Source organism: Myotis yumanensis, unplaced genomic scaffold (genome assembly GCF_028538775.1).
Source record: "Myotis yumanensis isolate MYYU_CA2020_CCGP unplaced genomic scaffold, mMyoYum1.0.hap1 SCAF_4, whole genome shotgun sequence".
Classification (NCBI taxonomy): domain Eukaryota; kingdom Metazoa; phylum Chordata; class Mammalia; order Chiroptera; family Vespertilionidae; genus Myotis; species Myotis yumanensis.
Window position 1 is genome coordinate 40,324,380 of NW_027223755.1, and position 567,180 is coordinate 40,891,559.

General features: G+C 41.8%; 8 protein-coding genes, 2 non-coding genes and 3 pseudogenes across 16 annotated transcripts; 9 read left to right on the top strand and 4 right to left on the bottom strand.

Moving 5' to 3' along the window:
* Positions 1-14,030: 14,030 nt before the first annotated feature.
* Positions 14,031-281,920, top strand: IQGAP2 (IQ motif containing GTPase activating protein 2). Its single transcript, XM_070412211.1, has 36 exons — positions 14,031-14,347; positions 60,743-60,842; positions 149,744-149,900; positions 161,025-161,102; positions 165,674-165,750; positions 176,727-176,794; positions 177,198-177,311; positions 177,962-178,140; positions 180,116-180,203; positions 184,107-184,270; positions 187,970-188,130; positions 195,009-195,133; positions 203,241-203,404; positions 216,398-216,482; positions 221,887-222,054; positions 226,278-226,420; positions 228,233-228,403; positions 234,789-234,872; positions 236,248-236,319; positions 236,987-237,056; positions 240,910-241,118; positions 244,966-245,115; positions 248,653-248,816; positions 250,611-250,835; positions 252,017-252,157; positions 252,512-252,596; positions 252,987-253,219; positions 255,917-256,049; positions 260,892-260,994; positions 262,027-262,168; positions 270,165-270,252; positions 272,312-272,524; positions 273,578-273,738; positions 275,347-275,484; positions 276,983-277,091; positions 280,979-281,920. Exons 1-36 carry the CDS (start codon positions 14,302-14,304, stop codon positions 281,090-281,092), a joined length of 4,722 nt encoding a protein of 1,573 aa, XP_070268312.1. The 5' UTR covers positions 14,031-14,301; the 3' UTR covers positions 281,093-281,920.
* LOC139008371 (UBX domain-containing protein 4 pseudogene) lies at positions 190,000-191,787 on the top strand (annotated as a pseudogene).
* Positions 195,368-195,496, top strand: LOC139009684 (small nucleolar RNA SNORA11). Its single transcript, XR_011471398.1, has one exon. It is a non-coding gene; the product is annotated as a small nucleolar RNA SNORA11 (small nucleolar RNA).
* On the bottom strand, positions 205,679-214,746 carry F2RL2 (coagulation factor II thrombin receptor like 2). Its single transcript, XM_070412212.1, has 2 exons — positions 214,576-214,746; positions 205,679-210,687 (listed from the first exon to the last, which is right to left on the bottom strand). The coding sequence occupies exons 1-2, from the start codon at positions 214,637-214,639 to the stop codon at positions 209,624-209,626; spliced, it is 1,128 nt and encodes a 375-aa protein (XP_070268313.1). The 5' UTR covers positions 214,640-214,746; the 3' UTR covers positions 205,679-209,623.
* An 8,849-nt stretch (positions 281,921-290,769) lies between the features above and the next one.
* Positions 290,770-308,124, top strand: F2R (coagulation factor II thrombin receptor). Its single transcript, XM_070412213.1, has 2 exons — positions 290,770-291,121; positions 304,748-308,124. Exons 1-2 carry the CDS (start codon positions 291,034-291,036, stop codon positions 305,938-305,940), a joined length of 1,281 nt encoding a protein of 426 aa, XP_070268314.1. The 5' UTR covers positions 290,770-291,033; the 3' UTR covers positions 305,941-308,124.
* Positions 308,125-316,865: 8,741 nt separating this feature from the next.
* On the top strand, positions 316,866-317,254 carry LOC139008096 (small ribosomal subunit protein eS12-like; annotated as a pseudogene).
* A 34,378-nt stretch (positions 317,255-351,632) lies between these two features.
* On the top strand, positions 351,633-366,485 carry F2RL1 (F2R like trypsin receptor 1). The gene is made up of 2 exons (XM_070412214.1): positions 351,633-351,837; positions 362,755-366,485. The coding sequence occupies exons 1-2, from the start codon at positions 351,756-351,758 to the stop codon at positions 363,864-363,866; spliced, it is 1,194 nt and encodes a 397-aa protein (XP_070268315.1). The 5' UTR covers positions 351,633-351,755; the 3' UTR covers positions 363,867-366,485.
* A 24,772-nt stretch (positions 366,486-391,257) lies between these two features.
* Positions 391,258-392,706, bottom strand: LOC139008097 (transcription factor AP-2 gamma pseudogene; annotated as a pseudogene).
* Positions 392,707-393,199: 493 nt separating this feature from the next.
* Positions 393,200-395,989, top strand: S100Z (S100 calcium binding protein Z). Its single transcript, XM_070411707.1, is given in 3 exon segments — positions 393,200-393,353; positions 393,356-393,408; positions 395,810-395,989. Coding segments are annotated over 3 exon segments (387 nt in total).
* A 23,694-nt stretch (positions 395,990-419,683) lies between these two features.
* On the top strand, positions 419,684-431,212 carry CRHBP (corticotropin releasing hormone binding protein). 2 transcript variants are annotated; one of them, XM_070411466.1, is made up of 8 exons: positions 419,684-419,988; positions 420,314-420,407; positions 420,740-420,897; positions 422,173-422,383; positions 424,711-424,859; positions 426,891-427,008; positions 429,427-429,619; positions 431,136-431,212. In XM_070411466.1, the coding sequence occupies exons 1-7, from the start codon at positions 419,908-419,910 to the stop codon at positions 429,582-429,584; spliced, it is 969 nt and encodes a 322-aa protein (XP_070267567.1). In that variant the 5' UTR covers positions 419,684-419,907; the 3' UTR covers positions 429,585-429,619; positions 431,136-431,212. The 2 variants fall into 2 exon arrangements, with proteins under 2 accessions (XP_070267567.1, XP_070267566.1); XM_070411465.1 differs by lacking the exon at positions 431,136-431,212 and having other exon boundaries at positions 419,685-419,988; positions 429,427-430,178.
* Positions 431,213-451,960: 20,748 nt separating this feature from the next.
* On the top strand, positions 451,961-489,690 carry AGGF1 (angiogenic factor with G-patch and FHA domains 1). The gene is made up of 14 exons (XM_070412215.1): positions 451,961-452,536; positions 454,978-455,080; positions 456,093-456,295; positions 457,373-457,537; positions 460,005-460,193; positions 465,730-466,060; positions 466,894-467,005; positions 472,424-472,475; positions 477,854-477,955; positions 478,995-479,160; positions 480,930-481,012; positions 485,362-485,489; positions 485,620-485,719; positions 486,954-489,690. The coding sequence occupies exons 1-14, from the start codon at positions 452,327-452,329 to the stop codon at positions 487,152-487,154; spliced, it is 2,145 nt and encodes a 714-aa protein (XP_070268316.1). The 5' UTR covers positions 451,961-452,326; the 3' UTR covers positions 487,155-489,690.
* A 6,239-nt stretch (positions 489,691-495,929) lies between these two features.
* ZBED3 (zinc finger BED-type containing 3) lies at positions 495,930-511,559 on the bottom strand. Of its 6 annotated transcripts, none has more exons than XM_070412219.1 (2): positions 511,367-511,559; positions 495,930-499,654 (listed from the first exon to the last, which is right to left on the bottom strand). In XM_070412219.1, the coding sequence occupies exon 2, from the start codon at positions 499,638-499,640 to the stop codon at positions 498,951-498,953; it is 690 nt and encodes a 229-aa protein (XP_070268320.1). In that variant the 5' UTR covers positions 499,641-499,654; positions 511,367-511,559; the 3' UTR covers positions 495,930-498,950. The 6 variants fall into 6 exon arrangements, 3 of the variants coding, with proteins under 3 accessions (XP_070268320.1, XP_070268317.1, XP_070268319.1); XM_070412216.1 differs by having other exon boundaries at positions 511,069-511,559; XM_070412218.1 differs by lacking the exon at positions 511,367-511,559 and adding an exon at positions 505,532-505,695.
* LOC139009698 (small nucleolar RNA SNORA47) lies at positions 505,556-505,693 on the bottom strand. The gene has a single exon (XR_011471409.1). It is a non-coding gene; the product is annotated as a small nucleolar RNA SNORA47 (small nucleolar RNA).
* Positions 511,560-567,180: the final 55,621 nt, after the last annotated feature.

A 567,180-nucleotide genomic window follows, 5' to 3' on the forward strand; every position in this document is an offset into this window, starting at 1 on the left:
CATTCTTTTTTCTTTTTCCTCTTCTAGCTGAAAAAAAAACAAAAACAAAAACAAAACAACAAAAACAAACAAACAAAAACAACAATAAAAACCTAAACCTGCAAATCTTTCCCCAGAAAGTTTCTCTGGAGAGGCAGCACTTAATTTTAGAGACCTTTGCTTCCAGGTCATTAGTCAGGAATGTTCCAGGTGGATCCCCAAGCCAACATGTTTTGAACTTGGACAAAAGCCCTGAATGACCTTGGGCAAGGTACTTAGCCTATCTGATTTCCTTCTTCTGCTTGCTAAGAAAAACTACTGCAGTGGGGGGAAAGCACAAAACCAAGAGCTCTGATGGTTCATCTTTCAGACCCTTTGGGCCTCAGTGTCCCCTACAAAAATATTCCTGGAACAGGTCTCAGGCCCTTGGGGGCCGAGGGTCTCTACCAGCCCTCTGCTCAGAGCAGGCCCCTCTGGGAACTCAGGAATGCCACCTGGCAAAAGTGTGAAATGGGTGATGTTTGAATTCTTTGAGCTTTATCCCACCTCCTGTTACCTGATGCCCTAGCCTAGCTGAACTCTCCACGCCCCGGGGACACTTCATTGATTCAACAGCCTGGTTATTTTACTAAATGACACAGCAAGGTATATGTATACATACACATAAAGAAAATATTAGGTACATGTGAATATCACTTGTACCAAAAACTACGTAGTGAATTTGTGCCCCCCTTTTGTTCAAGGTTCAGAAGGTACCAATGCCCGCTTTTAGAGATCACATCCAGGACTTTCATGCTGAATGCCACTAAGTGTTTAGTGTTTGGAACTATCTCCTCATCCTGACTTGGAAGCAAGTTTATTTATTCAGCATAAAAGGAAGTATTTGAACTCACAGAGTGTGATTCTCTGCAACTTTTCAAAGCAGCAAGACTGGACAGACAACTTTTAGGACAATAAGACATATTTCCCTGTTCCGAGTACCACCTTGCTATTTGGAGGGCCAAAGTTTTGCCACCCTGAAGCTGCCTTTGGAGATATTGATTCTAAGCTGTTTATTAAGAAACGAACGACTCAGAAAGAACCTTTGACCCCCTCCCCTTTCCTGCCCAATAGATTCAGAGAGAAAACCCTGCTTTGGGAAGGCAATCTTAGGCTGTGCCTAAGCCTACTGTGAATTAAGTATGGTAAATAGGAAGACCTCAGGAAACAGCCTGTCCGTTAAATACCTACCCCCTGTGTGCCATTGCTTCTGAGTTGCCCAAGAATTTGCCTTCCATGTGTGTTCCTTCTTCCTCAACTACCAGTAGATCACCCAGTCTCATTTCTGAAATTTTCTCCTTTGTCCAAAAATGCCAAATATACCCAATGTTGCCTCACCGTCCTTGGGGTTTTCATGCTTGTGTGAATTCCCCGTGCACATGTACTGAAAATTTTAATTTTCTCCTGTTAATCTGTCTCTGTTAATTTGATTATTAGCCCAACTAGAAGAACTTAGAAGGTGGGAGAAAAAGCATTCATTTTTTTTTAAGCCCATACACTATCTTAACTAGACAATTATAGTTATATAGGAGATCAACATTAAAAAGGACATGAATTTTAGTGAATATAGATAATATATATTTAAATGATAAAAATGAGCCTTTCCCCCCTAAAAGTCCCTTCTATTGCGTCTTCATTCAGTTTTGAACCACTCTTTCATGGAACTAAACATGTAAACAAGTTTTTGTGAATTTCACAATATTGCCTAGGTGAATGGAACCCTTTTCCCATCCTACTCTTATTACTTTCTTAGGTTATACGGACCCAGCTGGCATTTTGTAATGACAGATTTGCACACACAAAAAAGAATTTAGTGCAAGAACAACATGGGACTATAAGGTCCTATAGGGCATGCATCGCACATGGTTTATATTCCTTCCTTTCTACCCCTCCTCAACATTTACATGAGACACCACCCCCCACCCCCACCCCCTCCTAAAGAAGGTGTCAGAGAAATTGCTGAATCTGCAGAAGAACTGAACAGAGGGCAGTCCAGCAAATGCTTTAGTACACGATGCATGCGAATTAGAATCAAACAACAGTCAGGTGGAAAGGCTGTCTGCAAGCTGAACCCCAGCTGCTCCAGCTCTGGGCAGAGGGCGCGGCAAGTTCCCTGCACCTCACCCGCGTTCATTTGCTGTATTGGAGCTCCTTTCCGATACTGTTTTCAGGGCACAGTTTCACCATGTTCCCAACTCATCCCCTCTCTAAGAAGTGAGTGATTATCTGAAAGCCCCTCCTGGTTTCTTTTCTCCGAGAAGGTACTCATTGATCACTTCCCTCTGGATTCTCCCCTAATACTTACAGCCTTGCATTACTCACTTAGACGCCGCTCATGGAGGGAGGACATGCAGAGTGAATTCCACTCAAGCTCTCTTCTAAGCCAGTGAATGGAAACCGGCTCCACGCTACCTCAGACAGTGCTTGGTGGATGCTCAAAGCCTCCCATGACCCCTAGACTTTTTGTTTTTCTATTCTTAAGCACAACCCATCATTCACCTACCTTTATTTATGCAGCTTGGGTTTTTTCCTGACCCTTCTTTTTTGCCCTGGTCCCTACCTAGACAGTGGAGCAATTAGAATATGCTAATGTAACTTTTACACCTGTTGTTCCTGGAGCTGGAGCCGGTGTGACCCGCCGTTACTACCGGGTTTTTCTCTAGCTGGATGCATTCTCACCGCGTGGTCCTGTCCACCATGGGCAGCTCCTGGAAAACACAAATCCATACTTGTTTTGTTTCATAGGACTGTTTCTAGGAATTGAACGGGTTGACTGGTTGGAGTGAAGGACCTTGCGTTGAAAGCATGTAAGTGACTTTCCAAGAGACTCCAGTGTCTTCCCTCCTCAGACATGTCACAGTTGCCACTCTCTCTCTCTCTCTGAACTCCATGCCAATATTACACCTATATAAGCCTGCTGTGCTGCTGCTCTGTTCTTTTCTGGGTGGGAGATACTGGGATGCAGGTACTTGTTAATTTACATTTAGGCCATTTGCCAGTGTTTAGCTCCCTACTGTAACCAGATGCTGTTTGCACGTATCTACAAATTAGTGTAGAACTTCTCCTTCACAACGGGGCTTGTTGGAATCAAAGACCCAGGGAGAGACAAAGAATTGATTTTAGGACCCCAGTTTGAGGAAGGCAAGTGATGGAGGATGCACCACAAAATTAATTTTGGAGAGAATTGAGATTGAAGTTAGTAATTCAGTGGTATAACAAATATTCATTGGATATATAAGCAGTGAATAAAACTGGAAAGTGGACAAACTAGAACAGCAGACAATTAAGAACTCTAAGTCATGGAGACCCAAGAACTCTTTGAGGAAGAAATGAAAACTATCTGGAAATAGAAATTTTATATATCAACTCTTCTCTTCCCTTTCTTTTTTATGTTCTAAAATAGGACTCTTTCATCAGAGACATCAGTGAAGCCTGATGGAGGCATCACAGGAGGAGAGTCAATGCTGTAATGCTGTCCAGGTACAAGGTTACAGAGGAGGAGGAGGGGAACGTGTGGCCTCTTCCCTTGTGGCCCTCTCTGCCCACTAGATCCTGGGTTGTGTGTTGTTGTTGTTGTTGTTTTAAGGGACTAAGAAACCATATCAAGGGAAGTCAACAGGAGTGTAACTCCAAAACCTCATTTTCTGACCAAGACCCTGCCACAGAGTAGATACCCTGTGTCAGCTGAATTCTATTAAAATGTGTATTATCTATTATCACGAAGAAGCACTAACTTAAGTAGCGGAATTAGAAGACATTCTAATAATGAATATAATAATAATAGAATGAAGAATGAGCAAGTCACTTAAGATTTAAAGGTGTTATTTATAAATTTGTTTAAAAACGAATTAGTGTAGAAATTTATTTTAAATTTAAAAAATAGTGTAGAAATAAACTAAAAATGAGCTTAGATCTTCTGGTCCCTGGCGGGTGGGGTAGAATCTGAGGTATATCCTTGGAATTTGCCTGCCATGTAATCTTGAAAAGAAATTAGCTGTGAATGGGCCAAATTTTCAAAATTTTGATCAAATGTTTTATGGCTTATTGAAAAGGACTTCCCACTTACTGGACCAAATCCTTTCTATAGCATTTCCAGCTAAATGCTTTCTTCCTTTCTTTAAAAAAAAGCACCACATACAATTTCAAGGAAGCATTATTTTAAGACTCAAGTTTATACCAGTTAACAAATTTTCTGAGAAGATATAAACTCCAGACATTCAAAAGAGTTTAATGTAACCACATTTTATGGGACACTTAAAGTTAACATTATAGTTTGCTAAAGAAATTCCTAATTCTGTCCTATTTTGTTTAACTTTACCTCCTGGGATGTTTTCAATTATTTCAAGAGATTGTAGAATCCACTCTCAAAGTAAAAATAATTTAAATTCGTTTAAAAATAATTTAAATAAACATTACTAGATAACATGTAGCACTTGGAATGGGAAGAAGGGCTGAGGGTTTTGTGAACTCTAACAATAAACACTCAGGGTTTAAGATGACTGAACATTAAGCCGTGTTTTTCTGGTGACTGTCATGCCTCCCCTCCCACGCTCAGCCTTGTCCCTGTCTTACACTTCAACAGCACCGCCCTTACTCTACACGTCTTTGCTCAGAGTAAATTCTCACAAAAATATGGACCGTAATAACCCGGATACTCCAACATGCTTAGAATACAGAAATTTTAGGAAAACGAAAAGAAGCTGCTATGGACCGACTGTGTCCCCCCACCCCCACCTTTCCCCCCTCCCCCCAAATTTATATTTTGAAGCCCAAACCCCAATGTGATGGAATTTGGAGGCAGGGCCTTTGGGAGGAAATTGGGGTCAATTTAGGTTCTGAGAATGGGGCTCTCATGATGGGATGAATGCTTTTATAAAACCCTGGCTGGTGTGGCTCGGTTGATTGAGCTTTGTCCCATGCACTGAGTTGTCCCAATGTCCCAGGTTACTGGTTTGATTCCAGGTCAGGGCACATGCCCAAGTTGTGGGCTCGATCCTCAGTCGGAGGCAGCTGATGGATGTTTGTCTTTCACATGCATGTTTCTCTCCCTCTCTCTCTAAATTCAATAAAAACATATTAAAAAAATTTTTTAAACAAACAAATAAAAATAAACAGAAGACACAGGAGATTCTGTCTTCCGCCCTGTATGCATGCAAGCAGCAAAGGAAGGCATGTGAGGACCTAATGAGATGGCAAACCGGGAAGAGGGCCTCCTCAGGAACTCCATCAGCTGGAACCAGGATCTTGGACTTCCCAGCCTCCAGAATTGTGAGAAACAAGTGTCTGTTGTTTAAGCTGCTCTGTCTGGTCTATGATATTTTGTTATAGGAGCCAGAGCTGACTGAGATAGAGCCCCTCACAAACTAGCTGTTTTTACTGACCTGGCTTAGAAATTGTAGAGAACAAATGGTCATCTTTATATGTAGTAGGCAGACCCTATTTGTTAATGTCATTAGTTGCCCGGACCTAAATAGATCTCTACTATGATTGTCAAATCTTTATTGATCACCTACTTATTCTGGGCAAAGGTCAAATTCCAACTGTATGAAAGCTCTCAATTTTTAAACTCCAAGTCTCTAGAAAAAAAAATCCAAGCTTGGAAGATCAGTAGGCTTTCAACAGCTGTAACTCCCCACACTGCTGTCTTAGACCCTCTGGGTTACTTCTTTTATTTACCAGGTGGGGTGTATACATGAAATCTTGGTACAGTACTCCAAGTGCTAACTTTTTTAAAATAATAGGACAACATAAATATTAAATAAATTAGCATTTGCTAAAGTCTCAAAGGAGGGCACCAATAAAGGTATTTGATACAGAATTTCAGAGGAGGAAATTGCAAAATTGCAAGTTAAATTGCAAAAAGGAAAAAAACAACACAAAAATAGCCATCCAACAGCCCAGGTAAGAGCTTGAACCAAAGTAGTAGTGGCGATGATGAGAGTGTAAAAAATAATATAAACAGACCCAATCCAAGTGGAGTCAGAGCTGCCCCCACCCCAGAGGATCTGCCTTCTACATCTTACTCCTCAAACCTTGGGAATGTTCAAACTGGACAAAATAACTTTAGACTGGGCCTAAAGAAGCATTGTTTGCAAAGATAGCAAGAAAACAAACATTATGACAACCTACTGAAAATAAAGACATTCTTTAGAATTAGCATCACTATGTTAGCTTATTTGCACCTTCAGAAATTTCTTCCTTAGCTTCATACCCATAGAAATTCCTCCTATTCCTGTCATTGTTCTCCTTCCCTTTCTCATAAATACCTCCAGCCTTCACCTATTCAGAACAGCACTCAGATCTATACCTGAATCAGTGCTTCCCAAACTGCTATTTTTTTTTTTAAAAATCTCAAACTCTTGTTGCTTCTCACTTTGGCCTTTTATTTTTAGGTTCACAAGAGCAAAGAAGAAAGAAGAGGCATTAACAAACGATAGAGATAGTCAAAGACCCACCGAGTCTTAGCGACTGCTAAGGAATGGTCCTAGAGCAGTGGTTCTCAACCTTCTGGACCTTTAAATACAGTCCTCATGTTGTGACCCAACCATAAAATTATTTTCGTTGCTACTTCATAACTGTAATGTTGCTACTGTTATGAATCGTAATGTAAATATCTGATATGCAGGATGGTCTTAGGCGACCCCTGTGAAAGGGTCGTTCGACCGCCAAAGGGGTCGCGACCCACAGGCTGAGAACCACTGCCCTAGAGGAATCCACAAAGATTGAGGTTTTGAATCTAAGAGACTGAACTGTATATACTAATAGGGTATGGCAATCGGAGGAAAGAGCCATTGGTAGATCGGGGGGTGATGTGGAAGTGGACGATTCTGACTTTTTTACCTGTTGAGTTTGAGACGACAGTCATGTTTATAGCATGACAAAAGGCAGGCATTGGTGAGACCTGCTTTCCACGCCAACGACGTGGTGTTCCTTGGTTCACTATAGCCTTTTATAGTTGGGCTGAGCAGATCCAGATGTGAAGTTAACTCTTGACTAACTGAGCACCCCAACTTTAACAGCTGGTTAGCGACAGAAAGGGGAAAAAAAAAAGGAGAGGCTTTAAAATAAAACGGGTCCCCACCAAAATGTTTAAGCAGTACATTGTGAAAGTGTGGCAATTTCTGCTTAGAGACTAGACCATCCTGTGGTCAACCTCTACCTATTCCCTACGTGAAGAGCTAGGAGAGCTAGGAGTCACCAGCAAATCCCCAAATGGAGAAGCCAGTTACCAGGAAGTGTGTCCTAGCAGTCCCCGAGGGAGCCGCTGGCTTTTGGAGCAGAAGCCACAATCCCTTTATCATATAAGAAGTACTTTCCTAGAAAGATGTGCATATTTTGGCATCTAAATTGCTAGCCTATTATTTCAATGAGGCTTTGTTTTGAAATAATATAGATTTGCCTTAATCAAGAAAATTAAATGAATCTGAACTAAAAACTGGAAACCAACAACCTAAGACATTACTTCTATTTTGACTATATTAACAGGATGCATGTTTCTTTAAAAAAAATATTTGAGCCCTGGCTGGGTGGCTTAGTTGGTTGGAGAGTCATCCCTTGCACCAAAGAGTGTGGGTTCGATTCACAGTCAGGGCACATACCTGGGTTGCAGTTCAATCCACAGCTGGGGTGCGTATGGGAGGCAATTGATCAATGTTTCTCTCTCACATTGATGTTTCTCTCTCTCTCCCTCTCTCTCTCTTCCTTCCTCTCTCTCTCAAAAATCAATAGAAACATATCCTTGGGTGATGATTAAATATCTATCTATCTATCTATCTATCTATATTTGAAAAGCATTGCAAACACAGAGAAAGTTAGAGAAGATAAAATATCAAATACTTATAGTATATGTACTAGAGGCCCGGTGCACGGCATTTGTGCACTGGGGGGGGGGGGGGGGGGGGAGGGGCGTCCCTCAGCCTGGCCTGTGCCCTCTGGCAGTCTGGGACCCCACGGGGGATGTCCACCTGCCGGCTTAGGCAGGAGAGGAAGTAGAGACTTCCGCCACCACCTCTGCGCTTGCCAGCCATGAGCCCAGCTTCTGGCTGAGAGGCACTCCCCTTGTGGGAGTGCACTGACCACCAGGAGGCAGCTCCTGCATTGAGCACCTGTCCCCTGGTGGTCAGTGCTCATCATAGCGACCGGTCGTTCTGCCATTCGGTCAATTTGCATATTTGCCTTTTATTATATAGGATCACTTGGATGCAACAAATGCCATATTTGCTTTAGTTTTTAAAGGGAAATTAAATGTTATAGTTATATTTGATGTTCCTTGTCTACCTTCTCAGGTTCCATTCCCTTCCCTAGTTTCTCAGGGGTTATTGCTATTCTGAAATTGGTACGTTTTTCCTGTGCATGTTTACTGCATACATATGTCCCAATATGTATCCTGTAATATTATTTTATATGTTTGTAATTGCACATAAATGAACATTACATTGTATTTACCATTCTCTATCTTATTTATATATTTTAATGTGCTTACCCATTCTGCCACTAAAGGACATTTAAATTGTTTCCAGTTTTTCCCTGGAATATCAGAATTCTTTCTTAGCCAAAACTCAAGGACTCAGGTCTAACATCTGGTGCCATTCACCATTAACATCTGTATGAGTTTTCCTCTGTGTGGGGGCTTTTCTAGAGGATCTTAGTAGATGTGGAATTGCTGGGTTTCAGGAAAGGTACATCTGTACCTTAACTATTCCTCAAAATGATTGCTCAAAGTACTCACTTCCCGACATTGTGTAAGAGCTCCTGATAACCCTCACTTGTTGAACATTTAAATTTTTGTCAACATAGGGATGTTTTCAAATTTATTATTCAATAGTGAAGCTTCTTTCAAAATATCCAAGCTTTCCTGGGTCAGTTAGAAGTTTGTTTGCCTCTAGGTAACTAAGACAGAGTGTTCCAGAAGGGCAATATATGAGTCAGGCAGAGCAAATTAAGCTAGGACTAAGAGCTCCTGCCAAAGACAGATCAATCTGAGATTAAGATAAAGCATACTTGAAGTTAAAACCAATGGGAAAGAATGAATGATTTTAAAAAATTGATTCAGAACAGGTTTACAGGTATGTGGTAGAGCTCTTTACTGAGGGCCTTTCAGATCTTATCGCATCAATGCCTATGAGTCCAACAAGAAACTTCCAGGAATAATCAGTGAAACTATCATCAGAGCTAGTGCCTGGACACAAACTGGACCTGTCCCTAAAGCTTTGTGATGGCAAATAGATGGTGATAACTTGGGGCATTTGTAGTGGACCCTTTAGCATTCACCTGGGAGAAGAGAACATATATTTAATAGAAGGTGAACATATTGAAATTTGTAGTTCAGTTTATTAATCTAAAGAATAGGAGACTGGCTTCTGTGCTGGGGAAAAAGTTGGGACTCAGATAAACAACAATTCCTGGTTAGTATCAGGTATATTTAGTATTTAGTAAATTCATAACTGTAACAAACTAGTTGAGCAGCTACTACATTCCAGGCATTGCAGCAAGTCGTAGGCAAACAGCAGTGAAGAATTAGACCAAATCTCAATGGCCAAAAAGCTCACATTCTAGCCCAGGCTGGCGCGGCCTGTGGTTAGAGTGTTGGCCTGAGCACCAAGGGTCTCAGGTTTTGATTCCTGGTCAAGGGCATGTGCCTGGGTTGCAGGTTTATACCTGGCCCCGGTGGGGCGCATTTGGGAGGCAACTGATCGATGCGTCTCTCTCATATCAATGTTTCTCATTCTCTCTTCCCCTCCCCTCCTCCTTTCCATTCTTTCTGAAAATCAATGGGGGAAAAATATCCTTGGGTGAGGATTTAAAAAAATTTTTTTAAAAAAAGCTCACATTCTAGAAGGAGATGACAAACAATAAATAAATAATCCACCATCTGGTATGTCAGGTGATAGATGCAACGGAGAAAAGGCAGGGTAAAAGGGGTAAAATGGGAAGCGGGCCGCCTAGTCAATGCTGCTTCCTCCTGCTCATTTCCAGGCGACCGTGGGGATCATCTTCCGAGTCACTCAACTTCTAACTTTCTTAAGCTGTGAAATGGGAAAAATAATAATGGAATTGTGCATGGTTTGACTTATTTGTGTGCTAGAATGCAGGTTTAAACAGTCTTTCCAAACTTTGATTTGTTTAGAACTTTAAAGCAGAGGAAAAGGCAAGATTGCTGGAAGGCTTGCTGATTTAACATTGACAAAATATTTGGAAGTTGTCCAAAATTATAGGCTTTAGTGAAATGAAAAAGGACTTCATTGGGAAATTACACACACACACACACACACACACACACACACACACACACCAATGTACACTAGAAAAAGCAATGGGCAGAGACCCTCAGGAGGCTCAGAAGGTAGTTTAGGCTCTATTCTTCCATGGCCGTGGAAATCCTGCAATCTCTGTGCCTCTCTGTTTTCTTGTCCATCAAATGATGTTAAGAGGCTATCAGTCCTACCTTTTGTCTCCCCAGACACTGCTACTCCCACTTTTGTTTTTGAGAACCGAAACACTGTTGTGTATATTTCTGTTGTGATTCTTTCCTTTTTAAAAAAATCCTCACCAGAGAATATGTTTTTTATTGGTTTTAGAGAGAGAGAGGAAGGGAAGGAGAGAGAAAAACATGGATGTGTGAGAGAAACATTGATTGGTTGCCTCCCATACGTGCTCCAACTGGAAATTGAACCCACAACCTAGATATATGCCCTTTCTAGGGATTGAACCCACACCTTGGTGTATGGGACGATGCTCCAGCCAACTGAGTTACTGGGCCAGGGCCTGATTTTTTTTAAAATTTATGTTGGACTGTAACAATTTCCTTTTTAGATATAGAAGACTCCTTTGCAATAAAGAGCAGCACTGCTCCTGTTCAGTGTTTCTCTGATCTGGGACAGGGAGAGAAAATCCTGACAACCCAAGGCTCCCAGGACTTTGAAAAAACCCTGATTCATTTCTTTCCTGTGGTTTCTTCATGCCTCACTTCTGGCGATGCTTTGAAAGCACATTGGTCACTATTCTGGTAAATATGTTAAAATGATCAATAACATGATATTATTGGAAAATCACCAAGTCATTTCAAAGGTAAATGGAATGTTAAAGTTGCATGCCAAGATTTTACTCAAGCATACCTTTTTAATCCTGTTTGAACCTCTTGATATAAATAATCTGTTATTGTTATAAAAACAAAGCTGCATTTTTTCAAACACCTTCATGCTTATGTCAACTTATCAAAAGGAGAGAGATGGCCTTAGAAAACAATCCTTTTTTTAAACAATATTTTAAAAAATGTTTTACCATATCTAGTTTTCCAATGTCATCTTTTATTTTACATTAAAGAAAAATCTTTTTACTTTATTAAAAAAACATTTTTTCACTAGATGGCTTCAGTTTTTGTTTTTAATATGATGGCAAGCCCAGAGAGATGGCAAAATAAGCTGGCACATTGCCTCGTATCAACCTCCAATGTCAAACCTTAAGAGAAAATAGCCCAGAATTCTGCAGATGAGTTTCTTTTTTGAGATTCTGTGGAGAAATGATCTGTGAATAGTACCGTTGCCCAGTGAATGCAGACTGGATGGCGAAAGACTAATTTCAGCCCTTGCAAAAACATGGGAACATTTGCTTTTACTTACAATGTCTTCTTAGTGTTAATTTCTCCATAGAAACATTAGTCATGATAGAGTCTTGAAAGCTCCCTAGAGCCTTCAGAGAAGAGCTGACCAACTAGAACATGAACTTAGAACTACCCTCCTGCAGATCACATATATATGCTTCAACCTTCACCTTCTACTATGAACAGGTAGTTACTCTCTTTATTACGATCTGTGATCTCTATCTGTGTTGATGACACCAACTTTGTATTAAAACTCCCCTTCATCACTCTTACTGGTGTCAACCTCATTGAAGCTTCCCTTTACTTTTCTCTTCTACCTCTGCCACAGCCCCTTCACCAGGTGTCTGAACCTCCAAGACGCCTCACTCTAATCCATCCTATAACCTCCTGCAGACTCACCTTCCCTGAACTCCCTTGCATCATGCAGTATCCACGCCGGAACCCTTTAAGAACTCTCAACTGATCCTATGATGATGTCAGTCTTCTTAGCCTGACGTTCAGTGCCCTTCATGGTCTGATACCAGTGTCAAGGCTTCTATACTCTCCCACTCTTACGCCCCACCCCACTGTCCCTTGTCCCTGCTTGTCTTCCAGGAGTGGACATTCTCCATCCAACTCATCCATTTTTCAAGGTCCACCTCAAGCCACACTTTCAAATGCTGTTACCTTCCTTGACCATTCTAATTCACAGTGATTTTTTGCCACCTCTAAAAAACATAGACTACCCATTGATTTGGCCCTAAATCACACACTCGTACTGAAAACTGGTATGTGGAAGTACAGGCTTGTTAGTACTTAATACATGGAATCGAATCATAGAGGTGGGATGAACTTTAGCTATCATTCAAGTCAAGTCAGCATCTCCCGAAATAGAGGAAATTCTCTCCCTCTGGGTCAGCAGTTCTCAACTTGTGGGTCGAGACCCCTTTGGGAGTCGAATGACCCTTTCACAGGGGTCACCTAAGACCATCGGAAAACACATATATAATTACATATTGTTTTTGTGATTAATCACTATGCTTTAATTATGTTCAATTTGTAACAATGAAATTGGGGGTCACCACAACATGAGGAACTGTATTAAAGGGTCTCGGCATTAGGAAGGTTGAGAGCCACTGCTCTGGGTGAACACTGGCTGATGAGATGTTGTGCTTCAAAATGTGGCCTTTTCACCTTTGATTTGCTCTTAAAATGAGTGGCAACTGCTTTTTAAGGAAGAAAACCCCCACTCATCCCATTCCAACCAAGTGAGAATCTAATGCCTGGGAGGTGGAGGTTGGGGAGGGGAGAAAGGAGTGGTAGTGAGAATCCTCCTGCTCTCCCTCTGATTGAGATTTCCCCAAGTCCAACTGAAACGCCTTGTGCCTATTTTTTAATAACCACTCTAAGCACGGTCTGCAGATCTTTGGTGTCAGCATCATCTGACAGCTTGTTAGAAATGTAAATTCATGGTCCCCAAACCAACTGAACTGGAAACTCTGAGGGTGGGGCCCAAGAATCTGAGTTTCAAGTTAGAGAAGGACTACACCTCCCCTATGAAATGGAAAACAGGTGGCCACTTTCTGTGTCTTTGCACACTTAAAAACGGGGCCACTTTGTCACCTTTTCTTCAGCTAAATCCCTTATAACTCTACCTCGGTTATCTTATTTTGCCATCCAGCTGGTCACCCACACATTGCACATTTGACAAGCAGCTGAGGGCACAGGTATAGAAGAGCCCCACATTCCTCCAGACCTTATCCCTCTGAGGCACAAAGAGAAAAACAGCTCCAGTTGACCGCATGAAAACCCCCCTTTTAAAACGGGCCCCATGTGGTTTAATTTCCTTAAAAGCCTCGCCGGAAAAGGTTTCTGTGTGTGCGACCCCAGCTGGGCTGGGCCGTAGTTTTTTACCGCGCGGGAGAGAGGCAGGGCGGGCGGAAGGCGAACAGAGGGTGACTCCCAGTTGTGTTTTGAGTGGTTGCTTGGGTATCTCGCCCCTCCAGCAAACACTCTCAGTTTCTTGTCATGAAAGGGGAACCCTGTATTTTGTAGACAACGAGGCAGAGAAGCAACTTTCGAAGGGGGGGAAAAAGACGAGAGAAAAGGAACCGCGCTGTTTGTCCTGTAAGAGCAACACGCCTGGCGACGGGGGCTGCCTGCGTCTTCTGCGGTTTTCCTTGCTCTGGCCCGCGGGGGTTCACTTCCACCCTCTAACGCTCCAGAAGTGAAGCATCAGCCGGGCGCTGCAGTCCCGGGCCGCCAGCTCTGCCCCGGCCCCAGCTGCAGGGCATCCCGGCCCCGCGACGGCGCAGCCACTTTCTCCCGGGCCGGGCAGGGGCGGGTCCTCGCGGCCCGGGCGCTGCGCCCCACACGCGGTAGGGGTCGCTGCGCCGCGGCGCGCTCGCTGCGCGTTGGATAACGGGGCCGGGCTGGAGGAGAAAGGAAACCTGCCGAGGGAGGCGGCGGCAGCCGAGAGGGAGCGAGGAAGGAGAGTTCACTTTGGCTCCGGTGTCAGCGCGCGGCGGCTGCACGGGCGCTGACGAGGGAGCAGCGAGGGAGCCGGTCGCCCATCCCGGGACGGCTCGGGGAGGGCAGCGAGAAGCCGGATACGAGCGCGCCGGCGGGGCGCGGAGCCGGCGAGCCTGGCGAGCGAGGGAAGCCGCGGGGGGCGCGCCCGAGGCGGGCCCCCGGAGGCGCGCAGGATGCCCCACGAGGAGCTGCCGTCCTTGCAGAGACCCCGCTATGGCTGTAAGTGCGCCGGGCGTGCGGGTTCCCACCGCCGGGGAACCCTCTCCCCGAGGAACGCGTTGGAAAAGCCGAGGGAGCCGGCTGCGCGCCGCGGAGAGAGCGGGAGGGCAGCGGCTGTGTGGCTGCAAAGTTGGGAGGTGGAGTTGCAAAGGGGAGGAAGCGACGCCCTCCCACTCTCCCCACACATTTCAGATCCCCAGCTGGCAACACCTACGCTCTACCCGCAACCCCCCCGGGGCGCGCCGGCAGCGCCGGGTCTGCGCGCTGGGACCGACCAGGTTGGGGGCTTATGGGTATCAGGTGAGGAGCCCGCGGGGCTCCAGGCCGCTGCTCACTTGGGCCAGGGGGTGGCGTAAGGGGCTGGATTCGGCCGACTCGGAAGGAAAGGAAAGTTTGTTTGCTGCGGCTGCAGGTGGGCGCCGAAGTGGTGTGCCTGCGCACTGCGCTCGCGTGGCCAACGCGGCTTTTCTGGAAGGCAGGCATTTCCTCCTATCGCGCTCCCTCGGGCTTCACCTGAGCCGCAGGAGCCAGTGTGGGCCTCACAGATGTGAACCCTTTCGTGCTGCTGCCAAAGGGAACACCTCCGGCCCCGGCGTCTCCTCGCTCCCCTCTAACCCCGCCGGGACAGTGCCGCGCACGCGGGAGGGCTGCCGCGGAGAGAGGAGCGCGCGTGACTAGAACGAGATGGTGTCCATTACCCCAGGGCCTGCCCTCTGAGAGAGGTTGCTTTACAGGCGGGTCGGGGGTGGATGGAGCCAGATTAGCACCAACCACGTGGCTTCGTGTGCAGAGTTCAGAGTCTTTACTAAACATGTGCCAGGAAGTATTTCTTCTAAAACAAACAGAAAGTTGGCTCTCTCTCTCTCTTCTCTCTCTCTCTCTCCAGGGTTGGTCCTATTAGTGAGGCTTGGCCAAGGACCACAGGTTAATCTTTTGTGGAGGCTGGCTTGGTGGCAAAGGTACCAGGTTTTGGTTAAGGTGGTGTCGTAGGGTTGTTTTTTTTGTGGTTTAGCTGTTGGGGAAGCCCACAGACTTGCCTAAGAAAAAAAGGGGAGTAGTCAACTTGTGTAAGTTCCCGCTCCCCTTCCTTGGAATGGAGTGTCAGACATGGCAAGTTCGTTTTCCAGCGTGACCCTGCTGGTGTCAGGCAGTGAGGAGGAGGCCTGAGGAGTCAGCTGAAGCCTCCGTGCTGTAGGGAAATGCATTCAGCAGTTAACCAAGACCCAGTTCTTTGCAGCCTTAGTTTGCACTTTGGTAAACCACACAGACAGCAGAGTTCCTTGGGTGCAAGGAAGCATGCTGGGCTCATCCAAGTTGGGGAAAGCCCTTTATATATGTGACAAGCTCCCAGAACATATAGTAGCACAAGCATGTCATACTCAAAGGCTAACACGGGCCAAATAAGGTTTGTTTATGTGGGCCGCAAAAAAACCAAAAGCTTCAATTTTCTTTTTTCTTTTTTTTTTTTTTAATGTATTTTATTGATTTTTTTCAGAGAGGAAGGGAGAGAGATAGAGAGTTAGAAACATCGATGAGAGAGAAACACCGATCAGCTGCCTCCTGCACACCTCCTACTGGGGATGTGCCTGCAACCCAGGTACATGCCCTTGACCGGAATCGAACCTGGGACCTTTCAGTCCGCAGGCCAATGCTCTATCCACTGAGCCAAACCGGTTTCGGCAAAGCTTCAATTTTCATAGAAACATAGGTTTATTTCGATAGAGACATGCTGAATACGAAGGGCTGAAATAAATGAGTAATTGTTAACATAAAATAATAGAACATTTTAATAAAATTAACATTTTTTCTTGAATATTAACTTACCAGACACTGAATAACTGCACAAATTAATAAGTGTAACGCAAGTAAATCTATTTTTCTTGTTCTCCAAGAGCGCAATATTTCATGTTGCGCACACCAAGCAAGTCAGTCCAAGACTAATGATGTGACAATCGGCTGCTAAAATATTCGCTGCTAGTATTAGTGGAGAGAAACGGTGCGCCTGCATGTAAGGCGTGTAAGGGAAATGGATGCAGCACTATCATAGTAATCAGTCATTAGCGAACGTTGTAGTTCGTTATTCATAATTATGTATAACGATATTGTAAAAATTAAGTTAAGACATTTTTATTAAAACGTTTCTTATATACCGTTATATTGGCTGGGCCGCAAAAATATTCGTGTGGGCCGCATGTGGCCCCCAGGCCGCGAGTTTGACAAGCTCACTGTGCCAAATTATAAGATGACCACAAAGTCTGGAAACTGGGTGAATATATCACATTTTAAACCAGGGGTCCTCAAACTTTTTAAACAGGGGGCCAGTTCACTGTCCCTCAGACCGTTGGAGGGCCGAACTATAGTTTAAAAAAAAGCTATGAACAAATTCCTATGCACGCTGCACATATCTTATTTTCAAGTAAAAAAACAAAAAGGGAACAAATACAATATTTGTATTTGCATGTGGCCCGCGGGCCGTAGTTTGAGGACCCCTGTTTTAAACCATGGTCTGTTCCGTGTGCGGTCCTTCACTAGTTCATCGTGGTGTGAAAAGTTGCAGTGAGTGGATGTGTTCATGCAGCTTTCCATCTGTCTCTGCATGTGCATCTGACATGATGCTTCGTTTTCATTAATTACACCCCTCAGAAGCAGCAGTCGAAGTCAGATCCACCAGCATGAAGGGCACTCCACATGGCCACTGTCTTAGGGAATCATTACCCAGCTTTTCTCCCGATTCTGGTCCCATATGCCACCTTGTCGGAGTCACTCCTATTTACCTTCCCCCGGGTCATGAATAGCTGGCATTCTTTGGTCACTTAATGTAGTAGTAAGTGGAAAATATTTGCCAGTTTCCAGACTTTCGGACCACCCTGAAATGTGAAGGCTTTAATGCAATAGCCTGTTAGGTCCTAAAATGAACATTTCTCTGATTTTGATACCAGTTGTGTGAATGGCACATGTTCATAATCTATTTTTAAAGTATCTGATGGCATATACGTTAGTGTTAATAAGTGCTACCTAACATTGACTATTCATGCAAAAGGGGATGATATGATGTCTTAGGATATATCATTTCTGGTTGTTGTTGGCTTTCTGGGCTTCTGTCAACACGAGGATAATGCAGGCTTGTCCTTGCTGTGTTGCATGATAGGGCTTCACGCTTTACTTTTTGTGGGTTTGGTAAGTACAGGTTCAATAAAACCTCAAACTATACCAAACAGACTTTATCCCAGATATTTTAAAATAAGCAAAGTCCCAATACATTCCCTGTTCATTGTTATCATTTCAGTTCCAGTGTAGTACATTTTGAGTAAAAGGAACTTGAGACAGGGCTTTAAAAACAGCAGTTTGGTAGTTCGAATTAAGTTGTTAGAGTTGTTTCAGGTCTGGTCTTCTGTTTGCCATCTCTCCTTCTCCCCTTGAAATGCCTTTTAATTTAGTAATTCTTGTACAGGGTAAATAAGCTCAGCTCAGGCTGTTCTAGTATCTTTCCTCTCCGCCAGGCTGAGTGTCTGTAAAACACTGTGGAGTGAGCTGTACTTGAGAGATTTCTCAATGAGTTCTCCAGGAAGGCGCCCTTCTCAGATTTCTCTCTTTCCTTCTTCTTTTTTCCTGACATGAGAGATTGCTGAAATCTTCCTGATTACACATTGGTGCACTGAATTAAAACGAAAGAGACCACTTTCTGTTTAATTCCTGCTGCTTTCATGTTGGCCACATCCCCCTGCAACCTGTGAAGTTATTTTTTGTGTGGTATTACTACAGAACAAAATTAAAAAATCAGCTTTTCACTAGATGCAGTTATGCAGGAAAGAACTGAGGGGAAAAAAAGGGAAAGGTGGAAACTGCTGTACTAATTTAGACAAAATTAGAAGAGTATGTATTATAACCAGAATGATTTTTTACACTCAAAACCAAATTTAAATGACACTTTAGGTATATGTTCAGAAATGAGTTTTGTGCTGTTGTAATGAATTATGATGTATTTTCAAAGTAATTCTTAAAATACATTTCTACCATGATCTCTCAAAAGTTTTGTTCTAGTTAAAATTGAGAGTTAAAAAGGCCGGTAAGGGCAAAAGTGGGGCTTTGGGACCAGATTTATCACTAACTCATTCAACATTTAAGTGCCTACTGTGGGTCTGTAATCAACGTTCATGTAGTAGGAGCTGTGGTTATCTACCTTTTGCATTCCTTTCCTCTCATGAGAAACATTGTAAAATTAATAGCAATCAAGGTTTCACTGTTGGTTTCTTTTAAAACGAGCAACATAAACCCTGTGTGTGTGTGTGAGTGTGTGTGTGAGTGAGTGTGTGAGTGTGTGTGTGTGTGTGTGTGTGTGTGTGTGTGTTGCAGAGGAAGGAAGGTTCTGGCTGATGCTGTGAGCTTTTGAATAATGCTCTTGTCTCAATGGTTGGATTTCTAAATCACCTGGTAACTGGAATATTGGAGTGGGCAACATAAGTAAACTTACCTCTTTACCAGCATCAGCCGGAGATGAAAAAATGTCAGTTCTGAACTAGTTAAACTTGGGTGTGTAAAACAGGATTGAATGCATCTGTGTTTAATGCAGCGTGGCTCTAACATTCTGTTAGTGCTTTCATTCGAACTGCAGAAGGTTTGAGACCTGTGCAATGTCCCTGTGATGCTGTCTTTGGGAGACAAAAAGTCAAGTCACTCCTTCATATGCTAATGTTTCGGTTGAGCATTGCACAAGGAGCTTTAAGGTCAACAGCTAAAGTGTTGTTTTAGTATGCTTTTAACTTTAATTACACATGTTGTTAGCCAAATGACTTGTTTGGGAGAATTTAAGCTTGCAATACAGAGTTTGTTTTAGATCTTAGTGTTACTTAGGATGTTAGCTAACCCCTTTGCTGTTACCCTCACCTTTCTACTCCAAAAGCTTTTAACAGCTCATTTTATTTAAAAGGTTAGTATCCACACAAAATAACCAAAAGAGAAACAAAGGACACTCAGCTTCTGATTTGGTAGTCAGATAAGTCGGACAGGGTGGTAGGCAGTTCAGCATGGGTGTGGAATTAAGGTGTGTGAACGTATTCAGAGCTGGCTGCTCTTCCTGTGCTATTGTTATCAGCTGCTCATTACCTTTGAGAGGGCCACTAGCTTCCCCATTTCACAAAGAAGCTGAAATCCAGGATGTTGTCTCCAGGCCACACCATTAGCAGGTTACAGTGGGAACTGGAAAGCCAGCGCTTGTCAGAACCTGAAGCTCATGGGCTATGGCCAGTTCACCTCCCTTGAATGGATTGTAGGTGTTTCACCCCTGTTTCTGTTTAAGGGGTTTGCCATGACTTCATCAAACTTCAGAAACCTGTAGCCATTTGGATAGTATGAGCTTACAAGATGATGCATGGTATTCTCTAAACTTGATCCTCCCAACCCACCTGCTCCAAGGAAAAGCATAGAATACATGGGCTTTTTACAGAGTACATTCAGGCTTCATTAAAGGATTGCATGTCTATGTAGAGCAGCGGTTCTCAACCTGTGGGTCGCGACCCCTTTGGCGTCGAATAACCCTTTCACAGGGGTCGCCTAAGACCATCCTGTATATCAGATATTTACATTACGATTCATAACAGTAGCAACATTACAATTATGAAGTAGCAATGAAAATAATTTTATGGTTGGGTCACAGCATGAGGAACTGCATTTAAAGGGCCAAAAGGTTGAGAACCACTGATGTAGAGACTTCCTATCGCACTGCAAGGAGCTGAAATAAAAGAGAAAGGCTTTTCCATAACATAATGGCATGCTCCAATGACTATAAATATGATAATTTGTAAAACACACTTTATTACATACACTGACCATGCCTTAATGTCTGAGGTTGATGAGAAATCAGGCAGAAGCTTGCAGTGAGCAGACTGATACTTTTTCACCTTCCTGTTCTATTTTAGTTTTCTCCCTTGAAAGGCATGATGGTGTTGATGAAATGCAGAAGCGTTGGAGTTGAGTAGATGTGGGTTCGAATTCAGACTTGGCCATTGACTGCCCTTGTAGCCCTGAGGGTTTCTCCTGTAGTTTGAAAGGTGTTTTATATTCCTGTAACAGTGGCTGTTGTGGGTTCCTGGCACATGTGTGAAACAAATAGCAGCCATTCAATTAATTGAGCACCTAACATGTACAGCATACTATAGTTAAAGGAAAAACGACTAAGATGGTTACAGCTTATAAGAAAACTTGGAAGGTAAAGAATAGCGTTTATACTAGAGGCCTGGTGCATGAATTCATGCATGGGTGGGGTCCAGCTGACCGGCCCCAATGAGGGCCCATCAGGCCAGGCTGGTGGGGAGGGGCCATCATAGCCACTGGTCATTCTGGTTGTTCTAGTTGTTCTGCTGGTCCAGTTGCTGGCCTTTTATAGATATAGATTAGTGCACCTTCAAGATCTGTGGCAGTGAAGACATGAGAGTGACTGACGGATTTAGATGGGGGCAGTGGGGAGTGCCACAAAAGTTTTGAGTTTGAACATGACCTTGAAGGAAGGTCAGAGGAAAACTGAAAGGCATCTCAGTGTATTTGTTGTGTGGGTAGTTTGGTGGGGTTGAAGCTCAGGGTGTATGCATGATGCTGTGGAAGAGAGTTGTAGCTGGAATGGGTTTATCAAGGAATCCTTAATATGTAGGCACTAAGGGCAAGTAGAGTTGTCTTGGGGAGAGTAGCTTGAGCCAGTCTCTCACGGAAGCAAAGGGATCTTTTTTCCTTTTAAACTTTCCATTAGACTTCCATTGAAGTGGGGGATGGTGGGAAGGTTAGGTGTGGTTGGAGTGCATGGTGTTGGGAACTGCGGGAGGGTGGGTGGGGCTTGGGATGGGTGCCTTTGCTGCCCTCTCCTCTCTCTCTGCGGCTCAGAGGCCCCTTAACCATGCTTCTAGGCTTGGGAATTCTTTTGGATGGGCTGGTTTGTCAGGTAGTTCTGCTCAGGGTAGACCAGAAGTTACTGAACAGTGATTATGCTTTTGGAATTGATGCCATTCAATGATACAAAGAGAGGTAGGTGTGGACTCTCTTGCTGGAGCCTAGCAGACTCCAGCCAGGGAGACAGACAACTAACTCTAAACTGTCCCAGAAGGTAAATTCTTTGAGAGCAGGTAAGAAAAAAGGGGGCAGGCAAGGATCTTGGCGAGGATCCTTGTGCAAGGGGGAAAAAACGCCTCTGTGTGGTTACCTCTTCACTGTGCTTGCAGGTTTTTGTCAAGTAAGTGTAAACACACAGCACATGCCTGCATGCTTATTTACTGAATTCACTGTGTTTTTGATTTGAGCATACACATGGACCACATCCAAGCCCAGGCATTGATTTCTATACAGCTTTGTGTTTATTTTGGTATGGCTTTAAGGTTGCTTTTCTCCCTTCTGGGAAACAAATGTGATTTGGAAGATCAAGTCCAACGTCCCCGCTGACTAAGGGCTTAAGTGAGATCAGCTCCTTAAGGATGGAGGTGGAGGTGGTGCTCTTAGGAGCCACTGGACAGCCTGATGAGCTGGAGAGACTTTTTGTATAAAAGGGAGGCTCCAAGCCTGGCAGTTCTAATCCTTGCAGGGGTGTCTGGACAGTAAGGGTTGTATAATGTCCTCTTCCTCCATTTTTTTTCCCTTTAGGACAACTTAAAGTAAGTGTTTCACTCATTCACTTATTCACAGTTTTTGGAACAGTTGAATGTTAGCAGAAATACTATTTGGCAGGCTTACGTGCACCAGGTCATCCCCACATTGCAGGGAAACTACAGATTGTTTATTTTGCTATTGGTTAAAGATAGAAGGATATCCCAATGATACTGCGTGGGATCCCCCCAAAGATGACTTTTAATTATTCTCCTTTTCCATTACTACTAAATCTCTGATGGAAGACATTTCATATCATTAAAAAAAATTAAGGTAGATTAGTTCCTGGTAATTTTGTCTCAATTCTCTTATTTTACTGCCAAAATGAATTCAAACTTAAGCAATGTCAATTAATGCATTTCCTTAGTCATTTCCATATAAAAAAAGACTTGATTTGAATGTGATTGAGTCAACATATATTTCAAATACTTAAGTAATGTTTATGCTCAGTAAGCAGCTGGTAGCCTGGTACCCTGGTACCCTGGCACCCTGGCACCTAGAAGACGCTTAATACTTTTTTAAATATTTGCTGTTATTACAGCTTTTCCTTAAAATGTCTAGACTGTACTGTTTGTGCAAATGAAGAACATGCTTCTATTATCTGTCAAATTAAAGATAATCTCAGTAGCTTTCAAGTGCCAGGCAAATATTTAATGTTGAGCTTAGGTTTACTTTCACTCTCTGTGGAACCTATTCGAGTTATTTTGATTTCTCTGTGCCTCCATTTTTTGTTTGTTTGTTAGTTTTTGTTTACTTTTTACCTGTAAAATGCAGGTGGGAAAGTGCATGCTCAAAGGGTTAAATAACAATGCATGAAAACATTAAGATGTGCGAATTGCCTGTTACAAAGTCAGTCACGGGGATGTAAAATACAGCATAGGGACTATAGTCAATACTATTGTAATAACTCTGTATGGTGTCAGATGGGTACTCTACTTCCATAAGTTGTATAAATGTTTAATCACTGTGTTGTACACCTGAAACTAATATAATATTGTATGTCAACTGTAATTGAAAAAAAATCTTTTTAAAGAAAGAAACTTTATTGTTCAGAATGTGCCTCCACAGAGTCAGCACTTAAACAGTGAGGGTGATGACACCAATACCACCCTTACTGCCATAGTCCCTCACTGTCTCCCATTTCCTTGTCCCTTTCTCACTTTAACAGGAAGGATTTAAAATCTTGGCTCCATACTCTCTTGAAAGCATATATGCATGGGAAAAATCTTCATCTATATGGAAATGGAGCCCATCTCAATTTGGGTGGAGGTCAAATTTATTATTGTTAATATACTTAAAAAAACACCCCAATGTATATATTACAGCATAGGGACTATAGTCATTTGGAAATACCAAATGAACTTGTATGGGAATTGAGTTTCTACACTGCTTTTTGGGTCATTTTTGAAATGATTGTGGTAGGTTGTGGGTTCGATCCTAGGGCTGGGTGTGTGCCTGAGGCAATCGATGTTTCTCTCTCACATTGATGTTTCTCTCTCTCCGCCCCCCTCTCCCTTCCTCTCTCTCTAGAATCAATGAAAACCATATCCTCTGGTGAAGATTTTTTTAAAAAGAAATGGTTGTGGTAGTTGTCACTCCCTCAGTGAGGAATTGTCACTCTGCAGTTACTAGCCATCCTGTTGCCTCCTTCATGGTTACATTGCTCATTGCTGCTGCTGCTGGTTTGAAACCCCAAGGGTTCTTTTTCTTTTTTTTCTTTATTGATCAAGGTATTACATATGTGTCCTTATCCCCCCCCAGTGACCCCCCCCCCCAACTCCCCACTCATACCCTCACCTCCCTGGTGTCTGTGTCCATTGGTTAGGCTTATATGTATGCATACAAGTCCTTTGGTTGATCTCTCCCCCTCTCTCCCACCCTCCCCTACCTTCCCTCTGAGGTTTGACGGTCTGATCGATGCTTCTCTGTCTCTGGATCTGTTTTTGTTCATCAGTTTATGTTGTTCATTATATTCCACAAATGAGTGAGATCATGTGATATTTATTTTTCTCTGACTGGCTTATTTCACTTAGCATAATGCTCTCCAGTTCCATCCATGCTGTTGCAAATGGTAAGAATTCTTTCTTTTTCACAGCAGCGTAGTATTCCATTGTGTAGATGTAACATGGTTTTCTAATCCACTCATCTGCTGATGGGCACTTAGGCTGTTTCCAAATCTTAGCTATGGTGAATTGTGCTGCTATGAACATAGGGGTGCATAATGCTATCAAAATGGGAATGAGCTACTTGAATAAGTTTTCATCTTTGTGCCTGGTTCAGATTGTAGAGCTTGACTTGGCTACCAGGATCAGCCAACCTTCTGGTCAACCTGGTGTTTGAAGGGAGGTGGGGAAGAGGAGGAGGAAGTACACAGTTCTTCAGACACCCCTTAGGATTTACTGCCTCTAGAAAGTTAGTGAAGTTTTACTTCCATGGCCCCAATGAAGCTCAATTTACGGCAGTGGTTCTCCACCTTCCTAATGCGACCCTTTAATACAGTTCCTCATGTTGTGGTGACCCCCAACCATAAAATTATTTTCGTTGCTACTTCATAACTGTAACTTTGCTACTGTTATGAATCGTAATGTAAATATCTGATATGCAGGATGTATTTAGGCAACCCCTGTGAAAGGATCGTTCGACCCCCAAGGGGTCGCAACCCACAGGTTGAGAACCGCTGATTTACAGGAATAACTGGAACGTTGGAACCATTAGAAATAGAGAAACTGGGCTGCTTTTCACTTGCTCTCTTTGATTCCTCATTCATTCTACCTCCCTCCCCTTTCTGCCAGTTTGTTTGTTTAATTCTGGCAAGTTTCATATAAATGTTTCCTATTGACCTGTCTACTCACTTCCCCAAAAAGAGATTATTGGGATCAGCCAGACTTGGCTGGTTCCTACCTGGTTTCTTGAGTACACCCATCACTTTGGAATTCTCTGCCTCAGCTCTGGGCTGACCAGGTAGGCTTCACAGGGTCGCGGTAGGGGGCCTGGCAAGATGTCAGAGTCTGAGTTCTCTCTCCACCCACCCCCTAAGCTTTGTTCCCCCCACATATGATCCATTGTTTTCCCAGAGTCTTGCTCCTCTTAGGAAGTTTTCTGAGAAATGGTCAAATGCAAACGTGTTCTCTGAGTTTTACTTTCCAAAAAAAAGAAAATACTCATTAAAAAATAGGTAATATTAGATAGATACAGTTCTCTCTCCACGAGAAGCAGGGCCACATGCGTCCTCTCCTTGCATAGGCACTGACTGTGTGACGGTCTCAGAGCTTTCTTCCTCAGTTCTCCAATACTATAATGTTTGCTGTTGTCAGTTTGAATTTGCCAACAGTTCAGAGGATTGTGCCTGCATGTTCCTCATTGACTCTGGCTATAACTTTCACATTCAATTAGGTGAACTCTGAGAAAGAAATGAAACTGTTAATGGGCTTCCATGTAGCAGTTTTGAAATCTCTGAAAATCTTTGATCTGTACAGTAGGACAAACAACATTTAGCAACCAAACAGGGAAGGTACACTTAACCTGTGTACCTGTGAATATCTCTAGAAGGTTATGCAAACATCTCTTTAAAGGTTGCCTTTGTGTGGGGGACTGAGGGCAAGGGTGGGAATACTATTTGAAATTGTTTTTTTCCATGTGTTACCTTTCAATAAAAACAAAGCCAGTGTGTTTTCAAAATACTACATTGATTGCCCTGAGAAAAACATGGATAAAATAGAATGGCAATATAATCCCTGAGGGTGGGGACTGTGTCTTTTGGTCACTGCTATATCCCCAATGTCCGGTACATAAGTCAGTCAACATGTCTGCAGTGATTCTTTCTAGATCAGCGACATTCAACCTTTTTCATCTCATGGCACACATAAACTAATTACTAAAATTCTGCAGCACACCAAAAAAACCCATATTTTTTGCTGTTCTAACAAAAATAAGTTATAATTTTGATTCATTCACGCTGGACGGCTATTGTTGTGTTGGATGTTGTTATTTTTTTATTTGACAATCTAAGTGAAAAGAGGTCAGTACCTCTGACTAAATAGCCAGGCATTGCATGTTTCAAAAATTCTTGTGGGCCCTGGCCAGTGTGGTTCAATGGGTTGGAGTGTCATCCTGTATACTGAAAGGTTGAGGGTTCTGTTTCTGGTCAGGGCACATGCCCAGATTGTAGATTCCATCCCCAGTTGGGGTATGTTCAAGAGGCAACAGATCGATGTTTCCTTCTCACATCGGTGTTTCTCTCTCCATTCCTCTCTTTCTAAAAAATAGATAAATAAGTAAAATGTTAAGAATGCTATAAAAAGTTCTTGCAGCGCACCAGTTGAAAATTGCTGTTCGAGATCGTGGGTGAATGAAACACTTTTTTTCTTCTCTAAATTCCCTGCTATAAAAATGTATCTATAGTTAGAAAAGTTACAACAGTTACCTTTTACTGCTCAAGATACAATGTTCTCATTAGCTATAAACTGTGCCTTGGGAAAAATTAATGTCTGAAAACAGGTCTGTTATTATTGGAAGGAGATGTAATTTTCCAGGTGTATATATGTGTGTGTGTGTGTATGTATGTGTGCATTTGTGCGTGTACATGTGCACAGGTGTGCATGAGAGAGAGATTGAGAGACAGAGATGGAAAGACTGAAGTGTTGAAGGTCCAGGACTCTAGCTGTTACACTGTATAGAGACAGTGAGAGGTTCGATTAAAAACATAAGGAATCAACATGGTGACGTTAGCAATGGTGACATACTCAAAAGCCCAGGTGGGCAGTAGCTACTCAAGGTTTTTAAAATTTGTGGAGGGAAAGACTATAGGAAGCTGATCTGTAAAAGGCAATAAGGAATCAAGAATAGTGTCCACATAGAATAAAGGTTTGCTGACATAAAAGGAGGGGATTATTCTCTAGACTCAAAGGAGAGAACCTCAAGAGCCTGGAAGGACATAGAACACCCATGACTTCTCTTTCATGCATCAGGAGGTGCAGGGTGCTTGTGTGCATGATGGGACTTACACGGGGTGCGCAGACCCAGGGCCTTTAGGGGTCAAGTGTGAGCCTTATATAAACATGATAAGGAGCTTTGGAGAGTCCCTCCACTGTAGATGGTCTTTGCTATCTTAGTCCCTCAAATTGGTAGGAAAGTATTTGTGAACAGTGAACAGTCAAAACCAGATCCGTCTATGGACTTCTTGGCCTCTTGGAAGCTGCCATTGTCCCCTGCCATTATGTTGTAAAACTCAGGTAGTTGTGATGAAGTATTGTCACCTTAAATGATGAGAGACATGAAACACCATGATGGCAAGGTCAGCATCTAGCATCCGAAGTCTTAGATTGAGGTGTCACTTTGTGACATTGGGTATGACTTTTCTGAGCTTCCGTCTACATCTGAAAAAAAAAAAAATGAGTTTATTTTTATCTCAAAGGGGTGTGAGGTATGAGAGATTGATTTGAAAACTGGTCAGATGTGTTTGTGTGATGGTGCGGGGGGTGGGGGTGGTGGTAATTTTGCCACCTATTTGCATAACCATTTGATGTAGTCTTAATAGTGTTGGAAAGGGTTCATCACTTAATCATCTGTCTCAAAGCAGTGCCACTTTAGTGTTTGTGACATATGCTGTTTGGAATGGGACTTCTTTCCCCCTCCTCCAGCTTTAAAGGCAAGTTCTTGGCTTTTGGTAACAATTTGTTTGATATATCCATTTTCCAAAATCCTAATATATAATCTTTGGCCAGGTCCTCCCTTGTCCATTGGAGCATTTCTCTTACTAGGAGTGTAAATGTTGAAAACACAGGTGAGTAATAGGACCCTGAAAATTGAAAAGACTTATCAAGAGTTGCATCTTTGAGACTCTGCTAGGAGAATGTTTCGTGCAGCTCACCCCTAAACGCTTCAGCACGTGTCTCACGTGTTGACAAGGATGTTCGCCTTCACAACCACATCCTCAGTACCCTGGGTTCAAGTTCACCATCCAACATAAATTCCACACCAAGATTTTCCCCATCTGTCCTTGGTTTGGATCCAGGGTCCAGTCAAGTTTCTCACATTGCCTTTGGCTGTAATGTCCCTTTGGTCCTCCCCTGGCTGGAACAGTGCTCCTGCGTCCCTCTCCATTCAGTGACATTGACTGTCCTGAGGAACCCAGGTCTACCTCCTGGTATGAGTGCCTCCCGAGTGACACTATTTCCTTTGGCTGCATCACCTCGGGACCACCATGTCCATCCTCCCACTACTGGCAATGAATAAATACTTTAAAAAATTCCCCTAGGATGCCCGGCCGGTGTGGCTCATCTGTTGAGCCTCGACCCAGGAACCAAGAGGTCACCAGTTCGATTCCCAGTCAGGGCACATGCCTGGGTTACAGGCTCGATCCCCAATAGGGAGTGTGCAGGAGGCAGCCGATGGATGATGTTCCTCTCTCATTGGTGTTTCTATCTCCCTATCTCTCTCCCTTCCTCTTTCTATAAAAATCAGTAAATCATATTTTAAAAAATTCCCTAGGAGATTCTAATGTACAGCCAAGGTTTGTAATCCGTTGAATTAGTCAAAATCCCTCACTCTGTATATGCATGTTTATTCTAAAATATGCATTAAATTTACTATTTTAACTATTTTAAGTATACAGTTCTGTGGCATTAAGTACATTCACATTGTTGTGTAGCCATCACCACTTTTTCATCTTTATAACTCATTGAACAATAACTCCCCATTCCCCTTCCCCCCAGGCCCTGGCAACCAAACCACCCTTCTACTTTCTGTTTCTATGCTTTTGATTACTGTAGATATCTTACATAAGTGAAATCATACAATGTTTGTCTTTTAGTGACTGGTTTATTTCACTTAGTATAATGTCCTCAAAGTTTACCCAAGTTGCAGGATGTGTCAAAATTTCCTTCCTTTTCAAGGCTGAATCATGATCCATTGCATATATGTATCACATTTTGTTTATCCATTCATCCCTCAGTGAACATTTGGATTGCTTCTATCTTTTGTCTATTGTGAATAACACTGCTGTGAACATTGGCGTACAGGTATACATTTGAGTCCCTGCTTTCACTTCTTTTGGGTATATACCCAGAAATGGGATTTGCTGGTTCATATGGCAATTCTATGTTTAATTTATGAAAAACGGCCACACCCATCTTGTGTGGGTTGTGTGTGTGTGTGTTGTTTTTTTTTTTAAACCAGTAAAGATGACAACTATAATTCATTCTTATACACAGAGCACTCTAGGGCTAGATGGGTGGAGGTGGCCAGAGGCCAGCATCCTCACTGGTCATGGGGCCTGGCTGGGCGATGAATGGGCCCAGGTGTCACAGCACAGGGTTTGGGGGGCAACAGACATGGGCATTAGGACACACACACCTCTTATATTTCAATCGAGTGAATTGAGGCAGCCTCAGAAGGGTGAAATATCTTTGGGTTCAAGTAATAACGCAGAATGCAGGCCTCCTGGCTCCTGTTCAGATTACCTCCCCAGGGGCATGTGTGGATCCATTCTTCAAAAGGGACAATGGTAAAGGGTATAAAAATCTAGCTGTTGTAAGATTTACTTCTTTGCGACCTTAGGTGGTATGTAGCACAAGGTTTAGCATGTAGTATTTCATTTATATTATGTACAACTTATTTATTTATTTATTTTTGCGTATGTACAACTTTTTAAAGAGTTTAGTTTTGGGTTAGTAATTTAAATAGTATTAGAACATAGGCAATAAGTTGCTTTTGGTCTCTCTATAAACGGTGCTAATGGAGGTAACATGTTGCCTCTCTGGGGTGTATAGGATTTTAGAAACAGAGTATTGTTTTAGTTGTAAACCTGACTCCTCCATATACTAGCTGTGTGACCTTGGGCAAAGTCTTAACTTCCCTGGTTGTCAACTGTAAAATGAGGATACTAATAGTAATCAGAATCAAATGAATTGATCTATATAAAGTCCTTGGTGCCTGGTACAGAGAACCTACTCATTCAGTGCAAGGTCTTAATATATTTCCCATCAATTTCAAAGATATTACTTAGATAATCCCAATTATCCCATAGATAATCCCAATTATCATCAGAAGTATTATTTGAAATGCAGGTACTTTTAAGTGAGTTATTATGGTTTTGCTGGACTTGGCATTTCTATTTGACTGTCTTGTGTCCGACTGGAAGCATGAAAGCTAGCAAAAGCATGAAAGCCAGGCCTCTAGAACATCTGTGGACTGAAAGTAAGGGAAAGGAGGAACTATTTCCTGTGGGTGGGTGTTGGTCATTTTATATACTGCTTAATCCGGGTCCAGATTAAGAAAGTGTGGAGGATCCCAGCTTCATTGTGCCCGGCCAAGGTGGACCCGGACTAGGCAGCCCGCTGTTTTGGAAAGCTGGTCATTCTCCCACTCCGGTTGGAGATGAGCTGAGAATTATAACAGTCTAACTCCATGTAACCAAGTTGTTCTCTCTTAATGATTAGTTTGGAAATGTGCTAAGTATTGTTTATGGAGTTTTAACAAGAGAAAATGTTGGCTCTGGAGAACAGCCTAGGAAGCACTGAAGCTTGGACAGTCCTACCTCAGTGGAAGATCCTGATCTGGGAGAGACATCTTGTAGTGCTTCATGCCTGGGAGGACGGGACAGGACCCCGAGAGGTGGCTGTTGTGTACACAGTTCTAAAAGGAGGGCACTGGTTGCTACCTTTTCTGTTAGTTTAACTCCTAGTGCTGATAATAACAAATTCATATAGTGTTTATATGTGCCCTATATATGTTCTAAGCACTTTACATGAATCACCTGATTTAAATCCTCATAACAACCCTTGAGGTTGGTAATATTGTCCCCATGTTATAGGTGAGAAAACTGAGGTACAGAGATGTAAAGTAACTTGCCCAAGATCCCACAGCCAGTGAGCAGCAGATTTGAACCCAGGCAGTGTGACTCCAGGCTTTGTGCCTACCATTCCTGTTGGGTACAAGTAAAAAGCCAGTTTTGGGTACTTGTACTCTGTCTTCTGGGTAAAGCATTTAGCCATTGTATTAGTTTCCTTCTTGTAGCAAATTGCCACAAACTCTGTGGCTTTCATACAATAGAAATGTATTCTCTCATCATACTGGAGGCTAGAAGTCCAAAATCCAGTTGTTGGCCGGGCCGTGTCCCTCTGAAGGCTCTGCTGGAGGCTCCTCCCTCCCCTCTTCCTGGCTTCTGGTGTTACTGGTGGTAATCCTTAGCATCCTTGGCTTTTAGATGCATCACTCCAGTCTCTTCCTCCATGGTTCCATGGCATTCTCCTGAGATGTATGGTTTTTCTTCTTAAAGAGACACTAGTCATTGGATTAAGAATGCAGTGTGACCTCATTTTAATTTATTGCATCTGTAAAGAACCCATTTCCAAATAAGTTCACATGCTGTGGGTTCTGGGCACACATGAATTTGGGGGGGATACTATTCAACTCAGTATAGCCATTACATTTGGGAAAAGGAAGAATTTTAAACATCCTGATTTTTTAGCCCTATGACGTTGGCTGATCATGAATAGTATAGCCATTGTGTATAGCCATCAGTGAGTTAGTGGGATTGACCGGTGCCTGCCATTAAGTCAAGGGCTCGGCATTGGCAAGGCTGAGACATCATCATGAAAGCAGATGAAAGAAGGGCGAGTGGGGAGAGTGCAGGCAGCAAATATCAAAGAAAGGATTTGGAAGCATCAGAAGGCAGATGCACCGTGGGCACTAACCGAGCGAGAGAGACAGACAGAAAGAGAAAGCGAGCAGTAATAGCATCACTGTGCAGGAGCAGGCCCCTCATAATGATCATTTAAACCCTCTCAGTGACCTCACGGCTATTCAGTGCATTCTGAATAAGAGAACTGGGTACTCTGTGGTTTTTTTTAGAGCAGTTTCTATCAATTTACTTTGCAGTGCCTGTCCTTTAGCCAACAGTTAAGCAGAAAATAGGCTCATTTAGAAGTCCTTTGATCAGGCTAGATGGCTGAGACATACATTGTTTCCAACATAATTTCTATGGTAACAAGACTTTTTGACATAAATCCATAACTCAAGTTTATGAATATCCACTTTCTGTTTTTATGCTTTGGCTGATAGAAAGCACAGAACTAAATTTGGGGCATATATATATATATATATATATATATATATATACACACACACACACACACACACACACACACACACTTACCCATTGTTTTTTTTGTTTTGTTTTTTTAAAATATATATTTTTTATTGATTAAGATATTACATATGTGTCCTTATCCCCACGTTCCCCCCCCCCCCCCCCCCCCGCTCATGCCCTCACCCCCTGTTGTCCATGTTGATTGGTTAGGCCTATATGCTTGCATATAAGTCGTTTGGTTGATCTCTCCCCTTTACCCGCACCCTCCCCTACCATCCCTCCAAGGCCCGACAGTCCAATCAATGCCTCTCCGTCTCTGGATCTGTCCTTGTTCATCAGTTTATGTTGTTCATTATATTCCACAAATGAGTGAGATCATGTGGTATTTATCCTTCTCTGGCTGGCTTATTTCACTTAGCATAATGCTCTCCAGTTCCATCCATGCTGTGGCAAATGGTAAGAATTCCTTCTTTTTTACAGCAGCGTAGTATTCCATCGTGTAGATGTACCACAATTTTCTAATCCATTCATCTGCTGATGGGCACTTAGGCTGTTTCCAAATCTTAGCTATGGTAAATTGTGCTGCTATGAACATAGGGGTGCATATATCCTTTCTGATTGGTGTTTAGGGCTTACCCATTGTTTTGGTATATTTATATCCCTTCTGCCTTCATCTTTCTTCTCTACTTTCATTTTTCCATTTACCCTATTTATTTCTTTATATTTATACATTTTTTTCTAATATATCTATCTTTGTTTACCTGCTCCAACACTTTTAGGAAGGAAGTGAGATATATGTAAAGTTCATTCAACAAAGGAGCACTTTGGGCTGATCTCACTGTCCTCTGAGAGTGGACCTTCTGGGAGGGAGATGGCACAGTGTTGCAAAGCTGGGCTCTGTTGCTTACTACCCGTCAGCTCTCGTTTCCTCTCCTGTGAAATGAAGTAAGGGAACCCATCTGATGACAACATTAGGACAAAGTGGGATAGCAAATGTAAAGCACTTATCACAGCGCCTGGCGTGTAGTGAGTGCTCAGTGGGTGGGGTAAGAAGCGTTCCAGAAGAGCCCGTGTGAGCTGAGGCCCAGGGTTGAGAATGCATGTGGGGTCGGTTAGAGGAGAGGAGGGCAGAGTGCGTGGAGGACCGTGGCTGCTGCCAGGGCATGGATTTTGAGACATTGAGGAGGCCCTGACCATGCCTGCCTGCCGGCCTGGCCGCTTCTCCCCTTGTATGTATTTGCTTGTTCCATCTCACTGTGCAGCCCAGTTAAGGCAGGAGCCTGCCCTCTTCCCTGATTCCAGCAGAATCCAAGGGGAGGTTCGAGACTGGTGACCAAGACTATTTTGGGAGATGGATTCTTCATTAAAATTTTATTGCTGTAGTATTTCTTTTCCCCATCCTCTTTATTTACCACCTTATGTTACACATAAACTTTTGAAGTCTGAATAGCAGACAGCTGTTCATGTTACCATCGGAGAACCACAGACAGCTTAAAATAAACCGATTGGTTTCTAATGATGTGGAGAAACGCTTATATAATAAAGTGGAAAGCAGGAGACCCCGTGGGGAACTTAGAACTTAAATCCTGTGGGGGGAAGGACTGGAAAGACATGCATCAAATTGTTAACAGTTGTTTTAGAGAGAACCATGTTTCCTGTTCTGCAGTCGTCATTTTTCCTGAAGAGCCCTGTAATCATTGTAAGTGGGGTGGGGTGGGGGGGGACAGGGGGACGGGACACTGACCCGCACTGGTTTTCCTATTTTTCCTGCTGATTGTGAGAAATGTCAAGTCTTGCCCCATCTGGACTTGATTGACTCGGGCCAGTATAGTCTCAGGTAGAAATTGCTGGTGTGACAAATAATTGCCAGTGACTCGTCTTGCCGGCCCTGCTGTGCGCTACCCTTCCCCTGAGCCTCTGAGCTCCGTCAAACCTCTTAGGCCTCACAGTCAGTGTGTGTGCCACACGGAAATTGGTGTTTTTCTTATGTGCTGGTGTTCGAAGTTGGAGGATGGACTGAGTTTGAATTGGAACTTGTTGTGTAACTAACTTCATGGGTCAAGTTGAGAGCAGGTTTTCCCAGGATCTGTGCCAATAACCTCTCTCTTGACACCCTCAAGTCCCAAGATTAGAGTGCGTGTGCTCGGTTCTGGGTTTCCCTTTGTGGGTGAGCAGAATTCCGGTCAGCTGGCACGTCACCAGCAGGAGCCAAATGAGACATAATTGCTCATGGGCTTAACTCTCACATCTGCGGCTGACTGCTGGGCAGAGTACGTCAGGCCAGGAGCTGCGTTCTCCTTGGGAATAGCGTGTCCCAGAAGACGGCCTACAGTGTAATCCGTTGTCCAGACCTAGAAACCTGGTGGAAGAAGGGGGGGCGGTCTCTATTCATTATGTCAAAGCAACGGTGTCAGCGGGGCCATTTCTGGACAAACTGGGACGTGCGGTCTCCCTGCCCATCGGGATGAGGCTCTCTCTGTTCTGTGAAATGAGCTTCACTGTCCTAGACAGAACTTCACAGCAACCTTCAGAGGCGAGGGGAAGCCAGAGTGTTGGAGAGGATACTGGGGGACTGGGGGAAAGGGGAAGCAGGGTGCCTTTTCAGGAAAGATGAGCTAAAAATAGAGCACTGCCATTCAACAGTTGCTTGGGCGCTTCAAGCACTGGGGTTTGTGCTATTGTTCCTTTCTCTGCATTCCTGTGAGCCCGGCTCCTTTTCCTCTCTGTTATAAAGGAAGCGGGAGGCGTGCTGAGTCGGCAGGCCAGGACGCAGCCCCTTGAACACGCCTCTGAGGGAGCCGGACCAGAGGATCAGTAGGGCCCCCACCCAGCCCATGATTTTATAATAGGCAACCTAAGGCCTGCACTGCATGAGTAATGAGGAGGGGCCGAGCGGGGCCCTCCCTGCTGAAAGGACAGGGCCCTGGCTCCTCTGTCCCTGCCTGTCACACACTCAGGGACAGGCGCCTTTCTGAGCCAAGGGTGGGAAACCATTGAGCAAGGGGAGTGCGGCTTTTTTACTGGAGGTGGGGGGGGGGGGGGGGGCGTGTCTTGGTACGGGGAGCAGTAGGTTATGGGGGACACTGAGAGGGAAGAGCAAATGACACTATGGTTAAGTCTGAAGGTCAGGGTTTCCCATCCTCAGCACGAGTCACGTTGTAGACTGGACAATTCTTGTCGGGGGCTGTGTGTTGTAGGACATTTGGTAGCTTCCCTGACGCACCGGTTGCCAGTAGTACCCCCCCTCACTTGTGACAACCCAGAACGTGTCTAGACGTTGCCAGACATCCCCGGTTGAGAATCATTACGATGGTAAAGAAACAGAATTGTTTTCTGGATATTTCTTTTTGTGTTGTTGTGTTGTGTTCTGGCCAAGCTCCCACCCTAAGCCTTTATAATACCATTTACTGGACCAATTAGTGTTTGTGACCGTGGGAGGTGATTTAAAATGGAATAGCTTCACTTTCATGCTCTTGGCTTTGGCTCTGAAATAAAGTGAGCTGAGCTCTGCCCCCTCCCCTTTCAAGAGTGCATGAGTAATGAGGTCTTTCTGCTGGGAATGTGATTATGCTGTTTCCCACCACTTAAAACTATTTTCTCAAAATTTCCACCGTTACTAGCGTAATGGGGTTTATACTGACAACACCGTTACATTGTAAATGAGGGTTCTCCCGTGCCGCGCTTCTCACACTTTGACGTGCTGTACGTGGTCTGAGGATCCAGGTTAAGCTGCAGGTTCAGGAGCTGGGCTAGGTTGAAGACTGTGTGCCAGGTGGTGCCCGTGCTGCTGGTCTGTAAACCACACGTCCAGCAGTGAGGCTCTGATAAGGACCCACTCTTGGAGTTAAAGATTGGCAATATGTGCAGGAGGAGGATGGAGCACCCTGAGTGGGGGGCAGCATACGGCGCTTGGCAATCTGTTGTGGAGGGGCTGCCCACAGACCTGTGTGTGGGTGGGACGTGAGCTTGAGCCTTGCAGGCTGTCAGGCAGCAGAAGGACCGATGCTTGCAGCCGCTCACCTGGCGCTGTGAGGAGTTTAGCAGGACGGCCTGAGACAGATGGCTGCACCCCCTGAGTGGGCATCGAAGGGGCAAACCGGCTCCAGAAAGGCAGCAGATTGGACCATTTTAGACTCCGAGCTGTTTGCTCGCTCCCTGGGTTCAGTTTGAGCAGAGGGAGTCGCACAGGAGAACCAGCCCCTCAGAAGGGCTTTGGCACAGCTTTGTAGTCGCTCAGCTCGGCAGGGATGACAGGCAGCCAGGCACTCACTCTCTCAGCCTGGGGCTCTCCCCCGGGTATTGGGCAGCATGGGGAGCAGTGGCTACTCCTCTGGTTGCCCTTTGTGTCTGCAGGGCTGCTGGTGCCAGGGAAGGGCGTGGGAGGTGCTGCTGGGCACTGTGGGGAGTAAGGGAAACATCTCAGACTGGGGGATGCAGAGGAAGGTACAGAGCCCAGGCCTCCCACTGTTCTGTGCCAGGTGTCAGGTCTGCATGTTAATCTGCTGGGATAGCCTTGTCCTTACATTGCTTATTAAACTGACTTAAGAAAAATGTAAAATAATCTTTAATGTCATTATCCCAATACAACCATTGTGAGCATTTAGGCATATTTCTTTCTTGTTTTTATTCCCTCCCATATGTCCTTTTATTTATTTTTTGTCTGTCTGTATTAAAATTAGTTAATATTCCTATCACGTTGATGAGGATGTTAAAGTAAATTTTCACTATTCGTAACTTTTCAAAATTAGAAGAGTGCCCATCTGTGAAAGTCTCTGTGGGAGAATTGAAACAAATAAAGTGCCTACATTCTCCATCCGGAAGTGAGATCCTGACTAAATCTTAAACCCCAAGTTCACTGGAGATTTGCATTTGAATACCTTTGCTCCGGCGAATGAAAAGGAACACACACACACACACACACACACACACACACACAGTTCTGTTTGTTAGAGTTTTCACACATTTTTAGTTCTCACAGCATCATTCTATAAGAGGGAGTAGAGTAGATATCCCCAGTTTATAGGTAAGGCCTATAATGGTAAGTTTATAATGGTTTAAAAACTATAGGTAAGTTTATAATGGTTTAAAAACTAATTTGAGGTCCTAGTCCAGACCTCAAAGTGTTTAGACAGTAATAAGATTTGGGATGAGAGAAATGTCACCCGCTTGAGCTAGGCATGCAGACCCATGTACCACTGATTCTCGTATATAGTGCTCTAGTATAACAAATCACCCAAAACGTGAATAAAACCACCACCATCTTCTTATGCTTACAGATTCTTTGAGCTGGGAATTCAGGCAGGGAAGAGTGGGAATGGCTTGTCTTTTCTCCATTTACTGGACCAATTAATGTGCTGGAAAGACCCAAACTTCTGGGGGAGGTGGAATCATCTGGAAACTTCTTCATTCATATGCTGGGTACCTGGGCTGGAGAGTCAAAGGTTGGACTCAGCTGGGGCTGTTTACCAGAGCACCCTCAGGTAGTCTGTCCACGTGGCCCTCCTAGCATGGGGCTGGCTTCCAAGAGATGCAGAGGGAACTGCATGGACTTCTATAAGCCAGCCTCAGAAGTCAGGTAAAGTCCCTTCTGCCACCCTCTATTGGTTGAAGCTCTTGAGTGTTTGCCCAGATTCATGGGGATGGGGCATAGATCCCACCTCTTTTTATTAATTTTTAGAGAGAGAGAGGAAGGGAGGGAGAGAGGCAGAGAAAGATAGAGAGGAGGGAGAAGAGAGAAACTTTGATTTGTTGTGCCATTTACTTATGTATTCATTGGTTGATTCTTGTACGTGCCATGACTGGAGATCAAACACGCAACCTTGGAGTATCAAGATGGTGCTCTCTAACCAACTGAGCTACCTGGCCAGAGTAGATCCCACCTCTTAATAGACGAAATCAAAGCATTTGTAACCACTTAAAAAAGTCTCATCAACTATTTAGTCCACTCTATACTGTAGCACTGATTCAATAGAAAATTAGTGTGAGTAGAAGTCAGCAAAGCTATATCAAGAATGAGTTCATTATAAATGGGGAAATAAAAGATGAGCTGTGTATATTGTATAGAATTAATGAGCCCTGGCTTGTTTGGCTCAATGGATAGAGCGTCAGCCTGTGGACTGAAGGGTCCTAGGTTCGATTCTGGTCAAGGGCACGTGCCTGGGTTGTGGGCTTGATCCCCAGTAGGGGGCATGCAGGAGGCAGCCAATCAATGATTCTCTCTCATCATTGATGTTTCTATCTCTCTCTCCCTCTCTGAAATTAATTAAAATATATATATAAAAAAAAGAATTAATAAAAAAAACTAAGATGAAGTTAACTTAAGTGCCTGACAATTAGGGAGTGGTTTTAATAAATTGAAATATGTATATTAGGAAAAAAAAGAAATACTATCCAGCCTTTGAAAAGAATGGCATAGCTCTACATGTACTGACATGTATTAAGTGACATTATTTATAGAAAAAATGTATTCAAAAATTCATTAATATTTTAATATAACATAAGCATATATGTAAAAATTTAGTAAACAATTTAAAAGGAATCACATCAAACTGTTAGTGGGGGTTTCTGGTGGGGAAAAGAGTAGGACTTGGGTGGGCATTAGGTATGAAGGAGAATTCACTTGTTACTCTGTAATTCTATGCAGTTTAAATTTTTAAATGAATTACGTATTCCTAAATTGCTCTGATGAGTTGCTGTGGTAGATTTTAACTTTTAAAATATGTTAAAGTTGACTGGGTAAATATCTAAAAATTGGGATGTTGTTATACTTTACCTTCCTTGTATTTTATTATATGACCGTTATGGTAATAATGGTTTAATATTTGCACAAGTAGTCACTAGTCTGCTTAGCATACACTGTAGTCGGCAGAGAGATGTAAGAAAACCAGTCTTTTTGTTGATTTGTTTGGTTTTGTTTCTCTTCTTGCTACTTCGCCTAGAAGTCTCGTTGGTGGCGGGCAGCACGGTTCCTGAAATGCGTGGTGATTCCAAGTGACCTTTGTTAATGGCTTTCATGTTTACGAAGAGTGGGCATCCTCATGTTGGGTTGAAACATTTAAGCTTGTATTATCTCCCAAATGGAATTAACTGTATTCATATAATCAAGTTGGGGAAATTCTGCAGCATTAGAAAAGGTTATGGCTTTAATAAGATTTAACCCAGTCTATTTCTGAGCTAATATTCTGGGGTGGGGTTTTTTGAGCATCACACACCCCTTGAGCTAATAGAACAGGGTAGAAGCATGAATGGAGATCTGGATCTGTGTTTTAAATATATAAGCCCCTTGCTTATTTCCTGTGCTGTATGGCAAACCAATCATGTTTCAAACAATGATATTACTTCAGTAATATCCTAATGAGAGGTAGTGAGAGTGACTTACCCAGTGTCAGTGACTGAGCCATGTCCTGGCTGGGCAGTGCCATAGGTAATACTTCCTGCCCACATCAAATAAGTGGTTATGAGAGGACTGGCTCACAACTTTGTGAAATGCCAGGCAGGATGTCCTCTGCTTGCCCTTTCCAGTCCATCCTGCTCTGTCCCAGGAGGCAGGCTGTTATAGGTATGGGCGCCTTGCCATCCTGTTTTGGAAGGTAAGTCAAGGTATTTATTTTCCTTGCTCCATTCTCCCCCAGGCTGGGGATTGGAGATGATGTGGGTTCCTCTGCTGAAAGTCACAGCTCCTCTCTGGTGGCTCTCCCCTGCTAAATTCTTGCAGCATTTGCTCCCTCTTCTTGTCCCTTCAGATGTGGTGAGGTGAGGGCTCTCTGCTGCTGTAGCTCCTGGGTACCCCACAACCCTTGCTCATTTCCCTGAACTGGTTTATGCCTATATAAATAGTGATTTCCTTAAACTCGTTTCCATTATTCTGTTTGAATACCATTTCTTCCCTGCCTGTACCCTAATTAGATAACATCCCATTTTGCTAATAGAGAAGTTGAGGCTTAGGGATCAGTGAACATCAGAACTGAGATTAGTGTCCAGGCTATTTTATGTCAAGCCTCACCCAAGAATATTTTTCCATTGATTTTTAGGGAGAGTAGAAGAGAAAGGGAAAGAAAGAGAGAAACATCAATGTGAGAAAAACACATGATTGGTTGCCCTCTGCATGAGTTCCAGCCAGGGCCTTTGACTGGAATCGAATCCGGGACCCTTTGATCCGCAGGCTGATGCTCTATCCACTGAGCCAAACCGGCTAGGGCTCAAATGTAATTCTTAAATCCAGTGTTTTACCATTTGCCTATAGTGACTAGGGGTAAGTCCTCATTGTCATCCTCAAATTGAGGAAAGACTCGAGGGAAAAGTTTCTTACCTGTTAGATGGAACTATGAAGTTAGGAGATTGGACAACAAACGAGGTCTTATACATTTAAATAAGCAATATCCTTCAAGTCAGCTTGTACTGTTTAGAGTTTTGCTACTTTCTTTTGGAATTGCTGGCAGAATCATTTTATCAGCCAGGAAGAAGAAAATCATCTACAGTATGAGACCTTCATTTTGCCACCTTGTTTTCCAGACTAGACTCAAGTCGACTGCTGGTTGTTTCCAAACATTTGATTTCATCTCTGAAGACCAAATTTCAGGATATTTGAAAGAAATGCATAATTGAGTTGAATTCCAAAAGAGGCATCTAAGAATGTGCTCAGTCACGGCAGCCAAGTTGGAATGAACATAGAGCTTCTCAGATGGCTGTTTTGAAGGATAGAATACTTACTTCTCTGTGCAGTTTCTTGACTTATAAATACCAGAACTTAATCATGTTACTTGAGTCTCATCGCAACTGCATCCAGACTCTGTATTCATTTCCTTGACCTGCCGAGGAACTCTGGGCTAACTGGGGTGACAGTGAGGACTGCCATATGATTGCTTTATAAGCAGAGCTGTCTTTGAGGCAACATAGCGTAATGGTGAAGAACTGGGCCCTTGAGCCAGACCACTGGTTCCAATCCAGGTTCCACAAGTGACCACTCCTCATTTGATAGGTGGAAATTATAACACCTGTCTCACACAGTTTTTCTGAGGATTAAAATAATTATGTAAAGAACTTAGGATGACTATCACAGTTGTATGTGCTCAATAATGGCTAGCATGTTTTTGGTGTGTTTTTTAATCACTGTTCGTCATCATCACTCATCTTCACAGTCTGAGATGCCCATTGATTTTTCCTCTTCCTGTATAGTCACATCCCTCTGTGGTCTCATCTTTCACATTTCAGTGAACTCTTTTTTTTTTCCTGGATAGAATACAGAAATTAACTCTCTAATGTACTTTTGCAGAGGTGTGTCTCAGTTATGGGATATGAGAAAAAGAACCAAAGAAGCAGGGATTAAGAGCCTGGTGAGAAAGTGAGCTTTTAGGGAAGAGAAGGTACCACTCTAAGAATGCTGTTTCTTACAAAGCCAGTGGTTATGATCTGGTGAGTCTCAGCCACATGTTTGGGCTGGTTTCTAGTCTGCTTCTGCTGTTAGTTTGACAGGTACCCTTTCAGTCACTACCTTTTGTGCCTCTGTGTCTTCAACTTGCAAAGTGTTAATCCTGTTACTTCCCTACCTTCTGTAACTTGGTGGACCAAATTGTTGCAGACAAGCATCCCTCTTACATCAGACCTGTAAAACATATCAAAACGAAAGAAATTTTGCTTTTCTTAAGGAAGCATTTCTGTGTGCCACAAAGAGAGCGTTCAAAGCCTGGGTGAACAGGACTCGCACGCAGCAGGACAGCACATGTGAAATGAAGTCAGGCCTATGAGAAACAGGAATCTGGTACCCAGTTCTCTCTGCATCAACTCCAGGAACCGTAAAGAGCTACTCACAGCATGGGGAGTTGAAAAAAACCTACCTACTGGCTAGGGAATGGCCATGGAAAAAAGAAAGGAACTGGCAATAAATAAATAAATAAATAAATAAATAAATAACAACAAAATAAAACAACCTGGGACCCAAAGTTGGAAGTGAGGTGGTCGACCTCTTCTCCGTATGATCTGAGCCCCTCCAGCTGAGACATTAACACAAAGTTGTCTAAAGCCAGTGGAGAAGGTTAAGGGAGCAATAAAAAGGGATTTGGGTATAAGGCACTCAGTGATTATTTCTCAGATTTTCTGTAGGGGATGTTGTAATTCTCTTCTTCCCACCCTTCCAATTAAAATAAAACGCTATGGTATATTTATTACAAGAAACCTTTCTTAACTCCCAATTGTCCGATCTCATTTCCTTGAATGAAAATGGCACCAAGGTAAACTGGGTTATAACATGTATAGTCTCTCATTATTAGACCAATGGATTGACTTCACCCACTAAGTAGCTCTAGTGATGAATAAGTAAGCTGTGTGCATGGTGTGTGTGTGTGTGTTGGGGAGGGGAAGGAATGTGAGTCCTTTCCCACAAACTAAACTGACCGCAGGCCTGTGAGGAACCATTGTGGAGCCACAGGGCAGATATGAAAACACACCTGGCCACTTATGTTCCCTTCACGTGGGACAGAGAGTTGAACGTTGAGTGTGTGTAAACATCTCACCTTGCCCGAGTCACTAAGTTGGAGCCCCAATTCCTTCTCTTTTCCCTTAAATTGAAAACTGTCTAACAATATAACACCAGAGTAAATACCAAATTCATTCTGCATGAATCTAAAGAGATATACAACAGAAGTTTAAATAACCACATTCTCGCTGAAAATACTTTGCTGGAAGGAGCTGTTCAATGGGACGGCCATAATTTATGGTGAGAAAACATGTACAAATTAGTCACTTCCAGAGTTTTAAATCATCTCATTGTAAAACATTTTAATATAATAGTTATCTGACATATAAAATGGATGGAAGCAAAGGTTATGGTAGTTGTACAAGTTCAACTTGGTACTGATTAATTTATACAAGAGGACAGGGCCGTATATGGAAAGCCTGGGTTCTAGAACCTACACACCTGGATCTCGCCTCCCTAGCTCTCTGAGCCGTGTTTTCCTCCTCCGTGAATTAGGATTGTCTGTCCAGCAGATCAGTAGTTACCTGTCAGGCTGCTAGCACAAAGCCTTGTAAATTAACGAATGGCAGCTGCTGTGGGACGTGGCATTTTATGTCTGAAATACACCCAGGGTTTTAACATAGAGCATGTCTTCAGCTATTGACTTCATGGCTGAAGTTTTAGCACATACATGGGCAAACTCTAGACTCATTTTGCATATCATTTTAACCCTTTCTTGGCATTTTTCTTTTCTATTCCAAAGTCCCTTGGGTGCATTTTTTCTTACATGTCAGTTTTTCAAATATAGGTGTGGGATTGATGACAAAATCTACAAACTGATAATAAAGAAACAAATGAGAAGGGAGGCTCTTACCATAGATGGTCTTCCAATTATAGAAAGAATAATGGGGTTAGAAAATTCTTAATAGATGCTAACATTAGTGGATGAAAGTTTTATTTTATACACACACACACACACACACTCTAGATGCCCAGTGCATGAAATTCGTGCACTGGTAGGGTCCTTAGCGGCTGCCAGCTGCTTGCCAGGGCCTCCCTCTCTTCCCCCGGCCAGCCCGCTCCCTGGTCGAACTCCCAGAACTCTAGTTGAGGGGACAATTTTCATACTATGCTTTTATTATATAGGATATATTCTCAAAGTGTTTCCCTGCAAATTACTTTCTATTACAAAGAGAAAAACAGTAAATGTAGAGTGGAGAAACTTGGCACACATCCCCTTAACCAAGTGATTAAAGTTAACGTTACATAATGTCACATGTTGGTACAAACCAAATTCACATGCTCCTGATTGGAGTTTTGGGTAGTTTTAAGTTCCCAAAGTGCATAAACAGCATAGAATCATGGGGAAAGATCAGACAAATCTAAATTGGTGGACATTCTACATAATTAATGGTCTGTAATCTTCAAAACCATAAGCTCAACAAAGACAAAGGCTGATAACAGTTTGAGATTAAAGGAGGCTAGAAAGACAGCAGCAAAATGCATGGGACAAAAAGAAAGCTGTAAAGGACATGACCAGGACAAGTGGTGTGACTTGAATGTGGACTGTGAATTGGGTAATAGTGTTGTATTAATATTAAATTTCCTGATTTGGTTAATTGTTCTGAGGTCATGCCATAGAATGCCCTTGTTCTTAAGGAAAGCACATAATAAAATAAAATATACTGGGGAGGAGGTGGGGAGGGAAATTGCAGCCTAGGGCTAGGGGGCTGACATTTGTCATTATGTTCTTAGCTATTGGTCTTCTTACCCTTGTCCCAGCATGCCCTTGGGAGAGGCATGGAGAAGGCTAACAGTAGGGACAGGCATTTCCTTTGAGCCGAGGTGGAATGCTGCGTAGAATGAGAATGTCTCATTATTACCTTTAGAATGGATGAGTAAGAATTGTAAAGAACTGATGAGGAGGACCCTAGGAACAATGTTTGAGACCTGAATGTGGTAAGTCTTGACCTCTCTGTGGAGTATTTTATTCAGTTTTATTTTTTTTAACAGCCTCCCAAGTGAATGGAATTATGAGAATAGCATTTTGCCTTTTTGAAAGTATTTTTCTATACTGAAGCTAATCTTAAGCCATTAAATACTGTTAAAGAGGAGGCAGATTTAAAAGTGTTCCCATGTAGGAGATGAGGAAGTAAGACCCAGAGAGGATGAGTGAGTGACTTGCTCTAGGTGGTGCCTCCCAGACTAGACATTTATCCCTTGGCCTTCTGGGACCATTGGTATTATTTTTTTCCCCTAGAAACTTAAGAAAATATAAAAAAGCAAACATACCTTCTCTGGTATAGATTAACAGTACTTCCCATTGTAAAAAGAGGATTAGACCAGAGAGATGCCATTTTTAATTTGAAACTCCTTGGTTCTATGAAATTGGTTAGCAAAGCTAAATTTGATTCCAGACCTATGTGCTGAGCCCTCTGGATATTCCCAAATTCACCACAGTCAGGCCTGGGTAGTCTGGTGTCTTAGGACCCTTCCCATGGTGTGTGAGCAACAGGGTGTGTTGTTCTGTTTCAGAATGAATTGAAGGGTGAGACCCTCAGGCCAGCAGTCTCACTTGCTAGAAGCAGCTGTGCAGAATGGTGAAGGGTGAGGTGATGGAGCTGGAGCGCCAGCCGGTGCATCTTGGCTCTGCCACTTGCGAGCTGTGGACTCTGGGCAAGGATAATAATGAAGACCACGGTAAAGATAATAGAACCTGTCTCATAGGGTTAATATTTGGAATTAAATGAGTTGATATTTGCAACAAAGTTAGGACAGTATCTGGCATATAGAAAGTGCTATGTAAGCATTTTATGAAATTGTGGTAAAATATACATAATTTTACTATTTTAACCATTTTTTAAGTGTACAGTTCCATGGAATTAAGTACCTTCACATTGATGTTCAATCACCACCCATCCATCTCCAGAACTTTTCGTCTTCTCAAACTAACGCTCTGTACCCATTAAATACTTAACTCTCTATTTATACCTCCCAGCAGCACCTGGCAACTACCATTCTACTTAACGTTTGCATGAATTTGAAATACTATTCCAGCCTGAATACCTCATGTTAGTGGAGTCATACAATGTTTGTCCTTTCGTGACTGGCTTATTTCACTTAGTATAGTGTCCTCAAGCTTCATTCATGTTGGAGCATGTGTCAGAAGTTCCTTCCTTTTTAAGGCTGAATAATAATCCATTGTATGTATTGTCCGCTAATGGTCATTGGCATCAATAGGAGCCCCCGATTTGGGTTGCTGTGACAAAGGAAACTTTATTCTGTGCAAACAGTCGAATTGTGATACAGCAGTGCTGCGAGAATAGCACAGCTGTGGAACAGCTCACAGCATGGCAGGGAGGCAGCTCGGGGACAAGGCAACCCTGGGGCCAGGCCCCTCTCCAGCTATACAGCCCTGCTGTGCTCTGGTCTCTCCACCTGCTCTGCACTGGTCTGGTCTGCTCCTGTGAGACATCTTTGGCGCTTCATTCAGCTCCAGCCAGGGAAACAAAGTCTTTATTCTTTGGTGAAGAGGGAAAGTGCACTCTCCAAGCCAGAGGATTTATAGACAGAAATCCTTGCCCCTGGTCCCTGATTGGTCCCTCCTCATGCAAATGAGCATTCCAAATCCTCACACTTTGAATGGTTCAAAAGGCACTGTCCTGACTGGTCAGAATGGAGATGCTCTGATTGGTCATTGAAGAGGGATGGGGATTATAACTGCACAGCTCCAATTGGATGGGGAAAGCCTCAGCCCTATTAATTGAAATACTGTTCTAGGAATTCCTTTACAAGGACGGGCTCAGGTGGCAGGAACACAGTGCAGGCAGGCAGTTCAGAGTCTGAGGCAGGCAGCTTAGTGCAGGCTTTCCTCTGAATTATGGTTGTGTGAGAGGCCCCTATTTAGAAAAGGCTACTAGGCTCTGCTTTTAAATATACATAAGCCCAGTTAGCCTCTAGGAGTCTTCTTGGCACGTGTCTTCTTTCACGGTCTATACCACATTTTATCTGTTTATTTGTTGATGGGCACTTGGGTTACTTCCACCGTTTGGCTATTGGAAATAATGCTTCTGTGAACATGGGTGTACAAATATCTGTTCAAGTCCCTGCTTTTGCTTCTTTTGGATATATACCCAGAGTGGAATTGTTGAGTCATATGGTAATTTTGTGTTTAATTTTTTTGAAGAATCACCATACTGTTTTCCACAGGGTTGCACTATTTTACATTTCTACCAGCAATGTACACAGGTTCCAGTTTTTTCACATTCTCATTAACACTTGTTATTTTATGTCTTTTTTTTTTTAGTATAAGCATTCTTATATATAAAAATATTAGAATTTTTTTAACAACCAGTAGTCTAATATTTAGTGTCTGTTAAGTTGTTGCCTTCGTCTTTTTAAAGAGAGAGAGGCATGAATAAAATATTTTTACTACATAAGATTTGGGAAATCTGGCTAATCAGATACTGGTTCAAATGTTTACCAGCAAAACTTGTACCAGAACCCTTATTTTGTGTTTCCTGCCAACCCCCCACCTCCCGCAGTATATGCATTGCACTCTATTTTTAAGGAGAAAGATTAATTCATAATAAATAAGCTCATGGCAAGAACTTACTTAGAAACAAAGCACTTTTGGGTTTATGTGCTGTAGTCTGTAGAAGGTAGGTTTACGCAGTTTTATCTACCAGATTGGACCAAACCAAGAGTTTTGTACAACCTGAGTGAAGAACAGACTTGGAGCATCCAGCGTAAAACCAGCCCATCCCTGAGAAAAGATGTGGCAAAACAGATGGGGTGAGAAAGTTCTGTTCCTCTTTCCCTCTTGGCATGCTTCCCTCCTGTGTCAGCGGGTGCTGTGGGCACCGCTGCATGGAGAGGAGTACATCCATTCCCGGTTCCAGAGAGCCCTGTGGGTCACAGCGAGGGGTGCTGCAATGGGGCATAGCCAGACCCTCCAGGGCAGCTGGAATAAGTGGGTGGAGTGCATCTAATGAGATGCTTCCCAGAATGACACCTCCCAGCTGGTTCTCTAAGCTGCCTGCACATTTGCAGCCAACTGTGAGCTAAGCTGATGTCAGTGCCTGATACCCCCACACCACTAACTTGGTCACTGGTGGTACGCGGGCTGTGCAGCCTGCAGGGTACCCATGGACATCTGCTTGGAATGCCAATTCTACTAAGTCTGGAGGTGGGAACTCCTTGTATTTTAAATACTGAAACACAGCTCACTTGTGGAGAAGAATGCAAACTGGATGATCTTTTTTTCAAGTATGAGACTGAAATGAGACAATTTATGTTTATTGGGCATTGAGCTGTGCCCCTAGATACTTCTCCTCACCCCCAGTTCTTTCTATGTGTTTACTCTCTTCTGCATAATTTTTCTATGGAAAGGCTCACTGATGTACGGCTTGGGAAGCCTGGAGGTATGTTGAGGTCAAAGAGGGCCCAGAAAGGCTGGTTTGCATCTGCTGAAGGCAGAGTGCTGGTTAGGAGTCCAACTACTGCTAGACTATGCTTTCTTTCTGCATCAATTTGTTATTTCAGTTATCTGATTGTATGTGCTCTGTTTCCTCCCGACATGATTAAGAGGGAGGGAAGGCTGGGTCAGGGGAGGGTTTGGAGTGGCCCAAGACCATTCCTAAGGAATCCACCTAAGCTACACAGTTGATGTGCTGCTCAAGGCTCTCGGGTAAGTGGTAACATCTGATGGCAGTGGATGGAGCACTGGGAGAGGGAATGAGGAATCAAGGATGGTGAGGAGCAGATCGAGGGCTGTTTCTTTAATCTTCATCCCCATTTCCCAGGATGCAACTCTGAAGATGTTCTGAGGCAAAGCAAATCCTTGATGACCCTGAATACTGGTGACCTGGAAAAAGGAGGAACTTGGTCTGGGTATTTAGATTAATAGTTATTACAGTAATTGACGTCACTGATTTAACAACCCATGCCCAATGAACTCTACATCTCCTATAGCAATTATGTGTGTTATTCGATGTAGCAGGTTAACTTTGTTGAATGAGCTTTTAGCAATAAAAGGAACTCTGCCCAGCTTCTTGTTTGTGAGCTATCATCTGGTCTATGCACTGTCATCAAACAACCTGTAGTCTTTTCAACTGCACTGCTGAGAAACAGCTGTGAAATATCCTGGGCAGCCTGTCTGTTCTCAAGAAGTTTAGAGACCTTTGGAAGGGTGGGGAGGGGAGGAGTGGAGACTTTGTGGGCTGAGGGAGGGGACGGGAGACAAAGCACAAAAATGCATCTTGAGGTGAGTGTAGTTTCCACATTCTTGTCTTTACTTCTCTAGGTGTGTTGCCCAACTTTCTCTCACCTTCTTCAACCCCCATTTCAAACTCTTAATCTAGAAAACTGACTCTGATTAATCCCATCATGGAATAATCTTTCTTTCCCTTGGTTTTTCTGTTCTTTGTCCTATAATTAGTTTGTCTTAAAGGGGTTTTCTCCAGTGTTGAATATGTGTTTTGTTAGATGGTAAGCTATTAGGGGCACAGAGTCCTTTCTCCCACCCATCTCATCCCTTCTTTCTACCCCTGACCTGCACTGCAACTATTTAGCCATTAGTTAGAGACTTTGCCACATACCAAAAGAAACACATTCTGTTGTTGTTGTATTCACTGGTTTTAATTATAAGACACTTGGAAGCATTTTAGGACTCTGCATCTCCATAATTCTCTGCCAGCATTTTGCACCTAGTGGATCAATAATAAGAATAAATTTCTTTCCTCATTTGGCTTTATAATCGTGGCCACTTCTGCTGCACAAATGCTAGCAGGGCTCTCATGGCTGGAGTAGAAACAATGACTTAATTCTGAAATTATATTCAAATCCTCTAAGGAACTAGTGGCTGATGCACACATTGGCTACTTCCTCTGACCTGCAGGAGACTTTCGGGCAGCGGATTTACCTACAGAACCATGGGCCATTCCCAGCCAGAAAGAAATGCCTGAAGAAGATCCATCACTCATTTGAATCTGAAGCAGAAGAAAATGAATTGTATTTAAGGTGGTTGCTGTCCTGGCTGTGGTCTAAAGTTTGAGCTTTGGGCTAAAGAAAACCTTGGCATCTTTCATTGTGTTTACAAGGACATCCATTTTTCTAAACTCAGGACAATGTACTTTCTAAGGGCAGTGGTACTTCATGTTAGAACAAAAAGCTCACAACAAACCAAAGCCAAAATGTTTCTGGCTTTTCTGCCCAATGGGATAAATTCTTTTGCACAAGAGAGCTCTTCCCAGGGTATTCTATACACTTTGCAAGCAATTTACAAAATCATGGTTTGTGTACATTCTCCTCAGCCTGCAGGCTTGATGTTAGCTTCACTCACTCTTGCCAACTCAACTCCCTTCCCACATTAGCCATTCCATTTCTTCCTATGGCTCCCTGTACTGTTGACATAAAAGAATAAAAATGTGTTTGCTCTAATATAATAGGGGACCTCCAAAAGTTCAGTAAAAACTAAACAAACACTAAGAGTTGGTTTTAAATACAAACCAGCTCTGTACTCTAGTTCTGGGACCTTGAGCAAAGCACTTACCCCGTCTTAGTCTTAGTCAAGTGGTCGCAATAATGCTTGCCCATTTATCTGATGGGGCTGTTGTAGTCATATGAGATCACTTACATGGTAGCACTTTATAAATGTACATATGATTTGTATGAAACAGGAGAGCCCGGCATTTTTGGTTCAAGTCCTGCTGCTTGATGTTGGCACCATATGTGGTGTTTTATGGTTCCTTACAAGTCCCAATTCTCACAAAACCTAAATGTGTGAGCTGATGCCTGTCCTACTTAAAACCAGAGAAGCTTTTTTGCTCATGAGAATTGACCTATACTGCTTTAGCCCAAAGTCAAGTTGAATTGTATTCTTGATCCATGACTCTGTTGTCAGCATTTCTCCGTTTGCATAGCATGATCCACTTGAGAGCTGAGTTTTTGGCATATTTTAAACATTGACTGCCCTGAATCATGTGTTAATTCACACTCAATAACAAACAGCATATGCCTGCATTAATAGTGTCCTTCTGTTCTACATCACAGTCTTTTAATTGAGTCTGTTATATTAGTTAAACTTCTCTTCTAATAAAAGTTTAGTTTTAAGTCAGCTCCCAAGTATATCCCTAGGACAGTGGGGTGCTTCCATGTTTTTTTTTTTCTCTTTAATTATCTAGACACTTCTCTTTCTGGAAATTGGCAAATTGGGGTGACTTCCTGGTGCTGAGCCATGTGCAGTCGCCACCTCCGCCATCTGAAGTCACAAAATGAGTTGGCTGCAGTTTGTTGACTTCCCTTTTCTTCCCCCGTACCATGCTCTTCATCATCCTGTGCATTCTGTTGCCAAAGTCTGCCTTGCAAAGCATCACCGTGTTTTTCTCTCTTCTTCCTAATTCAGACTTGTAAGGTTTCATGTCATACAGGCTTGTTGCACCTTCTCTTCTTTTTCCAATTCAGGTTCCTACATTCATTCCATCTCACTTATGTCTTACCCTACCTGTTCTCTCTCATCAACTTATCATACCAAGCTCTTTACACTGTTAAGGCCTTTCAACAGAATATCAAGCATTAATCATATTCCCCTCTGCTGTCTTTGAAGTGTTAATTTTTTTTTACACAATCTGACTATATATTCATTGTAAATCTTGAATGAGTGATTTTTTTCTTAAAAGTTCAAATGTATCAATTAGCTGCATGAAAGGCCTTTTTTGCAATGGATATGGCATTAAGGCATACTCGTTATTTATATACCAGAGGCCCGGTGCATGAAAATTCGTGCATTCAGGGGTATCCCTCAACCCAGCCTGCGGCCTCTTGCAGTCCGGGACCTCTCAGGGGATATACGATTGACAGCTTAGGCCCGATCCCCCAGGGACCGGGCCTAAGCTGGAAGTCAGACATCCCTTTGGCAGCCCTGGAGCCCTTGGGGGATGTCCGAGTAAGGGAACAGGCCTAAGCTGTTAGTCGGACATCCTTAGCACTTCATAGAGGCAGGAGAGACTCCTGCCACCACCCCTGCGCTGGCCAGCCATGAGCCGGCTTCTGGCTGAGTGGCGCTCCCCCTGTGGAAGCACACTGACCACCAGGGGGCAGCTCCTGCATTGAGTGTCTGCCCCCTGGTGATCAGTGAGTGTCATAGTGACCGGTCGTTCCCTGTTGTTCCACCTTTAGGGTCAATTTGCATATTACCCTTTTATTATATAGGATATGTAAATGTTAGTTACAGAAAATTAAAATATTTTTCTGTAACTGAACATTAAAGCTAATTTAATCTTTTGTTACTTCTGACATACACATACTATGATATAGAGCAGTGATGGCGAACCTATGACATGCGTCATTTTTTTGGTTGATTTTTCTTTGTTAAATGATATTTAAATATATAAAATAAATATCAAAAATATAAGTCTTTGTTTTACTATGGTTGCAAATATCAAAAAATTTCTATATGTGACATGGCACCAGAATTAAGTTAGGGTTTTTAAAAATGCTGACACGCCGAGCTCAAAAGGTTCGCCATCACTGATATAGAGTATTTAGAAAATGGGTGATAGCCCTGACTGGTTTGGCTCAGTGGATAGTGTGTCGGCCTGCGGACCAAAGGGTCCCGGGTTTGATTCTGGTCAAGGGCATGTACCTTGGTTGCGGGCACATTCCCAGTAGGGGGTGTGCAGGAGGCAGCTGATCGATGTTTCTCGCTCATCGATGTTTCTAACTCTCTATCCCTCTCCCTTCCTCCCTGTAAAAAATCAATAAAATATATTTTTTTTAAAAAAGAAAAGAAAATGGGTGATAATCAATAAGGAAAAAACCCTCAGAGTCCTCCTTTTGGAAATAGGTGCTTTAATATTTTGGTCTTTTCTTTTAGGCTCCCTCTCCCTGAATTATAATGCATATAATAACATACCCTTATATAATTATAATTAAGAATACACACACACACATTCAATGTATGTATATGTGTGTGGAATTAAAATTGTGGTGCTTTTCACAGTTTATTTAACTTCAGATACATTCAGTTTGCAAATTATATGGGAGATAGATGCTAAAGCCTCAAATTGAATGTACTCAATTTTAGCTGATTATTATCTTTATTATATATAAATTTTTATGTTTTATAACATTTAATAGTTGAATTAATTTAACTATTAAGTAATTTATAATATATATTATTTTAAAATAAGATTTTGAAAAATACTCATACAACAGATTACTGGAGTAGGTAGCATTATTCCCATTTTACAGATGAGGAAACTGAATGTCTACTTAACTCATCCATGACTGTGACATTAATTATAGTCACTGCCCTTTCCACTCAGCCAACTCCTTTATATCAGGTATTTTTGTCAGTTTAGGCAGAAATTCACCTTTTTGGAGGAGAGAGGAGGACGGCACAGATAACAAAGGTTAAATTTTCTCAAATGTATTCTCAGCATTTATTGATCATATCACTTTGCTTATGATATTCCATGTAAGTAGCATCATCTTTCTGCTGATTAGTGAGACATCAGTAATAACTTTAATGGTGCCCTCAGAAGAGCCAAATGGTTGCCGGACCGATCATGCATTTACATGCAGGGAGGCTGTGGCACTTCAGTAGAGTAGAAAGATCAGAACCTTGAAATCTGAGTTGTTTCCTATTCCAACTCTGCCATTTAACTGTCTGTATGATCTTAGAATTACCTAAACCTAAGTTAGCTAACCTCTCTAAGACTGTTTCCCATCAGAAAAATGGAGACTGAAATTCCCATCTCAAAAGGGATTGCAGGTTGTTTATAAAATATCTGACACATAGTGAGTGCTTATTAAATGTAAATCCCTTCTGTCTGCTATTTTTCATACATGCATCACACAGAGCTTACATTGACTAGAGAAATATGACATAAGTGCATGAAACATATGCAGAAAAGAGTCCTATTCATAACCAAGAGGTTGTTTTGTTTTCTTGCACCTACCTTTGAACTATTTGTGATTTATCGTGTGTGTCTTTTTTCTCCTAATAGGCAAGGAAAAATTAGGCCAACTATTGTCTTTTATGGCTCCCAGCTTTGTAGATACAACTTCTGATATTCTGGCTTATTTGGGGTAGTTTTTGAGAGAATAGGGACAGTGTTAGCCCTGACTTACTGCTCCGTGGGAATAGCCCTGGGGACTGTCATTGTATAAATACACCTGCTAAGTCTGTTTAACAGCTGCAAAATATCATCATTCCCATGAGGTATTAAAGTTTAGATAAACGTCTGTGTCTTTAGAATATTCATTATCTATAGGGAACAGGGAGAATCATTGTAGGACTGGTTCTAAGTAATTTGAAGTTTTTTGCACTGAGCATCTTAAGCACTAAAATTTCACACCTAAGTAGAGGTGATTTGAATTCCTTTTCCTTTTAAAAATAGTAGGAGCTCATCTAGACTAAAGACATTACAATTGCATTCTGTAGTTTTAACTGTTAGAGTCAAAAATCTTAAAACTGGTCTTAGAAACTTGATACTGTACTCCATTCTTCCTCATCGAGGTCTGTGTGGGATGATGGAGTGTGTAGGAGCGGGCAGTCAGCAAATGGAATTTCCCCATGCCTGCTTAGTAGCAAAAGAGATGAGTTTTATCCCTGAAGTGTTTTCTGAAATTATCATTGTCTAAGAAATCCCAAATCTAGGAATCATTGCCTTTAATTCTTCTCCCAAATTGAGCAAAGTCTTAGACCCCTTCCTCCCATCCTAGTCTGCACTCTGGTCCACCTCTGTATAGGGGCCTTAACATCCTATGGTCTGCTCTGAGTTTCTAGGAAAAAAAAATATATATATATATATATGTAATGTTTTTGCTATGATTAAGACTTTCTCAAACTTACAACCTTGGCCTCCACTTTGACAATAGGTCATGAAAGAAGGAAGGTGAGGCTAATGTGTGTGATTGGAAGGACAGTGGGCCATATATAATATGACAGACATTCTTGTTCAAATATATGTTAGACATTCTTGTCCAAATTTTCACAGTAAACCAAAATTTGTTTTACTGTCATGTGTGTGATTTAGCAATGAGCTCCTGTTCTGAAAAGGTGTCCTGAGGTTTTTTTTACGAGTTTGGTAGAACCAGGTGGCATCTTAGGTGCTCAAGCATGATCACATGATCACATTAAGGGAGATGACCAGCCCCTTACATCTGTGTATAACCTGAAAATCCTCTGAAGTGTGTATTGATTTACAACTTTGGAGAATTAGTAGGAATGTGTGATGGGAGAGAAGTTCAGGAAAGGGGTGAAGGTCGGGCTTTAAATAAAGTTCACCTTCCTCTGGGACCAGGACTGTATGGCTGTGTTACCATCAGGGCATTGGGCTTGGTAGGACTAACTCTGTGAGAGAAACAACATCTCTGCCTTTCAAGCTGAGCACACCACTCAGCAGCCTTTACTGAGCACCTGCTATAACCTGGCGCTTGTTAAGGATGTAGCGATGGATGAGATGTGAGCCCCGGTACTGAATGTCTCATAATTTTGGTGACTTGATGAAGCCTCCTGTGTTTTTAACACGTGAAGGAGCAATCTCTATCGTTTCAGATTTTTTTCAGTGCCTGTGACTATGTATCCGGTTGCTAAAAACTTTTAGGTTTGCCCATTTTTCAAAAGAAATTCAGTTTAGGGAAGTTTGATCATGTGGTTCTTTAAAGTTTAAGATTAAGTGCCTGTGAGATGCTTGGGGAGGCTAGTGTGAAGCCAAAATATATTACAGGGCAAGTTTACTGAGTGTATCAGCTTACTGGAAATTTTGGACTTTGGATTCTCTCATTTTTATATTCCAGTCCCGTCTCCTGCTCCAGTTTTAGGGCCTTGGAATCAGGTTTTTTTCCTTTTAGTGCCTCCTTTGGGATATACATGCCATCTCCGGTAGCCATTTTTTAAGTACTGAGAGGGGAGATTTTCATTTAGATATTTTTTTTCCCAGGTAAAAGCTGTTCCTAACTCTCAAATGGTTCAATACACGTTTGAATTGAATTACATACCCGAGGATATTCAGGGTTCCTTACAGAGATTTTGAGTCACACAAAAGAATAGTGTGTACATAAAATGCTAAATTGTGGCATGTTTCCATAAATTAGTGATTCATATCATATTCCTAATCTGCTTTTCCTTAAAGGGACATGCCTTAAATAATACTGTTTCATGAAACAGAGATTCCCAACCCTAGTTTTTGTGATTCTTGCCGGCTCTCCCTCCATTATATCCCCACCTACCGAAGCCTCCTGTAATTATGCCAAACTCTCCATTGTCTATAATTTTAAAAAACTTCATGAGGGACCTGGTGTGTCATTTCTATCACTTTGTGTTCAGGCCCTAGAACAGATTAGCACAAAGCAGCTACTGAAATATTTGTTGAACAAACAAATGAATTTTAATGCAAAGGCCGTGGTTTCTCTGTGTGTGAAGGGAACAAATAGCTGAAATTAACAAATAACCATGCCAACTCCTTAATGAATGAGGTACACTGGATTTTGTGGGTGTTCTTTGGGAGATGGACTTCTTAATGTTCCTTCGGTCTCTAACTTATATAATTCTATTTCAATACCTTCTCTACCAACTCACTCTCATTCTGCTTCTTAAACTTTGTGTAATCCCTATATTGTGATTTCCATGGAAAGTTATTGTGCCCTGGCTGGTTTGGCTCAGTGGATAGAGTGTCCCAGGTTTGATTCCTGTCAAGGGCACATGCCCGGGTTGTGGGCTCTATCCCTAGTAGGGGGTGTGCAGGAAGCAGCCCATCAGTGATTCTCTCCCATCGTCAATGTTTCTATCTCTCTCTCCCACTTCCTTCCTCTCTGAAATCAATAAAAATACATTTTAAAAAAAGAAAGTTATTGCTTTAAAATACCATCTTTTAGCCAACATTAGCTAACATTACAAATGGTATTTTGTGAGTTGATAATACTTCAGGATTCAGAGCAGCCAATAAACATGAAATTTGAGAGGAAATTGCAGCTAATTAAGTTGCTTTAAAATAAAGCAATTCTGAAGGCACTTAAATGATCTGACCTTAGGTTTGGCCTTGAGGAGCACATTCCCCGGCTCACTCAGATCTGGCAGTAGCATGGCACTGGGCAAAGCCGGGGCAGCGGTGCGGAGGGACTTTCATCCCAGCCGGTGCTCTGCCGTTGACCCAGCAAATGACCACAGGCGGTCCCTTTCCCTTGCATGACCCCAGTTTCCCCATTTGCAAGAAAGAGATAATGCCTATCTCTCAGGGTGATTATGAGAACTACACAATAACATGGAAAAATGCTTTATAGATGGTAAAGTCATGCTTAAGTGAATTCCTTTATCAGCTCCATCATGGCCCTTTAAATGGCAGGGTTATTATCCATGCCTGTGGCTCTTATCAGAAGTTACTGCTTAGTAACTCTTGAGTAATGCAGAAATATTTGCAGGCAACCTCTGTGGCTCAGAAGGAGCTGTTTTTGCTATGATTAAGACTTTCTCAAACTCATAACCTTGGCCTCCACTTTGACAATAGGTCATGCATGAAGGAAGGTGAGGCTAAAGTGTGTGGTTGGAAGGACAGTGGGCCAGGTATGTGATCCAGTGGACCAGATCAGAAGGGAAGGAAGGGGGCGGCGGTGGGTAAAAGGAAGCCCCATGAGGGCAAACATGTTTTGTTTGTTGGTTCACTGGCCTATCCCTCGGCTGTCACTCATGCCTAGTCCATAGAATCTATGAATTAAACATTAGTTAAGTGAAGTCTGTGTAATGGTACTATATTTGCTCCGTCAGTGACCACACCCTTATTTTATTCAGTGTAAATAGGCAATTAAAACTTCCCCACATAGATACTTTAGAGCCCTTTTATTAATCTTTCATAATAAGGCATTGTTTGGTCATTAAATACTTTTATGGAGCATGTAGCCTGTGCTGGACACCATGAGGACACAAATTTGTTTTCTAGGAGTTTACTATTAAACAAGGCAATGCAGGAGGTGCCAGGAGGGAGGACATTTTGAGCAGGAACAATGAGGAAAGACTTTGGGAAGGAAGTGGCCCTTGAGTTGAATGTTAATCATAGGTAGAATTCTGTCAGCTGAATGGTCAGTATGTTGTGATTGCAATTTAAGGTTTTGTGGATGTTTTAATTAAAACATTAAGTCAAATCTTCTCATTGGACAGGGTGATGTCAGAGTTTGAGAGCCCCTCTCAGTGCTCTCCTGGGCTAATAGAATCTTGCACAGGTTTGTGGAATGTTACAGTCAAGAGCAGAGGCCTAGGGACTGAGTGCTGCTAGGGCTTCTGCCTCCTAAGGTGGGTTGGCTAAGGCTGGAAGGAGCAGCAGCTAAGAGGGAAGATGGCAGTGAGACTGCCTCCGTTGGCCCACACTTAACAGTTGGGGAGAATAGACTGAGCACATGGAGTCCCACTAAGAGTTTTTTATTATTTCCAAACTTCGATGTGTCAGAAGGTACTATAAAATGAAAATACCCTGTTAAAAATGAGAGACAGACTTAGACTGAAATTAAAATGAGAAACTGGAAGTCCTGGGGATTAACCCTTAGGAACAATGGAGATGGAGGATTAGGTGATACTATGTGGGCATGCAAGGTGAGGTATCTTCTGAGAAAACACAGGATGAGAAAAATCGTAATTTGCAAAGTATACTCACTAGCAGTAGTTCTCAACCTTCTGGCCCTTTAAATACAGTTCCTCATGTTGTGACCCAACCATAAAATTATTTTCGTTGCTACTTCATAACTGTAATGTTGCTACTGTTATGAATCGTAATGTAAATATCTGATATGCAGGATGGTCTTAGGCGACCCCTGTGAAAGGGTCGTTCGACTGCCAAAGGGGTTGCGACCCACAGGTTGAGAACCGCTGCATTAGAGGGTGACGGTTAACTCATGTAGTGAGGATTCACTGGAACATAATTTTTCAGCAAATATTTGTGTGCTCTGTTTGCAGGGAACCATAATTGATGTGAGAGAGATGTCAAGGTGAATCAGAAAGAATCCTTTCCTCTAAGGATTCCCCACTTTGGACAGGTAGACCTGACAGTTACAGTGGGGGCTTTTGTGATGAGTGATGCTCGGGAGAGTGGATGGATTTTGACTTTGAAATCCTCCAAGATGCTTGAGAAGATGTCGAAGATGTCACGCATAGAAGGTGGGACAGTGGCTTTCCAGGCAGAGACAGGGTGGAGAGCAAGAGCACTCAAACCTGAAAGGTTGTGGTGTGGCCCTGAAACATGGCACTGCTTGGAAGGGGTGGCTGAAATGTCAGCTTTGTGAAGGGGTGGAGAGGGAAAGTGTTCTAGAACTTTGTTCTGTAGGAAATGGGGCTCCATTGAAGGTTCGAGACAGAGAGTAGCATCAGTTGGACTATGTATTAGATGTTTCTGGTGGCCCTGGGGAGAATGGGTAGAGGAGGGGGTGTGCCTGAAAGGCTACCTGAGGGTTGTTGAAATCGAGTTCAGGGGAGAGGAGGCTGGAATTTTGCAGGGGAGGGGCAAAGGAGGGTTGTTTGAGAGCTTTTATACTTTTCCTAAACCTGAGCGCTCTCTTCTAAAATTAAATCAGATTCAGTTTATTAAGAAAAAGAAGTTGCCTTTGACAAATACAAATCTTTGTATTGGTATCATTGGGCTGGGAGGAGGTCTCCCTGTTTAAAGGAATGGAGCCACGTGGGTGGAAATTCCTGCTCTTGTGGGCTGGCTCTGGTTATATACCAGCCTGTCCTGGCGCTCTTCTCACCTCTCGCCTTCCGCTGGTTTCTTTTCCTCCTTATCCATAAACAGAGGCTTTCCCCAAAGTTCTTCCAGGCATTTTTATTTTTTTTATCCCATCCAAGTATTTCTAGCCCTGATGTTTCTGCCTTCCACCTGGGCAAATGATCTCTCAAACCTGTTGGCTCACTGGAGGGTGGGATGAATTATCTGCCTATAAAATCATGAGACTTGACTGAGAAACTGCATAGAAAACATTTTGCCTAAGGCTTTGAAACAAAACACATGCTTAACAAATAAGTATCTACTACATATTTTAGTTCTTTGAGGGTTTGGTATTATTTTTAGTTCTTACATGTTTAGCATTGTATTTGCTCCAGTTTGAGTTCAGAATTCGATCTGAATTTCTTTCGACTGCCAAAATAATATTTTGGACTCCTCATCAGTAGGTCATAGGATTTGTCTTTGTTAGGGATGGATGGGTGACCTTCGCCTTCTTATCTCTTCTGCTTGGGACCAGGAGTTCATTTATGAAAATGGGTGACTGGAGCTAGCAGCTAGGGAACAAAAAAGCAAACACTGACATTCCTGCCCCATATGATCGTCCTGCTATACACACACATTGTCTTCCTCAGATGAGTAATCTGACAAACAAGGAACCAAAATCATTTCATAGCCATCAGAATTAAAGTCGAGGGTTGAAGAGAGAAAGGGGTCCTGTTTATGAGAAAGGAGCGTTGCCATGTAAAGAGGCAGTGGGGCTCACTGATGTGGCCATTGGCTGCGGTGGGTGCTGTTGAGCTCGTGGCCAGAGGAAGTGCAGTCAGGAAATGGGGAGGCTGCCTTCTCTACAGAAAAGCAAAGCTGCAGCATGGACGTTTATATACTAGGCTTGTGTTGGAATAAAGAGGGTAGGATTAAAAATTCTCTTCACTTGCTGTATCCATTGCTTTTTGCTTCTGGATAGCTGTTGACCAGGAAGGTTAGTCTCAGAAAGGCTGAGAAATAAGTGAGGGAGAAATTTTAGAGTCTTTGGCATCTGTAAAATAGGATTTGGGTTGGAGGCAAAGCCTTAATTCCTTCTAGGAGTGAGAAAACACAGGTCTTTGTAGATTCTTTGTTCAATAACAGAATCTTCAGGATGGTCCCAGCTGAGCCACTGGACCAATTCCACAAGCTTGTGAATGGAAGTTGTTTTAAGTAGACCATGGTCTAATTGATTTGAGGTTGTCTAACTCCTATGGCATCATGTTTGTGAAATCTGATAGCTGTTCTCATTCTGTTATTTAGTAGTTTCAACCTGTACTTTAGTATTGCTTTTTGTTGTTGTTGTTGTTGTTGTTGTTGTTAGAGATAATATAATATTGTAAGACTCATAGCAAATTTGTTTCTATGCTTGGCATTACAGTACCCCGTGTCTCACTGTTCAATGTTGAACTGCATGTGAGTTTTCTAGTTGATTGTCTCAGGTGTTTAGCTGATGAACACTGTCCTGACAGTAATGCAATGTTTTCTTCTGTTTCCAGCTATTGTGGATGATGAAAGGCTCTCTGCAGAGGAGATGGATGAGAGGCGGCGGCAGAACATTGCTTATGAATATTTGTGCCACCTAGAGGAAGCCAAAAGGTGAGATCCAGACTTGGCCTATTTGTGTACCTTCTCTTGCAGATAAGCTTTGGGGTACTATACTTTTAGTAACTCATCTGCACTCTTGTTGGTAGGAGGGTAACGGAGAAGAACTACCTATTTTTTGTAAATGATCAAGCAGAATTGAGAAAAAGTTACTACCACAGCCAAGGCCAAGGCACCAGGGAAACAGCTGTTCCTTTTCCTTCTTCAGAGCCTCCCAGGAAATCTCTGGGCAAGTTGCAGATTATTTCAAATTTCTCATCTCACTTGCTTGGATGTGGAGGAGCAGCAAAGACTTACATCAACTCCCTTTCCCCCAGAGCTTCGTCAGGTCTTTTCCCCACCTTTACCCCAATGATTATACTAGTAAATGCCCAATAGGACAATAGCATTTTGGACTAAAGTCCTTTGGTCACTAAGCTAGAGGGTAGGTTTATGACAGCAATCTCCTTTGTAATTCATGGGTGTGTGACTACTTAGGATATGTTCTCTAAACTCACACTGACTCTTAGACTTCTTAGATTATAAGTAAATATTGGGTTCTCCAAGGAGAAAGTGCAGATAAAGAAGGTATTTGCACTTCGGCTTCTGTGCCAGAGGAATCGGAACTTTGTCCTTTGCATACTGCAGTGCTCATAGGCCATGAGTTAGATTCTGGTTAATGGTTTGGTCTGTATTGGAGCAACATTATTGTTCCACAGACAAATGGCATATTCCCAGCTCTCTTATCTATAGAGAAAATAAACATTTAGTTAATGGTCAGTGGTGTTAATTACCTCTGATCACTAATAAATAGCTATCTACAGAGCCAGAAGAATGAGGTTTTTTTAGTCAATGTTGTGTAGACCATTTAGTGACACATGTGCTAATTTGGCTTCAGAGTTATTTAAAAGAGCACTTCCCAGGGTTGTTTCATATTTTAACAGTGTCTTGTAACTCTAAGCTCTAAAGTCTAAGTTTTAAAGGTTATTTAACATGTCTTTGAAATCTACAGTTAGGTTGCAGGTCACTGAAGACTCATTATCATTCTAAGATGGTTAAGAACATGCTTTTAGTCAAGTTGCTAAAAAAGTTAGACAAGGAGAGTGATTCATAGACATTCAAAAATCAATATGCTTTCAATGAAAACGTTTAGGGGAGTTGGTAGAGACTTCCTCCTGACACACACTTTGCAGTCTAAGTTTTTGCCTCCTGTTTTTGGTGAGTGGAAAGCAGTGTCACACAGAGAAGGTGTGTGATTGGGAGTCAGCAGACTGAATTTCCCGGTCCCAGCTTCAACACTTAGGAGCTGTGTGACCTTGGGTGAGTCATCTGTTCTGTGGAAACTTCAGTTTTGTTTGTTCTGTAATGGGATGATAAAGATGTTACACCATCTGACGTACTTACTTCATGGATTTTTCCTCCTAAAAATCAACTAAAATCAAGAAGGTGTAAGTGTGTAAACTATCGTGCCAGTCAGGTGTATAGTTATAACATGAGCACAGTTTACTCCTGAATGTATCAGAGTGGTATCAGTATAACTTGAAAGCTTGTCATATTCTTTATGTAGTTGAATATTGTTTTAGAAAAGTCCACATAACCATTATCCCAGGTTCTTTAAAGAAAGCTTCCTTAGAAATAGTTTCATTGAAAGAAAAGAACTATATATAGTTTTTCCTCTTAGTTTTTATAAATTCATTTTACAAGGAGATTTTGAAAAATGTGTACTTATGAATCTTTTATGGAGATCTGAACACTTTTTGTGACTTTCAGAAAAGCTGGTTTTTGGTCATAGGGTATGTAAAAACTATGTGGCTATTAATAGATGTATTAATATGTGTGCTATGATTTCAGAAAGCATAGTATACAGAATTCTGACAATGTTAATGCCTTAGGAATTTGTCATACTGAGTTTATTATAGTGCATGCTTATGTCTGTGTTCATATGACTATAGTTGGCTTAGAATATTGAGTTTGTGCTAAATGGTACACTTAGAATATGTAAGTTTAGCCAGGAATTCTTTCTTGTTTCTTATTTCAGTTGAACTGACTTTCATGTATTTTAACTAGAAATGTGTTGGTTCTGTCTTTGTGCCTCTTTTCTTTCTTTCCAGAAGTGAGAACGGAAGGATTTCTAGTTTATATGTATTGAAAATTCATAATTGTAATAGTTTACATATCTTTAACTTTGATTTTATTAATTTCAAGATTCTGTGATAATTCCTTCCTCCGGGGGTTATATTGCTACCAACATTAAAGAAATAAAAAGGACAAATACTATGAATAATTATATGCCAACAAATTACAAAATCTAGGTGAAATGGACAAATTCCTGGAAAGACACAAACTACCAAAACCAACTCAAGAAATAAAAAATCTGAATAGACTTATAACAAGTAAAAAGATCCAGTTAGTAATAAAAAAAATTTCCCACTCTTACAAAAAATGTAAGAGAGGAGGCTTTCCAGCTTATTCTGTTGAGACCAGATACCAATATCTTTGTCTAGTTTTGGTATCTGATACTACAATCAAATAAACATACTTCAGGAAAACTATAGATCAATATTCCTTATCAATACAAATACAAAAATTTTCAGTAAAACACTAGCAAACCAAGTCCAGCAGCATATAAAAAGGATTATAAACCACCAAGTGGGATTTTTCCCAGGAATGCAAACTTAGTTGAACCCCAAATCCAATTAAAACAATTCAATGGGGGAAAAAGTCTTTTCATATACAAAAATTGTCTTAAAATGGATTGTTAATCTAAATGTGAGAACAACAACTATACATTTCTTATAAGAAAACATAGGGGTAAATCTTTATGATCGTAGGTTAGGCAATGGTATCTGAGACTGAACACCAGAAGCATGAGCACAAAAAAGAAAATAAATTAGACATTATAAAAAACTAGAGGCCCGGTGCACAAAATTCATGCACTGGTGGGGAGGGAGGTGTCCCTCAGCCCAGCCTGCACCCTCTCCAATCTGGGACATTCCTCTCACAATCCAGGACTACTGGCTCCCAACCACTTGCCTGCCTACTTGCCTGATTGTCCCTAACTGCTTCTGCCTGCCAGCCTGGTCACCCCCTAACCACTCCCCTGCTGGCTTGATTGACGCCTAACTGCTCCCACGCTGGCCCGATCGCCCCCAACTTCCCTCCCCTGCCGGCCATCTTGTGGCGGCCATCTTGTGATCACATGGGCACGGCCATCTTGTGTGAGGGTGTGCGGGCAATTTGCATATTATCTCTTTATTATATAGGATAAGCCTTTTAATTTAAAGAATACTTCAAGACAGTGAAAAAATGCTTAACCATCAGTCATTAGGGAAATGCAAATCAAAACTACAATGAGATACCACTTCAAACTAGGGTAGCTGTAATAAAAAAGGTTGATAATAACAAATGTTTACAAGGATGGAAAGAAATTGGAACTCTCATACATTGCTGGTTGGATTGTAAAATGGTGCAGTTATTTTGTAAACAGTCTAGCAGCTCCTCAAAAAATTAAATATTGAGTTACCAAATGATCCAGCAATTCCATCACTAGGTATATACCCAAGAAAATTGAAAATCTCTGTCTATGTCCGTATAAAAACCTGCACAAATGCTCACTGAAACATTATTCATAAGAGCAAAATTGGAAACAACTCAAATGTTCATCTGATGAATGGATGAACAAAATATGGTATATCCATACAATGAAACATTACTCAGCTATAAAAAATGATATTAGCAAATCAAAACTAGTAATGTATAGAATTATATAAATCACAAGTGAGATTTAGCCCAAGTATGCAAGGCTGGTTCAACATTTGAAAATCAATCAATGTGATCCATCGCATCAACAGGTTAAATAAGAAAAATAACAATTATATCAATAGATGCAGAAACACCATTTGGAAAAAAATACAATAGCTATTTATGATAAAAAAAAATACTTCGTAAACTAGAAATGGAGGGGAACATCCTTAACTGGAGAAAGGCTGTTTTACAACAAACCTACAGCTAACATCATACTTAATGGTGAGAAACTCAAAGCTTTCCCACTAAGATCGGGTACAAGGCAAAGATGCCTCCTCTCACCACTCCTTTCCAGCATTATACTGGAAGATTGAGCTAATGCAATAAAATAAGAACAGGGAACAAAAAGTATGCTTATTGGAAAAGAAGATAAACTGTTTTTGTTCACAGGTGACATGATTATGTGTCTCTCTCACCTCAATGTTCCCCACCCCCCCGTCTCTCTCTGGCTCTTCCCCCTCCCTTCTACTCTCTCTCTAAAAAAAAATCAATGGGAAAAATATCATTGGGTGAGGATTAAAAAAAAAAATCCCAGCAAGTTATTTTGTAGATATTGACAACCTGTTTTAAAAGTTTATATGGAGAAGCAAAAGAACCAGAATAGCCAACACAATATTGAAGGAGAACAGGGTTGGAAGACTCAACTTCAAACTTATTATAAAGCTACAGTAATCAAGAGAGTGAGGCATTGTTGGGAGAATAGACAAATAGATCAATGGAACAGAATACAGAGCCCAGAAATAGACCCCGGTACATATAGTAAATTGATTTTTTTTAAAGGAGCAAAGCAATACAATGGAACAAAGCTGGTCTTTTCAACAAAAGGTGCGGGAACAACTGGACATCCACATGTGAAAAATGAATCTAGACGCTAACCTTAATACCTTCACAAAAATGAACTCCAGTAGATCAGACCTATGTATAAGATACAAAACTATGAAACTCCTTCAAAAAGAAAATCTAGAACTTAACTATGGCAATGGCTTTTAAGATATAGCACCCATGGCATGATTCATGAGAGAGAGAATTGATAAGTCAGGTTTCATTAAAATTAAAATTTCCTTTCTACAAAAGACAAATGTCAAGAGAATGAAAAAAGCTATAGACTGGGAGAAAGGAATGTTACCCAAAATATATAAGAACTCTTAAACCTCACCAAAACCGGTTTGGCTCAGTGGATAGAGCATCAGCCTGCGGACTGAAAGGTCCCGGGTTCGATTCCGGTCAAGGGCATGTACCTGGGTTGCGGGCACATCCCCAGTGGGGGATGTTCAGGAGGCGGCTGATCGATGTTCCTCTCTCATCGATGTTTCTAACTCTCTATCTCTCTCCATTCCTCTCTGTAAAAAATCAATAAAATATATTTTAAAAAAAAAAGAACTCTTAAAACTCAACAATAAGAAAATAACCCAATTAAAAATGGGCCAAAGATTTTACCTGAAACCTCATCAAAGAAGACATACAAATGGCAAATAAGCATAGGAAAGAGTGCTCCATGGTCTATGTCATCAGGGAAATGCAAAATAAAGCAACAATGAGATATCACTAAACACCTGTAAGAATAGGCAAAGTCTAGAGCACTGACAACACCAACTGCTAGCAAGGATGTGGAGCTACAAGAGCTTTCATTCATTGCTTGTGGAAATGCAAAACAGTACATCCACTTTGGAAGACAGTGTGACAATGTCTTACAAAACTAAACATACTCTGACTATATGATCCAGCAATTGTACTGTTTCTCTTTACCCAACAGAGTGAAGGCTTATGTCCACACAAAAAGTTGTACATGGATATTTATAGAAGCTTTTTTTCATAATAGCCACAACTTTAAAGCAACCAAGATGTCCTTCATTAGGTGAATGGATAAATAAACTATGGTACAGGCAGAGAGTGAAATACTATTGATCACTAAAAAAGAAATGAGCTATCAAGCCATGCAAAAAGAAAAGACAAAGAAGAGCCTTAAGTGCATATTATGAAGTGAAAGAATCCCATCTTGAAAGGCTACATATGATATGATGCCAGCTATATGACATTATTGCAAGAGGCAAAACTATGGACACAACACATCAGTGATTGTGGGAAGGAAGTTGAATGGACAGAATCTAGAGGTTTATTAGGGCAGTGAAAATACTCTGTATGATACCACAATAGATAAATATTATTATATATTTGTCCAAACCCATATAATGAATAACACCAAGATGAACTATAGTATAAACTGTGGTCTTTGGGGGATTGGGATGTGTTCATGTAGGTTCATCAGTTATAACAAATGTTCCGCTCTGATGGGGGATATTGATAATGGGAGATACTATGCTTGTGTGGGGGCAGGGACATATGGGAAATCCATTTAAATATATTTATTGATTTCAGAGAGGAAGGGAAAGGGAGAGAGAGATAGAAACATCAATGATGAGAGAGTCATTGATTGGGTACCTCCTGCACGCCCCCTACTGGGGATCAAACCCACAACCCAGGCATGCGCCCTTGGCCAGAATTGAACCTGGGACTCTTAGTCTGCAGGCTGACGCTCTATTCACTGAGCCAAACCGGCTAAGGCAGGAAATCCATGAAATGTCCAGAACAGGCAAATATTTAGATACAAAAAATAGATAGTTGTTGCCTAATATTAAGGGCTAGGGGATAGGTGGATGGGGGAGTGATTGATAATGGGTATGAGTTTCTTGTTGCAGGGACAAAAAGGCTCTAAAAATGACTGTAGGATGGTTTCATGATTCTATAAGAATACTAAAAACTACTGAATTACATACTTTAAAAGGATGAATTGTGTGGTATATAAATTATATCTCATTAAAGCTGTCATTTAAAGTTCCTTTGATCAGACTGACTTGGAGAGGAAAATAGTAAAGCTGTGAAATAAGATTAAGTGGTATTGAGCAATAAAATGCATATAGAAGGTATTCCTAAGATACGTGAGGAATCTAAACACTATTCATTTTACAGATGTTTTGGAGCATCCATTGTAGGGTCATCTTGGAAGCTGAAGATCAAGCAACTAATAATGTTATGCTCAGAAAAGCTCACTATTTGCTTAAAGCTTTTACTCAAAAGTTTCAGATTCTTTCCTTGACCTTTGTTTGTTCTGTTAATCTCTCTGTATGTGCATGTGTGAGCATCTCCCTGTTTCTAGCCCATCTTCATCCTAATATCTCTCAGATGTTCACCTCTCTATCCCACCACCAAATTACTGAAGGCTTTTAACATCTCTTGGTAGATTACTGCAGTGGTCTCTAATTGGTTTCCGTATTTCTCTGATCCCCTTCAGTCTTTTATCTGTATCATAGTCAGATGACTCTTTTCAAAACCTGATCTGTTGTGGCCAATTACTTCTCAATATTCTTAGGATAAAGACCAAGCTCATTATTATGCTAAGTGAAATAAGCCAGGCAGTGAAAGAAAAATACCACATGATCTCACTCATTTATGGATAATAAAGAACGTTATAACCTGATGAACAAAAAGATAGATACAGAGGCAGAGAAGCATCAAACAGACTGTCAAATTACAGAGGGAAGGCTGGGCAGTATTGAGCGGGGTGGCGTAAGAGATCAACTGAAGGACTTGTATGCATGCATGTAAGCATAACCAATGGACACAAGACACTGGAGGGGGCGGGGTAGGGGAGGGAGGAAAGGTCAATGGGGAAAAAAAGGAGACATATGTACTACTATTTTTAATACTTTAAACAATGAAATAAAATTTTTAAAAAAAGACCAAGCTCATTTATAGGTTCCACATAATCCAGTCCTCACAGCCTCTCCAGTTTCATGTCGTGCCCTGTTCTCTGTTCTATATTCCAGCCACACTGACCCCCTTTCATTTCCATGTTCCCTCCCACACAGGACCTTTTCCTATTCTTTATCTAGTCGGACTCTGCTCAGTGTTCCGATCACAGCTCACTTTTGCAGTGAGTCCTTCTCTCCCTGACATCCCCATCTAGGTCAGATACTCCTATTACATAAGGTCTCATGACATCAGATCCTTCACATACTTGAATGAATTACTTAATGCTCAGCCTTGGATTATCATTTGTCACTAATAAGGATTTATTGTACTCCATTTCTCACGTTTTGGTTCTCCCGGAGGTAACAAGTAGAATATGGATTAGATTCATGGTAGACAGGATTCTGGGTGATTTGACTAGACTATCAGTCTAGAGGTAAAATTTAACCATTGTCTCAATGGAAAATTCTATATTGCAGTTAGGTGATACAAGTCCTTCTTGCCTTGTATGTAATGGGTTATGAAGCTGAGAATCCTAGATAATTTAATGATACCGCAGTGAATTAGAATATATCCAGAGAATGGCATAGAATATTTTCCAGTGAATGAATGAATGAATGAAAAGAGGATGAGGTAACCTGTGTATTAATATGATTTATGGCTGAAATTATTGCTCATAGTTTATAAAATTATGAAGCCTGTGCATATAGATTTGTTAAGTATCACAGTACTAATATTAAGGGCAAGGAGGGGCAAATGAAAAAGGCATACTTTTATGGCCAAAAAAGAGAGAAAGTTGTTTTGTAAAGTGACTCTGCACCCTAGGGGTGTGTTCCTCCACAGGCAAAAGGGTTTAGATGATGTCATGAGGAGCTAATCATAATTGCGTTGGAAGGGAGAGCATGTCTGGCATATGTATTAGTTATCCTTGACTGTGTAACAAATTACTCTAAAACTTAGGGGCTTAAAACAACAAACATTTATGTCATGATTTTGGAGGGTCAGGAATCTGGGCTTAGCCGTGGGTCCTCTGGCTCTCAGTCTCACACAAGCATCAGGCAAGGCAGACAGGCTCCAAGCTCACTCATGGAGTTGGCAGGATTCCGTTCCTGTGGGCGTTTGGACTGGGGACTTCATTTCTCGCTGCTGTTGGCCAGAGGCATTCCTCAGTTCCTTGACATATGGGTCTCTCTGTAGGGCAGCTCCCAACATGGTAGCGGCTTCCGTCAGAGGGAGCCAACGAGACCAAGAAAAGGCAAGTGAAATGGAGGCCAGAGTCTTTCTGTAACCTATTCTCAGAAGCGGCATTCCAGAGTCTGGTGAATTTTATTCATTAGAATCAAATTACTAAATACAGCCTATGCTCAAGGGGCAATTACATAAGGGCATGAATTCAAGAAGGCTGGGCCACCTGGAGGCCACCTTAGAAGTTGCCTTTTACATGGTGTGTACATAGCCTTTTGAAATTGACCCAGGAAAGGGTATTTGCTGGGGGGGGGGGGGGGGGGGGGGGGGAGGGGGTGGTGGAAATCCTTTTTGTTACTGTCAGAAACCAAATCAAGTCTAAATGATTAAGGTACTGAGGTTATTAATGCTGTGATGTTTTTGAATTGTGAGCTATTTAAGCTAAGCTTTTCGTTCCTCTACCATTTTAAATAACACTAAGTGGACTTTTAAGTTTTCTTCTTGGGTAGGCCCTCAAAGCTAAGTTGATAGTTTCTTTGCTGTGGTGATTTTGCTGAAATGAGGCTGTGTAGACAAGTCTGCTACTCGTATGGGCTTTGAAAGTTTCTCTCGGATGCCAGAAATTTCACTGTTTAAATTATAGGAGTTAATTTTCTAGAGGAATTAGTACTGCTGAGTAGATTTCATGTTAGCTCTGCAAAATGTATTTGAATAATGAAAATTAATCTATTTTATGAACTTCCTTTGTTTAGACTTTTAGGACAACTGTGCAATTTTAAGATAGAGAGTTCTCTTTGGGAAAACTGAATTGAGGAAGGAAATCCAGCTATTATGAAGGTCAGGGGATGGGAGAGGGATCTTGGCAAGAAATGGAGAGGGAATTTGTAAATCACAGTTGAGCGAATAGTTATGAATGAAGCTGCTATTGTGTTCCCCAAGGAAAGTTCCTGAAATATTATATTCCTCCCCCCCTTTTTTTTAAGGAAAGAGAAAATGCATACAAATCTTTTGCTGTGCTTACTTTTTCTGTCCTACCTCTGAAAATAAACAAAGCAAAAAAGCCTTCCCTTGCTGATGGGCTTGTTTAGAAATATTATCTTCAAAGGGCTTTTTATGTGAGCCAAGCTATTCTCTGTATTAGTGAGTCTGAGACAGTTTTGTATGCACTCTAGAAAGGAAACAAAACACGGGTGTGATTCCTTTTGTTTCAGTGCTTACAACTCAGATACCAAAAGGACACCCCCTTGATTAGATCAGACCTCAAGCTCTGGCCTTACCTGGTACAGTTATGTGCCGCATCACAGCGTTTTCATCAATGGCAGACCACATGTACAATGGTGGTCCCATAAGACTGTACACAGTGGAGCTGAAAAATTCCTCTTGCTGAGTGCCTAGTGGCATCAGAGCCTTGGAAATGTCTTAGAGCAGCGGATTACTGTGTTGTGCAGGTCTCAGTCTAGCAGTAGTAATGCGATGGCTAAAAATGCCTGAGGGCACTTACCTGTGTGGTTTCCACAGACATCTCTCCTTTCTAAACCAGTGTTAACACTGGACCGACCCTTGTGGTTTTTATTATGATTGCAAGATGCCCTTTAGTGATAGCCATTAGGAAGTTCTGAAGAAAAAAAAAGTTTACTACTTACAGGTCCTAGGTACTCCAGGGGGCACATGTCAAGGACGAGGGCAAAGAAATACATAGTGCAGGAGCCTGGGGTTCTGATTTTATTGGGATTGGAGGTAGGAGATGGCTGGGGATTCCTGGGCTCTTATTGATGAATTTAAAACAGAAGAGTGGGAATTTAAAGCATGGGAAAGGGAAAAACCTAGTAGCCCAAATGGTCAGTTATCAACATCAACCAAGATGTTTAAACCAAAGGTGCCCAGTGGGGTGCAGGGGTGCCGCCTGCCTCTTTATCTAGTGTGTGGCTGGCAATGTATTTATTCCAGATAGTCTTCCTTGGAGTGGATGCCTTGCCAATCAAGACTAAAATCGGGCACTTGCATTACAAAAAGAAAAGCCATCTGTCAGGGCTGGTGTAAACAAACCCCCTGACTGCCAGCCTAAGAGAAGTACAGCACATCCAATTACAGCTGTAGGCTATACCTTCTAGGTTTGTGTAAGGGTGCTCATGGTGTTCCCAACAATGAAATTTGCCCACAGCCGAATGAATTTCTCAGGACTTATCCCCATGGTTAAGTGGGTGTGTGACTAGTGACTTCGAGAATTAGATTTGAAAGAAGTGTTTGAAATGTTTCAGCAAGTGAGACCCATTGAGTGTGGATTGGCTTACCACTGAGTATTTGTGATTACTTTAAGAAAAAGAATCTTATGACTGGGAAATTCTTTAGAGAACCCACTGGATTTCCTCTATGCACTGGGACTTCCCTGTCCTTATTTCCAAGTTTGCCGCCCAGGGCTGTGCTCATAAGCAGTGCTGATAGAAACTTGGAATTTGGAGGAAAATGTCTTTCTTAGTAATCAACTCATTAAGTAAGACGTGTCATTGCTCTACACAAAATATTAATGAAATTTTAAGAAATTCTTAACTGCATCTTCTAAGCATAAATAGTTTTGCTGTTTCTAAGGTAACTGCATTTTTCTCCTTGCTCTCTTACTGCTACTGACCTCACTTCTGCTGTCCAAGGAAATCAGATGAAGTGTGGGGTTGTTCTGCACAGCGGCTGGCAGACTGGTGGCATAGGGGGCATAGCTGGGTTGAGAGCAGGGGTCCTTCTCAGGGTTTGGCTCCTGGGCGAGCTTGCCCTGGGAGAACCATATGCCGGACAGGTCTAAGACCTTTTTGGTGGGCCAGGGCTGTCACACCACAGGGACATCCCACCAGAAGGGACAGGGAGTAACCTTCAAGGAGAATGGGGTCATCAGGTGTAGCCTGGGAAAGGATGAGAAGTGATCTTAATGGATGTCTCTATGGTACCCAAGGAGATATGGTACCAGCTAGCCAGACTGTGGTGCTTGCAGCTGGGGCCTTGTGGAAACATTGGTACTAAGGTCCAGCTGGGTGGTGACCAGGAATTGTGCCGTGGAGCCTGGAGTAAAAGGGTCAGATATTATGGATGTAAAGGGAGAAGTCACAGCATTTGGCAAGGGATTGGATATGGAGAACAGGCATTGGGAGGTCAGATGCTTTGGGACAGATCCAGGCACTGCTTATCTGACTCAGTGGGACACACTGTGTGGTCTCCATCAGCTGAGCCTGCCATTGGGAGACTTTTTGATCTTAGTTTCACATTTTTGTATTCTAGCCTTGGGTATGTGTTGGACAGGTACCAATCAGCTGTGATCTGACAGATAAAAGCTTAACTTCTCAGAATGCTGGTATTTTCAAATAGTTGATATTAATCATCTTCAGCCAAAGAGTTCATATTTGTTTCTCAGATTCTTCGAAGTGGGAGAGCTGAGAGAGGTTTGGAATTTTCCATGATTTCAAATGTACTTGACTACAAAGGTTATCACGTGACTGTCCTTTCACCAGCCTTGGTACCCAAGCACTCAACACAGGGTTATCCCCATTTTATAGACGGAGAAACCAAATCCTGGAAAGACTTAAGTAATTTATCCAAGATCACAGCCAACAGATGACTTAATCCAACCCAGGTCTGTCTGACTTCAAAGCCTGTGTACTTCAAAACTGACTCTTCTTGATGTGTTTTGATTATGTCTGTATTGTAAATTCAAAACTTTGGTTTTGGTGGTCTTGGTTTTCAGATTCTATATGGACTAACTTTGTCATGACTCTTGATCAGTTCTCACTACCTGAGTTTTGGGGAAATTAGCACAACTAACTATCCATTGTCATTTTTTTGTTTCCTTTTCCTTTTTTCTCCCCCCATCTCTTTTCTGTTGGTTGCTTGTTTGTTTTTGTTTTAACTGTCACTATAACTGGTAGTTCTGGGAAGAATTTGCCTGTGTTCTCCCTCCCTTCCTTCTGTCTCTTTCTTTCTCTGTCTTTTTTCTATTAGTCTTTTAAAATTTTTAGTAGGAATTTGCCCTTTTCCGTGATGTAGACTTTGTTCTCTTTTCACCCAAGATACTTTTGGTGCTTCTTCTTGGTTAGCTCTGATTTCTACATTCAGTTTATCCATTGTCTTTTTGGTTCTGCCACTATTATGACTGGTTTGGAAGAATGCTTTGCTTTTTTGTTGAGACATCAAAAGGTATGAATAGCAAACACCGCAGAGGTCTCTTCCTTCCTGTATGAACCTCACCACCAGATGCTGCTCCATGCTGAGATGCTTAAAAGTCATAAAAAAGTGTCATTTTTTTTCAAGGCATAGAGGGACTGGAAGGGGGGGACTCTCAGGGGGAAAACATTTGTACAAGTTTTGTCACAGAATGATTTTTTTTCTTCCATTTGTAGAATGAAGAGTGTTCTTCCATTGCTCTTTTGGTCTGAACACTTATTTTCCTCTCACAAAGTGCAAATCCCCATTTTGTGTGTGGGTACGCCAAAGCGCAGAGAAGCTCATCAACTCCTAATCCATGGAGTTAGTGGTAGATCTGGGATTAGAAGACAGGTCTCCTGACTGACAGTTGCTCTTTGCTCTCGTGATTCTCTCTAAATCATGTTGATTAGAAAAAGTATTAGTAAGAAGATCAATGGTGAAATTATAAAAAGAATAAAAATGTTAAACTTATGTTGTTTGATAAATTTAAGTTTACCTTTAGTTACATATTGAATTCATAGTGTGGAGGGAGTTAGCCATTGTCATATATCTTTTATTTTTTTTGCCAAGTAACTTGAATCTGTTTAAGTGCTAGGACAGGAATTCAAGAATGAACAGTTCTAGTCATTTTCTTACTCTCCTCATTCAGTCTTGCTTGACTTAAATGTTTAGGGTTATTTTTGCTTCAATAATTGTGATATACATGTTTCTGCCTCCGATATTTCACAGGGCAAAAGTTGAGGCAGCTACGTCATCTGAGTGAGAGAGTGACTTTGGACAGTGATTCTCAAATTCATTCACCACCTGCATCAGGGTCACAGGGGTGTTTGTGCAAATACAGGCTTCTCATGTTCACTCCAGCCCCTGCAAATCCATCTCTGTGAAGTGGGCTCTGGGGTCTGCATTGCAACAAATCTCTCGGGTAAACATTGATGTGCACTGAAGTTCAAGCATTACACCCTCAAGAGGGAAGGAACAGCATCTATGACTGATGCTGTCTCAGCAGCTCCAGCGTTTCCACCCCAGCGCAGATGAAAAGAACATACGAGGGGGAGAGGAAGGGTACTGAGGACTGTCTTATGCTGAAGAGAGGAGGATGGGAGGATGGCGGAATGAAACAGCTGCTGTAGCGGAAATGATAGTGCATCAGCCAGAGTTGGATAGAAAGCCTGGGCAGTTTTTTTGTTTGTTTTCATTTTTACTTATTTATTTATTTATTTTATTTTTAAGTATAGTTGGTATACAATCTTATAATGGTTATATTATTTTCAGTTGTACAATATATATATATCAATTCAGCATTTTTATACCTGACAATGTGATCACCCCAGTTGTTCTAGTAATCACCTGTCACAGTGTAAACTTACCACAGTCTTGTTGACTATATACCCCTCCCCCTTTTCACCCATGCCTCTACCCACAAGCCTGAGCAATTTTGAAGATTTTTCCTTGTGGAATCAATCAGCATTCTCATGAGTTTTTCCAAAAAGATGAAAAAGGTGAATGGGGTAACTAACTAGGCTCAGCAGTTGGCTATTAGCTCTGACAAAGTCATGGGAACAAGGACCCTGGGGTGTTAATGTGAGCATCGCCTTGAGGTCCCATCTGCATAAGGAGGCTTGTGAAGCCAGATGAAGAAGATGGAGTGGGGCAATGGATGGGGAATCAGGAACCACCTATGATGAGGATGAAGGGCAGGACCAATAAGAATAAGGAAGTAGAGAAGTGGGTAAATAGAAAGCTACAGTCAGAGATTTGGAAGCTTAGATCTCAAAGGTGGAGTATTTCTGGGAAGTGATAAGGTCCAAGGTGTGGTGGGGCTTGAAGTGGTGAAGCCTTCAGATAGAGGAGGAATTATTTAAGCTACAGCTTAGGTGTTCCCAAGGTCATCCACATTCTTGAAGCCTTGGGAGGAGCACAGTGATTGTGGCAAGAAAAGAGCCTGGAGGTCAGGAAAAGAGTGACAAGGTTTGAGTGAGATAGGAGTGAGGTGGGGGGAGAGGACTTGGAACAGAGGTGATAGGACATGGCCTGGAAGAAAGGGAGTCCAACTGGAATGGTTATGACCCTATCTTCTTTGGGCTGTGAGTTAAGGAAATTTGGCGAACGACCATCCCTGGCTTATGAGAGGAAAAGCCAGAGTTCCACTAAGACAAGTAGGTGGGGAAAGTATAAACAAGAAGTTGAGAATATAGAAGAATTACATTTTTACAACAGGTCAAGAGTTTCAGAGGCTCATCAGAAGGAGGTGGTAGATTTGGAGTGTGTCTAGAGAGGAGTGAGATGAATTACTGTATCCAAGAGTGTTTACGGGTCAGCACTTCTATCAGAGTTAGTAGGAGACCGAAACCACTGCAAAAACAAGCTTAGATTTATTTAACAATGTAGGGTGCCCATTAGAGATCTTCTGTTACTAATTTATTACTAACTCATTAGCTGCCCCGTAGACTTTAAGCCCATGTGACCCAGAATAAAAGTTTTATATCATGTTCCCGGCTATCTGTGTGACGAAGTGTGCATGTATGTCTAACTACTATAAACAACAGAGATTCACAAAGCAGCACTTCACGTTACCAGTGCAGCATGCTCTGACAATTACTGCTCTGTTCTAATTTATTTTCTCAGAAAATGCTGGTTGTGATCCATGCAGTTGATTTCATGAAGCACACAGGGTTCCGCCTGCGGCTGGACAAACGTGCTGACACTGTCCTGAGCCTGCCTTGGTAATATACTAGGTGCTGTTTCCTGGTCAACCCTTGGTTGAAGAACATTAATTCTGTCTCCAGAGCATATTTAGGGGTCATTATATGGTCAGGAGAAGCCAGGAAGTCAAATTCGATCAAGTCTTTCCTGCTAAAATCTTTACTGGCTCCACATTGCCAATAGAACGGAATGGCACCTCCTGCCTCGCACAGCAGCCCACCCTTGTCTTACGCTTTTGAAGTCTTCCTGTGGTTAATCATTCCCTTCTCGGTTTTGCCTTAGGTCCTTGTCCTGCTTTCATTGCATGTAATCCCGTTTATGGTCACTTTTACTACATGCTGTCCTTTCCCAGCTGTCTGGGAGCTCTGACTGTACCCCCAGGGCCTGGCACAGAGTGGGTAGGTCGATTTGCCTGAGTGCATGATGTAGTGATCTCAGAAGTTCATTGGAAGCAGAGTAAAGCTCTAAGAGGGTCAAAATGGAGAATTCATCAATGAGGTGAACTTGAGTTTATTCTCCCTTAATTTTCTTCCCATATTCACATTTGGAACAAAAATGAACTTGCTAACAGACTTAAGGGAATACTAAGTGGCATGCAGTGTACTCTCTCTTTCTTCTGTTTTTAATAATTTGTAATTGACTTCTTTTTAGATAGAGGAAGGAAGGGAATGGGGGTGGGGATAGAGAGAGAGAGAGAGAGGTATCAATTTGTTGTTACACTTATTTATGCATTCACTGGCTGCTTTTTTAATGTGCCCTGACCAAGATTGACTCCGCAACCTTGGTTAGTGTATGTGGACAGTGCTCTAATCAATGGAGCTATCTGGCCAGGGCCTCTTCTGTTTTTAGCTGTACATGCACCCTCCTCACCTTTCTCAAGGTGAGTGGATCATACAGCATCTTTGTGGGGAGAGGTTGTGGAGGAGAAATGGTGACACCAGCCACTTCATCCTCTGCCTCTGATCTCTTGCTTTGTCTATGAAGTTAAGTAACCAGAAAGGTTGCTGATAAAGTGGTGATCAGAAAGTCACCTCTGGTCAATAGGCCTTTCTGTGGGCAGCTTTTGTGCTTTTCTCTTACTTAATAAAGGACTTAATGATGGACGGGGACAAAATTGGCTGTCTTATTTTTAGACTCAACAGAGTTAAATGAAGACCTGTCCACAATGCTTAATTTTAAAAGGGTGGAGCTGAAGGGAGGAGGAGGAGGTAGGTGGTACAAACATAGAGAAGATGGAAATGGGCCCGATATCAACATTTTAATACCCGGGACTAAAAACAGTGTCTCTACTGTTACGAAGGCCCGGAAGGATGCTCTCTTTCTACCCTGGCAAGCATCTTCTAAATTTCATTCACAGGAAGATTCATTGTGTACAGCTGCAGAAACAAGAGAACAAGCAGAGCAACATTATGTAATAAAATGAGCAGGCTCAGTGTTTTCATTTGGCCTGGACTCGAAGTTAGGTGTGGAGGTGACATGCTGATTTTGTTAAGTGTGTGAACCTCAGTTGATTCCACCCCCCCATGCCCTGCCCCCTGCCCCAGTTCTGTTAGTACCTGAGTGACCTTGATAAGAGCACAATCCCAGTGTCTCAGCCTCCTTATCCGTGAGCCGGGTCTAGGAATACCTATCACACCTACATCATAGCCTGATGTGAAAAGCTGGCTGAGAGTCGAGCACTATATTGGTGTAAATTATCAAGAGTTGAAACATGGAACAAAATGCCTCTTAAACTCCATTGTTTATTGCAAAAACATTTTCAGTAGGTAGAAACAGCTGTGAGCCAGGCACCCCCAGCTTAATTAGAGTCGAAGAATGTGTGCCCTCAGCAGCCTTTTATTGACACTGTTTGCGCATTTACTTCCGTGTGGCATAAACAGACATGGAGCAGGTCTACGTGGGGAAGAATGAGTACCTGCGAACAAGCGGGGCTGGGCTCTTCTTTCTGTAAACAGTATTTTCAATTCCAAATGCAGGGCCCTCTTTTATAGCATAAGGAGAGTAGGAAATTGCTTTTTAAACCTGGACACACATGTTGATTAGTTATACCCTTTTACAGTAGGGCATCCATCAAGGAAATACTTTGATCACTATTGGCAGAGCAAATCCAGGTTTTAAATATAATTCTTACTGAAAAGTTCATCATCTCCTTCAGGAAGAAAAAATGTGGTTAGAAAGTGTTGACCCTTTGCCCTGCCGCCTTGAGCAGGGCTGGAAGTTGGTCACTGGCTGTTAGAAGTGACTTGGGCAGCAGGTAAACTGGACTCCTTTGAGTCAGGTGCATAAAGCTGCAGGTTTTCTCCTGCCACCTGGAGCACTGAAGCAGGACGGCACCTTTTCTGAAATCAGTCTCATTTAGGCTCATCCCAGTACCCCCTCCTCCACCTCCCCCCAACTGCCCCTTAGGTCAAGTGTAGACGTATGTCTGCTTGCCCCAAGGAGACAAATTGTGCCTCCTTGTCCTAGTCCTGATGGCTCTTCTCTCCCCCACCCACACGTCCATCTCCACCCTATGTCAGTCAGCAGAATCGGGGGTTTGGAAATGACTCCACATAACAACTTTTTAGCCCTCAGGGGCCTGCCAGGAGGAGCTACAGGATGGGCAAAGGGTCAAGGGAATAATAACAACAGCTTTTCCATCCTCCTGTGAATCCTTCTGGAATTAGGAGTCATGATTGTTGTATTGAGGTAACAGGGGGCTGCAGTGTGGGTAGAGGGGAGAAGGCCACCTGACGAAAGGCTGTCGGGAGTGCAAGTTTTTTGAGGGCTGAGACTGTCTCACTGATTACAGTTCCTTTTCCTATTGCTCTACAGGACATGTTTTCCAGCAGGTTCTTGTCAGAGGTGTGGCGGTTAAAATGACTTCCATCTTGGGCCCAGATGTGCCATTGGATGGGCCTTGGCTTTGAAACCTAAGTTGAAGTTCAGCCCCAAAGAAAGCAAAGTCAAACTTCAAAGAATCCAAAATAGAGGATGTGATTTCATGTGCTATAAAGGCTATGGGGGCTGCTTCACCCAGGTGCTAACTTTGACTGTGGTTTATATGAATAATCTAATCCAGCTGTTGTGACAGATGTGGGCAGGGCAGGTTGTGACAGGTGGCTCTGGAAAGCCCCTCAGGTAGTGTGAAATGTCTGGAGCTCTGACTGGTCTCTCTCCACCTGCTTGATGCCCTTCTTCCCACTCTGAGCACCACGTGCGCATTCCTTTCTGGGGTGTTTCTCCATCTCATTGGTCGGCATGAGAATATGGAGTGCGTTTTCTGCTCCACCCCATGAAGCAGTGGCTAAGTGCATCAGGCTTAATTAAAAAAAAAAGTTTTCATCTCTTTAGCTCTCTAAGGTGGGATGCTGATGGGCAAAGAGGCAAGAAAACTAAAGTAATTTTTAGAACCTAGGCTAGAATCCAGTTCTTCCGATGATAATGCTTCTTGTGTAAGTATTTTTTGTGGAATATTTTGAGCCCTTTTGATATGTAAAGATTTATCACACAGCATGCATGCATATACACATGTACAAACAAACACTAGCTGTAATAGCTTTGAAATGTTTTTATATTAGTTGTAGATCCTGATTCCCTAAGGCAGTGATGGCGAACCTATGACACGCGTGTCAGAGGTGACACGAGAACTCATTTTTTTGGTTGATTTTTCTTTGTTAAATGGCATTTAAATATATAAAATAAATATCAAAAATATACATCTTTGTTTTACTATGGTTGCAAATATCAAAAAATTTCTATATGTGACACGGCAGCAGAGTTAACTTAGGGTTTTTCAAAATGCTGACACGCTGAGCTCAAAAGATTCGCCATCACTGCCCTATGGTGTAAGGAAAGAATTTCCAATGGCTACATTTTAATAGTGAATTGCAGTAGTGAATAAACAACTCTTAGAATCTGTGTGTGTGTGTGTGTGTGTGTGTGTGTGTGTGTGTGTGAAAATTCCTAGTATTAACATTTGCAGTGGTTCGTTCTTGAAGTCCTAAGTGTGGGGTCCCAGTGACTGGGGTTTTTATAGTCATGTGTCTGTGTGGTCATAGGAGAAATGGCCAGAGCTGGGTGTCAGAGCAGCTCTGGGCAGATCCCTGAGCACCGTTCTGCCTTGAGCCAGGCGCTCCTTCTCTTCAGTGCCCCGGGGTGACTCCATTCGGGGATCGGATGTGTGCCATCAGGCAAGTCATACTCTCTGTGGCTTCTGGATTCAGAATTGGGGGTATGATCTTTTCCAATTGTTTTTTAGACCTTGAGTCTCAATTTTTAGTTTCTCATAGCCTAGTAGTAGGATTGTCAATGACTTTCTGAGAATATATGGTACACTTTTTCTGGTTTATAACATTTTTGTAAAAACTTGGCCCGGTGCCCTGGCCATTGTGGCTCAGTTGGTTGAGTGTCTTCCCACGCACCAAAAAGTCACTGATTCGATTCTTGGTCAGGGCACATCCCTGGGTTGCAGGCTCAATTCTCGGCAGGAGTCCTGCAGGAAGCAACTGATCGATGTTTCTCTCCCTTTCTCTCTCCCTCCCTCTCTCCTTTTCCTTCTCCCTCTCTCTCAAATCAATAAAAACATATTAAATAAAAAAAGAAAAACTTGGTCCTTAATGTTTAGATTTATCTTTTTCTCCCCTTAAAAATCCAGTCAAGGCCAAATTTGTGGGAGTTGCTATGGTAACTTTGGAGAATTTGAGAGTGGATACTAATTCAAAGACAAAGATGCTTGAATTGCATTTCAATATAGAGGCAGAATTAGCTTTGGTATAAAAACATTCAGCTGAATCTCCATGGAAAATTAACAAGGACGAAAAATACAAAAGGTTTATAGTTTGAACAGCTTATCATGGGAATTTTTAGCCAACTTTTAAGTAAAATAAATCTCATTTGGTTACAAGTTCATCCTATGCAGAAACAGTATCAGTTAGATTCTGCTCAGGTCTACAAAACATGGATTTAAAATTCTGCCCAATTTATCTTCTCCCTCCAATATGATTTTACCCATAGATTAGCTTACAATGTGAGTTGTATTTTAGGATTATGTTAATATACTGCTTTATGTTAAAATAAACTCACATTTTCCCCTGAAACGTAAATTTCATCAATTTCATGCTCTGTGGCACAGTTATCAGCACCTCAGATGCTTCTTTCTGTTTGTCTTTGACTAAGTATTGCTGAATACCTATCAGTTAATTGCGTGGAAGTTTCTTAAATGAATATTTTGCCAATTATCTGAAATCTTATTGATCTTGGCAGCACAGAGGAATGTTCCAATTCAGTGATTAAAAAGAAAAACACAGTTGGCGGTGGGAATGGCCAGGGAGAAGTCAGTGGGGGGAAAAAGGAGACATAGGTAATACTTTAGGCAATAGAGAATTAAACACACACACACACACAAATACACAATAATATTGAATATAAACTATAATTTAAAAATTTTAAAAATTGCCCTAACCGGTTTGGCTCAGTGGATAGAGCGTCAGCCTGCGGACCAAAGGGTCCCAGGTTCAATTCTGGTCAAGGGCATGTACCTTGGTTGTGGGCACATCCCCAGTAGGGAGTGTGCAGGAGGCAGCTGATTGATGTTTCTCTCTCATCAATGTTTCTAACTCTCTATCCCTCTCCCTTCCTCTCTGTAAAAAATCAATAAAATATATTTTAAAAAATTTTTAATTAAAAATACTATTTAAAAAATTAAGGGTCTTGAGAGAGGAGATTTTCCTGGATTATCTGAGTGGTCCTCCCTGTAAAAGGAGGTATCCTGGTAAAAGGAGAAGGCAGCCATGCCCAGAGGAAGGGACTCGAGTGATGTCACAATAATCTTAATTAATCTTAGTTCTCTACTTCTTAGAAATTAAATTTCCTGACTTTCAGTTCTCAGAAAGCTCAGGGTTCATTCTGTATGAGGGCTGGGAATGGGAGCACCTGGGTTGGGGTTGGGGACACATTTGCCAGACACTGTGTATGTTCTCCACTCTGTCCTGGTGAGGAGGCTATGTGGAATGGCCCCTTAGAGAACTGAAAACCCAAAGCTGAACGGAAGCAATGATTTAGAAAACACATCCGAACACTCAGACACATGGAATGTGCCCAGTGATTTCACAATTCAAAATGATGGAACCATATTGGGAAGCCCTACATGAGGAGGGGAGAAGGCTGTAGCAGGCCCAAGAGGAAGGAGGTCAGAGCTCGGTGGAGGTGCAAGCACGTAGGAGTCTGGTCTCACATCTGGGGGTCACCTTTTTCTAGGCACCTGACCTTGAATGATTACCAAACCTCTGGTTTCCTAACAGAAGGGTGGATAATGCCTACATCATAGGACTGCTGTAAGGACTAGAAGTAGCAATTGATATAAAATCTGCTGTAGCAGTTTGCACACGGTTTCTTTAGGGACTTGGTGTCCAATGTTTGTCAGTTCCTAATCCCCCTTTAAATTCTTATAAGTATGAGTTGAAAGGAAGGAGAAATTCCTGCGAGTGGCAATTACTTTACTCTTTAACATCAAACTATCCACGGCATTTGTGTCTTATATCTATTAATCCCAGCTAAGTTCAAACCTTTATTCTTTTAGAGACTATTCTCTTTTTAAGAATTATCAGTTGATACCATCGGGGGAAAGCAATATATCGTGAATTCCTATCTTTTAAGACTGGTGTGGGTAGTAGGGTAGGATCTAACTTAATAATTGCCCTATAAAGGCTTCTCTGGTTCTGGATGACAAGTAAAATTATTCTGGTCTGCAAACATCCCCATTTAGGAAAAGGGAAGAGAAACTGAGGTTCAGTAATTCATGTTTCTGGGCTCTATCCTGTTTGTGTAAAAAACATTTTGGGGAGCAGGTTAGAGTTTTGCTTCAATAAAGGTGGCGTGAAGGTACAAGGTGCATGTTGCCCCAGAGGAAGAGGCAGTCAGCCTGCTCTTTCCCTATCATGCCAGGTGAATCCATCAGCCTGTGTTAGGAGGATTAGCCATCTGTTAGTTTCGAAGCAAGAGGCAAAAGTCTCTGCTTCCAGATTCTCTTGCTGTGTGGGTTTGGGCAGGACGGACAGGAGTTAACAAACATCACATACCTTGAAAGGCAAGCTCCCAGCTACGTTTCATGTTCATTTGTCACATCCAGTCCCACAGCAGTCCTGTGACACAGGTGTTATTGCTGACATCAGTTGGGAAGCCAATGAGAACAGGCTCAGTAATCGTTCAGGGTCACATGACGGGGAAAGAGTGACCTCCAGCTGTGAGGCCAGGCCTCCATCTCCACGCTCTTCTATCATGTTCTAGGCTCCTTTCCAGCTGAGGCCTGATTGAGCTTCATTCCTGCCTCCCTCGTTGCTTCTTGGGGGCAGACTTGCAGGAAACACCCATTTTCACAGTCTGACCTGCGAACACGCTGTTCAGATGGAAGGGCTGGTGGGAGCAGAAAGGGCCCTTCATTTCTAACACCACACAGGGTCCTGCAGGGAGTGGCCCCCATTCTGTGTTTCCTGGTTTAAACTACTTTATAGTTTTGTCTTATAACCCTCACCCCTTGCTTTTCTGCCACTTCTCAGGTCAAGAAGTCACTTTGCAGGGAAACATCTTTTGCCAGTTAAGATGTCCTTTCATCTTTCTCTCCAACCTCTCCTACATACACAGTTTGAAAATAATACTCGATCTTGATAAAATTCAGTTGAGCCCATTAGAGGTTGAATTAAGCTATTGTTTTCGTGAGTATTATTTCTGACTCCTATTCCTCATGTCCCTTATCACCCCCACTCCCTTTCACACACATCCACACCCCACATACACATACTGCACACACACCACCTATGATCAAGACTCGCTTTAAAATGAGACTGTGCTAACTGGGCTGCAGGGAAATTTCTTAGCTCTTCACATACCGTGTGAAGAGAGCTCTGTGGGCAGCCCACCCTGGTATTTCCCGTGTTTGCCTCAGTTTGTGCTGGATGGAAAGAACAGTTCACTCCAAGCAGTATTTTTCATTGAAATGTAAATCGCCTATACCCATTCTCATTCTGGTAGAATTCCCAAGGAGAAAACAGGTTTTGTGTTACAAGCCTTGAAGAGAAAAGGTTTTCTCCTCTAGTCTCTTTCTTTAAACACATAACAAGATCGAAGGCGATTCATTTAGTCAGCTCTGATCCACTGTAGAGGTTTGCATATCTAACAATAGAAAATATTCACAGGATTTTACATAATATTATGGGATTGTTAGTAATTTAAGGAAGGAAAGGTGACTTTGTACCAGGATTTAATTCCTGAATTAACAAGCCACCGTCACCCTAGAATGCCAGTTTTCTTTTCGGTTCCTTTACCCACCTGTAAACTACAGTAAGGCATTTACCAAATACTGGTTTAAATCTAAAAATAAAACAAATGCCGCAGGACTTAATGTCCTGTGTTTGGAGTGCTTTTAGAGAGCATTAGGACTTGTAAGCAGTGAGGTGGGCATGGAGGGAACGAAAGATTCAATAATAATGGCATAAGACCTCAAAGTACAACTCAAGTGGCCAAAAATGTGGCCAAAAGCATAATAGAGGCTGTTTAGAGAAAAGCTATTTGGTTGTCGTCATAATAGCCAGCAGGTGCTGGATATATTATACTAGTAGGTCCTTTTAAAGGTTTCCTACTGAATACTATTTTATTCCTATTCAAACATGACCATTCCATTTTTAAAATACTATGGAATCCATGAAGCAGAATATATTTTAGTTGCACAGATTACATTAAAAGGCTTGGGACCCAAGGATTGAACAGCCTTGAGTATTTTTCTTTAAATACACAAGCTTAAAAGTGCATGCCTTAGCATCCCTGGAGGAAAAGCCCAGGAAAATGAATATGACATTTAGAATACATAGCATTCGACATTTGTATCCCTTATTTTTTAAGACCTGGGGCTTATTAGTTGGAAACTTTCAATGGCATTATCACATATTATGTGGTAGTGAGTGTGGGGTGGTTAATGTGCTTTGAAATGGCCTCACTTCCTCTACTTCTGCCAAGTTTGCTTTCTGCCTCGTGTGCTGTCCTTGCTGTGTTTTATGTTATGCATGTATGGGCAAGAGGAAACCATTCATGTTATTGCTAGTTTCCCCAGTGGTCAGCACTGACTCTTTTTGTGTGTTGTAATTATTTGTTAAACCTTGGAAAGTCTCATTAGGTGGAATAGAATGGAAGAGATTGGGAAGATGCATTTTTTCCCTCATACTTTTTTTATGGAAAAAAAAAAGGAAACAATCTAATGTGATAAGCATTTCTGTGAATTGTTCTAAATTGAGTTAGTTACAGTATTCTAGTTCTACTAGAGGCCCTGTGCATGAAATTCATGCACTGGGGGTGGGGGGGCCTCAGCCTGGCCTACGTCCTCTTGCAGTCTGGGAGCCCTTGGGGGATGTCTAGAGAGCGGGCCTAAGCCATCAGTCAGACATCCTTAGCCTTGCCCTGGAGGTGGGAGAGGCTCCCACCGTGAGCACGGCTTTTGGCTGAGCGGTGCTTCCCTGTGGGAGCGCACTGACCACCAGGGGGCAGCTCCTGTGTTGAGTGTCTGACCCCTGGTGGTCAGTGCATGTCATAGCGACCGGTCGTCCCACCGTTTGGTCGATTTGCATATTAGCCTTTTATTATATAGGATAGGGCTTTTTATCAGTTTGTGAAGATTATTCAAGATTCTATCTTATAAATGTTTCTTATGTTTTTGTAACTTAGTTCTTTGTATCCTGACATGTACTTGAGCCTTGACGGTCCTCAATGAATATCTGGCTCCCATTGATATTCCATCCCCTTTTCTTACTCTCCCACATGCTTCCAGCCTTACGGCAGAGTGAGCTCCTTGTGGTTCCCTGCCTACTTTGTATGTCTCTGACTATCCTGTCCCCTCTGCTTTGAATATCCCTTCTCTTCTTGCATAGCTAACTCTGACATGGCCTTGAGGACGTTTGAGTCGGGCCTCTGCCTCCAGAAATTCACTCTGGTTTTTACTTCCCGCCTCCCATAGCTCCCCACACACTGTGTCTGCTTTGCTTCCTCTTAGATTCCAATGACACCTCATAGAGCTTTCCTGTCCCTTTCTGCACTGGGCAGTCGCTGTTTACTTGCTCACCTGCTAATCTTGCCCATTTCCATGATCCCTCAAACACCCACATAGCAAAGTCTACAGTCAGACACAGCCCTGCTTATTAACTTGAAATAACCTCACAAGAGCAGGTTGTCAGTAAAAACTACCCACTGTGTGACTTATTGAGGCTGTGAAAAGGCATTCAGAGACATCTGAGCTGCATTTGGCCCCAATAGTTCTTACTTGTATTGGGGAATAAGGCAGGGTGGGAACAAGCACCTTGGTGGCAGAGGCAAGAGAGATACAGTACCCTCCCCCCCATCCATGAGGGATACCTTTCAAGACCCCCTGTGGATGCTTGAAATTGAGGATAGTACTAAACTCTATATATACTATGTTTTTTTCCCTATACATATATACCTATGATAAAGTTTAATTTATGAATTAGGCAGTTTCATGGATAGATTTGTTTTTAACTAGCAATATCAGCATATGATTTTTTTTTCTTAGTAAGTCAAGAACTTCCACCTTTTTACTTAAAGGAAGCACTCTTTGGCTTCTCTTTGGCATATCTGAATTGCCAGCATCACTACTCTTACACTTTGGAGCCATTGTTAAGTGAAAGAAGGGTTACTTGAACACAGGCACCATGATATCAAGACAGTTGATCTGCTAACTGAGATGGCTAACTAAGCAACTAATGGGCCAGGAGTGTGTACAGTGTGGAGACACTGGGCAAAGGGATGATCCATGGCTTGGGTGGAATGGAGCAGATGGTGTGAGATCTCATGTTACTGACAATAGCATGCAATTTAAAACTTAATAATTGTTTATTTCTGAAAATTTCCATTTAATAGTGTTGGACTTTAGTTGACCACAGGGAACTGAAACCATGGAAAGAGAAGTTGTGGATAAGGGGGGACTACTGTATTGCCTTGGGATGAATAGGATTTGTATAAGCTGTGGGAGAGGATGGGGTGGAGCACAAGGGAAAGATTTGCATTGAGAAGGGACAAAGTATTTGGTCAAGAGGTTGGAACAGAGATATCCTGTGGGAAGGAAGGTGGCAAGATATTCGAGAAGCTGGTTCTACAAAGCCTTCTTTGCTGGGCTAAGATGTGTGGGTGTTACCCTGAGATGCAGAAGAGAGTTTGAAGGTTTCAGAGCAGCAAAGTGAGGGAAGCAGAGTCTTAGTGATAAGAGGGGTTCCTCTCACTACTAAACCAGTGGGGGTGGGCAGGGAACAAGTTTATTGAATAGTCTAAACAGGAAGCATCCCAACCAAAAAAACATGAGTCCACTATTCACTCAGTCAATAAAACTGAGTCCTGTGTTTCAGGCAATAGGGATTCAAAGGTAGTAAAGGAGGGTCCCTTCACAACAAAGGGCCGTGAAAACAAAGCCACCTCAGTTATGTCAGGACTGAGAAAATTGCAACCTAAAGGAAAAATGCATGGCTAGTGACAGGTCTTAGTTAACTGATATGAGCCGTGGCAAGGTTGCAGGATGCCAAGATCACAAATTGCAGATTTGGCCTTTGTTCACAATGAAAGGAATAGTAGCTTCTGCCAGGAGTCTTCCTGATGCTATCAGCTTCGGTCCCTTTTAACTGGTCTTCCTGCTTCTTCTCTTGTGCCCCACCGTACTCTGTTCTCAACACGGCAGCCAGCATGATCCTTTTCAATCACAAGTTAGATAATGTTACTTCATCTCACGCAGGGTAAAAGCCAGGGTCCTCCCAGTGGTCTAAAGGACTCCCCCCCCCCCCCCCCCCCCCCGCCCCTCCGCCCCTGCCTCATCACCTCTCTGGTCTCATCTTCTCCTGCACTGCTCACGTCACTCTGGACACACTGGCCTCCTTGCTGGCCTCAGATCTTCATAGGATGCTTGCCCTTGAGGCCCCACCCCTGCATATCTCTAAGTCTAACCTCTCACCTTCTCAAAGTCTGCTCAAATGTCACCCACCCCCTATTTAAAGTTGCACCCTGTCCTCAAACTCTACCCTTGGCCCTCCTATCCCTCTGACACTACTCTACCAATTTTGTCCATGAAACTGATTGCCTTCAAACATGATGCATCATTTATTATTATTATTATTATTTTATTATTTTTTTTTTGTCAGAGCCCTCCACTTGCCACCACTCTCCCCCCCCCCCCCCCCCCCCCATTTATAGGCTCTCCAAAGGCAAGAATCTTCATCTGCTTTGTTCACTGATGTATCACAAATACTTAAGTACAGCACCTGGTAGGCCCGGCTGGTATGGCTCAGAGGTTGAGCTTTGACCCAGGAACCAAGAGACCACTTGTTTGATTCCTGGTCAGGGAACATGCCCGGGTTTCGGGCTCCATTCCCAGTGGGGGGTGTGCAGGAGGCAGCAGATCGATGATGTTTCTCTCTCATTGATGTTTCTATCTCTCCCTCTTCCTCTCCCTTCCTCTCTCTCTAAAAATCAATTAAAACAACAACACCAAAAAAACAAAACAAAACAAAAACAAAAAACCCAAAAACAAAATAGAAGCTCAGTAAGTATTTGATTTATGAATTGTGATTTAGCTGCTATTCTTAAGACCTAGTTAACTTTTTTCCCTTCTAAAAAAATGGGTTTTGGCAAATGATAGTTGATCCTGCCATGTCTAAATCCCTTGTATTTTACCCAGGTTTTGTTTGTTTTCTTCAAATGAACTATTTTCCCTCTGAGATTTTTAGAGCAAAGTTTTATGAAATATGTACAATAATTAGAGAAGAAAATTTGAAGGCAGCTTTTCAAATAAAAGAAACTTGGCAAAAGGGCCCAACCACATTATATCATAGAGGATTTATGATCTGCAAGTCTGCAATGGACTTTGCTGTAAAAATCTGGCAATGCTAGAAAATAGTCCTCTGCTTCTCTGGGGTTTTCTCTGAACGCCTCTTAGTTACTCCTGACAGCAGTGATGATTCTCCACCATAACAGTCTTGGGGAATATTTCAGTTCCCCCTGCAATTATATATGCTCCTTACCGTTTCATTACGGCTTAATTCTGGAGTGAAACACACACATACACTCACCCTGCCCCAAACCCCCCAAGTAAATAACAATGTAGAATATAATATGGAGAAAGGATAGTTGCCAAAAAAGGACAAGAGTTTGAAGGTTTGTATGGGGTTTTATTGGTCACCTGACCTATTTTTCTCCCATGCACACAAACACTGACACACTGACTTCCCTTCATCAAAGAAAGCTGTTGAAGCATCCTGAGCTTCACTCCTGCCTGCTGTGAGGCTTAGATGGTGAGTGTGAGTGTGTGACATAGGTGAGCACTGCATCAGTGTTCCCATTAGCATCTACTTAGACAACAAATTTGAAGTGTTGTTCAAGCTTATTAAATTAAAGCTTGTCTAATGCCTTAACATCAGGAAGGGGAAAGGTATGTAGACTTTTTGAGTATCTCCGAGATGGCGCTTACAGCTCAGATGGTCTCTCTGCTGAGATTGTGAGAAGCTTGAGGGGAGAAACTCTGTTATTTTCACCTCTGTTTCTTCAGCACCTAGTACGGTGTCTGACACACAGAAGGAACTGTTTCAGCAATTTTGTGACCTAATAGTGGTCTTGCGCATGGCAGAGAAGATAAGTAGTTCTGATAATTTGAACATTATCACAGGGCGGTTGACACATTTCTAGTCCTTATGTTATACTTTATTTCTGCATCTTAATATTTAGTAGGTTGCTTTTAAAGAAAATTTTCATAAAAAATTTCTGAGCATTAATTATGAAAAAAAGATTGGAGGGGAAAATGAGTTTATGTAACTCATGTAAGACAAAGATGAATCTCCTTAACATATAAAGAGCCTCTTTCAACTAAGTCAATAAGGAAACATCCCTTATTGTGGAGCTTTTTTTGGCCTACTTAATTTATTTTTTTAAAATGTATTTTATTGATTTCTTACAGAGAGGAAGGGAGAGGGATAGAGAGTTAGAAACATTGATGAGAGAGAAACATCAATCAGCTGCCTCCTGCACACCCCTACTGGGGATATGCCCGCAACCGAGGTACATGCCCTTGACCGGAATCGAACCTGGGACCCTTCAGTCCGCAGGCCTACGCTCTATCCACTGAGCCAAACCGGTTAGGGCTTGGCCTACTTTAGTAGATAATTCAGCCCTAGACAGTTTGGCTCAGTGGATAGAGTATTGGCCTTTGGACTGAAGGGTCTCTGGTTCGATTCCGGTCAAGGGCACGTGCCTGAGTTGTAGGTTCGATGCCCAGTAGAGGGCCTGCAAGAGGCAGCAAATCTATGATTCTCTCTCATCATGATGTTTCTCTCTCTCCCTCTCCCTTCCTCTCTGAAATAAATAAAAAAATATTTTTAAAAAAGGATAATTCACATTTAAAAAATAAGCATCTGAAACATGTTCAACTCATTAATCAAAGAAAGGCAAATTCTAAAAGCATCCCATTTTACCTACCAAATTGACAAGGATTAAAATCTGATTGCCACTGTTAGGGTTAAGAGAACAGGCATGCATACCTCTCATGTGGGAGTATAAGTAATATGTAATCTTTTGGGAGGATGATTTGGCAACAGATATTTTTATGACACAGCAAATTCTTCCACAAGGGTATTTATTGCCACATTATTTACAAAAGTGAGAAATTGTAAACAACCTGCATGCTTAGCGATAAATGATTGGTTAATTAAATGTTCTAAATACAAATGATGGATTTTGGACATTAAAAATAAATTTTTGAAGTCTAATGATATTGTGTAACAAACTGAATCATACAAGATAATATCTAAAGTTTATGTTGTATTCATTTAAAAATATATACATTTTCTTGATGTCAGTTTTATTCATTGCTGGAACAAACATTTTAGTTTTTTCTGATACTTTTCAAAATTTCTTGAATTTTTATAATTACTTGCATAATCAGGAAAAATTATTTAATGAAGCAAAGCACAATATATGGGAGTGAGAGCAAGTCTTCACTATGTGTGTTAAGTGCTGTTGAGTTGGCTCTGGTTCCTGGCAGCCCTGTGAATGAGTGATGTCCACAAGGTCTTTTCCTTAAGAGCCCTACTCAGCGTCTGCAGGCTCATGCTTCTTTTATATAGTCCATCCATCTCATAATTAATCTTCCTCTTTTCCTGCTACCTTCTATTTTCCCCAGCATTGTTGTCTTTTCCAAAGAACCCTGCCTTCTCATGATGTGCCCAAAGTGAGACAGCTTTTTTAGTCATTTTTGCCTGCAGCAGTGCTTCAGGCTTCATTTGCTCTAGGACTCACTTGTCTTTCTGGCGGTCCATGGTATCTACAGAGCCCTCCTCCAACACCATATTCCAAACAAATCAATTTCTTTCCTATTAGCCTTTTTCATTGTCCAACTTCCACATCTGTACATAACAGTTGGGAATATGGGGGTGTAGATGACTGTGGTCTCCAATGATGCATCTTTGCTCTTTACTTAATGGAACACACATCACTATAATGCTGTAATGATTACTTTTTTTCCCCCAAGGGTTCTTCCCCAGTGTTTAAACAAGGAAAAGTAGTTTGATAAAATGCTCCAAATGTTAACTATACTGTTCTATGGGTTATTCGAAGAGAGAAACAAGTAGAGGCAGCATGGAATAGCAGGAGTAAGGATTTCTCAATTAGATGATCCTGGGTTGGGACCATGGCTATAGCTGTGAAACCTTGGGCATTGGACCTGTAACAGCTTTCCCATCTATGAAATGGGTATATTAACCATCTCTATCTTCACAGGACTGTTGTGGGGAATAATGAGGTAGTGTGTATGAAGCACTTTGCACAGAGTGTGACTCACTGAACAGGGGGCACTTATGAGGTGAAACCTCTCAGGAGGGGTATAGCATTTCCTTTAAGAGAACCAAACTTGAAAACGATGAATTAAGAAGTGATTGCTCACTTTACAGAGAATCACTGTTGTAATGGTGTAGTCGTTTTCTATTACTTAAACTTAGCAGCTTAAAACAACACACATTTATCATCTGATGGTTTCTGTGGGTCAGCATCCAGCCACAGCCTAATGGGGTCCCCTACTTGGGGTCTCTGGAGGCTGCCCTCAAGATCGTGACTGGGGCTGGGTTCTCACCCAGAGGGTCAACTAGGGAACCACCGACTTCCCTGCTCATCTGGTTGTTGGCATCATTCAGTTTCCTGGGGTTGTAGGACTGGTAGCAGTTTGCTTCTTCAAAGCCAGTAAGTGGGCAGAAAGAGAAAGACAAGTACAAGTTGGCAAGACAGAGTCTTCTAAAACAGCACAATCATGAGGGTGACTGTCACCTTTGCCAACCACAGGTCCTGCTTGCACTCAAGGAGATGATGCAGAGGTGTGGACCCCGTGATGGAGGGTCATGTCAGAGGGCTCTGTTTGCTACAAGTGGTATTCACAATCACAAGTTCCAAACACAGTAGAAGCCAGTGCACTATTTTAGGAAATGATTTGGTTGGGGAAAATTTTGGCTTATATCTGAATAACATTGATTGGAAAGCAAGATGAAGCCACACTGTGCTGTAATACGAACTGTTTAAGGCCAATAATTCTGCCTTCTGCAGTGTGGAGCTTTAGGACATAGCTTTCTTCTTTGAAAACTGTGGTTATCTGAGATCTTCCGACCCAGGAAGTGTTTTGGGATCTCAGGAGTTACTATTTTGTAAGTAATGGGTAATTGAAATATCACTTCAAAGGTGATTTTTTTCATCTCTAAAATGTGGGAGTATTTTCATTATTTGTGAAGTCTTTATAGTAAGTATTGACTTCAGTGAAAACAAACATTGCTTGTCTCACCCAGATCCATTAAGTTTGAAACTTTCATTTGTTCTCTAGATTTTTTTTAAAAAGCCATTTGTTTTGTTTGTTTTTAACTTGGCATTTCTCAAGTAAGAAGGATGGCACTTGGTGTTCTCTGCTGGCTCTCCCTCCTCACACCAGTGGTGTTACAACGCTCCTCTGGATAGGAAAATGATGACTCATGCTAAGAATTTTATGGGTATTATAAAAGCCCAAATGAGATTGCTGTTTGAGACAAGTACACTGAAATGCAAAACAATAATGTTTTAGAGGTACATTTGTAATCCAGAAGACGAGGCAGGATGAGTGATCACACCCTTAAACCAAAGGTTAAGAGGCCCCGATGAATATCGGAACTTTTTTCCTGTTGGGAACAGATGTGTTAGCTACCACATTATGGTGCTTCCATGGCTGCAGGTTGGGGGTGCTGGTGATTCAGCTCTAGGATATTTTATAATTTCCACTCTCGCATCATCTCCTGAAGTCGGGCTGATCGACCAACCTCAACAAGGTAGTGTCAAGTCATCTTACACAGTGAAACTCCTGTACGTGGGAAAACCAAACCTCCCAACTCCCCGAGCAAAGAGCCTCTGACTGTACATGGTGTGCCTATTAGATTTCAGAACGGAGAGATGCTTCAGCTTTCTCTTGGGCCAATTGTTTGCCAGAACACGAGGTTGGATAAACAAATATCTACACATTTCCATTTTTCTTAATGCCACATGTTTGGATAATGCTTAACTTATGGGAGCATTTTTATGTCTCTCTTTTTTTAAAAAACAGCAACTTGATTTTGAGAGAGAGAGAGGACAGAAGAGAGGGAAAGAGAGAAACATTGATGTGAGAAGGAAATATCTATCGGCTACCTCCTGCAGGCCCCCTACTGGGAATTGAACCCTCAACCTTTTGGTGCCTGAAACAAAGCCCAGTCAACTGAGCAACACTGGCCAGGGCAATGTCTCTTCTCAATAGGATGAGTTCATCCAAAGTTTGGAGGAGATGAGGAAACTAAGGCTCAACCACTTGATTTGCTGAGGACCATGTCATACTTTTGCAGCAGAGACAGAAATAGAGCCATAGACTCCTCCTTGTTCCAAACCTCAGGCACCTTATTAATAAATTGTGCTGGATCTCCATTTCTTTTCCTCATTCAAAAATGAAGCATCTCTAAGAGGAGAGATTCCTCCACATTCCTACGTGTGGTTTTTCCAAGCATGTAGTCATCACACACATACACACATGCCACCAGCATTTGATGAAAGGCTACATTTTCAAGGTAAGATAGTATCAAGGTGTCCAAACAAGATAGTCTGCTTTCTTTTTTTTTTATCATCTTCATTTTATTTTTTTAATTAAATCTTTATTGTTCAGATTATTACATTTGTTCCTCTTTTTTCCCCCCATAACTCCCCTCCTTCCAGCTCCCACCCCACCCTCCTCCCTCACTCCCCACCCACTGTCCTCATCCATAGGTGCACGATTTTTGTCCAGTTGCTTCCCGCATCTCCCACACCCCTTCCCCCCGCAAGTATAGTCAGTCCATTCCCTTTCTATGTCCCTGATTCTATTATAATCACCAGTTCATTCTGTTCCTCAGATTATTTATTCACTTGATTCTTAGATTCATTTGTTGATAGATGCATATTTGTTGTTCATAATTTGTATCTTTACCTTTTTCTTCTTCTTCCTCTTCTTAAAGGATACCTTTTAGCATTTCATATAATACTGGTTTGGTGGTGATGAACTCCTTTAGCTTTTCCTTATCTGTGAAGCTCTTTATCTGACCTTCAATTCTGAATGATAGCTTTGCTGGATAAAGTAGTCTTGGTTGTAGGTACTTGGCATTCATCACTTTGAATATTTCTTGCCACTCCCTTCTGGCTTGCAAAGTTTCTGTTGAGAAATCAGCTGACAGTCTTATGGGTACTCCCTTATAGGTAACTGAGTTTTTTTCTCTTGCTGCTTTTAAGATTGTCTCTTTGTCTTTTGCTCTTGGCATTTTAATTATGATGTGTCTTGGTGTGGTCCTCTTTGGATTCCTTTTGTTTGGGGTTCTCTGTGCTTCCTGGACCCGTAAGTCTATTTCTTTCACCAGGTGGGGGAAGTTTTCTGTCATTATTTCTTCAAATAGGTTTTCAATATCTTGCTGTCTCTCATCTTCTGGCACCCCTATAATTCTGATGTTGGTACGTTTGAAGCTGTCCCAGAGGCTCCTTACACTATCTTCGTATTTTCGGGTTCTTTTTTCATTTTGCTTTTCCGGTTGGGTGTTTTTTGCTTCTTCGCATTTCAAATCTTTGACTTGATTCTTGCGCTCCTCTGGTCTGCTGTTGGGAGTCTGTATAATATTCTTTATTTCAGTCAGTGTATGCTTAATTTCTAGTTGGTTCTTTATCACAGCATCGAGGGTCTCATTAGATTTCTTATAGATCTCAATAAGTTTATCGGCGGCTTCTAGACAGTTCTTGAGAGACCTTAAAAGTGTGGTTCTGAACTCAATATCCTCCCTTGATAGTTTTGTCCTGTTTCTTTGTCTCTGAATTTTTTACGCTTTCTTGGTACACCCCCTAGTGGTCTTTGTGCGCAGTCTTGTTGTAGTTAAGCCTTGATTGTTGTAGTTAAGCCTTGATTGTTGTAGTTAATACTAGAGAGATTTGACCTCCAGGCTGACTGGCTGTGAGAATCAGCTGTGTAAGTAGTGGGAAAACTTCTGTCCTCTGGAGAGGTGCTAAATCTAGCCTTTGCCTGAGGCTATCCGGCAAATGGCTCTGCGCAGGGCTTGGGCGGGGCGGGTCGCACGGGATCTACAGGGCGGGCGGAGGGAGCAATTATGGCTGCTCTCAGTCCCGTTCCCAGAGGCTCTGCTTCTCAGAATCCCAGCAACCGCTGCAAACCTCGGAGAGAAAGCTGCCCTCGAGTTCCGACCGATGCCAGACAATCCCGCTTCTCCCGTTTGAGTCTGAGTCCCTGGAGACTCACCCCGATCTGGAGCTCAGAGCCTGGGACTCCCTCCTGATTGAAAACGACAAGAGCGTCCTCAGCCACCAGCCCGCTGCACGTGCACCTCCGTACCTTTGTATTTTCCACACTGCACCTCCTCTGAGCCTCGGTATGCTGTTCTCTTTCCTTCTAGTTGAAGAATCTCTCCTCAGCCAGCCTTCCTGTGGTTCTGGGTGATGTCTGTTCCGTCTTTTAGTTCTATTTTTGAAGTGGTTGTTCGAGGCAGCAAACTCCGGCGTTTACCTATGCCGCCATCTTGGTTTCCTCAGAATCCCTTTTTTCATCCACACTTTTTTCTTCTCAAACCCAGAGCTGGTTCTTAAATAATCGTTACCCTGCTCTCTAGTCTGCTTTCTAACCCAACTTAACTCTTGGGTAAGTTGCTTAAACTTTCTAAGGTACCAGTGAAATGGGAGTAAGAAGAGGTGCCTCACAGAATTGTTACTGAGTAAAAACCCAAATGTTAATCTCCTTTAAAAAAAACACAAACACAACAAAAAAACAGCCCTAGCTGGCATGGCTCAGTGGATAGAGTGTCTGCCTGAGGACTGAAGGGTCCTGGGTTCGATTCTGGTCAAGGGCACATGCCTGGGTTGCAGGCTCGAACCCCAGTAGGGGGTGTGCAGGAGGCCACCGATCAATGATTCTTATCATTGATGTTTCTATCTTTCCCTCTCTGAAATCAATAAAAAAAAATATTTAAAAAAAATAAAACAACAGAAGCACTTGTTTCCCTTGCTTCTGTGGCATGCGCCCCACTTCCTGAGCGTGGACATCTCCTAATTAATGAATGGCAGATGCAGATGCTGGTTAGAGAGTGGTGCCTTCTTCCCATAGCAGGACTTGTCATTGTAGCATTGTCATAACATAATTCGTTTTCTTATTACAGAAAGCTTAGAAAATATAGAAATGCATAAAAATACATTTTATTTACAACCTTACCTTATAGAAATAATAAAACATTTTGGTGTCTTTGCTACTTCTTTTTCTAACCTTAAATATTTTTGCGTGAGAAATATATCATGCTTATAGAAGTATATAGAACATATATGCATAACTTAAGGAATACTACATATGTGGGCACCTGTCACCCAACTGAAGACCTAGAACATTGCCAGTGTCTGTGAGCCCCTGTGTGCCTGACTCTCCATTTATTTCATTTTCCAAAATCAAATTGTTTTACTTAATGTAGTTTCATGTTGTGTTCTTTTTCTTTCTTCCCCCGTTTGTCTACCTTTATTATTTTTTCTTACTTTTTTTAAAATTTAAATTCTTTACTGTTTAAAGTATTACACAAGTCTCCTTTTTCCAACATTGACCTCTCCCCGGCCACCCCCCAGCACATGCCCTCACTCCCCCTACTCTCTGTGTCCATTGGTTATGCTCATATGCATGCATACAAGTCCTTTGGTTGATCTCTTATCCTCTCACACCCCGCCTTCCCTCATAGGTTGGACAGTCTGTTCAATGCTTCTGTGACTTTGGTTCTATTTTTGTTCATCAGTTCATGTTGTTCATTATATTCCACAAATGAGTGAGATCATGTGATATTTACCTTTCTCTGAATGGCTTATTTCACTTAGCCAGTTCCATCTATGCTGTTGCAAATGGTAAGAATTGTTTCTTTTCTATAGCAGCGTAGTATTCCATTGTGTAGATGTACAACAGTTTTCTAATCCGCTTATCTGCTGGTTGGCACTCAGGCTATTGTAAATTGTGCTGCTATGTACATAGGATGCATATATCCTTTCTGATTTCTTGGGATATATTCTTAGAAGTGTGATTATTAGGTCAGATGAAAGTTCCATTTTTAATTTTTTGAGGAAACTCCATACTGTTTTCCACAGTGGCTGCACCAGTCTGCATTCTTTTTCTTACTTTATCATAATCATTTTCTCTACATTGGCATCATCTTAACCTGCTTTTTTATCTTGGGAGCTAAATCACAGACTATGGACTACCAGTGTTCGGCAAACTGCGGCCTGCGAGCCACATGCGGCTCTTTGGCCCCTTGAGTGTGGCTCTTCCACAAAATACCGACTTCTGCGCATGGACCATGAAGTTTTAATCGCACTGTACATGCGCGCCCGCACGTGGTATTTTGTGGAAGAGCCACACTCAAGGGGCCAAAGAGCCGCATGTGGCTCACGAGCCCCAGTTTGCCGACCACTGGACTAGCCTTATCCTAATGATAATTGCTACTGGTAGCCTAATGTATACCAGATACTGTGCCTTGAATATTTGTCTTACTTAAAATTACAGCAAGCTTACTAGTAAATTGAGCTTCAGAAAGCTTAAATTGCCAAGGTGATATAATAAGCAACAGGACTGAGATTGGAGGCCACGTCAGTTTGTTTCCAAATCCCTTGCCATTTCCACCCACAGCAGGTTGCTTTCTGAGCTATGTATTAAAAGCACAACACACACTGGCCATTAAAAGTAGTATTTCTGGCAAATTCTAAGCAAGAATAACATGCATGACAAGGCTCTAGTTTTTAGATGGTGCTGGTGCCACAAAAATGCAAACAAGAAATGTGGGGAGAAATTGGGATAATTTCTTGATAATGAGAAGAGTATTACATGTAAAAGATCTGCTTTTATTTGAAGGGTCTACTTGTTGGGTTGTCTGGTCCTCCCCAGTCCCCACCCCCAAAAGCTGTGGAGTGGAGCCTGAGCTTTTGTGTTCCGAGCAGCCCTCCCGCTGCGTTTTCTACAGTTGTGCATCTGTGATTGTGGTGCAACCTGGGAGGCAGCTGCTTTCCTTTGCTTTTCCCTTGGAGACATTGCCCTGTCGTCTAGAAGAATGAAATGGTTGCTATGGTTGCTGCGGCGGCGACAATGTTGAGCTCTAAGTTGACTGGAGTCTGTGTGGAAAGAGCGGGATTCTATTTGGCACAGATGCAGTTGCTCATTATATTCTGCAGGTAGAGTCACCGTGGCATCCTTGGTTATATTCCATGGACTCTAGGATGTGTATAGAAATAGAATGTGAACACGAGGCTGTTTGTTTAGGTAAAAAGCATCTTTCCTGTAACAACTTTTAGTTCTTGGGTGATGCCAGGTAGCTCTTATTAAACTTAGTGAGGCAGCGTGGGTCAACTCTTCAAAGTTCATTTACATAATCCTCCAGCTTTGCGACAGTTTCTTTTTGAGGTATGGATGGTGAATAGCAAAACATTATTAAGCGTTTTTCAAATGGCCATTAAATGCCAACGGCCGCCACCACTTGGTGAGGACAGTAAGTGGGGAGGAGGGTGGCAGTCGCCACTTGAATATATATGTTTGGATTCTTACACGGTGGGAGTCCAACCTAAGTCATGCTGTAATCAGTTTTAGTTCAGTTAGTCAATCTTGTATTAAAATAGGTGTTTCAAAACTTTGTGGGAATAATGCAACATAAAAATAGTTTGTGTCCTGAAGTATATCATGTCTGAAGTATAAAATAGTTTGTTTTATTTTTAAAAGTTGAACTTCAGAACATCTTCTTATGAGAGGTCGCTCAAATATAATCAACCTAATCTGAAGTTCAGATTGACCTTATTTTTAATTCTATTGTTAAAGTTGTATTTTTCCTTATTTAATTAAAATGTTATATTCATTTTATTGTGGTAGAGATTGAATTTTTTTAGATTTTCACAAAAAAGCCAATATCTTATTTTATTATTATCATCATTATTTTTATCTACAAATACTCCTTTATTCTACCTTAGAGGAAAATTGTTTTTTAAAGATTTATTGGGAGCTGTTAACTCTCTCTCACACACACACACACAGAGACACACACACACACAAAACTGAGATTGAAATGTAACAGTCAACTTATTGAATATTTATTTAAAATACTGTATAAACCAGCTGTGGGCAAACTACAGTCCGTGGGCCGGATCCAGCCCGTTTGAAATGAATAAAACTAAAAAAAAAAAAAAAAAAAAGACCGTACCCTTTTATGTAATGTTGTTTACTTTGAATTTATATTAGTTCACACAAACACTTCATCCATGCTTTTGTTACGGCCCTCCGGTCCAGTTTAAGAACCCATTGTGGCCCTCGAGTCAAAAAGTTTGCCCACCCCTGGTATAGACAGAACTTTCTAATGGGCTATAATTCTTATTACAAACACTCCAGAGCATTTTACCATATCTGGTGTTTGATGTATACAATTGTTTTTATGTCTTTTCCCACTTATGAGGCTGAAAAATCCTGATGAACATGGTTATCTTTGATGTTTTTATAAACCCAATAAAACCTAGAATAGTGTCTTGTATATACTGGCACCTGGAAAGAAGAAGATAATAAACGAGGGCTCTAAAATAAGTATTCATTTAAATGCTTTTTTTGTAATGAATGTTAATGTGAGGTCATATTTTGCTGTTCCAAAGGTTGTAATCACCTCTTGTTTCCTGCCTTTTTAAATTACTGCTACTCAAAGTACCCAAGAACACAAACTATTATCATCAGTGACAAGATAAGGAACTTGCACAAGGATATAAATTAATCTCTTTCTCAAAACATGGCTCCCTTAAGGGCTATACACACACACACACACACACACACACACACACACACACACTTCTACTAGAGAAACGTCAGCTAGACCAAACAGTGTGGTGAATGATAGGTGTTCTAGCACAAGTTCCTTAACCCATTGTTGACCAGCAACAGTTTGCAGATGGCACAGGTCCATGGACCAAGCTTGGAGTACCATTGCCCTTTTTTTAATTTATTAAATTTATTGGGGTGACATTGGTTAACAGGATTATATAGGTTTCAGGTATACATTTCTATAATACATGATCAATATATTGCTTTGTGTGCCTACCACTCAAAGCCAGATCATCTCCCATCACCATATATTTTGGTCCCCTTTATCCTTTTCTACCCCACCACCTCCTTCCCTCTGGTAATCATCATACTGTTGTCTGTGTCTGTGAATTTCAGTTTTCCATCCCACATATGTGTGAAATCATATGGTTCTCAGCTTTTTCTGACTGACTGATTTCACTTAGCATAATATTCTGAGGGTCCCATTTGTTGCAAATAGCAGTACACTTCATCTTTTCTTATGGCTGAGTACTATTCTATTGTGCATATGTACCACATGTTCTATTATATGGCTTTAAAGGGCCAGAGAGACTTTTGATACCAGGCCTTCCTATGTTGGTGTAGGGTGTTAGTAAGAAAGGAAGTCTTACCATTGCTTTTCTCTCAAGCCAGGTATTTTCATGTGGGGCATTCTCCCATTAGTTGGTGCTGTTTGGAGATGTCTGCCTAGAATCTTGCATTTCATAAGACTTTATCCAGTTGCTAGGTTCCTTCCAAATGCTCTGCTAAAGCTGCTGCATCCCTAAATGATCAACGCTGGCACTGACTTCAGCAGTGGCCTTGACTTTTAGAGTATCGTGTGCTGACAGAAGAGCATGCCTCACCAAAAACAGTATCAGGACAGTGTTCAGGCATCAGGCCTATAAGTGTGTTCCTCCCACGCAATCCTCCCCACACTTGCCTTTCATCTTCCTCTGCCTCTGACTTCTGTCTGACACCTCCTGTCCTGGTGAAGGGACTGGCAGAATAGTTGGGTGCAGCTCAGCTGAGTGCCTTCAAAGTGAGTGAGGGCAAGGGAACGCGTTACTGTGTCTCTCCACTGCTTGGGGTGTCTACTGATAAGGTCCCTTTCACCTGTCTGATTCATGTTATTACAACTATTCTCCTGCCACTCTCCCCGCATGTGTGCTACTCTGTGCAATCAACATTTAAGTGGCAGTTCCTCAAGACTCAGTCCCTGGCTTGCTCCTCTCCTCAGTTTGTTCTCCCTGTGCTGCAGATGGATGGAGGTGAGATTTCCTGATGGCTCCCAAATGTGCATCCCCAGCCCAGGCCACTTCTCTGAGCCCAAGATCTGTGTGTGTCATTGCAGATTCAACATTCTCCACATTTGTGTCCGATTTCACACCTTAAATGTTCGATCTAAACTCATGACTTTGTAACACCCTCTCCTCCCTTCTATAACCCTTCCTGCAACAACAAAATCACAGATTTGGTCTCCTCTTAGTCCTCTTCATGTGAAAATCACCATTATCCACTCAATTTCACAGCCTAGGAGTCCACCACCTTCTTTCCCTCACCCTCTATACTTGAGTGCCCACATCATACAGTTCTGACTCTTAAAGGTCTCTCCTTAATAAGGCTTTAAAGGTCCGGCATGATCTGGTTGTGCCTCACTCACCATCTCCAGCCATTGTCACCATCTGCCTAACCCCCAGCCATGTACGGTCACCTCTTTGTCTCTTAGGTGGACCCTTCCCACGTTAAAGCCCTAATCAAAGATCCCAGTTGCTAAAGTGCCCTCTTCCTGGCTACTGCCCTCCATCCTTCTGATTTCATGTTAAGGCTCGTGTCCCTTAGAGGAGCCTTCCCACGATGTTCAGGTGAGGTCAGTCTCCATGGTATAAGCTCTTAAGGGCTACATGGCTCCCTCAGAAGAGCTTTGGTCTCATAAGAATAGGACCATGTTTTTGCTTACAGCCCAAGGCATGCTCTTGACAATTATTCATCTAGTGAATGAATGATAAATAATTACCAGGCACTGTGTCAAGCATTTTACATATATTATCTCACTTAATCCTCAAAGCAGTGCTCAGATAGTCTAAGGAGCTTGCCACTCTGAAGCAAGGCACAGTAGGGGAGTCACCCAACTTCCAAGTCTAGTAGAGTGCCTGCTACATAGAAAGTGCTCAGTTAATGTTTAACTAAACAATAAGGGTCTACTCATTTTGTATAGTCAAGACCTCATTATATAACTAATGATGGTTCCTATTAAAAATGTGGGGGTTGCTGAGAAGAGGGGCAGTGACGGGGAAATGTTGACAAGAGATAGGAAGACAGCTGGGTCCCAGCAAAGGCTATTTCTGCTCCTATCACTGACTTTCTCGAGGAAGAAATGGTTGCTGCTGTGTAGTTTTATTAATAATAAAGTTGTGGTGATAAAAAGAGAAAGGCACAGAGCTTCTTCTCATAAGGGAGATTCATGGAGAGTATGAAGAGACTTGCCTTTTATGGGTGCAAATTTCCTTAAGGTAATTTCTTTTTAAAAAAAAAATTCTCCTAAACTATAAGCTTGGGGAACTGTAGAATTGGATCAGCAGATTTTGCTGCCAAACCCCTTAAGTGACATTCCAAGTCCCTCCCTCCACTGCTTCCTGAGATGGTGTGCCCTCCAGAGCCACACAAGTTTATTCTTGATCTCCAGGGCTTACAGCTTTTAATCAAACTGCTTTCAGCTCCTTTCCTCTCTACCATTTTAGTTCTTTTTAGACCCCGTTTATTCACTCAAGAAATATTTACTGAGCACCCAGTATGTTCCAAGAAAGTTTTCCAATGTAGTGTTGGTAATGGCAATAAAGAAATGTCTTCCTTAAATGAATGTGTAGAGATGGTTGGCCCATGTTCCTTCTACAGAAATCCTTAAGGCGAGAGCATATTACATTTCAGATCATCTCTAGGGGGCTTTGTAGATGGAGTCTTCTCATTCTCTGTCCGAGTTAGAAAGACAAACTATTTGAAGAAAGAAATTTTAGAAGAACTTGACCATTAGCCAAAAGATAGAATTTGCTCTTGCTGGAGAGAATCCTGAATCCTATCCCAATATAGTTGCTGGATATCCAAGCACAGAGAGTGTAAGACAGATTTGAGATGTATAATTCACACTTTGGGCAAGGCTTCTGTATCCTAAGCAACACGGTACTTCATATGTTCCCGATCCCTCCTCCATGCGGAGCTGACTCATGCTAACCTTTCTGCTTTAGTAGCTAACTTTCCGTTCCATGAAATTGAAATCTTTTAATTGCATTCTTTATTGGTAACCTTTAAGAGATAACTAGGGCTTCTTGGTGTCAGTCTCTAAAGAAACCAAACTCTAAGATGTGGTATCATCTGTTGAATTAGGCAAGGAAAAAGCTAATTAGAACTGCAGTGCGACGAATGGTTCTCAAATGTTACCTAACCTTCAGTGAGGGTGTGGATATTCATTACCAGACTCATCAAGAATCTATATCATAATTTTCATTTAAAACATTTTCCTAACAATGGCAGTATTTTGCCTCTAACAAATATTTGCTATGTGTATGAGAGGGTTTTTTTGTTGGCTTTTTTTTTTGGTATATGAGTTTTATAAAATGTTACCTTTAAACTGTCATAGCCTTGGCTAGTTTTTTTCTTCTTGTTGTTTTTTAATATTTTTATTAATTTCAGTGAGGATGGGAGAGGGAGAAAGAGATAGAAACATCAATGATGAGAGAGAAACATTGATTGGCTGCCTCCTGCATGCCCCCCACTGGGGATCAAGCCCCAAATCCCTGGCATGTGCCCTGACCAGGACTTCCTGGTTCATAGGTCAGTGTTCAACCACTGAGCAACATTGGCCAGGTGCCTTGGCTAGTCTTAATGCTTCTTTGTTGGTAGAAAACTCAGTGATCATGAAACAATTAATAGTTACTACTACTGAGTGCTTCCTCTGTACCAGGCACTGTTGAAAATTTTGAGCATATTATCTTGGTTAATTAGTCCTTAAAGCACTCCTTTAAGGAACATGGTATTGTTCCCGAAATAAATTTTTTTTAAAACCTCTGAATTTTGAGAGATTAACTTACTGAGAGTCAGGACAGGAGGGGAAGATTTGGACTTGAACCAGTTCTATCTGCCATCAAAGCATTACTCTTTATAGGATGATGTTCTGGAACAGTGGTAAAAGCTTGCATTTTAAAATGCTTGAATAGGTTTGTGAAGATGTTTAAAATCGCTAAAATTTCTTATAAAAACATATTTGTGACACTGAGGTTCACTAACTTCTCATCTTTCAAATAAGCCACAGAAGTATTGATCTGACATAATGAAAGAGTTAGTGGAAGCTGTTGGGCCAGCTGGCACCTAAAAAAGCTAAGCCCAAAAAGGCTGCATATGACATTCTGGAAAAGGCAAAACTATGGAGACAGCCGAGAGAGCAGTGTGGTTGCCAGGGACTCAGGGGAGGGACAGAGGAATGAATAGGTGGAACACATATTTTTAGGGCAGTGAAACTATTCTGTATAATACCGATGATAGTAGATATTTGACATTATACATATGTCAAAACAAAACCCATACAATGTACAAGAGCAAGAGTGAACCCTAATGTAAACAGTGGATTTCAGTTAATAATAAGGTCTCAATGTTGGCTCATCAGTTGTAACAAATGTACCACCCTAATCTAAGATGTTAATAATAGAGGAAACTGGGGAGTATGTGTGGGGTATTTATGGGGAATATCTGTACTTTTCCCTTAATTTTTTTGTAAATTTACAACTGCTCCAAAAAGTAATTCTCCAGCCTTTCCCTCTAATTTCAGGATTTCCTTCACTTTTAAAATTACTGACCCTAGGTCCTAACATCAATCACATTTAAAATTTCACTGTCCTTCACCCCACACCTGATCTTTTGCTGTCTCTGTGTGTGACCTTTTCCATATTTACTTTCCTTTTCCAGCTGCCAGTAAGCAAGCTGCTGGCATTTGTTCTGCCCACTCCCAGCCTGTCCTACATGTGGCCCTCTGATTGCTCTTCTTAAAATGTGGCCTCGATTATATCACTCCCCTGACCAAAAACCTTTGTCTGCGCCCCTCTCCCACCTCAGTTTCTCTGCCATCTGCATCAGGTGGCCTGTGCTCCATGAAATTTTGTTAGAAGCAGTATTCCTTGAAATCAGAAGTGACCTCTATTGGCACATTGTTTATCACTTTGTTGACATTTGTTCTAATGATCTTGTATTAACACTGTGTTGCACTGTACTGGTCTCTCCTCTCCCCACCCAATAGGTCTATGTTGTTTGATGGCAAAGACTGTATTTTCCCTCCACCATTGTTTTTGAGTCACTGGAGTGCCTTGAATACAGTAGCAGACCCTCCAAGAATGCACTCAGCTGAATTCAATGTGTCTGTGTTCCCAGTCTCTTTATCCAGAGCTCTGCTGTTAGGTGAAGTGAAAGAGAAACCCATTGCCCATGTGACAGGCATTGTGAGACACAGCACAAAAGCTGAGATGTTCCTGACATTAGAGTGTTATAATTTGTTGGTGTTTGTTTGCTGGCACATTTATTTGCTGTGGCCACTACTTTGGCTGCCCTACTGTGTCTTGAATTAAGAGTTTAGATCAGCTTTACCAATTTTAACCAATACATTTTGAGCCAGACAAATATCTTTCCACGTGCCTTTCCAAAAGAAATCCTTATTGCATTATAAATGGGTGCCTTTGCTATCTTTCCTGTTAGAAGATTGGAAATGACATATAAGTGATGCTATTGCATTGATAACTGTTTACATTCTTTGAAGATTGAGGAATCTTGTGACTATTTTATCAAGTAATTCTTCTGAAAAAATTTTTTTTTAATATTTTATGGCTTAATTCCAGTAAAAGATGTTCAACAGAATGAAAATGAATGGCATATATCTCCTAGGTCTTTATCTGAAGTAAAAGGTGTGATGAGAGAAATACTAAGTAGCTCAATTATTGCCTCCAACATTTCAGAATTCAGCTTGAAAAATAGTTGCCTGGAAAGATTATAGCTTGAGGACAGTGGTAAAAAGTATGCATCTATATTTGTTTCTCATTTGCTTTCAAATTGTTTAAGCAAAGCACATTTCACCAAGTTGAATTTCAACTTGAGAGATGTCCAGATGTTAAATGGCAGGACTCCAAATACTGAATGTGCTGTGCTTTCAGAAAAATAGTCATCTTTTTGTTTTGTTTGGTTTTGTTTCTTTAAAAATAAAGGTCGAGAGAGATATCAGCAGGAAAGTTAGAACAGAAGTAGATTTATAGATGTGAATGTTCTCATTGAGGAACAAGGGGGTAATCTTTTAAAAAGGAATAGTTAAGATTGCAGTTGATTATAAACTCAATATAAAGCAATAATGCAATTTGGCTGCCAAAGAAGTTACTAGAACATTAGGTTGTTTTAATATTTTATTGTTTTGAGGAAAGATAAGCATCCTATAACCTTCATATTTCCGGGGCTACATATTTTTAAGCTTTTATATTTGTTTGACTTACAAAAATCAGAACACTGTAACAAGACTTAGGTCATCTCATAATATTTGTCTCGTGAAATTGGATGTCTTCCATCAAATTTCAGGATTATATTTGAATTAAAATTATTTGTAAATTCTCCAGGATGATAGATATGTTATTAATTGGTCAAAAAGCCCAAAATGTAATAGGAATTATGGAAAAGGTGTTGGGGGTGGGGAGGGAGAAGATTTGAGATGGAAAGTTGTCCAAAGCATTCTTAGTGCTTTAAAATAGAGCAGAAAATAGCTATAGAAGATGTCAAGTGACTATTTGATATCTGTAATTAGATCTCAGAACATTACAAATGGATTTCCTTTGCAGGTGGTAGTGCTCTATAGCAGTGGTCGGCAAACTGCGGCTCTCGAGCCACACGCGGCTCTTTGGCCCCTTGAGTGTGGCTCTTCCACAAAATACCACGTGCGGGCACGCATGTACAGTGCGATTGAAACTTCATGGCCCATGCACAGAAGTCGGTATTTTGTGTAAGAGCCACACTCAAGGGGCCAAAGAACCGCATGAGGCTCGTGAGCCGCAGTTTGCCGAGTCGCAGTTTGCCGACCACTGCTCTATAGAGAAGAAAATGATGTGGTCACTTTTGGTTGTCTGGTTGCTTTTCCCAAGAAAAGTTGTCATCTTACCTTGAAATTTTGTTTTCAGGGCCAATTAAAAAAAAAATCCACTTCTGTTCTGACTTTCCAGCTGCTATCTCTCTTGACCTTTGTTTTTAAAGAACAAGATCTTTCCATTTGTAAAGGCTTGTTTAAAAAAACAACATACAGAAGGTAGGATAGTGGGCCCCCTTCTGTGTGAATGGAATTCCTAAGCAGCTGATGAGAGGGAACAGTTGTTAAGAGAGCCGGTAAAGAAAATGGCAGCCACAGACCAAGTCTTGGTGAGCAATAATAATTTCAGTGCTCTCTTTACTCTATCTACCAAGCAAGATAAAATAAGTGTTTTCCCCTAAGGCAGATTAACACTTAAAATGTGAAGGAAATACATTAGGGATCTTATATGCCTTTAGTCCAGAATACCTTATATATCTGGATGCATACACAAATATGCATCCTCTGTGTGATGGGATTCCAGGGAGATGAATACACACTCATATACTCCATTTGAACCTACTCACTGTTATCTCAAATTTTGTTCCCTCTAACTGGAGTCACCTCTTCATTAAATAATTAGAAGATATAATATGCAAATACAAATAACAGTGATGTTTTTACTTGGATTTATATTCTAATCTGTTACAGTTCTGGGACAATTTAAAATATTAGCTATATAAGAAAGACAACTTAAAGGTTTTTCATTTCTTTGTACATTACTGGAGGAGTTGGGGATTGGGGAAAAGGTTGGGTAGCAATAATTAGAAGTTAAATCTATCGCTTACAGAATTGTGTGGTCCCTGAATTGTTTCCTGAACTGGAAAATGAGCTGTTACAGGGTTAAATGAAAAACCTATCTGAAGCACCTACTTTATAGTAGGAGCTCACTAAAATGGTAGTGGCACACTAAGTGGAAGAAAGGATATCAATAGGAAGAATTTGGATTTCAACTTTGACACACATTCACACATGGTGGTTCTGCCTGCTGATGCTTAGTAGTAATTGGACAGACGTTATTTGCCCAAAGTCACTTTGAATTTATCAGCTATCTACTAAAAACTATTGATGGAGTTGGTGGAACCACAGAAAAAATTTCATTTAGAATATTTTCATCTGATTCTCAATTTTTAAGAAAATAACAAACATTATTTGAGAGAGCTTTAAAATTTTACATTTGCATTTAGTTAACCAACACGTCATTTGGGTCCAGTGTTAATTTTTGTAAATTAAAATGATTGAATTTCAAGGTTTTGGTTTATACATGTTGAAAATTTTGTGAGTTAGGAAATTCCTGTTAGAAATATAGCATTTTTAAAACTAAGGTCTACTCACACACAGAGGCTATAAGACAATGACTCTACTATCCCAAGAAACCAATTTTTATTATATTTTAAATTTGTATACACTAGCCGAAACCGGTTTGGCTCAGTGGATAAGAGCATCGGCCTGCGGACTGAAAGGTCCCAGGTTCGATTCCGGTCAAGGGCATGTACCTGGGTTGCGGACACATCCCCAGTGGGAGATGTGCAGAAGGCAGCTGATCGATGTTTCTCTCTCATCGATGTTTCTAACTCTCTATCCCTCTCCCTTCCTCTCTGTAAGAAATCAATAAAATATATTTAAAAAAATTTGTATACACTAAAATTTTTGCTGTAAAGTTTTACAAGTTTTAACAATTGTATATATTGGTGTAACTGTCACCACAATAATGTTACAGAACAATTAATCACCCCAACAATCTCCCTTGTGCTTCTCCTTTATAATCAAATCTTCTCCTTACTCTAACCTTGGCAACCAGCTCCTTGATCTGTAGTTGTGCCTTTTCCAGAATATCATATGAATGGAATCATAAAGTACTAACCTTTGGAGATTGGCTTCTTTTACTGGGCATACTGCATTTGAAAGTCGTTCATGTTGTATATAACAATAGTTCATTCCTTTTTATTCTATTGTAGGGAGCCAGGGCAATTTGCTTGGGAGACATTTGGGATTGGTGATTACAAATAGAGCTGTTATACACAATTATGTAAAGAGTTTTGTGTAAATATAGGTTTTTATGTCTCTAGAATTTGTATCTAGGAGTGGAAATGTTGAGTCATATGGAAAGTGTATAGTTAACTTTATAAGAAGCTGCCAAATAATTGTCCAGAATAGTTGTACCATTTTGCATTTCTGCCTGCAATGTATGAGAATTCTAGCTGTTCTGTATCTTCCTCAGCACTTGATATTGTCAATTTTTTGTTGTTTTGTTATGCTTTTTGTTTTAGCCATTGTAATAGTGTGTGGTAGTATATCAGCGTGATTTCTTATTTTGCATTTCTTAATGGCTAATCCTGTAATGTACTTATTTGGAAAAGTATCTGCTCAAACATTTTGCCCATTTCTAAAATTAAACTTCTTACTGTTGAGTCGAAGCATTGTCCTTTACACCAAAAGGTGTCCAGGTTCGATTGCCAGTCAAGGCATATACCCAGGTTGTAGGTTTGATCCTGGACGGTTCATGTGCAGGAGGCAGCCAATCAATGTCTCTCTCTTACATCAATGCTTTTATCTCTCTCTTTCTCTCTCTTTCTCTACCTCTCTCTCTCTCTCTCTCTCTCTTTCTCTCTCTCCCTCTCCCTTCTCTCTAAAAGCAATTTTAAAAATGTTTTTTTTTAATCTGATTTAATTTTCCTTTATTGCATTAGGAACACCAGGAAACTCAATCATTTGTCCAGATTTCCATCTTATTTAGTGCTTGACCCAGGCCCCTAATTACAGAATGTCCCCCTTCATAGGGCAGTGACCACGTGTACCAATTCCACCGATCAAGCCAACTTCTCATAAGTTACAACAGAGCAGAGTGTGTCCTCTTGTCACTATTTCCTATTTCTCTCCTGTTTTTTAAGTTAAAGTTTCTGTCTTTGGGGGAAAGCAGGCAAAATCTAATTTGTAATGGAGAACCAGTTGTCCATTAAACAATAGAAAACTGAGTCATAAAATCTGTCTTCATAAAACTCCTCCATACTTTTGGAAAATGACTCATTTTTAGGCAGCGTCTGCCATAGGAAGTTGCCAGAAAGTGATGTAACTTGGATAAGCTTGACGCTTTGTACAAGTTTCAAGGCCCCTGTAGAGAAAGCATTAAGAACCAGAGACCATTGTACACATGTCTGTGTGCCAGGTTATCAGTCCATCAGCACACGTCAGTGTAGCACTTGGAATGTTCTAGTTCAGCTTTTCTCAAACCTTAGCTGACTTCAGAATCACCTGGAGAGCTTGTTAAAACACAGGTTGCTGTGTCCCATCCCCAGAGTTTCCATCCAGTGAGTCTTCATGGGCCCAGGTTTTTACATTTCTCCCAAGTTCCACGACTTGTTAAGGCTGCTGGTTTGGACACAACTCTGAGATCCATTCCTCTGGTTTACCTGTCTGAGTCACTAAAAAGAATTGATAATTTTTAAAAATGCAGCCAACTGAATCTCCCTAAGATCTTACATGTTAACAATGAAATCATTCTCACAAGTGATGGCATGGATTGTTTCTCAGTCATCTTGGGTTACTGAATGAAGACAGGAGCTCCTGCACTCAGGAGCCCTGTGTATTGCAAACGGGGGGCCAAGGTAAGAAAAGCTATGTCATGTTGTCTGCCCTCGCCTTTTGTCAAACCAGGATGTGCGAGATCCCTAGAAATTTAACAGATTATTATTTTAAGATTGGATCACAGGTGCTCTTGCCTGTAGAAGCTCTAAGCTGTTTCAATTTATTTCTTTCATTTGATCAAAGAATTTCATGCTAAAATTTATAGGTTTGAATGTAAACTTAACTTGGATGCAGGCAGAAGAATTCAGTAGTATTCAATAAGAATTTGCAAGGTGACTCAGCACTGAATGAAAGGTTGACTCCATTGTGTCTTGATAGAACATAGATAGTATGGTAGAGTGGAAAGATTGATCATTAGGACAGGTAGCATAGATAATTAGCCAGGGAAATCTGTGTTCTTGTGTTCCTTAGACATCAATGCAGTGGGCTTGGGTAAGTCATTTATTTGAGCCTTAGTTTGGTCAGGAAATAAGAATTTTTGGAATAATTGATCTTAAAAGTTCCTTTCTGGCCTTGGGATTTTATGTTTTCATTTACTTCCAACTAAGTAAATGATGCCTTTTTTCCCACTTCACCACCATCCATACCCATTCTAAATTGAATGCCTGATAACTGTATAATATCCTGATATCAGAAGGAGAGAAAATATAATTAGCAAACTCACAAATTTCCTTTCAGTGTTATTTTTTCAAAAGAAGAGAGATTTCAACCACGCTGTGTCCTGTTCATTAAAGATCTTTCCATATCAAATTCTTGCTACCTGTGTTGAAATAGGGAATTTGTGCATCTTCCTAAAAAGCACACACTTACTTTTGTCTGCAGATGTGTAGCAGCTGAGTAACATATGAAAATGTAGCTTGTTGCAAGTATAATATGGGGTTGGGGGTGTTTCTAATCACTTTCTGTGCAATCAGCTATGCAGTAATAGCTGTTTTCATCATCTAGCTCTGAACAGAATGGGAGAATCATCAGCAGTCTATTCTGGAGCCTACTTTTCTAAAGTACTAGGAAGAGAAATTTTTTTATCTAGTAAGTAGTGAAGAGTTCCTGATTAATAATCGCATTTATTTTTACTGGCTTAAATCGAGATGATTAGGAGAGAATAAAGGTGGAGTGAAGATTCAAGATTTCAAAGACTGTGACGTCCTGATTGAGGTGGTTATTCACACCTTGGGCTTTATTTGCCTGCTCTTTGAGGCAGACACAATTAGATCCCAAATGCCCTTTACCCAGTGATCTCTTACCTATAGATTTAAGAAATCGTGTACTCAAGCAGGAACCTGCACACTGTAAGATCTCTTTAGGAATCTGTCAATCTCAGGCATCTGCTCTGAGATGGGTCACTGTGAGGAGGCCCCCCTGTAAGAGATCGGACAGCCCGCTCTCAAATTCACCTTGAAGCCCAGCGGAATTCTGGTCTTGATCATGTAGGGAATCAAACAGCCGTTGGAACTGAATGAAATGCAGTCCCTTGTCTAAAAACCTGACTCCCCACCTGCATCTGACTATGGTTTTATTATCTATGCTACCTGTCCTAAACATTTGACTTTTCAAAACTCATGACAGCTGGACTAAGTGATGTACCTGGTAAAGCGATTTGAGAGTCTTTTAATAACAAAGCTAGAGACCCAGCGAGGGCCTTCTGTTACTGCTGTTCTCCAAAGGCACCTTGTATTCGAGAATCAGCTGGTGCTAATCAAGTGACGTGCAAACTGAACGTCTGTGATTATGAGAAAAGAGTTGAAGGCAGTGTTGACCAGTCAAGCCTTGTCTGGCATAATGGAAGCCACAATTTCTCACTTTGCCTTTAACATGGAACCACAAAGAATTTCTTTGTTAAGAATCAGAAAACATAGAACTGAACAAGCCAGAGGAAGAAATGATATCATGGCCCAGTTGAATCCACTAAAAGATATTTTTATATTGAAGAAATTCTTTAACCTTATAACCGCAGCATTCACATTCTTGAGTGTATTGAATGGAAGATTCATTTGATAAAGAAAGTTAACATAAATGTCCTCATTGAAGATTTAGAGAATATTTTTAATGTAAGACTATTAAAAATCTGAAATATGTCACTAATCTACACATCAGTGGTAACATCAGGATGATGACATCCCTGCAGCTGTACTATAACCTGTCACAAAGGTGTGCCTTGTGCCAATGCATTCAGCAAAGAAGCTCTCTTTTTCTGTATTTTCTTTGAGGAAGCTCACGCCTGTCCATTATGCAAGTGCGTCTGGCATGTTGTTTAAGTACACTCCCATGAGACTGCCCTTAAGTCTGGATTGGGGAGAGCTGTGTCTTTGCATTTTCAAATATAAGAGAGAGATGTTGTTACCTGATACTCAGAGAGCCTTGGCTGCAGTTGAGCATCCGTCTCTGGATTAGTTTACTGTTGTTTTATAATGCTACTTTTTTGTTTTAACCAATTGTGCCATTGTTTGCTGATGGAAATTGTTTCATGCTGGCAGGAAATTGTTAGGCAGTTCTAGAATTTCCAATAAATGGAGTACCCATGTTATTCTTTGCATCAGCAAAATGATAAGTTGTTGGGTTTTTTTTTTAATTCCCATCTCCCACCCCTCCCCTTTGGCAACCATCAGCTTGTTCTCTATATCTGTGGTCTGTAACTGTTTTGTTTTGTTGATTCATTTAGGTTGTTTTTTAGATTACACGTGTAAATTAGATCATATAGTATTTGTCTTTCCCTGTCTTGACTTATTTCACTTAGCAAAATCCTTCTAGGTTCATTCATGTTGTCACAAATGGCAATATTTCATTCTTTTTAGAGTTGTGTAATATTCTGTTGCACATATATACATCACATCTTATTTATCTAGGCATCTATTGATAGACATGTAGGTTACTTCCATGTCTTGGCTGTTACTAGGATTGCTGCAATGAACATAAGGTTACATATATCTTTTCAAATTAGTGTTTGATAATTACTAGTAGGTTTTTGACCATCATATTTAAAGCTAATTTGAGACTAAAAATCTAGAGGCATGCAAATTTACAAATAGAAGTGTTACTTAACAGCAAATAGTGCATTTATTGATTCAACTGTTGAATTTTCAGGGATTGCTACTTTTTTAAAAATTTTATGTGAGGAACTATTTTTTTAATAGTATTTTTATTGATTTCAGAGAGGAAGGAAGAGGGAGAGAGAAAGAGAAACATCAACGATGAGAGAGGATCATTGATTGGCTGTCTCCTGCATGTCCTCCAATGGGGATTGAGCCCACAACCCGGGCATGTGCCCTGACTGGGAATGGAACCATTACTTCCAGGTTCATAAGTCAAATTGCTGATTCAGTCCTTTGCTTTATCTGATCTACTGTTGAGTCCTTCTAATGTATTTTTCATTTCAGTTATTGTATTTTTCATTTCTGCCTGGTCCTTTTTATGTTTTCTAACTCCATTTTTATGTTTCTATCTCTTTGTTAAAGTTCTCACTGAGTTTATCTACTTATCCCCTATGTTCAGTGAGCATCCTTATAACTAGTGTTTTGAACTCTGCATCTGGTAGATTGTTTAGTTCTTTTGCTGGAGTTTTGTTCTGCTTTTTTTTTTTTTTTTTTTTTTTCATTTGGGACAAACTTCTTTGTCTCCTCATTTTGGCTGCCTCCCTATGTTTGTTTCTATGTATTAGGTAGAGCTGTTACATCTCCCGGTCTTGGTAGAATGGCCTTATGTAGTAGATGTCCTATAGGGTCCAGTGGCACAATCTTCCTGGTCACCAGAGTCAGGTGCTCCAGATGTGTTTTTTGCATGGGTTGTGTGTGCTCTCTTGTAGTTGAACCTTGATTGCTGTTGGCATGTCAATGGGAGGGATTGACCTTCAGATCTGATTGGCTGGGAGGACTGACTGTGACTACAGTGGAGGAGCTATTGTGCAGGGGTGACCCCCTGGAGCAGGATTCACTTTAGCGGGCCTCTGGTGCCTGCCAAGTCCACCCTTTGGGTAAGTTGTTTGTGGAGGTGCTCTGGTGTGATCTGAAGCTGGCCACCTGGTGTGTTGGTTCTGGGGCATCTTGGGAAATGGTGCAAGCCCAGGTCAGTCACTGCCTGTGCCCAGCTCGGGCTGCCTGGTATGAGCTACAGGGTGATCTGTTGATGGTTGCCACTGTACTGGGCTTGGAGGCACCTGGGAGATGTTAAGGTGCGAACCAAGGCCAGCTGCCACTACTGCCAGTTTTGGGGCCACTTAGAAAGAGGTACAGGGAATGCTGAGGACAGATGCTCTTATTTGGGATTGCGAACCTTTGAGATATTTTAGTAAAGTCTGCAGCCCAAGCCAAGAGAGGCCATTTGTGTGGAAAAACTGTTGTAAGCAGCTTGGGTGGCCTACAAATTGAGTGGAGTGGGATTTCAGGGAATCACCAGGGCAAGGCGAATTGTGTTCAGTTGATGGAGACTCAGACTTGACGCCCGCCTGCCAACTCTGTGGGAACATGGTTCATCTAAGTAGCAAAATGACAGAGAGAACCTCCCCTCCAGCGCCGAAGCCAGACGATTTAGTTCCTCCCCATCTGTCTCTGGCACTTTTCAAGCTGCTGCCTCAGTGCTGGAGTTTGGACTGAGTGAACTTGTCAGCAAGGAAATCCATGTGCAGTCCTTTGGAAGGAACGCCGGGGACTCCAACAGCCCTCCGTGTCACTCGCCCACAATCTCCACTGGTTTTCACAGCCAGAAGTTATGGGGACTTTTCTTTCCGGCCCTGGAACCCTGGCCTTGGGATCCTGGTGTGGGTCTGGGACCCCTCACTTCTCAAGGGGATCTCCACAGCCAAGATATCTCTCCCAGTTTTTAACTGCCACATGTGGGTGTGGGGCTTGCCCGTTCCATGTCACCACCCCTCCTACCAGTCTTGACGTGGTTTTTGTTTAGCTAGTCTTCATGCAGTTCTCAATGATGGTTGTTCTGTAGTTTAATTGTAATTTTGATGTGGTTTGGGCTGAGGTGAGCACAGCGTTCACCTACTCTGCCATCTTGACCAGAAGCTCCAAAGCCTTTACTTGCAAAGAAATAGCCTCTTGGTCATTATAAAGATTTTAACAGTAAATAAGAGTGGCATTGTCACCCAGTCCATTTGGGCATGAGCTTTTTCACTAGTCCAGGTCTCCTGATGACTTATTTGCCTGCAGGGTGTACACATATTTTGGCTGCTTCTAGAAGGGTCAGGGACACCAGCTTCTCAGGTGACACTTCCTGTACCTGCAATCATACCTTCTACACCTGTAGTGTGATTCAAAGTCAGGTTACTCTCTTAGTTTCCAGTTTAACATGTGAATTGTAGTCTAATGTTATTACTTGATTTAAGGGAAACTCAGAAGGGTGGATATTCTGGTTTTCTATGCATAGTTTTTAAAGCAAATGTACCTATAGCGCACAAGGGTTTGTCCTTTTTCTGGCTGGTCACATAAGTAGGTCTGTGGACAGTCCTGGGCAATCCTTTTTTCTCTCCTGGCTTTTAAAGGCCCGATACTGTAGGGTTTGATCCTTCCCTTTGGCAGGGTGTAAAATCTGTGAGGCAATGGAGTTTCAGAGTTTCGGTGTCCCCTGGGTAATACTAACACCCCATTTAATGTCTCCTTTTCATCAAAACCAGATTTGTGTCTCACTTATTTCCCAATGTCTGGCCAAGATAGTGATCTTTATGAAAACAAACTGGCAGTAACTCAAGCCAGATAATATGGGAGCCCTCTGCCTCGGCAGAGGGAAGCTGTTAAGGGGAACAGATGGAGACAGTGTCTAAACGTCTTGAAGAAGGTGTGTGCTTGCTAGTTTGGAGGTGCTTCCTGTCTCGCAAGGACTGTTTGCATCAGGAGAGCTGGTGGGGACCTGAAGGCCTTCCCAGCCCGCCAGGGACCCTCCCATAGCCCCACACTTCTGACCACACTTGATGCCACATCAGATGCCACTTCTGATATAGAAGCAGAAGTGGGATGTAAAGAGCAAATAAAGTGAACTCTTACCTGGTATGATTAGAAAAACTAGTATCGACAGAAGAACGTCCAAACCTGTGAAGAACTTTTATGAGAGTTTGAGCCCAAACTCTGACGACATATGCCAGGGAGCAAGATCTCAAATACTCCAGAGAATGACGGCTTTGCAGTTTCTTTTATGCATTTGAAATTAGTGAGGGGACGTAAAGAAGATTACATGCAGGTGGGAGAAAGTAAGGTGGCAATTGGGTTATAGGATGGTTAACAAAATTATGTGCTCTTTAGGTGGTTATGCTTTTTTTTCAAAGATGTGTTAACTTGGATGTACAGAAACAATGGACAGGACTTGGTTAAGGCCAAGATAAACCTTTTACTAAAAAAGTTACATGCTTTGGACGTGACTACCCATTATGACCTGCCCAGTTAAGAATTTATGATCAGATCACCCTCTGAGGTTCATTTCCATAGAGCCCCTTTTTTATCCACAGAAGGTATTGTACTTTCTAGAGAATTGCCAAATATACTGTGTACAGATTACTAATATTCTGTGTGTAATAATTTATTTAACCATCAAGCATGAAGACTGTAATTGTCATATTAATCTCTGAAAGTATAAACAGGACTTTAGGAGATTCCTGTGCATTGGCCATCATTGTGATTATTTATTGTTACTAACCAGTTTCCTGGCTATGTGTGGATGGTAAGCATTCGGTGCAAGGGAAGGGAAGAAATCACTGATCTGCATTCACCAGAACTCATGTCCTGGATGTTGGCAATTTTTTCCTCTTCTTTTTCTTTACTATAAACTTCAGTGTATCTAAACTCATGGCTTATCATGTATTAACTTGCTGACTCACCTCCTTGTCTCATGGTTTTCTTTCTTCTGATTCAACTTGTGCCATTAGAAGAAAGATCGTATATTCTGCAAGTGTTACTTTCTTCATGTCTTCCTCTTCAGAGTCTTCCTTTTGCATCCCTCTCCAGTCTCAACTCTCTGGCCACCAAGCCCTCAGGGGATGTCCTTGTATCTTAGTCAGGAGTCAGCTCTCTGATCACCAGTGTGGATCTTTGGCTCCTTAAGGTGGCTTGTTTATTGTCAGATACCCCTTGTTCCTTTATGTCTTCGCATTTGTGGGATTTTCTCTCAGCCAAATTCTGTTCATTCTTCCAGGCTCAGCTCTGATTTTTTCTTACATCCTGAAGCTGTTATATCTTGGCCCACACTGCCCACATCATCCTTGCGTTTTTCTCTCACTGTGTCTCACACACATTTTGGTCATTTGGTAGTTTATGTTTGTTTTATTTTTAATTTAATTTACTTTTTTATGGGTTTTGTTTGTTTGTTTTTGGTAGATATAGTTTTATATTGGTCTTTTGTTATTTCATATATAACTTGTTTATCTAGCAAGTTAATGCTCCTCAATAGAGTAGACTCTGCTCTGTTTATTTTATATATATTACAGTTGCTAGCAAGTCACCAGCACACAATGAGTGTTCAATAAATACTTAGAGGAAGCAGGTAAAATGTGCCATGAGTTAGATATGTTATAGGAGGAGATGGAGCCTTTGTGTAGTCACCAGCATTAAGTGTGTCTGTTTTACAAAACCAGAATCTCTATTTTCTCCTATTTTATTCATAGTTAATCCCGGCTGAGGGAACTGATTCATAAAAACAGGTCCAGTTAGTGATTGCCTATTTGTTCACAATGAGAAATCTAACTTCTGGACAACTGGAAGGTCTGTGTCAGCTGCTCAGTGCAAACTTGTCCTTTGGCAGAGTTTCCAGAAGGTTGCTCTAGGGCCATGGACAGCCAAGATGACTCATTTGAAGCAGCTCCGAAATCCTCGTGTGTGATCTCTAGACTCCAGGACACAGTGCCAGTTCTTGCTCTTCAGTTTCCTATCTTCCTTATATAGTAGATGACTCTGCTTTTTATGAATTAAAGGGCTGATCTCTGGACTTGGGAATGAAACCTGTTCAATGATGTTCTAAAGGCCAGATTTGATTTGCTTGAGAAGCAAAGGGAAAGCCATTTAGATAGGAGCAAAACCACAATCACAAGGCTTTCAAACAGAATTGCCCGAGATATAATTGGGCATGTGACTAGTTGAGTTTCATGGACCCAATAAATAGTGTTAGTGAGCTGAGAGAATGGTTCTTCTGAGTACAGGCATACCTCATTTTTGTACTTTGGTTTATTGTGCTGCACAGATATTGCGTTTTTTACAAATTGAAGGCAAGACCTTCCACCAGCAAAAAGATTAGGACTCACTTTATTGCGGTGGTCTCGAACCAAACCCACAATATCTATCTCTGAGGTATGCCTGTACACCTGTACAAGGACAGGACAGTTTTGAAAGGGCAGGTGGGAGTGCCGAGTGATGCTGAGGGAAGGTCAGAACTTTGAAAGAGAAGTATGACTGATGTCTGGTTAGTTTCTTTATTTTGTTTTTCCTAAAGCTGATTTGTGTGTAATTTACATGTGAATAAGGGATGCTATTACTAAGTTATCTTCAAACTAAATTGACTCAGTAATTTTGTATGGAACTTCAGAGTATACAGAATAATAATACACAGTAGTTCCCTCTTCCCCATCCTCAGTTTCACTTTCCACAGTTTCAGTTACTTACCAACCATGGTCTAAAAATATTAAATGGAAAATTTCAGGATAAACAGTAAGTTTAAATGGCACATGATTCTGAGTAGGATGATGAAATCTCACACTTTGCCGTTCTCTCCTGCCTGGGACATGAATCATTCTTTTGTCCAGGTATCCACACGCTCCTCACCTATTAATCACTTAGTAGGCATCTTGGTTACAGATCAGCTGTTGAGATGTCGCAGTGCCTGCATTCAAGTAACCCTAATTTTACTTAATACTGACCCAGAACTCAAGAGTAGTGATGCTGGCAATTCAGATATGCTAAAGAAAAGCTGTGATGTGCTTCCTTTAAGTGAAAAGTATGTATGCATGGGGAAAAAACATAGTATATATAGGGTACCATAGTATCCACAAGTTCAGGCATCCCTGGGGGTCTTCGAACGTATCCCCCACAGATAAGGGGGTATCCTATATACAGGCATAAAAGTGATTATTTTAAAGAACGGCTTAATGTGAATCCTAATGAGATTTCTTATACTAACAGGATAAAAGCTGTGAGGGTGTGGGGCATAATTCCTGGGCTACTTTGTTATATTGTCCTTTTACCACTGATGAGTATTTTTACAATCTTATAGCTGCGTATTTATTAAGACCTTCTTTGGCCCATGGATAATGTCAAGGGTAGTTTTGAAGTGGTTTGATCCCAGGAAATCTGGTTGAATAAACACTGATCGATGGCCTGATATAGGAGTTTATCATCTCTGTGCTACTGATAACCACTCAAACGTGAATAATAAGCTGAATGGCAGCTTTTTGCCGCTATCAGTAATGATGTTCACATAGTGCCAATGGGGGTAAAGAGGGTTCAGTTGGTCTGGAACCCGGGTTGGCTCATTTTATTTCTGTAAAGGGTCAGATGGTTTTTGAGGTCCATGGGGTCTCTATTGCACTTACTTATTTAACTCTGCCTATATAGCAGGAAAGCAGCCGTAGACAATACAAAAACAAATTCATGTGGCAGAGTTCCAATATGATTTTATTTATGGACTTGACATTTTTTTTCATGAAATGCTGTGCTTTCAAATTTTTCCAACTATTTGAAAATATAAAGAATATCCTTGACTCACAGGCTGTAATGCACCAATTCCTGGTTATAACATAGAAGTAGGATGGATTTAAGGGCAAAATGGTACAACATGCAGGCTGCTATACCTTTGCAATAGTGTGAAAGGGAATGTCACCATTTTCTTAGCAACTGGTAGTTTTTATACCGTTCAATTTCAAAACCCATTATTTTCTTAGCTTTTTTCCCCCCAAAAACTAATTATTAGCTCTTCTAAGATAATTGGTCTATAACCAAAGTACTGTTTTTCGTCTCTGGATTTTAGAAGCTGTGGTTAATTACTAGGTTTCCTGCTGTTTTAAAACGAATTGTGTACATACACAAATGTGCGTGCATATGTACACACACACACACACACACACACACACAGGCTCTTTACCTTAACTTCAAGTTCTCCTAATCTCCTTTTTCATTCACCACAGTGGTTCTTCGTTCTCCATGTTTCAGTTTATTTCTGGATGTCTTGGTTTTCTTTTGATAAAGTCCTGTTTCTTCCTACTCTCTCTGATAGAGGAAACCACGAGAAGGACTTCTTAAAATTAAGAACACAATGTAACTTCAGCTGTGAATCTTGTCTACTTTGAGGAGAACCAGTCTGAGATCCATGGTTGACATCCTAGCCCCAGAGGCGGGATTTACGTCCATGGGAGCGTGGTGTAGGGAAAGCCAGACATTGTCAGATGGACATTATAAAACAGCCCCAAGGTGTGCTCTCCTGAGGTGAGAACCTTTGCTGATCTGTGATTAGTAGATTAAGGCTGACAGATGGAATCTGTTCCTGGGAACAGTGTCTCCTCCTCCTCCTCCTCCTCCTCCTCCTCCTCCTCCCCCTCCTCCTCCTCCTCCTCCTCCTCCCCCTTCTCTTTTTCTTCTTCTTTTTAATGTATTTAATTATTCAAGAAATACATGAATGTGTTCTTGTCTTTTCAAATAATATGGATGAATTGAATTCCTATTTGACACTGGCCACCCTCAATACTATTCCCCTTTATAGAGGTAATCATTCTTATAAGTTCTTGTCTTTCTCATCTTTTAGTGTGTGTTTATGTACATAAATGTCCATGAAATGTATTTCTTAATATAAACTAGTTGTACCATCTAGATTGTAACGAAAGTTGTGTTCTCTTTAGTTAATTCATCTTGGAAAACACAGGTTGGCATCATTCTTTTGCCATGCTTTCCTGAGGATGGGGTGGGAAGATGGCAGAGGGGACAGGGAAATGTCTGTGGCTGATACTATGGTAAGACGGCCTTTGTTCTCTAGACCTGGTGGAGTGTTAAAGCTGACTCCCTCCTGGGGTGCTCTTCAAAGGCCCTCATCCCTTGCTCCCCCTCACCCCTGGGAGCCCAGTGGTCCACCTCCAGTTCTGCCTGCTCAGGTCATGTTGCCCCCTCCGGTCAGCACCAGAAGCCTAGACATAAGACAAGCCCTGCACTGGCTCATTCTTGCCTGCGGACCACCCCCAGCCCATGGAGGCATCTCCCACTCTTTTCTCCACAGATGCTGCAAAGATGAGCCAGTCCCAGTGCAGCCACAACGAACCTCCACTCCCTGCTCCCCAGGGCAGCTTGCCTCTGTGTTCTGGATTCTCCGGGCAGGAGTCCGACACCTGCTCTCAAGGACTCCTGTGAAACTCCCCAACTGGTCTCACCAAAAACCCTGTGAGGCAAGAAGGTGATATTCCTACCCATCACCCAAAGAGGAGAGGGGGCTGTGTGGGGGTCTCACAGCAGCTCTTTCCAAAAATCCCTCCTCAGAGCTTTCTCGCGACTCACTGTGGGAGAGAGACACAAATCCAGGTTTTTATCTCCCTTTGGCAGGTTTTCCCCAGTGGACTGTTTTATAACTCACTTTGATACCTGATATGGCTAGTGTTATAACAAGACTGTGATAGCCAGAACTTCCAGGGTAGCAGCATCCTGAATACAGGAGAGGGCAGGTTTTTCTCTTCACTAGAGACAATCAGAATGGCTAGACCGTAGGGGTTGTCATAGAGTGATGGCGAACCTATGACACGCGTGTCAGAGGTGACATGCGAACTCATTTTTTTGGTTGATTTTTCTTTGTTAAATGGCATTTAAATACATAAAATAAATATCAAAAATATAAGTCTTTGTTTTACTGTGGTTGCAAATATCAAAAAATTTCTATATGTGACAGGGCACCAGAGTTAAGTTAGGATTTTTCAAAATGCTGACACGCCGAGCTCAAAAGGTTCGCCACCACTGTCATAGACAGAAGACTGTCGAATTGTTCGCCAGCAGGGTGTCTGGTACATGCCACACACTTGCAACACTTTATAAAATTGATCTTTAAACGTGTTGCCAATCTATTAAAGAAAAAGTCTTACTACTTTGATTGTTTTTCTTTACTAGGCAGCTCTGTGTATATGTTTGAGGCATTTTTATTCTTTTCTATGAATTGCCTCTTAATATCCTTTGCTCAGTTTTTTTTAAATGTCTTTTCTTTATTGATTTATAGTTTTTTGGTTTTTTGTTTTTTTTTTTCAGAATACTAATCCTTTGTTCTGTGGCAAATATTTTCTCTAAGCCTGGCCTTGTCTTTTAACTTTGGGCAATTGGACTACATCAAAGGCATCATAAATAATTTCCCTCTGCAGGACTGTTTTGTAGTGTCTGATTTAAGAAGGCCTTCTTTCTCCAAGGTTATAAACATAGTCCCCTATATATTTTTCTAATGTGTTCATAATTGACATTTTTAAATGTTTTAGAGCCTTAATCCATCTGGAATATTTTTGTGAACAGTAGGACTCTAACTTAATTTCTTCCCAAGTAGAGAGCCAGTTCTCTCAACACTCTTTTGTGAAAAGCCAGCAGCATGTTCTGTGGCCATTGTCATGAAATTAATCAGTCCGTTAAGGGGATGGTGGGGAGAAAGACAGATCCTTGGTAAGCATCCTAAATGTCAAGATGAGGTGACCACTCAGAGCAGAGGATGCTGCTGATCTGGAAGAGCTCCTGGCGATGAGTATTGCCAGAGCGTTTCAGTAGAGACAGAACCAAGGCCGCGAGTCTCTGCACATTGAGAGCTCATGAGCAAACAGTTGCAGGTAACTTGTTTATAATTGTCATTTGTTTCCAAGCAAAAACTTTCTTTTTACTTGAACTTTCTCGTATGAACTTCTTATAGTTCATTGTCACCATTGGGAACACATCCCAAAGCAGGGTGTGAGTGAAAAACGTGTACTTAGAAGTGCAAGCCTTTGTAAACCCCTCTGTGCTTCTTTCATGATATTAAAGCCAGTAATGCAGCGGTTCTCAACCTGTGGGTCGAGACCCCTTTGGGGGTCAAACGACCCTTTCACAGGGGTCGCCTAAGACCATCGGAAAACACATATATAATTATACTAGAGGCCCGGTGCAGAAAAATTTGTGCACTCGGGAGGGGAGGGGGGTCCCCCAGCCTGGCCTGTGCCCTCTCGCAGTCTGGGACCCCTTGGGAGATAACGACCTGCTGGCTTAGGGCTGCTCCCGGGTGGCAGAGGGCAGGCCCAATCCCTAGGTGCAGCCCCTGGTCAGGCTCAGCGCAGGGCCGATTGGGGAGTTGGGGCGCCGCCCAGTCATGCACAGAGCAGGGCGGATCGGGAGGTTGCGATGCCACCCTCAGTCATGCTCAGGGTACAGCCAATTGGGGGGTTGGGGCACCGCCCCCTGTCACACTCAAGGCAGGGTCGATGGGGAGGTTGCGGCGCCACCCCCTGTCACGCACAGAGCAGGGCCGATCAGGGGGTTTGGGCGCTGCCCCCTGTCACGCTGATCCCGGTGCCAGGAGGCATATTACCCTTTTACTATATAGAATAGAGGCCTGGTGCACGGGTGGGGGCCGGCTGGTTTGCCCTGAAGGGTGTCCTGGATCAGGGTGGGGGTCCCCACTGGGGTGCCTGGCCAGTCTGGGTGAGGGGCTGAGGGCTGTTTTCCGGAAGCGGGTGACTGAAGCTCCCAACCGCTCCTTTTTTTCTTTTTTTATTCTGGGCCAGCTTTAGCTCTGAGGCCTCGCTGCTGAAAACATGGATACAATGTTGCGGTCTGGCTGGCTGAAGCCCGGCTGAATGAAAGCCAGTTTCTGGGGTTTTGTTTAGCTTCTTATTTGCAACATAGTACATAGTTGCTTAGAGTTGCAGCTGAGAGGCCGGCAGCGGCAGGTGGGGAACGTTGGAGTTCACCGTCACTGGAGCAAGCAAGCCTCCCTGTTCGCTTCAGTGCATGGCTGCCGGCCACCATCTTGGCTGACAGTTAATTTGCATAAGGATATGCTGATTAGCCAATGAGAAGGGTAGCGGTCGTACGCTAATTACCATGTTTCTCTTTTATTAGTGTAGATATTGTTTTTGTGATTAATCACTATGCTTTAATTATGTTCAATTTGTAACAATGAAATCCTGCATATCAGATATTTACATTACTATTCATAACAGTAGCAAATTTACAGTTATGAAGTAGCAACGAAAATAATTTTATGGTTGGGGCTCACCACAGCATGAGGAACTGTATTAAAGGGTCACGGCATTAAGAAAGTTGAGAACCACTGCAGTAATGATTGTTGGTTTGGATCCAGGATTTTTGCTTGATTTTCTTTACATCCTTGGACAGGCATAGATTGAAGTATTTGTCTCTAGGGCAGAGAGGACAGTAGGTGCAAAGGCTCTGAGAAGGAAGGCGAGTGGCACATTCTAGAAACTGAGGGAGAGCCCAGGAGGCAGGGACACAGGAGGCCAGGAAGGGGTGAGGCCAAGCAGCGGGCAGGCTGGAACTCAGGGCCTGTGGCCAGGCGTGGGCTTTGGGCCTATGGATGCCACTGAAGGATTTTAAGCCGAATGACAGCATCAGTTTTGTTTGAGACAAAACTTGTATGAAGACAGATTGTCAGTAGGCAAAAGTGGATCCCAAAAAAGAAGTTTAGAAACCTTCTGCAGTGATCCAGGGGGAGGATGCTATGTTACCTTGATTTGAAACTATAAAAATATTGGCATCTATGTTGTGAAATAAAATCCCTGTAAGTTACAACTCTGGTATAAAATAAAACTTTTTTTTAAAAAAACCTCATGCTGGGCAGACCCGAATCAGGAAATAAAACCCGAACAGACTTCCCATTTGGTGTGCTTTGCCCATGTGCCCATGATTTCCAGCTGGCAACAGCACCCTTCTGCGCAGGAGTAAATTTGCCTTGCCGATCCAAAAAAACAGCAACCAAAAAACAAACAAAAAGACCCTCAATGCCATTTTTTAGAAACTAGATCTGCAACTATTGATAAGATCATGTGATTTTTATCCTTTGTTTTGTTAACGTGTTGTATTGCATTGATTGATTTGCATATATTGAGCCATCCTTGTGCCCCTGTAATGACCCCCACTGGATCATGATGTATTATTTTTTTAATATACTGTTGTATTCGATTTGCTAGTATTTTGTTTAGAATTTTTGCATCTGTATTCATCAGATCAGCTGTCTCCTGCATGCCCCCTACTGGGGATTGAGCCCACAACCTGAGCATGTGCCCTGACCGGGAATAGACCTATGACCTCCTGGTTCATAGGTCGATGCTCAACCACTGAGCCACACCGGCCGGGGCTTCTTTTTCTAGTTCTTTAAGATGTAATGTTAGGTTGTTTCCTTTTGTTTCTTGAGATAGGCCTGTAATGATATAACTTCCCTTCTGTTACTGTTTCTTGCTGCATCTCAGAAGTTTTGATATGTCTCTGTGTGTCTTTTGATCTCACCTTTTATTTCTTCTTTGACCCAGTCATTTTTCAGTAGTATGTTGTTTAATCTCCACATATTTGTGGGTTTCTTTACTTCCTTTTTGCAGTTGATTTCTAATTTCAAAGCATTGTGGTCAGAGAATTTGTTTGGTATAATTTCAATTTTCTTGAATTTGTTGAGGCTAGTTTTATGGTTTGACATATGGTCAGTCCTTGAGGATGTTCCATGTGCGCTGGAGAAGAATATATAATCTGATGTCTGGGGTGAAAGGCTCTGTAAATGTCAATTATGTTCGTTTGGTCTAATGTGTCATTCAAGGTTGGTATTTTCTTATTGATTTTCTGTTTGGATGATCTATCTAGAGCTATCAATGGAGTATTAAGTTCCCCAACTATGATTGTCTTTTTGTCTCTTTCTCCCTTTAGTTCTGTTAGTGGTTGCTTAATACAGTGGGGCCTTGACTTACGAGTGTCCCGACTAACGAGTTTTTTTGAGATACAAGCTGTCTCTCGGCCGATTTTTTGCTTTGAGTTGCAAGCTCAAAAAAATTTGGGTTACAACCCAGCTTCAGATACCCCACCACTAGTTGGCGCAGCGAACGTCACAGTGATTTGACATACGAGTAATTTGAGTTATGAGCCCCGTCACGGAACGAATTAAACTCATAAGTCAAGGCCCCACTGTATACGTTGATGCTCCCTGATTGGGTGCATATATATTAAGAAGTATTGCGCTAGCTGGTTTGGCTCAGTGGGTAGAGTTTCAGCCCATGTACTGAAAGGTCCTAGGTTGGATTCTGGTCAAGGTCATATACCTGGGTTGCAGGCCCTGGTCAAGGTGCCTGCAGGAGGCAACCAACCCATGTGTCTCTCTCACATCGATGTTTCTCTCTCTCTGTCTCTTCTACTCTCTCTAAAAACCAATGGAAAAATATCCTTGGGTGAGGATTAACAACAACAAAAAGAAGTGTTAGGTCTTTTTCATGTAGTGTCCCCTTTATCATAATAAAATGTCAATTAAAGGGTAAAGGGGGCCAAATATATGGTGACAGAAGATTATTTGACTTTGGATTGTAGGCATAATGCACTGGACTAGATCATGTATTATGAAGATGTATACCTGAAACCTAAATGATCCTATTAACCAATGTCACTTCAATAAATTTAGTTTTTAGAAAAAGAAAAAAAGAAATCGGTCTGTGCAGAACCATTTACAAAATTTGCAGGGCCTACTGCAAAATGAAAATGTGGTACCTCTTGTTCAAAAATTAAGAATTTCAAGATGGCAACAGCAGAGCATTAAACCAAGTATAGGGTCCATGTGACTGCCATAGCTCACCCTGGGTCTCTGTGATAGAATGACTTGAGTCCGTCTAAAAGGAGTGTATCTCTGCCTATTCCAGAAAAGGTCGGTGACCCCTTTGAGGTGGGCAGGGAGGCAAAGACTGAAGCAAGCTCACGCTACTCTTTAGCTCAAAGCCCTTATTAACCTAACCAGTGGTGATTGATAAATTTCAGAAATGTTCAGAAGTCAAATTGAAAACAAGTATTATGAGTAGGTGAGATAAATAAGGATGAAGGGGGAAATTAAGAGAGAATCTTTGTTTTATTATTTCTTGTTTTTATTGGCTGTAGTTGATGAAAACATAACTAAGAGAAGGGAATACTGTTAACTTTAAATCTGTTCCTTAGAACTATTCTTTACCAATATGTGTTCATTTAACTACCTTTCTAAGAGCAGATCCTTGAAGAGTTTTGGGAGAACACTGGTTTAGGCAAAAAGTTTTCTGTCAAATTCTGTGCTATTTATTTATTTTTTAAGGAATTGGTCATCTCAATATATTGATTTTTTGCAGAGAGGAAGGGAGAGGGATAGAGAGCTAGAAACATCAATGAGAGAAACATTGACCAGCTGCCTCCTGCACACCTCCCACTGGGGATGTGCCCGCAACCAAGGCACATGCCCTTGACCGGAATCGAACCTGGGACCCCTCAGTCTGCAGGCAGATGCTCTATCCACTGAGTCAAACCGGTCAGGGTTGGTCATCTCAATTTTAAATGTTAGGACCTGTCTCCTTTTATTTTGAACCTCTAGAAAAATGGCTCCAAATGGAGGTATAAAAAGTTTAAAGGTCTTTAACTCTGAAAATTGAAAGCATAGTGTGTGTGTGTGTGTGTGTGTGTGTGTATGTGTATGTGGTGTGTGTGTGTGTGTGTGTGTGTGTGTGTGTGTTTACCTGCTACTATCATAGAGGGAAGAATAGTGACTGTGGAGTTTGACAGTTTGAGAGATTCTGAAATTGGATCCTGTCATTTTTATTTGTAGTAAGTTTACTTGCTGAGCTCTGTACTGGAGATACCTTGAGGGCAAAGTTTGAGAGCGCCTTTTAAAGCAGCGGTCGCCAACGGGTGGTCCGTGGACCACTGGTGGTCCGTGAGGTCCAAAAGGTTGGCTACCGCTGTTTTAAAGGGTAGCTTACATTTCTAGGAAAAAGTCTTGTGCTTACTAAACCAGATCTCTTTCAATTTCCAGTGACTCAGAGCTCCGATATTTGCATAGTGATTCAACCAGCAAGGGACTGGCTGCGGAGATAATTTGGTTAAGATAAGTCTTCTGGTTAAAACGTTTGAAAGGTTAATAAAGACCTTTCCTGAGCAGTGTCCTGTGCAGTGGCTTTCAGGAACTTTTGACTACCTACCATGCTACCTATCAAGCTGGGTGCGATGGTGGGATGAAAGTCTTTTTTTTTTTTCTCAGAGAGACCCACAGGCCAGTTCTGGACAGTTGACATTAAACACTGCAAAATTCCAAAGTGCAGACAGCTTGGCAAGTTTGAGTTCTGTTTAGAACTAGTGCATTCTGTTCAGAACTAGCTTTTTTTTTTTTTTTTTTTTCAATAGTGCTTTTGTCTTCCTGATAAAGGTCACTCTGCTGTTGTCCAGGACTGGTGTTGTCCCTTCATGAGAGTTGCTAGGGAAGAGGGTGGACATATTATTGACATAGTTTTTATATTTATAATAACTTAACACAACATCAGGTTTTACAGATTTGAGAATATAAATAAAACGGTGTGCCTTTTTAAGCTGCTAGTGAGCGGCCGTCGTTCTAAAATTGTTTTGGACACGTGAGCTCCCCTTTGGGCTCCTTTCAGCCCCCACCCCACCTTCGCTCTTCAGCTTAGTGGGATGGAACCAGCATGGATTCGGTTCAGATTCAGGCTTCATTGGAATGTCATTTGGACCATGAATGTAACTTAGATGAGGTAATCTCTGTAATATAGAGGTTCCACCGTTACCTACCAGAACTGTCAGGTAAAATAACCAGTGTATTGCCTGCTACAGAGTGGGGGTTCCATCCACGTTAATTTACCTGACGCAGCACCTAGGAGAAGGGATGAAGTTCAAGTGCAGACCTCTGCCCTTCACTTCCCAGGAGCATGAGGTTGGCAGAGGCCTTAAGCTGAAGCCTGCTCCTTGGAGAGTGACAGGAGGGGCCTACAACTGACCCTGGCCTGCCTCAAGCTAGAGTACAACTTTGCTGAACTATTTTCAACTGCACCGTTTATTTAGGGGAAGTTTGCAACTTATGTGTACCTAGCCCCACGGTTAGTGTGGCTGATTTCTTGAGGAGCCTCACTCAGTTCATTGGGGGTAACAGCATGAAGTGACTTTAATTTTCTCCAGGCACTGCTTACAATTGTGCTCTGTCAAATCCCCCGTGCCAGCCGCTGGGCATTGGGTATGTTCTAGAATTCCTTTCCAAAACTCCTAATCTCATATCCAAGTCAAGCACCTCCCCTGTCTCTTTCTGGGCTCCAGCTCCTCCCAGTGTGACAGGAAATAGAAAGCACAGTTCCAGGAGTTACTGAATTTGGCAAGTCGTAGTCGGTGGTGAGAAGGTACGTCCACCTGGTTTACTCTGATGCGGGTGATCACTTCACAGAGTTTGTGGTTCTCTGGGGCCATGTTAGCTTCTTCATAGGGCGCAGTGTCTCCCTTTGGCATTGCTAGGTGTTCATTCCCCATTCACACTCCTGACTCCTCCTCAGAGTCGAGAGTGTCCTGCTGCCTGGCCCAGCAGCTGCCTGGCAATCCTAGGGCTCCTTGCCCCATTAACCTCAACACTCCTTCAAAAGGTACTACTTAAGTACTGGGATCCCGTCACACTCTGTCCAGGTTGTAAAGAACCGGCATGGAGCAGGAGTACTCCCATCTTGTTTTCCAGGGGTACTGCACCTGGGTCACTTTAAGGTCTGCTTGCAGAGGGCTCCTCCAGGGGGCTTCCCACCTTCCAAATCTCTAGCTCAGAAATGGTGTCAGCATCTGTGTTTATGAGTGTCCAGCTGATGGATGCCACCTTCTCTCAGCTCCCTAAGGTGCTCCATTCTGCTACAGTGTCAGCCCAGGGTGGCCTGTGGGGTTTACAGCTCGGCCAGCAGGCAGATAAGGAACAGGATGCCCCCCTCCACTTCTTGCAGGTACTTTAGTCTCTCCTTGAGATTCTCTTAGAAACCCTCCCATGCTCTTAATTTTGGGGGAAGCAGGTAGTAACTTGCATAGACACTCACCCTCCCCGAAAAGCCAGCATCGACCATTCTTCCTTTCCTTGGGGGCTGGGTGGAGGGAGGGGCTGCAGTCAGGTAGTTGGACGGTCCTGTGATCTCTTGGTAGACGTAGGGGCGGTGTCAGCCTTACGTGTGTATGGCTTTCTAAGAAGGGTTCTTGGTCCCATTGTCCTCATTGTTGGGTCTTGGCTGTAATTCTAAGAATAATACAAAAAATCCCATTCAAAACTGTGTTTTCTGTATATTAATAATATTCTTTTTCTTTAAATCCTTACCTTGCACTACCTCGGATGTTGTTTTTCCCATGTATCCTTTCCTGCAGAACCAGAGGGCAGGGCCAGGTGAATGCTTATTGGTACTTCTGTAGGATTTGAGTTGTGGCTTAAAATAGATCTCACTTTAGGAAGGTAGGGGGCTTCCTGGCCAGTGCTGAATGTTTGTGTCCCCTAAGAATGCATATGCTGAAGTCCTAATGCCTGATGTGATGGTATGAGGAGATGGGTTTGGGAGATAATTAATTCACGAGGGTGGAGCCCTCATGAATGGGGTTAGTGTCCTTAGAGAAGAGGCCCCAGAGAGATCACTAGCCCCTTCCACCATATGAGGACACAGCGAGAAGGTGCCAGCTATGAAGCAGAAAGAGTGCTCACCTCTGACCAACCCTGTTTTTGGACTTGACAGCCTCCAGAACTATGAGATACCATTTTAGTTAGCTATAGGGATAGGAAGCCCAAGGTCCTCTAAGTTTTCTTCAGTTTCCATCTACTAACTCCTTGCCAGCAATGTGGAAATATAAAGGTGTGTTCTGCTGGAAAGAGGGTTTGAATTGCTGTTGTTTCTTCATACTCACCTGAGGAAGGGACATTGAAAATAAGCCGAGGGTCTCGAGTTAGCTAGTAGAGTTGATTAGGTGTGAGTGAGCTACTTCATTATACATTTTCTTTAACATACGAGAGAGGAAAGAGAAACCACTGAAGGTGTGTGAGTGAAATGGTGAGATTGATGTGGGGAAAATTAGTCTGGCAGCAGTCTGTAAACTGGATCATGTAGGAGGGGTATTAGATCAGAGGTAAAAGTTCAGACCAGAGGTCAAAGAGTCTCAGTGGGGTAAGTGGCAGTGGGAGTGGACAGGGGGGATGAAGGGGAACAGAAGCAGAGTTGATAGAAACCAGTAGCTGATTGGAATAACACTGTCGTTTCAATCTGGGATCAGTGAAAAGAGAGGGTACCATGAACAGAAACAGAGAGTTAGAAGGGAAGACCACTGTGAGGGGAGGGAAGATCAGGGCCACTACTAGTCTGTAGGGCCTTTGTGAGAAGGGGAAGGCGTCCCCTCAAGATACAAGGCCTGGCCAGTGGAGCACAGGCTGGTCTCCTGGGCCTGGATGCTGTGCTCTGTGCCACCTGTACAGCCATGCACCATGGCCCTGTGGGAGATTTCTATGGGGAAACAAGATTGCTATAGTCACAACAGCCCATTTGGGCCATAGCCAGGCTGTAATAGCTAAGGGGTTGGGGTGGGAGCTGGAGGTCCGTGTCCCTGAATTGGCTCCTGAGAAAACCAGCAAGTAGCAAGGCACCTCCCTTTGATAAGCTTCTCCATCTATATCCATATTATTATTTCCTTTATTGTTTGTGGTATATGTGACAGAAATTTACTATTTCGGTCATTTTTAATATGCAATTTCTTGGCATTAAATATATTTACAATATTATACAACTATCACCGCTGTCCATCTCCAGAACATTTTTTCTTACAAAACTGAAACTACACCCATTATTAAACACTAAACGCGCCTCATTCCTGTTCCCCTACCCGCTGGCAATCACCATTCTACTTCCTGTTTCTATGAACCTGACTATTGTAAGGACCTCCTGTAAGTGGAAGCATACAGAGTTTGTCCTTTTAGTCTGGTTTATTTCACTTGGCATAATGACTTCAAGGTTCATCCATGTTGTGGCATCTATAAGAATTTTATTTTTAAGGCTGAATAGTAATCTATTGTACAGATAATGCCACTCTTTGTTTTTCTGTTTATCTTGAGTTGTTTCTGTCTGGCTATTGTGAATAATGCTGCTATGAACATTGGTATACAATTATCTGAGTCCCAGCTTTAAATTCTTTTGGGTATTTAACCAGAAGTGAAATTGTTGGATCATATGTAATTTCATGTTTAACTTTTGGGGAACCACCGAACTCTTTTTCACAGTGGCTGCACCATTTTACATTCCTAGCAGTAATGCATGAGGGTTTCAGTTTATCTATATCTTCCCCAACATTTGTTATTTTCTGTGTCTGTTGTTTTTTAAACAGCCACTCTAAAAGCAGTAACGTTTCTTTTTTTTTTTTTGCCCTTCCTATTTTATGCTGCTTCTTCTCATGTATTTGTTATCATACATTTAGTAATTATGTAAATATAGTGCCTTGCTATTTTTTTAAGCTCTATTTTTTTTAAAATGTGCCGAGAAAGACAGCTGCTAACCCTGTAAATTCATGGCCAGCCTTTTACCCATCTGAAAACATATTCACGAGGCATATTTTCACTTCCCTTTCAAATGTTATAAAAGTTTAAGATGTGTTTCATTCAACATGCCGAGTGTTTAACTATTTTTAAATTAGTTCTGAGCATTAAAAATCACAAGTGCTCATAAAAATACCTGGATTTCTCACTTCTAAGGAAATGGTGAAGGCAGGACCCCAATGTTCCATGTTCCCACAAGACGGCAGTGGGGCTGGAGCCGGACAGTTTAGCCCTTTGCCAGCGTCTGCTTCGCCCTTGCAGGCATCTGTTTGCAAGCCCTGCTAGAGCTAGTCTGGATTTATTCCAATTCATATTAATAATTTAGGTATTTAGAAGTGACTAATACTTCTGCTCTACCTAGCTACTTAATACCCTCACTGACATTTTCTCTGCCGATAAAATCTGAAATCTCCTTGTTATCTATCCTTGCATGCCTCAGGCCCCTTGGGGACAGGTCTTGCCAACAGATTGGTCTCTACTGGTTAAAAGTCCCTTTAAATTTGGATTTCCCCTTAGCTGGAACATTTTAAACTCCAGTTTCTCTAGGTGCATAAGGCACCCTCGCTCTCTTGCAGCTCCGCCATAGCTGACTCAGTGGCGCTCAGGGTGTTGCCACCCAGTTCCGAGTCCTGCATGTTTTTCCCGTCCACCAGGGATCGTATCAGTCCATCTGCTTTTCACATATGCTCGCTGTATGTTTATGTAAGGGACGGTGTGCCCATACATTTCATATTCTGGGTATGTGCTAGAATTAAGCTCTGTTTCTGTGGTCTGGAAATACAGTTAGTGATGCCTGTAGATAGATTTTAGAGATGATAATTGGTCGGCTTCAGATCCTGTGTCTTACAGATAGGCAGTCCTGGAAGGTGTTAGGTGAGGCTCTGGCAGCCCCGAAACGGAGGCCTGTGAAACCCAAGCCAGCCCAGCACGCCCTCGCTCTATGATTTGTTATTGCACCGAGCTGGCTGCACTGTCGGTCAAGCCACATTTCCTGAAACCTAAGAAGACCGGGGAGTAATAGTGTTCTCTTATAACAGCTCCTGTTCCCTAAAACCTTCGCGTGACTCTCCTTGCGGTTGGCAGCCTGTCTCTCTCTGTGTGGTCGCTAATGACTTCACTGAAGGTGAAACATTTGCATGAGCGCGATGGTGGTCATAGAGGACGTGAGGGTGCACGTGGGTGCTTTCGGCAGCTCGCCTCCTGCCTCACCGCCCCTCCAGCAGGTTCCATCTCCGAAGCTGTCCTGGTGGTTTGTCCAGGCAGCCAAGCTGGAAACCTTGCTGTCAGTCACTAAGTCCGGATGATTTGTGCTTCCTGTCAGAGGGGGAAACTGTGGGAGTGGGGGGTGGGGGGGCGGGTCTCAGCGGTGTAGTGTTTTTTTGTCTCCTGCTTTCCAGCCAGTTTCTTTTTGTGTCCATCACTCTTTTCCTGTCTTCTCTTTCCTAACCGGACATAATATTCAGCTCTGGAGTTTGAATTCTGATGCTCTTATTACATAGAAGTTTAGTTTCTGGCTTCTCCTTGCCCTTCCCCCTAAAGGCCCCACTTGTCCGTTGCTTTTTCCCCAAGGTGGGTGGGACGAGATTGCTTTTTATTCCTGTGGTCTTTCACTTCCCCCCTCTCTGTAAGGGTTTGTCACAGGAAAAGGGTTTTCTCTATTTCTGATGTCTATTTCAGTACAGAACAATGATGAAGTTGTTAGACAAGTGAAATGGTACTTAGTTATCTGTCTGGAAATTCTTCCTCATCTCCAAGTCTCTCTGAGTGAGAAATCACTGTGGATGGCAGTGAGGGTCCCCAATTCCCAAACATGCTGTAGGGTGGCTCCCTCCCACAGGCACCGATTTCCAGCCGATCTGGTGGCCCCCTCTTTTCTTCTTGCTTCGATGGCCACTCCACCCCTGGTAGCTGCTGTTCTGACCCAAGAGCTAGCAGATGGTGAAGAAAAGGACCTTAGTTTTAAAAGGTCTTAACTTGCCTTCTTTGGTGAGGTGTAAGGACTCTGGAGCACCCAGGGGTTCCTGTGTTCAGCTAGATCACAGGGGCGTCTGTGCTTCTCAGAGCTAAGAAACGTGGAGACTCAAGTGTGGGGCCATTCAGCAGAAGCAGCAGTCCCCGGTGGCCTTTGGTGCTGGGAAGATATTCTGAGTGGCGGGGCTCTAATTAATTATTAACCTACATATAAAGCCAGGGAAGCCCAGGCCAGCACCGCTGCAGATACTGCCCCCTGGTGGGATGCTTCTGGTTGAGCAGGGAGAAAGGTATCAGCCAAGGGAACCCCGGATATAGCTTTGAGGGAAGGGCTCCTTGGACTCCTACTGGTTCTGGTATAATTGGGACATTTTGCTTTGTAAGCTTATTTTGTAATATTTTGTGTACAGAGTGGGTGGTTGCTTAATTAAGTGCTTTAAAACTTGTATTTGGTCATATATGCACATGGTACAAAATTTAAAAGAAGAGTACACAGTGGCAATTGTCTTCTTTCTATCCACTCCTCCTCCCCAGAGATAACCACTTTTGCAGATTTCTTTTGTAGCTTCCAAAGGATAATTTCTGAATAGTTATATTTCTGTAGCTATATATATAACTATACACACAAATATATACACGTATTACTATACAATTATTGTTTCATTGTGTAACACAGTGGTGTACATGATTGGCAACGTGATGAAATATTTTTCAGAAGAGATCATTTCCTGCAGTGTTTTCATCTTGTTTTAAAACAGAGGAAAAGTAGAACCTGGGACTAAACAGAAGTGGTTCTTGTATGAAGCAACTACTGTTTGGGAGCATGGCGTATATGATGGAGAGGAAATATCTGGCTGTCGGAAATGGTAGCAGTTCACTTCAAAATCTTAAAACCACGATTTGCCCTTCTTGTACAAAGGTTGAGTGCAAATGTTGAGCCAATCACACTCCCAGGGTATGACACATGGTCTCACTAGTCACATGGTGGTTACTGGTTGGAGCTGGGTCCCCTAAAAGTTACCTCCTTTTATCCCTAGTTCACTTCCTCCCATAGGCATCCATTCAGATATGTATAAAGTGTTTCATTTAGGTTTGTATGTATTCTTGCAGTGTAACCCGTCTTGTTAGTATTTTCAATTTATGCAAATGGTATGGCTATCTCATTCTGTGCCTTAGCTTTTCCCCAGGCTCTGAGTGTTCTGTCTTTGGTGTTAGGTGTGCAGCTAATCTAGTTTGTTGCAACCTATACCTGTTTGGCAGAACTGAGACTTTGAAAATAGTTGAAGCATTGCAGTAACCTTTACTCCTATTTTTCTTTTATCTTAATTTTTGTTATCACAAACAACACTTCAACACAAATTTAGGAAACCCTAGAATTCCACCAACCTAATATATCAATTTTCATATGTGGGCACACCTGACATGGCTATAACAAAAAGTCCGTGTATTATTGTATTATTCACCTTATTACATCACATTTCTCCATTTTGCTAAGTTGTCCTTATACATTTTAGTAATCGCATATTTCATCTATATTATGCATCCAGCTTCACAATCTTTTCTGTGAAACAACTTTAAGTCGTTCATTTTTAATATCACTGTGATTTAATACCCTCATGCATGTAGGTTTTTTTTGTATTTGTTGTATGTGTTTTCCTCTTACATTATTTAGCCAGAATAGATGTGCACTAGGGGATTATGGAGTTAAACAGAGAATTTATTCAATGGCTTATGATACAAGTTGCCCCTCACTATATTCCCAGAAACGAATGCAAGTGTCTTTCACTTAAAACCGCCTTCTTTTATTTTTAGAGTGTTATTCTTAGAGCTGTTGCCATAGGAATCGATTTACCAATTGTCAGTGGTCAGGAGAGAAACAAGGAACTCCTGTTTGCTGTCCCCAGAACAAGTGGCAGAGTGTACCATCTGCTACCTATGTTGTGCATCCTTTCTAGTCCGCATCCCTCCTGACATGGGTGCAGCGCTGGTTTACTCATCTGTCCTTCCACTCACTGTGGTCTGGGTTGGCAGGAGCCGGTTGGTGTGCAGCCCTGCTCCGATCTGACCCGGGTCATGTGTGAACTGTGAACTGTAAATATGGACACACATATGGAAAAGAATGGTGCTTGGGCTGCTTCTACTATCTGCTCGTCATCCATTTCCACTGAAGGGCTATTAAAACGTGGCTTGCTGCTTGTAAAGATTGTGTACCGGTGGAGGGGAGGAGGAGTGGGAGTGGAGAGTGGGAGGCATTTTCGAGAACATATGTTGAGTTCTTTTCATTTCCTCTTAGTGACAATGACTGATGGCATCCAGTGAGTCCTCGTTTGTCACTTTCTCGGTACAGCTGGTAGTGGGGGTGGGGGAGCCAATAAGGGCCGGGCAAAAGATGGAGGTAGAGAGGAAGGGGCTCTTGATATGGTACTGAAATGACATTTTTCACAGTTAAACTTTTCAGTAGTGTCTTCTCCTGATGTTACTTCACTACTACCTGCTGAGAGCTCTTTTGATCTTTTAGACTCTAGAAAAATCAGTCTTCCTATCTCTTTCTAATTCCCCATCTTCAGGAAAAGATTGCCTTTCAGCACAAGATACCTATAGTTTAAGGGGTGGAAAAGAAGGAAGGAAATCCATGCTGGATACAGCTTGTGCCCGATTGGGTTGCTTATATTTTGAAATATGCCCTGGCTTTAGCTATGGCATTCTCCTGGTGTTCCAGAATGTTCATTATTTACCTATTCCATATTGAATATTGGGTTAGGGCTAGGAAGGAGTCGTGGCAAATTAGTAACTTTACCGTGGTCTTAGTAAGCTTGCTGCTTTCATTTTCTTGCCTCTGTTGGGCAAATAAATGTGTAAAAGTGCAAGAACAGTGATTACTCTGTGGTTAGATCATGTGCACAAACCCAGGAAGGAGAATCTGCCTCATCAAGCCCTCCGTTGTTATTTAGGTCAGAATTCATGCAGAAGCCTCAGATGAGGGTTGGTTTGCCAGGAAACTGCTGCCAATGACTTTCGGTTCATTCTTCTTCACTTTTTTCCTGCACCCCAGCTCGTGGTTACTGTGTAAAACAGAAAGTGCTTTGCACTGCAATTGAACGTTACTGTCTTGTGTCTCCCCCCACCCCCCGCCTCCACCCACCACCTCCTTAGTAAGTTCTAGGGAAGCCAGGTGGACAGAGCCCACTCCAAGGCACTGTGGCCTGCTGGCTGTCCCACACAGTGTCCTATGCCCTACAGTCTCCACCCTGAGGACTTTGGACCTGACACGTTCATGTCAGTGTGACCGTGCCCATGCTGCTGTGGAGCCTTACTCTTTAAACTGATGCTCTCCTGCCCAGTTCATTTTCTTCCTATTTGTGAACAGTTGTTTCTTGAACACCTGCAACCAGGTGACTCCACACATGGTATCTGTTTTCACTCTCAGGACATCCCTGTGGGGTAGCTGTGTTGTACCCAATTTCCAAAAGGGCGAGATTGCGGCCCAGGTTGATGGTTGCATGCCACGGTCGTCACAACTTAAAAGTTGCAGAACCAAGTTTGAAGCCAGGGTTTTTGGGACCTGAAGTCCAGTGCTCAGCTGCACCCCACAGACAGCTCTGAAAGGGACAGCAGCCCCTTCAGCCAGTCCCAAAGAGGATGTTCACCTCATCCTGTATGAAGGCACAGGCACGGCTCCCTTGGGAAAAGCATCATCTGTGAAGATCAGCCTGGCTTATTCTGCTTTGAGAAAGGGCTTCACTGTGAGTTTCTGCTTAAGAAGTGAACGTTCCTAGGAAGTGAGCTTATGCCCGTTCATCACATTCATCTTGAAGAATTTGTCCTAGCAGAATGGCATGTGGAGGACAGGTGTGCTATGAGGGGGCAACCTGCATTGAAACCTCAGCTTACCTGCTGGTCTTGTATTTCATTAATTTCTATTATTAAAAATGACACTTGCTTATGATAAAAAAAATTAAGAAACAGGACCAGATGAAGAGTTTCACCAATACAGTGAAGAACTTCACCAGGAAAACCACTGTTAACATTCTTGCTACATGTTTTTCACTCTGTGTACATTGATTTAAATACATATAATTTTAAAAATAAAATTATCTTCTTCTATAATTTTGTATCCCATTCTTTTCTCTTAATTTACCACAAGTATATTTTCCATCTTCTTGAGTATTCTATGAAAATAGCTCAAGTGACTGTATGACATTCTATCCAATAGATAAACATGATTTTCTTAGACACTTAGGTGGTTTCTAATTTTTCTTTAACACAAAAATCTTCAGCCATAGCTGTGTTTATTAAGTTATATTCACAAAGGAAATTATCTAGCTTGTATTTTAAGTTTCCTAATGTGTTCTTTCAAGAAGCAGTAGAGTATGGTGGTTAATGGGCAGAGTTAAGAGTGCTATTTGGGTTCAAATCATGCTTTTCTCACTTATACATGAGCTTGGACAAGATATTTCATCTTTCTTGGTATCTGGCTCCTTATTTTTTTAAAGGGAGATGCTAACTCATAGGGTTATGAGAAGAGTAACTAGAACTTTATATAATACCATGCCCTAAACTTAATAGGTGTACAGTGATTTTTTTTACTGTTACATCATCAGAGTGTTTTCCAGAAAGTTTGTACCAACAGTTTATAACTGTTCAAATATATTGGGGATGCTGTGTTGCTGAGAACTACAGGCACATATATAGGCGCATATATAATACACCATCAGAGGGCGGAATACAGAGGATTCTCATCCTCACCTGGATCCCTGGACACTCCAAGACTGTTTTCCTATGTAAGCATTTCCCTTCAGACGTGTGTATTTCTTCAATCATCACTTAGGTGTCGACTATCCTGTATACTCTTAGCTTTTTGGTTTTTTTCCAGTGTATGAGTGTAATTTCAGAAAAAGACTTTAAGTGTTATTAAAGCACTATTAAATATTTAACACTTAAACCAAGTCATCTAAGATATCCATCAAAAACCATGATAAGGGCTGAAACCGGTTTGGCTCAGTGGATAGAGCGTCGGCCTGCGGACTGAAGGGTCCCGGGTTCGATTCCGGTCAAGGGCATGTACCTGGGTTGCGGGCACATCCCCAGTGGGAGATGTGCAGGAGGCAGCTGATCGATGTTTCTCTCCCATCGATGTTTCTAACTCTCTATCTCTCTCCCTTCTTCTCTGTAAAAAATCAATAAAATATATTAAAAAAAAACACCATGATATGGAACACATTAAATATTGTCTCTCCCATTTTTTCCTCTCCCAAGCAAATGTTGAAGCTTAAGACCAGCTTTTGCTTAACATTAAAAATAAGTACATGTTTGGTGTTTTTTTAAAAAAATTGTTTTATTCTCTAGGCTCGTTGCTTTATGCAATGTCTGCCTATCTAGAAATTTTAGCACATGCAAATGTCTTCTTTTGTGGTTTGTATATGTTAAGCCAGTTGTCTCCCCAGGTATGTTGTAATAATATAATACATCCCAGGTAGATGATTCGTTCGGCCAAACCTAATTAGAAGTACAGTAAGTATCTAATTGGCTCCTGGAGTTAGGAAGAATTATGAATAGAGCATGTATTTGAGCAACAGTGTATACTGTGAAACATTTTCAATGTTTTTCAAAATTTATTTCAAAATTTTCAAGAATTACTTAGACCTATTACTAATTGTGCTACAAAGTTTGCAGGCTTTCTTATATTTCAAGTGCCTCCGGCCATTCAGCTTATTTCTCTTTTTTCCTCATCCCATGGCTAAGGATGCTTTACAAATCCATCTTTAAAAAGTTTCTCACCCAAAAAGATTCTTTGAAAAATTTGTTCCTTTAAAGAGAAGGGAACCATATGAGTTATATCAGGGGGCCAGCTGTCTGCTGGGTCCTGCACTGGTTCTGGGTCATTTAATTACCAGAAGCACTTTGAACTAGTGGCACCCTAACATTGATGAGAATCTGAGACTTGCTGCTCAGTAAACTTAGGGGTGCTGCCTGGTGCACCACTCACAACAGTGTCTGGGAAGTACTAGATGCTCAAAGGTATTAACTGGAATAACTGGTTAATATGTCACGGTGACACATCTGGTGAGGGGCTAGGCCAGGTTCAAACTCGGGAGGCATGCTAAACTTCGCGGTTGCTGGGTTCTTAGTGCCGGGCACAGTGCTAAACATTTTACACAGATTCTCATTTACTCCTTCCAACAGCCCTCTAAGGGCGCATACTTAAAATATCCTTATTTTGCAGAGGAATCACTAGTATTGTGCTAGAACTACACTTTGAATCCAGAAAGAATAACCCCAGATGCTGTGGTTTCTATCACCAAATTGTATTGCCTCTGTCAGTTGCCTGCCATTTGATTATACGAAATGTTACCAACCAGGTATTCTGGAGGAATGAAGTTCTGTGGTCAAAACATTGGGGAAACTTTGGGTTAAGAGAAATTAAACGTGGTTCCCTACTTCAGGAACTCTCTGAGCTTTTAGGATGCTAATACAACTTATGAGTCCTCAAGAGGGGATATAGAAGGTAGTATTTTCTAAACTTATTTGGCCTTCTTCTCCCCACCCTTCCCCAGGACACTGTTAGCATCTCACTGAGCCAGCATTCTGTGGACACAGGTTGGGAAATGCTTGCCAAACTCAACATATTCTGCTCTATCATCACCTCCTAAAGAGAAATAAGTCCTCAGTATGCTCCATTCCTGTTAGGTCTTGGAGTCATATATTGATTCTTTTCGTGGTATTATGTGTCTGTATTTTAAGTAAAATAATTAGCATCATTTTCATATTTCATGCCATTTTCTTTTACTGAACCAAATAAGTTTTGTACGAGAGAAGGATGGGGACCTGAGGATGTCCACTCAGTGGTGGGATGTGTGTTCTCCTGCATCTCTGCTCCCCTGAGCTAATATGGTGACATTTTTGCAGCAGCCTCTGGGAATGAAAAACGTTTACTGTGAGAACTTAATGTAGTCCTCCTGACATTTTACCATCTAGTGACACAAAGGGTGACCAATTACACTGTATGTATAAAAATATCTGGTCTTTTTTTTTTTCTTTTGTAACATATTGCATATGCTGATTTTCAAAACATTTAGGGAGAGAAATTAACTTGTAACACTTGAAAGTTCATGGAACAGGGCACTGCATTAAAACAGGGTTTTGTGCAGAAAAAAACACACTTTCTGGGTTCTGGCCAACAGTTCTACTTTCGGGACATTTATTCCATACGGCGCTGTATGATAGAGACCAAGATTTATAGTTGGTGATTTCCTGAATAACAACTGAGATAGCAAATGTCTCCGTGAAACAACTTTCATATGCTCTGCAAGGCACAAAGTAGCATACTAGCATGGATCGTTTGCCTTGGGATTTTCATGAGTTTGGTTTTGTTATCTCTTGTGAGACAAAATGACATTAATTATTTTTCTTTTGGGCCTAAAGCTAAAATTGGAAAAATTTCACCTTTTTCTCCCCTTCATCCTTCTCCCAGCATCCTCGCCCTCCTCCTTCTTCTCCCAGTCTCACTTGGATCAGGCCTTGTACTTTCACACATAGAGCTACTTATGGAAACTACCTCAACTCAAAAAAAGGGGGAGGGAGGGCGATGATTGAAGACAGACTGCTTGAATGGTAAAAAGGAAATTTCTTTTACCTCCATTTTGTTTCTCTGTGCCTGGAAAGTGATCCAGATTTTCCCCGCGGAGAGAAGAGAAAACTTGCAATACTAATAGGAAAGTAGCCCCAGGACAGGGGAAGGAAGGTGTTCTGCAATGACCATTAAGATGCTCATATGAAATGACTTTGACTTTTGTTTGGGGTTAGACATTACATATCGGTGCTGTGGTTCAGTAGGAGTGATCAATAGAAAGAATAGAGAAGAAGCAGTAAATGCAAGGTCAACAGGAGGACACACACAGCAAATTCTGGTTTTCATTCCTGTGGATTTTTGGGTCAAATCTGAAGATGGGCTTTTGATGACATATGAAGTCTTTCCAGCGTGATTTTTTGTATTCATACTTTATGTACTATCATACATAATTCATAGACATATAGATCATTGGGATAGAATTGAGAGTCTAGAAATAGCTTTTCACATTTGCAGTCCATTGATTTTCAACAAGGGTGCCAAGACAATTCAGTGGGATGAAGTATTCTTAACAAGTGGTGCTATGCTGGGACAACTGGATATCCACATGCAAAAGAGTGAATTTGGACTCTTACCTCTCACCATATACAAAAAATAACTCAAATTGGATAAAGGGCTTAAGTATAACAGTTAACAGTATAACAGTAAAGCTCTTAGAAGAAAGCATAGGTAAATATCTGTGAACTTTAGTTATGCAATGGTTTCTAACTTTGACACCAAAAGTACAAACAACAAAAGAATAGATAAGTGGGACTTTGTCAAATTAAGACTTTGTTGTACCTCAAAAGATACCATCAAGAAAGTGATAAGCCAACACACATAATGGAGAAATTTTCAAATCATATATCTGATATACTTAGAGTATATAAAAACCTCTTATAATCGATTGTAAAAATACAACCCAACTAAAATGTGAGCAATGGATTTGAATAGACATTTGTCTATAGAAGATATGCAAAAGGACCACAGCACATACAAAGATACTCAGTATCTTTAGCCATTAGGGAAATGAAAATCAAAACATCTACTAGAACAGCTATAATAAAAAAAAAGACAGCTAATTGTTGGCAAGGAGGTAGGGAGATTGGAATCCTCATACACTACTGGTGGGAATACAAAATATTGAAGCTGCTTTGGGAAACAGTATGGATGTTCCTAAAAAGATTAAACATCCTACTTCTAAGTATATACCCAAGAGAAATGAGCACATATGTCCATGCAAAAACTTCTATAATAATGTTTAAGCAATATTATACTAGCTAAAAAGCGGGAAAAACCCATATATTGATAAAATAACTGATAAATGGATAAATAAAATGGAATATGCCTATGTAGTGGAATATTATTCAGCAATAAAAAGGAATGCAGTACTAATACATCCTATACCATAGATGGACCTTGAAAACATTGTGGTAAAAAGCTAGTCACAAAAGGCCACCCGAGTTAGCAAATGTCTATTTGTGTGATTCCATTTATATGAAATATCCAAAAGGCAATTCATAGAAAGAAAGATTTAGTGGATTGGGAACCTGTGGGTGAATGGGATGTGACTGCGAATGAGTAACGGGTTTCCTTTTGGAGTGATGAAAATGTTCTAAAACTGGGAATAGTGATGGTCTCACAACCCTGTGACTGTGCTAAGAAATCATTGCATTGTACAGCTTAAATGGGTGAGTGTATGGTGTGTGGATTATTTCTTTATAAAATTGTTAAAAAACAAAACAAAATCATGTTACATAATTACGCTGTCATTGAATTCCATTATAATTTTAGACTCACGGACTGAACTAAATGCCCAGGGTTTCAAGTGACCCGTCCCAGTACAGTAAGCTGGGGACCACAGAGCCAGACTTCCAGAACATCAGGCCAGGTGTCTCTACACTGTGACTGTTGTAGGAAGTTTGACCCCCACCGACCATAAAAACCACACTTGGAGTTTTTATTGGTTTGTGTTAACAGATGAGCTACTGAGGTTGATGTTGGTAGGAGTTTAATTCTTTCTCATGTAACCTTATTGAGAAGACTCTTTGCAATCCTGTCTCGGTTTGCAGGAGTTCTTGAGGAGGTGCCTATATCTGGATCAGCTCTAAGCTTCCCATATCTAACTACTGCTTGCAACAGCACCCACTGAAGCAGTGCAGGCCATTTACTATTGCAGGGTAGATGGCAAAGAAGTGACAAGGAAGAACTTCTAAAAAAAGAAAATAAGAAACCCCAGGAAATTTACTCAACTCTGAGAGTGACTATACTACCCTCTGACCTTACATTAGAAGAGTGACATCTCCAAACCATGGAACTCCTACTGCTGCTCCGGGAGTAGACTAGAGTGTTTGTTATCACTTTTGTTTTACATGGGGCTGTAGGACTGGACTGGAGGATTCGTTCTTCTGTTTCTTGAGTTGTGAGAAGTTAAAAGTTGAAATTGGAGCCCAGCCAGTATGGCTGGTTGAGTGTTGACCCATGAACCAGGAGGTCACTGGTTCAATTCCTGGTCAGGGCATATGCCTGGGTTGCAGGCTCCATCTCCAGTAGGGGGCATACAGGAGGCAGCTGACGATGATTCTCTCTCACTATTAATGTTTCTATCTATCTCTTCCTCCCCCTTCCTCTCTCTGAAATATATATATATATATATTTTTTTTTTTTCTTAAGTTAAAATAGGAGGAGCAGAAGCCCCTGGCAGTTTTTTTATATTTGTCAATTACTCGATGTGTGGCCTTGGGCTTTTCTGAGCCTCAGATTATCTATAAATGGTGACCCTAACAATACTTTTTCCTTTTGGGGTGCTCTTAAGGATTAATCCCCGTAAAATATTAAATCCCAGTCCTAGCACAGAATAGTACTTAATAAATACTAGTTATCATTGATGATAATAACATCATGTTTTGACTTTCAAGGCAGTGAAAAGGTATCTCCATTGGTGCCTAAAGTTGAAAAATGCTGCATTTACAAATCCTTGGCCACATCTAAAAGATTTTAACTATGATGCTTGAAACATTTCTCTTAAGTAGGCAGAATCCTTTATTTAATAACAATTTATTAGGTACCTGCTATATGTAACCATGTTGGCAGGCACAAGGGTTTATAAAGAAAAAGATGCTTTTTGTCTTGGAGCAGTTCGTACTGTCATAAGCATTAGCAATGGCTATATTCTAAACTAGAGGTGCCGTGCACAACATTCGTACACTGGGGGGGAGGAGGGGAGCCTCAGCCTGGCCTGTGCCCTTTCACAGTCGGAGAGCCCTCAGGGGATGTCCATCAATCGGACATCCTTAGCGCTGCTGCGTAGGCGGGAGTGGCTCCTGCCACTGCCGCTGTCCTTGCCAGCTGTGAGCCCAGCTTCTGGATGAGCAGTGCTCCTCCTGTGGGAGCGCACTGACCACCAGGGGGTAGCACCTGCGTTGAGCATCTGCCCCTGGTGGTCAGTGCACATCATAGCGACCAGTCATTCTGCTGTTCGGTCGATATGCATATTACCCTTTTATTATATAGGATATAAGATAGGCTGTAGCTAACCTACGTTTTTTGGTGACATTGGTATTTGAAGCCAACTGCACGTGTATTCTAATATAAACAAAAATAAATGTGATTGTCTTTTTTTTTTAACAAGTCAACGTCTAAATCATCATACTTCCGTGTTGTTGGTATTTTAGTTTCCAGCCCCTGGCTTCTAATTAATAACTTATCTCCCCCGAATGCTGCTACCAAGTGTCCGTTCACCTGTCCCCCACTCCTCATGCTTGTACCCCAATTACAGGATTGTTATAAAGCTATTATGTATTGCTGTGTAAAAAAACAATTTCCTAAAATTTTTAAGATAATTGTTTGAAAATACATTGTTAATGCTATATTTTGTAGTGGAGTTAGATTAGAAACTCAGTCTAGTGCAGTGGCTTTTAACTTGGCCAGATTTTTATTTAAAAAGCAACATTATTGATTTCTTAATTGTTTTTAAAATTTTCAAGTCTATGGCAGTCTTACTTCAGTTTATTTGAAACAAGGCTCATATACACCAAACATCCCTTATTTACCTTGTGTGTGATACACAAAAGCCAAGTTCGTCCTCTCCTTTTACCTGTTCTGCTCTTCCAGTCTCATAGTCTTGCTAGAGTGTTAGAGCTGGGGCACCATCCCAGCCTTCTCACTCTCCCGCTTTAGCAGAGGAGAAAACTGGACCAGAGCAGTTAGGGAATGCTCGGGGAATCACGGTGGACTGAACCCTGGTGCAGAGAGCTCCCTTCACACCAGGCCCCTTTCCCTGGCTGGTAATGTTTCTCTTCCTTCTACCCCTTTTTCTGAGCTGTCACCAAGTCCTGTTACTGTTTCCTTGAAGTGTTTCTTGGTCTCTTCCCTCCCCTTTTCTTCCTGTCTAATCTCGTCCCCCAGTTTCTCACAGTGGGGAAAGCCTGACAGAGCGCTTTGTCTCTGGGACATCCAGCGCACAAGATTAATTTTCTCTAATTACCCCTGTCAGCATGTCGCCCCTCTGTTCCCAAGCTGCAGGAGCTCTGCTTCCTGTGGCAGCAAATATCAACACTTCTCTTATGGTGCTCCCTCCTCCAGGCCCAACTTCCCTGTGTGTGCCCAGCCTCATTTCCTTTCTCCTCTTGAACCCCAAAGGCCCCAAGTCTTCTCTGGGTTCTCTCCATGAGGCAGCCATGTGTCCTTTATGCCCTTAGTCTGTCTGCTCCCTGGCTCTGCTGTTCCTCCTGCCTTTCCAAATACTCATTTTTCTAGACCGAATTGAGATTCTACCACCTTTGTGATGTTTTCCCTACTACTCCAGTGATAACCCCCCACACCCTGTTCCCCAACTTTTTCCTCTTATGAACCAACACGTAGCATTGAGCATAATTGCCTCTTGTATATGATTCTCGGGTTTTTCCTTGCAATATTTGGTGCTTTTTGAAAGCAAGGCTTACGTTTATGTTTTTCTCATATATTCCATGTTTTACAGTGCCTAATAAGTGGTTAGTAAATACTCCTTGCTTATTAGGGGCTCTTTGAGCTTTTAAAAGATGCTGTCCAGAGCTACAGGCAGTTCAGACATTGTACAGGGTCTGCTGCTTGGATTTGGGATCACTTGTTAATATTGCAGAACAGTGCTCCCGTGTCCGCCAAAGTTGATAGGATTGGCTGCTGTTGTGTTAATGATCCTCTGGGGGACTGGCTATATGGTATGGTGCTCACACTAGGAGTTTATGATTTGTTGGTGGATCGGTTGCAGGGAAGTGGGGGGCTCCCCCACTGAGAGCCTGTACACCTGCCTCTTGGATAGTGTAGTAGGGAATATAGTTCCTTGAGCATGGGTAGGAATTGCATTATCCTCATAACTGGCAGATTCTCGGCACACCAGTGTGCAATGGGAACTGGCCTGGGTCCCTCCCACTGTGTGTCCTTGAGCCAGTAATGACCTTGATGCTCTCTTCTCTGCAATACTGGCTCAGTGTCCTAAGATTTAATCTGATCTTGTTCTGAAATATTTTTTTCAGAGCCCGGTAAATACTGTACCTTTCCAAAAAGGTTATGTAGTAGGTTCCTGGTATTAGAAAAAGGAATGTGTATGTTTTAAAGAAGACCAAGTTCGCTTTCTGAATTTTAGTGTTCCTTTCCATGCCTTCCTATCTGTCCTGGTAGTCATTTCTGGACTGAGGCAATTGCAGGTTTAGCAGCACCTTGAATTATGCTCTCCCAGAGGCATAACCCCTCTAAGAATCTCGTCCACAAAAGGCTCATTAACTGGAATTATTTTTTTCTGTAATGTCAGCAGGACTAATTCCACCCATACAAAATGGTTTGGCCTTTTTCCCCTTTGGTACAAATGAGAATTAGTAAAAACGCAGACCAAAGTGAAGTTGACAAGCTCTGGCATGGCTGTGAGCTCAGAGCCTCTGGGCTTGGACCCCTTGTTCACTTTGTGCTCTGAGACCCTGCCCCACCCAGGAAGTCCTCTCTTTCCATCTGTGATTCCTACAGCTGTTCCCGTTGTTACTGCCTCCATCACACCCGGGGAGACGCTGCAGCTCTTCACTTTGGAAAGTCACCCAACTGGAGTCACTGTAACGTTTTGTTGTGTTTTTTAATCCCTGTAGGTGGATGGAAGTCTGTTTAGTTGAAGAATTGCCACCAACCACTGAGCTGGAGGAAGGGCTCCGGAACGGAGTTTACCTGGCAAAGTTAGCCAAGTTCTTTGCCCCCAAAATGGTATCGGAGAAAAAGATCTATGATGTGGAACAAACACGCTATAAGGTAACTGACATCTAATTGGTTTTGGTTTCCATCTAAAAGTGAAAGTCCAGTATTTCATTTCCTTTCCCTTCTTTTAGTGTTTTCTACAAGGATTTTGAGGGAGGCGTCCCGTCCTTGGTCTTTGAAGCCTGTTAATAATCATTCCTGAGGCAGCAGCAATTTTAAAAGTGAAGCGTTTCTATTTCTGGGCTGAGGCTGAGAGACCTCTGATTTGTGGGACTCCCCCCATCATTCCTTCACGGAGGTCATTTTTATTAGCGCCAGTAAATGTAAAAGTGGGGGCACTCTACCCCTCCTTTGTTTCACTACCACACAGTTTTATTACTCCCCTTATTCTTATCAAGGAATAGAGTCCTCAGCTGGGACTTGAACTTGTGGCCTCAAAGAGTTAGGGCCAGTGTGATAAAATGAGTAGTAATGTTAAATACTCAGGTAGGAATTCCTTTCCATTTGGCATGTAAAACAAAATAAGACTAACCTTTTTGTATGCAACTAGTTTTCAGAATTATTTCATCGCTAATTAGAGACAGCGTGTGGGGGAGAATACAAAACCAAAATAAACACCAATCTTGTATCAATAAAAAAAATTCTGATATTTTAGAGAACATGTCTAAGTATTTACAGATAAAGTAATATATCTAGGATTTGTTTCAAAATAATTGGAAGGAACTTGGATACATGATTTAAGACTGGCCATGAGTTCATAATTGTTAAGGTTGGATGATGGGTGCACAGGGATTCATTACACTATTCTGTCTACATTTTTAAAAATTTCTTTATTGATAAAGGTATTACCTATGTGTCCTTATTACCCCCCTCACTCATGCCCTCACCCCGCTGTTGTCTATGTCTATTGGTTAGGCTTATATGCATACATACAAGTCCTTTGGTTGATCTCTCCCCTTACCCCCACCCTCCCCTACCTTCCCTCTGAGGTTTGACGGTCTGATCGGTCTGATCAATGCTTCTCTGTCTCTGAATCTGTTTTTGTTCGTCAGTTTATGTTGTGTATTATATTCCATAAATGAGTGAGATCATGTGATATTTATCTTTCTCTGACTGGCTTATTTCACTTAGCATAATGCTCTCTAGTTCTATCCATGCTGTTGGAAATGGTAAGAATTTCTTCTTTTTTACCACAGCATAGTATTCCATTGTGTAGATGTACCACAGTTTTTTAATTCACTCATCTGCTGGTGGGCACTTAGGCTGATTCCAAATCTTAGCTATGGTGAATTGTGCCGCTATGAACATAGGGGTGCATATATCCTTTCTGATTGTTGTTTCTAGTTACTTGGCATATATATTCCTAGAAGTAGGATTACTGGGTCAAATGGGAGTTCCCTTTTTAGTTTCTGAGGAAACTCCATACTGTTCTCCACAGTGGCTGCACCAGTTTGCATTCCCACCAGCAGTGCACAAGGGTTCCTTTTTCTCCGCATCCTCACTGGCACTTGTCATTTGTTGATTTGTTGATGATAGCCATTCTGACAGGTGTGAGATGGTACTGCATTGTCATTTTGATTTGCATCTCTCGGATAATTAGTGACTTTGAGCATGTTTTCATACATCTCTTGACCTTCCTTGTGTCTTCTTTTGAAAAGTATCTATTTAGGCCCGTTGCCCATTTTTTGATTGGGTTGTTTATCTTCCTTTTGTTAAATTGTAGGAGTTCCCTGTAAATGTTGGAGATTAAACCCTTATCAGTGATAACATTTACAAATATGTTCTCTCATGCAGTGGGCTTTCTTGTCGTTTTGTTGATGCTTTCTTTTGCTGTGCAAAAGCTTTTTATTTTGATGTAGTCCCATTTGTTTATTTTCTCTTTAGTTTCCATTGCCTTAGGAGCAGTATCAGTGAAGAAATTGCTTCGGCATAAGTCTGAGATTTTGCTGCCTGTGGATTCTTCTAGTATTTTTATGGTTTCCCGTCTTGTGTTTAAGTCCTTTATCCATTTTGAGTTTATTTTTGTGTATGGTGTAAGTTGGTGGTCTAGTTTCATTTTTTTGCATATATCTGTCCAGTTTCCCCAACACCATTTATTGAAGAGACTGTCTTGACTCCATTGTATGTTCATGCCTCCTTTGTCAAATATTAATTGAACATAGTGGTTTGGGTCAATTTCTGGGTTCTCTATTCTATTCCATTGGTCTATATGTCTGTTCTGGTGCCAGTACCAGGGTGTTTTGCAAACAGTGGCTTTGTAATACAGCTTGATATCTGGTATTGAGATCCCACCTACTTTGTTCTTCTTTCTCAGGATTGCTGCATCTATTCGAGGTCTCTTTTTATTCCAGATGAATTTTTGGAAATTTTGTTCTAGGTCTGTGAAATATGCCATTGGTATTTTAATGGGGAGTTCATTGAATCTATAGATTGCTTTGGGTAGTATGGACATTTTAATGATGTTGATTCTACCAATTCATAAACACGGTATGTTCTTCCATCTGTTTATGTCTTACTCTATCTCTTTTTTCAGTGTCCTGTAGTTTTCCGCGTACAGGTCTTTTACCTCCTTAGTTAAGTTTATTCCTAGATATCTTTTCTTTTTTTTTTTTTGGTGCAATGGTAAATGGGATTGCTTTTTTAGTCTCTCTTTCTGTAAGTTCACTATTGGTGTATAGAAATGCCATAGATTTCTTGGCGTTAATTTTGTATCCTGCTACATTGCTGAATTCATTTATTAAATCTGATAATTTTTTGATGGAGTCTTTAGGGTTTTCTATGTACAGTATCATGTCATCTGCGAATAAGGACAGTTTTACTTCTTCTTTTCCAGTTTGGATGCCTTTTATTTTTTCTTGTCGAATCACAATGGCTAGTACTTCCAGTACTATGTCGAACAGGAGTGGTGAGAGTGGGCATCCCTGTCTTGTTCCTATTCTTAGGAGAAATGGTTTTAGTTTTTGCCCATTGAGTATGATGTTGGCTGTGGGTTTGTCATATATGGCTTTTATTATGTTGAGGTATGATCCTTCTCTTCCCACCTTGCTGAGAGTTTTTATCAAGAAAGGGTGTTGGATTTTGTCAAATGCTTTTTCTGCATCAATTGATATGACTTTTATATGTGATTTTTATCTCTCAATTTGTTTATGTGATATATCACATTTATTGATTTGCGGATATTGTACCAGCCTTGCATCCCTGGGATAAATCCTACTTGGTCATGGTGTATGATCTTTCTGATGTACTACTGGATCCGATTTGCTAGAATTTTGTAGAGGATTTTGGCATCTGTGTTCATGAGGGATATTGGCCTGTAATTCTCTTTCATTGTGTTGTCTTTATCTGGTTTAGGTATTAGGGTGATGCTGGCTTCATAGAATGAGCTTGGAAGTGTTCCTTCCTCTTGAATTTTTTGGAATAGTCCAAGGAGGATAGGTTTTAGTTCTTCCTTGAATGTTTGGTAAAACTCCCCTGTGAAGCTGTCTGGCCCCGGGCTTTTGTTTGCCGGAAGCTTTTTGATGACTGCTTCAATTTCTTCCATGGTTATCAGCTTATTGAGATTTTTAGATTCTTCCTGATTGAGTTTTGGAAGGTTGTATTTTTCTTATGCTTGAAATTTTCCATTATAACGTGGAGGAAAAAGTAAACGCCGCCCTAAAAGACCCCTTCATGAGATGTGTCTTCAAAAGGTGTGATGTTTCTCTTGGAATATGTGGTTTCTTGTCCACTTCAGATCAGGGTTTCTAAACTGTCTTTGAAATTTGATTCTTTATTTTCTTAATGAGTCCTTTCTGTCAGTATTATTTATTTGAAGGTTTTCAGGTATCCTTAAAAGTTATTTCTCTTACAGTTGCAAGGACAACATTAAATATAGTTGAAAATGGAATGAGTTCCCATTTATTGCATGATTCACAGTACCCTTCAGTTGTCATTGAGACAAAATTTATTTTTAAAATATGTACAGTGTATTGAATTCAGAGGAAATGTTTGAATAACCATGTAGACTAACAGTAGACAAGATGAATTGACAGTTTTTTTGGACAAGTCTGTTTTCATGGTCTAGTCTAAAAGATAAGTCTTAGTTTATTAAGTCATGTGTCTCACTCCAGAGTTTTCAGCCCCTTATAGCCTTCACAAGATTTTAATGAAATGACTTAGCCAGCCAAAATTAAAGTTGTTTTTTTTTTAATTTTGAAAAATATTTTTAGAAGTTCATAAAAGCACAGAAAAAATTATTCGTATAACCCCATCACAAAATAAATTAATATTTGTCCACATTTTAGAGCATGATTTTTCTTTTTTCTCTTGCTTCTACAATGGTTATTACCAAGATCCAGGCCTATTAGTACTAACAGCCATGTAGAGTTGATGACAGAGTTAAGGTGTAGTTGGGCTGGTCTCCGGCCCTCCCTGAAATGGGATGGTGGGTATTTTGTTTTGACATTATGGATGGTGAGAGTCAGGGAAGAAAGACAGACCTTCACTGGAGGTGAGCCCCAGAGCAGGGAGTAGGCTAGTTCTTCCTCCTCCTGTCACATCAAACATCGTTAGTATAGGTGTCTCTTTTCAGTTCAGTTGTGGATACCTTCCTGGCAACTTAAACAGGTCCTGTGTCCTGCTATCCTTAGAGATCCTACTATTCGAATAAGTAGCTACTTGTCTCTGGGATGGAGATGAGAAATATTTCCAATCTTTTGTTACAAAAGAAAATACCTGTGGAGCCTAGGCAGGTGAGTCATCCCTAAGTTGAACATGGTAAGAGAGGAAAGTGCTGGGTTTTGCCATCCTCCACCCAACCCGGCCCCTAAAAGGCTGGGGTGCCCAGAAGAAGAGAAGCTAGGAGAGGGGTGGGAGGAAAGGAAGAAGCAGAAAGGGGGTTGATGCCAGCTGTGATGTGGGAGAAAGCACAGGGACAGATGGAAACTACTCCTCTGTTAAGTCGCAGGAGAAAAGAGGTGTTTCTCTTTTTCCTTTCATTAAGTTCCTGAAAGTGCCTAATGTCCCGGAATGGAAATGTTTCATGATTTGCCATGCAATCATAAAATTTTATTTTTAAGCCCATTTCATTTCTCTTACAAAAAATGAAAGGAGGCAAATATTAGTGAAGAGGAGATTTAATTAACTTCCTGCTCTTGTGTTCTTCAGGACTAAAGCCCTTCATGTGCGCCTTTCCCAAACACTAAATCATGGGACTGTGGCAAAGATGTTGAAACCCAAGGGAGTGCTCAGTAATCCGGGCCCAGTCCTTGATGTGCCATCTGGAAACCATGAGTTCAGTGAGCATGGGCTCTCCCTGCAGGATCTGCCTAGACTGCAGCTATAAAATATGGCCCCCTGTCAGACAGTGTGTCCCGAAGCACAAGCTTCGCCCCGAGCTCTAATTCTTCAGCTGGGGCACTGGCGCCTTTGAGTGAAGCTGATGAGAGCTTTCATGCTGCGCCACCTCTTTGCCAGCTTATATGCAATGTTGGCTCCTTTTAATTTAGGGTTAGAAAGATGTACTAGATCTTAGCGTTAAACCTTCCAATGATGAGTTTTCTTTCTCTGGCCACCTCCACCCCTCACTCCAGGTCTGAGTTCTGTGACCACGCCAAGTTCACAGTAGCGCCTGGCCCTGTCCCTCTTGATGATATGCTGTAACGTATATCATGGTATACTGTAACGATTGTCTTGTCACGAAGGCAAAAACCATGTGTCATCTCTGCCATATCCTTGGTGAATGGTGCAGGATCTGGCCATGGTCATTGCTAGAGAAACAAGTGCTGGGTGAAGAAATGAATGACAGTCCTTTCAAGGAACCAAAGGACTCCATTTCTTTTCTTGTCTTCTATGCTTTATTCGAAACTTAATCAAGGTGCTTCGAGTTTGACACCCTTCCTTAAGTGTGATGCTCACACCTCCTGCAGAACCACCTGGTGGTCATATATAAAAAGTGGAACCTGGATCCCAACCCAGGCTTCTGCGTCAGGCAGAATCTCTTGAGTAGAGACTCAGGAAGCACTCTTTTTTTTTTTTTTTTTTTTCACCATGTTTTTCTTTTATTAGATAGGATAAGGGCCTAATCTCCAAAATTTATAGGGAACTCATACATCTTAACAAAAAGAAGATAATCCAATCAAAACTGGGCAAAGGACTTACATAGACACTTTTCGAAAGTGAACATACAGAAGGCCAAGAGACATCTGAAAACATGCTCAAACTCACTAATCATCCAAATCAAAATGACAATGAGATATCATCTCACACCTGTCAGAATGGCTATCATCAACAAATCGACAAACGACAAGCGCTGAAGAGGATGTGTGCTGGGGTGCAGCCCCAGCAGGTCCAGGGATCCCCAAAGGTGTGGACAGAGTCGGCGAAGAAGGAATGACACGGAGGCTGCATTCAGTTGATCATCATAGTCGGGTTCTCTTGTCAGGGTCTCCTGCCATGTTCTGTAGCCATGTTCTCTTGCTAGGTTCTCCAGCTCAGGGTTCTCCAGATTCTCCAGCCAGGTTCAGTCGCCAGGTTCTGTAGCAAGTTTCTCCGGCCAGGTTCTATCCAGGTTCTCCTGCCATGTTCTGTCTAGGTTCTCCAGTGAAGTTCTGTAGCCAGGTTCTGTCCAGGATCTTTTGCCATGTTCTCTGGCTAGGTTCTGGTTAGGATCTGACCTCAGGAAGCACTCTTAATAATCACTCCATGTAGTTCTTTTCTTATGTGCTATTAAGGTTTAAGAACCACTGCTCTAATGGTAGATAAGATGGATATAATATATTTTAATAAAGTTATAGAGAAAGACTGTAAAGTTGTAACTAGGGTCAGACTCACTCATCCATGCAATACATATCAACACCTACTATGTGCTAGGCACTCAAGACAGAGTGGTGAGCAAGGGGGACATGGTTTCATGGTGCTCACAGTTAGACAGACTGCAGGTGAATATACATTGTGAATTGTGGTAAGTGTATGAAGGAAGAAATTGACAGCAACATACAGAAGATGAGAAGCCATTTACTCAGGCTGGAAGAATGAGAAGAAAATCATCATGGGCAGAGTTCGGGGTAGAGAATGAGGAGAACAGTACAGAGAGAGGGGCCCCATTTGTGATCGGCTCCTCAAGGAAGAATAGAGCTTGGCCAAACTGAGTGGCTAAGAGGCTGCAGTGAGGGGTCATGATGAGAACTGGACCAGGAGGGAAGCAGACACAGATCAGGAAGTCACACGTGGAGGATCTATGATTTCTAAGTATAGAGATTGGGGGTGCAAGGAAGCCTTTGAAATGTGAAACAGGCATCACAGTGCAGTGTGCTTTAGAAGATCTGTCTGCTGCTCTGTGTGGTTCAGAATAAATTGGAAGGAGGACGAGGGTGGAGGCAGAGTGTGGTAAGGGGGTTATTCAATCCAGGTGACAGCGGCCTGCACAGCCAAGAAGTCAGTGGATTCAAGAGGGGAAAAAAGGGTGAATCCTGGCAAGAAATTGGAAGTGAGAGGAGGGCAGTGAAGAGAAGACAGCTGGGTAGACAGTTGGAGACAACCAAAAAGAGAGAGTGTTGCTTTCTAAAGGGGGTGGGGTGCTGAAGAAGCCAGAGGTTTCTGTGGTGAAGGCTTGAAAGATGAGTGTTCCCAAGCAGACTAGAATGGCAAGGGGAAGAGAAGGAGAAGGAAGGCATTCCTTGTAGAGGACTCAGCCTAACAAGGCTCAAAGACAAAAAAAAAAAAAAAAAGGTGTTGTTCCAATACTGCACAGATCATTGTAGACTTATTATAAATGATTGGTGAACATTTAGTGAGCCTTAGGGGAAGGATATGCACTGTGGTTATATACACAGTAATATGAGTTGTGAATCAAAATGTTTGAGTTGGGCCTCACCACTAAGTTTGCCGCTGTGAGCCTCAGTTTCCTTACCTGTAAAGTGAGAAGAATAATCATATTATCAACCTTTGTGGAGATACTGTGAGTAACAAATGTGATCATCCATGCAAAGCATTTGGCACAGCGGCTGATAGCAGTAAGCGCATATGAATGTTTGAGGTGGTGGTTCTGAGGCTCTATGTGCAGTTAATTGAACAGAATATTTGGATTTGGAATCATAATTCTTGCAAATTATTCTAATTTGCTCATTTTATAGATGAGCAAACTGAGGGCTCAAGTATTCAAGACACATTCAACTTAAATGTGTCAACTTGAATGTGTCTTGAATACTTGAGCCCTCAGTTTGCTCATCTATAAAGTGAGCAAATTAGAATAATTACTGGCTTCTAAGCTACCTCATAGTTCTAAAATGCTTTGATTCTACTATGTAAGTAGTTACCATCCAAAGAAGACTTACACAATTTCTTATCTACTCAGTTTAAGCAGGAATGACTTTGCCCTTTCACCCCGAATGAAATCTCTACTAATTATGTAATGAATATTTATGACTTCAGATGTAATACAACCTATTATTTTTAAAAGATTAAAAAAAATAACTTTGCTTCCTGGTGTTGTAATAGCTCAGCAGTAGAAAATCAGCATACACTTCTAGTCTAATACCTGAAAAAAATTAGGTCAGTGGACAATAACCATTGGCTAAGTATGACCACAGACATGCCTCCTAGTCTAGTATCCATATGTAGGATGTGTGTGTGCGGGTGGGGGGGGGGGCGGGGGAGGGAGAATGACAAGCTAAAAATGGTTATAATGGACTGAGATAATTTGGAGCCTGTTGAGGAGACCATTTTTGTTCTAATTAAAGTAGATTAAAGATGTTTGATACAGTTTGTCCTCTGAAGCTTCTTAAATATGCAGCCGTAGATCAAAGGCCTCAGGTATTTAAAGTGGATGAAGGAAAACATCTAACCATTGATTGTGCTGTACACCTGAGACTAATATAATATTGAATGTCAGCTACAATGGAAAAAAATTTAAATAAGGTAAAATGGGTGAAGGATTTGAAATCTGTCCTTTTATTTGCTGCAGGAATATAACCAAGATAACCACTCTTTCTTTCAGTGCCTCTTACATGAAGGGCTAAACTTTTTTTCTGATGTTAAAGGTGAATGAGAGTTCCAAGCCCAGTGTTGTAGCGTAATAACTATAATAGCTAACATTCATTGTATTCTTTAGTGCACTTTGCAACGAAGTGCTCTGTGAACATTCTCATTTAATCTCTCCAACTCAAAGAAGCAATCCTACTTTTATTTTATGGCTAAGGAACCAAGGTTCAAAGAAATGTATAACTTTCTTGAGGTTACCTTGCTAATAAAACCACTAAATGGATGGAATACGCTTATTACATGGTTTGAAATTATTGAAGCCCACCAGCCAAAGACTCTCCAGAAACACACCTGGGATCAAACAAAATTAGTTTTATTTCACTCATTGTAGTAAGAAAAAAATGCATACCCTTGGAGTCAAGAGGAGGAGAAACGAGGGGCTTAGTGTGGCTCTGGGCTTGTGCTGGGTGGTCTAATAAGGACTTAGAGAAGCGAGGACTGTCCCGTTCTCGTTGAGTGTCCTCAGGAAGCGGATTGATTTGGTAGCTTGGTAATTTTTATCAAGGACGTGAGAAGACTGAATAGAGACTAGATGGACATGAGTCAAGAAGCAAATTGTTCATCTTAGTTGGAAGGGAGGTTTTTTAGTTATTTTTGTGGTGCCAAAGGGCCTTTTCTCTGTCTTGACGCGATTGCGGATTGTTTCCAAATTGCTCCTCCATGGCCACAGAGTGACCATGTCTGAGAATTGTCTGCGTTCTGCCAAAGTTGTTTATGCTGAGTTACAAACCCTCAGACGCTGCAGCCTGGCTGGTAACTGTCTGGCTGCTCTTGCTCTTTCTTTCCTCTCACCCCTACCCGCTTGTTATTTCATAGCAACTAGCTAATTTCTTCCCTCTGAAGAATAATCCAACTACCATTGGGAACCTGTGCTCCCTGGGGGTTTAGCAAAGGGAAGGTTTACAGATCTGGGGAGACCTCATCTTGAATCCTAGACCAGCCACTTCACTGCCTTTTGACTTTGAGCAAATCACTTCTTTTTTTTCCGGGGGTGGGGGGGTTGGGGGGGGCTGCCTTTCTTCATCTCTAAAGTATGGGGATGATAATCACCTTGCTGGGTGTTTTGAAAATTAGAGATAATTTACATAAAGTGAATTTATCTTGTCACTTTAGTGACTATTTGAACTATTTGACACGCATAGTTCATTCTCAGTAGATAGTGACCAGTATTAAAAAGGCATAAATATTTGTCAAATGTTAATTTGCTTATATTTCTTAATTTCTAACAGCAACAAATATACTTTTGTTAAATAAGCTATTAAATTGTAGGTCACAGAAGATAGAAAGAACCAGACTTTCTGAATATAATTATTGTATGTTAGTCATATGATGACACTATACTCTCTTTACTTTTTTGTTTTCAAATAGATAACATTGTGCTATTCATTTAACTAATTAAAAATACCAGACCATTTTAAGTTCTCAGTGGTTCATTACCTGATACATCTTCATGAGATAGAGGCAAGTATGCTGTATTTATAGAATATGCAGAAAAAATGGTTGGCCGAATAGGACTGTAAATAACAATAGAAGATATAGAAAGACTATTTTTATTACATGGGTAGAAAAGGTCTTGTAAGACATTTCCACTGAAGGTTTACTTTTTACACAAGGCCAAGATTAGGGTTAAATTACAGAAGGAATAGTGACTAAAATTAGCTCCATGTTGTGGGTAGGTTTTTTATCTTTGTATATTTCTACATTTTCCACAGAATATTACATTAACGATCAGAAAAAAATGATTTGGCAGAATCAGAAACCACACACACACACACCATTCTATTTAGTCTTCTAAAACCCTGTCTGTTTTCCCTGAAGTTACTAGGCTTCTCAGCTGTCAAAATCTTAACACTGTATATGTGTGTATATGCACACACACGTGTACATGTTTCATAAAATATCCATGTGCTAGACATTAAGTAGTCTTTCAGATTCTACTTCAGAGTTACCTCAAATGTGTGACTAATGGAAACTAGTAGAATGGTCTATTACAGATGGTCGGGGTGTTGTTGAATAGTGTAGTCTCCTTTACTGTGTCTTTAGTTTTTTATGTGGGCTCTAATAATTTTATTCTCGGAGAAATACAATTGAAAAACATTCTACTAATGACAAAATTATTACAAATGACTCACTTTTTTGTGTTTCCTTCCCCCCCATTAGAAGTCCGGTCTTCATTTTCGACACACAGATAATACTGTCCAGTGGTTAAGAGCCATGGAGTCTATTGGTCTACCCAAGGTAAGCCTTCAGATACTGGATCCTGAACCAGAAAGCCAAAGGGGGAAATGTACGAATTTCTTGTTATAAAAAACTAGAGGCCTGGTGCACGAAATTCATGCACTCGGCGGCGGGGATTGGGGAGTAGGGGGGGGGAGGGGGTTAGGGGGATCCCTCAGCCTGGCCTGTGCCCTCTCACAGTCCAGGAGCTGTCATCCTTAGCGCTGCTGCAGAGGCGGGAGAGCCTCCTGCCACCACTGCTGTGCTCACCTGCCGTGAGCCCGGCTTCTGGCTGAGCGGCACTCGCCTGTGAAAGTGCACTGATCATCAGGGGGTAGCTCCTGCATTGAGTGTCTGCCCCCTGGTGGTCAGTGTGCGTCATAGTGACCGGTCGTTCTGCCATTCAGTCAATTTGCATATTAGCCTTTATTATATAGGATGATTGGCAGACTGGGTATGTTAATGCAATAGATTGCCTTATTGCCTCAGGAAGGGCTTATACAAAGTAATAAATGGCAACTCAGAATGAAGTATGTGTACAGGTCAAGAGCAGCATGCAGAAGTGAATATAAATTAAACAAGGTCAGAACAAACTTTAACTGGTAGATAGTTGATTTAAAATAGCCACCTCCCTTTTTTGTTTGCTATTTATACTTATGATTCCTAATCTCATTGCATCACTACAAATTATTATTAAAAATAGATTTTTATAAATTATTGCTACAAATCATTGTATCACTATACATTTTAAAGGCCAGGGGGTTATAGCTCTTACTCCTGAAATAGATCTTTTCAGTAAAACTCATTCAGCAAATATTCAGAGCTTGTTAAATTCAAAGACCAGGCACCCATCAGCCTGTGCGACAGACAGGCAAGTCGGGGAAATGAAGAAATAATTACATTTGATAGAAATTGTAGAGCTATTTCTTAAACATCTTATTTTGAAATAATTATAGAATCACAGGAAGTTGCAAAAATAGTACATCTGCGTGTACTCTTTATTCAGCTTCCTCCAGCAGTGACATCTCATAACTGTAGTAAATCATAAATTGGCATTGGTGTATTAATGTTAACTAGACTACAGACTTTATTCCGTTTTCACCATTTTATGTGCATTCATGTGTATGTATGTGGGGGGTTCCATTCAGTCCATGAACAGGTTTGTGTGACCATCACCACAATCAAGGTGCAGACCCCACAGAGGAGTGCCCTTTATATTGTGTCCCTCTCCCAGCCCTGTCCCCAGGCCACCGCTGATCCGTTCTGTCATTTTGACAATGTTATAAAAATGGAATCATACAGCCCTAACCGGTTTGGCTCAGTGGATAGAGCATCGGCCTGTGGACTCAAGGGTCCCAGGTTCGCTTCTGGTCAAGGGCATGTACCTTGGTTGCGGGCACATCCCCAGTAGGAGGGGGTGTGCAGGAGGTAGCTGATCGATGTTTTTCTCTCATCGATGTTTCTAACTCTCTATCCCTCTCCCTTCCTCTCTGTAAAACATCAATAAAATATATATTTTTTAAATGGAATAATATAGTAGATTACCTGCAGCAATTGCCTTTTTTCATTAAGCATAACGCCCTCGCTGCCCTCGAGATCCATCAAGGTTTTTTTTTTTTAATATATTTTATTGATTTTTTACAGAGAGGAAAGGAGAGAGATAGAGAGTTAGAAACATCGATGAGAGAGAAACATCGATCAGCTGCGCCTCCTGCACACCTCCTACTGGGGATGTGCCCACAACCCAGGTACATGCCCTTGACTGGAATCGAACCTGGGACCTTTCAGTCCGCAGGCCGACGCTCTATCCACTGAGCCAAACCGGTTTCGGCGCATCAAGGTTTTTTTTTTGTATTTTTTTAAAATACATTTGTATTGATTTCAGAGAGGAAGGGAGAGGGAGAGAGAGAGAGAAACATAAATGTTGAGAGAGAATCATTGATCGGCTGCTTCCTGCACATCCCATACTGGGGATCGAGCCCACAACCTGGGCATGTGCCCTGATGTGGAATCGAACTGTGACATCCTGGTTCATAGATCAATGCTCAACCACTGAGCCATGCTAGCTGGGCCATCAGGTTTTTGTATGTCTCAATAGTTCATTCCTTTTGTATTGCTTAGTATGGACAGCTATTTCAAAGAAGCTAATTAGGAGTGGTTTAGCTTGAAGACAAATCAGTAGCTACTGAATAATTAAGACCTGTGTTGTTATTATTAATCCAGGTTTGCAATTTTAAAACAAATCAACAACAACAACAAAACAAGATTCCTTAATGTAAATTATGCTTGGCTATTTTTAATATATTTTTTGCTGATATCTATTTTAGTTCAGCTTATTTCATCTCAAAATAGTCAATAGGGATTTATTTTATTCTGCCATTTTCATTCTTTTCCCTTCTCCTAAAATGCCCAGAACATTAAATGCCATTCCCTTCTGGGCACTAGTTATAATACAGAATTCATATTTCTAGATTGTGATTTAGCAAGTACTAACTAGGGATTAGGTGTAGACAGATTAATAAAGCAAGAAATTCCAATAGGATTTTTTTCTATGTAAGGCAACATACTTTAGATTAGGGTAATTTCATTATGTTTGATAGATTCGATTTAAACCTTTTTCAATTGTGTATATGTAGGGCCAGGCTTCCCTTGATTTTAAATGGAGCAAGTAATCCACATAGCAGATTCTATTTTTATTTTAGAAGGTTCTATTTTAACACCAATTTTTGTTGTGAAGTCATTGATTCACTACATTGCAAGATGAGAAACCAACAGTGTACTGAATGGACTGATGTATTTGCTATTCAATCTTCATATATCAGAATTAAGTGCTTACCCTGTGCTCAGCATCATGCCAGGTGCTGGGGACACAGTGCTGAATAAAACATTGTGAACCATGAACTGATCCCATCTCCTTGCTTTATAATGACTTTCCAGGAGAAATAAGTAGAAAAGTAATTGTTTAAAGAAATGGGAGGGACAGTTGTTGTCCTCTGCTTACATATAGAACTTTAAACCTGGTCACATTCTCCGGAATCGAGAGTCCTCCTCCTCTCATTGACACTTTGTTAGCAAATGTGTTAAAAGATAGTTGGAAAGACTTTTGAAATTGCCCAGGCTATAGGCATTTCTTTAAGTGCTCAGTGACTATACATTTGTATCTCAAGAAACTTTGCTTTCTTTCTTTTCTCAGCTTTTTCCAATGTCCAACAGAACATTTCACTTGAGTATCAAATACCACCTATGGTACATGACTTAATTTTTATTCCAAATTTTGTAAAATGTTTACTGAAAGCAAGTAATACCAATATGCTTATCTTAATCTTAGAAGCTTCGAGCCTCGTTATTCATTTTGTAGTGCTTAGGAACAGGTAAGTTTGGTGCCCTATTCTAAAATGTTTCTTATTAGGCTTTTAATTTCCAGCTTAAGAATATTGTAAACAGCCCAGCTGGTATGCTTCAGTGGATTGAGCATCGTCCCATGCATACCTGGGTTGCAGGCTCAATCCCCGGGGGGTGGGAGGGAGCATGCAGGTGGCAGCCAATCAGTGTTTCTCTCTCATGGATGTTTCTATCTCTCTCTCCCTTTTCTTTCCCCTCTCTCTAAAAATCAACTTAAAAAAATTTTTTTAAAAGAATAGTGTAAATTGGTTTTAAAAGCCTTAATGTTCTAACCTTTCAATCTAGTAACTTTATATTTAGATGTTTATCCAGAAGAGCTAATTAGGTGTTCAGAAAATGCAGGGATGTTCATTGCAGTGACTTATAATAGGGGAAAAATTGGGGACAAAAAAAAAAGGTGCAACCATGGGGAACTGGTTAAATAACGGTTAAAATATGAAAGAATCATGCATCCATTAGAAATAATATTCTTACAGAATAAAAAAGGGGCCATGTTCTATTAAGTGTTTTAAACAGACTATGATATGTGCAGTTTTATTTTGAAATGCATCCATGCAAGTATAAAAATATCAGAGACATATATAGAAAAAGGACTGGAAGGAAGTATCCCCAAATGCTAATAGTGACAGTCTGGAGGTGGGATTACAGGTATTTTTCCTTCATATTTTACCTATTTTCCAGAGTGTACTCAGTGAATATATTACTTTAAGCAGAAAAAAGTATCCATGTATCTATATGCATGTTTATAAAACTGGGTAGCTAAGTTCTTAACAATGTAATAAAATGCTGAAGAAGAACATCCTTCTCAAGCCAGCGGACCTCTGGGCAGTCACAGGAGTGACTCCATTGTAGAAAGCAGAGTCCAGATGGGCTCAAGCCTTGTGACATGAAACTGCCACGTAACTAACCATGTGGACACAGCCTTCTTGGAGTGGCCGGCTGGGAACCGCCCACTCCTATCACCCCTACGAACACTCTCCTGAACCACTAGGTGGCGCGCTGTCAGGCAGGGGACCAGATGTAGTGATTGGTCCTCCTGTAGAAGAAGATGAAGCAGTAACTAAGAGATTCTTCTGCTTTTAAATAAATACAGAACAGCAAGGACAATCAACGTAGGATCGTTTGGGAGAAGTACAATAATTTTGTGAAAAGCAAAACATAATACAGTCATTGTTTCTTTTGTTTTCCAGATATTTTATCCAGAAACAACAGATGTCTATGACCGGAAAAACATACCAAGAATGATCTATTGTATTCACGCACTAAGGTGGGAAAATACAACTAAAAGTCTAGAAAGTAAATTTAAGTAAAACTAACATTTTAATTTTGAAAGATCTTAAATTATTTTAATGACTCAAGAACTTTTATTAGATTGAGTTATTTTAAATTTGCCAGAACAAAATTAAAATAATTGTCATGTAAAAACAGTCTTTGAACTTGAAAAATATTTTGATGATTTTAAATCTACATCAAAATAGAAAACTAGAAAATGAGTGAAAGATGTCTAAGTATAATAAGAAAATTTAAGTAGAAACTTCTAGGAAATCTAATAGAATGCTACAATATTCTTCAGATATGATGAAGTTTATATAGCAAAAATATATCAAATGAGCAGCTATAGTGGTCATAATTTTGGTTTTGATACTCTTAAAATTATTAGTTTGGTTAAATTCTTACCACAGATTAATAAAATTCCATATGATTTTTGTTTGCTTTGTTCAATACCTCTTGTAAGGGTAAAGAAGACACTTAGAAGTTGCTTTAAATTAGTCAAAGGAAGATACATTCATTGTGGGGTTTTTTTGTGTCCATCTTTGTCTTTTGTTATCTTTGTTATCTTGAAATCTATTTTGTCAGCTGTAAGTATGGCTACACCTGCTTTTCTGTGGATGTTATTTGCTTGGAGAATAATTTTCTACTCTTTTACTTTGAATCTACCGTTGTCTTTCCAGTTTAGATGTGTCTCTTGTAGGAAGCATATGGTTGGGTTTTGTTTTTTGATCCACCCTGCTACTCTGTGCCACTTTATTGGTGAATTCAGACCATTTTAGGGTAGTTATTGACGTATGAGGATTTCCTATAGCCATTTCATCTTTTGTTTTCTGGTAGCTCTGTGCCTCCATTGGTTTTCCTTTGTGTTTCTGGCTGTTGTTCTTGTTTGGTGGCTTTTATACTTCTTTCCTCTGTTTCCTCTTTTTTTAAAATATGTATCCTGGTTTGGGGATTTTTGTGTGTGGTTACCATTAGGTTTATAAAAAGTAAACTTGCATATATATCATAGCTTTTTTTTCTTTTGAGTGTATCTGGTCTTCGTCTTCCTTTGCCAGTTCAGACCTTTACCCCTTCCCTTTTCATGTTTTGTTGTCACAAATTATTCCTGTTTATGCTGTAAGTTTTAGTGATCTTACTCATAGTGTTGTGATCTTGTATTCTTTGTTTCAGGTATAATAACTCCCTTGAGTATTTTCTACAATGAAGGTTTTCTGATGATAAAAATCCCTCTGTATATCTGGGAATGTATTTATTTCTCCTTCATATTTAAAGGATAATTTTGCTGGGTATATTATTCGTGGCCGGTAATTTCTCTCTTTCAGATGTTTGAATAATTGGTCCCACTCTCTTCTGGCTTGTAGAGTTTCTGCTGAGAAGTCATATGATATTGTGGTGGGTTTTCCTTTGTAGGTCACTTTTTCCCCCCCTGGCTACTTTGAAATTTTTTTCTTTGTCATTAATTTTTAACAGCTTTAATTACAAGTGCCTTGGAGATAGTCTCTTTGAATTGAGGTAACTAGGTGTTCTGTTTGTTTTTTGGATTTGAGGATCTAGTTCTTCGCAAAGGTTTGGGAAGTTCTCATCTACTATGTGTTTGAGTAGACTCTCTGTTCCATGCTCCCTCTCCTTCTCCTCCAGAATCCCTATAATTCTAATATTGCTTTTTCTGATGGAGTCAGTTAATTCTCATAGAGCAGTGGTTCTCAACCTTCTGGCCCTTTAAATACAGTTCCTCATGCAACCATAACATTATTTTCGTTGCTACTTCATAACTGTAATGTTGCTACTGCTATGAATCCTAATGTAAATATCTGATATGCGGGATGGTCTTAGGCGACCCCTGTGAAAGGGTCGTTCAACCGCCAAAGGGGTCTCGACCCACAGGTTGAGAACCGTTGTCATAGAGCTCTTTCATTTTTTCTTTTATTTTTATGCTCAGGTCTCTCTCTTCTTCCCTCTGCATAATTTCAGAATCCTATCTTCAATATCACTCATTCTTTCCTCCAACTAGTTGACTCTGTTTTCTGTGCTCAGTAGTTCACTCTTAGTCTCCTTAATTGCATGCTTCATTTCTAGGATTTCTGATTGTTTCTTTTTTAAAGTTTCAATCTCTTTGGTAAAGTACTCGTTTTGTTCATTGATCTGTTTTCTGAGTGTATTGAATTGCTTGTCTGTATTATCTTGCATCTTGTTGAGTATTTTCAGAGCTACAATCTTGAAATCTCTGTCATTAATATCACATATGTTCCAGCTTGCTTTCTGGAGATTTTTCACTTTCTTTCTGGTCATCCATGTTACTATGGTTATTCATATTATTTGCTGTCCTCCTTTGCTTATGCATTTATTTCTGAAGAGGTCTTTCTACTCATTTCCAGTAGCTGGTGCTGAATCACAAGATTTTTTTCTCTGTGATCTTCCAGTCTCGAATCTGTGGAGCTTCGGGGGTGGGGTTTCTTTTGCCCTCACCATAATGGCATCCCACCCCAAGCACCCATCCTGGGGATCAGTCACAGAGTTAACAGCTATTCTATTGCAGCAGCTCTTGGTTTACAGATAATATGCTCCTGGACCCAACTCCAAGAGCAACGGGAGGTAAGTTTTGGAGTCCACATGGAGGCAGGGCTCCATGGTTTCGTTTCTTTCTCTGAAACATCACTGCCTGGATCAACAGTGGAGAGTTGCATGGCAGAACCGTGTGCTCTGTCAAGCATCTGCTGACTTAGACACTGTTCTCTCCCTTGCCACTTGCCCTGCTGGGCTGCCCCACCCCTGCAGCTCTCTGTTCCTCCTGGCCAAAGGAAGTGCCTGTGACAGCGGCTTTCTCCCCTCTTCCGGCTAAGCCATGACTCCCAGCTGCAGGGCTGCAGCCCATCTGCGCTTTGCTCCCTTCTCATCTCCCCCTTTATTCCCAATTGCTCACCTTTAGATGTTTCAATGCACAGGTCTCGCAGGCTTGCATCTGTGTTGAGCAGGGATTTCTTTGTTGGATGATAGTTGGTTAACTTGTTGACATTTCAGGGGGAGAGGACAAGGGGCTCTCTCATGCCACCATTCCTGTGACACCACTCTTCCCCATTCATTGTTTAAAAGCAGTTGTTTGAGAAGTTAATTTTTGAAATGTTGACATTTCTGCTAGGTCACAGATCACTTTTTTATCTTAATGGCCTGGAAGAAATGTGATTTTTACATGGTAGCAAAAATGATTTTAAAAATGCATTTTGTGACTGTTGTCTTGTGTGTACACAGGTAAAGGCTGGAAGGCTTCATGTCTAATTAAGTTTTAAATTTCTTTTAGAACATCTGCCTTATGTTTATATCACTAGAAGTCATTTTCCTGGCAGAATCTTCTGCCTAGAGGTTTATATTAACTTCTTCCTGGCTCTTTCCTCTCCAAAGGAAAAGGTTTCTATAATAATTCATTGCAATTCTGGCCTACTAGAGAAGAATTTTAATTATGTCCTATAATTTGACTTTTCCCTGATCAGTACTTATGAGATTTCTTTGGAAGATGGCAGTTGCTAGAAATATAGACCAAATGCAGGTGCCTTTTCTATGATTTCTTTTCCTAATAGTTTAGAACTGGGGGGGGGGGGGGGGGGGGGTGAGGGGGGGACTTCTGTGCCTGCTTCCTCATCGGTGGCCAGTGTATCATTATGCCAGCAAGTTTTCTAAAAGCTTTTTTTTTGCAAAAGTGCTTATTTTGAGGAATATTTTCCAAAGTGTTGTCAACATTTTTTGTCACATATTTTTCAGCACTTAGTATGATCACTTACCACTATGGTTAGTACTGTGTTTGTGGCCTGCTAAGCCAGCCACCGTTGGTTAATGTCATTATCATATCCACGCATCATTGTGCTGATGTCCAAGTCTGCGGCATGTTCCTGGGGTGTCTTGTAGAAGCTTACATTGATGTCCTGAAGTGGACCCCTGGGGCATTACTGTTAAGCAGCTTGTAAAGAACTGGTGTACTAAGCTCCTTTCTGGTGTTGTCGGTGTTCTACAGAAGCTGTGTAGAGCCGCACTGTGGCTGGCAGTGTGTTTGCCATCGTTTTAACGATGGCGCGAACAGTTTGGTAAACAAAGACAGAAGAGCAGCTCCTTCCTTATCATTGCCAGTGGTCTGCTGATGTTGGTGTCCTATGTCCTAGGACTGTTGTTCTCAGTTATTCAGTTACTGATCGTGGAGTTTCCGTTACTGTTACTTATTCTGGGGCAGATGCCTGTTGAGCCTGTCATTCACCAGGTCTGACGTCCCATAGGATCTCTTAAAGCAGTATTTACTTGATAAACAGCATTCCCTGGGGGAATCTCCTTTACTTTTCTCAGCTGTAACCTTAATGTCTGGCTGCTTCTTGATATGGCATGCGGAAGTCTCAATTGTATCTGAATTGTTTTTAATCAAACCTTTTTCCTGTGATGGTTGAGAATGCAGTCAATTACCCAAATGAGGCTGATATTCTGCTCTGTTGGGCAAGACACACTTGGAGGCTGGGCAGCAGAGCCCTTTAATAAGCACCGTGGATTTGCCCTTGCTGCATAATTAGAAGCAATGCTGGGAATGAACATTTATGCCTTCAGCCTTTATGTTCTGGTTACAGATATAACAATATTGCTGGTATAAAGCATTGTTATCTGATAAAAAATTAAACAAGTCAGAAGTTCTGATTATAGATCAGGAGCCAGGCAAGCCGGGCCCCCCAGTACCCAGGCACTGCCTTCCTCTTACCCCAGCCTGTGGGCCTTACTTGATCTCCAAAGTTAGCTCTTGGCCCTGCAAACGTGTCTCTGTCCCTGACTTTTAGATTAGGATCTAACTGCTCATCACGACCCCTTGGCTTCCTGTTTGTATCTGCCTGCCCCTTCCTTACCTTTCTACTTTACTTCTGACCCCAGGCTCCTTGCCTGCCACTCATTGTACCTTTTGTCAGTTCAGCTGGGTGAGCTGAGTCCCGACACCAGTGAATGTTAGCACAGCAGCCTCAGAGGAAATCCTCAATCTTTGCCTAATGTAGAGACCTCAGGGATGGGTGGCCTCGTTCTTTTTTCAAAGAAATGCTTTTTTATTTTCTTATTTAAAATATGCTCATTGGGGAAATATTAGAAAATTTTAAAAGAATATTAAAGGAAAAGCCAAAGTACCCATTGTTTCAACACCAGTTGAGAACCACTATGTGTGATGGGGTATCTTTGGACTTAGAATGTGTATATGGCATGTTTTCCATTTGTGGCTTCATTTGGAATGTTTTAAAGTCTGTGCCATGAAAAGGAGCCAGTTCAAGAAGTGAGAACCTTGCTAATACTATGGATTTTTAACTGTCTAGAGGCTGTTTATACCTGTGGAAGAACACTTTTGCATGCTGTTTATTTATCAGTATGTCAGTAAACTATTAAATGTTGAAACATGCGTTGTAAAATTTAATTCCTTTAAACAATTAAATTTAGTAGACCTGATTTTTTTGAACACTTCACATACCTGAAAGTACAGGTGAAATGCCCAGATACGTTATTACAGACTTACCACACTTCAACCTATTCTAAAAGATCCACTCTACAACTTTCACTCATTTCATTATCCACTAATTTTGACTCGTCCGAGGACTATAACATTTTGATACCTACCAAGAGTTGAATGCTCTTACGGGCACCAGACCTATGAACTTGCCCAGGTTACAGAACATGGTGCCAGATTGAGTTCCCAGGTGAGTCAGACCCTGGCTACAGTCATCAGGCTGAACTTGACTTGTGAAATCAATCAGACCTTTTTTTCTTTACTTTTCAGTATATGGCTTTCAGGTAGGTTCTTACCCTCCCCCACCCCCAACCCCCGTCACCCAGAAATGATTTACTTCCATGCCTTGTTTGGCCAGTGTTACAGAACCCATTGTCCTGTCATAATGATGCATTGGCCTGATCTGTTAACGTTATTAAAAGCTTATGTATGCCTTTTGAATATTTTCTCAAAATTAGCTGGGCTTTCTAGAGGTTTCTCCCTGAGGAGATGAGGGATGGACTCTACCTGATGCAGTTTGGATCATTTGGCTGATCTCAGGTCATGTTTCTGGATCCTTTCTTTGCTTGACCATCAGTGCCAAGCCCTCTTTCCACCTGGCTATTTTTGTCACCACCTGTGCTCCTTAGTCCTTATTTGGGACACTTCCATGGTTTTTTAGGACTTTTTGGCTTACTCAGAGCTCCCGGGACTTACTCTTTTTGTAGCATATATGTAGTGTATACCGTATAGAAACAAGTATATATCTATACTCTGTAGACAGAAAGAAGCACCCATATTTTAATAACACTTTACAACTTGTTAAAATCAATGTAAGTGATCATGTGTGTCTTATTTTATCTATTACAACTTCCTTTTTGTATACTTCATGCCATTCTCTTTTGATTGTTTTTGAACTGGCCTTTCATAGACTTCACCAACATGCATGTTTTCTTTTCCGATGGACCGCACAGGTCCAGCCTGGTCACCCTTTGTCCTTGGAGCACTGTCCCTGACATTCCTTGCAATATCCTTGCTTTGTGCTCACAACAGGCTGTTCCTGTCCTGTCCTGATTATTCCTGCTTTATGACATGGAATCAACTACCCTCCGAGGAATCCTTTGCAAGTTGTGTATCCAAAATGATTTTTCTGGTGTAATTGATTAGGGTTCTGGATTCTGCTCTTTTTACTGCATAAAGTTTATTTGACCATTAAGAGTCTACTCCACGGACGACAACAAGCTGAAGATGTGTGTCTCCCCTCTGTGTAAGGACACTGCTCCTGCTGCAGACTTGGGAGCTGCTGTCCCCGCAGTGTTATCAAATGGCACATTCGGGGCTTGCATATCTGAAAATGGCTGTGGCCGACTCACTTCTGGTTGGCCAGTTCTTAAATACCCGACTGCTCTGTGAAGAAGGGCTCCTCTACCCGCTCTCACAATGCCAAGTGGCTGCCTTGATTAGCAGGTGGCCTTTGAACCCGTTCCTCAGGCTAATGCTATTGCATAACTCCCCTGCCTTATATCCCCTTCCCTTAAGACCCTTTCCTAATAAGAAACTGACGGTTACCTTTTGCCAGATTGATTGCATCTCTGGCAGGGGACATATTTGCATGTATAAATAAGCTTCCTAAAGATAGTGCCTTAACCCAAAGGATAAACTGCTCTCAGGAGGGATATCTGCAGGCGGCAGTGTTTGGGATTAGGGTGTGGAGGGCAGTTGCACCTTCCATATCTTTCAGGTCACTTCCTGTTCATACTTCTCTTCATGCTTTGCACCATCTCTTCTCTTTCTGTCTCGCGTTAGTACGGTGGCTGTCTGTCCTGCTAAATGCCAAGCTCGGTGAGGCTGTGAAGCATGTCTCTACCCAACACAGCACATACACCACTGACTCCCTCTGAAGCCTCTGCATCTGTATCTTTAATTTTCCTATTGGTTTAGCTGATTTCCCAATGATGAGTCTGCCTCAGGATTTCTTTGATTTTTTTTTTTACTGAACATTGGATTTTGACAAGATACTGGCAGGGATGTATATGACTAAGATGGGAAAATAATTTGGTTCAGTAGATAAAGCCATTTCAAACATGGAGTCAGTGAGGGGAAATAGTCCAAGGTTCTTAGTGTTGAGAGTGGGGAGACCACTGTGGTGGGTTATTAAGTGTACAGGAAGGACATTTATTTAATGGGATAATAGTAATAATAAAGACAAAGGCTAACGGTTACTGAGCTTTTCATTATATGCCTGCCCATGTTCAAGGTGCTTTACAGGTGTAATCTCATTTAATCCTTCTCACATACCTATGAGTACATACTGTTATTAATCCCATTTATAACCCAGACAACTAAATGGTCACACAGCTAGTAACTGGCATAGTCCACACTGCAAGCCAGGCTGTGACACCAGAACCTGCACTGTTGCTGACTCAGCCTGTCATTGGCTTCAGAGGGGAGTCAAGTGTTTCCTACTGCGAAAAAAATAAAAAGAGCAGTGGCATCAGACTGGAACTTCAGCAAGGGTCTTTAAACTGTTATATTTAGGATTAGAGGCCCAGTGCACAACATCCATGCACTGGTGGGGGGTCCCTCAGCCTGTCCTGCGCCCTCTCACAGTCTGGGACCCCTGGGGGACCCCTTAGCACTGCTGAGGAGGCAGGAGAGGCTCCCACCACCTCCGCTGTGCTCACCAGCATGAGCCTTATCCTGTAGGAGCACACTGACCACCAGGGGGCAGCACCTGCATTGAGCATCTGCCCACTGGTGGTCAGTGCGTGTCATAGCGACCGGTCGTTCTACTGTTCAGTCGATTTGCATATTAGGGTTTTATTATATAGGATAGTTTTTAATGAAGACTCACTCATGGAACTTAGAACTGGGAGGACCTTGGGAAGTTATTTTAGTCCAGATCCTTCACTTCCTAAATGAGGGGCTGAAAGCTTGGGCTCTGTGATTTGCTGAGAGTCGCACATCTAGATATTGCCAGTCTTGGGGCCAGGATCCCGGGCTTCTGATCCCAGTCCTGTGCTCTTTCAAGTCAGCCATGAGGCTTTCATTTACAAACATCTCACATATTATAGCATAAAATGAAGTGAACTTGATGTGATCCAGAAAAGCTGAAATAAATTCAGCCCTTGCCTTTTAAGTTTGCATTTCATTACTATAAACCTTTTAATGTATACATTGAAGTACTAGAAAAAACCCTAATAGAACTTTTTAAAAAAACTTTCCTGCTTCCTGGATTTAAACTGATATTATTTGTACCAAAAGGAGCACATGGGCCGGTGAGGCTTAGCTACCTTGGGAGCACTCCTCGGTTGCTGCCTCACTCAGCACACAAGTGCACTGTACCTTGTCATAGGATAGGAGGATCGCTGTTTCACACCAAGTGTTTTCTTATACGTGGGAAGGGATGCTGACATTAATTCCACAGCTTTCTTTGGAATGCTCTCAACCTTTTGTGTTGGCTGTTAGGCACTAAAGGTACTTAATGAGTTCAGTGTTGAAGAGCTACAAGAAGTTGGTGCTTTTATATTGGATGGTGTGTGTGTGTGTGTGTGTGTGTGTGTGTGTGTGTTTTTAAGATTAAGACTGAATTTCCTATATGCTTCAGGTAATGAATGGCTCATCTGAATGTGAATGCTTGGGAAGGGGCCAGCTGCTATTGCTGATTCTTTTCAGCCTGGGAACAGTGTCTAAGTACAAGTTTCCTAGTAAATGTTGCCCCTTTGAGTAATCTGCTTGAAAACACCTCCCATACAGAGATTTGGTATAAAACCTTCACACTGTGAAAAGCAATCTTTTTAAAGAATAGTTTAGACCTCAACATTAGAGACAGTGTTGAAAACTGAAGCCAAATAAAATATATACATTAACATTTTTAATAACTTTCTTTGGTGAAAGTATGTATATGCAAGTGAGATTTCTACCTAATCCATACTAGTTTAAGAAAATCTGATTTTAAATTTAAAAGCGAAGATTCTTCCATCTGAAAGTTGTAATTTCTCAGCACCACCTAGTGGTAATTTTTAACTAAACCAGAATATTTGCTGATTGTGAGATTTATATTAGTATTACAGTGAGGCCCTGGCTGGGTAGCTCAGTTGGTTAGAGTGTCATGCTGATAGGCCAAAGTTGTGGGTTCAATCCCAGGTCAGGGCACATACAAGAATGAACCAATGGATGTATGAATGGGTGGAACCAACAAATCTATGTTTTTTTCTCTCTTTGTCTCTCTATCTCAAATCAATAATTTTTAAAAATAACACATTACTTGAAATAATTTGTGTTAAAAGACATTTTATAAGTGTCTCCTACTTGAATTTTACTGTCACATTTTCAGCATTTTCTCCCATTGAATTATTTTTATAGTTTTCTTTGTAGATGAGTTCAGGTATATTTTGTAATATAGTTATAAAAAGGGAAGAGGAAAAATCAAGTACTGTGAAAGGAATTGTAGTGATACAATAATACATTTTTATTGTTTATGGAAAATATTCATAAGGTCTGTATGGCTTGATTTTATTTTCTTCAGATTCTTTTGCAGCTTTACCATACCTACCTGTTTAATTCTGTTGATTTTTTATTTTATTTCCTGTTACTAGAAAGGAACAAATGAAGAGGTTAACATTTCATTTGTTCCACATGATATGAGTTTCCTTTTAACTGGAATATTTTCCCCATGTAATAATGAGTTGAGAAGTTCATAAAACATTATGGTTTTGAAACTTTCAGCATACAAGTTTTAATTATAGTGACTTGTTTAGCATCAACCTTGGGTTGTAAAGTCTTTCGAGGCTGTGCAAATAGCTTCATATCCCTGATAATCTCTAAAGATCTAGAATTTAATAGGAATGTATCCTGTCTTTCTATGAATTATGAATACATAATGCCTATTTTACATTGAAGATTGTTCAGAGTCTAATATGTTTTTCCTTTATTGATAAGATACGAATATCATGTTGGAATTTAATATTCACGTTTCCATATGGTTAAGATGTCATTTGTTCTTTGTATTTTGGTTGTGGTTTTGAAGGAAAAGTGGGGAAACCAGAGAAAAGTAAATGCCCCAAAAACAACCCTAAAAATTCATTAATTGGTATTTCCTAAAGAAATAGAAATGGCCAATACATATGTGCATGAAAAAATGTTTACACTCACAACTAATAAAAGGAAATGGAGACTTGAATAATGGTTTATTACTTGTGTTTCTTATTCTGCCTATACGTGGATGATAGTCAGTTTAGCCTATGGAAGTGCCGTGTACTACGGAAGACCAGTTTTGGGGACTTAAACTGGGTTCTGATTCCAGTCCCACCAGGGACTTTGTGACCTTGGGGCTCAGTTTCCTCATCTATAAAATGAATGGATTAGATGAGACCATCTCTTAGGTCTTTCTCAACTATAAAAGCCTTTCAGACTTAAGCAATTTCTAACTCTTAAGATTTATAATAATAAAGTTTCTGATAATTTTATGTTTTCTCTTTCAGTTTATATCTGTTCAAACTAGGAATAGCACCCCAGATCCAGGATTTGTTGGGCAAAGTGGACTTCACAGGTACTACTGTGTATCTTCATTATTTTTTACAATGTCTAAGAAAATGGACCGTACTTTTTTTTTCATTGTGATAGTATTGACTTCCTTTACTCCTCTATGTGGGGCAAGGGAAGAAACATTATTTTGTACGCAACCAGTTCCTTTCCCCCATGTTTGGCAAGTGAGAAGCTAAGGCTGGCTTCATCCTGAGGTTCTTATTTAGAAATGGCCCCACCTTCTTGATAAAGACATTTCTTTCTTTTTTTAATAATGACATGCACTTTTTTTATTTTCTTTAATCAGAAGAATAAGCTCCACGTATCTGGGAAGGGGTCCCTAGGATGAAAGCATTTCTTGATATGAATATACTCCTTCCTGCCTCCATCTCTGTGACTCTCTCTAATTTGTTGTTCTTCTTTTTCAGAGGAGGAAATCAGTAATATGAGAAAGGAACTGGAGAAATATGGAATACAGATGCCATCTTTCAGCAAAATAGGGGGTATTCTGGCTAACGAACTGTCTGTGGATGAAGCTGCACGTAAGACTTTAAAATCTGGACCTGCCATTCACATCAGACTGACCTATACTCTGTTGGTTTTGGTTACAAGAAACAGAATTTTTAGACGATACTTTAAACCTCTCTGAAAGCTTTTATTATATGTATTGTAGATGGTTAATTTGAGCATATCAGAATATAGGTAATTAATTGATTTGGGACTTTAAACAGCCGCTTGTGCAATGTGGGTTAAGAGGTTCTGGAGATATCTTCGTTCTTCAAAATATTTCTTTACTCTCTTTGTCCTTAGATTTTAGTGGCAGGGCACATTGTCTTTTAGTGTTGCAAGTTAAGTTGCAGGCATCTCTTGGAATCAACCTGCTACTTTAAAAGTGTCCATGTTACCCTTCGAACCCCCAGGTGGTTGTCACAGCACTTGGTTCACATGAGTCATTCAGTGCAGGTTGAATAAATGAATGGGGATTATGTAACAGAGGCTGAGGCATGACCGGAGACAGATAGGCAGGTGGAGAGGCTTTCAGAGGGGCGCTCTGTGATGTGTCTGAGGCCTCTTTTTTGGTATGTTTACTGGGAGCCAACGAAGAAAGTAAACCAACTTAAGTGTATGCAGTGTCAGTGCAACTGTCCATGTTATCTTTTGCTGGTAAAAATCTTTTTTTTTCTCTCCTCAGTGCATGCTGCTGTTATAGCCATTAATGAAGCTATTGAAAAAGGAATAGCAGAGCAGACCATTATAACACTAAGAAACCCAAATGCAGTTTTAACTTTAGTGGATGAGAACCTTGCACAAGAATATCAGAAGGAACTCTGGGCAGCCAAAAAGGGAAAAGAAGAAAATGCAAAACTGAAGGTATTTAATTAAATTCTCAGTAATAAATATTACAGAATTTTTAGATGATACTTTAAACCCCTCTGAAAGCTTTTATTATTTGTATTGTAGATGGTTTAACTTTGGCATATCAGAATATAGGTAATTAATTGATTTGGGACTTTAAACAGCCACTTGTGCAATGTGGGTAAAGAGGTTCTGGAGATATCTTCATTCTTCAAAATATTGAAAAATGAGTAGCTAGTTTGAAAAAAGGGGTTATTTTTAATTCAACTGGCTGTGGTCTCTGTAGCCACAGGCAACTGGTTTGTGAGAAGAGTAAGGGTGAAAGAAGATCTTGCACTATGGATAGAAATTGGGTTTCCTTTTGTGATGAATATTGTAAGTTGCAAGGTTTTTAAGGTTATGCCATAAACTTCCTACCTCTCTGAAAAGTGTGAAAGCAGCAGCTAAAGCTCTTTCCTTGTTAGCACCACCTGCAGACCTTGTGTTGGCTGAATTACCTGTAGGTTTATTAGTACTAGTAGAGGTTAATAATTCAGTGTGGTGAAGTTTAGAGAGGATGTTTTGAGTCCACTCTCTTTCTATTTTCCCGATATCCACCCTCATACTGGAGGAAGATGTTTTCCTCCTTAGCAAGGCAGCCTGCTCCTGTTCCGAACTCCACACCCCACTTCCTGCCTGGCATGTGTTACTGAAGACTGTCTGCACTCAGCTTCCACTTGCTCCCAACTCTCCTCCCCTTAGGCTCTTGCCATGTCAGCTTCAGCTCCATTACCAAAACTGTGGCTGTGGTTCTCTGCATCAGTGAGTGTCTCTTCCTCCTCCCGCTAAGTGTGGGGATTGACATTGACATTGAGTCACTCCTGTCTCTGTTCTTCCTCAAGTAAGCTCATCCACTTGTTGAAGAAATCGCTCTCAGCTTCATAACAGGCCCTCTACCGCCCCTCCCGATAACTTCATCTCGGTCCCACCAGCCTTGCCATTCACCGTATCAGAAGGGTGTTCATCTCTACCCTGCCCTTCTCCACATGTGCCCTTGCTGACTTCCCTTTGGAAGGACTTCCACACTGCTTCGGAATGCTTTCCGTGTCCCCTGTGTCCTGTCCATCACTGCATTCTGTGGCCTTTTCTTGCCAGGCTTACATCCACCCACCCACTTCTATTCTCGTCACTCTTGCCTCAGCCCTGCCCCGCCTGACCTGGCCTCAGGACTCCTGCAGCACCTTCCTCAGGGGTCTCCATGCTTCCTGTCACTCTCCAAGCCAACCCTTCTCAAAGCTAGAGGTTGCAAAATTAATCTTTAGCTATAGATCTGGTGTCATTTCACTGGAAACCTCCTCTGAGTCCCTACTGCCTACTGGGTTAAGTACAGGTCCTTTTCTTGTCCTTAAAAGGCCTCTAGGATACGCACTCTACCTCACCGTGTTTTGGGCTGGCCCTGGACACACACACCCCATGCTGTATGCAGCCCAACGTGCCAGGCTTTCCCCACGTTTTTCACCAAATCCTGCTGACTACATCCTGCTCCCCATTCTGCCTTTAACATGACTCTCTCCCTGTAGCACTTCCTCATTTGCTGTCTCTTTTTAAAATTTTCTTTCCAACTAAGCATGTACCTCTCCTATAGAATGTATTCCATTGTACTATGTATATTCATTATTTGTGTTCTTGATTTTATTAGACTGACTCAAATGAAATTGCCTATATTTAACTGGTTTTGATATTCAAAAATGGCAATATCAAGGGATCCAACATAATGTTTACATTAGAAAATTGGACCTTTGCAGAAACTCACAGGGTCTGTTCATCTTTGCAGTCCTTGCTGGGCATATCTAACCATAGTGCCCTGCACAAAGCAGGCGCTCTGAAATGTTTCTATTGCATTCACATGGATGTTAGTGAATGGTTTTTAACGCTCCTTGCATTTTTGCTTTTAAATATTGAGCTTTGGAAACATTTAGCCTCAGGAATCAGTGAAGACTTTGTTTTGCAGAATAACTGTATTTCAGAAGAAGAAAGAGATGCGTATGAAGAACTGCTGACACAAGCAGAAATCCAAGGCAATATCAATAAAGTCAACAGTAAGTAATGGATTCTACGAAAGAAATGGATACTTCTATAAGATATGAATATTCCTTGTCAGAGTCTCAGCAAAACTCTCAATTTGTACCCTTGTAAAACTGCCCTTGCATGATGAAAAATCCGCTAAATGTCAATGTTGCTCTTAATTAAGGTGTATCATCTGACAGTTTCCTATGGAGCATTTTTTGGTGATCTTGTCCCCAGTCCATGCAGAGTAGCTCAAGGTGTTTCATTGTAGGTACAGTGTATGTCATATTTTGAACCTTTCCCTGATTGGTATAATACTGGAGGTTATTTAGTAAAATAGTATGACTTAAAGACTGTCATTCCTTGCCCATGATTATGTGATGGCATTCGATTGGAACTATAAAAAGGTATTATTAACAGCTCTACTCTTTATTACTTCCCAGTTATTAGTCTACAGTTTGTAAGAATTCTTTTCTTACATCTTGTGTAGCTTTTATCCAAGTGAGTGAACTTGACAGACCAGTGAAATTGCATAGTGACAGGTTTACATCCATGTCCCTGAGACTCTGTGGAGTTGTACAGTTCGTTCTTCTTGTTACTTGGTTCAGTTGTATGACCAGAAAACGCAGGTAATTAAAATAAGCATATGCAAGTTTAGATACATTAATCTCTTTATTAGTCTTTTCCCCCTTCTAATAAAATTTACTTTTACTTGAAGCAGTAAGGAATTGTATTTGACATTTATTTCCCGTAGGTTAACCTAAATAATCCATATACATTACAAAATGAATACATGAAAGACCATTTATCCCATTTAGTAAATCATGTGAAATGTCTGCCAAACCTAAATGTGGAGTATTTCCTAATCACAACAGTCCTAAACCTTTTCCTTGATTTAACATCCTCTATGAGCTTTGGAGGTTCTTTATCGCTCTTAACACCTTCAAAACAATGCAGACCTACCTGTAAGTGTAACCCAGACGTTTGCTCCTGAGTTGCTGGTAGAGACTTCAAACAGTAGTCAAAGAGGCCCAAAGAACCCTGATGTAAATATGTAGGAGTTAACAACTGCGTAGGTTTGAGTGTATCTCACACATACACGGCTAAGAGCTCTAGGGTAACTTTTTTTAAGGGAATATCTTAACCTTGTGGGATGTGTATTTCTATTCTTTTATTCTTATTAAATATTGAGCATGTTGGTGATAATACATGAAGCACAATTTTAAGTTTCTCTTTCTGCTCTGTTTAAAAGCTGACAATTTCATTATGCTTGACATGAATGAATTACAGGAAGAAATTAATATTGCCAGTAAGACATCTGAGGTCCATAAGCTTAGTTCCCATAACCGTTTGCCATCCTTTATTTTGAGATGTTTATATCCACTAACATTGATTTATTTTTCATGTTAAATAAAATGCCTTATGTAAATGTTTTGATACTTTACTCCATGACAAATTTATACTTATTTTTCCCCATTTTTAAATAAAAAGCCCAAAGCTGATTTATACTGATATGATTTATAACCAGCTGAAATTATGAAGGGCATTGCAATGTTTGGTGGTTTTAAAGGTGCAGAACATGATTATTCTGAAGTTTTTATCTCTTCCCACCTGAAAATGTATAGTCCAGTAGAACTAAACGTAGTCTTGGAAAAACACTCAAAAGCATGTTTCAGTCCGTGACATGACAATGAGACAATTGTATGCTTTAAAATATGTATGTTTACAGCTACTTGACAAGTTTTTCCCCAACCATTGAGGTTATGATATTAAAATGTTAAGGTGGTCCACATTCGTAGCAGCCATGTTATGGCATAAGTGACCGCTTTGACGGTAATGCCACCAGCCCTGTCGTCAGTTTTGTTTGAACTACAATTATTTAACTTTTGGGTTTGGCACGTGCATTCCATTCATTACATGACCTATTTTGTTAATGTCAGAACTGGAAATTTTGTTAAATGCACAGTGTAGAAGAGTGGTTAAGCTTACTTTATTTTCTTTTTAGAAGTACTGATGCATTAAGAGTGCTTTAAGGGTGTGATTTTTCTGGTAATATTTTACCCTCCAGTTGTGTAAATTCATCTAATAGAGTTTTCAAAGGTGATGCATGATCCCATCCAAAGTAATCAGAGACACAGTGGAAAGGTCTCAGATGACTTTAACGGAACAGCAGACATCACAACCAAACCCCGACCTTCCTTTCTGGAGTTCTTTCATTTGTCATATTAATTCTAACAATAGAAACAAGTGTTTGGGTTCTTAGGATCCTTTAGAATAAGTGTATGTTTTCTGGGATTGTGGCATGAAAGATTGCATTCGTTGTATTTCCTGCTTTTGAATGATGTCTCTTAGTTGAAAGGTTATTAAGGATAGCTCCTTGAAAATTTAATTAGAGAAGATAAATGGTTATCTGTTGGAAAGGGTTAGAATAATCTTAGTTGTGTATTAGGGAGACAGACGAACCCTTGAAAAGCTCTAGAAATGTATGGGGTCTGTGTTTTTTCTACTACCCTGATGTCTTCTTTACGGGGCAAAATCCTGCCTGTTCTGTCTGCTCTGCTGTTGCCTGGTGGCTGAGTTCACTACTCATCCTTCCATTTGGTCAGCAATTCCTTTCTGTTTTCTGAAAACGATGCTGAATCTACTGTTTCAAGCACCCTCAGTTTGGTCACTAAAATTCAGATCTTGTAATCTGAACATATTGCATCTGGTAGAGACATCACAGAGCTTACAATTCAGGCAGCTCATGGCCACCAAGGCATTTCTGTGACCAGGGCCTTTTTATTTAGATTAACTGATACTAGCATAGACTTATTCAATCATACGGATTTTGATTATAATATTTTTTTAAAAAAATACCTGAATTATTTTTTCTTAAGAATCACAATTCAGCTCGGCCAGAGTGGCTCAGCTGGTTGAGTGTCATCCTGTGCACCGAAAGGTTGTTGGTTTGATTTCTGGTCAAGGCCCATACCTGGTTATGGGTTGGGACATGTACAGAAGGCAACTGACAGATGATTTTCTCTCTCTCTCTCTCCATCTCCCTCTCTCGCCCTCCCTCCCTCTTTTCCTCCCTCTAAACCTTGGGTGAGGCTTAAAAAAACAAAGAACCATAATTCATAGAACATGCAGTTGAGAGAGAAGCGGCTGACCTGAGAACTAATACCATCAGTCTCAAGCAGCAGCGTGTCCGAGTGCTGGCTGCGGGTTTTCCATGGTTCTGACTCAGAGGAAGGATACAGCAGTAGGGCAAGCTTCCCATAGCTTCAGTCTCCCCAAGGAGGCTGAACACATAAGGAGCATTAAAGAGCAATGCCTGCAGGATCTGTATGGCCCAGCTCCAAATACTGTGTGGATTCCCAAGGTCCAAAATCCTCGGGACTAGAACCATGTGAAGGCTTCATGGAAGAGCTGCACCCACAGAAGAATTTTGTAAGGAAGTCATGCTAGGCAGGAATGCCCTCTAACTCCAGCTCCGTCCGTGCTGACGTTCTCTTAGGTCCTGCCTCCAAGCATTGGACCAACTTCCAGTCACTCAGCTACCATTTCCAAGGTTATGCCTGTCCTCCAACTGCAGCTTCTCCGAGTTCATGGACAGTGACTCCTTAGGTCAGTGATGGCGAACCTTTTGAGCTCGGCGTGTCAGCATTTTGAAAAACCCTAACTTAACTCTGGTGCCGTGTCACATATAGAAATTTTTTGATATTTGCAACCATAGTAAAACAAAGATTTATATTTTTGATATTTATTTTATATATTTAAATGCCATTTAACAAAGAAAAATCAACCAAAAAATGAGTTTGCGTGTCACCTCTGACACGCGTGTCATAGGTTCGCCATCACTGCCTTAGGTTCTAATCCTTGGACAGCTGGGCTGGATGGGTCAGGCCACAGTGGGAAAGTGGACATTCTGACGGTGTGACTCCCACCCTCAGGGCTGGCTGCAGTGGACCACATCAATGCTGTCATCCAGGAAGGCGACCCCGAGAGCACGCTGCTCGCACTGGAGAGACCAGAGGCCCAGCTGCCTGCTGTTTATCCCTTTGCAGCTGCGATGTATCAGAATGAACTTTTCAACCTGCAGAAACAGAACGCCATGGTGAGTCAGAGGAGACTGCAGTTGTGGAGATGTTCAGTATGAGTCCAAGCCATGAGGAAGGCTGTTTAGGAGGTGAATAGGGGTGTAGAGTCTTTAACTTGTTCCAATCCCCGTCTTGTAGGCCTCCCAGTACCAATTTCATGGCTGCCTTCTCCTTTAACCTGCTTTTCATCCACGTAACGAATCTAAGAGCATAGTTAGGAAGTGCAGACAGAGCTCTACACAAATACCCACTGGAAACGGGTGTTTCTTGTTTGCTGTGATTTTTTAAAGTTTTTTGGATCATTTTTAAACTTTACTGAATGTGTAAATGTGTGTTTTTTTTTAATTTACCTTTATTGTTTAAAGTATTACAGATGTCCCCTAGGTTTCGTTGGTGGTGGTGTTGTTTTTCCCATTGACCCCTCTACCCTGCACCTGCCCCTCCCAGGCCTTCACCACATTATTGTCTGTGTCCATGGGCTGTGCATATCTATAATAATAAAAGCATAACATGCAAATCGACTGAACGACCAAACAGCAGAATGACTGTCCGGACAACCTTCCAGACAACCACGCTATGACACAAACCGGTGCCAGGCCAGCCAAAGTGGGTGCCATGCGATTGGTCGGGAGTCGAGGAGGCCTCGCCATCGCCCCACAATTGCCCCACAGAGGGAGGCCCAGGCCACCCTCTGCCCTGTGATCGATTCGAGCCCTGGCCAGGTGGGCAGGGCCACCCGCTGCGTGGTGATGGATTGCAGAGCCTTGCCCCCCCCGCCCCCCCCCCCATGGGCAAGGACTCCCTGTGTGGGGCAATCGATCACAGAGTCTTGAAATGTTATGTTTTTTTAATAGAAAAATAAGCTCAAAATCAGCATTTATAGAAATCTACAATTAGAACATTAGCACCATGGCTTTAATTTTTGTAAATTTATGCTCCTTAATATGTGAATAGTATTAAACAGTAATATTCACATAAGGTTAGAGTAATTAAGAGCATGTGTACTACAAATTCAGCTAAACAATGGAACAGAATGAGAAGTACTGGAACAGAGCCAAGAATTTAATATATGAGAGAGCTAGTATTTTAAAAGGTGGGGAAAGGAATGAAACCCTTAACAAGTATTTCACCATTTGGAAAAGAAAACATTACCTCACTACACATATCAGAATAAATTTTCAATATAAAAGGTTAAATGTGAAAAAAAATTATCTTAAAATTTTAAGGAAACATGAAAGGACATTGGCTCTTAAAAATTAGAAACAGTACTGATCCACCAAAAAAATGTGGGAGGAGAGCAAAAGCATAAAAAGGCAATTCACAAAATATCTAATATTCATGATGACAAACACCAAAAAAAATGTTCAAACTCAACCAAAAGTAACTAAATGTAAATTAAATCAAAATACAGTTATTTTTAGAAATCAGATTGGTAGAGAGTGGAGAGATCTAACCTAGTGTAGGCACAGATTTGGGGCAGCAGGCACCTTCTACACAGTTGACAGGAGCATGAGTGGTGCAGCCTTTCTTCAGGGTGATCTGAATGGTGTGTATCGAAGGCTCTTACCCATTTTTCTGACAGTCACATTCCTAGGAAAAGAATGTGAATCAAAAGTTTGTAGCCACAAGGCTGTTTCATAGCATTGTCTCTAATACTGAAAAGCAGGAAACAAATGACATGTTTAATATTAAGTGGAAAAATTAGATTAAAATATATAGCATTATCTTGGTTTTTTTTGTAATTAGAAAAATAATAAGTTGGTTTTAAAACACTTCTGTAGTCCTGGCTGGTGTCACTCAATGGTTAGAGTATTGGCCTGTGCACTGAAGGGTCAAGGGTTCAATTCCTGGTCAAGGGCACGTAACTGGGTTGCAGGTTTGATTCCCGGCCCCAGTCAGGGTATGTGCGGGAGACAACCAATTGGCTCTCACATTGATGTTTCTCTCTCTCTCTCTCTCTCCCTCTCTCCCCCCAATATCACCTCCCTCCCTCCCTTTCCCTCTCTCTTAAAAAAATAAAATCAATGGAAAAAATATCCTCGCGTGAGGATTAACAAAACAACAACAAAAACACCTCTGTAAATGTTTGCATAAATTAAAAATAAATAGAAGAACATATACTAAAGGACTGGGGTGGTAGGACTTGCTTATTAAGACTTTCTATGTTTTCTAAATAGATTCTACTTTTTTAAATATACATTTTTTAAAATATATTTTTTATTGATTTCAGAGAGAGGAAGGGAAAGGGAGAGAGATAGAAACATCAGTGATGAGAGAGAATCATTGATCAGATGCCTCCTGCACGCCCCCTAACTAAGGATTAAGCCCGAAACCTAGGCACAACCACAACCTGGGCATGTGCCCCGACCAGAATCGGACCATAACCTCCTGGTTCATAGGTCAATGTTCAACCACTGAGCCACACCAGCTGAGCAACAGATGCTATTTTAAAATAAAAGAAAAATAGGTTATTCCCTCAAATTGCATTAATATTTCCTGCTACTTCTCTAGCTTTGAAGCCCAAGGCTACTGGAACTCTACCACAGTCATTTATCCCCATTTGGTCAATAGTCAACTAATGACTATTTCTTTATCTTTCCTTATCATTTTTGTTGTGTACCACTTTAAATATTTGTGGGTAGTTCACTTGAAAGGGTAAAAGAGGTGAATCTCAAATGATTCCATTCTACCCTTTACTTGTAATGTTATACTTTCCCTATGTGTTAAACTTATAGTTAATATAAGATATTTAGATAAAATTTAGTTACATGTGCCCTATAATAACCTCTTCTTCCCATTTGCTTTGGAAGGAAAAATTACGCTTTGTTACTCTAAAATCATTTTGTTGCAAGATTTCTGTGGATATTCAGAAATCTATAATATAAATATTATATACATATAAAATACATATAATATCCTAGATGTAAAGATATATATCAGATTTTTTTATTAATTCATTTTTATGCTCCCTTTGTGTTCCTTCAATATATGGAAGAAATAACCTTTTGGAAGTTAGGCCAAGTTAGTATAAAATGGTTAAATGGAAGATAAAATTGAAGAGGAAAAGTGTTCTAAAATCTACGATGTACTTTTTAAATAAGCCAAATTCAGATTTGTAAATCTGGAGATTCTTATTTATTTTGCCAAAAGATAAACCTCACATTTCTTTAAACATCTAGATGTCATAGTACATTTTAAAATGTTTACGTAATTATAAATAGGTGACTAACTTTTTGGAGCTAGAATCAATATTCTTACCTTAAATATTTTTATTTAGTTTTCTGGGGCTATAACTTTTAGGTGAAATTCTATCCTCTTTTCCTTACCCTTCATTCAAATTGAAAGTCATTAGTTATCCTAAAATCTTACCTCACACTCTCAGACAGTGACGGCATTCTCTAATGCATGGCTTAATTATTTGGTGAGTGAGCCTGTGAGCAGCCAGTACAGCTGGGAGTAGGAATCAGCTGTGGGAATGCAGTTGTTTTCTGAATCATAAATGTTGGTTGTAATGAACTCAGTTGCCAAAACCACCGAAGAAAATCCCGGAAGCCAATTTACTTCTTCTTTAAAGTCGGTGAAGAATAGGTGACCAGTGAGCTCTTTTTCTCCTGGGTTGTCAAAATCTTTGACTTTTCATCATTTTTTGAAATGTGCATTCTAAACCCCCATCACACCCACAAGGTGTGTGAACTTACTGCCATGTTTCCCGACAGAACTACTTGGCCCACGAGGAGCTCTTGATTGCGGTGGAAATGCTGTCTGCTGTTGCTTTACTAAACCAGGCCTTGGACAGCAAGGACCTGGTATCTGTGCAGAATCAAATTAGAAGCCCAGCAATAGGCTTCAACAATCTGGACGAGACGTATGTTGAACGGTAAGATGTTTCCCAAAACTCTTCTCAACGCAGAAATGTATGTTTGGCAGGTCTCACAAATGAAGGATATGTTACTTATTGAAGAAGTCCATATAGCCATGCTCATTTTCTTGAAAGTTAGTCTACTTTGTTTTAAGAGTGTAATATTATAGTTCCTCCTGTACATTCTTCCTTTTAGTGAAGCAGAGGTCTGAAAATGATCATCCTATGGCAATTGCTGACTGACTTTGTCATTAGCAAAGATTATTTGATAGGCTAAAAATGCAAGAAATGTTGAAAACATACCTTCTCCATACCTTCTTTTGGGCTTCTTTGGGAGACGACGATGTGTAGAAAAGTGGAAAGGAACCTTAATAACCATCTGGTTCAATTCTCTTTATGTTACTGATGAGGAAACTGAATCTAGATTTATCAACCCCAAATTTGGCAACTGGGCCTCCAACCTCATTTTTCTGGTGGTTAAACCTAAGGAATGCTGAGACCACAGTGGACCATGGCAGTGGGTAACAATCTCAGTTTAGTATATTTCATTTCATGTTCCTTAAATATGGTACGAGATAATGCAGTCGACAGTCTTATAAAACACTAGCGCAAATCCAGAGAGAAAATTAAGGGGCTGGAATTGGGAGTCCAATGAAAGATGCAGGCAGACAAAAGCCCAAATAAAACACCAAGTGATTTTCCATCCTTGTGACCACCAGGGGGAGAGGTCTGCTTAGATCTTGACAAAACTCTTCCACTATTGTTTCTGAAACTGCTCAAATAGAAAGGTTGAGTAATTCTCCTGAGTCAATATAGTTGTACAGGAAGAAAAAAAAATATTTTAACTTGGTGTTTGACCACTTGTCCATGTAGAGAATGGCCCAAAAGTAGGAGGACACTGGATTTTCCTTGTTTTTAGTCTTTTTGGAGAAACTGATGCTCTTACACTGCATACATTTGGCCACCTGGTTCATTATGCCTCAGAGTCTCTTTCCAAGGTAATTTATTTCTACTATTTCTACTGTTTCTGTTCATGACACCACCCTCTGCTCCATGCTTAGAGACCTCAAGTTCAGCTTGAGTTTTCCCCTGCCCTCTGCCAGGCAGCCTCCTGCTGTAAACAGCCCACTCACTTCTCTCCCTGTCAGTATCCAATCTGTGTGCAATACCTCTGCAAAGTGTCTCCGTTTCCCAGCGACCACCTCGTTTTCACTTTTGCTTCTATATATAATAACCTCCAGATTGGTCTTCCTAGCTCTTACCTGTCCCTGTTCTTACCTAACCAGGCTTTGCTCTGCTCTCTCTTAGTGTTGGAGTAGAAGACAGAGCTGGTCACTCCCTCATGAAGCCTAACAGCCTACTGGGGCACTCATGGGGAATCTGGCTGAGACAGTTGTCAAGGCTGTCCCACAGATTTAGCATCCCTGGCCATGCCCTCTAAAGGACAGTCCCCCCTCCCTCCAATCACCCATTTTGATTTTCAAAAATCTTCTCTTTCCCTATTCCAATTGACAAATAACCCATTGAGGAAGGAGTCCCACATTCCATTTGAGAACCACTTTTACACCTGTGGTTTTCAACTAGGGCTTATAGATACAGCCTCAGCCTCAGAGTTCAAGTATTCTGTATGTTTTAATAATATTTTTAAAAATTTTTGAGGGAGCTCGCTGCCAACCCTGGTGTGTGGCGTCACATGACTAGGCGCACTCCTAGCTCTCCCACTTGCACGTGTCCCAGGAGGCCACTGACGGGTTTGCGTTCGTGCCAAGTGAGGTGGAGAGATGGGATGGAGAGCTGCGGGGTTCCATGAAGGGGAAAAGGGGAGGGAGGGCCAACTCCGGGACCACGGGGACAGCACATGCAGTGAGCACCTAGGACCAGTGGAGGATGCTGTGGTTCCAGGGCGCCATCCTGGCCGCCATCCTGTTGGCCAAGAGGAGCGCGCAATCTTCGTGGTGGTCATGGGAAGTGATGGCTGCAAGTTGGGACGATGAGAAAGTGACAAAAGCATCTTCAAACAGTTTTTTGCTATTAAAGTCAGTACCAAAAGTAAAGCCTACCTACAATTTTCACAAATCTATCCTCTAGTATGTATTCCACCCAGTTTCTTTATTTTAAAAAAAGTGTTTTTAACTGATTTTTAGAGAGAGGAAGGGAGAGGATTAGAGAGAAACATTGAGGAGAGAGAAGTATCATCTCATCAGCTGCCTCCTGCATGTCCCCCTCACTGGGAATCAAGCCGGGAACTGGGCATGTGCCCTGACCCGGAATCGAACCAGTGACTTCATGGTTCATGGATTGGTGTTCAGCCACTGAGCCACACGGGCTGGTTCACCTAGTGTCTTTATTGGAGACAGTAGAATTCCCTTGGCAGTAATAGAAGGAAGTGTTTCTGCAGATGAACTTTTTACCAAAATTCAAAGTCCGGCAGATGCATTCATTAAAAGGAGAAACTTCAGTGGCAGATGGCAGCCAGTCAACAAGTTCGGTTTCTACTCCCTCCACCTCATTCAAACCTAACAACACTTCTGAAAACTCTCAGTCCGGAAATGGGGAGCTTTGTGGGACACCACCCGCTTCTGCTACAAAGTCAGATTCTGCAACAGGAAGAGAAAGATCCAGACATGCCCTTCCGTCTCAGGACCTAGTGGGTGTTCACATCAGAGACCAGCGGAGGACCTCACTGCCAGAGCAAAGACCAACCCAGACACTTGAAGAAAGGAAGAGAAGAGAGAAGGAAAGAGGAAGAACACAGAGAGAGGTTAAGAAGGAAATTGAGGGGAGAAAAACTGGAAAAGAAATGTTGGAGTATAAAAGAAAGCAAGAAGAGGAATTAGCAAAAAGAATGTTCGAGGAAAGAAATGGAAAAGTCAGAAAGAAAATAGGGCAGTTTGAGAGCGTACAAAACATCAGATTGCATTGGACCGTGCAGAGAGCTACTCATTTTCCAAATACACAGGAAGAAGTAGAAGCTGTTAAAGCTGCTGTCTTGCTGGCTACACAGGCTGAAATGGAAGTTAAGAGGGACACTTCTGCAAGAGAAGGAAGCAAAGTTGCAAGAATTCAATTCCATCTTTCTGGTGGTTCTCTCTTTACAAATCAGTTCCCTTCTGAGGGTCATCTAGAAGAGGAAAGGCAGTTTGCTGCACAGGCTGTTGGCAACATTTATTGTAATTTTTCATTAGCAACCATTTTCCCAGGAAAGAATTTACCAAAGAAGTGTATAAAAAGAATTTATTGGATGTGAAACTTGCCCCGCAGTGCTTCAGTGGTACTGTTGCCCAGTAAGAAGGCCAGCTACATCCCTGGTACATTTTCCAGTGCAGACTTTTGGACACTGTTGAGAGAGTATTTTGCCATTCCTTGCCGTCTGGGGATTGATTAGCAACTTCTTGTTCAGTAACCCTTCCTCTGAATGGATCTCAGTGAGAACAGCATCTTGGGAACCTTCAACCCTTGCATTGGCTAGCAATTCAGGGAAAAGAGGGAAACCATCAAAAGGAGAGTGCTTGAAAAATGGGAGGAAGATTTTTTAAAAGGAGGGGAAGATACATAGATTGAGGGACTCAAGATGAGGGTGAAGATGAAAACATTTGGGATGGAAATTCTACTCTCAACAGGTGTGGTGTGACAAGTACATTAGGTGCAATGATCATTGTTTCTTATATGGCTTAATTAAACTAAAATTCTACTGGAGAAGTGGGACTGCTGTATGTCTTCTAACCAACCTATAAAATGTCTCTTTATTCCTGCTTAGTGGGTTAACGTTGTTTAACTCAGACAAGTCAAGAGATAAAGTAACTCACTGCTATAGTAACTCAGTTGCATATAGTAACCAACTGCTAGAAACCTAAAAGAATCAAAAGAGCTGCCACAACCTCCCTTTATCAGGTTTCTTATTCAGTATTTCATATATCCATTGGCCCTGTGCTCTCAGATAATACGTTTTGTTTAGAGCTATTTTGCCCCAGAACTCCTAAGTCCACACGAGGTAACTGGTATGGCACGGAGTAATTTGACTCTGAGAGCGTTTTAACTAGCCAGTCAGGTGATTTATGGTTTATTTTTCTCTTTCCGCTCATCAGCTGCAAGCAAAATCTTATAGTTTTTCATCTTAAACACTGAATAAAAATTCTTTTTTATTTAAGCATTTTCTGGATCACCTGGACGACCCAATACCGATTGCGTTTCAGGGCCCACTTTGGTTCTTGTGTTGACGGTTGCATTGGCCTCCGTGAACTGCCATAGCCTCAGCAGTTCACTTTTAGTGTCAGCTTCTCACCCAAGTTCTTGGAAGCCTGGTTTACAGGTTTTCACGTTTAAGAAACGTTGCTGGGTCTGGGCCACTCCCTCTGGCTGTGCAAGTTCATAGCACAAGAGTATGGGCATGGCCGCCTGGATGAATTCTTACAGAGTCTGTAGCTATTTATTGTGGCTCTCCATCCACCCCCCCCCCCCCCCCCCCTGGTACTGTGTTTTCCCAGAAAGATTCTTTTGTCTAACTCCCAAAAAAGTGATGTAGGATTGGCATGGCTCGAGGCATGTGCTGTTCCCAGACTAAATGCCCTAAAATGTATCTGGGTTTACAATGCTGCTATGTTTAAGTGTTCCCAGTTCTCGTCTGAATTAAGAACAGACTCACACTAAACGTGTTCTGCCCTTAGCTGCAGCTGCATCTTTCCTTGCATTTTGCCCATCGGCCAAGCTGGGTCCAAACACTCTGTACTTTCTGGCTGTCTCCCCCTCTGTGTGCTCCTCTCACCACCAGGAACATACCTGTCTGCTGACACGGTATTGGAGCTTACAGGCCCTGCCTACTATACGTCCATGAATATTTCCATGCTTCTCCCCACCCCCGCGAATGTCATATCATATCTCCTGAGAATTAGCATCATGTGGTGAGGAACACAATCTTGGAACCAAAAATAAAATTTGTATTCTTCCTAGTGAAAAACTTCCTTGGAGTTTTTGTTGTCTTATCCACTAGACTGGAAGCTCCTTGAAGGATAAAGGCTGCATCTTGTTCATTTTCATATCCCTGTGATGCCTGCAACATATTTTATGTATAGTATGTGCTTAATAAACATTTGCTGAACTCAATTGGAATTTTAATCTCAAAACTTCCCAAGTCTGTTAGAAATGTAAGGTTACTGGTTGGCTCATGGAAGATGGTGAGGAGAGCTCTGAGAGGTGGGGTAAGCAGCAGAGCACTTTCCAGAGTTCATGCCTTTAACTCTCAGATGGAAAAGCCTGAGGAGCTATGTCTTACCCCTAAAATCGGTTCCCTTTGACTAGTGTTGGTTCATTGCTAAAGAAATGATGGGTGATTGCTGTTTTTTTTCTGTGTTTTTCCTCATTTTATTCCCACTGGACTATCATTTAGATATTAAGCATGTGAGATACCCACAAGGATTCTGCACTCTTTTTTAGAAGGGATGCTAACTAGTGAGAGTTGCCATTTAATCCATATTTTTACTATGCTCAGTCAGTATTATATGTTACTAGTAACGCAGAGTATCTTCGTAGGCTTATAATTCTTGTTAAGGGGAAAATCTCACACGTGACAGTTAACCAGTTTCAGGCCTGCATCTGGTGATGTCTCATTCGGCGACAGATAATGCGTCATCACCACTGCTTCCTATTTTGAATAATGTTTTTCTCTCTCAAGCTACTCCGTGGAAGACACCTCAGTGTCATCTAGAGCAGTGGTCGCCAACCGGTGGTCCACGGTTAAGGGGCTGGAATAAGGAGCCCAATGAAAGATTCAGGCAGAGGCATGCAAAACTTTAAGAAAATTTGTCACAACAAGAAAACAGTTTTAGGCTTAATGCAATGTTCATTCTTTAACCTGTGTTAGGAAATTTGCAGGTGCTATTCAGAAGTCAAACTGCATAGTAAATCAATAGGCACATAGAGGATTGGTCTTTATTTCCCTGGAGTAATGCAAAAGCCAGCAAAACTATTGAATGTCATTACTTTGGGCTAGACTGGCTCTTGTTAGCTTATGGATCTAACACTGGTTCTATAAATTTTAAATAGGAAAATTGATTATTGAGAAATGAGAGTTCCTTAGTAATATATCAAGATGGGTGTCTTTTCCTCTAAAATTTCTCTAGATAAGAAAATAACTGGAGTGATTGGCCAAATTCTATTTTCCAGAGGACTCTGCTGAGTGAGGAGGGTCAGGGGCCAGGACTGAGGTGTGAGAGTGCTGTGGCAGGGAGGGGACACGAGGGTTTTGAGTAGTTGCTCTGAAGCCTTAGGAGCAATGGCAGGTGAGGAGAAACTTTAAGATATTCTGATTCAACTCATGCACCACCTCTTCAAGAAAACATATAGTGAAGATGTGTGTCATTTAGCAGGGTTTTCTGGAACTACATTTGCATTTTATTTGATTCCTCAATAGGCATATTAAATCTCAGGGTAACCCAGCTATGTTAGGGTTACAGTAGAAAGGACTCTTACAGCTCACATTGCGGGAGGAACAAGAGTAATAAAAAGAACGCTTAATGGAAGGGTTGAGGGCCATGGTCATTTAGAGCCAAGATGTGCAAAAGGGAAGAAAATTAGTAATTAGACAAAAAGCAAAATCACAGGCTTGAGGACATCGAAGTTATCTTTGTTTTGTTTTGCTTGAGTTAGGTACGAAGCTGGGTTTTGAGGAACTTTCATTAAACAGCGTTTGTACATAAAGTATTTCTAAGAAAAAGAACACCATTAGTATACGTGAGCTTGTATGTTGACAAAGCTGCACGCCACAGTTTTAGTTGTCTTTCTACTCTTTGTCTCACCTAACAAACACTTTTGGCCCCTCGTGTCAAATATAAGAGGCATAACTTGAACAAAGAATGAATGTCTCTTTATTATTAGTGTCATGATCCTTCTCTCTTCCACAGTTATGCAGAGGAACTACTCTCCATTAAACTGGACGTTTTGTCCCAAGGGCAAGAGACCTTAAGCTGGAATGAAATTCAGAATTGTATTGATATGGTTAATATTCAAATTCAAGAAGAAAATGACAGTAAGTATGGAATACTTTTTTTCTCTAAGTTAGTAGGAGAATAAGGTGTCTTGACAACTTCTCTAGATTAGGGCTACAAATTTTGTTCATGGAGCCCTATGAAAGCACACTCCTCTAACATGTATGTATGTATTTATATGTAAATTGTATGCTTATACTACTGTACCAACATATTATAACATTATAAAAATATATAAAAAGACATGAAAGGACAGACTAAAAATACATGTAAGTGGGGTGTGAAGAGAGCAGAGCGCCTGAAGGATGGCTCCTCTGTGTATAACACATCCAACAGCAACCTGGGCTTACTCCTCACGGGTGGCAGGATGCTATGACCTTCCTGTGACATTATGCCCTATACATGAAAAAAATACAACAACAACCATACATAGAGGTTCTAATAATTTTTATTTATTGGTACTTCACAGTTGACTGCTCTGCATAACTCAGTTGTTTAGGCACTCAACTTTAGTTTGACTTGCATTTGGACATTTTCCTGAAATATGACACATGTTCCTGCCCTTGGAAGAAATTGGAACATAATCTAACTGTTTCCTTATAATCAGAAGTCATGGTGATTTGTTGTGTTTCTAGAAATTATGAACTAAGAGCATGAAAAGTGGGCAGTCCCAAGAGGATATGCCCTGAAACATGCTTTCTTGAGTGTCAGCTGCTTCCTTATCATTTTCCGTTTGCATATAAAAACAGTGGGGAATAAGGAGCTGTGTAACTTTAGCAATCAGTTATTCACTAATTTCTGTAGCATGAATTACCAAATTCAAGCTATAAACAGTTTTTCCCATCATAAAAACCAGCAGCCCTGGCTGAGGTGGCTCAGTTGATTGAGCATCGTCCTGTGCACCAAAAGGTTGCTGGTTCAATTCCCCATCCGGGCACATGCCCCAGTTTGGGGCTTGATCCCTGGTAGGGGGTGTACAGGAAGCAGCCAATCCATGTTTCACTCTCACATTTGATGTTTCTCTCTCTCCCTCCCTCTCCATTCCTCTGCAAAATTAATAAAAAAATATTTTTAAAACAAACAAACAAAACAAAACCCTGGTGTTTGTGTCCTGTTACAAAGCTCAGTGCCCCAGCCCGCTGCCTTTCAGCCTTCCTCCTTGATCCCCAGCTACAGCACTTGGCGTCTCCTGCTCCAATGGTTTGAGTGCTTTGGCTAATGCCACCCAAGGATGGACTCTTTGGGTAGGCAAAATAAACAATCATGTCTCATCTTTGTTTTCTAGCTTTTTCCCAATTCTTTATTTTTTTCACTCTTAAAATTTTTTTAATTGAATTTATTAGGATAACTGGTTATTAAAATTATAAAGATTTCAAGTGTACAATTCTGTAATACATTATCTGCATATTGTATTATATATTCACCAGAGGCCCGGTGCACGAATTTGTGCATGTGTGGGGTACCTCGGGATGGCCTGTGGGGATCAAGCCGAAACCCACAGTTCAATGCTGCCTGCAGCTCCTACCTGCCGCTCCCACTCATTCCCGCCCCGCTGCTCCTGCCGCGGCCTTGCACCCAATCAGCCCCGATCAGGAGAGGCTTGCACCGCCTGCAGCAGAGCTCGCCAGTTGTAGCCCTGTGTCTGGCACCCTCCCCTGGGGAGTGGCCTGCGGGATTAGGCCGAAACCAGTTGTCTGACATCCCTCGAGGGGCCCCGGATTGTGAGAGGGAACAGGCCAGGCCGAGGGACCCCACCAGTGCAGGATCAGGGCCAGGGAGGGACCGCAGGAGGACTCCAGGGCGTGTCTGGCCCATCTCGCTCAGTCCTGATAGGCTAGACCCCAGCAGCAAGCTAACCTACCGGTTGGAGCATCTACCCCCTGATGGTCAGTGCACATCATAGCAAGTGGTTGAGCGACCTTAGTATATCATTAGCATATTACGCTTTGGTTGGTTGAACAGTCAACCAGTCACTGGATGACCAGACACTTAGCATATTAGGCTTTTATTAGATAGGATTACCCAAAATCAAGGCTCCTCCCCTTACCATTTATCCTCCTTTACCCTCGTCAACTTCTCCTCACCCCCCCTTTCCCTCTGGTAATCACCACACTGTTGCCTGTGTCTTTGAGGTATCTTGGGAGTTTTTTTGCTTATTCCCTTCACCTTTTCACCCAGTCCCCGAACTCCTCTCCCCTCTGACAGCTGTCAGTAGTTCTCTGTATCTATGAGTCTGTTTCTGTTTTGTTCATTTATTTTTGTTTATTAAATTGCACATATAATTGAGATCATATGGTATTTGTCTTTCTCTGACCTATTTCACTTAATGTAATACTCTTCAGGTCCATCGATGCTGTCATAAAAGGTAAGATTTCCTTTTTTACAGCTGAATAGTATTCCATAACTTTTCCCCAATTCTTTCTGACAATACCTGAAGTCCAGTTCTGCTTTGGTGATTCTAGTGTGTGTTGCTTATGCAATGAAGGTGTATGAGTTCTCAGTGATGAACAATTGTAGTTTTACTCTCATTCTTGACTTTGATTTTACAAAGGGGAGGGAACGCCATTTTTGTCCCAGAATATCTTAAGAGCCTTTACTTTTATCAGGAAAGGGGGGGAAAAGTAACATGTGTATAACTTCAAAAGAGAGAGGTCTTTTGTAGGTGGTTATCATTTTTAAAGAAAAATCTCTTTGGGTTGGTATAACATTTATCTAGTTAAACTGGAATACTGTCATTCTCGAGATATGTCACATGGCCACTATCATATTTCTTTTAAACATCTTGTCATGAAGGGCATATGCAATAACCAGCAGAGTTATTTTAGATATTCTATATCATATTTCCTTTCTAGTATTTGGGGAGTTTAATACAGAACATTTAATTTCTTTCTTTTGGCTTGTTCTGTTATTCTGTCAAAATGAGGTATTTTTAAAGTTAAGTATTGAGCTTGATAGCATATATTTAGGTGATTGCTTAAAAAGCTAAAGTTTAAAAATACACTATTGTGTATTCCATGGCAGGAATGATACACTATAGTAATTAAATCACCTGAAAACGCTGAGAATTTTTCATGGACATCTTGAAAGTGCTTTATTCTCCCCAGCCCACCCTGCCACGTGCTCTCAGGTCTCATCCTTTGACTGATTTGTGATGTGGATAAGGTATGCAGCTAATGGGAAGTGATAAATGTAGAAGGCGAATTTAATGGAGAAGCTGCTAAATGCATTTTCTTAGACTTGGATACTCTCTTGGTTTCTCACTAGAAATTTCACTGTTCCCCGTAGAGCCCCAGAGGAGCATTTATGTAGCGGAGACAAGGAAGTTTTCTTCTTTGAATTGCTTTTTACATTTGGTAGGTACCATTCTTTGTAGGGTACCTCCTCTGCTGTCTCAAATACACAACCTCTAAGAGAATTTCTGCCCACTCCCTCATTCTGCCCACATTCTCGTGCGAGATGTTATGGTCTCACACGATGACTTAAGGAAGTGGGCCATGAACTGAGTGAGGCTCAGCAATCTTTGTTAAAGTGGGATTTCCCCTGGATTTATAAACAGAGGCAGTGATACAGATGCACTGGCGGGGGGGGGGGGGGGGGGGGGGGCTGCTGCGTAGGTCTTTCAGCTCCTATGAGGTCATTTACTATGACCTCAGCAGCTTGAGTCTTAGAAACATGCCAAACAAAACTTAAGCAGGTGATTTCAATCAAGTCAGCTGGCATGCACTCATCCTCAGGTGAGCAGCCAATGGGAACACACATTCTTACAGTGTCATTCCGATTCTTTTTGGATGGGGTGTTTAAAAGTATTTAGAACGGTCTACCCAAGGTAGGTGTCTAGAGAATGAAATGAAGTAGTCTGTGCTCTCCAGTTTGTAACTGCAACAGGGTAAATGATAATACCTTGCCCTGGCCAGGTGGCTTGGTTGGATGGTGTGTTGTTCCATACACCAAAAGGTTGTGAGTTTGATCCCCAGTCGGACACATACAGAAGGCAACCTACTGGTCTCTCTCTCTCTGTCTCTCTCTCTCCCTCTCTAAAATATATTTAAAAACATATCCTCAGGTGAGGATCTTTTTTAAATGATGATACCTTGTATATAGATAGTGCTTAGACTTTCCTGAGTTCTTCCAACGTTTTGAGATAATGTAACTTGCATGTTAGGAAAGTACTTTTACTTTTTCTTCAAACATATTTAAGTATGTACTATAATCAGGAATAATTTCTAATCATTTTAGATTGTCCCTTCCATCCTCCAGATAATTGTTTCCGTTCTTAGCAAGGTGGTATTTATGGAGTCATCTATTTGGGGGATACTTAGCTGAGTATTTTACTTTAATTTCAAATATCTCAAGATGCAGATACTCATTAAAAATTAATAGTACGTATTCTGTTTCATAGCATATCACATTTTTAAAGTGAATTGTGATTGTTTTGGATGAAAGATATGTAACTGACAAAATAAGAAGTAATAAGTTTGGCTTTAAGAATGTTTATTTTCTAAGCTTGCTGCTTGTTTATGTTTAAGTTTTGTCGTAGTTCTTGTCCATCAGCACTAAGCTGGGAAGCAAACGCCCCCTGTTAGTATATATGTACGTGTGTACAATGTTTATATACACATATATACACATGTACATACACTATAGTTTTATAAGACTGGTTGATAGTTTATTTTTAATAACAAGGCAGTATTGAGAAATGACCTCCAAATGGATCCCTTTTGCTAGTTTCAAAAACTCTCCAGATTCCATAGCTGGGTTTCTGTGCTTTCCATTCCTGGACCTTATAGTCTATGTCCTAAGATCCTATGCTAAGGTAGAGATAGTGGAAGGTTAAACTGGTGGAATGCTTATTCTTCCCTTAGTACCTCCAAGACTTAGGGCTCCAGGTGTTATCTTACCAGGTGGGATTACTGAAACAATGGCATTCAATAGCCATCCTTGAACCTTAACAATATCCCCAAACATGCATGACTATGGAGCTTTCCTATACTTCCAAGAAAGTATGGGTATCTTAACTGAAATTAAATAAAATTTCAAATTATGTTTTTCGCTTACACTAGCCACATTTTAATGGCCTAAAAGTTACATGTGGGTGATGGCTTCTGTATTGGAAAGCCCAGATACAGAGCATTTCCATCGTCACAGAACATTCCATTGAACATCGTTGGGACTATATTGACCTGGAAATTCACTTTAACACTATAGGGAATTGTTTGCTTTTGGAACTCTCTGTTTTGGCATTTTTTACAGAGTGGTGAAGTAGAATAATCCAAAGAATAGAATATATATCCAAATGTTTTTGCATTTCAGTTTTTTTTTTCCTTGTATATCTCTACATTAAATTCTTCCAGCACTGGTATTCTATGATTCCATCATCCACTGTCTAAGTGAGGGTTGCCTTAGAAATTAGCATTCCTGCTGCTACTTGTATGTAAAGCTGACCCCCTTTTTATAGCAGCTTCATTGAGACATAATTCATATACCATAAGATTTACCTTTTTATTGTTTTTATGTATTTAAAAGTTGTATAATAGTTATAAGACTCCTGTTCAGCTAGTCTTCAGATGGTTATTCCGGTTGATTTTTCTGTACTTTAGCTGCAATCTGATATGGTTCTGGGAGGAGGTGAGTTTGAACCTCCACCTACTTCACCACCATCTTGTTGTCTCACCACTATCTAAATTCATAGCATTTCATCACCCCAAAAAGAAGCTTCATACCATTAATATCCCTACCTCCCATCCCTTAATCCACTAATCTACTTTGTTTCTCTGGATTTTCCTGATCTTGACATTTCATATAAATAAAATCATGTAATATGTGGCCTTTTGTGTCTATTTTTTTTTTTCCACTTAGCCTAAAGTTTTCATGGTTCATCTATGTTGTATCACATTTCAGTGTACTTCATATTCCTTCCTAGGTTAAATAATATTTTGTTCTATGGGTAGACACTTTGTTTATTCATTTGTCAGTTGATGGACATTTGGGTTGTTTCTACTTTTAGCTATTATGGATACTCATTCTGTAAATATTCATGTTAAGCTTTTGTGTGAACATATGGTTTCCGTTCCCTTGAGTACATACCAAGAAGTGGAACTGCTGGATCATATGGTGGTCTGTGTTTATTATTTTAAGGAACTGACTGTATCATTTTCCATTTCCACCAGCAATGTATGTCCAGTTTCACCACATCCTCACACCACCTGTTATGGTTTGTGGGTATGAAGTGGTATCTCATTGGGATTGGGTTTTGCTTTTTGCTAATAACTAATGATATTGAGCATCTTTTCATGTGCTTATTAGCCATTTGTGCACCATCTTTAAAGAAATGTCTATTCAAGTCCTTTACCCACTTTAAATTGGATTTTCTTTTTTCCTTTGAATAGTAAGAGTTACTTATATATGTGGCCTACCTGTGTAGAAGGTATACAAGTCCTTAATCAGATACAGGACTTGTAAGTATTTTCTCACATTCTGTAGGTTGTCTTCATTTTCTTTGATGGTGTCCTTTAAAGCACAAAAGTTTTAAGTTTTATAACATCCCATGCATTTCAATTTTTCTTTTGTTGTTTGTGGTTTTGGTGTCATAGCTAAGAAGTAGTGCCTACTTCAAGGCCACAAAGATTTATTCCTATGTTTCCTTCCAAGAATTTTATAGTTCACTAGAGGCCTGGTGCATGAAATTCATGCACAGGGGCGGGTGTCCCTCAGCCCGGCCTGCACCCTCTCGCAATATGGGATCCCTTGGACATCCCTCTCACAATCCGGAACTGCTGGCTCCTAACCGCTCATCTGCTTGTCTTCCTGATCACCCCTAACCACTCTGCCTGCCTGCCTGATAGCCCCTAACTGCTCACCTGCCTGCCTGATCACCCCTAACTGCCTCTGCCTCAGCCACCGCTGCGGCAGCGAAGGATGTCCGGAATGACATCTGGAAGGTTGTTCAGCTATCTGGTCTAATTAGCATATTATGCTTTTATTGTTAGAGATGCTTTTACTTCTAGGTCTATGATCCATTTGAGTTATTTTTGTGCATGGAATAATATAGGAAATTTAATTTCATTCTAATTCATGTGGTTATCCAGTTGTTATAAAAAATATTATTTACCTGTTGAATTGTCTTGTCATCCTTGTCAAAAATCACCTGACCATAACTGTAAAGGTTTATTTCTGAATTTTAAATTCTATTCCATTGATCTGTATATCCTTACCCTAGTACAATGCAGTATTAACTGTAGCTTTAGTAGTAAATTTCAAAATTGAGAAGAGTCCTTCAACTTTTTCTTTTTTTTCCTTTTTAAAAATTTTTTTATAGTTTAGATGCACTAATCTTCAGATAGATAGATAGATAGATAGATAGATAGATAGATAGATTTTAAAGAGGAAGGGAGAAGGGGGAGAGAGAGATAGAAATATCAGTGATGAGAGAGGATCACTGATCGGCAGCCTCCTGCATACCCCACCCTGGGGATCGAGCCCACAACCCTGGCATGTACCCTTGACCAGAATCGAACCTGGGACCCTTTAGTCCACAGGCTGATGCTCTATCCACTGAGCCAAACCAGCTAGGGCAACTTTGTTCTTTTTTCAACATTGCATTATTTTATTCTTGGTCTATTACATTTCCATATGAGTTTTAGAATCAGCTTGGCAATGTCTGTTAAAAAAAAATAGGCAGGTGGGATTTTGTTAGGTGTTGCATTGAATCTGTAAATTCATTTGAGTAGTAGTTCCATCTGAACAATATTAAGTCTTTAGAGCCATGAACGTGAGATGATTTTTCCATTTACTTAAGTCATTTTTAATTTTTTTTCAATGATCTTTCATACCTTATGCTTTTTTTGTTAAATTTATTCTTATTTATTCTTTCTGTAATTATGCTGTATTTGTAATTAGAATCTATTATACATGGATTTTCCCCTTACTGTCGTTTCAGATTGCACGTTGCAAATATATAGGGATACAATAGATTTTTGTACACTGATCTTATCTCTCACAGCCTTAGCTGTACTTGTTTATTAACTCTTACAGGTTTTTTTGTGTGTGTGGATTTCCCACCCCACTTCCTAACTCCATCTTTGCAATTGCTGATTCTAGAGAACTTACAAAGTACTGTGGTTTAAAAGGAAAACTTTCTTCATTTTCCAGGAGTTGTGGCTGTAGGGTGTATCAATGAAGCTATAGATGCAAGAGATCCTTTAAAGACACTAGAAAGTCTGCAGTTTCCTTCAGTTAAGATTAGAGATTTGGACCCAGAGCATGCCCAGCACTACCAGGATGTTTTATACCACGCCAAATCACAGAAACTGAAGGTAAGTCTCAGCAAGTTCATTTCCTTCACATTTACAGACTAGATAAGGGAAAAGGTAGAAGGGAGGATTTTTTTTTTTTTTTACCCATCTTTTCCTAAAGCTTATGAGCCTCTTGTTCCAGCAGTTGCCTATGAATCAGAATGGAAGTAATAGCACTGTCATTTCCAGGCGTCAAACAAGCCAGCTCCAGAGCTGATGACTGCTTCCACTCTTTTCCTAAAAACTCAGTTGTGAGAGAGCTTTTGTTCAGAGTCCAAGTTCTTGGATGTTTTCTGAGCACATACTGTGTGCATAGTGCTGTATGTAGCATCTAGTACGGGAAAGGGGATCCAAGGAACACGTGACACCATTTGAATGTTCTGTGTCCTTATCCTCAATGCTGAAAAAATGATTGAGGCAGTGCGCATTCTCTGATAGAATAGTTAAATAATAGTAGAGATAGGCATGTGGCCAAGCGCCAAAATGAGGAGTGCACAGGGTGACTCAGAGGTGGTTGGGGTTGTTGCGGATTAGAATCCTAAGAACAGTTGCAGTGGAGATAGAATAGAAGCTGTGCCTGAAGGGTAAGGAAGGACTCTGAAAGGTAAGGAAGAATTGGTTAGCCGAACCGGTTTGGCTCAGTGGATAGAGCCTTGGCCTGTGGACTGAAGGGTCCCAGGTTCGATTCCAGTCAAGGGCATGTACCTTGGTTGCGGGCACATCCCCAGTGGGGGGCGTGCAGGAGGCAGCTGATCGATGTTTCTCTCTCATCGATGTTTCTAACTCTCTATCCCTCTCCCTTCTTCTCTGTAAAAAATCAATAAAATTCATTTTTTTTTAAAAAGAGTTGGTTAGGTGGGTGGAAAGCAGCATGATTTAGGGAGGAACCAGCATGCTTTGTTCTGGACATAGGACACTGACTGGCCATAGTCCCCATAAAGAGCAGACGGTTTATCTGGCTGTGGAGCTGGTACTGATATTATAAGGAGTCAAACAGACACTGGCCACTATTAGAAGGGTACTGGGCTGAGTGTTGAACCTGTCACCTGAGAGTGGGAGTGATGCTACCTGGGTGCTAGCCATTCATACCTTTCATGTCCCCATGTACTAGCCAACCCAAAAGAGGTGAGCATCTCCTCTGTATGAGACTTTGGAACCAGGAACTGCCTTAAATGAGATGGGAAATACATCCTTGGTTAGAGCAAACATTTATTTATCACCTGATATTTGCTGGGCACGATATTAGTATCTAATATTCTCACATAATCCTCATAACAGCTCTCTGAACTATCGTTATCATCATCTTATAGATAATGAAGCTAAGACCAAGTTGTCCAATGTTACCCCCAAAAAGTAATTATTTCTGTAACTATGCCCCAGTCTGTGTGGCTCAGAAACATATATTAAGGCAGATAGAAAAGGATGTTTATTGCAGCATTGTTTGTAATAGCAAAAGACAAAAAAAAAACCTAAAATGTCCATCAGGAGGGGCTGGTTAAATTGCAGAGTATCCATACAGTGAAATACACAGAAAAGAATGAATGGTTCTATATTGGACAATATTTAATATGTGTGCTAAGTGTTTGTATGCTTCCACATACACACACAAATGGCATACACACACCCATATATATGTGGGCTTATATGTGCGTAGAATATTTCTGAAAGAAGACACCATCTGGAAGGTGAACCAGATAGAAAGTTGGGTACTTCCTTTTCTCTGTTCTTGTACTATTTGGACTTTTAAGTTTTTTGCAGAGTGCATGTATTACTCAATGTTTCTAAACTTTCAAAATACAACATAAACAACTCACGAAGGGCCAGTTCCCCCAGGAACTTAGTCTAGTTTCTAGAACAGGACTGCTCCAGTTCAGGTGTTCCCTTCAGAGTAACTAACTTTGCCTCAAAGCATTAGAAACCTTTTGGCATCATGTGGTCTCCAGCAGCATACAGAAGTGGTTGCCTCTGGAAGAGCATTGGGAAGAGGAGAAATATAATCTTTTAAACTTCGTACTGTTTATTGCCTGTGCCAAATAAATCTTTCATAAATAAAAGTTCACTGAAAGTAGAAAAGATAAAACAGTGTAAATCCTGTTCACTCCTCATTAAAAGTGAAGAAAACTGTTCCCTAGGGTGGGGGCCTTCTGTGCTGTTTGCCCTCTGATTGGCACGGCACGGTGGCAGGGCTTACCCCACCTACGCTGTACAGGTGCCCTTACGCGGATCTTCATTTGAGCCTCACAGCAACTGTGAGGATGGGTGCTCTCTCACTTGTGAGGATGGGTGCTCTCTCACCTGATGTGAATGAACCTGAGGCTTGGGTTGAATGCCAGGCCAGGGAGTGAGAGAATGAAACTCAGATCCAAGCCTTGTGTTCCCACATCTCAGGGGAGGAGAATAGACCCGTCAACCAGGAAGGGGAGCTGCCATCTGCTGTTGCCACTGATGTAGCTGTGGCCCTGGCACAGGGCACACTTACCGGCATTTTAAGATAAAAGTTGTTTGCTTTGGACACAGGCACCATTCAAATCTTGGTTTTGCCAAAAATTAGGGATTTTAGTCAAGTCACCAAAATTCTCTATGCTTCAGTCTACACATGTAGTACCTATCTTACAGGGTTATAAGGTAATGCCCTGCCCGCAGCCACTTGGGGGTTTGTCCTTGAGGTGAACCTGACTCCACAAACGTTTCATAGCGTTTCATAGGCAGGCGGTGGAGGTCCCCGCCAGAGCATCCCATTGTGAAGGTTCTGAATCAAGGCAGGACCACATAGCACCCTCCAGAGCATCCCAAAGCCTTCCCTGAGTGATCATGAGGTGCCAGCTCTCTGTTGGGCATCCTTCCTCAGTGTGAAAGCAGTGGCTATAATAGTGTGATTAGAGCATTACATATGAGCCTACAGAGCTGGGTTCTAGCTCAGGCATTAAAGTACTCTGGCCAATAAAATTAGGGGCTTGAACTGTATTGGAACAGCTAACCGGCTTAAAACAATTCTACGCAATGAATCCGATTTTGTTAAATTCCTATTCTTTTCAACATTTTTCTTTCTCTGCCCATTAGTTTTGAAACTTTCTTTTCTCAGCCTGATTTCTTCCCCTGGGGTGTGTGGGGGGGGTTGGAATCTGGTTCTGTTTATTTGGTGGGGTGTCTGCATTTCTTTTTTCTTCTTTTTTTTAAATATATATCTTTATTGATTTCAGAGAGGAAGGGAGAGGGAGATAGAGATAGAAGCATCAATGATGAGAGAGAATCATTGCTCGGCTGCCTCCTGCACACCCCCTACTGAGGACCGAGTCTGCAACCCAGGCATGTGCCCTTGGCTAGAATCGAACCCAGGACCCTTTAGTCTGCAGGCCAATGCTCTATCTATTGAGCCAAGCCAGCTGGACCTGCATTTCTCTTTTAAAACCTCTGTTGTTTTGATAGCTAGAAGTTTCCACTTGTGTTTTATGGTGATATTTCTGTGTCTTGCCTTCCCAAGGTCCAAACATGGAAAATAATAGAAGAAAATATATTACTTGTATTTTCACTATAAAATAAAGCTTGTAAAATATATAGTGTTAAAGGCCTCAATGATAACATCTTCAAAGAATGGATGCTGAGTTTTATCAAAGATAAGGGACAGTGATGTAAGTTGATGAGGATTACTTGGCCATATAAAATATCCTTATATGGTAAACATTACTTGGTCCTTGGTAATAGTATTTCAAGTATAACGTTGAGTAGGCACCAAATTCCTTTTGTCTCTTGGGGAAAGTCTGGGTAAAGGGATGTTGGCATACACTTAGCAGAGAACACACTTTGTTCACCAGAGGCGGTGAATTTTGAGCTATTTTTAAATTGAAGGCTTTGCTTGAGAACATATGAATTATATCCCCACCAAAAGTTCTGTTTTGCTACGTGTAATTTATTGCATAAAAATTAAGTGTGCTTCTAACAAGTGAATATTGTTTCATGTTTTCCATAGATAAAACTGTATTGCATTTGATGACTTTATTTGCAAAAACTAGTTCCATACATTTACCTTTTTGTCATCTTGAGACTTATTTTAGATTTGTGTTTCTTGCTTGCTTTATTATTTACCTGATTTTTGTTCTTCACACAACTGCACACATGCTGTAAAGGGCCTTTATGGGCGTGTGTGTGTGTGTGTGTTTTAACTTAAGTCCAATGAAATAGGAAACTCTTCACATTAAAAAGTATGCATTTTAAGTTTTTTATTGTTTTGATGGTCACTACAAGTATATTGGTCAATGCACATTCTTACAGACTTGAAAACTCAAGTCAGCAATCTTTCATGCCCTTAACTACTGATATCCTACCTCCTGTCTAATCCCTAAACTAAGGGAAATATAGTCATTTACCTACAGGAAGATGCTGGGCGTCTATAACAAAATATCCTTTTTCCCATTAAAAACTATATTTAAGCCACAAAAGTAATGGAGGCATTTTAAACTTCTATATGACTTTGAGTATATTCGTAGCTTAGCTCCCTGATTTTTTTTAATTGTCCAACTAAAAGTGGTGTTGTCCCTTGTCACACAGAATACCTTGCTTTCTCTGTTGGAATTTAATGGACTTTGATGCTGCTAAGATGCTTTAGGATTTTGTTCTTTCATCCAGCCACATGACAATGTACTAGTAAAGTATGTAGCTGGGCCCCACAGACCCTGAAAAAACTTGAGCCTGGGGTTGCCATAAAAAGCATAAAGAAGGGACAAAACAAGCCCCTTCTCTCCTATACATGGTTCTTAAGTGTCTATGGAACTAATATTTGTATATAAATGAACTATATGTAAGTACTATAATAAAAATACAATAAAATGCTTTGAAAGTTCAGATTAGAAAAATGAACTTCTAGCTTGAGAATCAGGGAAGAATGGTCCTTTGAGGGCTTTAACAGATGGAAAGAATTAAGGCAAATATGTTATAAATAGCTTTCCAGTTAGAGACAAAGGCAAAAAGAGGAGAAATCACATCACAGCAAAGTAAGAAGCTTCGCTAGTGTCTACATCACAGGCAAGGTTTATTGGGAAGTAAAATTAGAAAGTTAGCCCTGAATGCCAAACTAAAGATTAATCATTTATTTTAAAACAGTAGAGAGTCCATGGAGGTTTTTGAGCTGTTTCATGTGTGTGTGTGTGTGTGTGTGTGTGTGTGTGTGTGTGTGTGTTGGTTAGACAATCATATTTTATGTAGTGCTCCCCATGATATTTCCAAGTACCCCAACTGGCACCATACATAGTTACTGCAATATTATTGTCTATATTTCCTATGCTGTAGTTTACATCCCTGTGACCATTCTGTAACTACCAACTTGTGGTTCTTAGTCCCTTCACCTCTTTCTTCCTGTGTCCCACGGCCCCCTTGCTTCTGGCAACCACCAATTCTCTCTCCGTATCTATGAGTCCATTTCAATTCTGTTCGTTTGCTTATTTTGTTCTTTAGATTCCACATGTAAGTGAAATCATATGGTATTTGTCTTTCTCTGGCTTATTTCTCTGAGCATAATTCCCTCTAGGTCCATGCTGGCCCACATGGTATGATTTCATTATTTTATATGGCCAAGTAATACTCCATTGTATATATGTATCACAGCTTTTTTATCTGCTCATCTATTGAGGGGTACGTGGGTTGCTTTCATAGGTTGTTTGTCATAAATAATGCTGCAGTGAGCTTGGAGTGGGGGGAGGGTTGAGTGAGGTATTCAAACTGATATTTGAGGAAGAAAAATCTGGCAGTGGCCTGGTGAAGTGGAGGATAGGCTGGACAGGAAGAGAATGGTTGGAAGGCAAAGATGGGACTAAGATAATGGATCCTAGTAAGAGATATTACAAAGGTAGAATCAGCTAATGAGGCGGCCCCCAGCATGCAAGTGGAAGAAGGCAGAGGAATAAAAAATGACACCAGGTACCAAAACCTGAGATATTAGCTTCTCTCCATGCTGTACCATTGTCCCTTGTCCCATTCTCCTTCAATTCATCTAGAGTAGAAAGCTCATAGAAGTAGGGAAGATAGAGCTAAAGAGCTTAAAGTACCAGTCAGGTAAATGTACCCACTGCCATAAAGAGAGTGGTGATACCTTTTCTCCTACATTGATGTTCTTAAAATACTGGTAGTGTTGTTTTTGAAGCACTATCTCTTAGGAGCTTCAAAAGGGAGCTAGAGAATGGAGTTCCTTGTACTTACGCACATGTGGTCCCAAGCATGTGTGTTTTCACAGATAGCTTCCATTGTTCTCTAAGGTGATTTCACTATTGTAAGATAAGCTGTGGAGTTATCTGTGATTTTTGACATGAGAAAATAAAGGAATGGATCTAAGCAACTATTCAGACTACCAAGGCACAAAGCTATGAGATAGATAAAGTATAAGCTGTCGGTGTTGTAGTAGTTGGCATGGTGAATAATAAGTATAATATTGCTGGGAGCAAAGCAAATGGTAAAAATCACAAGAATGAGGAGACTCGTCTTAACATACCACAACCACCTATGGTCATATGCATTAAGCGTCCGAATGATGACTGTGTAGCAGTAGATAATGACCACAAATGGAATTAAGAATCCAAAGAATGCCAAGGAGATGAAGTAGTAGAGTTGGAAGAGAGATGAAGACTCGCATGCGTTGTGGACATCATGGCAGGTGGTGATGTCCCTGTGGACAAGATAATACTCTTGCTTCAGAATGAAAAATGGCAGCATGTACAAGAACACTGTTGCCCACACCAGTCCACATGTGATCAAGGCATAGGTGCGCCTGGGCAGCCCCCGGTAAGTAAAAGGATGGACAATGGCTAGGTAGCGGCTGATGCTGATGCAGGCGAGGATCAGAATGGAGCAGTACATGTTGCCATAAAAGATGACTGTGGTGGCCCGGCACATGACCTCTCCAAAGACCCAGTTGTTTCCATTGAGATGGTAAGCTATTTTAAAGGGCAGTGTGGCACAGAAAAGGAAGTCTGCAGTGGCCAGGTTGATGTAGAAGATGGTCGTACAGATGGATCTGGTCCTGAAGAAGAGCATCCACAAGGTCACAGCGTTGGCCGGCACACCCACTGCAAACACCAGGATGTAGATGGCAGGTATCAGTTTGGTACTTAGGGAGCTGCTCAGATACCCCATGGTAGCATTATTCACATGGAGATTTGAAACACTTTCTTCAGGGCACTTTCTTTTTACAGTTGTGCTTCCTGTCCAGCCGTCTATAGCAGAAAGGGGGATCTCTTCAAAAAAACTTGTGGGAGCTCCACGAAAGGTCCTAATGGATAATGTTGGCTCTGCCAAGTTGTCTGCATCATTTTCCATACCTGTAATTGAAAAGAAGTATTAACTTATGATATTTTGCTGAGCCATATCTGTGGTTCAGAAGACATAAAATACAATGTGTGTAGGGTCATTTATATTTTTTATTTAAATATATTTTTATTGATTTCAGAGAGGAAGGGGGCGATAGAGACAGAAACATCAACGATGAGAGAGAATCATTGATTAGCTGCCTCCTGCACACCCCAAAAGGGGACCAAGCCCGCAACCCGGGCATGTGCCCTGACTGGGAATTGAACTGTGATCTCCTGATTCATAGGCCGACACTCAAACACTGAGCCAGACGGGTCATTTTTATTTTTTAAAAATCACTGTAGATCAGGCAATCAAAGGTTTATCATATGCCTAGCACCATGCTAGCCAATGCGGGAGCAAAAAGTAGATGTAAGGAATTTATAATATTCTTAGAGGAAACAAAATAGCACATCAGACCATTATAGAGCAATGTCATATAATTATAAACTGTATAAGCATTTAGACAGTAGTTGACAGTTGTTTGAGTAAAATGTCAATGAAAAGATGAATGTAAACAAAGATAAGCAAGGTTCATAAAGAGATGGAATTTAATAGAGGCATAAGCTTCTATAGATTATGAATGGGCAGAGGCATAGTATGGGCTGTCATGGGATCTAGGAATGTCAGATAAGTTAATTCAGCAAATGTTTATTGCCTATTTTACTGCATAAAGTTTTAAATAAACTCTCTCCCTGTCTTCAACTCTCAGATAAGTGAGAAAGGTTATACAAAAATGCACTGTCTTATACTAATAAAGTTCATCTGAGAGATGAAGTTGAAAGATTAGGTTACAGCCAGATCTCTGAAGGGCCCCTAAACTGTCCTAAGGAATCGTGTGCCCATTGATAGATGCTGGAATTGTACACATAAAAAAATTATGAACAGAGGGCTGACCATTGTAGTAGATAGTATAGTGGCACCCCAAAGATTCCACCTGCTGATGCCTGGAGCCTGTGAATGTGTTACCTCACATGGCAAAAGGGACTGCAGGTGTGATTAAGGATCTTGAGATGGGGAGGTATCCTGAATTGTCCGGGTGGCCCAATCTATACTAATAAAAGGGTAATATGCTAATTGGACCTGGTTGACCGGCCATCTTCTGGACATCCGACTTCCTTCTGAACAAAGCCATGGTGGTGGGGGTTGAGGCAGAGGCAGTTAGGGGCAATCAGGTCAGCAGGGGAGGGCAGTTGGGGGCGAGATCAGGTCGGCAGGGGGTTAGGGGCAATCAGGTTGGCAGGGGAGGGCAGTTGGGGGTGAGATCAGGCCGGCAGGGGAGAGCAGTTAGGGGTGAGATCAGGCCAGCAGGGGAGGACAGTTAGGGGCAATCAGGCAGGCAGGCAGAGGCAGTTAGGGGCGATCAGGTAAGCAGGCAGGCAGGTGAGCGGTTAGGAGCCAGCGGTCCCAGATTACGAGAGGGATGTCCAACTGCCAGTTTAGGCCCGAACAGGGATCAGGCCTAACCCGGCAGTCAGACATCCCCCAAGGAGTCCCTTATTGGAGAGGGTGCAGGCTGAGCTGAGGGACCCCCCCACTCCGTGCACGAATTTCGTGCACCGGGCCACTAGTGTAATCATAAGAGTTCTTAAAATAAGGAGGCAAGAGGGTCAAAGTCAGAGCGAGATATTTGAAGACACTATGCTTCTGGCTTTGAAGATGGAAGGAATCATGAACCAAGGAATGCAAGCAGCTTCTAGAAAAAGGCAAGAAAACAGATTCTCTTCTAGAGCATTCAGAATGAACAACTTGACTTTAGGACTTGTGACCTCCAGAAATATAAGATAATAAATGTTTTATTTAAACCACTGATTTATGATGATTTGTTATAGAAGCAATAGGAAACTAACATAACCATGATTTTACTTGTGTTTGAGATGACCTTGGTGACCGTGTAGAGAAGAACTGAAAATGAAAAGATAAGAAATTGGAAGCAAGGGGGGCAGTTTGTTACCCGAGGCAAACTTTTATGCTGAATTTAACCTTCATACTTGCCAATTTTAAAATGCTATTTCTCTGCCAGTTCCTTTTCACATGACCTCTGAATTCCTATGTGTTGAATACTTGAGGTTAGTGTTCAGTAACCTGGTTCTCATCCTGCTTTCACCTCTACCATTCGCCCCAGGTGAAATTGAAGCCTTCCTCATAATCTTGAGATTGCACAAACAGAATTAATTCAGTGTGGCACAAAAAGGGAGAATTTTTTTCTGAACATACAGGGGCAGGGAGGTGCTCTGGTGCTATTTAGGGGAGAGTAGATTAAAGAAAAGAAAGAAAAATCTGAGAAGTGGCAGAGATTTGTGCCTGTTGAGAGGTGAACTGTGAGGCAGGTTGAGGCACGTGGTGTGACACTTGAGTTTAGTCACACAAACCCTTTTGCTCAGCTTGCATTTCAGAAAATTTCTGTGCCTGACAATCCCCCAAATAGAAGTGCCTTCCCAGATAAGCATGAAGCTGGTAAATAGTGGCTGAAGAATATGTCCTACGGGTTGTTTGCCTTCGGGATCTGATAAGAGAGCTTTTGGAACCAAGTGTTTGTCAGTTTTCAGAAAATTCCTGTGATTGAGCAAGACATCACGCCAAAAACATGCTCAACACTGACTCTGAAAGTCTGGATTCCATTTTCACGAGAATGTCAGCTGATCTGATTCAGCTTGAACAAGTCTTACGTGGTTTTCCTTAAGAACGGTACTCACTGTAAAAACAAATTTTAATTGATTTTAGAGAGAAAGAGGGAAAGAGATTGATCTGTTTATTCCACTTGTTGATGTATTCATTGGTTGATGCTTGCACGTGCCCCGACTGGGGATCGAACCCGCAACCTTGACATATTGGGAGGACATTCTAATCAACTGAGCTACTCAGCCAGGGCCAAATTTTATTTTTTTAATTTGCTGAATTCTTTATACAGGTTTCCATTTAAACAAAATGATTCTAAAATGTTTGCCAACCCGGGAAAAGGCCTGAAAGAGGCACTGGTCCAAAGGGAGTGGACTTGAGTCACGTCTCGTTTCTCACCCACCCGACTGAAGAAAGTCAACTCACTGCCTTTTACTTTGTCACATTTGAATTCTTCCCCCCTTTTCACTTCCTCCAAACCCCACCAGCATCTTGAAGGAACCTCCACAAGCCTCATTTCTTTTATGATTCCGCTGCATTTTGGTTCATCCACTCCTAGAAAGAGCATTCACTTAATCCTATTCATAAACCCCACATGTGCTACCATCCACTAATTCTCTTAGGATTCTCCTACAACCACTTCAGTGATTCCAGCTGTGAATGTTAGCAACATTCCTTAATAGAGGTCTGGAGTTTTTATTTAATTTTGGGGTTTCCCCCTCTCGTTGTTTCTCTGTCCAGCTCTCCTGTTCCTAACAATGTTGACTATATTGTGACCTAATGGTAAGAGTTGTAGATGCAGATGTACCCTGAACTGGTGTTGAATAAAATAGAAAAACATTAAGAGTTAAGTAATAGTATTCGGGAAATTTCATTTCTAAAATTTAAAAATCATATATGAGGGGAGGGAAAACTATAACTCTCTGATACCACTGAAAGTAAAAAATGGTATATTATTAAGAAACAGTAATTTATTAGCCTTGTTGATTATTGAAAGCAGACCACTTGATCTCTGAGAATATTCTTTTTCCCCCTTTATGCCTCACCAGAAAGTAGAAACATAGGATTTTTTTTAAAGTGCTATCTTTGCTGAATCAGAGGAAATGCTTAGAAAATCAAAAACTTCTCACAAAGAAAATTCACTATTGAATTAATTGTAGAGACCAGGACACCCCTCACCCCACCCCTCACCCCCCAACCCCCCGCCACACACACACACACACCATAAGAAAAGGGCTTACCGCTTTGACAGAATGTGGGTGACAGAAGCATGGCTCCAGCAGCTACAAAGATGAGAGCTTTCATTTTGACCACCTGCGTCCTGTTTCCCAAATGTTATCAAATGTATAAAGTTAGGGAGCACGGTTTCACCCCAATTCCATGTGGTAATAGCAAACGGGAGCTGTGCTCTGTGAAGCTGCTTCTGTGCTCTGCAGGCAGGAAACGCCAGTCCCAGGACCTCTTCAGGGAAGGGGTGTGACAGCACTCAGGTTTCAGTGCCTATGACTCAGAGGGAGCCTTAGGGCACGTGACACTTAACTCTCACCCACCCCTAGTAGTCCATTCTGCATGGGTGCTGTAAATCCCTCCCGCATGCTTATGTGCACTGAAAGAATGCAGAGCGTGTACAGTCCTTTACAGAAGTAAGCGGAAAATACAGCCGACCAGCAGTTAGTTCTCACGCTGTCCCCTGTCTCCTTTTATCCATTTTAAAAATGGGCTTCCAGAGTGCGATTTCTACTTAATGATTAGCTTTCAGAAATCATCCTTTTCTTTATCCTCCCAGCTATTTCAAATCTTAATTCTGAAACTCATTATGTAATTACAAATTAAATACATTATGGAGAGCAAACATTTTTTTATGAAGTTAAAATTGACGAAGCGCCAATTACTCTGAAAATTCTTCATCAATGTCACAATGACCCGAATGTGTCATCAGTGGTTGGCCAGAACTTTTGCCATAGCTCATCATATTCTGAGCCATTCAGTAAGGTCAGATAATGTGTGTGTGTGGGCGGGGGGCGGGGGGGGTGGCAAAGTAAGGGAGTAAAACCACACTATTTGATTAAACACAAATCATAATACATTGAAATGCAGAGGACTCCCTTTATTCCATGGGTGTTGGTGAGCAGGTCTACAATAGGCTTTGATTTTTTTTTTTTAATTGTCATGAAAAATACATAATATAAAATTTACCATCTTAACTATTATTTGTGTTATCACATTAAATTTAACACCACTCAGTAGTCACATTGTTGTGTAACATAGAAGCTTTTATGAGTAGTTATATTCTGAAGGATATGACTTAATATTTAGAAAAAATACTGCCTTATAACAGATTTTTTCTATAATTAACAAAAGGTTAAATGCTAAGCCAGGCAACCCAACAGCCGATTGCCTATAAAATGCAGCAAGAATCAGAAAAATGCAAATTTCACATGAAACATAAAGGCTTGAAGGATAAGCTAAGAAGGAATTGATCTGCACAAACTTTTCACACCTTGATAAATTTCACCCCACCAAGTTTTGCAATCAAAAATCAGTCTTTACATAACTCTATATGATTTCAGAAGTATATACGCATTTCGTAGTAGAAATCCCCAAAGTGTGCTTTGTACAATTTTGCGTTCTCTATATATGTTACATAAAAGATCTTTTAACAAATAATAAATATTACCTCTGTGGAGGAGAAAAAAAAGTCTTTAAGATTGCTGGTGTGGCTCAGTGTTGTCATGAGATGTCCATTTTGAAGAGATTATCTGGTTCTCTATAGAAGACCGCTGTGGTGGAGGGCAAACTTGAAAGCAGCAAAGCAAATAGGAGACCAGTGCAGATGCTCAGTTTTGAGATGCTGGTGGGCTGAACTAAAGGGGTGGCAGGGGAAGAGAGAAGTGGTTGTGTTGGGGTCTACTTCATTAGTAGCTTGTAGAGTGTATTGGCAGAGCTTGGTAGCTGCTGAATAAGAGCTTATGGAAATTTTAATAAACTGGTTCCTTAAAAGCAGTTACTCTGTTTCATCATTATTCACTATGTTTTTCTTTTATTCTATGTCAATATTCCCAGGACCCTGCTTCTAAAATTCTTTGGCTGGATGAGATACAACACGCAGTCTATGAGGCCAACAGGGACAAGGACAAAGCAAAACAATGTAAGCCCTCACCTCCTTTTGCTGGCCTATCTTGCCTTGCTTGTATCTGCTTATTCTTCTGAATTTTTATTTTTATTCATGATTTTTTAATGCATAAGTTTTAATTTCTGAAAAGGTTGAACTTCTACCAGTTTGAGTTCTTGAATACATATGTATACAACAATAGGATTCATTAGTTGCACTGTTTTCAATGACTTAGGTGCTCTTTCCAGCAAAATCTGAGAATGTAACCAAACAAAACCCAGAAAGCAAAAAATGGTTTCTAAATTTTCAAATTTATAGTTCAGTCAAGTCCTTTTTTATCTTAATCTTAAAAAACTAGCCCATTTTTGCTCAATAAATGTTCGTCCTCCCTTTCAGGCCTTTCATTGTAGTAGTCAGGGTTTTCCAGAGAAAGAACTACATAAATATTTTTCTCTGGAATAAACCAACTACAAAGATAGATAGATAGATAGATAGATAGATAGATAGATAGATAGATAGATGGCTCTGTTTCTCTGAAAAGTGTATTGTATGTACCATCTGTCTATACTGCACATACATATATGGAGAGAGAAAGGGAGATTTCTTTTTAGGAATTGGCTCATGCAATTATGGAGAGGCCGGCAGAAGCTGGGTGGCAGCACTTAACCACCCAAAGACAAATGGATGTAATTTATAATGAACAGCAGAGTGAACGCAGTAATCAGAACAGTCTAACTCACAGAGACCTGTGGAATTGGCTGATTGAACATGGTGCTCCTAGAATGAAATAGACAGCCTACTAAATTCTTACTTGTCTAAGCGGAAAAAGAGTTCTAGGTCAAGTGAATAGAAGTATAACTTGGATTATAAAAACAGGAAGTCATGGCCCCTTAATCGGTTTATAGACCCAGAACTCCCTGAGGAAAGGGAAGGCGGGGTCCTCTTGAGAAAGAACTCTGTTACACTAACACATTTTTATCCTGTTCGTCTTTCTCCCAGGCTTTCCCCAAAGAGATCTATGGCCTTTTATCATGTGATTGTGCTGGGAGAAAGAGCATAATCAGACTTTTCAGGGGATTACTGAATCCTGAAGTGACACTAATTCCAGGGGACCTAAAATGTCATTGTGATCAGAGTAGTGGCTTTTGGAGGCCAGCTGATCAATGGAGTTTCAGCTCAGGTCCGTCTCTCAGGGCCCAGTGGGTCCTCAAACCCATCCTGGGATTTCTTCCCCAAGTCCAGATGCATAACTGGAATGGACATACTCAGCAACTGGCAGAATCCCCACATTGGCTCAAATGAGAACAATTTTTTTTATGCTATGCCTCTGTTTCATGGAGGAATAGGATGAAAATTCACATGGCAATCTAAAATAGCTTCAAGATTGATATACTAACACTCTACATATATGAACAGCCTACATAAAATAAGATTCCTAAAAGGCTCATTCATTGAGCTGTCCATTCATGGCATAGCTAGAATGTATCCTGAGTTATCAGGTCATAGATTGCTATTGAGATGCCTTACTCTTGCTCCAGAGATAGGCTTTTAAACTTTGGAAGCATCAGTGAGGAACATCTGGTTTTTATTTCCTTAGCCAGGAAAAATATGTGTATTTCTCCAACCTGAACTTTTATAGCCTTAGGATCTTTGAAGTCTTTTTATTCAAGCACTGTTAATTGTTAAGAAAAAGAAAACAAAATTGAGATGTGTACATAAATGATTTAAATATAAAACTGAAAGCAATGTAGTTTGAAGAAAGACTTTCAAGAAATTGGATTATAATACAGGTACTCAAGTAGCCTAGAATTTTTCTCTTTTATTCCTTTTATTCTGTGTTCTTCTTACATTTGGCCTGCAAATGTTGATTCTGTTTTTCACATGAGACTCAAGTTTCTATTTATTGACTATGAAAGTAAGAGGTTCCCTCAGATGTATAGTTTTGTACTCTGCACTTGCACATTTAAAATCCTACCTTCTACCTCGGTCCCATCCCTCAAAGTAGTTGATATAGTTTCTTCTGTGTTATATGACAACAAAGAGATGTTCTGAAGATAAAACCGCTGTCTATTCTGACACTGAGATGAGAATTTTCCAGTTTCTTAACAGTAATTTAACCTTACTTTTAAAAGCATTTTTTCAGCCTTTATATGAAGACTTGAAACAGATTCTGGTCACATGTTATAAGCATCAACCCCACTCCCAGATAATTTGATCAAAGAAAATGTGTTGGCTCAAATACTTTACCACAGGCAAGATCTAAAAGGGCAGAGGAACTCAAGTCTCCTTCATTTTGGCCCAGTGTTCATGTTCACTGAGCACCTTGCTTTCTTAAAGTAGGTTTCTCTACTTTTGACTACCTTTCCCATTATTGCACCCTAAGGAATCTTAATCTAGACATTGGTTTCTCTAATTGGACCTCACCATGACATTTTTTTTCTCACCATGAAATGGTAATACCACAGATACATTGTATATATGTTTATATGCCATATGTAGATCTGTGCTTTATACATAAAAATACTTTTTTTTAACCTTCTTCCCCTAAGAACCAATATTTGTTCTACTGGGTGTTATATCACTTCTCTTTTGAGAAAGGCTGCTGGTATATGGCATAAGATGTAAAGCAAACATGTTTTTGGATTTCTTACATGATTCGTGGGAGGTTTCCGAATTGTTTCTTGGTAGAAATATGCCTGACGTAATGGAGATCCTTTACCTGACATCCTCAGCTATCTGGAATTTAACCACAACCCACAGATTAAGCCAAAAGGCAATCAGAATAGATATCAAGAAGCCTGTGTCCTGGAACTGATTTACTCTACTCATTGGGACCTCTTGGACACACACTTTGAGCCTGTTTATTCTTATCTCAGGCATAATGCTGATATGCTTGGTTGTTTCTCTTCCCACCTCCAAGCACATCAGAAGCCATGAATTAATTACCAAACAGTTAAGTATTGGAGCTGCCCTCTGCAGGCACACAGCAGCGAGAAGTGATAGCTGACAGTGACGATAAGGGAAAAACTAAAAAGCATGGGAATTTGAGGCCATTTGGTGCAGAAGCAAAGAAGCCCAGATACCTCTGTAGTGCTTGAAAGTATCCCTCCCTGTATTATAGTACCATACAATTGTCATGACATGAGGGACTCTTCTGGCAGCTCTCAGCAAACATTAAGCACCTTTTGTGTACCAGAGACTGGGTAAAATGATGAGCCGTGTAGAGACTGTTCTGTTAGGGTTTTCTCCAGGGCTTTAGATTTTCATGGAAAATGGTTCTGTTAAGATTAAAAGTAAGCTTCAGTTAGCTGGACAGTTAAACTATGGACCTACTCCTTGAACATAAATACTCAATAATAAAGCACATTACTATATGCAAGAAATGTATGACTTTAACACCCATCTTTCAAGGAAAACAGCATTTTACTGGGTTGGATGAAACTATCAGATCTAATTCAGTTAACAATTCTTTGACGTTTACTTGTTCCTTCTGCTGCTCTCAGACCACAAACTTCTCAGACACTAGTACTGCATTTTTCTCATCCTACAAAGACTTGCTGGAGGAGAGGAGAGGGGGGCAGCTCCCCCATTCCTGTTAACTCCAGCACAGGAACATACTGCTATACCTTTTGTTTGGCAACAGTTGGAGTCTGCCACAGAAGTTCTCCTTAATTTTTTCCATGCTCCTCCAGATTTGCATGATTTTGACTCCAGGCTGCTACAAGTGAAACTCTGTTTTTCTTGCCCTGTCAGCCTTTTTAGTTCTATGCACATGTGTACATAATTTGATAACAATATACCATTTAGCATTTGTATGGTAGAGTTTGATGTGCATGTGTTTTAAAAAGTAAAAGAAAACATCTCTCTCTCCTCTTTTCATCAAGATCATTTTCCACCTAAACAGTATTTTAAATTAGTTTCTTCCATTTTTTTGTTCTACATTTCTAATTCACTGCATTTACAGGTTGTGAAAATAATAGTCCATTTGGTTCGGCCAGAATATTTTTTTTTAATCTTTATTGTTGAAAGTATTACAGATGTCTCCTTTGTTTCTTTGTTTTTCTCATTGATCCCCTCCACTCCACATCTGCCCCTCCCAAGCCTTCACCACTCTATTGTCTGTGTTCATGGCTTATACATATATGCATATAAGTTCCCTGGTTAATTAGTTCCCACCCTACCTTCCCTCTGAAACTTATCAGTCTGTTCCATGCTTCTACGTCTCTGGATCTATTTTGTTCATCAGTTTATTTTGTTCATTAGATCCCACATATGAGTAAGAGCATGTGATATTTATCTTTCTCTTATTGGCTTATTTGGCTTAGCATACAGAATATTCTTACCTGGAACTAAAGTGGGTAATAAAGAATCTACCATGTTGCTCTGACCAGATAGGTCAATAACTATCCAGTCAGAGCAACATGGTAAATTCTTGGTCCTAGTACACCAAGGTTGTGGGTTTGATCTCTGGTCAGGGCACATATAAGAAGCAACCAATGAATTCATTAGTAAGTTTCTCTCTCCCTTCTCTCTCTCTCTCCATTTCTCTCTATATAAAATCAATACACTTTTTTTAAAAATTTAAGAATTCACCATGCTAACTTTCTTCAGACAACCCAGAGTTCAGTGTGGTTTTATTTAAGGAAGAGGCAGAAATTTAAAATGTGATTAAATGCTTTATAGGTCTAAATTGATTTCAGAATTACGTTTCTGGACTCCATTGCGTATATTGACTAGCTGTGCCTGTTGCCTCTCTAGAACATTTTTTTTTTGGTTGCTAATGACAATCTTGGATGTATACTTGCACTATACAGAAGAATATCAGTATTTCCAAAGCTTAAATAGAATTTTACTTACTCTGAAATAAGTAAATGTCTTCATAAAGCAAGTTCTCAAATACCAATTAATGACATGTGTCTAATGGTGTGCATTAACCCAATTTCAAAGATTATCACAGTGAACAAAATGAGGACCACACACAAGTAACCAGGAGATGCTGTGATTTTTAATAAACCATGCTCCTATGGGATCTTTTTTTTTTTAATCTTCACCTAGGACATGTTCATTGATTTTCAGAGAGAAGGAGAGGGAGAGAGAGAAATAATTGATATGAGGGAGAAACATTGATCAGTTGCATCCCACACGGGGATCAAACCCGAAACCCAGGTATGTGCCCTGACAGGGAATTGAACCGTGACCTCCTGGTTCATAGGTTGACGCTCAACCACTGAGCCACGCCAGCCAGGCTGGGATCTTACTCTCACAGCCTAGACTGTTGGGTGAATTGATGACTGTCTCTTGGGCATATGTGGTTCATACTCTCAAAGGGTAATAAGGTTTGATACCAGTGTATTCCAAAAAGGTGGAATTATAGCTTTACATGCCTGCAGGGTAAATAGAAGATAAACTTTAACAGAAATACTTTTTTATTATTATCCAGGGGTTACACTGGTCGTTGATGTTAATCAGTGTTTGGAGAAAGAAAAGAAAAGTGATATTTTGTCTGTTTTGAAATCTTCTGTTGGTAATACAAATGATATAATCCCCGAATGTGCTGACAACTACTATGATGCCCTTACGAAGGCAAAAGAGCAAAAATCGAGAAGTGGTAAGCATTTTTGTCATTTAGCACAAGCTGAATATCATCTTGATTATGACAGTTTCTGTGGTATTGTATTTTCTTAATTTTAAGACAAATATTGCTTCCAAATTGACATTTCTAAAATGATTTTTATCATCTATGGCAAAGGGAATTATTTAGATGTTTCTTTTCCTTTTTGTGTTTTAGAAAGCTGTAATTAACTTGGTGGCTATACATGGTGGCATCATAGACTTGAGAAAGTACAGTATTTAAGAAGACTTTATATAGGTCTCGCTTGTTGATTCATTCCTCCAGTGGTAAAAACTGATGTTTTGCACTAATGTTTCTCTCTATCCTTTTTGACACAAGTGATAGATGATTGTACAATATTTAGTAGGGGTAAAGAGTAATTTTGAAAATATGGAATAAAGCGCAGTGAATTGGTCTCTAAGGGATTAGATCAATAACCTTGGCAGATATTTATGCCTGTTCAAGCCAGTGGCAGATCATGAAATGTTAGCTCTGGAAAGTATTTTTGAGAGCATGAGTTTAATATTCATTTTTCAGATTTAGGAACTCATATTCATGACATCTTGGACAGAAGGAGAAAATGACAAAACCAAGGAGAGAAATTTTGGAGAGTTAATCTGTCATTTCTTTAGTAGCTTTTTACTGAGCACCTCTATATCCAGGATCCAGGTAACTCCTGGCTGTAGCTGGTGTTTATTTGCACCACAGCTTATAGGTCAGCTACATAGTACTTTTCACCTTTAGGAAACCACTGTGGAACTTGAGGGGAAAACATGTTTTGTTTTGTTTTTAATATATTTTACAGAGAGGAAGGGAGAGGAATGGAGAGTTAGAAACATGGATGAGAGAGAAACATTGATCAGCTGCCTCCTGCACACCCCCAACTGGGGATGTGCCCGCAACCAAGGTACATGCCCTTGACCAGAATCGAACCTGGGACCTTTCAGTCCGCAGGCCGACGCTCTATCCACTGAGCCAAACCGGTTAGGGCGGGAAAACATGTTTTTAGTTCAAGTGAAAGTCTGTTCAGTAGTATCCTATGTACTTACTTTATTATTTTAAGGTTCAAGACTGAAGACTTTAATTTTATTTTTTTCTATCATACATGTTTTCTCTCTCCTTTTTTAATTAATTTTTTTAAAATATCTCTTTATTGTTGAAAGTATTACAAATATCCTCCTTTTTTTATCCATTGACCTCCCCTTCACCCCACACCCACCTCAGGCCTACCACACTATTGTCTGTGTCCATGGGTTATGCTTATATTCATACTAGAGGCCCAGTGCACAAAAATTTGTGCAATTGGGGGTATCCCTCAGCCCAGCCTGTGCCCTCTCACAGTCTGGGACCTCTTGGGGGATGCCCATCTGCTGGCTGAGGCCCGCTCCCCGGGGGATCGGGTCTAAGCTGACAGTCAGACATCCGTCTGGCAGCCCAGGAGCCCTCAGGGGATGTCCACTTGCCAGCGGGGAGCAGGCCTAAGCTGCAGTCGGACATCCTTAGCACTGCTGAGGAGGTGAAAGAGGCTCCCGCCACCACAGTTGTGCTGGCAGCCGTCAGCGTGGCTTGTAGCTGAACAGAGCTCATCCTGTGGGAGCACACTGACCACCAGGGGAGAGCTCCTGCATTGTCCATCCCTATATATTTAATTATGTTGATGCTATTATAAATGTTTTTCTTAATTTCATTTTGGAGTTGCTTATTACTACTATATAGAAATACAATGATTTTTTTATTGCTATATAATTTACATACTATAAAATTCAGCTTTAAGGTGTGCACTTCAGAGGCTTTTATATTCATAAACTTGTATAGCCAACACCACTAGTTAATTCCAGAACATTTTCATTACAGTAAACAACGCCCCCCTCATGGCTATTAGCCATTGATCCCCACCCCTCAGCCCCAGACAATCACTAGTCTACTTTTTATCTCTATGGTTTTGCTTGTTCTGGACATTTTATATAAATGGAATCATACTGTGTCTGGTTTCTTTCACTTAACATACTGTTTTCAAAGCTTAGCCATGTTTTAACATATATCAGTTCTTCGTTCCTTTTTGTGGCTGATAATATTCCATTGTCTAGGATATGCAACATTTTGTTTATCCATTCATCGATGAATGGAATTTGGATTTTTCACCTCCCACTTTTGGCTATTCTGAAGAATGCTTCTGAGAACATTGGTGTACACAGTTTTACATGGACACATTTTCATACAGTTGATTTTTGTATTTTGATCTTACACAACCTTGCTGAACTCATTTATTCTAATAATTTTTTAGTGGATTCCTTGGCCACCACCTGTCTGTAAATCAAGTTTTCCCAGAACCCGGCCACACTCATTGCTTTCTGTATTTTCTATGGCAGCTCTTATGCTGCAGTGGCAGGGTTGGCCAGTATCAGAGACCTAGAAGCCACAAAGCTGAAAATATTTACTCTCTGGCCCTGTATAGGAAAAGTTTTCCAACTCCTGTTCTAGAAGGACGAGAAGACACTTTCTAGGCAATTGAAGACTGACTTTCAACACCAGATAAACTATGAACATTGTTTGGATCGGGGGTGATCAGGGTGATTCTTAATCTCTTTCACCTCTGGTTCTAGGATGTGTGTTCTTTCCCAAACTGAAGTGACCACTCCTAAGTGGATCACCGAGCCTTATAACTCAGTTTAGCTCTTAAATAGAAGTATAATTTTGGTCTAGAAGGCATCTAGAAAGTATATTTCCTTCTAGATTGCTACCACCTCTTAACTAACTGGAATCTTTCTTTTTTATGGTTTTCTCCAAGGTTCATAATTAGTCTTTTCTCTTAGTAACAAGCCAACTATATTTCTTAGGAAAAATACTTGGACCATGGACTAGAGACACCCTCTTCTGCCTCTTCTCTGACTGTAAATTTAAACTTAATTTGAAAATGATAACAATTCTCTTTTCCTATTATCCACTGAGACCATCCCAACCCAAATCAAGTCTTCTAATGCCAACTAAGGCCTTTTTACTTCTCACTTCTTATGCAAATAAGAGAATATATCTGGGTGTGTTCATTTGTTTTTACCACTTTCACTCCTTCTTTCCTTCTCAATGAGAGAGTTGCCTTCTTTCCTTCTCAATGAGAGAGTTGCATTTGTGGATCTGACAGCTACTGGTAATTGAAAAAATAATTACTTGTGATCATCATAATTTGACTGTACAATATGTTTTTGAGGACACCAGTACTTCTAAACAGACAACAGCTGTCTGACTGTTCATTGAAAAGAGACACGTCTCTCTTGCTGAGTATTGACACATAGAACAGTTAAGGGTCACTTAGAACAGTTGAGGGCCACTTAAAGCCAAATTAAGAATCAACACATAATAAAGGGCCTTAACGTTACCTCTGCTTAGTCTAATGTTCACTTGGCAGCAGTTGGTTTAGCTTGGTCTAGGTCAGAGATTTTTTATTTTTATTGTTGTTTTTAGCTCTCTGGTCTGGGACAGGAAGCATGACCTTTCATTAAAATACACAGATTTCTAAATAGAAAGGGTAGCCCATGGATTGGGGAAGAGGAGATATCCTTCTTGACCAAGTTAAGCCATGACTGCCATAGCTTTTTTCCTAGTACACTCCTACCCCCAAGTTAAGTTCTTCCAACGTTTTTTCCCTTGTTTTGTGTGGTTGTATAGAGCAAAGTGAGTCAGAGGAACCAGAATTTTCCTTCTCCCTGCTTAGTGACTTTCCATATACCGTTGTGTACCTTGGATGAGTTGTCAGCAAAGATGAGTCACTGCTGCTTTGGTTTAATGCAGATCACTGGCCTTCTCTAAATAATGGGCTACAGTCCTTGCAGGTCACTTCTCATAAAAGTTGTGGGAGGCTTTCTTGCTCATGGGCCTCCTCTGTCTGCTGTGATGCTGTTCACATTTACCTGAGATGCATTCCTGGTTCGCTTATCCTTCTTGTTGGCCATTTGTGACTCCCACCATCCTCATGAAGAGCTTGGGATCCAAATCTGGCATTAGACATCAGTCTTTCCTTCATCTTGGCTTAGCAGAGAGCTGCTACTAAAGTACATAACGACTCATCGTCTTAGTGAGTCGTTTCTAATGATTTTAACTTTGACTCTCTGAATGCTTGCTGAAAAGCATCTTCATTAGGTTACATTACACATTGAAGAAACAACATTAAAAAGCTGACGGTGTTCAGTGTTCCTCTCTAGAATGTAACACACTTTTTCCTTTAGTGTCTACTGAAGGTCCATGGCTCAAACTTACCCTGCAGGAGAAATATGATTACTACTACAATGTCGACTCAAAAGAGAGTTCCTGGGTCACTCCGAAACCTTGCTTGTGTAAAGAATCATGGCTCATGGAAAAAGAAATTAAGGTAGGATGTTATTGTTTGATGTAAAACTAGACTGTATAAAGATAAGTGTGATTGTTTTTCTATTTTTTAATCATGGACATGGTGGGAGGAACTAATTGATTTATTGGAAGGCTGGATGTAGAGCAAAGTCTTTGTGAACTACAGGTGGAAGTGGAAGTGTAGTTAATAACTTTAAGAATTTTTTCCATGTTGGCATAATACCATCAAGCAAAGCATTCGTGGCTTATAATAAATCAATCTTCAGGTGCTCCTTGACATGAACGTTCAATTAGGGATAATTCCTTGGTTGTCAGTATTCAAATGTCATTTCTTTCCCCCTCTCAGCCTACAACACAGCTATGTAAGATCCTTTAAAAAGTGAGTGATGGTTCCTGGAGGGAAATACTCTTGAAGGAATGTTCACCAAGATTACTTTGGACTTGAGAACAAAAGCTGGACCTAAAAGATGTGAAAATTGCTGTTTGAGCCAGGCATTGTAGTATATTTAAAGAGAAAAATACTGAGAATAATTGAGCTCCATTTTGAAAACATAAGTAGATCTCACAAATGTAGAGCTTACAGAATTGTTCAAAGTCACAGCACCAAAGATATAGCAGTACTATGGACAGAATCACCAGTACTGTATTTACTAAAACTCAGAGAAGACTGTGGCCTGGAACTACAAGGCCACCAGAAATCCTGACTGACAAGAAGATAGTGAAGAACATAGTTTATTAACTGATTTCAAATGTTCAAAGTTCCCCACAATTTACAGGAAAATGCCATTGTGGGAATGAATTACTAGTGCTACTTTGTCGGGGGGAAAAATAAATTGTGGGCAATATTTAAAATCCATATGCTATAAATGAGAAGATGTATCAAACTGTGAAGAAGCAGCATCAAAGGGTTAAAATTCAGAGCTGAAAACTGGACATGTGGCATCCAGAGACACCCTGGGCTTACCTTTGTGAAATTGAGCATCAGTCTGTTAGGATTATTAAAAAAGTGTACACCATACACTTTATTTCTTCTACACAATCTAGAATTACTAATTTTATTCAATCAGTGTGCATATATGTCTTCCCTTAAAGGTATTTATGCATCTTTCATATGATTTCACTTTCAATTATTTTAAATATTGATTTCAATCACACTGAATAAGAGGCATCAGCCATAGAAGTGAGTCCAGTCTCTGCTTGCGTCTCTCAGAGAACATAAAAGTACAGCCAGTCACAGTCCACATAAAGACTTCTCATCTTCCTCCTTCTTCCTTTTTTCTCATTCATCTAGGTTTTTCCTATCTGCCCATAACGGGGCTTATCTTTCCTTCTGACACCCAGTCTTTTATTTTCCCTCAAATTTGAGATTTCCTCAAGTCATTGCAAGGGTCTGTCTTCTCTGTCCTGGTGGAGAAAGGCAGCAGAGAAGCCTAAGGACCTCGTGGGCCCTGCAGTCCTTTCCTTGGCAGCTTGAGGGAGAGAGGAGAGGTGCATGTGCTTCCTGTAACCTTCCTTGTCCCTTTTCTACTCTGTGGAGCTCAGGCCTCACACCTAGCAAGGGCCAGCGTCATCGGTACATCTCCACCTCCGAATCCTGCGATCATTCAACCACGTTCTCATGCCAACTCAACACAACGTTTAGAGGATTCCAAAATCATGTTGCTAGAAGGAAGCTAAGCCAGCTCATCCCTCGGCTCTGGTCTGATCTGTTTGTAAACCAAGCCAGAAAGAGCTATCCATATCATTTTCTGAAACATAAAATTTCCAGCAGCTGTTCTGTCTGCTTCTTTCACTTGATGTGTGAGGAGTAACCATAAGAAATGTCTCTTGCCAGGACATTGTTGAGGAAGTCACAACAGGTTACATTCGTGAGAAGATGTGGTCTGCTCCTGAGGATTTCCTCCTTCGCCTTCAACACACACGCTCAGGAGCCCTCCTTAGGAAAGAGTTTGAAGCTAGGAAATCATTTTTGTATGAACAAGAAGAGCATGTGGTCAAAATACAGGTATGTGACTCACCTGCCACTAGTTACAGCAAACTGTTCTGTCCCCTGAGAAATGTTTTCTTTGATAATAGGACAATCGACTGCCAGCATTCTAATAAACAAATCTGACTTCAGATTTTTTTCCTTAATCAGTGCCCCCGAGGCTGCTTTCTGAAGGCTCCAGGATGGGAAGGATGTTGAATAACTTCTCACCTGTGGTTTTCGAGAGAGTATTGGGGGGCACAGTGGATCCCACAGGTCCACCTGCCACCAGCCTAGTCAGAGCCAGAGCAAACCTCAGATCAGATTTGAAATCCTGTTTCTCTTAACAGCTGGATCTCCTTGTGTCACCTACTTTGCTGTCTCGGTTTCCTGATGAATTGGGGTTTTTTTAGTGGTTAGTGGATGTTGAGTGGCATCTGAAAAAAACAGAAGAACTAGTGAAATAGATTTAGCATCTCCAAGTGTACCCTCTCCCTTATATAATCTGTCATTCTTCCTGTAGGTCTGCAGGAAAATCCTTAGTCCAACCTGTTTGTTATGAGTTGTTCTTACCCTTGCATGACTTGTCGGGACTTGCTGGTTGGCCAGAGAGGACCTTGCAGATGTAGATGTTTCTCCTCTGTATTCCCCTACACCTACTACCAGCCACCATGCTGGCTTCCAAAAGGCTGTGTGCTTGTCCTTTTTGTTGCATCCAAAGTGATACTGTTATTGATGGGCAGAGTTTGATGAATTTTTGCTTTGGCCAATAACTATGACATTTCCTAACTTGAAAGTTTTTCAGTTGAGCTTCTTTTGTGTCACCATTGGTGTACTTATCTGCTTTCCCCACCTAACTATAATATCGTTCAGGACAGAAAATGAGTCTTTAAAACTTGTGTTCTAGTGTCTTACATATGATAGGTGCTCGGATGTGTGAATTTGTCAGAGCATAAGATATCAGAAGGCAGAAATGATTAATTTTTTAAAAGCAATTTCTCCTATAAACCTGATACTCCAAAGGAGTTTTCTTATTTTTCAATACGTTTTCCAGTTTTTCCTTCTTTAAACAAATGGCAGGCAAAACACATAGGAAGTGAACAAAAACATAAGAAGAGAATCATCTACACTGATGCTAAGGCTCTACTTTCATACAAAATTCAGAGTGTCGGCTGATGTGACACAATTTGGACCAGCCCTAAGCTCTCCGGTCTTGGGGCATGAAGCAGTGTTGCAGTTGGAAGAGATTCTGAGGAGCCCGCCATATAAAATCCATCTGATATTAGGACTCAGGGCTAAAGTCATGAGAGGGCTGGGGAAGGACAGAAACTATTATTTGGAGCCTTTTTCCTCCACCTCAGCTGAGGCAGCAGAATTGAAGAAGCCAGCGAACTATGCCCTGCCATGCCCTTTCTTCACTCCTCTGACAGTTTTCTAACAAGGAAGGGATGAGGTCTAAAGGCAAGCTATAGACTGGAGATGAATGTGTAGTCAACAGAAACCTGCTAACCCACAAAACCAAAGGACCATGAACCACAGGGGATCATGCTAATCTCATTTCTTGCCAAAGTGGCTGATTGACCCTGAATTAGGGGAAATGATCTGAATGAAATCTAAAGATTTCCCTCCACAGAGCAGCTCAACATTGCTAGCTGGCTGAATCAGCCCCAGATGCAGTAGTCTTAACAAATTCAGAGAGGAAGCTCCCAGGCTGAGGAAAGGACACTCCAGCTCCACCACCCTCCCACCTTCAGTCTCCTCCCAAGAAACTGAATAGTGGTACAGAGAATACATATCATCAGTAGCTAATCTTTATCTCAAGTGCTTATGGAACACATCAAAAGGTGTCCAAGTAAACATGGAAAGTCAAGAAGAATCTATATAGCCATTTGGGGGGTTTTTTCTTCTTTTGTTTTTTAAATAATGGACATTTTTGTCTCATTCTGATTTTAAAGGGAATAGCTCTTTCATTTCACCATTAAAGATAATATTATAATTTTTGTGAGATAGTATTTTTCTGAAGATTAAGTTAAGGTTAAGAGTATCCATTTATTTTTAGTTTGTTTAATTTCTATTTAAATTGAAAAGGGGATATGAATTGTATCAAAAGTGTTTTACACCTATTGAGATTATTTTTTTTAATTTTAATTGATTAATTCATGGCTAGGCTTTTTATTTATAAATCTTTGTGCAAACACAGCTTTGTGTATGTGTTTTCAAACACATTCCTACTTGCATTATATGTGTGTGTAGATAAAAGTACATAGAATTTATATAATACTTTACTAATGTTTTATTTTAAGATTTTTGTTTCCATATTCATTGGGAAGATTGCTTATGATTTTACTCTCGTGTCTTCTTTTTGTCTTTGTCATTCTTACAAGAGGTTTGTCGATTTTATAGGTCTTTTTAAAAAAAACTAGATCTTTGTTTCATTGACATTCCTTATTTAGCTGATTTCAATGTCATTGGTTTCTGCTATTGTTTTTATTCTATTTTCCATCTGTTTGCTTTGGGTTTATTTTACTCTGTTTTTCTAGTTCTTGAGATTAGTGATTTCAAAATTTCCCGCTGTTCTAATGAATGCATTATTGCTCTGGCTTTTTTTTTTTCTGTTTTCTTTTTCCTGCTTACCTGTGGATTACTACATTTATATTTTTAAATTCCATTCTAATTTAGCTATAATGTTATTGATTGTAGTTTTTGTATAGCTTTTTAAAAATGTGTTTTTGTTATTTTAGAGAGAGAGGAAGGGAGAAGGATAGAGAGAAACATCCAATCAGCTGCCTCCTGCATGCCCCCTACTGGGAATCAGCCCATGCATGTGCCTGACCGAGGATTAAACCTGAGACCCCTAGTGTGCAGGTGGACACTCTAACCACTGAGCCATGACGGCCAGGGCGTGGCAGATTTTTTTATAGCAACCTAAACGCACCAGGAGAAAGAATCACAACATATATTTCAAGTGCTGAAAGGAAAGAGCTATCACAAGAGAATGTGTTATCCAGCAAAAATATCCCTTAGGAATGAAGGGGAAATCAAGGTGTTCTCAGATGAAGGAAAACTAAAAGAACTTGTTACCAGCATACCTGCTCTATGAGAATGGCTAAGAAAGTTCTTTAGACAAACAAGGAAATGATAAGCAATGAAATTTTGGAACACCAGAAAAGAAAAAAGAACAACCAAAAGAGTAAAAATATGGGAAATATATTTTCCTTTTCTTATTGAATTTTTAAAATTATGTTGAGCAGTTAAAGCAGAAATTATAGCACTGTCGAATATGATTCTAAATATGTGGAGGAAATATTTTTAAATATATCTTTATTGATTTCAGCGAGGAAGGGAGAGGGAGAGAGAGATAGAAACATCAATGATGAGAGAGAATCATTGATCGGCTGCCTCCTGCACACCCCCCACTGGGGATCAATCCCACAACCTGGGCTTGTGCCCTGACCGGGAATCAAACAGTAACCTCCTGGTTCATAGGTCCATGCTCAACCACTGAGCCACACTCAGCCAGGCTGGAGGAATTATTTAAGACAATTGTATTATAAATGGGGGAAAGTAAATGTATGTGAAGTCAGGTAAGTTTTCCACACTTTGTCAGAGGCCAAGATATAAATACAAATGAGGCAGCAGTTTTCATCCATCAGTTTGGATATCATCAATCTTTTTTTTTTCTTATATATATATACCTGTTCAGTGAGACCTTTGAGAAAGAGGTCTCTAACATACACTCTTTGTAAGGCAACCTGACAGTAACTATCAGTTTTAAGTTATCAACTATTGGCACAGTAATCCTCTATGTCAGCGGTTCTCAACCTGTGGGTCGAGATCCCTTTGGGGATCGAATGACCCTTTCACAGGGGTCGCCTAAGACCATCCTGCATATCAGATATTTACATTACGATTTATAACAGTAGCAAAATTACAGTTATGAAGTAGCAACGAAAATAATTTTATGGTTGGGGGTCACAATATGAGGAACTGTATTTAAAGGGCCAGAAGGTTGAGAACCACTGCTCTATGTATTAATCTCTTGATGGAGACATTTATAAAAATGCACAATAATGTGTGTACTAGGTTATTTATTGGAAAAAAAAAAAGGATAACTTAATGCCTACCAACAGAGGTATTATTAAGTCATAGTAAAACTATACTACGGAGTACTGTGTGGTCATTAAAAAATAATGAGGGGGGGGGGGGGGAAGGACACTTATGTAATACCCTTTGTAATACTTTAAGCGAAAAATAAAAATAAATAAAAATAAATAAAAAAAAATAATGGGGAGGGTCTGTGTTTTTATATGAAATAATATAAATGCTATATATAATTTAGAGGGAAAATAAAGCAAACCTTGGCATAAGATTGGATCCCATGTTGTCAGAAATAAAGGATACATAAACATATATACATACTTATATGTTTATAGTTTTGTGTACAACAATAGAGTGTGTATGTATGCATATATGCTTTACCTATTTCAAAGGGTACATAAAAATTGGGAATTCCTTTAGAAAATGGCCGGGTCGAAGTAAGGCTAGGTACATAGGCACGTTTTACTTCATGCCCTTTCTCTGTGCTTGTTGTTTATCCTAATAGATCTTCTAGGCATTGAGTACAGATTGTTTGCATAGAAATATGTACTATTGCTTTATGTTTTCCTTTTTTGTCACATATCGTATCATAGTGTGTATGGTGAGGTACAATTTCCTCTTTGCCTTATGTTGGAGATTTTGCTATTCCTCATGATACAGAACATTTTCACAGTCAATATATAAGACTCTCCCTCATTCTTAACTGTCATGTAACATCCCTGAGTATGAGTGCAATCACAGTGTATCTAATTGTTCCTCTACTTGTAAGCAGTCTGCTTTATTCATATATCTGTTTTAACAAACAGTGCAACAAAAATTCTTATATTTATTCTACACAGGTGCTTGTATTTCCTTAGGCTAGATAAATTGAAAATTAGAAACACTAGATAGAAAGCTAAATAACTTTAAATTTTTATTGCTCAATTCACTCGAAAAAGGCTCTACACTCTTGTGCTTTTCCTAATTCCCCTCTCCCACCTACGCTTTTGTGTTCACTGCTTAGCAAGTAGATAAGGTGATAACTTCCCCAAAATTATTCTGACTGTAGTCCAAGGCTTTTTCGAGCTTAGTACCATCCAACATTTTTTGTAGATGTTCCCACATTTTCGTAGAATTTTGTTCTGTGGTTCCTCCTTTCAGTCCAATGCCAGCTGCCTTTTCTCTTCCAGGATCCCTCTTGGTTTCGGATCCATGTGCCTTCTCATTTTTTAGCATTATAGTAGATGTCCTGAAAAGATGTTGCCATTGAGGGAAACTGGGTGAAGGGACTCACATAAGACATAGAACTCAATGTATGATTTTTGCAGCTTCCTATGAGTCTATAATTATTTCAGAATTAGGGGTTTTTTTAAGGCACATGTGTCATTTCTAGGGATTTGCATTGGGAGGGGAAGTCAGGAGCTGGTACTCAGTTAATCATTTTTATTCCATCCTGACTGTTTTGTTTTGAATTATTACAAAAACGTATATTATTTTTTAAGTGATAATAAATTCCACATATATTTTTAGAAGAATGAGATAGATTGATATATGCAACCTATTTTTTATAAAAATCGTATAATGTTTCTATTTGTCCTTTTTAACAAGAAACTTGTATTTCATTTCTAATTTGAAAAACCAGAGAATTGGAGTGAGTTACAAGGATATGCATCAATAAAAAGAAACTCATAAATGGCCTGGAATAAACTTGGAATTGAACAGCTGTGGATTTGATCCTTCTGCAGATCTCAGTTTCTGTCCAGCTTTTTTAAATGTTTCCTATAAAAATTATCTTTAATGCTGATAACCTAGTAAAGCTCTGTTGCTGGAGCACCAGTACACTTGGTGCAGGAATAGATGAAATAATGCCTGTCCCATCTCAGCCCTCCTGTTTTCAGGGATCCAGAGTCTCAAGTTAGGAGAGCATCTTCCTGTCCAGTGTGGGCCACAGTGGTCCACTTGTTGGATTCAGATATTTATTAGTCATTATTTTGAAGCATCTATATTGTTACCAAAAAAAAAAATACCAGCACGCAGTTAATCTCTTTGTATGTTTTGGGGTAACTCCGATTTTTTACTACTTCTTGTCACCCAGGGCCTTGGTAAAATTAAGCTTTTGGATGGGACACTGGGCTTCTCAAGCTTGGGACAAGCCTCAATTGTGAGCTGGTGCTCTCTGCTCAGTTTAATGTCCACCCGAGAGATAGTGTTCAGATGTGTTTTGGGGGGAAGGGTCCCGACAGCATTCTCACCCAGTGTCTTGAGAATTCCTCTACTCTTGTGCTTTCTGAAATAAACTGGAAAAGTGTTGCACATAATTAATTCTGTAGCTCACTCTCTTCTACAGGCTTTTTGGAGGGGACATAAACAACGGATGTCATATGTCAGCAGGCGGCAGACATTCGCTGATCAGCTTCCCTCTATTGTGAAGGTAAACATCCTTTCTTACCTTACCAAGTGCTTGACCTAAACGTTTCCCTTCTGTCAAGTTTGCTTGTGGAAGACAGACTATGGAAGGAGGAGGTGTGAGCCTTGAAGCCAGAAGCAAGTCCTGGGTTTGAGTCCCATCTCCACTACTCACTTAGCTGATCATCTACAAGCAAGCCCATTAAACACAATAGCTGGCTCGGGTCCTTTATGTGGTTATGAGAGTCAGATGTGCAAATGCTTTGTAACCGGGAAATGCTCTTTCTCCAGAAACTCCAAATTGATTATTTAAAGTCTGGCAGACACCCAACTTTATTTCATGTTCCTCTTATCATATTTGCTAATGGTATTTAGAATGCTCAAACTTAACAATACGAAACCTTTGTGGGAAGGTAAAGGCAAAAGGTAGGATCTGAATCTGGGTGGTGAGCCAGTCCCACCCAGCTTTGCACCAGGGTGATTGCTCTGACCTCAGAGAAGGAAAGGGCACTGTGATGGCCACTGTCTCGGAGCTGGAAACCAGGGGACCATGCAGAAGTGGACGGATAGACAACTTGGGACTCCTAGTGAAAGTCAGAATGGGGGCTGGAGAGAGACTGGGATCAGATGAGGTTAGTTTAAAATACTTTTTAAACTGTCAAGACACAGGATGACATTTTCTAGATCCATGGTGCTGCAGCTCCTTCATGTCCTGTACTTTCCATGGAGCATAGGCCTGCTCGCTCAGAAAACTCTTGTTCACAGTTGGTCCCTCATGAGAACGCGTTAAATGTTACTCTGTAAAGACCTCAAGTATACTGGATATATTTAAGAAATGTTGGAAGAAACCCTGGACTTAGTTTCATTTGATTCCCTGACCACTACAACTTTCAGCAACATGCTTTTCATTTATGGGGATGAAAGCAAAATAGCACAAGGCTACCTTACCTTCCGTACCATAAAGTGTAAAATGTTTTCAGCCCTTAAGAGAAGAAGCAGTGGCCGAAACCGGTTTGGCTCAGTGGATTGAGCGTCGGCCTGTGGACTGAAAGGTCCCAGGTTCGATTCCGGTCAAGGGCATGTACCTGGGTTGCGGGCACATCCCCAGTAGGAGATGTGCAGGAGGCAGCTGATCGATGTTTCTCTCTCATCGATGTTTCTAACTCTCTATCTCTCTCCCTTCCTCTCTGTAAAAAATCAATAAAATATATATTTAAAAAAAAGAGAGAGAGGAAGCAGTGAAAGAAGTAGGAGATGAAGATCAGGCTTTAGGTGTTTATTATGTGGCAGGCTGCTAATTTTTACTTTTTTATCAAATAAAGTATAAATATTATTTTTTTAGAAAGACTGCATAAAAAGACATTAAAGTTCTTTGGTTTCTCTGTTTAATGTATTTTTAGATTCAGTCCTGGTTCCGGATGACCAGAGCACGGAGGAATTACCTTTCACGGCTGCAGTATTTCAGAGATCATGTAAGAGATGTGCATGTGCATTTTTATCCCGGCTGAGCATGAACTGAACGAAGCTTTGTTTCATGTTAGCCTTGAATGATTTTTGTTAAATGGTGGGAATGAATACTAGGGCAAAAAAAATAGGTCTTAGAACACAATGTGGTAATATTTGGAGTCGTAACAATTTTTATTCAGAACTCAAGTTCAGAATGAGTCTTCACCCACCTGACTGGTTAGGAAAAACAGAAGAGAGCAAACTGGTGTGGGCTAGTTGCCCTAAGAGAAAAGATCCTAAGGGAACCTTTTCCAACATCACTAGAACAGTTTTTCTAACTGGTAACTGATTAAATTAGAGAGAAGCCCACAGGAGGAATTCTTTCAGGATCTTAACAGAAGAGCCATTGAACATGCATTGGATCAACTAGGTTTGGTGGTAAAATTCTTTTCCCTTTTTAGAGCTCTTTAAACAGTCCCCGTACAATCTTGTTTATACATTTAGCTGACTTTATCTGACCCTTCATTCAAAAAAAAGTGGAAAAATAAACATTGAATCCACCACATCAAAATACTATCATTTCTAAATAGTGTCTATTCTTAAATACCATCAGTTCTTAAATAGTTCTGAATCCTAAAATAGTGGAGTAGATGGGACTCTGGAAGGCCATGACTGGTCTTTTTTCATTTGCAGAAAAATGAAATCGTGAAAATACAGTCACTACTGAGAGCAAGCAAGGCGAGAGATGACTACAAAACATTGGGTAAGTGGGAGTATCCAGAAACGAAGTATGGATCCCTTATAAGCCAGGGGAGGACAAATTATTTCCAACTTAGTCACTTCAGAGCCTGCTCCAAGAACAGAGATCCCCATTGTGTCCAGAGGATTTGGGTCACCTTCAGCCCCAGACTCTGAACTGGTATACAAGGGAACGTGGGATGACATGTTTCCTATTATAAATGGAAGGGGTAAGTGGAGTGGATGTCATTTCTTCTTCATAAAGAATGGGGTTGGCATAAATGCTGATATTTTTATATTAAATTTGAGCTGGAATCCAGAATACAATGCAAAAGAGCCAGAAGATAAGCTTACATTTCAGCTGTTTAATTTATTTGCTGGCCTATGATTTTCCCTCCTCACTATAAGAGTAAAACATATTCCTATAAGAAATTTTTGAAATCATATAAAAAGGAAAAAGACATGTACTCACCTCCCAAAGATAACCACAGTCATCTTCCTGTAACTTTGTTCTGGACTTTTCACAGTAGCTATGGTTTTTAAAATAGCTTTTCTTATCTATATATATAAAAAAGGCTAATATGCTAAGTGTCCCTTCCACCATCCGGCCGGTCGCTATGACACACACACAGACCACCAGGGAGCCGACACCCAATGCAGTAGCTACCGAGCTTCAGTGACTTGGCAACAGCGGTTCTTGGGTGACGCACCGCACCCGAAACCAGAGAGGAGGGAGCCCGATTCCTCATGGGGCCACGCGATTCCACCTTGGCCGTAGGTTATGTTGTTGCTGGGGCACTGTTGGCTCCAAATCTGGTTTACTGCACACTTGCATTTGGGTTCCACACCCTGTATGACAGCAACTTTGCAGAGTGCCCTCTCGAACTCCAGGATTTCTGTCGGAGAGCCGGTTTCAGCCCGATCCCCCGAGGCCAGGCCGAGGGACCCCACCTGCCAGAGGGACCCCAGTCACTCCTCAAAAGCCCTTTGGGCCACGGTGCCGTCCCAGGTACCGCTGGCAGGGAAAGGGCCACCGGAGGTTGGCTTCAGGGCGTGTCCAGCCTGTCTCACCCAGTGCCACCCCACCGGCCACCTTCTAATTAATTTCCTTTCAATATGCATGAATCCGTGCACCGGGTCACTAGTAATAGTATAAGGTATTTGTAGAAAGTTTGAAAAAGCAAAATAAAATAAAAAATCACCCAAGAGTAGCAATCACATTTTGTGCTATCTCTTTACAGTTCCAACTCTACATGTTTCTCATTGATTTTTACATAGTGAACATTATTCTTCACATGCTGAACTTTCAACATTCTAATTATCGCAAGAACATGCGATAAATTAAGAACATGTCCTAGATTAAGTCGAAAATAGTTTGCTAATAAATTTATGAGGACTGTCCACATTTTTAAAATATTTCACTTAGGCCCCGCCAGTGTGGCTCAGTGGTTGAGCATCAACCTATGAACCAGGAAGTCATGATTCAATTCCTAGTCAGGGCACGTGCCCAGGTTTCGGGCTCATTCCCCAGTGTGGGGCATGCAGGAGGCAGCTGATCAATGATTTTTCTCTCTCATCATTGATGTTTCTCTCTCTGTCTCCCTCTCCATTCCTCTCTAAAATCAATAAAAAATATTTTTTAAATAAATAAATATTTTATTTAGGTCATTCAAAAATAGTTTTGAGAGAGCAAAAAAAAAAAAAATCATTGTTTGAGTATCTTAGTAATGAAACTGGCCATTGTATTTTCTCTAACTCTGCCTTGTTTTTAAATTTGATTTTTGGAGAAAGTAAAAAGCTGTTTAGAAATTTTCCTAGCACAATGCCTAGTAAGTAGTTTAGCCAACACCCTTTATTGTCTAAAGCAGCGGTTCTCAACCTGTGGGTCGAGACCCCTTTTGGGGGTCAAACGACCCTTTCACAGGGGTCGCCTAAGACCATCGGAAAACACATATATAATTACATATTGTTTTTGTGATTAATCACTATGCTTTAATTATGTTCAATTTGTAACAATGAAATTGGGGGTCACCACAACATGAGGAACTGTATTAAAGGGTCACGGCATTAGGGAGGTTGAGAACCACTGGTCTAAAGTCTATCTGAATTATGAGGGGAAGTGCATGGCTCCATAAAGATCTTCCCTGGTCCTTGTTAAGGAAAAGCCTTGGGAAGCTTTAGAGGCCAGGCTCCGCCCCCGGCATGCCAAATCTACTGGATAATGCCTATTTAACCACACTGTAGAGGTGGATGAAAACTATGTTAGTGAATAAGTTAGATCTGAGCTTCTCTGGCCTTTGGCAAATAAGGTGGTTTCATGGTAACTGAAATGTAAATTGTCATTTCTTTCTCAATTATCTTTACAAAGCTAAGGCATTTTTTTCTGTTCTGAAAAAGACCACTTTTCTTAGTCATCCTCCATTTTCACCCATTCCCTCTGGAGAGATATTGAATGAATTTAAGCTTGGAAGTTGCTAGAACTGCAGTGAAGCCAGTAAGTGCTGACCATGAAAGTGTTTGATTTTCTAACATTAAACTACCACAGGGTGGTATGAAGACGACAAAAAAGCCTACTGTTGATTGGAGAAATATTAAATTTGAACCAAAATAATTGGTAATGCTAAAATATTTGTTTCTAACTGGCCTATTAGAATATGAAAAGATACACAGTCCTTAGGGGCAGGGATAGAGACTTTAGACACAAATGAGATGGCCCAGTTCTCTCAGTTTCTCCACATGAATGAGTTCTGGTGCATCGCTCAGGCTTTCTCGGGAATGGTCCTGTCATCAGCAACATCTTTGGTAGAAATGAGAGGAAAGTAAATTCACAAAGGTCCTCATGATCCAAGGTAATGTCTCCAAAAAAGGTCATCCAATGTGGCAAAATAGTAACCCAGATGTCTCTAGATTTGGTTGTTCGTGCCGAGTTCATGCTGTTAATTGTTTGTGGTGTTGGTTGAGCGCTTTTTATTTTTTGAGTGTCAGAACACCACACAACCATGCTGGGCATTAAAAAAAAAAAATGGGCTAGGGCCTTTCATGTAAAGGAGAGGATGGCTGTTGAGGACTGGGCTGGACTAGCAATCATCATTGAAGGTTCAGAGTTTATTCTCACAGTTTACCAAGATCTCACTAAACACCTTAAAAAATACGCTTTTAAAAAAGTCTGTGCCAGCATAATTAACGTTCAAGGCATGAAGGGAAAGGCCCTTTAGAATTTACATAGATGCCTCTGTCAGCGAGAGAGAAGCTGGTCTCCTAGGCGCTGAGCGTCTTCCCTTGGTCCATGCAGAAAGAACAAGGACCAAATTTCAATTATTAAAATCTTGTTATTTCTGCCAAGTAGAACCTGTATCCTACTTGTCATTCCAGTGGCTTCTGTTTGGCCTTATAGTTAGTTCTCCTTCATCGGCCTTTCCTAATTTGCCTATCACCTAGTTCTTGCTCCTTCCCAGAGGTCTTTTGGGCCGAGAGAAACCACATTCTGCTTCCTGCAGCAAAAGCACAAATCTCTTATCTGGCTGAGCCACAGGCCCTCAGAACCGAGGTAACTTAAACACTGACATTCTTTCCCAGGCTCCTCATCAGTAAGGCACTATCTTCTCAGTGCATGAGTCCTGGAAACAGTGTAAGAGGTGGCTGATAAGTGTTAGTAACTGGAAAGTAATGAGGCCAGATATTACCAGTGCTTTGCTTTTATTTACATGATCGGTTTTCTTGTCCAGATTTAACATGGGACAGAACAATTCGTTCCAAAGCCCAAGTCATTCCATTGCTGTATTTTTCTGGTAATGCTTTATTTAAAGACCTGGTTTCTTTCCTATTGGTAGTAATTCCAAGCATGCCCAAATGAAACATGCCTGTTCCTTTCCCTGCAGTTGGCTCCGAAAACCCACCGTTACCGGTAATCCGCAAATTTGTACACCTATTGGACCAAAGTGACTTGGATTTCCAGGAGGAGCTGGAGGTCGCACGATTAAGGGGAGAAGTGGTGACCAAGATCAGGGGCAATCAGCAGCTGGAGAAAGACCTGAACCTGATGGACATCAAGATTGGGCTCCTGGTGAAGAACAGGATCACCCTGGAGGTCGGTAGGGGCTGTGGGGCTGCTGGCTCCCAGAAGAGGGGAGATGCCTGTGTGCTGGTCCCCAGCACTCTGGTCCAGATGAGCTCATTTGGAATCCAGAATGAGTAGTTCCAAGTTCAGTCACCACTTGCATTACAAAGTAGTGGTTCTCAGACTGCGAAAGTCTCCTCCCTCCTTTATAACATTTCGTCAGGCTCCTTTACCAGTCGGAAATGAAAATTCTATGAAATTAAACCTACTTACATGTGTACCTTCATAACAAGACTAAGGCCTTTATATAAGTAAAAGAGATAAATAAGAAGAAAGTAATTTACAATTAACACACATATTTCCAAACGAAAGCACACAGGCCCGATGCCATTAGGAGATGTGATGAAGTGGCTGGAGGCTGGGGCCTCTTCCCAGAATAACCGCAGAGGGAGCTGCAGATGAGCCTGGCCCATAGGGTGGTGGGGCTTTCGTTTTCCAAAACGGACATCAACTCTGCAAAGTTCAGAATAGGCAGAGTGTTTACGTAGAATTATGGTCCTAGAAAATTAAGTGTATGTTAAAATTGTGGAGGATGTTTATTGTGCTTATATGTCAGACAGTTAGGTTCTAGGCTCCAATAATTACCCGGAGAATGTTTGCCTATGAATGACTGGCCAGCAGCACATTCAAACTCCAGCCATGCCGGATGTGGGTCAGTTATCTACGCAGGACAGCAGGGCACCTGTCATCCCTCACCCACACCTGCTAGAAGCCTATCGTGATTTCCAGTCGTTAGATATTAAAACATTTTTTTTTACACATTTCCAGAATGGTCCCTACAGAGTGGAACTGCCCAGTCATAGACTCTAACTAAAGAATGCTGTGCTTTCGGGTCTGTGTGAAATAGGACCATGTCAGAGCTCCTGGAAACAGTGAAAAGCTGTGTCCCTGCTTCTGTGCCGCATCCGTTTCCAGAGAACTGACAGGACCTTCCTGAAGCTCTGAGCAGGCTGCCCTGGGGCAGGTGGGGAGCCGGCTGCAGGGGCCGAATATGTGCTTCTGGAAGAGTGGGAGGCAAGCAGCCATGGGAGCTACAGGCTCACGGAGATAACAGTGAAATAAATAGTTGAAGAGGAAATAAGGAAACTAGATTTAATGTTCTTCATTTAACTCTATTTTCATTATTTTATCCAGAAAATCAGCAATACTGTTTTTCTTATGAAATGTTTATATTGTCTGACGTAAATGAGAACTTTTAAAGTGTCATATAATCCAGAAGGTCTGTCGGAGAATGCCTTTTTAAGCCATGAAGTTGTAAACAGGAAGTGCCTTCCCAAAGAAAGGCTTACTTACAAAACAGAAAACAGTAGGGATAATATGTAGTTGTGGAAATACAATCATAGCAGATTGTCAGATCTTCGTGAATGTTTTAAGTTTTTTTAAGTATTTCTAATTGATAAAGTTAAGTTTTCAGCTTGCGTTTTCAAACACTTAGTATTTATCAAACACTTATTAGAAGTTAAACTAATGATTATTGAATATGTAGTCATTAGCCTTATCACTGTGATAGCAAGTTTAGTGTTGATGACATTCAGAATAGTGCAGTTGAAGCGTGATTATAGTGGGGAAGCAATGAGGAAACAACCTAACACAAACAGAATTCGTTTAACATGCAGGTTATGCAGTCCCTAAAAATAATTTTTTTGAAGAACATTTAAGGGCAGGGGAAACAGTTCACAATATAATGGGGGGGAAATAGTACCCAGAACAGGACAATTTCATTTATTGTACTATATTTTATATTTCAGAAAAGCTTAAAGAACAAAAGTTAAGTGATTTTTCTTTGGATGATAGAACTAAACTTATCTTCTTTATCTTTTTTTTTTTTTTAACACTGAGCATGTGTTTAGTGAGAAGAAAAGATTGTAAAGGGAAGGAGATTAGTTCTTATAGAGCAACTCCAGCTCTCTTAGTCACAATGTGTCTTACAATACTTTAAAAATTTGCATTCCTCCTATAAATCTGAAAAAGTCAGTCATATTTAGTATTATAACAAAATTGTGCAACTATCTAATGCTAGAACATTTTTATCACCCCATAAAGAAGCCCCAAAGAAAATGTTCTGGAATTAGATAGTGTTGATGGTTGCACAACGTTGTGAATGTACGAAACACCACTGAATTGTACACTTGAAAAGGATGAATTTATAAAGCATGTGAATAATATTTCAATTCAAAAAACAAAAGAAAGAATACCCATATTCATTCACTGTCACTACCTATTATTCCCTTCCCCAGCCACACAACCATTGATCTGCTTTTTGTCTCTATAAATGTGCCTGTTCTGGATATTTCATATTAATGGAATCACACAATATGTGGTCCATTGTGACCGGCTCTTTCACTTAGCATAGTGTTTTTGAAGTTCACCTATGTTGTAGCATGAGTCAATATTTCATTCCTCTTTCTTTATGAATAACATTTCATTGTTATATACCACATTTTATTTATCCATCCATCAATTGATGGGCATTTGAGTTGTTTCTTCTTTTTCACTGTTATGAATAATTCTGCCATAAGCTTTCATGTACACGTTTTGTGTGGACATATGTTTTCAGTTCTCGGGTATATACAGTGATTTTCAACCTTTTTCATCTCATGGCACACATAATTACTGAAAGTCTGTAGCACACCAAAAAACATCTTTTTTGCCCATCTAACCAAAATATAGGTATAATTTTTATTCATTCACACTGGAATAGCTATAGTTGTGTTGGCTATTGTCATTTTTTTATTTGACAGTCTAAGGGGGAAAAGGTCAGTGCCTCTGGCTAAATAGTCAGGTATTGCATGTTTTAGAAATTCTTGCTGCACATCAGTTGAAAATCACTGGTATATACCTAGAGTGAAATTAGTGGGTCATATAATAACTCTGTGTTTAACTTTTGAGGAATGGCCAACATGTTTTTCTAAGTGGCTGTACCATTTTACAATTTTACCAGCACGGTATGAAGTTTTCAATTTATCCATATATCAACATTTGTTACTGTCTTTTCCATTATAGCCATTCTAATTAGTATGAAGTGATATCACATTATAGTATTGATTTGCATTAATTTCCCTGATAACCATTAATATTGAACATCTCTTCTTGTGTAGATCTTTGTGAAAATGTCTGTTGTCATCCTTCATCCACTTTTGATTGGGGTTTTTGGTCTTTTGCTTTTTTTGAGATGTAAGAGTTCTTTATATATTGTGGATCAAGTCTCTTATTTGATATATGATTTGCACATATTTTCTCCCATTCTGTGGGTTGTCTTTTTACTTTATTGATAGTGTCCTTTGAAGCACAAAGGTTTTAGTTTGTATGAAGTCCAATTTATTTGTTTTGTCACTAGTGCTTTTGGTGTCATACCTAAGAAACCATGGCCTAATCCAGGGTAACAAAGACTTATACCTAGGTTTTCTTTCAAGAGTTTTATAGTTTTAGCTCTTACATTTAGTTGCTTGATCTCTTTTGAGTTAGTTTTTGCTTATGGTATGAAGTAGGGGTCTGACTTCTTTCTTTTGAACATGCCCATCCAGTTGTCCCACCATCATTTGTTGAAAAGACAATTTTTTCCTTATTGAATTGTCTTGGTGCCTACCTTAACGCTTAAGAGCAAATAAGTGAAACTTTGGAGAATAAATATTACAAAAGCCAAATTTACCTGCAAACTGGATTTCCTTAATTTGTTTAACATTCTCTATTCCCTTGTTTCTTCATGAGGGAAACATGGAAAATTAATCTTTTCAACTATGGGTGTGTCTGGTGTATGTGATGGAAAGAGGTAAAGAGTATCAAAGTATAAAAATATTTTTATAAAAATTTTTTCCAGGATGTGATTTCACACAGAACGAAGCTGAATAAGAAAAAAGGTGGAGAAATGCAAATACTGAATAACACTGACAACCAAGGAATCAAAAGTTTGAGTAAGGAGCGGAGAAAAACACTAGAAACATATCAGCAGCTGTTTTATCTTTTACAGGTGAGAACACTTTATTTCACTACTAGAGGCCCGGTACACAAATTCATGCACCGGTGGGGTCCCCGGCCTGCCTGAGGGATCGGGCTGAAACTGGCTCTCCAACATCCCCCGAGGGGTCCCGGATTGCGAGAGGGCGCAGGCCAGGCTGAGGGACCCCACTGATGCACTATTAGGACCGGGGAGGGACGCGAGGTTGGCCAGCCATGGAGGGGACCGTGGGAGGGTTCCAGGGTGTGCTGGCCCATCTCGCTCAGTCCCAATTGGCCGGACCCCAGCAGCAAGCTAACCTACCGGTCAGAGCGTTTGCCCCCTGGTGGTCAGTGCACGTCATAGCAACTGGTCGACCAGTTAACTGGCTGCCCTCTGGTGGTCAGTGCACGTCATAGCAAGCGATTGACCAGCCTTAGCATATCATTAGCATATTACGCTTTGGTTGAACGGCCAACTGGATGGCCAGACACTTAGCATATTAGGCTTTTATTATATAGGATGAGTTTTGGGTAGATACTGTGTTCCATGTTTGTGGTTTACAGTGGATCTTTCCTCATGCTAAAACTGGAATAGAGTTTAATCTTACATGCTTTGAAAACCTAAGTACCAAGTACTATTCTAGGTTCTTTACATACATTATCTCATTCAATTCTTACTGCAACCCTAGAAACCATTAGGAAGTAATTGCTGTTGTTTTTCCTAGATTACATATGAGAAAACTGAGAGAGCCAGTAAATGGTAAAACAAGGGCTTTGGGACCCAAGTAGTTTGTTTTCAGAGCCCATTAGCTTCATGACTATCTTATACTACAGTTATCTGCAGAAACGGGATAAATCTGATAATAGTATAAGCAGATGCTGTTAACCATGAAAAAATTAACTATCTGAAAAACAGGTGTTTACCAGAATCAGTCTGCCCTTCTTCTGAGCAAAGAGCCAAAGAGTTTGGATTAGGGAAATAGTGTATCTTTTTATTTCATTGATTTCATGGCATTCCTCTGATCTGAATGAACAGTAATTCTCCATTGCTTCCAGAGTGCGGGTGTGAGCTGATAAGCTGAACTGGTTATGGTTGGACTCTGGTGGACCAGTTGCTGTTTTATTTGACCATTGATTCAGCTTATCTGCCCGACCACAAGGTGCTAAAGGAAACTGAGTAAGCGACAGTGATAGATGTAAACAAAGCTTCCCCTTCAGCAGGAAAACTTTCCCACAAGACTTGCACCAGCAGTTCTTCCTGGATGTCAGGTGTTCCTCTGTGTGGGCAGCTGCTGTCGGTGGTGATGCCTGAATCTGTGTGTGAGGATGCCACTGACATGAGGTGTACACAGAAAATGTTAGCCAAACCATAAATAGGGGTGACTAGACCCACTGAGAGAAGAGATGTTAATTTTGATAATTCTCTATTTCGAATAATAGCTTGGAAAAAGAGATGTAGTGCCACAGAGGGCCACAGTGTGGCAGCATAGAAGGGGAAAACAAAAAAGCACACACGTTAAAAAAGAATTGTCCATGGAATCCGGGGCTTAATGCCAGCAGCCTTTCCAGAAAGAAAGGGGGCTCACACTCGACAGGGAAGGGTTTCTGGCTGCCTAAATCAGGTTAGTAGTTATCCACCAGTTGGAAATTTAATCTTAGATATTTGTCATTTTTCACATCCACAAACTTCTAAGTGTATGAAGCCGCTTTGATAGAATTTGTGTCACAGGGAAAGTCATAATTTAGTCATTAGCCTAAGGCTTGTATTGTTTACCCTGTTACATAAGTGGAGGCAGATGAATGGAAAAGGGAAAAGACACAGGAGCATGTTTAGATTAATTCTACCAAATTTTATTTCCCCCAAAATAAAAAAAAAAACTGATAGTCCCAGGACACGACCATTTGGTTGAACCCAGTGAATTGTCTCTTCTAATCATGTATTTTCCTTCACCTTTTCTTTCTCTCCTTCGGAGACCTTAGCCCAAGATCAATGAAGAAACCATAGAATAGCAAATGGCCTGGATTCCTTTGGCCTTTGGATTATGCCTTGGCAAGAATTATTAGCCACAGTACCCAATCAGCTAATATAGGTTGGGTTAGTCTCTGCAGTGTGAGCCTAAATTTAAAGGTTTTAGGGCATCTGAGAGCAATGAGGAGTGGGCTTCTTTAGCTTTAGAGTAACTTTCTCAATCTCATATGCCTTGCGTGGGAAAAGAATCTCTACAGAGCTATAAAGAAACAGTTGTCCTGAGTTGCTTATTCATAACATTTCAGCCAATTTTTTATAGGCTTGAAAGTAAATCTAGGTAGTAAAGTAAGCTAGAATTTGGATTTTCTTTAAAACACTAAAGCCAAACTGCTTGAGTAGAGTTGTCTCTTGATGTCCACCAGGGATTGATTCCAGGACCCCCAAGGTTACCAAAATTCACAAATGCTCAAGTCCCTTATATAAAATGGGGTAGTACTTGCATATCACCTAGGCTTATCCTCCCATATACCTTAGTCATCTCTATATTACTTATAATACCTAATGTAAATAGTTGTTATACTATAGTATATGGGGAATGATAACAAGACAAAAGTCTGTACATGTTCAGACTGTATATGGCCATCATAGACCTAATTATAGAGTTACACGTCAGCAACAAAGTAACGTTTTCCCAAGTATTTATCATCTGTGGTTGGTTGGATCCACCTATGCGGACCCTATGGATATGGAGGGCTGACTCTATTCCAGAGGAAAATTAGTTTCTGTGTATGGAAATTTTCCTTTCTCATCAGAAGGAAGATGAAAAGGAGGAGGATTTCTCTGTAACCTAAGAATTATTTTTTTCTCTGCTAATAACCTCCATCTGGTTGGTGTAGCTACTGGAGAAAAACCATATGACTGGTGCTACATCTCACAGACTCCAGCTGAGCACTCAGGGCTCCATTTCAGTGTTTTTTAAATTCTTGTCAACATTTAAGTTGTCTTTTTTTTCTTTGTCGATTTCTTCTGGCATTTCCCCCATCAACTATCCTGACCTTCACCTCTTTCTTTAGCCTACCTGCTTCACGCCTAAGTTCTAATTCCTTGTAAAACATTATGGCCATCCCACTGTCTTCACATTCAAACGTACCCTTTTCTTTTTTATTTTTAGTCTCAAAATAGGGGATGTTTCCTTTTATTCATTCATCACTTCTTCTAGGACAGTCTATTTAGCTGGGCCTTTTCATATACCAGATTCTATTTGCCACCCCTCTCTCTTCAGTGTTTCGAAAATAAACATACATGTGTGGCTCAAAATGGGTAACAGCGTAAAGTATATATGTTTCATTAAATATATCACATAGCATATACAATTTAAATTCTCTCATAACTTTCTAATGTAACTTCCTATAGTATTACTATGATTACTATTAAGATTAGCTGACAACTTTTAAAGTCTTATTTTGTGCCAGATACTCTTCTTTTTGCTGTATACACATTAAGTCATTGACTGGGAACTGGGTATTCTTCTCTGTTTTAATAATATATCAACATATAGATTTCAGGTGGGTTTTTTTCTTCCTCCCTCTTTTGTTTTAGACCAACCCTTTATACCTGGCTAAGCTGATTTTCCAGATGCCACAGAACAAGTCCACTAAATTTATGGATACTGTTATTTTCACACTATACAACTATGCTTCCAATCAGCGAGAAGAATATCTACTTCTCAAGCTTTTTAAAACTGCTCTGGAAGAAGAAGTAAAGTATGTATATAAATAATTCTTATAAGTTAATTTATACCTATTAAATATATCAAGTTTCTTAAGAAATTTCTACATCATTATAGGTTATGCAGGTACAACTTGCCCCCACCAGTGATACCTTTTCTAATGCTAAACTAACTTTCGATTTTATACAACAACTGAAAATCAAAAGCTTTTTTGAAAGTCAGTAAGAAAATTTAACTTAATTAAAATTATGTAAGTAATAAAGCCACAAGATAAGGATCTCTGCTAAATAGTGTTCCCTTCTTATAAGCTTATTTTTGCTAATTTGCTGATTTGTTTTCTCAGTAAATGTAAAAAAATAAAGTGTAGGTAACTATAATGAATGGACAAAAAATAATAATAATAACACACACACAAAAAAAAATCAACACATGAGGAATGCCCTTAGCCAACTAGATGGACCTTAACTTTCTTCCTGACTTCTTGACACCTGAAACATATTAGCTAGGCCCTCTGCCCTCGGGGTGTGTATAAACCAGCATGAGAAATAGAATTCATGAGAAATAGTAATGCTGTGCCGAAGAATAAGGTAAGAACTAATGAATGAAGCACACAGTGTAACATCAGAGGGATGGTAAGAAGTTTCAATTAGGTCAGTTGATAAAGATATTATGGAAGAGGAGGTAGTTGGCCCAAAGCCTTGAAGAATATCTATAGTTTTATAAGAAGAAATGGAAAAAGGAAATAAGGCACAGTGATGATAGAAGCAGCATGGGCCGAGGTACAAGAAAAAGAAGATTAGTCTCTCCAAGATGTGACTTAATTAGTGACTATTAGTGGTTGAGCCAGATCATGGAAGATAGTGAGGACAGGACCACCTGATGAGCCTCTTCCTCCCTGGAAAGCTATAAGGTTTTGGAGAAGGGATGTGGACATGACCACATTGGGTTTAGAAGATTGACCAGCTGGCCATGTATGAACAGGATGAATTGGAGCTACACAGATCAGAGAATGAGAAGGAGAAAGATAGTTTGTGCTTTTAATATACTCAGTAGGACGTGGATGAAAATATCCAGCAGAAAACTGGAAATTCAAGACTAACTCCCAGGAAAGAGATGGGGAATAGATATCAGGTCAAAGGATAGGCTGCAGAGATATGGTCATTGCAGTTGTGCCTGAGCGAGATCTGAGGAGAGAACATGTAGAAGGTGAAGGAAAACAAGTCAAAGGTGAGAAGAGGAGACAGCAAAAGAAACAAAAGGAATGACTGGGTAAGACCCTGGCACTCTGAGACCCTAAAGGGAAAGCCAGTGGGAAAGGGAGACAGTGGTCCAGTGGGAGGAGGGGGAGAGGTTGCTCAGAGATGGAAGGTTGGAGAGAGGGAAGGTCAGAGAGTTGGCAATCAGAAATAAAGAAGATTTCTCTCAGCCCTCTGATGGAGCCAGAAGCCACATAGCCTAGAATTTGAGTGGGACTTAAAGAAGTGGAGATAGTCCAGTCAGTCAAGAAAGTTATTTTTGAAATTTGGTAACTAGAGAGGGCACAGTACTTGTACAGTGTCCCCCAGTGTCATTAGTCCTGGTCCATTTTCAGTTCCTTCCTGCCTCCTAGATTGAGATGACGGCGGAGAACCTATTTTTAAACCCTTAAATTTATCAAATCAGAAACATTTATCTTACAAATGATAGCTTCCTTTTAAGTCATACTGTCTTTGATCGTCAATGGAGAAAAATATAGCCCCAGGAAGCCCTCGCCTGCCAGAGAGAATATACATTGTTTAAAACTATCCACAGAGGCAAACCATTTTGTTTTGGGTTGGGCTTTTTTTAGATCAAAGGTGGACCAGGTACAGGACATCGTTACTGGGAACCCTACGGTCATCAAGATGGTCGTCAGCTTCAACAGAGGCGCCCGTGGGCAGAACACGCTGCGCCAGCTCCTGGCTCCAGTGGTGAAGGAGATCCTGGATGACAGCTCCCTGGTCATCAACACGAACCCTGTGGAGGTGTACAAGTCTTGGGTGAACCAACTAGAAACACAGACTGGAGAAGCCAGGTAACAAAGCCAGGAAGATGTTGTTTTCCAGTCATGCTTCGTGATCATTTTTACATGTGTATTCTGTATATTCTTAAACTCTGTCAAGCTCTGTTAAAAGAACAAAACATACTGTGCAAATTCCATTCAATCCAAGATGTTACCTCCCTTTAACTTACGGTGCAGGTCATATTCTTAGAGTACTGCTCATCTTGATAGTACACGATGTTGTAACATTTCAGTACCAGTTGATCCCCAAAGCCACAACTTCCATAGTTCTCTCCCTTGGTTATTCTTTGTGTGTTTCTAAACTAGATCTAGAAATGGTACACCTGATAATACATACTTCTTTAGACTTAGCAAGTGAGTAACTTTAACGTGTAAGCATCAACAAGCCAGGTGGGATTGGCTTGTTCTAGGCAGTGGTTTTTTAGATCTAAGCAATCCCAGTTTTTCATTGCCTGCAAAAGGATGCCTTGTGAAATCATGAAGATATGCACAGAGAAGTCTGGTTGTCATAGCAGCATTTGTAATAGCAAAAGTTGGGCAAAGTCAAAATATTTAGCTTTGGGGAATTTGTTAAATAAATGTTTGTGTGACATAATGGAGTAGTCAGTAACTATTTGGAATCATGGTATAGAAATCTATTTATTGGCATGGAAAAATGTTCACAATTTAGTTTTCAGTTGCAGTTAAGTACAGTGACTCATTTTCTTTAAAAGGAAATACTTGTACGCACACACAAATACACGAGTACACACAGAATCTGTATGGGGAGTGAACTGCATTGTATCCATGAGTGTATAAGGCCCATATACACACATGCATAGATGGAGGACCCAGAAACTGTGGACTAAGATATGAAAAGTGGTTTTCTGTAAATTCGTATTTTTTTTCTTGTTGGCTTATATGCAGTTCTTTTCTGTAAAAGAATTTTTAAAAAGAGGAAGAAAGTTAGCTCGTTCGGCCAGTTACTTTGCCAGAAGAGCTCAGAGGGAGAGCCCGGAATGCCCTGCTCCCCTACTGGCAGAGGACCATCTGGGCATGTGACACTTCCCCTCACTTAGCAAACCTTTTGTCCCTGGAGACAGTAGGCAAAGTCCAGTTCACTATACAAAGCTTAACTATAGGATCAACTTGGCAAGGATACAAATGCTTGTACCTACGCACTATAAAATTGCAAGCCCTTGTTGTGTTTTCAGCAACCTGCCTTACGATGTGACCGCAGAACAGGCTCTGACATACCCTGAAGTGAAAAGTAAACTGGATGCATCCAATGAGAGCCTGCGCAGGGTCACCGACAGAGTCCTGAATTCCATCATTTCCTCCCTTGATCTACTGCCGTAAGTTCTGTTATTAGCAACTTTAGCATTCTTTGCTGAAAGTTCTTGAAATAATACGTAAAATAAGCCCCAGTAGTGAAGATAGGAATTTTCTCTCATATTATATTTACCGTTTTAAACATTTGCCTACATTTGCATTTTAAATTCATAACTATTCTCCACCAAAGAGGAAAGTATACAAACCCGTATTCAGTTACTGTCATCCATGGAAGTCCTTTGCTTCCATTACCATCTCATGTTATGTTTAATTTTAGGAAAATGCTCAGCTTTCATTGACTAGAACAGTTGCTGTGTATTCCTTTCTCACTTAGGTTTTTTTCCATTACTTTCTTTTGTCATCTGTTTTACATGTAGTTATGGATTGAGGTATATAGCCAAAGTACTGAAGAATTCAATCCATGAGAAATTTCCCGATGCAACAGAAGATGAGCTATTAAAGGTAGATGTTCAAGGGTAATCTCACCGTAGCTTCTCTTGGGGGTGTGAGCCAAAATTACCAACACACCATTTTGTAAGATTTCTTTCACCTTCTATGACTATTTATAATAAGCTGCAGGTCTATTTCTAAGTTATTGTAATTGTTGATTATGGAGATCTTACACATGATTGAGATTCTTTATATTAGATCATTTGGGGGGCAGTAGCATATTTTTCACCAAAAATAATTTTGTTAACTGTAATAATGAGTTGATTATATTCACTACCTTTATTTAACTCCTTGTATTAGAAAATAATCTGATTTCTTGGGAAATGTCAATCAATATTTACTTTAGAAAAAACCCAAAGCCTTGAGTTTTCTCTCTTAAAATAGTCTTCTCCATCACTCCAGATTGTTGGAAACCTCCTGTACTATCGGTACATGAACCCAGCTATCGTAGCTCCGGACGGCTTTGATATCATCGACATGACGGCCGGTGGTCAGATCAATTCTGACCAGAGGAGAAACTTGGGAACGGTGGCCAAGGTCCTTCAGCATGCGGCCTCCAACAAGCTGTTTGAAGGAGAAAATGAGCATCTCGCATCTACAAACAATTATTTATCAGAGACGTATCAGAAGTTCAGGTGAGAGGGATCATTTTGGAGAAACTTGCAAAGTGGTGCAAAAGAATAATGTACGTTCTGTGTTCAGAGCTAGAGTTGGGGGCAGGAACCTCGGGTGGCCACGTGCACTTCTACAAGTGAGCACTGAGGGGAAGAGGAAGAGGGACAAGCAGGCTGGGTCACTCTGTCTGGTGCTCCCCATCCCACCTCCAGAGCCCTGTTACATTGAATTATCCCCCTGTGTATGATTTTTACTCATTGACAAAATGAAATATTTACTCTTGGTGGCATGCTATAGGCCAGTGATGGCGAACCTTTTGAGCTCGGTGTGTCAGCGTTTTGAAAAACCCTAACTTAACTCTGATGCCATGTCATATATAGAAATTTTTTGATATTTGCAACCATAGTAAAACAAAGACTTATATTTTTGATATTTATTTTATATATTTAAATGCCATTTAACAAAGAAAAATCAACCAAAAAAATGAGTTCGAGTGTCACCTCTGACACCCATGTCATAGGTTCGCCATCACTGCTATAGGCTTATAGTAGTTAGAATTAAAACAACTGATTTTTGCTTTTTTGAACTTGAGGATTTTGTTTGTTTTTAAGAACTTGTTCTATCAGGAGAAACTTGCCTTATCTGCATCAAACAATAAGTAGGAAACTGAGTAGTTGGTTTGAATGGTTGGGGAGGTCCAGCTTTTGTGCTTGTGAGGGTCACGTGTGTGGATGTGTTCTGTTCTAGTCTCGAACCTTTCCTGATTATTCACGTAAGACTGAAGCCTATTGACCTTCAAAGCAGCTCCAGAGCCCATCACTGGTTATTCCACAGGGACATGAAAGGAGTGAGAATAGCAGGAGGAGCCCCTCACGTGCTGCTCTCTGAGGAAGCTGGTCATCTTGGCCTTCAGTTTTCTCTTGTCTGCCATTCAGTCAGAGAAGCATGACATAACTGTGGCCTCTTCCACTCCTCACTTGGAAAATGATAACTTCCCATTCCTCACTTGTGTTCTGGGTAGTGATTTATCTCCTGACAAAGATCTGATTATTGATCTCTATTTGGAATTTGTGGCCTCCTATTAAAAACATCCCCCAAATCCTCCCACTATAGGAAGTTTCGATTTCTCAAGCTGACTGAAAAAATAATATCCATTTCCCTGCAAACCCTTACTTGCTGTGGCAGCTTCCCTCTACTTTTTTTCTCAGATTATACCTGTTAACCCTCTATGTTCCCAACTCTTCAAAACCCTCCCCTCAACACTTAAATTCCTCTGTTTTTCCCTCTTCCTCTAATGCTTATTCTTTATATATTTCAGCAACTAGTGATAAACTAGTGATAAATTACAGACAAAAAAAGTGCAAAAGACCAGTTGTCAGATGGGAACATGTCCTGCCCATCCCAGCATGGCTGCCTGCCATTCACTTCCCCCAGCCTTGGGGTGGGAAGGCAGAGGTCAGTTCTTGTGCACAAAAGCCTCGGGTACCCTTAGGATATACACCAGGGATCCTTTGAGGCATCTGAAATATTTACAACTTTATGGAATGGAACACCTACTCTCCCTGTGCAGAGGATCACTTCAAAACTGTGATGCCAGCACACCTGGCTTTCTTGCTCTCTCTGTCTAAACTTCCCATAGCTTAAAATAGATGAGGTTTTAGAGTCTGGGTTCTGGAGGAATGGGGCACTGTACGCAGTTGTGTGTCTATCCTTAATAGTATTTCCATCAGCCACACTGTTGTTTGGGTCAACTGAGTAGAGAAGACGTAACTCAAACTTTTGTCAAATTGATAACAGAAGCTCTGAAGGGTTGTTAGAGTATTGAAGGTCTAGGATAGTGATGGTGAACCTATGACATGGGTGTCAGAGGTGACACTCGAACTCATTTTTTTGGTTGATTTTTCTTTGTTAAATGGCATTTAAATGTATAAAATAAATATCAAAAATATAAGTCTTTGTTTTACTATGGTTGCAAATATCAAAAAATTTCTATACGTGACACGGCACCAGAGATAAGTTAGGGTTTTTCAAAATGCTGACACGCCGAGCTCAAAAGGTTCACCATCACTGGTCTAGGAGCTTGTGACATTTAAAGTAGCAAATTTGACCTGGCCGGCATGGGTCAGTGGTTGAGTGTTGACCTATGAACCAGGAGGTCACGGTTCGATTCCCAGTCAAGGCACAAGCCTGGTTACAGGCTTGATCCCCAGTGTGGGGCATGCAGGAGGTAGCCAATCAATGATCTCATCATTAATGTTTCTCTCTCTCTCTCCCTCTCCCTTCCTCTCTGAAATCAATAAAAATATATTTAAAAAATAATAAAGTAGCAAATTTGGTTGTTTTTTTAATTGTTTTCTGTAGGGAGTCTTGATTCTTAGATCAAGGATTAATAGTCTTGATATTTTTGTTTAAATTTTAGGGCCATTTTTAAAATAATATATATTAAATGACCTGCCCATAATTTGATTATATTGAGTCACTAACAGGGCCCGTCTGAGGAGTTGGGTTAAACATCCAGAAACATGGACTCGGCTTCCACAGTCAGGAGCCAGCCTGGAAGATGCTGTAACAATTCCCCCCGCCCCCCCTCCTCCCCTCACCACCACCACCACCACCAAGAGAACAAAGAATTAGTCATCATTCAAGATTTTCTCACTATTTATGAGGCTGTTTAACTCACCGATTTGACTATCTTAAGACTTTTTTTTCTTTATTAGGAAATATTTCAAAGAAGCATGTGATGTCCCCGAGCCAGAAGAAAAGTTTAATATGGATAAATACACAGATGTGGTGACAGTCAGCAAACCTGTCATTTATATTTCAATTGAAGAAATCATCAACACACATTCAGTAAGTGGGGTTAGAAAAGGCTCTGCGTTCTGACATCTGTGTCTTGAAAATGCTTAGTCTTTCTACGGGGCTTATGTAAGCATGTGCGAATGCTCATGTTCTTAATTCTACGAAACATTTGATCATTTATTCCCTGACTCTTAGGCATTCGTAAAACTCCTTCTTCCAAGAAAAGTTTACTTTTTCCATGCTCTATTTGCAAAGGCAGATTGTGAATGTGCCGTTTAAGCCCTGAGCAGGGGCAGGGCCTGGTATTTTCCCCACCCACTAAGGCCACACTGCCTGCACCACCATATACTGTCTCTCTCCCTTTCAGGAATCCTCTCAGCTTTTCCAGTAATTCCGTGGGAAAATGAAAATGTTTTCTCTATTCTAATTTTGGACATAAAGAAAGAGGAAACAGACAGACTGCTCAAAGTTAGGGAAAAGAAGACACCCCACCCCCACCCCCCCACCCACAATAGCCACCTACCAAGAATCACTTCTATTCTGGAAACCCTCATTTCTTAGAAATGGCAGTTTTAGTCTGTGCTGTGTCATAATGTCTCCATCTGGTTCTGCAAACAGCAGCACCAACGCCTGTGTATTAAGTGCCTGTTGAGGGCAGGGCAGTAAAGAGAGGTTAAGCACTGAGAGAGTTTGGTGGGGGGCTTCGTGTTTTCTTTTGCCTTTTTAAAGACAAGTTTGAACTTATTTCCTGAAAATTCTAGGTTCTTAAAAGGTAACCTTTTCGAGATTAGTTTTGCACCTTGCCACTCCAAGCCAAGTTGTGGAGATGAGTTCCAGATGTGCCCCAGACCTTCCAAGTCAGAACCTGCATTCTAACAAGATCCCAGGTGGTCCAGATACACACTAAAGGTCAAGAAGCCATGGTTGAGGATACACCCAACTTGGGATGCTACACACAACTAGGAGGAAAACATAACAAATACACACTTCTTAGAGGTCCTACTCCTGCCCCCATCAAACAAGCTATGCTAACAAGTGGCAACATTGGCTACTCAAAATTCAGTCTTTATTATTAAGCTCTTCTAAGAAACTAAAGCTTGAGGTTTGGAAGAAAGATTGGATCTACTTTTGATTTCTCTTTTTCAGAGTTAGAGCAGGGAACCTCCTCAACATTTCAACAAGCTCCCCAGAAAAACTGTGAGGGACCCCAAACAAAGGCAGGTCTGAATGGCCAGCTGCAGGAGTGAGTTGGTTGATTAAATGAAGAGGCTGTGCTTCTTATCTCTATATACAAACACCCAAAATCACGAAGGAAACATGTCCACGTCCAGCAATGTATCATTTGCAAAAGTGACTTTCTAAGGAGCAGGTAGACTCATTCATAATTGAGCAACATCCCATGTGTCTATTTCTACGGTAGATCACCCACCTCAAAGAAAATGTCCACATGGTGGCGCACTTTTCTGAGGGCATCGCCCTCCTGCAGAAAGTGTTGGGAGTCCTCTTTTAGAAGGAGGGATTCTTCCCCAAGGACAGCAGAGAGAACACTGTTACTGTATTCATTTGGGCTGTTCCTTTTTAAGGAGAATTAGTCTGTTCCTTTTGTGATCGAAAATTGAAAACAGAATCCAATCCTGGGAAACACAGCGCGTGACTGGAGTCCCTCCATGTGTTAGGCAGGAAGCAGACATAATAACGTGGGAGTAATGTCCTTTCAGAGAAAGTCTGTCCTGTTTACTCTCTGTCTCAAGTGAGGAGGTGCCCACATGCAGACACAAGCACGCAGCAGCGTGACGTGCCAAGCCTGTGGCCACATGCCTGCCCCTTGTTCTCTAAGGAACATGTACACAACCTCAAAATAAGCTCTTTAATAAGACATTTTTAGGCAATTCTTGTGTTCTGTAAATATCAGAATAGAAGGTAGCAGCTGGCCCCCCCTTCCAGGGACAGTAGCCAGATCACCTGTCCTGTCTCGTCAGAAGACAAGAACACAGATTTCTCCAAATTGCTTATTGTGTTCCTGTCTCTAACTTGTCTTCCCCCAAAACATATCCTATATGTGGTCCTTCCACATTTCACTATGTCTTTATATTGCTTCTATTATTTATATAATGTCTTTCTTTAAATCAACTCACTTTTTTTTTTAACATAAAACATATATCTTTGCGTTAATACAAAATACCTCTAACTATAGCGGGAAAACTATCATGCCTTACAATAAACAGAAACTTTAAAAGTAAATAAATGCAATGAAAACTGAGAGGTTGGATATAGTTGCTTCCTTTAAGCTATGCACCTTGAGTCCTCCTCTCCCTTTCTTAAAAATCCACTTAGCAAGTGTCACGAAATGTTAAGGAAAGCTCGGCATTAAACAGACACTGTCTGCCCCACTGATCCTGCAGACTAAAAGAGAATGAAAAAGGAAGTAAGCAAGGCAGTCTGGAACTGGCATAAGGATAGACATACCAGTCAATGGGGTGGAACTGAGTCTAGCAATAAACCTTCAAATTTATGGTCCATTCTGTTTTCAACAAGGGACTAAAACAGTTCAGTAGGAAAATAATGCTCTTCAACATATGGTGCTGGGGCAACTGGAAATCTATATGCCAAGAATGAAGTTGGACCCCTCCCTTCAAATCTACTCAAAAATGAACTCAAAATGGATCAGAGCCCGGCCAGTATGGCTCAGTGGTTGAGCATTGACCTATGAACGAGGAGGTCACAATTTGATCCCCAGTCAGGGCATATGCCCAGGTTGTGGGCTCAATCCCTAGTAGAGGGCCTGCAGGAGGCAGCCAATCAATAGATGTTTCTATCTCTCCCTTCTCCCTCTTCCCTTCCTATCTCTCTAAAGATCAATAAAAACATTTTTTTTAATTTAATGGGCAAATAATCTGAATAGAGATTTTTCCAAGGAAGATATATAGGCATACCTTGCATTATTGCACATTTTTTACAAATTGAAGGCAAGACCCTCCACCTGTGAAAAGATTGCAACTCACTTTACTGTAATACTCTTTATTGCGGTTGTCTGGAACTGAACTACAGTCTCTGAGGTTTGCCCGTAGTCATGGTCAATAAGCCCATGAAAAGATGCTCAAATTCACATCAGATAATGTGAATCAAAACCACAGTGAGATATCAACTTCACACCCACTGGGATGGCTAGAGTAAAATCAAGTAATAATAAGGATGTGGAAGGATGTGGAATAATTGAAACTCTCATATACTGCTGGTAGAAGTGTAAAATGGTACGGCCACTTTGGGAATCAGTTTGGCAATTCCAAATATTAAACATGGAGTTACTGTATGATGCAGCAATTCCACTCGTAGGTATGAACTCAAGAAAAATGAAAACATGTTCACACAAAAACTTATACATGAATGTTCACAGTATCGTTATTCATAATAGACAAAAAGTGGAAACAAATGACAATCAACAGATGAATGGTGTGTGATATCTCTATATAATGGAACACTGATTATTCAGCCATAAAGAGGAATGAAGTACTGATCTATGCTACAACATGGATGAACCTTGAAGTCATCTTGCTCAGTGAAAGAAGCCAGTACAAAAGGCCACAGATTGTATGATTTCATTCACATGAAGCAACCAGAACAGTCAAATCTAGAGAGATAGATAGTAAATTAATGGTTCCCAGGGACTACGAGGATGGGGTAATGGAGAGTGACTACTAATGGGTAGTTTCTTTTTGAGTGATGAAAATGTTCTGAAATTAGATAGTGGTGATGGTTGCACAATTTTTTGAATATACTAGCAATCATCACATCATACATTTTAAATGAGTAGATTTGATGATATGCTAATGATATCTAAATAAAGCTTTTAAAAACAGGTTGAAAATGGAAAAGATGAATTTTATCCTTCTGATCCAGTTTTGTAAGATAGTTATGCAAAACAACTAAAATTATTTTCTATCACCAGGTGTGGGGTACAAGTCCCATACTTTGGAAACATTGCTTTAATTTAATTATAAATACAAACAAAAACAGCTGTGCTGTTCTTCAGTTTTCCCCTCCAATGCTGCTGCTCCTCCAAGTTAAGAATGTTTCTTCTAAGACTTGGCAAAACACCCCAGCAGTGTTACTCACCTTTGATCTTTTTGGAGGGGGATGGTGAAAGGGAGAACCAGCTGGTATGTCTAGGTCTCAGGCCAAAGAACCATATGGGTATTTCTGCCATCCCTACCCGTGAAGGATCTTCAGGGCCATTCAGATTAAAATAGCTAATAGTGGTTATTTTTTTTCCATGTTTTTATTTATTTCAGAAAGGGGGAGAGAGAGATAGAAACAGTAATGATGAGAGAGAATCATCAAGCAGCTGCCCCCTACTGGGGGTTAAGCCGGCCACCTGGGCATGTGTCCTGACCGGAATCAAACTGTGACCTCCTGGTTCATGGATCTAGGTCAACCACTGAGCCACACCAGCTGGACAGTAGTGGTGATTTTTTCAAAGTAGCTGTAGTGTTTAATTACTGCATAATTCTTCTCTGAAAACATACGGAAATGTCCTTCCAGTTGGCTACCAGTGTTAATCACCTTGACTCATTTTAGAATGTTTCCCCCAACTTTGACTTTTTCTATAAAGGAGTAGAGCACCAGGATCAGGTGGAAGAAGGCTGCCGCTCAGCAAACCTTGCTGAAAGGGGGTTGATGAGCACCTTTCACAAAGCTACAATTTTTTGACAAGAAGTAGACACGTCCCTCTAAGATAAAATAAAAACTGTACCTCTGTGGTCTCTAATTTTAATAAATGTCAGACTTGTAATTAAGATTCAAACAATATCAATAAAATTACCATGAAAAACTGGAAACTGTATCAATATGGTATCAGCTAAGAATTTACTTGTGTGTGTTGCTCTCTCTATACAGCTCCTGTTGGAACACCAGGATGCGATAGCACCTGAAAAAAATGACTTACTGAATGAACTGTTGGAATTGCTGGGAGAAGTACCTACTGTGGAATCTTTTCTTGGTAAGAGCGTATCCCTTCTACTTACTCTCTGGCTTGTCTGTAGTAGTTTGGTTGGTTGGTTGGCTCATTGTCTTTCCGATCCTAGATCAAAAGTTTTTTGGAATTTATCACCTAAGCTTATTTAAAGAATATTAAGTACACTAGCTACTTCCTACATTAAAGGTTCTATAACTTGTAGTGTCCTATAGTATAAAACACTTTGATATTCTTGAAGGTAAGTTCTAAATACATCATAAATAATATCTGTCAGCCTATTTCATAAAGAAAGAAAAGCGTCAAGTTTATTAGAAATTTCTTGCTGTGTTCTCAAAATCTCTAAGGATTTTGTTAACAATTCTCCCTTTTAGTAATTTTTCATATTTTGAATATCTGTGTCCCATGTTGTTTTAACTTAAAATCTAAGTATTTTAATCCTTACCCAAGAATATATTTAGAGAGAGGAAGGGAGAGAGAAGGAGAGAGATAGACATCCACATGAGAAACATCAATTGGTAATTGGTTGCCTCCGGTATTCGCCCCAGCCGGGGATCAAACCTGCAACCTAGGAATGTGCCCTGACCTGGACGAACCGGCAACCTTTTGGTGCATGGAATGATGCTCCAACCAACTGAGCCACCTGGATAGGGCAAAATCAAAGACTTTTTTAAAATGTATTTTTATTGATTTCAGAGAGGAAGGGAGAGGTAGAGAAAGATAGAAACATCAGTGATGAGAGAGAATCATTGATTGCCTGCCTCCTGCACACCCCACACTGGGGATCGAGCCCGCAACCCAGGCATGTGCCCCAACCAGGAATCGAATTGGGACCTCTTGGTTCATAGGTCAGCTCAACCAGTGAGCCATGTCAGCCAGGCAAAAATCAAAGACTTTTAAAAGCCACTTTAAGTGTATTGGGATGAGGGGTTTTTTTATGAAGACTGTGATCTCCTGTCTAACTACTGAGCCTACCTTTCCCATGGAACCTTTATCTTACATTGTTGATGCACCATCACAATGAGTGAATTGGGAATAACAATTTTTTTTTTTCTACAGGGGAAGGAGCCATTGATCCCAATGACCCTAACAAGGCGAATACACTAAATCAGCTCTCAAAGACTGAGATTTCCCTTTCATTGACAAGCAAGTACAACTTAGGGGATGGTGAAGGTATAGATGGCCAAAGCCTCATGATAAAGTAAGTTTGGGGCTTAAAGGGCACATGTTCCCAATTATGCATCTTAAACCATGCAAATTCAAACAAGGCTAAATCCCCAGATAATTCATTTCAAAATGTCTACATATTGAAATGCATTATGGTTACCCATCAAACAATTAACCAAACAAATGACAATAGACTCTTTATAATTTAAGAGGGAACTAAATATTATAATAGTGTATAAAGCCTGTCTTTTTTTTTTCTTATTGTAATGTGATTATTTTCCTTTAAGAAATGAAGTTATTAACTCAGCCTGTAAAAGTCTTTAGCTGACCCAAGGGAAATATCTGTTTCAGAGTGGTCAGAAGATTAGTGAGGAAATACCGTGAACCAAATTTGATTTGTGGTATAAAATAGTTATGTAAAAGGCACACACATGATATGACATAATGCCATCATCTAATTTATTAGCCTTCTTTTCTATTAAACCAAGCCTGGATACACTTATCAGCTTTAACTTTTTACGTTACTTCCCACTCCCAAAGATTTCAAATGAAGCATTCAATTTTTAAATAATAGGGTATTCTTTCCCTGAAGGCCTCCTGGATATTCCATACCAGTTCTTTACCACAGAGTAAGAAAGAATGAGATCCCTGATGGCAGCATAAATTCAAACATCGTAAACCAGGAATACTTGCTCACCAAACAATACAGTTTTTAAGAACTCACATAAACCAAAGGATATGTGTTTGCACATTAGAACAGTTGCATATTGGGGTGAGATGGAGAATGGACATGAGAATAGAGACAAAAGAAATAAATGTGTCTTTAAATAATACTTCACACAGACTTTCAAGCTGCATGCCCTGAGTTCTGAGGTTGCTTTCATTTGTGACAGGAGTTTCTATTCTGCCCCTGACATGCTTCAGACAGCACTCATTTCCAGTTGATGTTTTTCCAGATATTCAGACCATGGCCATAAAAGTTTGTTCAGTGTGCTGTGTTGTGATGTGTGCTGCTTCCATTATGCTTACTTATTTTATCCTCCTATCACTTAAGGCTCTATTCGTTCATGTAGCAAATATCTGAGTACTGATGCTGTGTCCACAGCACTGGGCTTGATGCTGGGATACAGCAGCGAGCAAGCCAGGACAGGTCCCTGCCTGTCTGAAGAGTCTGAATCTTCAGAGGACAAGATGCAGGACTCATACATAACCTTGGCCTCAGCGAACTGAGTGCAGTTCCTTTAGACTACTGATGACCCAGGCAGATTAAAGTTGTGCAGCCAGGCCCTGACTGGTTGGCTCAGTGGATGGAGCGTCGGCCTGCGGACTCAAGGGTCCTGGGTTCAATTCCGGTCAAGGGCATGTACCTTGGTTGCAGGCACATCCCCAGTGAGGGGGTGTGCAGGAGGCAGCTGATCGATGTTTCTGGCTCTCTGTCCCTCTTCCTTCCTCTCTGTAAAAAATCAATAAAATATTTTTTTTTTAAAAAAAGTTGTGCAGCCAGAACACAGGGCAAAGCAACAGAGCAAAGGGGGGAAATGGTGCAGTCTATTTCCTGGGTTCCTCTGAGCAAGTGCCAATGATAAAGGGAACTGGAAATACAGATTGTGTGTTCCCGCCATGCAAATTAAATTAGGTCAAGTATCCTATGATCTCATAAGCTTTGAGCTTAGAAATAATGCAAAGACTTTTTTTTCATAATTGGTTTTGTCTGCTATTTGAACATCATTTTCTAAATGCGCTCAGTGAAATGCCTGCATTCATGAATGTAAATCACAATTTCGATAGTCTAAAATATTAAATAATTTAAATATCATATGTACTTATGCTTATTTCTGAATGTGAGTCCCATGGTTCTGCCAGTTTTGGGAATTCACGTTTTTAAAAGCAAAACTAAAAAAGTCAGGCCCATCTGTCTTAGTCAGGGAAACCTGGGCCTTGTCCTGCTTGCCCCAGCCCTAGAGGGGTTCCCTCCCAGCTGCCCACTGTGAGCTGAAAACAGATAGTCTGCCTCTTTAATATCCATGCTAAATAGAGCCAGCCAGTGGTTTTATTTCAAGATTCTTTTGGCTACTTGGGTTCTTTGCAATTCCATGTGAATTATAGAATCTTTTCCATTTATACAGAAAAGGCTGTTGGGCCAGTGTCTTAATAGACTTGATAATTCACTGCTTTCATAGACCTCTGGGGTCTAGAGAGCCTTTCCGTGGGCACGCTTCAAGATCCTGTTGTTGGCATACCTCACTAAATAGCCCAGTGATCAATGAGAATATTGACTTGAAGATTGGCCAATTAGCTGTCCCTGAAAGTGGAATTTGGGTATTGCCCAAAGATTCAATAGAGTTAGCTCCAGAGGTTAGGCAAGCCTTACTTCCAAATACATTATACTTAAAATATATATTTTTAAATCTTGCTACTAATAGATAATTATAAAATGTGTCATGACAGAGAGCTTGGAGACCATCTAGTCTAAGTCTTTATCTTTGAGGTGAGGAAATTAAAGTCTAAAAATCTAAAAAGCAAGTAGCTAGTCACTGACATGCTTTAAATTCATATCAGATCATTGAAGTTCTATTAACATACACTTTGAAATGCTGGTTTATGGGGATGATTTTTCCAAGCTAATAAGCCAAATTCCTAACTCAAACATACAATGTAGTTTTTGAGACTCTTCATTAGAGAACCAAATTTAACTAAAATCTGACAATGCCTTCAGGAATTACTATGAAGTTTATAATCATGGAATGTAAATAGTTGGAACATGAAAATACCTGGCTTTTTTCTGTCAAAAATTATTTTGCTTCCTTGTTAAATGAGTTGTGTTTTCACTTTTAGAAATGCCCTCTTATGGTTAATTACAAAATCACTAGCTTTCCAGTAATGAGAAACTTGTATTCTTGGGGGTATCTACAGTAGCAGAATTTGAGGCATTGTTCATCCTTATGCCTGTAAATTTAATTCCATGCTAGTTTCATAATTCTTACTAATTAAATAAGGATGAAAATGACAATGATAGCAAATAACATGTATAGGGACTGTCCTATATGTCGAGTAACACTCCCTTCACGTTCTGCGTGGAGTAGGGTTCGGTATCTGAAAGTGGAGCCGCACAACAAATGAGAGAAAAAGACACAAGATAATTTTGCAATATTGGGGGACCAGGTGGGCAAGTCCCGAAGGACTTCCACCCATGCTCAGGCTGCTCCAATCTTTTATTGATCTGGAGTAGCCCTTAAGAAAAGGAAGTTTCAATGACACACAGATCAGCAATTTCCAGGAGTAGACAAAAGTATCTGATTAACTCATCAATAGATTTCCAAGTGTAGGCAGAGTAACTGATTAGCTTATCAATAGATTTCCGAGTGTAGGCAGAGTAACTGATTAACAATAATCAACAAGGATCTACATAACTATCTAAGGAATTAAGGGAACTAAGGTGGGGATGCTTCAACTATTATTACCTAAATTAACTGAATGGTTCCTAGATTAACTGGGTGGTGCACAGCCCTGACCTTTACTAGGACTTTCAATGGCTACTAGCTTTTGTGGGGAGGGTTTCTGTCTAAACTCAGCTAGTGAAGACAATGAATGGACTCCGGCACCTATAGATATATAGAGATATAGATAGATAATAGCATACATAATAACATATAATGACATTTATGTCATGTAATACTCTCAACAACTCCAAGAAGTAGAGGTTATTAACTATATTTTACAGATGAGGAAACTAGGCTCAGAACAAACAAAAAAACCCTTTTCTAGGGAGTGTGGCTAGTCAGTGGATCATAGATTCAGACTTAAAAGATCTTAAATCTTCCAGGGACCATTTTCTTGGTCACCAAGTTTTACATTCTTTGTACTCTCAAGAATCTTAGCGTAAATATTGAGAGCAATAGCGGAGTAGTTATTGCATACCTGATGCTGGGGCATCTTTCCAGGCCAAAGAGAAGAGAGAATTTTAAACTGGAAATACTCCTGACAGATGTGAGGGACATGAAGGCATGTAATTGGAGCAGGAAGAAACATTTTATTGTCTCCTTTCTGTGTGTCTATGGAATAGGGAGCCTCCGTTTGGGTGATTGCCATTTTGTCAGTGCTACCAAGCATGGTGATAGTAAAAGAATCAGCAACAAAAAAAAAAAAAAAAAAAAAAAAGAAAGGCCTGGTTGAGGAATCCTAGGAAAACCTGGGATTACAGCCTCAATCTGTCACTTATTAGCCATGGGACTCAGAGCAAGTCACCTGACCCTCAGTGTCCTCAGCCATCAATCAGAGAAGAGGGGGAGGGGGAGGAAGAGCTATGATGAGCAAATGAAGTCATGCATTAACACCTCGTAAATTAGAAAAAAACTACCCAATTGTAAATCTCATTATAATTTATAATTCATCTTAAAATATGTGATCTGTATGGCCTTTGTTATTAAGCTTCTTTTTCTACAAAAGTATGTGTATAAGTAGAAGGAAATATTTGTGGTTTTTTAATCATACTTAGCTGTATGAGTGCTTAAGTTGTCATCTCTTAAGAATTTTTTCCTATCACATGATTTCGTTTAGGCATCCATCATCCCAACTGAGAGCTTTCCTTGCTTTTTGTCCAAACTAGTATGAGAGCTTAAATAGCTAAGGTGATATTTGAAGTTGGGTGATCAAATGTGTAATCTTATTATTAGAATTTTAAACTGGAAATACTCCTGAGCTTCCACAACACAAATTTCTTTTCAACCTTGGGTACACTGTAAGGCAGATGGCAGAAGGGGAGGCTCAATAATGCTACTGGTCAGAGTGTAATAGCAGATGCTGTATGAGTGGAATGGCCAAACCTAAGGGACCACGCCAGTTTACAAGCATCATGTAGTCTCATTTACCGACAGTGGAATGTGAGCACAGCTACAATGATGAATAAGCAGCCTGGGGTGTGTGTGTGTGTGTGTGTGTGTGTGTGTGTGTGTGTGTGTGTGTGTGTCTGTCTCTCTCCTTCCCCTCTCTCTCTTCCTCTCTCTCCCTTCCTCTCCCCCTCCCCCCTCTCTCTCTTTCTCTTTCCCTAATTCTTCCTCAGAGTTAATACCTCCCCATTCAGATAGGGCGCCAGAGCCCTTGGTTTTGTCAGCCTGTCTTACATATTGTTTGAAGTCATGGGGCCAATACTCTAACCAGATGATTTATGTGGTCAGACCATATCGAGAATATTGTGTTTGCATTGGGATGGGGAGCAGGACCCGTCTTTGGCTCACTGGCAAACTGAAATGTGAGCAGAACTATGAACTCTCTTTAAATTCAGTTGTGAGGGGCTTAAGGAACTGAGGGATTTCACTTGGGAAAAGAAAAGTGTGGAAAGGGGATGGGGCGACAGTCCTGGCACCCCCCTGAGGGTCGAGGAGGGGTGAAGAAAGGGAGCTCAGCTTGTTTCCCCGCAACTCTCGGAAGCAGAGTGACCTTTGTAACCACTGGCCCTCTTAGGTCTTAGTCACCTTATTTGTCAAACCAGGGATTAGACTCTTTCCTAAAGGTGCCCCCTTGTGCTGAAGTCCTGAGACTGACCAGGTCCAGGGAGTGGACATCACGGGAAGGCAGGCCTCAGAGAGCTTCGCATTTAAGAAGGGAGCGTTCCAACGCTGCACTCACCAAAGAAATTGAATGTGAGCCACGCAACTAACTTTAAATTTTCCAGAAGCTACATTTTTTAAAAAAACAGATGAAATTAATTCTGCTTTAACCCAGTATGTACAAAAGTGTTGTTTCAATATGTAATCAGTGTAAAAAAATGTTAATACATTCTTTTCTCATACGAAGCCCCGAGAACCCGGTGTATGTCTCACACTGGCAGCACACGCCTCCGTTTGGACCTGCCACGGGTCAGGGGCTCGGGTGCCCCGGTGGCCAGTGGCGGCCGTGTTGGGCAGCACAGCTTTCGTACTTATGACATGTCAGACCCCAGTGAACGAAGGGCTTTACATAAGCTCTTCATTTACTCCTTGCATCAGTTCTCAGGGAGGTTCCATTATATCAGGGGTTTTTTTAAGTATAGGGATAATATAATTCGCACAAGTGCACAAGAGCCACGGGAGCCCCAATTTGACACCAAATCTGTCTGATCCCCATGTTCTTAACCAGTAGGCATATGGGGGGTGGGGGATAGTGAGTCCCCATCATGAAGCTGGATGGCTACTTCCATGTAAGATGTCAGGGTTAGAACTTGGCAGTGGATTCCACAGGCCTGACATACAGCAGGCGTCCAACGAAAGGGAGGTTGTATGGGCAGCTTATCTTCCAGCATCTCCTGGACAAATAAACATTTGTTAGCCCTGGCGGGCACACTTGAGCGGCCCCAGTCATTTCGGTCATAGATAGCTTCTCTGCAGAGATGAGCTGGGAGTTTCCTGGAAGCATATATCATAAGTAGTTCCTAGAATATTACTTTAAATAAGAAATGTCACTGTGCGTGTTTTTAAAATCATCCAAAGCTTTTATTTTTAACCCGATGTTCCTGTTTCAGACATTTATAATGATGACTGGGGGAGGGGTTGTGTGGGGAGCCACAGCGGCCTCGGGAACAGCGCCATCTCCCACGTGGCTATAATTAGCTGGGTGCCCACCTTTGACTCCTGGCAGCGTGTTTATCTGCGCACTCCCAGACAGCCCATAAATCCCCAGCAGGGAAGGGTCATGGGCCAGAGGAAATGGCTGTGATCATTCTTCTCGTACAGACTTGCAATCAGTCAGAAATGAGAAAAATGATGTTTACAGATGGCTTATTGGATTTTACCCTATTTTCAAAAATAACATGTTTGGAATTAACTTGGAGGATTTCCTCTCTCGTTTGCGAGCAGTTGCCCGATGCTTCGGAAGGTGAACGTGGTTTTGTTTTCGTTTCCATTGTCCATGCTGTGTGAACATTTCCTGCTACAGTTGAGAAGTTCAGCGTCCAGTGAGACCATGTAATGCCTTTGAAAGAACTGAGGTCCAATGCAACCGCAGGACCGCACGAAAAGTGAAATTTCAGACAGTGACTAGACCTGTTTGTAACGTCAGGCAACTTGCTTCCTTTGTTTGGAAGGGACGCTGTATCCACTAGCACTGTCCCCACTTAGGGAAAAGTGAGCCAACTTGACCATTTGCCTTTTATGTTAAAACTAGAGGCCCAGTGCACGAAATTCGTGCAAGGGGCTTGGCCCCCACCCGCCACGGTGGCTTCATCTGGAAGGTCGTCCAGAAGGACGTAGATCTAATTAGCATATTACACTTTTATTATTATAGATTTGTGTACATAACTACATAACCCGATCTTTAATTAGGACAGGGTGGCCGAATAGCATAAAGAAGGCACTTCCAGAGGAGTTTTCTAGCTCTTAACTCTTTACTGAGCAGCTCTTCCATTCTCCACCACCTGAAGACAAGGACCCAAGCCAGTCTGTTAGCTCCTCCACCAGATGAGAGGTTCTTCAACACCCGGCTGCTGTGTCGGCCAACAGACAAACCGTGCCTTCCCCTTACTCCCCCCACAGCCCACACAGGGCGCCTGCTCACACTGGCCTTCGAACCGTTTCAGAACTTTATCAGAGCAGGAGAGGTAGCCCTTGGTCTGGCTTCTAAAGTCCTGCAATGTATTCAACAGGCTCCGAAGTTTTAAAGTTATTAAAGTCAGGAAAGGAGGATATTAGGTATCATTCCCTCACCCTCCGTGGTAGCAGCCAGATCAGCAGCACTTTTTCCTCCTCCTCCACAAAAAGTAGCCTCGGTCCAAAAAGAAGGAAAAATATTTAGATAAGGAATCGTTCGGCATACTTGTCCCCATGTTACAGTGTAATCCTACTATATCAGGCATAGGAAACCCAGGCTTCAATTATCAGGCGCTCACAAACTTTCCGGAGCCTTAGAGCCGATGTGGTGAATTTCTGGGAGACGGTGTTATTTAAGGGATTATCTTCGAAGCTTTATTTCTGTATGTGTTGTGCACTCCCTCGGAGAAGCAGATTTCTGTACCTTAGGGCTGCTGCCTGAGTCTGTCTCTCCTCTCTCTGTTTTGAAAGGACCAAAAAACTGATCATTGATGTGATCCGGAACCAACCAGGAAACACATTGACAGAAATCTTAGAGACACCCGCAACTACACAACAGGTAATTGGTCTTCGAGTGTAAAATAATAAGTACCATAGATATGAGTTCATTTTATTAATCTTCATGCCAAGTGTTTACAACTATCTCAGAGCAACTATATCTAAAATGATTTGGAAGTAAGGAATTTTTGTCTATTACTCTGGCCAACTGAGTTCAGCTATATAGGAAATCCATATGGAGAATCAAGGAAGTAGAAAATGCAGCGCTGAATTTAGGCTGAAAGTAATTTTGTCCTGGACTAGGAAGATAGTTCTGGGTTTTTCAAAGCTTCTGAATATTCATCATAAACTTTTATCAGTCAGTAGCTAGGCAGATAAGTCAGTTATGAGATAGTTCTGGTTGACAGGATGTAGACAAATACCTTTCATATTTTATGTTTGCTAACTTGAAGAAACGAAGTGTCTCACATTAAAACTTTTCGAATTCTTCAGAAGCAAATGTCTTGAGCCTGTTGGGTCATGGTACCATTATCCTGGTGTAAGTAACTGAAGTGTCATAACAATCTTGCATTAAAATCTTTATCAGCATCTTTTAAAATGCATCAGTGCCCTGGCCAGGTGGCTGAGTTGGTTCCAACATCATCCCACGCAACAAAAAGGTTTCGGGTTCCATCCCCAGTTGGGACACCTATGGGAGCCGACCTACCTATGTTTCTCTGTCTCTCACTCTCTCCCTGCCAATAAACATATCCTCAGGTGAGGCTTAAAAAGGAAAAACATAAAATGCATGTTGTTTAGTTAGTTCTGAATTAATTTCAGTGTTGCTTTAGTATCAATAATTGCCACTCCCTAAACTAACCTTGACAAAATTATTTAATTAGTTCTTTCATAGAAGAACTACACATAGTCTTCCTGAATCATTCCTAATTAAATTGGTTGCCAAGAAATCATTCTGTCACAGTTTTAAAAAATATAAAATAAAATTAAGTTATCTGATGTTGGTTAATGTATGGATATTTTTAAAGCAATGGAGGTAGAACATCCTACTAATTTAGTATGAGAATTTTAGTCCTTATTCATATTTCATTTTTTCCCAAATGTAACATAGTCACTAAGAACACAGACTCCCAAGGTGAGGTGTAGCTCTGTACCTCCTAGCTGTGTAACCCTAGGCTCCTAGAAATATTTCTGTGCCTCACTTTCCTCAATTGTAAAATGGGAAGAATAATAATAGTACCAATTCACAGACAGGAATAAATGAGTAAAAACATGTTAAGAGGGTAGAATAATATCTGGCACATATTAAGTGCTCAATAACGTTGGCTGCTACAGCTACTACTGCTGTTTACTGCTGGCCTGGTAAATTGTTCCTGTGCCCATAATGGTGACCTGTGCACTGTGTGTCTAATAACATTTGTGTCCTTAGACTTTATCTACTATGTCAATCAATTGTCTAGTACAATGAAATAGAAAGATCGCCAGTCCCTTTTATTACTGTTTTTTAAAACTATCCAAATTACATTCATTCATTTACTTACCATTTATTTAGGAACTTACCACTTGCTAGAATATTTTCATTCCCTTTGGTTCAAAGAAAGCCTGTAACTTTTTCAGAGATGGAAGTTTGAGAATGATTCTCTCAGTCTCTGACTGCCTTCTTGGCTTATGAATCTCCATAAGTAGGGCTGATGCGTGAGGGTTTAGCTGAGTTCTGCATGTTCAGAGTTCTCACAGCCGTGTGTTGTTGTTTTTTCATGGGTAATTTATTTTTAATTTCTTCAACTGGACTATCCAGGAATTCAAATCCTTCCATCCAGGGAATTGCAAATATCAGTTATCCATTGTTTTATGTCCATGACGTGAGTGATTTGTCACCTTAGCAGGAAAGTATTTGGACTTTTGTCCCTTAAAGGCCTGACACCACTGCTATGTTTCTCAAAAAGGTGAAGTAATTCCTTCCCAAAGACCTACCTCAAGACCCATGAAGAACACATCTGGTCTCTGGACTTTGGTTTGAGGACTTCTTTCATTTTGACATTCGCTTGCCTTGTGCAGGTTCTAAATCTGTGGGATTAGGGAGTCAGAGAAAAAGCAACATCTTGATATTTTTCACTTTTCAGGAAACGGCTCATGCCACGGACATGGAGAGCCGTGCAATTAAAGATTCCAAGGCTCCAGAAGAAATGAAGGATGGACAGTCTATGGTGGAAGATGCACAGCTGCCCCTTGAGCAGAAGAAGAGGAAAATCCAGAGGAATCTTCGGACATTGGAACAGATGGGACACATGTCATCCACAAATAAATACCAGGACATTCTCAATGAGATTGCCAAGGTTTTTGGAAATAATATTCTTTCTTAGCAGACATTTGCTAACCATGGGTCACATTCTGAGCGATCTGGGAGGTGACACGAGGGATTCATACTTGTATACACCATGGTCAATATTACAGATGGTTAAAGGTTTCAAAGCAGTTGATGACTTTTAATAATGATCATAATTCCCCCAAGTCAGTATAAGAGTTGACACATACCGGAAATAAATGCTCTGGAAAAGTAATAGACACGTTTCATCTTCTAAGCAATACCTACTGGTCTCAAAGTGACACTTTTAGGAGAGTTCTCTCTGGAGTTATTAGTTGTCTTATTGCCCAATTGCTCTTAGGACCTGCTACTGAGGTGGTAAATTTACGTCCCTGAAAATTTGCCTCTAAATGCAGTTCTGACTTAAAGGTTAGCTTCTGTTTTCTCATCCCGTATTTTTACAGTTGAGAAACTTCCTGAGCAGAGGCTCTCAAATTAGTGCAAGGAAACATCACAGGAACTGGCTGAGATCTGTTTGCCGAGGATAAGAAAATATATGGTTTCAAAGGATATTTGGGTTCAAAGGACATTTCATTCTTTTTATCCACACACGCTCTTTAAAATGGGTCTAGAGGTTAAGAGCAGTTACATGATCAGAGAAAAACATTTCTTGCTTCTGGGAAGGAAGTGCTCTCAGCTTCTTGCTTCCGTGGAACATCATGGTCAGTTCTAGCAACGGCTGTTTTCTCCCAGCAGATGACTCGAGGGAAGCAGTGCTTCTTTCTGTAGCTCTGGGTGGGAAATATTTCTCTTTGAGAATGTGTAGTAGAGAAACCAATGCTTCTTTGCTTTTCCATCAAGAAAAAAATAAACCTTAGCAACTCTCTTAAAGTGAAACATGGGCACTTGCCAGTTCAGAAGTGAAGAGGGAAGGGTGTGAGAGATTACAATAAAGTGACTGAGATAAACAACAAGTTAACAGTCACAAATTCCGGTTTGATACTTGATACTCATCTTGTCTCAAATTGGCAAGATTGTAAAGCTCACTTCTGCTTAAATCTCACATAGCTTTTACTTGTTTTAGGATATTCGAAATCAAAGAATCTATCGTAAGCTTCGAAAAGCTGAATTGGCCAAACTTCAGCAGACCTTGAAAGCACTTAACGAGAAGGCAGCATTTTATGAAGAGCAAGTTAATTATTATGACACCTACATAAAGACTTGCTTAGACAACTTAAAAATAAAGTAAGTTAAAATCATATATTCACTTGCAATGTCATAAGTTATATGGGATGTCAGTTCTTTTATAGTCTTGGGCTGTTGGGTTGGGTTTGGAAGCATCTTTTTGCTTTATTTTATAACCAAAAACTAGAATCTCAATTTTATGAATTGGCACTGTGAACTAAGAAGTCAGGACTGAATTTAGAAACGTTGTAATTCCCCATCAGCGTAATTTTATACCTGAAATTAAAGTAGCTTAGCTTTAACACTTGGGGAAGAACTTTCATTATTTCTTTTGTCTTTTTAGTCAAAAATGTCTTTTAAGCACTATTATAAAAAATAAAGCCTACTCTTGTTTTTTGGAATGTTTACAATAAACAATAATTTATACTCTTGGTAATGTTAGATAACACCAGATATTTGCTAATTGCATAGCAGCCTAATGATTTTAAATTGCTTAGAGGTTTTAAAAAATCATTATTGATACAAAAGACAAAACTTGGCCGTTCTCTGTTACCCATTAGCATACATAGCATAGATTTTCGATATGCATTATAGCTACTTTTAATGAGTATTATTTGTTCATAATTATTCTTATCGTTAGACTAAGGTCAGTACTTAATAAAATTTTAATTACCCTTTTAAAAAGATAATACAGTATTTTTGTGTAATGCTTGTTGTCAACCTGACGGTAGGAAATGGTTCTGTAGGGAAAAATATATTCCATTAGTCTTAGAAGCTTGATTAAGGGAAATAACCAAATGTCAGCCACACTCGTGTGGGCCCCACTAGTTCTGAGTTTTAATTCATTTGCTTGTGGCCTGTAAATTACTTTTACTCTATCCCTGGGAGGAAAAAGTTGGTCAAGTTAATATTCAGTAGAAATATTAGAAGTTTTAGAAACTTAAGAAATGTTAGAGGTTTTCTTTACGTATTTATTGCAGACTATGTCAGACTTTAGTTTGAATTACAGACTAAACTACTTGAAGGCATTTTACAAGCTCTGCAGCCAGGTGAGCTGGATTTGGGTTCTGATTCTCTCTCACACTGTGTGATCTTGAACCTGTCCGATGAGCTTCTCTGGAGCCCCAGGTGTCTCATGTAAAGGTGAATGAGGAGTACCAGCCTCAGAGCTAAGTGGAATAGCATATAAGAAAGGAATTTTATTTCAAATCATTATGGAAATGTTAATCTTGTAAATGTGCGGCAATATCTACAAAGCTCTTAGAACAGTGCTGGCTACAGAATATTTGTTGAAGGAATTAAAGCAGCCCTAGGGGTACATTTACTCAGGAGTACACAGTTCATGTGATTGCACCGACGCTGCTTGCAAAATGATTTAATAGGGCCGCTTCGAGATGTCTGAAAAATAGAGTGCAAGTTTTATGAAAAATATTAGTCTGTAATTCAAACTCCGTCACTTTGAAAATAGTTTCCCCTTAAGCAGTGCATAGTGAGGTTTTACTGCACGGGGAGAATTGTTGCCTTCTATCACAAAATAGAAAGTTGCGTATCCGGGGCCATGGGGGCCAGGTCTGCACAGTGGTGTACACCTGGGGCATGGTTATTGCATTGCCAGAAACATCCGAGTTTGCCATCATGATGACAGACGGCTTGTTCTTCTTTTGCTAGAAATTCTCGGCGGTCAATTAAAGTGGACGGGAAAGGAGAGTCCAAGGGGATGAAGAGGGCGAAGCCAGTGAGGTACACGGCTGCGAAGCTGCATGAGAAGGGTGTGCTGCTGGGCATCGACGACCTACAGACCAACCAGTGAGTGTGACCTGGGATCCGCACAGAACACGCACCCTCTAACCGCCCCTAACATCTCACTCACATTCCTCTGGGTCCTGTGGCCTTTGAGGAGAGCTTCATTTGGTCTGTCAAGGCTTACCCTTGATGACAGGTGATGGGGAGATACGTGTATTGTCATCTCGAGTCTTCCCAGCCGGCCTTGAGCATCTGGTGGGTTGTATGAAGGGCTTATCAGATTGTGTTTCCCATGGCCTGGCCAGTGTGTCTGGATTTGCCAGCCTCCCTGATCCCTCCGAAAGAACGGAGTCATAGCAGTGAGAATGAAGGCTGCCTTCTGGTCTCAATAAATTAGATGATTTACCATTGGAAAATAGTGCCTTTCTAATTTCAAAGCCACGGGCTGTGTGCCAACGCCTGGGTCTGACACGCCAGCCCCATGCTATTAGGAGGTGCCTTTGGCGTGGAGGAGAAAACCACACCCTCTGCATCCCCACCCCAGGTGCCATCAGGTTTTCCGTTTTAAAGGGACCTGGAAAGCACCAAATGAACAAACAAGACAAACACAAAAAGTCATGGACACAGATGACAGTATGGCGGTTATCAGAGGGAAAGAGGGATCCCGGAGGTAGTAAAGGGTAAAGAGGGTCAAACATATGTTAACAGAAGGAGATTTGACTTTGAGTGGTAGGCACAGTGCAATATACAGGTCATGTACACTTGAAACCTACATAATTTTATTAACCAATGTCACCCCAATAAATTTAATTAAAAATAAAAATTTAAAGGGACCATGAACCTGATGCCCCATCACTCCCTTGTCCTTTGTCTGAGGGAAGCCAGATTCACTGCTCCTAACTCCTCACCTTCCTTCAGGGCCTGGCTTCTATTCCGTTTCTCCCATCAAACCTCCTGACTTGCACTGACTCTGAGAAAATGCTTCTTCCTATAAAATTTACCCCCTGAAATACTTAACTAGCCTGTCGGTGCTATAAGTCAATATTCAGCTCTCATATTCTGTGAATCCCCTGTATTTCCAACTATATTGTATGCTCTTTAAGAGCAAGGACCATATTTTGCATTTCTTTTGTCATAAAACACCTACTCCAGTGCTCTGTGAGTTACCTCAACAAGAGCCATGAAGCTTCATTTTAGTGAGCAGAATCGGGGAAAGGATGGGAGGTTTGGGATGACTTAGACCAGCCGTGGGCAAACTACGGCCTGCGGGCCGGATCCGGCCCGTTTGAAATGAATAAAACTAAAAAATAAAAGACCATACCCTTTTATGTAATGATGTTTACTTTGAATTTATATTAGTTCACACAAACACTCCATCCATGCTTTTGTTCCGGCCCTCCGGGCCAGTTTAAGAACCCATTGTGGCCCTCGAGTCAAAAAGTTTGCCCACCCCTGACTTAGACCATTCAGTGAGAATGATAACTGAGGAATCCGTTAATGTGTTTCAGCTGTAAGCGTGTATTTGTAGTTCCACATATGTGACTGTCCCTTTCTTCATTAGGTTTAAAAACGTTACATTTGATATCTTATCCACTGAAGACGTGGGCATCTTCGATGTCAAATCCAAATTCCTGGGCGTGGAGATGGAAAAGGTGCAGCTCAATATTCAGGTAAGCTGGGATTTCTGAGAACGGAGGGTGAGCCCTGAAATTGCCTCTTCACGATGACAATGAACTTCAGCAGAGAAGGCCAGTGTAAGCCTGATTAGCCAATATTAGCTTTGGATGCATTGATTAGTTTTTAAAGGCTGTGATTTTTCAAATTATTGGAACTTAAAATGCTTTTAGGTGGTAAAACCATGTTTCTGTTTTGAAGCGTAGAGAATAGTAGGAAAGCATTCAGAGCTGTTAGGTGGAGGCTGGACAGTTTCCTTTTATTAGGAACTTGCACTTCTTTCTAAGACTGAGTGTGCCCAGGATTGGAGCTTTCCCATTTGCATTTCTCCTCCCTCCTCCTTCTTTCTTCCTCCCTCCTCCTCCCTGGAGTGTTTTTTACATGTTTCTTAAATCTATTCATTTGTTTGGGATCATATGAATGAACGACTTTGTGCAAAACAGGTCACTATAAATAGAAAAATGATATTTGCAGTCCGAGTTCTTGTTATTTTCTCGTAAGAACTACATTTAAGCCAAATATACTTGAACAGAAACTGAGACACCCAGTCTGTGTGTCACCGTCCTCCAAAAATGAAGGGAGGGTACAACCCAACATTTAAGTTCATCTGCTCCCAACTTTTTAATTCTTAGCACAGAATCAATTTAGAGAAGTAAGTGAGTTTTCTTTTTTGTATAAGAATTTTTAAATGGCAATGATGCCTATTTACCTGGGTCCCAAACTACTTGTATGAAATGGCTTTCAGGTGTTCTACATGAATCATCTTGACAAGCCCCTGGGCATGATGTATGTCCCAGCCTCACTGCCCGCCCAGCCCAGCCCTGAGAGCCCTGACATTACCTCCCTCCAGGGAGCAGATACCAGAGCCCTCTTTTCTGTCTAGCCTTCTTGTAACTTAAAACGAAAATGGGAGCTAAATGGGCATGATAAGAACAGTGAGATAATGGAGTAAATTAGAGTATAGAGAGAGAAATAAAAGACACTATGTAATTATGAAAAGTATACTTAAATAAACAGTATTGTTTTCTAACTGAATTTAAACATCACTAACTGTATCCATCCAACAATTTAACTGGAAGTCTTGAGTTACTTCATGTAACACTTTGACAAATATGGGAAGAGAAAAGAATGCTCTTTGGTTACTGATTCTTCTCCAGAGATGGCAGACATACCATGCGATTGCCAGGCAGGCAAGGACCCGAGACCAATCAATATCAACTGGACGGATGAATGCCAAGTGACCAAGAGACCCCTGTTTAGAAGGGCCTCAGAAATTCCATGCCATTTCCTTTGAACACGGATGCAAATACCAAATTTTGTTAAGGATTTAGTATGCAGTGGGATCAGCTATTCATACCATCCATTTATCCACATAATTGTGAAATGTTACTCCTTAGCTAATAAGCCCGAGATTTTTAAAGTCATTACCATATCTTCAAGACCACCTATAAGATTTGCAAGGCTCGATGTAAACTGAAAATAATATTCGTTTTTATAATTATTGAGAATTTCAAGATGATGACAGCAGCACATTAAAGTACAAGGCCCTTCTGATGATGAAACCCTGCACAGGATGACTGTCCAAGGAGCTGGCCCTACATACATTAGCTGTCAGACATAAAGTCAGCTTTATACGTATAGCTTTCAGACAATTACATTATCAAGTGAATTACCAAGAGAAACATGATGGCCAGATCTTTACTCTGAGTCAAGAAGTTTCTAACAGCCCTAGCTGGTTTGGCTCAGTGGGTAGAGCGTCGATCCAAAGGCTGAAGGGTCTCGGGTTCAATTCCAGTCAAGGGTGCTTACCTCAGTTGCAGGCTCAACCCCCAGGTCTAGTCAGGGTGCATGCAGGAGGCAACCAGTTGATGTGTCTCTCTCACATCATGTTTCTCTCTCTCTGTGTCTCCCTCTCCCTTCCACAAATCAATGGAAAAATATCCTCAGGTGAGGATTAACAAAAAAAGAAGTTTCTAACAGGTCCAAGGAAGATGCCTTGTAGCATTGTGTCTAGGTTTACTTCAGCCCACTCTTCCCTTAGTTCCTAAAGGTTATATCCTATAGCTATAGGCTATATACATAACAGGAGGGTGAGATTTACATGAAGATGTTCTGCTTATACAAATAATGGCCTGTGCTTACTGAGGCTGCAGGGTTGGGATTCTCCCTTTCCCAGTTGAAGAACGGGAGGTGCAGAGAGCTGATTAGGGAAGAGGCAGCTGGAGTCCACGGTCTTCATTGCTCTGCTCCACTGCCTCTCTCACAGGTTCCAGCCGATCCTGACAAGAAAAGGGTTTGCAGATACCTTGATCTCATATGCCCAGTAACTCTCCTGTGAGGTTAAGAGTGTTACCCTCAGTTTACACACAAGGAAACAGGGGTTATGTGACACTGCAAGATCACAGGATAGCAAATGGTGGAGCTAAGACTAAAATCTGGTCTTCCAATGGCAAGTGTAATGATTATATGTTCTCTGCTCCCCACCTGGGGGGCCCAGCTAATTCCCCTGCATTGGCCATTCCTTCTCAACTTAATTCTATTGATTTCTTTTCTAAGAGATTTGGATGAACAGACTTTGCCTTTCCCAAAGGAAAAGTGAACCACCAGTACACTTTAGTAGGTAAAAGCATTCTTGATGAAAGAACTTCAGTTCCCTATGGAATTTCCGGCTCAGACGCATATTTAAATAATGTAAGGGTTTAGTTGAGTGCATTTGGAGGTAATTGAAGAAGTAGAGGAGGAAGCTAACAAGAGCCAAGTTCTCTCAAAAATTATTTCAACTTCTTCAGGTGGCCTTCCTTAAGACATTTTCATTAAGAACCAAGAAATTTCCAGAGCTAGACATAGGACATTATCACTAAGAAAGAAATTTCCAGCACTAGACATAAGACATTATCATTAAGAACCAAGAAATTTCCAAAGCTAGACATAAGAAAACGAGACCTGGGTATTAGCCTGGGGCAGTTCTCTTTGGCAAAGGTCTCCTGTCCTGTGTATTTTGAAATGTTACTACTTAGTCTCAAGCATATGGCTGGTGGGACCCAGTTATGAATTTTAGCAGGTGAGTTTATTTTCTTTGTTATATGGTGGCAGGGGAACACAGAATGATAGACTGACTTGGGAATGAGGGCTTGTTCTCAGTATAGGAACAGAAGTAGTCCGGGTCAGAAGGAGTTAACTTTGTACAGCAGGTCTCCAAATTTCAATCATACAGCTTCAAAAATAAATAGCATGATCATCTCACCCCATTTGTACATATTTATTTATAAAATATACTTGCATCTATCACTATACTAAAAATATACTTTATAATTATACAAAATTTAAATGTTTAAAAAGTGAACAAAATAAATAGTTCTCTAATATTCTTTTTACTCCTTAATGAATTGTGTTGCTCAGTTCACTTTAGAAAACACTGTTGTTCTAAAGGATATACCCCATCTTGCTGGAACATTTGTTTCGAATTTTTCAATTAAAAATTAAAATTATATATCTGAATTAACTTAATCATAATGGTTTTCTTCCAGTGGTCTTTATCAGTTCTAAAAATCTATTTCCTTTCATTTAGGTAAGTGATTCTCAAAGTATGGTACCCGGTACGCAGGCCAAAAATATAATCATCATGAATAGGCACTTGTTAAAATACAAATATTGGGGCCCCACCCCAGAGCTACAGAATCAGGAATTCCTTGGTGTGGGGCCCAGCATGTTTTAACTAGCCTCTGTTTTAACCAGATGATTCCGACACATGTTAAAGTGGAAGAACCCCTACCTAGGTCATTAGGTCACTCGAATCTTATTTTTGTCAACAAGTTGTTCTGGAATGTTTTTCAAATGTGCTAAACGTCAAGTTTGAGATTTAATGATGTTCCTTAAATTTCAGGATTTACTTGAGATGCAATATGAAGGAGTAGCTGTAATGAAAATGTTTGATAAGGTTAAAGTGAATGTCAACCTTCTCATATACCTGCTGAACAAGAAATTCTATGGAAAGTGAAGTGCCTGCAGAAATGTCGTTGATTCGGTATCACCTGGATCGGGAAATGAATCTGTTTCATATTTTTGTTTTTAAACATGATTGGAATCACTGCTCATAAACGTGTGATTTTTTTTTTTTAAAGACCAAAACTGTTCCGAAGAATGTACCCATTGTGCCTTTTTGATAATTTGATACTATACTCGAACGACACACAAAGCGAATTAATATAAACACTTCCACATTATACTGTGGAATAGGTACTCTGATTTAAAACTTTGGACATTCTGTGATTTGTGTTAAAGTAGGGAGAAATGAATTTAGCTGACGAGGGACAAATGTGTAAACCTATTTTCCTATGAAAAAAATTTAAGTGTCCCATTTGAATAATGTAATTCTTCATAGATTTTTTTTTAATCTCTGAAGAAATGGAAACCTAATTATTTGTAATGAATTATTTAGACAGATACTTAGTTCTAAGCCCTGTCTTCTGGGAGTTATCAATTTTAAAGAGAACTTTTGTGCAATTTTAAATGAAGTTTTTATAAGTAATTGAAGGTGACAATAACACTTTCTGTATAAAAGTATATATTTTATGTGATTTATTCCTACTAAATGACGTGCACTAGTGCCTCATGGTAAAGACTCTTGTACCCAGAGCCTGTAAGTGACTAAAGAACATCGTGAATAGCGATTCTTAGGCCCCCACCTCTACCCTTCACAATTTATTTGAATACTTCAATTGTGCCTCTCAATTTTTGTAATGCAATAAAATCAGTATTTAGATGGTTTTTAAATGTATTCTTTGAAAATTGTTTCATGTAAAATAAATGTTACTGAATTCATTAATTTGGCTTTTTAATTGTTTCAATAAATCCAAACAATTTAGTGGAGAAGTTTGGTGGTGGGGCTTATCAGGGAAAGAAGGAATACACCTACAGTTGTATGCATTAGGGTACAGAGTAAGCTGCTGTGACCAAGAGATCCAAAACCCTGTGGTTGAAACAAGATAGATGTTTTTCTCAAATTCAGTACCTCCAAGGTTTTCCGGGGATCCGGCTCTGTCCTTGTCACTGATTCCTGGCCAGCAGGAAGAGGGAAAGCAGTCCAGGGCGAGCATTGTAAGTTACACATGTCACTTCTGCCTATATCCATTGACCAAACAAAACTTTAGTCATGTGGCCAGAGCTAGCTGCAAGAGAGGCTGGGAAATATGGTCCCTAACTAGGCAGCCAGGTCCCCAATTAGAACCTGGGGTAGAGAGGGCAGTGGTTCTATTTTAAAAGGGAGAGTGATTCCTGGGGACAGTTTAGCAGTCTCCACCACAGAACTAATTCAGACTTTCGGGTTGGAACCTCCCTGACACTTCGTATTCTGTTCATTCACTCAACAGGCTTTATTTTCAACAGAGATTACCAAATATTGAGAAAGTGGACTAGCTTTTGCACACTTGGCACAAGTGAACTTTCAGTATTAAACCAATAGAATTTGGAAAATCGAAACTTTAAAAAAGTAGGATCTGCTACTTTAGTGATTGTTTCAGGCTATACATATTTTTGACAAAAATATAAACACTTCAAAACAATGCTCATTGTCTCATCGATTTGTGGGTGTGTTTCGTTGTTATTGTTCCATTAACCTTAATACAGACTTCTGTAAAAGGAATCAAATGAACAGTTAAGTTTCACCTTGAGAATAAACCTCCCTTTCCCCTACAGCCAGTATTAGAGGGACAGGAGCCGAGGGATAGTAGGAGGTAGGTTAGGCTTCCTTGTTCATGCTGCAGAAAGGACTTTTTGTGGATAAATGGTAAAAGCCAAAATTAGGGAAAGATATCTGGAGACAAAAGCTAACCTTTTGTAGCCTCCTAAAAGGTGCTTGTTGCCTGGCTGGTGTGGCCCAGTGGTTGAGTGTAGACCCATGCACCCAGAGATTGCTGGTTTGATTCCTGGTCAGGGCACATGCCCAGGTTGCGGGCTCGATTCCCAGTAGGGGGTGGTGCAGGAGGCAGCAGATTGATGTTTCTCTCTCATCGATGTTTCTATCTCTCCCTCTCCCTTCCTCTCCTTGAAAACAATTACAAATATACAATAATAATAATAATAATAATAATAGGGGCTTGTTAATTTATTCTAACAGTGAGTGACCTGCTTGAGTGTTATTTGTATGAATAAAGATCTTTGTGTATTGCCAAGCCCTACAAGGAAAGCTGTGACTGTTTTTCTCTGTTGGCCCACAGATGAGGTTATTTTTCAAGATGTTACCAATGGCTGCTGAATGGGTGACCCAGAGGAGAAAGCATTCGAAGAGGAGGAGCGCGAACAAGAAGCCAGTGGAGGCGTGGAGACTGTGCCTCTTCTAGGAGGGTGGAGCCGTTTCCCAAACCAGGGACAGTTGTTCCTTATAACCCTGAGCTAGGGCTCCTGATCGAAGCAGGGAGGAGAAACAATTGTCCTTCTACCCTTCTGAGTTCTAGGCTGAGATCCCCTACAAAAACAAAAACACATTAGCAGCAGAAAACACATAGAAGTTTATTAACCTGTATGCTGCATGTACATGGGAGCTACCCAGGAAAACAGAGAAACTGCCAAGTTGCCACCTTCAGCACTATCTTCTACTAGACAAAAAAGCTACTTGGGGACAGCGGGAGGGGCAGTTGGTGGGAGGTAAGGAGAGGAAACCAAGGCTGCCCTGCCATGTGGATGTCTCCCGGTTGAAACCGTGGTCTCATAATAGCTCTCTTCCTGGAAGAGGCACCCTTTCTAAGGTAAGTTCCCTTACAAAAGGGTGACTTCTACTCTGTCCTCCGAGCTTCTCCTGTATGTGTAGTTTCAGAATAATCAGCTAAAGGTAAGACTTGGCCAAGAGGCATATTTTGGGGTGATACATTTTGCTATCCTTGTCCAGCTTCCTCCACTTCCCAACTGAAACAATAACTTGATCTTTACATAGCTTACTCCTGTTTTGATAAATGTTTCTCATGTTTCCACTGTTACAAAAATGGCCTTTGGTCTGAAGGTACAGAGGGTCCATGCTCCCCTGAACTCTACTTTTTTAGCCCCTTGGATGTAAAAAGGCCAAACAGATTTTAGGAGAACTCTAGCTACTATGAGGGAAGAAAAATAATTTTCCTTTGGAGGTTCCCTAAGAATAGGGGACACCAAGGCAAATTGGGCAGTTGAAGCTAATACACTGTTCTGGACTAAGGAGAGGAAGGCAGCAGTCTGGGACTTCAAAGGGAAAGTAGATGGTTTACAGAGAGAGAAAGAGCAAATGTTTGGTAAACAAACTCTTGCTGGGGCCACTGGGAAACAATGGGACAAGAGGCGGAGTCTATCAAACAGCTGCTGGATTCCTTCCTGTCTGCACCACTTGTTCAGGTTAAGCTGAGATGTTCCTTTGAGGTGGGTTTCTATCTGTATTCCTTTAGGCAGGTAAGGGGGAAGGTTCTTTTAGGTTTTTGTTTCTTAAAAATAACCAACTTAAAATAATCAATATCCCAAAAGGCATATTGTGGGGTGGCAAACTCAACTTCCCTTTGTTGGCAAAAAAACGACACCATTGTCAGACAAGTGAGTCAGACCAGACCTTGGTCCAGCAACCTCGGCACTTAAGTTCTGGCTAAGAAATAATTCAGGTGGGGCGGGGAGAGGGGGTAATGGGGGGATATGGACACATATGTAATACCTTAATCAATTTTTTAAAAATTGAAAATAAAGAATTCAGAGCCAAGACTCAAACTACAAGAGAAAATTATTTTAGAAAGTCACAGAGGTAGAAGAAGTGAGCAGAAGTAAGCTATAGAAGAAATGGGCTCAGGAAACCCGTTACAAAAGCGGAAAAAAAAAAAAAGGTCCTTGGAGCTTAGGAGAAACCAGGAAAACACCTGGGGGATGGGGCGGGGACAGGCACAGGTGCGCTCCATAGAAGGAGCTGACCTGGGTCCTCTGGCTTGAGGGTATTTATCCGGGAGGTCTCGGGAGAGGATTCCAATAGAATATTCATCAGCTTTCCAGGCGTGTCCTTCAAGGTCATGATCTCTACTGATGGGTCAGCACCAGGGCTGGGGATCATTAGTCAATGCAGCTGGTCCTGACGTCAGCCATGGCTTCCCTCGTTTGGTTTTGCTGCTTTTCTGGACCTGGAGCTGAGACACAGCTGAGGCCTCGCTGTACTTGATGCAGGTCAGAACCTCATTTCTGTGGGGGCTTAATGCTTGCGGGCTATTTTCAGGCCCCTTTGTCAGTTGCCCCTCTAAGGGGACTAACCCGCATGCCAGTGGAGGACGGGTCAGGGGAGGTCCTAAACGCATGAAACCAGCAAAATGCTGGGGTGAGAAAGGTTACCCTGGGGGAGAGGGCCTTGTTTTCCAGTTTTGCCTGTTGCTAGGCACCTGGGGCTTTCCGTCCTGGTGCCCTTCTGTGCTTGGCCCATCATTCTTGCTCTGCTTACGTCTAACTGCCTCCCACACCCTCTCAAAGGATATGCCCTAGTGATCTCGGAGAGAGGGCAAACCAGCGCACACTGGAATAAAGAGAACAACTCAGTTTTCTGACATGCACCACTCCCTTATGTCACTGAAAAACCAGAACCATAATGTGTGTGCGGTTGGGTAGTAATTAGAGGTGCTATTCATGATGTACGTTTTATGTCTTGGACTGTGGTTTAGTAGAGATTTGTGGTACTCCTCTAACATCCCAAGAGGCAAACCACAGAACTCTAAATGGTGAAAGCTGTCTATATTTTGAGAGATTCTAGTGACATTGGATGGTCTTACTGCTGATCGGTGCTTTGAAAAATATATTGCCTCTGTTACTGAAACCAGGACTTAGCAAGAGGTTAAGATAGACTCTTCTTAACTAGTCTGTAAGCCCCAGAGGACAGAAACGGTTTCAGTCCCTCTGTGAGTCCAGAGCAGAGGTGGAGTCCGGAAGGCAAGCTGAGGAGGAGACAGGTGGTCTCACTGTCATTTTCCTTAGGGCACAAAATCTCTTTAATCCATTGGAAGGTGTGATGGTTCATTTTTCTGTGTCGACTTGGGCAGGCTAAGGGATGCCCAGACAGCTGGTAAAACATTATTTCAGATCTGTGAGGGTGTTTCCAGAATAGATTAGCATTTGAAGACTGAGTAGAGAGATCGCCCTTCCAATGTGGGCAGGCATCATCCAATCTACTGAGGGCCAGTTCTCTCTCCTCTTGACCTGGAACATCCATCTTTTCCCGCCCTGGACGTCGGAGCCCCTGGTTCTCAGGCCTCCGGGCTCTGGCAGTTCCACTGTCACTGTTTTGGTTTTCAGGGCTTTAAACTCACACAGAATTATGCCACCAGCTTCTCCAGCTTGCAGACAGCAGATTGTGGGGCCTCGCATCCTCCACAACCACATGAGCCAATTCCTATCATCTCCTCATATGTATCTACATATTGGTTCTGTTTCTCTGGAGAACCCTCACTAATGCAGAAGGAACATGAACAGATACTGGAAGCAAAAGATATCAAGTTCACTTTATATAACTCAAAAGTTTTTTCACTTGACCTTTACCTAGCACCCCAAGTGCAGGGATAGTCTAGCACCCTATCCATAGTACGTAATTAGTGGAAATACTGTCGTTGACCCATTATGAGATTAACTGCTAAGCCCAAAATACCAGTGCAGGTTTATAACAGCAAAAGGCAGGCACAGGTCTCCTGCTGGTTAGCTTGTAACTTCATTACAGACCTACTGTTTACTTGCAAAATGAACGTGACGATAGCTGCACTGAATCTGGAGTATCACACAGCTGCTTTGAATACAACTTGATTTCATTTTATTTGAGTCCTGGTATCATTGCCATCAGCTTCCACAGGAAATGACCAGGCAGGTTCTTGGGAGAGATACACTGTTGTGCTTGCAGGGCTTGGAATAGAGGGGTGGTGGTGAGAATACCTGAAGCAGGTAGATCATCTGTGGGTTTAAAAGAAACTGCTTGCATGTCATCTTGGGATTAAAACTCTCACAATTGTGATGTCATGTTCATTCATAAACACTATTAAACACCACAAACACTATGAGAGGGTAGTTAATGACTCATATTATTTAATGCCAGGCAAGTTCAAACAGAGAAAACGTAAACTGACATCAAGTGGTTCCAATACAAATGAGAGTTCCTTTCTGAGGAGTATCATCAATGTGAGGCGACCCGCTCTGGTTGGGCAGACTGCCTGTCCTGGGTAAACTACCCAGGCTTGCTCTAAAACTGGCAGCGAGGAGGTTTTTGTGTGGGTGACATGGAACAAATGAAGTAGAGATCGATAGCTTTTTCAAGAAGCTCTAAAGAGCTTACAAATATTGTAAGAACTTTGTAGAATCTGAGGGAAAAAAAACAAACAGAAAATAGAAGGTCACCAACAGACCATAGCAAGAAATTAGAAATCAATCACAAAAAAGCCAGTCAAAACTTCCAATAATTTATGAGTTGAAGAACATATAATGAAATTGACAAAATATTTAGACCTGAATATGCACATCAAAACTTGCAAAATGCAGCTGAAGTGGTCATTGAAGGAGTGAAGATTAATAAGCTAACCTGTCAGTTCAAAACGTTAGGAGAATAAAGGATAAATCCTAAGGAAATAGAAAGAAAAATAATAATACAAAGCCTGTGTGACATTGAAAAGAATAAAAACAATAAAACAAAAAGATGAGCATTGGAAATGGCCCATTTTCAACTGCTGGCCAGATTAATCAAGGAAAACAAGCAAATGTGTTATGTTAGGTACAAAAGTGGGGGCTACACTGCAGATAAAACAGATAGCTTTCGAAAAATAAAATGTGGTATATAATTCAAGTGAATACTATAAAGAGTTAGTTTAAAAAAATGAATATACATGTATCAAACAGGTAAATCTAGAAAATGGACGCTGCAGAAATATTCCTAGAGTATGTTACTCTGTATGTAAATATTTAAAATGTACTAAGCAATAGTGTTTTTTTAAACAAATGTACTAAGAGTGCAAAAACATGGGGAGAAAGTTAGTCTCCTGGGCAAGAAAAAGAATGGAATTTAAAAAGTGTACAAAAAAGCTTAATTGGCATAAGATGTATATGTTATATTTACATATATATGTTAACGCTGGGTTAGGCTGTGTGAAATACTGGGCTCTGTACTTTTCTGTGCTTGAAATATTGTGTCATTTACTGTATGAAATCCTGTTCAGTTCTTTTACCTCTCAAGGCAGTAGTTTTCAAAGTGTGTCCCTTCCACTTGTCACCACCAGCACCACCATCCCCTCAGCTTCAGGAATCTGCATTTGTGCATGAGAAAGTTAAAACCACTGATTTTGAAGGTGGCCATTCAGTGAGGTAACCACACCCTTTTAGAAACCCTACAGCAGTGGTTCTCAACCTTCTGGCCCTTTCAATACAGTTCCTCATGTTGTGACCCAACCATAAATTTATTTTCGTTGCTACTTCATAACTGTAATATTGCTACTGTTATGAATCGTAATGTAAATATCTGATATGCAGGATGGTCTTAGGCGACCCCTGTGGAAGGGTCGTTCGACCGCCAAAGGGGTCAGGACCCACAGGTTGAGAACCGCTGCCCTATAGTGAGGAAGGCATACCTCATTCTGTACCACTCACCCACCTTGCTCATTGTGCTTCAGCCCCAGTCTAAAGAAGCCAACTCAAGATAACATAGGCTGTGTGATTCAGTTTACATTGCTAATGGGTCATTCATGAAGGCTCTATTTTAGAGAAATAACTATACTCGGCATTCTCTGTAGTTAATATGCAAAAAGAAGTTAAGCATTTCATTGTTTCAGCAACCCTCTTTTATGTCAGTAGAGGTACATTCTGTTCTGATAACTAAACCAAAAAATTCCTTTTAAACTTTACAGTTTTGTAAAATGGTTAAAAACATTTTCCACCAATGAAACATAAAATTTTAAAGTGGTGTAGCCAGAGTATTATTCCATTCTTATTTTAAGGATTTACATGCTTAGATACCTATACCTGTATGTGGTTACAATATCTTAAATGATGGACAGAAACTTTTAACAGTGGCCGTCATGGAGACATATGTGGTTCTTAGAAGAGCAGGTGGAGATACTTTATATCCTTGATCTGTTACAATCTCTTGCCAAGTGTATTGATTATGTTTATATTTTACACTGTAAAGCTCTTTTTGATGTTTAAACAATCCTGAAATTGAGTTGTTACTTACAATCAATGTCAGTTTAATTGACAGCGTATTTTCTTACTTGTGGTACATAAATGAAAAGGATGAGTCTTGAAATCAATGGCATCTTTTTTTAAAATCAGTAGCGTCTTATGATTGATGACAATAGTATCCCTTAATAGGGAGTGGAGAAATGCACCGTTTTAATGGTTGACATCTACTGGGAGAAGTGAATGAGGGAACTTGTGAAGCAGCATTCTATCATTGGGTTACCGTTATGCAGTCACCTATCGAGCTGCTTCTATACACAAGGCGCTGTGCTCTGAGGAAGATGGGGACATGGGGAAGAATGAGCATCTTTACTGTATTTTCTTCACTGGTTTCCGTGTCAGGGCTCGTGGGGAATGACCCTCTCCATGCGCAATTCCCTTTATAAAACGCTCAGAAATCTGATCAGTGACTCAGTGCAGTTTATCGGCCACGGGGTGCAGCACACACTCGCACATCTGCGAGGAGAAGGGCTGTGGTGAACTTTCCCAGAAGCGACGGGTGGAGGGGACCCACTTCCCGCTGCGGTCGGAGACGCGCTCTAAGCAAAATAAGCGGCGTGCTCCTCCCCGCGGGCCGGCCCGGCGTCCTCCTGGGGCCCCTGGAGGGCAACGGGAGAGTCCCCTGCCCTGTAACCTGAACTGGCCCAACTCTATGAAATCCATGACAGATGGTCCAAGAAAATGGGAGCACCCCTTCATCAGGGCACGTCGTCCTCTGGGCATCCGCCTCGCAGGCGGCGCCAGGGACTGTCCCGGGCTCAGGGGGTGCCCAGCCGCTCTTCTCCCGGGAAAGGCTGCGCAGGTGGTCCTAACGGGCCGGGGTGGGGGACAAAGGGCTATCCGAGCGGGCGGGCCGGGGCAGAGGCTGCCCTCGCGGCCACGGAGCCCGTGAAACAGGTGCTCTACGTGCGGAACGTCTACCTTCACCGAATAAGCATCCCGGGGGCAACCTTGTCACTCCAGTCTAAACCTTTAAATCCGCTATTCCTAAATTACAATAGTATGAGTCACTTGCAGATTTTCAACTGAGTCGCGAATTTTCCAACGGGCCGCAGCGCTCAGCCTGAGGTCCGAGGCTGTGCACGGGGCTAAGGGGCGGCGCCCTCGGGCGCATTCCTGACCTGGGGGTTGGGGCGGGGGTGGCCTGCACGCAGCTCTGCTCCCCGGAGGATCAGGAGAGACCGAGGCAGCCGCCCAGGCCGCGGGGCCCACTTCCAAGGCCCCCGCCAGACTGAGTCACTGAGTGTTCGCGAGTCAAAGGCTCCCAAAGGAAACAATGTCTCGTCTGGTTTCCCCCGTCGGTCAGTGGCCGGCAGCCCGGGGCGGGGAGGGCGGGGAAGACCCGGCTCGCTGCGCCGCTGGGCGGGACCTGGGGGAGCGGGGCAGGCGCCCTAGGGTCGGGGTCGCCCAGCCCCACGGGCACCTCGGCAGCTGTGCAGCGACCCGTGAGAAGCGGGGCCCGACGACCGCGTCGAGGCGCACGCTCGGCGCCGGGGGGCGCCCTTCCCTCTCGCGCAGCGCGGCGCCCGGCCCCGCCCCTCCGCGCCCCGCGCCCTCTTAGTCCCACCGACCCGCCGAGCGAGCCGCGGGCGACGCCGAGCCTCCGCTTCTCACCCGCCGCGAGCGCTCTGCCGGCCGCCCGCACCTCCCGCGGCGGGACCGGGCGGGAGCGGGGAGAGTGCGGAGCTCGAGCCTCCCGCCGGCGGGACCGTCTCCGGAGCGCGCCGCGCGCTGCGCGCCCAGCCGCGGACAATGGGGCTGCGGCGGCTGCTGCTCGTGGCTGCGGGGCTGAGTCTGTGCGGCCCCCTGCTGTCGGCCCGCGCTCCAGGCCGCAAGCCAGGTGAGCGCTGCCCGGGGGTCTCCTCCGGCCACGAGCCCGGGACCCCCTCGGGCATGGGGAGGGCGGGCGGCGGGGCGCTGCCGGGAGACCCAGTGGGTACAGGTGGCGCCTTCTCCTAGAGGGGGGTGTCCCCGACTGGCCCTCCGCCTCAGTTTCCTTCAGAAGCCGAGCAGGCGCTGGGGCTGAGGTCCACATTCTCCCCGTCTTATCCAGGCCGGGCGTGCGCATCACCCACCCCGCTCCGGGGCTCAGCTGAGCCCCTTTGCCCTGGGTTTTGGAGGGTGCCCCGGCCTGCGAGCTGGGTGCTGGATATGGAGGAGTAGGGGCCGGGTGCTCCTGGGGAAGCGTGCGCTGCTTCATTGCATTTGTCGTCAGTGTGCCTCCCAGGACCACACCCAAAGGAAAGTCTCACGTTGCCCCAGTAAACTTTCTGGCCTTTTCAGTATCAAGTGGAGACCCGCTCCCGCCGAAGTTTAGTTTTGCTGGAATTGTGTTTCTTGAACATTTTACAGGCGAGAAAAATGGTGTAGAGAAAAGCTCAGTCGCTTGGCACGTTTAGTAGAAAGTCAGTACCAGCAGCCCCTGGCTCGGGGCCTTGAGTGCTGGAGGGGCTCGCGCCCAGGTGGGGTGGTTTGTTACGTAGAACCCAGTCCCCGGGAGAGTTGAGGAAAGAGATCAAAACTCAGCTCCATCAGACACCGTGGAATTTCGGTATTTCAGTGTCTGGTCTGCTGCAAGGTGGAGGTTGTGCACTAGAATACATTTACCAGGAGGAGTGTGTTTTTAAGTATCTGGCCACTTGACCAAATAGATGTATTTTCCAACCTCTGCCCCTTAAAAAAAAAAAGCAGGGCAGAGAGGTTGTTTGTAGCCTGTAAAGACAGTAGTTACAAAGTGAGGGGAAAAAAGATGTTGCAATGTCTTTATAGTAACAGTGCTTTATAAGTTTTCAGCCACTTTTCTTCACGCAGAAACAAATCCCAGCTGGTTTGCTTCTGATCTGTGAGAGTGTACACCCATTGTTTCCACACTAGAAACAGTGCAGAGGCATCAAGATTAAGACGTGACAGCATTTTCTCTGCTGTCTTTGCTCAGAGTAATATTGAGGTGATGCTTTTAGGAAAAGTAAAAGTCCCAGACAGGAGCCCAAAGTTTTGCAGCAACTGGCGGGCCTGCCTGTGGCTAGCATGAGCATGATCTCTTGGAGTGTTTGGGGAAACAGGGAGAGCTGAAACATTGTGTATGCTGATGTGTGATGCCAGACAGCACTTTGTAATTGTATTTTGGGACAGGCTCTTAAGAAGACACATTTTTGTTGGAGATTGGGATGGTGCATCCACCTTAGTCTCCTTTCCTTAGTCAGTGGTTCTCAACCTTCTGGCCCTTTCAATACAGTTCCTCATGTTGTGACCCAACCATAAAATTATTTTCGTTGCTACTTCATAACTATAATGTTGCTACTGTTATGAATCGTCCTGTAAATATCTGATATGCAGGATGGTCTTAGGTGAGCCCTGTGAAAGGGTCGTTCGACTGCCAAAGGGGTCTCGACCCACAGGTTGAGAACCGCTGCTTTAGGTGGAAGATGTTTGGCCTGTTAGGGAGTGAAAGTAAGGCTGCTGTTTCTGCTATGCCTCTTGTTTTTTCATCAACTGAGATGGTGCGTGCTAATAAGATGCACAGTGCTGATGTAGACAGAAAGACAACTGAACAAACAGTGGCTGAGTTACCTACACTGGATCTGGAACTGTTTGGGGAGGAGAACAAGAAAGGAGGGTGACAGGAGACAAGGAACACATGTCAAGTGCCATATTCTGTGTCAAACTTTGGGCCAGGAGGCATTTTTACTTCAAATGATCTCATTTCACACTGTTACAAAGTGGAGGGGGGGGGGGGTGTTTTAATGTCTTTATAGTAATAGTGCTTATAAGCTTTCACCCACTTTTCTTCATGCAGAAACAAATGCTAGCTGGTTTGCTTGTGATCTGTGAAAGAGTGTGCACTCATCGTTCTCAGAACACACTGTTAGGTGGGAGTTTATCCCCATTTGCCAATTCTGAAACTAAGGCTCAGAGGCAGTGTACGAAAATTCCAAATGGAAGACGGGGCCCTGGGCGCAGGCAATAAGTGGGGCCTTGACTTTAGAGGGTTTGAAATCACTAAAGGTCTGCTTTTTATCCTCTCTGTACATTGGCAGTTCTAAACAATGCCTGTGACAAGCAGCTCTGTGAGACCCCAGCCATAGGAAACCCCCCCAGGGCTGGCTCTGCTCACCAGTCTGAGCCTTGCCAAACCACTGTCCCACTTTTTATCCCCACTCCTTGTGGCATTTCCTGCACAGTCACTCTGTGGGTCCGTCATCTCCCTGGCTAAGATCATAAACTGCCATTTATCCCCATGGAGCCTGGAACAAAAGTTCACCCAGCAGATATTTACTGAGAAATACTTAAGTTGATAACCAACCAGTTCACAGTCCTCTGTCCAGACAATTTAAGTGAGATGACTTGCCTTCATCCAAGAGGACCTGTGTCCAAGAGGTGATGTTTGTCAATTTTATAAGGACCTGGAGGGTGAAAACATTCAAGAATGACTGATGGTGACTGTAGCAGAGGGGATTGGGTGGGAGACTCCACTTGCTGCCCTCCTGCCCACGGGGTCAAACCCAATTTCTTAGCCCAGAGTGAGGCCCCCTCCCATTACAGGATGGGTCCCAGCCCAGCCTTATTACCGATCCTCTCCTATTACATACCTGTTATATTACCTGCACTTCATCCAGCCCCCTCTTTAGTTCCTTCCCCAAGAGCTATGCTTTCTATGGCTTCTGCCCTCCTGCCACTCCCTCTGGCCAGAATGCCCTCCCCACACCCCACATGTTCACATTTAATTTAAAACAGCCACCTTATATCAAGAACCCATTACAGCCAACCCTTGCTTAGGTACATTACATATTCTACCTTATTTATTCCTCATAACAACCCTTTGAGTTAGTGTCATCCCATTCTACAGGTAAAGAAACTGAGACCCAGAATGGTTAAGTCACAAGTCTAGTTAGAAGTGGAACTGGGATTTAACCACAGGCCTCTCTTAAAGGCAGCTTTCTCTACCACCCCCTAGAGAGAGGAAGCTTTTCAGACCAGAAGCTCCTCTTGCAGTAGAGAAGTAACTCCACTGTGCTCCCCAGTCCCCCTAGAAGGCAAAGACTGTGCCCCATTGACTTGGTAGCCCAGGCCTAGCACATGGAGGAGTTTAGTGAACATTTATGCTCAGACTGTGGCATCCTGCCATTTGCCTTAAAAAACAGATGATAAAACAGGCTATAAATAGATCCCTAGCAGGAATATACTAATTAATTGACTGTTACTGAGAGGTTGTGGTCTTAAGCCCAAACAAAAGACACAAAACTGGCTCTGGCCAGTGCCGCTCAGTTGGTTCTGATTGTCCCATGCACCAAAGGGTCACTGGTTTGCAACAGTTTGACTCCTGGTCAGGGCACATGCTGGGGTTTTTTTGCTTGTTTTTTGTTTTGTTTTCTCTCTCTCTCTCTCTCTCTCTCTCTCTCAAAAAAAAAAAAAAAAAAAAGAAAGACACAGAACTCAATAGCGATTCTGCTTAAAGTAGACCAAAAACCTTGAAAGTCAAATTTCTCATTAACCAGCAAGCAATTCTCTAATATTTATCTAAATTCTTCCTTCCCTCTCTCCCTTTTTTCCTTCTCCCTCAAATTCATTCATTCACTCCTTGGTGGTTTTGGCTTTGTTTTTATAGGACATATTAAAATAGTAGGTTCACTCTTCTTTGGTGTGAGGGCATTTTTGAGGCATTCCTATCCCTTTGTCAGGAATATTCTCATGTTTTTTCTGCTGGTCACCTTTCTACCCCTCCATCCTTCTAATTCAGCATTTCTCAGTTTCTTACATCTAAAAGGAGCAGTGTGGCCCTAGCCGGTTTTGTTCTATGGATAGAGTGTAGGCCTCTGGACTGAAGGGTCCCAGATTCAATTCTGGTCGAGGGCACATGCCCAGGCTGTGGGCTCGATCCCCAGTAGGGGGTGTGCAGGAGGCAGCCAGTCAGTGATTCTCTCTCATCATTGATGTTTCTAACTCTCTCTCCCTCTCCCTTCCTCTCTGAAATCAGTAAATATATGTGTATATTAAAAAATAAATAAATAAAAGGAGCAGCGTGCTGTGACCCTAACCTACAGCTTTTCAGCAGCTCTGAAGCCGCTCCTTTTCCGAAGTGCTTCTGTCCAGTCTCCTTCCGTGTGCCCTTCTCCTCCTCCCGCAGTCCGCTCACCTCTGTCCTTGTCACCCTCACAGACGGGAACTCAGGGGAGCCTGGAGCTGGAGCTCCACAGAGACAGTGGAGCCACCAGCACCCTGGGTTCCTAATCTTCCTACTCCTCATGTTGGACACACATCCCTTTTCCCCCTTGAAATTCTCTCTTTCTTTCTCTCTTTCGCTTTTTCTTTCTTTTTTAAATTGAGGTAAAATTTACATAGCATAAAATTAACCACTTTGAAGTATGCAATTTTGTGGTGTTTATATATTTGCAATGTTATGCAACTATCACCTCTGTCTAGTTCCAAGCCACTTCATCACCCCAAAAGGAAACCCTGTATTCATCAAGCACTCGGCCCTCATTTTCCCTCTCCCTCAAAACCACCTATTTGCTTTTTATCTCTGTGGGTTTTCCCTCTGCTCCATGTTTCGTATAAATGGATTCATACAGTGCGTGGCCTTTTGTGTCTGGGGAACTACCCTTTAGTTTTCCTGAGAGCCTGGGCTCCCTTAGCTCCTGGGTACACACAAAAACTCCTAGAAGAGTCATTAGGAACCACGGCCTTAGTTTATTTTTGACCATGATGCTAGGCCACAGTTTTAACATTCAGAGTTTTCTGGGTTTTGTTTTGTTTTTCCTATTTTGTGGTTTCTTTCGTTTTGCTTTTTGCCCTGTCTTGCTTAGTCCTACCAGGGCTGGGGAACCTTTTTTCTGCCAATTGCCATTTGAATATATATAACATCATTCCTGGGCCCTACAAAATTACCAACTGAAAAATTAACCCTCTATTTTGGTCAGACATTTAATTAACTCACCTCTAATGCCTTAGCAGGGCCAGGCCACATGATTTCTTGGGCCTTATACGGCCCGTGGGCCGGACATTCCCTACGCCTGGTCTCAGACCAGCAGAGTAAATGGCTGTCTCTGTAGGCTCAGGTTGTTATTTCTGGATTTGAGCTTCTACTTCCCCCAAATACCCTCTCCCATTGACCTTGTGATGTGGGTGGAGAAACCCACTGTAGTTACCTCCTTCCCCTCCATCCCAAGGTACCCAATGAAGTTTACCACAAAAGGTCATCACAGGCCTTTGCACATTCTTTATTTGCTTTCAAAAGAACCTGCCTTTTTAAATAACAGGAATAATCTGCATTTGCACTTGAAAACAAACTTATTTAGCTTTAGGAAATTTATTTAGACACTGCATAATCTGTATTTCAAGTTTGTGATGAATTAGAAGGCAGATATTAAATTATTATAGAAGAGTGTTTTCCAGTATTTCCTTTTATTTCTAAACACCATTAAGAACTGTAAGAAATACACTTTTTCTTGTGACACAATAGCTGTGTGTGTGTGTTCAATAAATATGCATGGACAATCATAGTAATATACAGATATACTCAATTTTACCACATACTGTGCAACCTAATATTTCCTACACTATTCTGCTTTTTAAAATGTTTGTTACAACTCTGTAAATTGATTTCATAACCACTGTGAAGTTTTTACCATCTTTTTTTTTTCTTACTTTTATTAATTCTCACCCAAGGATATTTTTCCATTGATTTTTAGAGAGAGTGGAAGGGAGGGAGAGAGACAGAGAAAGAGAAACATCAATATGAGATACATCAATTGGTTGCCTCCCACTTGCTCCCCAACCAGGGCCTGGGATTGAGCCTGCAACTGAGCCTACAACCGAGGTACGAGCCCTGGACCGAATCCAAGACCCTGAAGCTCTATCCACTGAGCCAAACTGGCTAGGACTCTACCATTTTTTAAAACCTAGCACAGCATGTACAATGAATTGTCCCCGATTAGCAGAATGGAAGGCCTTATTTGCTTTGAGAGAAAAATTCTCTCTTCCAGGAAGTGTTGTTAATGGTTGTTTCTCTCATATCTGGAACCTAATTTGCTTGAGTTCAGGTTTACAAAGTGCAGTAGCACTTGGGTGGGGTTGGAGCTGGAGACAGCTTGATATCAGGAGAAAATGATGATTATGACCAACTTTTACTGTAAATTCGTTTTCATTTTAACTGAGGTTTTGGAAAGCAGAGAGCAACACTCCCAGGACACTGAGCTCAGGACCTGTAACTTTGGGTGAGCGCTGGCCTAGGGAAATGGGGACCACGGGGGAATCTGAGTAGTTCCCAGAGAGGCCAGGTAGTGTCTTGGCCCCTGTGTCAGGCCCTGGCCTCCCGGAGGCTCCAGGCAAGGGCCCCCCACACTTCCCTTCTGTCATCTTTGCACCCCCCTCAGGTCTTGGGTACAGTGGCATTTACATTTCCCTTTGTCTTTACTTTGCACTTCCCTGTCACTCCTCTCCCAGCTGAGTGGGATGTGGGATGGGAAGGATGCAACCTCTGATACTGGTGACCTCTTACCTGCACGGCAGTGTTTACCCACTTCTTCCTTCAGTTCTGCCTTTTCCACAGCCAGGATTTTTGTTCCCTTTCTGCTCTTGCTTTTACTCCATCTTGAGCAATATCTTAAAGATTTGTTTTTCTGTTTTGTTCTTGAATGTCTCTCTACGACATCTGTCCTGTCTGTGAGGGCTGGGCTGTTGGTATGTGGTCGGTGGGCAGCAAGGGTCAACAGGACTCCTGAGTTCTCCAGCAACAGCTGTGGGCATCATTGACTTAAGTTACACGTTCACATGGCCATGTACTCCCTGCTATTGTTAAAAGGATGGACAGGTTCATTCGTTGGGTGAAATTCTTAAAAAAAATGTACTCTTTTAGGAGGAGGTCCTGAATTCACAAGTTGTTTTTTGTTTGTTTGTTTGTTTTAAAGAGACTGGGTAGTGTGGTGTGGTTCAAAGGGATGAGCTTTGGAGCCAGGCAGATCTACATTAAAATCCTGGCTCCTCCACTTACTAGCTGTGACTTTGGATGAGATACTCAGCCTTTCTGTGCCTCCGTGTTGTCCATAAAGTGAGAGTTATAATGCTTATGTAAGAATGTTAGCATTACATGAGGTGAGGTAAGTGAAGTGCCAGACACACAGTTGGTGCTCAACAAATGTGAAGTGTTTTTCAGACACCAGTTCCTCCATATTCCAAGAAAAGCCTTAGGAGTTGCTATCAAATTCTCTAAATGTAAAACTGTGTTCACACAAATGTTCAAAACCTCTCCCCCTTCAAAACAAAAGAAAAATGAAAGCAAAAACCCTTGTCCTTAGATTCCAGTGGCAAGTAAATATGCAAAAAAAAAAAAAAAAAAAAAAAGTTTGGGTTTTACATGTACTTTTTATTATGAAATTTTCAAAGATACCAAAAAATAAACAGTATAATTACCGTTCATATCTTGTTTGTCTATACTCTTTCTCCACAAACTGGACAAATTTTAAAGCAAATGCCAGACATATCCTTTCATCTACAAATATATCAGTATATATTCTTAGAGATATTACCTCCTTTTTTTCACATCACCACAGTACTATTATAACACCTACAAAACTGAACAATTTCTTAACATCATGTACTGTTCAGTCAATGTTCAAATTTCACTGATTGTCTCATAAGTACCTTCTTTACAGTTGGTTTATTTGAATCAGGATCCAACAAGGCCTTCTACTGCACTTGGTTGACAAGTCTCTGAAATCTCTTTTAATCTGTAACTGTTTCCCCTCTCCTCCTTTTTTATTTCTATTTATTTGTCAAATAACTGGGTCATGTCTTATAGACTCTCCTACATGCTGGATCTGGCCAGCTGCGTCTTGTAGGATTGCTTCATAGGCTCATATGTCCCCTGCACTTTTTTAAAATATGGTCGGTACATTTAGAAACTAACCAAATTCAGGTCTGGTTTATGCAAGCGTACCTCACCAGTGGTGCTCTGTACTTCCTATTACATCACCTCCAGGTTATCTATCTCTCTCTCTCTCTCTCTCTCTCTCTCTCTCTCTCTCTCTTTAGATCTTAACATTGCCCAGTGGATTCAGTATTGTCGGCTTGATCCAGCCAAAAGTTCTTCACCCTTTCACCTAACGGTTTGAGCAAGCACTGGTGATCACTGAGCTAAATTCATTATTACACCAAGAGCTTCAACATGAGGCTTTTCTAAACCTGTTCTGGCGTCTGTGTTTATGAACTACAATTATTTTATAAAGAAGAACTTTTACTGACTATTTGGTTTCCCTGAGATATTGTTTAGATAGAAAAGGCAGGATAAATGCTTGAAACTGGTCTTACTTACCAGTTTTCAGGCCTGGTCCTCTAATTTCCCCCAAAGGTGACCAAAAGGGCTTCATTTTCCTTTGAGTATCATTATGAACGCATGGATCGCAACGCATTTGTCATGTTTCAGTTGTTTCGATGCATTTCCGCTATTATTCTTTTGATGGTTGTCGCACTTTGGCCAGTGAGAGTCCAGTCAGATTGACTCCAGAGTCTTTCTGACCTGATCCTAATATTTGTTGAGGATGCTCAAGGCTCATCTTGGATATTTCCTACTCCAGACCTGGGACCAACCATTTCTTTAAGGAGCACTGGTCCTTCTCATTGGAAAATGGCATGTGTTTGCAGTTGAGGCTGTGTGGCATTCCAGTAACGCCACTGTTTTCCCTCAGTGGAGCTATAGTGGGAACCTAGCCAGATTGAGGACTCTGTCATGTGTGCAGGGACCTTCCCCCAATGGAGCTGCTTTTCTTTTTTCCCATCATCCTCTGTTTTATTTCTCTGTAGCTTGTAGTGTTGATTCACTTGTGGAGAAGCGCAGGGTACAACTGTCCTGCTCTGTGTGGGCAAGGTCCTGGAAATTCTGCTTTAATTCCCAAAAAGCCCTCCTGGCAGAGCTCTGCGTCAGAACCGAGGCTGGCGTGTCCCTGGAGGCTGGCCTGGGGACCTTGAAAGAGCATCTCGTTACCACTCTGCTGCGAGGCCAGATCTCGTCCAAGTCAGAAAAAGCATTGCCTGGTTTGCTAATGTGTTCAAATCTCCGGCGCTAGAGAGACCATCTTTAAGCTATTTAGCAATATGCTACATTCAATAACAGAACGACTCTAGAGTCATTTAGAGAAAGCTAAATGAAGTGCAGTTTAACAAGAAGTGTGAGAATTGATTTAGGACATGGCTGCTTTTTGTGTGAAACCATAACTTAACAAGAAAAGCACCAATGAGTTACAAGCGCCTCTGGCGTGCTGACAGGCACTTTCTTCCTGACCTGTTAGCTGTGCTGGGACCGGAGGAAAAGCGAGATACCCAAACCTCAATTTCAGCCTAAGGGCCGTGAGCTGGCTGAATATATCTAGTCACCTGGAATTGGTTTTGTTCTTCTTTTGTTTTTTTAAAGAAAAAGTTTATTTGGAAAGTCACAGAGGTAGGGAAAGTGAGCCAGTTGGGTATGGGCTTAGGAATCAAGTTACTGAACCAAAAGTAGGGCCCTGGGAGCTTAGGAAGAGAAAGGAAAAGGTAACACCCTGTGGGGGGAGAGGGCGGGAGGGAGAGCTGGCTTTTTTTTTTTTTTTAATGCTGGTACGCACTTAAACAAGCAAAAAAGTTTGCTGACATTCTTTAATTCTACAAAAGCCTTCAAAATATCAAACCTATAATGTCAAGAAAAGGTGTCATCTTGGGCAGTAATATTTAATCAACAGATTCTGCATTCTGAATGGGCTCCATCCCAGCAATATCATGTTTCAGTGGGTATTAGTGATTTGTCATAAACACCATAGAGCTCAAGATGGCCTAGCCAGGGGAGGAGTTTTTTTTAAAACAAATACTTATTACCAAAGTACTAAATATAGAGTAAATACTAATAGTTTTATTTTCAGATCAAGTGATAGTATCCAAGAAGCTTAGTTATGAGCATCTACTAGTTTTCAAATTTATCACTCCTCTAGGTAGTGTCTTGATTCGTGTGTGTGTGTGTGTGTGTGTATGCACATGCATGCACTTTTTTACCCTGCACACATGACAAAAGTCCTTAATCTGGCCAGGTTCCCAAAACTGCAGAGGAGATCTGTGTTATTTTACAGTTCCTCTGGGTCAGCATTTTTAAGGACACATGTCTTAGTGGTACTAAAATGCCAGCACCCATTCATTCTTTTCTTTCAGTTCCCACACATTTGTTTTGACCTTGAGGGTAGCCTTCCGTTCCCCAGGGGCTGTCAGTACCAGTGTCAGACCTCCGTGTGACTGGGTCAGGATGCACACAGAATAAGTTAGGTGCATCACAGAGGGAAGAAAGTGATACCTCTAGAAAAGGCTATGAATTTGAAATTTGATTTGCAGCTCTGAATGCTGGGACTACGCACTTTACAACCTGTCCATGTCCCTTATCATACGGGAAAAAAAACTAAGCATTGCTAAATAGGAGAGAATAGCAACCTAGATTCCATTTTAATTTAAAATAATTGAGAGCGAGTCTAAAAGCAAGCTACATTGAAGTGAGTGGGGCAAGATAATAATTTCTTACATTGATTAATTTTTATAGTTTGCAAAGTGAATGCATGTCCTGTTTCATATTTGTAGACCAGACAGGTATTAGAATCATTTAATGGTTCTGAGACTGAGTTCAGAAGGGGCAAGTGCCTCCTGAAAGAGCCAACATGAGAATGCAAATCTGTAATTAAAAACCAATTTAAGGAACACTTACCATGTACCCGGTGCTGGAGATTCAGAGATGGCTAGGACCAGTTTCTTACCCTTGAGGGTTAATCTAGACATACGTGTACTCAGAGGCTCATCATTAGAGACATTTGTCCCCTCCCAGTGACAGATCTCCTACAACGCTACCCCTTCACCCTCGGGCCCACTCATGACCTTGCTTAGGTAGTTTGACCTCAACCCCTTACTGCCAGGCCCTGCCCTGCTGCTATCTCTCAGTTGGTATTACTCTAGCTTTACTCTTTATTTTGGAAATATATGCCAATTTATTGTATTTTATTTTCTGGTTCTAGAATTTTCATTAATTTCTTTCTTGGTATTTTCTACTTTTTCATTTATTTCAATGAAATATTTTTCTTTACTTCGTTGAGCATCGTTGCAATACATCCTTTAAAATCCTTACCTGCCAATTTTAACATTTGGTTCATCTTGGGATTGGTTTGCATTAGTTATCTTTTTTCTTAAGACTGGGTCACGCTTTCTGATTTTTTTTTAATATCAAGTGATTCTGGATTGTGTGCTAGACATTGTCATACTTTAAAGACTCTGAATTTTGTTTTATTCTCACAAAGAATTTTGGTGTTTAACTTTTACAGACAATTAATATCTTTGGGCTCAAACTGCAGATGCTTCCTCATGAACAAAAAGCTCTAATAGCACCTAAGTTGTCTTATCTTTCCAACACGTGCACGGTTCATTCAAGAGTCATCCAAAGCCCGAGGCAGAAATTACATTGGAATTTAGGGCTGCCCCTCTCTGGGAATCTCATCTCACTTTTCAGTTCCCATGGTTGCCCTGAACTCTGTCCTTTGGTTCATCAGGGTAGAAGGGCTGTGGGCTTCCTATCTGAGTCTTAGCCATCCTTTATGTCACTGACGTTGACCTTCTCTCAAGCTAAACACCAGTAAAAACAAGAAACCTAGTGGTGTCATCCTTTCAATATCATTCATTCCTCCCCTCCCAACACCACCCTGGGAATCTCAGTGCCTTTAGGTCATTGATTTCAGGAAGGAAGGGGTTTGTAATTTTATTCTAAGGGATGGTTGAGCCTGGTAGGACCTCACAGAGCCATAGCAGAAGCAGAACTATCTTTTTCTTTTCTTTTCTTTTTTCAAAGAGGAAGGGAAATAGAGAGAGAGAGAGCTAGAAACATCAATGATGAGTGAGAATCATTGATTGGCTGCCTCCTGCATGCCCCCTAGTGGGGATCAAGCCCACAACCTGGTCTTGTAACCTGACCTGGAATTAAACTGTGACCTCCTGGTTCATAGGTCGACGCTCAACCACTGAGGCACACTGGCCGGGCCAGAACTATTTTTTATAGCATTATGCCTTTGTGTAAGCTTCTGTCTGCAGGAAGGTTCCACCCTGAAAAACAAAACCAAAAGTTTGAAAATCCACTATATTTATCCCATTTCAAGCCAGTTTTTAAATTTTCTAACATCAGTAATAGGTGACCTGCAAGGCCAGTCTTTGTTGTGAACACTGGCAATGTCGGAGACCCTGCCCTTTTCCCTCTAGGTATCTCACCCCACTCCTCAGCTTCCCAAGACCAACAAAGGCTCTCTGTCTGACTCTCCTTAATGGCAGAATTTTAGCAAAGCTTCTTGGAAAGAAAAGCTGGTTGAATGCCAGCAGCTAAGTGTTGCATTTCTTTGATGAACATTTAAAATGGATGATTTTGGTGGGAGAAAGTTATAAAAGGAGGAAGCATGCAACTGAGCCTTTATTTTGACTTCTGGCTGAGACTCAAAGAGCCTGGCTGGCCTGGCATCTGCCACAATGCATGTAGCATTCTGGAACTAAGCCAAGGAAGGCCATCTGCCTGGACCATCTGTTACTCCACTGACCTGCTGAGGAAGGAGACAAGGAGATAACTGGGGTTTCTTGTGGTTATATTAGAAGATAACCCAAGGGACAGTGGTTTGGGCCCAGATAGGATGAAAGATTTGGGACTTTCTGTTGTGTAAACAAGCTAAAGATAGTAGAGGAAAACTACAGTCACATGGATAATGGTCATGGCAATTGGAGCCCTTGGTCCTACACTGAATTTGCCTGTCACTCCATAACCTTTAAGAAGTCTCCTTGCCCTTACTGGTTTGGCTCAGTGGATAGAGCGTCGGCCTGAGGACTGAAGGGTCCCAGGTTCGATTCTGGCCAAGGGCATGTACCTTGGTTGTGGGCACATCCCCAGTGGGGGGTGTGCAGGAGGCAGTTGATCGATGTTTCTAACTCTCTATCCCTCTCCCTTCCTCTCTGTAAACAAAATCAATAAAATATATATTTTTTAAAAAAAGTATCCTCAGTGTTTGATGTAATTTCCCATTGAGTGGGATAGGTTTCAAGGAGAAACTAAATGGAGAAAACGTAGACATGAAGGCATGTGGAGGTAGGAGAAGTCATACAGCCTGGAAATGATTCGTTTATGTAGATGGTGGCTACTATAGTATAGAAATCACTTTTTCCCTTCATGTCAGGTTCTCAGGCCAGATCTTGAACAGTGTATCATTCACCTCTGTTCCTCTGAGGAGCAGAGTTTTGAAAGTGTTCGCTTGTGTTAAAACATAATGTTTTTTGAGTTAGCTAATTCTCTGATAAAGTCTGCAATCCATCTGTGCATCACCTGCTGTTTCCCACCCACTCTCCTCATAAGAAAACAAAAAGCAACAGTAAATGCACTCTCTATTTGTCTCGAGCCTTTTTAATTCATTCTCTTTTAAATTTTATTTAAAAAAATATTTTTCAGATTTAAAAGCAACAAATGCTACTGTGGTTCCCCGGTCATTTTTTCTCAGGAATTCTGAGGATAAATTTGAGCCTTTCCCATTGGATGATGACGATGAGGACAAAAATGGAAGTGGGTTAATTGACGACAGATTAAGCTCCATCAATCACAGCAGGCCTCTTCAAAAACCACCCCCTGCGTGCATCTCAAAAGATGCCTTGGGATATCTGACCAGCGCCTGGTTGACTCTCTTTATCCCCTCCGTCTACACTGGCGTGTGTATAATCAGCCTTCCTCTAAACATCATGGCCATCGTTGTGTTCATCGTGAAAATGAAGGTCAAGAAGCCTGCCGTGGTGTACATGCTGCACCTGGCCACGGCAGATGTGCTCTTCGTGTCTGTGCTCCCGTTTAAGATCAGCTATTACTTTTCCGGAAGCGATTGGAAATTTGGGTCTGAAATGTGTCGCTTCGTCACCGCAGCATTTTACTGTAACATGTATGCTTCCATCATGCTCATGACAGTCATCAGCATTGACCGGTTTCTGGCCGTGGTGTATCCCATGCAGTCCCTCTCCTGGCGTACCATGGGGAGGGCGTCCTTCACCTGTATGGTCATCTGGGCTATGGCCATCGCGGGGGTGGTGCCACTTCTCCTCAAGGAGCAAACCACCCAGGTGCCTGGGCTCAACATAACCACCTGCCATGACGTGCTCAATGAAACCCTGCTCGAAGGCTTTTACGCGTATTACTTCTCGGCCTTCTCTGCTGTCTTCTTTTTTGTGCCGTTGATCATTTCCACGGTCTGTTACGTGTCTATCATCCAGTGTCTGAGCTCTTCCACGGTCGCCACCCAGAGCAAGAAGACCCGGGCTTTGTTCTTGTCCGCGGCTGTTTTCTGCATCTTCATCGTTTGCTTTGGACCCACAAACGTCCTCCTGATTCTGCATTACGCGTTCCTCCCTCAGAATCCCAGCACAGAGGCTGCCTACTTTGCCTACCTCCTCTGTGTCTGTGTCAGCAGCATAAGCTGTTGCATCGATCCCTTGGTTTACTATTACGCTTCCTCTGAGTGCCAGAGGTACCTCTACAGTATCTTCTGCTGCAAAGAAAGTTCTGATCCCAGTAGCAGCAGCGGTCAGCTGATGGCAAGTAAAGTGGACACCTGCTCTACTAACCTGAATAACAGCATATACAAGAAACTGCTAACTTAGGGAAGGGGCTGCTGGAAGATTACAAAGAAATATTTGAAAAAACAAAGAACCTGAGGATTCTATTAGTCCCTGCCAAAAAATAGTATTTACTCTTTTAAACAATAAATGTGTGATTTGCATGCCTCCTTCTTGAGAGGGCCATTAAGGGCATATATTTATTAGTAACAGAAAAGGATAACATGAATAGAAAACAATGTTATTCCAAGACAATATTGCAGTGCTACAATAATAACTGAATATTACTTTTTGATATATTTAGGTGACTTACATATATGTGTGTGTATATATGTATAGTACACAGGCTTGCAATGCATTATAGAACAGACACTTTGAAACCCTCTTTTTTCCCCCAAGAGAGTATGAAAATAAACTCCGATTTAATATGCAAGGTCTAGGTTGGCGGAGGTTAGCCCCAGAGCATCTGAAGATGTCCATCAATAGTGAAGGATTCTGTAGTTTGGACTTACACGGTTTTTGCAAATAAGTTTATTTTGAAATTGGTCAACAGCTTTAAGTTATTAAGAGAGAAGAGTGCTATCTATGTGTAGAAAAAATTCTACTGTTTTTCATTTTAAACATATCAAAGTTTGAATTCTTTAAATTATGGAAACATGATATGGGTAGCATTTTTTTAAAAATATGTTTTTATTGATTTCAGAGAGGAAGGAAGAGGGAGATAGAAATATCAATGATGAGAGAGAATCATTGATTGGCTGCCTCCTGCACGCCCCCTACTGGGGATCAAGCCGGCAACCCGGGCATGTGCCCTTGACCAGAATCGAACCTGGGACCCTTCAGTCCACAGGCTGACGCTCTATCGACTGAGCCAAACTGGCTAGGGCTGGGTAGCATTTTTGATGTTTTACACATTGTATCCATAAACCAAGAATGAGCATAGGCCCCACTAGTGACCTGAGGTTGGCCCCGGATAGAGGGCTCCAAGCAGTACATACTAGGCAGGGTCGCTCCAGACCCTGCAGCTGAGCCTCCCAGAGAGCGAGGGATCCAGGACCACCACATTCACTCTCCTGGTGTCCCCTCAGGGGTTGGCTATGAATGACTGAGTTTAGTAGAAATTGGCAGAATAAGATGTGCTATCCCAGGAGATAATGAATATGAAACACTTCTCTGCCCAGTCCTTTTAAGAACAGAAAGAAGGCACGTTCACTTCTGGCAGTTACCCTGCAAGGTCCATTCTCAGATGGAGGCACCCATGCAGCAAACATGACCACCCATTATGTGCTCCGGGCACTCTGATGGGCGCTGGGCAATAGAGGTGAATAAGACTAGGTCCTCCCCTCAAGAACAAAGCAGACCAGACACAGAGTGTGATGTGTATATAATAAGTATGTCGTTATATAAAGAAGTGTTTTTAGCCAGATGTCATCCAACCAGTTCCACACAGCCTGTCAGTTGAAAAACTTTGAACATTTGGATTACTTGTTCAAAGTTTTGGATTACTGCTACAAGTGGTCATAACTTGAGATTAAAACACAATACAAAACAGGAAGTGTATTTTTGTAAATAAGTCCTTCAGTCTATATACATGGACACTGTTTATTTACAAATGTTTTTAATAAATTACCCAAACCAGGTTTTAAAAAAGAATTATGTCAGTCTGATTAGAAATAACTGAAGAAAATTAAATTGACTTTCAGTTCTAGCAAAATTATTCTATATTTTCTATTCACTTTTCTTAATAGTTAGTGAGATTATTTTAAAAGCATTTTTTAGCCCCATATTGAGTATCAAGTATAGAAAATCCTCATGGGTTTGATAAAATAATTTGAAAATTAAGTTGAAATGTATCTTTTTTTTCCATATAAAAAAAAAATGTTGGCATCTTAAATCAAAAAATGGAAAGTTCCAAGGCAAATGCTTATTTAAAAGAACAAACTATTTCCAACTGCCATAGAATAATTTACATTAAAGTGTATTGTAAGTAGAAGCTAACATTGATTTTATTAATTTTGTTGCTATATTCATTTTATCTAACTCAGTGGAGATTTACTGTCATTGTTTATTCAGTCTGTATATACATATTAAAATTCCTCTGACTTAATGTGACCATCACTACTTTATTATCAGTCTGTACTTATAAAATATTATGTCACTGTTTTTATGTTCTCTCTTTTTAAAAAATATGTGTAACCTGTATTAATAAACACAAAAGTTTGCTTGGTACCTGTTTGGAACAAATTTTTATTGGTATCTTTCAGGGCCCTGACAGGAAGACCAGTGTAAAGGTTTAGCTGAAGAGCGTTTAACGAAGAGGTGATTTGCAGAGGTATGGACTGGGCTAAGTCACCAACAGGGGTTAGTGAAGCTCCTCAGGGACTAGCAGTTGGGGAAGCTGTTAACCAGCCCAGGACCACAGGTGGAGGATGGAGTACCCTGACCCCCATTCTCTGATTTTTCACTGGTGCCTCCTATTGCTCCTGATCTTAACCCAAACCCAGAGGTCAAGAGAACCTGGGTGACGTAGTCCATAAAGGACCATGGAGAAGGGATGGGGGTGGGGGAGCACAATTTCTACCGAAGGCATTGGGTGGTTCGGTTTCTGGGTCTTTTTTTTAATCCCTTCTTGGGAAAATTCAAGGTTATATCATTGATAATATGTCCAGGTTCTTAGGGTACAGGGACAGAGGATAGAGTCTACAGTTCCTTCTTAGAGAGAAACAAATATTAGAGCAGGATGATATATTGAGACCCAAAAAAGGGATGTCCTTGAGTCACGATCCTTTGCCATCAACACTCTCTGGGGTACAGGGAAGGAGGGGAAACCTTAAGCAAAATGAGAGTTGAAAATCAATAAAACTTCTGATAATGTATTTCTAGATGCATCATAGTCAACAGGAAAATTATTTCAACTAAATAAGAGTTCTGGGAACACAGAAATTTTAAGTTAACACACACTCGTAGGTTTCTGGGGCCTGGGCCCCACACATGCTTCAGGAGTAGATATATTGAAGGAAGTCGCCCAGCTTCACTGAAACAGAATCCCCACTCTAAGCAGAAAGGGACCTTTAAACTCTTCTATTGTTAGTTTTCAAAATATGTTTGAATTCAAAAAAACACACTTGGATTTTGTTAACACAAAAATGTTTTGTTTTTCCCACCAAGTCAAAAATAGGACTTTTAAGGAAATGGAATATTTGGTTGTTGACTATATAAAGTGGAAAATTTTAGGTTATACTTCTGAATTTAAGAAATTAAGAAAAATGTTGGCATGTCCTTCAGGAAGTCTGAGTTCCAGAAACAAGTGGAAAAAGTTAAGCAGTGTGTGTGACCAAGCTTTTTAATTTTCTGAGGCCTGCACCCTCCACTAGTAGCTTATCTCCACCTAGATGTCAGAGTAAAAATGAAGGGGGAACACAGCCACCAACAGTTAGTTCCTGGCAGATTGGCATAGCTGTGTGGCTGTTCCTTTCAAAATTATGGGGCCTAGGAATCAACCTAATTGTGTTTTATGAAGGAGTTGCAATTAAGTAAGCTGCAGTCTGAGCTGCGTGGAGCAGTGTTCCAATGCAGTGGTTTTTGGAGTCCTGGAGACCCTTTCAGGACACATACAAGGTCAAAACTACATTAAAACAGTGAGACATTATCTGTCCTTTCTCGGTCTGATTCTCTCGCGAGTATACTGTTGAGTTTTCCAGAGACTACAAGATACCTGATAGTGTGACAGATTGAATAATGAAGCAGATATGAAAATCTGACTGACTCCTATTCAGCTAGCCATTAAAGAGATTTGCAGAAATATAAAACAGAGCAGCTCTTCTCATTAAGTTATTGCTTGGGGGAGAAAATACTTTTGCAGAAAATATTTTTGTTAACATGTAATGGGTTTATTGTTATTTTTAAGTAAAAGAAATCTTTTCCCAGGTTATTTTAATGTGGTAACTATTGGTAGATATAATCAGTGGTTTGCTGTTAAATCTGATCTCCCAAAAAAGCCCCTAATTTTTAGCGTTTGCCAGTTTCCGTGATGTATATATATTCTCTCTAGTGCCAATTTTAAGCTTCCAGTGGTTTAACAGTTGGCCTGAAAATTCCTTTAATTCTCATGAGCTGGTACAGCCCCTCGATATAATCTACACACACGAAAACGTTTGGGGGTTTTAAATAATTATTTTTAATATTAAGGTGACCTGAGCTAAAAATGTTTTAGAACCCTGCTCTTATGCGAGATTTCCCGATGACATCACTTTCAAGAAGACATGGAAACTGGCCACAATTATAAAGCACAGAAGGGGTGGCCAGTTGGCTCACTGCTGCAGGCCCCCACATTGGGTTCTGTCAGCCCCACAGCTGAGGGGTCAGTAACTTGCAGCAACAGAAACTGATTCAAGGCCGTGGGGCCTGTGTGGCTGGTGTGGCCCGAGGTTGGAAAGCTGTGTGTGAGGCCTGGTCTCCATCCAGCTGCTGTGCACCACCATGGTGCCATCACTATAAGGTGAGCATCAGGCTCCACGCTTCTTGCCCTGAGGACTGTGGTGACTGCCCGCTGCTCTTCTGGGGACACAGAAAACCAGAGGTCAGAGTCAGCAACATCTTAGAATTCAGATAGCACAGTACTTTCTACCCAGCTCTCTGTGTGTTCATCACTTCAGGAAATGACTCATAAGCCCCAAGGAGATGAGCTTTGAAAGCTGCATTTATAGTAGCTGGAGACACTGGGCGGTGGCAGGGCCTGTTGGCCGTTTTTGTCCCTCTTAATAACCACAAAATTGGGCACTTTAGTGTCCTGCTGTGTGACCCACCCAGGGGAATGAGAACATGACCAGAGGTGGGGTTACCAATAACAAGATGCATGTAAGGGCAGGTTCTCAATCGTTTTTGCGTTGTGTTTTTCTTATCCCGAGGTACTTAGCTGCTCTTGAAACTGACCAACATGATGTCAAAACAAACAAACATTTTTTTAAAATAGATCCCTGTCCTCCAGGAGCTAACTAGTTTTTTTTCATTTAATTATACAATAGTTAAGAAGCGTGGAATTTGAAGACCTCCAATTTTAGAGTTTTATCAACTCTGCCTTGTTGGAAGTTTTAGAAGCTTTGTATGTCACTGCTCATGCCTTTCTGCGCGTAGAGCTTCTAAACAATTCCAGTGCCCAGTCCTTCTGACCAATAGGAATCGGAGTCTTTGGGGGCAGAGCCTGGGGGTGTTGTTTACAAGCTCCTCCAGCGATGTGTAAGCCAGAGTACATACCTACCACTGCTTCAGGAGAGTGCTTCTCAAATGTAACATGCATTCGTATTATCTGGGGATCTTGTTCAACTGCAGACTAACGTAGCAGTGTCTGGGGTGGGGTCTGCATGTCTAACAAATTCCCAGACGATGTTGACATAGCGATTCCTTGGGTCACAATTTGGTGTAGGAGGGCCCTAAGATATAGCCCTGAGGCAAAATATAGCCCTCGCCAGGTTGGAGGTCTAAGCACTGAGAAAATTCATCTTTCCTATCTTTAAAGTCATCTTCTGAGGCAATTTTTACAATTATGATAAAATTGGGGCAATTTTAATGTAGCAGTAATATAGGTGCTTATTCAAAGTTTGTTTTAGGTGATATATACTTTGCTCTATATTTTCTCCCCTCTTGGGTTCTTTTCTAGGGGGAAAGATAGCTTAAAAGGTTCTAATCTCATACATAAAACCATTGCCGAAGAGGCTGGGGGTTTACAGTGGCGACTCTGCTCCAGTTTGTAGAGATAGTGCCTGGCAGATAGCAGCAGTGCCTGGTTACCAGAAAACACACATGGATATAGTCTCGTCTCTGGGTTTAGCTGAAAAACCATGACTTCAGGAACATGCAGGGGGTGGAAGTCCAGTCTGCCTGTTGCTGGAATGATTGGCTTCTATTTTTAAGTTGTGTGTTTGACTTTTAAAAACTTCAGTTGACATAGAGATATCAGTCAGGTATTGCTAAACAACAAACCACACAAAGCCCAGAGGCATGTAATAATGAGCACTATTGCTTGTGCTCTGGGGTTCTGCTGGCGTATCTGGGAAGCTCATCACTGATTTAGGAAGGCCTCCACTTGGCTGTGCCCTGTAGGTCTCTCATCTTCAAGCACGCTAACCCTGGCACATTCTCCAGGCAATGGCAGAGGAGCAAGAGGGGAAGGAAAACAAGCAGGACGTCCTGAGGTCTAGGATTAGAAGTGGCACATCCTCACTGTGGTCACATCCCATTGGCCAAAGCAAGGCCCAAGGCCATCCCAGATTCAAGGGGATGGAGAAGTAGACACTGCCTCTTTAGTGAAAGGAATTTTGAAGTCACATGGCAAAGGCGTGGCTACAGGGAATGAAGAACAATCGAGGCCATCACTGAACTCTACTGAACATAATGTCTGTAAACGTTATCATAATGATCCTTAAAGGAATGCCTTAGCATCCAAGCATTGCACTTGTTTAACACACAGCCGTGATTTCTGAAGCTCTTGCAGTTGTTTAGTTTTTAATATCAACGGAAGGATTTTTAAGAACATCTCAAGACCTGGGTCCTAGATCACGTCAGGCAGCACATGCCTTAACACTGTCATATGTGAAAAGAGGGAAAGATGAGAACTGACCCGAGGGCAATATTTGAATAAACATGATGAGGCCTCCAGCCAAAGAAGAGGGGCATTTTAATTAAAGATTTGCTTAGCCCATGCCGGTGTGGCTCGGTTGGTTGGGCATCATATTGTATACACCAAAACGTTGCCAGTTTGATTCCTGGTCAGGACTCCAGTTGCGGGCTCGATCCCCAGTAGGGGGCATGCAGGAGGCAGCTGATTGATGATGTTCCTCTCTCATCATTGATGTTTCTATATCTCTCTCTTTCCTTCCCTTCCTCTCTCTGTCTAAAAGAAAAAAAAAAAATCAGTTAAAAAAATATTTTAAAAAATGGACTTAGACCCTGTCCGGGTACCTGTTAGTTAGAGCATCATCCCGTTATGCCAAGGTTGCAGGTTTGATCCCTGGTCAGGGCACATAAAAAGAATCAACCAGTGAATGTACAAATATGTGGAACAATTGATGTTTCTCTCTCATCCTCTCTCTAAAATAAATACATTTTTTTAACTTAAAAAAAATATTTGCTCTTAAATATCTGATTTCCTCTGACAAGGGTGCTGATGTACTTACGAGCCACTTGGGGAAAGTCGTTTGATCCAGTCCAGTTTTCACCCTTCTGTGTCAACATGTCTTTTTGAGATTTAGTGTTTCAGCCCTGGCCGGTGCCGCTTGGTTGGTTGGGCGTTTCCTGTGCCTTGAAAGGTTGCCAGGTTGATTTCCTGTCAGGGCACGTGCCCAGGTGGGGGGCATGCAGGAGGTAGCGGATCATTGTTTCTCTCTCTCCCTCTCCCTTTCTCTCTCTCTAAAAATCAAATCTTAAAATCTTTTTTTAAAAGAGAAAGAAGAGAGATTTAGTGTTTCAGTACTGATTCAAATCTTGGGATTTTTTAAAATAAAAATAGTCATGCTCCCAAAGTAACCCTAAAGAAAGGCTTATGAAACAAATGTCAGGGGTGATGTTAGCTTCTGCTTCCGATTTAACTTACTTTCTATTGCTATTTTCCTTATTTTAATGGATAAACTTTGTTTCTTAAGATAACACTGCCTCAGATGCTATCAGTAGCCTCATCCAGATTTTTTTAAAATAACCTTTTTAAATAGAATTTTCAAATGCTTTCATATGCCTGTGGAATTATTTCAACATTTAACATTTCTTGACCCAACCACATGTACTCCTACTGATTGGTATGAAGTAACTAGAGTAACTAAGAACCCTCAGAAGGAGGTGAGAGGTTGGAATTTGACACTGAGTAATCAGGTCATAGTGTGATGAGGCTAGAGATGAACTTACAGGTTGAAAACTGTTGTGTAGGTTTGGAGGTGGGATTTGGACCTGTGCTAGCACTTGATGGAACAGGTATTTCCTTTGTAAACTGCTGTCGGTCGACATCAGATTGGGGCGACCAGCATGCTCCGGGTTCTTAGACACAAAGAGACTTTCTCCAGCATCATCTGTGTACGGTCATGCTGATCATTTTGTTTCTTCTCCACTCTGTCCTTTCCCTTTATATTGGCCACTGGTGCCCAGAGGCATAGTTTAGAACCCCTCGCTGGTGTCCCTCTGGGCTCCAGAGGAAGTCAGAGAGGTTTCCAGATGGGAGGATGCCGGACAAGGATGTGAAGCAACTGGGACTTTCCTACGTTGCTGGCAGCAGGTATATGTAAAGTGATGCAGCTTCTCTGGAAAATAGTTTGGCAGTTTATTCTTATCAAGTTAAGCGTACACTTACCTTATGACCTTGCCATTCTACTCCTACTTGTCTTCCACACAAAGACTCATTAAAGAACATTTATTATCGCTTGTATTCCTAACAGCCTTAATAATGGAAACAACCGGATGGTCTATCAAAAGATAAGTGGATAAACAAACTGTGAGGTATCCATACAATAGACGACTACCTGGCAATAAAAAGGAAAAGGAACGACTTGGCTGGATCTCAGACATATTACGCTTAGTGAACTGGTGAGGGGAGACGGGCTGGAGGTGGAGCCTGAGGCAGGGCCAGGGCTGGTGAGCTTCAGGGCGTCCTTGCTCTTCCAGAGCTGCCCCAGCCCCTCTGACCAGTAGTTCTCAGTTTTTCCCAGTCAACCCACAAACATTTTACACTTACATTCCATTTTCAGAAACATTAAAACCTCACATCCTTTTAACACTTCAGAAATTTCAAAATAAATTACCGATAACTAAAAACAAATCAAGGCATTCCTATTGAAGAACATTTTTTTCAACCCCGCCCTCTCAGGTCTCTGAGACCCCGGCTCTCTCTCTCCTGTCTCCTCCCTAATCGGCTGGGATCCTGTGCTACAGCAAGCATAAGAAGTGCCACATATGAGGTCAGCCTGGGCTATGAAGGACGCATGAAACAAATCTCATTTGGACTAGAGCTTCCTTGGGTCCTCAGAACCGTCAGAGGCCCTGGCAGGCCCCCATGCCAGCAAGGACTTCCCTCCCATTCCTTCTGGGTGAGGACTATCCGCAGGAGGGAGCACACCTGGCCAGCGGAGTTCTGTCTGCTGTAAGATCCTTCGGCCTCTTCCTCCTTTCATCCTTCCCCTGGCGAGCCAGCTCAGGGGAGTCCCCTGGGAGCTTGTGAAACAGATCCCGGCCCCTCCCTGGAGGCGCTGACTCCGGAGTGCACCAGGTGATTCTTAACAACCAGGCAGGCTGGAGAGACCCATGGAGACAGCTGCTCTGCTGGGAGCTGTGGCTGCCACCCTGAGAGGGAGAAGGTGTTCACGGCACGGCAGATGCCGAGCCTCTGTCAGGGACAGGGATGATGGTTTTCACTCGGCCACGCATCCCAAGACAGGACAGGCGGGCCCATCGAGGCTTCTGCAGGCCAAGAGGAATGAACGCAAAAGCCACCCAAGCAGCCTCCTGTGGCCCAAGTTCCCCAAGAGGACGGGGAGCCGGCAGCTCAGCCACCAGAATCATAGGGGACACCCGAAAACCAGCATCCAGCAGACACCCGAAAACCAAGATCCAAACAGCCAAGAGGGGAAAAGCCCGAATATTCGGACCTGGCTGTTTTTTAAGACGGTTCAGTTCTGGGGCCTGGGAGAATGCAAAGGAAAATGCCTGGTTGTCCCTAAGTAACCTGTGAGCTGACTTGCTGGGAGATGGAGGGAAGGAAGGAAGGAGGGAGACAGGAGGGCAGGGGAATTTGTACTTATATATATTTACATATAAATGTAATTACATTTATAAATATATAAATATTTATATATAAATTTAATTTCATGTAGAACTATAACTATTTACATAAATAAATGTATGTACATAAATCTACATATTTACATAATTTATATGTCTGAGAGAGAGAGAGAAACCCCCGCCCAGGGAAAAGGTGGGTGGTAGGAAAAGCATTTTGTTTTTTCCTGAACACCTCATTTGTGTGCAACAATGGAGAAAAAGTCTTGTTTCAGATATATGACTGCTTCCATAACTGAAGCTAACGTTGCTACATTAGTGTAGACTTTTCCAGAGGCGGATTCTGAGACAGGATGTGAGTACAAATAGTTTATCTGGGAGGCACAGGGAAATGATACCGGCTGGGACCTCAGCCACCAAAGGGCACTATTAACCGGTTCCCGCAGAGGGAAACCGGAGCTGCCCCAGGCAGAAACTCTGGGGGGGGGGGGGGGGGGACGGCGCCCCTGCAGTGGCAAGGAGCCGGTGGGTTTCTACACCAACATCTGAGGGTTCCCAGTGGGCTGCTGCTCCCGGGTGGGGGTCTTACTTCCGGGCACTCCTGTACCTCTGAGCGGGAGCGCATTCAGGAAGGCCGCCTCTGGTTTCAGAAAACCCCTCAGTGCTGATATGGACAGTTGGACGTCAGCCAGAGAAAGGAGGATCGATCAGTGAGTCCAAGCAATGTGAGCAGGCAACGGCAGCGTCTGTGGCATTTTATTAATCCCAAAACGCCCTTTAGCCCTCCCAAAATTTTTCAACGCAGTGCACGGAACCTAACTTAATCCTTGCTTCATGGTTAAGCAGCATCGTAAAGAGCATTCGTTACTTTAGCTTCTCTGTTATAGCTGCTATGGAGGTGGTAGAATGGTTTGCATTCAACAATAGGGTTGGGAGCCTCTGGAAACCTCTGAACTCAGTGTCTGTGCTTAGAGGGCTTCTGTCTCTTCCTCTTACCTGTGGTTGTGAGCAGAGTGCCTGCTCCTACAGCTGCCTTCCTCTCCCCCCGGGGCTCGGGTCTTCTGGGAGCAGGAGCATAGACAGAGAATTGAGCTCGTTGGAACTGTGAACAAAACAGGAAAAGATGGCAATACAGCTCTTTCCCTGCCGCCTCGGAGTTGAGTAGAGGCCGAGGCTTGGGTGCATTCAAGATGCGGCTCTACCCATATCCCACCGCCATGGCCGAGGAAGGCCTTGCTGCTGGAGGTGTAATGGGTGTAACACTGCTTTACAAGAGGAGCTGCAGGCCGCCCTCCCTCACCACGGCCTAGCACGCGGAATGCGCAAAGCTGCCAGGCCTCAGACCAGCGCCAAGCCCACCTTTGTGTAGTTGCATCCACCTGTGATGAGCCTCTGTCCGTCACATTGGGGGAGGCTCTTTGTGCTGAACCCTGAATCTCCCTAATTAAGGTTGACGACAAGAAACTAGGGGAATGGTGGCCTCTGTAAAGTCGACAGGGCGGGAAACCCCGTAAAGTGGCTGGTTGCAGCTGTGTGGTGGTTACGGACTATGACAGAGTCTCAGACAAAGGATGTCACGGAGGAGAACTTCAGATGCAAGAAATGAACAAATAAACTTGGCTTTTGTTTTGTTTTGTTTTGTTTTTTTAAAAAAGATGGCAAAACAACCAAGAGAGCTCCTGTGGGCTTGCTGGAAAGGTTCGGTGTCATCCGGCTCCTCAGGAGCCATTTCTGCCTCTTCTTTGAAAGTTGGCCGTTCTTTGTGTTGAAGAGGTGACTTTGAGACAAGTGTGGAGTCTGAACAGGTTTGTGAAGAGAGAAAGAATGAAGAGCAAGGAAGAGAGGGGGCACTGAAAGCAGGAGAAAGTCAGGAGGAAAGAGAAACACGGAGGAAAATCCAGAGTGGACCCGAGGTCAAGGTCTGCCTGTATGGGGGCCCTGCCCTTGAATGAACCTGCCGTGCGAGCTGGGCCCTGGGATTCGCACTGTGCTTTCCGAGTTTCTTTGGCCTCCACCGCTCTCCCCTTCCTGTGCTCTTCCTCCTCGGCTGTTCTGGTGTCGTGGCCTCTCCCAGCGCCCCATTGTAGTTCCAGGCCTCAGCCTTCAGCACCAGCCCAGCCACAGGTGTTAGTGACCTAATGTAGGAGTTGCTCTTCCGGGTTTTACTTTTGTCATTTCTCCTGGAAATTCCACCCTCATTTGGAATCTATTCACCACCTTCCTAAGTGGGTAATACCCCATCATCATGTCCTCAGGTCTCTCCTCAGTCAAGTCTGGCTCCTGCCTGGTAAGACTCGGGTGGGAGAAGGGCATTGGCTCAGTGGTGAATTCACCCGGAGGGACCCAGGTGTCATCTCTCTGCTGGGAGGGACAGTAGCAGGGGCGGGGTTTGTGGAGAGCCTCCCAACTGGGGGTCATAGACAAAGAGTCCCAAGAACCAAGCTGGGGCTGAAAACAGTAAGGATGCCTTTTCTCTCAATGCATTAAGAAATTCCAGCCCAGCTGGTGGGGCTCAGTGGTTGAGCATCGACCCATGAACCAAGAGGTCACAGGTTCGATTCCCGGTTACAGTATGCCTGGGTTACAGGCTCAATCCCCAGTAGGGGTTGTGTAGAAGGCAGCCAATCAATGTTTCTCTCTCATCTGTTTCTATCTCTCTATAACTCTCCCTTCCTCTTTCTCTAAAATCAATAAAAAAAAAAAAAAAAAAAAAGAAACTCCAGTTCAGGAATCTGGGGTAGGATGGATTCCTGGGTAGGAATCAGCAAGGCCAGAATCCTGCCTACAGGACCAGCGTGAGGAAATGGAGGGGCCAATGAGAACATAAGTGAAGCATTGCCAAGGGGTCCAAGCAAGTGAGAGAAGGAAAAGAAGCAGGAGGGGCTCAGAGGTTAGGATGATGGGCAGGAGACAAGGGATACAGGGTCAAGAAGAGCCTTGATGGGAAAGCAGGAAAAAAAAAAAAGCAAAAATACCCGAAGGTGTGAACAAAGGAAGCAAGAGTCCCAAGTTTCAGAGGTGGAGCTGTTTGAGGACATGACAAGGTGGCAGGTGGCCACAGAAGCGGGTCATGAGGTAAAGTCCAGTAGCAGGGAAAAACCAATGAGCTATGAGGCTCAGTATAGGTGCTAGGTGCATGCGTGCAGCAGACTGGGTAGTGGCTACACATTCTTCACACCACAGAGACCACACTTTGAGTTTCACTTTCATCTTGACTAGTCATTGAGCACTGGATTTCTAATTTATAAAATGGGGATCATAATACCTGCACTCACCACACTGCTTTAAGGATTTAAATGGAAAGATATCTGTAAAACACAGCATTTTGCAGACATCAAGATACAACAAATAATGTTATTAGCACTGTTCATGCCCAATAGAAAAAAAAACATCAGATAAAACTTTCTGACCCCCAGAGCCAGGAACGGGTCTAACAAGTGTAATCATCCAATCCCCTGGACCCAGCGGTTATTTAAGAATGGATGCGTGCCCTGATTAGGACCAATGATCTACAAGGGGAGGGATCCTAGAAACTTCTGGGAAAGACGTTTCCTGGATTTGAAAAGGACGAAATGTCCTCTCTTGCTCCAGATGTTGCATCATGTGGATGTAAAGGCTTTACTTTCATAGCTTTCTTCCAGTTCCACCTTTCAAAGACCGAATCCCGCTTCAGTCATGTTTGTCTTCAAGCTTCATAGCTCTAAGTAAGCACAAGACCCAGGATGTCCAGATCTGGATGCCCCACAAGCCCAGGGATAGAGACAGGAGCTATGTTGAATGAATACATAGGCAAGTATTTTCATTCATTTCGAGCAAAGAGAGAAGGTGAAGGGTGAGGGCCGGTGTTGGGTTGGGTTTCAGCTTCGTGGGTGTCTAAAGGGGAGCACCACCACCACACCCGCCTCCTCTCTGGTCTGCCTTCTCCAGCCGCAGCCCCGAGCAGTAGTGATATGAAGGAGTCTCCACCAGATGGCAGCCGCTCAGCCTCTCCCAGAATCCTGCCACCAGAGAGAGGACTGACCTCAGCCATTGTTTTGGGCAGAGTCCTCCTTTACTGGGAGGTTTGATAACTCAGAGCTACACTTAACAGCGGGGGCAGGCCTGCTGGCTCTCAGTCTAGCGTTGCACCGCCTCTCCCACATTTGTCCTGTAAACAAAACTGGGCCACTGTCAAAGCAGCTCACCCTCCTTCCCACTCACAGCAGAAGCTCCCCCGGAATTGCTTTGTCAAAGCCTTTTTTTAAAATGATATTTTAAAACTACACTTTCAACTTTTTAAAAAGGTGAAAAGTAAAAATTCAAGCAAATAGAACCATTCCGAAGTTACATGTTTTTATATTTTCAGAGTACTTCTGAGTTATTTGATTTGGGCGGGGGGGCACCTCATTAATAAGAGGACTATCACTCTGCCTTATAGAACCAGAGACCTTGCAGTGGGCACGTATGTACACGTGTGTTATCTGCCTGGGGATCTCTGCAAAGGCCCACGATTAGACTGAGGTGACTGGTGTCAGAATGACCTAGAACTCAGCGGCATCTCACTCCAGTTCAGAGGCAACAGGTTCAGAGTCAGATCAAGAACCACACGCTAAAGAATGTTAATTTTTGCCCTAACCGGTTTGGCTCAGTGGATAGAGCGTCAGCCTGCGGACTCAAGGGTCCCAGGTTCGATTCCAGTCAAGGGCACGTACCTTGGTTGCAGGCACATCCCCAGTAGGGGGTGTACAGGAGGCAGCTGATTGATGTTTCTAACTCTCTACTCTACCCCTCTTCCTTCCTCTCTGCAAAAAATCAATAAAATATATGTATTTTTTAAAAGAATGTTAACTTTTTAAAAAAATCCTTCCTGCTTCCACTAAGACTTCCACAGAGAGGAAGGAAGAAAGGGAGAGAGGGAAGGAAGGAGAGACAGAGGATAGCAGCTTTTGATAGCTGAGACTGTAAACTCCTACCAGGTTAAGACCTGGGTGTGTGGGTTTAGTTTCCTGTAACACACACTTCAGAGTTGGGAAACTCTCTAGGTGTCAGTTCCTCTGCAAAATAAATGACAAAGCATCCAAAGAACCTAAGCTCAGATCTACGTTGTGCCATCCACAAAGACCCACATCCAGCTATTGTTGAGCTGTTACTGAAACTGCTCGCCTGCGTTCTTAGTCACTCTGCACCTGATTTGCGGGAGGATAAGGACAGTGTTTCAAGCTGCGCATCTGACAGACACAGGCCAAAGCAAGACGGTGCAAACAGAAGGTTCGGCCAAGATTTGTTTTTAAAGCAGAATTTCTACCCCACAAACTGCCTGTTGTTCGGAAGGTCATCCATTCAAGGCAGTGCATTTGACTTTCTCTAAACCACTTTGCAGATGGCCTAACTTAGGAAGGAATCTCGTCTGGGGTCAGTTTCTTTCAGGGAACGTTTGCTTAGCGTTTGAAGGAGCTGGCCTCCCTGGAGAGCCAGCGGTTTGGCCTTGGCCCCTGGGCTGGCAAGGACTTTTGGGTTGTTCAGGGTGTCAGTCTGAGCTTTGCAGCCCTCTGTCATGTTCTCAGGAGAGGTGGACAGAGCCCAGGGTCTGCCTGCCTGCACGCTCCGGCTGTTGAAAGCTCCTCGGTGCAGGCACACCTTGCACCCCACCATCACCCCCACCACCAGGTGAAATGACAGGAAACAAAACTCATGGTGAAAGGTTCTGGACTGTGGAATTTGCAACCAGTGGCAACTAGCCAGACCCCGGGTCTGGGCTGAGGGAGAGGTTTATGTTCCTTCACTTACTTAGTTTTCATTCTACATACAAAGCCCCTTCCCAGAGTTGGCCTGGAGCCAAACTGGGTGTTTGTGGAGGGGTGATTCTTGTTGGAGGACTGCTGTGGGGAACATGGGCTTTAAAAATTCCAGTATGAAGACCTGAGCAGTACCCCAAACACCACACAAGTGATAAAACAGAAGAGTGACTGACTATCCAAGGCACAGCCCTCCCGCTCCAGCGGAGCAGGATTCTCACGCGGAAGCATCCGAGCTACAACCTGAGAGGCGGCAGGCCATCCGCAGTTTGGGGGTTTTCCAGTCTGAGAGAGCCCAGTGGGGTTTCCCGAAGCTGGTAGTTGTCATCCTTGACCAGTATCCGACGGGGCATGTACCTTCCGCCCATAAAGAGGAGTCTTCCTACAGGCAATTCAAAGAATTTCCTCATTCTGTAACCCTGTTTTCCTCTCCTCTCTGGACACGGCATTGTTTGCATTCCGAAAGAGGTGACATACTTTTCCACTCCCGCCATCAACTCCCTGTGGGTGCCAGTCCCAATTGCTCCTTTTTAAAAAAAATTTTTTTTTTATAACCCAGGGAATGTGCCCTGACTGGGAGTCGAACTGTGACCTCCTGGTTCATAGGTCAAAGCTCAAGCACTGAGCCAGGCCTCCATTGCTTCATAGTTTACAGGTGAGCTAACTAAAGGTTAGAAGGGTCTAACAAGAATAACAGGGTGGGATTCCCTCGTGGCTCCCGGGCTGGGTCGGGCAGGACTGAGTCTGCGTAGACGCCACTGGACCCAGCCCAGGCGGCCAGCACCATGAGCAGGGTCCCTGCCGCTGCTGTGGTCGCCCAGGTAAGACTCCACTGAGCTTCCCTTCCTTTGTCCCGCTCAACTTTCTAAGGAAGGGAAGAAATCAACAGAAAATGTAGTGGCTGCATAATTTATGTCCACTTCACTCTGTTTAATGTTTAAATCAATATGACCTGGTGACCCATCCTAATTGGAGTGAGAAAGTCTGTCTTTCCTCCCCTGGTCTCTTTTCTGGCTCAGTCCCGGAATCCCAGGGGTGCCCACTCAGTCTAAAGGGGTCAGCCCCAGTCACTGTCGATGCAAACTCTGGTTTTCTACCAAGGGTCCCATTCTCCCTGCTCCTCCAGGCCCCCCCCCGCCCCCCCGCCCCCCCCCCCCCCACACACATAATGGCTAATTCCTTGCTAAAACATTTTTAAAGGAAAAGCATAACAAAGTCTCTTCTCCTACAAAGCACATGCCATAGATTGAGACCAGGGTTTCCAGAAAATCTTGAGGAAGGCATGGACCTAAAATATTGACTGGAATTATCTTTATTGTAATGATCCTCTCACAAAAGTAAGTTTAAATACCTTATGCTTGTCCAAATATAAAAATAAATTAAATACAAACAAAACTAAATGATCAAAGTAATTTAACAATGTTGATGTACCACATCAGATGATATTGAACTGAAACTAATTTCCAACTTGAATAATAATTATAATAATAGCTAACATTTTTTGAGCAAGAACTATGTTTCTGGCCAAAGTACTGTAAATAGCTGTATTTATTCAGCTCACACAGCTACAGAATATGACATTGTGTCTAAGGAGAAGAAAACAGTAATTGCTCAAAGCAAAGAAGCTAGGCTTTTCTGTGAACAATATTTACATTGTCATAATGACATAATCATGCTTTACTGAACCTCAACTTTTAGATCCTACCCAACAGGGAGAACTTGATGACTATAGAACAGAAGGGAAATGTCAGCTTTGATCATTTAAGGCGAAGTACATCTGCAGAGGTTGGAGATGGAAGGAGGGAGAGGAAAGATGGAGATGCCAATATCCTCATTCTACATTGTGGGGAGTCTGGGGATTGTGTCTAAAGCGGATGGAATAACATTTGGACATTAAAGCATATTAATTAGATTTATGAAAATAGCCAGTTGCAATAATGTAAAACAATCATATAGCTATCAACAAAATTGAGGCAAGGGAGGGGAAAGGTAGATTTTAGTGTAAGTAAATATAATTTTAATCTTATTGGTAGAAGTCAATACATACTTTTAAAATTAAGAATAAAAAAATAGAAATAGAAGCTTTATGGTGGTGACATCTAGAAACACTAAGACCAAATGTTGTTAAAAAGTGATTGTGTCTGACAAGTAGGAAGAAATGGAAAAGAGAAAACAATTGTTTTTTCTTAAAAATCTAACTTGGTGGGTTATTTTTTTTAACCATGTCCATTGTGTACTTTGATATTTTAAAAGTTTGCATGTAATGTTTGAATTATGGCTACCTACTGGCAATTTGACTTGTAAATCCATCTTTGATGGATTGTACTTGCCTTTACGTAGTTAGCTCAATGAATTATAGCTTTTGGCTTACTTGGTTTCACAGCACAATTTGGAAAATGAACCAGAAAAAGTGATGCATGGCTTGAACTGGCTTTTTAGTGAAAGAAAATTAAATTTTGCTTTGAAGCTTTTATAACTTCCCATAAAGAAACCGTTAACGTTGCGGGGTCCTGAGTGCACCCTGAAATCACAGGTGCACGTGTGACACAGTGGGAATTACCCTAGCACCTGGACACCCATTTCAGAGCCAGGGAATCACCAGCTCTGGGAAATAGCAGAATGGGCTTGTGAGGACCCCTACTGTCCTGCTGACAAACTACATCTTCTTGGCCAGCATTGGGGGGGGGGGGGGGGGGGGGGGGGTGTACTTAAAAACAAGTGAGGGTGTAGGGAGGATCCTTTGAGCTTAGAGAGAGACCTATGAAGGTAGTGGCAGGAAAAATGGAATTCAACTTGGACCACCATGTGCATTTACTTACATCATTCATTAAATATTATTTCCAAGATTAGTTACATAACAATTTAGGAAACTTGAACATGACTGGATATTAAATTATATTTGGGCTAGCATTAATGCTCTAATACTGACATTCTGGTTATATAGAGTCCTTATTTTAGGAGATGCATGCTGAAGTATTTAGGGGTAAAATATAATGTCTGCAACCAACTCTCAATATCTGCTCCTCTTATTCAGAGTTAAAGCCAAAGCCCTACAAGACCATTTCCCCATCAAAATCCATTCTCACCTTCCATGACAACTGATTTGTAGTTGGGAAGCGGCTGCTCAGCCCAGGACTACATTTCCCAGACTCCTTGCAGTTAAATGGCCCAAAGTTACCACCTCTCTCCAATGAAATGTATGTGTCACATCCACGGCAGGGCCTTTAAGAAGCAGGTGTACACTCAACACATCCTTACCCCCTCTGCAGGCTGGATGCCCTCTTAATAGGTGTATAAACCGGTACAGCGTTCTGGGAAGCAACCTGGTTATACTTAGTGCAGTTAGCGATATGCACGCCCCATGACCCAGAGGCCTACTTCTCAGTAATATAAATCCTAGAGAATTGGTCACACAAAACTATAAAGACAGAAAAACAGGAATGTTTGTTCATCATTCCTGGTGGTCGTGAGAGTCAGAAGTAACCTAAGTGACCATCACTGTGGGAACAGTGAGTAAATTGTGGAGCCCACACTATGAAACACTATGCAGGTCTTAGAAGCCCCAAACTACGTGTATGCAGAACAATATGGAGAAAACTTAAAAACGTGGTGATGAGTGGGTGCCTATAAAAGGGAGAAAACAACAGACCTGAGCAGGAGCTGTAACTGATTCCTTCTCCCACAGCAAACCAGGTCAGGCACCACCTTTGGAAATTTCCTCTGGCTCTCCCACAAGTCTGCGCTGGGTGTGTCCTCCCATCCCCCACCCCGCCGGCCCCCCAGAGTTCTCACAGCGTCCTTGATGTGAATCGCTCCCAGCATTTAGTCTTCTGGACTCCAAGGGTTTACTTGCCTGTGTCCTCCTCTTTGGACGGTGAGCTTCTTGAGTTTGCTTCATGTCATTAACCTTTATGTCTGGCCTAGTATTTGGCAAACAGTGAGTTCTTAATGTTAAAATGAAAAGAAAAAAAAAAACAACTTTCTTAGGTACCTTTCCTATGATCAGGATACTTACAGACTGGGCTTCAGAAAAGTCTGGCTTCATATTTGGGAGAATCTTGTCACCATTCTGCTACCTATCTGGGCAAAACTATCTGAAGACTGAGCAGCAGATGGGTATTTGCTAAGCAATACTGATAACAAATTTAACCTGAAAATCAGATGAGATGGGCAATATTTAGTGTGCTACCTAGTGCTTAGGCATGATAATAAGACAAGAGGCACCAGAGCCGAGCTCCACCCACTTCATAGTTTTAATAAGTTTGTTTGTTTGTTTTGTCAATCTAGCCTCTAATATTGTATCCCAGAGTCACTGTAAGTTCATCTCAGGCTCTGACTTAGAGAGTGCCGTTTTAAAAGTATTACTTTCTTTTTGTTACCTTTATCAGTTTTTTTTCCTGACTTTAAAACTTCAGAGAATTCTAAAAAAGAAAATAAAAATTACTCATAATTCCATAAACCTCATAAAACATTAACATTTATATCCTTCCAGATCTTTTATTTTTATATATCTATAAAAATATGTATTACAAAACTGCTGCATTCAATATAGTTTTGTACTTTGAATTTAATGTCTTGTGAGCACATATACATATTCATAGCTGCACATCTTAATTCTTTGTCTGACTATTGAAAACTCGGGTTCCTAAGGGACAGCAGCATCTGGATGCCGCCTCCCCTGTCCTAACCATATTAATATTACTGATTGCACACTGGCGGGTGCAATAGGAAACCAAACTAAAATGACAAAGGCATGGAAGAGTTTAGTAACATTTCAACCAGAAAGAAACTATCCCAAATGCAAGGAATCACAAAAGTAAAGCAACCAGCATCATGTTGCAAAATAACCATGAAGCAGTAATGTGATAGCAGCACGTGGCCTGGTAAAGCAAACAAACAAACAATCCCCCCCCCCCCCCCCCCTGCAAAGGAACAGCTGGCTCTAGGACCTAGAGTCTCCAGCTCAACCTTGACCCCAGGTGTGATCCCAAGCCCGTCAGCTGTCTGGTTCTCGGCTTCGCCAGCTACAAGCTGAGGAGCTGGACTCCATGCACCCTTAGGTCCCTCCAGCGCAAACTTTTTCTGATCCTCTGGGACCAGGTCTTGTCTGACCCATGAAGCAAAGGTCAGAACACTGGACATTGGACTGGCTGACCACCCACCCCTCTGGTAATCTGTTGGCCAAATAACAATGAATCCATCACAGAGCCCCCTAAGTGGGTCAATGTGGATGCCCAGCAGGTGCTTCGAAAAGCTACTGATTTTGGCAAATTAGCAGGATGGGCAAGGCGTTACCTTGGAGATGCAAGTGGTGGCAGGCAGGACTGTAGATCACTGCCTGCTCTGGACTCCCTTTCCTTTTCCCTCCCTCCTCTCATGGCTTCCAACCCGGGAGCCATTTTCAGGCTGAGCAGAGGAATCTGGAGAATGTTTATGTGTTTCTATTATTTGCCACCGCAATCTTTCTTTTCATTATTAACTTGAATATCTAACACTCCCTCTTAAAACCAGGACTCAGGATGAAAACTGTTTCACACTATTTGCATTATCCCCAAACTAGAAACTCAAATGCCCATTAAAAATTGGGTGGATAGGCCCTGGCTGGGTGGCTCAGTTGGTGGAAGCATCATCCATACACCAAAAGGCTGTGGTTTCGATTCCTGTTCAGGGCACATACCCAGTGTAATCGGTGGATGTTTCTCACATCAATCTCTCTCTCTCTCTCTCTCTCTCTCTCTCTCTCTCTCTCTCCCCTCCTCTCTCTCTAAAAAATCAATAAAAACAGCCCTAACTGGTTTGGCTCAGCGGATAGAGCATCGGCCTGCGGACTCAAGGGTCCCAGGTTCGATTCCAGTCAAGGGCATGTACCTGGGTTGTGGGCACATCCCCAGTAGGGGGCGTGCAAGAGGCAGCTGAATCGATGTTTCTAACTCTATCCCTCTCCTTCTCCCTTCCTCTCTGTAAAAAATCAATAAAATATATATTTTAAAAAATCAATAAAAACATATCCTCGGGCGAGGGCTTTAAAAAGTGGATGGATAAATAAGTGGTGGTATAGCCACATAATGGAATGGTACTCAGCAATGAGGACAAGAGAAACCACAACTGCAAGCGAGCACGTGCTGAGTCTCACAGACATACGGGAGGAGCAGAAGAAGCCAGAGAATATGATTCCACTTTTTAAATTCCAATTTAAAAAAACAGGGAAACCTAATTTATTCTTCTGGAAGTGAGAGCAGGTGTCACCCTCGTGGGAACTAGTGACTGGAAGAGAATGAGGGTCGGCTAGTGTGCGTGTGGCCCTCTGCTTCCTAATGTGGGCGCTGGCTCACTTTGTAGAAATGCATGAGCTGCACACTTATGTGCACTTTTTGTAGGTATGTAATATTTTTCATACATTTAAAAAATTAACTTTGTGTATTTTAAAGCTGGAATTCACTGGGAGGGGGAGGGCGGTTATTGCAAACTTCATAAAAGCTTTCCAATGTTCAGGAACACACACACACACACACACACACACACACACACAGGTGGGGGTAGGAGATCTTGGTATTACATTTGAAAAAAGGATCCCATTTATGGAGTATGATTCTTTTTTTTTTCAAAGGGAAATAACATTTTTTTAATTGATTAAGTTATTACATATGTGTCCTTATCCCCACGTTACCCCCTCTTCCCCCCCCCCCCCCACTCATGCCCTCACCCCACTGTTGTCTGTGTCCATTGGTTAGGCCTATATGCTAGCATATAAGTGCTTTGGTTGATCTCTCCCCCTTACCCCACCCTCCCCTACCTTCCCTCTGAGGTTTGACGGTCTGATTGATGCTTCTCTGTCTCTGGATCTGTTTTTGTTCATCAGTTTGTGTTGTTCATTATATTCCACAAATGAGTGAGATCATGGAGTATGATTCTTAAAACAACAAAAAACACCCTCAGGAGATAGGAAGGAAGCAGGTCTGAGGAGGAAGAGGAATTATTCAGCAATGAAGTCTGACTCACACAAGAGCCCTGATAATCCGGCTCTGTGCTATATCATTTGGACTCTGAACAAAAGTTTGTGAAGTTTTATGAGGTGGAGGTGAGAGAGGGGTGTGCCCTGGGGCATTATTCACTCAGACTGGTTTCTGCTCTGTGGGAGAGCAACACTTATATCTCACATAAACTCCTCCCTTCCTACTTGGAAATGGCCCATATGCCATCCGAAGAAAGACCTCGGCCATCTCCAAGATTATTATTGTGATTCTAATATCCTTCAGAAAGGCTGAAGTCCATATTGCCAAATTTTGTCAGAATCTAAAGCAGCAATACTTTGGCTATAAAGTAAACAAGAAGACTTTGGGGAACTTTTTCAAACACAGATTTCTCTGAGCAACTGCTCTCATTCAGGAGGTTATGGATGGAGCCCACGAATCCTCACTTTCGTAAACTTTCCCCACCTTCCCCATCTGCTATTAAGATTCCGGATTTTCTCAGAGGGAAGACGAGGGTGGGTGGATGGATGGGGAAGAGACCCAGCAAAGTACTTGTATGCATATATGCATAACCCATGGACACAGACAATAGGGTGGTAGAGGCCTGGAGTGGGGGGTGGGAGTGGGCTAGAAGGGGTCAATGGAGGGGAAAGGGGACATACGTAATACCTTCAACAATGAAGATCTTTTTTAAATAAGATTCTGGGTTTTATCGAGGACATTGTCGTGATGGTTGATTTTATATGTCAGCTTGACTGGGTCACAGGGTGCCCAGATATTTGCTTAGACATTATTCTGACTGTGTCTGTGTTTCTGGAAGAGAGGAAGATCTGAATCTGCAGACTGAGCAAACGGATTGTTCTCTCCAGTGTAGGTGGGTCTCCTCTCATCTGCCGAAGCCCGAATACAACACAAAGAGCAAGACGGTTTCAGTCTTTTTCTGCTTTGGACTCTGACTCAGACTAGAATTGACACCATCTGTTCTTCGGGTCCTCAGGTCCTCAGACTCAGACGTGAACTCCACACCGGGTCCCTGGAGTCTCCCCTGGCTGACAGCAGAGTGTGGAACTTCTCAGCCTCCGTAGCTGTGTGAGTCATCTCCTTGTTGTATATCCCATTGGTCTGTCTCTCTGGAGAACCCAGGCTAATGCAATTGTAGTTGTAAGGGTTATGAATCTCTGTTACATTCCTCTGGAGATACCTGATTTTTGGTGTAGCAGGCAGCTAATTTGGCTAAACTTAAACTCCAAATTGTGGCTTCCTCATGGTGGGAAGGGGCTGAAATCTCTGTTCAGGTTTTTAAATGAGTGCTTGACATACATTATCATATTTGTTACTCCTAATAAATGCCATGGGGTAAATAAATATTATCCTCATTTTACAGATAAGAAGAGGAAAGCTCATGGAATAGTTATTAATTTGTAGAGCACACCTTTGTCTCATCCTCCTCTCCCCACACAGCCCAGCCCTCCGGGCCCTAATGAGGACTGAGGATTTCCTGGGCTCTAAGGACAGTCTGCCTCACCTCTCAGGTCCCGTCCTCCCTTGGCCTTTGCCAATATTGACCCATGTTCCAGTGCCCAGGTGGGGGCGACCTCAAGCACCTAACACCTGCTTCAGCCTTCCCAGACCCCGGGGTTTTCAGTGATTCCGGTGACCTGCTCCTCACCTACCTCAAAACCACCTGGCTAGGTGTTTAAAACGCAATATCAAGGGCTCCATCCCCGATTCTCCGGAGGTCAGCTTGGAACTCACCCACTAGGTGGGGACCAGATCCCCCAGACCAGGCTCAGCTGACCCCAGTTCTGTGCCCTCAAAGCAATTACAGCCTTCACCCTCTTCACCAGCACCCCCCATGCTGGGCCATCTCTGAGCTCTTCTACTGAGAGGCTGAGCTCCTTGTCCCTTAATCATACCCCTAATCCTAACCCTAACCCTAGCCCTAGCCCTAACCCTGTGCATTTCCAGTGAGGCCCTTCACCAGGAGGAAGGCTGCTGCTAAGGCTGCTGCTAAGCTTTTAAAAGAGAGCTTTGGAGCTGGCGATTTCTAGGTCAGGGAAGGTTCTTAGTTGCAAACAACAGAGACCGACTCGGGCTAATGTCAACAACAGAGTTATGTCCTGGCAGGTGCTCAGGAGCTCATGGAGTGGATAGAAATGTTGGAGAACCAGAGTGGAGACGTGGGCAGGAACCTGGGGAGATGAGAAAGCAGAGCAAGAATTTAGCCTGAACCTATTACAGCAGGAGTCCAGGGGGAGCCGCTGCCAGGGGCCTGGCTTGTGCTGCTCCTGACCCTGGACACTGCTGCCCTGGAAATAATCTATTTCCCAGACATCAGGGTACCACATCCTTGAGTCAAAACTCCTGGGTGAGAGCATCTGATTGGTTGAACCTGTGTCATATATCAGGCCCTGTGGCTTGCAGAGTGGGGTACCTCCCACCACCCCATATTTCCTCTGGAAGCAGGGACTGGTGCCAGGAGGGCCACTGCACTGTCAGAAGGAATTAATAAGCAAGGGAGGACTTCTTAACTATCTTCTGCTTCCTATAGATTTGCTTTCTTTTCTTAACATCCTTACCACCAACCTTTTCATGTAGATACCAACTATTCTGTGCATTGCAGTGAGCTGGGAATGGAAAGTATAGTTGGCTGAAACCTGTAAATGTTACCTTACAAGGAAAAAGAGTCTTTGCAGATGTGATTAAGTGAAGGATCTTGCCATGGAGAAATTATCCTGGGTTATCCAGGTGGGCCCTAAATGCCATCACGAGTGTCCTTCCACAAGAGAGGCAAAGGGAAGTTAGACTCAGACCGAGGGGGAGGAGTCAATGTGACCACAGAGGCAGAGACGGGTGACAAGGCCGAAAACCCAGGAAGGCCAGCAGGCACCAGAGGCTGGAGGAAGCCAGGAACAGATTCTCCCTAGAGCCTCCTAAGGGACCTCTTCTCTGCTGACACCCCTATTTCCACCAAGCGACACTGATTTCAGACTTCTGCCCTCCAGACTCTGAGAGAATATATTTCTGTGGTGTTATGCCACCAAGTTTATGGACATTTGTTAGAGCAGCCACAGAAAACTCAAACAGAACATGAAGAAGATATGAAAGGATTTGCATCTTTAAAACAAGATGGAAGGAAGGAAAGGGGGGGGGGGCAGGGGAAGAGAAAAAAGAAAAAAGAAAGAAAGCAAGCCATGCAGTTGGTGAGCTAATGAATGCATTATTAGTCATCTGCTACACAAAGGAGTGGAAGGCAAAGAAATTAATTCTGAAAACGTTTGTCTTTTGAAAATAAATCCAGGATTAGAATAGGACAGACTGAGTAACACAGACAAAAGTAATAACTCTGTTAATCCCTCTAAATCAGATATATAATCTCCTGACAAATATCACAGGAGGTCCTATAGGAAGTTTGGCTTTCTTTCCTGTTGAGATGATTTTCAAAAAGAGAAAGAGAGGGACTCAGGCTATGGGTGACTCAGGAAATGAATTTGTTTTCAGATAATTGCTTCCTAATGTGGCGATGATGTGAAAGCATTAGTCACCCCAATAGCATTTTCACGTAGAGAACAAATAAGCAAGAACATGAAGTCAGCCCAACCACAGCAATAACTCAGTGGGAAAAGTTCCCAGTGTAGTGCACATAATTGACTTGGAGCCGCTCTTGTGTCAAAGGGTGATGCGATGAGAAACCCTGAACCTGCAGTGGAGGGAACAGCGCTAGACATTTGCTTCCTGTTGTGTCTTGTTGCCGTTGGGAAGTCAGGCACTAAGACAAACAGAGCAGACACATCTGGGGAGGAACTTTCCCAGAACTGTGACGTCACTGGCAGCAAATCAGAACCTCTTCTTTCAGCCTCCTTAAAGGGCTGTGTCCCAGAGACAGTGGGTCTCCAGCTCAGCATGGCCTTTATCTTTCATCAGAGTTGAAAGGCCACTGGCAGGCCCGCTGAACTTCTCCTGAGAGATAAGGGTCATGCAGACAGAGCTTGCCTCCTAGGTGGTCCTGGTTGACCACTGAAGGGTGGACAGTGAACAGAAAGAATGTATCCACCAGATGCCGGCGGAGTCAAACACTAAACACTGAGAATTGCAGTGGACAAATTTTCTTTTACTGATGAATGGTGCCAACCAGGAGAACAGAAAACTAATGCTCAAAAACTCAAACTCTCTGATGGCCTGTAGGTTACAGATTATATAGGGCAAAATCACAAGACACCTGTAGGTTAGGGGTTTGGGATTATGCTGGGAGCTCATTGGTCAGAGATGAGGTAAGGGTCATAAATCATTGCTTTGGGTCTTGAGGACAGCTCTGAGGTCTGTTCCTGTATCTCTCTGGTTTCATGGGAAAGTAACCAGGGGGTTGTCCCAGTTTAGGGCTCAGGACTTAGGTCAAGATGTTATCTTTAGCCTGCAGAGGTCGGGGGCTTGTGATCTTTGCTTTGGTCAGGTCTTGGCTACTATCTTCTGGTGCCTCATGGGGGCAGGGTCTGATTATGGGGGAAAGCCTAGTCTCTGAGGGTATATATAGAGAGATAATTTCTAAAGCTGGGACTTAAAGCTAAATTTAATCACTCATTAAGACCCTCAGTTTCAAAAGAAGGAGAGTAAGATTCAGATCCTGCTCACAACCCAGATCTGTAGCTAAGACGTACCCCGTTAAAGACTGATGAGAATGAAACACATGAAAAGTATAACACTGGCATGATACAGGACTCAAGCTGCAGTAGTTAGGATTGTGGATAGGAATGGATTTTTTTTCTTCTTGAGTTAGCATGTGGTTCCTAGGATTTGAGAGAGTGGCTTTAGCCTGGGCTTATTCTGCTGTGGGACATGGCTGTTTAATCAGGGAATAAGTTACCTGTGGGCACAGGTTTGTGCTAAAACCCCAGAGGAATATTAAAGCATAGGATCTCTGGTCCTACATGATTTTTGTAGTCCAGCCAGGAAAAGTAGATGGCCAAGAAACATCAGTATGCAATGCAATAAAAGCAAATTGTGTTCCTGCCTGTCACTGCCCATTCATTCATTGAACTAATAGTCATTAGGTGCCTGCTTGGTACTAAACACTCTCCTGGGCACTGGGATATAGCAGTGAACAAACCAAACCCAATCCCCTGCCTCGTAGAGCTTATATCCTAATGTGTGGTTTGGAAAACTCAGATACATGAGAGATACTACTAGACACTGATGGGGAGATCTGATTTATGAGTCTGGAGCTCAGGGAAGAGACCAGAGCTCAGGGTTCAGAGAAGGGTGACATCCGTGTGGGCTGGGAGTGCTTCAGGGAGCAGCAGAGGCTTGCATGGTCCTTGAAGGATGGTCAGAATTTGGAAGGAACAAGAGGAACTGGAGAGATTGTGGAAGGAAAGGCAGACAGAGTGACTGAGTTGGGATCAGGGAAGCGAAGGTGGGAGAGGTGGGTTCACGGAGGACAGAGGGGTGGGTCAGGCTGTGGAGACCTGAAAAGTCAGGGAGAACTTGACTAATCTGCACTGGCTTAGTACAGGTGTGGACCGTGAGTGCAGATGTGGGCAGTGAGGAACCAAGCAACACAAAGTATCTGGAGCCACTTTGGCTAGTCCTGCCTACAGCCCCAGCCCTTCCCACTTTACCCACTGCCTCTTCCCCCACTTCTCCCTCCTCATCCATTTCGTCTTTCTGGTTTGTTTTCTTCATTCTTATCTGTCTTCTTTCTCTTCCTATCTGCCTCCTTCATCCCTTCCTTTGATGGTTCCTCTCCTGCCCCCTTCATGTTATTCTCATCCCCCTATGTCCCATAATGAATGCAAAAAATCAAGAAAGCAAAAAATTATTCTGACCAATGATGACTGGAAGGAAGGGGTTCTTAGAGCACCAATCCTTGACAGAGAACTGGCTTTGTGTTAATTCTCTCAGACCGGATAAGTTCTCCCAGGCCCCTGAGCTTGCCCTTGTATGTCACCTGATCATATCCTATAACAACCAGAAATAGCTGCTCTTTCAAAACACGTACATGATAAGGCAATGGAGTTGTAAGCCTCATTGTGAGCTGTGCAGAGAGAGCAGTATGAGAAACAGTGCATGTGAATGAGCATACTTGTGGTTTTAAAGTTGCCTTTTAACAGTCATAAATTGTATGCTTTGTGTGTACAGTTCAGATAGGTTTGATCTTGTATCATAATAGTGAAGAATCTAGTAGAAAAATGCATGGTTCCTCGTGTTTTATATGTTCTTTTCCCCTAAAAGTAAAGCAAGCTCATATAAATGCACTTGAAAATACAGAAAATAATAAGAAAGAAAATAAAAATCCTAACTATTTCATCATTCAAAGATGATCACAGGGAATCAATTTTTACTACATAACAACCAACTTCACAATCTCAACAGCTTATGACAGCAAACATCTCTTTTTCTCTTCCCTGGGTCTGCTGAGGCTCCAAGTCATCAGCCGGACTGGCTGGGCTTGGGTTCAGGCTGAGTTGTATTGGGTCTGCTGCACCTGCATGTGTTTTTTCATTTGCCTCAGACCAGAAGCTACTGGGAGATATTTTTTTCTCATTAAAATCACAAAAATGCAAAAGGGTGAGCAGAACAACATGATGTCTCTTAAGGTCGCTGTTCTACAAAGACAGACCTGAGGGTAAATGGATAGTAATCATCTAAAGATAAATTAGGAGAAAGCAATGATAGCAGCTTAGCAAAGCTGAGTGAACAGACCAGATATTCAGCTGTTTTAGAAACAACAATGGTAGAAATGCTGTTCCACTAGACAAAATATATACACATAAAATAAATACGTAGGCAGCACTAATAAAATCCCTCATATGACCATGGAAAGCAACCCATCTGGCAAATGGATTGGTTCTAATATGTTAGTTCTAAAAAATGAAGGCAGTGCCTCCACCTCCAAACCAGGACAGTCTTCTGGATGGCTGTTATGCATACAAGATGCTAAAAATAAAGATGTAATCAGAGGAGAGGGCACTGCTAGTGCCCAGAGGTGGGTAACATACAGATGTGGGCACCTTCAGCAAGGAACTACTTTGAGCATCAATTTCTTCATCTATAAAATGAGGAGGTTGGATAAAGTCACTGGTTATAGTCATTGAGCATATAGTGTAACGCAGTGTACCCATCCTGTGTGTGCCACAGAGAATCTGTAGGAAATAGTCCTGGACCTCGTTCATTTATCCATTCAGTTAGTCGGTCCCTTACTATGTGGCTCCTAATAGCAGTCATTGAATATAAAACAGTGAACATAAATATTGTCTCTGATCTCAATTCCCATTCTGATGAGGGTCATAGACAGCTAACCAGGCAATTATAAAACACGAAGATGTATGTTAGTATAAAAGGGAAATTGAAGGGTGTTATGGAAAAAAGAGATAGCTAATAGCTCTTGAACAGGCTCTGTGCTAAGGTACTCATTTCTCATTTCGCTGTTTACCCAGTCTTACTGATGGGAAGAGTGAGGGGTCAGATGATAGCTTTGTAAACTTTAAAGTGCTATGAACCACCTATGGATCTTACTAAAATTCAGATCCTGGTTCAGTAGGTCTGGGGATGAACGGCTGAATACCTGGTCTGAGGGCCTGAGATTCTGCACGTCTCACAAGCTCCCATTCTGAGCAGCAAGGGCCAGAATGCTTGAGTCATTGCCCCCAGGTCACCCTGCTATAAGGGTCAGCTCCAGGCTCCAACTTAGCTTCAGTCTGACCCCAAAGTCTGTGCCATATTAGGTCTCAGAGATACTGCCTCGAGAGCTCTTGCTGCGCTAAAATTCCAATTTCACCCTAGCTGGTTTGGCTCAGCAGATAGAGCGTTGGCCTGTGGACTCGGGGATAGAATGTGGAGACTGGACGGATGGACAGAGGGAAACCATTAGGCAGCTATTGTGAGATATAATCTTATTTGGAGATATTTTGAAATCCCAAAGGATTTGCTGATAGATTGGATATGAGAGAAAGTGAACAATTGTGGGTGATTCAGATTTTAAGGTTTTTGGCCAAAATAACTGGAAAAACTGCAATTTCTTAAGATAGGGAAGACTTCCTGGGATTGGAATTCAAAAGTTCGGTTTGGTACATATTAATTTGAGATGCCTATCAGATAGACAAGCCCTGCATTCTGGGGAGAGGCCAGAGTGGGGACAGTGGTTATTAAAGTAAATACAGTAATTAAAGCCACAGGACTGGTGAGGTCATCTGGGAGGGCAGGCAGAGAAGAGGTCTGGTCCTTGGGTCACACTAGTGTGTGGAGGGGCTGCCAGGGAGGGAGCAGGAGAACCAGGAGACCCAGGAGAGAGTGGCATCTTGGAAGCCAGTTGCTGTTGAGAGGGGAGGAAGCTGAAGGACTAGGATTAATCATGGGATTTGGCAATGAAAAGGTCATAGGGGTCCTTGACAGAGACGTGTTTAGATGTAATGGTGGGTACAGGAGGGAGAACATGGGACGACAAGATAAGAAGATAACAGGGGCAGACATCTCTTTTAAGAAATTTTGTGTAAAAATGAAATCGAAAGGGATCAACAAGGAAGACATTATTTCATAGTGTTAGGCAATGGAAATGAATCAGTACAGAGGGAAAGATTGACCATGCAGAGGAGAAGAGAATTGCTGGTCGTTCAGTTGTTGAGAGGATGGGACCCATTGCGCGTGTGTAGAGACTGAGGTAGATAGGAGCCTGGGCAGTTAGTTCACCCATTGCCCGAAGAGGGAGGGCAGAGATGTGGTGGGTGGATTTGTTGGTGGAATATGTGAACATTCTCTTCTGATTGCTTCTAGATTCTTCCTGCTGTTTGTATGTAGTAATGGTGCTCAATTTTTACCAATTCTAAGATGTATCTTCATATTTCAGCATCTATGAAATTGGAGTAAATCTTAAAATCAGTGCAGTGTTTGTTAGTATTTATTCTTCTCTGTGCTACGTACAAGATCATACTGCATACAATCACATCAAAGGTGACTTGGACTCAGTAAACTATGGGATGTCACTTTACTTGGATCCCAACTAGAGTTTTCCATTGGAGAGAGCCAAGCAGGACCTGAAAACACTGTTTGCCTTATGAGCTGAGGGAGTGATGTCAACATTTTCCGTCAGAAATGGTAGGCTGGAGCTATCTCTGTTACAGATGCATCCAGCCTAAACCTCTACAGAAGGATCGAGGTGACCAGAAAGCAGGGGAAGGAGGCTGGCTCTCTGCCACAAACCTGGTAGACCAACGACAAGGCAACAAACACTTGGCCTACACCTGACCTGGGCAGACATCCCTGACTCAGAGACCGAGCACTTCTTGTGTGGTAAAGACAAGGAGAAGTCAGAGGGTCTGGGAATAGGGAACTGTGTCATGACATAGCTCTCGGGGTTCCTTCTTTAGCTTTGTGGACTGCTAGCCGCCAGCGTGCCTTTTATCTTTTGGGCGGGTAGAGCTGGAGTTCCAGTCCTCCTTTTCTGGAGACAAGTCTAGGAATGGTTTGGGAGATTCCCTTTGTCCAAGCAAAGAGTTGAGTTCTTATCAAATGCTGTGCTAAGCACCGGAAGTACAATTATAAGCAAACCCAGATAGGGCTCCTGCTCTTAGTCAAGAGGTGCATTATTAAAATTATACACACACACACACACACACACTATAAAGAAACTATGTGCCAGGACCTATTCTAAGCACTACAAAGATTAGCACCTGTCCTTTGTACAATAATCTAAGAACCACGTGTTATTACTGTTACTTCTGTTTTACAGATAAGAAAAATTCAGGCAGAGAGATTAATTATCTTGCCCAAGGTCACACAGTTCATAAGTGGTAAAGTCAGGATGTTACTGTCATGATGAGCTAGTTATTAATATTAGTAATAGGAAAGGAGCAAAGGGAAGGCCAGGCATTATAAGCAAGGTCATCTGGGCAGCTTCACCAGGAAGCTGCAACTTCACACTCCACAGGAAACTACTGGTCCATACCCTTCAAAACACTGGGGAAGGGTCCAACAAAGAGGTATATAGACCATGGCAGTAAAGTCGAGGTGATGTAGAGAAAATACTTGCATGTCACTCTAACCTGGGGAAAAGATAATTGGCTAGAGGGGGTGGAGCCACTGCAAGTGCACGAAATCTTAGAAGTTTAAAATTCACAGACAAAGGAACTCTCTCTTGTTCCTGCTTCCTTGTACTAATCCATGTCCCTCTATAGCAGTGGTTCTCAACCTTCCTAATGCTGCGACCCTTTAATACAGTTCCTCATGTTGTGGTGACCCCCAACCATAAAATTATTTTTGTTGCTACTTCATAACTGTAATTTTGCTACTGTTATGAATCGTAATGTAAATATCTGATATGCAGGATGTATTTTCATTGTTACAAATTGAACATAATTAAAGCATAATGATTAATCACAAAAACAATATGTAATTATATATGTGTTTTCCGATGGTCTTAGGCGACCCCTGTGAAAGGGTCATTCAACCCCCAAAGGGGTTGCGACCCACAGGTTGAGAACCGCTGCCCTAGACAAAGGGAGGTAGAAGCAACTAGAGAAGGCCACAGCCCATTTTTTAAACAACCCAATGGGAGACAGCAAGACCTAGGTGACCTATTAGGAAATAGGTGACCAAATAGTCCTCAGCCAATGAGGAACCACAGGAGGGACTAAATAAATAGGCTATGTTCCCTGCCCCACGTGTGTTCCTGTACAATGGGCACCTGCTCTCGAGAGTGTTACTAAAAGTCTCATTTTCGCCAGGCTTCTGTTTCCTAGTTCATCTTTTGAAATTTGGATAGGTGAGCCATTTCTCACAATCTGAACTGGACTGTGCTTCAATATGGAACGGAGGCTCTGGGCAGTGGCTTTAATCCTAGCTCGGCTGAAGACAAAGTGGATGATGGGACCTTGGAAATTCAGGGGTTTCATTCCACAGAAATAAAGCTTTCCGTGATACCTCATCCTCCCATGGGGGCCTCAGGAAATTCTTGTTCCTGCAGCACCCCAAGAAGCCCACTTCCACCAGCAACAGGTGGGGGACAGAGAGTACCCACTGATAGCAAAGACTTAAACCCAAGCGGTTTTGCCCTGGAGTCCTAGTTCTTAACCAATGATGACAGTTATTCAGAAATAAAACTCCCTTTGGAAATGGAAATGACTTGCCGTAGAAAGAGGGATTTTAGCATCTGATAAGCCAGTGGTGGTTTTGAGGATTACTTGACGAGCCTGCTGGGCACTGAGCAGTGAATAATTCGCATGGGCACGTCTGTGACTTCTTGAACCTTGGGCTTCTCTTCCTATCCTGCTCTTTTCAACTCCCTCCTTTGTCGGCTCTTCCACCTCACCCTCACTCATGTTTTTAAATGTTTTTATCTGGGCATCTCAGGCTTTGCTGTAATCTATTTTCTCTGACAGTGCTGTGGCCGTATCCTTGGCCAAACTCAACCCAGCACAGAACCACACCCAAGAAAGGGCCCAGTCAATGTGGTGGAGGAGAAGGGGCAGGATCGTAGAGAGAGATTGAAAGTCAGATTTTAAGAACAGAGGCAGCTCCAGACCAAGACTGTCTACCCGGGCTGATGGAATAGAGTCTTTGAAAAATCGTGTCTTATCCATTGGCTTAGTTCAATGGGCTGCGAGTTATTCTGAACTGAACACGCTTGTTCTAAACTGAATGTTCCTTTATTACTTCACACGTTACCAAGCCTGTTAGGAGTCTGGATCACCTTTGGCTCCAACAGCAACCCCGGGAGGTTTTCCTGGCTGAATACAGCTGGCTCCCAAATGGCCTTCAAAGCCCCACTTCACTTGCCGGAGTAAGAGTCCCTCAGTCCTCGGTGAGTCATTTGCATTTCTAAAGTGAGTTTCATTTCAGAATGAGTGGGCTGAGCCTTGGGTGTGTGTAGCTGGGCTGTACAGCTGGCAAGACAGAGCTGGGTTCTTTGTGTTTTAAACACCACACTCTTCCACTACGTCTTTTTTCCTCTCTGAGGAGGAGGGCAAGACTGTTTTCTATGCAGTGCCTGGCTGCTATTCTTCAAGAACCCAAACCTGAATCCCTGGACATACTAGTACATATTGCCTTCCCCAGGCTCCAAAGCCAAAATTGGCTTGCTATTTTTTCCCTAAGAAATAAACCCCTAATTTCTAATTAGAGTGCAAAAAATTCAGGGAAGCGTCTGATAACACAAGCATTTAGTGCTATTAGGAATGCCTCCACTGTAAGGTTATGAGTCTGGCATCTGTTTCTGAAACTGCTTCTGAGACATGTTACTTCTAACATGACAATGTTGGTCTATTTCATAAGATATAATGAAGGTTAAATGAGTTTCTAATTCAACGAGTTACCTATTCCTATTACAATCACTGTTTTTCTTTCCAAATTTGCTATGCTTTCTACTTTGGTCCAATGATAGAGGTAGCTGAGAACTTGGGAAGTTTTGTAAATACAATGAATTTTGGCTTTAGGTAGGGTGGAAACAGATTTAGCCCCTTCTTATGGAGTCCCTTCTTATGGTAGATCTGAATTTGGGAAATCAGGCTGACGTAAGAGCCATGACATCCCCTGGCCCCCTTTCCCCACCTCCCTCCGCAGCCCAGCCCAGCTAGCCCGCCTCCTCTTGGCTCTAAAGGCTCTGTGGGTGTTCTGCAGGCACTTCCTTCAAATGCTAATGAGAAACTCACAAAAGCCAACTAGCAGGCCAAAACTAGTTTCTGCTGCCCGGAGCAGCTGGGAATTATTTTTATTTTTTTTTTTTAAATATATTTTATTGATTTTTTTACAGAGAGGAAGGGAGAGAGACAGAGAGTCAGAAACATCGATGAGAGAGAAACATCGACCAGCTGCCTCCTGCACATCTGGAGATGTGCCCGGAACCCAGGCACATGCCCCCGACGCGGAATCGAACCTGGGACCCCTCAGTCCGCAGGCCAACGCTCTATCCACTGAGCCAAACCGGCCTCGGCCAGCTGGAATTATTGCCCTATTCTTCCTCCCTGAGAGCCCCCCCGCCCCGCCCCCGCCCAACACACACACACACACACACACACTCCCACCAGCTGTACTTAAATGGCCAAGAACCAGGCCCACAGCTGTAACTTCTCTCTGGCCTGTGTTAGCTCCCAATTGCCTTTCACCTTAAACACATACACACCACCACCACCCCCCACCCCCCAACCCCTCACCCCACCCTCCACCCCCCTCCTCTCCCAAGCCACTTCTTGCCAGCTTCTCACAGTCCTTTGTCATTCTCTGTAGTTTCACCAGGCGTTTCAGGAAAACAGCAGCTTCCCACCAGCCCCCACAAGTACAGAGCACTCTTGAGGGGGTCCCATTGGCAACACCCTTTAATGCTTTGAACACTCACAACGTCTTTGTGAGGTAAATAGCACTGTCCCATTTTATAGATTAGAAAACAGAGACCCAGGGCGAACAATGACAGAGCCAAGGTTGAACCCAGCCTGTTGGACTCTCTGACCTTCAGGCTAATAGCTTCTGCTTAGTCTTGCATACAGACATGCTAATCATTAGAGAAATTCTGCTTGTGGCTTGAGGAGATGAGGAAAGTGTGCATTCTTTTTAAAAAATATATATATATTTTTATTGATTTCAGAGAGAAAGGGAGAGGGAGAGAAAGAGAGAAACACTGGGCATGTGCCCTGACCAGGAATGGAACTGTGACCTCCAGGTTCATAGGCCTATGCTCAACCACTGAGCGTCACCCACCAGGCATATTTGTAGGAACCTTCTGACAGGACTAAACAACTAGTGTTATGTGGGGGGGGGGGGGGGGGGGGGGGGGGGGGGGGGAGGGGGGGGGTGGCTCTCCCTGTCACCTGTTGCAAGTGGAAGTGGGCTTCTTTGATGTCAGAAGAAAATGAATTTTCTGAGACTCAAATGGGAGGATGAGATATTGTAGAAAGCTTTATTTCTGTGGAACTAAATCCCTGAGTTTTCCAAGGTCCCTTCTCCCTCCATCCCGCCAAGGGAAAAGTCCCATCTTGTTTTCAGCAGAGCTAGGGGGATAGCCAGAGCCCAACCACAGTTCCAGCCCAGTTGAACTCTAGAGAGTTCCATTCCGTGTTGGAGCCCAGTCCAGTCCAGCGTCAGGCTAGCTTAGCTCGTGTTCCCCGCTGTAGTCCCTCCGTCCATTGCGAGAAGCAAGGGCAAAACCAGAGGAACAAGGGAGCCAAGAGAGCGACAATTCCTTTGTCCGCAGATTTTAGCCTCTAAGGTTTGGGGACCTTGCAGTGGCCCCTATGGCCAATGATCTCTGTTCCAAGTTACACTGACAGGCTCCTTCCCTTGTCACCCCAACTTTACTGTGCATGCGTCCATCTCCCCTTTGTTGGATCCCCAGTGATTTGCAGGAAATGGACTGGTGGTTTCCTAAAGAAATAGTTTGAGACTACAGAAAGAAATGTGTGCACAGGATATGTTTATTTCTGTTACCTAAAACAACACCAAAAAAAACCTTAAATAATCTGGATATTCTATAACAGGTTAAAGAAATTAAGAACTACCCAGAAGATGAAATATTCTTCAGTACTTAAAAATTGAACTATGGAAGAATATTTAAGAATTTGAGGAAATGTTCACTATGCTGTTGATATGGGGGAAATAAGTAGCAAAACAGTTATGCTCGATCTTATTTTAAAAACTAGAAAGATGTATATTAAATTGTTAAAAGCAGTTATCTCTGGATTCTTCCTTCCTTCTTCCCCTTCCCTCCCTTCCTCCCTCCCTCCCTTTATTCCTTCCTTCTTTTCACTTTCCAGTCTTTTTTACAATAAACGTAATCATCATGTGTTGGATTTGCAATAAGAAAGGAAAATATTTATTTATTCATTTTTATTTTATTTATTGATTTATAGAGAGATTTGTTGTTCCCCTTATTTATGCATTCATTGGTTGATTCCTGCTGTGACCAGGGATCAAACCCATAACTTTGGCAGATTGGGATGACTCTCTAACCAACTGAGCTACCCGGCCAGGGTGCAGATATATTTCTCTAGATGAGACTCTAAGACTGCACCACTCAGGAGCTATTGCAAGTGGCCATGGTAGAGACTGTAGGCAACTAGTCTATAAGCTCCCAAATTGGAAAATAACTATATTCTAGGATCAAAATGTCTTTTATTTATTTATTTATTTATTTATTTATTTATTTATTTTTACCATTATCTAAAGAGGATGTTGTGAATGATTTTACAAGAAAAGTTAGCAATTAGTCTTCTTTGACATGGGCTGGTGGTTAGACTAGGTGAGATCTGACTTTGAAAGCTCTGGAGAGGAGGGAGGTGGCAAAGTCTGTCTTTGGCACCCCCTCCTGTTCCACAGGAAGCCTGGGGGCCCTCATCCTGCTGGACCCTCTCCCAGAAGGCCTCGTTACCTCCCCAAGCTCTCAACTCAACTATCTGAGGTGTTAGTTTACTGCACTGACATATATTAGATCTGGTGGGGAGGGGGATCTTAGAAGCCCGCTGGTGTGAGAAAGGGGAGCCCTGGGGAGTGCCTCATTCCCCTGCGTCTCTCACTTGTCAGCAGGGGAGAAGAGCTGGATGATAATCAAAGACTGGACCAGGAATGAAAGTCTCCCAAAGAAATAATTTTGAATGACAATAACTTCAGGCATTTGTGACTACTGTCTAGGCTTGTGATTCTTGGTTCATTTGTGTGTGTGTGTTTTTTTTTGTTTTACTTTTTAGGTGTTTTGTTTCTGCCATTCAAATGATTGAGGAAATTTTTTAAGGAAAAGAGTTATGAAAACTTTCAAATTGGGGCTGGAACTGTGGTTGGGCACTGCATCACTGAGAGGAATATAGAGTTGGTCACGATGTCATGGGAAATGCAGCCACAATCTCACCTTCCTGAAAAAGGATAATGCTGAGGGGAGCAGAAGTGACACCCCACCCTTCATGAAAGGTCAGGTGATGGCATCTGTGCCAGTGATTACTTAATGAAATGAGCACATGATGGGAGCGAGGTGTGGAGAACAGTCATTATGCCATAGGGTAATTTAAAAAGGTGGGGGTCCAGCCAGTGTGGCTCAGTGGTTGATCATCTACCCATGAACCAGGAAGTCACCGGTTCCGTCACATGCCTGGGTTGCAGGCTCGATCCCCAGTAGGGGGTTGTGCAGGAGCAGCCTATGGATGTTTCTCTCTCACCAATGTTTCTATTTTCCTATCCCTCTCCCTTCTTCTCTCTCTAAAATCAATTTTTTTTTAAAAGTGGGAATGGTTAATTGGTGGGGCTGATACACTCACTCAGGCAGCACATGTAGGAGTCTATCCCTCTTCTCTTCCCATTTCCTCTCCCTATATCTTCCACCTATGACTCCTACCTAATTTACTCTTTTTTTTTTTTTTTTTTTTTTTGTCCCAGAAAGACCATCCTGCCAATATCAGTGCTGTAAAGATAGGGTCCCGAATTGTTGGTTCAACCTTCAATGCCCTCAGGATGAAAGTTCAAGTGTCTTTCATGATAAACACAAGCCCTTCATGGATAAGTGCTGCCTATCTTTCTAGCTTTTTCCCTAGACACTCTCCTTCATCTAGTGTGGATTTCCACCACAGTGCTCCCCAAACACGCCACTTTCCTACTGTTCTTTCTCTTGGGGAGTCTTTACCTACCCCCTTATACCTGGAATAACAGAGACTGGTTAGCTGTCCACTGAACTCCTTTCCTCTTCCTTCTGGGTGCACAGCCTCCCTTGCAGTGAGCTTGGCCATGTGACTGAGTTCTGATCAATGGAATGTGGAAATGATTGTGCGCCACTTTCAGGTCAGGGCTGTGAAACATACACACAATCCTTCCTGCTCTTCTACTTCTGGTGTGAGTGGAAGATAGCAGAGTCCCAAGGGAGGAGGAGCCTGGCTCATTTATCCCCACGTAGAGAAGAGCTTCCCATCAAACATAACCTTGGTTTTTGGCTTTAAGTGAGTAAGAAATAAACATTTATTTTAGTAAACCATTAAGATTTGGAGATTTATCTGTTATGGCAGCTAGCCTCACCTTAAATAATATACCTGGTGAACTATTCATCTTTTAAGGCCCACTTCAGATGCCCCCTGCTTTAGGAAGCCATTTCTCTCTCTCTCTCTCTCTCTCTCTCTCTCTCTCTCTCTCTCTCTCTCTCCTTCCTTCCTTCCTTCCTTCCTTCCTTCCTTCCTTCCTTCCTTCCTTCCTTCTTTCCTTCCTTCCTTCCTTCCTTCCTTTTTTTCTAAATATATTTTTATTTTATTATATTTTAAATATATTTTTATTGATTTCAGTGGGGAAGGGAGAGGGAGAGAGAGATAGAAACATCAATGATGACAGAGAATCATCCATCAATTGCCTCCTGCATACCCCTACTGGGGATCAAGCCTGCAACCTGGCCATGTGCCTTTGACCAAAATTGAGCCCAGGACCCTTCAGTCCGCAGGCTGACGCTCTATCCACTGAGCCAAACCAGCCAGGGCAGGAAGCCATTTCTGACTTCTCAAGGCAGGAGTGATATTTTTCTCTGTGTGTCCAAAACCTTCAAAGATTCATCACTTACTGACCCCCTCCATTCCTACCCTCCTCCCCCCCACCCCCCCCCCCCCCCCCCGCCCCCCTGCCGCCCCCATCCAGTGCTTGACTCCTTTACTCACCTCTCTTCACATTCAGCCATTAACGCAGTGGAGGCAGAAATACTGATCTTTGCAATTCTAGAGTCTAGCAGAATAAGTGAAAAATGGTAGATGTACAATATATGAAAATTCACTCATTCACAAGTATTTGTGAGCTCATTGTATGTGCTAGACACTGTTCTAGAATTGGGAATACAGCAGTGAGCAAAAGAGTCCTCTGCATTTTAAAGGTTGACTTTTGCAGTGTCTTAGACATTTGCCTTCCTGTATCTTAACAAAAGTGATTTAAACTGGGATTTAAATAATAACTTGACATTACAGAGGTGGGCAAAAGTAGGTTTACAGTTGTTTATATGGAAAATAATTAATAAATAATAACACAAGAATAAACCCTGTGTTTTACATACTCACAACTGTAAACCTACTTTGCCCCATCCTTGGATCGGGGTGTGTGTGTAAGAAGCAGTTGCCAGCTTCAGATGGTGTTAGGTCATCAATCCTTTTGAAAATGCTACAAACTAAAACAAATAAACAAACAAATTAAAAAAAACCCCTCTGTTCTCCTGGAGCTCACATTGCAGTGGGGGAACTAGATAATAAATAAATAATAAATAAATAAATAAATACATGTAGGATATTAATTTTGGTGACACATGCCATAGAGGAAAATAAAGCATGGAGGGAGGATGGGAGTATGATTTTAAATCATAATCAGGAGGCCCCACTGAGGAGATAGCATTTTAGCAAATACTTGAAGGAAATGAGGACTGAAGCTTTGCAGGAGTTTGAGGGAAAAACAGTCCAGGCAAAGGAGATCAAGGGCAAAGAAATGGCAAGGGGGTGTGTATGGCTGGAGCAGAATGAGTGAGGGTAATAGGGGAGATGAGTCAAGGAGGTGTGTGTCTGTATGTGTGTGTGTGTATAGGGAAGAAGTACAGGCTGTATAAACCTTTGACAGAATTTGGTTTGAACTGAGAGGGAAGTGGGGAACTACTTCAGCATTTTAAAGAAGGAAGTGATCTAATGCACAGGTTCACTCTGACCTCTATGTTGAGAGAAGACTGTCTAAGGGTTCTGGCCAAAATGAGGATGACAAGTTACAAGCCTAAATAATCTAGGCATAAGATGATAGTAACTTGGACCAAGGTAGTATTTGGGATATATTTTTAAAGTAGGATTTGCTGACAAATCAGATGTGGAATATAAGTCAAGGATAATTCCATGATTTTTTTTAAAGTCATATTTTATTGATTTTTTTAATCTTTAATTTCTTTATTGGTTAAGGTATTACAAATGTGTCCTCATCCTATTTTATTGATTTTTTTACAGAGAAGAAGGGAGAAGGATAGAGAGTTAGAAACATTGATGTTAGAAACATCAATGATGGAGAAACATCGATCAGCTGCCTCCTGCACACCCCCTACTGGGGATGTGCCCGCAACCAAGGTACATGCCCTTGACCGGAATTGAACCTGGGACCCTTCAGTCTGCAGGCTAATTGCTCTGCTCTATCCACTGAGCCAAACCGGTTAGGGCAACTCCATGATTTTTTATTTGAGTAACTGAAAGGATTAAGTTGCAATTAAGGGGATGAGAAGGCTATGAGAGGAGTGGTGTGGATCAGAAATTTAGTTTTGAACTTATGCTTGATATGCTTATGGTCATGGCCAAGTAGAGAGGTTGAGTAGTAGATGGATATGTTATATGTCTGGAATGGAGAAATATGGGCTAAAAATACAAATTTGGGAGTTGTCAGCATACAGATTTATTTAAAATCACAGGAGATGAATGTACTTTAAAAAGAAAAGAGGTTCAAGGACAAACCCAGGGACACTCCAGAGTGTAGAATTCAGGAAGGTGAGTAAGAATCAGAAAAGAACCCCTTCTGAGTTGCCAGTGAGGTTAGAAGGAGAATCAAGAATGGCCCAGAAAGCCATGTGAACATGGCATTCAAGGAGAGTTCAGTTGTGTCAAATTCTACCATCTATTTTAGTAACATGAAGACTGAGAATGGACCAAGGTATTTACCATGTAAAGGTCATCGCTAACCTTGTCCAGAGTGTTGTCCAATGAATGGATGAGTGAACAAATGTAACTTTTTCTCCGTCTATATTTGACGAGGACTCAAGAGTGCACAGACCATATCTTTGTTTCTCCAAAACAGTTTGCGAAATGATTGCAGAATTGATGGAGTGAAATGACTTTTCCCTCAGTGTCTGACCTACCCCAGGTCCTACTTTATTTTCCTTAGAATTGTGGAGTGTGGGAACTGCACAAAGTTCCCAGTCCTGGAAGTGGGCTATCTGGAATTGCCTGTGGTTATTTTGCTGTGCAGTTCAACAGAGGCATACAAAATCCCAAGCCCATCAGGGCAAAGGAGTCATCAACATCTAAAGAATAAATCTGTAGTCCCAAAGTCACAGGAGAACATCTGCAAACTAACTCAAATGGATGTAGTTCATCTGGTCAGGCTGCTGGATTATATCATTCTTGAGATAATTAACTCATAGCATTGCTCAAAAAAAAGTATTTTCTTGGGAACTTTTTTTTTTAATATATATATTTTATTGATTTTTTTTTTACAGAGAGGAAGGGAGAGGGATAGAGAGCTAGAAACATCAATGAGAGAGAAACATCAGCTGCCTCCTGCACACCCCCTACTGGGGATGTGCCCCAAACCAAGGTACATGCCCTTGACCGGAATCGAACCTGGGACCCTTGAGTCTGCAGGTCGACGCTCTATCCACTGAGCCAAACCAGCTAGGGCTCTTGGGAACTTTGATGATTCAGAGCATATAAGATACTAGTGAAAATGTCAGTCCAAAACAGCTGGGTCTTGATGCATTGCTTTCTGAAAAGAGGGAGATTCTCCTTTGAAGGAGTCATTTTATAGTTGGTACCCTTTTTTTCCTTTTTTAAACCTGAACCTGAGGATATGTTTTTATTGATGAGAGAGAGAGAGAGAGAGAGAGAGAAGCATTGATGTGAGAAACATCTATTAGTTGCCTCCCTTAGTGCCACTAAAGGAATCAAACTCATAACATTTTGGTGTACTGAACAATGCTCCAACGAACTGAACCACCCAGCCAGGGTTATAGTAGGTACCAGTTCCCTTGAGTATCTACTTATATACCAAGAATAATGCTAAGAAGCACTTTATGGACATTTAGAAAACATGAATCCTTATAACCACCTTACAGGAAAAGTACTGTGATTACCCCTTGATTTTATTTATTTATTTTTCTTTATTGATTAAGGTATTACATATGTGTCCTTATCCCCTCATTGCCACCACCACCCCCACTACCCCCACTCATGCCCTCACCCTCCTGGTGTCTGTGTCCATTGGTTATGCTTACTAGTATATGCAGCATACAAGTCCTTTGGTTCTCTTCCCCTTACCCCCACCATCCCCTACCTTCCCTCTGAGGTTTGACGGTCTGATCAACGCTTCTCTGTCTCTAGACCTGTTTTTGTTCATCAGTTTATGTTGTTCATTATATTCCACAAATGAGTGAGATCATGTGATATTTATCTTTCTCGATTTTAGATGTAATAGTAATAGATTACAGATGATGAAATGGAGGCTTGGAAAGATTGAGGGGACATCACAGGGATTATCTGGCCTAGTTTGGGACCCTCAGGAGTAAACTGATCCCCACCAGAACTGTCTCCTGGACAGGATGAGGAAGTCTCGGTGCTGCTTCTAGAAATTAACTTTTCCTAGGAGGAAGAGAGCGTAGGCTGATGCAAAACCCCAATGTGTAGGTAAGAGATCTAAAGCATAGAGAGGTTAAGAAATTTCTCCAATGCCCTAACCGGTTTGGCTCAGTGGATGGAGCGTCAGCCTACGAACTGAAGGGTCGTGGGTTCGATTCCGGTCAAGGGCATGTACCTTGGTTGCGGGCACATCCCCAGGAGGGGGTGTGCAAGAGGCGGCTGATCGATGTTTCACTCTCATCGATGTTTCTAACTCTCTATCCCTCTCCCTTCCTCTCTGTAAAAAATCAATAAAATATATTTTTAAAAAAAAGAAATTCCTCCAAGGTCACACAGATGTTAATAAGGGGAGAAGCCAGAATTTGTCCACAGGGTAACATGATTTCAAAGGCTAAGCTATTACCACATTCCCAAAAGAACTCACTTGAGATAAAGCAACGAGAGATTCCTAAGATATGGGACTAGTGAAAGGCAGCCACTAGCTGTCTCACTCACTGGACAGCTTTCCCTGGCCATTCTGGTCTGTGTGAGTTGGGAGACAGCCCATTGCTGTTATTCAGGGAGCAATTATACTCTCATGGCAAGATCAAGGCCAGTTGCTTTTCTTCCTTTTCAACTATTTATTTCCCTCCTCTCATGAGCTCCTATTTCCAGGTAATGGGAAGAGGTAGAATGTGAGTGAAGAGTGAGATGTTACCAATACAATGAAGGCCCTGTACATCCATCACCAATCTCACACTCCTTCCCTCCTCACCTCCTCTATCTGCTTATATGCTTGTTTGGACTATGGGATCCCCGTGTGAAAGAGACTCTGGTGGAAGCATTTATAGTGCAGTGATTCACAGAATCAAGTGGCAGGCAGAGACTAGAGTTTCAGAGTGATGGACATTTACAACCTGTGTCTATAACCTGTGTAACGGTGGGCAACCTTACCCAACCTTTCTAAACTCCATTCTCCTTGCCTGTAACATTGGGATGGTAATCATGTTTATTTTATTGGTTGTTGGGGTTAAACTAGACAGTGCAGTGAGATCACTAGCACTCGGCATTTAGAGTGGCTGACCCTCCACTCTGAATGGATGCTTTCTTCCTCCGAGGCTCCTGTGGAGAATTCACCTGCCACTGGGACAAGAGTTGCCCTCATCCTGTGTCCTCGCCATTGCTATGCAAAGGGATTCTTGTTGTACATAAGTTTAAATAATGCGCCTATTTAAGAAATGTTGACAAATGGCAAAAAAATAAATAAAAATAAAGTAGTTCTTCCAAGTGTTTTCTCTTCCTCCACCTCATGGGTGAGAAAACCTCCTTGACGAAGGTGAAGAGGTTTGTTGGGGGTCACAGCTGAGAACAGCAGAGCGGAAACCTCACCCCAGATCTCTGACCCCTCCTGCTGGGAGCTCTTCCTGCTCCCTCCCGGGGCCCTTCCATGCCACACGGAATGTATACTGGGTGTCCACAGCGCTCGATCTTGCCTCCACAGATTGAAACTCACTCCTCATCCAAAGGGACCGCTCCCCTGGGGAGCCTCTACCAGTGACCGACGATCCGTGCAGTGAGCTCGGGTCTAGGCTTCTAGCCACTAGGAAAGTGGAGGGAGGGAAACGGAAGACGCGGGTGTAATTAAAGGTTAAAGGTAGTCTTAGGCGTCGCCCAGGCCCGGAGGAACCCTCGTCCCAGCGTTCCTGTCATTTGCATTCCTGTGAGGCTACTTCACTCGGCCATCCCGGCCCGCGGGCGCCCCTGGCAGTCCCTGCAGCTGCGGCTCCGCACCTGGAGCTGGGAGCGCGGGCGCGTGGAGGCGGGGGCGGGCGGAGGGAGGGGGCGGCAGGTGGCTGGGAGCCAGGCCCGGGCGCCAAGACCCAAGGGGCGGGACCCGGGGGCGTGGCCTCCCGCAGGTGCAGCGAGAGGCTCAGGTTTCACTGAAACTTACCGCCCCGGGAGGAAGGAGCGCAGAGGCTCCGGGTAGGGGCAGGTGAGAGCGGCTTTTTCTTCCAGCGGCGAGTGGAGGTCTGAGTTTCGAATCCGTGGTGGCGAGTTCCCGTCCGCCCGGCGCCGGGCCTGCCCGAAGGATGCGGAGCCGGAGCGCAGCGTGGCTGCTGGGGAGCACCCTCCTGCTGGCGGCCTCTGCCTCCTGCAATTACACCAGCCGAGGTGAGAAACGGGGCGGAGGACGGCTCGCGCCGCCAAGGAGCCGGGTCCGGGCAGATGGTGCAAGTGGGGCCGGTGCGCGAAGGCTGTTCTGCTGCCTCCAGCCGCCTCCCCTGCACCTCGAGACTCCGCTCGGCCGCTTTGGGGGGAATCCCAGCGCCCGGAGAGGCTGGAGTGGGCGGGGGAGCAGGGAGGGAACCCAGAGGGCGCAGCCTCCCTTCCCACGGGCTGGCTTCTTTGCAAACACCAAGTCACTAGGAGCTTTCCGCACACCCTGGCGACTTCCTCCGGGCGGTCCCAGGGGACCCCTGGAGGTAGCAAGCTGGTGGCTCGGGGTGGGGTGGAGTGCGTGGGAGCCCGCGGCCTGGGACCTTCCACTTGTCTTGTTTTGCAACCCCTTCTGCCTTTGGAGCTCCCTCTTTGGGATCGGCCCGTGGCGTTCCGCCCCAGCGGGGCCCGCAGCTGCTCTGGCCCGACGGCTGGCCGGGATATGCCGGACTCCGCTGGGTTCCCGGGGTAACCAGCCTCAGCTTCAAGGTTGTTAGGCCAGTTGGCCGACGGGGCTGGTGTTCAGGTGCCAAATTGTTCACGGCTGCCTGGTCCCGCGATTGTGCTGCCCGGGTGCGCTGCGGTGATCCTGCGCGGGGGTGGGGAGTGGGGGGTGGGGGTGGGCGGAAGCTCCCGGGCTGAGGCTGAGCCAGCCTCGGAGCGCACGGGGGGTGGGGGGATGGGGGGGGGGGTGCTTGGCCTGAGGTCCGCCGCTGTGATGCTAACCGACCCCCCGCAGTTGGAGGCTGCCAGGGTAGCCTTCCATGGGAGGTATTTCCCTGGGAAATTTGTAGCCCTGCTGTAAAAGGCAGTTTCTCACCTGTATCCTTTTTATAAAGACATTGTAAAAGAGCAGTCACTGTGAATTTGAATTAGATTGAAGACCGGGATTATTTTACCTCTGGAGTTACAGAAAAGCATATTATGGTGTATTCTTGAAAACTGCATCTCTGTATATATTTTATTGTCAGCATTTGTTCATTTCCAGAAAGTAATGAAAGTGGGCGAACATTTTGGAAGCAATGTGGTGCAGGTGATTCAGTGCTTTTATGATTCACACAGTTGCTATAGGAAGCTTGCTCTGAGTATTGGTTTGTTCTTGTTGACAAAGTGACTGGGCTGGGACTGGGGGATTCCTGGTGTATAAGATGAACTTAATGTAACAGCAATAAAATCAAGTTACTTGTTAATCGGAACTACTTAATATTGCACCTTTTTCAGATGCATACTTTTATTCCATTGTAGGGTAACTTTCCTCCCAACTTGAGACCAATTTTATTTTAAGAAATAGAGCATCACTCATGTTTTTCTGGCCCTCAGCCCACGCTTTTGCTCATCCCCTTTTATTATTATTGTTATTTTTTTAGAAAAATACATCTCCATTGACTTCAGAGAGGACGGGAGAGGGAAAGAGAAACATCAATGATGAGAGATTTATTCATTGGCTGCCACCTGCATGTCCCCCACTGGGGCATGCGCCCTTGACCAGAATGGAACCTGGAACCCTTCAGTCCGCAGCCTGACGCTCTATACACTGAACCAAACCAGCCAGGGCTTGCTCATCTCCTTTTAGTTGACCCTTATGTTTGCTCCTCAGTTTGCTATAGGACATAACAGCTTTGATTTTCTTCCCAAAGGCCTTACCCCAAAAGACTGTCTCATTGAAGGAAACTCCGCCTAGAGTACAACCTTCTCATTTTACAGATGTGGCCCATGGGGGTGGTGGTGGGGGATGCGCACAAGGAAAATACTCCATCAGGCTTCCCTTTTTCCCTGTCACAAGAGTAATTGATAATTGCTTGTGTAAATATATTTAATCTGTCTCCCCACTGGATTGTGAACTCTTGGGGGCCAGGGGCCCTCTCGTCCTCTTCATTGCCATGGTCCAGCACAGTCATTACCTGAAGGACCTCGTAAGTAGTAAATGAGGAATGAAGCGAGGGGACCTGCCCAGAGTGGCCTGGTGGGTTGATGGCAGTTGGACATGTAAATTGGTTTCTTTCAGGCACTTAGAACTTTCTATATCACAAGCCTGGGAGGTCCCCTATGGTATAGTCATTCTGTTTTTCTTTTGGAGACTGAAACTTCTGTTCTCTTTGCCATTGGTTCTTAATGATACAAATAATATGGGATCACTGTAGACCAGTGGTCGGCAAACTGCGGCTCACGAGCCACATGCGGCTCTTTGGCCTCTCGAGTGTGGCTCTTCCACAAAATACCACGTGCGGGCGTGCACGTACAGTGCGATAGAAACTTCGTGGCCCATGCACAGAAGTCGGTATTTTGTGGAAGAGCCACACTCAAGGGGCCAAAGAGCCGCATGTGGCTCGCGAGCCGCAGTTTGCCAACCACTGCTGTAGACCAAAAACCAAGACAGATAAAAGGGAAAAGTTCAATTAAGTCACCCAAGTAACCGCTGCTCATATTTTGGCATATGTCTTTTCCCATGCTTTCATGCATCCATGCATAAAATATGTGTTCATACACATAGAAAATCTTTTCACACAAATCTGGGATTATGTAAGTATCAGTAGCATGTCAATGATATAAAACATTTTCAATGACTCTAAAATATGTTGTTGGAGAATGTATCGTACTTTTAAAATTGGTCCTCTGTTGCTAGACACGTGGGGTATTTCCAAGGTGTTGTGATAAGAGAGAACACTGTAATGAACGTGAAGATGGGATTTTAAATTTGTGTTGGTTTCCTAGCTTGCCTTGTGGTTACTAATTAACCTTGATAGGGGCTGTTTTAGTGAAGTCTGTGTTTGCCTTTCTTACGGTTTTATTAGCTGGGCAAGTGTGGAGAGGAAAACCGTTTATCCTGAAAGAACACATAGGAATTTACTAACGTGTACCTAGGAAGAGGTCCTCAGCAACTGAAGCTTTTCATTTTTCAGTTTCTGCTCTTAAAGGGTGGGAACAAAAGAAGATTTGGAGGTAGGAGATAGTAGGAAAGGGATACAAGAGAAGAGTTAACACTAACAAAGTAATAGTTTTATACTTGGTTTAGTGGGGAGTGCATAAAGTAAAAAAAAGTCTAAAGTTTTATATGCATTTCCCCTCACAATTGTACAAATCAGAAGTGTTTTTTAAAAGTGAAAATCTCCCATTACTCCCCTTTCCACAGACTATGCACAAATATATATTGTCATCCTATACATGTCATCCTATAATTTGTTTATTTAACCCAATACATCTATTCATGGTCAGTGTGTACAAATTTGTTATACTTTTTTTTTAAATCAAGTTTTTAATGAGTAAATCTGAATTCTGTCAGTGATATATACATACCTAGATCGTTTTCTTAGGTCAAAGTTGAAGCTAAATTCACTTTTAAATTCAATTTTCCAAGCAGCTGAGCCAGCTAGCTCTCTGTATCTTGACAGCCTTTCCTCCCAATGAGATGAGTCTGTACTATAATGAAACGTGGGGTTTGGGGTGCAGACTTCTTCTTGTGGGCTCTTGTCCATGAAGATAAAGAATAAATTTGTAAAAGTTTTCCTTAATAAAAATGTAGAAGTTTATTGGAAGCATATATAAACTCCATCTGGGCAGGGGTGTCCCCAAAGGGGATCCCTGGGAAGGGGCCCCCAAATAGGAAAAAGCTGTTTTCTCTTTAATGGGAAAATAAATCTGTCTTGTGCTCCTTTGTCTCCAGTTTATATACAGTGGGGCCTTGACTTACGAGTTTAATTCGTTCGAGACCGAGCTCGTTAACTCAAATTACTCTACCAACTCAATGCAAAAAAGTTGGCGGAGAGACAGCTGGTATCTCAAAACACTCGTTAGTCGGGACACTCATAAGTCAAGGCCCCACTGTATATGCTGCAGCTCTTTGTTTGAACCTGACCCTTTCTAATTGGACTTGTCATTAATTTAGGACCCCTGTGCTTTCCTCATTGGTTATTTTATTACATAGTATCAGTTTCAAAGGCCAAAGCCCACGTGGTACCCCCTCTTTCTCTCCCCTTATCTTGCAACAATAACAACCTTTGCTAATTCCATCATAATATTTATCACATTGTATTTTTAGTTACCAGTTTATCAGTCTCCCATTAGATTGGGGTTCCTTCACAGCAGTGATTATCATGTTCGTTTTGCCTTGTAGTAAGTTCCAAATTATTTGTTAAAAGAACAATGAACAATATTTCTATTCAAGTGGTATGTATTTATTCATGATTACAGTATTGAGCATTAATCCCCAAATATTCTATAATCTGATTTATTTTTAATTTTTAAAAAAATTAAATTTATTGGGATGACATTGGTTAACGTGAACATACAGGTTTCAGGTGTGGGTTTCTATGTTACAAGGTCTGTATATTGCACCATGTGCAATAAAGTCAAATCTTCTCCTGCCCCGGTATTTTAGGGCCCCCTCATCCCCCACCCCTTCCCCCTGGCAACCACCACACTGCTGTTTGTGTTCACGAGTTTTAGTTTTATATCCCACATATAAGTGAAATCATCTTAGCTTTTTCCGACTGACGTATTTCACTTAGCATAATGTTCTCAAGGTCCATCCATGTTGTTGCAAATGGTGCTATTTCATCCTTTCTTATGGCTGAGTAGTATTCCGTTGTGTGTATGTACCACATCTTCTTTATCCAGTCTTCTATCTCAGGACACTTTGGTTGTTTCCTGTCTTGGCCACTGTGAATAATGTTGTATTGAACATAGGGGTGCATATATCTTTGCGGATAAATGATTTTGAGATCTTTGGGTATATACCCAGGAGAGGACTTGCTGGGTCATATGGTAGCTCTATTCGCAATTTTTTGAGGAATTGCCATAGTGGTTGTACCAGTCTACATTCCCACCAGCAGTGGATGAGGGTTCCCTGTTTTCCACAACCTCTCTAACACTTATTATTGCTTGTCTTGTTGATAATGACCACTCTAACAGGTGTGAGGTGGTGTCTCATTGTATTTTTGATTTGCATTTCCCTAATTGCCAGTGAGGTTGAACATCTTTTCATATATCTGTTGGCTGTCTTCTTGGGAGAGGTGTATTTTCAGGTCCTCTGCCCACTTTTTGATTGGGTTGTTTGTTTTGTTTAGTGTTGAGTTTTACAAGTTCTTTATATATTTGTAAATTAAACCTTTGTGGGAGCTACTGTTTGCAAATATCATCTCCCACCTGGTGTCCTGTCTCTTTGTGTTGTTGGCAGTTTCTTTTGCTGTGCGGAAGCTTTTTAGCTTGGTATAGTCCCATTCACTGATTTTTGCCTTTACTTCCCTTACCTTTGGGGTCAAGTTCATAAAATATTCTCTACAACCAAGGTCCATAAGTTTGGTACCTATATTTTCTTCTATGTAACTTACTGTTTTGGGTCTTTATTTAGGTTTTGATCCATTTTGAATTAATTTTTGTACATAGGGACAAACTGTAATCCAGTTTCATTCGTTTGCATGTGGCTTTCCAGTTTTCCAAGCACCATCTATTGAAGAGACTATCTTTAGTCCATTGTGTGTTTCTGGCTCCTTTGTAAAAAAATTATCTGTCCATATACATGTGGTTTTATAGCTGGGCTCTCTATTTCTATAATCTGATTTAAAATCCTCAAATTAAACAAGAAACTAATCCAAGGCTTTGATTTAGTTTGTGCTAAATTATTTTTTAAATTTATAGCTCTGAGGCATTTTATTGTAAAAAGCTGGTCCTCATTCATAAACTAAGTTAAAATTCATCATACATTTACTTCAATTATTATTATTATTTTTTGCTTGACTTTCCATAAATCTTTAGCTTCATTGATTTTTGGCTGCTATATTAGGAGATCTTCCCTTGTCTTGGTGATTTGAAAGCATAATTCATAGTTGGCCCTGGCCCAGTAGCTAAGTTGGTTAGAGCTTCATCCCAGTATGCCAAGGCTGCTGGTTCCATCTCAGGGCACATACAAGAAGCAACCAATGAATGCATAAATAAGTGGAACAACAACTAACACTCTCTCTCTCTCTCTCTCTCAAATAAATAAATGCATAATATGTCCATGAGCATCTCTTATTTTTCCTTTATTAACAGTAGGGCTTACACCTAGCATTAATTCTGCTTCCCGTTTTGTCATTGTGGCTCAAACCCACCACTGTAACAGCCCCCACTGAAGGCAGACTTTGGTAGACTTTGAAAACATTGTTTGACTTGAGGCTCCATATGCTTCCTGGCTTGCAAAACAAAGTGGCTTGCAAATCCTGCACCAGCAATGGTCAGTGCAACAGCTACCCTTGTACTGGCCATGGTTCCAGCTCCACTGGGCTCCTACCTCCACTGAGAGCATGTTTCATCCAGCTCAGAGGCTGCAGCCACCAACACCACACCTCTACCAGAAAGCAGCGTGGCCACCACCAGCTGGGACAAACGAACAGACACAGGTGCCCAGGAAACACAGCAGTGGTGGCCTATCCACCCTTTGTAGGGAGAATATTATTCATTGTATAAATGTCGTAAGTTATTGAACCGCAGTCATGCTCCACTTAATGATGGGGATACTTTCTGAGAAATGTAATGGTCACCAGGCCATTATGTTGTTGTTTGAACATCATAGAGGGCACTTACACAAACCTGATTGCATAGCCTACTACACACCTAGGCTATCTGATATAGACTGTTGCTCCTAGACTAAAGGCCTATGCAGCGTGTCACTGTACAAAACAACATGAGATTAAATCAACCACAAGAGAAAATGATGCAACCAAGGGACACAGTAAATAGGAGATATATAAGGCTGCCGTTGGTGTGAAGCAATGTACTGTTTTACGCAGCAAAATAACAAAAAGTGTAGTATAGTAAATACACAAACTAGTAACATATTTGTTCATTATCAAGTATTATGTTCTGTACGTAATTGTATGTGCTGTACTTTTATACGACTGGCAGTGCAGTAGGTTTTTTATACCAGCATCACCACAAATGTGAGCAATGCATTGCACTATGACGTCATTAGGTGTTCGGAATCTTTCAGCCTTATTACAACCTATGGGACCACCGTCTTTCATGTGGTTCATCTTTGACTGAACTGCTGCTATAGCGTAGTCCCTTTTTTGATGGATGTCAGGACTAACATTTTTGTTTTACCATGATAAACAAGATTCCAGTAAATAGTCTCGTATACACAGCATTTTTGTGCACTTTAGCTAGTATATGTGCAGGACGAATTCCTAGGAATAAACTGATAGGTCATAGGGCAAGCACATTTTAAATTTTGACATGTTTTGCCAAATTGCCCTCCAAAAAGATTTCACCAGTTTGCACTCCTTTGAAAAAGAAACCCAACAATATGGAGAGGTGTGGAGTAAAAAAAGGAAAATTGTGCCTTCCCCAGCCATTTTATCCACAGACATAGAGTTCGGGTATCCTTCTCAACTTCAGATTTTGCAAATAGATTATAATTTTGTTACACAGATGGCAGTATGTTCTGCCAGTGCTTTTTTCAATCGACAGTATATGGTGGCTCTGTTTTCAATATTTACTGAATGGTATAGTGTCTGCTGTTAAAGCCGAGGATTGCTGGGGATATGGTAAGTCAGGACGGGGGGCTGGTGAGCCTTGCGTGTTTCCTGCTTGTTTGTCAGTGAGGTGGAGGCGCTGCCCTGGGCCCCAGTGGGAGTGTGTCCTTGCATACTTGGGCAGGCACTGTTGATTACAGCTCCCAAACGAGGGTGCTTTTGTAGCCAGCTACTTTAAACGTGTTTAAACTTCATGTGTGCATTTACTTAATTTCTTCTCCACTCTCTGACTTGAAGTGATTTTATCTGGTTTACAGGTGGGTCGTATGGTCGGGAGCTGGGATAGCCTCAGTTCTAGACAAGAGTTTGGTGAATGGGATAGGACAGCGATTTTCAACCTTTTTCATCTCATGGCACACATAAACTAAAATTACTGAAATTCTGTGGAACACCAAAAAATACATATTTTGTCAATCTGACAAAAAAAAGGTGTAATTTTGATTCATTCACCCCAGATGCCTATTGTAGTATTGGTGGTTGTCATTTTTTTAGATTTGACAATCTAAGGGAAAAGAGGTCAGTGCTCCAGACTACAGAGTCAGGTATTGTATGTTTTAAAAATTCTTGCTGCACACCGGTTGAAAATCGGCTGGTATAGGACACTGTGCAGGGTAAAATCCTGCACACTTTGCTGAGAGGGCTTCAGCGACATTTGAGCTGCCTCTCAACATTTACTAGTGTTATCGCTTCAAACATATGCCCAACCAACTAAGCCACTTCAGCCAATGCCTGAGTCTTCTTGTTTCCACTTTCTTCTCTCTCTCAAAATCTTTTAAAAAAAGAATCTGAGGAGTCTGATGGTGACATAGGCTTTGGCCATTTAAAAAAACTTATTATTATTTATTGATTTGAGAGAGAGAGGAAGAAACATCAATTTGTTGTTCCACTTAATTTGCATTCATTGGTTGCTTCTTGTATGTGCACTGACCAGGATTGAACCCACAACCTTGGCGTGTTGGGATGATGCTCTAATCAACTGAATTACCGGGCTAGGGCTGGTCTTTTGACTAAAGCTCTTTTGTAACACGTTCAATAAAAAGCTGAAGTCTGAAAAGAAGAAGAAGAAAGAAGAAAGAGAAGAAGAAGAAAGGAGAAAGAAGGAGAAGAGTTAGCCTTTACTGGTAGTAGGTAGTTTATTTTGTGGAGCTGCAATCCTGTAACCCCCTGCTGCTCTCACAATTGGTCATTCTGTTAACTGGTTTTGAAAAACACGTATGTGGTTCATGAAATTAATGTAGAGGGTGGTGACTGGCTTTTTATAAGGATGGAATAGAACACAATAAAAAGTATGAGTGTTCCCTGCGTAATGAGGGTAATAATTATTTTGTGAAACTTTCCTTTCTATTAGAGATATTTATATTGGAAGTAGGTTACCATACAGAGTATGTTTCTTGCTATGGGCAATAGTCAAGTATATAAAGAACACTGTAATATGTAGGATTATTATTTTTATTTAAAAATCATGTTCTTTTAAAAAATTATAAAAGAAATTGGAACAAGAGGTAGGTCTATCCTAAGTGTATTAGTTTCCTGTGCCAAAAAAATGGTGGCTTCACCAAGAGAAATTTATTCTCTCACCGTTGTGGCGGCCAGAAGTCTGAAATCAAGGCCTTGTCTCTCTGAAGGTCCCAAGGAGAGAATCCGGTCCTTGCCTCCTCTAACTTCTGGTGGCTATTGGTGTTCCTTGGCTTGTTTCTTGGCATTACTACGATCTCTGCCTCCCTTTTCACACCTCTTTCCTCTCTTCTCTATTTTCTCTCTCAAATCTCCCATTGCCTTTCTCTTATAAAGACACTTGCCATTGGATTTGGGGCCCACCTGGATAATCCAGGATGATCTCATGTTAAGATCCTTCATTACATCTACACAGACCCTTTTTCTCAGTGAGGTAGTGATCACAGAGTCTAGGGATTAGGACATGGACATACCTTTTGAGGGCCACCTTTCAACCTGCTATACTAAGTGAAAAGTGAAGTATTGATCTCTGCACCTTCTAACCCTCCACCTAGGCCAGTGGTCAGCAAACCACGGCTCGAGAGCCACATGCAGCTCTTTGGCCCCTTGAGTGTGGCTCTTCCACAAAATACCACGTACGTGCACGCACATGTACAGTGTGATTGAAACTTCTTGGCCCATGCGCAGAAGTCGGTTTTCAGAAAGGAGATAGACAAAACAAGTATACAAGACGTGTGTGGATGGGAGAGTTGGAAGGGGTTGACCTCAGCGAACGTACCTCAATTAGATTGAGGACGTTTTTAGCAAAGGCCAGCTTAGGAGTACCCTAATTAAGTTAATAACAATGTACCTACCTATATAGTTTAAGTTTAAAAAATTTGGCTCTCAAAAGAAATTCCAATCGTTGTACTGTTGATATTTGGCTCTGTTGACTAATGAGTTTGCCGACCACTGATCCTAGGCCAAACACTCATCCTGCTGAACCTGGGTGCAGAGCTAGGAGAAAAAGTGATGACTAAGCGTGAAAATTATCAGCTAAACTTGAGAGTAGGCTTAACGTTCTCCCTGGTGTACGGTGGTGTACTTTGCCCTGTTTCCTCTGCAGAGTGGAAGGCCTGCCCCCCCTCAGAATTAAAACAAGGTTGTGCAGTGTCCTCAAACTGGCCTTCATTTTCTTCTGCAGGTCCCTGAACACTTAGTTGAGGCAGGTTGTAGGCTGAATATGTCATTCATTTGTTTGTGGTTTCTAACATTTAACTCATAATATGGGGAGGAGTAAGTTGTTAAAGCTCGCCATGTTACTTGCTTGAAAGTCAGAACACATATTTGTCTTTGGTGCACCCACCTGTCCAGTCACCTTGACGCCAGAAAGCTGGCCTGCCCGCTGACCTCCTGGTGAAGGTTTCCAGGAGGCCCACACGGAAGGAGGCGGGGGAACCCCTGCCTTGCCAGAGGCTGTCCTTGTGGGTGGAGCGGGAATGTCCCTTGCGCTCCTGGGAATCTCCCTGTGTGATGCTTTGGGATAACGAATGATTGATAGGCCAGGCTGGATCCTGTCTCAGCCAGCGTGAGATGGCCTTTATATGAACAGTTAGGAACTAATGAGTGTGGACAGTTTGTAAACATAAATTGAATACTGTCAGTTTTATCAAGATTCATAGAAATCAATGTTATATTCCACACACACTCCACAACCCTCTCTCTGATTGAGAAAATTTCACTGTAAACAAAAAACCAGGCAACAGAAATCCCACTAATCCAATCATCCAGAGACAGCCCCGTAAGCATTCTGTGTGCATTCTGTGCACTCCTGTCTTTATCTACAGTTCTTTTGCTTGTGCATACCAGCATTACTGCTGAAACGTTGATTTCTGGAATGACCCTTGTCTGCCTTGCCTTTCTTGTACAGGAGTCAATAAACCCTCTAAAGGAAGAAGTATAATTGGTAGAGTCGATGACTCAACTCGAATCCCTGGGAAAGGCGTTCCAGTGCAGCCAGGCCTTTCTGTGGATGAGATTTCTGCCTCCCTCCTGACTGGAAAGCTGACTACTGTCTTTCTTCCGATCGTCTACACGGTTGTATTTGTGGTTGGTTTGCCCAGTAATGGCATAGCCCTGTGGATCTTCCTTTTTCGAACGAAGAAGAAGCACCCTGCAGTGGTTTACATGGCCAACCTGGCCTTGGCAGACCTCCTCTCTATCATCTGGTTCCCCATGAAGATTGCCTATCATATACATGGCAACAACTGGATTTACGGGGAATCTCTTTGCAAGGTACTCATTGGTTTTTTCTATGGCAACATGTACTGCTCCATTCTCTTCATAACCTGCCTCAGCGTGCAAAGGTATTGGGTGATTGTGAACCCCATGGGGCACACCAGGAAGAACGCAAACTTCGCCATCGGTATTTCCCTTGGAATATGGCTGCTGATTCTGCTGGTGACCATCCCCTTGTATCTCGTGAAGCAGACCAGTTACATCCCAGCCCTCAACATCACAACCTGCCATGATGTCTTACCGGAGGAGGTGTTGGTGGAGGACATGTTCAAGTATTTCCTCTCTCTGGCCATCGGAGTCTTCCTGTTCCCAGCCATCCTCATGGCTTCTGCCTATGTGCTGATGATCAGAACACTGAAATCTTCTGCCATCGATGAAAACTCAGGAAAGAGGAGGAAGAGAGCCATCAAACTGATGGTTACTGTCCTGGTCATGTACCTGGTCTGCTTCACTCCTAGTAACATTCTGCTCGTGGTGCACTATTTCACGATTAAACACTGGGGCCAGAGCTACGTCTACACCCTGTACATCGTAGCCCTCTGTCTCGCCACCCTCAACAGCTGCATCGACCCCTTTGTCTATTACTTTGTTTCAGAAGACTTTAGGAATCATGCAAAGAACGCTCTTCTTTGTCGCAGTGTCCGTAAGGCAAAGCGGATGCAAATATCCCTCACATCAAAGAAGTCCTCCAGGAAATCCAGCTCTTACTCTTCAAGTTCAACCACCATTAAGACCTCCTATTGAGTATTCCAGCTCCGCGGATGGAAGTTTTACGGGAGGCTTTGGAGCTTGCTTAATGTTATGGGGACGTTTCTGTTGTTTCCTAACCAAGAGGGTCTTACCACGTACCATGTATATGCAGTACCTTTCAGGATTGCTGGAAGCTTCCCTGTTTGCATGAAGAAAATCCACTAAGTTAACATAAATGCCAGTTTCAGAATTTCTCTACTCATGCTCCCAGAATGGAACTTACAGAAGCAGACTTTAGAAGGTGGCTCCCCCCAAAACACTCACGAAACAGAAACCCAGTGACTTGCAAAAACTGGTTTTGGCATAAAGACTAAGTTCTTAGTGGAAACTACATTTCTTACACATCTGGGGTCAACCACAGTCTTGTTAGGGCTTAAGAACCCTCAGGGATGATCTGTCCAATTGATTGAGTTGATGGAGGAAGGAACTTTTAAAGAGGCGAAGGAGCTGCCCAGAGTCAGGCTTCTAACTAGGGTTGGGCAGCAGCATTTGAATGGTCAGTGGGGTTCTTGCACCACTTCATCGAAGTCAGCGAGCTTTTTGTTTAAAAAGGCAGGCTCATCAGACTCAGGAATGAGAACTCAGAATCTGGGAACAGACCCCCAGGAACCTGCATGCTGACAAGCTTCTGTGCAAAGCTTAGGCACACGAGGTCCGAGACCCACTGGTCTGGCTGCTGCTGCTACTGGACAAAGGGTCCTGGTAGTTTTTAAAAAGAGAAGCAGACAAAATGCTTTGTGTCTGCTTGGAATGAAATTGGTTTGTTGACTTACTGGATCTTTCAGTTTCTTTATTAGTCTTGAGCTTTTATATGTATCATTATCATTTCGAGGAAAATGCAACAGGATTTTAAACTTGAAAATACAAATGTTGTGTAACTTTTTACTGACTTCAGCGAAATCTTCAGGTAGCCTGAGTTTCGCAACAAGGATCAGAATTGACCACTTAGTATTTTAAGAAATTATTGTTGGACTATTTATTGTCAGTTTTGGTCCTTTGTTATCAAATATGAAATTATAAAGCCTTCGCCGGGTTTGAACCGCATCTGTTTGGGGAAAAAAAACTAAAATAGATGTGATTTGCAGTAATATATCTAAGGGATACTTGGCTCCAGACTGCCTTTATATGACTTGTATTTGTGACTTTTTGAAATAATTATTTTATTGTATGATTTATAGATGACTATTTTTTAAAAATATTTTTATTGATTTCAGAGAGGAAGGGAGAGGGAGAGAGAGATAGAAACATCAATGATGAGAGAGAATCACTGTTCGGCTGCCTCCTGCCCAGCCCCTACTGGGGATCAAGCCCACAACCCCGGGCATGTGCCCTTGACCAGAATCGAATCCGGGACCATTCAGTCCGCAGGCCAGTGCTCTACCCACTGAGCAAAACCAGCGAGCGCTCACATGACTATTTTTTACAACTTCTTTCTGAAGTGTGTGTGTGTGTGTGTGTGTGTTTGAGGGAAGGAATGTAAAAGGTCAAGCAACATCTTTCTACTAAGAAGAAATTATGCGAGGCTCACACCTTATTTTTACATAAAAAGGGCCATACTGTACATATTGCTCTAAGGGAGTTGTTTTTCATTTACTTACAGTTCAGAATTCTTTCCATGTCTGCACCCACAGGTTGACCTTCATTTTTAAAGGATACAGACTACTAAATGTTTGACTATATTGTGATGTATTTAGTCATTTCCCTATCTATGGCTTCTGTGTCCACCCCCCCACCCCCAATTAAAATGGTGCTGCATTGAACATCTGTGTGCAGATGTTTTTTGATGTGTTCCTAGAAGTATATGGCCAGGTAAAACGTTAGACACCTATTTAAATTTTAAATTTTGGTAACTCTTGCCAGATTGCCTTCAGTAATTTATACTTCTACCAAAAAGTGCATTTGTACCTGTTTCCTGAAATGCTCATTCACACTTGATTCATGAATCTTGGGAAATTTTACCAATCTGTTTTGAAGCAGCATAGCCTACTGGCTGAGAGTGCCAATCCTGAGCTGCCAGGCAGGGCTGAATTCTGACTCTAGCATTTCTTTATTTTTTTTTTGTTACCTTAGGGGAGATACTTCTGTGTCTCAGTTTCCTCATTTGTAAAGTGAGGATAATGTCTTTCTCACTGAATTATTAGGATTAAACATTTGGCACATTTATGCAGTCATACACATTAGGTAGCATTATTACTGTTATTCCTCTGTCTGATAACGAGATCTCATTTCCGGTCTGCCCCTTTTCACGTCAGTGCCAGTTGTATCTGCCTGCCTTCTTGCTTTCTCCGCTTTGAGTCTCCTAGCAGGCTTGTGTGTTGTCTCCATTTTACAGGTAAGAAAGCAAAAGATGGTGGCCACCGAACACAAGGGAGCAGAAACAATTGGCTCACAGGCCCTGCAGGTGCTCTATGGAGGGATTCCGTGGAAAAAATGTTTGGTATTTGCCATTTATTTATTAGTCATTTTCATAACACATGCTAAAAAACCCAACTGAACAAAAATGCATAGCTGAAACATTTTCTTCTTTGCTACCCATGCTCATTCTTACCTCCCAGCAGGTTAATTTTTATAATTTGTTTGTACACAATATATATGTATATTAACCCTTCAAATAAAAATGAATATGTTACAATAAGAATATGTATGTGTATATAAATGTGTATATGTGCACATATATGTATGTGTGTGTGTGTGTATATATATATATATATATATATATATATATACCAAGTTCTTAATCAGTACAAATGGATCTTCCTCATTTTTAATGACTAGGTAGTATTGCATGTATGGATAATCATAAATTAATCATTTCCCCATTGAAGATGAAGTATTTTTCTTGGTTCATTTTAACCAAGTCTTTGAATCTACATTAAGAAGTATAAAGGAAATAATTTGAGAAATACAGTCATAAGAATGTGTTTTGCTAAAGCAAAAGCTTTTCAAGTTATATTTGTTTCTTGTGCCTTTGGGAAATGGTTCATGAAGCCCTGGCCCACCTGAATGACACTCCGTAGGGCGTATGAGAACTCTGGTTCTGAGCACAGAAGTGCTGGATGCGGTGTCTTTGCTCTGGTGTTAGCGGTCTTCCTGTGGTCTGATTTTTCTGAACCACCTCAAAGTTTGAATATTTAGCATTCCACAGGCTCCATTTACCAAGAGGTTCTCTCAGTTTTAAAGTAATGTGGATTTGCCTTCACGGTGCAGGACACATTAACTAAACTGACTTAATTGGAATTGGTTTACTGGGCATTTCCTTGAATGTTACGATTGTTTGCAGCAGGAGTTTCAGACGTAATTAATTTCCAGGTTATCTCAATCTCATAAATCCTGAGGCTATAATCTCATCAGTATGCATAGTTCAGTGATTACATCTTTGTTCCTGAAACTTTAAGCTTTAGGAGGCTCATGAGGGGAGTGGAATGAATGTATCACCAAATCAAAGGTACATTTTGTCACTGCAGCCCCGGTCTCATTGACTAAAATTACCGCTTTGTGCTGCAGAGTTTGGATGTCTTAAAAGAGAACTCTCTGACTCCACTGTAGTTCGAAGCATGCCTCTAGTCCACCCCTCACCCCCAATTCTGAAATGAAAAGAGAAAACAAAGCCCTCAGGCATGGAGTTCTCCATTGTATTCAAGGCATGGGATTTCACTGAATTCTATTTAAATGTAAATACTGTCATTGGAGTCACTCTTTGGAAATGTCTTTGTTGAGGGGTGTGAAGAATTCTGTGATTTGGGTATGAGCTGCCCTGGTCTCTACCACTTGGTCAGTCTGTGAATATTTCCCAGGATCTGTCTTTACTGGTGAGAAATCAGACACAACTGGACTTCTGGGTCACCTCCTCCTGCAGAAACCACAGCCCTAGCATGTGGGCTCCATCATGAACGCAAAGCAAACCATCGGCACCTAACATGGTGTGAGTGGTTCATTCCTTCATCCCGCAAAGAGTTATTGCAACATTACTGCCTTATTAAATGCAAATAATTAAATCGGGATTCCTGCCTTAGCAGCAGTCCAGTCACGGGGCTGATGTTCTCAGTGAAATGTATCAATATTAAAAACAAAAACAACCAACCCTCCAATATTTGGTTTATTCAAAGGCCTTTAAAGAATACCCTATTTCAAAGGTAGGTCTTCGGAGTGGGACAAAATCTAGTAAAATGAAGGACAAGAATATGAGCAAATAGTAAAAAGTGAACATCTCCCCTCCTGACCCACCATGTCAGAACCCAGTTACTCCCTTTGTGTTTCCTGTGAGATATTTCTATGCATGTATACGCCTGTGTACTTGTATGCTCTTTTTTAGCAAAAGAGGAGTTATACTATGTATTAGTTATATTTATACATAATCAATTACCTCTAAATGTAGTCGCTTAAAACAATAAACATCTACTAACTTGCACAGTTTCTATGGGCATGAATTCAGGAGCAGTTTAGCCAGATGGTTCTGGCTTGGGGATTTTGTGAGGTTGCAGTCAACCATGTCCAGTGTGGCTCCCTCACAGGGCTGGCAAGTTGGTGCTGGCTGTTGGCAGAAGACAGTCTCTCTTCACGTGGGCCTCCCCACAAGGCTGTTCAAGTGACCTCATAACACAAAGGCTGCTTCCCTCAAAAAAAGTGAGCCAAGGGGATATGGGGGAAGCCGCAATGCCTTTTAGAGCCTCACCGCAGGAGTCCTACAACATCATTTTCACGATACTCTTGATTACACAGTCTGGCTTCAATTCAGTTTGGGAGAAGACTACCAAAGAGCATTAGGAGGCAAGGATCACTAGGGGTCATTTTGGAAGCTGGCTACCACAATATGTGTATTGTCAAAACAAAAACAAATACATGGATCCACTTTAAATTGGAGCCATGCTGGAGGAACTGCCTGGCACCTCTTATGCCTAAAGTACTTGGAATGTTAAAACAGGGCAAAATAACCTTTGACGGCCTAAAGCAACCTTGTGTGCCAGAGAATATTTTGCAAAGATAGTAAAGCGGAGATGACCACCCCACGGAGATGACCAGACTGACAATTAAAATCATTATTTAGAATTAATACCACTATGTTATGCTATCTGTACCAGTAGAAAAGCCTTTCTTCTATTGATGTGGTTTCCTTTTCTCAGAAATACCATTGCCTTTGTCTCCTGATCTGAGCACTATTTGAGCTACCATCTGAATCAGTGTGCCCTAATAGCTAGCTGTGCTTTTGATCTCAAATTAAGGCTTGTGTCTCTCACTTTGAAAGTTTCTTTCATGTTTAGGTTAATATGAATACAATTTGGATATTATTTCTGTTTCAGCATTTATAGATTGACCTTGTTATTTTAAATAAATACATTCATTGTATAGATGTACTATAATATAAACTCCTAGCTTTTAGGTAGTTTCTATTTTTGTTATTGTTTTGGTGGAGTTGTTTTTGTTTTGTTTTTTGCTACACCTGTATTCGTACACAAGCAATACTTGAGTGAATATTTCTGTATCTTTTCATGCTTGTTCATTCACTATGCACTATGTGCCAAGTCACATTCAACAAAATAAACAAGAACCCTGTTCTCATGGAGTTTACTTTCTACTTGGAAAGAGACTGAAAAGAAGAAAAATATCCAGTAGTAATAAATTATAAGGAAGAGTAAAGCTTAAGAGTAGTTTCTATTAGGGGATCAGAAAAGGTTTCTGAGAAAGTGAAATTTAAGTTGCAATGTAAAGGCTAAGAAAAAGGCAGCCATGGGCGGATCCCAAGCAAGGGCTTTATGGGAATGAGGGGAGAGAGGCAGGTACTAGGTAACTGAAGGGAGTAAGGAGCTGGGCTTTCATTCAGATGAGATGCCATAGGGTTGTTTTACTGGTAATTTAAAAAGACACTGGAGCCCTAGCTGGTTTGGCTCAGTGGATAGAGTGTCAGCCTGTGGACTGAAGGGTCCCGGGTTCGATTGTGGTCAAGGGCACATGCCTGGGGTTTCAGGCTCGATCCCCAGTAGGGGGCGTGCAGGAGGCAGCGATCAATGATTCTCATCATGGATGTTTCTATCTCCCTCTCTCTTACTCTCTGAAATAAAAAACATTTTAAAAAAACTAAAAAGTATATCTAATATCACTAAAAAAAAAAGACACTGGCTACTATCAAGTATGGATGGATTATAGAAGGACAAGAGGAGAAGCAAGAACAGGAGGAAATTCCACCAACCCAAGCGAGAGATGAGGTTGACTTGAATTAGGGTGATGATAGAGATGAAGAGAAGGGAACTAATTTGAGCAATGTTTTGGAAGTAAAGTTTGCAGGAATGAGGAAAAGAGGAATCAGATCATTCATAGATTTTTTTTGTTTGATGGATGATTGTGAAATGACGAGTGGGCATGTTTTGGGGTTGAAAGTCAAGAGTTCAATTTTGGCCATAGCATCTAAAGTGTGAGATGCCTGTTAGACATCCAAGTAGAACTGTTGAGTAGGGCACTTGGATGTCTGAATCTAGATTTTTAAATAGAGCTGGAAATAACACTTTTTGCCATATTACTAGTGCTTTTAAAGCAAAGGACTTGTGAGATGCCATAGGGGAGCGAATATAGATGAGGAGAAGGAGGCCTAGGTCAGAGGCCTTGGGCACTTAGCACCCTCTGAGAAGAAAAGGAGCCAGAAAGAGACTGAGGAGGACTGTCCGCTGGGGCAGGAAGGAAGTACAGAGGATATGCCGCCAAGGGTGTAAAGGAGAGGCTGGTCAGTCGTGTGGAATATTAGTGAGAGGTCAAGTGAGGTAGAACAGAGATGTGACCATTGGATCTTACTACATGGAGAGCATTGGTGACTTTGACCAGACCACCCGTCTCAGTGGTGGTGGGGATAGGAAGCCAAAATGGGGTGTGTTCAAGAAAGAATGAGAAAGAAGGACACATCAAGGTGGATGATCTCATATAGTGTAATTGTGCAAGGGAGCAGAGGATTGTGGGGCAAGAGAGGCAAAGAGTGATTGTTATCCTAGGAATATGGAAATGAGAGTGATTCATTAGAGAGAGATATTGATGGTGTGAGTGTCTGGATATACTGTGTTTCTAGAAGTAGAATTTCTGGGTTAAAGGGTGTGTATAATTTTGATCATTGCCCTATTGATGACACACCAATTTACACACCTGTCAACAATGTGTCTGTTTATCCACACCACTGTAAACACTGAGTTTTCATGGTCATAAATACATGCCCATCTGAACTTCGCCAATTCTGAGTGTAATGATCATGCATCGCTATGAGCATCGTGGAAGAACTGAAGCTATGTCTTTCCTCCTTCATTTGCTTTTGTATTTGGGGCATATTTTTCTCCTGCAACTGCTCACCGCTCAGGCAGTGACATTTGAAAGGTGCTGGTCTTGGAGAAATCCAGTCCTGTTTCTCTTTGTCTGAAAGGAAACCTGTTATTCTGGGTGGGCTGTAGAAAATTTCTGTACCATTTGGGACATCCTTTGTTCTAGAAAGTTTTCTATCATTCTTTTGTGGAGAATTTGAGGGCAGGGTGTTAACTACTACAGCTGGTTCCTAGGAGCTTGGAATCTGAGCAGGTGAGAAATTAATTCTCAGCATGGCCAAGTCTTAGCTCGGGTCTGAGTTCCTCACACCAGCTTTGTTAGGTAGCCTGGAGTGAATGTTAAGTCCATACAAGGATTTATTATAGCTTCCAGGTAGCAGTGAGTAGATTTAATTACTTAATCCTGAGAAAGCAGTTTTAGCCAAGCCTTGTGTTCTGAGCTCTTTCAGAAGCCACCTGGGATCTCAGAGGGGACTGTCTAGTTCCTATTGGTGACAGATTTTCCTTCAAACCAAAGATTTTTGTAAAATGGAGACTTTGTTCAAAATTTAACTGATTTATCAGAATTTATGGTTTAAAATTACAGAGCAAGGAAGGAAATGATGGTATTTATTCCAATGACAGTTTCTGTTAATTACAACTATACTTTTTAAAAACATTATGGAGAACTTTGTGCCCACACAGAAGTCAACAGAATCATAGAAGGAAGCTTTTGTACCTATCACTCAGTCCCACACCATCAACCCTTGTTCAGTTCCAATCCACCCACCTTCCCATCCTTTTATTCTAAAGCAAATCCCAGAAGTCATACTATTTCACTTGTAAATGTTTCAGCAATTCTAAAAGATAAGGCATTTAAAAATCATACCTTTAAAAAAAGCAATTCTTTAATAACAAATATCCTGACAGTGTTCAAATTTCCACTTATCTCAAATGTCGTAATTGGTTTTTTTAGTTAAAAAAAAATCAGAATCCAAATAAAACTCACACATTGCCATTGGTGAATGATTTTATGTCTCCTAATTTGTGTTTGTTTTTTCTTTTTAAATATATTTTATTGATTTTTTACAGAGAGTAAGGGAGAGGGATAGAGAGTTAGAAACATTAATGAGAGAGAAACATCGATCAGCTGCCTCCTGCACACCCCCTACTGGATATGTGCCCACAACCAAGGTACATGCCCTTGATCGGAATCGAACCTGGAACCCTTGAGTCCGCAGGCTGATGCTCTATCCACTGAACCAAACCGGTTAGGGCTGTTTGTTTTTTCTTGCAATTTATTTGTTGAAGAAACTAGGTTGTTTGTAGATTTTCCTACATATTGGATTTTGCTAATTGCACTCCACTGGCAACTTAAAAACCATTTTAAGGAGGAAACTGGTCTTGCAAGGCGTGTCAGGCCATAAAAATTGAACAATGCACTGCCCTTGGGGGGGGGGGGGGCGGAGAAGGTAGTTATCGGAGAAGGTAGTTATCGCTGGCCCCAGGAAGATCATCTGATATGACCTGGGAACCCCAACACCTGGGGGCCTTCCTGTAAGCCCACAAGGGGGGCGGAACCATATCTGCAAGACAAAGACCCCAGAAGATTATAAAAAGCAAAGCCTCTGTATGTTACTCTGATTTGGAAATTACTTCCGGGAGTCCACTAGTCACTAGTGTTAATAAATGGGTCCCTCCCTTTCTCTAGGAAGTGTGCTTGGTTTTTCTTTGCTCTTCTGTAACAATATTACAGGTATTAAAAGATAACCAAAAACTCTGATGATCACCTGTTCATTTTGCACTTATGGAAAGCAACTAGGAACACTAACATTCTTTTGCTCTGCTATGTGGTGGTTGCCTCACAGTGATCTTAAAAAGAGCTGAAAGAACAGGACCCAGGCCACCTGGATCTGGCTGGCTGTGCCTGGGGACTCCACGCTGACAGGATCTGTCATTAGCCAGCCATGCAGACATTTCCTCATTGCCTCTGCTTCTGCAGATTCATTCTGATGTTTCTAGAATCTCCATCATTTTATCATGTGAAGTTTGGCTCCTCTTAATTTTCATTTTTAGAGGATAAAATATGTTGGTGCTCTTGTCCAGCATCAAGAAGGGTTCAGCAATCTGGAGAAGGCTGTGCGTAGATTAAATAGGAATCCAGAGACGAAGCATAATTTTAAAAGGCATTGGGGGTCAGAGGAGCTTAGCTACAGGAGCTAAGTTCTAAGGTTTTAGGTTCTCAGGTTTAAGGTGTTAAGATCTCCTTGTCTCAGGACCCCATGCTTTTTGTTAACACAATTTGTCCTGAGGCGAGGTGGAGATATACACTTCAAAGGGTCAGGGTTTCCTACAGAGTCCATTGTCAGAATGGGGGACTTAGCCTACGGCTATTCAGGTGTTTGGCCAGTAGGAGGCCATAACATGTAGATTAAGATGCCCTTTTAGCTGTCTGGCAGCCAAGAAATCAATTTAATGTATCCTATTCAGGTTTGGGGAAATGCCTTCAGCCATTCCCAGATGCAGCCCTGCTGTCATGCTGGAATTGGTCTCCGGCAAAAATAGTTATTTTAGAAAGAGATGTTTCAGTCTTCAGCATCTGTCCTAGAGTTCCTTCTTTCAAGATACTGTTATGTGTATTGGACATTTCATGACCTGCATCTGTCCATCCCATTTGAATGGAAGTTCTCAGGCCAAGAGTGATCTGATGGTCCAGGCCTACCCTGTGCTGGCCGCTCTGAGGGAGGATATGAATGGCTGCTGTGTCTTCTTAGGAGTGGCCTTCACTTGTTATCTGGGACAACATGAGCTGTCTAAGTTAAAGCTCCTGAGACATCTAGAGACAACAAGCCACACCTTGAAGGTTCTTCTGGATCCTTTGCCTGGACAGGAACTTGAACCTGAATTTTTCATGGTGAAATCAGACAGGAGGCCAAGATGGTCACAGAAGCCAGCAGAAAATGAACCGTGTAGGGCAAAGGGCTATTAGAACCCTGGGGCTCTGAGCCAACATCACACTGTTGGCACTCTCTCTCTCTTTCTCTCTCCTTTGTGGCCAAGGCAAGGGCACCTTTCAGAGAGGCAACCACCTCTGCCCTGCTGGCCCTCCCCAGCCCCTGCCCTGTGGCCGAGAGCCCTCCCACCTCCAACTTGGACCACTGCACTAGATGTAGGAACAGTCTACCCGCTTTGTTGTTTGTAAACCTTACTGGGGCCTTCTGGGGAGATAAAGAGAATGCTTTTATCTTGGTTTCAGGGTGATAAGCAATCTTCCCTGAGAGCCAGGGCAGTGAGGAGCCCAGGATGGGAACCGCACAGGCCTTAGGAAGGAGCCTTTGTGGCTGTGCGAGTCCAGACTCGGGGCTGGCGGGCACGGTGGTGGTTTTCCGGAGAGAAAGCAGGAGGAGCTGTAACTTATGACTTAGAGCCCATAAATCACTGAGTAAACAGAAAGGTAAGGCTGCAAGTTTCTCAACAAACCGCTTGAGATACACACTCCCAGCAGCGCCCCCTAGTGGTGAAGAGCGAGCGCCCTGAAGCCAGGTGCCCTGGGATCAGATCCTCGCTTCACCACGGAGTGACTTGGGACCTCTGTGTGCCTCGGCTTAATGAGCTGTCAAGCAGGGCTAATCATTCCTCATGAGGTTTTTGAGGATGAAATGGGTGACTCCATTTAAATTGTCTAGAGCGGTGCTTGGCCAGAGTACGTGCTAATTAATGTTGGTTCCTGTGTATGGACAGAGGAAAGCCTACGGTGGCTGGGAGCACTAGGAGAGCTTGTTGGGCTTTCCGGGGAGCCAAGGGGTGTCAGGGGGCTTCCCTGGAGGACTGTGCCTGAGCCGAGTGAACTGAGTGTCCCAGGAGCAGAGTGCTCAGTGGGAGCACGGTGGAGCAGGTGAGGTAGGGGGAGCGCTTCACCGAGCTTAGTTTTCACCCAGAGGTGCTGGGAATCCCCGCGAGGTTAAGGAAGGCGAAGGTCCGCTGTGCTTCCTCGCAGCTGCGGGGGCCCATTTTGAAGGAGGGCGAAGTGGGTGCAGGAGGCAAGTTGGGTCTCTTACAGTAATGAAGGCCAGACGTGGCAAGGGCCTGAACCATTGTGCTTAGGGGTGGAGAGCAGGGAAAGGGAGACTAAGGAGGTAAAGCCAGGCAACCGATTGACAGGAGGAGGGGCCAGGAAGAGCACGGCATTCAGGTTTCTGGTTTATGGCATCGTGAATGGAGGTACTGCTGTGGGAAACAAAGGAAGATTCCCTCTGGACTAGAGGAGTGAGGGGGCAGAGGGGTGAATATGATCAATCTGATGGGACTTGGGGATTTGAGAGGCTGATGAGTTATCTAAGGGGAGATGCCCTGTTCTCCGCTCTGTCCCAGGTAGGATTTAAAGTGATAATATAAGGCCCACCCAGTTTGGCTCAGTGGTTGAGCGTCACCTGTGAACCAGAAGGTCACAGTTAGATTCCCAGTCAGGGCACACGCCATGTTGCCCGGCTCCATCCCCAGTAGGGGGCGTGAAGGAGGCAGCTGATCCATGATTCTCTCTCATCACTGCTGTTTCTGTCTCCCTCTTCCTTCCTCTCTGAAATCAATAAAAATATTTTATTAAATGAAAAATAAAGGGATATATAAGGATGCATAAAATAGTGAGTTATTATAAATTAAATATTAGAGAAAGAAGCAATAAAAACAAGGATGGAATGTAAAATGCTGGAGGGAGGTTAATACAAATCACATGACAGAGAGCAGAAGTCACAGCCGCAGGGTTTAGTTGAGCTCTACTGTTTGAGTTGGCCTGCAGTTTTATGTTTGTTTCTTTGCTTATTTTTGGTTGAGTTGTGTTTTTTTTTCAAGTTGTAGTCTTAAAATCCAGTGTCTCAAAAATTAGGCTTTCTGGCTTTTTCTATAAATGATCGGAAGTTCTGGGAGCTCTGAGCCATATTCTATCTACTCTGGCAACAATTACCTGGCTCTAAAGAGCGTGCACCATGCTTAAGAGGGCATGGGGTCTCCAGTCACAGGCCCCTCAACCTCCAATTGTATTCCCAGCACTGAGGTGGAGTGTCAGTCCCATTTATTATTATGGACTATTTCTCAGAACTTCCATGTCTATCTACTTGTGAATGAAACAAAAATAAGTTGAGATTTTTTTCTTTTCTTTTTTTTTTTTTTTTTAATCTTTATTGTTCAGATTATTACATTTGTTCCTCTTTTTTCCCCCCATAACTCCCCTCCTTCCAGCTCCCACCCCACCCTCCACCCTCACTCCCCACCCACTGAGTTCATCCATAGGTGCATGATTTTTGTCCAGTCTCTTCCCGAATCTCACATTCCCCTTTCCCCCCCAAGAATAGTCAGTCCATTCCCTTTCTATGTCCCTGAGTAATTATAGTCACCAGTTCATTCTGTACATCAGGTTATTTATTCACTTGATTCTTAGATTCATTTGTTGATAGATGCATATTTGTTGTTCATAATTTGTATCTTTACCTTTTTCTTCTTCCTCTTCTTAAAGGATACCTTTCAGCATTTCATATAATACTGGTTTGGCGGTGATGAACTCCTTTAGTTTTTCCTTATCTGTGAAGCTCTTTATCTGACCTTCAATTCTGAATGATAGCTTTGCTGGATAAAGTAATCTTGGTTGTAGGTTCTTGGTATTCAGCACTTTGAATATTTCTTGCCATTCCCTTCTGGCCTGCAAAGTTTCTGTTGAGAAATCAGCTGACAGTCGTATGGGTATTCCCTTGTAGGTAATTGAGCCTCTTTCTCTTGCTGCTTTTAAGATTTTCTCTTTGTCTTTTGCTCTTGGCATTTTAATGATGATGTGTCTTGGCGTGGTCCTCTTTGGATTCCTTTTGTTTGGGGTTCTCTTCGCTTCTTGGACCTGTAAGTCCATTTCTTTCACTAGGTGGGGGAAGTTTTCTGCCATTATTTCTTGAAATAGGTTTTCAATATCTTGCTGTCTCTCATCTTCTGGGACTCCAATGACTCTGATATTAGTCCGCTTAAAGCTGTCCCAGAGGCTCCTTACGCTGTCTTCACACTTTTGGATTCTTTTTTCATTATGCTTTTCCAATTGGGTGTTTTTTGTCGAATCTTTGGTTTGATTCTTGCACTCCTCTGGTCTGCTATTGGGTATAATATTCTTTATTTCAGTCCGTGTATGCTTACTTTCTAATTTCTTTATCGTAGCATCGAGGGTCTCATTAGTTTTCGTGAGGCTCTGCACAAATTTATGGCAAGCCCTCAAAATTGCGATTCTTAGCTCCATATCCTCCATTTCTGTCATGTTTTTTTGTCTCCGCATCTTTTATGCTTTCTTGGTGCACCCCCTTGTGGTCTCTGTGCGCAGTCTTGTTCTAGCGAAGCCTTAATTGTTGTAGTTAACACTAGAGGGATTTGACCACCAGGCCGACTGGCGGTGGAAATCAGCTGTGGGAAAACTTCAGTCCTCAGGGGAGGCGCTAGTCCAGCCCTTGCCTGAGGCAGTCGGCAAATGGTTGTGCGCAGGGTTTGGGCGGGGCGGGCTCAACAGGGCGGGGGGGGGGGGGGGGGGGGGGAGGGAGCAGCTATGGCCGCTCTCAGTCCGTCCCCAGGGGCTCTGCCTCTCTGTCCCAGCAATCGCTGCAAACCTCGGAGGGGCCGTAGCCAGACAGTCCCGCTTCTCCCGTTTGAGTCTGGGTCCCTAGAGACTCGCCCGGATCTGTAGCCCAGAGTCTGAGATTCGCTCCTAATTGAAAACGACAATCGCGCCCTCAGCCGCCAGCCCGCTTTGCGCGCGCACCCTCACCACCGCACCGCTGTACCTTTAAATTTTCCACACTGCGCCTCCGCTGAGCGTCGGAATGCTGTTGTTCTTGCTTCTAGTTGAAGAGACTCTCCTCAGCCAGCCTTCCCGTGGTTCTGGTTGATGTCCGCTCCGACTTTTAGTTGTATTTTTTGAAGTGGTTGTCCACGGCGGCAGTCTCTGGTGTTTTACCTATGCCGCCATCTTCGATTCTCGAGATTTTTTTCTTATTCCCACTCTATTTTGCCTCTCTGCACCAGCTGCCTGGCCACAGAGGCAGGCTGATGCTCACTGCTGACAACTGCTGCCCATTTTGATCGGTCCTGTCTTGTACCTGCTGTGAAGCAGTTTGAACATAGATCTACTGCTGTAAGTGCCCAAGCTTATGACAGGTGGTAAATCATGTAATTGGCCTAGGTCAGTGGTCGGCAAACTGGCCCCTTGAGTGTGGCTCTTCCAAAAAATACCACGTGCGGGGACGCACGTACAGTGTGATTGAAACTTTGTGGCCCATGCGCAGAAGTCGGTATTTTGTGGAAGAGCCACACTCAAGGGGCCAAAGAGCCGCATGTGGCTCACGAGCCGTGATTTGCCGAGCTGCAGTTTGCTGACCACTGGCCTAGGTGATCCTCAGACTTCACCCTGGGCCTTCGAGCAGCCAAGAGCAGGATACAGTATCAGTCAGGCAATTTGTAGTGTCCATAAGATGATTGCTGGAGTCTATGTGGTCAACCTAGGCCAGTGATGGCGAACCTATGACACGCATGTCAGAGGTGACACGCGAACTCATTTTTTTGGTTGATTTTTCTTTGTTAAATGGCATTTAAACATATAAAATAAATATCAAAAATATAAGTCTTTGTTTTACTATGGTTGCAAATATCAAAAAACTTCTATATGTGACACGGCACCAGAGTTAAGTTAGGGTTTTTCAAAATGTTGACACGCCGAGCTCAAAAGGTTCGCCATCACTGATAGGCTATTTCATCTACTGTGATGGTTTTACCTACAAACAATGGTTCCAATAATTCCCATGTCTATTTCCCCAACCCTCACTTGAGACCCCGAGACTCATACCAGTACTGCTTCACTTCCATTCACCTAGACCAGTGGTTGGCAAACTGCGGCTTGCGAGCCACATGCAGCTCTTTGGCCTCTTGAGTGTAGCTCTTCCACAAAATACCGACTTCTGTGAACGGGCCACGAAGTTTCAATCGCACTGTACGTGTGCGCCCGCACGTGGTAGTTTGTGGTATTTTGTGGAAGAGCCACACTCAAGGGGCCAAAGAGCCGCAGTTTGCTGACCATAGACCTAGACTATAGACCCACAACTGTGACATGCCAGTATTGTTCATAGCCCAGTCACTTGCGTCTTACTTTTATACTTATAGCCTCAGGAAGAGAAATTAGCTTTCTGTGGCTTTTATTGTTCTTTCTTTGGACTTGAATTGGTTATGGACAGTGCATATTAAGATGCATTTGTTAGCAAGTATTAGAATAACTAAATAAAAATAGCTTAAGCTTAATAAGGACATGTGTTATACAATATAGAGCAATGGAGAATACCCATATTTAAAGGGCAGGCACTAGAAGGCAGGTTCCTGCAGAGGAAAGAACTCAGAGGAAGATGACTTAGAGAGGTTGGAGGAAAATCAGCACAGCAAGAGGTCAGGGAAACCAAGAGAGGCTGCGGAAGGCAGGACTGGAAGCAGTGCCAAATCAGCCCACTGACATGGGGACTTGCATATGTCAGATGAAATCAGAGCTCCCATACATATTCCCTCAGAGCTGTCATGCTATAGATAAAAATTTCCCTGACTGATCCCATTCTTGTTTTGTTTTTTAAATCCTCACTCGAGGATATTTTTTTCATTAAATTTTTTAGAGAGAATGGAGGGGGAGAGAGAAACATCAATGTGAGAGAGACACATATCAATTGGTTCTGATGGGGGCCAGCGATCAAGCCTGCAACTGAGATATATGCCCTCGACTGGGAATCAAACCAGAGACCCTTCAGCCTGAGGGCTGATGCTCTCACCCCTGAGGGCAACCAGCCTGGGCCCACCCTTGTTTTTAATAACCAAACCTAGAGTATTCCGCAGGAATTTTCTTACCTGAGATTTTTAGAAATAACAAACAAACTAACAAAAAATCGTTTGTAATAAAATTTAACTCCACGAGCTCCTAGGAACTTCTTTCTTAGTTTTTGCCTGCCATCTTCCCAGCCAACTTTTAAAATGGCTTCCTGGAAGTTCTGACCAGAATTTGAAACAATGACACCTTTTGTTTGTGAAAAGATGTATCTGCCAGAACCAATTTCAATTTGTCAGTTATCTTTTGATAGGTCCAAAGGGTGGAGCCTTTCGTGAGGTGATCAAAATGGTGTTCCAGAAGCATGTGAAACCCAAGGGCTACCCGACACAGCTGGGGTCCCCCATCGCTCTCGGCCTTCTGCCGTCTACTCTCCCAGTCCACCCAGGGCACAGACTGGCTCCGGGAGCATCATGCCAGGAGCAAGTGAGGGAAAGGGCTGGTCCAGCCGAGACCCAATGTGTTCATCATCCAAGGACAATGATGAGCAAGGCGGGGGCTAATTTGTGAAGAACACACATTCTTGAGAAGTAGCCTCTGCACTCACTTCACAGCATAAATGGTGTTTATAAATGCGTCAGCTCACATTCCTTTAGAGATGATACACAGGAGACAGTCCTGGTAAGGTGGCAACCTGTGAAGAGAAACGTGGCAATTTGGTGGGTACATAGACTATAAAAAATCTAAGAGATTATGCAACTGTAATCAAATAGTTTGTTTTGGCTGGAGAAAGGCAAATGTTAAGCATATGATGTTCATATAATTAGGAGCCAAATCAAGATAGGAGAAATATATCATTATTACAGAAACTTTGGGATTCAGAGTTGACTAAGATTAAGATATTTGGGCTCTTTTTACCACCATTAATCCATTTCTGAACTGCTGGGGGGAAAGGAGTTAGCATGCTGAAAATGAGCAAACATGCTTTCTGGAACCCAGGTCTTTTGCATTTATATCGTATTAAAGCCCCCTCCCCCCCCCCCCCAAAAAAAGAAAGCAAATAATGCAGGACTTTCATACCTAGGATCCCCCCCCCCCCCCCCCCCCCCCCACACACACACTTGAAAGCTTTAGTTGTATGGAGGCAAACACCACACTCCAGGGAATCTAGTGGTCTAGAAAGGTGCAACACAATAGCCTGTGGGACTTTGGTTAAGTTTGTAACTTAACCCACAACTGGCAAATCCAGTCCATCAAGACCAACTCCCTGTGGAGCGGGGGGCTCTGATGCTTTCTGGACCCTGGGAGGGCTCCCTGGGCATTTGACCAGCTTAGCAGAGTCCGTATTGAATGAGGAGTTAGTCAGGGCTCCTAACTGCGAGCAACGGAAGCTGTCTCTAGCTGCTGAGGCAGGGAAGGCATTCCCTGACATGAACGTGAGTGGCTCACAAAACTCTTGTGAGAGCTGTGAAGAAACAATGCTCACAGCGAATCTTCAGGAAGGGTGTCCAAAGCCACACTACACAACTGGCTGCATGAGAAACTGGTCCCTCTGGGCCACCAAGCCCAGAGGCCATCGTCCACACGACCTTGCGGCCATCGCTCCTGCAGCCAGTGTAGATGCTGTGCCTATACCGGGATCTCTAATCTCATTAGTGGCAGAAATAGCAGGAGAATGGGCCTCACTACAGATCCCACTTCAGAGACAGAACACTTTTAGGAAAGAGGCTAGAATGGAGTCTCTCTCTGGAGACCGGGAGGGCCTACCTGCTCAGCTGCTCACGGTGGGAAGCCGGGAAGGGGCTGGTGGGAAGCTTTTGGAATTCTGGTTGCGCATCATGCAAACAGACTCATAGCAAATATGAGTTTTGGAAATAATCCGAGAAGCTCTGATAAAGCAGATATTGTTCAGGTGACACTAAAGAGTGACAAAGCAAGGCTACTTGGCGATGCTTTCAGAAGCAGAAACAGTGACTGTTGGTTAAACGGTGATTTTTTTTTTAAGCCCTCTGTTATTTCTATGAAGATATTCACAGAGGTCGCTGGCAGAGAAGCCATTGTACCACATTTTCATTCCTGCTTCGTGGAGAACGGCGCTGTAGAAGCAGGAAACAGCGCCCCTGCTGGAAGAGCTGGGCATGTGTGTCCTGAGGCCACACAGGGGAAGTGCATCACTCACATTTTTATCTCTGAGAACTGCTCCTGGGAGGAACATGTTTATTTACATTGTACCATTATTATAGTCATGTAAAAAAAAAATCACCTAAACCTTAACAAATTCTTAATTTTTAAATGATGGATTGTTGCATAAAAGTTTACCCTAAATTTAGCTTGAAATAACATTTCGGACCTTCTAGGCTCTGTAGGACAGGAATTGGGCGCTGTGCAGCTGTGGCTGTGGTGTGGGGTTTCCCAAGATGCAGGTTGTAACACCTGCGGGTGTGACGATGGCTGGAGGATCTGCTTCTAAGGGGCTCGTCACAGGTTAGCAGGCTGGTGCTGGTCGTTGGCCAGAGGCCCAAGTTCTTTGCCACATGGGTCTCTCCCGTGGCTTCTTGGTGTCTCATCACACGGCAGCTGACTTCCCCAAGAGGAAGCAAAGCAGAAGCCACGATGTCTTTTATGTCTTAGTCTCCCAAGTCACACGCAATATCCTCCTGGTAACGCAGGTCAGCTTCGCTCAGTGTAGGAGACGACAGGAAGGTGTGAATGCCGGGAGACCAGGACCTCTGGGGGCTGTTCTGAAGGCTGGCTACCACTGGGATGTGTCTCGGCATCATTGCCGAGAAGGGGCGTGGTTTCAGCTGACAATGGAGGTGTAATTGTTGGATTTGCTAAGAGCTAGTCCTGACAGTAAATGAGCTAAAATGAAGACCTGTGGCAAGGTGGCATGCCACTCGCCCAGATACATTCTACCTGCTTACGTTCATCTAGTTAATGTGACTGGCTAGGGTTCAGGTGGAGATTCACCCACCTCCTTCGGCCCAAGAATAAATCTGGGCAACTAATGAGCGTTAATGTTCTGCTGCTTGGCCGTCAGTATGAGTAACTCAGTTTCACTCTCTATATTCAACTGAAGAATTTGTTCAGCTATTTTCTTCTAGTAACTGATTTCAGGGTTGAACAGCCTCCATGATTAGGAAATATATTTATTCCTTTATTTTGTTTAGGTTATTTTCCATCTGATTTTAGCAGTGACAAAAAGCAAGTGGCAGCTTCCCCTCTCTATGATCCTCCATATACTCAATGCCATTAAGGGATCTCTCTTCCTCCAGGGAAATAATTCCAGTTTCCTTAATGTTTCTCTCATCCCCAGGGATGAGAAGTGTGTGTAAACACTTTTTATTAAGGAAAAAATGTCAACTTATAGAAAATAGAAAAGTGGAATCATCTAATGAACTCCCATGGGCCCAGCACCAGCTTCAACAGTCAGATGACTCACGGCCAGTGGTGTTATCTTCTCTGCCTGCTGTCCACCCTCCCACTCCCCTCCCACCCACCTCCCACACCCTGATTATCCTGAAGCAAATTGCAGAAATCTCGTTTCACCCGGGGAAGTAAATGTTTGACCTGCGAAAGGAAACTTAATATTCAAACGCTTGCCTTTGTAAGTCCTCTTCTTTCTGACTCTCAGCTTTAGTGTGCAGGGAAAGGGAAAGGGAATGTGCCGTTCATTCAGCACAGGAGTCATCATGTAAGGGAAGGAGAAAGGGACTCTCCTTCCTGTACCCTGGAGGCCGGGCATCTGCCTTTCCTGACAGAAATGTGCGACAAATTCTCTCACCCTGTTTTCCCGGACCACAGGGTGAGGAGGAAAGTGTGCAGTCACGGTTCTCTTTAAAGTTCCTGGAGGGGCCTCTGCCCTGCACGATCTGAACTGTTTTCTGGGGGCTGAGAAGCCCGCACACCAGCCCGCTCACACATACAAATGCACACACTGATCCTGAAACTAATTTTGGAATAAAAACAACTCCAAGGAAGGAACTTCAAGGGCACTTAGCCCAAGGCTGTTATAAAAGGAGGTCGAACTGGCACCTATGGTGGTTTATTATTTAATATACAGTGTATTTTTCAGTACTGTTTGGGGCATTGGTCTTTATAATTTTTTGCAGACCTGGGCCAATGCTTGCTACTTAATAGTGTGTGTGTGAAAAAGGCTTTGTACACTGGACAGGGTCCTAGGGAAGTCAGTGAGTATTACAGCCAAATCAACATTTGGGTGGTTCAAATGCTTTTTGTCAATTTTATGACTTTTAAAGCACTTCATTAAAAAAATTTGTTTTAAATATATTTTTATTGATTTCAGAGAGGAAGGAAGAGGGAGAGAGAGATAGAAACATCAATGATGAGAGAGAATCATTGATTGGCTGCCTCCTGCATACCCCCAACTGGGGATTGAGTAATCCAGGCACGTGTCCTTGACGGGAATCGAACCTGGGACCCTTCAGTCCGCAGGCCGATGCCCTATCCACTGAGCCAAACCAGCTAGGGTAAAAAAAAATTTTTTATTAAAAATGTTTAATGTTGACATTATTGCAGGTGCTTCCCCTTTCACCTACTTTCCCCACTTCCCCCTCCCTTGTCCTTCACCCCACTATTGTCCATGTACGTGAGTATGCATATATGTTCTTTAGCTATTCCCTTCACCCTCTTTATCCAGTCACCCTCCCCTCAGGCACCTGTCCATCTATTCCAGTGATGGCGAACCTATGACACGCGTGTCAGAGGTGACACGCGAACTCATTTTTTTGGTTGATTTTTCTTTGTTAAATGGCATTTAAATATATAAAATAAATATAAAAAATATAGGTCTTTGTTTTACTATGGTTGCAAATATCAAAAAATTTCTATATGTGACATGGCACCAGAGTTAAGTTAGGGTTTTTCAAAATGCTGACATGCCAAGCTCAAAAGGTTTGCCATCACTGGGCTATTCTATGCATCCATGCTTCTGGTTCCATTTTGTTCATACTCTGGCCTTTGTCCCAAGGCAGCCGCTTCCGGGGATTGCTGGCAGGCTCAGGCACGTGGGGTGTCTCTGGCCTGAGAAGGGTGGCAGTCCTGTCCCACTTGGTAGGATGGCCTGCTTTTCACGTATATCCTTCCTCTCAGGCTCCGTGGTCAAAGCCCCATTTTCAAACCGCTCTCCTCCTGGCTCCCACCTGTGGATTTGTGCTAGCTTTTTTCTCTCTAAAATAATCCTTACTTTCAAGCTCCCCCAGATCTGATATTTCCATTTCTCTCATTCTTTGCACACTATCTTGGGTAAATTGTATCTCTTAGCCCTCAGGGTTATGATTCATGCCAGAAATTAAAATGTAATAATTAATAGAGTAAGTGAGGTGCTACGGGAACCTTCTGTTCTATAAACAGGCGTGTCCCCCCACCCGCCCTGGGATTTAGTCACCTGTAAATACGTGTCCCACCCTGAAAGAGTCATTTAGGACCTTTTGACGTGATCTTTGTTTCTGAAAAGCTCCTGATGGACAGAGGCTAGGCCTGGCTCACATCACAGATAAGCCCTGCAGAAGGGTCATTCAAACACTCTCAAACATGTTCTGGGAATTAGAGGGCTTCCAGATGCACTCCCACAGCCTGACACTAGGGGGCAGCATGTACAAAGGAAATAGCTCTGCTGTCGCCAGAGGCTATTTTTCCATTGATTTTTAGAGCGTGAAAGGGAGGGGGAGAGACAGAGAGAGAAACATCAATGTGAGAGAGACACTTCCGTTGGTTGGTTGCCTCCCAACCGGTGCCAGAATGGAGCCTGCAGCCGAGGCATGTGCCCTTGACCAGAATCGAGCTCCAGACTCTTCAGTCTGCGGACAGGCTCTATCCACTGAGACAAACCGGCCAGAGCGAAGCCAAGCAGTAACCTAGTGGAGACAACCTTGTTTCTACACCCCAAGAACAAAGGATGTAGAGGCCATATTCTCATCTCTTGAATCAGATTACCACATTATAACTTTTATTGATGTATAATTGACTTATATTCTCTTCAGGTGTACAATATAGTGATTTGATATTTATATACATTACAAAGTGATTACTATAAGTCTTAGTTATCTTCTGTCACCATGCAAAGTTATTACGGCATTATTGACTATATTCTCTATGCTCTTACAACACCCTGTGACTTATTTCTTTTATAACTGGAAGTTTGTGTCTCTTAACATCCTTCAACTTTTTCATCCATCCCCACCCCCACCCTTAGGCAATCACCAAGTTTGTTCTCTGTATCTATGACTCTGTTTCTGCTTTGTTTTGTTGTTTTTTTTAAGTTCCACGTATAAGTGAAATTATATGGAATTTGTCTTTGTCTGACTTATTTCACTTAGCATAATACTCTCCATGTCCATCCATATTGTTACAAATGGCAAGATTTAATTCCTTTTTATGGTTGAGTAATATTCCATTTTAAATGTATATAAATATCACATCTTATTTATCTATTCGTGAATCAATGGACACTTAGGCTGCTTCCATATCTTGACTATTATAAATAATGCAGTGAACATAGGGATGCATATGTATACAACATTACAATGTTAAATATCTATTCTATCAAGAGGTTTGCCTGCCAACTGAATTCTTCAAATAAATTAATTTATGGTTGAATTTGACTTAAATATAATACTGCTGCCCGGCTGGTGTGGCTCCGCAGGTGAGCATCGACCTAGGAGTCAAGAGGTCACTGGTTTGATTCCTGGTCAGGGCACATGACCAGGTTGTGGGCTTGATCCCAGTGGGGTCTGTGAAGGAGGCAGCCAATCGATGACTTGCTCTCTCATAGATGTTTTTTTAAAAAATAAATCTTTATTGTTCAGATTATTACAGTTGTTCCTCTTTTTCCCCCCCATAGCTCCCCTCCACCCAGTTCCCACCCCACCCTCTGCCCTTACCCCCCTCCCCCACTGTCCTAATCCATAGGTGTGCAATTTTTGTCCAGTCTCTTCCCACACCCCCCACACCTCTTCCCCCCACCCAGAGACTTGTCAGTCCACTCCCTTTCTATGCCCTGATTCTATTATATTCACCAGTTTACTCTGTTCATCAGATTTTTTATTCACTTGATTTTTAGATTCACTTGTTGATGGATATGTACTTGTTGTTCATAATTTTTATCTTTACCTTTTTCTTCTTCCTCTTCTTAAAGAATACCTTTTAGCATTTCATATAATACTGGTTTGGTGGTGATGAACTCCTTTAGCTTTTTCTTATCAGTGAGTGAAGCTCTTTATCTGACCTTCAATTCTGAATGATAGCTTTGCTGGATAAAGTAATCTGGGTTGTAGGTTCTTGCTATTCAACACTTTGAATATTTCTTGCCACTCCCTTCTGTCCTGCATAGTTTCTGTTGAGAAATCAACTGACAATTGTATGGGTACTCCCTTGTAGGTAACTGACTTTCTTTCTCTTGCTGCTTTTAAGATTCTCTCTTTGTCTTTTGCCCTTGGCATTTTAATTATGATGTGTCTTGGTGTGGTCCTCTTTGGATTCCTTTTGTTTGGGGTTCTATGTGCTTCCTGGACTTGGAAGTCTATTTCTTTCACCAGGTAGGGGACGTTTTCTGTCATTATTCCTTCAAATAGGTTTTCAATATCTTGCCCTCTCTCTTCTTCTGGCACCCCTATAATTCGGATGTTGGGACGCTTGAAGTTGTCCCAGAGGCTCCTTACACTATCTTGATATTTTTGGATTCTTTTTGCTTTTTCTTTTCTGGTTAGGTGTTTTTTACTTCTTTGTATTTCAAGTCTTTGACTTGATTCTTGGGATCCTCTTGTCTGCTGTTGGATCTCTGTATATTATTCTTTATTTCAGTCAGTGTATGCTTAATTTCTAGTTGGTCCTTTTTCATATCCTCGAGGGTCTCACTAAATTTATCAGCGGTTTCTAGAAAATTCTTGAAAAACCTTATAACCATGGTTTTGAACTCTATATCCAGTAGTTTGCTTTCCTCCATTTCTGTCATCTGTGATCTGTTTCTTTGTCTCTGCATTTTTTATGCTTCCCTGTGTTGATAAAGTGGCTTTCTGTGCTAGGTGTCCTATAGGGCCCAGTGGCTCAGCCTCCCCAATTACCTGGGGTGGACACTCTTGGTGCACCCCTTTGTGGGCTGTGTGCACAGTCTTGTTGTAGTTAAGCCTTGATTGTTGTAGGTATCACTGGGAGGAATTGACCTCCAGGCCAATTGTCTGTGAGAATCGGCTGTGTCTACAGTGGGAGAACTTCTGTGCTGAAGACACCCTTATGGGGCAAGACTTGCTTCAGTGAGGCTTTGGTGCTCACTGAGTCTGCCCCCTGAGTGTGTCCCTTATGGATCTGAGGAGTTGTAATCTGGATGGTCCCAATCTGACCACTGGGTACACTGGCTCTTGGATCTCTAAGGAGGTGCTAATTTAGCCTCTGCCTGAGGCTACCCAGCAGGAGCTACGGAGAGATCTGCAGGTTCCTCTTCCTTGTTTGGGTTTTGGAGGTGCTCAGATGAGGCCCAGCTGTGAGGCAATGCAAGCTGCTGTGGGGCCTTGGGCCTTCTTTTGGAAGTTCTGGGTCTTTCTGACCCAGCTGCAGTTTGTTAGGTAATTTTCCATCTCAAAGGGCCAGCCCATTCATATGCAAAAGCCTCTGCACACAGCTTGGGTGGGGCAGGGTCTCAGGGAATCAACAGGAGGAACAAATAGCTATGGCTGATCCTCAGTCCTACCCTAAGAGGCCCCGTGTCTCAGTGTCCCAGTAATCGCTGCAAGCACCTCTGAGAGAAAGCTGCCCTCGAGTTCCGCCCACTGCCAGACAGTCCAGTTTCTCCCCGTATGAGTCTGGGTCCCCAGAGACTCGCCTGGAACTGGAATCAGGGCCGTTGGGAACTTGTGCCTCTCTCCCAATTGCGAAAGACACCGGCGTCCTCCGTTGCCAGCCCCTTTCTGCACACGTGTACCTCTGCACATTTGAACTGAGTCTTTTTTATATTTTTTATTTTATTGGGGTGACTGATTCTTAAGGAGTAAATTAGCATTTCAGGTAGTGGGCCCAAAACAAAGGCAGAAAAATGAGAGAACCCAACATTTTAGTCAGCTTTTGGGCATGGTCAGACCTTTGAATGCCTAGGAGTGTGGATGTTGATTTGTGTTTTACACAAACTACTCTCACCTTAGCTGATTTGGCTCAGAAGATAGAGTGTTGGCCTCCGAACTAAAGGGTCCAGGGTTCTATTCTGGTCCAGGGCACATGCCTGGGTTGTGGGCTCAATCCCCAGTTGGGGGCTTGCAGGAGACAGCCAATCAATGATTCTCTCTCATCATTGATGTTTCTATCTCTCTCTCCCCCTCTCCCTCCCTCTCTGAAATCAATAAAAATATATTTAAAAAATATATAAAGTAAAGGTAATTGGTATTCAAACTACTCTGACAGTGGAATGGAGACCAGAATGTAGGGAATAGACAGAAAGCAGAGAGCAGATATAGGGAGCGAAATTTATGAAGTCCTGAAGGTGGTAAAGAATAGAGAAAAATGGATGAGTTCAACTGATAGGACAGGCACAGTGGTCCATGTCTGGCTTTGGTTTTTTTAGTGACATTTTTTCTTTAAGTTTCTCTCACTTGGAAATCCATGCTCCCCACCTCACATCTTCCTTCCCGCCCCTGAGCCCGTGGATTCTTGCATAAACAGCTGCTCTGAGCTTTATTCTATTTCAATTTTTTGACTAAGCAATACATTTCTATAACTGAAAAAGTTAAAATCAGTTGAAAGGGTGTAAATGAGGACTCCCAACCACTCAGTCCCACCCTCTTTCCCCCTTGCCCCTTAGAGCTACCGCTTTTATTACTTTCTTATGGATCCTTTCAGTGACTCCTTGTTCAAATGCCAAGTACATACACATATACTTATTACTTTTATTTCCTTCAGACACAGCCAGGGTCCTGCTTTGTACCTTTCTAAATCGGCCCAGAGAGCTTCCTCATTCTTCTTTATAGCTGCACAACTGCCCATTGGTTTAGCTTAATTAGTCTGCTCTGAGTTTATTCCCTGGACCTTGCTATTGGCTTTGCTGAGCAGCCTCCAGGTTTACCTGATAAACCAGTGTATTTTCTTTTTTTTTCTATAGAGAATACTTTTTATTGTACAGGTATCATATACACAATTTAATGTGTGAACATTTACAGGCATAGAGTTCAATTCCAAATCTCCATGGCACCCCATACACTGCACCGCGCACTCCTGCTTGGGATTAGCCCAGCAGGAATGAGACACAAAGTTATTGTTTGTGAACAGAGAGCTTCAATTAAATAGAACAGAGCCCAGGATCCTAATTCGTAATACCCTGTGTACATATTAATAAAACCTAAAGATGTGCTTTAGATGACCCCATCACCTTTAAAAGTTATTAAAATGGAATCCCATTTCTCAAAAAGTCACTAAGAAGTGCACCCGTATTTACAGACCCGATTAAATTATGCATAAATAAAATCTGTACACGAGACACATTGTTTCTCAAAATAACAGCGCCTCCTCTGGGACCTGGGGGGTGACAGGCAGCAAAAAACGCTTCATGCCTACCCTTTTCAAGTTTACTCGAATCACCAAGATGTGAAATAAATATGCAAATAAAGCTTCAGTACCTTAAAGGAACATGTCATTTCAAAGAATCTCCCATTTGTAGAGTTAATTTTCAGTTAAAAAACAAACAACATAAAATCAGCAGGCTTTGTTTCTACGTGTTTTATAAAACCCAAAAGCCCCTTTTGAACAAGGGGATTTTTAAGTGTGTTCAATACCACCTATTAATTAGTTGCTAAGCGGAGTCTGCCTCCTACTGAACGCAGGATTTGATATCTGAAGATGCTAGATAAACACTTTTTTCTAAAGATAAATATTTAGTGGGCAGGGAGCCAGCAATGACTTTCACACTGAGTTATTGATTTGAATCACATAGATATGACATTTCAACAGCTAAGCATGTGGAGGTTTTGTTAGCCCAGGGGATGGATTTAAAAGGTTTGAAAACTTGTAGCACCACTTTCAGAGACAGAAGAATGGGGTTCAAAATAAAACATAAGCTTAATGAATAGAGAACCAGTACTTGTCACCTTCTGATCACTTGTCCAGAGTTAAGGAGACGCTTCAGCGCCAGAGAAATACTAAGGACTCCCAGAGGGCAGGTCCAACTCCGGGGGTGGGGGGGTGGGGGGCAACAGGCCTTTCAATGGGAAGGCAAGTACAAGCTCAGCTTCTCCCCCAGGCCGAGGAGCTTCCCCATCTGTGCCGGTGAGAGTGGTTGGAGAGTCCCTTTGTTTCACCTGTTTCATTTTCGATGCTTCTCCATCTTCTCCGAGGTCTTGCTGGAATCGGCTGGGCTCCGGTCCCCGGGATTCATGGAGGATTTCTCTATGATGACCAAAGCCTCTTTTATGTAGTTCTGCATCGCAGACACGGCGGCACAGATGGCCTGGCTGCCAAACCCGTGGGTCACCAGGCTGAAGCGAGACAGGTAGTTCTGAATGACCGTCCCTAGGACCGGGGCCGGCCGGTTGTTCCTGATGGGTGTTCGGTCTTGGTGGAGAAGGTCCGTGAATTCTTGACACACTTGCTGTGCGGCCAGCAGCATGTTCTTCCTCGTTGCCATCTCATTCCGTCCTCCAAGATGAGGTCTGGTTAAGTACTCGGCCACCGATTTACTAGGAAACTCGGCTTCACAGACATACCCAAAGTCCCGAGCCAACTGAACTGCCTCCCCTTCTACTAAGGAAGTCAGGAGGGTGACGCGTGCAGCCTTCCGTCTGCCGGCTGGAAGGTTCAGCCCCATCTTGTCCAGCTCCTCCCGCAAGGACCGGCATGCATCTTTAGACTTGGGTCTTCTGAGAACACCTTTCAGTAATGAGGCATTTAAGCACTCAGGCGGGGACAATCGCCTCTGGACTTCGGCAACTGTCACTATGTATTTCGACTTGGGTCTCAGGAGGGACAATCTTCCGCAGACGGAGAAGACCTTACTGGGGTTCATCACAGCCCCCACCAGCTCCTTCTGACAGGGGAGACTCAAGGGATCGTTGGTCATTGAAATGGGATCGTTGCGAATCACAGTCTGATCATGCAGAAGCAGGTGCTGCTCATCCACGATCTGCCCCTCGTCCACCTGTTGCCCCATGCCATGAAGGCCCAGGTTCTCCGCCAGCCCCGCTGCGTCCAGGGCGTGCACGGGGGGCAGCAGCAGGTCCGAGCGGCGGAAGCCATCCCTGCGGGCGCTCAGAGCGCCGCCGTCCAGCCCGGAGAGATGGGGTTGCAGGCCGGCCGGGCGCCCGTGGTGCGAGGGCAAGCCAGCAGCCTCCTGGCTCTGGCGGCCGGGCCAGGCCTGCGGCTGACTGCCGGCGGGTGCCGGCTGGTGCAGGGGGTTGATGGCAGCGTACGCTTCTCCCAGATGCCAGTAGGGGTCTGCCCACTGGGAATAAGTCAGCGGCTGGTAGGGAGGTGGAAAGTAGGGTGGTGGCGGGTACTGGGGGACTCCGGTAAGGGAGAGGGGCGGCGCGGGGCTGTAGAGATGTTGTTGCCCGGCCGAGGAGAGGTGGGGGAGGCGCTGGTTCCCACTGCTGCTCCCGTCCTGGCGATCCTGGGGAGGCGCGCCTTCGAAGCCTGGCGGCGAACCCGAACCCCCGGGCGCTCCGCCGTCCGAGGCTCTCCAAAGCGCCAAGTTCGAGTCGCAGGCCCCGGAGGAAGGCACTCGGTGCAGGCCGCTGTCGCTCTCCAGCCCACTCATGTTCGCGTCGCCCAGCAAAAAAAGCAAACCAGTGTATTTTCTTCGCTCCTCTGTTTTTAGAGTTTTTCCCCCCTCATCAACTTCCTAGCAACTGACTGTATTTCTACGCCCTGTAGTGAGGGATCACTGAAGGCTTCCTCTCCTCCTCCTGCCTTCTCAGCTAATGCACACAGTGGGCGCCAACCCCTCCTTATGACCCTCAGGGCAGCAGCTCACACCTGTTCCTTCGGGTGATTGAAAACAGGCTCCCAGGCTCTTCCTTTGGAATCTCTCGTCTCAGGTGGTTTTCATCTTCCTGGGAACAGGTGTGCTGAGGTGGAAACCTCGGTTATAAATGCACATAATTTAATTGTAAACACCTGTTGACAGAGCTGCGCCTTGGCGGAACCAGTAAGAAGTTAGGTGTTTTCTTCCTCTTTTTGTTTATTTTTAGCCTGTGTTTTAATATTTGTTGTCTGATTTCTAACTTACGAGCACAGGCTCTTCTGTGTTAATGAACGTGTCGGTGTTTCCCCGCCTGAGTTTGGTGGCCTGCCCCGGCAGGGTCAGCGCTGCTGCCAACAAGCCCACCCGGCTGGCCAGGGCCATGGACACCATGATTAGAATCTTCCAGTGCTACTCCTGCCAGGAAGGGGACCGATTCAAGGTCAACAAGGCAGGATGAAGATGCTCCCGCAGAGAGAGCTCACGGACGCCCTCCCCGTGTGCCCCAGCTTCCCTGCCCCTGCGGTCCAGGCGGGCGAGGTGCACACCCAGGACAGCCTCTGTGCACATCGTCCCCTGTGACTGCCACAGACACAGCGTAATTTATTTGGAGATTGGAAACACAGGGGCGCAAACACGAGAACCTTTGTTTTCTGTGCACGTCGTCCGTGTGTGGCCTTTCCTGTATCAACTGTGGGTTTCCAAGTATTGTAAATTCTATGTGAGGCTCTCATCAATTCTCAACACCCTGGTGCAGCAGAGATGTAGCTACTTATAGAACTAGTAACTATAACTATAGTTACAGCTAGTTACAGTAGTTATACCTGGAGCTTTGTCCAGGTGTCTGTAAATGGATGTTGTTTTTTGGGCCAGAAATGAAGCCTGGGGTGCTTTATGTTATGGCAGCAAAGTTTCTAATGAATGGCAAATACTCGGAAAGCTTTGTCAGCCAAGCACAGCTGATAGGGATTGATGGAAAGGGTGTGTCTGGCCAGTAACCAGCTGGGTAGCAAACTGATTCACATCTCAAGACAGCCAGGAGTTAGTGTAATAAATCTACACATGAAACCTTACAGTGCAGTGTTCGGGGCCTCCTCGAGGTTTAAAACACGTCACTCTGATGTTTATGGAGCTGCCTCAAATGGGCTTGAGCAGGATCTACTGCCCTTGCATGATGCTATTCTGTACAAACCCTGCATTAAGACTACAGTGACTGTACTTACAACAGTCTTCTTCCCACTCTCTATGGGAAAAACTTAAGTAAAAAAATTTTAACAGTAATTTTTTAGGAACTTATTTTTGGATTCCAAATAACAATTTTATTTTTATTACATTGATAGAGCAAATGGTAATTTATGTATTTTTTCTAGAACTTTTTTTTATTGAGGTATATTTGATATATAACATTATATTAGTTTTAGGTATACAACATAATGATTCAATATTTGTCTATATTGTCAAATGATCACCACAATAAGTCTAGTTACCATCTGCCACCATACATAGTTACAAACATTTTTTCCTTATTATGAGAACTTTTCAGATCTTTTGCTCTCTTAGCAACTCTCAAATATGCAACACAGTATTGTTAACTATAGTCACATGCTGTATATTAATATTGCAATTCTTCACAATACCTTTTTAGTGATTTTAGAATTCCCCAGGAATTTTTTTTTCTTCAAATTCAGTTTGGCTACTGTATTGTCTAACATTTAGAATAAAAGGCTCAGTTGGTCAGACTCGCACTTTGATTTATTCAAGTGAAATTTATAATTGCTTTTGATCAAGTTGATTTAGATCAATTTAAGTTTCCAACCACTTAACGGTTGGCAGCAAACGAGAGGGCAATGGGAAATCCCGGAAGAAATGAGCTACTTCTAGAACCTCATCCGCCACTAATCAGAGGAAGGGTGGGTGCCTCACAGTCCTACCCACTCCGGGCCCTGCTCTCTGTGGGCTCCGAGCTTTACTCTCCACCCATAACTGCAGTCATTCTGTAAGTTCTGCCGTGTATGGTGCCTCTTTCTTGGTCAGGCGTTGTGCTCAGTAAGGCTGCCAGATAAACTAGTGTATGTCCCATGCAATCTACTAAAGAAAAGTATTCATTGTTCATCAGAAGTTCATATTTAACTAAGTGTCCCGTATATTTGTTAAATATAGCAAATCTGATGCTAAGCACATTTAAAAGTATGTTGACATATCCCTCAAATTTGTAGGGAGATTTAATTCTCCCCATTTACATATATGAAATATTAAAAATGTTAAGGGATTTGCTTAGAGTCCCATTGTTGGTGACTGGTAGAGCCGCTCACACTATCTCTTTTTGGCTGCAAAACCTTTTTTTTAAAAAAAATATATTTTATTGATTTTTTACAGAGAGAAAGGGAGAGAGATAGAGAGTTAGAAACATCAATGAGAGAGAAACATCGATCAGCCGCCTCCTGCACATCTCCTATTGGGGATGTGCCCGCAACCAAGGTACATGCCCTTGACCGGAATCGAACCTGGGGCCTTTCAGGCCACAGGCCGACGCTCTATCCACTGAGCCAAACTGGCTTCGGCTGCAAAACCTTCTTTCCCTGCTCCCTGCCTGCCTCCCCGAGTCCTGGTCCTTGACCTGTGATGTCGTGTAGTGAGTGCATTTTCAGCATCAGCCGCTCGCTCTGGCTCATGATGAGCTGCTGTTTGATCTCCTGAGTGTTTAGGTCTGAGCCAGAAGTAGGTGGCCCTGGGGCAAAGTGCTAGACTCATTTAGAATCTGCGCCTTGTTCAAACCTTCCTGCAAATAGCCCTTTGGAAACTGTCCTTAGGTGCTAAAAATGAAAATAAAAAATGTAATATAGAGAAAAGGAAGATGCGATTTCACTTGTCATTATGAATCTCAAAGCCTGGGAGCTAGACATTTTCTTTATCCTTTTTGTGCCAAAAGGACCCTCAGTTGATTGATAAGCTAATGCAAGACCTGGACTCCAATAGGGACAACGGAGTGGATTTTAATGAATTTGTGGTCAGGGTGGGCGCCCTGACACTTGCTTGTAATGATTACTTTGTAGAACAATCGAAGAAGAAAGGAAAGTAGAGATAAGTAGCAAGCTAATCTAAAGGCAGAAATATATCCAAAGTTAATTACTTATTATTCATTTATCTCCTTCAAAGTTATAGATACTGTAACGCAGCTGTTCTCAACCTGTGGGTCGAGACCCCTTTGGGGGTCGAGCGACCCTTTCACAGGGGTCGCCTAAGACCATCGGAAAACACATATATAATTACATATTGTTTTTGTGATTAATCACTATGCTTTAATTATGTTCAGTTTGTAACAATGAAAATACATCCCGCATATCAGATATTTACATTACGATTCATAACAGTAGCAAAATTACAGTTATGAAGTAGCAACAAAAATAATTTTATGGTTGGGGGTCACCACAACATGAGGAACTGTATTAAAGGGTCGAGGCATTAGGAAGGTTGAGAACCACTGCTGTAATGCCATTTATAGATAGAATATACACATAATTAATTGCTAGTATTAGTAAAGGATGTATATCTTCATATATTGACTTTAAAGAAATATTTCAAATCTCATATGTGCTACTTGAAGTTTTCCTCTTATTAAAGCTGTTATATACATTTTTTGTTTGTCAGAGAACATAAAAAAAATGTAGCTACTTTCAAATGAGACTAGAACTTAGCAAAATTCTAAGACGGATGTTCACCATACTTAAATTATATTTTGAGCTTCTTTCCTATTAAAGAAATTAAGTGGCTTCTGATTCTGCTTCAAATGGAAGGAGCTCTAAACAGAGATTTCTCCTGTTATTTCATTTGAGATCTGTTTCTTTGTCTCCTTACTTTGGCTGACTCTTTTGTTTGTTTCTATGTATTAAGTAGAGCTGCTATATCTCCCAGGCTTAGTAGCGTGGCCCTATGCAATAGGTGTCCTGTAGGACCCAGTGGTGTAGCCTCGGTCACTTTAGGCGAACCCCCCCCCCCCCCCCCCGCCCCGCCCCGCAACCCCCCACCACGCTGTGCACTCTCCTGTTGAAGTTGAGCCTTGATAGCTATTGGGCATGTCAATGGGAGGGATTTATCCCCAGGCTGATCAGCTGTGAGGTCTGGCAACAACTACAGTGGAGGATCACCGATGCAGGGGCTGACCCCACAGAGCAGGACTTTCTTCAGCAGGGCTCTGGTGCCTGCTGAGTCTGCCCCTTGAGTGTGTTAATTGCGGAGGTGGTGGGTGGTGTTTTGGTATAGTCTGAAACTGTCCACTGGGTGTGGTAGCTCTGGGGCTTCCTGGGAGGTACAGGCCAAACGTCAGTTGCGCCTGTGCCCTGCCCAGGGCCACCCAGCATGAGCTACAAAGAAATCAGATAACTGCTACTTCTGCTGGGCTTAGAAGTTCCTGATAGAGGCCAACTGTGAACCAAGGCTGGTTGCCACTAGTGCCCACCTGGGGCCATGTAGCAAGAGGTACAGGGCATGATGCCAAAGCCAGATACTATTTGTTTGAGAGGTTTTAGGAAAGTCAACAGCATGAGACCAGACAGTCTGTTTGTATGGGAAAGCTTGGGTTGTCCTAAAAGTTGGATTGGGTGGGATCTCAGGGAATCACCAGGGTGGGGCGACAGTGTGTTAGCCAGGAGACTCAGACACGGTGCCTGCCTGCTGGTCTGGGGGGCTCAGCTCAGCAAAGGAACAATGGCCTTTTCCAGCACTTGGGTTTGGGAGAAAGCTGCCCCTCCAGCCCTGTCCTGAACCAGACAATTCAGTTCCTCCCCATATGTTCCTGGAGCTTTTCAAGCTGCTGCTTAGTGCTGGAGCTCAGAAGTAGTGAGTTTGAGTAAGTTCATGCACAGGCCCTTTAAGAGGAACTGCCTGGGACTCCAGCAGATCTCCATCTCAACCACAATCTCCACTGGTTTTCACAGCCAGAAGTTATGGAGACTTCTCTTTCTGGCTCTGGAACCCTGGGCTGTGGGGACTGGTGTGGGGCTCGGATCCCTCCATCTTCAGGGGGACCTCCACAGCTGAGATGTCCCTTCTGATTGTTATCCACCACAGGTGGGTGTGGGACCAGTCCTTCCCCATCTCCACCCCTCCTACCAGTCTTGATGTGGATTCTTCTTTATATCCTTAGTTGTAGGACTTCTACTTAGCTAGATTTCAGGCAGTTTGAATGATGGTGGTCTGTAGTTTAGTTGCAATTTTGATATGGTTGTGGGAGGAGACAAGTACTGCATTTACCCATTCTGCCATCTTGACCGGAAGCCTCCCAACTGTTAATTTTTTTCTTTAAATAGAATAATAGTTCTTGTCTCCCTCAATTCAATTCTTAGCAGATAGAACAGGGAGAATTTGGAGGTCAGAGCATTCAAGAGAAGAAATGCATATCCTGGGAATTACTTCTCCTGTCTCTTGAAAGTTTATAAGAAAAAATGAGAAAAAAATTAAACACCTATTTCAGAGGTGTTTAGACTTTTTTCTTAGAAGAGGTCACACTACTTATGCAAGAGAAAATCTGACTCTTTCTCAGGGACCTTTAAACTTTCATTCAATTTGATCCAAAGTTTACATATTCTAAAACGGGTCACCAAATCATGCCATGTAAATCCAAAAATGTCCTCATGTTCTATGTGAGGAAGGATATTCTCAACATAGAAAATAAATGAAAAAAACCCCACAAGGTTCATTTCATGCTACTTCTAAAAATTGATCAAAAGTGAGAAAAAGCAAGTTATGTGTCAAATTACATTTTAAATGTATAAGATTTCATGATGTAGTGAAAGCTCCTTTCTAGTAAAGGAGAAGTTTTCTGTTTTGTCTATATTAGGTACATACAATAAGTTTGTAAAAGGCAAGATTGATTATTTCTCTTGCCCAGAGGCACGGGCCTTTGCATTTGCAGGGGTTTAAATGAACTTTAAGCAACATTTAAGGGTCATCTCTGAATTAGCACATTTTCCCAGTGTGGTTATTGGAAGACAAAGCTTAGAGGAGACAATAGGCCAGGTCTGCTTGGGTCCCTGGATTTGGGATATGGCTGACAATACAAATAACTAGAAAGCATTAAACAAAAACTTTAAGTTTTACTTTTAAAAACAAAAATTTCACTCCAAGAATAATGGGATTGAGGAAGGCTTTCCAGAAGCAGAAGCTTAAAGTCATGTCTTTGATAAGGCAAAGAATGGAGGAAGAGAGAATTTGGGCAAAGTCATGGGGTATGAAGCAACAGGATGTGTTTGGGGAAATGCCAGTGGTTTGGGGCACCCCAAAGTGTGGGCTGTGGGAGAGCAGGACACAGGGCTGGACATATAGACAGGACTCAAAATCAGAAAGGGTCTTCCTTGCCCTAGCCAGTTTTGCTCAGTGGATAGAGCATTGGCCTGTAGACTGAGGGGTCTGGGGTTCAATTCAGGTCAAGGGCACATGCCCAGGTTGCAGGCTCACTCCCTAGTAGGGGGCATGCAGGAGGCAGCCAATGAATTATTCTCTCTTATTATTGATGTTTCTATCTCTCTTTCCCTCTCCCTTCCTCTCTGATATCAATAAAATATATATGTATATATATTTTAGAAAGGGTCTTCCTTGGGTGCTAATGTGAGAAATTTGAAATTTATTCTGATTGTTATGAGAAACTAATGTGGGATTTTATGCATTTTTTTCTTCTAACTTAGAGCAGTTTCTAAATATCCCCCTAAATTTTTAAAATCTTTAAAGCAGTGGTTCTGAACCCTAACTTCACTTACACTTACCCAAAGTATTTGTTGAGAAACATCAATGAGAGAGAATCGTTGATTGGCTGCCTCCTGCACGCCCTCTACTGGGGATCGAGCCCACAACCAGGAATGAGCCCTTGACCAGAATTGAGCCTGGGACCCTTCAGTTTGCCAGCTAACGCTCTATCCACTGAGCCAAACCAGCTAGGGCTCACCCAAGGTATTTCTAGAAATATAGATGAATAAACTCCACCCCCACAGATTCAGCTGGTTTGTTGATGGGCCCAGGCATCAACATTCAAACACAGATGATTCTAAATGCAACCAGGGTTGAAAATTACTGCTTTTGTGGTGAATCATTTAATCAAATAATCAGATCAATGTCTGGCTGAGAAGTGTCTAGAAGAGCATCTATTCCAACTTTAATGTGTATTTAAATCTCCTAGACATCTACTTCTACATTAGTAGGTCTGGGCTGGGCCTGAAATTCTGCATTTCTAACGAACTCCCAGGGGATGCTGATGGTGCTGATAGATATGATCTAGATGCCAGGATAAAGGGAAAGAATTTGAAAAGTATGGAGGTGTCATTTTGGAAGTGAGTACCTGTAGATTAGTTCTTACTGAAGTATACTCCCTTTTGAAGAATATAAGACAACATAAGAACATTAGGCACAGAGGGGGCCAGGGAGAAGGGGAGAGAGGTGGGAGACACTAGGAAAGAACATTCCCTAGGGCCCTGGAAGGAAGGATTGCCATCCAGCTGCCTCAGGTCAAAGGTCTTGGGTAAGTTATTTAACTTCTTTAAGCCTCATTTTCCTGGCATGTCTCAACTAGGGGCACTTATTGAACATTAAGATTTCCAGGCCCCAACCCAGTCCACATGAATCAGAAGGGAGGAGGATTGGTGGTTAAAAGAAGATAGCAAGTGCCTAGAACATCATGAGTGCTCAATAAGTGGTAATGATGGAGATGAAAGTGGTGTAATGGTGATAGAGTGAACATTTCTGATCCAGCCTAGATTCCACAACACATGGGTTTTACTCAGCCTACACTCTGAAGTTGGCACCAGGGCAGGGGGTCATTATTTAATGCAGCTGGTCCTGAGGTCAATCATGGCATCACTTCTCTGGTTTTTCTCCTTTTCTGGGCCTGGAGCTGAAATATAATTGAGGCCTACATGTTTTCTCTAGGGAGGAAAGATCAGGGAGTCTAAACCAAATGACCAGTGGTATAAAAGGTCAGGGGGATCTAAACCGAATGACCAGCCATATGCTAGGGGAGAAAAGGTCTCCCTGGGGGCGAGGTCCCCCCTACAATTGTCCTTTGCTAGGCACTCGGGCTTCCCACCCTGGTGACCTTCAGCACCTGGCCCATTGTCCTTGCTCTGCTCATGTCTTTTTAACTCCCTAGCACTGTGGCATTATAGGCAATTTTAATGCTTTCTTTATACTTTTATCTAACTTATGTTTAAACAGTAATTTTTAAAAAGTGCCATTATATACTTTTTAAAAAAATATATATTTTATTGATTTTTTACAGAGAGGAAGGGAGAGAAATAGAGAGTTAGAAACATCAATGAGAGAGAAACATTGATCAGCTGCCTCCTGCACACCCCCCACTGGGGATGTGCCCGCAACCCAGGTACATGCCCTTGACCGGAATCGAACCTGGGACCTTTCAGTCCGCAGGCTGACGCTCTATCCACTGAGCCAAACCGGTTTCGGCAAAAGTATAAAGTGCCATTATATACTTTTATTAGAGAACTAGTAGCCCTGTGCACAAATCCATGCGCCAGTAGCTTGCTGCCGCCCTCCTGTAGCTCCCCCCAACCCCCTTCCCCCATCCTCCCACCCCTCCCCCTCATAGCTTGGTGCCCTGCCCCCTCCTGTAGTTCTCCACCGCCTACTTGTAGCTCACTGCCCCACCCTCCTGCTGATCCGTGATCTGGTCATTATGTAATGACCATTTGCATATTACATCTTTATTATATAGGATTCCCATTACTCTAGGTTTCATGTCTTTATTCTTCCCTTATACCACCTTACCAACTAAAATGTCCTTTTCTCCCAAACCACTTCCCCAGCCATACTTTTCTCTTACCACATCCCTCTCTAAGCTGTTTTTCTTTTCTTTCTAACCCTAGGACCTACCACAGCACCAACAAATCAGAGAAGTTAAGTACATGCATTTTTGTTGTTATTGTTGTCAATCCTCACACGAGGGTATTTTTTTCCATGAATTTTTTTAGAGAGGGTGAAAAGGAGAAAGGGGGAGAGAGAGAGAGAGAGGGAGAGAGAGAGAGAGAAACATCGATATGAGAGAGATACATTGATTGGTTGCTTTCTGCATGTGCCCCAACCGGAGGCCAGGAAACGAACCTGCAACAGAAGTATGTGCCCTTGATTGGGAGTTGATCCTTGGGTGTGCAGGTCGAGGCTCTAACTACTGGGCACACTGGCCAGGGCAGCACATGCTTTTTGAAATGAACCTCACTTGAGAATGCCAAGGATTTTCTTTGTTCACATCATCATCATTATAAAGCTTTTCCACTGGGCAGTCATAGTGCCAACCAAATAACAGAGCCATCTGCCCCTTCATTGAGCGAGAGCAAATTATCATGTGATGGTCCCTGGAGTTCCACAGGGATAAACAAGAAATAATCTTTTTAAAGGGGCTATTGGCAAATACCCCTCTATACAATTCTCAAATGATAGAAATATGGTCATCAAATATTATCTAGTACTGTGGTAGGCAGTTATGAGACAAGCTAGTAAGCCAGGACAAGCAGAAGAGGGAAACTGAGACAGGTAGTTAAGCAGCAGTTTGTAGCCATCTAGTAAATCCTGTCTTCCCTAAACCAAGGACACTTAAGAGCAAATGGTTTGTACTTCTCCCCAGCCAGGGGGTAAATAGCTTAAATCACCCTACTCGGGGAGACAGCAGAAATCTAATTAGTGCCATTTGCCAACCACACCCAAGGACAGATGAAGTTAAGGGAATAAATCTCATTTTGGCACATCAGTATAAACTGGTGACTATTCTATTGAGATCCTCCCCTAAGATCCCCCCTAATCTCCCAAACCTTTAAAAACCCTCAAAATGAAGGTCCCCGCGTGCTCTCCCAGGGCCCTTCCTTTGCCTTTACAATTTGTTTCCTAAGCCCATTTCTTCCACACATTACTTCTTCTACCTCAAATAAATGTTCTCTTATAGTTTGAGTCTTGGCTCTGAATTCTTTCCTAGCCAGAACTCAAGAACCCAGGGTGCTGAACCCAGGTCTGGTCTGACCCCACTGGTCTAATACCTGGTGCCATCCCCACCTCTGCCAATAGTACCATCAAAGAACAACTGAAAGTTAAGGCCCAAGAATATTTTAAAACCCCTGATGTCCATCTAGGCAGTTTCAATTTTAGAGGCTCTTTTTCCATACAACATTAACACACACTTACTACCTTGGGAAATTAATACATTTTTACAAATCATGTGAGTCCATTGGCATTGGCCACAAATGCATCTGATATCTTGTTCATTAAGTTGTAGTGAAGATATGTTTTTTTGGAAGATAATTTAAAAACAAACAGTATCCTGGGATTTTTTTCTTAAAAAAAAAAGCTTCTCATTCCCTCCCCTTCCAATCCCTCCTAGCCCCTGGTTGAGAAATCTAAGGTTCTTCTGATCTCTTACCTCAGGGGTGAGAAACCTTTTTTCTGCTAAGGGCCATTTGGATATTTATAACATCATTTGTGGGCCATACAAAATGATCAACTTAAAAATAAAAATTAGCCTGCTATATTTGGTCAAACATTTATTTAACTCACCTCTAATGTCTTGGCAGGGCCAGACCGAATGATTTCTCACACCTGATGTTCCAGGATGTTCCCCACCCCTGTCTTACCTAAAGGACTCCTGCTCAATCCCTCCTGGTCCTATTTTCTTGCTTTATCTTCATTTCACTTCTAGGATCAGAAATTATCTGGTTTATGTGTGATCATTAAGTGTCTGCTATGGGCTAATATATGTGTGTGTCCCCCAAATTCATATGTCCAAGCCCTACATCCCAAGGTGTATTTTTAGGTGGGGCCGTGGGGAGGTAATTAGGTCGTGAAGGTGGAGACCTCATGGATAGGATTAGTGCCCTTATGAGAAGAGGCAGGAGATGGTCTCTTTCTCAGCTATCTGGGGACACAGCAAGAAGGCAGCTGTCTGTAAATCAGAAAGATGCCCCTCACCAGAACCCAGCCATGGTGGGACGCTGGTCTCGGACTTCCAGCTTCAAGAACTGTGAGTTACAAATGTCTGTTGTATTGATCTATTGAGATCCTCCCCTAAAATCCCCCCTAATCTCCCACCCGGTCTGTGGTATTTGTTATAGCAGCCTGACTCAGGGGTCTGTCCTCACCAAATGGGAGAGCAGACCTGAGTCAACCTTGTTTACGGCTGTTTCCTCGGCATCTACAACAATGCCTCGAACATAGTAAATGCTCAGAAATGACTTATTAAATGCATTGTGAACGGTGAGAAGTTCAAGTCTCAAAAGGTCAGCTGCCACATCATTCTCTTTTCATTTAAATCCCTCTCGGTCACAAGTTAGGCTTTTATGGCCACTCTCAGACTCAACCAGTCTGCACTCAAAATCATTCACTTCAAAGGCTTGGGGAGGTTAATGACCCTCCCAATGAAAGCTTAGGCTCTAGAAGAAAACTGTTGGGAAATTATAAAAGAAAATGCAACGATCACTTTGGAGAAGAAAGAAACGAGACAAGGATTTGAATTTCAACACACGAAAGGACAGGTGTGGAAAGGAGGAAATTAGGGGGAAGAAGACTGACATTTCTTAAGGTCAGGCCTTGTCCCCATGTTTTACGCATGCTATGCCACCGAATCCTCTCAATAAACCTATGAAGAATAGTAGCCCCATTTCACAGATAAGGAAACTAAGATTCAAAATGGTAAATTGATTTTCTCAGGAATTTTAATACATGGTGAAGCCAGGGTTCAAGCTGAGGTCTGGCAGACTCAAGCCTGTGTGTGTGTGTGTGTGTGTGTGTGTGTGTGTGTGTGTGTGTCTGTGTTTCCCATCCCACACCCCTGCCCTCTCTGCTCTGAGGACATGGTGGGGGAAAGCAGAGGGGGTGCTGACATTACACGGATGCTAAAAGACCACTGGGAACCAGATTGAAGGACACCTCCCACGCTGTCACCATCGATATTGATTTCAAATATTCTTTAGAAGCACCTGAGTCACAGCTGCTTCCTCTGTTTTGAAACACAGGGTCTAATTCATTGTCCTTTTTACCCAGTAGAGACCTCTATAAATTATAGCGGTTTGGTCTTCCAATTGCAAAGGAAGCAAAGACTATAACTGGACCATCAATAATCTCCCCAGTGCCTAGGAGGTGAATGTCCCAGCAGCAAAAAGATGATGAAATGTTGGAATTTGATTGCTTCCCCAGTAATCTTTTACTTGGCAGAATTAAATGTAAGGGCTGTTGTGCTTGTGGCTTCAGAGACCATTTTGAAAATGAGATAATGCATCTCCAGGGCGGGAGAGAGAATCCTGTGTCCCTCCTGGCATACTGTATATAATAATAACGACAGGGGCTCGTTACATCTTTATTATATAGGATTCCCACTACTCTAGGTTTGGGAAAGGGTTGAGCCTGGAGGGGGAAGCTACTTAGAGTCACTGCTTTCCTTACAAATTATGGTGCAGACAATAGCAAACTGTCAAGGCCTCACACACTTCCATTTCCTCTTCAAAACCATAGAAGATGAGTTGAGGCAGGAGCAGTTCAGGTTCAGTTACATACAGAGCTCTTTCCATATCCGGACGGGGCTTGGTAATCCTGCACAAACTCCTAGCGCTGCTCACTAGGCTAGAAGTTCTTTATATGTTATGTTAAGTCTGAGCCACAGGAGGAGAAACTTAACCTCGTTGATGGATGCTGCAGAGAGGAAATTACGGGGCCTTGAATGTGGAATGAAAACAACTAGCTGAACAATGCTCCCCACACATAGAAAAACACACAGGAATGTTGGTTTATGAGGATTTTTACATGGCAGAGAGACGATAGGTGCATATTGTAGTTTTTTTTTTTCTGAAAAAAGTTCATGTGAGGCTTTGACTTGTGTGTGTGTGTGTGTGTGTCCACTTCACGTGGATACCCTATTACTAGTTCAGGGGAAGATGTGCCAACTCCCTCCCGCTAAAGCAGTGGTTCTCAACCTTATGGCCCTTTCAATACAGTTCCTCATGTTGTGACCCAACCATAAAATTATTTTCGTTGCTACTTCATAACTGTAATGTTGCTACTGTTATGAATCGTAATGTAAATATCTGATATGCAGGATGGTCTTAGGCAACCCCTGTGAAAGGGTCGTTCGACCACCAAAGGGGTCGCAACCCACAGGTTGAGAACCGCTGCAGGAGGTGCAATTTACAGGAGCTACCAGAAACAGATGGAAGGAAAGGAGACAGGTGTAGGCCTTTTTGTGAAGAGGCGAATGGTAATAGAAACGCCTCAGGCATCAACATCCTACGGTGGTGCTGAGACCCACTGCTGGCCTGCTTTTCCTAGAACTCGGCAAGGCATTTGCAGTAAAAACATCTTCTATCTCCACCCAGAATACTTTTTTTTGTGTGTCTTTAAATCAAAGAAATCTGAGAGCTGGAAGAGACCCATCGAGTTCCAAATCCAGTGTTTCGGGGACACTGCCAGCATCCCAGGAGCAGCAGCTGGACTCTCTCCCTGAACAAGCGCCTTGCTTGCTCCCGAGCTTGGGCAGGTCTGAGGACCTGACTGGTGCCAAGTGCAAATTTCAAAGGAGGAAACTGAAGTCTGAGGAAGTGACACACCCAAGGTCCTGGAGCCCAGCTGAGCCAGAGCTGAACTCAGGTCTGAAGCACATTGAAACTGGACGGAACTGAGTGTCTATGGTAAGTACGCACAAATCTCAGTGTGGGTGTCAGTGTCAGTGCTGAAGACTTGGTTGCTTAGAGAAGGAGGCAATTTGCTGCGCCCCCCCCCTCCTCAATCTGAGGCAGGAAGTTCTTTACTGAGCTTCTGATGCCCCAGAAAAGATACTATCACCCAGCTTTGAAGATTCGTGACTAGCATGCCAGCTGGGGCTACTTTACCTTTACCTTTAGGCCATCTCTCAATTTAATACCACAGAGCTCAGTGCTCTTGATCGCTAGGTCTGACTCACCGCTGATATTTTGGAGCAATTGTCTGAAAAAAACACTGCAGGCAAAGGGGGATCCAGGGAGAAGAAGGTGTTTGTGGTTCCACAATTTCCTGGCATACTACCCATCTGGGAGATGGTTTAGGAGTCCACTGGTGGAGACAAAATGCAGCCTGGCAGACTTTGTGGAGACTGGCACCTAAGTTAATTGGCAAGCAGTCCAGAAGAGGGAGAATGGGGTCTGCAAAGTTAAGAGCGTGCTTGCCTGAAGCTGTGGAGGCAGCGGGGTGCTGAGGAGATCTGCACACTTACAGAAGCTGCGGGAAAACAAAGCCTGATTTCGGCTTCACGGGGCCCTTTGCATCCCCTCAATGATCATTTGCAGTGTCTGATGGAGAAACAGTTGTAGACTCAGTTCTATTAATGTGTTTTCTGCCTAAGGTGGGAATTTAAGGTACAGACATTCATTCCTTTTTTTTTTTGTATAAAGCTATGGTTTATGCATTTATCCCGAGTCATAAAAGAATCCTCAAACTTATAAAACTCAATTGATGTTAACTTAAAAATACAGAATAAGACAATAGAGACAAGCAAACCTCCAGTTTACAGGGACTTTGCTTCTTGTAGAGACAGTGGCAGCTCATGAGATGTGTCAGGGGGGCTGGAAAGCCCTCCAAACGCACACAGATCTTAACCTCAGATGAAATGATCCATTCTCTTTAAGGTTAACCCCTTTCAGCTCTTGCTTGACAATGAACCCCTGAGAGAGGGAACACGATCTTTACCTACATTGAGTCTGTTTCTCTAGGCAGACAAAGAGTGGAGGTGGGAACTAGCATTTGTTGACTTCTATTTTGTACCTAGTAGAGATATAAAAGCTGGCATGTTATCTCAGTTAATCCTCACAGCAACTGAAAAATGGAGATAGGATTGTTATCAATTCACAGGTTATCCCCAGGCTCAGGGAGGTAAATAAGTTATCCTAAATTACACAGCTAGAAAATGGAGGCATTGTAGTCAACTTGGACTGCTATAACAAAATACCGTGATCTGGTGGCTTAAACAAAACATTTATTTCTCACAGTCCTGGAGGCTGGGAAGTCCAAGATCAAGGTGGTCCCAGGTGCAGGTCTACTTCCTGCTTCACAGACAGCTGTCTTGTGACTGTCCTCTCATGGCTGGCGAGGCTGACTCTGGTCTCTCTTAATGTTGATCTAAGGACCCTAATCCCATCGTGGGGGCCTCACCCTCATTACCTCATGTAAACCTAACTACCTCCCAAAGGTCCCACCTCCAAACACTATCACACCAGGGATTAGGGTTTTAACATATGAGTTTTGAGGTGACACAAGCATTCAGTTCATAACAAGGTGACCTCACCTGCAGCCCGTATTGTGGCTGAACTTTGGCAGGAATGGAAAAGTGCTATGGAAAGGACCAGAGGGGAGGGAATCTGATAGCACTAGTGTTGCAATTAAGAGGTCACTGATTGTGGGAGCCTAGTAACCAGAGGCAAGGCACATTCTAAGGAACAAAATAAGATCCACTTACAGGGAAGAAATAAAGGTTCTTTTCATTTTATTGTTGTGTACACCTGAGTCATAGTGTTAAATTCAATGTCAGTATGTATACATCTCACATTCACGTACATATGAAGAGAGATACAGAAGACTAGAATAGGATTAGAGTCCATAATGTAGTTATCTCTGGATGGTAAAATTATGTTATTTTATCTTTTTTCATTCTTCTGTAATCTTTATTTTTCTAATATGGCCCGTTTATTATTTATGTGCATAATTTATATCCCCAAATCTCCCAATTTATCTTTTCACATGATGTCAGTTGTTTTTCAAAGGCCACTTGTGTTGTGTCTGCATATTTCAAACAATAGGTTGTAAATTCAAGCATTTAATGTTAACGCTCGTTGCTTTTCTCCCCACTAAATGGAGGTGAGATTTGTTGCTGTTGCTCATTTCCTTTTTGCTCAGGACTAACTAGTTCACTCCATATTCTATAGATACAACCTCATTTAGTGGGAACTAAATGTTTTTCTGACCTTCCCCCCTGGCTTTCATAGTGAGATTTTCATGCCCTCACAGTGAGACAGAAGTGACGACCATTTACGAAACTCCAATTAGGAAAGCAAATCCCCACGGAACTGCCCACCCATCCCCATCCCACAGATGCGTGCTTTCATCATTACCATTTTCAAAGAAAAACCATTTACTTATTCGTCAACATTTTAAAGATAAAAATTAAATGAAGCTAGATGTAATTTTTGCTCGTGGGGTTTGAGAAGAAAGATGAAGAAAAACAGGAGAAGAAAAGCCTTTAATGAGTCTTTGTAACATTTAAAACCTAAAGCGCTTAGTACCAGTGGGAGCTAAAACTAATTAGAAGTCAGAATTATATTCGCCTCATCAATGTTACAATAAATCCAAGGGAAAACAAAGGGGTGATTGTGAAATTTAATTTAATTTTGTGTAATAATCTTAGTTTTTTGCTATTTGCAACTGTGGGAGTTTTCTTTAAAAGGATGTTTAAGGCTGTGTTTTGTGAAGAGTAATTAATTGGCTACGCTTTGTGTAGAAGGGAGGTGATTCGAAGGAGAGGGGAGAAGAGAGGGCATGTGGGTGCGTGAGATCACAGCAGCTGCTCCAGACCTGCTGCTGGTGGGATGATGCAGATAACTGGGCGGGAGCCTGAGGTCAGCTGGGTCCTCAGGAGGAGAGGGCACTTTCCTCTGCTGTCTGTGTTGGTGGGTGGCATTCTCACCTCCTCCAAGGGACAGCCTGGAGAGGAGCAGTTGGCCTAGCCCTGTGTTTCCTCTGAGGGAGGATGGAGCAGGAGGCTCCTCTGAAGAGTGAGACAGCCTCTTCTAGGAGTAGCTGTAGAACGGGGAGGTGTGTGTGTGTGTGTGTGGTGGTGGGGGAGGGGGGTGTCAATCCCTGGACAGTTGGAACACACCTCCGGGAACTGAGAAGCTGCTGATCTGATCGGGTCTGGGCGCATGTGGCTGGCCTTGGTATACAATGACCCACCCTCTCCGCACAGCCTGTGACATGTTGCGATGTACAGGAAGGAGCTGTCCCCTGTCACTCAGGAGGTACTGCCATCTACTGAACCTTTGCTATATGCCAGGCCCTGTATTAAGTAAGTTCTATTCATATATTATCTCACTAAAAAAATTCACAGCCACCTTAGGGAGCAGGAATTTTTATCCCCATTTTGAATCAATAACTTAATTTATTATCATTTCTTATGGACCTCTCTTTTTATTGTGGTAAAATATCATGAAATTTACCATTTTAAACTATTTTTTAAAATCCTCACCCAAGGATATTTTTTCATTGATTTTTAGAGACAGTAGGAGGGAGAGAGGTGTGTGTGTAGAGAGAGAGAAAATGAAAGAAAGAGAAAGAATGTCGATGTGAGAGAGACACATTGACTGGTTGCCTCACACACAGGCCCAGACCCGGGCCAGGGATTGAGCCTGCAACTGAGGTACGTGCCCTTGAATCGAACCCATGACCCTGGGTCCTCAGGCTGATGCCCTCACCACTGAGCAAAACTAGCCAGGGCCATATTAAACTATTTTTAAGTGTATCATCCAGTAGTATTACATACATTCACATTGTTGTGCACATTCTACCACCATCCATTTCCAGAACTTTTTCATCTTCCCAAACAGAAATGCTTTACTTATTAAACAAAAACTCAACCCCCCTCCCCTAGCCCTTGGTAACCTCTATTCTACATTCTATCTTTATGATTCTATGATTTGCCTATTCTAGGAAACCTATGTAAGTGGAATCTCATAATACTTATCTTTTTGTGTCTGGCTTATTTCATGTAGCATAGTGTTTTCAAGGCTTAGCCATATTGTAGTATCCCCATTTATTTTTTACTATTTTTTATTGCAATATTATTGACAAATAACTTCGTGTAAGTTTAAGGTATTCAATGTATTATATAGTATCGCTATTTTATAGACTAGGAAGCCAAGACTTACATGAAATAACTTGCCCAAGGCCATAGGGGGAGTAAGTAGCAGAGGAAGAATTCAAATCTGGGGATGTCACATCCTTAAGATCTGTGCTGTTAACCATCCTAGACACAACTGTGTCTCTCAGTGCAGACCATAGACCAGTACATCAGGACCACCTTACATGCTTAAAAATGTAGATTCCTGGCCTCCACTCTAGTTCTACTAAATGATAATCTTTGTATTTTTAACAAGCTCCCAAGTTGATTCTTGTATAAAACTAAAGTTACTAGAATATTGCTTCATTCTTCTTTATTAAAAATTCAACTGAGAACCGATGGCGATGGAGAAAATGAAGGCACGGTAAGGGACTCAAGGGGAGTGATCTCACTAAAAGGGAGAAATGAGTAAACACGCCTCCAGGAGTTCTCAAAGCCTGTCTATTCTGCTGGGCTCTCCTGGAATGATTTCCAGTGTGTCCATCCACATCTTTTTTGTGGTCTCATGACTTATCCTTTTATGAAGTGAAAAGATAAATCTCTTATAGTTATGCCACATTTTTATTCCCATTTTTATGGATCATGTCAATGTGTATTATGTGCAAAAAACAAACTAGCTGATTGTCAGTGCTACAAAATTATAGCATCCTGATATGTGGCATAAGAAAAGAAAGATGTCAATGCTGAGTTTAGATGCTTTGCAAAGCCATGCATAATGTAGCCAAAGACATCATATTCGGTGGGATTGAAATCTCACCTTCAGGAAGACTTTCACCTTGAAATATGGTGATATGTGGAACAGATGTTTTAATTTTCCTAAGATAATTTGCATAATCAATTTAACATGTGGCTTATTAAACCTGCCAAAGAGCAGGTGACAATATGGAATTAATATGATTACTAATTTGACACATCATTGAGATTAATTTGACCCTTATTGCTCTCAGAATACCCAGAGGTCTTTACAGACAGGAAGAGTGTGCTATGAGATGCCATATGTAGTCATCCAAAATCCACCATAAATGAAGCAACTGCTTTGCTCAGTCTGGTCTCATGCATCTACTCCTTTCAAACTCTCTTCTAAATTGAAAAGAAGGCGATGAGTGAATACTGAGGGAGGCATCTGATTCTGAGTGTTCATGGCTTTATGAAAAGTAATTAGCCCTTCTCCAGTACTATAAATGGGATTGCCTTCTCAGTGGTCTGTTGATTTATCCTTGATCCCAAATCCAAAGAGATATCACTTTTGAGAATCCATAGTGATAATCCATTAAAGTCTTTAGCATTAAATCTAAAGAATCAAAATAAGGGGTTTAAAATCATCCATAGGTTTGATTACAATAATTATTGGAAACAATAGAAATGGTCAATAGGGTGTTTACTAAATAAAATGTCAATAGAATGCCATGCAACCATTTAAATGATGTTGGGAAAGTATATTTAATGACATAAAATCATGTTTGTGATATTTGACAGTATGTTAATCATATTGCAAAATAGTATATGCACTATAATTTCATTTTTGTAAGGAAAATATTGATATATGCATCTTTGTCTCCTACATCTTGCGGCCTCCCTAAAACATAGCCAATAACTTTAAGTGAAAATTATTATATTCCCCCACAGGGGCACGTCTTGAAGATGGTGATTCAGTTCAAGGGCTTCACAAACAAAGACTGTCACACAGCTGAGGCACCTGGGGACCCTAAGTCAGAGCCCTAGAAAATGTAGATTAGACACGGAAAAGGCCTTGCTGTGGACTGAATGTTTGTGTTTCCCCAGTGTGATGGTGGTTGGAGGTGGGGCCTTGGGGAAGTGGTGAGGTCAGGAGAGTGAAGCCCTCATACATGGAATTAGTGCCTTATAAAAAAGACCCCAGAGAGCTCCCCAGTCCCTGCCGCCACGTGAGGACACAGGAAGAAAACATCTGTCTGTGAACCAGGAAGTGGGACCTCACCAGACGGTGAATCAGCCTTGATCTTAGACTTCCAGACTCCAGAGCTGTGAGAAATCAATTTCTATTGTTTATAAGCCACCCTGACTGTGGCATTCTAGGGTAATAGCCCGGACAGAGTAAGGCAGGCTGTGTATTAGTTATTTGTTCCTGTAAAGCACATCCCCCCAAAACTTAGTGACTTGAAACCACAGTCATTTATTACCTTTTGTGGTTCCTGTGGGTTGGTATTTGAGCAGTACTCATGGAGTGGTTCTGGCTTGGGGTCTCTCATGATGTTGCCATCAGCTGCGAGCTGGGAACTGGGGTCACCTCAAGGGCTTCTTTACTCAGGTGTCTGGTACTTGGGCTCAGATGATCAACACATCTGGGGGCTGACACAGCTGGGCACTTCCCTCAATGTCTATGTGGTCTCCAGCATGGCAGCTTCATGGTAGCTGGACTCCTTACGTGGTAGCTCAGGCCTTTTTCTAAGTTAGCCTCAGAAATTACAGTGTCACTTGGCCAATTTATTAGAAGCTTGTCACTAAATCAAGCCACATTCTTGAAAAGGATTTGGGGAAAAGGAATGAGACTTCACTTTTTGTGGGAAGAGTGCCAAAACATTTGCAGACCAGTTTTAAAACCACCACAGGATCTTAGAGACCCAACAGCCCGCAGGGCTGGACAGCTTCCATTGACCCTCCCATTCATTTCTCACTCTCCTCTCCCGGTCCTCTGGCCCAGGAGGCTGGACCACATTTCCTCTCTGTTCTTAGTCCTAGAACACTGCACTCTTCCTTGTGGTTTCCCTGCATGCTGCCCACACCTCTATAGAGTCTTTTTTTTAAAAAAACTCGCCACCATCTGTTTCCTGCTGTGATCTTGAAAGCTACACTCACCCCTCTCATCTTACAAATGACGTGAATGACTTACCCAAGCTCTCAGTCAGTGATCTAGGGCTTGGGACACCTAATCCAGAGCCCTTTTGTTTTCACTCACGGAAACCAGAATGAAACCCCTAGAACTCTTAGTTACTCCTGCAGGGACGAACTGTTGCCTGTGTGTATTTCCCTGCACAGTGTTGTGTCGAGCCAGAATAAAGCCAGAGGCAACAGGAAAAGCCACTAGGACCAATGATGTCTTTACCTAAAACTTTGATGTTTTGTTCATCATGGATTTTTTTGCATTAATTTTCCTCTTATAACACATTGCATTATACTATTATTTATCTTGATGACTGAGTTTTTGTGCCCCAGGCAAGTGCCCAAATCACCCCACCTGAGTCCCAGCTCTGTCCCTCCAGCTCCCTCTTACCTTTCTTACTCCCCACCCAACAGCTGACTGTGGTCTTCTAGAGCTGACTCCAGGATCAGTTTCAGCACCTCCACTCTTCCCTTTCCTCAGGTTTTACCACCCAAATCCCATTACCTGGCTGGTGCCACGTCTTTGGATGTTGTCAGCTGGTGAAAATTTTTAGTGGAGACAGTTCTTTAATATATAACTAGGTGGAGGAGCAGAAAGCCCCTCTATTCAATTTGCTTTTAGGTACCACCCAGTAGTGTCGTGTGTGTGTGTGTGTGTGTGTGTGTGTGTGTGTGTGTGTGTAGGCTAGAGATGGGTGAGCTGCAGGGCCAGACTTCCACGTGTTTACATTTAGGATTGAAGACAGACACATTAAAAGTTATAATACATATAATAAAGGCTTTTCAGGCATTTATATATAAAATATTATGAATACAGGGCAGTTAAATCTGTTGCTCAGAGTTTGTGGAAGGAATGAAGCAAGGGAAGGAAAGAAGGAAGGAAGAGAGAGAGGGAGGGAGGGAGGGAGGGAGGGAGGGAGGGAGAGAGAGAGGAAGGAAGGAAGGATAGACTGGTAGACGGGGAAGCAGACTGGCTGGTGACAGGGGTCCCACAAAAGTGAGCAAAGAAGGCACCGCAGATAGCTAACCACTGCCTAGCTTGCAGTTTTTCCTGTTGCTTTCCTTATTTAGAGCTTGTCGTGTCACTCCACATAACTGGCAGGCTTTTCTCCTTTAGATCTATTCTAAGACACTAAAATGAGACTCTTCACACTTCACTTCTCTTCCGTCAGAGGAGAGGCTGATGTGACGTGCAGATGCACGTCACCTCTGCCCAATGACAAATACCAACGGCTCTGGCCCGGCTGTACTTTTCCCCTTGATGCAGGCAGTGAGGATTATTAAATGGCATTTCATTATGATCGCTGGCTCGATGTTAGTCATGGCATAATTTAGAGGCAGCCTGAAGGGAGTTGAGATAACAATGTCACTCCAAAGTCAGGAAGCCATTGTACAAACAGCAACCCCAAGCTCCTTGCAGCTCGTGATGCGTCCTGCTTTGGCCAGCGCCACCTTGTTTCTTGCTCCTAGTTTGGTAATTTTTTAAAACCTAAAATATATATTTTTTGAATTAATTTCCAGGGCTGTTGGCTTTGAAGGATTGATTACTTGGCTGAATATAGAGGGATCTTTTTAGTCTAGACTTTGTTTCTGACTCACTGTGATAACCTGGGCAGATCTTTTAATCTCTTGTCTTTCCTCCCATCACCACTGTTTGTTTGGAAACCTTGTCAAATCATTGCTTTCTTATTCTCAGTGTCCCCACACCTTAACAGATGATGTTATTCAACAGTCCTTGATATAGAATCAAAATGCTATTCTCCAAGCAGTTCCTAATTATCTCCTGTTTCTGCTTTATAACTTCAACTTTCCCCTTTCCTCAATCTTCTCAATTCTACTGCTCTCTACATTCAGCTTTTCTCTCTGATGCAGCTAAGCCACTGTCCATTAAGGGACATAATCTTTAATGGGATCCATTTCTAGCTAGCCTTTTGAAATGCAATTCTGTAATTATACTTTAACTGAGTTCTCTCTTTTTCTAACTATGGCTTTTAAAGTCTGTTAATGTTCTAATTGGAAGCCATTCATTATATTTTAATAATAATATGAAAAACATATGCTTTGGTGTACTCTTATAAAATCATCATTAGAAGGAAAAGGCTAGTGATAAAGACATAATATGATTGGCATAATTTAATAATAGCTACCATTTAAGGCTATTCTCTATGTAGGAGATATATAATATTTTATTCGTACAGTAATTCCCAGTGAGAAAAATAATTTTACAGGTGAGAAAACTTATGATCAAAGAGGTCACTAAACCAGGGCTTTTGCTTTTGATTTTTTTTTTACTCTGTTGAAGATACCCATTATTTTGTGACTCCAGCATCCCTTTTTCTGGTAATTGCTTCTCTTTTTTCCATCCATATGGCTGTCAGGGGAACAGTCATGTTGTGACAGGGTCCTATCCCCTGGCTTTGAAGCCTTTCCCACAAAGTTTTGTGGACTGGGGATTATGGGAATATTGGTTCAGGGTATTTTTATTTGTCAAGTTGTAACATGTGAAGCTTAGGAATCTGTTGGTGGCTTATTTACAGGCATACAGACTGAGATGTGGGGTGAAGGCAGCCTGGAACAGAGACAGGGAGGCACCAATCAGAGGGGATATGTGCACCCCGATGTTCATAGCAGCACAATTCACCATAGCTAAGATCTGGAAACAGCCTAAGTGCCCATCAGTAGATGAATGGATTAGAAAACTGTGGTACATCTACACGATGGAATACTATGCTGCTGTTAAAAAACAGAGACAGGGAGGCAGGATTTTAGCCCCTGCTTCCTGATTTCTGTCCATGTATTGGTGAAGGTATCCCTGTGTCCTGATAATATTTCCCATTTTTGCTTAACTTCTGATTTTCTGTCAGTTACTTGCTACCCTCAAAGTCCTAATGTTTAGTACTGCTAGTGGTCTTAACCACAGCAAAAGAAGATAATGTATTTGGGTTGAAAATCACTGACATTTGAGGGTTTAATTCAAAGGCTAATGGTTCCCCAAGTGTATTTGTTTAGGTTCTTCCTTCTTGATCCCAAACTCATGTGAAAAATAAATTAAACCTATTAAAAGGGTTGCATTAAAAAATAGCCAAATTCATTCAAAGAGCAAGTCATCTTGAAAACAATTGAAAGTTAGTTGTTGTTGCTGTTGGATAAATGAGTTTTATTCAATCATCTTCATTTATTTCTTAAAGAACTCAATCAGATGTCCCATTTCCCAACACCTCAACATATCAGGCAGCAAAGGGAAAAGGAAAGTTTCCTAAAGCATGGATTGTGGTATTCCCTGTTGAAGTGATTAATGAAAGATAAAGTTCACTATTACAGATAGGGAATTCTTTGAGAAGGTCTTTTCACCAACCCTAAAATAGAAAGAGATTTGGGATTGTGTAGTTCTTGCTGCTTCTGACACCTCGGTCCATAAGCTTACACTTGGCTGTCACAATGACATCATAGGTCACGTGGGTGACTACAGAGTACCCTAGTGTTCTACTTAGTAGTTCTCTGCCTGTGCCTCTTCAGGCTCAGCAGTTTAAAACTTGCCCCGCTCCCATGTTCATGGATTATACATTGATCTAGATTATGTGGCCACCTCCACCTTCAGGTTTAACACAGGTGACAATTTGCACTGGGGCTGTAGAAAAGAAAAAATGTCTTCATCTTAGGTAACAAAAAGAAGGTCTTAACCCTGCCTGACAATAGTTTAAGACCTAAAAAAAAACAATGATCAGGGACTGCATTAAATCAGCATTGGAGAGGTTGTCTTCGAAAATACAGAGAAAAACTAAAATGCGTGCAGAGAATGGAGGTGAATATACAGGTCATTCTAACAGCAGATTGGGGACTCTAAGTTTACTAAGAATATATTTCAAAATAACCAGTCAATTTGATGGAACAAATAGCTTTCAAATATTAAGCTAGTTGTTTGAATGACCAAATCAGTGGATGAAAACAATTTATATTCAGTTCTCAGACATAGACCTACTTATTATCCAGAAATGTTTTCCTTCTGTCTAATCTAAATTACTCTTCCATTGTTGTCACCCATTTTTAAAGCCTTTGCTAATAGAGAATGGCTATCTGGCTTGTTTTTGTCTTCTAATCCTATCTTCTTAGTTTCCCTTGTAGAGTCTAGTTTTCATCCTTCAGTTACTCTTAAAAGCCAAGCCAAACCAAACCAAACCAAACAAACCAACAAAAACCAGATAAAAGTCACAATGCAGTTCTCATTGGCTTAGTAGATATTTGCCAAGCTTGTGAAAATTACACATTAATTTCCCCACATAGGATTTGGTGGGAATAAAATACATCCCTTTGCTATATTTGTGGCTTATTCGGTAAAATAGGTTGTTACCCGTTTGTGGTTATGTTTGTCCTGCTTCATCCCAGCTCTTCCTGTGTGTGGTTCCTGAGGAGGGAGCATCATGAATGCACATTAGGAACATTATTGTTGTCTATGAATGTGTGTGTGTGTGTGTGTGTGTGTGTGTAGGGACAGGTTGGAGAAGAATGTCTCAGTGGTGATGTAGCAAAGCCAGACCCCCCAAAGTGGGATAAATGGGGTTCTCCAAGCTGAGTATCCTGGGAGCTGGCCAAGGCCATGGCTAGGTTGATGGGAAAGGAGACTGGGCTAGTGGCTTACGGGATGAGTGTGCCTGAGCCTCCCTCTGGGCACAGACTGCTGGGAGACAGACTTGAAGCTGGCCTGGTATGTTGGGGTTAAACTATTTATTTTTCTCCTCTTTTATTCTTCTTGGATTTCTTTATTCCCTCTCTAAAATTTAGACATCTGTACAACCCTGGGATGGGGAGGGAGGCATGGTGGCCAGTGTTCATGACCTTTGGGGGAACTTCCCTCTCATGCTCTCTGTGGTCTAAGGACTACTACAGAGTTGGACTATGGTAAGAAGGCCTCCTGTTTAAATAGCTAAGGGGCAGCCCCTGCAGAGCTCAGAATTGTCTTAAATATGAAAATATCAAGTTCTGACACCACTAGGTAAATCATTGCTTAATTTTGAGTATTCATAAACTAAAAATAGAACCAACATTAAAACCTTGCATTAAAACCCTGTAATATGGTCTCGTTATCTGTATTAATTTCATAACAATGCAAGCTATGGTAGTTGTGTTTTCTGTCAGGCAGTGGCAAAGCAACATCAAAGTTTTTAGGAAAGGGGTGAGAAAGGTGAATGTGGAATGTCCCCACATTTCCCACAATTTTATACATAAAAGAGAAGCAATTCTCTTCATGTGTAATTAGCAAAGATAAGCTTATTCTTAACTTATTTCTGAGTTGCTAAGTCATTTGGTTCGCCCTGTACATTGGCTGATGAGCAGTTATAGTTAAGCTTTGGGCAGTTCTTTCCACATGAATATTAAAGTAATTCAGGTATTTGAAGGTCTGACATGGAATGACTTCCTCTCTCAGTGGTTCAGTAGGTGCTGTGTCCTGGCCCCGTTAGCTGGCCCAGGAGTGTCTGCCGTATATACATTCAAGCTAAGTGACCGCTCCTCAGCTAAAATCCAGGAGCACACAGACGCCAGAGTTAGCTTTCCATTAAGGGAATGCTTACAAGAAACTGGCCCAGGATAAAGCAAAGGCCAAGGGACAGAAAGAAAGCTTGAATTACATTATTGCAATATTCTGCAAAATCAGATTTCAGCTTCTGTCCTGCTTCTCTTTGGAGCTGAAAACGCCTCGAGTTTCTCACTGAGAAGCATGAGCAATTGCGTAACCATGCAATTCTGACAATTTCCAGCACGAGTCCATCCAAGGTTACGAGGCAAGGCTGCATGATAAGGTTATTATGTGTTTGCGTATTTTATACATGAGTGTAACCTTGTCACCTTGCTTCACAAAACCAAAAATCCCCTGCATATGCCCAGGAGAGGAGAATTCAGCATTTGCCAGGCCCAGCAAAATGCCCTCCCTTACTCTCTTTCCCGGCCTCATTGCTTCTCCCACACGTGGGTTCAGTAAGTTGTCAGAGTCTGAAATCACTGCTTGCTGAATAATGCTAGCCCACTCTGAAAATTTGGGAGAGAGCTGGACCCTCGTCATCGCCACGCACTGTGTCACCGAGACAGGGTAACCCATGGTTACTGAGCGCAGATCAGTGAAGGAGCAGGCAGCCTTCCCTCCTCACTGCTCTATAAAAGAGACCCGGGCAGGGGACCCTGCCAGCTTCCAGCTCTCAGCCGGACGAGGTGTGGGGTAGAGCACACCAGCTGCTGACGGAGGCAGGACCAGCATGTCTCCTTCCTTCAAACTCCGGTGTCGCTTCATTCTGATCTTCCTGGTGGCTCTGAGAGGGGAGAGCCGATACCTGGAGGTGAGTGGTCCCCTGGCTGACCCCTCACACCTCCCCTGGTGAGTGTCCTGCCTGGGGGGGCGTAGGGGGTGTGGGAGGGCAGGCTGCGTAGGCGCTTGCCTTTGCCGGGTTAGCTCTTTCTTCCCCATCTTGGTGCCGCCCTTTCCCCAGACTGGCTTTCCCTCCTGCCTCTTCCTCCTTCCCCCTGGCCGCCTGCGGTCCCCTGGTCTGATGGACAGTATCCCGTCACTTGGTCCTCTTTGCTGTAAGGCAGAGAGGGTGCCCTGCTCCCGGCCCCCTTTCCCACCCCTTCAACTTTTCCCAACTGACCCATGTTCCTTGCCAGCTGCGGGAAGCCGGGGACCAGGACCCTTTCCTGCTCCTCAGCGCCCACCTGAAGCGGGAGCTGGCGGGGGAGCCGCTGTACCGCCGCGCTCTGCGTGAGTTGGGGCTGCCCGGCTGGTGCCGGGCTGGGTTCGCAGGCAGCGGACTGTGGGGAGGTGTGGGCTCTGCGCAAGGGCAGGAGGCTCCCGGGCACCACAGAGAAGGGGCTGTCCAGCGCATGGTTCCCATCACGAAGGGTCCGTGCCACGAGGAGCGCAGCAGCGGACGGGGTGTTGCGCCCTGGGGCACCGGAGCAGCGCTCAGCGAGGCTGGGAGTCCGGCTGGGAGTCGGGCGCGGGGGGCGCTGCAAACCTGGAAATCGGGGCGCCGGGAGGGGCTGCGGGGGCTGCAGCCGAGACGCCTCGCGCGGTGCCCTGCCCGCCCTCAGGGTGCCTGGACATGCTGAGCCTGCAGGGCCAGTTCTCCTTCACCGCCGACCGGCCGCAGCTGCACTGCGCTGCCTTCTTCATCAGCGAGCCCGAGGAGTTCATCACCATCTACTACGACCTGGTCTCCATTGACTGCCAGGGCGGGGACTTCCTGAAGGTGAGGTGTCCCCACCCGGCAGCCGGGCACCGCGGAGGGGAAATGGGCGGGCTGGGCGCCCGTCCTGGGGCAGCCGAGTTTGGGGGAGCCGGTGACGTTCTTAGTTAGACGCTCCGCTGGGACAGGAACCGCCTCTCAACCCCAAGACCGCGCCCCACACCAGGAAGGGCTGATGCCTCAGAGGCTGCCATGATTTAAAATCCCCCCTGTGTACTCTCGGGGCCAACGCTTCTAAGACTTGAACTCCCGTTGCTAAAGGCTGTACTATTACAATCTCGGCCGATGTACAAACTAGCGCGAGCGCTCGGGTCCACCGAGAGGGCGGGTGCTGAGCGGAGGCGGGCCCCCCAAGTCTGAGACCTGCGCCCGCTTTGCTCTTGCTGGTCCGGAGATGTCCCAGGCTCCTAAAGGTTGTCTTCAAAGCCGCGGGACGCAGGCTGCTGGGAGGGATGCTGAGAGGGAATCTAGTCCGAGGCCAGTGGGAGGAGAGGACAAGCTCCATGCCTCTCCCAGGCATTGTCCATGAGCCAGACCGGTCAGCTGGGAATGGCTGATGGAGTTCTCCAGCCCAGTTCAGAAGAGCAGGACTAAAATCTGCGCACTGGGATTATTTTTTAAATGGAGCCTTGGTTCAAAACGCTTTAGAAGAGGACTGAAGTAATTTGCAGCTGGTGTTGCTAATGGGAACGAGACTGGACTCATTAAATTGGAGACCGGTGGTGTTTTTAAGAGTAAAGTCAATAGACTCTGACCTTTTGTCCAATTGCAAACTTTAACAAGTGAAGGGGGAAAAGTCCTAAGCTATACACCAGCCATTGTTGTCTGAGTGTTGAAGTAGTTCTTGGTATTTTAATATCTGATAAAAGTAAAACAAACAAACAAACAAAAACAACGAGGAAAATGGGCATACATAACCGTTGGCAGGTAGGTCAAGTTGCAGCTTCAGTTTTTTTCTGCTGCTGTGTTTTTTAAAAAGATATTTTATTCATATTTCAATGAGGAAAAGAAAGAATAACTGAAACCCAACTGGTGCTTCTGTAGTTTGATTTACGAAGGTGGCTGACGTATAATAAAGTTTACTTATTTTGGAAACTTTAAGGTTTATAAAGAAAAAATGCAATAAATAATTAATAATATTACTAGCAAATAACCCTCTCAGTAGAGATATATACAGATGGGAAGCAAGTGGGCAGAGGAGTGTAGGCTGTCGGTTCCACACCTGTCACTTAGGGAGCTGATGGGAGCGATCACCTATGTGTGTGTTTTTGTTGGAAGGTATTTGATGGTTGGATTCTCAAAGGGGAGAAGTTCCCCAGTTCCCAGGACCACCCTCTCCCCACAAGTGAGCGGTACATAGATTTCTGTGAGAGCGGTCTTGGCAGAAGGAGCATCAGATCATCCCAGAACGTGGCCATGATCTTCTTCCGGGTCCATGAACCAGGAAATGGGTTCACAGTAACCATCAGGACAGTTCCCAACCTCTTTCGTAAGTGGGCTCTCTGTCTTCTCAGGTGGAAGGCAGGGGGGGTGGGGGGTGAGGGGGGACGGGTAGATCAAATCTGGTTTTCAAAGAGAGTATCATTGCACAGACATTTGAAGTGAAAAATGATTTAAATGGAAATTCTTTTGTAATCAGAAATGGCCAAAAAGAATATTTTCTATTTATTATTATGAAAATCAAATCACAGTTTTTAATTTATTTCCCAGTCTAGATAGAATACTACTTTAAGGTGAGTAGAATTCTATCTTTTTGTTCAGTATTTTATTCTAATCTCCTAAAGTACAATGCATTCAGTGACAAACTTTAATCCCTCCAAATCATTTCACTCATCTGGGATAAGCTTGAGGGATCAGATATGAAGTTGCAGTTTTAGATATTTATATAAAGGTGGAAAGACTGCATATCTGGGATGTGTTAGACAGATTTCATGCCTGGGCAGAACGTTGGACCAGCACCTCAAAGTTGCCTTCTGATTCAGTGTCCCCCACTATAATTTAGTTCATTGCTGATGGATATGCCCATAGATGCTAAAAAGCTGAACAGCCCAGGCCTAAAATACATTATCTTAATCAAAATGAGTTCACTCATCTGCTTATTTTTCTCCCATTAAAACAAAACAAAAATTAATTGGATGAAAGAAGGTGAAGGGATTAGCCAAATAACATATACATAACCCACAGACACAGACAACAGTATGGTGATGGCCAAAGGGAAGGGGGGAGGGCGCTGGGTGGAAGTGGGTGAAGAGGGGGAAAATGGGGACATTTTCAATAGCATCAACAATAAAAATAAAGTAAAAAAAAAAAAAAAGCCGAAACCGGTTTGGCTCAGTGGATAGAGCGTCGGCCTGCGGACTGAAAGGTCCCAGGTTTGATTCCGGTCAAGGGCATGTACCTGGGTTGCGGGCACATCCCCAGTAGGAGGTGTGCAAGAGGCAGCTGATCAATGTTTCTCTCTCATCGATGTTTCTAACTCTCTATCTCTCTCCCTTCCTTTCTGTGAAAAATCAATAAAATATATAAAAAAATAAAGTAAAAAATTAATTCAGGAAAAGAGAAATTATTATTCATTTTTGGTTGCATGCAATAGGATTAGTATTACCACTTCATATGGTCAAAGGATGGACCGAATCTGCCAAAGAATAATGTATTGACTGATCTTTCAATTTTTGTGGTTTTTTTTTTTTTTTTTAATTTTGAAAGAAGCCCCCCAAAGAGGCTGTGTCTGAGGACCGGAACAGAATAATCCTAGAGGGGAAAAAAATGAAATATTTCTCATCTGTTTTGTTTGGTTATAAATCAGAAGCCTTCCAGAATTGTCATGGAATTTCAGTTCTTTTTGAAATTAAGTGGAATTAAAAAATATGGAAGGAGGCAAGCGGTAGTGCTGACCTGTTCTGATAAGTCAGAAACTTTGGGGGGGGGGGGGGGCGGGGAAGGTATAAACTAATGCTTCTAGTTTCATAGCTAGAAGAATAAATTTATAAGTCTAGACTTGAGATACAAAACAAAAAATTTCAGAAAATTCTTGGGAGTAAATCAAACATTAAAATTTATCTTTTAGTCAATTTAACACTCAGCAAATATTTATTCAGATGTAAGCCTGCTTTCTTTCTATTTTTTCTCAGCCTATTTCATGACTGTTTTATTGTTTATTTATTTTATTATTTAAAAAATAACATTGGCCCCAAATTCAATGAGTGAAGGCTCCAGACAGGGAGGGTTTGAGTTCTGGCCTCAGCTTGAAAGTCTTGATTCTTCCAGACTCCCAGCTTGAACCTGGACCCCAGTTAACTGAAGTGTTCCAGCTGGTATTGTTTGGTTGGTTATGAATTTAGGTTTTCTGATTATAAACAAGATAACCCCCTGAGATTAATATTAGAAGCCCCTGGCAGCCCAAAGGCTTCATCCATACATCCCTGGTGGCTTTCATTCCCCAAACCCTTCCCACCTCCAAATTGCCTTTGTGAAATGTACTCTGTTCCAAGCCACAAGGCCTAGACCAGTGGTTCTCAACCTTCTGGCCCTTTCAATACAGTTCCTCATGTTGTGACCCAACCATAAAATTATTTTCGTTGCTGCTTCATAACTGTAATGTTGCTACTGTTATGAATCGTAATGTAAATATCTGATATGCAGGATGGTCTTAGGCGACCCCTGTGAAAGGGTCATTCGACTGCCAAAGGGGTCACGACCCACAGGTTGAGAACCGCTGTCCTAGACCATGAATAGGAGCCTAAAATAAGGATGAGGCAAATGTCTATGAAAACCAGCATACCAAGTAGTGAAAATGTGATTTTTTTTCCTGCAAAGCCTGCAACGTCATTTCCCAGACCCCAAATGGAAGGTTCACCCTGGTGGTTCCACATCAGCATCGAAACTGCAGCTTCTCCATAATTTATCCTGCGATGATCAAAATATCTGATCTCACCCTGGGACACTTAAATGGCCTGCAGTTAAAGGTGAGTTGCTTACTTGCTTTCAAATTATTTACTAAAGCCAGAGCTTTGTCAGAGCAAAAGTACTCATACAGGGTAAACACGGACATTAGCAATTGGAGTAGTCTGCCCTGTTTGACTGTAAAGTCTCACAGGTGTGTGCCCCCCCTGCTTTAACTAAACCCTTTCCTATTCCTGTTCAGCTGAAAGTTGCACACTCAGGTGTCCCCTGTGCTACTTGAATACTTTTCTTGTGATGCAAGAAATGTTTTCAATGGGTAAATGTGTGGCATATAATTACAATTGAACTCTCTTGTACTTGCCTCTTTAAAAAAAAATTATCTCCTAGCAGAACCTAGTATGAGTCATCTACACAGCTGTTTTTCTGACTATTGGAATTTTCTTTTGACATGAAGGAAGTATCTCATTGACTGTGTTATGAAGAAATGCTAAGTGTAGCATAAAATGCGAAATTGGATTTTTATATTGCAAAATACAGTAAAGTTTTGAAGACTTTTCTGGCATTACATTTAATTCAGTACATTTTGTAACAGATATTAGTTGAGATTCTCCATCAACTTGTTTTCCCATGAACTTCTGTATGGATCTTAAGGTAAATGCTGAGCTTGACCACATTTACTTGCACTGGTAGCGTCTTCCCTCTGAGTCACCCTTGTTTCCTTTTACTTTCTCTTGTGCTGAGGTATTTGCTGGCATCAAGGACAGTCATAGTTCCTAATCAGACAGATTTCAGGGAAAGCCAGATAGGACTAGGACTGATAAAAGGAACATATCTAATTTCCTGTAAGCCCTAAATTTGTGGGCCAATGCTTTTTTGTTTGTTTTTTTTTGGAGGGCGACTTTAGTGGGAGAATATTTCTTTGATAAAGACCAGAACAAGTGGGTGTCTATGTATGACATAGCCTTATTGCCTTGAGATTGTTCGTATGTCATTCCTGATGTACAGTCTAGAAGACGGCAAGAGTGATACCAGACTGGGAGATCTGCACTTCAGTTATTCTTGGCTATGAGGAGTAATCTTGGTGTTTCCTTTTTTTTTTTTTTTTTTTAATTAAAGTCTGCATTCTTCTAGGCATCTTTTTCTTTTCCAAATATTTTTTTGAGTTCTCACTATGTTCAAGGCACTATTCTAGATGCTGTAAATTAACAACAAACAAAATAGATGCTGCTCACATGAAACCTGCATTTTAGTGGCGTGTGACAGGCAAAACTGCATATATTTCAGCTAGTGGTGAGTGCCTGACGGAAAATGAAATGAAGTGCTGTGATGGATAGTGACTGGGACAAGGGAGCAGAAGGACGGGTGGAGAGCTCCTTGAGATACTAAGGTGGTCAGGAAAGAAGGAGAAGGAGACAAAGTGAGACTTTAGTGACAGTGATGAGGGAGCCAGCAGCCACAGGAAGAGCCAGGAACAGAGAGCAATAGTGTAGAGGCCCAGAGGCAGGAATGAGCTTATTGGATTCCAGAAATGGAAACGAGGAAAGATGGAGGGGGAGTGACATGAGACATGTCAGGGAGATGGGCAGGGCCAGGGTGTGCAGAGCCCCACAGGTCATATTTGAATTTATTCTAAATCCTTATCAGTAGAAATGATAAACATTGTCCCAATAGCAGAAAAAGTCCTTTACAAAGAAAAGGAAAAGAGGTGAGTTGAAAGAAAGCCCTATTTATGAAAACTCTCTGATTGCATGCACTAATTCAAATATTCTAGTATGTATGTCTGAATGATTTCATTTTTTCACACATCTTATGTGGAGTTTACAGATTCCCATTTCATCATTGTAGTCCTTGAACTTATTTTCAAAATGCACACACATTTTAAGAAATGATTACTCAACTGATTTAGAAAAGCAATTCTTATCATTTTTTTAAATTGTAAATGCCTTTTAATTTCAGAGTCCTGAATGTTGAATGAAATGGCACTATTAGGATGTCTAGGGCTGACTGAGTGAATTCACCAGCTTGCCATTGGACAAATGATTTGACTCCCATAGTTGGTTTAAATATCTCTTTTCCTGTTGCTATTCTCTCAGAAACCTGCAGCAGGCTGTGGGGGGAAAGGAGACTTTGTGGAGCTGCTGGGAGGAAGTGGATTGGACCCTTCCAAGATGATGCCTTTAGCGGATCTCTGCTATCCCTTTCAAGGCCCTGGTGAGATGTTTCTTTGATCATTATTTATGTGCCCATCAAGATTATTTCCTTAAGTGAAACACCTAACATTTCTTATACATGGGAAGTCAAGTCCCACCAAAAATCTTCAATTTTGCACATTAAGTGCACAAGTGAGGATTTTACACTTAAGACTATGTACACTATGAAGACTGCATTACCAAAGTATCTGACACTGGGAGAGAAACGTATGAAGTAACAAGGATGCGTGTTTAAGGTTGGGCCTAAGTAAAACTGGGAAGGAATTGGAGGTTATCTCTAAAGAGACAAAAGTAAAACAGGAGGAAAACAGCAACAGTCTTTAATCTCATGGCAAATTCTTATCATAGCCCCTTCCCTTTCTTGTAACCACAGATCATTAACCAGCTAGATGATGAAGCTGTAAATCAGACATCCTTTGATCAGCTGTTGCCTGTTTTAATTAAAACCAGGTCTGCACCCCAGTATTTTTTCTCTCTGAGCTAATACTGGGACCTAAATAAACAAAACATCTCTGAAATATAATTAATATGCATCAGTAACCACTAAGGCCCAACATGTGTCCACTGTCCCCCATTCACTCCTGTACAAAAGAGCTTCGGATGATATTTAAGGCAGGACTGGGTCCGGGGCAAGCTTGATAATCAAGGTAAAGGCAAGAGGTTTCAAAGAACTCACTTTGCTGAAAACACAGGGGTTATTTAATGCTAATTTACACTTGAGCTCTGATTTAAACTGTCAGTGCAAGTCGCTTCTCTTGCCCTTTGCATGTGTTCCCTGAGGCAATGCAACCTTCCATGCCAGTGGGAGATGCGTGTGAGGATTAGATTAAAGACCATCGAACACCCATACCTTATAATTTAGATCATTAAGGCCAGAGTAATTTTGGTGCTTGAATTATATGATTTGAATTAGGTAAAATGGTAAGACTAATGCCAAAAAAACACTTTTCTCTAAATTATCCAGATGATTGAAACTAGTCTTAAGATAATTTGAAGGCTTGAATTCTGTGAATCATTGTTTCATTTTAACTTCACTTTTTTCTTTCATTCACCATGTTTCCATGAGCCCCTCCTAAGTTGTTCAGACAATGAAGAACTGTTAGGGACCCTGCTCTTTCAATTGGACTTTCTTAGTAATTATGTCAAATAAATAATATGCACATGAACTAAAGGAAATGGGGCATGTTATGTAGATTAAAGTTCAAGCAAGATCAAAAAAAGAATGACCTTCCAAGTCATTTAAGGAAAATTAAATTTGAACCTCCTTGTAGAAGCATAATGCAGACTCCCTGGTTCTTATATTAAGATAATGTCTCCAAATTGACTTTTACCTCAATACGTAACTCTGTCTGGCAGTTTTATTTCATTTAAAATCAGGCACCTGTTTGTCAAGTACCAGTTACACAATAATGCTAGTGTTTCTCAGAAACAAAGTGGGTGGAGGGAGATTAAGTAGATTAAACAACAGAAAGGATTATTATAGGGCAGATAAATCTTGTCTCAGGAGCCAGCCTGAGGCTGGAAGAGTAAAATAGAAGTAATTTTTAATAAAAATGATGAGTTTCAATATATAACCACTCAGGCGTATCTGTACCAGAAGATATATAAACATTGTCAGATGCTTATACAGATAATGGATAAGATTGGATTTAAGAGAAGTAAGGATATCAATAGTCATTCCTTCTATGAAGCACAGGAAAAAAATGAGAGAGAAATGGAAAAATGAGAAAAAAGGTAGGTAGACAATGGGACAAAAGAGAGAGAAATGGAAAAAAATGAGAAAAATGTAGGTGGACAATGGGAAAAAATGAATATATTTAGTGTGGTCTATCTAAATCATGCAAAATATTTTTGTTTATATGTAAGACAACTATTATCTAGGCTCAGAAAATAATAAACAGGTGATCTTTTTGGTCAACATCAATGTTTAGCATTACAATTTAGCCTCCAACCTGCCCATTAAATATCACTTGCACCCCCAGATGTTATGACAACCAAAAACTACCCCTACTAATTTCCAGCCTGTCCCTGGAAGGCAGTACTGTCTCCGCTGAGAACACTGAACTAGAGTGAAGGTTAGTGTGGAGAGGCCCCTGCCTTTACCACCAGAGCCTTGCAGGTGGAATGTGAAAAGCGCAAGGAGACATCCTCTTGCCTCTCTGCAGCCAGATTTATTTGGCTAACGGTGTTCTTGCACATGAAGAGAAACGCTGAGATCAGTGTCACAATTCTGAAGTTAATTCTGTATTCTAACGAACATGAAAACAAAAACGTTTCCCCTCCTGGCATGGTTTGAGCCCATGAGAAGAAGATACAACCGCTCGCTTTCTTTGAGTTTAAATGATCTTATTGACAGAAGTGGTTTTGCTGTGTGGTTTCTAACTTGCTGGGAAACTTTTACTTTTTCCATGAATGACAGCCCAAATGAAAATTGGCTGCGACAACACGGTGGTGCGCATGGTTTCCAGCGGAAAACACATAAACCGTGTGACTTTTGAGTACCGCCAGCTGGAACCATACGAACTGGAAAACCCAAATGGAAACAGTATCCGGGAATTCTGTTTGTCTGGTCTTTGAATAACCAATCCAGTGATTCACATGCTGCTAGCAAAGTGAGTGTTTAATAGGTATTATATATGATTTCAACGACCACTAGTTTAAAGCCTTTCCTACCAGCCAGTATTCACAGCCTTGAACACCTCTCTCTCTCTCTCTCTCTCTCTCTCTCGCTCTCGCTCTCACTCTCTCTCTCAAACACACACACACACACACACACACACACGTTTTTGTACCTTGCTTCTTTTTCATTTGTAATATATAAATGACCCCCACCTTGGTAGTAAAACAGTTTTCTGTAATTCTTGGGTAAGCTACAAACCTGAACTGGTAAGACAAGTGCAAAGCAATGTGCAATTTTAAAAAATGTGTCTCAAGGAAAAATACTATAAAGAGATAAAAATGGTGGCATTCATATCAGTTCTATAACAGAAAACAATGGAATGTCTGTGTACACCAAGGTAGTTGCTTCTGTTTTTATTTTCTGCTTATTATTCTGTTTACAATAGATAATAGTTGTAGCTACTACATATTGATTTGCATCAACTTGTTTTTAACAAACCTTTGTAGCAAGGAAAACCTTTCCCATCCATAATACAAAAGTGAATAAATACATTTGGGGTGTTGCCACCTTGATACTGCGCTTTGTTTTCTGAGTCGTCTCCTCCTTTATTATCATCAGAAAATAACATTTTCATGTGGTACACAGCCAGATGCTGCACAAAATCATTTTAGACTTTTAGAACTAGCGGAGCCCTGGCCATTGGGGTAGAATTATTTAGAGTAGAAGGTGCGTTACAGTGTTTGCGCAAATAACAGTAACTGATAGTCCTAACAGGGAAGCAGGATGTAGAGACCCCTTTTCCACTGTCCCCCAAGAAAACTGAGCATACATGTCTTTGTCACAGGGGAGTACTTTTCATCAAGGACAACAGGGCCGTACAGCTCTCAGAGACACAGTTTGACAAAATCTGAGTACTTCTTTGGTACTGAAGGCAGTTCACTGTTGACTGAGCCTTGTCCATATTTGTCTTGAGACTAGGGTATGTGGCCTATAAAAAACACTTACGGCCAAAAATAAGGTCCTGAGCAACAAAGGAAATACTCCTAAGTGATATCCTCTTTCCTTTGAATTAAGGGATGCAGTCTGCAAAGTGTGCCATAAATAATGGCCTTATTATGATTCCTGAACATATTTAATATAAAGTTCATTTTATAATGGAAAGTACTGGGATCCTATATACTGAAATCTGAAAAACAGACAGAAAGAAAAACATTGATTGCAATTGCTTTAAAAAAAAAAAGCAAACCCAGGATTTAGCACAAATTTTGGCTCAGTAGATATTTTGTAATGAGTGAAAACTTTTGCAAATGAATGAATAAATACCTGCATGGGTGGTTGAATGGATGGATGAATGGATGGATGGATAAATGCTGGGGCAAAGCCTTGGGTGATAGAATAAATGCTTGAATGGATGGATATACAACTCCTGATTAGTTATATAAGATGTTGGATTCCTTATTTCATAGAAAACAAATTCATGAAGTTGAACCCTTTTATCTTTTTCACAGTCCTGTTAGCAACCTAAGAATCCATGCAGTCACTTATGTCACTGTTAAAAGTTTCGGACTTTTAACCCTCATGATCCCTTTATGCTGCATAGAGAAAATGTTCTGAGGTAAGGAGGCAAGTATTTTACTGTGTAAGTTAGGACAATCTGCTCTTATTCCTAAGGGACATTTTGAAAGCTACTGGCTTCTCTGTACTAAAATGGTGGACTGTGGTCCCTAAGCTTCCCTCTAACTTTGACATTCTGTGGTCGTTCATATGTCACATATTTTATTTCAAAGCTTGTTATTGCCTCATAGTGTGCATTCTTTGAGAAGGTGGCCACTCCAGGGAACTGTCCATGACTCATTCTTGGGAGATCCATGACTTGTCTTCATTCCAAAGGATGAGGCAACTTTATGGAAAGAAAATGGTGGATGAGATTTCTGGGGGAGACTTAAATTAAAGGATGTGTCTTCAATGCCACCTCCATCAATCAGGTGAAATATTATGTGAAATTTGGGCCAAATTGGACTTTCTAAGAAAGGCAGTATCCATCGTGGTTGAGGTTATCGACTCCGGAGGCAGATCTTTTTGAACCCCAGCTCTGACTCTTACTTGAGCAAGTCACTTATAAGTGACTGTTGCTCAGTTTTTAGTCTATAAATTGAGGTAATAAAGACATATCCTTTAAAGATTTTTGTTAAGATTAATGGATAAATATATCTAAAGCCCAAGAACCATGTATTGCACATATGAGCAGTTATTTTTATTATTTCTTCTAAGCAAATATGCTATCCCAGGTTCTCCATGCTCTTAGTGGGGCATTTGCTTTGTGCTCTGAAGGGTTTGTAGTGATTCAGTTGTTCCTTTTCATCCCAGAACAATTTGTGAGGAAGATAGGGTTGCTCAGGGTTGTTGCCTGTGATGGAGAAGCAAAGTAAGATTCCTGGGAACATTTGAGGATGGGTCTTGTCAGGCCCGATCAGGTCTCCAGAGCCTCTTTCACAGCTGACCCCTATCTGTAGGCTCTGCACTTCTCCAGGGTCAGTCCTGACCTTGGACAGGGGACATTGAAACAGCTCTTGTCCAACATGCTGGTCATCAAGGAGTCACCTCACAAATAGACTGTCTTGACTCTCTACGCTGTGCCTAGGCCCCCTCTCTGTAGTCTTCCTATCTCTTGATTATTTCACTCTTGCTCTTGCCTGATCCTACTCTTATTGCCACTCCTAACCCCACATCTTTCTAAATACTATTTGGTGACTTGGGCTCTACTATTGATCACTAAATTCCCAAATTCCTCCTACCTCCATGCCTAAAATTCTAAGCATTTTTGCTCATATGTTTTAGGTCACTCTGTTCCTTACTCTGGATACTTTCCTACCTCCTGTAAAACTGCTTCTTCCACTGTTTTCTAGCCTGTTTTCTGTGGAATATGTTGGTCTTCCTGTGACATTGGATTTTCTTCCAGTATCTAAAGCAGCATGTCTTCTTGTTCTCCAGACTTTTCCTGGTCCTGTTGTTTAATTTGAGAGGATAGGGCAGAAATGCTAGGTGTTCACCAAAAGTCATTTCTTTTACACCCTGAGAATGCAGTTAGACTACATTTCACCCTCCCTTACAGTTAGGTTAGGCCATGTGACTGAATTTTAATTGAAGGAGTGTGGGTAGAAAAGATGTCCAACTCATGTAATCCTCCATACTTTCTCTTTCTTCTCCTATCTACTGGCAAGATATTGAAGTTCTAACAGAGGACTTCAAGGCTATAAAAGAAGACAGAGTCATAGGATACAAGGAGCCTGGATCCCTGAATGATCACATGGAAGGCTGCTATTGACCAGGAATTGGACTTTTTGTGAATGAGAAGTAAACTTTTATTTTGTTAAGCTACTGAGATGATGATGATGTTATAGCATTGAGTATTACCGTATTTCATACAATGGGCCTGTCTAAATTATATTCTCAGCTATACTCTAATTTCCCTGACTGGTTTTGCTGCAACTATACAGGCAGGCCTGATCTGATTGTCTTTCATAGAAAAATAATTCAAATGCATATCTTTAATCTCATAAACATCAGGCTTTATCTGATATCATTGTATCCAACCTTTCCATATTCCTTAAAGAATCCTCTAAGAATAGTGATTCTTAGATTATACCCCTTTGAAAATCTGATGGAAACTATAGATCATCTCCCAGAAAAGCCCACATATACAAGGACACCCCAAATTTCTGAGAATTCTCAGATCCCTGAGGCCCACCCCAAGGTTTCAGTATCAGAATCTCTGTTCTAGGAGTAAATAATAAATAAAACTAAGTTTAAGACCAGTCTTCTTAAACTTGGCTGTCCTCCTTTCAGTGTTGTTCAAAAAACATTCATTGGTTAATGTAGCTGTGAAATAAGTTCATAACAGCAACTTAATGTTTCTGCTTTTATCGTTTACTATTTAATTTTGCCTTTTGCTGCATGGGTTTTTCTGACCTGCTATGTAGTTTTTGCTCAGGGAGGAAATACATTTGAGACAGGACAGATTTTTGTGGCAAAGATCCTTTCAGGTCTCTCCTACCTTCAAATGTCCCTTTCCTGCTATTTAATAGGGAGGCACCATTCCCAGAGTTTGCCTGCAAAACAGAGTCCTTGTGAAATGAAAATAAAGACTTGGTGGACAGGATTTACTTGGAGGCAGTTTGTTTATGTGCTTAACAACACCTGACAGAGAGCTGTGGTTAGGAGCGCCTAACATAGGGTAATCACGTGAATTATACCTGAATACACTCTTATTTGTGCAGTGGAGTATCTCAGAAGAGAGAAAATCCTTTATATGTTCAAATAAGCAGATTGAATGGCCTCAGTTCTAATGAAACATTTATAGTGATTACCATCCATTTTTCTCTTTGCATTTGAAAGTTTGTTTTTTCTTGTATTAAGACATACGGTACAAAGAGAGAAGTAGAGAGGCGAGAAAGGAAACATGGGTAAAAGAAAGAAGGCTTGATTAGATGATTTGAAAACGTTATGAAAATCAAGGTCTCCAAATTGGATTCTGGGGTTTGCTCTTAGTAACAACAATGTACTTCTCCCTGTGCAGCTGAACAATTGAAAATGAGATGTGTTTTGTACTTTAAGAAGACTGAATGTCAATAGTAGGACATACAGCTGGATGAGTTAGACAGAACCATGATCGTTGTGACTAGATGGGTTACCAGATGTTGGGGTTTCCTAGAAAGAAGAATATCTCTTGCCTAGCCAGTTTGGCTTAGTGCAGTGGTTCTCAACCTTGGCTGCACATTAGAATCACCTGGGAATCTTCTTAAAATCCTGATTTCCGGGCCTCATCCTCTGGAAATTCTGTTTCTTTGTTATGGGGTGGGGCCACAACATTAGTAACAAAGAAACAGAATTTCCAGAGGATGAGGCCCAGAAATCAGGATTTTAAGAAGATTCCCAGGTGATTCTAATATGCAGCCAAGGTTGAGAACCACTGGCTTAGTGGATAAAGCAGTGATGGCGAACCTCTGACACGCGAACTTATTTTTTTGGTTGATTTTTCTTTGTTAAATAGCATTTAAATATATAAAATAAATATCAAAAATATAAATCTTTGTTTTACTATGGTTGCAAATATCAAAAAATTTCTATATGTGACACGGCACCAGAGTTAAGGTTTTTCAAAATGCTGACACGCCGAGCTCAAAAGGTTCGCCATCACTGGGATAGAGCATCAGCCTGTGGACTGAAGGGTTCTGGGTTCGATTCCAGTCAAAGGCACATACCCACGTTGTGGGTTTGATCCCCAGTGTGGGGCATGCAGGAGGCAGCCAATCAATGATTCTCTCTCATCACTGATGTTTCTATCTCTCTCTCTCCCTCTCCCTTCGTCTCTGCAATCAATCAAAAAAAAAAATCTCCCCACCTCCAAGTTTCTAAAGTGTAAAAATGTGTTCTGTGCTATTAATAGCTCAAGCCAGCCAAATGTATGAACGAAGTAGTACCTGTGGATGGGATTTGAGGGACAGCAAAGGACTCCCTTGACTGGAAACAGGACCAGAAATTACACATTTGTAATCCTTTTCACTTTGTTCTTTAAGATTTATTATTAATTAATCAAGTAATTCATGGGTACTTTATTGTTTTCTAAGAGTTAAACCTACCCTGGTCAGTGCGGCTCAGCAGTTAGAGCATCACTGCCCATGCACTGAAGTGTCTCGGGTTGGATTCCCGGTCAAGGGCACATACCTGGATTGTGGTTCTGTCCCTGGCCCTGGTCAGCGCGCATGTGGAAGGCAACCAATTGATATGTTGCTCTCACATCGATGTTTTCCTCTCTCACCTGTTCCCTCTCTCTCTGTCTTCCACTCTCTCTAAAAAATCAATGGAAAAAATATCCTTGGGTGAGGAGTAACAACAACAACAACAAATAACAAGTAAAGGCGTCAAACTATAAGAGGTAACAAGTTAATGAAGTAACTTACAAATCAGTAATTTGGCATAGAGGGTATTGCTAATTGTTAAAACGTGACAGAATTGGCAAGTAAGCTGTCACTAAAGGAGAGTGTGGTGGGAGAAATTAAACATGAAATGCTGAGAAGAAGACAGTCTCAGATGAACATCCCATGAAGGCGATTGGAAAAGGTAGCAGGGAACTGACAAAACCACTAGCTGGCTGAAAGTTTGTAGAGTTAAGCAAAAAAAGAGCTTGCTTTGGGGTTGGAGTGTAGTCAAAGACAAGCTTTGTGCCATTCCTTACTTTTGCCAAGGACCAGCTTGGAATGCAATTTTGCTTGTGTAGAATAGTTGGGACCAATGATACAGCTTTAGAAACAAGATCTAGTCCTGTGGGTAGAGGCATTTCAATGGAGGGAGAGGAAATCAGACTTCAAAACCAGACATGGGGTGAGTTCTAATTCAACCACTAATCATCTGTGTGCCCATGAGCCAGTCACCTGCCTCTTAGTGTGATGGCTCCTTACAGTGCCAAGACCATTCTAGGCACATGACAAGTCACTGAATATGCGTGTCCATTTCCTGGAAAACGTGTTTATTAATCCAGGCTTTGGTGATGTCATTTCATCTTAAATGCTGTACAGAAGTGTGTGATTTAAAGGAAATAAGAAGTGGCTAGAAGAGACAAAACTTGCTTTTGAGCTCTTGTTTTGAAAAGTTTCCAGGCGGTATTTCTAGAATAACAGCCTCCTCTGTTTGGTGCTGCTGGAACACGGTGCCCGATTCACAGACTGGAAGCTCTGAGCTGACTGGGTGAGCTCAGAGACAGGGACAGGGCAGAAGAAAATCCTGGGGACCAAATACTACACAGCCTGGAAACATTTTCTTGTGATAAACTTAGCTTAAGTTACCAAGCATTCTTCTTACTGCATAAAACAATGGCCTTTTCCCACTTTTGGGGGAAATCTTAGACCCTAAAGCTAATGAAAAACAGTGGTGCCTCAGAAGAGAAACCCCATTGTAGGCAGCTGCTGGTAATGTTATTACTGAAACAGAAGTCTATATTTGGCAGTGCTTCTTAACCTTTAATGTGAATGTGAATTTCCCAGGGATCTTGGCATGGGTCAGATTCAGTTTTGGTACCGGAACCTAGAGTCTGCATTCCTCACACCTCCGGGGGATGCTGATGCTACTGGTCCATGAACAGCAGGAGGGTATATAGACCTGAATGGAGGAAGGAGATTACTCTCCATGTAGCAAGCCAAAGGTTGGTTTATTTGTTTGTTTTTCTTGAAACCTTGTGCTATATAATAAGAACCTCCCATAATTTCTTTCCATCTTGTCACCTGTGGAACAACACAACGGAAAGAGCAAGTTGTAGCTTGTGAACAGCACACACATTAATGAAAGAAAGCTCCAGAGGGAGAACCCAAGACCAGCCTGTTGCCATGACGGCAGGTTAATGACACTGCACTGTAGAACATGCTCCCTGGAGTAGGTATCAAGTGACATCATCTTAATTACCCATGGAAAAGACTGACCATTTCCAGCAAACAATTACTTCTTGATCAATACCCCTGTCTCCTTAAATACACTTTCTGGCCATTTATAACCAAATATCTGATATACCTTCCCGATTAGGAGAACCCCTTCTTAGCTTTCACTTCTCAGCAGCAGCCCCAACCCACACCACACACGAAAGCATCTACATTGAGCTGTTGTGAATTGTTTGGAACTGCTCATTATTTGTTATGCTTCACTGAGTTTTAACTACAGATGGAGAAATGAGAAGGGGACACAATTTCCCTTCTGGCAACTTCTTTTATGCTTGTGGGTAAAACCTCGACTTAGGGGAAGGGAAGCCGGTTGTCTCATGCCCTCTCTAAGGCTTCTTCTTGACCTCGGCTCCCTGCCCCTCTCCACACTTCACAGGCCCTGCTCACTTCTCTTTTGGCTGTGGCCTAGAGAACTTATGGACTGCTGTTCCATCTGACACCTGACAAGATCTGGGTTAGAGGGCAGTGCAGCTCTCACTTCTGCTCTTGGTTCTCTCTTTTACTTCTTACCACACTGTAGGGAGCGGCTATAGCCTTGGACTGACCTGTTGGCAAAGCCACAAACAAGTCCCAGCTTAGAGGGCACAGCCCTCTTAGCATAATTAAGCTTGACCTTATGACCCTCCCTAGATCCTATCTGGGTAGCTAATGGGCTGTGGGAGGTATAGCAAGTGCTGCCAAAACAAGTGAAACTCACAAGAACATTGTAACTATGGTGACCAGTACCTTGTTTACCTCTGGCTATAAAATAAAGGCTCAGCTTGCTGTGTGGGTCTCTCCCTGTGGCCTCAGCCAGGCAAGGAGATCCACCTAGACCCAGCTTATTCTCTCTGTCTGTCTTTTCTACATCCTTAGCCGCCCCCCACTCCCTCACCTCAGGCATGCTGAACCCTTGGCTGTGCTGGCACCGCACACCACACTGAGTTGAAAATTTTTGTATATGAGTGCAGTAGGGTTCCCCCTAAAGTCTTCTAAGAATGGGATGTTATTTGGAAATATAATCATTGTAGATGTAATTACTTAAGATGAGGTCACACTCAATTAGGATGAGCCCTAAATCCAATTATTGATGTCCTTATAAGAGAAAAGGACATGCAAGAGAAAAGGACACTCAGATACTCAGAAAAGACACACAGAGGAGAAGGCCATGTGACGATGGAGGCAGAGTTTGGAATGATGCAGTTACAAGCCAAGCAATGCCAAAGATTGCCATAATAGAAGCTAGACAAAGACAAGGAAGGACTCTCCCCTGGAGTCGCCTCTTCCACCACCAGCTGCCTGAAATTCCGTCTTTTTATTTATTTATTTATCCTTATTGTTGAAAGTATTACAGATGTCCACTCCCCCCCACTCCCCCATGACCCCCTTCTCCTTGCTCCTGCCCCTTTTCCAGGCCTTCACTGCACTATTGTCTGTACCCATGAATTATGCATATATGCATATAAATTATTTGGTTAATCTCTTCCCACCTCCACCCTCCCCCCGCTCCCCTCCACTTTCCTCCCCTTTGAGATTCATCAGTCTGTTGCGTGCTTCCATGTCTCTGGATCTATTTTTTTTGTCAGTAAAAAAGAAGGATTTATTACCGTTTGAGACAACATGGAGGGACCTGGAGATTATTATGCTAAGATAAATATGCCAGTCAGAGAAAGACAAATATCACAGATCTCACTTATATGTGGAATCTAATGAACAAAATAAACTGAAATTCCCAGTCTTATTGTTAGTCCTTAAGGGTTCTTCTCTTAAGAAGTAGAGTATTTTCATTTAGCCAAGGTGTCACGATGCTTGGGAGGTTAACACATTAGTTACCTAGTTCCTTGCTACTCAAAGTGATGTTCTGGACCAGCAGACCCCAGAACCAACCCCAGGTGTAATGAGTCTGTATCCACATTTAAATCAAACTTTCCAATGATGTATATGCACATTAAAGCTTGAGAAAGACAAATCTACAGGGATTTGTCCACCAGGATGCAAGCTTCAGGAGGGCAGGGACGTTGGCTATTTTGTCCACTGTTGGTCTGGTACAGCATGCAGTAATCCATGCTGAGTGATAGATTTGATTATTAAAGAAAGTTAAACATGTCATATAATAGGATCAACGGGGCTTTCTTTGGGTGCCACTAAGGCAGAATCATATTGTGGACATATTTTCATTAATGTAGCATGATATTTATTTGTGCTGTATTAACGTGACTTAGATTGCTTGGCACATGCTATGTTCCAATATGTATAATTTGTATTTCTTTAATAATTTATAAAATACTTTTTTTATATCTTCATTTAATCTGTACAATGTGCAAGGACTCAACTCTATGAATCAGAAGGACATGGGTATCTGCACTTAATACCTAGGCAAACACAAGATTGAAAGATCTGTGGAAAGACTGATGGCGAGTTAAATGCCAAACTAGAATGTGCACTCATAATGCCCAAGTTTCTAGACCACTGGCTAGCCACCTACTATGAAGGCTCCTGTTTAGAACTTAGCATTGTATAATGCTAATGATGTTCAAACTTCTGCAGTTGAACATGAAGAAAATTATTTTATAGGTAATAAAACATTTTTTATTTAAAGGCATTTCCCATAGTTTTATATATTACTACTTTTTGTTTTGAGTAACTAATTAATGTCTACTATAAAACCTTCAAATAAACATTGACAATATAGACCTATAAAGATTTCATGAAATAAAATATATATATAAGAGACTAAGTGACCATCCAACCATTTGACCATCTGACCGGTAGCTATGATGCACAATGACCACCAGGGGGTAGGCGCTGCGGTGACTTGGCAGCTGCAGTTCTCGGGTGACACACCTGGAACCAGAGGAGGGAGCCCAATTTGGGGTGCATCACCCGAGAACTGCCCTCTCGAAATCTGGGACCCCTCCAGGGATGTTGGAGAGCCAGTTTCTGCCCCTATCCCTGCAGGCAAGGCCGGGGGACCCCACTAGTGAATGAATCCGTGCACCAGGCCTCTAGTTTAAAATAAAATCACACTGGGTACTCATCAGACAGCTAACACAAAATTGCTGTACCTTTTACAGCTCGATATCTTGGTGAGCTGGAGAGAGGACACATTCTATTTTATGGAACTGTCACTTTATTTTTGCTTCAGAAAATAAACCTTCATTTCTTTTTGATGACACCCACAATAATCTCGGATCATGTAATTTATTTCTCAGTTCACCAGAAGGTATTTGTAGTGAAGTGAACCTCAGAGATGGATGTTTAGGATGTTATAATGCTAGAGGCAAAGTAGATAAGAGGCCTTTGCAAGGAATTCATGACAATGTGATAATGTTTTATAAGTGATTCTTTCCTCATCTATTTTTATATAGGCATGTCATTAGATGTATTCAACTATCTTGTTCGATAGATTTTATTGTTTAAATCTAAGGACTGAGAACTGTTTTTTAGTTGTCTTCACAGCACTCAGAATTCAGTGCATGACAGTGCTTTGCATTTGATATGAGTTCCACAATATTTGTTTAATTGTATTACTTAACTGTATTGTGAGACCCCGTGTTTACACCTCTAGGTAACCCCCTGAAAACCGAAAGTAATGATAAACGCTGAACTTAATCAAGATTCTTAAAACTACCTTCAAATAGATTGAAATAGGGGTGTTATTAAACTGCAAATTTAACTTCTATAAAGTCTGCCCTTTGAGTGAGCACCTTACATGGCATCCTAGTACATTTCCTCCCTGGAGTTTTCCTCATCCCTCCACTTTTGTCACAGTAGAAAGCATACATTTGAACATGGTGAGTGAATCATGCACCACACACTTGGATGTGTGTTATTCTAGATCTGAGTGACAAATGTAAGCAAAGTTTTACCTGAAGAGACCTGGAGAGAAAAAACTACGATATCCATATATTAAGTACCAGGTGCTATCCTGAATCCTTTATAACTTGTAAATAACAAACCTTGTTATTGCTGCCTCCCATTTAGATAAGGACAGATGAGAAAACTGAGACAAACAACTATTGAGTAACTCTCCCAAGCTAGTGAGTGGCAAGGCTGGGACTGGAACTCAGGCTGTCTGGGATGTGTTAAATTTGGGAGCTCTGTTGCTACTAGGACAAAGTGACTTAGAAATATGGATTTTTAAAAATGGTCTAAGATATCTTAATTTCAGGTTAAAAAGCAAAATGCCAATTCACCTCAGCAGGTGGAGGCTGAGATTCCTCTTGGCGTTTGTGTCTCCTGGAGGGATGGCACATCAGCTGCCTCCCCAGAGCCATTACATTATGGCCCTGCCTGTATTCTGCATCATCTTTTTTTTCTTTCTGCTGCTACACAGAGCTGACTGTAATAGAATGTGCAGAGAATAAGTAGCCCTCCAGCCCTCTCAGCTGAAGAGTGGTCAGTGGTGCAATGAAAAGAAAACATTCAATGGCAACTGCTATTCAGACACACTGGCTCCATTATAATTCAATATCTCTATACTCCATTGCACACTCACCAGCAACAGTCTAGTTTCTATCTGTTACCATATATTTGATCTCCCTTTACCCATTTGCCCTCCTCTCAGCCTCCTTTCCCTCTGGTAACCACCATTCTGTTATCCATATCTACGAGTTTTTGGTATTTTGTTATTGTTTTGTTTTATATTTCACATAGGAGTTAAATAATTCAATTTTGTTCTTTTTTTTGTCTGACTTATTTCACTTAGCATGATATCCTCCAGATCTATTCATGTAGTTGCAAAAGGCATTATTTCTTCTTTTCTTGTGGTAGAGTGATATTCTATTCTATCATTATATTATTCTATTGTATCACATCTTCTCTATCCATTCATCTGTAGATGGATACTTAGGTTGTTTCCATAGATTGGCTATTGTAAATAATGCTGCAATGAATCTATGGGTACATATATCTTTTTGAATCAGTGTTTTCATATTCTTTGGATAAATATCCAGAAGAATTGCTGGATTATATGGCAGTTCTATTCTTAATTTTTTTGAGGAACCTCCATACTGTTTTTCATAATGGCTATACCAATTTACAATTCTTCCAACAGTACACAAAGTTCCCCTTTTCTCCACATGATCTCTAATATTTCTTGTCTTTTTTATAATAGCCATTCTAACAGGTGTGAGGTGATATTTGATTGTGGTTTGACCTTGCATTTCCCTGATGATTAGTGACATTAAACATCTTATCATATATCTATCTGTGTGTCTTCCTTTGAAACATGTCTATTTTTCAGAAGAGCCCATTTTTAAATCAGATTGTTAGTTTTTTGTTGTTGTTGAGTTGTATGAGTTATTTATATATTTTAGATATTAACTTCTTATCGGAAATATTGGCAAATATCTTCTCCCATTCAGTAGGTTGCCTTTTGTTTGGTTGATGGTTTCCTTCACAGTGCAGAAGCTTTTTAGTTTGATGTACTCCCTCATGTTTATTTTTGTTGTTGTTTCCCTTGCTTTTAGAATCAAATTCACAAAAACCCACTGGGACCAATGTCGAGAAGCTTAGTGCCTATATTTCCTTCTGTGTATTTTTTTGCTTTAGGTCTTACATTCAGGTCTTTAATCCATTTTGAGTTAGTTTTTGTGTATGGTGTAACACAGTGGTTTCGTTTCATTCTTTTGCATGTAGCTGTCTAGTTTTCCAAATTGATGTAAAAGACTGTCATTTGTCTAGTTTTTATTCCTTTTCTGTAAATTAGTTGCCCATATTTGTGTAGGGTTTATTTCTGGGCTATCAAGTCTTGTGCATTGGTCTGCGTGTCTATTTTTCTGCCAATATCATTCTGTTTAGATTACTATAGCTTTGTAGTACAGTTTGAGATCGGGGAGTCCTATACTAACTTTTACGTGTGCTGCAGTTTTACTTTCCAGCACTGCAGTGTAATTTAATTTATTTACAAATTTTCAGACCATACTGGAACCTAGAAACAATCTACAGTGGGGCCTTGACTTACTAGTGTCCCGACTAACGAGTTTTTCGAGATACGAGCCGTCTCTCAGCCGATTTTTTGCTTTGAGTTGTGAGCTAAAATTTGGGTTACGAGCCAGCTTCAGATACCCCACTGCTAGTTGGCACAGCGAACGTCACAGTGAACACCACAACATCAGCCCAGCACCACGTGTCTCACTCGTTCACTTTTTGATTTGACATATGAGTAATTTGAGTTACGAGCTCCGTCTCGGAACGAATTAAACTCGCAAGTCAAGGCCCCACTGTATGAGTAACAGGAATCAAAATTTTATCTGAAGATTATCTATGGTGAAGGGAGGTTAATAGTGAATGGGCTCCAGTTGGAAACACACTCTCACTTACTTGCTGAATGATCTTAGGCAAGTTATTAATCTTTGTTGTTATGCCCAGATTTCAAGATTCCCAAGAAACCACATCAGGGAGCCAGCCAATCTGATGCAAAAGCATAAGAATCTGTATTTCAAGCTAGCTTGAGCTCCCCGTCCACCAGACTCACGACACAACGGCAAACCAAGTGGCTGAGAGACAGAACCCCGCCTAGAGACGGGTTTTAAAGGGCGGGTTGGAGTAAGGGGAGGAGAAAGGACTGTGCTCTGCCGATTGGCCAGGAGAAAGGACTGTGCTCTGCCGATTGGCCAGGAGCAAGTCGATGTCTTGTTCCTGGGTGTGGCTAGCAGAGTCTTAGACTTCCGGGAAGAAGCTCCTTGCCAAGCACGTGGCCAAGGTAAGATGGAGGACGTAGCCCTTACCCTGGGGCAAGATGGAGGGCGTAGCCTTTACCCTGGGGCAAGGTGGAGGGCCTAGCCCTCGCCCTTTCGTTTGTAAGCCCCAGTTTCCTCATGTGCAAAATAGGGATAATTATAGTATTGGCCTCAAAGGGTTTTTCTTTTAATGTTTTATTTTAAAATAATTGATTCACAAGAAGTTGCAAGAATAGTATGGTGAGGTCCCAAGTATCCATTACCTACCTTACCCCAATGATGACATCTTACATAACTATAGTGTATTATCAAAATCAGGAAATTGATTGGCACAATACAATGAACAAGACTGCAGTTCTTACACAAATTTCATGTGTTTTTGCCTACACTCGTTTTAGGGGTAGGTCTTTGTGTATAATTCTATGGAATTTTATCACATGTACATATTTGCATAACTACTACAATCAAAATACAATATGTGAATTAAATGAAGCATTTAAAGTGCTTAGCATAAGAGGTAGCATAAGAAAGAACTAATTAACTTACCTATTATGATTATTAGTTAGATGAAATGAAATGATCTTACTTATTCAATGCTTTCTAATTTCATGAGATATGTACTTGGTTGATTGACATAAATGGTGTTTTAGAAGCTAGAAGCAAGGTTAAATGTTTTTTCCTGTATTTTATTATGCTTTGACATCTTGAGGCCTTGCAGAGCTAGAGAGAGGCTGCCCCTCCCAGGGTTGGCTAATTCCTACAGATAGCAAACAACTTGTCTGTAAAGTGCCTTTGATATGCAAACCATACCCCCATCCGCCTCGTTTCATCAGGTTCCTGAAGTAATTTTCCACACCCACCTACTCCTCAGTTACAAATCTCCATTTGTTCTTGTTGTATTGAGAGTCCAATCTTTCTCCTCTATTGCAATAGTTTTGACAGCTACATCTATCACAATAGTCCTGAATAAAATCTTCCTTTCCATGTTAACAAGTGGTAAAATAATTTTGTCCTTAACAAACCACAGACCCAGTCTATTCTAGACAGCAACTAATGTGCGCTTCCCAGAAGTAAAAGAGCCTTGACAGGGTTCTTCTTCCTTGATTGCCTGGGGGTGGAGTTGTGAGGGGACCAAAGGAACAAAGTATTTGTTCCAGTATTCCTGCCATTTCTTAGATCAAGAACAAAGAGAAGAAATTCCATTTTTCGATACAGTAAAATTGGTATATGGGAAAACTTCATCAGAGTTAAAGTAATAGGCCACAATATGCCAGAAATCATTTCATTTATCCAATAAAGTTAACATAAATGAGAATTCTAAGATGGGAACATACTTTTCAGATAAATGATTGCTCCCAGAGCCCTGTGCTTTTCTGAAGCAATTATCTCACTATGTCCCCATCGCCCCTCTCTGAGCCTGGGCTCCTCCAGGGCAGGGACAAGGTGAGGATGAAGAGTTGCCCCCCACAGGATCTGTATGATCACAACCTCTAGACCAGGGGTTCTCAACCTGTGGGTCTCGACCCCTTTGGGGGTCGAACGACTCTTTCACAGGGGTCGCCTAAGACCATCGGAAAACACATATATAATTACATATTGTTTTTGTGATTAATCACTATGCTTTAATTATGTTCAATTTGTAACAATGAAATTGGGGGTCACCACAACATGAGGAACTGTATTAAAGGGTCGTGGCATTAGGAAGGTTGAGAACCACTGCTCTAGACAATATTTTGTTTTCTTGGATATATAACACCTACCAGAAGTTAGTTCTTGAGCCAGGAACCTTTGGGAAATATCAATGCTTTATTGCCACCTTCTGGTCAAAATGTGTTTTGTGTTGTGTATTTTTTTCCTGCTGTCATTTGGTTTCAGTAAAAAGGATTTGAGAGAAGTTAAATCTATCATACCAGCAATCCCAAGTGGCAACCAACACAGATAGACTATAACTCTTGAGAAATTTTCCAAGGATGTGCATGCATATAATATGTCTATATCACACAAATGAATACTATTCTGAATATGTTCAGATATAAAGACAAATAACTATAACTTCCACTTCCACAGGTTTTTTATTATTAGTTTACAGAGTGCTTTTACATTTGGTTATTCTATTGACTTGAGAGGCGATAGTAGGGATGATTAATGGAATAATGTTTATTTCAATCCCGTAAGAAGATAGGGGATTATTATTGAGCCCTTAAATTTCCTTACAGATAGATATTTTATCCTATTAATCTTTTTAACCTTCTTAGAATGATTCCATATATTCACTGAAAACTTACCATGTGCCAGGTTCTAAAATTAACATGTTACACACATTATTGCTTTTAATCTTTCCACCATCCTATGTGAAGGGTACTATCATTTAATCTCCATTTTACAGATGAGGAAACAGACACAGAGTGCTCAAGGAACTTGCCCAAAGTCACACAGCTAGTACAGCAGGCCCTTTCCTTTAACTGTTGTTTTGTTATAACGTTGACGAGGAAAAAATCAATTCCTGGCCAGGGCCCCTGTCTGTTCAGAGTTTGCACATTCTCCCCAGGGCTGTGGGTTTTCTCTGGGGGAACTCCAGCTTTTTTCCACATCCTACAGACATGCATATGAAGTAAACTGGTGTGTCTCAATTGTCCCATCTGAGTGAGTATGGGTGTGAGTGGCCCTGCGATGGAAGGGTGTCCTGTTGAGGGTGGGTTCCCACCTTGTGCCCTGAGCTGCCAGGATAGGATCTGGCAACTTGTGACCCTGAACTGGGATAAGCAGGTTGGAAAATCATTCTCTTACTTGTTTTTATTAATCTTTCTTAAATGTGTATATAGCTCAGATTTATTTCAATATTTGAATGTTAAAATGATTTGGGTCTTTATTTAGGGGTTTGGTGATATTTTTGTGACTAGAAATATGCCCTAAGAACTTAACTCTTGTTTATATCAATTAGCCTAGGGTAAAATTGGTTTTGCTGTATATCATTTTGATAAAAGTTGCAGGTTCTAAGAACCTATGGACAACATGAAGTGAGGACTTACTGTATGCAGCAGAGCTGAGATTTAGTTAACCTGTCTCTATCTAAAAGTTATTTTACTACTCCACACACGTCTCAGTTGCATTTAAACCATTTCACTAATTTATCAAGTTAATTTTATACTATTTGATGTCCTCTGTAACCCTAATGAGCTACATAAGCACTCAACTTTGTCTTTCTCTTCTAGGTTTTTGGCATATATTGGTGAATTTTAATTTGTTTATCACTACTTTATACATAGGTACATTTAATCCCAAACATATGATGATAATAAAGAAGTCATTAGGCTCACAAACGTTTTGTCCTTTTTCTTCTGGAGAATGTTCCAACAAATTAATACCATGACTTTGGTGATTAACTATTCATTCATCACAGTCTCACATTAAATTCTCATAAACAAAGTGAGGTGAGAAGGATCTATATTTCAATAAATGATAGAGTCATGTCCAGGACCTTATTGAAACAATGACAAGTTAAAAATGTACTCCTGGCATTCTAATGTTTCCTTTGGTAAATTTTATTTTTCTTTCTTATAGTCTTAGATATTTTTAATTATTACAGGAGACTTGTCAATAACTATTCCTCTATCTTGGGGGACAAGAGGAGGAAAGCAAGGAGAAGATTCCTCCAGCATCAAGATAGATTCATTCAGCAACCTCATCCCAAATACCAATGTGAGATGTTTCCCACACCCACTCCATTGGAGGTCCCTGTCCTCTCTTTCCTATGGGTTCATGGGTGTCTTGGGAATATTGTATGCATTAGGTAACAAAGTGCGGGAACGGGGGTGATCTGCAGGTTTTCCTAGGCAACCCGCAGAGGAGGATGCTGAAGGAATGAAGTACTCATTGACCACTTCAGGGCAGATATCAGAATCCCCTGGTGCAGGTGATGAAGATATTCCTTCGGATGAAAGCAGGGTAAATTACTTTCTGATGGCTCAGTTTTAAAACAGTTCTTAGGCCCTGCTAAACAGCCCTGGTGGTGGTCCTTTCTACCTGTGCAACTCTTCCCCTGCAATGCACACTCTCCTCTTGAGCAACATTTCCTGGCTCCCACCCCTGGCTTCCTCTTTCCTCCATTCTCTAGTTTCCTTCTGGCCTTAGATAAAACCTGTCCTTCCTTTTAGCTCCTTGCCTTCTCTAAAAGGATAGCTCTTTCTCTTCCTAAATCCTAGTCTTGCGTTCCTTCATGATAGACTGCCCCCCTGGGGGTGGAAGTGTAGGGAAATTCAATATTGTAATTTTTTACTCGTTATGCAATCATAAAATGAGGGTGCAAAATGTAAGTATTCCGTTGCGGGCAGAGAAAAGGCGTCTGCCTAGTTTCCTTTGGCTTCCTTCCTTTATCATCATGAAGGTGTTTTAGTGTTACACCGACCCATTCTTTCCTTGGGTCCCTAGGGGAAGGAAACAGGTAATGGTCAATTGACTAAAAGTAATATGGAGCAATAAATCAGAACTATTGAAATGCTATGGCTCCCCAGATATTCTTGTGTGACATCAAACAGTAGGATCAGATAAGAGAGAGTTGGCTTCCCATTGTATTCAACATAAATTATGACAGGTAAATTTTCATTAATTATAGAATTGATGATACTCTAAAAGAAGTTGGATATAAATCAGGTTTTATTTAATTGACAATAATCCTCTGTTATGGAATATGGTAATATATCAGGTACTTGGACTCCAGCCTGCTGAAACTCACAGGTCCCTGGAATGGCTCTAGATCAGGTTAAGTATCAGTTAGTTATTGCTACATACAAAATACTCTCAACTCAGTGGCTTCCAACAAACATCATTTGTTATTTCTCGCAAATCAAGGGCAAACTGGGGGGCTGGCTGATTTCCACTATCAGTTAGTTATTGCTAACTGCCTGTGGGTTTCCTGGGGCTCCTGCTCTAGGCTGACTTACCTGCAATAGATCTGTTCCATGTGTCATTTATCCTCCTTCTGAGACCAGCAGACATGCCTGGGTATGTTTTTCTCATGGAAATGTCAGGAATCCAAGAAAGCAAGCATAAATATTAACAGCTCTTGAGACCTAGGCTAGGAACTAGTCTACTGTTTTTGGCAATCACCTCACTCAACTGGCAAAACACATCAAATGGTCAAACTCAGATTCAAAGGTGGAGGGGAGATTCTGCCTCTTTAGTGAAACTACAAAGTCACATGGCAAATGATGTGGATACAGGATGGATAAAGAATTAGGTCAATTATGTGATTTCCACAGCTATCTACTAGCTATAATAAAAAAACCAAAGATAAATGAGCTGTAGGATTTAGTTGATTCATTGCCTGGAAGAAAAGAGCTCTATTATTGTGACATATATAGACATGTAGTGACATATATAGACAAAATCATAAAATTAAGGGGAAAGAGAGGGAAAGAGACAAGTTAGAAAACAAAGAAAGGGGAGGGGAGGGGCAGACAGCAGTGATGGTGAAAATCAGAGGACACTGGAGCAGTCCCTGCAGCACACATGTATTGTGAAGATATAATAATGATGTCAGAAATTACCTTTCTAACTTGAACCATTGTTTTTAAACAGATTTCACATAAAAATCCAAATTTCTGGCTTTTCTGGAAAAACTGGAAGCTCTGCAACACTGGGTCCACTCCTACATGGTCCTTCAGTTCTCCAGAACTCAGTAGTGGGCTGTTAACTATTCTATCCATTCATTTACTTTACCTCCCCAGCCCTTGAGGCCATTTGTGTTTGCTTTATACAGTACTAGTTCTATTAGTTTCTGTTTCTTAAGTTTTAGATGGGTTTCTGGAATACTCATTACTTACTGAACATCTGTAATGAATGCCCTACAGGCACCTCAAACTCAGTATTATCAGTAAAATAAAAATTAAAGCATCCTGCCCTCCCCCATGCAGCATACTCTCCTCCAATAGTTCCTACCTCCTTTGTCCAAGCTAGAAACCTATCCATTACTTTGACTTTTTCCCCTGTGTCAAATATACTAGAAAATATGACTTCATTCACAATAAAACAACAGAGTACCCACGAAATAAACTAAGAAACAATGCCTAAGACCTTTATCATGAAAAGTATTAGAACCCCATTAAAGTACAAACAAGAATGAATAAATGGAACAAAAAAAGAATGTATGTGGATAGACTACCTTTTTATCCCCCCTCTTCTTTTTGGATGGGATATCTTAACATAGTAAAGTTTTATGTTAATTATTCCCAAAGAAAGCTATACATTCAATGAAATCTTAATAAAAATCCCATTGGATTGTTTGAGGAACTCAACAAGCTCATTCTAATATTTATATGGAAAACAGGGGTTCATGAATAAATCAATTTTGAAAAGTAAAAGCAAAGTAGCAACTTTTCCCACCAGATATTAATATATACTACAAAGCCAAAGTGATGAAAATAGAATGGTTCTGCTTAGGAACAGACTAATATACAAACAAAACAGAATAGAGAGTTCAGAAATAGACCCATACATATATGGGAATTTGATAGATGATAAAGGTGGTACTACAAAGGAATGTAAAGGAGATGGTCTGAAGAAAACTAGGTCATTTTGTGGAAAAATACATCTGAATCCATCCAGTTGGAGTGGAGAACTAAATGTGAAAGTTAAAATTATAATGTTATAGAAGAAAATATGACTTAGGATGGGAAAAGACTTTATGAATAAGATTTTTTTTTTTATGAATAAGATTTAAAAGCCCAAATCATAAAGCATATGAAATAAAATGAAATTAAATAAAAAATTAAGGATTTCTGTTCAATAAAAAAAACTACAGACAAAATTATCAGATATATAACAGATTGAGAGTAGATATCTGTAAAGGATTAGTATCTAGTTTATAGAAAGAACTGCCAAAAAAACCCAAAAAACAAACCACACATCCGCCAAGAAATAGGCAAAAAATATAAATAGGCAATTCACAGAAGGGAAAGTCCAAATAGCCATTTCAACAAAAAAATGAAATCCTCTGGTAATCAGAGAAGTGCAAATTAAAACAACAATGAAATACCTCTTTACATTCACAAAAATGGCAAAAAATATAAGAGTGACTAACATTATGTATTAGGATGTGGAGGACACAGAACTCCTGTGCACTGTTGGTGAGAGGGTAAAGGTATACAGCCATTCTGGAAAACCAACTAGTGGAACATAGTGAAATCAAATGTTTGCCCTATAAACCAAAAATCACATTCCTTGTACCTACCCCAAAGAAATGAGTGCACAGGTCAATAAAATGGCACGAACAAGGGTCGCTTTTTCATTGTGCTATTGATTGTGTTAATAGGCAGTGATGGCGAACCTATGACACGCGTGTCAGAGGTGACACGCAAACTCATTTTTTTGGTTGATTTTTCTTTGTTAAATGGCATTTAAATATATAAGATAAATATCAAAAATATAAATCTTTGTTTTACTATGGTTGCAAATATAAAAAAATTTCTATATGTGACACGGCACCAGAGTTAAGTTAGGGTTTTCCAAAATGCTGGCACGTCGAGCTCAAAAGGTAATAGAGAATTGGAGATAACTTAGATGTTGACAACTAGTGGACTAAATAATATGTGGCATACATATATCTTGAAATACTATACAGCACTTAGTATATTGTTAATTACTAATATTAATAACTAATAAAATTAATAACATTCCTTTTTTAAAAATTTTAATCAAATACTATTTATGTAAAGGAAATAGACATGAAACATTTTATAAGGATAGATTTACATTTAAGGACATAAACCACACAAGTGAGAGTGGGTATTCATATAGACAGAAAGGAGGTAATGGGACTGATGAATAGAGATATAGAGCTACAGTAAAACAAAAACCACCTCCACCCCCCAAACAGAAGGGCCGCCCATGGGCCCATGTTGTTGATGTTCTGTGAACTAAGGAGTGTGATTAAGTACAAAATAATAACTAAAAACACAAATTACAAAATCAAAAAATAGTGAATAACGTCAAGTAGTATGCTTCGCAAGGGCAAAAGCCTGAGATCAAACGCTGCGACCTTCTCTGCCACTCCAGGTCTCCCTTAGCTACGTTCCCACACCCTCACGGACCGCCCTGTCCCCAACAGTCGGCGGGAAGTGCGCATGCGCACGGCGAGGCCCTTCCCGCTCCCCGTCGCTTCTCTTCCGGTTTCGGCCCCGCCCACCGCGGGCGCTGTCGTTTCCGGTTCAGCTCAGGAACAGCCGGAGCGCTTTGGGCCTTCGCTTCTTAGGTCCTCCCACTTCTCTAAACGCTCCCGCGACTGCCTCGGTCGCTGGGGAAGGTATTTACCAATAAAGTTTTACTATTTCAAAGCCGGGCGGATTGGGCTGGGTCCAACCGCCTTCCCCGGGCAGTTCCTCTCGGCTCCTGGCTTCGAGCTTCCGGCCGTCATGGCCAGGGGCCGCCGAGGCCGGGCGGGTTTGAGGCCGCCTTTCGCTGCCCACGCACTCGCGTGGCTCCTGGGGCCGCCGGCGTCCACCTCCGTCTGAGCGCAGCCCCTCGGCGCCCACGGGCCGCCTCGCGCCGGACCCCATGGCGTCCGAGGCGCCGTCTCCTTCGTTGTCTCCATCGCCACCCACCTCCCCTGAGCCGGAGCTGGCCCAGCTGAGGCGGAAGGTGGAGAAGTTGGAACGCGAGCTGCGGAGCTGCAAGCGGCAGGTGCGGGAGGTGGAGAAGCTTTTGCACCACACGGAGCGGCTGTACCAGAGCGCCGAGAGCAACAACCAGGAGCTCCGCACCCAGGTGCGCGGTCCGCCGGCCCTGCGCCCCGCCCCGCCCCGCCCCGGCCTTCGAAGCCTCTGAGTCCCCTAGCACTTGAAAGAAATAAAAGTTCAGTGCGATTAGAATTCCACGTGCATTTGGAGCAAACCTAAGAGTTCCGGTTACTCGATTTAGATAAGCGCGCGGGCAGAAGTTCCGGCCGCTGTGCGCTGAACTTCGTTCTCTCGGCATTGCCCGCCGGCTGTAGGCACATGTAGTACCTTCCAGGCCACCTTTGGGGTTTCTTAAGGCGCCGGACTGTCATCAGAATCCCCTCTGTCACTAGATGTGCGAACTGACCCTGACCCTCGGTTGCCCATGAGAAAGAATGCTAGCACCGCCCAGGTGAAGGTTCAATCCATTTCAGCGTGAACAAGCCGTTGAGCATTGTGTAAGGTGGTCATTCTGGGCGTTTATCATTTTGAGTTTTCTGTTGGAAGTAGGGAAGATAGAACTTTCTTTGCTAGAGACTAAGCAGCTAACTTCATTTTTATAAAATACATTAAGGACAGATATTGAAACTGTCACACTTAAAAAAAAACTTTTAAAGAGGAGCATAGTGCTTTTTTCCAACTTGATTGTTTGGCGATTGCACCGTGTCCTGATAAGTTATTTTAACATAATTATTAATTTCAATTAAACTGTTGTCCAGTCCTTTGTAATGTATGGGGTACCATTGCTAAAACCACATGTGTAGTCTGAACTCTAAAATGTCATCAAACTTTGATATGCCTTACTATCAAATGATCTATGAAAAGAACTGCTGAGTTGCAATGACTTGGTGTGCCCATTGCATAGTTATTGACATTTTGATATTATAGAAAATTTGGATTTGTTTATTCAAATGGTTTTTGGACACCTGTAATGTTTAAGGACTGTGCTAGGAGACTACAAATATTGTTAAAAAAAAAAAAAACCTTGGGGTAAGGGGAGCAAAATATGACAGCCTTTTAAAAAACCTTTTTATAATTTCCAATTGTTCAAGTAATGCCTGCTTTAGAGAGAGATCCTAAAAAACAAATAAACATGTTTGCTAACGGTTGAAGAGCCAGCATTTTGGTTGTTAGTGTTAATTTAAGAGTGGTCTAACATGAAACATTTAAATTGATGGAAAGTCTTGGAGGCAGTATAAACTTGTGCAAATTACTTTGTCTCCAGATTTCTCACATATAAAATGGGGATTAGGAAAACTAATTTGTGAGATGGTAGTAAGAATTAATAAAGATGTTATCCCAAGTGACAAATATAGTGCCTAGCACGTAGCAGATACTAAAGAAATGATCTAGTTGACAGTAATAGTGGTAGTGGCAGAGCAGAGCCGAGACTGGACGAGGCAATCCGTAGTCTAGGGTGAAAAATTTAAGAAGGCACTGACTCGGGTATAGACCCAATACTTGTGGGAAGCTGAGGCTGAGTGCCTCCTTAATTTGCTACCTAGGTGCCTTGCTTGATTCGCCCTAGTTCCAGCCCTGGTTGTATGAGCAGATCTGATCATTTATGAAGTGCCTAGATTATATATAATCAGTTTTTTTTATATGTTTTTATTGATTTCAGAGGAAGGGAGAGGGAGAGTGGAAACATCAATGATGAGAGAGAATCGTTGATCACCTGCCTCCTGCACGCTCCCTACTGGGGATTGAGCCCACAACCTGGGCTTGTGCCTCAACCTCCTGGTTCATAGATTGATATGCAACCACTGAGCCACACCAGCTGGGCTATATATAATCAGTTTTATCCCCTTTCTCTTTTTAAGCTTTATGTATTATTAAAGAAATGGAAGCTTGTTTTTTAGTTTCTTTCAGGCCTGTAATAGACTTCTCACTCTTAGGTATTGTCTGAGGTGTATTGAGGAGGCTGCTCCTCATTGCTTATGGCTGTTTCTGCGCTCTGTTGCTCTAGCTTTGGGAGTCAGTGAGGCACAGAGAGAATGGATGCCCCTCTGAGGCAGTCACTTCTCTTTTCTTCTGCTGCAGTATTGAGTCATAAGACTACAATTTAAAGAAAAATCATACATTAAAGTACTTTTTAAATTAAATGCATGAGAATTAATGTTTTTCCCCCCCTAATTCTTTAGAGAGAACTGACCAATTAAAATATTAGTATAAAAACATTCTTATTTTTTGGAAATAAAGGATTCTGTTCATAAAGTCCTATTAATTTAGTCTATTTGATTTTCAAAGGGGATATTTTGAGGTTTAGCAAGAGAATATAAGAATAAAAAGCATTTCCCTCTGCAAATGTAAAAGATGAAAGAAAGTAAATGATAGTATTTTCAGTTTTTCTGAAAAGGAAACTGCCTCCTATTGGTACATCTCTAAAAGTTATACCAAGAAAGAAATAATTATTGTAATTTCAAGAGAATGGTGTGCATGATTTTAGATTGCTATATGATTTCTTTTTCCTAAAGCCTTGTTTTCTTTTAGGTAGAAGAGCTCAGTAAAATACTCTATTGTGGGAGAAAGGAAGATAATAAGAAGTCTGACGTAGAAGTACAAACAGAGAACCACCCTCCTTGGTCAATCTCAGGTATTTAGTTGATATTGGAGACATCCTAACATTTATCACATTCAAATCATGCTAATATGTAATTTTCACTAAATTTAAAATAGACAAATGTCTAGATAAATATGAGGACTGTTACAAGGTTGTCTTCTCTCCATATGATTACATATTTCATTTCCAGATAATTGATTTGCTCTTCTGATGCGAAAGTAGAAATGCATTGTCATTCCTATAAATACTCAGGATTACTACTGTGTCTTTAGTGACACATTCACTGAGTAACTTCTGCCATGCTGTGAGTCATTTACTCTCATGTCTGGTCTTCCATGTGACCAGGTGCATGTGTTTTCTTGTTGATGCATTCCATATAATATTGTGTTCAGTGACAGTCTCTTAAGCCTTTGTGGGAATGGTGAGCCCACAACCATGACCTCATCAGTGGAATTATGTTGTGAGGCAAAATAACTGAGTAACTGAGTTGTAATAAATAGGGATCAAAACTTATTTTTCCATTAAGTTTGTCTTATTTTATTCAGCATATAATTTAGTTAAATTGCTAAACACAGCAATAGCATTAATATTACATGTCTGCATGATAATATATATTTTTAAAAGCATCATGAGAGATATTTGACAGAGAAATCAACCTTTGACATGTCTTTATTCCATTGACATTTGATATGCAATGATATTAACCTTTGTGGTTAGAAATTGTTAAGAGTTGCTAATTTTTTTTGACAGAATACAACTTATTTACCTATTTTCTTTTTTAGTCTTGCTATGGAAAATACCAACATGCTCACCTTTTTTAATTTTTTTAGCTTGACAGCTAGGGTACTTAAAGTGACATTAGAATCAAAGATAAAAGCATCTGCAGATTTATCTGCACTATCAATTTTAATCTGTTAAAATGTGTACAACTATAAAAATATGGTTTGCAATGTGTACTGTTTTGTTTCAGTGCCAATATTTTAGAATTCTAAGTCCTTTTTATATACACTATGCTAATATGTATCACAATTTGTTTTTGCTATAGATTATTATTATCAGACATACTATAAGGATCTTAGTCTTCCAAATAAAGTGACAGAACTTTCAGTTCAGCAAGATCAGGATATCGAAGCTTCTGCTTATAATTTTAAAGACCAGTCACAAATAGAAAATGATGTGTATGCTGGTACTGATGTAACGGAGAAGGTTGAATGTGAACAAGAGGACCATTTTGCCTTAAATTCACAGGTAATAAAATGCTACTACTACTGATGCCCAAGAACTTGGCCTTCATTATTATTATTATGCAAATTGACTTCTTTGGTCCATGACAACATATACAAGGGTTATAAATATTCTGTGTATAATTATGCAGAATATTACACTTTTAGAGAAACAAAAATTGCTCATATATTTGTTTCCTACTTTGTTGTGTTCTAAAATCTTGTGATGTACATAAACTAAAACAGAAAATTTGTCATATTTTGGCTCAATCAAAAAATTTTGTGCAACTACCACAGTAACTTTGTTCACAACAATTTTGTTTTTAAATTCTCATCCAAGGATATGTTTTTATTGATCTTTTTGAGAGAGAGAGAGAGGAACAGGGGGATGGAGGGGAAGGAGAGAAACATCAATGTGATAGAGAAACATCGATCAGTTGCCTCCCTTCCATGCTGTACTGGGGACTGAACCCGCAACCTAGGTATGTGCCCTGACTGGGAATCAAACTCACCACCATTTTGTGTATGGGATGACATTCCAACCAACTGAGCCACCGGCCAGGGCTACACAAAAATTTTTTAATGCTTCCTCTCTGTCATATATCCTGCCACTGTTAAGATTTTTATAAGTTGGATGTTTTATAATTTTTTTCTGTAGTTGTGTGTTTGAATCAGGATCCCAGTAAGGTTTATACAGTGCAACTGCTGAGGCTGTGATAAATCTCACATAATCCATAGCTTTCTCTTCCATCTCTCTTCTAAAATGTTTTTTCCTTTTGGACCTATGATTATGGAAGACTCTAGATAGTTTGTCTTAAAGTGTACTTCAGAGTCCATATTTTGTGGATTACTTCCCTATGGTATTAGGTATTTATTTTTGAGTAATGGTCAGTGTTTTCAAAACTGAGTCAAAATTGAATTAACTGATAAATATTTTTTAAGTGAATCAAATTGTAATTGATAGCCATCGCTTCCATTGCAGAAATTGAAGCCTTATTATTTAAAATAGCTCTTAAGTCTATTTATTATTTCTAATTTTGCTAACTTTTACGTTGCTATAAGAATATTTTTGTCTTATTTGACATGAATTTATCTTATCTAGGAACCAGCATCTGCATTAGCAACAGAGGATGCATCCTTAGAAGGTTCATCATTAGCTGAAAGTTTGAGAGCTGCAGCAGAAGCTGCTGTATCACAGACGGGATTTAGTTATGATGAGAATACTGGACTGTATTTTGACCACAGCACTGGTTTCTATTATGATTCTGTAAGTATCTCAAACCTTTCAGTACTGTAATTGTATACTTAGATGCTTGATACCAAATATTAAACCCTAAACTGAACTAAGGAAAGCAAGAAGCTGCATTTAAAAGTTATGTTTGATTCAAAGGTATTTGACAAGAGTAAAAAATTACAAAATAGCTTGCGATACTATACTTTTAGGTTTATAATTAAGTAAGTTAATTGTGATTATTATAAATTGATGTAATATAAAGGAATGTACAAAAATGATGGAGTATTAATAAAGGCAGACAACTACATTATTGGAAAATTTTGAGAACCTACACTAACATTTTTTAATAGAATTTATAAGGAAGTGACATTGTTAACTCTAGGCTTGGGGTGAGATTTGTTTGTTTCAAATACTTATGAAGCATTTTAGGCCACGGGGGGCGGGGGGGGGATTCTTTTTCTTGAATTCTCATTAGCATGTTTATTATTAGTATTTTATATTCTTTGGATTTTAAGCATTTCACTTTTACAAAATCAATCTGTTAACAATGAGAACTAGGAAAGCAGTGTGGAATCAGAAATATAATGGGCCACTGACTAGGACAGAACTAGAAAATTAAGTTCTTGATTTATACAGCGTAATGGCTGTTGAAGTCTGGTACTTAATTGGATTTTTAATCAGGACTTGACAATGATGATGAAACTCACCCACATACCTCAACCTTGGTGGTCTAGGCATGTGATCTGATCCTCAGGAATTATATAGGGAACATAATGATATTGCTAAATATCTTAAATAGGGATTTCATTAGCTAGTTTGCACTTAGTATATGGACTTTGTAAATCCTTTGTATAGAGAGGGTTTTCTTTCACTGGAGTATGCTTATAGATAATGCTAGTTAATATCTAGAAAACTAATGTTTAAATGCTTATTACTAAAGAGAGTAAGCTATTCCTTATTTGGTTTCTAAGAAAATACAGAGTTTCTGAGTATATGACATTCTTCTTTATCATTCTTTTACCTTCCTTTCTGTATCTTTCCTACGGACATTCTGTAAATGGTTATTTACATTCTGCAGGTTATATGTCTCAGTAAAATAGGGACCTAGTTGTTTTGCCATTTTTATTGTGCTAATTTTCATCTTTTAATTAAATAAAAATTTAAATATGTCTTTGAAAATGCCTGTATTTTGGACTGAAGGACATACCAGATTAAAAGGTTTGAGTTTTAAACATTCTGTTATCACTAGAAATAAGATTAGAGCACATTCATTCAGTGTTTTAGTTATGTGAAATATAGCATTAAAAATATTTTTGTAAGAAATCTACAAAATGGATTAAAGACAATAAATTGCAATATCAACAGTTGGAAAAATAAACTATATTTTTCAAGAAGTTATAGTTTAATCTCAGTATGTCATAAGAGGTTTGATCTGCATGGATTTCTGATGAAAAGAAAATACAAGCTTTTAATTAAGTCTTGATTATAGAGTATTGGCCAATATCTAAAAAATACAGATTGCATAATTTAATCTTTCTAGTTTTTATCTATAATTTGCCAAAATTTATTTTTGTGTGGCTGCTTTACTTATAAGTCTTTAGATACTGTAGAATTAATTAAGTGAAGATGATTTTTTAATCAATTTCTTTGTGTAAAAAGTTATGGACTTAACTTTATTTCCAAGTTTTTCTACAAGACTTTTAGTCATGAACATTAAAAGGCAAACCTTTGTTTTATGACATTGAGAAAAGGGTTCAGGGGTTTATAGTACCAAACCATTATTGTGTAATTTTAAAGATATGAGTCTGTAATTGCTTCCATGTGCTCAGCTTTTTCTGGTGCATGCCTTCGTTTTCATAACTTCTAAAAGGCTTCTTGTTACAATTTTTTGTTGATGTATTAAGTTGAACCATATGAAATTGCTGTTTTTGTAAGTTAAAAAAGTGGTGAAATGTTGGTAATTTCATGATTCCATTTAATATTTAAATGTTCACATTTTTTCACCCAAGGAAAATTAGAGCAGATATTGAATGGTAAAGTATTTTGAAAAATTACATATTTTTGAAAACACCTATATTTTGGACTGAAGGACATAACAGATTTTTCTTTAAAAAAAAAGTTTTTATGGGTTTTAGAGTGAGAGGAAGGAAGAGGGAGAGGCGGGAGAGAGACTGAGAGAGATATCAATGGGAGAGAAACTTTGATTGGCTGCCTCCTGCTTGCCCCTTACTGAGGATTGAGCCCACAATCCAGGCATGTGCCCTGACCTGAGACAAGAATCAGTGACATCTCGCTGCATGGGATGATGCACAACCAATTGAGCCACTCCTGCCAGGGCCAAGCATTTTTCATTGTGATATTTTTAATTATTATCTTCAGAAAATACTATAGTTCTTAAAAGAAACAAACATTTACTATATTTGAATATGTTTGACATTTCTGTTGTTTATTTTTATATTTTATCTTATATAAATAGTACTTACTGTTTTGATTTTAAAAGGAAAATCAACTATATTATGATCCTTCCACTGGAATTTATTACTACTGTGATGTGGAAAGTGGTCGATATCAATTTCATTCTCGAGTAGATTTGCAACCTTATCAGACTTCTGGCACAAAACAAAGTAAAGATAAAAAGTTGAAGAAGAAAAGAAAGGATCCAGATTCTTCTACAGCAAATGAGGAAAAGGTATTGTCTTCTAATTTTTAAAATTTACATAATGGTGATGTAGTTAAGTCAAAATTTTTGATGAAACTGAAAATCATTCAGTAACTGCATTTCAAACATATCCATTAAAGTAACAAGGTATCAGAATCTATTAATTAAGGAGCATTTGTTTACATTGGTCTGTTTCACAAATTCTCAGTCACTAGAAGTCAAGGAATTTCTTAAAAGTTTGAAGGAGGTATATTTAGGGCAGATAAGATACTCTTAAGTTACATAATTTGGAAGAAGAACTTTCAGACCCTTAGTTGATAAGTTGATGTCAGTGCACAATTCACAATAAAACAAAAACATAGTTTATAAGTAGATGTATATAAAAATTCTGCTTTCTTAGTCACTTTGAGCAATTTCTTACCTATATTATGTTAGCAAACATTTAAAAAAATCCATTTCTGGCAAATATAGAGTAGATATATTTTCATTAGTAGTGTAAATTGGTATCTTTTTGGAAAATACATTGGCTGTATCAATAACTGTAAAAATGTTGATCTTTTTAAATTGGAAAATCTCATTTCTGGTAATTTATTGTCTATATACTAATATATGAAAGCCTAAGCAACCAGCGGAGTGGCTGGTAGTTATGACATGCACTGACCACTAAGGGGCAGATGCTCAATGCAGGAGTGGAAACCACAGGCATGGAAACATGGAACAGACTGATGAATCTCAGAGGGAAGGAGGGAGGGAGGGCGGGAAGAGATTAACCAAAGGTCTTATATGCATACTAGAGGCCCAGTGCACGAATGCACCTGTGGGGTCCCTTGGCCTGCCTGCACCCTCTCGCAATCCGGGACCCCTCAGGGGATGTTGGACTGCTGGTTTCGGTCCGATCCCCACAGGCCAGGCTGAGGGACTCCACCTGCTGGAGGGACCCTGCTCACTCTGCAGATGCCCTTTAAGCCCCTGTGCCACCCCAGGTGAGGCTGGCCGGGGAGGAACCGTGGGAGGTTGGCTCCAGGGCATGTCCCGCCCGTCTCGCCCAGTCCAGCCCTGCCAGCCACCTTCTAATTAATTTCCTTTCAATGTGCACGAATCTGTGCACCAGACCTCTAGTTATTGTATAAATCCAAAGAAAGAAAAATGCCTTTAATTATATAGCAATATTTATAAGAACAGAGAGTTAATAGTTCAAATGACCCAAAAGATATTGGTTAAGAAAATGATAATACATTAATTGGAAAAGCATTATTTATGACTTAAAATGGTAGTTGTAAGGAGTGAGGGGAATTTTTTTAAAAAATGTATTTTAATTGATTTCAGAAAAGAAAGGAGAGGGAGAGAGATAGAAACATCAATGATGAGAGAGAATCATTGATCAGCTGCCTCCTGCACGCCCCCCTACTGGGGAACGTTCCGCAACCTGAACATATGCCCTTGACTGGAATTGAACCTGGGACCCTTCAGTCTGCAGGCTGATGCTCTATCCACTGAGCAAAACCAGCTAGGGCAGAGTGAGGGGAATTTTTAAAATAGTTACAATACGTTAAATTGAAAAAAGGAAAATAACAAAAAAGTTACTAATGCTTGCTCTTATTTCTACTCACTTCACAGATAAGGTTGATGGTTTATAGGCAGGAAAGGAGGCTTATTGTGAATTCTGGCAACTATTTGATACTTTACTCTTAAGATATTATCTCATGTTTTCTCTTCTTCACCAAGGGGAAAACATTTTTAAATGTATAACACCAAAGTTCAAAGATGGAATTGGTATTTTGTTGAATTTATCTTCTGTTCTTTGATTTGTTATTTCTCTACTGTTTTCACTGAGTTCATAAGAATTGAAGAATATGTGACTAAAATACTAAAAATGATTTTTCTCTTTGCTCTCGAGAATTATGTTTTAATCACTCCTACTTGTTACTAGTGGTTGAACCGTTTGAGAAGATAGGTTGTAAAATTACTTCTGCCTAGCAATAAGAAAAGAACATATACCTATCATCAAAAGGCCTTTCCTGACAAAGTAGAGAATGACATTTGAAAGCATTTGGTGCGATTTTGGTTTAGTTTAGCTCCCATAACTGCTTATCTCATTTTATTTATCTGTTTTAATTTAATTTTTAATCCTCACCCGAGGACATGCTGGGGGGGGGGGGGGGCGGGGAGAGAAAGAAAGAAACATCGATCGACTGTCTTTCATAGGCGCCTCAACCAGGAATTGAACTGCAACTCTTGGGTGCACAGGATGATGCTCAACCAACTGAGCCACTCTGACTGGGACCATAAATGCACCTTTTTATCATCCTTCGAAAATATGTGAACTCCAGGACAGGGACTTAGGAAAAAATTCTGATGAAATTTTGAGAATTCCTTGAGAATTCTAAAAGGTAGTTGTGAAGCATGGGAGACCAGTTAAGACAGAGGTCCTCAAACTTTTTAAACAGGGGGCCAGTTCACTGTCCATCAGACATTCCACGCATGTGCACTGTAGGCCCGGGATGAGTCGGCTGCTAAGCAGGACAGGCAGCGGAGGCAAAACACCTGGCGGGCCGGATAAATGTTTTCGGCGGGCCGCATGTGGCCCGAGGTCCGTAGTTTGAGGACCCCTGAGTTAAGACATCCTTACCTCTTCTTTATTTTTTAAGGTACTCATGAGCCTCATTCTTTGTAGATGGAGGGTATCTGGAAAGAAGAGAGTAGAGTGAGGTGATTGGAGTAATTAACTTGAAATATGCATTTATACCTCAATGCCCACATGTAGGCCCCCTTATCTCTTAATGTTTAACATTCTGGCAAATAGTTTTTTTAAAAGTAGCACCTCTGGCAATTTCACTCATTTTCCCCTTGCATATGCTGTCCTATAAGCAGTAATAAAAAAATACACGACTGGAAACTGCTTTTTAAAAAGAATATTTAGATAGGAAAATTTTTTGTTATAATTCACAATGACCTTTAAAGCTCATAGTTGTTCAGCTCCTTGCCCTTGTTCTTGTCCTTTGTGAGTTTGTAGTGCTGGAAGTGTATATAGTTTATTACACTGTGAGTGTTGAGCCAGTCTCCAAACTGAATTTATGCTACTGTTAAAATATGTGTTTAAGATGCTCTCATATTTTATAAAATAACAGAAGAATATATGAATTCACTTCATCATGTGGCTGTAAGGTAGAAAGAAAATTCATTGTGTTACAAACCAAAGAAATAAGGGGAACATAATAACTCTATGCTTTTTCTATGGTTAAAAGAATAGATTTGTTGATTTATCAAAAGGCATGCCCAATATAATTGTATAATCTATATATATAAAACCCTAATATGCAAATAGACCAAATGGTGGACCAGCCAAACAACCAGTTGCTATGATGTGTGCTGACCACCAAGGGGCGCATGCAGGACACGGCAGGCGTTGGCCTTGGCTGGATGGTGGAGCAGGTGAGCCGGGGCGCCAGACTAAGGCATGGCTTCGGTCGCTGTCATTGGGGCGAGCCTCTGGTGGTTACCGAAAACTCTTTGCTCCCACGTGCCACAGTCCTGCCCGGTGCTTGCACCTGCTGCTGATGCCAGCCCCACTCGCACCCGCTGCCAGTGCCAAAGCTGCTGCTTGCACCCGCTGCCGACGCCTGGCACCAGCCCTGATCACTTGGCGCCATCAGCGGGTGTGAGCAGCAGCTGCTGGTCCCGATCACCCTTGAGGGCTTCTCCACCTCCCTCTGCTCCTGAGGGATGATCAGGGCAGCAGCTGCTGCTTGCACCCGCTGACAGCGTGGGCCCCAATCGCTCCACACCATCAGCGGGTGCGAGTGGGGCTGGCGCCGTCAGCGTGTGGGAGCGATGGTGGCGGGGGCGGGGATGCCAGCAGATGGGACCAGGGGCTGCAGCAGGAAGGGTGGGTGGGGGGTGGAGGATGGGCCGAGACTTCCTGTGCCCACTGCAGGCTCGCAGCCCACAGTTCCTTTCAAGGTGCACGAATTCGTGTACTGGGCCCCTAGTAAATTATAAAAGGCTTATGCTAGGTAATTTGGAATTTTGAAATAAAAGGGATATAACTGATTAATCTGTACATTAAGCTGTTGTGTATTTTCAAATCAACTCTATAAAGTGCTAATTTTTTAAAAAATATGCTTTTATTTTTAGAGAGAGAGGAAGGGAGAGGGATAGAGAGATAGAAACATTGATGAGAGAGAAACATCATTGATCAGCTGCCTCCTGCACACCCCCTACTGAGATTGTCCTGCAACCCAGGCATGTGCCCTGACTGGGAATCTACTAGTAACTGGTGATCTCTTTGGTTCTTGGGTTACCACTCAACCACTGACCCACACTGGCTGGGCTATCAAGTGCTAAATTTTAGCAAAACTATTCTGCTACATTAGGTACATTTGGATTTTTATTTTTTTATTAAATATATTTTATTGATTTTTTACAGAGAGGAAGGGAGAGGGATAGAGAGTTAGAAACATCAATCAGCTGCCTCCTGCACACTCCCTACCAGGGATGTGCCCACAACCAAGGTACATGCCCTTGACTGGAATCGAACCCGGGAACCTTCAGTCCACAGGCCGACGCTCTATCCACTGAGCCAAACCGGTTAGGGCACATTTGGATTTTTAAATCCCTGCTGTAATGAAAGCCAACTCTGTATTTTATGTAACTTGATAATTGGTTAAAAGTTCAAAACAAAATTTAGGGTAGCTGTATTCTCCAGGCCTTCACTTGGTCCAGTAAGGTAGCCTCTAGCTACATGTGGCTACTGAGCACTGGAAGTATAGCTGGAAAGTATAAACTACATTCAATTTTGAAAATAGTACAAAAAACCCATGTAAAATATTTCATTGGTAGTTTTTATATTGATTAAATATTAATATATATTAAATGGTAGTATTTTGTAAATACTAGGTTAGATAAAGTATTAAAATGAATTTCACTTGCTTCTTTTTACCTTCTTAATGTGGCTATTAGAAAATTTTAATTATAAATATGGCTTGCATTATTTTTTTGTTGGGACAACATTGGTCTAGACCAGTGGTCGGCAAACTCATTAGTCAACAGAGCCAAATATCAACAGTACAACGATTGAAATTTCTTTTGAGAGCCAAATTTTTTAAACTTAAACTATAAAGGTGGGTACATTGTTATTAACTTAATTAGGGTACTCCTAAGGCTTAGGAAGAGCCACACTCAAGGGGCCAAAGAGCCGCATGTGGCTCGCGAGCCGCAGTTTGCCGACCACGGGTCTAGACTGTCACTTGGTCCAAATAATATGTGACAGTTAGGATGTTGAAAATAGATAAGAGAGAATTGGGATAAATTGTAAGCATAGTCTGTATCACTTGGTAATTGATTTCATGTGGTGGTTAAAGGGATGTCAAAGATAACTAAGATTTTTTATTTGGATGCTAAATGGATGGTAATAAGTTTAATAAAGAAAGGGAACATGAGCAGAAAAGGGGTACAGATAATAGCTGTTGTTATCTCACTGTACCTATATCTTCACTAATTCATTGTAACATTTAGCATTATAAGATGGTCATGTTTAAGATTATCCTCCCCACCCACCTTTTTCCAGGATTTGAATTCAGAGGATCAAAAAGCATCCAGTGTTGAACATATAAACTGCAGTGAGGGAGAAGATTGTGCAAATGTGAAAAAGAAGGCCAAAGTAGACATTCATTACAAAAATAGTTCCCATGAATTCACTGTTCCAGTTATTGGAAAGACTATAGAATTTCCTCTTAATGACAACATCTATAATTCGACTTCATTTAAAGATGAGAAAATCATAGAGACTGATAGTGAGCCAGAAGAAGGTGAAATTACAGACTCTCAGACTGAGGACAGTTATGACGAAGACATTACCAGTGAAGACAATGTAACTGCAGAAGATACTGAGGATGAAGGTGAGTAAATAACCATTATTTAATTTTACACAAATAACTCAGACTGGTTATTGTAAACATAGCAACAGTGTTAAAAATGTTAGTATAATATATCTGCCAAAAATTAAACATTGTTTTAAATTGATTATTTTCATGACATCATTGAAAATTTTGTGGGCCACCATTGCTTATTCTTGGGGAGTAGAATGCAAATAAATGACTAACACTTGAACCTTAAGTTTCATTGCATTGAATGGCCTCGTCAATAGAACACAAAACCAAGTTACCTATGCCCTAATCCTAAAGTATGTATTAAGTCTGTTTTAGTGGTTTAGATATTTCTAGCACACTTTTATAATTGAGAGGGGGAGAGCAAATTGCCTTTAAAAAATGTAGTCCATGAATTCAACTATATAGGTATTATATAAATCTATTTTTTTTACTTGAGGATATAAAGACATACTTTTAAAACCCAGGATTTCCTATTAGGGTATATGAGTTTATTTTGTTCTTAATGGAATTACTTATATTTTTAAAAAGGGTAGACTCAATTCTTCTAACTTAATATAAACATACTTGTTTGTGACATTTTTAAATTTCAAGACCTTATTTTACAATTGTGATATATGCTGACTTTGCTGAATACCTTTAGTTTGATCACTTTACATTGGTAACAGTGTTAAGCCTTACTAATTGTATGTCATATACCAGGATTTAAGAAGGTTGTTTAAAACAGAATTAAGACTTTTAATTAATAAATTTTTATTTTATGGAAACCTCCTACTATCCCTAGACATGTCTAATTTTTTTTCCATAGCATTTGGTTAATATTTACCCACTTGTTTCTTTGACAGATGAGGAAAAAATTTGGCCCCCTTGTATTAGAGTAATTGTTATTAGATCACCAGTGTTGCAGACAGGATCACTTTTTATCATTACAGCTGTAAACCCTGCTACCATTGGAAGGTAAAATGTTTAATATTATTATATTTCTCTTATTTTAGTGGATTGTACATTTCTTGAGCAGTTATCATGAAATGTGCATGGTACTTGTTACTTGAGAACTTGTGCATGGTACCCAAAAAATATTACTGGCACTTACCTTTGTCACTTGGTTTTGGAAATCAATTGAGGGTATGGCTTCATAGTCCCAAAAGTGGACTGCCTATATAAAGAGATAAAAATCTCAATGATACCTTTCACAGATTTTTGTCAATTTTCTTACCTTTTGTACTGCCTTTTTTATTTATTTATTTTTTTTATTATTTTTTTTTTTTTAAATTAAATCTTTATTGTTCAGATTATTACATTTGTTCCTCTTTTTTCCCCCCATAACTCCCCTCCTTCCAGCTCCCACCCCACCCTCCACCCTCACTCCCCACCCACTGTGTTCATCCATAGGTGCATGATTTTTGTCCAGTCACTTCCCGCATCTCCCACACCCCTTTTTCCCCCAAGAATAGTCAGTCTATTCCCTTTCTATGTCCCTGATTCTATTATAATCACCAGTTCATTCTGTACATCAGGTTATTTATTCACTTGATTCTTAGATTCATTTGTTGATAGATGCATGTTTGTTGTTCATAATTTGTATCTTTACCTTTTTCTTCTTCTTCCTCTTCTTAAAGGATACCTTTCAGCATTTCATATAATACTGGTTTGGCGGTGATGAACTCCTTTAGCTTTTCCTTATCTGTGAAGCTCTTTATCTGACCTTCAATTCTGAATGATAGCTTTGCTGGATAAAGTAATCTTGGTTGTAGGTTCTTGGTATTCAGCACTTTGAATATTTCTTGCCATTCCCTTCTGGCCTGCAAAGTTTCTGTTGAGAAATCAGCTGACAGTCGTATGGGTATTCCCTTGTAGGTAATTGAGCCTCTTTCTCTTGCTGCTTTTAAGATTTTCTCTTTGTCTTTTGCTCTTGGCATTTTAATGATGATGTGTCTTGGTGTGGTCCTCTTTGGATTCCTTTTGTTTGGGGTTCTCTGCGCTTCTTGGACCTGTAAGTCCATTTCTTTCACCAGGTGGGGGAAGTTTTCTGCCATTATTTCTTGAAATAGGTTTTCAATATCTTGCTGTCTCTCATCTTCTGGCACTCCAATGACTCTGATATTAGACCGCTTAAAGCTGTCCCAGAGGCTCCTTACACTATCTTCACACTTTCGGATTCTTTTTTCATTTTGCTTTTCCAATTGGGTGTTTTTTGTCGAATCTTTGGTTTGATTATTGTACTCCTCTGGTCTGCTATTGGGTATAATATTCTTTATTTCAGTCCGTGTATGCTTACTTTCTAATTTCTTTATCGTAGCATCGAGGGTCTCATTAGTTTTCGTGAGGTTCTGCACAAATTTATGGCAAGCCCTCAAAATTGCGATTCTTAGCTCCATATCCTCCATTTCTGTCATGTTTTTTTGTCTCCGCATCTTTTATGCTTTCTTGGTGCACCCCCTTGTGGTCTCTGTGCGCAGTCTTGTTCTAGCCAAGCCTTAATTGTTGTAGTTAACACTAGAGGGATTTGACCCTCAGGCCGACTGGCTATAGGAATCAGCTGTGCGGAAAACGTCTGTCTTCTGGGGAGGCGCTAATCCAGCCTTTGCCTGAGGCGATCGGCAAATGGCTGTGCGCAGGCTTTGGGCGGGGCGGGATCAACAGGGCGGGCGGAGGGAGCAGTTATGGCCACGCTCAGTCTCGTTCCCAGAGGCTCTGCTTCTCAGAACCCCGGCAGCCGCTGCAAACCTCGGAGAGAAAGCTGCCCTCAGGTTCCAACTGATGCCGGGTAATCCCGCTTCTCCCGTTTGAGTCTGGGTCCCTAGAGACTCGCCCGGATCTGGAGCCCAGAGTCTGAGACTCACTCCCGACAGAAAACGACAACCGCGCCCTCAGCCACCAGCCCGCTTTCGCGCGCACCTCGGTACCTTTGTATTTTCCACACTGCGCCGCCTCTGAGCCTCGATTTGCTGTTCTCTTTCCTTCTAGTTGTAGAGTCTCTCTTCAGCCAGCCTTCCTGTGGTTCTGGGTGATGTCCGTTCAGTCTTTTAGTTGTATTTTTGAAATGGTTGTTTGCGGCAGCGGTCTCCGGTGTTTACCTACGCCGCCATCTTGGTCGACTCCTGTACTGCCTTTTTTAGATTTAAATTACTTACCTACAGTCAGTATTGGCCTCTTTCTCTGCTTCTTTTCCTTTACCCCTTTGTACCTTATCAGCTTGCTAGAGAGGTAGGTTTTAATGATGAATAAGATAATTTCCTTACTTTCTAACTGGAAAAATAATCTATCCTTAATTCAGATTCTATGCAATACCTTAATTTTAAATTCTTAGAGAATAGTACATACCTTTTATATGCAGTAATAGAAATGGGAGCATAGTCAAGTCAATAGATCTGGAATAAGTAATTGACATTAGTAATTGACAATATGAAGGATATTTTGTCTAACTGAATGTTTATTAGCCTGGGATATATGTACCAAAGAATAAAAGTAATTCTGGAACCTTTCAAGTAGGAAATTTAGAGTATGATTAAGGAAACTGGTCTTAGTGTGATAGAGAGACTTGCATTTTAACATATCTTTTGTTTGTTTGTTGTTTAAAGTATTACATATGTCTCCTTTTTCCCCTATTGACACCCCACCCCGGCCACTCCCATCCCCAAGGTCAGGCCCCCACTGCCCCAGTGTCTGTGTCCATTGGTTATGCTAATATGCATGCATACAAGTCCTTTGGTTGATTTCTAACGCCCCCCCCCCCCCGCCCCGCCCTTTGCCTCTTGTCTCTGGATCTATTTTTGTTCATCAGTTTATATTGATCATTATGTCCCACATATGAGTGAGATCATGTGATATTTATCTTTCTCCAACTGGCTTATTTTGTTTAGCATAATGTTCTCCAGTTCCATCCATGCTGTTGCAAATGGTAAAAGTTCCTTCTTTTTTATAGCAGCACTAGAGGCCCGGTGCACAAAAATTTGTGCACTCGGGGGGGGGGGGGGAAGGGGGGGTCCCTCAGCCCGGCCTGTGCCCTCTCGCAGTCTGGGACCCCTCAGAAGATAACGACCTGCTGGCTTAGGCCTGCTCCTGGGTGGCAGAGGGCAGGCCCAATCCCTAGGTGCAGCTCCTGGTCGGGCTCAGAGCAGGGCTGATTAGGGAGTTGGGGCGCCACCCCCTGTCGTGCACAGAGCAGGGTGGATTGGGAGGTTGCGATGCCACCCTCAGTCACGCTCAGGGTAGGGCCGATTGGGGGGTTGGGGCACCGCCCCCTGTCACACTCAAGGCAGGGTCGATGGGGAGGTTGCGGCACAACCCCCTGTCACACACAGAGCAGGGCCAATCAGGGGGTTGGGGCGCTGCCCCCTGTCACGCACAGAGCAGGGCCTATCAGAGGGTTGGGCGCTGCCCCCTGTCATGCACAGAGCAGGGCCCATCAGGGGGTTGGGGAGCTCCCCCCTGTCACGCACAGAGCAGGGCCGATCAGGGGGTTGAGGAGCTCCCCCCTGTCACTCACAGAGTAGGGCCGATAGGGGAGTTAGGGCACCGCCCCCTGTCACACACAGAGCAGGGCGGAACAGGGGTTTGGGGCGCCGCCACTGTCACACTCAGGGCAGGGCCAATGGGGAGGTTATGGCTCTACCCCATCACACACAGAGCAGGGCCCGTGGGGGGGCGGGTTGGGGCGCTGCCCTCTATCACCCACAGAGCAGGGCCGATCAGGGGGTTGGGGCGCCGCCACTGTCACACTCAGGGCAGGGCCGATGGGGAGGTTATGGCTCTACCCTGTCACACACAGAGCAGGGCCTGTGGGGGGGGGAGTTGGGGTGCCGCACCCTGTCACACACAGAGCAGGGCCGATCAGGGGGTTGGGACGCCGCACCCTGTCACACACAGAGTCGCAGGGCGATCAGGGGGTTTGGGCGCTGCCCCCTGTCATGCTGATCCGGTGCCAGGAGGCCTCGCGGCTCCGCTGATCCCGGTGATGGGAGGCATATTACCCTTTTACTATATAGGATAGAGGCCTGGGGGCCGGCTGGTTTGCCCTGAAGGGTGTCCTGGATCAGGGTGGGGGTCCCCACTGGGGTGCCTGGCCAGCCTGGATGAGGGGATGATGGCTGTTTGCAGCTGGTCACACACCCTTCAGGGTGGGGGTCCCCACTGGGATGCCTGGCCAGTCTGGGTGAGGGGCTGAGGGCTGCTGCCTTCAGGCTGGCGATTGACTGAAGCTCCCAACCGCTCCTTTTTTTCTTTTCTTTTTATTCTGGGCCAGCTTTAGCTCTGGCTCTAGCTCTGAGGCCTCAGCTGCTGAAAGCTGGTATCTGGTTTGTTTGCAATGTATAACTCCAGCTCTGAGATCCCAGTGGCTGAAAGCCGGTTTCTGGGGTTTTGTTTAGCTTCTATATTTGTTAGAATGTTTCAAACTGCCAGCTCAGAGGCCGGCAAGGCAGGCGGGGAACGTTGGAGTCCTCCTTCACTGAAGCAAGCAAGCCTCATGTTCGCTTCCAGCTGCCTGGCTGCTGGCCGCCATCTTGGCTGACAGTTAATTTGCATATACTCACTGATTAGCCAATGAAAAGGGTAGCGGTTGTACGCTAATTACCATGTTTCTCTTTTATTAGTGTAGATGGTATTTCATCATGTAGATGTTTCACAGTTTTTTAATCCACTCATCTGTTGATGGGCACTTAGGCTGTTTCCAGATCTTAGCTAAGCTATTGTAAATTGTGCTGCTATGAACATAGGAGTGCATATATCCTTTCTGATTGGTGTTTCTGGTTTCTTGGAATGTATTCCTAGAAGTGGGATTACTGGGTCAAATGGGAGTTCCATTTTTAACTTTTTTAGGAAACCCCATACTGTTCTCCACAGTGGCTGCACCAGTCTGCATTCCCACCAGCAGTGCATGAGGGTTCCTTTTTCTTCACGTCCTCACCAGCACTTGTTGTTTGTTTATTTGTTGATGATAGCCATTCTGACAGGTGTGAGATGGTACCTCATTGTTGTTTTGATTTGCATCTCTCGAATGATTAATGACTTTGAGCATGTTTTCATATGTCTCTTGGCCTTCTGTATGTCTTCTTTCGAAAAATGTCTATTTAGGTCCTTTGCCCATTTTTTGATTGGATTGTTTATCTTCCTTTTGTTAAATTACATGAGTTTTCTGTAAATGTTGGAGATTAAACCCTTATCTGAAATAGCATTGGCAAATATGTTCTCCCATGCATTGGGCTTTCTTGTTTTGTTGATGGTTTCTTTTGCTGTGCAGAAGTTAGTATATCTTTTCTTAAACATTATCTTTTAAAACAAACAAAATATTTTTAAAAATTATTTTCATGTCTCTAAGTGCTGCATTTATATATGCTTCAAAAATTATTAAAGACATGTTTCTTAACTGTGCAGAGAAAAAGATATGGAGCATACTCTCCGAATCCCTGAAGTTGGTGTCAGTAAGGTAAGCTCTTTGATTTTACAAATACAGCACATTGATATAATTTTATAAGTCATCATTATAGCAGAAAGCTTAGAGTTTTTCCAATTTACTAGAAAGGTTAATAGTCAATGTAGTAATGCTAATGAAAGTAATACAGATTTGTTTGTTCCACTGCTTGAGAAAATAAAAATTAACAATTTGAATGAACTAAATTATGTTTAATTTTTAAAAATCTGGAGCAGAAGTAGAGAAAATGTGGACTAATTTAGGTACATGAAGTAATACCAATTTAACAGGTATCTATTGAGTGAAATAAATATGCTAGATATTATGACAGTTCAAAAATGACCCAGACCTACATTCAGGCTACTTTTAGTTGATGTTTACTTAGAGTTCAGAGTATTTTATATCCCTGGAACAATATATTCTCTCCTAGTTGAGCCTCTAATGGTTTCTTTCAGGAAAAAGAACAGTTGAGTTTTCAAAAGAATAAGGACAGAGTTACAACTTAAATCACAAGTAAAAGAGTCTATACTTCATATTTATCTTTTTTGTTCTGTATTTTCTGTTGTTTTTCTTCCTCCCTTCTATGGCTATAATATTTCCCCCTTTTTTGTTTTCCTTTTTTGACCTTTGATCAATCCCCTTTTGTTTCTATTTAGTGGGATTATAATACGGATCTAAAGTATATATTTTATATGATTTTTGTTTTTTTTTGAATGAAATTTCTCACTATTACTTTGGAAGTCCAGTTATTTTTACTGTGTTTGGACTCATTCAGAGAGGAGTAAATCCTCATAATCTTAACTCTGACCAAATTATCTTGCTTTTTAACTTTCCTGTGAACCTTTATTCTTTTGCCCCCAAAGAAAACCCAGTCTGTAACTTAAATAGCAAAGAACTCCTTCCCTCACTCCAGTCTAAAAACACAGGTGGTTCAGTGGTGGCATTTCTGCCTTTTCTTTCTTTCTTTTAAACTATCATGTCCACTGGTGGGGTAAATAATCTGTTAACTGTGAAATCAGTTTGACAATATATATTATATCACACATATCCAGGTAGATAAAAAAATTTATCCCCCCCCCCCCCCCCCCCGCTACACACACACACACACACACACACACACACACACACACACACACACACAAACATACACACTTTGTATTACTATTAGGGAAAAAAACAGAAACAAGTATTTTACCACTGGATAAAAGATTTCATAAGTTAAAAGGGGGAAAAATCATAGATGACAGGACAATTTTAAGTAATTTAAGTTTGAAGTTCTTTATATATTAAGAAACAAATTTAAAAGGCAAACTAGAATAGTCAGAAAAATATGACAAAATATATCTCCTTTACATTTTAAATGTTCATACAAATTCACTTTAAAACCCCACTGTGATACCAATAGATAATTAAAGGACATAAACAATTCAGAGTAGAGAGAATATCATGGTTATTCTATGAAAACCAATTTTTCTCATAATTTAAGAAATACAAATGAAGCCAAGATGTCTGTTTTCATTGATCATATTTATTAAATATCATTCCTGTTGGGAGCATAATTTAGAACAGCTCTTTGGAATAAGGTTCCAAGTCAGGAGACTTGAAAATATTTAAATTCTTTGATATAGTTATTATCTAAACAACCCAACTGAATAAAACATACGAAGGGCATGTAGAGGAAATTTACAGAATAGGAAACCCAAATGGCTAATAAGAATAAGAAAAGGTTTCAGCTTCAGTAGTAATCAGGGATGTGCAAATTAAAATCACAATGATGAGATTTAATTTCACACCTGTTATGCTTGAAAAAACAAAATTCTGACAATACCAACTGTTAAGTCTATTAGAACAACAAGAATTCTTATAGGCTGCTGATGGGAATATAAATTGGTACAACCACTTTGGAAAACAATATGGCACTATTTAATAAAGTTTAAGATTTCCATATACTATTGCTTAGTAATTTTATTCCTAAGTATATACTCCAGAGAAACACTTGTATTGTCCACAAGAAGATTTAATGTACAAGAATGTTCATAGAAACATTTAAAAAAAATCTTTAATCTTAGGGGAAACCTGGATATCCATTATCAGAAGAATATGTAGATTGTGGTGCGTTTATACAATGGATTACCATTCAGCACAGTGGTACAACTGTGCACAATACCTGGATGTACCTTATAACCTAATATTTAACCAAAGAGGCAAAAATAAAAGAAATATGTACAGTAGCATACATTTGCCAGAACTCATCAGCCTATACATTTAAGGCCTATGCATTTCCTGTATATAAATTACATCTCAAAAATTCATACAGTATGACTCTCATATCAGGTTCTGAACTAGGCAAAATAAACATGTATTGTTTATGGATACATAGATATGTGGTAAAATTGTAATGAGATGTGTCACCTATAATAATAAAAGCACAATATGCTAATTTGACTGGACAGCCGAACAACCTTCCGGATGTCCTTCTGGACGAAGCCTGGGCTGCGAGGGCCAAGGCAAGCTGCCACAGCTGCAAGGGCTGAGCCCCTTGCACGAATTTCGTGCATTGGGCCTCTAGTCTATATATATAAAAGGCTAATATGCAGTGTCCCCTCAGGAGTTCGATCAGGAGTTCAGCCGGCAACTGGGGAAGGGAGGCCCCAGCCAGCAGCCAGAAGACCCCTATCTGCCCTGATTGCCGGCCAGGCCTAGGGACCCTACCCGTGCATGGGTTTCATGCACCGGGCCTCTAGTAATTAAACATTGAACCTCTGAAAAGGAAGGGTGGGGGATAGATGGAGTGAGGTATACATTGGTGGATAATTTATTTAAAAAATCTGAGGCAAATATGGAAAATTTTATTAAAGCTGGGTCACAGGTAGATAAGTTCAATATATTCTTTTGTGTGTTTGAAACATTTTCATGAAATTTTAAAAAAATAACCTTATTGTGATATAGTTTATACACCATACTAGAGGCTTGGTGCACGAAATTTGTACACGGGGGCAGGGGTTGTCTCTCAACTCAGCCTGTACCCTCTCCAATCTGGGACCCCTTGAGGGATGTCCGACTGCCCGTTTAGGCCTGATCCCACTGGGGCTGGGCCTAAATGGGGAGTCAGACATCCCTCTCACAATTCACGACTGCTGGCTCCCAACCGCTCGCCTGCCTGCCTGCCTGCCTGCCTGCCTGATTGCTCCTAATCACTTCTGCCTGCCAGCCCGGTCACCCCTAACTGCCCTCCCTTGCCAGCCTGGTCGCCCCTAACTGCCCTCTCCTGCTGGCCTGGTCCCTCCCAACTGCCCTCCCCTGCAGGCCTGGTCACCCCTAACTGCCCTCCCCTGCAGGCCTGGGTCCCCCCCAACTGTCCTCCTTTGCTGGTCCGGTTGCCCCTAACTTTCCTCCCTTGCAGACCTGGTCCCTCCCAACAGCCCTCCCCTGCTGGCCATCTTTGACCACCTGGGGGCGGCCATCTTGTGTGTTGGGGTGATGGTCAATTTGCATATCACCTCTTCATTATATAGGATACAATTTGCCCAATGGAAGTATATAATTCAGAGGTTTTTAGTGTATTCACAGAGTTCTGCAATCATCACATCAATTTCAGAACATTTTCATCACCAGAAAAAGAAACAAACCCAATAGTAATCACTCATTTCTTTCCAACCCCCACAGCCCTATGCAACCACCAATCTTGTCTCTATGGATTTGCCTTTTCTGTATATTTTATGTAAATGGAATTATATAATATGTAATCTTTTGTAACTAGTGTCGAGTTACACTCCCTCCACGTTCTGCGTGGAGTAGGGTTCAGTACCTGAAAGAGGAGCCACACAGCAAATGAGAGAAAAAGACACGAGATAATTTTGCAATATTGGGGGACCAGGCGGGCAAGTCCCGAAGGACTTCCTCCCATGCTCAGGCTGCTCCAATCTTTTATTGATCTGGAGTAGCCCTTAAGAAAAGGAAGTTTCAATGACACACAGATCAGCAATTTCCAGGAGTAGACAAAAGTATCTGATTAACTCATCAATAGATTTCCAAGTGTAGGCAGAGTAACTGATTAGCTTATCAATAGATTTCCGAGTGTAGGCAGAGTAACTGATTAACAATAATCAACAAGGATCTACATAACTATCTAAGGAATTAAGGGAACTAAGATGGGGATGCTTCAACTATTATTACCTAAATTAACTGAATGGTTCCTAGATTAACTGGGTGGTGCACAGCCCTGACCTTTGCTAGGACTTTCAATGGCTACTAGCTTTTGGGGAGTCTCTGTCTAAACTCAGCTAGTGAAGACAATGAATGAATGGACTCCGGCAACTAGCTTTTTTACTTAGCATGTTTTCAAGATCCATCCATGTTGTAGCGTATGTCAGTACTTCATTTCTTTTTATTGCCAAATAATATTCCATTTTATGGATATACTACATTGTGTTATTCATCAATTGATGGGCATTTGAATTGTTTCTACTTTTTGGCTATTTACTGGTCAACTGCCATGATATTTTGAATTCAATTAAAAAAGGTCCACTGCTTGTGTCTATAGATGGTTAAGAATAATGCTGCTATGAACATTCATGTACAAGTTTTTGTTTGGATGTATGGTTTTCTCTTGATTCAGACCTATGAGTAGAATTGTTGGGTTGTGTGGTAACTCAGTTTAACTTTTTGAGGAACTGCCAGACCCCTCCAAAGCAGCTGCACCATTTTACATTCCTACCGTATTGTATTGTATTGTACTGTATTGTATTGTGTATGAAATTTTTAATTAAATATTTCTGCAGCTCTTTATCCAATTAAAGAGACATGTATTGAATACATATCCAGTATTCATATGTATGAGTCACTGTGATATATACTGAGAGGCAAGCAAAAATGTAAACTAATGTAAGCAGTAATTATAAGCAGTATAATAACATTCACATATTCATATAACTTCATAAGTATTAGATAAACAAAGTGCTGTGGAGCAAGGATAGAGTAATTAGTCCTGAATGTTAAAAAACTGGAAAACTTCTCTGAGAAGTTGACTTTGAATGTTTCAAATCATCTTTTGAATTTAGAACTTTTAATGATATAGACAAGTACTTATATTTGGTAAAAAAATAATTTCAAATTGTTTATATGGTATAGTCTCAACTATATTTTAGAAGTAGGAAAGGTAGGACACACTGAATTATTGATAGTTATAGGTAGAATTATAGGTGACTTTTTCTTCTGGAGCCTCCACATTTCTACCAGAAGCATCATAGTACTTTTGTATTCAGAAAAAGTATTAAAAATAATAAAAGTTAAATTATCAGGGCCTAAACTCCATTGTGTCTTATCATAGAGAAATTGTTATCTATGGTTTTAAAAAGTATACTATTTTATAATTACCTTGTTTCTTTTTTAAGTTTCATGCAGAAATTTATTTTGACCATGACTTACAAAGTTATGTCCTTGTGGATCAAGGCAGTCAAAATGGTACAGTTGTTAATGGAAAACAGATTCTTCAGGTGAGTGTGTGTGTGTGTGTGTGCACGCGTGTGTGCATGTATGTATATGTGTGTATACATGTATATATAAAAATTACTTGCACATTATTTTTAAAAAATGAACCGAAATTTTTTATTCCTGAAGGCCATAGCTATTATATATATCATTTGGCTAGGTCAGTGTTCAAGTCCAAATGTGTTACATGGAAGGGAATTCTGAAAAAGGGCTGAAGAAGGATATAATAAGTTAATACTTGACTATTGAGTTTTGACTTCTAATTATGTATCTATGCCTTGTCTTAAGAGATAAATGCATTTTTAAAAATATGTTTTTATTGCTTCAGAGAAGGGAGAGGGAGAGATAGAAACATCAATGATGAGAGAAAATCATCTATCACTGCCTCCTGCAAGCCCCTTACTGGGGATTGAGCCTGCATCCTCAGCATGTACCCTGATTTAGACTTGAACCTGGCCTCATGGTTCATAGGTAGATGCTCAAACACTGAGCCACACTGGCAGGGCGAGATAAATGCATTTTAAAGCTATTCAGAGTAAATGTTTTTACAGCAGCTTTAGGGGTCCTTTTTTGTGTTTTTAAAATTTTATTTTAATGAAAGTATTGCTAAACTTTAAATTCCTTGAAGGTAGCGGCTATGTCTATCCAATTAACTCTTCTATCTTCAACATGTAGCAAAGTGCTTGGCACTGGAAGGGAGGACGTATACTTAAAAAATGAAATTGTCAAGAGGAAGAAGAATAATGATGCACTTATCCCCTGAACACTTAGTCTTTATTTGTTTTGGTACTAGATTGTTTAAAGTTTGGGTGGGTATTTCTCTGATAGGATTGGGCATGGAGATAGGAGATTGTGTTATCTTCTCCACTAGTAGAACATTATGGATCATCCTTAAGTTGTGGAAATGTGTGTGCATATGTATGCCTATCTCATTGAGAACCATCTCAAAAATATTTTTGTTATAATCAGACATTACTTCCATTTGACATAAAATAATCATATGTAACTCTTTTTGGATTTCTGTTTTGTAATTTTTCCCTTCAGCCTAAAACTAAATGTGATCCTTATGTACTTGAGCATGGAGATGAAGTGAAAATTGGAGAGACTGTGTTGTCCTTTCACATTCACCCTGGCAGTGATACCTGTGATGGCTGCGAACCAGGGCAGGTTAGAGCTCACCTTCGTCTTGATAAGAAAGATGAATCTTTTGGTATGTGAAACTATTTTTAATGTGCATGATAACTTTCAAATTCACTGGAGTGTGCTAAATATGTATCAGTTGGCTACGAGCTTCATATCTTGATATAATACTATGTTGAGAGAATTGATATATATTACTGATTTTAGAGAGAGGAAGGGAGAAAGGGAGGGAGAAATGGAGGGAGGGAGAGGGGGAAAGATGAAGAGAGAAAGAGAAACATCAGTGAGAGAGAGAAACGTCCATTGGTTGCCTCCTGAACTCTCCCTGACTGGGGATTGAACCTGCCATCTTTTGGTACAGGACAACGCTCCAATCAACTGAGCCACACTGGCTAAGGTGAGATAATTTATATTTCAATAAATATTGTCAAATGAGACTAAGAAATGAGATGTATTTAAAATTTGAGAACTAGGCTAGTCTGTTATGATTGTAGTTGATTTTTCTGTATAATAGCTGTTCTTTTATAGCATTAGGTTACTTTCTGTCTAGGAGGTAATCATTAGCTCTGTCTTTGCTAATCTAGTTTAGTAGGCTTTTGAAGCAGCTACATATTCTTCAAAAGAGTAATTGTGACACAACTATAATAGATTGGTTTCCTTTTAACATTTATTTACTGATATGAAAAAGTCATCCACAGTTAAACTCTGTCATATAATAGTAACTATCTACAAAAAAGAGAAAGATGCAAATTGACTGTACCTTCATGATGCCCACCAGCCAATCAGGAGTGAGTATGCAAATTAACCAAACAAAGATGGCGGGTTAATTTGCATACACAGGCACCAAGTGGCCAGGGGCGGGGTGGGACGCAGGTGTTGCGCACCACCCCAGCTGCTCCGGGCCTCTGGGAAGGTGGAAAGGCAGCTCCAGGCCGGAGCGAAGGTGGTACTGGCAGCCAGGGGAAGGAAGGCCCATTCTTGCACGAATCTTCGTGCATTGGGCCTCTAGTTATAATAATAAAAGTGTAATATGCTAGTTAGACCGGACGTCCTTCCTTCCAGACAAAGCCACAGTGAGTGGGGGCCGAGGTAGAGGCTGCAGAGGCCCCGGCTGTGGCAGTGATGGGCGGAGGTTGGGGCCAAGGCCCTTGCATGAATTTCGTGCATTGGGCCTCCAGTAGAAAATAATAGGTCAAGATATTAAGAGTTATTGGTTGATATGCTTTCCTACTATAGTTTATGTTGATGTATCATCTAAGTATACACCATGATTTTCTGTAGAAAGTAACACTGGGAAGTTGCTATTTTGCTTTAAACTCACTCATCTAAGGCTTTTAAAATTTAAATAGATACCTTGAACTAGTAAGAACAAATTTTTTTCACATCAGTTTTCCCCCTAAATATCAATTTTACATGGTCATTGTATATTTTTTGTTTCCTGATGCTAGATCATGAAAATAAGTATGACACTTTACAAAGTAATATAAATCTTGGGATCTGTGGTTTTTCTTTTGCACATGCCTGCGTTTCTTTGGAAAAGTCACAGTATTTAAGAATCTTAGTGTTTGTTGTTTCTTTTGTTGTCTGTACTATTACATTCCTATAATCTTTGGGTTTTGGTTTATTTTCCAAGTAGATTTAATTACCAAAATGTTGAAAGGACATCATCACAACTCAAGATTCCTTTATATTAATGTTTATTTGCACATTTGATTAATTTATAGATGGGATGAGAATATTATTAATTAGTTTTTAATTATTAAATATGACTATTTTATATAAAATCTGTCAGCTTTAGTGAGTTTTTCTTTTTAAATCAGACTCACTTTTTCCTTTTAGTTGGTCCAACACTAAGCAAGGAAGAGAAAGAGTTGGAAAGGAGAAAAGAGTTAAAGAAAATACGAGTAAAATATGGTTTACGGGTAAGGATGTTAAGTATCATATGTGTACCTGATTTTGAATAAAAATGCCTTTAGATATGCATAGCCACTTTCATATATATAAAAATAGTTATTTAGAATGATTTTGAAGTTTATGTAATTTCTTTTAGTTGTTTACTGTTGTTACCTTAACAACTGTTGAGGTTGAAGTAGAAAAAAGATAATAGTACCCTACATTTTTTTAAATTCAAATTCTTTATTGTTTAAAGTATTACATATGTCTCCATTTTCTTCCCTACATTTTGATAGCCATTTCTGGTTTTAAAAACTTGCATTCAGCCCTAACTGGTTTGGCTCAGTGGATAGAGCATCAGCCTGTGGACTCAAGGGTTCCAGGTTCGATTCCGGTCAAGGGCATGTACCTTGGTTGCGGTCACATCCCCAGTAGGGGGTGTGCGGGAGGCAGCTGATCAATGTTTCTCTCTCATTGATGTTTCTAACTCTCTATCCCTCTCCTTTCCTCTCTGTAAAAAAAAATCAATAAAATATATATTTAAAAAAAAACAAAAAAAAAAACTTGCATTCAAATGTTACCATAAAAGAACATAGTTGAAGGGCTAAAGCTGCCTGATTTCAACACTTGTTATAAATTACAGTAATACAGTATAGTATTGGCATAAGGATAAACAAGTCAGGGAAACAGAATAATGAATCCAGAAATAAATCCATATAGATAGACAGGTGTGTGTGATTTCAGCAAAGGTGTGAAGCAATTTGGTGGAGAAGGGGTGGTTTTTTTAAATGAATAATTAAGTTACCATATGCAAAAATAACAACAAAAAGAACTTTGATTCACACCACATAATATATAAATGAATTCAAAAGGGATCATAGATATGAATTTAAAATCTAAAACTATGCCGAAACCGGTTTGGCTCAGTGGATAGAGCGTTGGCCTACGGACTGAAAGGTCCCAGGTTCGATTCCGGTCAAGGGCATGTACCTGGGTTGCGGGCACATCCCCAGTAGGGGATGTGCAGGAGGCAGCTGATCGATGTTTCTCTCTCATCGATGTTTCTAACTCTCTATCTCTCTCCCTTCCTCTCTGTAAAAAATCAATAAAATATATTTAAAAAAATCTAAAACTATAAAACTTTTCTAAGCAAACCTTTTAGGCAAAGATTTTTTTATATATCTAACACTGAAAGCATAGTTCATAAAAGAGCATATTAATAAATTGCACTTCCTCTAATACTTCTGTTTCTCCAAAGACACTGTTAAAAGGATGAAAAGATAAGCCACAAACTGGGAAAAATATTTGCAAATCAATCTGATAAAAATCATACATCTTATATCTAGAATACAGAATGAACTCTGAAAACTCAGTAAAAACAAGTCAATTAAAAAATGAGCAAAAGATTTGAATAGATACTTTCAGCTGATGTACAGATGTCAAACACATGAAAAGATGTTCGGTATCAGTAGTCATTAGGAAATACAAATTAAAAAGAATTAAAAAGACTGACCATAACAAATGTTGGTAGGCATGTAGAGGAATAGGAACTCACCACTCTAATCTAAGGTATTTATCCAAGAGAAATGAAAGCATATGCTCATATAAAAACTAGTAAACAAATGTTCATAGCAGCAATTTTTCTAATAGCCAAAACTGGAAAAAATTTATGTGTTCATTATGAATGGATAAATAAACTGTGGTATATGCCTCTGTGGTCAAATACTATTTAGCAATAAAAAAGCATGAGCTACTGATATGGGCTGCAATATGGATGAATCTCAATGCTGAGTGAAAGAAGCTAGACAAGAGTACATAGTATATACTTCCTATATAATGAAGAGGTAGTATGCAAATTGACCATCACACCCCTACAAGATGGCTGCCTACGACCAGGCCGGCAGGGGGGTTAGTGAGGGACGACCAAATGACTGAACAGCAGGCTGTGTGGGGTGACCAGGCCAGCGGGGGGCCATGGGGGGCGACCAGGCCAGCAGGGGGGGCAGTTGGGAGTGATTAGGCTGGCAGAGGGGTCAGTTGGGAGCGATCTTGCCGGCAGCGGGGGCAGTTAGGGGCGACAAGGCCGGCAGTGGGGGGCAGTTAGGGGTGATCAGGCCCGCACGCAGAGGCAGTGAGGGGTGATTAGGCCGGCGGGGGATGGGCAGTTAGGGGCAACCAGGCAGGCAGGCAGGTGAGCGATTAGGAGCCAGCGGTCCAGGATTGTGAGAGGGATGTCCGACTGCCAGTCGGACATCCCCTGAGGGGTCCCAGATTGGAGAGGGTGCAGGCTGGGCTGAGGGACACCCCCCTGCCTGCACGAATTTCATGCGCCGGGCCTCTAGTCTATTTATATAAAACTGTAGGAAAACAAACTTACATGTGATAGAAAGATTGCCTGGTTGCCTGATACAGGAGAAGAAGGATGTGCAGGGAGGATCTGAGGGATAGATTACAAAAAAGGACAAGGACACTTGTGGGAGATGGATTTGTTTATTGATTGGGGTGATGGTTTCATAGGTATAGACACATCTCAAAAGTGTCTAATTGTACACTTTATGTGTAATTTATTGTATGTTAATATACCTCAATAAGGCTGCCCCCGCTGCTGTGAAAAGTATTGCCATTTAATCCTGTAAGTAGACCAGGAAGGTAATATTTTCAGTTTACATTTGAGAAACTAAAGCTAAGGGTCACTCAGTTACTAAGTGATAGAGCTAGGTATAGAATCTAGGTCAGTGACGGCAAACCTATGACACGCGTGTCAGAGGTGACACGCAAACTCATTTTTTTGGTTGATTTTTCTTTGTTAAATGGCATTTAAATATATAAAATAAATATCAAAAATAAAAGTCTTTGTTTTACTATGGTTGCAAATATCAAAAAACTTCTATATGTAACACGGCACCAGGGTTAAGTTAGGGTTTTTCAAAATGCTGACAGGCCGAGCTCAAAAGGTTCGCCATCACTGATTTAGGTCTAAATTAGTGTATTTGTCCAGTGATTTTTACACTTCATGAAGATGTGGGAAAGATGCTCCAAAATAATATATGTACTGCAAAATTGTATTTTTTTGTTACTTTTGTGCTAATGGACAGAAATCATAATAGAAAAAAAAATGTCAGGGGACTAATGTGGGAGTAAAATAAAAGATATATAAGGAGGGAATAAAATGTTTTCTCAAAAATTTTAACTCGCCATAGCTGGTTTGGCTTAGTGGATAGAGCATTGGCCTGCAGACCAAAGGGTTCCGAGTTGATTCCAGTCAAGGGCATGTACCTTGGTTGCAGCCTTCTCCCCGGCCCGGGACCTGGTCGGGGCTTGTTCAGGAGGCTACCAATCAATGTGTTTCTCTCACATCGATGTTTCTCTCTGTCTTTCCCTCTCTCTTCCACTCTCCCTAAAAAACTCAATGGAAAAAATATCCTCAGGTGAGGATTAACAAAAATATAAATAAATAAATTTTAACTCAATTTCTGAATCATCTTTTGGAGAAAAGCCCATTGAGATCAGTGGTTCTGTTTTGCTTCTCTGATTACAAGCAAAATTAGGTAAAAACTTCTGTGGTACTTTCCTTGAATTGCACTAGCAGCCCCTAGCAACTCTGGATGAATGACATACTTTTTACATAAAGATCAACAAGTAATAACAAAGGGTGGAGAGAAGCCTTCTCTGAAGCTCCAACCTGAATTGACTACCTGCTCTTTTGTGCTTACTGCCACATACTATGTATACCTCTATTGTTGAACCAATCATACTGTAGCTTGCTAAAGATTATGTGTCTGTCTTCCTGGATTATAAATTTCTTTGTATTCCATCACCTAGCATGGAGCTTAACATACTCTTTACTTAATAAGAATAAGGAGCATGGCCCGGCTGGTGTGGCTCAGTGGTTGAGTGTCAACCTATGAACCAGGAGGTCACAGTGTGATTCCTGGTCAGGGCATGGGTTGTAGGCTCAATCCCCAGTGTGGGGCATGCAGGAGGCAGCTGATCAGTGGTTCTCTCTCATCATTAATGTTTCTATCTCTCTCCCTCTCCCTTCCTATTTCTGAAATCAATCATAGAAAAAAAATTTTTTTAAGAATACAGAGTATGTTAAGCTCCATGCAACTTAACATATTCTTTACTCATAATTCACATATGATTTATATTCTGTATACAACTTATGTTTTAATACAACTTTGAATAATATAAACAGTTTAAAGGGGATGGAATAAAAATAGCATATTCAATAACATAATTGTCTTCATTTATATCATGGCTTGTTTTAATTAATTGTTTAATAGAGACCACATTGAACAATATTGCTAATAAGGCATATATACAGGCATTACATTTTTATATATTTGTTTTCATTGAGTATTTCATATTTATAAAGAATACAGACTATGAAGATGAAAAGGCATTGAAGAACCCAAAATATAAAGATAGAGCAGGGAAACGGAGGAAGCAGATTGGAAGTGAAGGAACTTTCCAAAGAGATGATGCTCCTGCATCTGTTCATTCGTAAGTATTAACTTTTCCAAAGTAGTTTCTAAAGTAGTTGTACCAATTATTTTTAATTTATTCATTTATTATAAATGTGACCTAAGTGGTCTTTTAGAAATCAGTTAATCATCTTAATTTTTTTTTAAAGTGAAATTACTGATAGCAACAAAGGTCGGAAGATGTTGGAAAAGATGGGTTGGAAAAAAGGAGAGGGCCTGGGGAAGGATGGCGGAGGAATGAAAACTCCGGTAAGAATTGCGTTTTCTTTCACTCTTTATTCTTTAGCAGGTGTGTTGACTGTGTACCTAATATATGCCAGGCATTGCCTTAAGAGCTAGTACTATAGTAGCAAGCAAAAGCAGACGTGATTACTGCCTCAGTGGCATTTATGATTACCAAATACATATATGTGCATTGTTTTATTTTGGTTTTAATATTTTCAGGAAGCCTCTTAAGAGTTTTTCCTTCAGTGGAGCTAGGATAGTGTTATTTCCCAAGTCAAAGTTTTTCTGTATCATTTAGTTGTTTTTAATGATTTCATGGTACTAAGCATTGCAGGAGCAGTTACAGTGTTACTTTACAAATAGGCAGATTTTATATTAGCTGGAGAATCTGTTTTGGGTTCAGGAATCAGAGCATGTAACAAGCAATAGAGAGAATAATGTTTGAAAAACAATACAATGATTTAATTCCAGTCTCATGGTTCATCCGAATTCAGATTATCTTTCACAAAAACCTTACAAAGTAACATGACTGAAGAACTTTCTTCATAATTACTTGGTACCTAAAGAAATAATGAATGAATCACGGAGTTTAATGTAAATTTTCTCACTTCATTGAAATACAATGGGAACAACATAGGTTTTATAGCTAGACCTAGGTTAAAATAGTGCTCTGCTGCTTACTATCTGTGGGACTTAGGGCAAGTTTGGACTTCAGTTTTCATATGTAAAAATGGGGGTAAGAACTGTTTTTCAATGATGTCATGGAGATAAAGCTCCTAGCATGGTGCCTGACATATTAGGGACTCAGTAACTGGTAGCTTTTAATGGGTCCCAGCATAATGGGAAGTATTCCCCTCCTTTTATGAAAATAAGCAATTGAGTTCTTTTTATGACTTCACTTACGTAGGTGAGGCTAGGATAGTAGGTTTAAATACATCTATTGCTGTACTTTTGATTAGAGTAGGATGACAGATTCTGCAGCATTTCCATGAATTTCAGTGCTATTTAAGGAGCACTCTATTTGTTGTTGAGGGAACTGTCCTTATTGACAGACAAGACAATGTAAAAAAATTTAAGTTCCATGTATAATCATGTATGTATTTCTGCATGTATCTGATACATTTTGATAGGTTTTTCTTTTGCATCAATCTTTTCTAAATCAAAAGAATTATACTTAAAATACTAAGTTGGACAAAGCAGATTTTAATGTGCTTTGACTGTACAGTAAATAATTCCTCTGCTCAACTTTTGGTAATAGATTCAGCTTCAGCTTCGACGAACACATGCAGGCTTGGGGACAGGTAAGCCATCCTCAATTGAAGATGTTCACCTTCTCCAAAACAAGAGCAAGAAGAACTGGGAGAAAGCACGAGAGAGGTTTGCTGAAAACTTCCCAGAAACTAAGCCTCAAAAAGACGCACCAGGGACTGTTCCTTGGGTCAAAGGGACTGTAGAGTGAAGGTCAGTCCTAGAACACAATTCAAGCTTTTTAACAGAATCTGGAACTTTTCCCTCCAAAAGAGCCAGTGGCATGAGGGAACCTGTATCACAATTTACCCCCTCATGGTTCAAATATGTATAATAAAGTGTGGTTTGCAGCTTTTAAAAAATATTTTTTAAAAACTAGTAAGTAGTGAATGTATCAAGTTATTTGATGGGTGGATTAAAGTTCACAGGGCATGGATGAGCTTATCAAACTTTGTTATTTTATCTTGTCATTTATAAGACCTACATAAGTAACTAGCCATATCAGCAAAAAATTCATATCCCCACTAATGATTTAAATGTACATTTGTCTTTGTCTCCATATGTTCATTATGTTGAGAAAACATGGGTAGAGGTGCATAAATTTTATTTTCCTTGAAATAATGTTAAGTAATAGTATTGAAGAACTAACGAACAGGTGACACGTAGAAAATTAGTCTTTCATTGTTTTCTTCTGTGAAGAATCTGTTGATTTGTACTATATATTAAGCATTTACATTGGTTTGTTTCATAGATTAAATATTTAGATATGAACAATTGAGTACAGTATTGAAATATTCATTGTACTGGCATTTGTAGTTTTGATAAATCCCATTGCTGGCAATGGAGTTTTGCCAGATAAATCTAATTTCTACTGCCAACAGATTATCTAGCCAAGGCCTCAAACTCAAGTATTTATTGAAAATGTTCTCAAATGCAATAAACACATTGTAACATCAGAAAGAGTGATTCATTGAACCAATGATTTAAACATACTGGTCTGCTTTGAACTCACTACCAGCCAGAATTTTCCTTTTGAAAGTGGCAGAGCAGTGACAAGAGGACTCCCTGGAATGCTGGAGAGCTGCAGTGCAGTTTCCTGAGTGCAGGTGTCACCGCTCTGCCAGTTATCACTATTTTCTTCCGTTGGACTTTTCTCTCAGCTCTTGTCTGGGAAATTAATGCTGGAACTGACCCTCTTTTGGCAGTGAATATAAGCTACAGCTCCCTCATCTGCTATAAAGAAATGTCTTCAAGATTTAGAATAGGAAAGAAAAATTCTGGGGAAAAAAAGTACAATAAGGAAAATAATTCAGAAGAAAAGGCTACCTGTTGGAATTTCTAGTCTAAATGGTATAGGGTACGTCAAAAGAAAAGGGAGTGAGGAAAGAAAAATAAATTTATTATTAAAGATGAGACATGTGACCAAGTTATTAAGTCCCTTAAAGCCTAAGTTGGGATAATCAGAGGCCCTAGAACTCCAGATGTGGTTATATTTTTCTGTATCCTTCCTGGCCACCTACACACTCTAACACAAATATATGTGCATTAGACTTGGAGGCAACAGGAGTTTCCTGCATTATTTTCTCTAAATTAGAAAAATAATTACTCATCTAAATGTGGTTTGGTACTGGTGCCCTGTATATAGGTAACAATACAGAATTCCCAAAGTAGAATTTGCTTCTGGTAGATCTTACTCATTGGGTTAGTATACTGTCTATATAGTTCCCATTTTTATAACTGTTTTGCAGAAAACTTTTTTCATTGTTTTCTTTTGTTAAGAAAATGGAAACTTGAAAATGGTGATAAAAACTAAAAAACAACCCTGAAATATATGTGATACTTGCATTATTAAACCCCTTTGCAGATCAAAGTCTCAGGGCTACACTGTATAGTGGTTAAAGCACTGAATCATGTTTGTATCTATTTCCAATTATGAAATAATATTCATTTCACATGTCTGTCTTAAATAGAAAATGAGAAAATGTATATAAAACCACTTTGTAAACCATAAAAGTAGTACAAATGTGAGCTTCTGTTTGTTCAGAAGCATACATGTCAATTATGTACAATTTGGATTACACGTAAAATTGTTTTGTGTCTAGTATTTTAAATTATAGTTTATTCACACTATGTAGAGTTATTAATTTAATAGCCTTTAAGGGTTATTTTAAGTGGAGCTACAAGTTGCTAATTTGAGAAATCTTAACATTTTATATTTTTGCCAGAACATGAGAAGTTGGTAAAATTGAGAACAGAAGAAACTATCAACATTAAAGAAAAATAACAGAAATTTTTTTCTATAATTAAATAGTTAAGAAATACTTTTTTTCAAAAAGAAAAGATTTTTTTTTCTGCTTTTAGACAGTTTTTACTTCTGATGATTCACCCGAATCAAATACCTTCCAACGTATTGTGTAAAATATTATTTCTTAATTTGGTACATTTTCAAATTGCAGGCAAAAGAAGATAGAAATTTCCAACAAGGTAGAGCAGACGTATCAGAGATTTTGCACAAGGCCACCCTATCGAGTTGCAGGACAGAGGGATGTGCTTGGCAGGGAGCCAGAAAGGCATTTCTGGACCCAACACGTTCTCAGGAACAGTTGAAAGTATTTTCTCTAACATCTTATTCTAAATGGCTTATTTTTGTAGGGCATTACTTTTGTGTCTGAATCTTTGATTCAAAATGTTTTATTTCATCTTTTTAGACTGTAAAGTAGGAAATACATTTGGATTCTTTAAAATGAGTCAGCATTCATGTGTGTGTCTGTTTATCTCAGCCCAGGCTCTCACTCTGCCTTTCTGCTTTACTGTTCTTCGTGTTAATTGTGGCTTTGTAGTTGCAGAGTGACTTTTGGAACATCAGTCATTACATTTATTTCTGAAACAGGCAGAAGGAGTAAAGAGAGTAGTGTTTGTTTAGTTCTCTTGTACAGGAGAGCAAAGCCTACTCAGAAGCTCTCATAACACACTTCTCCTTACGGCTGCTAGCCAGAACCTGGTAACATGCCTACCCACAGCTACAAGGGAAGTTGAAAAGGTGAGCAACAGGATGGTCTCAGTTGACTTAAGCCAATCATGAACCATCACCTGGGGCTGACCATGTTGCTACTGGAACAGAATTTGGGTTCAGTGAGCAAGGCAGAAAGGGGACAGTAGAATGAGCAGGTAACTATCTGCCAGAGGGTTGGTTAAATTGTGATACAGTCCTACCATACAATACTTTGTAGCCCTTCAGGTGAGTAAAGTAGAATTATCTATACTCTGATATAGAAAAATAGTCTCACTGAATTGCTGCTTAAAAAAACCCAGATTATAGAAAAGTGTGCATAGCATAATCTCATTTAAAAAATATGGGTACATATTATTGTTTTTAATATTAATTACCCAAGGAGTGAACAGACTTATTTTTTATTTTATTATTTCTGTATTTGAAGTTTAAAGTAGGTATACTTGTGTAGTTAACTGGGTATAACCATACACATTTATGGCAAATAGGAATGTAACACCAGAAAGTGGAGAGGCCTTCAGGGCTCAACCCCAGACATCTTCCTCACTCTCACATGCCCACTTTCATGTACCATCTATATACCCAGGACTACCAAGTTCTTTTAGTCAGGATGCATAACTAATTCAAAGTCACCGTAAATGCATCTTGTCCAAGATTGAGCCCATAGTCTTCTCCAAACCTGGTCTCTTCCAGTTTACTCAGCTGGCAGCATCATCTAGCTAGTTGTGCAAGCCAGAACCTAGGAGTCCGCCTCTATTCAGTACCACCACCTTCTCTTTCCTTCCCCCTAATTTCCAACGTATTAACTCAATTCACTGTCACCACTCACCTGGACTATTAAAGTAACCTCCTCACTGGTCTCCCAGCAGCCACTCCCTCCCTCCCTCCAGTCCATCCGCATTGCAGGCATAGTGTCTTCACAACTCCCATTTCATCATCTCCTGTTTAAATCCTCCAAGACTTCTCATTACTCTGAGGACAGAAAACAAAATCCTAGCCCATAAGACCCTACCTGGTCTAGCCACTGCTAAGTTTTCCAGTCCTATCTTGTATCTTCCTCCCACTTGGTCTCTGGGCTGTGGCATGCTGGCCTCTCTTTTAGTTTCTCAGACATGCCATGCCCTCTCTCATTCTAGGGTTGCTTATATTCTATTATGCCTGGAATGCTCTTCTTGCACCCTTTGACCTAGTTAACTGACATATTCTTTAGATCTCTGCTAATTGATTCTTCTTCAGGGATGCCTCATTTGTCCCCCTAGACCAGCCATGGGCAAACTACGGCCCGCGGGCCGGATCCGACCCGTTTGAAATGAATAAAACTAAAAAAAAAAAGACCGTACCCTTTTATGTAATGATGTTTACTTTGAATTTATATTAGTTCACACAAACACTCCATCCATGCTTTTGTTCCGGCCCTCCGGTCCAGTTTAAGAACCCATTGTGGCCCTCGAGTCAAAAAGTTTGCCCACCCCTGCCATAGACTAATTGCCTTTGATAAATATTCTTGAAAATCCATATTCGTTTCACTTAGACTGCTTATTTTGGTTCACAGTTATATATTAATTAGCGTGCTAGTGTATACTTGTCTAGATTCTGAAATGCCATGTGGGCAAGACCTTGGTTTTTCTCACAATTGCATTCCTAGTGTCTAGTATCAGGTGTCTTACACTCTCACAGGCATAGAAGTGAAAGAGCAGGATGGGTTTGGGGGACTGCAAATGGCTTGATACGGATGGAGTTTTGTGGGACTGAGAAACATGAGAGGGACTGAGTAACAGAGGACACAGTCCCTTAGTGAATTATGAAATCAAGTTAGTGGTTGGAATTAGTGAACATTGAGCGAAAGCTTGGTTTTCAAACTGTTTGACAGAACCTATGGCATTGCTTTAAGAGCTGTAGCTATGCATATGCTTGATGAGGGTGGAAAGGGTTAGGATGCCAGACTGGTGACTCCATTTCTCATGCTTGTTACCAGAATAGGTTTGTAGTGATCTTGTCAATTCAGGCTTCCAAATAGATTACATATGTAGGAAGGTTTTCACTGCTTAAAGAAAAGGGGGTGGAGTGGGGTCGGATGGGGGAGAAGAACTGAGCCACTTACCTACAGCCATTCTAGCATACTGCGTTAAGAAATTTGGATTTTATCTTTTTTTATTATGAAGGATGTTAAACAGAAAAGGGCCCTCATTAGATAGCTTTATAGCAGAATAATTGGCTGATTGATGAGAGGTAGAGTGGAGGCTGGCAGACCTCCTTGAGGGTTTGTTTCATTTATCAAATATTTATTGAGCACCCATCAGATGCTGTGCAGACCTGGAAGGCAGGGACCTGGTTTCTTTTATCCACTGATGTGTCTTCAGTACCTACCACAGGTGGATGCTTAGGAGGTGCTCAGTAAGTGCTTATTGGTAGGGTGGATGGAACACACATTTGTGATATGTCAGGCACTGTACTAGGCATTAAACATATATTATCTTCTTTATTCCCGATAATATTTTATGAATTAGAATACAAGCTTAGAGAGGTTTTAATTTTGCTCAAGGTCAAAATACCCATGACAAAGTTGCAGAGCTAGGGTTTAATCTTGATTCTTTTCATCCCAATGGGATGGTTAAGAGCACTGGCTAAAGAGTCTGACTGACCTGGGTTCAAATGATAGATTCACCACTCCCAAGCTGAATGACGTTTAAAAATTTATTTAATCCTGTATACCTTAATGTCTTCATGAGGTTGCTGGGAAGTTTAAATGAGATGAGGCCTATGTGGCACTGAGCACAGTGTCCAGTGCATAATAAACCCTCAAATCTTAGAAATTACTAGTATTATTATGCTGTGCTACCATTACCAAGGGTGTTGAAGATGGTGGAGATGGTGGTTCTTGAAGCCAGGGAGGTTGAGGTAAGAGGAAGGGCCATCTTCTTTCTTCGAGGTGATGATAGGAGAAAGATGTGGACAAGAAGACTGAGTCAGGAGCTGGATTCCTTAATGATTTTTGGAGAATGAGCAGGAAATTGATAATGAGAAAGACAGTGAGAAAGGGTAGAGGCTATTGTAGATGAGTCTTATCCTCAAAGAAGGGATGGATTCTGCATGACTTTGGAAAAGGAGCTATCTGAAGAATGATAGGAAGACCTAGCAGGCCCATCCTGGCTCTTGCTACCCTGTGGGAACAAGGGAGCTGCAGGGAGGACTCCACAAACTAGGTTTCAGCTACTCTTATAGGAAGATCAGTCAGCAGATATCTATGAGGTGCTTCATACAGACACAATTCCAGGCACTTGGGATACAGCAATAAACAAACTGGATAAGACTCCCTGCATTCTTGGAGCTCACATTTATTTTTTAGACAGTATTTGGTAGAATGTAAAGGCCAAGTAGTCACATGAAGGCCTTGATAGTTCCCCAAAGAATATTAATCCAAAGTAGTTTTTGTTCATCGAAAAGTTTTTCACAAGCCAACGTTCTTAGGGGAAAGTGCCATTTGGTTTGTTTTTGTTGTTTAATGTTTTCAGATCTCTCTCCAGACCTTATAAACTCTGCCTTAAAAAAAAAAAAAATTAGTCATGTATTTGAGGGATTTGGATATGTGGACAATAGTAAAACCTTACTGATGCTGCAGCCCCTCATTTAATTGTGAGGATAATAACTCTGCCTGCTCAGACATTTGGGTTCTGTGGTTCTAAATCTAAACAATAGATCATTAAAATACAAAAACAATGCAACATGAATCACTGGAATTGGAGTTGATGGAGAACCTGTAAATCAAAAAGTCTCTAGAGGATGTGGAGCAGACACTCTTGGGGGAATTAATGTGAATGGAGGCAAACAATGTCTTCTGCTTGCTGAGTAAGAATGACTTTCCAGAAATTCTTCCAGCAAAAGGCTAGCTTTCTTCTTCTATGTTAAAATGCCATGGTATTTCATTGCCCAGAAAGCAAAAGACAGGGAGAAGTTGGTGGAATATTATTAAATGTATTTTAACACGTGACAGTGTGTTACTTAGCTTCCAATTACTAGTAGACTTCAGAGGCTAGGAAGGTTGCCAGCTCATTCATCTGATCATTACTTATCTTGACCAAAGGCCCAGGAGAATATATACTGAAATAATAAAGCTCTCATTAGCATTTAATGCTTTTCCTTAAAGCCCTCATTTTAGTACTGTGAAATCAGGTTTCAGAGAATGTCATAATTAAGATTTCATAAAAAGAAACATTCAATGCTATTTAAATATGTAATGACTCCCAGTGCTATCTGAATTCATTCACATCATAAACCCACTAAAATGGGCTTTAATCTCTATGACCATGCTACCTTTACTTAACCTTAATATATAACACTATCAAGGCCAATTTATGAGCCACACAAAAATCATTATTATTGGTTTATTATAATCATGCTGTATTATCCAGAAAAGTTAATCTAGTTCATCACCTACCACATTCACCAGACTGGGCTCTGAATAACTGTCACCTCTTTTAAAAAAATCAAATTTTTCCTGGAAAGATGAATATTTGCCAATTTAAGGATGTTTTAAAGAATGTGCCAGCAATTGAGAACTACTGTAAGAGAGGAGTTCCAGAAGTGTTTTAAGCTACACTTAAACATGGAAATGTTTTTGGAATAACTGTATCTTCCAAGGTGACTACTTTGAAGGGAAGGTACTTGGATGGGCAAGCTTTGATAGATATACTTGTAAGATTGGTCAGATTACTTTGTAGTCACAAATCATATTGAGTTTTGACTAGATTAGCTCATTTGGCAAATCAGGTATGACATTTATGTTTTTATAGAAAAATAGTTCTATCCTGAAGGAAAATGACTTGGCAAACCTTTGTGACTTGTGTGCATCTGCTCTCAGGAATCATCCCAGGGAACCTGCTCTTTCTGAGGTCTTTTGGATTAGTTTTGAACTCCCATCCACATCCTAGCAGGACATTTGCTTCCATCCAAAATATCCATAGGAACATTTGGTCCCTGCCAGAAGATCCTTGATACTTGGTCCTGTACCAGACATCCATGGAGACATGTGGTTCACACCGACCTATCTTTTACCCCCATGAGCTATATATGACCAGGTCGGCTACTGAAGCAATAAGGGTTATTGGCAATATAGCCTCTACACAATGAATGATTGGGCCAATGAAACATGATAGTATTTATTATGTATTAATCTTTTAAATAAACCAAAAGTATGAACAAACATTATGGGCTGTTTGAACTCAGGGACATTTTCTAAATATGTATGTTTTTGACTGGACCAAAACAAGGACCATTGGACATGGACCAATATGCTCACGCACATTTTTTAATCCTCACCTGAGGAGTGAGGATATTTTTTCCATTGATTTTATTAGAGAGTGGAGGAAGGGAGAGAGGGAAACCTGTGTGAGAGAGACACATTGATTGGTTGCTTCCCACACACACCCCAGACCTGGGATGGGGATCAACCCTGGAACCCAGGTACGTGCCCTTGGCAGAGAATCGAACTCTTGACCCTGGTGAATCAGATTCTGACTTATAAATCCACATAAAGAAGTTAAATATTGGTACTTAAGACAAATAACTTATACTATTATTAGAGTAATGTAGCAATTGCAAAAGAAGAATAAAGTACGTTAACATGTTACTAGCAGTTTTACCAAGGTGACAGGACTGTGTGGGATTGTTATTTCCTGCTGTTCTTCCAGATTGGGGCATTACATTTATCTTACTTGTGTAATGAATAAAATAGTTTTAAGGAAGACATTCCCGATAATGACATGCTAGAGTAGTTGATTGGATTTAAATCAAACACCATAACTGATACTTATTAAATGTTTATTGACTAGATAAGATAGCTTTAAAAAAATAATTACTGCAATTTCATTTTAGGTTATTTTTTCTGTTATGAATTCTACTTAGAGAACTAAAGATACATGAATAGTTATATTAATAATTATGAGAAAACTAACCTGTAAAAATCTTAAACACTTTGAATGGATTTGACATCTCAAATATTTATTAAGCAGCTATTTTATGCAAGGCATTGTGGGAGTGGAAGGATGAGTGAACTCCAAGGACTTGGGGTCAGGCAAGAGAGGTAAGAACCCACATAATCATAAGCTAGATAGTTGATTCTAAGGGTTGTGAGATATAAAATGCTGTGAGAGTTCAGAGAGGTAAGGAATCATCTCTAAAAGAGGAGGAGCCAAGGAAAGCTTCATGCAGGCAGGCAAATTTGGGCTTGGATTTTTCATACTCGGAGGTTAAAGGGACTTTTAAGTGGAGGCAAGGTGAATAGAGGCATAGAGGCACCAAGACCAGGCATGTCAGGAAGAATAAGGAGTCCAATTTGGCTGGAGTGTATGTAGGTGAGGGGACAACTAAGACTGGCCAGGGCGTGTGGACTTGAATGTCAGGCCACAAAGTCAAAGCTTATAGATGATAGGTGATTTGGGGGGCTTTTGAGCAAGAAAAGTGATATCAGGGTTGGCTTAGTACAATTTTTCTGGCCAAGATGAATGTCAGGGGACAATGGGGGAAAATAAGAGTGGGAAGATGAACCCCAGATGAGTGAAAATAAGGCCAGAGCTTGACAAGTGGCATCTTAAAGGAAACAGGTGTGATATTTTGTAAAAAATAGATTCAGTAGATCAGGGCCTAGGATTCAGTGAGACTAGATTTCAAGTCCCACTCTGTCTCCTAGTAGTTGTGTGACTTGGAAGACATTATTTAGCTCCCCTGAGCCTGTCTCTTCTGCAAAGTGGGCATAAGAGCACTTAGTGTCATAAGGTTGCTGCAGGGCAAGCAATTATTCTTGTAAAGTATTTAGCATGGACCTGGTACATGGTCAATGCTTAGTGCATGTTAATGTCACAGATGGTTCTACATGAAATTGGAGTTAGGAAGGAAATAGGTGTCAGCCAGGTGACAATAATAAGGGAGGCAATACAGCAGCTAGGAGCCTGGCATCTGGAGGTAAAGACTGGACTTATATCTCAGCTCTATTACTTAACAGCTGGGTTCTTGTACAAGTTACTTAACTCCTGTTTATGTCAGCTTCCTTAGCTGTAAAACAGGCATGGCATTAGTACCTCCCCATGGAGCTTCTATGAGAATAAAGTGAGAATCCATGTAAAGTGTGTATGTACCTGATACATTTTAAGAGTACTGTTAAGGTGAGGGGTGGGGATGTGGAGATGAATAGATTTGCCTTTTCCATCTGCAGTGGCAGTTATGCAAGTAGAGATGGAAACAGGCAGAAGGGGATTGGCTATAAAGTACGGGTGGGGGCAGAACACTCAAGGTTGGAAGTATTTGGGAGTCATTGGCACGGAGGTGATTGTTGCAGCTCTTACAGGTAGATAAGCTAAGAATGAGTGCAGAAATTGGCTTAAGGAAACAATTAGACAAAACCAGGTATAGGACATTCTATAAGACAGATGGCTGGGATTCTTAATAAAAAAAAAAAGTATCGTCATGGAGAAAAAATGAGGGGGATGTCCTAGGCTAAAAGATTATGGGTTATAATCAAAAGTAATATATTAATTTTGATCCCTGTTTAAAAGATAAAAAGACATTCTTGGGACAGTTGGGGAATTTTTTATTAAGGACTATATTAGAGGCTATTAAGAAAGTGTTTATATTCTTAGGTATAATTGCACTGTAATCATGTAGAATAATATCTTTATTCTTAGAAGATACATACTGAAATACTTAGGGATAAAATATCACATATGTATGGGGTGGAGGGAAGGAAAAGTGAATATGGTAAAATGTTAACAATTGTCCAGTCTAGGTGGAGGGTATTCATTGTACTAGTTTTTTAACTTTTTCTGGATGTTTGAAATTTTTGTCTATAAAAAATTGAGAAAAAATAGAACTAAGAAAAATTGTTTGGGAACTAGTCTATATCAGGAAAAGGAATTCTCTGGAGGAAAAGCAAGGTCCCCCTACCAAAGGAGAAATTTCAAGAAGGGAGAGATTAAGCAAAATGAAGGTTGAATAAATAATCACATTCAGCCACTGAGATTGTGGTGGCTTCTTAAGAGTCCAGTGTAGCATGGAAAGCTGACCATGGGAAGTATGGGCAGCAAGGACTACTTGACCCTCCTTGGATGGTGGTTCAGTTGAGAGCTTCCCTGCTGGGGGAGTCTTGCTTTTTAGTACAAGGGAAAGTGGGCATTTCTGAGGAAGTGTGGGGAAAGGGAGGGAATAAGAGGAAAAGAAGGACACTAAGGGAGCAAAGAGCCAGTGAAGGTGGAAAAGGAATAAATGTAAACACGAGAGGAGGTTGCCTCAGGTGGGAGGGATGTGCCCATCATAGCAATGAAGGATGACGTCATGTTTTGCTAGTAAGGAGGCAGGTGTGAGGCAGAAAGTGGGGACATTGACTACAGCTGCCACTGGATCTGAAATGGGAAAGGTGGCGGCTGAGGCGAAACAGACGAAGGTGCACATGAAAAGAGTAAACGGGTTCTTAGGATTGTACTGCTGCGGCATGACATGATAAGGGTAAAGAGCAGTCGTGGAAACAAGTGGCCCCTTTTCCAGAACTTGGTGTTGGGCAAAGGCTGCTCATCAAAGATTTACTCATTAGAAAATGAGTAAAACTTTTTTTTAAATTTTGCTTTACCCTTATTTTCATGGATTGTCCAGGCTGGTGTACAGGCACATGGTGTGGTGGTCTTTGGTGGGTAAGGACGCTTCTGTCCTTTCAGAGTCACCAGGTACAAGCCCTCAGATGACTTAGATTCGAGGGGCTGCTGGAGCTCTCGTTTCCAAAGGCATTTGGAGGAAAACTGCTCCCTGTACGGACGCCAACAGCAAAGGGGGCTGCTGGAGCTCCCAGGCTCCCTAGGTGGCCGCAGGGTCGGAATGACTGCGTTCTGCTTAGGCTTCCGAAGCGCTTTTCAAGCCCCTCCACTGGAGATTCCGCTCCCAGGTGAGGCTGAAGGCGCTGGGCCGCGGGCCACACTTGGAGTAGCGCCGGCGTGGGGATGGGGCAGCGGCCAAAACCTACAGGTGGACTTGAGTGACAATGTAGCCGTCCCTCTTCCCCTCGGGCTCCTCTTTGAGCGGGGTCTGCAGCGGGGCCGCGACCAAGGCGCCTTCGCGACGGCTCACTTCCCGCAGCCGCGCCTGCAGCGCCTCCCTCTCAGCCTGCAGCTCCCGCCGCGCCTGGGCCGCCGCGCGCTCCTCCTCCTGCAGGGCCCGGCGCCTCCGCTCCAGGACGCGCTCGCCCTGCTCCACGGCCGCCTCGCGCCGCGCCAGCTCGCGCTCTCGCAGGCTTCCCCGCACGGCCAGCGCGCCCATCTGCTCCAGCAGGCGCGCCCAGTCGCCCTCAGCAGCCGCGGCGGGGCCGGGGCCGGGGCCCGGGCCGGGGGGCGGGGAGTGGCGGGCGGCACTCTTCTCCAGCTCCCGCCGGTGCGCGCTCTTCAGGTGCCTCCACAGCGCCGGGGTGCCCGCGCGGGAGCCCGGGCTTCGGCTCACCTGCTCCCCGCACAGCCGGCAGGTGGCCCAGTAGCCCGACGGCTGTCCGGGGCGCGCCGGGGCCAGGTGGAAGTACCCCCAGGCCTCGGAATATGGCGCCCCCAGGCGGCCAGGAGGCGCCGGCGCCAGGCCGGGGAAAGAGTCGCCTTGCGCCACCGCCGCACCCTCCTGCCCACAGGTCTCTTCCATGGGCGCCGCCAGCTCTTCGCTCTTCATCCTCTCTAAAGCGTCTGCATACCGAGAGGAAAAGAGGTAAGAACAACATTTTATATTCATAGATGTACACACACTCAAACAACGTTTATGATTATAGATAGCCTGTGAAGAAACCATGTCTTCCTTTTATTACAGATAAAAATCCTATGGTTAGTTTGGGGTAGATACCTGGGATTCTTTCTCAGTATTAATTGTTCATTCCCTGGGGGTGGGGAAGGGATGTTAAAAATGCCCAGTCCTCTTTTATTAACCAAGAATTCTTTTAGAAATCAAATGGGTCCCCAGCTAACAAGTACTTATACTAAAAATGGGAAGCCAAGCTTCTTAAATGAAAATAACTAGCTATGTACGGGCTGTGTGTGTGTGTGTGTTTATTTTTTCTATTAAAGATGACATACAATATTATACTAGTTTTAGGTGTTCAACATAGTGATTAGACATTTATATAGCTTTGGAAGTGAGCACCCTGATAAGTCTAGTACCCAACTGACAACATACATAATTATTACAATATTATTGGTACCTGTGACTGATTTTATAATTGGAAATTTGCACATCTTAAACTTCCCCTTTTTCATCCCCCCAACCCCACTCCCATCTGCTAGTCATCAAAATGTTCTCTGTATCTATGAGTTTCTGTTTCGTTTGTTCATTTATTTTGTTCTTCAGATTCCACATATAAGTGAAATCATATGGTATTTGTCTTTCTCTGTCATTTCACTTGACATACCACCCCCCAGGTCCATCCATATTGTCACAAATGGCAAAATTTCACTCTTTTTCCTGGCTGAGTAATATTCTACTGTAAATATGTACCACGTCTTCATTATCCATTTGTCCATGGACAGACACTTAGATTACTTCCATATCTGTGCTATTGTAAATAATGCTGCAGTGAACATAGGGATGCATATATCTTTTAAAATTAGTGTTTTAGATTTCTTTGGATAAATACCCATAAGTGAACTTGCTGGGTAATATGGTAGTTCTATTTTTAATTTTTTGAGTTTTCCGTATGTTTTTTCATAGTGGCTATACCAATTTACAATCCCACAAGGGTTCCTTCTGTTCTACATCCTTGCCAATACTTGTTTATGATGTTACCCATTGTGACGCGTGTGAGGTTAGATCTCATTGTGGTTTTAATTTGCATTTATCTGATGATTAGTGATGTTGAGCATCTTTTCATGTGTATTGGTCATCTGTATGTCCTCTTGGGAGAAATGTCTGTTGAGGTCCTCTGCCCATTTTTCAATTGGATTGTTTATTGGTGTGTGTGTGTGTGTGTGTTATGTGTTACTTTGTATAAGTTCCTTATATATTTTGGGTATTAACCCCTTATTGGATGTATCATTGGTGACTATCTTATCCCATTCAGTAGAGTATCCATCACTGTGCAGAAGCTTTTTAATTTGATGTAGTCACATTTGTTTATTTTTGTTTCCCTTGCACAAGAAGACATATAATATTACTAGGGTGATGTCAAAGTTTACTGCCTATGTTTTCTTCTAGGAGTTTTATGGTTTCAGATCTTAACATTTAAGTCTTTAATCCATTTAAATTTTTTTTTTATTGATTTCAGAGAGGAAGGGAGAGGGAGAGAATAGAAACATCAATGATGAGAATCATTGATTGGCTGCCTCCTGCATGCCCCCTACTGGGGATCGAGCCTGCAACTTGGGCATGTGCCCTTGACCAGAATTGAACCCGGGACCTTTCAGTCCACAGGCCGACGCTCTAGCCACTGAGCCAAACCTGCTAGGGCAGTCTTTAATCCATTTTTATTTTATTCCTGTATATGGTGTAAGAAAGTGATCCAGTTTCATTCTTTTGCATGTATCTGTCCAGTTTTCCCAACACCATTTATTGAATAGACTTATCTTTACCCCACTGTATATTCTTGCCTCATTTGGCATATATTAATTAAACATATAGGCATGGGTTTCTTTTTGGGCTCTCAGTTATGTTCCATTTACCCATGTGTCTGTTTTTATCCCTGCACCATGCTGTTTTATTATAGCCTTATAGTATAGTTTGATATCTGGTCCTGTGATACCTCCAACTTTGTTCATTTTTGTCAAGATTGCTTTGGCTATTTGGGGTCTCTTGTGGTTCCATGTAAATTTTAGTATTATTTGTTCTAATTCTATAAAAAATGCCATTAGTATTTTGATAGATATTGAATCTGTAGACTGCTTTGTGTAGTACGGGCATTTTATTTTATTTTATATGTTTCTTTATTGATTTCAGAGAGGAAGGGAGAAGGAGAGAGAGATGGAAACATCAATGATGAGAGAGAATCATTGATCGGCTGCCTCCTGCACGTCCCCTACTGGGGATTGAGCCCACAACCCAGGCATGTGCCCTTGACTGGAATCGAACCTGGTACCCTTCAGTCCGCAGGCTGATGCTCTATCCGCTGAGCCAAGTCTGCTAGGGCTAGTACGGACATTTTAATGGTGTTAATCCATGAGTACTGTATATTCTTCCATTTCTTTGTATCTTCTTCAGTTTCTTTCTTCAATGTTTTATAATTTCCCAAGTATAGGTCTTTTGCCTCCTTGATTAAATTTATTCCTAGGTATTTTATTTTTTTTATGTAATTGTGAATGGGATTGTTTCCTTAATTTCTCTGATAGTTCATTATCTATATATATAAAAGCCTAAGCGACCGAACGACCGGTCGCTATGATGCACACTAACCACCAGGAGACAGATACACAGGATCGGGCCTGCGGGGATCGGGCTCCCTCCTGTCTGGATTGGGCCTGTGGGGATCGGGCCAAAACTGGCTATCCAACATCCCCGGAGGGGTCCCAGTTTGTGAAAGGGCGCAGGCCAGGCCAAGGGACCCCACCGGTGCACAAATGCGTGCACCGGGCCTCTAGTTGACATATAAAATGCAATCAAATTCTGAATATTAATTTTGTATCCTGCTACTGTACTGAATTTGTGGGGTCTCCTCTTCCTGGGACTGTGCCTCTGGCTGGGGAGCCCGCTGTGTGCCTGGAACCCCTTGTTCCTCAGACGAGACCTCTGCAGCTGAGATATTTTTCCAGATTCTTAATTGCCACACCATTTGTGTGGGACTTGCCCTTCCATGTCTCTGCCCCGCCTACCAGTCTCATTGTGGGTTCTTCTTTATATCTTTAGTGGTAGGACTTCTGTTCGGCTAGTCTCCAGATGGTTCTTAGTGATGGTTCTTGTATAATTTAATTGAAATTCTTCTGTAGTCATGAGAGGGGTCAAGCACAGCATTGACCTATTCTGCCGTCTTGGCTGGAAGTGCACTGTATATACTAGTCTTCTCTGGTCTCCTACAAAAAGGTTATTATCTTTCTTCTTCAGAATGAGATCCAGGTTCTCTTTTGTATGCTTCTCTCAGTGTTGCAGAGTAAACTTTAGAAATAAGCAGAAAATAAAGCTTTAGGAGTGAAAAGTTACTTTTTTAAACTTTAGTGGTGAAAGTGTTAATAGTGAACAGCCTCTTAAAAAGATTTCAATAGGTTACTTTTTTCAAGATAAAAGTATCTTTGGTTTGTGATTTTTCAAAAAGAACTTTAAATTTTATTTTTTAATTACAGCTTACATTCGATATTATTTTGTATTAGTGTCTGGTGTATCATTTTGTGATTTTAAAAACGTTTATGAGAGAATCGACAGTACTAAAAGCCTATTAAAATGTTTTTAAAATTCACACATTTTGGAGATAGCAGTATAGAAAGCAGCTTTCTAAACCTTTAAATTAGATGGTCTGCCATGTACTGAGGGCACTGAGGTCTCTGTCATTGCCTCAGGGTTTCGGGCCATCCCACGCCCTCAGATGGAAACACTGCAGCATTAGCCCTGAGTTCTGAAGGACCATCAGCAGTGCTAGGAGTAGAGTCAGAGGACAGGCAGCTGTCGGAAAGAAATTCAGTTAAACAGCCTAACAGATGGATACTAGAAATACTGGTTAACACCATGTCCTTCTGGTGTTCATTTTTTCAGATCCTCTAACAGGTGCTTGAGTCATAAAACAAAATTAATTTTCTATATTGTTCATTCCAACTAATTGGTCTCCTTTGTATAGTTGCAAGATACATGGCTTGGTGAATACTTTTAATTAAGGAAGAAAAATAAAGAACAATGATAGCTTCTTGCTTTGTCTAAGAAAATATCTGTTAAAGGAATCCAAACACAACACAGTAACTATCATTGCAAAGTCTTTTTTCTATTAGGAAAACAGTTTACCACTGCAATAACCCATCACAGAAGGGGGGATAGAAAAGGTGAAGTTTATTCTTTAGGAAATAACCTCACAAAGGACCAAATGTGTGATTCTAGACCGACTTGCTTTGAAAGTTTAAAGATAATAAGAGAACACACAACCGGCTCTTGGAACTCATCTGAGAACTTATTTCAGGGGGGAAATCAAGGCCAAGGTGGGAGAATGATGCACAGTGAGATAGCTAATGCCTGCTCATACTGTCAGGTTTTGAACCAGCAGCAGTGAGGTGATAGTGTCAGAATCTCTCTTATTAAATGCAACTAGGAATGACTAAGACAGAGATGAGAATAGGAAAAATAAGCTGCTATATTAATATAATTTACTTTCAAATTTTAATTCAATTGCTAATAGTCTTGTTACAGATGAATTACCACTTTCTAAACCTCATTATTCCTTTTCCCATCAAGCAAGCCCACTTAGGATCAGGCATGACGTTTAATATATCTCTCACATTTTGAAAAGAGATAGTGCATTTACAAGAATTAGAAAAAAAAAAGAAAGATAAGTATCAGGCCTCTTCTAACAAAAGAAATAGCCAGTTACATATTTCCTAATACATTAGAAATTGATTTGAATATGGTTACTCATGATGACCAATTAATATAAAAGCTTTTTAGAAATTAAAGGCTAGATTTCTCCCAAGAGATTCATCTTTACCTTAAATATTTTTCTACACTTCTTTTTCCTTTTTTTACAATTCTATTTCCTCCTACATTTGAATCTTATCTTTCCACAGCTCCTTTCTAAAAATTACTGGACATACACAAAAGTGGACTTAATGGTATAATGGACCCCTATTTTATTTTACATATGAAAAGAGATTTAAAGTTTTCCTATAATATCAAGACTATCACTTTGTATTCTGATATGCTTTCTTGAGCTGGGGGTTGAAAATTGCACATAACCTGCAGATTCTCTTACCTGTGCCAAAGTCTGAGAGTAATCATTCCTGATGTACACCTAAAAGTGCCAGGGGTGACCAATTACTGTCATGCTTTACCTCCCTGCAACATGTCTCTGGGTTTCTTCAAAATCTGGGATGCCTAGAGGAGTGCCACCGACATGAATGCCATCTGTTACAGGGGTTAAGGTGGAGCCCTGGCTGGTGACTCCGTTGGTTGGAGCGTAGTCTTGTGCACCAAAAGGTTCTGGGTTCAATTCCAGTCAGAGCACATACCTAGGTTGTGGGTTTGATCCCTGGTCAGGGCACATATGGGAGGCAACTGATCGATGTTTCTCACTCTTCCTCTCTCTAAAATCAATAAACATATCCTCAGGTGGGGATTTTTAAAATTATTTTTATTTTTGTTAAGAGTTAAGGTGGAGCCCTCGCCGGTTTGGCTCAATGGATAGAGCGTTGGCCTGTGGACGGAAGGGTCCCTGGTTCGATTCCCGATCAGGGCACATGCACAGTTGTGGGCTCGATCCCCAGTGGGGGGTGTGCAGGAGGCAGCCGATCAATGATTCTCTCTCATCATTGATGTTTCTAGCTCTCTCTCCCTCTCACTTCCTCTCTGAAGTAAATAAAAATATATTTTAAAAAAAGAGTTAAGGTGGAAACAAGGATAAAAAAGCACTGTTTTTGATGTCTTAATCCTTTAGACTTAGTGGAACGCCTCACCTGAGCCAGGGACAAGCAGCACCACAAATGTCGGCCAGCTCAGTGCTGCCCCTCTACAGGTGACAGAGGGACATCTTCTACCTTGGTAGGCCTTTGCTCTTGGAGGTCTTAACCAGTGGAAGGCAGCATGGTACAGAACTGCCCCACCTTCTCAGTCCTCCGCACACAGCTACATTCTGGCTCAATACAATCTCCTGTTCACACTCAGTAGTTGAAGAGTGACCAGCAACCTGTGGCTGAAGGTCATAACAGCCTGCCTAGCTCCGCTAAATAACTCCTGAGCTCATTTCAGCCACCCCTGTAAGTGCAGTGGGAGAGCAGCCTCCCAGTCAACCATCTTCTTCAGCCACACTCTAATACACATAGAACTCATACAAACTTGACAGCAAGACACAGCCCTAGCCGGTTTGGCTCAGTGGATAGAGCGTCAGCCTGGGGACTGAAGGGTCCCAGGTTCGATTCTGACCAAGGGCACATGCCTGGGTTGCGGGCTAGATCCCCAGTGTGCAGGAGGCAGCCAATCAACGATTCTCTCTCATCATTGATGTTCCTATCTATCCCTCTCCCTTCCTCTCTAAAATCAATAAAAAAAAATTTTTTTAAAAAAAGCAAGACACAAATGACCCAATAAAAAATGGGCAAGCCCTGTCCGATTTGGCTCAGTGGATAGAGCGTCGGCCTGCAGACCAAAAGGTCCCAAGTTCGATTCCGGTCAAGGAAATGTACCTTGGTTGTGGGCACATCCCCAGTGGGGAGTGTGCAGGAGGCGGCTGATCGATGTTTCTCTCTCATCGATGTTTCTAACTCTCTATCCCTCTCCTTTCCTCTCTGTAAAAAAATCAAAAAAAGAATAAAAATAAATGGGCAAGAAATACGAGGAGGCAAAGGACTTAGGGCAAAATCAAATGGCCAAGACACTTGTGAAAAGATGCACCACATCACTTACATTCAGAAATTGCTAGGAAAGGAACAATATCACAGTAAAAAGAATGGGAGGGAGGCAGAGGAAAGGGAATGCTCCTGCCTTCCTAGTGGAGGCGTGAAGGCTTCTAGGAGAACAATCTGGTAATTTCTACTAATTAAAAATAGATGTAATCAGGATTCCACCTGTGGGAATCTTCTGCAGAAATAGAAGGACTGATATGTAAAGCTGTATGTATGAGTATTATTTAGTACAGCAAAAAGCTGGAAACAAGGGAATACCTATCAGTAGGAGAATGGCCAGGTAAAGAATATATGGTCACTTCAGTGAGTATTATGCATCCATTAAAAAGGATGGATTGGAGCTCTGCCAGATTACCTAGAGGGGTTTCTGGAGGAATTGTTCAGTTTCTTTGGAAAAAAGAAAGTTTCAGAAAAGTATGTATGATCTCATTACTATTAAAGAAAAGTAATGAAGGAGACACATTATGGGTTGAGGAGGTGACATCTGATGTGAAAGGAGGGAGAAGGGGAAGGGGTAAACACAAAAGGAAAAAAGTCCTAAGCATTCACATGATCATGTGTCTACATTTAGGTAGTGTATGTGTGGTATATGGCAAGACCTATACATAGACAAAAAAATTACAAAACATTCCTCATGCATGTGAGCTTAGACAGGGCTAGGCAGCCTTAGTGATTGAGGCCGGAGGGAACAGTCCTATGGGGCATAGTGCCATCTGGCCCTGGAGGGTTGTTCCATTTGGAGTGGTCTGTTGTGCCCTGCCCAAGCAGGAGGAGATTCTATATCCACAGGAGATGGAGGATGCCATGGGGGAGCAGCCCACCTCACTCACCTAGCTCCCTGGCACAGGCAGGCACTCAGGGGACGCAATGAATCTCACTCTAGGTTTCTTAGACCCAGCTCATCCAAGCGTCCATATACCCATCTGTAAAGGGATGTGATAAGATTATCTGCCTCTTAAACTGGTGGCTGAAATCAGATAACACAAATGACTCATTGTTGGACTCTAGTGCTATATAAATACAAGGCATGAAGAAAAGAATCCACCAATATTTACTGTTCAAACCCGTCCATATTAAGTTCTCAGTGCCTAAAAGGCAGTATTATGTTTCTTTTTGACATTCTATTATTCAATATAGTAAATAGGTACTTTAAGTTGGAAAAATTGACATGAGGATTTTTAATACAAAAAGCAAATAAAAAAGAATCACAGCCAGCACCGGTTTGGCTCAGTGGATAGAGCGTCGGCCTGCGGACTGAAAGGTCCCAGGTTCGATTCCGGTCAGGGGCATGTACCTGGGTTGCAGGCACATCCCCAGTAGGACATGTGCAGGAGGCAGCTGATCGATGTTTCTCTCTTATCGATGTTTCTAACTCTCTATCCCTCTCCCTTCCTCTCTGTAAAAAATCAATAAAAAAAATAGAAAAAAAAGAGAAAAGAATCACAAATCTACCACCCCCTCCCCAGCCAAATTTTTTTTTCACTTCCTAAATTGACCTTCTGCAAAATAGGTTATTCATCCCTCAGGTAGAAGATGGTGGGGAGGTCTGGTTAGCTGGAGCCCTGTGATATGCATTTCTTTCTTAGCAAGTACCCAACAAAAACACACATCCATGAACCAGATCGTTAGTTAACAAAGAAGAAAATGATGAATAAGAGGTCCCTGAAATTTTCCTTAAACAGTTTTTAAACTACCAGAAAGGTACCAATGAATGTGATTATTTTGCTTACATCCATTTACTCTTTCATTCAAATGTTCATTGTGCACCTGACCTGCTCAGGGTCAGGTGCTTGCTTGCCGCCCAGGATGCCAAGAGGATAACCACATAGTTCCTGCCTTCTGGAAGCTCACCATTGGTGGTGGGAAATGCTTCCAGTAATAGTTCTGCTATCTGTGGTAAAGGTTCACTCAGGAGGATGAATTCCATCACACAGTGTCCACATGAGAGAAGGGATGGGCCTTGTGGGCCCTCACACAAATGTTCCTGCAGACACTGCTGGCCGGGCCCCCCTTCCCTTCCCCACAAAATTCACAAAATACATGACCACTAGTGCTGACTCATAAAGTTCCAATTGTTTAGTCTTATAACTAGGCTTCTACGCTCATATTTTAAAATAAAATTACTTGAAATTAAAACAAAAGCACTCCTAGCATGAAATGAACAGTGGAAAATTTTTAGTCTGATTTCGGAAAAAAGTAAATTTTAGTTATGCCATGGAAGGGGAGAAAGTAGTATGTTGGAACCACGACTCTGAACTCTCTTGTGAGTGAGTTTCATTAAGTATCCATTATCTGGAAGGAATGATATGAGGTCTAAGCGTGTGGAAGATAATAAATTTACATTAATTACTCTGCATTTGAAGTTCTCTGAAGTTCTATTCTTCTAATAACCTATCAGATTAAAAACCAGATTCCTCAGTATGATCTCCTTGAATACTAATATAGAGAATAAGGGAAGAGATCAAAACCTGGATGAATAATTTGTATAAATATGATCATACTTATACAGTGTATGACTATAACATTGAGAATTATCCTATAAACCACCCATAAAAGTTAATTTTATTATTTTATACTTAACTAGAGGCCTGATGCATGAAATGCGTGCAAGGGCCTTGGCCCCCACCCGAGGTGGCTTTGTCCAGAAGGAAGGACGTCGGGTCTAATTAGCATATTATGCTTTTATTATTATAGGTGCTTGTACAAATACAACATATGAGGCAGGCTAAAGGACAAAGAATCAGGCAATGTTCTCAAAAGGCAGTAACAAATGGACTGCAGCTCTATATGTTCTTCCACAGTCAAACTAATCTCTTCGGTTGGATTAATCCACCACAGTTATAACAATTATGTGTAGGTTGAATCTGGATCTTAGCTAAGAAATTCACATAATGTGAAATCTACACGGACTTGTCTAAAAACATTTTCATTTACTTCATCTACCAGTAACTTAAAGCAGGACATAATAATTAGGACAAATAATTAGCCTTGACAAGGGAAGTATCAAGGAAACCACAATTCATCCATCTGTTACCTGTCCATTCTTCGTTGAATATTAGTTTGCAGCCTAATCTATTGTATTCATCTATTCATAAAGAGATTCAGACCATTAAAAAAATTAGTCTGGAATCACCAGTCTGAAGACTTCAAAGTTGAAAAGCAAGTAAAAATGCCTCCAAACTGTAAAGTATCAATGTCTGGGTCAGGGAGTAAAGGGTCAAGTGTGAAAATATTTAGAAAAAGATTAAACATGGACTGTGAAAAACTTACTAAGTTGGTTGGAGGGTCATCCCATACAATAAAAGGTTAGATCCCTTTGGGTGTGTATGGGAGGCAACCCATCGATGTTTCTCTCTCTCCCCTTTCCTCTTGCTCTAAAAATCAATTTAAAAACTTATCCGCAGATAGGGATTTAAAAAATTACTGGACCCACAGCTATTTATCTGGTGAATCAGATATGTTCTCTAACTATCATAAACCAAACTCTTAGATAGCTCTACCATTAGCTAAAAGGCTCAGAAATATTCTTTCTCTATTAATGCATTTTAAAAAAATGAAAATTATAAAGTGTTCTGTCCTAAAGTGGACCTTTATTTCAGTCCTACATTACTTAATATATATGTTGCTAAAAAGAAGGGTGTTGATCCATTTTATTATGCATAATTTAATATGAATTAGAAGGATTTTAAGCTGCTCTTTGAAGGCCTTTGTAACACCAAGATTTTTAAGTTGAGAATTAACTGGTTTGGGCTCTTGGCCGTTTTGCACATTGTTGAATACTTTCTATTGTGGGTTGCCTCAAGCTATTTTTGGACAAAACAGGTGTGTACAAATAACACATTAATAAAAAGTGCAGAAAATAATTACCTTAATTATGTCAATTTATTAGGCTATTTCTACAAAAGTTCTTTAAACATCTAGTCTTTGTAGTCTGGGATAATTAGAAATTCAGAAGGTAGCAGGTACTTAATTTTTTTCTTTCATGGAAAAATAAGTTTGCTCGGTAAGCTTCAGGCATTTGCTTAGTGAAAGTAGTTACAGCAAGTTGGTCTGCATACTCCCGAAGGATCAGAGAATTCTTTTGTCTGAGCTCCACGAAGGTGGGGGTTGGGGGGCCGGGAGGGTTCTTGCTAGAGCATCGGGCTTGGTAGGGCTCCCCTCCCCACAGTGGGAAACACGAAGGAAATGTCCATGAGAGAGATTTGCACACCGTTAAAAGTCTGACCGCTGCAGGGCAATTTTAATAAAGGGAGCAGAGGAGTTTCGGTGTTCCCCAGTAACTTTTTGGAGGGCACGCTGGAGTGAGGGAAAAAAAAGAGGCCCTGAAAGAAACGACACGTGCCTTTATGCAGAACCCGGGGCCGCTGCATTTTCCACAATAAGGACAACCGGACCACAGCGAAGGACGGCTCGGCCGCCCATGCACGCAAGCCTGGGACGGGGTACCCCGGCGATCTGCGGTTCCGCTCACCCGGGGTCCCAGGCCGCGGGGCCCCAGCCTCCGCAGCCCCCCCCCTCCCCGTCCCCCCCGGGGCTGCAGGAGCCCCAGCCTGGCCCGGTGCTCCCACACCCGCCTCGAGGCCCACACTCACGCCGGTCTCCCTGGAGCGTGCGGGTTGCGGGTTGCGGGCTGGGAGTGCGGGTCCGGTCCGCCAGGATCCTCGCAGACACGTTGTCCTGCACGGAAACCTCCGCTGGGCCCCTTAAAGGCACAGCGCTTAGTTTCCGTCTCGGGGTGAAGGGGGAGTGAGAACGGGGAGCTGTAGTTGAAAGGACCGGGGAGTCACTCCTAAACTATCCAGGTCCACGAGTGAAAGACTCCTGTTTGCCAAGTTCAGAAATGACACAGCCGTTTAGTGACTTTTTAAAAATGTAATTTTTGTTCCTCACCTTTCCATTAACCTTCCAAGACCTGGATTCCTGTCTTAAGTCTCTGAATGCAGCTTTTATCCTCTCAGGTTCTAGGTGTGTGATGGCACCGGTAGTTAGAAGGAATCTCTTAAACCAGGTCTGGCAGATAAAGGTAGGAAGGATGCATTGGTGTGTCAGTCAGCTTTTGGAACCTTATATTTAGTGATTTACAACAAAGATTCATTTTTCAAGCAAATGGCATCTGCTGCTGGCAGCGTTGGCTCTACTCCACCAGTTTCCCTTATTCCAGGCTGAAAGATCAACTCCTTTGGGAGGGGCTCACTGTGCTGGCACCCACTGTGATGTGAGGGAAGGAGTCCTGATTTGTAGTAATCGCTGTTTTCAGGCTGGAAGTACTCCCACTATGGCCGATTTCAAGCAACTGACAGTTAAACAGGTGTCTTGCCAAGTTTCTGGAAATGGAACAATCAGCTCTCACACATCCCTGTCACCCTGCTCTTAAAACAGCTCACATTCTCTTGGCCAAACCAAGTCACATGGCAAAGCCTGCCTGTCAATGGGGCCTAAAAGTATACTGCTCTCACAAGAAAGAAAGCCTTGTAAATCATACGACAGTGGGTAGAGATTGTATAATCCTCTTACAAGGAGGACAGGGAATACTGGTTGCAGTAATATAATTCACTTTACGTGCTTTGGCTCAGGGAATTTTTTTTTTTAACCTCATCCTTTCTAGAAAGTAGTTTCAAAGTCCATTAAAGGAGTTTTGCTTTACCAATCCAAGAATGGTTTCAGAAGAAGAAACTGGTTGGGCGCCTTCAAAGGGATAATTCTGTAATGTGAAGGTTAACTATTCGGTTAATAATTTTATCCAAGAGGGCATTTATGACTGTGGACATCTGATTGAAAGAAAAGCAATTAGTATAAATGAATCAGGTTCAAGCCATCTCTTATACATGGCTTAATTCATAAGCAAATGTTTAAAGTTTGTTGTATCTGGCAATCCCCTTAACTAGAGACTTTTTACTTTGAGTGCCTTAAAGATCCATTTGGCTTTAACCCGACAATGTAATGAGATACATGATATTTTCATTAGTTCATAGCACGGTTTTTAGAGAGCGCTGGTTATGGGCAAAGTACTATCCTAACCTAAATAAGAATCTGGAGAGTCAAGAGATCATTCCTGCCCTGAAGCAGATTACACTTCAGTAAGAGAGTAAGAGAAATGTAACTCCAAGAAGAAAGTGAAAATGGTGTAAGAGGAAACAGTGAAGTGCCACACAAAACTGAGAACAGCTACTCTTCTTGAAAGTGGCAGCATTTAACCAAGACCTAAAAGGGGTAGGATTTGGATTCATGGAATTATGTTTATTTTCCTAACAGGGTGTGTTTGGAATTTATCTTTAGAGTCCAGAGTAAAGGAGCCTGTCTCTTCTGTGTTTGATTCAGTGCTTTCTTGTAACCCCAAATCTCTTTCTTGTTGTTTTAAATTAAATTTTAAATCAAATTATAAGATACATCTCAAGTATCTAATAACTCATTTTCTTTGCCCCACATTCTTTGTTCTATTTGCAGCAAAAAAAAAAAAAAATGCTATTCAGTTCTTGTTTTGATAGTGGCAGTTTCCCTAACTTTCATCACGCGTTTAACTATAAATAAATAACATTTAATTTTCATAAGAAGACCTCATTTCTATCCCCTGCCCTGGAAGTTGGCAAAGCATGAGGACATGCATTTTATTGGTAGTGCAGAATATTTACTCTCTAGATTCTTGCCAGAGATTATAGCCTTGAAATGTGCTAACTCTTACCAAAAGCCCAGTTATAGAAAACTATTTATAGAAATTACCTCAAAACCATGAAATTGCAGAGCTGTGGACTTGGACCACACTCAGTAAATCCTATATGTGCTTTTGGTCTGCAGTTTTCTTCTGATGGGTTTGTTTGGTTTTGGTGTCAGAGTACTACGACTTCATAAAATTAGTTGAGAAGTATTTCTTCCTCTTCTGTTTTTGGGAAGAGTTTGTGAAGAATTGGTATTATTAATTCTTCCTTAAATGTTTGGTAGAATTTAAAAGTGAAGCTAAACTGGGCCTAGGATTTTCTTTATGAATAGTTTTTTTAAAATTACTAATTCAGTATCTTTATTTGTCATAGTTCTGTTCAAATTGTCTATTCCTTCTTGGGTCAGTCTTGGTAGTTTGTATCTTTCTAGGAATTTGTCCATTTCATTCAAGTTATTACCCCAAAACTTACCTACAGTCATCCCCCAGTATCCATGGAGAATTTGTTTCAAAGTCCCTTATATAAAATAGTGTAGAACAATATATGCATTTATTCCTCTGCATCCACAGTTGGTTGAATCTGCAGATGCAAAACCTGAGGATATGGATGGCCGGCTGTATGTTTATTGGAAAAAAAACCCATGTATAAGTGGACCCACATAGTTCAAACCTGTGTTGTTCAAGGGTCAACTGTGTATTTTTATAGGATCAGTCAAAGCTGCTGAATAAACCAATATTTCCACTTTCATCTGTTCTTTATCTTAATCCATCAAGGTTGAGAATCTTAATCCTATTGTCACAGCACACTGAGGGATATCATCACTCCACTTACCACTAGGAACGGCACCCTTGTTGCCGTCTGATGTAAGTAATACAGTTCCAGAATGCCATCCTGAGGTTTGGAGGTGCAGAGAGTCTACGATTCTACTTTCTAGGGCCACTCTGGGACCTGTTTTCTTAGCTTGGGTTCCCTGAAATTTAGTGGTTAAGAGCCAGAAACAGGTAATTTGAGAGGTGATCGGAGGAAGCAGGATTGGGAGAACAGGGAGAGTAATGAAAGAAATGCACACCAAAAATAAAGAGGTTTTTAAAAAACTACAAATAATTGTATGTCTTTTAAATACTGTCTTTATTTTATACTTGTAATTACGATTATAACAGAAGTTATTCCCACATGGTGAACTGTTTTTAATCCTCACCTTTTTCAGGCTTTTCCAGACCCAACTTCCTCTTTTTAAACTTTATCATTCTCTGTTATATAATGTTTAGAAAAATGTTAACATAGACTTTATGTTCATTTCATTGGTTGACTTTTGGCTTGGAGACTTTATGAAATTTTAAAAACTTATCTTTGAAACGACATTTTCACTATAATTATATATAAATGCAAGTCCCTTTTTGCTTGAAACATAGCTTGGCTTGGAGTTTATCCCGGAGGTAATTTAAACAAGAGAGTTATATAGTGAGGTTTATATTTTAAATATACCACTTCAGGGATGTATGGAGGATGAGTTTAAAAAACAACAAAAAAAAACCAGACCAGATATAGATAGACTGTTGCACTATTGTGGGCCAGAACTGAGATATTTTAAAGATTCAACCTGCTTAGTTTGTGGCAGAAAGTAATAAACAAGAGAATGGATGGATGATGGAATTGGTTTGTAGTCTGTGCCTCTCTGGTGTCTTCACTGGCCGTGCTGTCTTTGAGGAGATGAACTCCTGCTCAAAGGGCACAGCTCTGTGGTGCTCAGCTCTAGAGAGTAGTGCTCTCTGGGTGACCTTCCCCAGGTCCCAGGAATGAGAGGGAAACACTGGAAGCAGAAAGAAATGGCTCCCTTCCTCTGGGACTTGTCAGAGAGGCGTTAGAAATTTCTCAGAACTATTGGGAAGAAATAGTGTTAAGAACTTACCCGAGAATTTCAACGCCTTTTCTAGAATCCAAATGTGCCCATAGGCTGTTCCTTACCGAAGGTTGTGGGGCTTGCAGGTTATCCAGGCAGGATAACTTGCTGCCGTTTCACATTTTTCTTCTCCTAGGGTTGTAAAATGCCTCGCAAAGGTCCATGTGCACTTCCTGGTGGCTTCACTTAGCCCCACATTTGCAATTTCTGTTAACATACATATAGTGGAAAGGATATTCAGATTCAAACCTACATGCTGTGGGACACCAAGGATGTTTATGTCTAAAAGTAGAGACTACTTTTTTTTTTTAACTACCATATCCTGAAAGGAAGAAAGAGAAAAGGTAATGAGAAAAGAACAGAAAAGACAAGGCCATAGGAGTGAGCGCGCTGCAGGCCTTCCTGTTCTTACCCACAGGGTCCCTAGATGAGGCTTATGCTTGGAAAGCAGACCAGCAGGAGGAGGCGTGGGAAGGGATGCGGGCAGGAAGCAACCCTGCACAGACAGCTTTGGCTGGTGCTGCTCCACTGGCCACTTGCTCAAAGTGCTGGAGTGGGTGCTGGAGGTGGTGAGGGGGGAGTATTCCATACTGCTTGTTTAAAGGGCCAATGTGACCAGAATAACTGGGTAGAGTGAGCATCTGGAGGCTTATCTCACTCACCACAACTCCAGGCGTCTGTGACCCCCGCTGCGGTCAGGGTTGATGTGACCTGACCCTGGTGGTCAGGCATTCCATGCAAGCTTCAGAGTTTTTTACTAACTCCCTTTGCCAAAGGGAAAAGACACACGTGTCCAAAAGAGCTGGTTTGGTTATTTTCTGAGATAATCATAAAGAATAACAACAACAGCAACAGAAAACCTTTGATTTTCTTTTGTATCTTTTGCAATAGGAGAAAAGGAAACCACTGTATGTGTGACTTGGGGATACAAGTCTGACCCACAGGTCTCAGGTTTATCATCCTGTCCTCAGAAACCAGGTCGGAATGCTGTGGCCCACGGTTTCGGCTGCTTCTACTCGTGATGACCCAGCCTGCCTGGATTGGTGAACTACTGTTAATCCAGAATCTTCCTCTCTCTGCCCAACCAAACCTCATTCTCAGTCCTCTTATGAGACTTCTTGGACTATACCAGCCTATAAGGATCTCTCTCATCTAAATTTCTCCTGCCCTCGAAGTCGATATCATGCACCTATATATTGTTTCTTAGAAGCTAGCCTTGTCTTTCCGCCTAAATTATAATGATCTGAGTGGCAGGAATCAGATCTCATATTTTATATATTCTCCCCATAAAGTCCAGCAGAGTGCTGAGCAAATAGTAGGTCACTATTGAAAGCATATATTCTGCTTTGAATGAGGTACTCATTGTATTCAAATTTATAAAGATAGAAAGTAGCAGGGTGGCTGCTGGGGCAGGGGTTGGGGGGAAGGGAATGGGGAGTTGGTATTTAATGGGGACAGAGTTTCACAGTCTGGGAAGATGAAAAGTTCAGAAGATGGATGGTGAAGACAGTTACACAACAATGGGAATGCACTTAATGCCATTCAAGGGTACACTTTAAAAGGGTTAAAATGGAGAATCGAAGATGGCGGCATAGGTAAAACACCAGAGACTGCCGCCGTGGACAACCACTTCAAAAATACAACTAAAAGTCGGAGCGGACATCAACCAGAACCACGGGAAGGCTGGCTGAGGAGAGTCTCTTCAACTAGAAGCAAGAACAACAGCATTCCGACGCTCAGCAGAGGCGCAGTGTGGAAAATTTAAAGGTACGGCGGTGCGGTGGTGAGGGTGCGCGCGCAAAGCGGGCTGGCGGCTGAGGGCGCGATTGTCGTTTTCAATTAGGAGCGAATCTCAGACTCTGGGCTACAGATCCGGGCGAGTCTCTAGGGACCCAGACTCAAACGGGAGAAGCGGGACTGTCTGGCTACGGCCCCTCCGAGGTTTGCAGCGATTGCTGGGACAGAGAGGCAGAGCCCCTGGGGACGGACTGAGAGCGGCCATAGCTGCTCCCTCCCCCCCGCCCTGTTGAGCCCGCCCCGCCCAAACCCTGCGCAGAGCCATTTGCCGACCGCCTCAGGCAAGGGCTGGACTAGCACCTCCCCTGAGGACTGAAGTTTTCCCACAGCTGATTTCCACCGCCAGTCGCCAGTCGGCCTGATGGTCAAATCCCTCTAGTGTTAACTACAACAATTAAGGCTTCGCTAGAACAAGACTGCGCACAGAGACCACAAGGGGGTGCACCAAGAAAGCATAAAAGATGCGGAGACAAAAAAACATGACAGAAATGGAGGATATGGAGCTAAGAATCGCAATTTTGAGGGCTTGCCATAAATTTGTGCAGAGCCTCACGAAAACTAATGAGACCCTCGATGCTACGATAAAGAAATTAGAAAGTAAGCATACACGGACTGAAATAAAGAATATTATACCCAATAGCAGACCAGAGGAGTGCAAGAATCAAACCAAAGATTCGACAAAAAACACCCAATTGGAAAAGCATAATGAAAAAAGAATCCAAAAGTGTGAAGACAGCGTAAGGAGCCTCTGGGACAGCTTTAAGCGGACTAATATCAGAGTCATTGGAGTCCCAGAAGATGAGAGACAGCAAGATATTGAAAACCTATTTCAAGAAATAATGGCAGAAAACTTCCCCCACCTAGTGAAAGAAATGGACTTACAGGTCCAAGAAGCGAAGAGAACCCCAAACAAAAGGAATCCAAAGAGGACCACACCAAGACACATCATCATTAAAATGCCAAGAGCAAAAGACAAAGAGAAAATCTTAAAAGCAGCAAGAGAAAGAGGCTCAATTACCTACAAGGGAATACCCATACGACTGTCAGCTGATTTCTCAACAGAAACTTTGCAGGCCAGAAGGGAATGGCAAGAAATATTCAAAGTGCTGAATACCAAGAACCTACAACCAAGATTACTTTATCCAGCAAAGCTATCATTCAGAATTGAAGGTCAGATAAAGAGCTTCACAGATAAGGAAAAACTAAAGGAGTTCATCACCGCCAAACCAGTATTATATGAAATGCTGAAAGGTATCCTTTAAGAAGAGGAAGAAGAAGAAAAAGGTAAAGATACAAATTATGAACAACAAATATGCATCTATCAACAAATGAATCTAAGAATCAAGTGAATAAATAACCTGATGTACAGAATGAACTGGTGACTATAATGAATCAGGGACATAGAAAGGGAATGGACTGACTATTCTTGGGGGGGAAAGGGGAATGGGAGATTCGGGAAGAGACTGGACAAAAATCATGCACCTATGGATGAACTCAGTGGGTGGGGAGTGAGGGTGGAGGGTGGGGTGGGAGCTGGAAGGAGGGGAGTTATGGGGGGAAAAAAGAGGAACAAATGTAATAATCTGAACAATAAAGATTTAAAAAAAAAATAAATAAAAGGGTTAAAATGGTAAGTTTTGTGTATATTTTACCACAATAGAAAAAATATTTTTAAAAAGGCACATGCTATAGAAATCTCAGGCTCTTTCTTAATTGTAGGCCCAGCTGGTGCCCATGTGTAGGATCAGTATTTGTGTGAATGATACTTTCAGTTTGATGGGCTGGCTGGGCTAGCTCCATTTTTTAAACACTGGAACATTTGCATCAGGCTTTTAGTTTAGATTTATTTATTTATTTTTTAGCTCATACCTACACGGGAAGGATTGGGTAGGAATCCAGGTCTAGGCTAGGCAGTGACCTGACCCTGGTGGTCAGACATTCCATACTCACTTCAGAGGTTGCTCTCAGAGAAATGGGAACAGCTAGTGATGGTGTGACAGTGGGCAAGTTACATTAGATCTCAAAAAAATCGGGCCTCTAATTTTGATTTTTTTTCTCTGTAAAATGGGGATAATTATACATAATACCTTCATCTATACTATAGATCAGTGGTTCTCAACCTTTTGGCCCTTTAAATACAGTTCCTCATGCTCCATAAAATTATTTTTGTTGCTACTTCATAACTGTAATGTTGCTGCTGTTATGAATCGTAATGTAAATATCTGATATGCAGGATAGTCTTAGGCGACCCCTGTGAAAGGATCATTCGACCGCCAAAGGGGTCGCGACCCACAGGTTGAGAACCGCTGCTATAGTTTCTATTGTTGTAAGGATTAACTGAGATAAATTACGTGAAATACCTTGTAGAGTACCTGAGACAGAATAGCAGCTGGAAAGTATGGCTAATTGTTTATAAATGGCAGCTTAGAGTTCTTTGATTTTGTGACTTGACTTTGGATTTGAGAAGAATGAAAGTAGACCACAGGTCCTGGGAGACCACTAGTGTCTTGTCTGGGACTGGTGATCTCACGTGTAACCAAATCCCCAGAGCGCATGAGGTTGGTGGCTGTGGGAGCAACCCGACTGGGAGAGTTAAAGACTTAGGGCTCTTTCTCTCAGACTGACTATCCCACTCAGCCAGAACACATGTTCCAAGCTGTGTTCTCTTTCTTTAGTTTAAATTTAAAAAATCCTGGGAAAGGACTTAAGAGACCCCCAGCTTGGCTGGCTTTCTCACCTATGTGGTCAGGATGCCAGGTTTGGCTGCTCTCACTTGATCTTGATGTTGGAGTGGTGGAGGGCAGTTTTCAAAATGAAGATATTGCTGCTTCTGGATTAAAAAAAAAGAAAAGAAAAAGAGTGTTGGGCAAATAAAAATGAGGTGTTCACCAAGCACTGAAGTTCATGCTCTGAACAAGCCAAAGAAAAATCAATACAGATGAAGTATTATAGAATTGTCTGCCGGATACCTACATAATTTTATTAACCAATGTCACCCCAGTAAAGTCAATAAAAGTTAAAAAAAGAAAGAAAAATCAGCCATGAGCCCCACCCTCAAGGATCTTGTTCTTTAGTGACTAATGACCTATAGGGCGTGATAGTTTGTTTTCAAAGAACAGTTGCCTTGTGTTTCTTCTTTTCAAAGGGAGTTGAGCACATTGATCTTAAGGTGTTTTTTTTCCAAGCTGGCATCAAACATTATTTGACCTTGGCTTAATATGGCGGGGACTTATCAGGTTGTAAAAATGAAAATGCTTAATGAAAAATACTTGAAATAAGCTCAAGGCCACATCAACATTTAATGCAAACCTCCAAACATAAGCTATTTTTACTTTCCTCTTTACTAGTATTTTCCCCCATGACTCAATACGGTGGGGTGTTTTCCCCCTTTGTTCAAATAGTTCTCAATTTGAATGTGACACAGAGTTCCCATTTTCCCCATAAATTACATATTTATAGCTCATGGGAATAACCGGAATGCTGCGTGTCTCTTAAAAGTACTTCTGTGTTTGAATTATAGAGAAAATGACTTAATAGGATTCTGAACTTTGGGTGCCATTGATGTAGCTGGAACAGAGAGAACAGGACTCTGCGTCCTGGGCCTGGGTCCTCTTTGCTCTGAGCACCATCCTGGGAGCCTGCCCCCAACTGTGGGCTCTTCTGGCCTGGTGAGGAGGGGAGGACGGGCATGTGCATCGGGAGCAGCTAGTTCACCAGCAGAGGCAGTGTTGCAGTTGAGAATATAGGCTTTGACCTGTGCCGAGGTGCAGCTCTGCCATCCACTAGTCTAAGCTTGGGATGGTTTCCGTTTCTCTGCTTCTTTTGTTTTTTTCCTCTCTAATCTGGCATAATAGGAGTTATGTTTAGGGTTATGATTAGAGTTGAATGAGGTTACACTCCGAAAGGCAGAGAGTGAGTCACGGTAAGTGATGGTTATTGTTCCTGAGTTATAAAGCAGGAAGGACTAGGGCAGTGGTCGGCAAACTGCGGCTCGCGAGCCACATGCGGCTCTTTGTCCCCTTGAGTGTGGCTCTTCCACAAAATACCGACTTCTGCACATGGGCCACGAAGTTTTAGTCACACTGTACGTGCGCGCCCGCACATGCTATTTTGTGGAAGAGCCACACTCAAGGGGCCAAAGAGCCGCATGTGGCTCTCGAGCCGCAGTTTGCCGACCACGGGACTAGGGTGTCTTCTCTTCCTAGCACCCTTCTTCCCTTCTCCTTTACTTCTTTGGAAGCCTGGCGGCCACCTCCTAAGACCAGCTGAGCTTTCTGCTTAGGAGGAAGTACCCGTACCCTTTATTCCCAAGAAAGCATAGTGGGATCCCAGGGTAGGGCAAGCACAGAGCTGACTTCACGCCTGCCTCTGGTCCAAGCTTCATTTGGGGGTTCATGTGGGGCCAGTCCTCTCCGGCAGTAAGAGACCACATGAGGGACTGGGAGCCTAGTACATATCTTCCTCGAAGGTCCTCAGTAAAGCAATGCTGCCTTTACACCCCTGTCCCCTAGGTGACAATGGGCAGCTAGTTGAATGTTTAAAAAATAAAATTCACAGCACAATTTATAGATAACAAAATGCTTCAATTTTAAATATACTGTTGATGGATTTTGAAATATGTATGCAGCCATGCAAGCCCCACCTCAGTCCAGGTACAGAATATTTCCACAACCCCCCAGTTTCCTTATATCCTGTTCAGTTCATCTCCCCTTCTTCCCACCCCTTGGCAGCCACTGATTAGCTTTCTGCTACTATAGAACAGTTTGCATTTTTCTAGAATTTCATATAGTAAATGGAATGTGTTGGGCTTCTTTTATTTATCATAATGTTTTGAGATTCGCCCATGTTGTTGCATGTATCAGTGGATTTTCCCTTTTTATTGCTAAGTTTTTTCCATTATATAATATACCACAAATTGTTTATTCATCCCCCTGTTGGTGAATATTTAGGTTGAATGAGGCAGTCTCAATGATTTCTTCTGGTCCTGGAATTCCATGATTCTCTTATCCCACTACAAAATATAAGGAGTTGTTTGTATAGTGAACAAAGAAGAGACTTTGAAGAGTGGTTCAGGAAGGACAGCAAGGCAGTTAAATATTTAAACACTCTGTAAAGGCAAATGAAAGAGTCTTATCCTTAGCTTAGTTTCAAGGATGCTCACCCCTGTCACTGATGGTGACCTTGCACCTCATTCCCGGAGCTGTGGAGTCTTTATTCAGTTAAATTGCAGAGGGAAGACTCCGATGGTGTCTAACCCATGACATGCCTGCCCCTGAGCTTCTCCTGGATGCTCAGCTCAATCCCACCTCTGCCTGGGAATTTTCTGTGCACTCGGACAGCAGGGGCAGGGACTGTCCTATTACTGGCAGAGGCAGGTGGAATACCAGGGGTCAGAGCCTCTCCAAAGGTGTTGACGGATCCTGATGTCAGAATCCCTTGGAGCGCCTCCAGAAAAGCCAGAGAAATGAGAGACGTTTGCCAAATCAGAATGCAAGGGCAGGGTCCAGGAATCTGCTCGTAAACTGTTTGCCAGGAGATATAATACATTCTGAACTTTGAGCACCATTCATATAGGAGGATGGCCAAGAGAGAAGAAGATTTGAAAATGGTTCAAAGCTGATATGATAGAAGTGAATTATTAAACACATTTAACTGCTTTTTGTTATTTCACAATATCTTTTAATGATTAAATGACCAGTGTTTAGTCCTTCAAACTTGTCATTCTGCAAAATCATTTCAAGTAGTATCAAGTAGTATAAGAAAATAAAGTGATATGACTGATACGACAAATTATAAGGTGACATTCATCACATGGAATCCAGGGCCTGAAGGAAAGGTTAGGGAAACTATAGATTTCTAATGAGAAAGTCAAGTTTAATTAATTGTCCTCTGTTAAATAGATTTGGATTGGGTTTGGCACCTGAAACTTAAGTAGCTAATTACAAGGTCTGCCAGTGAATAGTAAGTAATCTGCACCCCCAATTTCATGTTGGAGATGTCACGATTGCTATTTGTCGAAGGAGAGGGAGTGGATACCAATTGAGACTTCCCAGGGACATCTCAAGATGAGGTGCTCTGAGAGTTGGAGAATGGGTCCCAGTTGTCAACCACAGACTGAGACAGAATCAGTAGCTTCAAAGGATGTGCTATGTACACAACTGCTTTTGAATCAGAGATAATAGGGACTGCCAGGTGGCCTCTACTTGACCCTCTTCAAGGCCATAATGTATTGAGTTATTTAAGACAATACCATCTTCCCCTGTCCTTCTAACTCTACCTACCATTCAGCCGGTTCCCTCCCACAGTTAGGTAACAGGCAGGGTTCCTGTAATTGATGTATTGAGAACATTTGACAAGATTCAACACTCATTTGTGATCAAAGTTCTCAGCCATCCTGAAACAGAAGAGAAATGCCTTAATCTAATAAAAGGCATCTAAAAAACCTTACAGCTAGCATCAGAATGGTGCAAGACTGAATGCTTTTTCCTTATTATTGAGGAAATCACTATGGATTGTAGAGAGATGGGCAAAAGTCAGAGATATGACATCTAGGAGGTCATTGCAGTAGTTCAGGCAAAGATGACAGTTTAGACTTTGGTGAAAGCCAGAGAAATGAGAGATGCTTGAGAGGCAAAAAAGGGCTTATTCACAGATTGGATATGGGAATTGAAGGGGTGTTGTAAGGATAGCTTTTAGGTATGAGCTTACTCAACTGGATGGATGGTGCTGCCATTCATTTAGCAGGAAGGTGGGAAATGTCCATTCTCTTCTGCAGAGACCCCACCATCTGTACCATGGCCCCCAAATTTCAATTAGAACAGTCTGGCATCCATGGAAGAGATATGTATTTAGAAGGGGAGTGAGGTATTTTCAAGCCTATGAAAATATATTAAAATATGCAGGCTTCCCTGACTACACCTGGGTATTGAAAAAATAAATTATTTGGAAGATGTGCCAATACTGAAATTCCAGAGAAGTGAGAATTCTATATTTCAAGGTGTTTATAACAAAGCTCTTTAACACAGTATCTAATTTAGGCATCATCACAGGTGTGTGAGATAGATTTTTTCTGATACCTGTTTTCAAATGAGAAATTGGAGTCTCAGATTTATTGATTTGTCCAATGCTAATCAAGGGTGAAAGGGGTTTTTAAACTGAAGTCTCCTGATTCCCCTGTCCCCACTTTTTTCAGTGCTACAGTGAAGGTTAATTTCAGTTTTGAAGATAGTTATCAGAAAGAATTCAGGTCTGTACAGGCTGGTATTCTCTCATAGGCTGTTCCCCTTTCCTCCCACCCAGCTTAGTCCTATTCATCCTTCCGCATTCAGTTTGAATTGTTCATCTCCCATACACCTTTCGTGCCCATTCCTGCTTACTAATTTCTTCCATTTTCTTTTAAGTTTTGCCTTAAAAGAAAAATATTGTAAACAAGTATTGAATTATAGTTAATGACATACATGCTGAAAGAATTGTACTGTTATCTGCAAATTACATTGTAATGTATTAAAAAATAACATAGATTAGTAGATGGATAGAGGGATAACTGAATAGACTTGTGATAAAGAGTAAAATGTGCCCAGCTGGCATGGCTCAGTGGTTGAGCATCGACTTATGGACCAGGAGGTTACAGTTTGATTCCCAGTCAGGGCACTTGCCCAGGTTGCAGGCTCAATCCCCAGTGTGGGGCGTGCAGGAGGCAGCCGATCAATGATTCTCTTTCATCATTGATGTTTCTATCTCTCTCTCCCTCTCCCTTCTTCTCTGAAATCAATAAAAAAATATTTTTTAAAAGAGTAAATGTTTATTTACAGTCTGGGTAATAGATATATGAGTTTTGACTGTATAATTTTTTCCACTTCTATGTATGTTTGCAAATTTTCATAATATGAAGTAGGGAAAAAGAAAAATACATTATCATTAGTTATAACTGAGCAACTGAAACTCAAATCTACCAGAACCTTCTCAGAAGTCTTATGAGACCCACCTCAGAACCTAATCTGGGTGGTGAATGGGAAAGCATTTATCCATTGGTTTCTTTCTCATTGTGTGAATGCTGGAAAGCCTCACACCTTAGAGAATTCCCAGTGTAGCAAGCTAGAGACACAGCATAGACTGAGGTGAGATGTTTCAAATCACACCTGGGTGCAGCTGGTCAAAGCCTGTGCAGAAATGGTCTCCTGAATCAGTGCCTACATTTAAGAGTCAAATGGGAGTATCTGAAGTGCTGCGGAAGTATTGTGTTATTACCTATTGCTACATAATGGGTTACCTCCAAATTTCGTGTCTTAAACAATTATTATCCACAGTTTTTGTGGGTCAGGAATTTAGGAGCAACTTAACTGGGTGGTCTGGCTTGGAGGTCTCCCACGATATTATAGACAATATTTTAAGCCAAGGCTGAATTTATCTGAAAGTTTGATTAGGGCTGAAAGATCCATATCCAAGGTTGCTTGTTGCATGGCTGTTGGCAGGATGCTTCAGCTTCCTACAATATGGCCCCATAGTAGGGCTGCTTGATTTTCCTCTTGACATGGCAGCTGGTTTCCCCCAAAGTCAGTGATGACAGAGAGAGAGAGAGAGAGAGAGAGAGAGAGAGATCCTAATGCCTTTTATGACCTAGTCTCAAAAGTCACACACTGTCACTCCCATCACACTCTTTTCCTTAGAAGTGAGTCACGAAGTACAGTCTACACTCAAGGGGAAGGGAATTAGGTTTCATCTTTTGAAGAAATGAACATTAAAGAATTTGAGGACATGTTTTGAAAACACAACAGGTTTCCAATAAAGTTCAACTTTTGTACTCCTTACTTTCATGTTCTGCATTAAGTCCAGCCTGTCCAAAGTAGCTCCAAACCCTACAAAGATTTAATACAGGAAGGTTAGTGGAAGTTAATTCCCTGCTGCAGCAACATGTCCCAGGCCCATAATTTATTATCTCCCTTCCCTATTATCTGCTCTAGAGTCCCTTAACCTCAGCCAGTTCTTTGGCTGATCTAGGCTGCTTTCCTGATGGATGACTCAGACCTTCATCTCTTTGAGGTCTGAGCCTTTGGTTGTCTTTGTAAGGCCACGATTGCTGCAATTGCTTATTTCATCATCATAGTCATGGAATCATCAATTGATATCCAGTGAATCTCCTGTGTCCCAGACATACTTCTCCCTGTGCACATTATTTAAGAGCAGCCTTTAGCTCTTCATGGAAACCAGAGCCAGTTACTCTTGCCAGTATAGTAACATCTTTCTTTGCTTGCTGGTCTACTGTCATGAGGAGGCCAAAGTTAACAGGTAGTAGTCATACTTTAACTGGAAGCCCTACCTTTTCCCCTATTGGAAACATTCTCCTACCTGAAAGTAAGATGATTGATTCAGTAGAATCTAAGAGTGTGGGGTGGGAAACATTTTTATTTGGATCAGGAGGAGTGCTGGTGTGGAGGGGAAATCCTAGTTTCAACTCATGTTTTCTGGACCACTGATGCTAGACACTGGGACATGGCACCATACACCAGCTGTGGTTTTAGCACATATATACAGTATTGTGGAGGCCTAGCAACGGGATGTTGTCCCCGAGCGGATACTTTAGCTGAGTTATTAAAATGACTTTCTAAGAACTGCTTCCAGCCAGGCGGGAGTAAGTCAGTCTGGGATTACATGTTGAATGTAAGCAACTAGAAAACTAAACAAAATATAAGAAATAATTGTTTTTAAACATTGGGCAAGAGTCAAGATTATGATCCCTGAGAAAAGGAAAACAAATGGAACAGGACCAACCATTACGTAGACTTTCTGCTTTTAGGTAGCTCTGAGACTGTGATTCAAGGGAGGGGAAACCATGCAGAGTGTGGCAATCTCACAAAGTTAAGTAAGTAGATATTGTAGTTCAAGAAGACTATTTAAGCCCTGGGCACTGTAGCGCAATTGGTTGGGTGTCATTCCATGCACCAGAAGGTTGCCAGTTCGATTCCTGGTCAAGGGCACATGCCTGGGTTGCAGGTTTGATTCCCAGTGGGGGGCCTGCAGGAGGCAACTGATTGATGTGCTCTCACATCAATGTTTCTCTCTCTCCCTCTCTCTTCCTTTCTCTCTTAAAAAAAAAACAACAAACAAACCCGAAGACCTCGTAAGTACACTTAAAAATGGTTAAAATGGTAAATTTTATGTATGTATATTTTAGCACAAAATATTTTTTTAAGTTAGTCTCTACTGTTCAAGGATAAACCTTGCTTTATTTGCCAGTTCAGGTCATTCCATGTTGATGACAAAAATCAAAGAGCACGATGGAATTCAGTTACATAAAAGTAGCTTCTTTGTGTGTTTTCTACAAACTTTTGAAAACATAAATGCTTGTAGAAATTTAAATTACATTTTGCCTTTATTAATTCTTACTGAACACTTTATGCAATCTGTCATAAATGAATAATCAAAAGAAAAAAAGGTCTATTCTAGTATTTCCACTTGCCCGAGCTTTCTGACTCCTTCTTTCGAGCTCTATGCCAGTGAAGTTCCAGCAACTGAACTTTATTTATTGTAGGCCATCATTTTATTCAAACCTCAAGAAACTATCCTTGCAATGGATTGCTCCAGGTGTCCCTGCCAGGACACTTTAAATCAGGAAGAACACTCCCATGTCAATAAATTCTCTGCTGTCCACTCACCAACCCTGGTCCAACATCCTCAAGGTCCACTCCCACTAGCATGTTCAGGTTCCTGCCTGTACGAATTCGACAGAATCTTTGATTCCTTCAGTAAACTGTTTCCTACTGGAGCAGGGGTGTATTTTCCCTCCTGCTTGAGCCAAAACCTGGCTCTAGTTATCCTGGAGACAGTGAGTGGAGGTTGGAGCAGATCTTGAGGGCAAGAATCACATAACAAGGCAAGGTTCAGGTGAAGTCTTTTCAGGTGTCCTGGCTGGTGAGGTGGTTCTCTTCTAGCAAGGGGAAGAAGGCTGGTTCCGCTCTCTTAGGGGATTAAAATCGGATTCAGTACTCTCAGACTTGTTTACCATATCCCATGTCTTAATATCTTGAAGTTTTTCTATAAAGGGGCCTAACTTTGAAATAGTGACCTGTTGAGGCTTTGTATTCTGTTTCCTTTTGACTTTGTCACCTTGGATTAAATCATTGGCTTAAATTTCAAGGCAGTATTCCCAGCACCTGCAGGAGATACAGTTTTAAAAATATTGCTGTGGAGACCTTCTAAAGTTCACAGTTGCTTAAGTTGATTTTTGGCGAACCTGAATCCATCATTTCCTTTTTTTCAAGATTTCCAAAGCAGTTCACAAAAGCCAATGAATTCCCCATTCCTTATTATTATCATTATCATTACCTCCATATTATTCAAGTACACAGCTACCATATCACCCAAAGCTTCTCCCTTTCACCTGTACCTCATCCAGGAGAGAGTCAATTGTGTTGCTGCTGGATCTGTACTTACCATCAGCAATGGGTCCTCATTCCTGTCCACCTACAACATTCCATCCAAAGGGATCCTCACAAGTAGTCACTGCTCAACACTTCTGGATTGTGACTGCCAAGCTGCTTTCCACAGCATCACCGATCTTGGTATAAGAGAAGCCCTGGAGCAAAACCTAGAGGCCCATATTGGGGACTGAGGTGCTGTCAGATTATACCTTTGTGGAACTGGTCCAAGCCTACGTGGACTGGTTGCCCGCAGCAGTGGCTGGAGGAAATGGCAGGGCCGCGATGAGAAATGATGCCCAGGTGTCCTGCTACACTGAGGGTCTGCCTCCTGCCAAGTGTTAGTATACAAAACATTGGCAGCCCATGCCAAGTGTTTACTTGAGCCAAGGTAAATTGCTGGTCAATTCCTAGATGCATTTGACCAGAACTAGGTCAATGTCTATTTGTCTAATCAATTTTCTGACTACTGTCTTATCTGTGTGATTCTGGCTCTGGGTCTGAGTCCAAGGACCATGATCCCAAATTTCTCAGTGGACTAAAGGAAAAACCAGGCTAACAATTCCCAAATTTACTAACACCTTTGCTTTCAGTCCGACATTAACCTAATGGCCTTCATTCACCAACATAACTTTGAACAGTTTTCAGTGTCAAGACTGAATAGTTTATTTCCCTGTTCAGTTATTACATAACCTATTATATGACCTAATACACCCACATAAAAAATTACCAACATTTTCCCAACCAATTTATTAGTGGTGGCGCCTACTAATATCTTCAGTATGGGGAAAAGGAGGACAGATTCAAGACGGTCAGCATTCTTTTACAAAGTTATCATTGCTTAACAAACATTGTTTTCAAAACACTTTATTAGGGAAAATTTTAAACATACATAGAATAGAAAGACTAGAATAACAAATCCCTAGGTACCCACCACCCACCTCTTAAGGATCTTTACCAAGACTCCAAAGGAATCTAGAATTCTAGGCACACTTTACAGGTAGCCAAGGTGGCCACTGTATGAGAAAAATGTTTTTCCTTACCATTCCCATCACAGCTTGAATGAGTAATCACATTGCCCACCCTGGAAATGGATTTCTTTTCCTCCCGTGGGTTTATTGGCTTGAGTTCTCTTTAACCAGAGGGGGTCAAGGCCAGAGATGAGGAAGGGTCTAGCTGAGCCCATCAGAGGGAGCAGTGCTCTCCTGTTTCTCATCGTTCACTGTAAATTCATGCTGATATCTTGTTGGAGTTTTGTTTCGCTCTGTTCTTCTCCTTCTGCTGGGATACCGTTCATTTTTCTTGGACTGTGAGATACAGTCTGTGACCTTCACCTGGGCTCCAGCGTTACTGTCTGTAGTATTTCCCAGTAAATGAATTGGCATAACATGACCGACCTACTTGTACACTGTTTGACTCTTGCATTTTGATCGGTCTAGGCTGCTTACTGTTTTCCATCTTAGTTCAGGGCAACTAGAAAAAATTGTTTGAAATAGAGTTTTTTTAGTATGTTTTTCTAATAAAATTATGTTTTTCCAAATCTCCTCCCATCTCACTGTGTTTTCACACTGAAGTGCAGTTGTTTTTCACAGTCTGGAGCACTGAAAAACGTGAACTGCACTGTATGCTGATCAGCATCCATATGGACTTCTGGACATATTTTGGGCGTTGCATTTGAAAGGATATATTGGCAAACTGGAGTGTGGCAGGGAGAGAGCTAAAGTTATACAGCTTCCACACAGAGAGTAGCCAAGTTTAGCCATGCTCTTAACCAGTACACATACGGCCTCTCATTATACCCTGCCTCCTCTCATTAAGGAGTTGGGTGAATCCCCCGAAATATATTTTCTAACTCCATGAGTCTTTGATTTCCTGACCTCTGACTTCGGACAGCCTCGTGCTCTTCCCAGAGAGATACCAGGCTCTCTTCCCAGAAGCCGGGTTGAAATGACAGACCCCTGGAGACCTTCTCTTCCTGCTTCCAGTGGATTGTGTCTCACAGGATGCACTTTAGTGTGGGCTCCCGACACCTAGGCAGAGCCGGCTGAAGATACAGTTTTGTGTTGCCATGATTTGCCCTCAGTGACCTTTCCTTTTGTATCTTTCACCATCACCTGTTACCAGAACAACACCACATGAACCCTGTGGCTCAAGTTTGTCACCTTTCCCCCCCTGTTTCACCACTGATTTTCCCAGGGAAGGAGCTAATGCTTTTTAACTTTTCTTCCAACATCTAGAGATGTATTATGGAGTAGCAGAAAGAAAATGGATTTGGACATTCAAATATCTGAGTTTAAGTCTAAATGTGCAAACTTGAGCAAAGCCAATTAACCTCATTTATCAATTAATAAAATGGGAGAGATAATACTTAACCAGGGATGAATTCAGGTTTTATGGAGCCTGAAGTTTATACTATTTGGGAGAGCTCTTTTAAACAAAAGAATACAAAATTGTGAATACAAATGGGGTGGGCACAAAATGTATTTGTTTAGAAATAATGCTCGTGGCCATCTCAGGTGAAGTATGATGCATTGGAAGTCGGAGTGAAAAGAAACAGTCAACTTAACAAAGGCTTTTTTTGGGGCATAATTTATAAAAATGTATGACATGTGAACATATTTCTAGGGCTCCTTCCTAGAGTTAGGAAATGGTCCATTCATTGAGAGGTCCTGAAGCCTGATTGATTAGCATCATGGTAAATTTCCCTCTGAATCTCAACCTCACAGAATGCTGAGCATTAAATCATAAGACTAAATATATGCAAACTTTCTTTGTAATTACTAAACACTGTGAGATATGACTCATTATTTTGATGCCCAGGACTAAGCACGAATGTTTATTCAGTAAGTGATAAAACAGATGAAATTTGCTCTCACCAAAGTACTATACAAGGTTATTGTGTTAACTTCCCTTAGGCCTTTACAATGGTCAGAATAATATATGCACAATTTTTTTTAAAAGACTCAAATATTGATAAAAAAAAATGTGAAATAGAAATCCCATTTCCCACCTTTATATTTTGCAGTCAATCCATTTCTTCCATATTGCTAAGTAATATGTATTATATTGCTTTCTCCTGATTTATCAATATTTATCTAGGGGCTTTATTATGGTAGATAAGGATTTCATGTTCTTCTTCCCAGTCTCCCGGTATAATTTTTATGACTGTCATAATATGAAGACTTGTTTACAACCGAACCATAGTAGACTATGATTATATTTATTTTCATATATACCTTTAACATTTTACCCAGAGTTAATCATGGTGAGACTTTTTTTCATTTGCTTAGTTTTTCATTGTACTGTGCTTGAGTTTTCCTACTCTGTACCATAGCATTTTATATGTTCTCCCACACAGTTAAATTCCCCACCCTGCAGAGAGCCACGGAGCCCTCCGTTGCTCTGCTCCAGATTGGTCTTGCTCTCCATGCAACAGTGTGGAGCTTCCATGTCCTACCATGCTAGAAATTTGCTTCATCCCACTTCTGTGTTTATTCCTGAATTTCTCACCTTCCTCTTTCTTGGTTTAGTCCCCCCGCCTCCCCCCCCCGCCCCGATTTTTTTTGGTGGATCTTATTCTCCAGGAGCTTCCTGAGAAAAGGTATGTATGGCAGGTAAACTAACTAAGACTCTGCATGTCTCAAAATGTCTTTATTCTAGCCTTGTAATTGACTGACTATTTAGATGGATATGGAATTCCAGGTTTCCAGGTGTAAAATTATGTCGCTCAGAATTCATGGGGCATTCTTATTGTCTTCTAGATTCTGGTATTGCTTCGAGAAGTTCTGCCATACTAATCCCCAATTCTTTGTACTTAATGACTTTTCCACTTTGGAGGTGATTTAAATTGCCACAATAGCATGTGTGGTACATTATATTATTGCTCAAAAAATTTACTGTTCTCCCTCGTGCCCCCTCCCATTTACGTGGGTAGCATGTACTCCTCTGCCCTTCAATTCTAGGCTTGGCCATGTGACTTATTTTGGCTAAAGGGATATTAGCAGATAGGTTGCAAACACAGGGTTAAAAGGCACTTGTGTGGTTGAACTTGCTGTCTCATGCTATGTCATTAGAAGCAGCAGAACATGCTGATAACTAGCTCACTGGTGCTAGGAGGAGGATGAGTAATACATGGAACAAAAGCCAATCAGTCCTAGCCAAGTTCAACCTCAATCAGCAGAGCTGCCCAGCTGAGCCCCGCTGGGATCTGCCAGCCCGCAGCTGACTCACAGATCAATGATAATAAATTACGGTTATTTTAAGCCACTGATTTTTTTGATGATTATCATTGTAGCATTTAGTGGCAATGCTACAGTGCTACATTGGTATCAGAAATTAGTATATAATTGGTATTAGAAATTGGTATCAGTAATAGGATATAGACATAAGAAAAATAAAACGTAAGTGGCAGCCAGTCTTCAAGGAAAATATAGATGGAATGGAGAGAGCCCAGGAATTCTGGTATTTGCTGAGTTGGAAGATAAAACTTTTCATCTCCAACTTAGGTACTTAGTGGTAAGTCAATTAAGTTGTCACCTCTATCCTGGAAGGCTCAGCAGTGCCTCCTCACAGGGTTAGATAACCTGTGCTGGCTATAGGTTTGCCTTTCTTGTGCAGAGCTTCAGCAAGCACCACTGTCTGGGGGCTTCAGGAATGCCTGATCTATAGTCATGGAATCATACCCAACATGGTATCAGCCAGGGGATCCACTGCAGACCAAAAAAGGCGTGAGAGTAGGTCCATGACCATGGGATGCACTAGTCATGTTACATCCACAGCATCTAGAACAGCGGTTCTCAACCTGTGGGTCGCGACCCCTTTGGCGGTCGAACGACCCTTTCACAGGGGTCGCCTAAGACCATCCTGCATATCAGATATTTACATTACGATTCATAACAGTAGCAACATTACAGTTATGAAGTAGCAACGAAAATAATTTTATGGTTGGGTCACAACATGAGGAACTGTATTTAAAGGGCCAGAAGGTTGAGAACCACTGATCTAGAAGGAGCCAGCCTGTGAAGCTCTGAAATGGTTACTAAGGCCCAGCTACAGCTCTGGCTTGGAGACAGTACTCTGAAAGGTTGGGCTGCCATCCTTCAGGAAGTACTATACACATTAAATTGGGTCCTTTATATCAGCGGTCGCCAACTGGTGTTACGGGGACCACTGGTGGTCGGTGAGGTCCGAAAGGTTGGCGACCACTGCTTTATATGGTGTTGTGTCTTCAGGAAGAATAAATGGGTTTGGGAACCAAGGGGTGGAAACAGGAGTTGACCCACTTGTTATCACTCCCAGTGACCCAGTGGGGTTGTCTTTCTTATCTCCGTAACTCTGGGCTCTGATGGATTATAGGTCCTGCTACCCACTTGAGGTGCACTCTTGACAGAAGACACCAAAAGTGTCCCATTGAACTATATGCTAGGGCTGCCACTAGGGCCTTTCGGATACTGTCTAGCCAAAGACCAGCAGGTGAAAAGGTGAGTCATCACCTTGGCAGAGATACTTGTCCTTAGGAACAGGAGGAAGTTGGGCTGCTTTCACATGATGGGGGCAAGGGGAATGTGTGTGGATCCCAGGTGATTTTCATGGGCATCTCTTTCTACACCTTGTTCAGTCTTTGGATGGACTTGGGCAAAAAATCCTGCCTGAAAAGAGTGTGATTATCAAGACCCCTCTAAAATGCAAGTTTGGGAGGTAAGCTGCCAAGAGCTGCAGAATTAATAGCTAGTGGTGGTGGTGGTGGCGGTGGTGGCGGGGGGCGCTTAGATGGAATAATGCAGGTGGGAAAGGATGAGTACCGGTTGTGATCTTAAGACATATGACATCACCAGGGGTTATTTCTTCCCACTAACTTCCCTCTTATTTCTTCTTGGTAACCATGGAGAATTGGATCTGTGCATGGCAAGAAATGGATTTGTGAGTCATGGAGGTGCACTGCTTAGATGTCCCATTAAGACAATATGCCATGGAAAGCATAGTTGACTGACAGCCCAGCTGCCACACCTCTGGGTCCACTATGTGCACATAGAGGCCATACTTCCCTTAGGCGGCTTTCAGCCAATAACTGAGTAAGGTGAGGGTGTTACGGCCTGGCTATGCCCACCTGATGTGAGGCTCCTCTAGCAAACAACTTACGGCTCAGAGACTCCCTTTTGGCCTGGCTGAGACTTTGCAGAGTAGTGCTATTGTGTGAAACCTTTTCTACTCAAGTCTTTCTTTCCTTTCACAGGTTTCAGACCTGCAATGTGGTCTGAAGCTTCTCCCTACCTACTCTTGCTCTCTGTCCCTTTATTTCTCACAGGCATTACCACCAGTAAATCTCTTGCACATCTAATCTTGTCTTGATATTTGCTCCCAGGACCTTTCCCATAGTGTTTTTTTTAATTTTTTATTTTTTTTTATTTATTTTATTTTTTTATTTTTTATTTTTTATTTTTCGCTTAAAGTATTACAAAGGGTATTACATAACTGTCCTTTTTCCCCCCCGCCCTTGACAAACCCCTACCCTCCCTTACCCCCCAGTGTCTTATGTCCATTAGTTATGCTTATATGTATGCATACAAGTCCTTCGGTTGATCTCTTACTCCCCTCCCTCCTGCCCCTCAACTCTCTCTGGCCTTCCCACTGCAGTTTGACAATCAGTTTGAGGCAGCTCTGCCTCTGTATCTATTATTGTTCAAAAGTTTGTAATGGTCTTTATTATCCATGAATGAGTGAGATCATGTGGTATTTTTCCTTCATTGACTGGCTTGTTTCACTTAGCATAATGCTCTCCAGTTCCATCCATGATGTTGCAAATGGTAGGAGTTCCTTCTTTTTTACAGCAGCATAGTATTCCATCGTGTAGATGTACCACAGTTTTCTAATCCATTCATCTACTGATGGGCACTTAGGCTGTTTCCAGATCTTAGCTATGGTGAATTGTGCTGCTATGAACATCTGGGTGCATATATCCTTTCTGATTGGTGTTTCTGGTTTCTTGGGATATATTCCTAGAAGTGGGATCACAGGGTCAAATGGGAGTTCCATTTCCAATTTTTTGAGGAACCTCCATACTGCCTTCCATAGTGGCTGCACCAGTCTGCATTCCCACCAGCAGTGCACAAGTGTTCCTTTTTCTCCACATCCTCTCCAGCACTTGTCGTTTGTTGATTTGTTGATGATGGCCATTCTGACAGGTGTGAGATGGTACCTCATTGTTGTTTTGATTTGCATCTCTCGGATGATTAGTGACTTTGAGCATGTTTTCATATGTCTCTTGGCTTTCTGAATGTCCTCTTTTGAAAGGTGTCTATTTAGATCCTTTGCCCATTTTTTGATTGGATTGTTTATCTTCTTTTTGTTAAGTTGTATGAGTTCCCTATAAATTTTGGAGATTAAGCCCTTATCAGATATGACGTTGGCAAATATGTTTTCCCACGAAGTGGGTTTTCTTGTTGTTTTGTTGATGGTTTCTTTTGCTGTGCAGAAGCTTTTTATTTTGATGTAGTCCCATTTGTTCATTTTCTCTTTAGTTTCAACTGCCCTAGGAGCTGTATCAGTGAAGAAATTGCTTTGGCATATGTCTGAGATTTTGTTGCCTTTGTATTCTTCTAGAATTTTTATGGTTTCCTGTCGTACATTTAAGTCCTTTATCCATTTTGAGTTTATTCTTGTGTATGGTGTAAGTTGGTGGTCTAGTTTCATTTTCTTGCATATGTCTGTCCAATTTTCCCAACACCATTTATTGAAGAGACTATCTTGGCTCCATTGTATGTTCATGCCTCCTTTGTCAAAAATTAATTGAGCATATTGGTTCGGGCTAATTTCTGGACTCTCTATTCTATTCCACTGATCTATATGTCTGTTCTTGTGCCAGTACCAGGCAGTTTTGAGAACAGTGGCTTTGTAATACAGCTTGATATCTGGCATTGAGATCCCACCTACTTTGTTCTTTCTCAGGATCGTTGCAGCTATTCGGGGTCTTTTTTTATTCCAGATGAATTTTTGGAGAGTTCGTTCTAGATCTTTGAAGAAGGCCATTGGTATTTTAATGGGAAGTGCGTTGAATGTATAGATTGCTTTGGGTAGTATGGACATTTTAATGATGTTGATTCTACCAATCCAAGAACATGGTATGTTCTTCCATCTGTTTATGTCTTCCTCTATCTCTTTTTTCAACGTCCTGTAGTTTTCTGAGTAGAGGTCTTTAACCTCTTTAGTTAAGTTTATTCCTAGGTATCTTAATTTTTTTGGTGCGATGGTAAATGGGATTGTTTTTCTGATCTCCCTTTCTGAAAGTTCACTATTGGTGTATAGAAATGCCTCAGATTTCTTGGGGTTAATTTTGTATCCTGCTACATTGCCAAATTCATGTATTAAGTCTAGTAGCTTTTTGATGGAGTCTCTAGGGTTTTGTATGTATAATATCATGTCATCTGCAAATAAGGACAGTTTTACTTCCTCTTTTCCAATTTGGATGCCTTTTATTTCTTCTTCTTGCCTAATTGCAATGGCTAATACTTCCAGTACTATGTTGAACAGGAGTGGTGAGAGTGGGCATCCCTGTCTTGTTCCTGTTCTTAGGGGAAATGGTGTTAGTTTTTGTCCATTGAGTATGATGTTGGCTGTGGGCCTGTCATATATGGCTTTTATTATGTTGAGGTATGATCCTTCTATTCCCACCTTTCTGAGAGTTTTTATCAAAAATGGGTGTTGGGACATGAGAGAACCAAGATGGCGGCGTAGGGAGCGGACCTGTGTGTGCTGCTCTCTCACAGCATCATTGAAACTATCAACTATGAAGTAAACAACCGCCACTCAGAACCATGGGGAAGTTGGCCCAGTGGGAGATCTACAACTGGAGGAAAAGAAAGAAGCGCAGTGAGACTGAGTGGGAGCTACGGAGGCACCAAAACCAGAGGTACGCAGTCACACGCCACGCGGGCTGCAAATGGATTCTCGGTTTTTTACGAACCCTCGAATCCTCTGGGCTTGCTCGGGGCGGGTCTCTGAGGCCCCAGATCCCACAGGGAGAGGCGGCCACGGCCTTGCAGTGGTCGGAGAGCGAGGGAAGCTCTGACACGCGGCTGCTCGCCGGCACTGAGGGACAAGAAGTCCTGGTGTCCGGGGGAGGCGAGGGGCGCGGAGACGCCGCCATCGCTATTTCCTCCACGCTGGCGACTCCCTGTGACCCCGCCCTACCCTCAGGGCTGTGCCAGAGGCACAAGAGGGAATGACTGTGCTTTTACCAACTCTCAAATCCACTGAGCTGGTTCGGGCGGGTCTCTGAGGCCCCAGGCCCCAAGGCGAGAGACGGCAAGGCCTTCCAGCGGTCAGAAAGCGAGGGAGGCTCTGGTGCTCGGCTGCTCGCCGGCACTGGGGGACGCAAAGTCCTGGTGTCCTGGATAGGCAAGGGGCCGCTGAGTCTCCGCCCCGGCGACTCCCTGTGACCCCGCCCTACGCAATTTACATTCCCATCTGGGCTGTGCCAGACTCACAAGTAGAAACGCCTTTGCTTCTGGAAACTTTCAAATCCACTGAGCTGGTTCAGGCGGGATCATGAGGCACCAGACCCTACGGGGAGAGGCAGCACGGCCTTGCAGCCATCAGAAAGCGAGGGAGACTCTGTTGCACAGCTGCTCGCTGGCACTGGGGGACACAAAGCCCTGGCAGAGATTCAAGGGGCCGCGGAGACTCAGCCAGTGCTATTTGCTCCGCCATGGCGACTCCCTGAGTCTCAGCCCTAATCAATTTACATCCCCATCCAAGCTGTGCCAGGTGCACAAAAAGACCCACCTGCGCTTTTGCAGCCTATCCCAACAAATTGCAGACTTCAACTGCTCGCAGCCATGGGAGACACACTCAAGAAGCAGACCCAGGAGAACCAGGATGGCGGCATAAGGAAGAGACCTGTGCGTGCTACCTCACACAACAACATCGAAACTACCAAATACCAGACAAACACCTATCATACAGAACCATGGGAAAGTTGGCCCAGTGGAAGCTCTACAACTGGAAGGAGAGAAAGAACATTGAGACTGAGTAGGATGTGACACCAAGTACAGAGCCCAACCCAACAAACTGCAGATTTCAACTCCTCGCATAGAAAGAAGCGCATTGAGACTGAGTAGGATGTGCAGAGGCACCAAGTACAGAGCCCATCCCAGCAGGCTGCAGATTTCAGCTCCTTGCATCTGGGAGGGACGCAATCGGGGGGCAGAGTCGGGTCCGGGACCGGCCAGGGCTGGGCCTGACTCGGCCGGCACTGTGGAACTGCTGTACCAGCAAGCGCACAAACATGCCCACTGGTCCCAGTCTCTTGTGGGGCGCTGGGGGACAGCAGACAGGCAGTCTGTGCACTTGGTGGAGGGCAGGAGTGCTGGATGTTCAACCACCAGGAACGCCTGGAGATTTTGTCTGGTGGGGAGCACCGGCAGGGGACAGAGGGCCAAACTTCCTATTTCCCCGGTAAGGCTGGGATGGCCCCGGTGAGGTCGGGATGGCCCCGGTGAGGTTGAAACGGTACCGGTGTGGTAGGGTCGACCCCGGTCAGGTCAAAACGGCCCCGGTGTGGTAGGGACAACCCCGGTCAGGTTGAAACGGCCCCGGTGTGGTAGGGACGACCCCGGTGAGGTTGAAACGGCCCCCGTGAGGTAGGGACAACCCCGGTGAGGTTGAAACGGCCCCGGTGTGGTAGGGACAACCCCGGTCAGGTTGAAACAGCCCCGGTGTGGTAGGGTCAACCCCGGTAAGGTTGAAACGGCCCCTGTGAGGTAGGGACAACCCCGGTCAGGTCGAAACGGCCCCAGTGTGGTAGGGACGACCCCTGGTGAGGTTGAAACGGTCCCCGTGAGGTAGGGACGACCCTGGTCAGGTCGAAACAGCCCCAGTGTGGTAGGGACAACCCCGGTCAGGTTGAAACGGCCCCCGTGAGGTAGGGACGACCCCGGTGAGGTTGAAACGGCCCCCGTGAGGTAGGGACGACCCCGGTCAGGTCGAAACGGCCCCGGTGTGGTAGGGACGACCCCGGTGAGGTTGAAACAGCCCCCGTGAGGTAGGGACGACCCCAGTCAGGTCGAAACGGCCCCGGTGTGGTAGGGACGACCCCGGTGAGGTTGAAACGGCCCCCGTGAGGTAGGGACGACCCCGGTCAGGTTGAAACGGCCCCCGTGAGGTAGGGATGACCCCAGTCAGGTTGAAATGGCCCCCCCCGTGAGGTAGGGACGACCACAGTCAGGTCGAAACGGCCCCGGTGTGGTAGGGACAACCCCGGTGAGGTTGAAACGGCCCCGGTGTGGTAGGGACGACCCCGGTGAGGTTGAAACGGCCCCCATGAGGTAGGGACAACCCCGGTGAGGTTGAAACAGCCCCGGTGTCGTAGGGACAACCCCGGTCAGGTTGAAACGGCCCCAGTGTGGTAGGGATGACCCCGGTGAGGTTGAAACGGCCCCCGTGAGGTAGGGACGGCCCCGGTCAGGTCGAAACGGCCCCGGTTTGGTAGGGACAACCCCGGTCAGGTTGAAACGGCCCCCATGAGGTAGGGACAACCCCAGTGAGGTTGAAACAGCCCCGGTGTGGTAGGGACAACCCCGGTCAGGTTGAAACGGCCCCAGTGTGGTAGGGACAACCCCGGTCAGGTTGAAACGGCCCCGGTGTGGTAGGGACGACCCCGGTGAGGTTGAAACGGCCCCCGTGAGGTAGGGACGACCCCGGTGAGGTTGAAACGGCCCCCGTGAGGTAGGGACGACCCCGGTGAGGTTGAAACGGCCCTGGTGAGGCTCAGACGGCCCTGGTGAGGTTGAGACTACTCCAGTGAGGTTGGGACAAATAAAGGGGACCAGTATGGACTGATGAACAGGGGTAGATACAGAAGCAGAGCAACATTGAACAGAATGTTAAACTACAGTGGGAAGCCTGGGGATGGTTGGGGGTGGGATTAAGAGACCAACTGAAGGACTTATATGCATGCATATAAGATTAACCAATGGACACAAGACACGGGGCGGGGGGGGGGCGGGGGGTAGGGGCCGGGGGAATGTCAAGTGGGGGAAAAAAGGAGACATATGTAATACTCTTTGTAATACTTTAAGAAATAAAAATTATTAAAATAAAAAAAAAATGGGTGTTGGATTTTGTCGAATGCTTTTTCTGCATCAATTGATATGACCATGTGGTTTTTTTCTTTCAATTTGTTTATGTGATGTATCACATTTATTGATTTACGGATGTTGTACCATCCTTGCATCTCTGGGATAAATCCTACTTGGTCATGGTGTATGATCCTTCTGATGTACTGCTGGATCCGATTTGCTAAGATTTTGTTGAGGATTTTGGCATCTATGTTCATGAGGGATATTGGCCTGTAATTCTCTTTCATTGTGATGTCTTTACCTGGTTTTGGTATTAGGGTGATGCTGGCTTCATAGAATGAGCTTGGAAGCGTTCCTTCCTCTTGAATTTTTTGTAGTAGTCTGAGGAGGGTAGGTTTTAGTTCTTCCTTGAATGTTTGGTAGAACTCCCCTGTGAAGCCGTCTGGCCCTGGGCTTTTGTTTGCTGGAAGCTTTCTGATGACTGCTTCAATTTCTTCCATAGTTATTGGCCTATTGAGGTTTTTAGATTCTTCCTGATTGAGTTTTGGAATGTTGTATTTTTCTAGGAATTTGTCCATTTCCTCCAGGTTGTCTAGTTTGTTGGAGTAGAGTTGCCCGTAGTATTGTTTAACAATCATTTGTATTTCTGTGGGGTCTGTTGTTATTTCGCCTCTATCATTTCTGATTTGGTTTATTTGGGACCTCTCTCTTTGCTTCTTGGTGAGCCTGGCTAGGGGTTTGTCAATCTTGTTTATCCTTTCAAAGAACCAGCTCTTGGTTTCATTGATTTTCTGTATTGTTTTTTTGGTCTCTATTTCATTGATTTCTGCTCTAATCTTTATTATCTCCTTCCTTCTGCTCACTCTGGGGTTTTCTTGTTGCTCTCTTTCTAATTCTTTGAGTTGTAGAGTTAGATGATTGACTACCATTTTTTCTTGTTTTTTGAGATAGGCCTGTAGAGCTATAAACTTTCCTCTCAGGACTGCTTTCATTGTGTCCCAGAGGTTTTGGATTGTTGTGTTTTCATTGTCATTAGTGTCCAGGATGTTTTTAATTTCTTCTTTGATGTCATCGGTAACCCAATCAATATTTAATAACATGCTATTCAGCTTCCAAGTGTTTGAGTATTTTGGGTTGTTTTTATTGTAGTTTATTTCTAACATTATGCCATCGTGGTCTGCGAAGAAGCTTTTTATGATTTCAATCTTCTTGAATTTGTGGAGACTTTGCTTGTGACCCAATATGTGGTCTATTTTTGAATATGTCCCATGAGCACCTGAGAGGAATGTATATTCCGCAGCTGTGGGGTGAAGTGTTCTGAAGATGTCAATTAAGTCCATCTGATCTAGTGAGTCATTTAGGATTGCTGTTTCTTTGCTGAGTTTTTGTCTAGCGGATTTATCCAGTGATGTCAGTGGTGTATTAAAGTCCCCTACTATGATTGTATTGTTGTCGATCTCTCCCCTGATATCTTCCAGAAGTTTTCTTATGTATGTGGGTGCTCCTGCATTGGGTGCATATATGTTTACCAGGGTTATATCTTCTTGTTGTATTGATCCCTTTAGTATTATGAAGTGGCCTTCCTTATCTCTGGTTATGGCCTTCACTTTGAGATGTATTTTGTCAGATATAAGTATTGCTACCCCAGCTTTCTTTTCCTTTCCATTTGCGTGAAAGATATTTTTCCATCCCTTCACTTTCAGTCTGTGTGAGTCCCTTCTAATGAGGTGGGTCTCTTGTAGACAGCAGATGTATGGGTCATGTTTTTTTATCCATTCAGCCACTCGATGTCTTTTGGTTGGAGCTTTTAGTCCATTTACATTTAAAGTTATTATTGAAAGGTACTTGTTTGTAGCCATTTCTTTTTGTGTGTGTGTGTGTGGCTGTTTTCTTTCTGAGCTTGATATTTCTTCTTTTTACACCAGTCCCTTTAGCATTTCTTGCATGGCTGGCTTGGTGGTGATAAACTCCCTTAGCCCTTTTTTGTCTGTGAAGCTTCTTATTTCCCCTTCAATTTTGAATGATAGCCTTGCTGGATAGAGTATTCTTGGATTCAGTCCTTTGCTTTGCATCACTTTGTAGATTTCCGTCCATTCTTTTCTGGCCTGATGTGTTTCTGTTGAGAAATCATTTGATAATCTAATGGGAGATCCCTTGTATGTTACTTTCCGCCTCTCTCTTGCAGCCTGTAAGATTCTCTCTTTATCCTGAACATTTGCCATGGTAATTATGATGTGTCTTGGTGTGGGTCTTTTCGGGTTCACCTTGTTTGGGACTCTCTGGGCTTGTGTGACTTTTTTCTTCCCCACCTCAGGGAAGTTTTCTGATATTATTTCTTCGAATAGGTTTTCTAATCCATGTTCATCTTTCTGTTGTTCTGGCACCCCTATTATTCGTATGTTGTTTCGTTTCATGTTGTCCCAAAGCTCCCTTAGGCTCTCCTCCTGTCTTTTAATTTTTTTCTCCATTTGCCGTACAGTTTGAGTGTGTTTTGCTTCCTTGTCTTCTAATTCACTAATTCGGTCCTCCGCTTCTCCCAGTCTACTGTTGATACTTTCAATGGAGTTTTTTATTGAAGCTATGTCACTCTTCATTTCTTCTTGGGACTTACTTAAGTTGTTGATTTTTTCATCTGTTTCTTCTAGCTTCTTGCATAAGTAGTTGAGTTTTTCATCTGTTTCTTCTTGCTTCTTGAACATCTGGTGCATGTACTCTAGGAACCTTATTCTGAATTCTTTTTCCGTCATGTTGCATATCTCTGTCTCACTTAGCTGCTTTTCTGGCGAGTCCTCCTTTTCTTTCCTTTGGGGGTTTCTTTGCCTACCCATGTTTGATCTCGCTGACATATGTAGATGTTGAGATGTTCAGTGGCTGCTCCCTGGGTGGCAGGGGCTCCTTGGGTTGTGGTTGCTGCTCAGACGGTTGCAGTAGCAGCTGCTTTCCAGTTGGCAGCAGCTCCTCTGGTGGGTGTTGTTCACAGCTGTGTTGGCTCTTCTGGCTGGTGGGGGGAGGCTTCACGTACAGCTGCTGTTCCACAGACAGAGGGTGTGGTGATCAGGAGGCTGTGGTGATCAGGAGGCTGCGGTGATCAGGGGGCTGCTGTTGCTTGGATCTGCAGCACTGCATGGTCTGGGAAACGCTCCTCTCTTATGGGCACTGCATGGTCCGGTCAGTTCCTCAGGGTGCCCCCTTTAGTCTCAGTTCTCCGCAATCACAAAATCCAAATCTCAAATCTCCTGGCGCCAGCAAACCCGTGGAACTCCTTACCCTGGTCAGGGTCTGTGTCTGTCCCAAGAGACGCGGCTGTCTGCCATGCGGTCTCCCTCCGACCCTCTGGGCTCAGGTCTGGCAAACTTTCCTGCCCAGATCCCTGGTTTTTAACCTTTCCAGGGGAGGTCTGCCCTTCCCGGCTCCCATAGTGTTTTTTTTTGTTTTGTTTGTTTGTTTTGGGCAATAGCAATTGAAATAGTATGACTTGGTATGGTTTTCATTCATTGGGCTAAGTACTTGGAGACCCTTTTAATTGAAGGATTCAAGATTTTCAGTTAGAGGACATTTTATTTCTTTTTTGAAATTTTCTATCTAAATTTCTCTTTCTGGAATTCCTATTAGTTGGATATTGTACCTCCAGGATCAAGCTTCTAATTTTCTTATCTTTTCTCTTCTATTGCTCATATTTTTATCTTTGTCTATTTTCTGGGAAACTTCCTCAACTTTATCATCCCATTTAAAAAATTTCAATCTCTGATGCTTAATTTCTAAGAACTCATTCTTATTTTCTAATTATTTGTGGTCAGTGGTATCCTGTCTTTATTTCAGGAGTGTGCTTTCTCTTCTTATCTTTCTAAGGATGCTGTTTCTAGCTTTTTCTCTTTCTTTTCTTTTCTTTTTGGTCTTTGAAATGTTTATTTATTCCCTACATTGTCTCTACTTTTTCTAAGTGGCCTTTTCTGTTTGTTTTTGTTTGTTTGGTTTGGTTTTTGTTTCTGCCTTTCATGCAGGAAACTTTCTAAATGTCTATTGATTCTTGGCTATCTGTTCTTATTTAAGAGTTAGTCACTAACTAGCTAAATGGAAAATCTGTGAGCTTGGGAGGGGCTCGTCACCCTCTGGCTCCACTGCAGTGAATATGGCAGTCAGCTGGCTTTTTCATTGGGGAAACTCACATGTCAATATCTATTGGACTTCTCACTGGGACCATTAATGTCTGGAGAGAAGACTGTTTCAATCTGCTTCTTAAAGGGTATAAGGCTAACTGCTGGAATTTTTGCAGCTACGTTGAGGAGGACATTTGCATTACTCAGTATTTTTTAAAAAAAATATATTTTATTGATTTTTTACAGAGAGGAAGAGAGAGGGATAGAGAGTTAGAAACATCGATGAGAGAGAAACATCGATCAGCTGCCTCTTGCACACCTCCTACTGGGGATGTGCCCGCAACCAAGGTGCATGCCCTTGACCGGAATCGAACCCGGGACCCTTCAGTCCGCAGGCAGATGCTCTATCCACTGAGCCAAACCGGTCAGGGTGCATTACTCAGTATTTTTACTGTGGATCTAATCTCCACCATACTAAATTTCTTTGGGGGGGGGGGTGTTATTGTTTCCCCAAAAATATATATAGGAAAGGATTTTTATCACTTTGTTTGGGTTATGGATGAGGACCAAGTGCTCAGTAAATAGATTTGGAGCAAATCTCCCTATTTTCATCAGTTGCCTCACCCCAACTAGTACCTCAGCCTCAGCTTTTCAAAGATTGTGAAGTGCAACATCAGTTTGCTTCTTGGTGATATCATTCTCTGGAGGTTCTTAAGTCCTACCTTTCTCCACTCTTTAAAGGCCACAATCTTCTGGTTACTTTCTGTCTTCATATATTGTGCGTTAAAAACAGAAGGGTCTACATGTTTCTTCAACGCTGCTTGTGTGTTTCTGTTTCTCATCTTACCTGTTGCTGAGAGGGGGAAGGAGAAAGAAAAGTCTTTTCTCCACCATATTTGAAATGAAAGTCTTTTCCAGGCTTTTTTTGCGTTAAAATAGTAAATGCCTAACTCATAACTGGCTTGTGTAGATTATCCCAGCAGAGGCTGGCCTGGGAGGATGGGGAGAACCAGCAGTGCAGTTGTACACGGATGCAGCTGGATTGAATGTCAAGAGCAGGAACGTTGTCGAGCTGGGAAAGAGTGCTTTTCCAAACAGCCGGTTCAAAAACAGGATAAGAACTGCCATTGGGTTGATGGTGGGTCGGTCAGGTGTGGAAGAAGGAACAGGTACGATATGCTCTGGAATTGCTGGGATGGTCAAGGCGGAGTCGAGGTGGAAGCAGCTTGTTTAAGTTTCTGTCCCAGCTCTTCTAGGAGCCATGTCAGGCCTGCCTTGATGCCACCGTCTCAGGAAGACTTCTCCCTGGTTCTCAGTGTCTTAACACAAAGTGAGAAGCACCCGTGTCACAAGTACCCTTTGTGTACCCGCAGAAACGACCTCCTTACCTAAATTTCAAAAAGTCATATTCTTACTCTAGCTATGAGTTCTGTTTACTTTCCTCACATTTTCTGAATCTGGTCCAGTTTGGGTATTTCTCCCCTGCAGGAGTTAAATTGGGTGTGATGGGTGTGGGATGTTACAGCTAGAGATTGGCCATCATTAAAGCAAAGGGGAAACTTCAAAGTCTGAGATGGTGAAGGGGGACACCTAACCTACAGACAAACCAGAGCAAAGGCACAGACATGCTGGCCATCCACAAGTCATTAAAAGTAAGAGCAGTTGAAGAAGAAGGAGAAGGAGAAGGAGAAGGAGGAGGAGGAGGAGGAGGAGGAGGAGGAGGAGGAGGAGGAGGAAGAACCAGGTCATTCCCACTAAGTCAACATCTGTCACAATCTGTGTAAAAGGGCAGAACATGCTACACAAGAGCACATTTGAAAACATCCCGTCAGAACACAGGGCATCTGGTCCCTGCGAGGCTCACTTGTGTCTGGCGTGATAGTGCCAAGTGAGACAGAGAGCACTCTCTGCAGGGAGCCCCCATGGGCCGAGCCCCCTCCTCCCCTGTGGCCTCATGGGAGTGGGGTCACTGCCCGTGACCGCAGATGCCTGAGGAGCCTCTCTGCTGAGCCAAGCCCACGTTCTGTACCCACAGACCTATGATTTAAAGAAACGGTCGTTGTTTTAATCCACTAAGTTTTGGAGTGGTTTCCTACTCAGCAATAGATACTGGTACAGTGCACTCGTCAATGTGAGAACCTCTGTTTCCCATTTTCTGTTCACCCCTCAATAACTCCTGTTGGATATTCTGTTATTGATGATTCCGTCCTTTGTGATTCTTAAACCCTCATTCCTTCTTTGTTTTCCATTTTTATCTCTGTGTTACATTCTGAGTCATTTCCTTGGTTCCCGTTAATAAATATATTTAGTTATGGTTTTCAATGGCCATAAGTTTTATTTTATAAAAGAACTATTTGGTCCTCTTCCAAATCTGCCTTTCCTTTTTATATGCTTTCCTATTTTTTCATTATATTTTCTATCCTTTATTTCATCTTGTAAGTCATTTAAGACATACTGTAAAATGTCATCTATAGAGTGACCTACTTTCTCTACTTCTTGGGGCATTACTTCTCCTGTGAATTTCATGACCTGACCCTCAAGATGGCTTCCTGCTCTGGTTTGTAATTTTTGTTATGGGCTTATTTTCAGCAGGGATTTTCCCCCGGAGAACTGTGCCTTGGGCTGTTAGACTTCCTGCACTGTGGAGGTTTCTTCTCAGCTGGGTATTTCTACTTCACGGTGAAAATTCAGAGCTCATCTCTTATTCTTAAGATCAGAGAATTCTTATTCTCTAATCAACCTGGTATCATTCAGGCTTGGTTTCAAGTTTTTTCGTGGATGAACTTGTTTTTTCATCTATAGCCTGAGGATGAAGGAACTTGTCTGGTCCCGATTTCGCCAACAGCATAGCCCTCGGGAATCCGGGTTGTTCAAAGTGCTCAATTTCAGTTGCCTTCCTTGCTCACACCAGAGACATCATCTTATTGGCCTGAAAAGGTGTTAAAACCCCAGGATCCCCTAGGATCTAGAACTGGTCCAAACCTGCGTTGGCTACAGTGGCATTAGCCCTGACTTACTACTCAGCCTCTGAGTTCCGTCTTTGTTTCTGGAATCTGAAGAGTTCCCTTTTTTTCCATAAAAAAAAAAAAAATATATATATATATATATAGGGTGTCCCAAAAAAATGTGTACAAGCACTTTGAATAATTTAAAGGCATTATGTAATATAATTATTAAATTACATTTCATTTTCAAAATTGAGCTATCAGCTGTTAAAGTGTGTATACATTTTATATATATATATAATTTAAATAAACGGTAGTTGATTTAAATATATAAAACTATTTTGATTTACATATATGTAACTATTTTGCCCAGTGTTTCTCTGTAGTAGTAGCTGAATGGGAACTCTTCCGCATCATCTCAGTTCACTGAATTGCTTGGCTTCTCCACATATTTGACATATAATTTTATAATACTAAAAGGTAAACTTCACAACAAAGATATAACATTTAGAAATATGTAGTGCTGAATCACAATGCATCAAAATATACAAAGAAAACTTTGTTAGCAATACAATAGCAATGGAGGCTTTAACATGCTACACTGTGACTTTGCCAAAACAAGAACATAAAAATGAAGAACAGAGACCATGGGAGAGGGGAGCTAAGATGTATTTGAAGCATGGAGACTTGGGGGATGTAAGAAGATGTGGGTGTGGCAGCACCCTAGGAGACGTTGGGTAACACAAGCCTATTGGGAATTCGGATATTGGGATAAGGACCCAAAGAGGTGGGAGAAGGCCTGGAAAGAATGAGGCAAGATACCCTAAGTTAGGAGTCATCCATTTCAAAATGCTGCCTTGCTGAGAAAATGAAGAAGTCCCCATTTTATCTTCCTGCATCTCTTATTCTTACGATTAGAGAATTCTGATTTTCTAATCAACCTGATAATCATTATTGCTCTGTGACTTAAATTGGCTTTTGTTGGATGGGCTGGGAGCCCAAGTACTAGATATAGCATTGTTTCTGTGGGGAAAAAATGTGCACAAATATCAGCTAACTGATCTACAAAGGAAGTTTTGAAACATGACCTGTTATATGCAGCCACAGATTCCTTAGGCATATAAATCTTTGTAACAATGAGATATGTTATAATGGAAATATTTTCTCAGATAGAATTTTTAATCTATAGGCAATATCAGTCATTAAAACATACTGTTCAGTCCTGGGGCCCATAAGTGGAGGATGTTATAGAAAAATTGGAAAGGAGCCAGGGGAGACAAAGTAAATGATGAAAGGTTATTGAAAAATAGCCCTTCAGGGAAAAGTCTGCATTAGTTCAGAGAAGAGAAGCCTGAGAAGACTGAATATCAGTCTTTAAACTATAAAGGGATATTACATTATTGACACCAAGCCTTTTTTTCCTCCATGTCCACAGAGGGCAATATGAGAGAAAATGAGTTTAAACTACAGCAGAAAGAATTTAGGCTAATTAGATTGTCCCAACCTGAAGAGTAGAACCCATTCTTAAGTTACCTAGCTTTAATCTCACCAGAGTAGGTCATTCTTGAGGTGTTTCAAGCTCTCAGATTAGGGGCAGGCAAAGTTCATCCAGACATGGTCACCTGCCTGTGACTGTTTGAATATAATATTTGGGAAACTGGTGAGTTCTGCTCAAGGGAATTGTTTTGGCTGCAAAGAAGGCGAGTGTGAAGTTGCCTCATGTGGGAAAATCCAGTCCGAGAAATCTCAGCCTTCTGCCCATCATTTGACAAAGCTGCTCCAAAGAGCCTAGAGCAGGGGTTCTCAACCTGTGGGTCGCGACCTCTTTGGCAGTCAAACGACCCTTTCACAGGGGTCGCCTAAGACCATTCTGCATATCAGATATTTACATTACGATTCATAACAGTAGCAACATTACAGTTATGAAGTAGCAACGAAAATAATTTTATGGTTGGGTCACCACATGAGGAACTGTATCTAAAGGGCCAGAAGGTTGAGAACCACTGGCCTAGAGCCCCTGGAGTTTCCCATCACGCTGAGGGACAGGTGGGCCACATCTCAGGGAGTGGATGTGATTCTTGCCATCAGTGTGTTTTCAGGGGATGCTGACAAACTAGAAATGCCTCCAGAGGAGAGGAACTGGGATGGAAGCTGGAAGCTGGGTGGAATGGGGGGCAGTGGAAGGAACTGTGTGCATTGGCCTGGAGAAGATAAGCCCGGAGGAGTGGGAGGTGCCGGAGGGGAATGACAAGCTGCTTTCAAATATTTGAAGTGCTGTCAGGTGGAAGAGAGACTACATTTGTGCTGTGAGGCTCCAGAGGGCAAACTCAGAGCCAGTGAATCCACGTTACAGGGAAAGAGGATCAGCTGCAAAGAAGGAAGCATTTATAACGATTAGAGATACTCAAAAGCAGATTGCGTGCCTGGTGACGCAGGAAGTGTTTGTGCAAAGACGAGATGAATATCTCACAAGAACGTGGGTGGAATAATTTCCGGACCTTTTCTTTTCTTTCTTTCCTTTTTTTTTTTTTTTTGGTCTGGCTAATCAAGGGAGACTTCTTGGAGAGAGAGATGACCTAGCAATAAGCGTTTTCCCCTGGTGCTCAGGAGGGGCAGGCTTTGCGGTATGAACCACTAGAGGGAGTTGGGACAGCAGTATTGCAGAGCCTTCAAACAGCAGCTGCAGGGGGCCTGGCTCCCATCTCCCTAATTTTGCTGCTTTCCACGTCTCCTCCAGGAGTCTGTCTTGAATGCTTACATCTGAGTGAAGCCGTTAAAGTCTGAGGGGCCTCTGTATGTCCAGAGGCACAACTGCTGCTATCTGTACTTTGTTTAGTGCTCAATTTATTAACTACATAAAAATTCAAACACTCCTTATACACCTGGAAAAATTAAAACTTATGAGTGAATATAATGACTATAACGTTTTCCAGACACAAGTTAATTTTCAAATTCATTGATTCTCCTAAAATCAAAGTATCCTATATCTGAATCTTTTAAATGCTACAAATGCCTTAAAAAGTGGAAACACAAATGGATCATCAAAATGATTGTAACACTTACTATTACATATACACTTAAAATGTGATAGGGTACTTTAAATTTATTTCTCCTTTATTACTATGCTTACTCTTATTAGGTAATCTCATACTCTCCTGAGGATACAGTATGTTTAAAAAATACATATTTGTTTATCTTCCTGGTTATATAGTAATTTTCTCAATCTCAAAAGCAAAAAAGTGTCATCTCTGAGTAACTCAGGTTGGAGGTGCTAGGTTTTGAAATTTCTTGCAAACATACAAAACCTTCCCATGGACTTAAAATTCTAGTAGACCTAATCAGTTAAGCTTATAATAATCGTAAGGTTATATTTTGGTACTTGAAAGTGGAGGGCTGCTGTAACTAATACATAAAACAGTGGAGTCACTTTGGAACTGGTTGGAGGCTGGGAAAATTTTGAGGCATACGATAGAGAAAGCCTAAGTTGCCTTGATCAAACTGTTTAGAAATTCAGACTTGGAAAATGCTGCCAGTGAGGGCTCAAGAGGAAGTAAGAAACATGTTATTGGAAACTGGAGAAAGAGAAGCAACAGAAAGCTTAGCAAAATTGTGTCCCGCAATTAATGATCTGAAAAGCAGAACAAGTGATTAACTTGGTTATCTAGCTAAGATTTCCAAGCAAAATGTTGAAGATATCACCTGGTTTCTTATTGGTGAATATAATTAAATGCAAGAGAAGAGAGATAAGTTGAGGGGAGAACTGTTAAAAAGGAACCAGCATTTGCCCTGGCTGGTGTGGCTCAGTTGACAGGAGCGTTGTCTTGTACACCGAAAGGTGGTGGGTTCGATTCCCAGTCAGGGGCACATACCTAGGTTGCAGGTTTGATTCCCAGCCCTGGTTGGGCAGGTTTGGGAGGCAACTGATTGATGTTTGATGTTTCTCTCACATCAATGTTTCTCTCTTTCTCTTCTTCCCTCCCTCCCTCCCTCCCTCCCCCTCTCTAAAAATCAATAAAAATGTTCTCTGGTGAGGAATGAAAAAAAAAGGAACCAGTATTTGATGATTTTGAAAAGTCTCTGTCTCTCCAGATAGCAAAAGATGTTAAAATTAAGATATATATAAAACTTTTAAGTATGTGGCATAAAGAAAACCCTGGCTTAGAGAAAAAGCCAAGTGGTGATAATACATGTTTTGTTAAAACCTCAAGAAGATCAAAGGATCATAATAGTATTCAGTCACACAAAGAGCCCTCTCCAGAGATTAAGGTTTTGCCTCATGGAACTTATCAAATAAGGCCTTTTGGAAATTTGAGTTGTCCTTTAACCATCTCAGCATCTTTAACCTAGGTAAAGGCACTCCTATCTCAAAAAGAACTGTGAATGTTACTTTTGTATAGCAGGAAATTGACAGGAGACCCACATAGTATTTAAGAAAATTTATTTCAGCAAAAGCACTGGTAACTTAAACGGAAAGGGGCAGAAAGCATACAAAATGAAAGGCAGCTATTGGATCTCCAAAAATCTGGCGGGAAACAGGAGGATAAAACTACTCAGCTATGAACACGTGCTACCTTTGTGAAAAAGGGGACATGACTCAGATGGCAGGACCAAGAGCTCTTGTGGATTATTCCCAGTCAAGGAACTGGCAGGAGTTTGCTAAGCTGAATTTCAAAATTACTTTGGAGTGGTAACCCCTTTTTACCTTCCATGTTCCTCCCTCTCCCCTTTTAAATGGAGTGTCTATGACTATTTTACTATACCTGTTCCTCCATTATGTGTTGGGTGTGTTAGGAGCCAAATAGCTTGTCTTCATTTTATAGATTGAGAGTAACTACAGGGTGGGGCAAAAGTAGGTTTATAGTTGTGAGTATGCGAAACACAGAGTTCTTGTGCTATTATTTATTAACTAGAGGCTTGGTGCACGAAATTTGTGCACTCAGGGGGGTGTCCCTCAGCCCGTCCTGCACCTTCTCGCAGTCTGGGACCCCTCGGGGGATGTCCAAGACCCTGGGGGGATTGGGCCTAAGCCGGCAGTCAGGCATCCCTCTCGCAGTCTGGGGCTCTCGCAGTCTTACCACCCACCTGTAGCGGAGGCAGGAGAGGCTCCCGCCACCACCACTGTGCTCACCAGCCATGAGCCCAACTTCTGGCTGAGCAGCGCTCTCCCTGTGGGAGAGCACTGACCACCAGGGGGCTACTCCTGCGTGGAGCATCTGCCCCTGGTGGTCAGTTCGAGTCATAGTGACTGGTCGTTCTGCCTTTTGATTGATTTGCATATTAGGCTTTTATTATATAGGCTTGTATTTTGCATTCTACATTGATCAGACCCTCTCTTGGATCATAGTATTTTTTCCTGGCCATCACACATTCCTTGGGGAAACAAAGTAAAAATTAAAAAGATAAAATAACTATCACTATAATTCCTATACCCAGACACAACCCTGTATGAACATGTGGAGTGGATTCTTCCAGACATTTTTGCTAGAGGCACCATAGCAGAGCTTATGATGTACTGATCCACATCCTTCAGCCTCCAGATTTCAGGGTAGCGGTGGTGAACATTGCCATGCACTTTGCCAGCATCTGTACAAGCTTATATCACAGTGTCTCTCACCTCTGCATTCTGGAAGTCTGTAATTTCAAGGCAGTTAACACCCTTGAGTTGGAGGACAGGAGTTCAGGGACAAGTGGCTCACTCTTCCCATCCTGCAGGACATGGGATGCGGGACAGTTTTATGGTGCCTTTACATGGTTTCTCAGAGCGCCCTATGGGATGCAACTCTAGTTGTCCACAGCTATAACCTGCTCATTTATTGACTCTTCCCCCTTCCCCCTTTTCTTCACTTCTGTTTTCTAACATTACTTCCCCCCCCCCAAATTATCTGCGCCCAAGTTCTGTCTCAGAGTCTGTTTTCAGAAAAACCTAAACTAAGACAGGCATCATGAGGGGGTTGGCAATGACATCATATAAAACAATGAAAGCAGCCTATGAAATGGAGAGAAGGAAACCTTACAGAAGAAATCATAGTCATCTTTAAATACCTGGAAAGCATTCATGCAGAAGAGGAGACACTGGCATTAATTGAGCACCTTGTAGTTTATGAACTAGACATTATGCAGTATGCTAACATACGTTATCTTAGTCCATCCTTACAACTCAGGGAGGTGATGACTAACTTTATTTTTTAAAGGAGGAAACTGAGGCACAGAGGGTTTAAGGAACTTGCCCAAGATCCAAAGCTAGCAAGCAAATATCCAACTGTGATTCAAATCCAAACCTACATGCCTTGCACCTTGTCTCTTTCTGCTGTCCTGTGTGTGTTGCCTGGGACCAACAGGAAGGCATTCTAAGTCTGCAGAATTGTATTTATATGAATGCAGAGCGTGGCAGACTGTCTGGTGTCACCAATGCTGTTTTCTCTTCCTGGATGCAGAGGAATACTTCATGTCCAAACTTCCTTTACAAGTAGATTGGGGCCTTGTGACAGGATTCTGGCAAATGGGAATGTGCAGAAGTGTTGACCTTGATATTCCCTCAATCTCCCCCCCCCCCCCCCCCGCCCTCTCTTGGCTAGCTGAAAGCAGAAAGTCCAGCAGAGGAATCTGGGCATGTCCTGGGGGATGGCAGAGCCATCAGATGGAAGGTGCATGGATCCACAGGGCATAGGGTAGAATAGAGCCCCTCATGTGTTGACCACATTGGACGGACATGAGCAATAAGTAAATATACATTGGAGTAAGCCACTGAGCTTCCTGTCTCAGGGACTGCACAGAGTAATTAAATGTTCAACTGTCCAGGTGGTTATAAAAAAGATTTTTGGGAGAGTGGACCAGGTGAGAATAATAGCTCACATTTATTGAACTATAAATTAGTCACATACACACGCTCTCTCCTTTAAGCCTACAATATGCTTTATCATATTCATATTATACACAAAGAAAGTAAGGCACAGAGAGGTCAGATAACTTGCCCAAGGACACACAGCAAGCAGGGGTAGAGCCATACCTTTCTTACCACTCCCAGATACCTTACTCCTCAGTGTGTCCAACGCAGAAGTTCTAGTTTGAAGGCTTGGGGACTGGGTTGGTTTTGTCCATGCAGGGATATATTTGTTTGCTTTTTGTTTTAAAATTTCAGCCTATACTCAAAATTAAAAGATTTTTACATAAAAATCCTGTTTTCTAATTTCTCTTGAAAGTTCAGAACATCTGACAAAATTGGCTTCTAGGCTGTTACACCAACAAGCAGCTGGAGCCGAGGAGTGGCCTCAACAGGAGCCCCTCACTTGTATTATTATCCGGCTCTGGAAGCTTTCAGTTTTGTGAACCCTGAATGACTTCATCTCAAGCTAAGTTCTCCCCAGCTATAGAGCATACTGCTGGGCATATAATAGAGACTCCACAAACGTTTAGGAAATGAATGAATGAAAAGCGAACTTGAATTCTCTCCCCCTCACCCTCTTCCTCCAGTTCTCCTTTCTGTGGCTGGGGACCAGTGAATCTGAGTCACTAGCAGGCAACACACAAGACTAATTTCCCTTTTCTTCCAAGCAGCCAGGACCCAGGTGACAGGTACCTGCAAATGCTGTGCCTGACTTGGGCTCACGTTGGCATTTTATATGAACTGAAGACGTTTGCGTCTGTATAACCAGCATTTGCTCTGAAGAACTGGCCAACGCTGGTGGGGTGAATGGCCACGAGGGTGTGTTGGTTCTGTCTGAGATTAGGCTGTGTACAATGGACTCTTTGTAAAGTCCTTAGAGCAGGGTGTAGACAGATAGGCGTGCCCTGCTCCCAGCTTTGGAGACGCACTCAGTACAGTACTCAAGATGGATGGGCACAGTTTTAATCCGCCTGGTTTAGAGCAGCCATAGGCTGCTGGACCTACATGCGGGTGTGTAAGCCTCGCACAGGGGAAGCCTTTCTCCCAGGCTTATTAGCAAAGCTCATTTGGAGGAGAGCAGGCCTGGGGCATGGCGGGATCAGCTGCCGTGACGCACACAGTGTAAGCCCCAGAAGCTCGCTGATCCCCTTAGCGGAGCCCAGGCCTGTCCATGCCCACCCTGCCCTGTCCTCCCAGTCCAGGCCTGGAAGCATGCCTGTCTCTGGAGGGCTGGTGTGCTGGCATCAAGGAGGGGAAGGAGAATGCACGGGCTCCTCCACGAGGACATCTCTGTTTATTTTCTTGGAGGGAAAAGGGGGCTTCTCCACAGGGCTTTACTTCTGGGCCTCCTATTGTGTAAGCAAAGTGGATTGCTTAAAGCAGCACCTTTCAATCCAAGGTGACCCACGTCCCCTCACACGTTCTGTCCCCGCTCCCTCCCATTTGCTAAGCCTGGAGGTATTGTTGGTGTTAATGGGCTGGGGATGGGTGGGACTGCTGGTGGCATCTAGTAGGTAGAGACCAGGGTTGCTGCTGAACATCCTACAATGCATAGGGCAGCCCCACAACAAAGAATTATCCCAAAATGTCTATAGTCCTGAGATTGAGAAACCCTGGCTTAAAGGATGACTTTTATTATTTTTTTAAGCTTCAAAATTATAAAAAGCAATTTATTATTTTGTAGTTAGAAGAGTAAAATAAAGGCTATTTTAAATTCAAAGAAAAATATTGAACTTCCCAAGTATCACCTCCTTTCCTTATTTATAATAGCAGTGTTGGCACATAAAGTAGTAGGTACTCAGTACCTGTTTATGCAGTGAATGATATACTATAGTTGTGTCTCTTATTTAATTTGTTATAAAGTGGTTACTTCCTTTATTGAAGCAGTATACAGCTCTTTTGGGGGGTGGTAGGAACAGGTATTGGGTAGTCCATTCATTCATTCATTCATTTTTCTGCTTCTGGCTTTAGCGCCTTACTCCAGCTGCACTTTGTTTAATAAACATGTTAGATTTGCTAATAAGTTTGGCCTCTTTGTTTCTCAACCCTTTTGCTATTATTTGGGTGGATTTGACTTCATAAATTTCTAGTCCATCTGCATAAAAACCAGCTTTGATATTGATAATGATTATAGCCATAAAGATGTTTTTCACTGAGACATAAAGATTTTGTAATTGAAAAATTAAATTGTTACATATATCTCTTGAATCAAAAGACCCCCCAATTTAAGAATTTCATATTGTCCAAATGGGTGGGCAGGTAGAGTTGTGACTCATTTCTGCTCCTTCCTGGCACCCACCAAAACTGCTGATGGCCCCTGTGGCCTGTGGACTTTGTGTTTTTTCTGTGGCCAATGGTTTCTTTATGGCATTTTATCACCTGAAGTTCTATCAGATTATTACTTGGTTTACTGTCTTTTTCCTCTTCCAGATGTGAGCTCTCTTAAGGGCAAGGACCTTGTTTTTGCTTATTCACTGCTATATTCTCAGTGCCTAGAATGATGCCGTTTAATAAATATTTGTTGAGTGAATGGCAGAGCAGAGAGGCCAGAGAATAAGTGAGTGACCTACCTCACATTATAGAGCCCCATCAGAAGAAGCAGCCATATGACCAGATCTTGGCCCTCCATGTGGCCTACCCCAGCACTGCACACATTCCCCCTCCCCTCCTAACACGCAGTGGGGGCATGCTAGGTATGCTCTCCTAGCACCAAAGAGTTGCCCAAGGAGATCGAGGAACATGAAGATGCAACATGGAACCCTCCTTTCCCAGATGGAAGGGGCCACTGTAGGGATGATTTTGTTATGTGACACATAGGGTGACCAACCTGGTTTGCCAGGGGCCAAGGAATCTCTTGGGATGCGGGACTTTCCATCGAAAAGGAGGAAAGTCCCAGCTAAACTGGGATGAATTGTCACCCTATGTGACAACAACATTCAGTGAACATCTGTGGTGGATAATTCCTCTGGGAAATGCTTTCAAGTGTTTTTAGTAGTAGACAGGAGAGACCTTAATGATTATTGAGTCAAAAGGTTATAGGCTCATATGTCTGCTGTGAGAAACTGGGACTATGGCAACAAATATTTGCCCCTTGTAAAAGGATGTGGCCACATCCTTGACGTGAATGGTTACCTGTGGGGAGATAAGAACTCATGTGGCCAGATGGACCCATTTTTCAAGAGAAGCCTAAAATCTATGAATACGTCCTGTGTGTGTGTGTGCGCGCATGTGCATGTGCGTGTGCGTGTGTGTGTGTGTGTGAGAGAGAGAGAGAGAGAGAGAGAGAGAAAGAGAGGGAGATCTGATTTAGAAACATTGGCAACTGTTTTCTTAAAAAATGTAAGCATTATGCAATGTAACAAAATATAACCGCTGGCTTAGGCCATGGATTGGCAGTAGCTGATAGAATCTGATGTTTCATTATTACACAGGAGAAAACTGAGGCACAGAGTACAGTGAGTACAGAGTTAGGAGTGAAGGGTCCAGGCCTCTTGACCAAGGAACTTCAATTTAAAAAAAAATTTCTATAAAGATAAGTTAATTTAGAAGGGGGGAGAAGGACTTTTAAAGGGAAAAATATTAATTGACCACCTATTACAGTAATGGTGAACCTTTTGAGCTCAGCGTGTCAGCATTTTGAAAAACCCTAACTTAACTCTGGTGCCGTGTCACATATAGAAATTTTTTGATATTTGCAACCATAGTAAAACAAAGACTTATATTTTTGATATTTATTTTATATATTTAAATGCCATTCAACAAAGAAAAATCAACCAAAAAAATGAGTTTGCATGTCACCTCTGACACGCGTGTCATAGGTTCGCCATCACTGACCTATTATGTTTCAGAAAATTACTGAATAATTTCAATGTATAAAGTCACACTCAATTTTTACAACTCTTTGAGTGTGTTACTTAATTTTTCTGTGCCTGTTTCCTTGTGTGTAAAATAAAAATAATAGCAGGTAAAGATTAAAGGATTTAATTTATATGAAGTGCTTAGAACCAGATAGTAAGCTTGTGTTGGCTCTCATTGTCACTGAGGTGGGTGTTATTGTCAGTTATCCTCATTTTACATGTGAAGAAACTGATTTCTCAGAGGTTACCTAACTTGCTTATGATTGTAGCAAGAAATCAGAACCAAGATTTGAACACTGATTGTCTGATTATAATTACAGGGGTCTTTTCCTGTATTCCCCCTTCCTTATACCAACCAGTAGGCTGGTGTTATAAATTCAAGATAAGAAAAACAAAAGTGGCTCATTTTGCTCTTATGGTAATAATTATACAGAAAATCAAGGTCAGAAGTTAAGTCCTCTGCAATGATGGAAGAGAAAACATTACACAAATAAAAATGGTGGCGAATAAAAATAATTTCTCCTTGGGCATTCATTATGCAATTTGGGGAGCAGGTAATTTATCTTCCTAATTATGTTTTGCTTAAGCTGATTTTAAAATTAGTTTGTTTACCCTGAGCACACTGATTAACATAACAGGAGGGAGAGGTAGCTTAGAAACATCGTGGGTGGTAGAGGGAAGATATCTCGAGATTTGGGAGGATTTCCATGGATAATTTTCATGTGGCTATGGGAAGGTAGAAGGTTAATAAGTTGATGGTGCTTGAGTGTAAATAATTATTGTGATTTGTTGTTGGAAATTTTTAAATATGTATAAGGCTATGGGTTACAGACCCTGAGAGTTGGACCTCATTTCTTGTTTATTCTTAAGTGCTGAGAGCTCAGATATTCAAGGCAGGTAAATCAAACAAGGAGATAGAAATGAAGGACTAGCTAGGCAGGGGGTGGGCAAACTTTTTGACTCGAGGGCCACAATGGGTTCTTAAACTGGACCGGAGGGTCAGAACAAAAGCATGGATGGAGTGTTTGTGTGAACTAATATAAATTCAAAGTAAACATCATTACATAAAAGGGTATGGTCTTTTTTTTTTTTTTTTTTTTTTTAGTTTTATTCATTTCAAACGGACCAGATCCGGCCCGCGGGCCGTAGTTTGCCCACGGCTGAGCTAGGGTGACCCCAGGAGTTTCCTCCCAATAGGTATCCAACAAAGATTAAATGCCTGTTATACACCTTGAATTATGCCAGGAGCTGAGGGTACCAAGATGAATAAACTCATTGTCTTATCACAGTCTGTTCAGGAAAACAGACTTGTAAACAGAGACATTATAGCCCAGAGGGTCAGGGCGATGAGAGAGAGAGGAAGAGGGTGAGGGAGCAGAGAAGAGAAAGTGCCAGTCTGCCTCAGGGAGTCAGGAAGGATGGCACCTCCATCCCTCACTGTCCCTCTGCCTTGCTCTGTTATGGGGGTGAGAACACAGGGAACCCTAGCAGGCTCAGTGTCAGCTGACTCCTGCTGGTTCTGCCAATGAGAGGCAAAGGTGACCAACTGGAGGAAAGGGAAGAGGAAAGTCAGGGTATCTCTTTCATTTCTTCTCTGTCTTGAGTTGCATCTTCAAAATCTTCATAAACATCCGCCATGACTCCATCTCCGACTTGGCAGGCCCACGGGTCCAGCTTCAGCAGGGTGGTCGCAGCCTCGGGGCTCGGGGGAACCTCTTCCGACGGCCCCCTCCCGCCCAGGACTGTCAGCAGCTGCTTGCTGGTAATGATCTCTGGTTTACCTCACGGTGCCCTGGTTGGTGGCTCAGTTTTTCCATCCCCTGTGTAACCAACCCCTACCCTACATTCACAATATTTGGATACAGACTGTTTCTGTATTTCTGGGTGAGCTATGATAGAGACCTCCCACAGGAGCTGATACCTGAGTTGGTTCTTAAAGGAGGAGAAGAGATTTGCTAGGTAAAGATCCAGGAAGATGTGTCCCAAGTACACGTGGAGGTGTGAGATACCTGTGGGGGGATTTGGGAGGGATAGACCACCCTGGCAGTGGGGAGCCCCCTCAAGATGTCCAGAAAGGAAACACAGTGTTTAGGTATTTTAGAAAACGCACCTAACTCTGCTCAGTACAGACTGGTTAAAAAAACAAAGCACCAGGGTGAGCGTGAAACCTATTAATAGACAATCGCAAGGATTCACGCCAGAAGCCATTGAAACTGGAACCATAACAGCGTCCTGGATAGAGTAGATATGGGGAGGAGGGGACACATTCCAGATATTTTACTCTTAATTAACTCCAAGAAGAGAAATTTCTTATTTCCTGGCACACAGCAGGCGCTCAGTGAGTACTTGTTGAATGAATTAATATTCCAACAACTTATTTGTGTCACAAAACCTCAGTGTGTCCCTCCTTGCCCTCCTCACCCAGACCCCTCGGTGCCATGATAATATTTGACCTGTCCTGTGGAGCCTGTGGCAGGAGGTCTGCAGGGTTCTGCCTCGTCTTTTTAGGGCAGCATGGGGTTCAGACCACTCTAGAGCAGCTCTCTCTCCATTTCATGTTCCTCCCCATAGAGCCATTCAGTCAGCAGGTATTTACCAAGCACTTAGGTACTGATAGCTGACCTGTATATAGTAACAGTACTTGCCACATGTCAGGCACTATGCTAGCCCTTTGCCATGCTTTTGTCTCTACCCTCATGACAGCTTCGTGAAAAGGTGCCACTTTTGCCCTCATCTTATCGGTAAGAAAGACACACAGAGGCTGAGTAACTTTTTAAGGTAACCCAGCTAGTAAGTGGCAGAGTTGGAATTCATATCCTGACTCTGGAGCCCAGGTTCTGAGACATGAGGCTACTCTGCCTAGCACTGTGTGGCATGTAAAGAAATGTAAGACAGCCCGGCTGGCGTGGCTCAGTGGTTGGGCATCCACCTATGAACCAGGAGGTCACAGTTTGATTCCCAGTTAGGGCATATGCCCGGGTTGCGGGCTTGATCTCCAGTGTGGGACGTGCAGGAGGCAGCCGATAAGGATTCTGTCTCTCTTATCATGGATGTTTCTATCTATCTCTCCCTCTCCCTTTCTCACTAAAGTCAATTAATATATATAACAAATCTGTGGGGAGAAAAGACATGAATACATAAAGAGTAAACTTTGATGCTAAAACATGTATAATAATGAAGGCAACGAAAGACAAGCTGCCAAAACCAGAATGATTATTGCCAATATAAATGGTAGGGATAATGAGAGAGAGACCATTTCAGAGTGGAGTAATCAAAGGAGGCTTAAGGAAGGAGGTAGGCTTTGACTTGTGGTTTTCCTGCTAGTTGAGGAGACATGCTGAATTCCTTTGAAACAATGCAAGAACAACTTGGAGGTCACTAGTGCACTACTTTGAATTACAACAGGAAATTAAAACACTTTATACAACTATCATGTGTAATTTTCTGGCCTTTTTAAATGTTAAAACTAAAATAAAAACATTAAAGTTTTAAATCTATTTGAAATACTTTTCAAAAATGTTAGCAAATTACCCCAATAACATTTATCGATATTCTGTCCCTCCCCTCCCACAATTTAAAATGCCATGTTTATTAAATATTAAAATATTTATAGATATTTGGGTCAGTTCTGGTCCTTTTATTCTGTTTTCCAGCCTTGGGAACAGCTAATTATTATCAGCTAATATCTTTTCTGCTTTGTGCCCTATGAACACTGTCTTATCTCTTCTTTTTTTCTCTCTCTCTCCCTCTCTTCCCCTCCCACCTTTCTTTTGTTCTTTCTCTCCCTTTCTCCCGGTGATAGGTTAAATCTGATTATGTTCTCCAAGCCAGCCAACTTTTCCCCACCAAATTATCTTGATGTTATCTTTGGGTTTAGTAAGAATATTCATCCCCCCCCCCCAATTTATTGAGGAATAATTGAAAAATATACTTATATATATTTAAAACTTACCATGTAATGATTTTATATAGATACTAGAGGCCTGGTGCACGGATTCGTGCACCGGTGGGGTACCTCAGCCTGGCTTGCGGGGATTGAGCAGAAACTGACTCTCTGACATCCCCTGAGGGGTTCTGGATTGCGAGAGGGCGCAGGCCAGGCTGAGGGACCCCACCGGTGCACAAATCCGTGCACTGGGCCTCTAGAATGCATATAAGATCTTTGGGTAATCTTTTCCCACCTTCCACCTACCCCCTTCCCTCTGAGATTCATCAGTCTGTTTCATGTTTCCATGCTTGTGGTTTCCATTCCTGCGTTGAGCGCCTGCCCCCTGGTGGTCAGTGCGCATCATAGCTACCGGTTGGACGGTTGCTTAGGCTTTTATATATATAGATAAATTGTGGAATGATCACCAAGATCAAGTTCATTAACACTCTTATTACCTGTGAGAATCTTCTTGATTTTAATATTGAAGGCATGTTTACTTGGTGAGAGTAATACAGAAACAGAAGTATTGAAGCTAATGGGAGGCTGGTCCATTACCATCCAATAATTCACTTGCCCTGGTTTCACTAATGAGTAGAGAGAAAAATGAGTCACTTTTTCAAATTGCAGGGATCTAATTTGTAAATTGCCTTTCCCAAGATACAAGTCGATAGGTGGCCCCCAAAGAATTTTTAACCATTCACAGTAGTTCTTAGTGGTAACTGACTTATTTGCACATGTTTGCTTTAACCAGACCTAAGGAATAAATATACTTGACTTCAAATAAAGAAGACAGATTAAGATCTTACTCATGGGAAACTTACATTAAAATGATTTCTGTCTTACCTTTCAAAGTAGCCATTTACCATTGATTTTACCCATGAGGCAGACATATAAATAAACACCAAGAGAAAGACAAACAGAATCCCTGCTGAACTCAGTTTTGTGGTAGGCATGAGAGTCATGGATAAAATTATGAAGACCCTAAATTAACACAGCAGCTTAGAAGGAGAGGGCATGGGAGATCCAGCTTGCATAGCATTTCCTCTCAGCATAATGTCTGTATGTTTCTTTTGTCTTTTGGGCAGTTTTGCTTTAGTTTCTTTAATTATAGGATTCCTACCTAGGGTGTTCAGGTGGCTCAGTTTAAGTGATGGACAAGAACATTTTGCAAAGGCTGACAGCTTTATAAATGTAAGGTGTTGTTGTGCTTCTGAAAGTATATTTGATTATCAACTGAAATATGTTTGCTGATAGTGGGACTTTGGAAAAAAGTCTTCATTTCCCCTCAAACACTAACAGTTTGGTACAAAATTTTCCAGTCACAGTTGGTAAAACAAAAACTCTCACTTACAAGGATGTAATAAGGAGTTTCTTTTCCCCAATTCCTTGGGTCTGGCCCAAGGACTGGGTAAGCAGCTGTTTTGCAAAAGCTGTCCTCTCTCCTTTACCCCCAGTTGGCCAGCACATTAATGAGGCTTAATGTCATCCAGTTTTTTGTGTGTTTTTTTTTATTAATCTTTATTCAGATTATTACAGATGTCCCTCTTTGTTTCTCCCATAGCTCCCCTCCACCATCCAATTTTTTTTTAGTGAGGAGTTAACACATAGTCTCATAAGAAATCATTTAGATGTCCATGGTACGTGGGTTCACATTTTAAGATTCCATCCTCTGTTTTACAGGCAGAGTTTCAGAACTGCTGGCTTTCCCCACTAATCACGTGGCCTTGTGGCCCCGTGGCCTTGTGTCTTCTTCGTACTCTGATGTCATTTGTTAAGGACACTGAAGGTCAACCTCTAATCTTGCTTTCTAGGAAATAAGTTGTCTACAGGGCCAAGATGACTCTCTAAATAGCTCAATGCCATAGAATCAGATGGAGAGCTAACATGAGAGTCCTTGGAGGAGGAAGAGAGAGAGGATAGCACATGGGTTGACTTCCAGTTAAAATAATTGGCATATCGTGCTTCCTACCTTTGTAAGGATGACATTTTCAAAACCTGCTGGCACGGTGGGACCTAATTCAAGCACTTTTACAAATTAGCTGGTGGGCACTGCTAAGTTAGATAGTATCTGTATCTTGGGCACCTTTTGTTCATAATGGGACTAGTAATGTGTGTGTTACACCTACTCATGGTGTTATCCTAAGAGCTAGATGCAATAATAAATGTAATAGGGTTGTAAAGTGCAAAACACTGTGTATTCTTTTAAGGATGATGCCCTTTGACTCACTCACTTTGAAAAAAAAAAAAGTTAAGTGTCTTGAAAACCAGAGGTCTGTGCTATAGGTTGACTTCTACTTTCTTAACCCTTCACCCAACTCTTCTAGTTTGTGTCTGCCAAAAAAAAAAAAAGTCTAGAGTGGAGGGCAAACCAAACATCTCCTAGCTTTAAAGTCAACTTGTGGGACCAAGTGGTAAGAGATGGTATGCACAGTAACCTTACATCCAAAACATTCCATTGGCTGCTGCTGCTTCCCTCATACCCAGAACCCCGACCCCCATCCCCAGGCTAGTAGACTCCCCAGGATTGTACTGGAGTTAACAGTTTACCCAAGCAGTGTGTTGATTATATAGTGTATGTGGGGGGGCGGGGTGGTGGTGGTGGTGGTGGTGGTGGAGTCACAGGTATCTCTGGTGGGGGAGGGACACAGCAGAGTGAGTAGAGAGTGTCAGAAGTGATCTGGGCAGAGTGGCTTTGGGAAGGCAGAGGCAGAGCTTTTGGGAGGTTCTGCAGACCTCTTCCCACATCCGTGAAGTTGGATATTAGCACTCTTAGGTGACTACAGGCCTGGTCCTGAGCCCAGTGGGGGGCAAAATAACAACTAGTTTGGGGTGGGCGTCAAAGGAGCAATAAACAAAGCCTTGATTTTGTCCTGTTTACCAAATTCTCTTGTGTAAATACTCCCATCCATCATGGCTGAGTTAAAGCTACCAGTGTGATGTCACTGAACAAGGAGTTGGGAAGAGAGGTGCAGAGACAGACACAGGGTATGTAGTATCCTCCCCATAGAGATCCAGTGGACATAAATGGCTTCAAGTGCATAGGAAGAGTAGGAGTGAGAAATGATTAGGAAGTGCTGTGGTTTAAGTATCAATGACCTTTGTTTTAAATGTAATGTATTTATTTTATGCCTGTAAATTTAACTTTTCATAAGGGCAGTGTTTAACAACCATCTGGCCAAATTCCTGGGATTTTGACATGCAGCTCTCATGAGCCAGTACAGGCTGGCTCCCGCACACCCTGGGTCCATAGGAGGAGAACCGAATGCTCAGTGCATTAGGGGAACATCTAAGGAGAGTTCAAGGCTCCTGCCTCCTACTTTCCCCTTTCTCTGGCAGGAGAGGAGCCTAAAATGGGTCTGAGGCTTCTTTAACCGCCACCACAACAACAAAGAATAAAGCGAAACCTCAAACCTTCACCCTGCTGGCATAGCATTTTCGTTTCACCTCATACTTAACCCATATCCATCTAGCAGATAGAAGATCTGGTGGGAAGGGTTATAGGAAGAGTGAGTTTTGAGATGTAAGGAAGATGAGAGCTTGGACAGTGTCAAAACAGACAGGGACTATCATCGAAGGTTCTGGAAGCCATCTGTGGTATTCGGATGCTGGATGCTTAGGTTGGGGAGAGGAAGCAGGAGAGATGATGGGAGGAAACCAACTCTTTACACTTCACAACTCTGCCCTGGGCCAGCTCTGGCTGGATCTTTAAAGAACAGTGTGTCCTCATGAGCTTCTTATGGTAAAGGAAAACACCCTCTCAGAAACACATCTCATAAAATAGGTCTCCCAGAATCTGGGCCACGGAGACGTCCTCAGCAGCCGTAATGGGACACAAAATGAGAAGTGCCTGAGGTGTAGGTGCTACCAAGTCCGGCACCACTGAGCTCCCATGGAGGAGAAAATGACCAAATGCTATTTCAGTCCATTATCAGTCCAATCTACTTCTTGAGTGGAGCAGAGTTAGAAATCTAGTTCTAAAAATAACACTGTAATTTGTGACCTAGAATAATCACACCTATCTAAAGGCAGGTTAAAGTGCATGCTTACGTGTGTGTGTGTGTGTGTGTGCATGTGCGTGTGTGTGTGTGTGTGTGTGTATGAGCACGCAACAGTAATCTCTTTCCCATTTTATATTTTCTTTCCAGGCAGCAGAAGCAGCACTGGAGAGTGGGGGGTGGAGCGGGGGAGGGTCCAGGGCTGCTTTAAGCAGTGCTGGAGAACCCCTACGCAGGCCTAGCCAGGCAGCCAGGAAGTGGTGGATATGTCTTAAACTTACCTATTGGACACCAAAGGTCACTCTCTTTTCCTTCACTCTGCTGCTGCTAATCACAGATCAGACTAGAGATGGCTGGTGTTGGGTCATGCTCATGACGGCAACAGTCCCCAGCACAGAGGAGAGTTCCACAAATGCTTGTTGAATGCAGTGTTTTCAGAACAGACAGGTAACAGCTGACTGTTTGACTCGCAGCATGTGTATTGGGAAAGACTCCACAGTTATCCTAGGTGCAATGATACCCCCTAAGAGTCAAGGAAGAAAAACAGATATGGGAGATACCACCCTGTACCTGTGCTAACAGTAACTGGTTTATTCATAAGCGTGCACTGCTTGTCAGCATTCCTCAGTGTGTGTTTGTTGTGGTGGTTAATCCTCTCCCACGGATATTTTCCATTGATTTTTAGGGAGAGTGGAAGAGAGAGGGAAAGACAGAGAGAAACATCAATGTGAGAGAAACATATCAGTTGGTTGCCTCCTTCACGAGCCCCAACCAGGGCCTGGGCCGGGAAGGAGCCTGCAACCAAGGTACATGCCTTTGACTGGAATCGAACTTGGGACAACTTTGGTCTGCAGGCTGATGCTCTATCCACTGAGCCAAACCGGTTGGGGCCCTCAGTGTGTTTTGAAGTCAGACATCCTGTGATGACAAAGATGTGTTAGATTGTACACCAGACAATGTTAATTTTTGGCTTTGGGGTACAGGGATATGTAACACTTTAAGAAAAATCTAATAGAGAGAGGAATAGCTAGATTTATAAAGAGAGAACTTTGTTTGGGGAGGGAGTTTGTCCCACGGAATTATTTACCATTGGGTTCCCATAGATCGTCCTATTCCAGAAAATGCCTGAAATAGGAATCACTATCCCCAGGCTGATTTGCA

Coding starts and splice junctions, on each gene's coding strand:
- ZBED3 (XM_070412219.1), bottom strand. CDS start 499,640: ATGAAGAGCGAAGAGCTGGCGGCGCCCATGGAAGAGACCTGTGGGCAG.
- F2RL2 (XM_070412212.1), bottom strand. CDS start 214,639: ATGAAAGCTCTCATCTTTGTAGCTGCTGGAGCCATGCTTCTGTCACCC. Junction 210,688..214,575: donor ACCCACATTCTGTCAAAGCG/GTAAGCCCTTTT, acceptor TTTCAATTACAG/GTATGGAAAATGATGCAGAC.
- AGGF1 (XM_070412215.1), top strand. CDS start 452,327: ATGGCGTCCGAGGCGCCGTCTCCTTCGTTGTCTCCATCGCCACCCACC. Junction 460,194..465,729: donor CTACAGCAAATGAGGAAAAG/GTATTGTCTTCT, acceptor ACCTTTTTCCAG/GATTTGAATTCAGAGGATCA. Junction 466,061..466,893: donor AGAAGATACTGAGGATGAAG/GTGAGTAAATAA, acceptor TTTCTTTGACAG/ATGAGGAAAAAATTTGGCCC.
- IQGAP2 (XM_070412211.1), top strand. CDS start 14,302: ATGCCCCACGAGGAGCTGCCGTCCTTGCAGAGACCCCGCTATGGCT. Junction 184,271..187,969: donor TGCAGAAACAGAACGCCATG/GTGAGTCAGAGG, acceptor GTTTCCCGACAG/AACTACTTGGCCCACGAGGA. Junction 252,597..252,986: donor CAGAAGATGAGCTATTAAAG/GTAGATGTTCAA, acceptor CCATCACTCCAG/ATTGTTGGAAACCTCCTGTA.
- F2R (XM_070412213.1), top strand. CDS start 291,034: ATGGGGCTGCGGCGGCTGCTGCTCGTGGCTGCGGGGCTGAGTCTGTGC. Junction 291,122..304,747: donor CGCTCCAGGCCGCAAGCCAG/GTGAGCGCTGCC, acceptor AATATTTTTCAG/ATTTAAAAGCAACAAATGCT.
- CRHBP (XM_070411466.1), top strand. CDS start 419,908: ATGTCTCCTTCCTTCAAACTCCGGTGTCGCTTCATTCTGATCTTCCTG. Junction 422,384..424,710: donor GACAGTTCCCAACCTCTTTC/GTAAGTGGGCTC, acceptor TTTCCTGCAAAG/CCTGCAACGTCATTTCCCAG. Junction 427,009..429,426: donor CTATCCCTTTCAAGGCCCTG/GTGAGATGTTTC, acceptor CATGAATGACAG/CCCAAATGAAAATTGGCTGC.
- F2RL1 (XM_070412214.1), top strand. CDS start 351,756: ATGCGGAGCCGGAGCGCAGCGTGGCTGCTGGGGAGCACCCTCCTGCTG. Junction 351,838..362,754: donor CTGCAATTACACCAGCCGAG/GTGAGAAACGGG, acceptor TTTCTTGTACAG/GAGTCAATAAACCCTCTAAA.